The sequence below is a fragment of the Miniopterus schreibersii genome (assembly GCF_964146895.1).
Source record: "Miniopterus schreibersii genome assembly, chromosome: 1".
Lineage (NCBI taxonomy): Eukaryota > Metazoa > Chordata > Mammalia > Chiroptera > Miniopteridae > Miniopterus > Miniopterus schreibersii.
In genome coordinates, this window is record NC_138101.1 from 83,870,103 (window position 1) to 84,446,818 (window position 576,716).

At 38.8% G+C, this 576,716-nt stretch overlaps 1 protein-coding gene and 1 pseudogene across 4 annotated transcripts; both read left to right on the forward strand.

Annotated features, from left to right (window-relative positions):
* The first annotated feature begins 68,779 nt into the window (after nt 1-68,779).
* On the forward strand, nt 68,780-411,209 carry NEBL (nebulette). Of its 3 annotated transcripts, XM_081143310.1 has the most exons (27): nt 305,616-305,834; nt 305,929-306,000; nt 312,300-312,404; nt 314,108-314,218; nt 320,040-320,150; nt 328,101-328,202; nt 329,141-329,242; nt 338,239-338,352; nt 339,935-340,036; nt 343,682-343,786; nt 346,477-346,584; nt 350,245-350,355; nt 353,088-353,198; nt 355,520-355,630; nt 360,045-360,155; nt 360,326-360,436; nt 362,800-362,904; nt 364,360-364,452; nt 369,484-369,576; nt 375,636-375,728; nt 377,030-377,122; nt 378,326-378,430; nt 379,400-379,571; nt 382,138-382,230; nt 383,454-383,603; nt 403,191-403,297; nt 405,944-411,203. In XM_081143310.1, exons 1-27 carry the CDS (start codon nt 305,757-305,759, stop codon nt 406,118-406,120), a joined length of 2,946 nt encoding a protein of 981 aa, XP_080999436.1. In that variant the 5' UTR covers nt 305,616-305,756; the 3' UTR covers nt 406,121-411,203. The 3 variants fall into 3 exon arrangements, with proteins under 3 accessions (XP_080999438.1, XP_080999436.1, XP_080999437.1); XM_081143311.1 differs by lacking the exon at nt 320,040-320,150; XM_081143312.1 differs by lacking the exons at nt 305,616-305,834; nt 305,929-306,000; nt 312,300-312,404; ... (19 more) ...; nt 382,138-382,230; nt 383,454-383,603 and adding exons at nt 68,780-69,053; nt 70,293-70,387; nt 199,699-199,783; nt 251,256-251,363 and having other exon boundaries at nt 405,944-411,209.
* Nucleotides 369,671-371,770, forward strand: LOC308562776 (WW domain binding protein 1-like pseudogene; annotated as a pseudogene). The gene is made up of 2 exons: nt 369,671-369,686; nt 370,605-371,770. The product of its transcript is annotated as a WW domain binding protein 1-like pseudogene (transcript).
* Nucleotides 411,210-576,716: the final 165,507 nt, after the last annotated feature.

A 576,716-nucleotide genomic window follows, 5' to 3' on the forward strand; every position in this document is an offset into this window, starting at 1 on the left:
TTTGTGATGACATACCAGTCACGACTTTATAGCGGGCACAAACACACACCATCAATTTCAGGAAAGGTTTTTGTTTTTGCCGCTTTGGAGTATGGCTCTTTTTTCCCTGGTCAAGAAGGTCTATTATTAGAAGAGTGAGCCTCAGTTTAGAGCCTGTTCCAAGATTAGGGTGCCGAGTAAATACAAGGATAAGCCCCCATCTCCTTACTTGGGCGAAGTGCTCTTAGTCCATAGTTAATTTGGTAGGTGTTGCTAGGCTTGCATTATCTATTCAGTAGGATAATCAGAACAGAATAAAAGGTCCGATAGTTTAATACGCGTCTAGTCTAAATTGGTAAATTCTCTGATGTTTTTCAGAAGCAAAGACTCTGCCTCCACTCGCGATCAAGCTTTCCGCTCTATTTATTACTGTCTTTCTTCTGGGACGTTTCCTTTCAGGATGCAGACCTTCATAAATGCTGACTTTTTTTCTAGATAGAGTCATGGACTTCTTTCTTGGTAAGAGGCAGATAAGGTGCCTTCGTTTAGGCCCAGGGTTAAACTCGCTGACTTCTCTTCCATACACGAGGGGCACTGAGGTGACACTCCTCGCAGCTGGTTTGCTCCTTGTGCACTGATGGCTTTGCAGGGGCCATCAACAGCTGATTGTCAATGGACAGCCACCAGCCAGAAACCAGGTTCTTTGATGTCTTCGTTTCTGGCTCATTCCTCACCTCTAGGTTTATACCGAGAGTTTTCCTTAAGAAATTAGTTACTCTCCTAATTACTAATGGTGCCCTTCAGATTCAGATATTGTATTGGAAGCAGGTATTTTAGAGCCTCTGAGCCTCATTTTAACTGAAAACTAAACTCAAAATGGGGTGGGGAAATCATTCTTTTTTCCCCTACTTCAGACTGGCTGCATGGCTCAGTTAGGGGCCTTTGGGGAATAATATAAGGTTGGGGCTGGGCTAGGCAGTGAGTGTCTCCTGTGCTCTTTTCCCATCAGGATGAGATGGCCCTGACTGAGCAGAGAGCATGGCTGCTCCTTAGGAAGGAATTCCGATTCAGTTAGGCCAGTGGTTCTCAGAAAGCAGTCTAGGCCCAGCAGCATCACTGTCACTTGACCTGTGAGCTGACAGGAAAAGCAAATTTTCTGGTCTTTTGCCTATTAAAGTTTGAGAACCACTGGTTTAAAGGTAACTGGATTCTGCAGGTGGGACTAACCTCTTGGAAAACACCTCTGGGGTGTTGGCATGATCTCCATGGGAAAAAGAGTGTTTAAGAACATAGGCATTAAATGCAACAGTCTTAAATTTTAATTCTAGATTTACCACCTAACAGCTGTGTGAATTTAGGCAAGGTATATATTCTAAGTTTCAATTTTTTCTCTCTCTAAAATAGGTAGAGTGGATATAAAATTTCAGAGCACAAACTCAGTCGTGCCAACAATAACTTTCTTTTTTTGATAACTGATCTTTATTGCTATCTTGAGACTACATTCTACTAGGTGGAAAAAAACCATAATTTTAGTCAATAAAGACTAATAATTAATTCTTCAAAAAAAGAAATTTAGTCATAGTACACTACTTCGCCATGCAGTGAAACAGTATTTCCACAGTTAAAATAGTGCCAATATAACATATGATTTAACTAAAATTTATGATATAATTGTTTTGAGAGGTGGGAGATGGGATACTACAGGTGGTGGTGTGGAGAGCTACAAGTTTATCTACCATAATGAGAAGTTAATAGAAAATACTGTATTTAATATTGAGAAATCAATTTAAGTACATTATTTGTGAATAAGAGAATAAATATAAAAATAAGCTTTAGGAGTTAAAAATTGTCACTCCAGATTTAGGCTAGGGAAGAGTGGGAAGGAGTGGGATAGAAGATTACTAAATTTTGTTATACTTTTTTAGATAAGAGTTAAAAATAAATCACACCCTCATAAAAACACATTTTCTCTCAAATTATTTTCAAGTTAAAAAATATATTTAGAAACTGGAAATAGGCTTTTCTTTCTCTTTGTATTTCTGCTGTAACACCCTTACACTGAGGAGGGTGGGTGTAGAATGCACTCATTGTTCTTAGCTGGGGGACAAATGGAGAAAGGGTTGCAGGTTGATATTCGCACACATTCTACCACATGTGGACAGAGGGGTGGCCCCTATTGCATGCAGTTGCTGTGCATATTTAAAGAGATAATGCACATGAAGTACTTAGCATGGTTCCTGGCACATTGTAAAGATCCAGTGCAAAATGTTTTTTTTTTAAATTGATGAATAAAATAATGTTAATATGATAAGTCATCCAGGGAAGACTGCCTATGAAGAGACTAGAATATGGTTCTGTAGGTTGACCCGGTTATTTCTTTTTCACCAGAAGCCTGGACATCTTGAATTAATGTCTACAGTGATTTTAGTCTCACTTATTAGATAACTCCCACTCCTGGAACAGGGGCAGCTGTACCAGATTCTAACCAGAGTGTGGCAATCAGCTTTCTTATTAGTTCTCCTGGTCACGCATTCCTTCAGGTGTGCATGGCAGAGAAAGCCAAGGTCAAAGGATTCTGAGACCCCCATAAGATTAGAAATGCTACATACCTCAAACCCTGTCATGAAAAGAAGCCTGTGAGATTTCCCAAGGCTGCGATATGCTCAGGGTTTTCTGTTACTTTTCTCTTTCTGCTTCTCCTTCCCCTAGCCCTTGCTAACATTCCATATGTCACTCTGCCTGTGACTTGATTTACAACTCCCTTAGGTAGAGGTATTTGGACAAACTAGCTCTTTCTCCAGCCCTGGTTTGAAAAACAACAGCCAGTTCTTTTAGCCATTTGATCTGTTGAAATGCTTCAAATACTTTGTAAATATAAACTACCTATAGAATGATTAGCACAATGTCTCTTTTCTGCCATTCACCCAAGTAAGTTGTATACCCCCAGCTAGTATGACAGAGCATTTCTTATATGAAATATGGGTCTATTCAAGAACAGGGTGTGCTGAGACAGATGTGGGACCCCAAGGCCAGATCTGATTTTATACATCAGGCTTAGTCTCTTTTAATTCCTCTTTAATGCTGGATAGGGTTGTCACCACCTTGCTGGTCATACTAGACTCAAATGCCCCTGTGGCCTGATTTCCCTGTAGGTGCAGGCTCCTCCTCATCTAGGATCTTGCTCTCCAGCTGTGGAGAGAAATCTCTTATGCCATTCTGTTTTTTCCAGCCTCTGCCAAAGGATTTCTTATGAATGCAACAATTAAGCATCAATCACAGAACATGTTGCAAGAATATATACTAAGAACATTTTTCTAGCACGAAGACAGAAATGTCAGCCTTGGTTGTTAGTGCTGTGTTGACTGCTTTGCAGAGGCATCCATCACTTTGGGGGATCGATATAGTAGAGATATTTCCAAGTGCTGCAGGAAGCAGAACAGTCTCCAGGAGCTCAACCTGGGAGCTAAACAAGCTCGGCACACAGGCAGCTTGGTGGCCTGGCTCAGGCTGGCCCAGTCTTTGGCTTCTCTTGTTTTTATTTTTTATTTTTTCTGGCATCAGAGTTTTCTAGCTTCTGAACTCTGTGAAGGAGAAACTCATTCCATGTTTGAGAGATACTAACATAAAATCGAGACATGAGTTTGAACTTATGCCCAGGAATAAACATGTGAAAAGATAAACATGTTTCGATCTGGGAAGAAATCCTCTTTTCACAAGTCTGTGAAGTTGATAAAAATAAAGCAACCGAAGAAGCAGAAAATATGAGACTGAAAACCCAGAAAATGGGGCTCAATAGAAAATGCTCCACATGCCAAAAGTTGTAGACTGTTTGGGAGATGTTCTGATACTGTTTTACTTGCCCTGTTCTGTTTCTGAAAATCAGTGTCCTCCCATTTTCAGGGGGTGGTGGTGGTGGTGGGGGGGAGTGGGCCCATCAGGGAAGACACTAAATTCAGAAGTATAACTTTGTTATAAATGTTTTCTACTAACCTTAAGATTTTTCTCACATCATAAACTAGCCAAAACTAAGAGATGACATTTTAAGTTCTGTGCTTATAACTCGATTTGTTATAAATTTAAAAAACATAAAAAATAAATTTAAAAACTTGTAATGATATTAAATGTTACTTTTATATTTAGTACATCAAACATAATGACTTTTTAAAAGCAAAATAAGTGATTTTCTTCAGGCTGTATTTATAATGACTCTCTATGATCCTACACAAATAAAGCAATTTCTAATGTTAAAGGTGCATTGAAAAACTATAAATATGGGCAGAATCCAACTTAGTAGTAGGTTTTGAGAGTTTGTAACTTAGCTGGTTTAAGCTTAGAAAATGTTACTGATAGGAAGAGTGACATCAGGCATGAATGGGTGGTTAGGCCAGTCTATAAAATTCTATATAGCTCATATTTTATGGTACCAACAGGAATACAAGTAGCTGGTTAACAACTTGCTAACCAGCTACTTTGAGCCAGAACTCACCCATGTGGCCGGCTACTTTGGTCAGCAAGGTGTTTAAAATTACTTAAATTAATGTAAGGGCAGACACGAGTTATCTTGTGACTGGTCAGCAACATTTGGACACAGAAACATGTATATACTCGTGACCAGTCAGCAAGGTGTAACTACCACTTATAGCATTTTTTAGGAGGAAAGTCTGTCCTGAGTTTTAACTTGCCCGCCAAAATTATGCTGTCTCTAGTACTTCAAAGGAGAAGGGTCCAGGCCCCAGGGCTTCTGGCAGATGGGGGTGGAGTGTGGGGATCCCAAACAGGGGACCCCCAGAGCTTTTAGGGGAGTAGTACTCCAGAGATTCTAGGTTTGGAGGTTTTGAAAATAGGCCCTTCCCATAAACCTGTAAAGAGCTGGGGGAGACTGAGGCAGGAGTGAGAGGGTGGCTGGGATCGGGGCTGTGGGCCGGGCTGATATTCAAGGGCATCTGTTTCCCTTGGAATAGCAGCAACTGACTAGATCGCTGAGGAAATAATTTGATCTCATCAAATTACTATTTCTGGGAATTTTTGTTTTTACTGAAGAGTAAAATAGTCAGCATCTGAACATTAGGCCACAGCTAGTTGTAATGTGCTTGCTAAAAAAAGGAAAGTGCACCATGCCATCTTCCTAGGGCCAATTGGAACCGAATTGGGACTACTATTCAGGGACTTTGGGCTGTAGAGATAATCAGCTCAGGCAACTCAAGATAGGAGATTTGGAGTACCAGAATTATTAAAGCTGTGTAATGTTATCCTGAAACAAAAGATACGTTTATCTGAAAAACCGTTTTTTGGTGTGGTTATGACAGAAACAAGTTTCAGGCATGTAGTTCTGATAAAATGGTACTAAATTTACTAAGGCTTTAAAAGGAAATTTAGAGTCAAACATGCTGCAGCCCCAGGTTTCCTGTGTTGTCAAGGTAACCAGAGCCTTCTTTTCTTGGTAACTTGAACCTGCCAAACCAACATCTTTAGCTAGTCAGCCACCTGACACAAAGTTATACAGTTTTTCTTGAACTGAGTATCCTAAAAAAAGAGAAAAAAGTCCAGGGTTTCCTCTTCTTCCCTGCCCTCCAACCTCTTTTACTTTAGAGAAAAAACTCCATACTCGCTTTCACGAAGATGCAAAGCTGGATTATGTCTTTAACCTCTTAGTGAAAAGTACAACTATTGCGACATTCGCCTAAGCTGTGTGGCAAGTGCCAAGCCAATTACCCTTTTCCCTGAAATGGCTTTATACAAATGTGGGAATACTTGTTTGGCTTTCTCCCAACTGTCGTTAAGGCCAGGCCGCATGATCTTATCCCCTAAAGTTGAGACTCAGTTTTTTTTTTTTTAAACAAGAATGTTCATAGCAGCTTTATTTACAATAAATAAAAACATAAAATTACCTATGTTCATCATCAATAGAATGGATAAAGGATGGTATATTCAGAAAACTTTATAACAATGGGGAGAAAAACCTTCAGCTATTCACAACATGAATAAATCTTCAAGAATAATGGTGAACAAAAGAAACTAGAGCCTGGCCAGCGTGGCTCAGCGGTTGAGCATCAACGTATGATCCAGGAGATCGGGGTTCGATTCCCGGTCAGGGCACATGCCCGGGTTGCGGGCTCGATCTCCAGTGAGGGGCATGCAGGAGGCAGCCAATCAATGACTCTCTCATCATTGATGTTTCTCTCTTCCTCCCTCTCCCTTCCTCTCTCTGAAATCAATAAAGATATATTTAAAAGAAAAAAAAGGCACAGAAACGTGTATACTCATGACCGGTCAGCAAAGTGTAACTTCACTAGAAGAGTAACAATTGTATGCGCCTACTTACATGAAGCTCAAAAGCAGGCAAAACTTACTTTAAATAAACAATATAGTGGCTCTGATGGGGCGAAAGAGCTAATTTTGGTAACTTTTAAACATAGCACTTTGACTAAAAACTTCTGTTTAAAAACAAAAAGCTGCAAAAAAGGTCTTTAACTCAACTTAGTGGATTAAAAAAAAAAACATGGTAGTATGCATGTATCAGTTCTAAAAGTATTTAGTATGTATTGCAGGATGAGTAATCGAGGAAACATATTCATGTTGTTGGGAGCCGGAGACTCAGTTTTGTTTTGTGCACCAGGAAAAGCCAGATGGAAACAAGGAAGAAAGTTTGTTAACTGAACACATTTATCCAGAGCCTTCGATGCTCCAGGGGCTCTGAGATGTGCCTGGGCTGCGAGGATGAAGACGGTTTAGTCTCCGTGCTCAGGGTTGACAGACTACTGAAGGGTCTAAGACAAAAACCCAACAGTAAATAAAAGCAGAATATACTTAGGGTCGTCAAGAAGATATGAAGACATAAATCCTGCGTGATCTCTAAGGAAGGCTAGACGTTAATTCGATGGGAGTAGCCAAGAAGGCTTTGGGAAAGATGTGGATTTGAAATGGGCCTTGACAATTTTTTTTTTGGATTTTTTTCTAGGAGGGTATTCAAAAAGCAGGATAGAGAAGGACCCACAAAACAGGCAAGTTTAAGGATGTAACTGTTAAGTGTTTAGGATCAGGCATCAGGCTGCCTGGGTTGAAATCCCAGCTCTACAGCATTCTGCTGTGTGACCTTGGGCAAGTCGCTAACCTCTCTGGGCCCCCATCCTCTATCTATAGAGGAGGGGTGATAATAATAGTACCTCATTAAATTATTAAATCAAGTTAAATTATTTAAGATGTGTGAAACTCTTGGATTTCACACATCTTAATGTATGATTTAGAGTAAGTGCTTTAAAAGTGTTAGCTATTATTGTTGAAGTTAGTGGAGTTGAATAGGAAGTGCCGTGTTTATGAGACTGGAAAGGGTTTTGGATTTATTTTGTAGCCTAAAATATATCAGACTTAAGTTTATATTTAATTTGATAGGCAATGGGGGAATCTTCAAAAAAATTAAAAAAAAAAATAGGTAAATAACAGCACCAGAGCAACAAGACACCAGGAAGCAACAACACTATAAAATTTAGTTGTTAAATGTTTGGTGCAGTCTTTTTTTGTTATATGTTCAGCCATAGCCCTAAACTGCTAACCATGTGAAGTTTTCCTTTCGGTGATTGAGACTGTGAGGTGCTGTGAACTGATCGGATACAAAACACCTGTAGAAAGAATTACTGAATGCTAATTTTGAACAGGTGAAGAGGAAAGCAATTCTAGAGGAACAACTTCTATTTTATCATATAAATAAAAACCATGGGGGCTATGAATGCCAGAGCTGGCAGCCTTGAACAAAGCCTGGGTCTTGAACACTTCTCTACCATAAAGGGCTACAAGACTGCACAATATATCATTTTTTTTTTAAAAAATGTCATTTCTTTTCTATTTTGTAATATGTTCTGAGAGATTTGACTGATGACCTATATTTCAGGAAGCATGAATGATCTCCCCATCTCAGATGAGATAGGTGTGTCATAAATCAATACATGATGTAGTAGAATGCTTTTTCTGCCTTGACACAGCCTTGATCCCTAATTATAGGTGAGAACCAGGTAAATATTATTTTAACAGCTAGCAATCTGGAAGAATTGTATAGACTCAAATGTTTTCACTTGGCATTCTCAGTTCATAAATGTAGTTAATTGACTGCCTTGAATTACTTATCCTGCCACACATTTACTTTTTGGAGAGCAATTGTTGAGTTCTAAAAACATTTATGCTTCCAGTTCTTCTGACCTCTGGATGTATTTTTTGACCTCTCATGGCCCTTCTTTGATCTTTTTAAGTCTGCCCCTTTTTCTCTGTTCAAGAGGCCTCCAGTGCTGGGTATGCCTCACAGCTAAGCCTTGTTTTGGCCAGTTCTGGAGGAAGCCAGATGTTCCATGTCACTTCTCTCCAGGCATATCGATAACTTTCAAGTGTTCTGAACTTTCAGAGAGTGCTTCTGAGTGGTAGGTCACTGGAGGGCATGCCTGTGTATTCAATTGGCTTCTCTGGATCCATGAGAGCCCACTGGGTCTCTATTGAGGATTCCTGATCCACATCAGCTGAAGTTATTGCGGAGATGGAGGTGAGAGAAAAGATTAGGGGCATGCCCATGCTTAATGTTGTAGGAGAGGAAATGTATGGTTGTTTTTTCTTTTGCCCTTCTAGATTCTCAGCTGGGTCTCTGTAGTAGAAGACAGATTAATGAGAGAAAAGCACGCAAGTGTACTTAATGTAAATTTTACATGACTCAGGAGCCTTCATAGAAAATGAAGAGCTGAAGAAAGAGGTAAACCTGCGTGTTTTTATAGTAGGTTTGATGAAGTGTGGAAAGCTGTGGAAAAATATGATAGGGCAAAGGGCATAAACTAAGTGTAGTAAACAGGAAACTTAGCAAGGCCTGTGCATGTGTATTCCTTTCAGCTCCCCTCCACGTTGGAGTTCAGGATGCTCCTTTTCTTGGGCTAAGGAAGGGCATCTCTTAATAAGGGTCTTATGGCCTGCTTCAGCGGCAGGTAAGAGAGTTCTTCCCAAATATGTGATTTCTCAAATTCCATCAGCTGAAATGTTCAATATGCCAAGGTGCTGAATTTTGGGGGTAGTGTGTCCTGAACCCCATCAATGAGAAGAATGGTCTGATTTCTCTGAATCCAAACCCACTATGGCATCAGAAAGTCAACCACCAGCCCCCTCTCCCCTGCCCCCCTCTTCCCCCTGCCATTCAACAGGTAGCTCTTTCCTTGTACTGTATTTTGTATTTCCAGCCTCAAGAATAAATACTTTCCCAGATTGTTTAGCTTCTTTGGAGATAAATGTTTATGCTGGATGTGTGTTGGGATGGCAAAGTCCTTTTAAATTATAAACAGTAAAGGTCGAAGGACCAAACACACTCTTAAAATTCTGAGCAGTATGTTGGGGTTTTGGCACAAGTTTAGACATGTCATACCCAGGATAGGAAGAAAGGGTGTTGTCATTGCTGGAGAGGGCACTGAGGCCCAGCAGCTCACAGGGGGAGCTTTCTGTTAGCTGGGCCACAGAAACATCTGGATGTAAGAGTTTCTTTACTGACACCCTTAGTAGGTGACTTTTTAAAAACTTTTATTTTGAAATAATTATAGACTCATAGAAAGTTTTAAAACTAGTACAGAGATTTGTGTATTCTCATTTGGCTTACCCCAGTGGTGACGTCTTATATATTGTAGTACAGTATCAAAGCCAGGAAATAGATGTAGTAGGTGACTACATCCACTCCTTCCAATTGTTTTTTATTGTAGCGAAATGCACATAACATTTACCATCTTAACCATTTTGAAGTGTACGGGTCAGCAGCACTGAGTACACTCATATTGTGGCGCAACTGTTACTACCCTTCATCTCTACAACTCTTTTCGTCCTGCAAAACTCAAACTCTGTACCCAGTAAACACTGTTGCTCCATTTCCCCCTTCCCCCCAGCCCCTGGCAGCCCCCAGTCTGTTTTTTATCTCTATGAATCTGACCACTCTCCGTACCTGATATAAGTGGAATCATTCAGCATTTGTCTTTTTGTGACTGGCTTATTGCACTCAGCATAATGCCCTTAAGGTTTATCCACATTGCATTTTGTGCCGGAATGTCCTTCATTTTTAAGGCTGTATATTATACCACTGTATGTATATGCCGTACTTTGTTCATCCATTCATCCATTAGTGGACGCTTGGGTTGCTTCCACCCATTAGCTGTTGTGAATAATACTGCTATGAATATGGGTGTACAGATATCTTTTTGAGACTTTGTTTTCAGTTCTTTTGATTATGAACTCAGAAGTGGACTTGCTGGAAGTAGGTGACTTTAAAGTCTGCACTTGGCTTGTTTCTTCTGTGTCTGGGAGCTCCAAATCTTATCAGCTCCCTGATGCCACCACTTTTAAATTATCCATTGTCGCCCAGCCTCAGCCATGTCCCCATTTTCCTGTCTGTCAAGCTCAGATTTCCCTTTAAGGAAGCCACTTTCTTGCATATTCTTTCAGCTGCTCTGAAGGATATTAACCCTGCTTATCTCATATTAACTTTCAGCTGCTGTACTAAATTTTTTGTTCTCCTTGGCAGACCAAGCTCTTCAAACATTTTTTGGCAGGGAGGTGGTTTAGGAGATCCCGTGCCCTCCTGGGTTCCTTCTGCCACATCGGATGGCCCGTCTCTATTGTTGATGGCTCCTCCTTTTCTCCCTCACCTCTTAATGTTGAGTCCCCATTCTTCAGACTCTTTTCTTCTCAGTCTAAATCTTCTCTCTGGAAGGTCTTTTCTAGTCCCAATGCTTCAGTGACTCCCAAATGTTGGTGAACCTCAAATTTATCTCCAGCCCAGACCTTTCCTGAACTCCAGATTCACATCTCCCACAGCCTACTCACCATCTCTTCAATGTCCAATAAGAATCTCAAACCTAATATGTCTAAAATAGGATAACTGACTTTCTCACCTAAACCTGATCCCCCCAAGTTTCATCTTTCCCAGCAAATGGCACCCCATTTCACACAATCGCTCAATCCCCAAACCTAGGAGCTGTTCTCGATGCCTGTTTTTCCTTCATATCCCATGTCTGATTGCTCAGCAAGTATTCTGTTGGCTCCATCATCAAAATATACCCCAAATACAACCACTTTTCACTTCCTCTACCACCACCATTCCAATCTGAGCTATAATCATCTCCCCTCAACAACTGCAATTTCCACTCTTTCCCCCTTGCAGTCCATTCTCATGTAGAAACCTAAGTGACAGACCAAGTTAGTCTCCCGCTCGAAGCTCTCTAATGGCTTCCTTGAACTTAGCATCAGATCTAAGTTAGGTAGGAAGGGTTAGGGACCTACATAGTCTGGTTGCTACCTTGCTCTCTGACCTCATTTCCTACCTCTCCTAGTCCTGCTGGCCACACTGTTCTGTCCCTTGAACTTGGCAAATTTGTTTTGTCTCAGGGCCTTTCCTGCCTCTTCCAGGAAGGTTCTTTCTCCACATGTCACCAGCTTGCTCATTTGCATCACTGAGCTCTGAGCACCTCCTCCCATGTTCTCTCCTGCCTCTAACTCATATTGCTCTCTCCCCTTACATCACTCTATCTCTTTATCTTCTTATTTTTCTTTATAACAAGTACCTCTATTATAAACACTACATTTTATTATGTAGACACTTGCTTATCTCCTCCACTGGGACATGAGTTCCATGAAAGTAGCTATTTTGACTTCCTTGCTCACCACTGCATCCAAGAAGTGCCTGCCAGCCCTGGCTGGTGGAGCTCAGTTGGCTGAAGCGTGCACCGAAGGGTGGAGGGTTTGATTCCTAGCATGGGGCACATGCCTGGGTTGTGGGTGTGGTCCCCTGTAGAGGTGCATGTGGGGGGCAGCTGGTGAGGATTTAAAAAAGAAGAAGAAATACCTGCTACAGGGTGAGTGCTCCATAAAAATGAGTGCATGAATAAATGAACCTGAATCCTTATGCCTTTAGCTGTGCGTTATTGTGGATCAACTGCTTTTCCTTTGTTCAGTGGATCCTGCTTCATTTAGACAGAGAACAAAACAAAGAAGACGTTTCATAGTTTTCAGTTTGAGTGATTAAGCGGAAATCAGCCTGCATGGAGGATGCTTTAGTTTCTTAACACAAGTGACTGTTGGTTTCCAGTTTGCAGGTGACCTTAAGCTTAAAATCGAGTTGGAGTTGAAGTGACTTCTTTCAGTACAAACGGGGCTCTGCAAAAGTGAGATTGTTGACACATTCAGTCTTGAAACAACCACTTTCTTCACAGTAATTTAAATTTTTATAAACCATGCCAAAAACTCAGAAGCACAATGTGGGAAGGAAACTGACATTTCTTTTTTTTTATCCTCACCTGAGGACATGCTTAGAGGGAGGGAGGGTGGGGAGAGAGAGAGAAAGAGAGAGAGAGAAACATCAATTGTTTGCCCCGAGTAGGTGCCCCGACCGGGTATCGAGCCCACAACCCAGGTATGTGCCCTGACCAGGAATGAACGCACAACCTTTTGGTGCGCAGGATGACACTCCAACCAAGTGAGCCACCCTGGCTAGGCTCTTTTTTTTAAAAGTGAGCAGTTACTGCATCTCATGTCAGGGGCTTTAGTATGCAAGCTCAGTTCATTTTATGACCATGCTCTAGGATTGTTATTATTACCCCTTTTAGAGAATTGAGAATTAGAGAATTACTTGTTGCCATTGGTCATAGTAAAAGGAAGATCTGGGATTCAGCCCCTGGCCCAACTCCCTTCTAAGTCCATGTTCTTTATATCTCCTCACACTGCCTCCCATGGGGAAAACTAGAGTGAGAATCTCACAGGTTTATTTGAATTATTTTTACGGACTATCACAATTCCAATTTAAAAATGAAATTGACTGTTTGCATCTAAAAATGCCACAGCAGGGATCTCTAACCCAAGAGATGGAATTAGCTGATGAACCATGAACTGGAGAAAGAAGAGTTGATTCATTTTGAAAAATGTTGTCTGCCAACTACATTTGCAGAGTAGCCACCCCAGGCAGAGATCTGTGTTGTGCAAAGCGGGTTAGATGGAAAAGGGGAGGCTCCTGCTCTAAGCAATTTCTGATAATGTGAGGCCACCATCCAAGGTTTATACCAGTTAGGTTTACCGCCTGCCAGGCTCTGTGCTGGCCTGTATCATCCCCATGTCACACACAAAGGTACATGACCTTCAAGGTTACCAGCTGGTGTTTTATGGACCTATGACCGAAAGCCAGGCCCACCTGCTCTTGTCTATACTCCCTCCTACCTACTTGAAAGATACAGAATAGAAAAGAAACAAATGGGAATAAAACCATTTAGAAAAATCACTTACTCTCCAGTAATACGAGAGCTGAGAGAGTTCTGGTAGGTGGTGAAATCAGGTTGGGTTAATACTATAGCAGACAGTTGTCAGAGGTAACATCTTTTTCTTAAAAATTCTGTAATTCAGCCTTGGCTGGTGTGGTTCAGTGGTTGAATGTCGACCCATGAACCAAGAGGTCTCCCTTTCAATTCCAAGTCAGGGCCATGCCCAGGTTGAAGGCTCGATCCCCAATAGGGGGTGTGCAGGAGGCAGCCAATTGAAGTTTTTATTTCTCTCTTCTTCTCCCTTCCTCTCTCTCTAAAAATCAATAAAAACGTGTTTAAAAAAAGTTCTGTAATTCAGAGGAATTACTAATTCATTCTGGTTTATTTTTTTACATTATTCCAACTTGGTGAAATTTTATTATGTTACCTTATTATATGGAACTCATAGCAGTTAGGATAGGTTAGATTATGCTGTGGTAACAAACAGTCCCAAATCTTAGTGGTCTAAAGCAATAAGATTTTTTCCCCCCTCCTCACACTGTGTGCCCACAGTGGGTTGGTAGGGGGCTCAGCTTCATGTTGTTATTATTGTTTGCACTCTGGGAAATTCTGTTACAGAGTGAAAAAGAACTCTGGAGGGTCTCACATTTCACTTCCATGCACCATTACTAACATGAGTCCCACACAAACACAGGGATGTAGGAAATGCAGAGAGCTAGAAATATTCCATGAGCAAAATGAATGACCTCCACAGGCCTGGAGTTAGGGTGAAGGTTTCATGAGGTGAAATTGCTATGTATCTTGAATATAAAAATACCTGGTATAGTTATGTTTCAGAAATTATATTTGTGGAAACTTACGATTCAGGTTAAACGTGTGATGAATGTATTTAATTTTTAAAAAATAGTTTGCTTTTCATTGATCATCTAAAAGTGATTTTCAAAAGTCATTTTGCTTTTCACTCAATTCTAATTTTAAAAAGTGTACCACTAGCTCTACACTTGTCTGTAGAGAGTAACCCACGTGGGCGATAGATCTGCAAATCAGCAAGACAGCTTGATTATCTTAGCTAATTTAAAGAAACTTCCATGATTTAAAAAAACTTGGGATGATTAGCTCGAACTTCAAGTAAGCAGAATAGAGCAAAACACCCTCTCCAGATGAGAATGCTGTCATCCTTTGCTTTTCTAATTTCAGTTCTAAAAATTGGAACATTCCAGAACTACCTTTAAAATGTTTACATGTCTATTTTAAGAATCAGTGTTTATCCCAAGATTGTGAACCTTAACATTTGCATTTTTACCATGGTTCTCTCTAGGTGTCCTGATGAAGCAAGTGCTTTTGAATGACCCTTAGTGATATTTGAATACAGTGCAAAGTAAAATGCACTTTGGAAAAGCATATAGCTTTTCCCTGACCTGGGGGAGATCATTTATAGCCAGAGAGGGTGGAAAGTCAAACACCTCCAGGAGTAAGGTTCTCCTGTGTCTGGAGACCACTTCCAGTGACTACAAGGAGAATCAACATTTTGACACAAAATTAATGTTCATTTCCTTTAAATTAGAAATGTGACATAGGGGGTTTTCTAAAGGAGTGAAAATATAACTAAGCCACGGTTTGATGATAAAACTCCTAAAAGTTTGGTAGTTCTTGCTATAAACAGACAGTAGCCCTCAAACATGGAACTAGCTGAATGGCAGTAGGGAAGAGGTCCTGAAAAGTCCCTGGGTGAGGGAGGATGTGTGAGATCAAGGAGCTGTCCCATAAGTGGGTTTATTAAATTCACACATGAAAAAGTTTCCAATTGGCAAAAACAAACAGACAGACAGGCAAACAAAAACAAAACAACAAAAATATATACCCCCAAATCCACTTAAATTTGGCTACCCAAAACACAGAAAAAAATTGTTAGATTTGAGATTTCAGTTATTTTGTAGGGAAATATATTAAGAATTCAATTAGGTGAAATTATCTGTGAGATCCTGATATTATAAAAAATAATATATTAAAAAAAATATGTTTTTATTGATTTTAGAGAGAGGAAAGGAGAGACATCAATAGGAGAGAAACATCGATCGGCTGCCTCCTGCACACCCCATACTGGCGATCGAGCCCAAAACCTGGGCATATGCTCTGACCTGGAATCGAACTGGAGACCTCTCGGTGCATGGCACGATGCTCAACCAACTGAGCCACACCAGCTGGGTTTTTTTTTTTTAAAATCCTCACCTAAGGATATGTTTATTGAGTTCTTTAGGGAGAGAAAGGGAGAAAGAGAGAGAAACAGAAACATCGATGTGAGAGAAACATCGATTGGTTGCCTCCTGTAGGCTCCTCCATGGGTACCAAACAGCTACCCAGGCATGTGCTCTGATGGGGAATCAAAGCTGAGACCTTTCGGTGTATGGGACAACACTCCAACCGAGTCACCCGGCCAGGGTGAAAATATAGTATCTTAAGAAAATAGTAGTAAATCACTACTAAATCAGCAGGGTTAGAAATTTTAGGTTTAGCAGATTAGTAGGGAAAAAAAGCTATTAACCAGTAAACTATAGATTTCATAGTAGAAAATGAGACTTGAAGAGTACTAACAAAACAAAGCAAAATCTGTGATGGGAATAAATTATTCTCTAGGATTTCAAAACAGTGGGAGTGATGCTTAAACTTGGTTCCAGATCACTGAGCTTTTCGGAAGCACCTCTTAATGTTGGATATTCTACAGTTTGAAAATATAAACTTCAAGATAAGGTAATAGTCTAAAACCTATTTAAGTGAGCATAGCAGAGTTTATTGCAGCCAAAAGACGGTTTCACATATGACTCTAGGTAAGGTTCTCAGGGAGCAAAGACAGAGTGAGAAGGAGCTCACTACCTCCTTCCAGCCAGCCTGGTTCTCACCAGCAGTGGGTGTGCAACCTCGATGGGCTCCTAGGTCTTAACATTTATATGAAAGGGTGGATATCGCAAAGACGAGTAAGAGGAGAGGACCCAGGAATTTCACAGCATTTTGAAATGCAAACACTCATTTCCCTGATAACACTTACTAAAAACTTTTTCAAAAAGTAAAAAAAAATTGAACTTCTGTTCTCCCTGTAAAATTGGCAGGACTAGGAAAAAAGCGCTGGTTAGAGAGAAATGAGGGCTGAAATGAGTGTATCTCACTGAAAGATGGTTTAACACCATCGGCTGCAGGGGGCTTGCTTCTCAGGAGGGTAGACAGGCACATTTGTATCAGTTAATTTTTTTTAAACACCAAAATGAGCATGTTTGAGGGGGAAAAAAATGACAGTAGAGGCTAGGAGAACAGATATGCTTGCCTACTTGAATACTCCTGAATCTCAATAGGTTTTAACCCTCAACAAATGTTAGTAGAAGTTCTGGTCTTTAAATCAGTCCTGACTACTTCATAATTATTACAGCCCTCAGTTATAAAAAATATACATTTTATTTATTACCCCTCACTCCACTTCCATCCTCACCACCCCCACCCAACTTACATCCTTAAAAAGTTTCAGTTATGGCCAACCACAGGCTGATGGGAATATCAGTGTCTACCCTGGCCACATGCTTCCCAAATTCAGTTGGAGCGTTAATCTCTATTTAAGTTTTAATCTCTATTTAAGTGAGCATTTATTTATTTGTGTAACAGTCTAGGTCACCATTTAGGTGCCTTTTTTGTGCTGTGGCACCAAGATAACTTGATTATAATGGTTACTATTTGCTGAAAATTTCATTTGTGGGAGAATTGCCCCAAATATTATGACTCTCAACAATCCAATAGAAAAGCTATTATTAAACCCATTTTATGGGTGAGAAAACTGAGGTCCTGAGTAGCTAAGTAACTTTCCTGGGTCATATGGCTGGTAACTTAGAAGACCCTGGCTCTGAATCTGCAGTTGTGTGATGCCCCGAGCCTGCACTTTTCCAACAGCACTGGCCTGTGAACTTTAAGGGTTTCAGATGATTGGAAGGCGGTTTGTACTTAGAACTTGCTGGCCTCCCTGGCAATGTTCAGGAAAGTTGTTCACCACCCTTAAATAAATAAACAGCTGCTGCTCCTCACTCCAGAGCAAAGCATATAGAGTTACTCTGTGAGAAGCAGATCCTTTGCAAGTAATGTGGAGGTTGGCCCTTTTCACTGGGGGCTCCTGTGTGGTTTGTTTTCTCTATCGATAGCTGTGGCAGGCCTCTCACTTCTCAGTTTGGGAAGAAGCTTCCAGAACTCTTCCCCGGGACCTCTCAAATACATTTCATATAGTTCACCCAGTTTGGTGACTACTCCTTATTGGCGTTAGCTTTTCTGGGGGATGCCAGCTTCTCTAGGGTGCTGCACAAAGTGTTCAATTACTATGAGTCCACCATGGAGACAGAAGTGGATTTACTGGGAAGCTAAGACCTGTAGGATCAGGGCCCCTCAGTGCATGACCCCAGGGACATTGTGTTCCTATGGTAGTGTTTTGTTTTTTAAAAAAATATGTTTTTATTGATTTCAGAAAGGAAAGGAGAGAGAGAGAGAGAAATAGAAACATCAATGATGAGAGTCATTAATTGACTGCCTTCTGCATGCTCCCTGCTGGGGATTGAGCCCACAACCCGGGCATGTGCTCAGACAAGGGATTGAACCAAGACCTCCTGGTTCATAGGTTGATGCTCAACCACTGAGCCGTGCCAGCTGGGCCCGATGGTAGTGGTTTTAACAAAATGAGCAAATGTAAGGCATTTTCATCACAGTTGGTTGGGACTGCTGTGTCTTTCTCTTCTGACTTCTTGTCATACTTTCCTTGAGTTGGGTGGCACTGGAATGGTCACAGGCATTTTTGGGATCTGGCTAAAGCAAAAGGAGTTGAGTTGGGGATACATTTAAAAGCTGGTGTTTAGCCAGACATATTCATGTGGATCGAAGTCCTATAGACAAACTGTTGCTGGCTGTCCAGTGTAGGACTGGGTTTCAGGAATACTCTCCAGCCCACTAGGGCAACTTGCCTGCTATTGTGAAAGGAAGGTGTAGGGCCAAAGGCTGAATTGTGATATGAACTTGTCCAATGGTTCTGGCACTTCAAAGAGGTGGTGGGTAGAGGAGGAGCCAATGGAGCCAGAAGCTAGTCTGTGGAAAAATATCATGATGGGGCAACCTGTTCATAAACAGGTTATAGCATGTTAATGGATTTTGTGGTATTTTGAGCTTTTAAAAATTTATTAGTTGTGAATTCTTTTCTCACTCTGAATAGTTATTTTTGTGTGAGATATATACATATATATATATATATATATATATATATATATATATTTAATATGTTTTCATTGATTTCAGATAGAGAAAGGGAGGAGAGAGAGCTAGAAACATCGATGAGAGATGTGAGAGAAACATCAATCTGCTGCCTCCTGCATGCTCCCCACTGGGGACCGAGCCTGCAACCCGGGCATGTGTCCCTATCAGGAATCAAACCTGTGGTCTCGGTCTGTGAGTCGATGCTCAACCACTGAGCCACATTGGCTGGGCTTGTGTTATTTTGCATTCATGATTTTGTGTTCTTTGTCTTCAAGAAACCCTCTCCCCAAATTGTATAAGCTTCAGGCCTCATAAAAATTAAGTTCTGTTGCTTAAATTTGGTGAAAATTCTTTTTCCAGATGTAGCTGCTGTAGAGTCTCTGAAAGTGAATTTCATAAACACCACAAAATGCCTATATTAAGACAATTCGATGCCAATAACCATTCCTAATTTGTGCAGATCTAACCAAATTTTATGTGAGGTAAGAATAGAGAAACTGAAACTTCATTTTAATTATTTAGATCTGATCTTCTTCAAGTTATGGGGATTAGGACTTTGGCCAAGTGGCCTGTGACGTCTCTTCTTGGGGTTGGAAGTGTCCAGACAGGATGGGGTGAGGTGACTCAGTGGGGCGGAGGTGTGTGTGTGGACCACACTTTACTGGCACTAATGGGCAGGCAAGGGACTTAGACTGAAGAGACGGGTCAGGGAGGCAGCAGCTCCCTCCTTTAATTAATTAATTAATTAATTTTTTTTTTAAAGAACACAGGATGTTCTTCTCTTCAAAAAATCTAATGCCGAGGGTCAACCTAAAAATATTAAGAGTAGTTTATTCTTGGAGAGTGAATTAAAAGTGATTTTAATTTTTTTCTTCTTCGCATGTATAGTTTCTGATCTTGCTGTAAATAGAATGTATTAGCAATAAAAAGGAAGCATGAGAAGACCCATTCCCCCATTGCACCCGTGCTCTCCTGTGTGTGTGTGTGTGTGTGTGTGATAGATAGAGAGAGATGGAGAGAGATTTTACTGGGGAGATAATTTTCCTTTCTTCCTTCCCTCCTTCTCTTTTTTCCATAGAAGAAATGCATAACGGCTTGCTAGCATCTTAATAACTCTTCGGGAACTTCAAAGAATGCTCTGTTTCAGACCCTTAAAAATGTGTGCAAGATATAAAATTTTAATTTGAAAAAACATAAGATAGGAAACAATTTTCTTTTACTTTGACTTTTTGTGCTAATGTGGGATATATGCAAAGGGAAATTCATGAGTAGATTACCAATTAGTTGTTGAGAACTGAAGAACACTGAAGCAGAAATTAGGATCTAATTATCTGTCTAGATTATTGTCATTCAACACACGAAACTGCCGAGTTTTATAATTGTGGGGAAAATCTATTCCACCTGCAACAATTCCCCTGCCGGGTGATATTTTTATGAAAGACCAGGAGAAGCGGTTTGGTTGCTTTAAAGGATAGGCTCTTCCTTTACTTTACAAATTATTAGGGTGTCTCGGGCAGGTGTCCGCCCAGGGTGGGACTTCCTCTGGGCACAGAACATTGATGCCAAGCAGGTATGCAACATGTAGAAATTTCACTAGTTCTTTTAAAGACATACCTGTTTAGAGTAAAAATAGAATAATTCATTTAAAATAAAAGCTCCTTTTATGTTACAGTTGACTCTGCTATAGGACTGTTTCTAGGGTTTGCTTATTTACTCTCTGCTCTTTAGGCTGCCCCAGGCCTTCTTCTGTCCTGGCTCTTGCCTTAGGACATTCTCATTGCAAAGTCCTCAGAGTCTTCCCTGAAAGGCTCATTAACTCCCTGGCTACTCATTAGTGTCTCCTCCAGTTTCCTTAAACCTCCTTGGTTAGCCCTGGAATGGCACACAGTAGGCATTCAGATGGAGCTGGTTTTTAAAAAATATGTTTTTATTGGTTTTTAGATTGAGGAAGGAAGAGGGAGAAACATCGATGTGAGAGAGAAACATTGATCAGTTCCTTTCTGTATGCACCCCAACCAGGGAATCAAACCCACAACCTGGGCATGTGCCCTCACCAGGAATCAAACTGGCAACCTTTTGGTGCAGGGGATGGTGTTCAACCAACTGAGCCACATCAACCGGGGTCAGATGGTGCTGTTTTGAATATGCATTTCAGCCTAAAGACATGGTCCTTTAGGCTGGAGAACATGGCTCTGCAGTCTCTCCCTTCTCCCCCTTCTCCCTCTTCCTTACCTCAGCTGCACCTCTCCATCTGTGTCTAATCCTCTGTAAAGTTCACTTTCTCTAAGTGCATCATATATTGAGACCGAGCACCTTGCCTCTCAGTTTCTTAAAGGAACCATATCAGTTTGCAATAAACCCAAATACAAGTTAAAGGAAATTAATCCATTAAGTGAAACTTGACTCCGAAGCCTGTTTTCTTCTGTGTTCTTTGAGTATTAGTGTATAAATAGGAACTCTATAATAAATTATTATTGTCAGTCTAACTCTGGTCAGCTTGGATTATCATGCTGTTAAATGGCTAAAATGTGGGTAAATCCTACCACAGTGCCTGGCTCGTAGTTAGCACTCCAGTAGTAATTCCTTTCCTTCCTTTGGCCATGGTGGTCCCGTTATATTTGCAGCTCGGTTACAGTGTGGAGTTCTGCTCCGTAAAGGTTCACTAAGAACTTAATGAGCTGTATTTCCTCTAGTGCCATGGGCTGTGTCAACACAATGCCAAACATTGTGACAATTTTTGACTGAATTGAGTTAACTGACTGAATGTTTTGAAGTATTGACACAGCAGCTAAAGGAGTGAGAAATGTAGTCAAGCCAGCTATTTGGTATGATGAAAAACGGCAGCTATTTCAAAAATAAAACTGGAATTGAAATGTGAGATGCCAGTGGAAGTTTTAAGTAGCCACAGGGCCATTGGAAAGCACCTGCAAAAGATAAAGCTTAGGAGGCAGACAGTAAAATAAAAATCTGAAGATGTCCCTGGTCATTCAACAATCAAGCGAAGCTGAAGGACCATCCAGTTTCACCCTTTGAGCAAAGCTTCCTTTATTTACCATGAAGGAACAGAAGTGGAAATTGAAAATTTTAACAAATTCTTGAGATCTGATGGCTGATGGTTTATTCATTCTGTCCTTTCAGCCATTGTTTGCCTTTAGTTCCTTCCTCTGGTAACTCTGAGGATGGATAGAAGGCCATCCAGAGCTGACACCCTCAAATGCGCTCAGTGTTAGAAATCTTTGCAAGGAAAGCTGGGGCAAGGATTGTGCTATTTGGGAAATATTTGTTCTTCAGTTTATTCAATAAATTTTCTTAAAGACTAAAAAATTTTTGTTTTATAAGTTGTTACATATGCATATTATGTACAACATAATAAATAATATATTCAGTATTATCTCTTTGATATATTATACATATAATGTATGCAGTATTAATATACAGAACATATATAATATCTCTCAGATGCACAGAAATAATGCTGTATGTACAAATGTATAATGTATAATAGTATATGTATAACATATAATGATAATACATGTATAACATAATATACAGGGTAGAGGGAGAGAAAGAAAGAGAGAGAATTGAATAATTTAATACCAAAATGTATTTACTGGGTGGGTGGGTGTGGGAGGAGAGATTAACTAAAGAATTGATATGCATATATGTGTAATCCAAGGACACAGACAATGGTTTGGTGAGGGACTGAGGAGGGGGGTGGGCCAGGGTGGAAGGGGTCAATGGGGAGAAAATATTTTGTAATATTTTGAACAATAAAAAATAAAATAAAATAAAAATAAAACAATAAAATGTATTTACTACCATGAATAATCTTACATAAAAGCAACTACACTTGATGATAACTTGAAAAGTCATTTTTGAAAGGTTTCTGACCTAAGCATCAGTGAGAAATTCTGTTTCCCCAACTCTCATGGGGGAATGAATGAAGCCTTGGCCACTGGTCTGTTTTGGTCAATACAATAATCATTAGTAGAGAATCCCTCTTTAGCAAAAAGAGCTCCCTTGGCAATGGCCAACTTAGTTAACATAACAAACATTTGACACAACAAAATTTTACCTGAACAAAAGGACTGGGTCAAGCTTTGAAGTGCTGTAACTGGGGTTGGCATCGCTCTGTGAGAGGAGACCATGGCTAGCTGGCTATTCTCATCAGGGAAGCAAGATGTTTAAAGGGCCCAGTTCAGATCAGACTGGATCAAAGGCTTTGACGGTACATCAGTTCAACTCAGTAAAATAACTATTATGACCATCTTTTCATTCCAGGACTCTCTCTTCTTACAGGGCATTGATAAGAATGATGAAATCACTTTGCACAGACGTAGACTTGAGACAGTCTAGCACCCACTTCCCCTTGTGGTCTTTATTCCCACTCAGTCTGGGACACACAGCTCGTGTCACAGAAAACCTTACTGAGGATATGGATCATGGTTTTGTGGTTGTTTCCCCCTCCTGCCCACAATATATTACAGTGTTTTCAAAGAACCTAGAGGGCACACTTGAAACAATCAGTGCAACCAGCTAAAATGAGCTCCTGCTGGCTAGAATAGCTATAAATGTCAAGCTACAGGATTTTAAAGGCTTACAGTAGCTCATACATAGCTTGTACATTTATAAGCATTATTGAGTTGGAAGATAATGACAGTCACATGTTGAGAATTGAATATGACATCTTAACGTATGTTATTCCTCTCTGTAAGTCTCTAGAGTCCAATTATTGAAACTTAAAAATGCAGCACTTCAGTGCATGACTATGAAACCAGTGGGAATAATTAATACAAAAATTTTTAATCAATTTACAGGCCTTACAAAACACATAGAGTAATAGGTAAAAACATGCTTGACAAAGACATTTAATTGTATAATTTTTACTTTGAACTTTTGTTTTTTTAAAAATTTTACATATTCCTACTTAAAAATGCCTGCCATGTTATATCACCTAATGTTAATTTTATTTCCGTGTCTTGGTGTAATGAGATAAACACTGTCAAATCCATTAGGAGTGTATGTATTGTGCTGAAGAATCTGGTTTTATCAGGATGTTTTTCCTACAAAGAAAAGAAAGTCCAACTCCAATGATCTTAAACAATAAAGACATCTGTTGGATCATGTAACTAGAGGTATGGGGGGGCTTTAGAGTCAACTTTGCCTCGTTTGTCTGGCTTTGTTCTGAGACATTCCATCAGCTGTAACCTCTTTTGGGTCTTGGTTTAATTCTCACATTGTTTCTCTCATCCTGACCAAGAGGCACAGCGCGTGCCTGGCTCCATAATCATGGAGTGCAAGGAAAGAGATGTACCAGTTGAAAATGTGTTCTATTAAAAAAAGAAAAGAAAAAATAGAGGGAGAAGGAGAGAAACAGAGAGGAAAGAAATGAAACATGAGCCACATAGCAACAGCTTCCAGAGTTGGCAGTTTGTTGTGTGTCCTAAGAAATCTGAGCTGGGGCAGGCCATCAGGTTGGCACAGCAGTGCCACAATCCCTTCAGGACCCAGAGTGTTTCCATCTTTCTGCTCCCCCATCTTTGACCTGTAGGTCTCTGTCCTCATATTTGCCATCTCATGCTCTCAACATGGCTGTGGGCCTCCAACGCTGACATCTACAGTTAAGGAAAACATCAAGTCTGCCCACTTGTATGAGGAGGAGAAAAAACAAAACTTTCCTGGAAGCCACACCTGACAGAACTCTGATTTTGTACTCCTGGCAAATATTGGGTCATGCCCCATGTCTATTTTCCCTTCTTCTTTGTCACCAGAACCTTGACTCTTTTCAGAAAGGCACTGTGGCCATCAAAATATACACATCTCTCCCCTTTTTTACCCAGCCCCCCAAACCCCCTCCACTCTGTCAACTATCAGTCTGTTCCCTGTATCTATGAGTCTGATTCTATTTTATTTATTTTGTTCTTTAGATTCCACATATAAGTGAAATCATATGGTATTTGTCTTTGTCTGACTTATGTCACTCAACATAATGAAAAAAGTGAAGGGATTAAGAAGTACAAATTGGTAATTATAGAATAGTCACAGAGATGTAAATTACAGCACAGGGAATAGAGCCAATACAATAACTATGTATGGGGCCAGGTGGGTACTTGAAATATCAGGGGATAAGGTACATGATTGTCTAACCACTATGCTTATATCTGAAACTAATACAGAATAATACTGATTGTAAATTATAATCGAAAAATAAAAGAATAAAAAATTAAAGTAACTAAAAAGAAAAATACTTAGAAATAAATCTGATAAAAGATTTGGGCTGATTTCTGGAGTTCATACATCAGAAAGAGTTTCAAAGAACATGAGCTACTTAAAAGAGGATGGTTAAGCCCAGCCAGTGTGGCTCAGCGGGTGAGCATAGACCTAGGATCCAGGAGATCGCGGTTCGATTCCTGGTCGGGTGGGGCACAGGCCCGGGTTGTGGGCTCGACCCCCAGCAAGGGACTTGCAGGAGGCAGCCGATCAATGACTCTCTCATCATTGATGTTTCTCTCTACCTTCCTCTCCCTTCCTCTCTCTAAAATCAGTAAAGATATATTAAAAAAAAAAAAAAAAAAAGAGGATGGTTAACATCCGTTTTGCTCTAATAATGTTACCACCTATGAACACAGTCATTTCCCAGGAGAAATGACATTTTGATGTAAAAACTACAGTAATACAGTCCTTTAAACTAAATGCACTAGCTTTTTGATAAATTTGCTACATTGTTCTTATTTTTTACATTTTACTGTGAGCCAGTAAAACTTCTATCATGTACCAGTCCTTGAAAACTGCTGTCCTAAATGATCCCCATGCTGCCAACATTGTGTAACCAGACTGAATGTGTGACACATTGGGAAATAGATACATTTTCCCAAGAGCTTATGGCTGGTTTGAAAGGGACTTCCTCTCTCAATCACTGATAAAAGTTGCTATAATGCTTGCATGTATGCTTATCAGTGAAGAGAGATGAATTCGAGGTGAATAATTCTTTTAAAAAATATATGCTTCACTGGGGTTGGGGGGGGGGTGTGGGTTGGAAGGGGTCAATGGGGAAAAAAGAGGGCATCTGTAATACTTTCAACAATATAGATAAAAAAAATAAAAAAATATGCTTCATTCAAAAGTTAACATTAAAAAAAAAGAAAGAAATCCTTAGAGATAAATCTGATAAAAGATTTATATAAATCTGACGGTGGAATACTATTTAACAACAAAAAGGAATAAATGATACATTTATGACAAAAAAGAAATACAAAGGTACAAAAATTGTCTCTTACCCCCATTAAGGTTTATTTGTGTATTCCAATATTCCAGAAAAGAATTTTTAAGCATTTCAATAAAATATGTTATTAGGTTGAAAAAACCCCCCACATCTCCTCAGGCTTAAACTTTCCAGATTTAGCAAAAACAAACCAAAACAGGATGCCCAGTAGGGGACATACATAGTTTCAGGAAAAATTATTTTTATCTGAAATTCACATTCACATAAACATGCTGTATTTTTTCTGGTAACCCTACTCCAGGCTTCCTTACTGATAGCATGGCCATGAATGAGAGAGCCTGCTAAAAGGGACCTCCAGACGTGTTCCTTCTGTCCTTTGCACTTGACCTTTTCTCTTCTTCTTTCCTGGACTTTGGACAGAATGCCTAAAGCTATGTTGCAACCAAGAGACTATAAGCCATTTAAGGATTGCAGAGAACTAGAGAGGCCTGGTTCCTAGAGCAGCTCTGACATGCCTATCCCCAGATTCTGTTACATAAAAAGCCCTATTTGGTAAGCCACTGTGGTTCAGTTTTGGTTACATGCTGCTAAATGCAGTTCTAACTGATGCAGTTACTCCATGCTGGAGGGGGGAAGTAGAGGCTGGCTAGTGGTTCACCACACTGGACCACACTTCTTAGACCTCTGCGGTTAGGTGGAGCCGAGTGACTGAGTTCTGGTGATGGAATGTGATGGAGGTGATGCATGTGACTTCCATGCCCAACCCCTGTTTCTGCCCTTTCCATATCTGCAGCAAGAACCCTAGGGAAGAGTGGAGCCATTGGATGTAAGCAACCTGAGTCTGAGATGACCTTGTGGAGTGGGCCCCTCCCACCTTGTGCTGATCCTAATTGCACATGACGTGAACAAGAAATAAATTTTTCTTTTTCAAAATATATCTTTATCTTATTTTAAAAATATATCTTTATTGATTTCAGAGAGAGGAAGGGAGAGGGAGAGGGAGAGAGAGAGACAGAAACATCAATGATGAGAGAGTCATTGATCGGCTGCCTCTTGCATGCCCCCTACTGGGGATCGAGCCTGCAACCCAGGCATGTACCCCGACCGGGAATCGAACTGTGATCTGGATCCTAGGTCGATGCTCAACCGCTGAGGCATGCTGGTTGGGCTAAATTGTTCTTGAGTTAACCACTGAAGTGTTGGGTTCCATGGGGTCAATATTATTTATTGTAAAAGAGACTAGAATTCAAGCCAGAATGCTCAGATTCACACTTATTGGATCACACAGCTTCTCTCTATTCCTTAATCAGTGGAATAGAAAGTGCTGATTGGCTTAAACAAAGCATGGTGCATCTTGGAATTGGAACTGGGGCTAGCTTTCCCTGAGGCACGTGATCAATCAGGGTTCCAGCAGGATGCAGTAATTTGAGGAGAGTTTTACAAAGTGACTATTTACAAAGGTGGGAGGGGTATAGAGAATCCACAAAAGTGTAATGCACTGTGGCTAGTAACAGCAGAGCCTTAACACCCTTACATCTGAAGGCTGGGCTGGGTTGGTGAATGGTCTCCAAAACCTAGAGAGAGAGGAACCTTAGGTACAGATAGCCTGTGGGAAGAGGGTTGCTGTCCAGTCCCAGCCTCATAGAGGGAGCCAGAGGGAACAACGTCCTTGGCCTTACCCTTCTTCCACCCTCTGATCTCCTGCAAGGCTACACTCAACTGGAAGCCCAAGGCCATGGGCACCCAAGATGTAGTCCATGCAGGTCAAGCTTCCAGAATGAAGCAGGGTGGAGAAGGGAGAAGAGCAGATCTGGAGGGAACATCCAGTGCAGGCTATGGGAGCAAGGAGCTCACACCCAAGGGGATAGGAAATAGTGGGGAGCAATCTATAGCTGCTACTTCGCTGGTACCTCTTAGTTCCTGGGGACTAAATGCATGACTATACCTTATTTTTGAGATAGAAATCTTTTGGCCATATGACAAGTACATAGCAGGAATAACTTCTGAATTTTCACTCACACATGATAAATTCCAAGTTCTGTTAAAATGTCGAATAACTTATTTATCAAAGCATTAGAGTTGCCAGGACAACAGAATTTAATTTAATAGTGTTTGATTTTCACATTTAATTTAATTCTTCTGCCAGAGATACTTGTTTAATTCTGTCTCCTTAGATTTTAAAAGTGCTAAGAGCAATTATGATACCAGTAATACCCACTTCTTTAATAATATATAATTTTTATTATCCAGTTCCTGTTTTATTGGCCAGAACTTTTTGATCTCTTGTAATTGGTTTTATTCCAGGACATCTTGCTGCAACTGATGCTAAAGACAATCTTAGGTTTGTACTTTTAGTACAGAGTGAATTAACCATATTGATTTGCACTTGATGGCTAATTGTTCTTGCATAATCTTAGCATTATTTTTGTGCTTACTGATATTAATCGTAGCAGCCCTAGTAAAGCATTGTGAAATTATATGTTAAATTGTTTTGAAGAGTCTCATGCATCTTCTCCTAAGAAAGTTTACTTTCACTGCATGTTTATGAAATTTTTAATGACAATCACACTTTCCTTTACTATCCTATCTCTGTAAGTTAGGTAGAGCAGATATTATCACATAAAAATTTTGGTGATTGATTAATGCTTATTGTAGAAGAGTCATAAATATATCTAAATATAATGTGAAAATAAAAATCATCTTTGTTCTACCCATATATAACTGTGATTAATATATTGGTATATATCCTTTCAGAATATTCTCTAAGATTTATATGCCTTTCTTCTTACAAAAATGGAATTGCACTAAATATAGAGTTCTCTAACTTGTTTTTTTACTTATACCATGAATATTTTTTCATATTAAAAACATACTTCTGCAATGTCACTCTTAATCGCTGTGATGTACTCCACTACAGGTGTAGTCATTTATTTAAATATTTTCTTGATTTTTGATTTGTTTATAATTTTTTGCTGTTATATATAATTATTTGAAAAAGTTTATGCAAATAATTCATCTTTAGACTCTTGTTCAGTTATTTACTTAGGGAAATTAGTTAGAAACAGATTTGCTGGGCGACATGGTAAACAAAGTGTTAAGGCTTTGGATGCATATTTGGGGCAGATATTATAATTTTATTTTGCAAGAAGCCTCTCTAGAGTCATCTGCTAATTTGCCTTGTTTCAGTCATGAATTATTTACCTTTCCTTTTGTAATTTTGGACAGTATAATGCAGATAACACTGATAAATTCTTGTTTTCATGTCTAGATTTAACTTGGGATGTACCGTGATCATTCTTAATTACAAGCAGCAGATATGGAACTGATCGGTTTAAGCAGAAAAGTAATTTATTAAGAGGTAGCTTTTTGAATCCTTGGGAGGGCAGGAGACCTTGGTGCAAGGCTAAGCATCTGGGAAAAGAATGGAGCAGAGCAGATCTGGTGAAAAATCTCTTCTGCTGCCATAAAACATTATGTCATTGTTTTATGCTTGCCATTGCAGCAGACTCCTTCAATACCCCACTAGAACCTCTTGGCACCCACTGCTCCTTCCCTTATCTTTCTGAAAGTACTTGTGATTCTCCACACGAGGACTGCTTCTAGCAATGCTCCACCCACCCTGGGTGGGGGCAGGTTGGATGTCACAGAGTGTTAATGACCTCAGGACAAATGAGAATGGAAAGATGTCTTTGTCAGCTCAGGCTGCCACAACAAAATACTAGAGTGAGTGACTTAACAGAAATTTTTGCACACAGTTTTGGAGGTTGGGATGTTCAAGATCAAGTTTGAACCTGATTCAGTTCCTGGTGAGGCCTCTCTTCTTGAATTGAAGACAGCCTCCTTCTTGCAGTGCTTTCACATGGCCTTTCCTCTGAGTGTGCATGGAGAGAAAGAGGGGAAAAGGGAGAGAGAAAGAGAGAGAGCTCTCTGGTGTCTCTTCTTAGAAGCACACTAATCCTATCAGATCAGGACCCTATCCTTATGAGCTCATTTAACCTTAATTACTTCCTTACTCCAAATACAGCCACGCTGGGAATTAGGGCTTCAACATATTAATTTTGTTGAATTCACTGGGGGGGATACAGTCAGTTCATAAGAGAGAATCAGTATTTCAGATTTCTCACCCCCTAGTAGGGATAACTCAGACTCGTTCTGTACTGTCTTCCAGAGGTTGCAGCATGACTGAACCTCAGGTGTTCACAGGGTAACCTGTTCACTGAGGCATCCTGTTTGGCTTTCATCTCTTCTCCAACTTCCTGACCGGTGCTTCCTGAGAGCACAGCCTAAATAAACTATTTGTCTTTAAATCTTCATCTCAATGTGTGCTTCTGGGGGAATCCACCTGACAGTTTGGGCCGATGGACTTATTCCTGAAACAAAGCCGCCACTGACCTTAGAGAAGGAGCATGCTGCGCTCTTCCTGCTGTCTGTTCTGGGTTAGTGTCTGAGGGTGGGAGCGATGTTACCTGCCGGAACACTGGCTGCAAGGGAGCCTGGAAAAGCAAGTGTCTGGCACATTCATGGAGTTTTCAGGCCGTCAACCTCAGGAAGGAGGTTCAAATACTGCACAGTCAAAAAGAACAATGAATGTTCTCTGTGAGGAGTCATCTGTGTATCTTTGCTGGGTTTCTGAATTTTCTTAATATGGAAACAGGCTGTATTCAGACCTGTTTGAAAGCCATTGTTAGCATATAAAATACTGATGTTATTTTCCCCTTCTCTGTCATTCAGCTCCACTCTTCTGTTTCAGTTACAGAGGGAATAATAAGGCATTTGCTGAAGTTCCACAAAAATAGAAAATTCTCTACTGACCACTCTTAGGCTAAACAAGAAATGAAGTGAGAAATTCTTCTGCCCAGGTAAACACCCAGGGGGTTTCAGTCCACAAGCTGGAGAACTTTCTTATAAAGACATTTCTCAGTCTTTTTTATACTAATTTATGTTGATGATTGTGGATCCTCTAAGGAAAATACTTAGTCAGGATTTCTGAAGTTCTGATGTGGGACCTTTCGTCCATCGTGGCCTGGCTAATGGCTGCATGGAGAGGATTTGTTGGAAATGAGGAAACAGCACAGTAGCATTTTTCTTCATCATGAATTCTTGTTGCAAGGGAGCAAGAAGAATATTAATTGATACAGATTAAAAAAATTTCCAAGAGCACAGGAACTTTATTCCCAAGAATCTTATTTTCTCAATCTTGCAGTGTGAATTTTAAAATGAATATGCAGATATGCTTCCAATAAGTGAATTGCCAAACCTACTAATTCTAATATGCCATTCCTCATCCATCGAGAGTTTTCTGTGGTCTGAGTAGAAATTCTTTGGAAGCTAGATAAATTGCCCTAGGTATATCTTCGCCAATGATACCACTTAAAGAAAACATTTTTGATATCCTAATATGTATTTTACAAACTAAACAAATAAATGGTGAATCAACTCTATTCTGTCCAAGCTTATGCCAACTGTTTTGTGATATGTGTTTCTAGAACGTGGGCAGATTGAGAAGAGATTCCAGATAATGCAACAGGAATTCCCAGAGTATTTTTTTTTTAACCTCATGAAAGTAATAACAATGATAAAAAAGCTTACATCTATATGATACTTGTATAAACACAATAAAATTAGCTACTATTTATAAAGCACTGTTAACATCTATTCACATTTAATCCTTACATTAAACAAAACAAAACAAAAACAACTTTGTGAGGTACCTAAGGCAGGACTTTTTTTCTCTTTGTGACCTTCACAGACTTCCTCCTACTGCCAATATTATTGACTACCTGGTGTCATGAAATAAAGATACAGGGATAGACACTGAATCTTGAGAGAAAACTGGAGGACAGTGCAAGGTTCTGAGAAGCTGTAGACAGAGGAAGAAGTTTGAAATGGGTGAAGCCACAAGCTCCTCTATAGAATATTTTTTCAAATCTACATGAAAAAAATTTGATAAAATTTATTTTCTCAGGTTTTACAACAGTCCTAAAACTTACATGACATTACCAATATCAATTTGTGAGGCTGAAAGAAACTTTTCTAAACTATCAATAATAAAACACATATTTTGATCAACCATGCTAGAGGAAACACTGACTTATTGTTGTATTTTCTCCGTGAAAATATTACAAAATGGTGCCATCAAGAGTATGCAACCAAAAAATGCAGGGGGAAAAGTCTTAAGTGTATCAGACAGTTAATTAATAAGAATACTATTATAAGTTATAGATTTTTGTGGTGTTTGTGGTATTTGTCACTTTCTGAAATTTGTAAAAAAAATTTCTCATTGAAAATACGTATTTATGTTCACATTTGTTATGTATTTATATCTTTGTATTCTTTTCCTTAAGAAGTGCTCCAGAACTGTATAAACCTCAGGACCCACAAAACCTGGATGTTCCTGGCTTCCTACCCATGAATATAAATGTGCTAGTTTTGCCCCAAGATAAATTCCAATGTACCCAGGGGAGATTCTTTTTAGTTAGGTGTTTGGAATTCTGCCTCTAAAAGTAAAAAGATCACACTCTGTTCATCTGGTCACTATGTCAGGAAACAACTTTTTTTCCACAACATAATTGTGAGACAGAGCTTAACACAGTCAAGGAGATTTGACCTGTTTCTGAGAAGCACAGTTGAATTCTTTTATTGTGAATTAGGCAGATAGTTGAAGTAATAGCCACTTGTGTTTTGGCACCCTAGCCTTAGTATTTATCCTTTTAAATATGGCAAACAATATTCTGCAGTAGGAGAGAATTAGCCAGCTGCTGAAAAATCCAGAATGCCTGCCTACGTTGGTCCAGGTGTGCTGGCTGACTACAGCAGACCCCTGTTCTGATTCGTGGATGCCCACACCCTGACAGGTATTCAGTATTCTGAGTATTATCTTGCAAACATCTCTAGACTTCTGGCCATTGTGAAATACACGTGGGATCTGTCACTTCACACAATCAGTTTTGACTAATCCAGTCAAGAAATGTAGCCAGTAGTCTTCAATCAGGTTTCCTGGGAAACAGACGCTGAGATCCCGAGCCTCCAGTAGGCTGCTGCCTCAGGAATGCTCTTGGGAGCAGTGTCTGCAGAGCCATGAAGGATGCAGAACTGGGTGGAGGTAGAAATTCGAATGCAGTGAAGTTGCAGGTGCCACCCAGAGTTCTGGAGGGAGGATGGCCTCATAGAGTGTTCCATCTGAGGGAAGAGGGCTGGCGTTTGTTCCCCCTCACTAACAGTCACTGATGTGAGCAGGCCCAGGAGTATGCTGGAGCCACTCTGAGAGAGCTGAAGGTGCCATCTTCCCACCTAGGTGTTCAGCAAACACCACGTAGGAGCTTGGAACTGCCCTGGTGGAAGTCCTGTACCTCGGATTGCTACTACAAATCAGGTTCCCCTCACCCCCAGTCCATTGTCAAAAATGTTGCAGCACATAACTGTGGTGTGAGAAAATCAGAGATTCCAACGGAATTAGTAAGGCCTCGGGGAGTGTTCAAGAAGTTTGTGATAGGACTCCTTTATTTTTATTTATTGAATTTTTTGAGTTCAGAGAAGCTTACAGATTTAAAAAAACCCCCAAAACCTAATGATTAATTCAGGTCCATCTTTGTTAGGTGTTTGGAGACAAGTTTAATGGGCAGAAAATATTAGTTTAATAGTGAGTGGTAAAGTTCCTGAGACAATAGTGCAGTGAAGGCAAGGGGTCAATGGAGGAAAGAAGGGGACATCTGTAATAGTTTCAACAATAAAGATAAATTTAAAATTCTGCCTTGATAGTGTTTAAGGGAATGATTGGGGAGGACCCATTGTGAAGCAGGCTCCCTGGTGGCTGGGACTGGCAGCTGGAGGGGAGTGGATGGAAGAGCAGGGAAGCAATGTGACAGTGGGGAGGGCTCTGCATGGAGGAACAGAGACAGGGGATCCTGGGGTATGAATGGCCAAGGGACTTTTAGAACAAAGGTTCCTAGTATTGCAATGTGAATTTTATTTTTATTTATTTATTTATTTATTTATTTATTTATTTATTTATTTATTTATTTTTTACAATGGGAATTTTAGCTGTGTTCTGCCCCTATAGCCGATCTCTGTTGCCCTAAACCTGCACCCCATGTCTGCTATCTCCCTTTGTGGTGGTAGTGTTGTAGGGAAGGAGGGGGCCAAAGCTGGATCCAGCAGGGTAGGTGGCACAGAAAAGGGGCAGCATGCACAGAGGCAAAACCAGGAAAGCAGAGGGAGGAATCCAGAGGAAGCAGGGACTTGGGGATGTTCCTTGTGTCCCCACAAATCCATATGTTGAAGCCTAACCCCCAGTGTGATGGTGTTTGGAGGTGGGGCTTTGGGAGGTGATCAGGTTGTGAGAATGAAGTCCTTATCAATGGCAATAATAATGACCTTATAAAAGAGACTCCAGTGAGATTGCTCATCAGTCTCTTAGGTGAGGTGACTGTGAGAAGATGGCCATCTACGAACCAGGAAGTGGATTCTCACCAGACACCAAATCTGCCAACGCCTTGATCTTGGGCTTCTCAGCCTCCAGAAATAAATGTTTGCTTATTAAGCCACCCAATCTATGGTGTTTTTGATATAGCAGCCTGAATGGACTTAAAGACCAAAGAGCCCTGGAAAAATGCAAAGTTCTACCATCTTATTTACCCTCCCAATAAATCCCAAAGATAAGGGAAAGGTCTCTGAGTTTTTCCCTTTAAGGAATGGGGTTTAAGTCAGGTTTATTAAGATCTCAGAGAACAAGGGGACCCCAGCAGGCTGGGGATATCTGGGGAGCAGAAAGCTGTGTCACAGGGAAACAGTTAGTGATCAGAGAAGGCTGGCAAAAGGTATGACAACTGGGATGTAGTACTCTGCAGTGGAACAGGGTTGTCTTCTGTGTTCTCCACATCTTACTTACATAGCCTCTTCTCCACTTGAGTCGTTAAGTTGAAATGTGGGTCAATAGTGAATCGCTGCTTTCAAAACTTAGGAATCCTTCTATCTCTATACTCCATTTCTAAGAAGGAAAGCTCTTAGACATATTGTAGAACAGCAGTTCTCAGTGCTGGCTGAGCATCAAAATTACCTGTGGAGCTTTTAAATATACAAATGCTTGCTACAGATTCAGAATTTCTGGCAGCAAGACATCGGGCATCTGTATGTTTAAACAACCTCACAGGGATTCTGAGGCATAGCCAGGGCTGGGCGCCATGGCTGTGGAAACCGTGTGATAAAATTCACCACTAGAGAAATAACTCTTCACAAGTTGAAGATCAAAATTAAATATGTCATTATTTTTAGAGGAATCTATGCCAGTGCAACCTCATCGTGCTTTTAGTTTGTAAGTATGAGATCCATCATAACTGCTAACTGGAAATGTGAGAAAATGGAATAACATCCTAGAAAACTGCACTTCATAAAAAAAGCTGCTGTGCATTTCCTCAGCAGCAAAGCTTGGGCATGTATTAAAGAGAGGATAGGATTATAAAGAAAAAATTTAAAGCATAATCCTGGGCTTTTTAAAGGATGCTTAGTTATATTACTCACAGAATGGACAATTATGAGACTGGGTCAAAGTGACACCAATGAGTGGTTTAAAAAAGTTTTTTCCCCAAGTCATTTGTTTAAGAAGAGTCCTAGTACAGGGCAGAAATTGAACATGTTCTTGAAGCCAATGGAGTAGAGAGATTTGAAAATAAAAAGCTACGGCCAGCATTAATAGTGCCAGTTTAAAGTCAATGAAACACTTTTGTGTCTTAAAATTATTTGAAAGAAAAGTCAATGGGAAGAAACTGAGTCCTGTTTAAAACCCCCTCTCCCCAAATTAAGATATTAAAAAGACCTACCTTGTATTTTACCTAAAGACGTTGAAATATTTGTGACTTGGGAACATTAATATACTTTAATGGAACAATTCTAAGTTAACTGATTTAGATGTTCCCAAATCTATTTATAAAACTGAAAATTATATACATAAATTACATATGTATGTATGTGAGCATATATATGTGGCTTATGTATATGATTTTTGTATGTAATTCATATATGTATAAATTTTGTATAGATATGAATTGTATATGTAATTCATCCAAGATAAATGTAATGAACATTAAAAAAAAAAAGTCAATGAAACAAACAAGTCTCTGGAAGGTTTTGTATAGGTATAACTTCAATTGCTTGCTTAAATTTTGGCTGTGTGTACATATAGCCTTTGTGAAATAAATTTTAAAGACATTTTCTAGAATCCTTCCTTATAATTGATATAAAATACCACCAATATTTTCATATGATTATAACATATTTTGGTAACATTGATTTACTTAGAGTGAAAAGAATAACAACATGCTCATTTTAAAGTCTATGTACAAGGAGGGAAGATGGCGGCGCTGGGAGAAGCAGCAGCGCCCCCGCTCCCAGCCACGGACTCGATTTCCTCCTAAAATCCTACGGAGCCAGCTTGGAAAAACCAGAGACACATACCTGAGTGGACGGAGCGCGAGTGGGGAGCACTGAAGATGCATCACGGAGTCCGGTAAGAGGGGGGCGTAGGAAGGGGGAGCCCCCCTGAAGCCTGTGCTGGGCTCCGAGCCCCGAGGCCTGGAGGCTGCGGAGCTCCCTCCCCTCGGGAGTGCGGACGGCATCCAAAAGCGGGGACCCCACACCCGGAGCGACGAGAGGGGAACAGTGTGCCCCGTGCACAGGGCAGAGGGACCCAGGGGAGCAGCGAGTCCTCGAGGAGGGGACGGCGCCTTCCTAGGAAACAAAGCCTCTAGTGGTGGAAGCGACTGGCACCTAGTGCTTGGGGTGCTGACCATAGGGAAGGCTGTCCCAAGGTGCATGGCACCTGAGTAGTAAGGGACCAGAGGTTGGGACTGAGCAGCCGCACACAGGGTCGGTCCCTCTGCCTCCCTGGGGGACATTGTGTTGAGCCCCAGAAAGCACTGAATCTGCGGGGATCCGGGGAGGGGAGGAGCCCTCCCGCCCTGAGCTCCTGGTGCCGAGAGGCCGGGATCGGTGACCAGCCCTGAGGGGCACTGTGGTGGCGCATGGAGCGCCCCAGCTTTGCTGAGACCAGCGGTTCGGGGAGCTGCGTGGAGCTGACTTTGGGTCCCCTCCCGCTGGGTGCCTTGGAGCGAGGGCAGCGGGACTTTGCAGGGCGGACTCTCTGCCTGTGTGTTGCTTTGTGCGTTTGTGAGTCTGATGGCGGAACTGGCTCCTACCTTCCGGCCAGCACTGCATGGACAGACCAGCGGAGGCTGGGGTTGGGGTCTGCACAGTAGACGGTCTGAGGGGCAGGCCTGGTGCGACCAGCCAACCAGAGCTGAGCAGGGAGGGGTGGAGCCCGCTGGCCTCTCCTGCAGCCGGGAGCACCGCCCCCAACAGGAAAGGGGCGGGCCCAGCTCACTGAGGTCCCAGACACCCCCCAGGGCACAGTCCTGAGGGGGAAGGGAGAGCAGCTCACAGGAGGACTTTACAAGAATAAGACTCTCAGGGACTGTTGTTTGGGAACTGGAGGAAACGCTGAAAACCCCTGCTGGGGGCTGGGCAGGCAAAGAGCTCACTGAAATGTTCTTTAATTGAATCCACTGAGCCCAGGCTGCTGAAACGGCCCATACAGAAAAGGCAACAGGCTGAAATCAACCTGAACCTGCAGCAGGCCAGTGCCTCGGGAACTAGAGTCAGAGGACAGGGTAGGGACTGAGGAGCTGGCGGTGGAGCAGAGACTAACCCCCGCAGAGTGAGCGCCTGACAGTGACACCTCTAAGGGGAGTGATACCCTGAGCTACACTAGCCACCCTGTACCCTAAAGACTCTACAGAAGACCCTGGAGAAAGACCAGGAAACTACAAGGTTGCAAAATAGCTGAGAAGAGGAGGTGGTCCACGAAGAGCCTCAGATCAACCATCTACCTAAGGACACCAGAGTCAAACCTAGACGGCTTCTCACATTGGCTGATACACAAGTACCTTCTAGGAGAACTGAAATCACCACACAAAACAGTGACCTGCAGACAACACAAGTGGCCCAGAAGAAACCCACCTTATTGACTGTCTCTTATTTTTTTCTTCTTCTCTTTTTCCCTTAGGAAGAAGAGAAAGGGAAAAAAATCATTTGTTTTTTCTTCTTTTTAAACTTTATAATAATTTTAAAAAAATTAAAAAAAATTTTTTTAATTAACTTTTTTTCTTATTTTATTTTATCTTTTCAAAGAATTTCATTTTGCTTAGCTTGTTTTTGGTTTTGTTTCTTTCTTTTGTTTTGTTTCTTTGCTTTGTTTTGTTTATCTTTGCTTCTGATATCAAGACTTTCTTGATATTCCTGCTTAATGGCTGGGACTTCATCATTATAACCAACAAGTTTACTGCTTTTCTCTATAGTTTCTCCAAATCTCTTATTGGACTCCCTCCCTGCCCAGGCAGGCTTTATCTCTCTCTTATCCATTGGCATAAGTTTTTTTTCTTCTTCTTCTTCTTTTCCTTCTTGCTTTTGTTTTCCTCGCTTCTGTCTTCCTATCTTTTTGTTAGATTGTTAGTTTCTCTTATTCTATTTAATGTATTTTTAATTTTAAATTTTCAACTATTATCCTATTCCTATTCTTTCTTTTAATCGTTTGCTGGCCCTTTCAGAATATTTTCCCTGCCTCTATTATCTCCCAGTAGCGTCTCTATTTTTCACATTTTAGTTTATTATTATTATTTTCTAGATTTTAGTCACTATTAACAACAAAATACTTCTCTCTCTCTAAGCTTTACTTTGCTTTCTCTTTCTTTTTTAAGATTTTTTTTTTTCTCTAGAACTTGTGTTCTCCCTTTATGTTCCCAGTTCTATTTTCACTTGGGTTGTCTTCATTGTGACTGTCAAGATATTTTGTAAGATACCCCTTGTTTCCTGGAAGTTTAGTTGGGTATTGTCCTGCCTTGCCAGCACCCATACAACAGCTTACACAATGAGGTTGGGGCTGAGACACACAGTTAGGCAACCTGAGAGGAGAGTCCTCCCAAGGACTGATCAACAACACTAGACCCAACCACAACAGGAGAACATAAAGAAACCACAAAACGGGCACCCACAAAAGGGACATGCCAAGAGCAAAGAGCTCAGAAGCATGAGGAAAACACACCTCTGGGCTCCACTGCTCTCACAATACAGAATCCCATCCCACAAGACTGGGAGACAGCAAATATACCTAATATATAGATACAAACACTAAGACCTACCAAAATGGGGAGACAAAGAAAGAACCCCCAAATTAAACAAATGGAAAAATCACCAGAAAAAGACTTTGATGAGATGAAGTTGAGCAAGTTATCAGAAACAGAGTTCAGAGTATTGATTATGAAGATGTTCAAGGAACTTTAAGAAGACACTAGATGATAAGATCGAGGACCTTAGTGAAAACATGAAAAAAGAGATACATACCATAAACAAAACTCAGAGATAAAGAATGTTGTATCTGATATCAAGAATGCACTGGAAGGAATTAAAAATAAGCTCAATGAAGCAAAGGATAGAATAAGTGACTTAGAAGACAAGGTAGAAAAAATCACACAATCAGAGCAGCAAAAAGAAAAAAACACTTAAAAAGCATGAGTACAGTCTAAGGAAGCTTTGGGACAACATGAAGTGAAACAACATTCGCATTATAGGAGTGCCAGAGGGTAAGGAAAGAGAGCAAGGGATAGAGAACTTGGTGGAGGAAATCATTATAGAAAACTTCCCTAGGCTGGCGAAGGAGAAAGCCACAAAAGTTCAGGAAGCACAGAGGGTTCCAAACGAGAGGGATCCAAAGAGACCCACTCCAAGACACATAATTAAAATGGCAAATGGCAAGGACAAAGAGAAAATATTAAGGGCCGCAAGAGAGAGACAAGCATTGACCTACAAGGGAACCCCCATAAGGCTGACAGCTGATTTCTCAACAGAGACTCTTCAGGCCAGAAGGGAGTGGTATGAAGTTTTGCAAGTAATGAAAAGCGAGAACATGCAACCAAGATTGCTTTATCCAGCAAGGCTATCATTTAAATTTGAAGGTGAAATAAAAAGCTTCCCAGACCAAAAAAGGCTAAAGGAGTTCAGTTCCACCAAACCAGCATTGCAAGAAATGCTAAAAGGACTGCTTTAAGAAAAAGAAAGAATAGTGAGAGAAAGGCACATCAGCATAAAGGGGAAAAATGGCATTAAATAAGTTTATATCAATAGTAACCTTAAATGTAAATGGAATAAATGGTCCAATCAAGAGACATAGAATAGCTGAATGGATAAGAAAACAGGACCCAGATATATGCTGTCTATAAGAGACCCACCTAAGAGCAAAAGACTCACACAGGCTAAAAGCGAAGGGATAGGATAAAATATTCCATGCAAATGGAAAGGAAAAGAAAGCTGGAGTAGCAATTCTTATTTCTGACAAAATAGACTTCAAAATAAAGACTGTAACAAGAGACAAAGATGGTCACTACATACTACTAAAGGGATCAATCCAGCCGGAGGAAATAACCCTTACAAACATTTATGCACCCAATATAGGAGCACCTAAATATATAAAAAATTTCTTGTCGGACTTTAATGGGGAGATTGACAGCAACACAGTCAGAGTGGGGGACTTTAACACCCCACTGTCAGCATTGGACAGATCATCAAGACAAAATCAACAGGGAAACACAAACCTTAAATGACTCATTAGAACTAATGGATTTAATTGACATTTACAGAACATTTCACCCCAAAGCAGCAGAATACACATTCTTCTCAAGTACACAGGGAACATTCTCAAAAATAGATCACATGTTAGGGCACAAGGTAAGTTTCTACAAATACAAGAAGATTGAAATCATATCAAGCATCTTCTCGGATCACAATGCCATGAAACTAGAAATCAACCAGTATAAAAAAACCCCCAAATATTCAAACACCTGGAAGCTAAATAGCATGCTATTAAACAATGAATGGGTTACCAATGAGATCAAGGAACAAATCAAACACTTCATGGAAAAAAATGTAAATGACCAGACAACAACCCAAAATCTATGGGACACAGCAAAAGCAGTCCTGAGAGGAAAATTCATAGCATTACAGGCCTATCTCAAGAAACAAGAAAAAGATCTAATGAACCATTTAACACAACAACTAAATGAACTAGAACAAGAACAGCAAGAAAAGCCCCGAGGAAGTACAAGGAAGGAAATAATAAAGATCAGAGCAGAAATTAATGACATAGAAACTGAAAAAAAACACCAACAAAACCACAAAAAATCAATGAAACCAAGAACTGTTTTCTTTTAAAAGATAAATAAGATTGATGCACCTTTAGCCAGACTCATCAAGAAAGAGAGGACCCAAATAAATAAAATCAGAAATGAAAGAGGTGATATAACAACTGACCCAACAGAAATGCAAAGGATTGTAAGAAAATACTATGAGCAACTATATGGCAATAAACTGGAAAACATGGGTGAAATGGACAAATTCCTTGAAGCATACAACCTTCCAAAGCTGAATCAAGAAGAGGCAGAAAACCTGAATAGGCCGATAACAACTAACAAAATTGAAGCAGTAATCAAAAAACTCCCAGCAAACAAAAGTCCTGGACAAGATGGATTTACAGGCGAGTTTTATCAAACATTCAAAGAAGAATTATCACTTACTCCATTCAAACTATTCCAGAAAATTCAAGAGGAGGGAAAACTCCCAATTTCTTTCTATGAGGCCAGCATCATCCTAATCCCAAAACCAGATAAAGACACTACAAAGAAAGAAAATTACAGGCCAATATCCCTGATGAACATAGATGCTAAAATCCTCACTAAAATACTAGCAAACCGGATCCAGCAATACATTAAAAAGATCATACACCACAACCAAGTGGGATTTATTCCGGGGATGCAAGGCTGGTATAACATCCACAAATCAATAAATGTGATACATCACATAAACAAAATGAAGGACAAAAATCATATGATCATATCAATAGATGCAGAAAAAGCATTCAGCAAAATCCAGCACCCATTTCTGATAAAAACTCTCAGCAAAGTGGGAATAGAGGGATCATACCTCAACATAATAAAGGCCATATATGACAGACCTACAGCCAACATCATACTCAAAGGGCAAAAACTAAAAACATTTCCATTACAAACAGGAACAAGACAGGGATGTCCACTTTCACCACTCTTATTCAACATAGTACTGGAAGTCCTCGCCATAGCCATCAGATAGGAAGAAAACATAAAGGTATCCAAATTGGAAAGGAGGAAGTACAACTGTCATTATCTGCAGATGACATGATATTGTACATAGAAAACCCTAAAGACTTCATCAAAGTACTACCAGATTTGATAAACGAATTTTTCAAGGTAGCTGGATACAAAATCAATATCTAGAAATCAATGGCATTCTTACACACCAACAATGAACTTTCAGAGAGAGAAAGTAAAAAAACAATACCATTTAGCATTGCAACTAAAAAAATAAGATACCTAGGTATAAACTTAACCAAAGATGTAAAAGACCTGTACTCAGAAAACTACGGTACACTGAAAAAAGAAATAGAGGAAGATTTAAACAAGTGGAAGAATATACCATGCTCATGGATTGGAAGAATTAATATCATTAAAATGTCCATACTACCCAAAGCAATTTATACATTCAATGCAATTCGTATTAAAATACCAAAAGCATATTTCACAGATCTACAACAAACATTTTGAAAATTTATATGGAACCAAAAAAGACCCTGAATAGCTGCAGCCATCTTGAGAAAAAAGAACAGAGGGATCACATTGCCGGATATCAAACTGTACTACAAAGCCATTGTAATCAAAACGGAATGGTATTGGTACAACAACAGACATAGATCAATGGAACAGAACAGAGTCTGCAGAAATAGACCCATGCCATTATGGTCAGTTAATATTTGACAAAGGAGGCAAGAGTATCCAATGGAGTAAAGACAGTCTCTTCAATAAGTGGTGCTGGGAAAATTGGACAGATATATGCAAAAAATGAAACTAGACCACCAACTTTCACCACACACAAAAAGAAACTCAAAATGGATAAAAGACTTAAATGTAAGTCATGAAACCATAAAAATTGTGGAAGAAAACATAGGCAGTAAAGTCACAGACGTCACATGTAGTGGAATTTTCATTGATACACCTCCTAGGGCAAGAGAAACAAAAGAAAAAATAAACATATGGGACTACATCAAACTAAAAAGCTTCTGCACAGCAAAAGAAAACAGCTTCAAAATACAAAGGAACTCAACGGTCTGGGAAAACATATTTGCCAAGGATGAATCTGATAAGGGGCTAATTTCCAAAGTGTACAAAGAACTCATACTACTCAGCAAGAGGAAGACAAACAACCCAATTAAGACATGGGCAAAGGACCTGAAAAGACACTTCTCCAAAGAGGACATACGGATGGCCAAGAGACATATGAGAAAATGCTCAACGTCACTAATCATCAGAGAGATGCAAATTAAAATCACAATGAGGTATCACTTCACACCTGTCAGAATGGCTGCCATCAACAAATCAACAAACGATTCCTGCTGGCGAGGATGTGGAGAAAGGGGAACCCTAGTCCACTGCTGGTGGGAATGCAGACTGGTGCAACTATGGAGAACAGTATGGATGTTCCTCAAAAAAAATGGAGCTGCCTTTTGACCCAGTGATCCCACTTCTAGGAATATATCCTAAGAATTCCAATACACCAATCAGGAAGAATATATGCATCCTTATGTTCATAGCAGCTCAATTTACAATAGCTAAGATCTGGAAACAGCCCACGTGCCCATCAGGAGATGAGTGGATAAAAAAGCTGTGGGACATCTACATCATGGAATACTATGCAGCTGTAAAGAAGAAAGTTCTTGTACCTTTTGGGACAGTATGGATGGACCCGGAGAATATTATGCTAAGTGAAATAAGCCAGGCAGAGAAAGACAAACATCACATGATCTTACTTATATGTGGAATCTAAAGAACTTAATAAACTGATGAACAGAGTAGATTCAATGTTATGGAAGCATAGATCAGACTGACAAATGTCAGAGGGATGGAGGAGGGTAGGTAGGTGGAGGGAGAGAGAGTAGCCAAAGAATTTAAATGCATATATGCACAACCCAAGGACACGGACAATGGTGTGGAGAGGGACTGGGGATGGGGAAGGGACAGGGTGTAATGGGTCATTGGGGAGATAAAGGGACATTTGTAATATTTTAAATAAAAAAAAAATAAAGTCTAGAGACAGTAGGAATGAGGTACGTGGTTACAATATATGAAAACAGTGGAGATGAGTTTGTTTTTCAACTCTTGGAATTATAGTTATGCAACGAAATGGCTGACTTCCAACATTTAGCGAGTCATGGAAAGCACCTGTCTCATGTTTGAGGTGGCCTGGCCGGTTCATGGATGGCATAGATTCAAAGGGGATAAAAGCTCTTTCTGGTGAGAGATAGTTGATTTAATTATTTGAATACATTGTATATTTGGATATGTTGTGATTTTTATGCTGAACATCACCCTGACTTCTTGGAGATTTCTGTTTTTAGAAAACATCCTAAGTAGGGTTAATGTTATGGCTGTGACTCAAGTCGAGCCAGGTGTATTTCCTCTCTTACTATTGTCTATTTTTTCCCCCTGTGGTTTAATCTTGCTAAATGATGTCTCTCCAAAAAAAATAAAAACTCTTTTTTTCATAAGGATAACTGCATCTAACTGAGACTTCTAGAGTGACTGTTTGGAGTGATTTGACAATAATCTTGATAGAAGAAAAGAGAGCCAGCCAGGCTTAGGAAATTTCTAATTTTATCAGTTAATAATTTATGAAATTCTAAATGGTGCTTAGAAATGGGAGCCAGTTTAGATTACTCCCTTCCCTGGTCACTTATGTCCCATTTATCTGTCCAGGTCCCATCTATCTGGTCTAGCTGTTGACCACCTGTTAAATCCATCCCCGTTGTGCTGCCCGATGTGACCCATCCCATTCTTTTTTTTGGACATGTTATTAGCTTACTGTCTGATTTTCCTGAAGTGAAATCTGACCATGTTGCTTTGTTATAGTTAGGATCATTTTGTTAGTCAGTGATTGAAAACTCCAACCAAAGTAGTTTATGCAAAAAAAAAAAAAAAAAAGAAGAAAAAGGAATATATTGGCTCATGAAACTAGTTGTGTAAGGATAGAGCTCAGAAGCTTAAAGTGGCCTCAAAGGATGGGCACAGGACTTGCTTCTCGCTCCAGGCTTGGTTCCTTTCCCAGGGTTGCTGCTGGCCCATAGTATGGCTTTGTGAGACTTAGAAAAAAAGTGCCCTTCCTTTAAGTAAACAACATTTAACTTAGTATATTTCATTTCTTTAATAGGAACAATTATTCTAAAATCACCCTGTAAAGTTATACAAATCAAATTATTGAACATGAAGTAATAAAAATTAGTAAATAACTCCAAATTAGTAATGAAAAAAATCAAAGTCTGTACTATTTGATAATTTGTTGTGAAATAGTTGCATGCCTTGCCTTTGGCATGAATGCTTACTCGTTTCAATAACTTCTTTTCTATTAAAAAACCAGTTGCTAGATTTTACAGTGTGTCTTGTAACTTTGTAGAATTTAAATATTTAAGAATACATTTTAGATCCAGAGATGCAAAGCTGGTACAATATTCGCAAATCAATAAACGTGATACATCACATAAACAAAATGAAGGACAAAAATCATATGATCATATCAATAGATACAGAAAAAGCATTCGACAAAATCCAGCACCCATTTTTGATAAAAACTCTTAGCAAAGTGGGAATAGAGGGAACATATCTCAACATAATAAAGGCCATATATGACAAACCTACATCCAACATCATACTCAATGGTCAAAAACTAAAGCCATTTCCTTAAAAATAGGATAGAAAGCTTAAACGTAAGTGGCAAAACCATAAAAATCCTGGAAGAAAACATAGGCAGTAAAGTCACAGACATCACATGTAGTGGAATTTTCACCAACACATCTCCTAGGGCAAGAGAAACAAAAGAAAAAATAAACATATGGGACTACATCAAACTAAAAAGCTTCTGCACAGCAAAAGAAATCATCCTTAAAATACAAAGAAATCCTATGGTATGGGAGAACATATTTGTCAAGGATGCATCTGATAAGGGGCTAACTTCCAAAGTGTACAAAGAACTCATACAACACAACAAGAAGACAAAAAATCCAATTAAAAAATGGGCAAAGCACCTGAAAAGACACTTCTCCAAAGAGGACCATGCAGATGGCCAAAAGACATATGAGAAAATGCTCAACGTCACTAATCATCAGAGAGATGCAAATTAAAACCACAATGAGGTATCACTGCACACCTGTCAGAATGGCTGCCATCAACAAATCAACAAACGACTCCTGCTGGCCAGGGTGTGGAGAAAGGGGAACCTTAGTACACTGCTGGTGGGAATGCAGACTGGTGCAGCCACTATGGAAAACAGTATGGAGGTTCCTCAAAAAATTGAAAATGGAGCTGCCTTTTGACCCAGTGATCCCACTTCTAGGAATATATCCTAAGAATCCTGAAACACTAATCAGAAAGAACTTATGCACCCCTATGTTCAAAGCAGCTCAATTTACAATAGCTAAGATCTGGAAACAGCCCAAGTGCCCATCAGTAGATGAGTGGATAAAAAAGCTGTGGGACATTTACACCATGGAATACTATGCAGCTGTAAAGAAGAAGGATCTCGTACTCTTTGAAACAGTATGGATGGACCTGGAGAATATTATGCTAAGTGAAATAAACCAGGAAGAGAAAGACAAACATCACATCATCTCACATGTGGAATCTAAAGAACAAAATAAACTGATGAACAAAATAGATCCAGAGACACAGAAGCATGAATCAGATTGATGAATCTCAGAGGGAAGGCGGGGGTGGGTGGGGTGGGTGGGGAGAGATTAACCAAAGAATGTATATGCATATATGCATAACCCAAGGACACAGACAATAGTGTGGCGAAGACCTGGGACGGGGAGTGGGTGCAGGGTGGAAGGGGTCAATGGGGAAAAGAGAGGACATCTGTAATATTTTGAACAATAAAAAAAAAAGAGAAAAGAATGAAAAAGAAAAGCAGTTTGTCTAACCAAATACTTTTTTTTTTTTTTTTAAATATATCTTTATTGATTTCAGAGAGAGGAAAGGAGAGGGAGAGAGAGAGATAGAAACATCAATGATGAGTCATTGATTGAGCCCAAAACCCGGGCATGTGCCCTGACCGGGAATCGAACCCCGATTGCCTGGATCCTATGTCGAGGCTCAACCACTGAGCCACGCCCAGCCGGGCAGATACTTTTTACTTTTTTTTTTTTTAGCCAGCAGGCACAAAACATTGAGACACCCTTTTCTGATAAACGCAGTGAATCCTTCTTGTCCCCAGGAATTCTGACAAGAACCTCATATGAAACATACATTTTGTGGAAAATACCATATTTTGTCAGCAGCATCAGCTAACCCAGTTGAATCAGGAGACAAATCCAGCATTAAATGGATGGACACAGGATGAAACAGAATTTAAGTTCATTGGCGTGGCTTTGAAGGTGGTAGCCTGCTGTGCTCACCAGTCTTACAGTTCATTTGCACAAGGGCAGAGGTGTCTGTGTAATTTTCCAAGCCAACATATATCTTGAATAGCACTAATTTCACCAGTAAAATTTACTTCCAAGGTTCCTTGTGATAATATACAAACCTTTCAGTGAAGATTCAGATATTAATACTTGAAGGCCTTGTCACAGCCCCGTCCTAAAGAGCAGACTCATAATGACTTCAAATGTTAACAATGTGTTAGGTTGTGGCTTAAGTTTTACTCACACACTTTAGGTAACACTGTTTGCACTATATTATTTTAAAGTAATTTATAGATAATATTACAGTACTGACGCTCATCTTGGGGTATGGAGCTCTCAGGCTTTCATTCACGTGGTCCTGGGAGCTATTTCCTGTATTTTAAAAAGCCTGATGGAAATAGTACCTGTGGTCAGGATTCACAGGTTAATTGAAACCACTTTTTTTGGCTTTTATGTTATTCCAGTATGGTAACACTAATTGTCTCATACATATTAAAAATTGTTATTGGCAATTATGTACATTTTTGAAATCTTTAAATGGAAACATTTAAAAATATTTGTTTGATGCACAAGATCATCATATATAGGGTACCTATAAGATAAAATTACACAAAAGGACTGGAATGGTGATGGGAGTGATATAATGGGAATCAGGAATAATGTTATTAGTGAGTTTCTGAACAGTTGCCTTAGTAACTGGAATTTTAGCTTGTCTATATTAGCACTTTAGAAGACCGATATGTTTAAAGTCATTATTACACTAACAGAAAACTGTATTGCAATAAACACATTCTTTGGAATACTAAAAAAAAAGGAAAAAAAAAAAGAATACATTTTAGTTCTGAGAAGCTACATTCTTCAATGGGAGAAATTTAATAGCTTAACGTTTTATCTTTGAACCTGGAACATTTAAAAGTGATATGTATTTAGATGGTAATGACACTTCTTGTGGTGATCATTTCATAATGTATATAAATATCAAATTATAATGTACACTTGCAACTAATAGGATATTGTATGTCAATTATACTTCAATTTAAAAAGAGTAATATGCATGTAAAAAGCTGATAAATTAAAAATTTTTCATACTAAAGAAATCTCTGTGACAACAAATAAATAGTCATACGGTGGAAGCGACAGGTCACGAGGACTTCCTTACCTGATCATGCAAACATTTAGGTCCATATGCAAGGACAGTGTGTGATACTGTGCTTGAGTAAGCCCTCAATCAATATTGGCTATAATTATTACCAGTTATTACTCAGACTTAGGTCATGGAGCCCACGTGTTTTTCTCCTTTTGCCCTGGTTCTCAGTGGTTGCTCTAGAGTTTCTACAGAAGGGCTTTGGACAAGCAGTCTGGCTGGGAGCAGTGTTTGCACAGAGAGTTTATCCCTTTTTCAAACTTGGCTTACATGTTCCGGTGATGGGGGGCAGGGGTGGCGAAGGGTGACGACCACAGGGATGGGTATGGAAGCTTTCCCAGCACATGACTGGATGTGCCCCTGCTGGCTGAAAGCCATCTCAAGTGTTTGGCTCCGATTTTCTGAATTCTTTGCAGTCATCCGTTATCAGCTTTCCATCCAATCTGGCTATTGGTTGTGTTTGCTTGGATCTCTAACTTCCTTGAATCCCTAGGCTGTTTGCAGTGTCCAGGTCTCCAGGTGCTGACCAACTGCACCCCCCTCCCCGCCCCATTTTTCTGGCCTGGCTTCTCTTTCCCAGTTCACCCTTCCCTCCCCCCAGGGTGCCTAGCTCACCACCTCCTGAGACATTGGGCACCTCCCCAGCACAGTTGAACATGCTCCTCCATCTGAAATGCCGTCTCCTCTTGACTGCTTAGCAAACTTCTTGTCCTTGAACGCTCAACTCTGAGTAAATCAGGGAGATTTTCCATCTCTGGAGTGAGGTGCACCTTTAAAGGCAGGCCCTCTAGGATGCTCTCATAGCATGTCAATGGTGTTGAGGGTGTTTGTATATTTTACCTGTTTCATTGTTTTTAGACTGTGAGCACGTTGAGGTCAGGAATTTTGTCCTATAACTTTTTATTCCTGGTGCTTATCACAATGACTGGCATTAAAAAACACACAACTTTGTTGACTTGGAGGAACGAATGAATGAAGTGCCTAGAAACTGCATTGTCTAGAAGAAGTAGTTTTCTTCATGGGAACAATGAGTTACATATAAAACACCCTCTACTGCATAAGTTATTAAAGAAACAAAACCTTTGAGGCCCCTTTGGGCAGAGCAATCAATAGCTCTCTTCCCCATAATGCACCTGCTAAGCCGATAGGAGAAATTCTGAAGACTTGGCTTTACAGACTTTTGGCTGTCAGTCTTTCAGTGCCTTCCACATCCCCCAGATCTCCTGCTCGATTTCCAGTTTTACAAATTGGGGAAGTTTTCTATCATCAAATGCTTTGTGGGAAAAGTTGTGGGGCCCACAAAGGGAGGGGCTGGAAAAATGATCTTGAAGTTGATGGGATTTGTTTTTATAAGAATGACTCACTGTATAGAATGCCTGCAGCTAAAAACAATAAGACTTTTTAAATGTACCTATTGTCGAAGGCTTTGGGCATATGGTCAAATAATTACATAATGGGACTACAGAAGCCAGTAGCAGATGATGGGCTCATACTTTTCTTGCTGAACAGGCCTCTCCCACCTATGCCAAGATAACAACAAAAGTTTCCATTAGTAACATCTGGTGCTGTTCTGGGAATGAGATAGGACGTTCCAAAGATAAGAGCTTTCCTTGACGGGAAAAATCTTTTTTTTTTTAAACATATCTTTATTGATTTCAGAGAGAGGAAAGGAGGGGGAGAGAGAGAGATAGAAACATCAATGATGAGAGAGTCACTGATCGGCTGTCTAGCCTGCAACCCAGGCATGTGCCCTGACCGGGAATCGAACCCTGATCTCCTGGATCCTAGGTCGATGCTCAACTGCTGAGCCACACCAGGCTGAGCGATGGGAAAAATCTTGGCTCTGACTTCCTAAACTAGTATCCAGGTCCTATAAAGAAGTTTCAGCTAATCTCAATATTGAACAGTGGGTAAGAATTCAAACTCCAGGGATGATCACTTCGTAAGGTATATAAATGTCTAACCACTATGTTGTACACCTGAAACTAATATAATATTGTATGTCAACTATAATTGGAAAAAAAAAAAAATCCAAACTCCGAAGGCAGGTGGCCTGAGTTTCAATTCAAGTTCTTGCACTTATTAGTTGTGTGGTTTTGGACAAACTACTTACTGTCCACATGCCTCATTTTCCTCCTCTGTAAAGTGAGTTAATCATAATGCTACTAGTGTACTTGTAAGGAGTAAATTAGCCAGTATGTGTGAAGTGCTTAGATCAGTGCCTGACATATCATAAGCATTCCAGAGGTATAAAACTCTGCCAGATTTAGGAATGCTTGGGGTTGGACCCTAGGTGGGAAGTTGGCAAATTTTGTAGGAATACCTGTGTTTGCATCTGAACCAAATATCTTTAAAACTGCATCCCTCTGCCTGGCTGGCATCGCTCAGCAGTTGAGCATTGACCTATGATCCAGGAGATCGAGGTTCAATTCCCAGTCAGGGCACACGCCTGAGTTTCAGGCTCAATGCCCGGGTTTCAGGCTCAGTCCCCGGTGGAGGGTGTGCAGGATGCAGCAGATCAATGACTCTCTCATCATTGATGTTTCTCTTTCTCTCTCCTTCTCCTATCCTCTCTCTGAAATCAATGAAGACATATTTAAAAATAAAAACTAAAACTAAAACTAAGACTGCATCCCTCTATTCTAAGTAACTTTTAAGTTTTCTCCATCAACAGAAAATACTCAAAGGCATTATCAATGATAAAGAGGGGAACAATTTAGAAGGAAAAAATGAGAGCAGTGCCCAGTTCCTTTCTGGAAATATACCTATTCCCAGTCCTCAGAGAAAGGAGGAAGTTGAATTCTCAGAAGGTAATATGGAAGCATTTAGATATCACTTCTCTCAAACACTACAATATAGCTGGTTAATAGAAAGGACACATCTATTGTATAGCTTTATTTACTTGCTAATTAACTTAGCATTTTATTTTATTCCATAAGCATCATAATAATTATTCTATGTTCTATGAGCAAGTTTCAGTATCAGTAACAGTTTGGACCCCTAGATCTTTGTTCTTAATGAATCTGTTCTTAATGGTCCTTTAAATGTTTGGTATAAGCAGATTGTAACATCCAAATTGCATTAAAAGACTAATTACGTGGTACAACCCACTTCTAATAAACAAATGGATCAAGTCAGCCTTGGATGATCCTGCTTTACAAATTCTTATCAACTTATCAGAGAGGATACCAGATCTAAGATCCTGTGTTGTCTTTTCAGTCAATTAATAAACAAAAATTGAGTGCCTATTATGGGCCAAGCTTTGTGCTAGGGCAGCAAGATGAATTATCCATAATATCCCATCACTCAAAAAGTTTATAATCTGGTAGGGCAGATTGCTTCCTCAATCCTGGGATGATGCCTGGAACTTTCAAAAATTTTAAAAGGGTAACTTGGCTTAAACTGTTATTCTGCATCAACCACAGGTGGGAAGCTGTGATGTAGAGAAGAGGCCTGGGCAGAACGAGAAAAACAATTTAGAACATTCTTCTACATTGTTGGAATAATTTCCTAGGGCTTCCTTAATAAATCACCACAAATGTGGTGGCTTCAAATAGCAGAAATTTGTTCTCTCAAAGTTTTGGAGGGCAGAAGTCTGAAATCAAGTTCTCAGTAGAGGTGTACTCCCTTTGGAGGCTAGGGGGAGAATCTGGTTTTTTGCCTCTTCCAGTTTCCGGTGGCTATTGGCATTCCTTGGCTTATGGCTGCACCACTCCAATCTCTGCTTCCCTGGTTTCATTGCCTCTGCCTCTTCTATGTGTCTTCTCTTCTTTTTCCTGTCCCAATTCTCCCTTTGCCTTTCTCTTAATGGGAAATTATGTCATTTGGTTTAGGGCCCACCGAGATAATCGAAGATGATTTCCTCATCTTGTTATACTTAATTATACCGGCAAAGATCCTTTTTCCATATAAGATAACATACAGATATTTGGGATTAGGGCATGGACATATCTTTTTTGGGGGAGCCACTATTCAACTGCAACAGTTATCTTTACAGTATATTTTCAATATTTTAATGAAATGTTCTAAATCTTCAGAAAAATCTTACCTATTAAAATATAGGTGCCAAAATATCTCCTATAAAATAGTAATTTTGAATTTCTCTGTTACTTCTCCACTCAAAAATAATTAAGGATTCATTATATATCCACCAATCATGTTTTAATTTCATAAATTTTGCTATGATTACATTTTATATGTGTTGCTATTATAATGTGTTAAACTTTGAGAAGAAATAGATCAGATTTGTAGACTGTATAAGAAATAGAAATTCCCGCCCAGCCGGGCATGGCTCAGTGGTTGAGCCTCGACCTAGGATCCAGGAGATCGCGGTTCGATTCCCGGTCAGGGCACATGCCTGGGTTGCGGGCTCGATCCCCAGTCGGGGGCATTCAGGAGGCAGCCAATCAGTGACTCTCTCTCTCATCATTGATGTTTCTATCTCTCTCTCTCCCTCTCCTTTTCTCTCTCTGAAATCAATAAAAATATATTTAAAAAAAGAAAAAAAAAAAGTGTTTAAAAAAAAAAAAAGAAATACAAATTCCCAAACTGTGACAAGTCCTAGCAAGAAATGACAATTGGTTTTATATTGCACTTGTGATGATGCTGAGGCACTGGGATTTTCTTAGAGTCCCAGATCACATATGTGCTATCTGGATATGGGGAAAGATAAGAGAAGCCATAGAAAGTCTTACATGACATCTTCCAGTTGGGCATGTAAGGAGCTTAAAAGTCACCATTCTTGTCCACACAACAAGAAAAAAAGCTGAACAAACTGAAATCAACAAGTCTTCTTAGATCTTTAGAGAAATGAAATCACAGGGCAATCCTCTGCTCCCCAAATTGGAGAGACAGATAGGCAGATTCAGAGAATCACAACTTACCAGAGCAGGAGCCTTCAGAAACCTTCAGGGAACCAGAGCTGGGGTATGAAAACCTAAGCTATAATTGCAGAATTGCTGGATGCTCAGTGTGGACAAGGCCAAGAGTTAGAAACTCTAGTGGGACCTAGTCTTAGGAGCCCCTAAACTTTTGTGCATTTTACCTCCAGAAGCCCTACCAGTTCTCACAGTGAAGATCAGAGAAAATCCCCATATGCTTCTAGTAGGGGGAGCAGAGAAAATAAGGCATTTTGAAATAGGCTTAGAACATCCTGTTCTTCTTAATAAGACCTGACCTCAAGAGAAACTATTTTATCAGAGCCTAATTACCCCAGGGAAAGGGGAAAACCCAACTCCCATTTACTCTGGACGTCTTTTCTCACCTAACAGAAGGTGGGGGATATAAGTCGTGAAGGTCATAGCTAGGGGGGACAGTCTCACTAAAAGACTGAGGCCTAATCTTAGGAACATAGTACGCTTCTTCTCCCCTGTGCTCTACTAACACATCAGTAGGACTTCTGTATAATAACAGGGAAATGCTACTGAAAGAACTTTAACTCTTAGACCTTATTTAAGAAGTTTCTAGAGAAATCCAAAGACAACAGGATAGACAAAAATAGGATACCAGGCAAAATTGCAACCTCTGACACCTATGACTACAGCAAATAGTAGGCACAATCTAACTCTTAGTCACATAAACAAAATATCCTCCCAATAAAGGTCTGTTGTACCTCAAGCCTTTTTGCCCAGTACATCATGCCCAGCTTTCAACAAAAAATTACAAGGCATACTAAAAGACAAAAAACATAGTTTGAAGATGCAGAGCAAGCTTCAGAATAGAACTCAGATGTGGTAGAGACGTTGGAATAATCAGACTGGGCATTTAAAACAACTATGATTAATATGTTAATGGCCCTAATGGAAAAGGTGGACAACTTGCAAGAACAAATGGGTAATGTAAGCAGAAAGATGAAGATGTTAAGATTAAATCAAAAGGAAGTGCTGGAAATAAAAAACTTTGTAAGAGAAATTGTATAGAAATTGTAACAGAAATCAAGAATACCTTTGATGGAATGGACATGGCTGAAGAAAGAATCGGTGAAGAAATGTCAATAGAATCTTCCCAAACTAAAATTCAAAGAGAGAAAAGGAATAAAAAAGATAAAACAAAACATCTAAGAAATTTGGGACAACTACAAAGGTATAACCTATGTGTTATGGGAATATCAGTAGGAGGAGAAAAAGAGAATGGAACAGAAACAACATTTAAAGCAATAATGACTGAGAATTTCTTCGGTTTAATATCAGACACCAAACCACAAATCTAGGAATCTCATAGAACACCAAGTGAGATAAATACCAAAACATTGCACCTAGACATATAACCTTTAAATTGTAGCAAATAAAAAGCAAAGAGAAATCTTGAAGGAACCTGGAGGGGGAAAGAAAGCTTACCTATAGAGGAGCAAAGAGAAGAATTACATTGGACTTTTCCTTAGAAACCATTCAAGAAAGAGGAGAGTGGAGTGAAATAACTAAACAGTTGAAAGACAAAACCACTAATCTAAGATTCTGTATCCAGGGAAATTTTCTTTCAAAAGTGAAGGAGAAATAAAGACTTTTTCAGATAATTAGAGATTGAGGGACTTTTTGCCAGTGGACCTGCCTTGCAAGAAATGTAAAGAGAAACTCTTTAGAGAGAAGGAAAATGGTGCATGTCAGAAACTCAGATCTATATTAAAAAGGAAAGAGTGTTTAGTCCTGGCCAGTTTGGCTCAGTGGTTAGAGTGTTGGCCCATGGACCGAAGGTTCTTGAATTTGATTCCTTGTCAAGGGTAATAGCTCAGTTGAGGATCGCCAGCCCTGGTCAGGAGCGTGCGAGAGGCAACCAATCACATTGATGTTTCTCTCTCCCCCCTCTCCTCCCTCCGCTCTACTCTTTATAAAAAAAAAAAAAAAAAAATCAATGGAAAAAATATCCTACTGTGAGAATTAAAAAAAAGAAAAAAAGCATGTTAGAGAATAATTGAAGGTAAAATAAAATACTTATTTTCTTGTTCTTACTGATCTGACAGATAACAGTTTATTCAAAATAGTAATAGCAACAGTGTATTCAGTGAGTATAGCATATGGATAACAATGAGTGACAGCAATGTGTTAAAGGACAGGAGGGAGGAACTGGGAATACGTTGTTGTAAGTCATTGGCACTATCCATGAAGTGGAATATTATTTGAAAGACAGCTTGGATTACTTGTAAATGTATGGTGCAAACTCAAGGGTAACCACTAAAAAATGTTTTGAAAGAAGTGTAATTGATATGGTAAGAGAGGAAAAGAAAATGGAATCATAAAATGCTCAAAAGAGAAAGCAGAAAGAGTGGAAGACAAAAAAAGGAACTAAGAACAAAGACAATGGATAGAAAACAGCTACAAATATAGAAGATATTAATTCAACAATATCAAAAGTCTTCACATGATTTTATAATCAAAATCATTCCCTAGTAAGATGATTAAAAGCAAAGACTGCCTAGTGTTCTGGGACTTTCTCCTGTCTCTTAAACTTTCTGTGTCTTAATCTCCTCATCTTTGAAAAGGGGAAATTAATAGTACCAACCTCATAATGTTGTTGTAGAATTTAAATGAGATAATATATATACAACTTTTAGTATACTGCATGACACATAATAAGCTCTCAGTAAGTGCTACCTACTATTATTTTCAATTAGAAGAAAAATGCTTATAACTACCTACTATGTGTTAGGCATAGTATAGGTGATGTGCTGATACAATTTGAATTTTGTTTATTAAATAAGAATACTACACACCATGTGTATATAGAAAAATTAGAAGATACAGCATCAAGGATGTGTGTGTGAGAGAAGGCTGGAGGGAAGAAAAAGTTCCATCATCCAGCAACAACCATTGTCAAGACTTTGATAAACAGCCTTTATAAAACAATTTTTAAAAGGAGATCATTATCCATACTCTGTTTTAGCTGCTTTTACATTTTTACATTCAATGTATCTCTAATGTCTTTCTAGCATAAAAATGTATTTTAAAAGTTTTAAAAGTATGCTCTAATTTTACCTGAAGCTTTACAGTTTAAAAGTCACTTTTGGCTTCGCTGTTTTGCTAAATGATGGGAATTTAGAGAGATGCAAATGGGATTTACAAAACCACAGTCCTCTCAACAGAAATCGAAGTCACTGTAGACCAAACTTCTGATGCCATTAGGGTGCTTCCCTGGGAATTCAAGCAGTGGCAGAAATATAATTGAATTTCCTATTTTCAGCTGAAATGTTGAAAAGTAAAAGAAAGGCAAAATGGAAGGTCTACAAAGGTCAGACATGATGATTTTCCAAATAGCAAAACCCGTTGTGTGTACTGCTGGAATTTTATGAAGGCTATGATTGTGTTGTAGGTTCTGAGGAAAATGAAGTAGAAAGGAGCTGAAATTTGGTGTGCTTAATTAGCTTGCTGGTGAGTTTAGAGGAGCCCCACCTTTCTCCATTCCCTGACCACCAGGAGTCCCAGGAGAGGGTGGGACCTGCTTTTCTCTCCCATCAGCTTTTGCCCAGCAGGTCTGAGCAGTCTCTGGGAACAGTGACCTCTCCACACCCTTGGTCTCTTATTAGCAGCTGGAACAAGATTTGTGGGGTGAAAAGCTTGGGTGTTGCCAGGCACATTCTTTAAAATGTGATCACAACAAAACAAAAGCCCACACCCTAAAATCTGTCCTGAAAACTGGTCATTACTTCCTCTTTGTTCCACCTTTCTCTCTAAGGAAGCAAATGAGGGACCATTTAAGTGACAAGTAGAGCTGCCACTGTTAATGGCTGTTCTTGAGTCAGATGAAGCCTGAGTAGGGTGGGGAGGTGGAATGGGGATAATGTTAGACGCCAGTCTCAAAAACAAAGCACCTTTATGCTTGGTAGCAGAGTTTTATTATTAAAATAATGTTTATTGCAGAAAATTTGGAAAATATAGATAGAAAGGAAAATATAAGCCAACTATAATCCCACCTCTGACAATTTAGTGTACACCAGTCTAATGTTTTATGAGCACATTTACTCACATAAAATTATAAAAAATGAGATCATAGTGAATACATGTTTTCATAAGCTGTTCTTTTTCACTTGACAAAATATCAGAAACATCTTTTCATGTCATTAAATGCTTTTTAGCATTATTTCTTACCTTTCCAGTTTAATTTTTAAGAGGTACTTCTTGACAACATTACATCTCTGTTTTGTTTTATTTGAGCTTTAATACCTATTTTTATTGGATGAAGCTGCTGCAGATTTCTGTATTTTGTAATGAAAGCTCTTTTCTCCATCTGTCTCCGTGTACTCAGTTCCATTTAATTCATTTAATTTAGGTTACCCATTCCTAAGAACACTTACCTGCTCTCATACCTACTGCTAATGGGCACCATTGGTACTATGCATATCTGTGAAATGGTAAGGAACCATCCATGCTGACTTGTTGCACACCTCATTGTAAATGAAGAAAAAACACCTCCAGATCTTTCAGTGAGATCCCAAACCCCTTAACTAAGCAACAAACCAGTGCATCGGCCTGGGTTGCTTCTCATATAGTTTTGGCACAGGACATTTTTGCTGCAGTATTTGAAACAGGAAAACATCTTCTAATGAACTTGAACCCATAGTTCACTAAAAAGTGATAATTGTGGCCAAGAAAAAATGAGAATAAAAATGTTGGTTAGCCCTAGCTGGTTTGACTCAGTGGTTAGAGTGTCTGCCCTCGGACTGAAGGATCCTGGGTTCAATTCTGGCCAAGGGCATGGACCTCGGTTGCAAGCTCGATCCCCAGCCCCAGCAGGGGCACATGTGGGAAGCAAGTAATTGATGTGTCTCTCTCACATCAGTGTTTCTCTCTCTCTCTCTCTCTTCCACTCTCTCTGAAAAAGCAATGGAAAAAATATCCTCAGGTGAGGATTAAAAAAAAAAAAAAGTTGATTATTTGAACTACCAGCTCAGTTTTCATTGGGGCAGGTCTTCTCTTCTTTACTCATGAAAAAATACCTGCCCAGCAAAGATTTTCTTTTTCTGTGATGCCTTCGCATGAAGTTCTTTACTAGGAGCACAAGTAGATTAATCAATTGAATTAATTTGTTGGTATAAAACAAAACATTTTCTTCTTTTGTCAGCTACATAAATGGCACTTGTCCTTGAGGTTGCTCTGTTGATATTTCCAGGCACATGATTTTTATGAACTGCATTTCTGGGCCCTGCTGGCTTAGCTGCACTGTGGCTCAGTGACCACAGAGGCCTCCCTGAATTTAGTGACCCTTCCATTTTTTCTCCTCTCTGGTCCCTGATGCACAGGCTCAGAGGTTCCTGCTCACCAGGACCCTTTCCGGTGCTGTTCAAACTCCCTCTTGCACAGTGGTTGCTCTACTTGCCTCTTCCCTCCCTCTCTCTTTTCCTTCCTTCCCCTCTTCACTTTCTTTTCCATCTTCTGCCTTCTTTCCCCCTTCCTCTCAGGGTGACTCATTCACCTGCCCCTGCCATCGCTTCCTTTTCCTGGCTGCCTGGCCCCAGGTTCCGACTGCTGTGCTGGAGGTGAGAGTACCCAAAGTTTTTTTCTGGATATGTTTTCCGTTGCTTTTCAGAGAGAGTGGAAGGGGGAGAGAGAGAGAGAAAAACATCGATGTGAGAGAGACACGTCAATAAGCCGCCTCCTGCTCACGTGCTGACCAGGGCCATGGATTCAGCTTGCAACCAAGGCATGTGCCCTTGGCCGGAATCGAACCCGGGACCCTTCAGTCCGTGGGCCCATCCTCTAACCACTGAGCCAAACTGGGTAGGGCAGTATCTGCAGTTTTTTAAGAAAATTAAATTTATTGGAATAACATTGGTTAATAAGAATATATAATTTTCTGGTGTACAACATTGTAATTTGACATCTGTGTACTCTATTGAGTGCTCACTGCCCAAAGTCCTGTTTCCTTCCATTACCATATATTTGGCCCTCTTTACCCCCTCCCCCCTCCCCCCTCCCCCCCCTTCTCTGGTAACTGCCATTCTGTTGTCCTTACGCATTTGCAACAACACAGATGTATCTTGAGAGTATTATACGAAGTGAAGTAAGTCAGAAAAAGACAAAAATCATACGATTTCACTCATATGTGGAACAGAAAACAAAAACTAACGAATGAACTAACAAAACAAGCAAAAGCAAACTCATAGATAGCAGGTCTGACGTCAGCAGGAGGTGCTGTCCTTGGTGACTGACCCCCAGGTAATGGCCCCACTCCTGCTTGGAGCCCTGCAGAGCAAGGGAACCTAACCTCTGCCCGCTGCTTTGACCCTGACCTTGTTCATGCTACCTGCTCTTCTGACTTAGGTTGAAAAAGTATTGGGCTGTCCAAGTGGCCGCCAGTGACTGTGAAGCGTGTGAAATGTGGCTAGTCCACACTGAGAGGAGCAGTAAGTATAAGACGCACACTGGGTCTGGAGGTCTTAGTATGAAAATAAAGAATGTAAACTATCCCATTAATTAAAAAACATTGATCACATTGAAATTAATAATATTTTGGATAACTTAGGTTAAATGAAATGTATTACAAAAATATCTTCCACTTGTTTCTTATTGCTTTTAAAAATGTAACTACCAGAACATTTTCAATGGCCATGTGGCGCATGTTTAGAGGCGCTATGTGTCTGTTGGACAGCACGTGCACGCATCTCCCAGTGGTTGCTTAGAACTCGCCACTTTCCAGTTGCTGAGTGTTCAGAGCTTTCTTTTGAGGTCATTTGTGACTTCTTTGTTCTTATTTACTTTTGCTTCTTGAAATATAAAAAGACAAGAATGAATACACACACACACATATATATATAAACATACTTCAGCTATTTTAAATTTAATTTAAAAGGGAAGAAACCCCTACTGTAGCCACATCTTATCTGTGGTCAAATTTTGGCTCATTATGATATCCAGATTTTTATTTAAAAAAAAAATTTTTTTTAATATATATCTCTTTATTGATTTCAGAGAGAGGAAAGGAGAGGGAGAGAGAGAGAGATAGAAACATCAATGATGAGAGAGTCATTGATCGAGCCCACAACCCGGGCCTGTGCCCTGACCAGGAATCGAACCTTGATCACCTGGATCCTAGGTCGATGCCCAACCGCTGAGCCACGCCTGGCTGGGCATATTCAGATTTTTAAAATGAGCCTAGCCCTTTACTTGTTTATGTTTTTGAGCTTCCTTTTGTGTCTCAGTGGGTCAGGCCTTCAAATGTCTACCATGACCACAGTCTCTGATGAAGGGCAGGTCCCAGGGCCTGTTATCTCATCTTGGCCCTCTCCCCATTTCCTCCATAGCTGCTTAGACCTGACTCAGGACAACCAAAAGGTGAACCAAAGGACCCAGATGTGAATAGGTGAGCTGGGCTGATCAGCATGTATTTTCTGAACTAGAAATAGGGAAAGAATAAGGCTGTTATCTGTGGGAGGTGAAGATGAAAAAAATGCTAAGAAGAGAAGCAGTAGGGGCCGTATGTGGTCGTGGCCCAGTCAAATTTAGAAGGAAGACATTATGAGTAAACAGGATGTGTGTGTGGGGGAAGCATGTAAGACAGACACATGAGGGTGACAGTAAGCAAGTTGGTAGTGGCAGAGAGAAGCAGACATGTAAAGATCAGTTGAATTTTTCTAATGGCAAGTGTCTTAGTCCTATTGGGTTGCTGTAATTGAAATACCATAAACTGGGCAGCTTATAACAACAGAAATTTAGTTCTCACAGTCTGGAGGCTGGGAATTCCAAGATGATGGTGCCAGCAGATGCAATGTCTAGTGAGGGCCCTTTTTCTGGTTCATGGAGGGCAACTTCTCACCATGTCCTCACATAGTGGAAGGAGTGAGGGAGCTGTGTGGGGCCTCTTACTCACCCCATTCATGAAGGCTCCACCCTCATGAACTATTCATCTCCCAAAGGCTCCACCTCCTGATACCATCCCATTGGGGATTAAGATTTCAACATATGGGTTTTGGTGAAACATAAACATTCCGACTAGAGCAGTAGATCAATAAAGTGAAGATCTTTGGATTGATTCTATTATAGATATGATTTTTTTCTTGTTGCTTTACAGATCCCTTCTTTTTTGAAGCTGTAGTGTTCAACTTTTCCTGTGTTTTTGTATGTGGGGAAAGTCACTGAGTCTCTTTTCACTGAGAGAACTTGAGTGGCTTTCTGTTTCCTGTAACCAGTCTAAAAGAAATACTACCTTAATTTTGCATAATTTTTAGAGTTAATGTCTTTCTCTCTTAAAATAGCTTTCAGTTTTAGGTACATTCCAGCCCCTCCCTCTCCCATCTTTCTATTAGGTCCAAAGAGAATTTAATCAAGCTACTCTAACCCTAGTCTTTTTAATACCAAAAATGACCCTTCATCAGCTGCTCTTGAACCACATAATCTGATACTAGTTTTTGAAATGATTACATTTTTATTTGCTTTTGTATATATTAGGAGGAAGACAATCCCTTAATTTGTCACTGAACATAATTGCAATTCTTGCCAAGCAAGTTAGAAATCTGCTTTCCTTTGAAGTTCAGAGTTGTTGCTAATTAATGAGTTGATTGATGCTAATTAATGAGGTTTGGTGCAAAAACTGTAAGAACTTACTACAAGGAATTTAAAAACTTATCCTTTTATTATTACTTTTATTGGGCAAGAATAACATTTTCCTTGATCTGTTCTTAATTAATTAATCAATTATTTTTTCAGTGGCAGAAAACTGCCTTTCATTTTTTTATTGAGATATAATTGACATTTAACATTGTATTAGTTTCAGGTGTACAACATAATGATTCAATATTTGCATATATTGTGAAATGATCACCACAATAAGTTTAGTTAATATCTGTCACTATACATCATTACAGAATTTTTTTTACTTGTGATGAGAACTTTTCACTTACTCTCAGCATTTTTCAAATACACAATGCAGTATTATTGACTATAGTTACCATGCTGTGCATTACATCCTCATGCCTTATTTAGTTTATGATTAGAAGTACCCTTTGACCACCTTCCTCCGTTCTGCACCCCCTCCAAACTTGATATAGTTCTTAATTGACTGTAAGTCAGGCTGAGGTAGTATATTAGTTAGTTTGGTCTGTCATAACAAAATACCATAGACTGGGTGGTGTAAACAATACAAATTAATTTTCTCACAGTTCTGGAAGCTGGAAGTCTGAAGTTAGGATGTTAGCATGGCTCAGTTCTGGTGAGCACTGTCTTCCTGGCTTGCAGATTGCTGCTGTGTTGCTGTGTCCTCACGTGGCAGTGAGAGAGAGAGCGCGCCTGAAACCTCTCTGATGTGTCTTTAAAACTCTTTTTAAAAGGACACTAATCTCATCATGAGGGCTTCACCTCCATGCCCTCATCTAAACCTAATTATCTCTCTCTTTTTAAAAAATCTTTATTGTTGAAAATATTACAGATGTCCCCTTTTTACCGCCACTGATCCCCTCCACCCTGCACCAGCCCCACCCCTAGGCCTTCCCCAGACCAATGTCTGTGTCCAGGGGTTATGCTTATAAACGTATAAGTTCTTTGATTAATCTCTCCCCCCCGAGTCTCCCCCCTACCTTCCGTCTGAGATCCCTCAGTCTGTTCCATGCTTCTATGTCTCTAAACCTAATTATCTCTTAATTATGTCCTTAAATACCATCACACTGAGGGCTAGGACTTCAACATACATATTTTTGGGTTACATAATTCAGTTCATAGCATATTAAAGGCAAATTATAGTCTTACTAACATATAACATTTTTCTCATGTGAATATGTTAAGCAAAGTATTTTTAACTCCAGTTTTATTTTTATAGCTGGGGATTCATGGAGTTTGGCAGATGATTCAAAAAGCAGTTTTGAAACACACGGAAAAGGTAACAACAATTATCTTCATACTTGTCACCTCCCATCTGATTTGGATGACAATATATCGAGTTAGTTCAATTTTATTGTTTACTCTAGTCATTCAGTTATTAAACAAGTTTTTACAAAGTTCTTACTGCATGTGAGGCACTGTACTTGGTGCTTTATATGAGTTAATTTTTATTTTGAGAAATAATACTGTGGGTGTGTTGTGGGGAAGGGTCTGAGCTCGGAGACAGGGGTTGCCTATCTGCCACATCTCCAAGACCGGCCTGGGAGAGTTAAGTCCTACCTTCTTTCAAGTTTTCTATGATGGTGAGACTTCTTAACGGGTTGTTACAGAACAATCCAAGGAAGGTATAAGTTGCTAAGCTAATGCAGTGGCAGAGGGTATGGAGACAGACTCATGAGCTCCTCTTGGAGAAAGTCAACAGGATTGGGTAACTAACTGGGCAGGGTTTGTTAGGTAGAGAGGGAAGAGTTTGGTTGATTTTTAGGGTAGCCTTTCCTGATTTCCTAGCTGAATTAGAAATTCCTCCTCCGTTCTTCTACAGCTTCAGGAGCAGAGCTTTATTTTGGAGCATTTATCACATTGTATTGGAATTCTTTACTTACTTATCTGTCCCACTGGATTTTTTTATAAGCAGAGTTCATGCCTTAATCCTCATTGCATTCCCTTGTGCCAAACATCCTGCCTACCAATAATTGTATATTGAGTGGACGAATGAAAGTACATAATTGTTTTTAGAACAGTTTCTGAATCTTGAATGTCCCTTAATGCTTTAATTTTACACTTCTCATTGACTTGTAGTGGTACTGTAATGGTAAATGAGATAATATCTCTAAAGTGTGTAAGATCTTTGGAGAAATGCTTCATTAGACTAAGGCTTATATGCAGCTATCAAAGCCGAGCTAAAATTTACCATTTTTCTTTTTTTAAAAAGATTAATCCTCACTGGAGGATATTTTTTCCATTGCTTTTCAGAGAAGGGGGGGAGAGAGAGCAAGAGAGAGAGAAACATCTATGTGTCGATTGGTTGCCTCCCGCACACTCCCCGACCAGGGCAGGAGACCGAGCCTGCAACCAAGGTACGTGCCCTTGGCTGGAATCAAACCTGGACCTTTGAGATCATGGGCCAGCATTCTAACTGCTGAGCCAAACTGGCTAGAGCTACCATTTTTCTTTAGTTTCACCTATCAAGCTTGTTGGCTGGGAAAATTTTCCTCCATGGTGAATTTGTACCAACTGGCAAAAATGTACACAATGTCTGACCGATAGAAGGCACATAATAAAACTTTGTGTAATGAGAGAATGAGTACTTCATTAATAATAAGAGTTATACTTTATTGGTCATTACACTTCTAACAGCATGCTTTTTTAGATGAGTAAAACAAACAAACAAAAACCCCACCCATACTGAATCTTGTATGCAGATTCTTTAGTTTTTGTTGCTGATGAGGTAGAAAGCATTTCTCTTCAATTCTCATCATTGGTGTAGTCAGCTTTTGCTGCAGTAACAACTCCCCAAATCTCAGTGGCTTACAGAAACAATGATTTCTTACTCCCATTATGTGAGGGCTGTGGGCTTGTCATGGCTCTGCCGGGCATGGCCGGGCTTACTGAACTCAGTTAGGTTCTACTGGCTTGACAGGTCTTTGAATTCTTGGACAGAAGTCAACAAAGCAGCCACTCCCTGAGATATGCTCTTCTCATGGCTGTGTGCCAGAACTCAAGGGGGTGAGAGAACAAAGGCAAACTATGCAAGTCCCTTAAAATTCTACTCTGATGTGACATCTGTTACGTCCACTCAAATTCCATGGGCCAAAGGAAGTCACACTATCAAGTTCAGTGTCACTGTGCTGGGAAATACAACCTGCCTATAGGAAGTGTTGCCAGGGTGGAACAAAAAATTGTGAACCAATAATACAATTCACCACAATCTGAGTCCAATGTTTGTCAAAGTCAGTATTTGGCTTTTTGTAATATTAATTACTCTTTAAAGCTTTTAATTTGGAGTTCATTTTATGTAGCTTAAATAATACAAATGATTATAAGGTCTTTTAAAGGTTCTATGTAAATAGGCCCCAGAGGTAAAAGTAAATAGATTTGGGAAGTTTAGCTAAAAAAAAAACAATTAAATTTCTCACTATATAAATGTTTTCACAAGGGCCACGATGGTAAGTTATTCTTTATATTTGTGGATGTCCAAGCCAGCAGAAACGGATTTAATTAAAGTGGAGATATTGGGGTATAGTTTCCATGAGGAACAATTTCTTGACTAGTCAAGTGAAAAAGACATGAAAGGGGCAAAAGGTCTCCCTAGTGGATAATTAAATCATTCATCTGCTTGAAGGAGGAAGGCTGGGCCAGATGACAGGTTTCTGCCAATTCACTGTTTACAGTACTTTGAATTTTGAAATAAAGAAGTCCTTTTAAGACAGATGGCATTAAAATTCTTCTTACATCAGTGAAATGTCACTAAGAAAGTTAGAAGCTGGCTTAATGCAGAAAATGAAAATAGTAAGAGAAACAAATATGAGAGGAAAGTGTCACTCTGAGCATTCATTGTTTATTTCTGAGAGAATAAAAGATCACAGTTAATTCCAATTTTAATATAGTCATTTGTTTTATTCAGACTTTCAACAAATATTTAATTAGTATCTTCTATAGGTGCTAGTTGGCTAAGAAATTACACAATTCATAGTTAGAAGATCTGATAAATCAGCTGTAGATGTCGCATATCACCATCACTCTTCCTCAGAACTTTTGCTTACCATTTAAAAAAGAGAATAGGATTTAAAAAAAAATCCTCACCCAAGGATATTTTTTTCTCCATTGCTTTTCAAAGGGAGTGGAAGGCAGAGAGAGAGAGAAACACTGATGTGAGAAAGACAGATCCTTGGGGACGAACCTGGACCCAAGGTACGTGTCATTGGCCAGAATGAACCCGGGACCCTTCAGTCTGCATGTCGACGCTCTAAACACTGGGCCAAACCGTCTAGGGCAAGAATAGGATTTTAAAACTACATTTTATCACTTATAGTTATGAAAATCTAAATGCTAAAAAAACTCAGCCTTTCAGGTGACCATAAAAACACTTTTTTCTCAGGTATTTATTTTCTTTTAAAATAAATTTCTTTTAAAATAAATTTATTTTCTTTTAAAATAAATACCCAATGCAGGTTCTCCTCCGCAGCTTTATTGAGGTTTAATTGACAAATAAAATTGTAAGATATTTAAAGTATACAACATGATGATTTGATACACATATACTGTGAAAGGATTCCCCCTATAGAGTTAACACATCCATCCCTTCCCATATTTATCTTTTTTTGGTGAGTACATTTAAGTTCTGCTGTCATAGCCAATTTTAATTATACCCAGTGTTGTCAACTATAGTCACTACTTTAGATCCTCAGAACTTATTTATCTTATAACTGAAAGTTTGTACCCTTTCACCTACTCCTCCCTATTTGCTGATGTCCCTGCCCCTGCCAACCACAGTTGGTTGTTTTTTTTAATACTGTTTCTATGACTTCAAACTTTTTTTCCTGAGTCCACATCTAAGTAATATTATGCAGTATTTGTCTTTCTGTGTCTGGCTTATTTCACTTAGCATAAAATCCTCCAGGTTCATTCATGCTCTGAGGCAATTCTAAATAGCTCTGAGGTGTTTTTAAATGACAACTGATCTGTGTGCTGGCTGGGTTGCTCAGTTGGTTAGAGCATGGTCCTAATACAACAAGCTTGCCAGATGGATCCCCAGTCAGGGCACATACAAGATTCAACCAATGAATGCATACATAAGTGGAACAACAAATCAATGGTTTTTTTTCTCTCTCAAAATCAATCAATAAAAAAATTAAATGACAACCAATGCTCTCTGACAGCAAATTATTTGTTTTATTTGCTTTTAAGGTGATCTTGTAAGCAGAGCTATGAGTGGTTGTTACATTGGTGAATCCCTTTTAAGAAATGATCTCTTTTGAAAAGTCAAAGAGCACAGCCTCATTATGAAGGATACTTACTTCATCAGTGCAGCCTGCCTAAGAAGCCCAGAAATCAACTTTCCTTTTTTCATGAAGGTCCTCAGCTATGATTAAAAAAACAAACAAATTTGTCAGAGTAGTTGCTATGTGATATTACCAAGTCTTAATTTGTGTGCCAGCAATGGAATGTGTTTATTTGTTATAACCCATGATAAGCCTATCTGGTACTGTGAGCCAGGCAGATTGAAACACTTCAGAACCGCTGACTCATTTAATCCTCACAGTAGGAGGGCAGGAGCTGTTTTGTAGCTCTGTTGTCCCCATTTTGTAGATTAGAACTTTGAGGCACAGAGAGGCTAAGTATTTGCGTGTGATCAGTGACCGGCAGGGTTGGGCTTTGAACTCAGGCAGTCTCGCTCCATTTTGCGGCCTTTTATAAAGTGAGTCCAGTAACCTCTGATCTTATTAAAACTAAAAACTGATGCCTCGTTTGGTTCCATCCTACCTCCAGCCTTCCGTTGGATTTTCTGGCGCTTGTGGTTAGAACCATGAGTTTGTAATTGCTTCCTGCAGTGCAGGTGAAGAACTCTTCGCAGATACTGTGGTGTTGAATGGCAAAAATATACAGTGTGTACACACGCGCGCGCAGACACACACACACACACACACACACACACACACACACACACACACACACACACACAGCAAAATGAACGATGACCGTTTATTAATCAAGAAAGGCTTGATTTGGGCCTACAATGACCAGTCGTTCTGCAAGAAGAGATATAAAAAGTGCAGTGGTTGGGAGCCAGGGAGAGAGGAAGGCTCTTCCCCATCCGGCCAAGGACTTCACGCCAGCCCCGGAGGGACGCTCTCTCTCCGCAGAGGCCGTGGGAGCGGGCGCGGCACCGCGGGCACAGGAATCGGGCGCCCCTCGGGTCTCCCCGCTCCCGGGCCCGAGCGCTCGCTGCGCGCCCCCGGGGCAGCCTGCGCCTCAGACTGGGCCTGGGAGGTTGGCGCCCCTCTGCCCGCAGTCCAGGGGCTGAAGAAGGGCGGGCACCCCCCGCGCCCTTTGGGTACCCGGAACGTCTGCCTGGGAACGGGGGTTACCCGGCTGGGGCAGGAAAGATGAAAGACAAGGAACGCGCGGGCTGGAGCGCACCCCCATTCCTCCACCCCCGCGGCCCCCTCCCCGCCGCCGCCCACCTGGCCGCCCCCGGCTGCGGCACCCCGCGGGCTCCCCGGCCTAGCAGTCGCAGCGCGCGGTGACTGCGGAGCTCTCCGGTGCTCTGCCCTCCCCCTCCCCCGCTTCTCCCGCCCTCCTCGGTGCCCGACGTGCTCGTTCCCTGCCACTCGGTTCGGGGCGCGCCGGTGGGTTTGGCCTGCGCGGCGGCGGCGAGGCGGGGGAGCTAGTGAGAGCGAGGGGCGGGCGCGAGTGTCTGTGAGTCACCGGTACCTGGAGTGCGAGCGACGCAGAGCGAGCGGCGCGCAGCCCGAGCCGGAGCCGAGCCGGAGCCCGAGAGCGCGGCCGCCCCCAGGCGCCAGGCCCCGCTGCGCGCCCGCCGGTTCCCACCCGCGCGCCCGCCGCCCTCCCGCGCGCCCGCAGCCCGCTAGTCCTTGGCCCGGCGCCCACTCCAGACCCCGGCGCCCGGCGCCCGCCGCCCTCCCGCCGGCCCCGAGGCGGTGCGGGGCTCTCCGGGGGATGTCACAGCGGCTCCTCGGAGTCCCCAGCCGTCGCCGCCCTGCCGCCGCCCCCGGGAACCGCGACAATGAACCCTCAGTGCGCCCGCTGCGGAAAAGTCGTGTATCCCACGGAGAAAGTCAACTGCCTGGATAAGGTGAGCGAGGGGAGCCGGGCGGCACCTGCTCCAAGAAGTTTTGGCATCTGGGACGGAAAGAGACAAGTGGGTCTGGGTGTTTGTGTGGTCTTGGCTCCGGGTGTGGGCACGCAACGGAAAACGCCCGCGGGAGAGTCAGAGAGGACGCTTGGCGATGGTGTTGGAACCGGGAGAGGCTTGTGTCGGGGTGCGGGAGGTGAGGGTGCGGGGCTGCGCCGGCCTCCGCAGAGCTGCGGCGGAGCGCGCACCGCGGAGCGCAGCCCGAGGCCGGGGGCCGGTGGGCGAGCCGCGCCGCCTCCCACCTCCGCTCCCGCTCACTTCCCCGCACCCGCCGCCGGGGGGACCCTCCCGCATCCCGACTTCTCCCCCGCGCCCAGTGCCTCCGATGTCGGCGGCGAGGTGGACATGCAGAGAGTAATTAATATGTCAGGGGCGGCCGCTGCCTCAGTGCTGAGAATAATCCCCCCGAGAGCCGGCGCAGCGCGGCGCGCAGGGCTCAGGGGCGAATCCTCCCGCCGGGGAATGCCAGAGCAAGTGGCTTTGGCCGGGCCCCTGGCAGCGCGGCTCCGGGCCCACCCCGGGCGGGGATGGAGTTGAACAGCCTGGGAGACAGACCCTGGCGCTATCCTGAGCGCCTGGCAGTCGCAGCCAGCCGGAGGCGGTCCCTGTGAAATCTGCGTGTGGTGTCCAAAATGCCCCTAAGAGCACGCCGTCATCCTGACAGTCATTTCGGACGGAGTCCGCCTTTCCCTCAACATAGTGGAAACTCGGCAGGGATGCGGGGGCGAAGGGCACTTACGCAGCCCGACTCCTGCCTCCGCGGGTTACCTGGCTGCCTGTGGACCGTTTATTTATGAGATCCTGCAAACTCCGTGTTTAGGCACTTTGAACTGGAGTCGTTTTCCTTTTGAAGCCACTTCACAGGCTCCATGTCTCCATTAGCCAAGCTCAGAATTCCGTTCTGGCTGCTCATGGAAGTGCAGTATGGCCAGAGTTGTGGCAGCTCTTCCTTCTGAGCCTGTACATTGTGGTGGGGATTCATTTAAAACTCAGTTTTAACAGCTGCTGCTTTATTTACTTGACCCAAAGTAGGCAAACACATCCACTGTTACCTCCCATCATTTTGTTGTAGTATTCTCAAATATAGGCGGGGACTGCGATGCACTAGAAAAGTCTCCTTTCTGTACCCATCCTGGAAAGAACTGGCATTGTGCTAAAATAATTTTTTCCTCCCCCCAGTATTGGCATAAAGGATGCTTCCATTGTGAAGTTTGCAAGATGGCTCTCAACATGAACAACTACAAAGGCTATGAAAAGAAGCCCTATTGTAACGCGTAAGTACTGTGGAAATGGCATGCCAGGTGTGGCATAGCATCAGTGCATGAAAGTGAGCCACCTGCCTGTTCCGAAGAATGGACTCACTGTGTCACCCAGGTGTGGCAGCAGCCCATTACCTGTTTATGCCAGATACTCTGGGGCCATGTACTTGATTGAAGATCCTGACATTTGTCTCTCTAACGTGCAGGGTAATTTGTGTCTTCAGCCAGGTTGGTTTTTGAGGGTCACAGTGTTGCAGAGTTGGAGACATTTGTTAGAAGCTGCAGAACTTACACACTGTGAATGTGTGGGCTCTGAAGTGCATGTCAGATAGATTTCCATTTTAATCACATGTCAATTTTCCATTTTTAATCGTATGATGTTGCCCTACTGCCATTTTATAGCTGAACCTAGCTGCTACAGAAGGAAGTCTCACTCACTTGATCTTAGCTGAGACCACTCCATAAATCCTGCAGCTTAAAGAGGGAACCAAAGAATTGAGACATGGGTATTTCCTGCTGGTTAGTAGTAGGTCTGTTGGTGGGGATTAAAGAAAGCAATCTTTCTTTGCAGGCTTTTTTGTAGGTATGCTTCTAGCGTATAATAATAGCAATTAACTAGCATTTATACAGTGCCTACCATGTGCTAGGCCCTGTTCTGAGCTCTTTATGCATACTGACTCATTTAATCTTTATAGACTCTATGACTATTATTATCCCCATTTGACAGATAAAGAAATTGAAGCTTGGAGAGGATAAGCCTCAGGAAGTGGCTCAGATCACTTCTAGAGGCTGCAAATGGTTAAACATTGGACAGTGCTTCCAAGTGGCTACCCTGCTACTCTGCTACCCTCAGGCATGTGTCCTCCACTCCTGTGAGCATCCACCCACCCAGACTTTTCAACTGTGGGCCCTTGGCTCTGATTGTTCAACCTTCTTCCTAGGTCCCTGTGGGGCCTATGGGCCTGGAGGAGGCAGGGGAGCCGCCTAGCCTTTTGGCTGGAATATTGTCGTTAGAGATTCACCCTCCCTAGAGTTTTGAAGCGTGTTCATTCAGATCTCCTGGAGATGGAGAGCCTGTGGTTAATTCATGCTTCACTCATGGGAGTGTGTTATCATAGACAGTAAATTTTTGTCAAACAAATGTAATATATTCATATCTCTCTGGTGAGGAATTTAAAAAAGGTTTTTTGTGTTTCCTTCCGGTCCTAGCTTATTGCTTACATATAGACCAGAAACTTTGAAAACATCAGAAAATGGGGACTGAACAGAATTTAGGGCTTTCTTGCATAAGTGAAGGCCACAGATATTCCCCAAACTTATTGATGTTTTCAACCCTCCTCTACTGTGCCTCTTGCTGGGATAATGTGAAGCAAAATGAGATTTCAGTGTCATGGTCTCCTGCTTCTCCTAAAGAGAGGTATAAATGATTGGTTAAAGATCAAAGGCAGGCAGCAGTAACTAGAAGGGAAAGGGCCCCCGACAAACCATAAACAGGATAATGGTTCTTTGGTTAAAGTAAAGTGAACCATTCTTCCTGTATGTATTCTAGCTCCTGGCCTGATTCGATCAGGCTTTATGGCCCATGCCAGGACTCTTTATAGCTCCACAGCTTGGCGTTTAACCTGGTGGTAACAATGCCTTTGAGCGGGCTCTGGTAGGCTTGAAGGAATGGGAGGAGAAGAGGAAAAACAGGAGAGAAAGAAAAGAAGATAACGTTTATATAATATAATATAAATATTATATTGAATGAGAAAAAGAAAAGATAAAAATGAAAGGACAGAAAAAAGAGGTACAACTAAGGTGCAGCCTTTGATTGCATTGGGCCTCTTGAAAATTCAGTGCTTACTGCTTAGTTTCAGTTTGGTCCAATTAAAACGCATATCAGATTCTACAGCAAGTCATGGGTGGCTGGTTTGCACCCTGACTTAATAGTGAACCAGTGCCCAGAACCTTTGAGATTTGGACCCCCAAACAAAAAAATCTCTTTCTGTAGAAAGGAATCATCCATCTATGTTGTTCCAGAGGTCTGAGTCTTATTTTTAATACTTCAGTTATCTGTAAATCAAATACACATTTTCTCTCTAAAATTTCTCATATAATTCCAGAACTGTGTTATTTGGTTTAGCTTGAATTTTTAGGTAGCATCTCAGGTTTTTTTGCTTAGTATTGAACCTGCTTAATATTGAGCAGAGACAGGGGAAAACTGGAATTCATCATTAGTGGCTGAGTAAAGAGAGTTGATGGTTTAAATTTGTTTAATTTAGCTTTAACTTCATGTCATATGCTAGCTCCAAAGAACGGAGTCTAAGTTGTAGGTTTTATCTGCTGTGAAGGTTCCTGGCTACAAGGCCCCGGTTCTCAACCCTTTATTTCCCCAAGGGCACAGGTTGCCATGCAAACTTGCTGGTCAGAGCAGATTACCCTCTGGGGATCCTGATGCCTTGCTCTAATTCAGGTGGTATGTGTCAGTCAGCTGTTCCCTGTGGGCTTGGCCAGAAGGGCTGCCATAATTTCTCTGGGTCGGTGGTGGAAAATTGATTCTCTCAAGTATACTGCTACTGAAAAACGGAACATTCTATGGCCATGTAAAGCAGTATTTTATCTGTACCTAGTTTGATTCAGGCATCAATATACATACATGCTTAAGTGAAAATGACTATTCTCCTTTCCCCTGCAACTTTATAGTGTGAACATGTACACAAAATGGTTGGAAGAATAATACAATGAACATCTGTATACCCTCCACTGAGATTCAGCTATTATTAACGTTTTGCCATATTTGCTTCCTATTTTTATATATTTATATGTGCAAGTATTTTTTAAATTATGGGTTCATTTGTCAGTTTCATGCATCAAGTGAGTTTCGTACATCAAGATATGTCATCCCTAAAAATTTGATCATGCATGCATTGAGAATAAGAATATTTTCTTAACCACAGAGCCATTATCACGCCTGAGAAAATTAACAAAAGTTTCATAATATCTAATATTCTGTTTATATTCATATTTCTCCCTTTTTCCTAAGAATGTCTTTTTTAAAAAATATATATATATATCTTTATTGATTTCAGAGAGAGGAAAGGCGAGGGAGAGAGAGAGAGACAGAAACATCAATGATGAGAGAGTCATTGATCGAGCCTGCAACCCAGGCATGTGCCCTGACCGGGAATCGAACCCCGATTGCCTGGATCCTAGGTTGATGCTCAACCGCTGAGCCACTCCCGGCCAGGCTAGAATGTCTTTTTAAAAAAAAATATATCTTTATTGATTTCAGAGAGAGGAAGGGGGAGAGAGAGAAACATCAATGATGAGATAATCACTAATTGGCTGCCTCCTGCACGCCCTCCACTGGAGGTCGAGCCCGAAACCTGGGCATGTGCCCTGACCCGGAATCAGACCTCCATCTCCTGGCTCCTAGGTTGATGCTCAACTGCTGATCCACTCGGCCTGGGCAAGAATGTCTTTTATAGCTGTTTTTTCCTTAAAAACCAGAACCCAATTAAGGTTCATACTTTTCATTTAGTTGTTATGAAAATGACTTTTTTTGATTATTGAATATTGACTATTAGTTCTCTAATTTCTGCTCTCATTTCTATTGATTTATATAACCTCTCAGAGTTTTCAGGAAGAGGACTTCCATAGCATTTCTTATGAAAATAACATATACACTTAAGAACCTTTAAAATAAATACTAACAATATGCTTAAAAATTTTAAAGCATAAACAAAGATTTAGGATTATGTTAAGAAAACACAAAGGCTTTTTATTTTAATTGATACCTGAGGACATTTTAAAAAATGGAATGAAGTAGTATTTTATTCAGTTTAAATTTGTTGCTTGTTTATATTCTCATGGTGTTTAGAGAAGAAACAAGTTTGCCATTTGATTTCCTGCAAAGGAGAACATGTATAAATTATAATTTACATAATATTTAAATTTTGATCTTTTGATAGCATGATCAAAGTATAGTACACACTGGATGTAATATTAGGCATAATGCACATTTAGTTCCCAGTGCAGCAGTGCACACTATTAAAATATTTAAAACAAACTAGTCTTCTTGAATACGTGCCATGTTTTTATAAGTCTTTATGTTTCATAAGCAGGCAATGAATTCTTTAGCATGCTCAGGATTTTTTTCATCAGGAACTTGCAAAGAAAAGAAGACTCGGCAATATTTTTATTGCTGAGGTGCTGAGAAAATAACATTAGATGATTAGACAAAAAACATAGCTCACATTTGTATGTGAATTTATATGCCAAGTTAAACTATAAAAGTTTTGCTACCCAACAAGCCACACAATGAATGTAAACCCCAAGGCCATTTGTCAAATAAATTATTTAATTTATCATGTGTAAAAGTCAAAATTGCATTTATTATGTGTTTGTAAAAAATACATCAGTTCTTAAAATTTTCTGAGAAATATTACTACTTAGAGGTAACAATTCCAATGACTGGCCAGTTAATGTACTGTCCCCAAAGGTCAAGTTATTTTAGGTCAGGGGTGGGACCAGTTAATGATGCAGTTTTTTAGCAAGACCTTGCCAATAATTTCCCCAAATCCTAATTTTTGTGGAAATTTTTGGGGGGCTGAAATTTGTCCTGACTTGCCCACGTTAATATAGCTTGTATTTGTATACATGTATCTTTACTTATGGGGCTGAAAGAACACAAATATCTGTGCTAAACATGTTTAGTCATCCATCCAAATAAGATTCCCTCTCACCAAATAGTTTGACTTACTGTAATTTTGGAAAACTTTAAAAATAAAACAGTGGGAGCTGTGCATCATGTGTACTTTCACTCTGCCTGTGTTAGTGTTTCATTTTGTGAATATTTATTGACTATTGACAGCTTGGAAGCTGCTGAGCTAGAAGCTCTCATTATGAGCCACCCAGACGGTCAGTGTAGTTCAGCCAGCCTGTCTTGAGGGTGATTATCTAGGCCAACGCTTCACTAGCTCTCACTTACCATTTCTCTCTTGGTCACTCCTTGTTTTTGCCTTTCCTAAGGGTGACTAAGGAAATTAAATTTAAACCTGAGAGTTTTTCCACCACGAATTTCCCTGGTCTATGTTTAGGCCTCCCAAACCTGGTTTTATAACACTCCAAGGACTCCTGTTATCTCAAGGGGACTTATGAAATCCTTGCTATTATGTTAGCTTTAATTACTTAAGAACGTCTCACAAAAAGCCCTATGGTGTAATTGAAGTTTTGAAGAAACACAGAACTGGATTTGAATCCTGGCTTCACCAAGCCCTCCTGAGCAAGTCTCTTGATCACCAGGCTTGTAAAATGGGAATTGTAATGCTTAACCACAGGCTGCGTGAGGATTACTAGGGCAGTGCGTGTCAAGGCTCCAGGCCAGTTTCTGGCACATAGCAGACCTTCTCAGTAAACAGAAGAGCTCTTATTTCCTCAGTGGTACTTTTTCAAGGGAAAAGAGGGTAGAAAGGAGAAGCGGAAGTGTATCAAAGAAATGACAGTCACACCTATTAAAAGGTCGATGCCAATATTTTTTACACTGTGGGTTGCCACCTATTAGAGAGTTGTTTCCAGAACAGAAAGAGAGGGAGAGAGGAAGAGAGGGGTGGGGTGGGGAGAGAGAGAGAGAGAAAATATCAGAGTACATTTGAGTAATGAAAAGAGTGTTGTTTTGGCAAACATTTTTTTAAAAATCATGTGTAAATGTGTATTGGATCGTGATGTAAAAAGCTTGAGAAACACTAGTTGGTTCCACCTTCTTATTGCCGCACCGAAAGTTGACTAGGTGCAGAGCTGTGTGCAGTCGGGTCATGAATGCAGGCAGCCCCTGCTTTCACGCCGTCTGCCACCACTCCCTGCCCACAGCCAGCCAGCCCTTCGGACTCAGCCCAGCCGTGAGAACTCTCACCACCCTACACAGGAGCGCGTTTGCCTGTCTGTATCCCTTTTCGCTTCAGCTGGCTCTGAGGGCACCTGTCCTGCTCACCCGGGTGTCCCCAGAGCCTGGCACTTAGTGCTCAGGAGAGATGAGCTGCAGCAGTGAGGGTGAAGGTTGTGCTGCATCTCAGAGGGTGGTCGCTCCTTGTCCCCCAGGTCAGAACGCTCCCCGGTCTAGTTTCTCTTGGGGAGGCAGACAGAGGTGGGCGATCTAGAGGAGCTGGCTGGGGAGTAGGTTTTGAGAGCCGGAATGGTGGTCTGGTGGCCGGGCTTCACAAAGTCTGAGCACCCAGGGGTAAAGTCTCCCCCCGATGGGAGAGGCTCACTTTTGCCAATATAATGAGCGTGGTGGAATTTCCTCTCACTACTTTCAAGGCTTAGTTTCAAAATATGCTATCTTCCTAAGAGATAGCTTATTGATACTCATTTATTTTCTTCTTAGTTTCATTATAATCTGTAAAATAAGATAATAATGTCTATTTAACAGGAACTTTATAGAAATTAAATGGGGAATTATTTGTAAGCCTTTGCACATTAAATGACACCTAGTAGAGACCCAAATGTTAGTCCCCTTTCTTATTTGTAATAAATAGAAAGTAGTTGTCTCATATTTCCCCCTTATAGAAAATGTCACATTGTTAAAAGTAACACTGGGTTTCTATGGAAGGATATTGTGGTATGTGGGAGTTTTAGTTAACATCAATTATAATATGCCTGGCTTGACTTTTTTAGTGACACATCACACACAAGAAAATTAGCTCTTTTGCTTCCTGACATAGCCCTGATATGGGAGGATGATGACAGTTTTGTTGGTGGTGATGTTAAAATTGGATGATTGAAAGTAAGGAAGGAGACACTTAATTTGAACAAAATAAAAAAGTTCCACTGTATGTATATATATATAGGCAAAACGATTCGATTCTCAGTCACCTTACTGAATCATTGATGATAGCTAATGAATTTTAGTATCTTTTGAAATCATAATAGGAGGCCATATTTACAAATCATGAACTGAGTTCTGTCACATTGGAAAATGTTTACAAAAGATGTCTTCAGTGCGTAGTTTCCCTCTCTTTATGATGACATATCTATTATGGAATGATGTCAGATTAGAAAAGATTTGGAGATAAAGCACAGCAAATATCTCCTACATCACAGTGAAATGCAAGGTTAATGCAAGATATAGATGTGGGCGCTTAGAGGGATATTGATTATGTGTCAAGGGCTTGTGTAAGAGAGCTTTTGGTATGTCTTCTTTAAACGTTTTCAGATGAGTGCTCTACAAAGAACGGTGGTTCTTGGGAATGTCAGGAGTGAGAGAGAAGCAGACATATCCACACCTGACAGCCTCATCCTGCAGAGCTACAGGCCCCCTCAAAGCTCTGTCTCCAATGGAAGTCAGCTTTTTTCTCTGTACTCCTGTAGTTAGGGTTATTGACAAGACCTAAGCTTTTTGCAGTGTGAGAAGTGGGATCCAGAATAATACTTATGAGCTGAGTACCCAGAACATTTCAAGGACTTAGTAAAATGATTATTATTGATTCCAACAGTCTGCTTATGAGTAAAGCAGTTCTGCAGTCTCTCCCATCAAACCCAGTTATGGGGCACAGGCCTAACCAGCAGACAGGGAGTTGTGAGAAGGACCAGGTTTGAAGGGCAAGGATTGTCAGCTCCAGCACTGGAAACCCAGTATTAGTTTTATCTCTAGTCTTAGTGGAGTTCCTGAGGGGGTTGCTTTGTATTCAACTCCTGTTTACTTTCCCACACTCTCTGTTCATCCATTCCCAGTGAATCCTGGGAGGAGCTAGAAAAAAAACTAGTGCGATGTGTGTGCTTTTTGAATAGCATCGGATGGATAGGTAGGCTGGTGGTCTGTCGTACTTCTGCTTTAGCTCAGCAGTCTAAAAAGCCATTTCCACAAAAATCCTTGATTTGCGTGCCTGAGGCTCATTATCCATCAAAGGCAGGTGCAAGTCAACCACAGAGAATGTAGAGAAATGGGGTGACCAGAGACCTGGGATGTGGAGTTTGAGGGTTGTCTGCTGGACTTGGATTTGGTCTGTTGTTGTTTTTTTAACCCTCACCTGAGGTTATGTTTTTAAATTGGTTTTGAGAGAGAGAGAGAGAAGCATCGATGTGAGAGAGAAACATTGACCAGTTGCCTTCCACACTCTCTGGGAATTGAACCCACAGCCTACGTATGTGCCCTGACAGGGAATTGAACCCTCAACCTTTTGGTGTATGGGATGATGCTCCAAGCAACTGAGCCCCTAGGCCAGGGCTGAATTTGGTCTTTAAATGTTGTTTCATTATCTATTAATTGGTCAAGAGTGTGAACACCGAATTCAGGCAGGAGCATCAATATTCATGCAGTAAATTCACACATCAGTACGGACAGGCACAGCAGAGACTCAGACGTGTATTGGTGGTGTTTGGATGTCTGTGCCATCCTCTCCTGTCTACTCTTTCCACCACCCTTCCTGGCTCTGCAGCCTCATGCATCTCCGTCACCTTCTACATCTCCGACCCCTTCATCCCAGTTCCTTTCTTCTGCCTTTGCCCTCGTTCAGGCACTCTTCTCATATTTGGCCAGTGATCTGCCTGGCGTCCCCTAACTGGTCTTCCTATTCTAGTCTTTCTCTTTTTTGAATGCTTTTCCTGCCACCACAGTTATCTTTTGAAACTACTGTTCTGGTCATGTTACTTTCTTGAACAAACACCTCTGATGGTTACCACTGCCTACAAAAAAAATTAAGCTTCTGCCAGACACCTGGCCTTTCACAATCTACCTTCCTCTCCCCACTTCTATTTGCGTTTCTTCTCTTCAGCCACACTGGGCTGCTAGCTCCAATGCCTTCATCAAGTTTCTTAATCTAAGTCTCATGATCCTCACCTAATAAAATGGGCTTCATCAAATATCTTAACCGAAGTATCATGATCTTCACCTATAAAATGGGCATAATAATATACTCTACTTCATAAGATTAAAGATTCATTCAAATAAGTTTAGCACAGGCACATAGTAAGGCGTTTATAAAAATTAGATATAGTTTGTGTTGTTGATAAATTTGACAAAGTGATTCGACCCTTTACTGACAGTGCTCTTATGCCTTCCTGCCCTTCCCTCTTTTTAAAAAAAATTTTGTTTTAATTGATTTTTTTAGAGAGAGAGATAGAAACATGGGTTGGCTGCCTCCTGCATGACCCTACTGGGGTCATCAAGCCTGCAACCCAGGCATGTGCCCTGCCCGGGATTCCAGCTGGTAACCTCTTGAAAGCATGGGATCATGCTCAACCAACCGAACCACACTGGCTGGGCCTGCCCTTCCCTCTTTTAAAGTTACTTTTATCTTTAAGGAACACAACTCTGACACCCTTAGTGAAGCTATTCTGAATCTTTCAATTACTGCACTGTCTTCGTGTGCTCATTATGGTTTTTATACCTTAGTTACATTGCTTATCAAAAAGCCTGCATGGGACTGTGGTTGTGTTTGTTTACCCTTTTGGGCAGTTTTCTGCTGAGACTGGACCATGGAAGTTCTTAACCTGGAGTTGGAGGTGGGTCGGGGGTGGGGAGTCCTGTCAGCTGCAAGAGCTTAGCTTCTTAAAAGGATTATTTCTGGCAAGTGTTTAAGGAATTAAGAAGGGGGTTGCCAAGCTGCAATGTAGTTCTAATGCTAACCACGTGGAATTAGTGTCAACTCCACAAGTTAAGGGTGTAATCCCCAACAAGACAGTCCTCACTTCAGATGCCAGCCAGAAGTTCAGGAGTCCACAGACCAACTAAATAAATGGTTACAAATTTGGGGGTTCCCACCACCCACTCAGATTTGATAATTAGCTAGAACAACTCAGAGAACTCAGGGAAGTGCTGTACTTAAGATTATTATTATTATTTTGTTACTCCTCACCTGAGGATATTTTTTGCATTGTTTTTTCAGAGAGAGTGTGGGGGGGGGAGGGAGAGTGAAACATCGGTGTGAGACACATCAACTGGTTGCCTCCTGCACGCACCCTGATGTTGGGTAGGGAGCAAACCTGCAACTGAGGTACGTGCCACTGACTAGGAATCAAACCTGAGACCCTTTGGTGTGAAGGCCCACGCTCTAACCACTGAGCAACACCAGCCAGGGATATATTTAAGGTTATTGTTTTATTATAAAGGATACAAATCAAGACCAGCCAAGTAAGGAGACATATAAGGAGAGGTCTGGGAAGGTTCTGGTTATGACGTTTCCCTGCCTTAGCCCCATGGAATCAGGATATGTCTCTCCACACATTGATGTGCTTACCAACCAGGAATCTCTACTGAGTTTTGGTGTCCAGAGTTTTTATTGGGGTTTCATTACACAGGCCTGATGACTCATTGGCTATGTGATTGTTCAATGTCCAGTCCCCCCACCCCCATTCCCTCCCTGAACAAGGTCCATGGATATCACCCAACTCAAAGCCCCATCCCTCTACTCACATGATTTCTGGAATGGCCAGCCCCATCCTGAGCCATCTTGTTAGCATAACTCAAGCATGGGCCAAGGGGCTCATGAATGACAATGGTATTTCCAATTACTTGGGAAATTCCAGCTATTTAGAGAGTGCCTCAAGAACCAGGGACAGATGATAGTCAAATTCACTGTTATACAATAGGCATGCTTCTCGCTATCCTCATCACACGTACTGTTTAAACTGTTGACATGAGTCTTCATATCCCATTGTGACAAGAATGATGATCTAAAATCCACCATATCTAGTTGGTCAAGCAATAGAAGTTGGGTAAGACATGAACACTTTGCTGCCTGCACATAGGAGGTGGGTAGGAGGACCTATTTGTGGAAGGACCCTAGATATAACTCTCTAGATTTGGTTTTTATAAGTGAGCAAATCTTTACTATTAGCAAATTATATTTTTGAGGGTAAGAATGTTCTCTATTACCTTTGTATCCTTGAGCAGCTACTGTGTGCTCAGTAAACATCCCCTGGATAGAGCGCATTGCCCAGCTAGCTTTGTGGGGAGCACAGCAAGCGTCTTTGGCTGTCTGAGCCATATAGCTCAGCCTTAGGCATCCTTAGCTGAGAGTGGACTCAACAAGAAGGAATAGACTTTTTTTTCCATGAGGATCCATGTGAGATCCCAGCTGCAGCTAGCCATCCTTGGACTAATAATATACATGAACAATAACTACCACTTCCTCTGTTTAGGTGAAATATTGAAATTTATAGCTAGATGATTGGTCACAGGCATGCCCCTGAATAAAGGATGACAAGATTAATGGAGTCCACAAAGGCAGTTTGTAAAAATCACTGTGTTACAATGACGTTTATCAAAGTCTTAGGAATAAACCCTGTGTTTAAGACATCATGCCATGTGCACATTCACTTGCATATGATATTTTTTCCACTGGAAATAAGTATGTTTTATTTATTTCCTAAAACAAAATATAATCAAGGATTAATGAAAAGTCTTTACATTTTTTTATGGAAGAATTTAATTTTCTTGGATGACTTTCTTCAGTGCTCTTGTCTTTCTCCCCAATTTCCAAAACTTCAAAACAACTCAGCAGAGTCTGTGTTTCTCCTCTGTCCTGTTCCTGTCCATCCCCCTCCACTACCCCCTCCCTCTCCTCCCTCCCAGGTCTTTTCTTTTGCCACTGACAGTTCTCTGATTTTCTTAAAATTAAGTGGAATTCTATTTTAAAATTTCTAGATGCTTAAGGCACATGATAATGAAGGGTTATTCCTGTCAGGAGTAGAAATGGCATATTAGAACAGTTCTTTCTTGGAGGCTGCTGAAGAAGAAAAATCTGTTTAGAGGGCTTGCCTCTGTATTGTTAAATTTTTTAATGGTAGTTCCATAACATCAAGTTTAATTGGCTGGAGTTAGGAATGGTTTGTTTGTGTGTCTCTGGTGTCATGTGTACCAGAGGGGCTGTGTGGTTAGGAAAGTGACTATAATTTGTACACAGGGGCAGCTGCCCAGGAAGTGTCTTGCACAGTGGCAGTTTGACAGGTGTTGAAAGCAAAGCATATTGTTTTTTCCTTGTACAATGATAGGTATATAATGCACATGGAATAAACGTGTGGATTGATTTTAAAAGAACATTTATTCTGAATGGGTTACAGCAGTCCTTTGTTGGATTGTAAGCCTCCTAACCCTGGCATCTTTCTCTGGTGTATACTATGGGTCAGGAGAGTTTGCTTCTCAGGATTTAAAAATTAATTCCCTAGCAGGAGAAAACAGGTGGTAACATAAAAGAAGTACCTGAATGGAGGAAGGATCAAGTAATCCTCAAAAGAGACTAACAAGGCAATGTTTATGATCTCACCAAGGCCTAGACACTAAAAAAGTTTTGTAAGATCCAGAAATATTGTCAGTGTGTGGTAGAGACAGGCTGATCACTAAATCCTGGCAGTGGAGGGGCTTGCTATGCTAAAAAAAGAGAACATGTCTAATAGATGGATCAAGTATAGAAAGAAGGAAAACTGAAGGTGAAAAAATGATGGAGAACATTTGGGTAAGAATGAAATGAAGGATAAACCCGCATGACACTGCTGCAGGGCAGACTGAGTAGTTCACGCAGATGGGAAACATAACTGAAGAATTCAATGTGTTTGTACTTCGGCACAGGCAGGGTGTAGTGGTAAAGGGAGGCTTTGCCTGGACAGCTGCTGAAAGTTTAAAACAGGGTATCAGGTGATATTTTTTTGCTTTGCTTTGTGTTTATAGTTTTACTGTTTTCAAGCTGCTTTGGACTTAATATGGAAAATAAGGAAGGATTGGTTAGTGATGTACTAGTTGTAAGGACTTTGGAACAAGTGGTCTCTGTTATCTTGAAGTTCATCAGAGTGAGAAAAACAGTAAACAACAGACTGAAGAAAGCCCATTAAGAGTGTATGAGAAGGGAGATTAAAGATGGTGACAGACTGAGTTGAAGCTACACTGACACTCTCCTGGGACCAAACTGGAATTACAACTAAAATAGAAAAAAACATCCTGAATAATCAACTGCAACTGAAGACCAGCTAGAGAGTACCCTCATAACCAAGGACCTAAAGCGGAGACCTCATAGAGACTGGTAGGAAGTGCAGAGGCACAAGAGGGCTGGCTCGGCAGCTGAAGGTCTGGAGAGATATCTCAGCTGTGGGGGATTCCCACTGAAGATTCTGGTGTCTAAACCCCAGGCTGGGCTTTCCAACCAAGAACACAAGAACTGAGAAAGGTGCCCACATAACATCTGGCTGTGAAAAGCAGCAGGGTTTCTGCTGGCCAGGAAGAGATGGCTGAAACTGCAGGCACCCTCTTAAAGAGCCAACACACAGTTTCTTGTGCAGCCACTCACCTTGGGCTCTGGCAGAGGGAGGGCAGAGTGGACCAGAGCTGTGTGATGAGAATCTAGGGTTGTGGGCTCTAGAGACAGAGATCAGAAGGCACCGGTCTGAGTTCCTGTGTTGTGTTATTCCACCATACTGCAGAGGACATCTTTCTCAGGCAGACATTTTGCTGCTTTTGCCTGGCAGGGGAAGCAATTGCTCTACCCTGCTGAAAAACCTCTCACCCTACCCAGAGGAGTTTCTACAGCCTGAGGTTCATTAAGAGAATCAGATTAATCAGCCTGCAGGCAGAGGCAGACCTCAGAGTGCTTTGAATCTTTGCCTGATCTGCTTCTGGACCCAGGCCTTGGAAAAGCAGACTTTGGTGTGCATCTTGGTCCTGTTCAACTGCACCCAGCCCTGGCAGAGGAGACCTTAAGCCGAAGGTTGTTGATAGCTCCAAAGAGGGTACTCTGTACCATTCACAAACTGTGTCTAACATTGTCTTGCACCAGAGACCCTCCAAAAAGATTGAGAGTCCTAACAGATCTACCTAATACATAGAAACAAACTCAAACAGGCAGCCAAAATGGGGAGACTAAAAAAACAAAACAAAAAAAAACAAGCTGCAAATGAAAGAATAAGAATAGTCTCCAGAAAAAGAGCTAAATAAAATTTAGATAAGCAATCTATCTGATATAGAGTTCAGAATACTGATTGTAAGGATGCATGAAAAAAGATATGGAAATTAAGAATGACATAGCAAAAATAAAGAATACATTGGAAGGAATAAACAGCAGATTAGAGGAAGCTGAGGATCAGATCAGTGAATTAGGAGACAGGGTAGAAAAAAAATCACTCAATCAGAGATCCAAAAAGAAAAAACAACTAAAAAACAAGAGGACAGTTTAAGGGAGCTGTGGGACAACGTGAAACATAACAATATTCGCATATAGGAATTCCAGAAGAGGAAGAGAATAAGCAAGGGATAGATTTTTTTTGTTTGAAGAAATAATGGCAGCAAACTTCCCTAACCTGGTCAAGGAAAAAGCCACACAAGTTCAGGAGGCACAGAGAATCCCAAGCAAGAAGAATCTAAAGAAACCCATGCTCAGACACATCATAATTAAAATGTGAAGAATTCAAGACAAAGAGAGAATATTAAAGGCAGCTAGAGAAAAACAATCTGTTACCTACAAACGAGCCTCCCATAAGGCTGTCAGCTGACTTCTCATCAGAAACTCTACAGGCCAGAAGGGAAGGACATGAAGCATTCAACATAATGCAAAACAAGGATCTGAAACCAAGAGTACTCTATCCAGCACGACTATCATTCAAGACAGATGGTGAAACGAAGAGCTTCCCAGACAAAGAAAGGCTAAAGGAGTTTATCACCACCAAACCAGCATTGCAGGAAATGTTAAAGGAACTGCTGTAATTAAAAGTAGAAATAGAGAGAGAAACATAGGCATAAAGAATTAAAATGGCAATAGATAAGTACCTATTGATAATAACCTTAAATGTAAATGGATTATGTGCTACAATAAAAAGACATAGGGTGGCTGAATGGGTAAGAAAACATGTCCCTAATATACACTGCTGGTGGGAGTGCAGACTGGTGCAGCTACTATGGAAGGCAGTGTGGAGTTTACTCAAAAAGTTAAAAATTGAACTGCCATTTGACCCAGTGATCCCACTTCGAGGAATATATCCTAAGAAACCCAAAACACCAATCACAAAGAACTTATGCAGCCCTATGTTCATAGCAGTGCAATTTACAATAGCTAAGATCTGGAAACAGCCTAAGTGCCCATCAATAGATGAGTGGATAAAAAAGCTGTGGCTCATTTATACCATGGAATACTATGCAGCTGTAAAAGAGAAGGATCGCTTATTGCTTTGCCTCCATGGAGGGAACTGGAGAGTATTATGCTAAGTGAAATAAGCCAGTCAGAGAAAGACAAGTATTACATGATCTCACTCATATTTGGAAAGTAATAAACAAAATAAACTGATGAACAAAATAGATCCAGAGACATAGAAGCCTGGAACAGACTGAGGGATCTCAGAGGGAAGGTGGGGGTGGGGAAGTGGGTGGTGAGAGATTAATCAAAGAACTTATATGTTTATCAGCATAACCCATGGGAACAGACATTGGTCTGGGGAAGGCCTGGGGGTGAGGTGCAGGGTATCAATGGGGGAAAAAGGGGACTCTGTAATACTTTCAACAATAAAAATAAATTAAAAAAAAAAGAAGAGTGTATGGGACTAGTCAGTCTGTTCCATGCATAGAGACTGATGAATCTCAGAGGGAAGGTGGGGTTTGGATTGGGGGGTGGGAAGAAATTAACCAAAGAACTTATATGCATATATGCATAACCCATAGACAGACAATAGTTTGGTGATGGCCGGGGGCAAGGGGATGGCAGGTGGAGGGGGTCAGTGGGGAAAAAAAGGGGACACCTGTAGTACTTTCAACAATAAAGATAAAATTTAAAAAAAGAGTGTATGCAATTTATTTCACTTCGCATGATACTCTCAAGATTCATCCACGTTGTTGCAAGTGGCAGTGCTTCATCCTTCCTTTTGCCTGAGCAGTGTTCCATTGTATATATGCACCACATCTTCTTTACCCAGTCATCCACCAAGGGGCACTTAGGTTGTTTCTACATCTTACCTCCTGTGAATAATGCTGACGTGAACAGAGGGATGCATATATCTAGATGAATAAATATTTTCAAATTTTTTGGGTATACACCAAGAAGAGGGATGTGGGATATATAACAGAAAGCAAAGAAACAAACAATCAAAACGAGCAAACAGACTCATAGACACAGACAACAGTGTGGTGATTACCGGAGGGCAAAGAGGGTTGGGGGAAGGATACAGAGGGTAAAGGGGGTCAAATATATGACGACGGGAGGAGACGTTGGGTGGTGAACGCACAATGCAACACAGAGACGATGTATTATAGAATTCTACACTTGAAACATGTTACTAATATTACCCCAGTAAATTTAATTATAGAAAAAGAGTGTATAAGAAGTGAGAGGGGCCCAGTCCGCCTGGCTCAGCGCTTGAGCATCAACCTAGGATCCAGGAGATCGCGGTTCAATTCCCGGTCAGGGCACATGCCCAGGTTTCGGGCTTGATCCCCAGTAGGGGGCCGATCAATGGCTCTCTCATCATTGATGTCTCTCTCTCTCTGAAATCAAGAAAAATGTATATAAAAAAAAAAAAAAAAAAAAAAAAGAAGAGGGGCCATGAGTGTTCAGGGAGCCCTAAGTCATGAGAAACTGTGAGGCAGGAGTCATGTGGAGTTTGATTCCCCTTTTATACCTGGTGACTAGAGTAGTCCTTGGCTCACAGTTGGCTTTTAGTAAAGATTTATGGAATAAACAAAAGAAGGAATAAAAGGAAAGGTGCCTCAGTTAGACAGAAGACTTCGAAAAAAGTAAAGAGTCTGGTAAAAAATGTGTCAATTATTTCAGTTTGAAAGAAAAGGAGGAATGCTTCTTAAAACAAAGACTAAAACGAACATAGGGCATCCCCTGGAGTTTTCCCAGCTCTGATTAGTACAACACACAGTTTAAAAGATGGCAAACTGAGAATTAAAAAATGCACAAAAAGCAAGAATAGGATCAGGAAAGCTAACAGCCAGTGTGAGCAAATGGCTTGTGAAAAATTCTAAAGAACAAAGAAATGAGAAAAAAGGTAAACCGTGACTTGAGGGAGATACTATGTTAATAAAAGATGACAAAGAAAAAAAGTAGAGTTACTAAATTCCTATTTAGTTTCATTCTTTCAACCAGGCAGAAAATATTTAAAACTAAAAAAGATCCATGAACATTATTAAGAAATTAAAGAACCAATAGTAAGGAGACGTCAAGCCATTCTTCATGGAAATATAAGAAGTTTGAATTGAATGGCAACTAAGGGACCTGAGAACATCCTGTCTGTGTTGTCCTGGAACTGAAACCATGGAGCCATGGTATTTAACAAGGAGAGAAGATGTGGTGGGAGAATTAAGACAATGGACTTGGGTGCTCAGCTGGGTTAGTGACTTCACCTTGCTGTGCCTCACTTCCCCCATCTGTAAAATGGTCATGTAGCTCACCCATCTGAAAAATGAGGAGGCTGTGTCTCAGTTGATGATGTTAGTACTTACTACCTCTTCTGGTTACTGTAAGGAATAAATCAGATAATCTGTTTAAACAGTTGGCACAGAGTCGATAATATCATGTATTAGTTATGCTCATTATTGCCTATTCTCTTTGAGAAATTATCTGCAAAAGAGAGCTTTGAGAGTTCTGGAGATGGGAAAATATTCCATGTTTTAGAAAGGGGAAGAGAGACAGATTGTAGAAATTACAGCCTAATAAATTTGACATTAATTGCTGGCAAAATTCTCATGTGGATAAGTACAGAGATGGTTTGTGGGGACTTCAAAATAAAAAGTCCTCATAGCTTCTGGCCTGCTGTACAAAGTACCACAGATTGGGTGGCTTAAACAACAGAAATTTATCGTCTCACAGTTCCGGAGGCTGGAGGTCCAAAATCAGGGTGTCAGCAGGATTGATTTCTCCTGAGGGCCTTGGCTTGTAAATGACCATCTTCTCCCTGTATCATCACATCATCTTCCCTCTGTGTGTCTCACTGTGAACAACTTTCCCCTTTTAATAAGGACAACAGTCATATTGGATTAACACCCACCCTAATGATCTCATTTAACTTGATTGCCTCTGTAAAGATCCTTTCTCCACATAAGGTCACATTCTGAGGTTCTGGGAGTTAAGACTTAACATATCTTTTTCAGAGGGACACAATTCAACCCATAACAGGTTTACTAACAAAAGTCAAGCAAAGCAAAATTAGCTTTATTTTGGAAGGAATAGAGAAAGAAAATATACACAGTGAACTGTAAATTTTAGAAAAAGATATTCAATGTTATTAATTTTCATAAATAAAATTTATGGTGAGTCTGTACCTCCTCTCTCTTTCCCACAGACACTTAGTTTAATCTGCATTTGAATTACACATTGGCCACTGTATCTGTTTTTTCATTTGACAGATATATTATCAAGACCTCACTATTATTTTCGAAGTATAATAACCTTCTTCTCATCCACCCAATACCTTTACTTTGTGACATTATATGCACTGTAAGCTTGTGAAACAATTATGAAAATGTTCCCTGATGGATTGTTCCTGCTCATAGGAGAGTGGTATTAAAATATTTATAGGGAAATGAATTTCAGTTTCAAATGGAAAAGGCCAGAAGAAATATGGTTTAAAATTTCAGAGAAATGATGCAGTTCTTATCACTTTATTTTTAAAAAAGGGGGAAAAAAAATCTCACGACTGTGACCTCACGTCTAGTTCAACTGAAAGACTCTGCTATGGAAATTTATAATCATAAATTTCTACAATTTAGGATTTATATTTCAATTTCAGAATTTAATTATTAATTTTATCATGAAACTTTCTCAGATAGCTTCACTTTCATTTTTTTTAAAAAAAATGTCCTTATTGATTTCAGAGACAGGAAGGGAGAGAGAGAGAGAGAAACATCAATGATGAGAGAGTTGTCATTGATCGGCTGCCTTCTGCACGTTTCCAACTGGGAATCTAGTCCGCAACCCGGGCTTGTGCCCTGAACAGGAATCGAACCGAGATCTCCTGGATCCTAGGTCCATACTCAATCGCTGAGCCACACCCAGCCGGGCCAGCTTCACTTTCTTAAAACTTCTTTTATTTTTTTTATTAAGCAATGAAGAATTGTATCTGTGTTTCAAGAGGCAGTTGAGTAGACTTACTTTTGTCACCTTGGCATTTATGTGTTAAGTGCTGGGCACCGAAAATGAATGAGTTCATGCATGCAGCTCAGGTGGGTCCTGTGATAAGGCTTGTGTTGGTCCCGGTTTGTGCTCAGTAGACAGGGTCCCTGGTTAGCCTATTCTCCCAGGTGAACTTTATTGACAGAAATCTTATCCACCCACTGAGTTCATGTGTATTTTGAGAAAAACAGTGTTCCTTCTCCAACCCCACCCTCCCACCCTCTGACTTTGAAAACAAATCCCAAACACGCTGCTTTTTTTTCATCCTCCTAATCAGATTTTAACTTTCAATGCCTCCCCAGGATGTCTCAATCATGAATTAATTTTTTTGGTCACTCTTTGTACATTTATACGTGGTTGCATTTTGCACGATGCTTACAACCCCGTCTGCAAGATGCCAAACAGAAAGCTCTTCAGGCCTTTAAAGAAACAACCACCTACTTCTCTTCAGTTACTTGCCTGTAATTCCCCCTCCCCCAAGTAAATGAATGCCTCTAAAATTTTTTTTCCTTGTAGCTTCTACCGGTCCTTTCTGTTTTTGTGACTTAAGAAATTCCACCTTGTGGTGTGAATGGACATTTTTAACTTTTCTAAAAACCTTTGTTTTCAAATAGGATTTTCGGGCCCCACCTGAGACTGCAGTGTAGTTACCCAGCTGGCTTTTGAGAGGCAGCAAAGACAGGTGGCTGGGGACCCACTGCACCTCTGTCCTCATCATACAGCGGGGGTTAGTCTCTGTAGAGGGTTGATTGGGAGAGAAAAAGAGAAAAACGAGTATTTTAAAGAACAGGGCACAGCTCCCTATCTATGGGAGTATTGATGACTACCTGACACTGCTTTTCCAAGGTGTCCCTTGCTCGGTCTGTTTCTTTCTTTCTAGAACTGGGCAACGCTCTACCCACCCAGCTGTTCGGGTCTTCTTTTCACATGCGGCTATTCTTTGAACCTTAGCAATGCAGTGGGATTCAAGTATGAATTTTAAAGCTGAAGCGTTAAACTTATAAGCATAGTACTCAAGATTTCAAAAGTACTGGTGTATATTTTTGACATTGGAATGCATTTTAAAATTATTTTAGATTTTCTGTGAGATTTAGATTTTAAATGAGAGTTTGAGAGGGAAATTCTTTTTTTCTATTAGCTTTAAACTTCAATTAAAAGAACTCCTCATGGTGAATACTAAAGAGACTCTTACTGTGGAGATTTATTTGATGATGTTTCAAGTGCACACCCATCGCCTCTAATATTTTGACAATGTTGAGAATTGTGCTGCTTTTTTTCATACTCTGTTTCCTGTTGTGAGTTTCTAAACATACAGGCTGTGGGGGCTTGTGAGTGCAGCAGATAGAGGAAAGTTAATGTTATAGCTTATTTATGCATAACTCACTTTCTAAACTTGATGTTGGTGTTTGCTTTAAAGACTATTTTATGTATGTATTAATAATATAAGATGTTCTCTTCTGAAAGGGGGAATTGTTCTCTATCATCAAGTTAATTGTTAGTAAATTCTCAAAAACGTTGAAGGTGAAACATTTCCAAAAACATATATATTATGTATATGCTCATTATGGATTTCCTATTTTGCTTACTCTGTTTTATGTGGCCTTATTACATTATGTACTTTCTAACAAATATAAGTGCAGTCCTGAATCTTTTATGCTGTAAAGACTTGCATTTTATTTCTGTATGTACTTTTATTTCAAGAAGTTAATTGGTAATACATTAGCCTTTGTAACCTTGCTGTATTTACAGTGTGGTTGTAAAGAGCCTAAGCTTTGAAGTCAGATATTTCAATTTGAGCTCTGGACTCCTTTGGAAAGTCACCTCATCTGGCCAACCTCAGTTTCCATACGTAAAATAAGGGTCAATAATAGCACCTATTCCTAGAGTTGTTTTGAGGGTTACATAAAATAATGCGTGTAAACTGTCTGACTGATTATCATTACATGTTTATGAGCTAGAAGATGCATATCTGGGATTGTAGGCCAGAGAAAATCCACAAAGGCTGAAAAGAGAGGCTGAGACTAAGGGGACCAAAACTTCAGTTCTAAGTACATAAGGTGGTGTTGCTTTTCTGTTTTGGGTTCTCTTTTATTCATATTGCTACGAACAAGGAAATGGACACAGAATTTATTTCTTCCAAAGTCACTTTTCACTTTAGCAGAATAAATAGGAAAAGATTTGTGGTCACTGGGCTCCTGGACTAGAACTTGATGCATCTCTCTCTTTATTTTCACCAGAATAGGAAGTTAAATTACTGTTGAGGTTCATGAATTCAGAGTGGGGTTTGTGCCTGGAACCAAGTATGTTACCTGAGCCACACTTGGCCAGCTAGTTGAATGTTTGGATGAAATGATATGCTTTTCTTTTTCTTTTTGGCTTTTTCTGTTCTGGATTAATGCTGGATGTTTGTCAATGATGGGTATCTCTGTCCTCATGGCCTGCGACATGAGCAGTGGCCCAGGGACATTGTGTGGTATTGGGAGATGGCAGTGGGTAGGTGGTCACTGGGTGTCAAAGCACTCTGGAGACGAATGGATTTTAAATATTATACTGGAGTCAGAACCAGAAGCTTAGTTCATAACCGGAAGCTTGGCATTGGGGATGGAGGGATTGCCAAGTGGAGAACATGAACATGAGCAAAAATCCACCCTGGATTGTACAGTCTTTTAATCCCAGGCTTCTTGGAAGCTGACTGGGCTGAAAGTAAAATTGGGCTTGAATTCTGCCTGCAATTCTGGCTCGCCTCCTCTGTCCCATTTCTTTTTTTTTCTTTCTTTTTAAATATATCTTTATTGATTTCAGAGAGAGGAAAGGAGAGGGAGAGAGATAGAAACATCAGTGATGAGAGAGTCATTGATCAAGCCCGCAACGGGGCATGTGCCTTGACCGGGAATCGAACCCTGATAGCCTGTATCCTAGGTCGATGCTCAACTGCTGAGCCACGTCTGACCGGGCTGTCCCATTTCTTGATGGTGGGAATTCAGTCACTCCCTCATTTATTCAGTGGTGGAATTTATTCGTTTAATTAACATTGATGGGACATCTGCTATGAGGCTGGCACTGTCCTAAGTTCTTGGGATTACAGCTGTGAACAAAGCAGATGGAAATCCCCGCCCTCAAGGAACTTCCACTTTAGGGAAGTTTCCTTAGGGAAGAAGCAGACCATACAGCAGTAGGTAATGTATTAAGAAAGTGCTAAGTACTATAGAGAAAAATCAAGCAGGGAAGGGAGATGAGTGTCAGTGGGTTGTGTGTGTGGGGGGAGGGGGGGTGTTGGAGGGCAGCTTGCAATTTAGAATAAGCTGGTCAGGAAAATCTCGTTTTTACATTTGAACAACACTGGGTGGAGGCGAGGGTGTGAGCCCTGTGGAGTCCTAGGCCAAGGGAATAGCAAGGGCATGCAAGGAACTTGGAGCTTGCAGGAGAGGAGCCAGCCAGGGAGCCTGCGGGGAGTGCAGGAAGAGGGGAGTGGTAGATCAGCTGTAGGGCAGTGAGCTGGAAGGTGGTGGTAAAGAGGGTGGGAATGGGGTGGTGGGGGCTTTGTGAAGGGCCTGTGAACCATTATAGGGACTGTGGAAGTGGAGTAACTCTGAGTGAGGGGATGCTGCTGGGGGTGTTGAGCAGAGAAGGGACATATGATTTGTGACTTAGGTTTTTAACAGGATCGCTCTGTCTGTTGTGAAAATAGTGTACTAATAAACCAAAGACAAAACAAATAGGAAAGTCTTTTTTGGTGTGTATATGTCAAAGGGACAGTCACATCTTGGCTGTATTGCTAGCACCTTTACCATAAGTAAGAGTATATATATATATATATATATATATATATATATATATATATATAATCCTCACCCTAGGATATTTTTTCCATTGCTTTTCAGAGAGAGTAGAAGAGAGAGAGAGAAACATCAGTGTGAGAGAGACACATGGATTGGTTGCCTCAACCGGGGCTGGGGATTGAGCCTGCAACCGAGGTACATGCCCTTGGCCGAAATCAAACCCTGGACCCTTCAGTCTGCGGGCCAAGGCTCTACCCACTGAGCCAAACCGACTAGGGCAGTAAGAGTATCTTTTATCATAAGATGAACCCAGCGTTCTTATGAGGCCCAGTCCTGGAGGGAGTTTTATCCCCTGGAGCTGCTAGGACATGAGGGTCAGAGGAAGAGGAGAACGCAGGGGGTGCCTGTCATCATTGGTGACTAAGTACTACTTTTGACTTAAGCAGGGTGGATGCATTGTGCGAGTTGTTTTATGTGCAAAAACAGAGCTTTTGTTTACTTAATGTAATTTAGATCTAGATTGCTTCAGGGAACTTGGAAAAATCGTGTAGAGTGACAGAGTCCTGTGGATTTCTGACAGACGACCTCATTATTTTCCTCCCTCCCCTTCATTCCATACTCCCTTTCCTGCCCCTCCATGAAGATCAGGGCTGAGGGCATTGCCCTAACAGACCATATATTTCTGACTGATGGTCATTAATTTTCCTTGGCTTGGCTGAAGAAACATTCCCGTCACCTCTCTTGAACGTAGAGTACCACCTTGGCGTGAATGAGTTTTGACAACGGAACCTTGTTCTGCAGCCAGAGGTTGGCCTGATTCCACTTCCTATTAATTTTCTTGTACAATTAAGGCACCTAGGAAAACATTTGATGAAAGTTTTCATTTTGTGGGCTAATAATAAATGCCATAAGGTGATTTGCCAGTCTGTTGGCTTCAGTTGTGATTTTCGTACAAAAGGTGTACAAACAGTGGTTACTACAAAGCTTAATTAGGAGCATGTAATGACTTCATCTTTTGAACTTTTGAAAGATGGAAATTGATTTACACAGATAATTGTGCTGAAGTTTTCACATCTCATTTTTATATTTGCCAAACATCCCCACCAGTTTCAATTCTTGGCAGTGCAAATGTTTGGAGACAAGTTGTATGTTCCCAGCCGTCATGATTTAGTGTTTTTCCCCCACATACTGTAGTTGTACAGGCCTGTGCATGGGGCCCAATGAGGGGGACTCTTAGTCCATCATTTCAGTTTTAATTAGTTGTAAAATATTAGCAGGAAGGCAAAGTAATTTTACATCGAAGTGACTTTTTTGGGAAATGGCAAATTAAACTTTATGGTAGCAGCTGTTCTGAGTGGAATTTGTCAGAGAGTTGATGAGAAGTGAATGCTTACAGTACTCGGATATAAATCCTTAGTTTAAAAAAGATGCAAGCTGCGAACAAACGAGGGTATTGAAACCTAAAATAATGTTTTTGTGAGTATATGTTTTAAAACCTAGGCCCTATTATTTCAGCCTAAGTCTTTCAAAACAATGATTGCTCTGATTTTGCAATGGGAGCCCATGTTTAATTTGGAAGTCAGTATGACATGCTAAAAAGAAACATAACTTAGAAGGGATGCTTCCTAACGGTGGGTAAACTGGGTAAAGAATTTGAGAAGGACAGGACCTTTGCACATGTCCCTCTTCCTGGAAGTACCACCTTTGTCTGCCCGACCCTCCCACCACATAATTTAGCCTAGTGATGCCTTGTCCTCCTTTAGCTCTCAGCTCTCAACAGAATGCCTTCCCTGATGTGGCCAGTTCTCTACTGTCAACTGTATATAGTTCTTCGTAGCACTTATTTTATTTTTACTGTATTTGAATAATTCTTTATTCTATGAACTTCATGAGATTAGAGTGTCATTATTTTTTGTTGTTATTGTATCATTACTGCCTACAAGCAAGGCATAGCCCGTTGATAAATATTTGTGCTTTGTAAATATTTGCTCAGTGAAGGAATCCATGAATGAATTGAGTTTGGGTGGCTATAGGAAGGCTGCTACAAAGATTAGACCCACGGCCTCAAGTTCAAATGCCTGTGGAGCCAGACAGCCAAAGTGAATGAGTGAGCAAGACTGGTGAAGCAACCTGAGATGTGCTGGGCAACCAGATAGAGTGTCTCCTGGACAGGTGCCCACCCAGTGGGTGTTCTCTTTCTTCCTTCAGTAGGAGCTAATTCTTCTCACCATAGCCATGTGGGCTTGGACTGTGGTAAATTTGAAGGATTCCCCAGGCAGATGGGTTAGGGTGGGGCGGACTTAGGTGGTAGAGAAAACTGGGAAGGAAGGATGCTGGGCACCATGGAGTGCCAAGGTAGTTTTTGAGCAGAGATGGGAGATCATCTGATTAGGAAGTGTTTAGAAAGAAAATTTGGACAGCATGGGATTTCTTCAAGCAGACTAGGAGACTCGTAGGCTATGAGGCCTAAGTAAGTCATTCCAGAGCTAAATGAAGCAGGGCACTAGAGAAACATGGTGGTAGAACCAATAGTTTAATATCTAGCAGTATTTCTGCAAATACAAAGATAAATGTAGCAGAAGAATAGGTTTCTGAAAATTATACAACTCTCTTAATCCAAGTCTTTCTAGAACCAACAGAAATGGTGACTAGAAGTGGAAATCATGAGGTAAAGTCAGATGGCTGTGGGATGAGGATTGAGTGGGATGTGAGAAAGGAAAGCCAGTGAGTGGAGACTCCTCTTTTGAGAAGTTTTTTCAAAACAGGAAGAAAAGAGACTCGAACAGAAGGAAAATACCATAAAGATCCAAGAGTTGGGAGGGGTTTATTCTGCCAAAGAAGATCCCTTCTTCTGAGATGGTAAGACTAGAGCAGAGTGGAAGATGCCCAGCTACTGAGGCGGAAATTGTGTGTGGAGGGCAGGTGCTGTCAGGAGGCAGAAGGAGGTCATGGTCTCAGTGATGTGAGTGGCGGGCTTTGGGCTTTTGCTTCAGGAAAGACGAGTGTAGCATGTAATTTTAAAATGAATTCCATTTCCACTTTTATCACAGATTTTATTAACAGGTACTAAAGAAATATTCTTGGAAAGATTGAAGGGAAGCTTCCCTTGCTTTTTCCTGCTGACTTGAAAACACACCAGAAGCCTCAGCTGCTCCTGAAATCTTGAAGAGAAGCAGTGTTCAAAGCTAAGCCATGGAGCATATTTCTGGCCCGTGGAAATGCAGAAGCCATTGCTTTTCTGCGTAGGATCTTGCTTTGACTGAAAGTCTAAGACCCATCTCACAGAGACATTCAATTAGATAACTGCATCTGAAGTGGTTCCAAAAATAATAGATCACTGTTATGAAGCTACTGTGGACCATCAGTAATATCTTTGGAATCTGGTAATACCTTAATTTTGTGAGTACTTTATCAGTTAAAAATATTTTTGCTTTACCAGTCCATTGCTATTTTTCCCTGGGTGAATTCACTCTAATGTCTTTTCAGAGTATTTCATAATAAAGTCAACAAATCTATTTCAAATGTGTTCATCACTAAGCAACGGTAACTAAGAGCAACTATAATTAAGATGAAAGTTCCAAGGTAACAATGCCCATACTCAGCACCATTTCCCCCATTTTCTCGTAATGCAAGAGTAGGATGAATAAAAGTGAAAAGACTATTTTAGTGAGGGCACAGTGTCGGAAATTTCTGAGCACGTTGTCTCTTCTTGAGCTTATCTGGGACAAGTGTTTATGTTTTACAAATCAGCCAGTTAATTTTTTCATGTGTGTCTGACATGCATATTCCTGACATGAACAGGTGAGTACCTGTTGCCGGCAGGGACACTGCACAGCTGTGGCTTGGCGGCCACATGGAAACCAGATGCGTGCTGTCTGACACGTTCACTAGTAGGAGGGATGGGGGTGAACCTCGTGTGAACTCTCTTTCCTTTGCAGCTATGACTGACCTAGATGAAGCAGCCATGCAGGCATGTCCTGTACTTCAACAATGCACAGTGTCTTTTTCTTTTGGTGATTTGTAAAGGAAGGCTCAGATGAATTTTTTCCTATTCATTATGCCTGGCTCTTAGCAAGCACCTCACAAATGCTCCTCTTTTTCTTCCTGCTCCTTTCTGTTCCAGGGGCAAGGGGGAGGGGGAGGTAGGGTTTCCATAACGACCTGTTATTGAATGGGCTCCTTTTAGACCTGTTGTTAGGTGGCCAGTGGGCCTGGGTAGAAGTCCTGAGAGCCAAGCCTCATCTCATGGAAGGCTTTGCTGATAATAGAGGAATCACTCTGCCCTGGTCAACAAGCAATTAGTGAACGGCCCTCAGGCTGCCTATAAACTTGGTGCTCCCTGATTTGCCCTCAGGCTGGCCTACTTGTAGGCGGAGTGGGAGTCAGCCACCAAAGAGTGCTGATTGTGGGGTCTAGTTGCATTTGGCTCCATAAACCTTAGGTTTATGATTTTGGGCAAGTTATAACTATATTGAACTTTAATTTCCCTGTTCTTACCCTGGGGACAATAATATCTGCTTGGCTCATATAATAGGGTTGTCATAAGAAGTAGAGGAGATAGAATATGTAAAAATGCTGTGAAAATATATAAATAAATAAGATATTCATTTATTCAACAAATATTTCCTGAGTGGCTCTAGTTTCATAATATATTACATGTCAGAACAAATAAGTAGATCTACTTAATTCTTTTTAATGGCAGTTTAATATTCCACAGTATATTTTATATTTCCATAATTTATTTAACCACCCTTCATTTAACAAACATTTAAGTAAACAGTGCCTCGTTGAACATCTTTATGTAATTTTTTCAGCGCATATGTATTTTGGAATATTTCTCTGGGAGAGTCTTGCAAGAGATTTTGCCAGATCAAAAGCATGCATATTTAATATTTTGTTGGATACTACCAAATCCCCACTAAAAGGCATTAATAATTTACCTTCCCAGCCAACATGTGTGAGAATTCCCATTTTCCCACACTCTTGCTAATACAATCTTTTACATTTTACAAATCTGTTGGATGAAAAATAGTATCAAATGGTGTTTTTTCAATTCTGTGATTAATTATTAAGCATTTTTTAATCTTTGTTGGCTATTTTTACTTCTTCTGTGATTAGCCTTTTAAGCTACTTCTTTAGTTATTGGGGAATATATGATCTTCTTATAATTTGAAAGGACATTTTATATATTTAAAACATTTGATTTTGCATACTTTTCCATTGAATGATAGGCCCCATGTTAACATTTATTTTGCAGGGGAGTTAAGAGGCACATGAAGTTAAATAGGTAGTTACAGGTCCCACAGACAGTTAATGATGGGACTTGGGTTAGCACCAGGCCCCTAGTCCAGTCTGATTTCGTTGGAGCAGAGAGGGCTGCTGGGAGGCTCAGCGGGCCAGGGAGGGAGGGTCACCTCAGTGGGGCAGCTGGATTTCTGGAGCAGCATGAGGCAGGCCACTGGGTTACAGACGGGAGAAGGGGCCAAGTACAGGCTTCTCCAGGTGCCAACAGGCCCTTCAGCTTAGCCTGCAGGAGTTCCTAACCGCGGAAAAAAGGGAAGCTAACTAGGAAATTGAGGGCTGATGACGGTCTTTGTTTCTTAGGGGTGAACACAAAGGCAAGAGTGACAGCTCCCGCAGGTGCTGCCTTGCTTCCCTGCAGGGCACGAGTGCCCCTCAGCTGCCTCTGCATCGCGGGGACTGGAGAACGTTACCTGTTCTTAATAGTCACAGGAGAAACAGAACAAAGATCCTCTTCTTATCTGAGTTTTCTGCAGCACCTCGTTTGAATTATCATAACTTTTTTTTCTGATTGACTAATTATCATTTCTCTTCTGCTTAAAAGAGAAAAACTAGATGTCAAGTTTTCTGAAATGGCCCTATTTTAGGCTGTTTCTCTTATCCTGATCTGGCTTGTGATGTATGTATAATGGGGATAAGTCCTAGGATAGAAATTCTAGACTTTTTTTTTTTTTTTTGGCAGGAAGCAACCTTAGGGGCCATCTGGTTCAATTCACTTATTGAATAGATAGGGCATCTAAGATCTTGGGAAGTAGGGTGGTTTGCTTAAAAGATTACTTATTTCTTTGAGCTGATGTGCTAAGTACAGTCAACCCTTGAACAACTTGGGAGTTGGGGGCACCCACCCCCACCATGTAGTCAAAAATCTACATGTAACTTTTGATTCTCCAAAACTTAACTAATAATCTACTGTTGACCAGAAGCCTTGTTGATAACATAAATAGTCAATTAACACATTTTGTATGTTATATGTATTCTATATTGTATTCGTATAATAAAGTAATTGAGAGAAAAGAAAATGTTAATGAGAAAATCATAAGGAAGAGAACATACATTTACAGTATTTATTGAAAAAATTTGTGTATAAGTGGGCCTACCCAGTTGAAACCCGTGTTGTTCACGGGTCAACTGTAATTAATAAAGCACTTTTCATGTTTAAATTTTAACCGGCATGTCTGCATGTGTTTGGAAGCCCCTCCTCTCCCAGCTTTCATTATGCAATGCACATAAAACGTGCTTAGTCAACACTTGTTGAATTAATAAAAGGGTAAGGTAATTGTTGTGTATTTCCATGCCTCAGTCACACACACACACACACACACACACACACACACACACACACACATCCTTAGTCTCAAATTCACCGATGTATAAGCACTTCAGGGTTATAAAGGTGGGACAAAAGTAGGTTTACAGTTGTGAGTATGGGAAACACAGTTTATTATTGCATTATTATTTATTATTGTATTATTTTCCATACAAACAACTGTAAACCTACTTTTGCCTCACCTTGTATAGTTGGTTTCAGACATGGAAAAACTGGAAATATTCAGAGTAAAACATTCTCCCATGTGACTTTAAAGAATTTAGAGAAGGGGTTACCACAACTTCCCTTAGATGTTCATTTTGATTTTTAATAATTGATCCTGTTAGAAAACTTCTTTGTCTCCTTTAGTCTGCTGTTGACTCCTGTGTTCTCTTGTTCTGCCCTGAGTGCTCTGTTGTGCCCCCTGGGGAGGTAGTTCTACTAGGAGGTGAGAGGGAAGGCAGTCATGAGCCACTGTGGTGGTGTCATGGTGGGTACCCTTAGCATAAGGCAAGTGGAAGAGTCTGTGTAGTTACAGAACAGGGGGTGGCTTAGGTTGTACTAATAGATGGGGTTGGTACAGCCCAGGGTGGAGCTGCATTGGGTTGGTCTGTCTGGTCACAGCCTCAGGAAAGGGCCAGGCACATTTGAAGTCAGACGTCTGTGTATTGGGAACACCACCAGTAGGGAATGCTTAGGAATGATGGGTAATATTACCAAGGAGAATGCTAAGAGAATTGCTGTTCCTACAAGTTTCCCCACTGAATAAGGCCTTTGTCCAGTTACAAAGAGTGATTCACAACTTAGTCCTGGCCTGGCTGGGGTTGAAATGTGGATACCGGGGCCGGGACCTACCTTCTACCTGGAAGCATTTGCTATTAGGTCAAGAGGGAGATTTTCCAGAAGAGGAATTCTGCGGAAGGGGGTGGGGTGGGTGGAGTGATATTCCTGACTATCCTGCCCTGTTGGGTTAAACCTTGAGGCATGCATTTGCTGTGGGCTCTCCACACTCTTGTTTCCAGAGCTCTCATCTGAAGGGCTGTAATAAACTTTGGGTTCAAAGTAGAGGAAAGCTCAACATACTTTAAATAATCCTTTCTCTGTGTACCTTTCACCCAGATTCTCCAAATGATGACATGTTAATACATTTGTTTTATCCTTTTGTCTTTCAGTTTTCCCCTGAGCCAATGAGATAAGTGCAGACATGCTGTCTTTTTTCCCTAAATACTTCACTGTGTATTTCCCAAAAACAAAGGGATTCTCTTACATAAGTTCCATACAGTATTCAAAATGGGGAAATTAATATTAATAGTGTAGTACTCTCTAATCTACAGACCTCATTCAGATTTTACTAATTGAAACAATAATGTCATTTTTACAAAAGAAAATCTCCGATCATGCATTTTATTGAATTGTCATGTCCCTTTGGTCTCCTTTAATTTAGAACAGTTCTTTTTTTTTTCTTTTATGACAGTGATAGTTTTTAGCAGTCTAGGCCAATTTTCTTTCTTTTTTATAGAATACTTCTTATTTTACATTTGTTTGATGTCTTCTCATGACTAGATTCTGTTAGCTTTCAATGACTATTACTATTTAGTTAATACTGATTTATTTAAGTTGAAAACTAGATTTATTCTTATTTTATGCCTTATTTTACCTAAAATATCTTGTTATTCTGTATATAAACCTAGCAAGTAATGTATAAAATAAAAACAAATAGTTTTTGGATGTTTGCTTTAAATATTGGTCAACAAATTCAAGTTGTATAGACTAAATTCCCATTAATTGATTTAATTCATAACTTAATCACATTTCCTTAAACATCTAAAGTTGCATTTGTAAATTAATATATCTAATCTTCTTTTTAATCGCTGCAAATGCCTACTAAAGTAAAGCTAAAGGCTGTAGCAAACAGCACTTTAAGTCCTTAATAATCCTTGTAAAGTTAAAAATTAAACTTATTAGTAGAGTGGATTTCTCATTTCCCTAAAAATTCTAATACCATTTGCTAATATACTCACATTTTCACCTTCTACTCAACCACAAGTCTAAAATCAGCTACAATTTGGCATATTTTCAAAGATGTCAGATTCCCTAGCATTCCATACAGTTTAATACCCGATGTACAAAGTTTCTTCTGAATTTAACACAAAACTATTAATACTATTGTTTTTATTTACTTTAATATCTCTATATGTAATTCAAAATCTTCTTAGGGTTATCAAGACATGCTCATTACCAGAAAAATATCTCTGGTGTGAGGTAGGCTGAGGCTGCCATGCTAATTGTTGAGGTTACTGGGCAGAGACTTGTGATTGAGGAGGCATATGTCCAGGGTGTTTTTGAATTGTTAAGACATTTTTTTAATAAACAAGAGGCTAAGCCCTGTATAGTTGTTATGAAAACAAATAGCAGTCCACACCCTTCAGATGTGATAGATTTTCAGCCTTGGTCTGCTGGGTTGATATCTGTATGTCCTCTTGTCATCTGGTTTGGGTAGACATACATCTGCAACCTCATCCAGGTTGCAGCTAATTTCCTCCACTGCTTGATTACATTCTGCATTTCTTTAGTTCTTGGCAGCATTATATAGTCATTTCATTCTACCTGATTGGATTTTGCATTTCCTTTCAAATCTTTGGCCACAATTCTAAAGCTTCATGCTAATGAAAATGTCTTTCTCTAATTTCTCCATATTACCTTGAATTATAGCCTTTAGAGCTTGGCTTAGGTTCCTAGAAATAATTCCACTAGTGCTGTATAACCTGATTATGAAAAGTCTTGGGCCAGCCACTGCTCTTAACATCTGCAAGCTCTGTGTATATATTGCAACTAGAGATGACAACGTGTGTTCTTGGAATTTTGTTACTGAATTGCTTTTGAACAGATTTGAAGACTTAATCACAATTGAACATACAGAATCAAGTAGGAATAGGTCCTGTATAAGAATTTCATGAAGTCATGGATAGTGGTGTGCTATTTACTTTGGGAAATTTAATTTCATTCTGCTTACTTCTAGTGCCTGGGATAATAGTAGTTGTTTTCTTGGCAGAGACTCTGTCCCATGAGTATCTTTTCTAATTCTCTAACTTGCCATCTTGTGTTTCTGTCATTATTCATTGCCTCTAGTCCGCCTCGCCTCCCCCTCCCACATCTTGTTGAATCCTGGCTCCTCTTTTGGGTTTTCTATAAGCTGTGCATGGCGTAGTCACTATGTATTTATTTACTTTGCAATCATGGTCTCTGGCATAGTTGATGGCCCATTTATTTTAAAGATTACTTCTCTTTGTCTTCTGGGGGAGCCCCTCAGGTTTATCTTCTGGGCCACCGAATGTTGAGCTTGGTAGGAACCTAAAGGCCATCAACTCCTTCTACCTCAGATGGCTATTTCTTCTATGTGCCCATCTCTTCTTTGTCTTGGAAACTCCCAGCAGAAGATGGACACATTTTCTAAGTGTTTAGTGTGACTTGGGACAGTGTCATTAGTTGTCCCAACAGTGCAAGACTGTCTCAGTTTCTACTGTGTGAAGAAGCCAGTTGGATGTGCCTTTCAACCTTGTCCTTTATGATTATAATCACCATTACCCTGGGTGTGGGTGTGGGGCAAAGAGGAGCTTCATGCTCAGCTCCTCTTCACATGTTCAGTTATGTTTTTCCTATAGGAAGTAGCCAGTGAGTCAGTAGTCGGGACTTTGAATGGATTTTAAAGGCTGAAAAGCCAGGAGGAAATTAGCAACCATAGCCACGGTACTCTTAAACACTAAACAGGATCATTTGGTAAACTGGACTAATTCTACAAATCTCTACTTGTCCAAGGCAAAACCAGGTTGATGATGACCAATGTTTTTCCTAGTTTTTTAGAGTTGTAAATGAACACCAAGGCTATATGGACAATTAAGCATGAAGACTAATCACACAAGAATAGTTTTGTGTAGTTGAATACAGCAAAGTTATTTGGATGAATATTTACTATATACATTCTTTTATAATGCTAGTAATAATTTTTTGTTAAGTATGAGATACCAGGTGCTTTGAAAAAATTATTTCATTGAATTCTAACAATCTTATGAAGAGTTATAATTATCTCCAGTTTTATGAGCAAGAAGTTAAGTACATTGTCCAGAGTGACATGACCAATAAGTGGTGGAGCCAAGACTTAGGCCCATGTCTGCCTACAACCAAAGACCATGCTTTAATCACTTCCCTGTAGGTATATGTTATAAGGAGTGATGTAATAGCTATCTTAGGATATTTTTCTTGCCAGATCAGGAAGATTTTATGCCAGTTAGGGAAGTCAGCAGAAAGCACTGACTTAAGGAAGAACCCTATAAACTCCAAAAGTGTTTTCCCTAGATGTCCATTAATTAATAAGTAGCTTCTCCCCAATGAGAGTAAGACATTATACCAGTCATTTTGCCCTAAGTATGAATTAATTCATCCAGATTGCTTTCTAATAGCATACTGCAGTGTAGTTTTGAATAAAAGATTAGATGGCTGAGGAAAGAGAAATTGGAAGTAATTTTGGAACACAGAGACCCCTCAGGGGAGCTTTGTCTAGCCATAGGGCAAGCAAATGTAATGGGTTGCTGAGGAAGGAGAGGGGGATTTAGAAGACTGGACAAAGGCAGGCCCCTAATCAAGTTCACTTCTCTCCTGATTGTGCTTAACCTGAGGATTCCTGATACTGGAATGCTCAATGAGCCCTGGCATGTAGCAGGCTGAGGGTGCAGGTGAGGGTGTGGAGGAAGAAACAGTCAGAGAGTAGTCCTCAGACTTCAGTATGTACTGGGTACATTTGGGGCTTTCCTAAGAAATGGAGATTTCTGAACCCTATTGCTAGTGAATTGATCCAGCAGGTGTGGGGTGGGCCCAGAGAACTAGATTTTTATCAGTCTCACTAGGTGATTCTAATGCAGATGGTCTGAAGACCAAACTTTTGGAAACTTTGGGTTGGGGTCCTCCATTAAGCTAATAGTCTATGACCTGACCCAAAATGTGATCTGGTGGCTTCTATGAGGGTGTAGACTCTCTGGCTGAACAACTGAAGGGGCTTTCTTCTCTCTGAGAATGGTGCTGAATCTAACCAGTCAAAGCTCTTTAAGATCCAGAAAGTTCTGCCTCAGGGACTTCTTAGCTAGTTTCTGGCCTCCTCTCTTGTCCTGGCTGGTTTGGGGTAAAGTGAATGAGGGAGAGGAGGCCAGCTGCAGATGGTGGTAGGGAGGCCTCTGACGTCTGGGCACATCAGGGCTGAAACTGGGACAGTCCCAGGCAAACTGGGATGCTAGGCCACCCTACCTGCACAGAAGGCTTCACTGTGTAGAACCGTCAGTAACTCTTTCAGCATGCAGAAGGATTATGCTATGGTGTCGCAGGCCAGGTAAATAGCCCAGCAGGTATGTCCTATGTCAGCTGGAGCTATTCCTTTTTTTTAAATGAAGAAGCCCTGTGTTGTTTAGTATCTTTAGCTCTTCAGGCTCATTTCCTGCAGCTGCAGGCGGTTGAATGCAGGTAGCCTCACCTGGCCTTTGAAGTAACTTGTCACTGATTCATTTTTGTCAAATAATATTATGCCACGAGCATTGCCAGTGCCTCCCTCTCCTCCCTCCTCTCCCCTCCCCTCTCTCCCTCCCTCCCTCTCTCCCCTCCTCCTCCTTTCCCCCCATCTCCACTGAGGCTAAAACTAGGATGTGGCTTTATTGAGACCTGGAGAAATTAGATCTTAAAACAGCCCCTCGGGAGGATTAGGATGGGGAAGCAGCAGAGAAAGAGGTTAAGGGAGCACCCGCTGTCCTGTTGGCAGGGGCTCTGGCCTCACCTCACCCAGTGGTTCTGCTCTTTTATTAGCTTAGAGAGATACCCTAGTATAGTCTTTCTGAAGTCAGTTTGGAAGAGGAAAATGTGTTTTCTTGAGTGAGGAATGTCCCGAGGGTGGAGTTCAGGCTGCTTTGCTCTCAGCTTGGGCTCTGGGATGAAATAGGGCCTAGGGACGCAGCTCTGTTTGAACAAAAATGACTCACAAGGGGTGTCCTAGGAAAAATGAATAAGCGCCCTGGAACCTGGACAAGTGTTGCCTTCAGTTGAGGGTGGACTGGGCAAATGAGCAAGGTGAATAAACCAATTTTTGTTTTTTTATAAGAGGTATCAAATATTAAAAATTTAAAAAAATTTCCATTACAGTGACATTCTGTATTATATTAGCTTCGTGTGTACAGCATAGCGATTAGACATTTATATAACTTGTGAAGTGATTCCCCTGATAAGTCTAGTGCCCATCTGATACTGTACATGGTTATTACAATATTATTGACTGTATTCTGTATGCTGTACTTTACATCCCCTAAAAAAGGTATCAAATATTGAAGTGTGTGTTTATAGCTAAGAATCAAAGTCTGAAAGGAATTTTTAATTTTTTTTATTATTATTTTTAAAAAAGATATCTTTTTTGATTTCAGAGAGAGGAAAGGACAGGGAGAGAGAGAGATAGAGACATCAATGATGAGAGAGTCATTGATCGGCTGCCTCCTGCACGCCCCCGACTGGGGATCGAGCCCGCAACCCGGGCATGTGCCCGGACTGGGAATCGGACCCCGATCGCCTGGATCCTAGGTTGACGCTCAACCGCTGAGCCACGCCTGGCCGGGCTGAAAGGAATTTTTAAGAGGAATCCTGAAACCTCCTTTAAGCCAAAGCAGCATTGTAGAAGCAGAGCAGCTCCCCTTCCAGGTGAAAGGGGAACAGCGCTCTGGATGAACAGATCCTGATGTTTGTTAAAACCCTGTGAGAACTCAGTAATCAACCCATACTGGATTTGATCCCAGAAGATTTCCCATCTAATTATATTTTTCATATGCAAATATTAAAAGAAATTTGAAGTTGCTAAACACACACTAATTTGGGGGATAGTTGTGAGGGTAGGAAGGAAGATGTTCCAGAAGTTTTCTAACAGATGGGAAATAACTTCTGAATGGAAACCTGTCCAAACCTGGATAATTGGAGATTGACAGTAAAAGAGAAAGCTCTTGCTTGAAGAGGGACTTAACAGTTGTTTATGATGTGAGTTTACATGGCTTGAATGGGGTCTCCTAAAATTTATGGAACGTGTAAGAAATTTCTGAAAAAAATCGAGACTGAGGGAATTAATCCTGCTCTCTTTAGCATTTATAAAGTATTTCCAGCACTTTTGCTAAAAGAAAAATACTATAGAGAAAGAATACTTTGCTCTTAAAATGCAGCTTTGAGTCTAAGAGAGTGGAGCATTACTCAAGAAAATTCAAGATTCATTTTTTTGTGGCATGGAAATTTGGCACCTGTTTAGAATTTGTCTTTGGAAACTTGCAAGTCTGTGGAAAACAAAACAATGACTGACTTGTACACAGGACAGATATGACCATCAGCATCAGGTGGTTCCCAGCTGGGGGATCTGGGATGCAAGGACACCACCTGGAAAAATCAGAGACGTTGTCCTGGAAGCCACATCACCCACCCAGGCTCACTCTGCTAATATTTTGAGACCTATATTTCTTTGAAAACTGTAGCCCTAGGATTAATATAATTGGATGGTAATAGCTAACATGTACTGGGTGCCCACCAGGGACCATGCACTGTTTGAGTTCTTGGCCTGTATTCTCTCCTAATCCTTACAGCTCTCTGAAGACACTCTGTTTTTTCCTCTCCTGATTTTAAGATAAGGAGAATCTGAGTACAGACAAGAGAATAACTTGACTCAGTCTCACAGCTTGTCAGTAGTATGGTTGAGATAGACTCTGGCTTCAGAACTTGTGCTCTTCACCACTGCCCTGTTTATTGCCTCCCCAGTAATTTCATTTTGTTAAAATGAAACAGTACCTGCTTCTCTTACCTTGAAGCTGTGACTTGTACTGAGGTAAATGATGCGAGGACTGCAGTCTCACAAACAGATTGAAAGACACAAAAAGAAAGCTGGCAGAAAGAATGAAGTAGAACTCCTACTCCATATATAAAAGTATTAACTCAAAGTGGACCAGAGACTCAAATCTAAGAGCTAAAAGTTATAAAACTCTTAGAAGAAAAGAGGCATAAATCTTTGTGACCTTGGGTTAGGCAGCAGCTTTATAGTCTGTGACACTAAAAGCACAAGCAACAAAAGAAAAAATAAATTGAACTTCATCGAAACTGAAAAACTCTTGTGCTTCAAAGGACATTCTCTAAAAACTAAAAAAACAGTCTACAAAATGTGAGAAAATATTTGCAAATCACATAAAGGACTTGTATCCACAGTTTATAAAGAACTGTTACAACTCCATGATTAAAACAGAAATAGCCTAATTAAAAATGGGCAAAAGATTTGAAAAGACATTTCTTCAAAGAAGATGTACAAAGGGCCAATAAGCACATGGAAAGAGTCTTAGTCTTTAGGGAAATGCGAATCAAAACCACACTGAGATACCACTTTATACCCACTGAAATTTACATAGTAAAAAAGATGGACAATAACAAATGTTGGTGAGGGTGCAGAGAAATTAGTTAGAATCCTCATACATTACTGGTGGGCCAGTGAAATGGTGCAGCTTCTTTGGAAAACAGTCTGAACAGTCTGGCAGTTCCTTAAAAAGTTAAACGTAGAGTTACCCTATGATCCGACAGTTCTGGTCCTAGGTATATACTCAAGAGAATTGAAAACGTACGTCCACACAAAAACTTGTATGTGAACATTCATAGCAGGATTATTCATAATAGCCAAAAAAGTGGAAACAATCCATCAAAAAAAAAAAAGTGAATCCAACAAAAAGTGGAAGTGTCTAGCATCTGATGAATGGATAACAAAATATGGTATATCTGTGCAGTGGAACACTATTCACCCCTGAATATGTACTGATGCATGAGAGAACATGATGAACCTTGAAAACATTGAGCTACATAAAAGAATCCAGACACCGAAGACCACATGTTGTATGATGCCATTTATATGAAATGTCCAGGACAAGGCAAATTCATAGAGACAGATTGATACTTGCCATGGGCTCCTGGGAAAAAGGGAGAATGGACAATGGGAACGGTTTCTCTTTGGCGTGATGAAAATGTTCTGGAATTATATACTGGTGATGGTTGTACAACTATGAGAATATACTAAAAACCACTGAATTGTACACTTTGAAAAGGTGAATTTAATGGTATTAAAATTATTTCTCAGTTTATAAATATATCCATACAACCCACTCTCCCCCCAAGTAAACAAAAAAGAAAGCTATGCCTGCCCTTCTGGGAAAAGCAGGAAACAAAGGTACTATTGACCATTCAAAAAATACAGCAGCAGGAAATGTACCAACTTCATTTTGAGAACAAGGGAAACTGGGATCCAGCTCCTTCCAAATGAGCTTCCTTTTCTTCTCTTTTTCTGCTTCTCACTCTCTCTCTCAAATTTAGCAGTTGGAAGAAATGATGGGTTCAGTGGGGAGGAAAAAAGATGGCACTTCTGTTTCAATCTCAAGGTCATGACCTATCAAACACTCAGGAGGTTCCAAATGTATTACAAAACAACATTTTGCAATGTTGACCCTCTCCACACTGCCTTTATTGGTTTTGTGCTGTGCTATGTTTTTCTCTGGCTGGATTGGGGTGTGTGTGTGGTTTGATTTTGTTACTTCTGCTTATTTATTTATTCTGACAGAATCCTCAGAGTGAGCAAAGAACAGCCCTACAACCTACGGAGACCTAACTGTGCAGGATACATGCTGTCATTGTTTCGGAAACTTTATTTCTAGTTAAAATGCATGGGGCTCATCTGATATTGGGCTCAGCCCAACATCAACCTTAATCCCAGCATGTCCTCATTTCAAGCTGTTCATTAAAGATTTGGGGGGGGGAGGTCAAGTGGAACTTTGAGGACCAGCTTTTTAAAAACATTGAGATATAATTGATTATAACATTGTATTAGTTTCAGGTGTACAACATAATGATTTGATATACATCTATATTGCAAAATGATCACCACAGTGATCATCACACATAGTTACACATTTCTTTTCTTGAGATGATTTTCTTCTTTGACACATAATCCATAGTCACATTTCATTGTCATCTCTAACAAGGTTGATTTTTAAATGGTTGGTCAAATTAGGAACCCAACAAGGTATATTCATTGACTTGACTGTTTTATCTAGTAAATATTTTAAAATCTATAATTGCACATCTCTCCCCTTTTTAATTTCCCTTATTTGTTGGAGAAACTGGGTCATTTACCCTATAGAATGCCCCACATTTTGGGTTTGCTGATTGCTTCTTTGTAGCCTTTATCCCTGTACTTGCTGTAAACTCATAGTTAGAGCAAGAGGCCTCATCAGATTCTGGTTCAGTTTTTATCTATCTTTTTTCCTGGCAAGAACACTTCATAGGTGGTGCTGCACACTTCCTATTGCATCACCTTAGGAAGGACATATGTCTCATTGACACAGTTTTAGTGATTTTAAGATTGATGAGAAGATTTAGCTGTCTGCCTGATCCATGCTTTATGAAGTTCCCAATCCACCTTTCACTTAATGGATTTTGCAACTGCCGATCTTACCTGAGTTGCAAAGTGAGAATTTTCTAATTCCATCATTATTTCTACATTGATTAGTTGGGATTCTTTTATATGGATGCATTTTTCATCATCAGTTATATGGTCATCCCAAAATATAGTTTGAAAAGGAAAAGCAGTGTATGTTTTTTAGTCTCGAGTTTATCAATTGTCAGAATAATGAATTGGGGCCTTAGCAACTTCTAATGGTGTTCACCGTGAGCTGTTCACTACTGTTTTGGGGGTGGAGGTGGAAGGACATCTTATCAACTCACTATTAACCCGTGGGCTTTGTAGATTTGATATGTTTGAATCAGTGGGGGTCATCCTTTTTGACATTCAAATTGTTCCATCTCTGGCCAGTGGAGGCTCCTTCTAATTGGCTTGTATGTATTGTTGATATTACCATGTTAGTCTGAGCCATTAACTTCTGGGCAGCAGTTTCTACCTATTTAAGTAATTGAATTAATTGGTCTTTAAGATTCCTTTTAGTTTTAGCTTCCCTTCCAGAGAAAAGAGGCTTTATTCTAATATTCTACAATAAAATCTCATGCTACAAATACACTATTTTGATTTTTTTTCTCTTTTGAGTTTACACAGTAGGTGAATTAATGATTGGAAAATATGAAGTGTTTTGTTTCTTTCCCTCTGATGAGTGTCACTGTGGTTTAAGACACTTCTACACTCTAAGCCAGGTAGCTAAATAGAAAACAAACAAATGCTCTAAACATTTCTATACTGAAGGCTGTCATGAGTCTTACCAAACAAGTCCCTGCTTTTGAATATGGAATGGTTTCAAAATATACCAGCATTATGATTGTTATTATTCCAAATGTGATATTTTTCTCACCATCTTTGTGGGGCACCAGGTAGGAACAATGGATGGCTGCATTTCATCTCATTGCCCTGGTAAGGCAGAACAGGGAGCTAAGGAGGCCCTGAGGCCCCCCAATGAGCTGTTCAGGGAAGTGCAGAAGGCTGCAAAGCTGGCCAAGACTTGCCAGGTGGCTGCAGAGTCAGCTCCAGTCCCTACAAGCCGGGAGGGAGCTGGAGCGTCCATCCAGGCAGCGCCTGAACCAGATCCAGGCAAGTGGGCCAAGTCCTGGAGGCTGTCCCTGGGACCAGAAGGTATGGCCAGAGGGAAGCATGGATTTAAATTCCAGGGCATAAGACTAAAGCTAATCATATCTAAGAAGAAGGAGCTGAAAATGACTTTTTATAAATGCTTGAAGGACACTGTCTCATACTGAATCGTATGTAGTAACATTTAAGAAGGGCCTGATTGTCGTTTCTGTGCCCTGTGGAGCACATTTGACTTCAAAGGCAGCTCCGTGGGGCGCAGGGAGAAAGGAGTGTGCTTTTATTTCGAATTTTGGCAGAAATCCTCCGAACTATTTTTGATGGTCAGGAAACAAAACTCAAATTCCCTCTAAGTTCATTTGCATTTAGCAGATCCACCTTTGTTTTTTTACGGTGACAGTTTCCACTTCTTCAATCCGTGTGTTCTTCCTACCTTGAGGCTTTATTTTGTGGGAAAAAGGAAAGGGTGACACTAGATGATTCTCAAGCAGCCTCAAAGAGCCCAGTTCATTAATCGCCTCCTCCCCGATTTCTCCTTTCTTCCCATTGTAATAAGTGTCTTCAGAATTTAAACAGCCATAAGACTCTTTAAAACCATGAAACACCCTTTTTTCCCCTCCTTTTTCTTTCTTTCTTTTTAAATTTATTTTTATTGTTGAAAGTATTACAGATGCCCCTCTTCCCCCCCCCCATTGATCCCCTCCACTCAGAATCCACCCCACCCCTAGGCCTTCCCCACACTATTGTCTGTGTTTGTGAGTTATGCATTTATACATGTAAGTTCTTAGGTTAATTTCTCCCCACCCCCACCCCCGCCTTCCCTCTGAGGTTCCTCAGTCTGTTCCATGCTTCTATGTTTCTGGATCTATTTTGTTCATCAGTTTATTTTGTTCATTAGATTCCACATATGAGTGAGATCATGTGATACTTGTCGTTCTCTGACTGGTTTATTTTGTTTAGCATAATACTCTCCAGGTCCCTTTTAATGGGAATCTTATGTTGTAAAAAGGAGCTGCTGGTTTCACTTCAATCTGATGGACCCCTTGGTAATGAGCGAATGTAGCTTCAACCTAATGCATGTGCACAGTGGCGTGTGTGCAGGTGCATGTGTGTCAGCTTCTAGAGACCACTCTCTGTGTGAGCTCACCACTCCTACCAGGCAAACAGGCCTGGTTTGATTATTACATGTCAGCAGAAGAAGGGCAAGGAATTATTAGCTTTGATAACGTTTGTATTAGACTTCTTTTTATCCCTGTGTTAATAACTCATAAGTCATTATTTTCTCTAATCATTGTTAGTAATGTTGCCTTAAATTATTAAGGACAGTAATACAGTGCTAATAGCAGTTATATGAACACGCTAAAAGATTTGCTCCCATCACCCTTCTTCCTCTGTCCAAATAGGGTCTTCCCTGAAGAGTTGAGTTATGAGTAGGATGAATTTGTTGGCCTACTAAGCAATGTTATGATCTAAAAACATTTGTCAAAGGGCCAAGTGTATAAGTTTTTCTGTGGAATTCTATAAATGCTAAGAGGTATTTCTGTCATTTGCATATATTCTCTGTTCTACAAAATTGTATAAAATGGTTCTAGTGAAAACACACGCATGTACACACACACATACACGGAGATTTCCCTCAAAGAGCTTACTGGCTGGTATATTCTAGTGGAGAGAGAGAGAAAGAAAAAAAAATTCATGAAACATTTATTGAATAACAAAGGAAAACTTAACCTAAATGTTAAGTTGGTGGAGCCTGGATAATTTGGGTTGGGTGGGGGATGAGGTGGGTAGAAGTAGAACTTTAGGCATGGAAATGGCACTAGAAATTCCAGAAAAAAGATACAAGCGAAGAGCCTTTGTGGACCCCTGGGAAGGGCAGGATGACTTGATTAGAGAGCTTATGCACATAAAAGATTTAGTGAGCATTTACTAACAGTTGCAGTATATGAATGAAGCTGATGATAGAGACTTTAAGGATATGATGTTCTATCTACAGACATGAAGTAGCAATTAGACTCAAACTGTATTATTACTAGTTTAAGAAGTCTAGACTGTTTGCCATAGTTGAGAGAACACTATAAATCACAAGAACTTCACCCTAGCTGGTTTGACTCAGTGCTTAAGGCGGAAGCCCCCAGACTGAAGGGTTCCAGGTTCGATCCCAGCCAAGGGCATGTACCTCAGTTGCAGGCTTGATCCCCCCGTGCAGGAGGCAACCAATTGATGTGTCTTTTTCACATCGATGCTTCTCGTTCTCTCTCTCCCTTTCACTGTCTCTGAAAATCAATGGAAAAAAATATCCTCAGGTGAGGATTAAAAAAAAATCATAAGCAAATACAGTGGAGTATCCTAAAATGATTCAAAGAACACATTTATCTTTGGCCTTGCACAAGATGATTATATTACTATAAGATCTACAAGAGTGAGGACCTTTCTTATTTAGTTTTGTGTCCCAAGAGGTGCATCTTAGCACTGTACCTTGTACATGGTGGATTTTCATGGAATGAATGAATGAATTTAATATGAAGAACATCCTTTGGTGTTGGCCTTAAAGAGGCATTTGTAAATGATGATCCCTTAGAAGGTGGGCTCCATTGTCCAGGGAATGTATTATGCATTAGTGAAGTTCACCGCTACTAGCTTTTTCAGAAATATTTTTAAGCTATTATTAGAACCAGCCAAAATGATTTTGTCGAGCATCTTCTATGACCTCAGTAACATAGAAGGTATGTGAGACTTGATTTTTGGTATTGCAGAAATTGTTAAGCATATTCATTAGGGGAAAATTAGAAAATCAAAAGACAATATACAAGGTGGAAGTACTAGAGGGGAGTATAAGTGTGTGTCTTCACTGCTGCCCTTCATTTCTCTTTTCCTTAGGAAATTGATCTGTGTCATATTTTTAACTTTTGTGTCTACTGATGACTCAAATTGATATTTGTTCTAGATCTCATACCTGGACACTGAGCATTTCTCCATCATCTTAAGCTTCAGATCTATAAACCCAACCAGGTTAAGTCCTTTTTCTTTGTCTTATAGCACTGTTATTCTAATCACCTACTCTCACAATCATTGACTATTTCCGTATATCCATGTTACCTTCTGTTTATCGGTTCCCATTGCTACTCTATTCTGGATTGTGGGTAGATCAAGAGAATAGAAGAGCTTTTTAGCCATATGAATCCAAATATGTGAACAAATGTGGTGGGAGAAGGAAATAAAGTTATGTTCTTGGGAGTTTGATGGAAGACACAGATGGAAGAGTTTTGACTTAAAGGTTTCGAGAAAGAGCTGTTTCAGGGGAAGGATACAGTGGGAGAAATCTCCATGTTCCTTCTCCTGAAACATACCTTACCTGTTAACTTACTTAATATCAGTATATAAAATTTTGGTAAATAGAATTTTGCTTTCAGTGTTTTAGAAAAGCTTAGTATTGAAAGGATGCCTGTTATTAAATTTGCATTTTCCTAACAATATTTTTCTGGTATACCGGTAGATTTACTTGCAGACCCATTGATTCTTAGCTTCCTGATCTCCAGACTGTCTCATGTGTAGCTGTCAATTAGTGAAATGAACTCTCATGTCGTGAGCTACCTCTCACCTGTGGTGTTTAAACAGAGATGGCGTTACTGTTTCAGATACTGAAGACATAAGCCTGGCACTGGAGATTGGACTAGCTCTCTATGACTCCTATGAAGATTAAGATTTTATAATTTTATAGTGATTCATAAGAGGATTATTTAGTAATGTATTTTTACTACTGTGTAATACACTGGCAGTTTGCATGCATTGATTTTGGCTTCCTCTTTGGCACCTGGGAAGACATAGGTTTAAACACTTATAAATGACTTCCAAGGGTGGTACCATTGTCGCAGTGTTCGTAGGTTACACTGTGATTGTTGAATTAAACTAAAATATTCTTTTGACTTTGTTGACATGGGAATTCACTGGTAGGGGATGAATTAGAGGCACTGGGTTCACCATTATCATGGCATTAAGGTGGTCTGTAGACAATTAGCCTAACCAAGTTTATAAAGTTATATGGTAATAAAGGCTCAAGGCATCTCTCTGTAAGAGAGGTAGAAATATTGGTTCCTTCTTTGAACTGAAGCTATGCAAGACAGGGGATGAAAGGGTGTAATTTTGGGGTACTTGATCTATAACTGTAAAAAAGCTTCAGAGGCAAGCATACTTTATTTTATTCTTTAAAATGTATCTTTATTGATTTCAGAGAGCAGAGGGGAGAGGGAGAAAGATAGAAACATCAATGATAAGAGAGAGTCATTGATCCGCTGCCTCCTGCCCCTCCCCCCCCAGGGGACCAAGCCTGCAACCCAGGCATGTGCCCTGATCAGGAATCAAACCGCGATCTCCTGGATCATAGGTCAGTGCTCAACTGCTGAGCTACGCCGGCCCTGCAGAGGCGAGCATACTTTAGAAACGATCTCCTGGGTTTTCAGCCGTGTGTAATTTTCTTGGTCTCATGCTTTCAGAGGTTCTCCCTCTCCTTCAGGGAGGAAGCTAGAGGTTATTATATGAAGCTTGAAAAATGTAGTTCCTTTAGATCCTTTGCCAGTATCCCATCACCATCTTGAAGCAAAGAACATGGTAAACATCCACAGCTTACACAATGAAAGAATTCCTTTGAACCTGATCGACTGTAGAGAGAATATCTTCATAGCAGCAGAGGCAAAGCTGTGTGTATGTAGCACAAGCCCCAGACTTCACTCCGGCGCGTCTCCCTCTGGAGAGCTTTGTTCCCTCCAGCGAGCATCTTCAGTCTGTTCTAAAACTCTCATATAGGTGGTCCTGATTGTTTTTTTGCTATCATGAAGTCCTTTTAAAGTGCCAATTAATAAAGGTAGAACGAATGATGGAAGACAACATTTTTATTTTACAACCACCATGGTAATTAATAAGTGAGTCAGGCAAGAATGATCAGTGGATGCTAAAATCAGTGAGTGAAAGATTGTTGGGGAACAGCATATTCTCAAAGTGTTGCCCTTTGGACTACTTATTTATAAAGGGAGACAGATCTTTTTACAAAGGAGAATACCTTAAACATGTGATCAAATTTAGGCAGTTTAACATCACCAAAAGAGAAACGAGTCGACGTCATGTGTCCACTGATTTGATCCCTGCCTGTCACTTAGGCAGCATTCCTGCCCCAAATGTTTAACCTGGGTCTAATCATGAGGGAACAATCAGACAAATAAAAAAAATGAAGGCTTGTTTTCTTAATAAAATGTCAGTCATTATGGACCAAAAAAGCTGGGGGAGCTGTTTCTTGATTAAAGGAGACTAAAGAGATATGACATCTAAGGGCAGTGTGTGATCTCAGATTGCATCCTAGATCAGGGAAACAACTATAAAGGGCCTCTATTAGGTTATTTGGGGAGATTTGAAAATGGACTATATATTAAATAATAGCATTGTATCAATGTTAAATTTCCTAAGCGTAATGATTTTGTGTGAGAATGTCTTTGTTCTTAATAGGTTCATATTGAAGTATTTATGACTTAATTGTCATGATGCTTGCTACTAACTTGAATATGAATATATAAAATATGTAATATTTATTGTGTATAACTTACATATATAAAAAGTATTATATATATTTATTTAAATGTAATACATTATACCGAATATGTTGTACATATTTGCTTTATATACACGTACATTTGTGTTCTGTGTGAAGCAAATATGGCAAAATGTTGACAATTGGTAAATCTGGATAGCGGGCATATTCACTGCACTATTTTTGAAAACATTTTGAGGTTTGAAAATTTTCAAAGTAAAATGGGGATAAAAGAACTTGTTTTAGAGACGAGGTATGGGGGGAAGTGTTGAGCTGTTAATCTCATATTCATGAGAATATGGCATTTTATTACTTTTGAATTAAGCAAAGTTAGATGACACAGCCCATTGAAAATAAGTATTTACAAAATAAACTAAGCGATCTTGATTCAGATAGTCTGGAATCAAATATTTTCAGAGTAGGACTGCTGTTGGACATCTTAGTCTTTCTCTTGTTTCCACAATATTGACTTTCCCCTGTTGTGATCCTTCGCTCACAGGATTGTTGTAAGAATTAATGAGATAATGTATGTGAAAGTGCTTATGAACTGTGAAAATAATGTCTCTAAGTTTCATTGTGCCTATTGTGTATGTAACAAACTTGTGCTGAATTATGATGCCCAGTGTTCATTCTATTTTATCAGTATACAGAATATGCCTTCATAGGAAAAAAAACTGGATCAGTAGCTTCATTAGGACTCATTCCATAATATATGAAATTTAGAAAAATAAAGCTGCCTCTGTTCGGAAGAGATTAACACAGTTCTGCCTTATGGCATATATAGAACAGTGTCTAAATATATATAACAAATATTAGCTTTTTAAGTAATGGAACAAACTTCACTTTTATGCTCATTTAACCAGTTGCACTTATGGGAAAATCTTTCCCTAGAGATTGAATAAAGAACAAGCAAGAGCTTTAACATAAGTCAATAGAACATTAAGTAGAGAGAAGCTCAGAGTTGCTTGCTGTGCTATTATCTTGCGATAATTTCAACTAAGGTTTTTAAGTATGCTTTCAGAATTTTATTGTTATACTAAATATGGTACATTGGAATGAGTATGGAAAATGAACATTTTGGCCCTTTAGAAGGAGGGCAGGATATTTATAAAATTATGATATTTTGACCCTGACTGAAAGAAAACTGTATAGAAAGAATGGTGACAAAGAAGGAATTAGTGGGGAACAAATATAACCCATTTGCTGGAGGAGATTCTTCAACTATAGACAGTTCAGGTGTAGCCTGTGGTGGGCACAGGTTTTATTGGTAATAGTTGTGAGGTTGGTAGATTAGCCAGAATGACAGTAGTGGCTATCTTTCCCAGCTGGCATATGAGCATGAATATTATGATGATGAATATTTTAAACATGAATCATTGAGTAATTACTAGGTACTAAGAATGATGTTAAATGCTTTATATATTTTTTCAGCTAAATCTCACAACATTTTTATGATATAGGTACTTCAAATATTCTTATTTTACAGATAAACAAGGTGAACTCAGAGAGGTTAAATAACTTCTGTAAGGTCACACAGAGAGTAGTTGCAAAGTTGCTTTTTGAACCCAGGCTGTCTGACTTCAGAGTCCATTTTCTAACCACCTTGCTATACTCAGCAGATTCTCCAAACTTGGTATTGGAGAAAACAGATTAAGAAGATGTGGAGACTTTTAAGAGATAAGACATGTTTTCAGTGATGATAGAGTAAAAGGGACTGAAATTAGTTTCTCAAGTTAAAAAACTAAAAGTAACTAAGGAAAATATTTGAAACAATAGTTTTCAGACGTTAGACAACTAGTACAAAACAGTAATCTTGCAGAGAAGAGAAACAAATGAGATTGCTCCGGTTTATGGCCTTGGTGTACATTATATTTAGTATTTTAAAATTTATTTTTTATTGGGGTGACATTGGTTAATAAAATTACATAGGTTTCAGGTGTATAATTCTATAATTCATCATCTGTATATTTATATTGTGTGTTCACTAACCCAGGTCAAGTCTTCTTCAATCACCACTTATTTCCCTTTTACCCTCTGCTACCTCCCCAACCCCATTTCCCTCTGGCAATGACCATACTGTTATCTGTGTCCATGAGTCTTTTTTTTTTTTTCTTTGCTTAATCCCTTCACCTTCTCACCCAGCCCCCAACCCCTGCCCTCTGACAGCTATCTGTCTGTCCTCCCTATACACGAGTCTGTCTCCATTTTGTTAGTTTATTTTGTTCATTAGATTCCACATATAAATGAAATCATATGGTACTTGTCTTTCTCTGACTGGCTTATTTCCCTTAGCATAATTCTCTCCGGGTCCATCCATGCTATTGCAAAAGGTAAGATTTTTTTTTCTTTTCTTTTTTGCTGCTGAGTAGTATTCCATGGTGTAAACGTACCACAGCTTTTATATCTGCTCATCTAGTGATGGGCACTTGGGCTGTTTCCAAATCTTGGCCATTGTAAATAACGCTACAGTGAGCACAGGGGTGCATATATTCTTACAAATTAGTGTTTGGGTTTCTTTGGATATATTCCCAGAAGTGGGATCACTGGGTCATAAGGCAGCTTCACTTTTACTTTTCAGACGTAATGTAATACTGCTTTCCACAGTGGCTGCACCAGGCTGCATTCCCACTAACAGTGCACCAGGGTTCCCTTTCTCCACATCCTGGCCAACACTTGCTGTGTGTTGATTTATTGACGATAGCCATTCTGACTGGTGTTAGGTGATATCTCATTTTGGTGTTAATTTGCATCTCTCTGATGATTAGTGATGTTGAGCATCCTTTCATATGTCTGTTGGCCGTCTTTGTGTTCTCTTTGGAGAAGTGTCTATTTAGGTCCTTTGTCCATTTCTTAATTGGATTTTTTTTGGTATTGAGTTTTATAAGTTCCGTATAAACTTTGGATATTAAGCCCTTATCAGATGCATCAGTGAATGTGTTCTGCCATTCAGTGAGTTGTTTTTTCATTTTGTTGATAGTTTCCTTTGTGGTGCAAAAACTTTTTAATTTGATGTAGTCCCATTTATTTATTTTTTCTTTTGTTTCCCTTGTCTGAGGAGATATATCAGAAAAAACATTTCTATGAGAAATGTTCAAGACTTTACTGCCTATGTTTTCTTCTAGGATTTTTACGGTTTTGAGTCTAACATTTGAGTCTTTAATCCATTTTGCATTTATTCCTGTGTATAGTGTAAGAAGGTGGTCTAGTTTCAGTTTTTTGCACAGATCTGTCTAATTTTTCCATCACCATTTACTGAATAGACTATCTTTACCCTAATGTATGTTTTTGCCTCCTTTGTCAAACATTAATTGACTATAAAGGCCTGGGTCTGTTTCTGGGCTCTCTGTTCTGTTCCACTAATCTATATGTTTGTTTTTATGCCAGTACCAGGCTGTTTTGATTACTGTGGCTTTATTTTGTTTGATATCAGGTAGCATGATTTCTCCAACTTTGACCTTCTTTTTAAAGATTGCTGTTGGTCTTCAGGATCTTTTGTGGTTCCATGTACATTTTTGGAAGATTTGTTCTAGTTGTATAAAATACACCATTGGTATCTTGATGGGAATTGCATTGAATCTATAGAATGCTTTGAGTACTATGGACACTTTAATGCTGTTAATTCTTCCTACCCATGAACACAGTATATGCTTCAACTTATTTGTATCTCCTTCAATTTCTTTCTTCAGTGTCTTATAAATTTTCAAGTACAGGTCTTTTACAACCTTGGTTAAATTTATTCCTAATATTTTAATTTTTTTTGAAGTAATTGTAAATGGGATTATTTTATTAGTTTCCCTTTCTGATAGTTCATTATTGGTGTATAAAAATGGAACTGATTTTTGGATATTTGTTTTTGTATCCTGCTACTTTACTGAATTCGTCTATCAGTTCCAGTAGTTTTCTGGTGAAATCTTTCAGGTTCTCTATATACAGTATCATGCCACCTGCAAATAATGACAGTTTTACATCTTCCTACCCAATTTGGATGCCCTTTTATCTTCTTCCTGTCTGTGGCTGTGGCTAGGACTTCCAGTACTAGTCTTTTGAATAAGACTGGTGAAAGTGGACATCCCTGTCTTGTTCCTGATCTTAAGGGAAACTCTTTTAGTTTTTGCTCATTGAGTATGATGTTGATTGTGGGTTTGTCATGTATGGCCTTTATTATTTTGAGGTATAATCCCTCTATTCCCACTTTGCTTAGAGTTTTTATCATAAATGAGTGGTGGATTTTATTAAATGCTTTTCTGCATCTATTGATATGATCATGTGGTTTTTATCCTTTATTTTGTTTATGTGGTATATCTCGTTTATTGATTTGCAGATAATGTACCAACTTTGCATCCCTGGAATAAATCCCACATGATCATGGTGTATTACATTTGTAATATATTGCTTGATCTGGTTTGCTAATATTTTGTTGAGGATTTTAGCAGTTATGTTTATCAGGGATATTGGCCTATAATTTTTTTCTTTGTAGTGTTTTTTTAAAAAAATTACCTTTTGTTGAAAATATTACAGATGTCCCCTTTTTATTCCGCATTGTCCCCCTCCATCTCACACCCTTTTTTTTGTAGTGTCTTTATCTGGTTTTGGAATGAGGACAATACTGGCCTCATAAAATGATCTTGGGAGTCTTCTCTTGAGTTTTTTGGGATGGTTTGAGGAGGATAGGTGTTGGTTCTTCTTTGAATTTTTGGTATGACTCACCTATGAAGCCATCTGGTCTAGGACTTTTGTTTGTTGGGAGTTTTCTGATTATTGCTTCAATTTCACTAGTAGTAGTCTGTCTATTCAGATTCTCTCTGATTCAGTTTTGGAGGATTGTATGTGTCTAAGAATATCCATTTCCTCAAGATTGTCTAATTTGTTGGCTTATATTGTTTGTAATATTTTCTTGCAATCCTCTATATTTTTTTGGTGTCAGTTGTTACTTCGTCTCTTTTGTTTCTGATTTTGTTTATTTGGGTCCTCTCTCTTTTTTTCTTGATGAGTCTAGTTAAAGGTTTGTCAATCTTGTTTATCTTTTGAAAGAAAAAATTCTTGGTTTCATTGCCTGAGACCAGAAAGACCTGTGAAAGAATCAGTTAGAGTCATTCTTGGAGCTCAGTAGTTCATTTTTCTACCACTCAGAGTGAAAAGACCTTTTGACATACAGGATATCAATTGGGGTTCTCAGAAGACATTGCCTAAGTTGTGCTGGAAAATTAGCCCTTAAGCTAAAGACTTTTCTGGTCTTGCTTACCAAAGCTTAAAAGCAAGCCATGAAAAGATCAAGTTGTTTCCAAGTAACTTTATTGCATCCAATACAAAGCTCCAAAATATTTACAGGAATATAAAATACTCCAGGCCCAACAAATTAAAATTTATATCGTCTGGCATCCAATCAGAAATTACCAGGCATACAAAGAATCAGAAAAATATGACCCATTATGAGGAGGAAAGTTATCTGTAGAAAAGGACCCAAAAATAACACAGATGTGGTCCCCCACCCCAATTCATATGTTGAAATTCTAACCCCCAGTGTGATAGTATTTGCAGATGGGGTCTTTGTTTTGGTAGTTAAAGTTAGATGGAATTATGAGGGTGGACCCCTCATGATGGGATTAATGACTTTATAGGAAGATGAAGAGAGAGCCCTGGCTGGATGGCTTAGTTGGTTGGAGTGTTGTCCTATACACCAAATGTTGTGGGTTTGATTCTGGTAAGGGCACATACCTACACTTTCAGGTTTGATCCCCAGTTGGCATGAGTACGGGAGGCAACTGATCAATGTTTCTCTCTCACATCAATGTTTCTTTGTCTCTCTCCCTTCCTTTCCCTCTAAAATCAATAAAATATATCCTCTGGTGTGTATAAAAGAAAGATAAAGAGAGAGAAATTGCTCTCTGCCATGTGAAGACACAGTGAGAAGGTGGCTGTTTGCAAGCCAAGATAAGGGTCCTCATCAGGAACTGAATTGGCTGGCAGCTTGATCTTGGGCTGCTAGTCTTCAGAGCTGTGAGAAATAAATGTCTGTTATTTAAGCTATGCAGTCTATCATATTTTGTTACAGCAGCCTGAGCCGACTAATGGAAGGACACTTGAATAGCTATCATAAATATACTCCATGTGTTCAAGTAGGTAGAGAAAACATGAGTATGTTAAAGAGAGACATGAAAAATATAAAATAGACCTAAATCAATTTTTTAGAGTTGAAAAATACAATCAGACAAAAAAATACACTGGGATGATTAACAACAGGTTAGACACCATGGGTAAAACAATTAGAAAACTTGAATATGTAACTATTATCCAAAAATGAAACAACACAAAACAAAAAGACTGAAAAAAATTAACAGAGCATCAGTGGATTGTGGGGCAATAGCAAGTAGCTTGTCACATTCATAGTTGTAGTCACAGAAAGGTGATGTAGAAAAAAATGTAAAATGCCCAAATTTGGTGAAAACTATAATACTATAGATCCAAAGGCTTAACAAGCTCCAATCAGAAGAAAAGTGAAGAAAATTACACCAAAGTACATCAAAATCAGTTGCTTAACACCAGCATTACAGAAACATCTTAAATGTAGCTAGAGGCAAAAGACACATTAGTTACAGAACAAAGGTAAGAATGAGTGAACTACAAATGGGAAACAGTGTAAGCCAAAAGACAATGGAGCAGCACTTTAATTTTTATTATTATTATTATTTTTAATCCTCACCTGAAGATATTTTTTCCATTGCTTTTCAGAGAGAGTGGAAGAGAGAGAGAGAGAAACATCTATGTGAGAGAGACACATTGATTGGTTGCCTCCCACACTATCCCCAACCAGGCTGGGGATCGAGCCTGCAACCCAGGTACATGCCCTTAGCCAGAATCAAACCTGAGACCCTTCAGTCCTCAAGTCGATGCTCTAACCACTGAGCTAAACGAGCTAGGGCTGGAGCAGCATTTTTAAATCATGAAAAGGAAAACACTCTCAGTCTAGAGTACTATACCCAGCAAAAATACCTTAAAAAAAAAAAAGAGATGAAATAAAGACTTTTTCAGACATACAAAAGCTGAGAGAATTTATCACCAGCTGACCACCATTACAGGAAATGTTAAATGACATCCTTCAGGTAGAAGGAAAATGATACCAGATGAAAACCTGGATTGACACAAGGGATGAAGATCATCAGGAAAGGCAAATATGAATATAAATACAAAAGGCTTCTTGTTTTTATAAATGTCTTTAAATGAACTATTTAAAGCAAATATAATAGCAATATATTGTGGGGTATTGTAGAAATAAAAATATATGACAACCTTAGCACAAAGATCAGGAGGTTGTAAAAAGAAGTATGCCGTCCTGTGGAAAACAGTATGGAGGTTCCTCAAAAAATTAAAAATGGAGTTGCCTTTTGACCCAGTGATTCCACTCTTAGGAATGTATCCTAAGAATCCTGAAACATTAATCAGAAAGAATATATGTACCCCGATGTTCATAACAGCACAGTTTACAATACCTAAGATCTGGAAACAGCCCAAGTGCCCATCAGTAGATGAGTGGATAAAAAAGCTGTGGGACATTTACACCATGGAATACTAGGCAGCTGTAAAGAAGAAGAATCTCGTACCCTTTGGGACAGTATGGATGGTCCTGGAGAATATTATGCTAAGTGAAATAAGCCAGGCAGCGAAAGACAAACATCACATGATCTCACTTATATGTGGAATCTAAAGAACTTAATAAACTGATGAACAGAATAGATTCAATGACATGGAAACATAGATGAGACTGACGAATGTCAGAGGGATGCAGGAGGGCAGGTGGGTGGAGGGGGAGAGAGTAACCAAAGAATTTATCTGCATATACGCACAACCCAAGGACATGGACAATGGTGGGGAGAGGGACTGGGAAGGGGAATGGGACAGGGTGGAACGGGTCATTGGGGAGAAAAAGGGACATCTGTAATATTTTAAACAAAAATAAAATTTAAAAATGAAAAAAAAAGTATGCTGTCATAAGGTTATTGGATTGTATATGAAGTGGTATAAAATCTTAAAGGTAGACTGTGATAAGGTAAAGATGTATATTATAAATACTAATGAAACCACTAAAGAAACAAAACAAAGCAGTATAGCTTATAGCCCAATAAAGGAGATAAAAGGGAATCATAAAAATACTTAAGCCAAAGGAAAGTAAAAATGGGGGAAAGGGAACAAAGAATAGATTGGAAAATAGAAAAGAACATGATGGGCCTTGGCTGGCGTCGTTCAGTGGTTAGAGCATCGGCCTGCGCACCAGAGGGTCGATTCCCAGTCAAGGTACATGGGTTGCAGGTCTGATCTCCACCCCCAGTCAGGGCGTGGGTGGCAGGCAACCAGTCGATGTGTCTCTCTCACATTGATGTTTCTCTCTCACATAGATGTTTCTCTCCCTCTCTCCCCCCACTCTCTTTCACACTCTCTAAAATCAATGGAAAAATATACTCACTCCTTGTATGAGTATTAAAAAAAGAGAAAATAGCATGATGGTATATTGAAACTCAACCATTTTAATGTAAATGGTCTAACCTCTACCAAAAAAGGGCAGATTTTGTCAGATTCGATAAGAAAGCAAGACCCAACTTTGTAATGGATATAAGTAACCCACTTTAAATATAAAGACACAGATAGATTAAAAGTAAAAGGATTGGAAAAGGTATAGCACACAAACATTAATCTAAAGAAAGTTGAAGTGATTTGTCCAGGATAGTCACACATCGTTTAATTAAACCTTATCAAAGTGCTATATCTCAGGACACTCCCCTGAGAATGTTAGTTCCCAGAGGACTGGAGTGTCCTGTCCTTCTCTGTGGCTTCCACTGTGTTTTGACAATGTTTTGTACACAGTCGTGCTTAGTAAATAGATGCTGGTTAGTTGAAAGCATGATGTTTCCTAAACTGAATTATAGATGAGAACTGCTTCACTTTCTTGGTATGGTGGAAAGATGTGTTCAGTAAGTGACAGATCTTATTACAATTTCCACTTTATTAAACTTTTTGGAGTTTTCTTTGGGCATAAAGTTGTTCTTTCGGCATGCTTGACACTTCTTGGGTCTGGGAAAGCTTTTGAGGTGGAACATAAATTCTTAGGTACACATTATTTAGGTTCTGCAAGTGACAGAGAAGCCAAGTAATAGCAGTTTAAACAGTACTGAAGTGTATTTCTCCGTCAATTCAATCAGAGCTGACGAAGTGACTCTGCTCTGGGAAGTCACCAGAGACCCAGTCTCATTCTTGTTTTTCCACCATACCTAGGCCTTGCCCTTGTCCAGATGTTTCAGTTTGGCTCTTCCCATGTCTACTTTTCTTCCAACAAGAAGGGATGTGGGGAGGAGAAATGGAAGCCATGACCAAAAAGTTTCACCCATCACTTGTGTGCAGGTTGTTTTAGCCAGAGCTGTTACTTTGCCACAGCTAGTTGGTCATGAAGTCTTATCTTGGAAGAACAGAATAGATTTTTGAGGGTGACGAGCAGCCCTAGTCATGGGGAAAGATCTGAGTATCACAGGAGTTTTAGCCTTACAGATGACTAGTGTTCAAGAAGTTCATATTGTAATGTCATCCAATCTTTCACTTCTTGTCTCAGTTTAGGAAGTGACACGGAGGGGAGAGCCTGAGGGATGTAGCTGAAAGGCAAGCTCTACCCTTCACTGGCCCACCCACTTCTCTTTTTGGGTGTGAAAGATCTCCTCTAAAGTTACATTCTGGTGGTTAATACTTCCTCCAAAATAACACAAAATGTTTCCATGGAAGGTCATTATGCGAGAATGGAACCATTGGTAAGAACAACTGCTACAAGAGTCATCCGAGAAAGGCTAGCAGGAAATGTGTTATCATCGAATAACAGGGTAGTCACGGCTGATGACTTTATAATGCTATTTAAAAAATCAATTTCTTACAGTTTTGTGAAGCAGCTGATTTTAATGTTCACTTTTTCAAGGGGAAGAAACCAAGTCATTTGTGCAGCTCTGCTCAACGAGTAAATTTGTGGCACAGATCAATCCTGGGAATGCAAATTATGGGTTGGCCATCCATGTCTTTGCCTATTAGGCCCTATTGCTTTTGGAAAAAATGAGAAGTGATCTGAAGAAAAAGAAAGAAGATTTTAGAACTTTCCTCCCCGAGCCCTGTGTTCATAGAAGGGACACTCCTCTGTCCATCCTCAGAGCCACGCATGGTGCTCTTTATCTTTTACACCGGGTGCAGAAGTGTTGCTTAGCAACAGCGATTCTTCCAGCTCTCACAACTGCCGCAGCCACAGAACTGACAATAGAGTGGAGTTTGAGAGTGAGATCCTCATTTTTCAGCTTCTTCACGGTGGGGAGGGGGGATAAAGAAAGAAAAGGCAAATAGGATGAAAGAATCACAGCCAGCAGCCCGGTGCGGAAAAGCAGTGGCTGATGTTGGAGCATGATCGGGGACCACACGTCCTGCGCACGATTAATAAATGCTGGCGGAGAGAATTAAAAGGGGGTAATCGCGGCGGCAGAGGTTAGAGAAAGTGAAGAGCCAGTAGAAGGAGATGGCTGGGCCGTCTGGAAATGGAGGTTTCTGACTAATTGGGTGTCTAGACCATGCTCATCCTCTCTTTGTGTGGGGCCATGGCTTCTTTCTTTTTTGTTCCAAGTTACTGGGCAAGTTTTTGAAGGGGAATAGAAAGGATTAAGGGAGGCTTGATTTGCACGCCCCTCACTCTCTTGTTGGTAACCCTAATGGGTTAAGCAGCTTCTCGTTGAGTTCTAAGTGTTTGAAAAGATGTTCGGGTCAGCGACTTTCAGGATGATCTCGGGTTGGCTTCTCGTGCAATAGAGCAGGGCAGCCCTAGCCACTTGGAAATGATCCGCAGCATTTGAGGTGGTTTTAATGTTAGAAATGCCCTCATTTCCTGGGTTATATTCTTTCTTGCACTTTGCATCGTTCCGTGGAGGTAAAATGGGGGGAGCATGTGCTGACCACTCGTATGAGATGTTTCAAACCCGGGGGATCACAGTCTTTCGTATCACATGCAGTTGCAGCTCTTTGTAGAGCGGTTTTCTGAAGGGAATCAGATGAGCTTTTTCAGAGCTGAAGGAAGTCAGAGGATGAAATAAATAAAAGCAGAGAGGAAATTGAAAGGGGTGTGTGTGTGTGGGAAACATATGTTTTCAGATGATATTTTAAAATAGACGGAGAGTTGATGAGACTGAGATATGAAAACTGACTCCAGATGGCGGGAATAGCAACGGGAAACTGGTGTGAAGGGACAGAGCGCAGGCTGGTGCCAGGCTGGGGAAGGATCGACGGGGGAGGGCAGGGGGCCAGTATGTGGATGGATGGCGGCGCTAAGAGGACTGGAATTTACATAGAAAGAAGTAGAATTATTGACTTCGTACCCTTCCCTTTTAGTTTAATAATTTACTTAGTAGGTTCATGTCTTGTAATAGACCTTTTTCTACGATAAGTTTATGAAAAAGGCAAACTTGTTTCACTTTGACTTCTTTGCTGAGGCTGGGGCTACAGGCAAAATGGTCTCAGCTGAAAGGCCATGGAGGAAGTGGGCTGGAGGGTGACTCTATTCAATTTGTTTTTTCTATGTGCATTCAAATTATGCTGACACATATTGAAGAATATTTATGCTTTCCTGTAACGGACTTGCAGAACCCTAAATGACCTGGGTTCATTTTCATGGAGTGATTGCAGGGGAGGAATTACCGAGAGAGAGGAAATTGAGAACCAAGAAATCATTCCAGTTCTAGCGTTAAGATGGGCAGAGTGGCTTCTCTTTACTAAGAGGGATGGATAAACCCAACTACCTTCCTGGTGGTTGGATTGCATAATGATTATTTAACATCGTTGCCCTTCCTTGCTCTGAATTTAGTGCTGTATTTTCACTCAGTGAGCATTTATTGACTGCTTAGTTCATGCCAGGAAAAGTTCTAGGGCTACAAAGAGGAAAAAGTCCTAGTCCTGCCTTGTTCTTTAGTGTGAATGAATGGAAATGTCTCTTTTCATATCTATACACTGTGTGTGCTGTAATATTATTACCTGGGAGAGGCCTACAAATTGAGTCTAATCACTGTCATAAATCCACCCCCACTCCATGTTTTTGTCTCTTTTCAACTGACCCATAATTACTGATTTCTGCCTCTTCCAACAACTGTTTACACTTAAATAATTGTTGGTATCAGCACTTAGACACTAGGGTTACGGAAAACATAAAAATTCAAAAGGAGAGTTTTATAAATGTTCATTTTTGTAAGGCCATGAGTTAAAATGGCAACATCTGTCTAGTCCATTAAATACAGAAAAGAATTTGCCTGCAGAAGGTGACTGCTCTTGCGTTGTTAGAATCTTTTGCATGGAGCTGTGACTATTACATCAGTAAAAAAGTCCAATGTCTTCATTTATTGTGTGGTTCCTGCCATGTTTCAGGGAAATGCCAGTAATTTCAGTTGTGATTAAAGCAGTTGCTTCTGGGTGCATTCCACTCTTATCAGAGTTTGACTCAGCCTTATCTCTTCCATTTACATTTCTCTCAGACTTTTTCATTTGTTCTTGTTGCAAACAGATTTACACCTGTTTGTAAATCTTTTGTTAGTAACTATGTAACCAGAATAGGACAGGCAGAGCCCAAAGCCCGACAATCCTTAAAATGACTAGGTTAAGCAGTGCTGAAATGGAGGCAAGCCTATTGCTATAGGGAACACTGTATTATTGAGTTCATTTTATTTGCTAAGAGGCAACAAGAAGATTTTGTAAATTTTATTTGTAAATAGCAAAGAATTGGCACTGTGTGGGCAAAAGTTTCCAAAGTAGTGGTATCTGGAAGTTAAAACGCCTGTAAGTGTATTTAAATGAAATGTAAGTTGAGAGATACTACCTTTTTGTCTTTGAGGACAGCTTGCAAGTTGTGATTAAGGAGCACAGAGGACCTGCTGAAATAGATGGGCCCACAGAGAGGATGAAAGGAAGACAAGTTAAGGAAAGGTAGCCTGATGTGATGAAACCAGCGTAAATCTCTTTGAAAATATGCCCTGAAAATCAAGTAGCTTTAAAAATCTACATAAATATTCTGCTCTTTACAGACCCTTTAAGAGTATTTAAACAACTTTTTCAGGGTAATTGAAGATAGTGCCCTCAATTAAGTTTTTTTTGGGGGGGGGGGAGAATGTTTTATATGCAAATCATGTCATAGCCCAGGATGAGCTAAAGGAATTAGCTGATTGAGGGCCAGGATAGGAAGGAGAAACTTAAAGTTGGTGGAGGGAAGGTAAAGAAGAGTCTCAGAATTTCAAGCTCCAAGTAGATTTTCTTTCTTTCAGGCAGAATCATTTTTGTTTTCCTAACCAAAGTCACACTATTACCAATAGGATCATTTTTGACATACACATTTCTCTTTGGAGGAAAATAAATTGAGGTGCCTATGGGTTCCATCCTATTTAAAGCAAAAAGCATAACATCACTGTTATGTTTAATGTTACATTTAGAGTGTTAGAGCCAGAAGATAACGTGATCTCACTTCTTCATTGTACTGATGAGGAAACTGTACCTTATGAGGGTAAATGATTTATCCAATCTAGTTAGTAGGTTAGTGGAGACTAGAACCTAGGTTTTCTTAGATTCCAGTTCTGGATCTTTTTTAGAGTACTGTGATGACTGGTTGGGGAAGGACGCATGAGAAAGCTAAATCCAAATCTTCCCTGTCATGTTCTCAAAAAGCTGACGTCAATAGATTAATTCTGACAGACAGAATGAAGCTATCGGTGACCAGGAGACAAACACCATTGGGGTATCCTTTTGTCTCTGAGCACAGCATGTTTTAAATTCAATTTGAGGTGAATTAATATAGTAAATGTTCAAGATTTAAGAGAAAATTGCCATTCTGATTCAAATCATATTTCCCACACTTTATCATTCATACGTTACATGCTCTAAACAATCTTAATTTGCTTCATAATACTTAATTTGAATAGCAGTTAGTGATTTTGTTTTAAAGGTAGAATTACGCTAATATTGTAGATTAACACTCTTAAGTCATTATTTTCCAAAAGTTTATTGATTTAGAATTAAAAAACATTTCTGGGTCTAGGGGAACTTGTAGTTGGTTTTGGCCATCTCTCCTCCTTATCAGTTTCTCTCACTCCAACCTTGATGCCCTTGTCACTCCTTTTACCTGCTTTTCTTAGGCTAGATTTTCCCCAGCTCAATCAATACCTGGTCAAATGTCTCCATATTTTACCACCCATGTGATAACTCTGCTGGGTAGAACATGTATAAGACTTGTCTTTTAGGGCAGGGGTTCTGAAACTTTAGTGGACCTAAGAATAGCCTAGGGAGCTGCTTCTTGGACCCTGCTTCCTGGATTCTGATACTACAGTTGGTCTGAGACAAGGCCTTGGAAACTGTATTTTAAATAAACACTCTCATTGACTTTGATGCAGTGGTCAGTCCATGAACTACAGTGCTTAATGGTGTCAGATTTTGGATGCACTAATATGAATCATAGGGACACCTACCTGCCCTTTGGATCCCTTTACTTAATTAGAGGGAGCTTTTTCTGTGCTATTGCAGCCACTGGTTCTGTCAGTGGGCCCTAGATTGCCCTCTCCAGCAGTTAAGAACAGATGATGGGGAAGAGTTCTAGTCTCTCCTACAGTACTGTTAGCTTCCAGTTGATGAATCTGGCTCAGCGAAATCCACTTTCGATGGTGTGAATGTTGGGAGACAAGAGGTGACTTTATTTTGTCATCTGATGTTAACAGGGACCTGTAAAACACATGCTACCACCACAGAGTGACATTTGAGAAGGGACAGGTTTTAAACAGTGGCTGACTGCAGGCCTTCTTTAGACTCTTAAGAACTCATAAGAACAAATTAAATTGAGTAATGATGCTTAAAGTGTCAAACCACAGATAAATAGAATTTTCTAAGCAAAGGTTGGAATGGAAAATAGTCTTTCACAAAGATGAAAAAATGTTTCCTGGTTCTAAGAAAAAAAATTACCTCCGTACAAAAGAAGGTCAGGGAAAACTTTGGTGTGATTCATGGAGTATGAATAACATATGCTGTGGAGGCTTGGGAAACCAATCTAGGACTTAAAAAAAAAAAAGATTTTCACAAGAAGTGTAGTGATTTGTGTTATGAAGCAGTAGATTTTTCAGAATAAAATATTTTCCTCCTCTTCTACTGGGTGAACTGAGATATATTTGAACAAGATAGAGATTTATGGATACGGGAGCCAAAGAGGCCCTACATATCTTCTACCAACTCTCTTTAATCTTGAAGGAAGCACTTAAAACATTTTGACCACATCTAGTTGCACACTCTTTCTTCTGTTTCAGCTTGTTGGCAAGAGTGGCAACTTGGAAACGCTATTCAGTTTTCATGGGCTTAGCAGGCTGGATGAAACACTGACAGTTTTTTCACTGCTGGTGGAGGGGCTGATGAACTTGGCTCTGGGTACCTGGTTCTTTGGGAGTGCTGGAGGAGACAGAAGCAAACTGAGAGAGACTGGAAATCCACCATTTCCTGTTGATTTCTTTCATTTCCACCTATAGGATTTTGTCCAACTCATGGTCCTCTAACAAAATGCCTCAAACATGCCAGGCCAGTAGACCCTGGCACCACCATGCATATCTTTGCCAAATACTTCTCCTCTGAGTCACCAAGGTAGATATGGGTGAACAGAGACCAAATCTTGAAGAATCTTAATTTGCCTGTGTTAAAATGAAAAATGGAATGACTTGACCTGATTTTAAATAGATAGAAATGCTCTTAAAAAGTTCTTTCCTCTTTTTCCTTCCATTTGGAAGGTGCACACAAAGCTGAGAGAAATAACAGAATGTAAAGATTGAAAAAGGCAATCTATATTCTCTCATTCTTTTGTCATAAACATTTCCTAGATTGGAGAGAATATACTCTGAGTCCACTTTGGACCCTGTCCATATGGGCTAGTTACTGCAAGTTTCAGAAAGACTTTGTTGTAATATAATTTCACCAGTTGCTTGGCATGTGTCCCTGATGGACAGGCCGGGAAAACCGATAACAGAAGCTGGTGAAAAGGCAGAGGCTTTTAATGTCTTATTCAATTCACTCTTCATGAGCGATATCAGATGTGAAGGGGCTGGAACAGTTCCCAGGTTTGATGAAAATAAAGAGTCAAAATAGAAAAAGTTAAAAAGTGCTTTGAAGAATGGGAACTATTTGTGTTAGTCAGGCACACTGGGTACTGAAGGAACTGGCGGGTGCCATTGTTGTGGCGAGTCATTATTATTATTATTTTTGAACTATGGAGATAAACAGAAGTTGTTGAGAATTAAAATATGTTAAGTATTGTGACTAGCTTAAAAAATGCAGAGCCAATTAGATTGACCATGGAAATTATAGACAAGTCAGCCTAATGTCAAATACATGAAAAGATATCAGAATACATTGTCAAATAATTTACCATCATTTCTAGAGGAGCCTAGTTACCAACATAGTTTTACATAAACTAAATCACATTAGGCTAATCTAACTGCCTTGTATACATGAATGAAAGGACAGGTAAATAATGGAACAATGGTAACTGCGTTCAGCTTAACTTTAGTAAGCTGATACTTTTGACTATAGTAATGGTATATGAATGACTAAACGAATGAATGAATCAATGTCTCATCCATGGAACATTTATCATTGTTTCAACAGGCAATGGAGTGATAGCATATAGGGACCAATTCTGCTTGATATATCTGTAGGTAACTTGATTAAGAACTGGGGAACATGATATAAACTTTGCAGATTTCATGGAGTTGTTGATAAAACATGAAAGAATTCAAATTGATCTTAGAAAATTGGAAAAATGACATGATAGAGGATTAAATTAATTATGGATAAATTATTAGTAGCAAGTATAAGGTGAGGAAAAACTATCCTATGGTAACAATCTAAGTATGACATACTGAGAATCTCAGTTGGGGAGATGGAGAACATGATGGAATTTGGGGAAAATTTTAGAGGAAAACTTGAAGGCACCTGGTAGCTAACTGGATAAAGAGATGAAGTGTATTTATGTTTTATATCAACACTCTGTATTTTGTAGGCTGCCGAATTGTCTCATACTGTATTTCTTTGCAGTAGGAAAACATAAAACCTAGCTAGGATCCTTGATTCTTTATTTTTTCTTCCCTTTATTGAAATGTCACAACCACATTAAACATTCTCAAGATATTTTTGATGTAAATAAGGATCTAAGTTCAGATGTTCAAATGGGAAAATGCTATAACAGGCACTGTAAGGGGCCACTCACCTCACCCCAACCACAATAGAATTGCACCTGTAGACATTGAACGTCTTCTTAGCTAATTGTGCAATACTGCCTTGTTTTCTTGCCTCCAGTCAGGGACTATTTTAGTAAGCCCAGAAAGAGACGATTGAGGCTGGGGACCCAGGCAGTGGTGGTAGGAAGGGAAATATGTGAATAATCTGAGAGAAATTCAGGAGGTCTAGTTGACTTTGGGGTAAGGAGGAGAGGGAAGAATCAAAGTTGTGCCAAAGTTCTAGGTAGGATGACTGATTGGATGGTGGTGGGACAATGGGGTGGAAACAGATTTTTTTTTTGGTGGGGATGGGGGGTAAACCTGACTTTTGTCATGTTGAGTTTGAAGTCTCTGCAGGACATCTAAGTGGATCTGTGTGCTAGCCGGTTGGATATGTGTATCTAAAGCTCAGTAGAGAAATGTATTTAGACTGAACAGCAGGAAGTGAATAGCGGGGACCAGCAACCATGAGCTGTGAGTTCTGAGTCGTGTGGGAAATGGCTGATGGCAAAGCTGGGTGGGGACAGGGAGGCTGCTCGACTTTCTAATTCCTAAAAGCTGGTGCTTGGCCCCAGGTGACTTAGTGTAACCCAGGTCAGTGAGGAGGGTAAGGGCTAGCACACAAATGTTGTGTGACTAATTCATTCATTATGAAAACACATTCTTGGAGCTTCCAGTCAAGATGGTGGAGTAAATGCTATATTCATCTCCTCCCATGACCACTTCAAAATTACAAGTAAACTATAGAACAGCCACCACTGAGAAGTGCCTGAAGTCTAGCTGAACAGAAATCCTATAGCTAAGGATATAAAAAAAAATCACATTGAAATTGGCAGGAGGGACAGAGACGCAGAACAGGCAGGTCCCACACCCATGTATGGCGGATTAAAATTGGAATGGATATCTCGGCTACGGAGGTCCCCTTTAAGAGCAAGGGGTCCCAGCCCCACAGCAGACCCTCCTGCCCAGGGTTCCAGTGCTGGGAAGAGAAGTCCCCATAATTTCTGGCTGTAAAAACCATCCGGGATTGTGGCTGCGTGAGACAGGGCTGCTGGAATCCCAGGTGCTCCCCTCAAAGGGCCGGTGTAAGGAGCTCCAGTGCTGGGGCAGCCAGGGACATCCAGGGAGGAACTGAATTGCCTGGCCTCAGGGCGATGGCTGGAGGGGCAGCTTACTCCCAGTCGGAAGGGATGGCAGAAGCCATTGTTACTTCGCTAATCCCTCATCCTGCAGAAATTGGCTGGCACCATATTTGAGTTTCCATCAACTTGGCTAACACTGTTTGCTTCATTCTGGTGATTCCTTGAGCCTCTGTCCCCCCCATCTTTTAGGCCCACCCAAGCTGCTATCAGTGGCTTTTTCATGCAAATGGCCTGTTTTGGCTTATGTTGTAGAATTTCCTAAAATATCTCAAAGGTTCACAAACCCCAAACAAGCAACATCTGGCCTTGGTGTGCCCTGCACCTCTTGCTAAGCAGCCTCAACTCTCAGGCACCTCTAAGCCCAGGGCAAGTGACAATCATCTGCAGAATACTTTGTAGCTCACAGCAAGTGGTCCCGGGCAGGGTACAGGCAGAAACTGACCTTGGCCTGCACCTCCGAAGAGGCCCCAGAACCAGTATACTCAGTGGCCAGCTTCGTTCAGATCATACCAGAGCATCACTAAACCTCCTCCATAAATGGCCCACTCAAAGGGCAGACTCAGCAAACACCAGAGCCCACTAAAGCGAATCTTCCTACTTAGGGTCAATCCCTGCACAATAGCTCCTCCACTTTCGTTACAGCCACACCTTACAACCAGTTAGCTTGAGGGTCAGTTCCTCCTAACAGCAATCAAGGCTCAACTACAAGGGGAGGGCACTCAAAACCCACAGAAATGATGCATTTCGAGCACCTCAGGTGTCCAGGGAGACTGTGTCACTGTGTCCCACAGGACATCTACTACCTAAGGCCACTCCACCAAGATTGGGAGATGTAACAGCTTTACCTTGTACACAGAAACAAACACAGGGAGGCTGCCAAAATGGGGAGACAAAGAAACATGCTCCAAATGAAAGGACAGGAGAAATCTCCAGGAAAAAGAACTCAATGAAATGGAGGCAAGCAACCTACCTGATACAGAGCTCAAAACAATGAGGCTGCTGAAAGAACTTAGTGAGAACTTCAAGATTCACCATAAAAAGGGAAAATGAGATAAAAATTGGTAAACTTTAGTTTTCAGAAAACTTACTCCTTCAGTCAACAAACATTTATTGTTGATGACATTAAACATTGCCTGTCTTTGGGGATGCAAGGAGATGTTTTCTTTGTTCTCCAAGAGTTCACAGGAATAGAAAAATAAATAAATGTGACACTGTGTTATGTGTTCTATTGGAGGAGTGTATACAAGGTGGCCTGGAAGCTCAGAAGAGAGAGGAAGGTAAGTTCTTGGTGAGGGAGGGTGGGCGGTAGATTAAGAAAGATCCCTTGCAAAAGCAATAGCTCTGCTGAGTCTAGATGGATAGTTTAGCAGATAAACAAGTTGGTTGGGATTTGGGTTGGTTGGTTGATATTCTAAGCAGAGAACAGATAGCAAGTGTCAAGGTACCAAGGCATGAAAGCATGTGGTATGTTAGTGGTGAGGGGAGGACATGTGGGTTCTAAGGGGTGATGAGGTTGGTTTGTCATTTGCTCTAATGGTGGCAGATATATAAGATGTGGCTGGATTCCTCAGCAAGCTGGTATCTATTCTTGGTTTTTAGTTTCACCAGAAGTCTGATTTCTAATTTGCACCCCCAGAAACAAAACTCTCCAGGTCATCCTTTGGCCTCAGTGTTTTAAAGAATAACTTTTTCATGGTTGAGAGGAAACAGATAAGGAGCATTGATAACCTTATGGAAATCAAATCAACCTGTTTGAGTTATGGGGTCTTAATGCAATTGGTAAAAAATTAAAAAATCTATTATGTCATTGATTTCTCCTTACTCAAATTGTGCAGTTTTGCATAAGCTGATATTTACTGTGGGTTATTTTTAAACACCAATACAAAAGAGCTCTATTTTATATTGGCCCTACTGTTAAACAGCATAGAACTGAAGCTTTAGATTCCTGTGAAAATTATGATGAAGCACAGTCAACGGTACTGCTCCATTTCTTTTGTTTGTTTTCAGTGTTGGTGCACTGGTAGCATAGTGAATTCTGCCAGGTGGAAACAGATTTATGGACTTTTGAAAAATACGTCTGACCAAAGAAATATTGTGAAGATGAGGCAAAGTACAGATGTAGCTCATTTAAAGAAAATCCTAAATGAAAAAAAATGAACATTTCCATACCCCCTTGATATACCTAAAATACTTTTATGTTGATTCATGATGTCTGGGCGAGTTGTCTACTCTGTAGAGTAAGATGCCAAAGTGGAAGAAATATTTTTGCCTCCTTTCATGCTGTTGCCTATTATTATATATTACTATTATGCTGCATAAAATATATGAACATACAACTATGAATATATGTATTAATATTAGGATAAAATTTGATTTTAACAAATATAGGCTTTTAAATGTTTATGGAGAAAAAATAGTTTTAATATAGTAATTAAAGGAGTATTACATGTTTACTGTTTTGAGTGTGTTAATTGAAAATACCCTATTGTAAAAATTCAAGTTTCTAAAACAATGAGAATATAGCTGATCTGACTTAATGAAGTCTCTGAGTACATTATGCTTTTGGAAGAAACAGAAAGATTTCAAGAATAGCACGTGATGTAGCATAAGAAATAAAATGGGTCCTATCATGAAACTCAAGCAGTTTTAGAAAGTGATTCTTTCCACATCCACGGTCATTTGTCTTCCAAGTGTCCCTGGCTCAGAAGAAGCTGTTTAGGCACAGTGAGTGTGACAAGCACAGTGACACCGCCTTAGGATAGAGGCAATCAGATTGGCATAACCCTTTCACATTTTTCTGCATAAACCCACTGGTCTCTTTTCTAAAAAGCATTCATGTGCGACAGGGCTAGCCATGCATGAACTCCCCACCAGGCTTCCTAATGAGTTGACCAAGAACCATGACCAGACCAGGTGGTTGAGTCACATCAAGGCTTGGCAGCACGCAGGCTCGCTCTGCACCGGTGTGCGTGACCTCTGTGCTTTGGCTCGAATGTTGCTGGCGATTTAACAGGAAGGGGGAAGGCAAGGTTACTTCATTCATTCCGTATTTCTCGGCAGTCTATCTCGAATAAGGCGCTATGGATTTATAGTGGAAAATTTTTAGCTATCTTTAGTCTCACTATTTTGCTCAGAGCCTTGAGCTTGAACATCTTTTTATACTTGTGATAATCATTCAGTCAGTGATTTGCAGTGAGAGAGTCAGGGAGTTTAGGTTCTTGGTCATAAAGCAGTTGAAGTGTAACTGTGGAGATGAGCCGTATAAACAAGGCAATTGAGGAACAGACGACAATGTACACAGCTGTGTCCAATACTCACACCCTAAATGGATACACTGTACAGAACTGGCCGTTTGTGGTTAAATTAAAGGGGCAGAGACATTTGAGGACATCACAAAGCTACTCCCATTTCTCTGGATTCTAGGATTTAATCTCCCAGTTCTACCAATCTGGGACTTTGGTGGCCGCCTTATCTAGCAGGTGGTTAGGGCCTGGAAACCGGTGCATGGTACATAAACCTATGAGGCCTGGTGCCAGAAATTCAGGTTACTAATTTACACGAGGGACATCTTTCTCCAAGATGACAGCTGTATTAGCCATGACTCTTTGGGGACAAGCGGCTTTAATAAGAAAGGGGCCGCAGGCTCTGCAAGGGAACCAGAGTATCTATTGAAATCTCAAGAAGAGCTAGGTGACCACGGCGCTGAGAGAGCTCTTTCTTCTAGCATTGTGTAAATGTTTCAGCAAGAACTCACGTGTACCCCTTAAACAGATCACTGTTGTGAGGAGGGTGGGGTACTGTGGTTGGGGGCAGTGGAGCATATAGACCCAGCAGGTGCAGGGAATCTTCCTGGACAAACACAATAGTTATACCTTCCTTTTGGCCCATTAGTGAAACCAGTTCAAAAAGACTTGCTTGTCCTGGGGTCAAGCTGTGCTGCCCCAACTCTGCCCTGATACGCCCTCCTAACTTATAAAGAATATAGAGAATTATATTCATATATAAAGAATTTTTAAAGGGTTTATACCACAAGGGGCTCTGATGACCTCTGGTAAGTGTTAATGTGTCTTCTCATCACTATGGTCCTCGATCCATGAAGCAGTCAATAAGAAAAGGGCACATCCTTCCTGCATTTCCCACAATTTATTCTTTTTAAATAAATGTATTTTATTTAAAGTCCTTTATGACAAGTATAGTATTTTATTTACCTCCTTTTGCTGGTTCACTGTTATAGGCTCAAGCTAGGCAGCGGAGTGGAGTGAAGAGATGGCTTTGTTGCAGAGTTAAACCATTTATTCTACTCTTTCTTACCTTTTTTGGGGGGGAGGGGATTTCAAATTTACAAACACTTTAAAGCACAGTACAAAGGACTTTCTCTCCCCCCTGAACCATTTGAGAGTAAGTGCCCTATGATAACTCATCACCACTAAATATTTTCATGTGAATTGCTTACAAACAAGGGGATTCTTATACTATGATGATAATCACAGTATAACCATCCAAATCAGGAAACTAATATTGATTTATCACTGTCATCTAATCCTCAGACCCCAGTCAAGTTTTGTGAGCTGTCATAATATCCTTTACTGCAGAAGCTTCCAGTCTAGAATTCCATGCTGTATTTATTTGTCTTGTTTCTTCGGCTTCCTTCCACCTGGAACAGTTCCTTAGTCATCCAGTGACTTTCATGACACTTTTGAAGGCCACTTAATGTTTCTCAGTTTGAGTCTGGCTGATATTTCTTCATGATTATATTCAGATTAGGTGTCATTGGCAGGAATTTCACGGGCATGGTGCTGTATTCTTTTCATTGCACCCTACAAGGTGACACACATTTTCATTTGTCCCATTAATGATGATGTTCACTCTGATTGCTTGATTAAGGTCGTGTCTGCCAGGCTTTTCCACTGTAAAATTATTTTTTCCCCTTTGTAAATTAATACGAATTTTGTTGAAAGTCTTTTGAGACAAGGCATGTATCCTAGTCTTCATCAAACTTTTAATTGGTTCATTTTAAAAATCAGTATGGGCTTAGGATTTTCTACTCACTCATCACTATCATCATTTACTTTGCTCCCTCGAGTATCCCACACCTGGCTAGTGTGAGCTCCTCTAAGCAAGTGTCCTTTTGACACAATTCTACCATTATTTGGGCACTCCTTACTTTCTGGCACAGCAAGATATTCCAGGCTCATCTGATATTTTCCCTGTCTATCCCTGGAACCAATCATTTCTCCAAGGATCCCTGTGTTTTTTTTTTGTTTTTTGTTTTTTTTTTTTTTTTTTTTTTTTTTTAGTGAAGAATGGTGCTCAGAAACCAAACAGGGCTTTAGGTATGCCAGTTGCTGTTGGGGTGTTGTCACCTCCAGGCCTTGTCAGAGGACAGAGCTAGGAAACGTGTTTCTACGTGTGTTAAATATATTTCATTTTTTAAGAACTGTATGATGAGCCCAATTTAATATCACTTAGCTTCAACAGTCAACTCAGGGTTATTCTTATTTCATATATTACCACTGCTTACCTCCCCAGATTATTATTATTATTTTCTTTTTACCCTTTGACCTCTTTTACCCACTTGGCCTACTCTCCAATCCTGCCTCTGGCAATCACCAATCTGTTTCTGTATTTATGAGTGTGTGTGTGTGTGCGTGTGCACGCTTGATAAATACTCAGAAGTGGAATTGCTGGGTCATATGGTAGTTGTATTTTTGATTTTTTGAGGAACCTCCATACTGTTTTCCATAATGGCTGCACTAATTTGCATTCCCACCAACAGTGCATAAGGGTTCCCTTTTCTCCACAGCCTTGCTAACACTTGTTTCTTGTCTTTTTGACAACAACCATTCTAATAGGTGTGAGGTTTTGATTTGCATTTCCCTGATGATTAGTGATGTTGAGCATCTTTTCATGGTGTCCATCTGTATTTCTTCTTTGGAAAAATGCCTATTCAGATCTTCTGCTCATTTTTAAGTCAGATTATTTTTCTTTTTGCTGTTGAGTGTATGAGTTCTTTATATATTTTGAATATTAGCTCCTATTCATATATATGTATATTTTTGCAAACATTTTCTCCCATTTAGTAGGTTGATTTTTTACTTTGTTGATGGTTTCCTTTGCTGTGCAGAAGCTCTTTTTAGTTTGATGTAGTCTCACTTGTTTATTTTTGCTTTTGGTGTCAGATTAAAAAAATCATCACCAAGACCTATGTCAAGGAACTTACCACCTATTTTTTTTTTTTTTTAAGGAGTTTTATGGTCTTAAATTTAAGTCTTTAATCCATTTTGAGTTAATTTTTGTGTATGGTATAAGATAGTGTGGTAGGGTGTCATTTTTTTGCATGTGGCTGTCCAGTTTTCTCGACACCATTTATTGAAGAAACTGTCCTTTCCCAATTGTATATTCTTGGCTCCATTGTTGTAAATTAATTGATTGTATACAAGGTGGGGCAAAAGTAGGTTTACAGTTGTCAGTATGTGAAACAGAGTTTATTCTTGTATTATTATATATTAATTATTGTATTATTTTCCATATGAGTAACTGTAAACCTACTTTTGCCCTACTCTGTATGTGTGTTTATTTCTAGGCTCTCTAGTCTGTTCCATTGATCTGTTTTAATGCCAAAACCATATTGTTTAATAACTAGAGCTTTGTAATATAGTTTGAAATTGGGGAATGTGATGCCTTTAGCTTTTTTTTCCCCCCTCAAAGCTTTGGCTACTTGGATGTCCTTTTTGGTTCCATACAAATTTTAGGATTATTTGTTTTGTTTCTGTGAAAAATGCCCTTGGAATTTTGATAGGGATTGTACCGAATCTGTAGATTGCTTTGGGTTATTAGAAATCAGAAATTATTAGAAAATAGTATCATTAATTCGTATACCTATGAGTTCACACCAGTATCTCCAGTTCCAGTTGTCTCCTTTTCTATATTTTTAACTCCCTCCTCTGCAGTGAGAAACCTGGCTCCTGCCATCTTCTATATATTTACTTATTTGACCAAAGCTCCCTTGTAACAAGCCTGGTGCCACTGCTGCTGACTGCCCTCCCCTGTCCTGTGGGAGGCTCTGCCAACCTGTGCCAGGCCACTATTGCTCTCCTCAGGTTTAATGGCCACATTGATTTTAGGACAACTTAGGAAGCAAAGTGGAAAGATTTCTTATCATTTGGTATCCTAACCCATGACTGCAGTTTTGTTGAGGTCAGTGGATAGAACTATAAAGTAATGCTGGATCAAAGTAAAAGTAATACATACCAGACTGTAGCTGCTATCTGGACGAGCATCCTTTGTTGGAATAGCCCTGTTGGGAGGTTGCAGACTCATTTCCCTGAAGCTGCTGATGCTATAACGGGTTTGGAATACCTCCTTCTGGAACTGCTTTTATAACTACGTTATGAGCCAATCCAGAAACCCAGCCTTGTTTTTCTCTAGTCATAGTCCTACTTAAAAGCAACCTGAGCTGCTTACATATCCTTGGGAAAATTGTGTTACTTTTATTAAAGTATTTTATTTACACTCTTGTCTTCCCCTCTAGGCTGTGAACACCCAAGAGCAGAAACTAACCTTATGTTGTGTAGCACCCAACACAATACTTGTTGAGTAATTAAATGAATGAGTCTTATTTTTGATTCAAACAGTTTTCTTCAGCTTATATACCAGACTTAGTTCCAAATGACTCAGCTGTTTCTGAAAGTGAATCCACCCTCACCGTATGAATATCTACCACAACCGAGAAGAATCAGGCGTGTATGTCTCAGGCACTGAGTGCAACACGAAAAGAGAAATTGTCACAAAGTTTTGAGCAGTCTCAGGAGCCTGTATGTGATATTCCAAAGTGCCTGGCGTTCTTTTATTGTATATAAGAGTTGTGGTGTTTGTTAAAAGATCAGCATCATTACTTTACAGTCAGTCCTATTTTATATGCATCATAAACTGAATGCTGATAATAAGATCACAGTCACCAGGAATATCTCATGTTTGATAGTTCACTGAGCTGATTTATGATCTGAGCTAGCTGAGACATCTATCATGCTATTCTCACCGCTAGAGAACGTAATACATGTTGTTCAAAGCAATAACGTAATAATTACTGATATAAAAAATATCCGTATTTTGTTCCTCCCCTAGGATTGTATGTTGTCAATGTTCAAAGCTTCTGTCACACCCCCTTATTATGCAAAAGAGGAAAAAAATCAGCGCCAAACAGAGGCCGAGCTACCCTGAAGGGTGCAGAGAACAAACCAGTGGTCATGCCTGTCAGGGTATGGTGCTTCTTCCAAAAGATTGTATAACTGAAATCTTTTAAAAAGTTAACAACTTTGGCAATCTGGAAGGAAGAGAAAAACGGGTGAACAAATGAAGGAACACCATTTGTGTTTTTATGAGTTTGTGGGGCAGGTGGGGAGGGGTAAGTGAAGACAGGAGTCATAGACCTTCCTGAGAGCTGGGCCACCCCCTTCAGTCCTCACAGTTGGCTGGAGGTTGTTGAGTCTCCGTGTATTTACATCGGGAGCCCTTTTATAGCCCCTGCTATGTGAAGGCAGGGTGGTGCTGGGACTTGGAGGGAAGAGGATGGGGCTCTAGTCTTGTACCCACAAATCCTAACTGTGGGCCGCCTTTGAGCAAGTTAACCCCTATGAACTTTCTCCCCTGGTTCCAAATAGATGCTCACGCAGGTTTCTTGGGAGGTTTAAAAGAAAGCACCTCCCAAATGAATCATATCAATGGAAGTCTATCCAACTATTCTTTTCGCTGCGTTTTATAATGTATTTTTTTAACATCTCAAGATGGTGGTACAACCTCCTTTTTACCAACTCGTTTTCTTTTCCAGCCCCTGCCAAATTGTCTCTCCACTAGGATGGCACCCACATTCCCAGATTGCCACCCCCTCTCCCCCCAGGAGCCTCTGGCTAGAGTCAATAGGGAAGGTGGGCAGCTTTAAAGAAAGGTTGGATTTCTGTATTCAGAGAAAGAGCAAGGGAAAGTTCTAAGAGGAGTGCACTGACTACAGAATTTACCATTCCGAGCTGGAGGTGATAGGAATATAGACATACTGATGTTTCTATAAAGGCTGTCAGGGCTAAATGAAGTTCCTCAGGAGCCAGAGACACAAGCTTATTATGGTTGGATCCACTGACTACCCATCCCCTGGATCAGAGAGCAAACTGGAATCAACAGTGCCACCAAGTGGCACCAGGGTAGTCAGCAAGTGGGAACACTGAGGCGGCAGCTTCTCCAAGTGCTTTTGCCCAAGTTGTTTGTCTTTTATCTCTTTCTTTCTCTCAAAATAAGGTCAAGTATGTTTTCCTTGGGTGGATATAGAGAGAATGACCTGGGAAACGTACCTTCCTCTGGCATGTTACAAAATTTGGATAGTTGATTCTTCTTTATTAAGCCATTGAAACCATTGAAGGCCCACCCCGCCGAGCATGTCATGGAAACAGAGGCCTCCTTCTACGTGTGTATGAGCCATTTACAAAAGCATAAGTTTGGGACCTGTGATTGAGATTTGAGAAGTATTTCAAGGTGCATTGACCAGGTGTTGAAGGCCTGGGATGATAAATACTGTAGACAACATAAATAGTGTAGACAATACAAATGACTGTATTTAGGAAAGATAACATCTATAATAGTACAGTCTGTGATCTTTTCAGTTTTTATTTAGTGTTCGTTTTTCGAGTTGTAAAGGTGTTCATTGTAATAATTTAGAAGATTTATTATTTTAAAAACAATACATTTTACTTGCTATTAAACACTTTGTCAGTAACATGAAGTGTTAAGATTTGAAGATACCTTGTCTTTGTTCATCCTTCTAGCATTAAGAAGAGTATATTTTGTACATATGCTGCTGTGTTCATTTTTAAGTCTAATTTTAGATACAAAACATGAGATAAGTTTCCAGCTTTGATTATTGCTTTTCCCATTACGTTTCTTTTTTCTCTCCCATAGGAGGCATTCCCTTCTTCCCATGTCCACCCTCCCTCCCTCTCCTTATAAAACCTGGCTTTCAGTATCGTACCAGTGCGGAGAGGCACTGTTCTAGGGCCAGTGTCTCAGTGTCCCTTTTATGATCCTGACTCTGCAGTATCTATTTTACTTGATATTTTTGCTGTTTGCAGTGTTGCTTTTCTAAGAGCTAAAGCACTTTTCTTGTGGTCAGTAATGGTGTTGGGGAGCCTGTGGCTTGGGCAGCTAAGAGGTTTGCCAGTTTGATTGTGCCTAGGAGATGCTAACCTCACGGGAGAGATTTCCTCCTGCTTTCTGGGTGTGTGGGCGAGAGGGCCCAGTGCTCGGGGATTTGTGAATGAGATGGAAGTGAGGCAGAGAAAATGAAGAGGTAAAAATATGGGCTGGAACCAACAGAGATCAGCTAAATTCTAACTATGAAAATGACAGATTTTGCCTGTTTTTCATTTTTTACACTTGCTTTTGTCAAAAGCTATTTAAAACTTTACCTTGTGATGAGGCAAATATGAGGGGGATGAGAGAGGGAAAATGTGTTTTTTTCTTTTTTTCCCTTTAGTTTTTAAAAGAAAGATAGATGAAACATGGGTTTTCAGTACTCCAGAACAAAAAGCAAGATAGACTCTAACAACTTACATTCATTTTAAAATTAGTATTACAACATAGATCACTTTTGGAATGGGGTGGGTTATCTTTTAATATATAATTTTTTATTGTGGTAAAATAGATATAATAGTTACTACTTTAAAAAGCACAGCTCAGTGGCATTAAGCACTTTCACATTGCTGTACAACCATCACCGCCATCCATCTCTAGAATTTTTTCATATTTCCCAACTGAAACTCTGTGCCCAGTAACAGTAATTCCCCATTCTCCCTCTCCCAGCCCTGCAACCACCATTCATTCCACTTTCTGTCTCTATGAATTTACCTACTCTAGGTACCTCATATACATGGAATCATACCATATTTGTCCTTTTGTGACTGGCTTAATTCATTTAGCATAATGTCTTCAAGATTCACCCATACTTTAGCATGTTTCAGAATTTCCTTCCTTTTTAAGGCCCAGTAATAGTACATTGTATGTGTGTCACACTTTTTGTTTACTCATTCATCTATCAGCTGCTTCCACCTTTTGGCTGTTGTGAATACGCTGCTCAGTGAACATGGGTACACAAATATCTGTTGGAGTTCTGCTTTCAGTTCTTTTGGGTATATACCCAGAAATGGAATTTCTAGGTCAGATGGTAGTTCTATGTTTATTTTTTTGAGAAACTGTAATACTGTTTTCCATAGTCACTGTACCAATTTACTTTCCCACCAATAGTGCACAAGGGTTCCAATTTCTCCACATCCTTGCCAACATATGGTGTTATTATTTTAAAATAATAGTTATCGTAAAAGGTGTAAAGTGGTATCTCATTGTGATTTTGATTTCATTTCCCTAATGATTAATGGTGTTGAGCATCTTTTCATGTGCTTATTGGCCATTTGTAGATTTTTTTTGGGGATATGTCCAGTCAAGTCCTTTGCTGCTTTTAAAATTGGGTTGTTGTTATTTTGTTGTTGAGTGGTAGGGGTTCTTTGTGTATTCTGGATATCAATCTCTTATCAGATAAATGATTTGCAAATATTTCCCAAGGGTAGCAGTGTTTAAGTGGATTGATGATTGAAGTGGATGATGCCCTCGGTTGAGAAAATCTACCATCCTTCAATGTGACTTAGTAGACAGTTGCTGAAACTAAGGTTTGAAGAAAATTAAGGGTACTATTTAGACAGATAGTCCATGCTGCAGAGCAGAGGCAGAATCTTCCACTTTTGGGCAATTACATTGTGCTCCTGGAAGGATTGGGCCTCAAGGGTAAAGTAACTCTTGCTATCTCTTCCCTCAGTGTTGATAGTCCGTTGTGTGAAATGATTGCCACTGGGTGTAACATCACGGATCTCTCGGTATTACCTCGTGAGACCCAGGTAATCAAGTAATGGTGGAGCAGTTCTTAGGTCTTGTTACTTCAAGGTGCTAATGAAGAAAAACAAGCTCTCCATTTACAGCTCTCCTCTTATCAGCCAGTGACACAGCCCAGCCAGTCCACAACCAATTTAAAGAAATGAAGAAACCAGGGTGGGGTGTTTGAGGTGTGTTTTCCCCCCCAGCATTTATGTAAGTATTCCTTGCTAGGTCCCTTCGTGGATTTGTAATACAAAATGTTATTATGATTTTTTAACTATGGGTATAACACTCTTCTTTTGGAATAAGCATTTCTTTCATCCTGCTTTCTTTTTTCTTCTTTTTTGGGTTATAACCCTAAAAGAAGTTAAATGAGTAAATGAGAAGTGACATTTCACTCCAGATGTACTAACATAATATAGTCTCTCAGTTAATCACATTCTCTATGGAGAGGACAATATTAGTGCTAGGAGGAACCCCATAGAAGCTGATGGCAGGATTTCTGCCTGTGATGAGCTGTGAGCCTCACTGAGCCTAGGGATGTATGGAAGCATATTTATAAGTCCAAGCAGACACAGTTTAAATCATAAATGTTTATGCTAAAGGATGTGGGCTGGGATGGCCCTCAGGCCTAGGACTGGGGAGAAATGTGAAAGGGTGGAGATTTTTAGCATAGTTTTGAAAGAAGGGAATAATATGGATTGGCATTAAAAACAAAATTACAGTTGAAATAGGCATTTTTAGTATTAGCATCTCTTTTTCTCCTTGCCACATACACCAGGATTTATGGAAATCCATTAGATATTGGATTTGGTTTGGTTTTCTTTGGTGGGGGCAGGAGGGCATGGTGACAGGGAAAGAAATGCAGTAAGATATATTGAATATAATGAATGAAGGCCTTTTTCCAGGGTTGGGGAACTCATAACTTCTTGAGAGGTCATGGTAGGCCTTCCTAAACTCTGTGGTTTCTTGTTCTGGAGGCCACACCACATGCACCTCTTTGTCCCAGCCTCTGTCCCAGCACAGAGCAGGCACTGGTGGAGCCTGCTTCTCTCTTGACCAGTTTCATCTGTAACTAGAGTAGAGCTGACCTGACAGCTGAGCCCGGAGCTGCCTGTGGGAGTTGGCCCGGAGCCACCTTGGCATGCCCTTCATGTGCTCCCATGTCCCTTGTCCTCTCTGTTCTGGTGGCCCAGAGCCCTGTGGCCTGTATTGCCTGTGCACAGTGTGCCTTTCTGTGGTCCTGGCACCTGTTTTAGAGGATTTTGTTTTTGGCTTCTGATAAAAGTGGCACCTTCAGTGTAGGGGATTGGAATAAGGGTCTTCGCAGGTGTAATTAAGGTATAGCTCTCCAGATGAAGGCATCCTGAATTAGGGTGGGTCCTAAATCCAGTGACAAATGTCCTCAATAAGAGACACAAAAGGAAAAGACACACAGAGACACAGAGGGGAAGGCCGTGTGAGGACGCAGGCGGAGACTGGAGTGATGCAGCCATAAGCCAAGGGGTGCCAGGGACTGCTGGCACCACCAAGCTGAGAGGAGGGTGCGGGACTGATTCTCCTGAAAGGACCCCCGGAAAGGACCAACAAGATCTTGATTTCAGACTTCCGGCCTTCAGAACTCTGGGAGAATAAATTTTTGTTATTTTAAGCCACCTAGTTTGTGGTAATTTGTTGTGGCAACCCTAGAACACTAATATATCCAGTGTGCAGGACATACTAGCTAACTGGTCGTTAAAGATGGACACATAAGGGCTTTATGTGGGGAATCCTGGAAATGCCTAGTCCAGTTGTTCTTAGCCTGGTTGTACATTAGATAGCTGCCGGGCCCTCTGCCAACTAATTAATATTTTTAAATATTAATCATTAATATTAATGATTTTAATGTGCAGTCAGTGTTCAGAACCACTGATGGCTTCCAACTGTCCCATTTTACAGATGAAATCAAGAGTCAGCAAAGCTGCCTTGTGGTCCAAAGAAGAAATTTAAAAAATCCTCTGTAAAGCATGGGAAGCAGAAAAATAGCTTATTGCAGGAAGACAAAGGACTGTGCTTGTAAAATAAAAATTTAGGGGAAAAAGGAAAAGAAATGAACAAATTCATTTAATTTTTGGGTTTTGTAGGCACTAGTGATTAAGAGTGGGTGGGTGGGGAAGAACTCACCTGCCAATACTTTCAGGGACTTCCCTCAACCCTGGTTTTTAAAGAGCACTTGCTTACATAATACAAGAAAAGTTTTCTTTCTTAGACATATATGTCAGTTTAAAATATTTGTGAATTTTATGACCACCTAAAATGAAGATTCTCTGTTTCTTTATTCCCTTAAGAAACCTGAATAGAGTCTAGATTTCTGTGTGGCAAAGGAAATGAATAATTCGTTTTAAGTCTTGTTATGGCTAAGTGTTTTAGTAAACAACACAGAAGATTTAATGTTGAGAATAATTGTTTAAGAAAAAAAGAGTGTCTGTTGAAACAGGACCTTGGTTTCAGAGATGTGGCATTAAATCTAATCACCCCACTTAGGTTATCCCTCCTTTGGAGACTCATAAAGATAAGGGCAACAGGATAATTGGGATATTATGTACTCTTTAAAACAGCATGATTTAGTCCAAGTAGGAATTGCTGGGGCTCTAAATTAATCCCCTGGGGAACGAATGGAAAATATATATGTGATATATTATTGAGGTATATATTTTGGGGCTTTGATATCTTGGAGTGTCTCACATTAATCTGTCATTAATTGTAACCGGGACAATCTGATGGTGATTAAAGCATAGCTAGATAATCAGAAGCTAGAGAAGCCCACCGAGAGATTTACTTAAATGATCTAATCAGCTTTTCTTTTCATAGAAGACACAAAACTGAGGTCCTGACGACTCGAGGGCATTAACAATCCCAGGGCACTTTTCATAAGAGTCCGGGTATTTAGCCCCAGTGTCCTGGCCATATTCCAACTCCAGTAATGCCATTTTGCCTCCCGAAAAGTCCCCCTGCAGCTACCAGTGGATACAGTATTATTCATCCCTTCCTGTCCCAAAGCGGGAGGCTTTGTGTGGAGGTGGCACCGTGTGCAGCAAATCCACTGCTTCATTTCTATTATGAGTGCCTGCGTTTGGGCTAAGCTGCTAAGTACATGGCAGGGGATATTTACGTGACTTGCACTACCGGGAAAATTGCAGAAGATTTATTCTTTTGGAAAACTTGTTTTCATCTTTTGTAATAAATGATGTTATGAATAATATTATTAAATAAAATTAGATAGTGATCAGATAGGAATACAAGTCTGTATATTTTTTATTACAACTTATTTTCTCCTGGAGAAGCTTTAGAAAAATTATCAGTGAGGTCTAGCCTTGCAATGGCCCATACCAGGATATATTAAAATTTTTAAAATGAACCACTTCTTAGTTTGTTAAAAAAATGTAAATAAAGATTTAAAAATGCTCAACAGTGCAGAAGACTTAAGTGTGCAGTGATGAGAGTCAGAATGCCCTGGTTAATGGGCCTGAGACTCATTGAGAAAACCCTGATTCAGGGAGCAAAGAGCTTGATTCATTTGGCCTGGGAAGTGGTTTCGTAACAGCAGACCTGGACAGCTTGACAAACTATTTCTGGAATCCTGTTTTGTGAAACAGTCTGTCCACTTAGAGAGAGGAGACATTTCCAGTTGATACATGTGAGTGCAATGCTAAAAGGAAGAGTTGGCTGCTTCTCATGAACAGAACTGCCCATGACTCTTGAAAGTGCCCCATGTCATTTTTTTTCTTGGGAGATTAAGAGAAACCAAGAGAAAACCTGCTGAGGGATTAAGGGAAACCAAGGCAGAAAGCTGGGAGAAAAGTGGTTTTGATACAGATTGGAAAATTGTCATGATGAAGAAGATGGAAAGTTCCAAGGATACCAGGGGGATACCCTAATTATTTCACCTTTTAAAGGTTGAAAATTACAGTGAATTAGATCATTCGCCAGTATTTAGACATTCTAGCTCCCTTTCTCATTGATGTTAGTCAGGACTTTTTGGTTGCAGGTGACAGAAAGTCAACACAAAACAGCCTAAACCAGAAGAGAGGATGTCCTGGCTTGCAAAGCCGATGACTGAAAAGCCCAGATGTCAGTGGGTCCAAGGATTATCATCAGGTTTCAGCTCCCTCAACTCTTTCCCAGATTGCCTCTTTCCTTATGGTGGCAAGATGGCTTTTTAGCAGGTGCAGCCTTACACATCCTAGCCAGCTCAGCAGAAAGAGCTCTCCTTTCCCAACAGTTTGAATGGAAGCTCCAAGATTATTCGGCTGTGGCTGATTTTAGTCACATGCCCATTTCTGTGACCAGAAGGAAAATACAAACTGTTGGGTACATGATAGACAAGCTACACTTGAACCAAAGGCACTGGGTGCCTTCCAAAGGGGACAGCAAGTTGGTGCTACCAGGAGGAACAATAACTGACATGTAAATCACCATGCATTTATTTAAAAGTGCTGACCTACACTCTTTGACTATAATAGAGTTCAGCACATTTGACTCTAACCACATAAAATGTAGAATCACGGAGATGTTCTTCTAGGCTGGTTTCTTGCCTAGTAGAGGAATGCATGTCAGGTTTCCTGCTAAGCAGCCTTTCAGCTTCTACTTGAATGTCTCTGGGGTGCTGTGTCTAGTACTCCATAAGGCAGTATATTCCATTTCAATAGGAAGTTATTCTTTCTCATATGAAGTTGAAAGTTGCCCCCCCTCCTCTCTTGACTTTGCACTACTAATGGTCCCTTTTCTGCCCTTTGGAGTTATATGGAGTAAATTTAATCTTTCCAGGCTATAGTCTTTCAGCTTGTCCAAATTCCATTTTGCCTCTTGGCTACATGTAACTATTTCTCATGTTCTCTTCTCCTTCCCCCTCTCCCTCCTGCTCTTTTTTATAATATAAAGAAAGCTTATGGCTGCTCATCATCAGAGAACCCTGTCTCGCCAATTTCATGATAGTTCTTGGCCATTTAACTCATTTTTAGCAATTTATCATGTCTCTTATGAATTCCAGTTTTAGCCTCAATATACAGAGTTGATCATGAAAGACAATTTTTAGAATAGCACTCTCAAAGATTTGTGTATTTAATTTTTAAAATTGATTCTGAGAGAGAGAAGAAGGGAGAGGGAAGAAAGAGGGGGAAGAGAGAGAGAGGGAGATGGATTTGTTGTTCCACTTATTTATGTTTTCATTGGTTGATTCTTGTATGTGCCCTGACTGGGGAATCAAACCCAAAACCTTGGTGTACTGGGACGACACTCTAACCAACTGAGCTACCTGGCCAGGATTTATGTATTTAATTTTAAAAGTAAAATCAAAGTATTTCAGAAACATGGGACTTTAAACTCTTTTGGTGTGTGTTCCAAGCATTGGAACTGAGCAAAGGGAGCGAGTTGAAAATAATTCTTAATGCCCTTAAATAGTCCATGAATGTTCAGTTAAATTCTAAGAGAACAATGGTTTTGTAGATCAGAATTAAGAATCTAAAGCATATTTGGCCTAGTAAATGAACTCTTAAGAAAGGACGTCTCATTGTTCTCTCTCATGCTACTGTTTTTTTTTAGCATGGTAAGTCTAAGCAAAGAATATTAAAATCTTGGCTTTTTAAAGGAAATTCAGAGGCTTAAAATAAAATTCCTTTATTAATAATCTTCTGCTGGCATTACCACTTACGTTTCTGGATCAGTGTCATTTTCCTTAAGCTAAATATCTTAGACATTATTTGTCTTAGACAGGATAGGCATATATCATTCTATTTCCTGGTTTTCTTTTTTTAAATTAGATCTCTTTTAATCACTAAACTTTGTTGTGATTCTTAACTTTTATTTTAGTTTATAAGCTTAGCATGACTTAAATTTATCCGCAATGAATTGTTATCATCTTTATAAGAAATAGTAGCAAGTTTACTCATTTATTTAGATGATTATTACTGTTTTCATGACAAGTTTACTAATAAGTGGCATTTTTTCAATGACTTCAACATATATAATATGTCTGGCTTGTAAAAGTATGTGAAAAAGGAACTTTGGCATCTTTAAGAAGTGTATACTTCTTACAAGGTAGGAAGGAGAAACTGAATGGACTTTAAATGAGTTTTCCAAGACTATGAGAATGAAGGGACGTGACCCAAGTCTTGAATCCGACTTCACTCTCTCTTCTATTTTTCATACAGCTTAATGCTGATGTAGAAAGATTGATGGATCCTGAGTTGGCAGAGCTATTAGCTTAAGAGGAGGAGGAATTGAGGGTGAAGGTATGGAAGGATAGAGAGGAGAGCTAACACATATAACTGGGTGCAGCTGCTGATGGTAAGAACAGAAGGGCTACTTGTCACATGTAATTTCTACTGAAACCCATCACCATGCTTTGCTAATGTTCTTACCTAGTGCAATTTCTTGTTCAGTGACTGTTCCAGGAATAATGTGCCAGATGGAGTGAAAGTGTTGTTGGGTTGAGTGATACACTATTACTAGTCCCATCTGCTTACTGCCCCTGGGGCTTTTCAGTTGCAGGATTAGAGACTAATAGTGAGTGACAAACACAGAAGAGGCAATCCTCATACATAGTAGGTGCTCACTAAATGCTACTGATTTGTGTGAAGACACTAGGGGTGGATGGGGCAGCTTTTGCAATAAGGAACATGAGTTAAGATATTAAGTGCTTTAGAACCCTATGGTTGAAAAGTAAACAACTTCCTTCCTTCTCACCTCTCTTTCTTCTTGACCAAGTACTTTCTGAGCATCTCCTAAGTACATCATTTTAGGTATTGTGCATAGAAAAACAATCATACAGTCCCTGGCCAGGTAGCTCAGTAGGTTAGAGCATCATCCCAATATGCCAAGGTTGTGGGCTTGATCACCGGTCAGGGCACATACAAGAATTAAAAAAAAAAAAGAGTGTATAAATTAGTGGAACAACAAACAGTTTCTCCCTTACCCTCTCTCTAAAATAAATACATAAATAAAATCAATAAAAAAAAACAACAATCATACAATCTCAGGTTTTTAGAAAGTTGAGGCTGTGTACCTAATTTTTTGCCCTTAACACTAGCTTTTTTAATCATCTCAAATTCTCCCAAATTATGTCAGATTTGAAGAAAACAAAACAACACTTTTACTCATTTATGTGTTAAACAGAATGTGTCGAACAGAAAATGGTGGTCAATTTACGATTTAAATACAAAATAAAACTAAGAATAGAGTATTACTCTTAACTAAAAAACAGTCTGTGGTTCAGATTTTTCTCCTTACTCGGAGGGGCTCCTCCCTGTTCCTTAAATCTACTTTCATGTTTATGAAGGATCTTTCTCCAGTGCCATCAAGAGAAAAACCCCTTTTAATTCAGTAAAAAATCAAGGTGACTCATTATTGGGCAGACTCCGATACTGTATATAGGGAGGACTACTTATACTAAATATTTATTCCAACGAACTTTCCTAATATCAGTCCAAAAGCCCCCTGCCCTTAATTTCTTCCCTTCTTTGGCCTATTTCATTCTCAAAGATATTCTTTTCTTTCTTTTTTCTTTTCCGTGCTGGCACAAACCACTTAATTTCTTTTTTTTTCAGGCTGCTTTTATTTATTTATTTTTAAATCTGTCTTTACATCTCTATGGTACCTATCACCATAGTATCCAGTTTAATAGTATCTCTGCTAATTATCTTATCTTTACAACAGAATGGGCTGCTTTGTTAGAACAGAATTTATATTGCCTCTCCAATTATGGGCATTTATAGGTAATTGCTTAATTTTGATATGGTAAAAACATGGTTTGCAATATTTTTAGAAATAGTCATGAGAAATACATCTTCTAACATCATTACTTTAAAAACATCAATAACACTTAATAAAGAAGCAGAATGCATTTAATTAGGAAAGCTAATAAAAACCTTCAGTTGCCTTAAATGGTTAATAAAACTAGGCTTCTAAAGGGGATTGTGTGCATTGTTAATTTTTTTTAAGGTTGCGTTCGAGCCCTGCATACTGAATGTGAAATCATGAACTTTCCTTTTCTATTCCCTTGGCCATTGTGTTTACAGTTATTGTGGCAGTTGACCGATTGTATCTCTGCAAAGGAAACACCCTTACCAGATTAAAATCAGGGCTTATCTTGGTTTTGCAGTAAAATCCCAAAATAGCATAAATGTTTTTAAGGAGTGAAGAAATCTGTGTAAATCAGAAAGGAAATGTCTGTATTTTTAGAAAATTCATTTGAATTCGGATTGTTTTTTAACCTCTACTATATATTTAAATATTTGCTGGTTTTCTATTTTAAGCCTCCATCATGGTTGTGATTTTTAAACAACAAAACCAAACCCGATAAAACAAACAAAAACCTTTAACTTTAGAGATGGTGAAAGCATTTCTATTTGGCAGTGAGAATCAGGAGGAAAACATAACCAACATTAATTCTCTAGGTTTGAATAGAAAACTCAGACGATCTCGGTCATATTTCCTGGGATTTCATTAAAGAGGCATTCCAGCTCCATGTTACTCATTATTACTTACTTATTAAATTTAATGAAATATGTTATTATAATGTTAGTCTAAAATATTAGGTATCTAATGACTATTACTGATTTAATATTAATTGCAAATTTAGAGCAGTAGATACCATGCAGAACGGAAGACAGCCTCAGTGGCATGTGTGGAATGATGTATGGGCAATGCCATGAATGTGCCATGTGAGTGGTGGACATCTAGGGAGGTCAGAAATAAGGCTGAAAGGCATGAGGGAGCAAAATCATAACTGGGTGTGTGGTTGAGAGTCCCATTTAAATGTCAGGTATTTTCCTGTGGTTTTCAATCCAGTAATGTCCCAGGTATCTCCAGGATGACATCACTCTGGTCCTCATATATCTGGGGCTTCTTGTGCAACTTTTTTCCTCTTTTTTTTGCTTTTGCTTTATCTTTTGCATATTTAACTGCCACCTTCGGGTCTCCTTTGCAGCAAAATCACTCTTCTGATTCATCTCCTTGGCTACAAGGTGGTCACCCTTCCCTCGTCTGTTCCTGCTATGTGCATAGTCTTCTGAAATGCCCAAAATATTTTTAAAAATTGATGTCATAGCACTGTTTCCTTCAGACACTCCATTTCAAGTCCTAATCTGTTGTGTTGTGGTAATAATAGACTGGTAGGGGACTTAAGGTTTTGGCCTTATAACACATATCTAAGTCCTTCAGATATGGAGACAAAGGAACCAAGTTTTTAATAGCACTCCTGGGCCTATATAACAAATTCCTTCTAAAATGTCATCTCCTTCTCCTTATTGCCTTTGCCTACCTCCCCCCCTCAGCTTCTGCCGTCTTTCACCCTGACATGTTGTGATAGAGAGTTTTCTTAGCTCAGTGGCTAAGAATTTAGCTGTATTGATTCATCACATTGCACCTGCTGAAATCCTAAAGGGAAAAAACTTGGCACATGAAATCAAAGTCAGTCTGCTAAAATTAAACCTCACAAACGATGTGGCTGCTGTGTCCATACAGAATGCCACCAGAACCTCCATCGCCGATTGCTTTGAGACTCTCATCTTCCTTCTCACCTCTTCTCATCACGCTTGCATTTCACCTGGTGGGAAGTAGGAAAATAAATGTCAGGATGATCATTTCCCCTGCAGAAGCAGACACTTGACTCCTATGGCCATGTAATTGCATCTGCAGTTTATGTTAACGTGAAGTGCAACAAGGTACAGATTATTGTCTCTCTAATAGTGTTGCTGCTATAATGACAGAGCTGACCCTCCATACGACTGTGAAATCATGAACTTTCAACTGCCAAAAAAGTCACTTTATTTAGGTGGCTCAATCCCAAGGGACTACAAGGCTGAGGAAGACCCAGCATCTTTAGAGGCAAAAAACATTGTTTAGAGGGAAAACAATATTAGCATATTTTTTTCTTCTTAAAAAAATCTGAAGAGTTTTATTTGTTCACAGGATCTCGGAATGTTCTTTTATGGCCACAGTGTTTGCAGTTGCGGAGAGGCAGCTGTGCTTGTCCCAACTTTGGAGAAGTTTAGGTAGATGGACTTGTGAAAATGCTGTTTCTAAAACAAAGTGAATTTCACTTTACATCAGGACCTCTACCTGTTTGTTTATATATTTATTAACTGAGAACATGTGTATCCTGTGCCTATAAAGTGCAAGGCCCAGTTTAGGACCTGGGGATAGAGCAGTTTCCTTGCTTTCATGGAACTTCATTCTAGTGAAGAGAGGTGGATTTTCTTTTTAAGGTAGGTAGCTCCTCTGTCATATGGTGATGGATGCTATGGAAACAATAAGTCAGGGAAAGAGAATGCTGGGCTGAGGGGTGGTTTATTTTATGCAGATGTCAGGGATGGTCTCTAATGAGGTGATGCTTGAACAGAGAGACCTGATGGCAATGAGGGGGTGAGCTGTGCAGATATTTGGAGGAAGAACAAGTACAGGGGTAGGAGGTAAAGTATGTTGGTGTGTTGGAAAAAAAGGAACAACGAATGGAGAGACTACAGAGCAAAGGCGGAGATGAAGTCAGAAAGGTGGGCCTGGGGGAAGCAGGAATCATATAGGGTCTTTTAGGTGATTTTAGGAATTTTTGTTTTTACTCTGAGTGATGGTATCTGATTTATGTTTGAAAAGTTCTGTCTGCTTGCTGTGCTGAGAAGAGTATGTAGGAGGCAGGGGTGGATGCAGGGAGACCCATCAGAAGTCTATCTCAGAGATCCACGTGAGGAATGGTGGGGTTTGCACCATGCTAATAATAGTGGAAGAGATAGGAAGAGGTCATGTTATGAATATACTTTGGAGATGGCGCCACCAGGATTTACCTTTGGGATGTGGGGTATAAAAATGCAAGGAGTCAAATATCACTTTTTAAAAATTTGAACAATTGGTCAATGAGTAGTAATTTGCTGAAATGGGAGAGACTAGAGGAGGCACAGGTTTTTGGGGGAGAATCAGGAGTTTGGAGTGAACATTAGGTATGAGATGTCTGATAGGAGATGTGTCAAGCAGGCAGGTGAGTCAGGGGACACCTATGAGCTGGAGTCATGGGCATAGAGTAGATATTTCAAGCCATGAAACTGGTTGAGAACTACTGTTGTGGGCATATACAGAAAAGCCCAGAGTAACAGTGACTGAGCCCTGAGCCATCCCAGGGCAGGGAGATGAGAAACCATCATAGATGCTAAGGAGGACTAGCCACTGTATTAGTTTCCTACAGCTGCCATAATAAGTTACCCAAACCAGGGTGACTTCAAACAACAGAAAGTTATTGTCTCAGAGTTCTGGAAGCTAGACGTCTGAAATCCAAGGGTCAGTAGGGCCATGCTCCCTCTATGGCTCTAGGGGAGAAGCATTCCTTGCCTCTTCTAGCTTCTGGCGTTTGCTGACAATCCATGGCACTCCTTGACTTGCAGATGTTTCACCCAAGTCTCATTGTGCATTTACATTGTCTGCCCTCTGTGCCCAAATTTCCCCTTTCATAAGGACACCAGTCATATTGAATTAGGACCCACACTAATGACCTCATCTTAACCTACTTAAATCTACAGAGACCCTATTTCCAAATAAGGTCACATGCTTAGGTTCTTGTGGTTAGGACTTCGGCATATCTTTTTTGAGAGACTCAATTCAATTCATGCAGCCAGTGAGGTACTAAGAGAACCACGAGGGCATGGTGTCCCGGCAGCCACGTGAAGAATGTGTTTCAGGCAGGAAGGATGGATAAACTGAGTCAGATGGTGCTGACAGAGCAAACAAGGTGGGGACTGAGACTGACCATTGACTGAGCAGTGTGGGGGGACATTGGTGTCCTTGTGATGAGTGGTTTCAGTTCACTGGTGAAGATGAGAATTGAATTGAGTTTCAAGAGAGAATGGAAGCAGAGGAGTTAGACAAAGTAAGTACAGACAGTTTTTTGAGGAGTTCTGCATTTGAGTGAGAGAAACGGGGTGGCGGCCTTGGAGAAACCAGAGGTCAAATAATTTTTTAAAACAATGGGAGAAATAGCAGCATGCTTATATGCTAATGTGAAGGAACTAGGAGAGGGGGGAACCATTGTAGGAAAAAGGGGACAATGTCAGAGTGATGTCTCTGGGCAGGCAAGAGGGTATGCCATCCAACAGCCATGCTGAAGCTCTCCATGAGCCCTCAGGCGATTGTGATGCATGCCCGAGTTTGAGAACCATGTTCTAGGTGATCTCTAGGACCCCCTAAAATTCTGTTTTGTGATGTATTTTACCCCTTAGCTGAATATGAAATCTTCCTTTTATTTAGAATAATGATTGTTGCCTAATGTGCATGAAGCTTGAGTTAAGATGGAATATGACCACAGCATTTGCACACAGGCAGTTGCCATGGGGAAATGGTAGCTCTCCATCTGTGCTTTACTCTGAGGGGCTTAATAAGCTGCACTGTCTCCTTAAACTACAATTCCTGCCATTTAGAGGCACCTCTCCAGCATTGCCTGGAACACTGGCTGCATCTCCAGCTGCTATTTTTAGATGACCCTGCATCAGACCCCAGCAGAGTGAAGAGTGTGTCATGAGGACTTAAAGTATTTGTATTTGACAGGATTCAAACACTGTATAACAAATTAATGTCCTAATACTCAAATACTATTATATCAAATTTTGTATATTAAATTTATGTAAAATATGACCTAGTATTTCCATTAAAACCCTTCCGAAGAAAAATCTCCAGTTTGGGTTGTCTGACCATTGTACAGTTTTATTTTGTTCACTATAAATTGTAGCTATAGATTGGTGTTATCACCTTAATGTGATGATTCTTTTCTTTTCTTTTCTTTTCTTTTCTTTTCTTTTCTTTTCTTTTCTTTTCTTTTCTTTTCTTTTCTTTTCTTTTCTTTTCTTTTCTTTTCTTTTCTTTTCTTTTTCTTTTCTTTTCTTTTCTTTTCTTTTCTTTTCTTTTTTAAAATTTATCTTTATTGTTGAGAGTATTACAGGTATACCATTTTCCCTTGCAACTGACCCCCTCCACTTCGCTCCCACCCTCTCCCCAGGCCTTCACCCTGTTATTGACTGTGTCCATGGGTTATGCATATATGCATATAACTTCTTTGGTTAATCTCTTCCCACCCTCCACCCCCCTTCCCTCTTTCCTCTGAAATATGATCGTCTGTTGCATGTGTCAATGTCTCTCGATCTATTTAGTTCATCAGATTCTTTTGTTCATTAGCTTCTTCTTAAAGAAGACCCTTCAACTTTTCCTGTAGTGCTTGTCTGGTGGTGATGAACTCCTTTAGCTTTTTCTTATCTGTGAAGCTCTTTATCTGACCTTCAATTCTAAATGATAGCTTTGCTGAGTAGAGCAATCTTGGTTGTAGTTCCATGTTTTTCATCACTTTGAATATTTCTTGCCACTCCCTTCTGACCTGCAAGGTTTCTGCTGAGAAATCAGCTGACAGTCGTATGGGTGCTCCCTTGTAGGTAACTAACTGCTTTTCTCTTGCTGCTTTTAAGATTCTCTCTTTGTCTTTAAGCTTTGGCATTTTAATTATGATGTGTCTTGGTGTGGGCCTCTTTGCGTTCCTCTTCTTTGGGACCCTGTGTGCTTCCTGGACTTGAAAGTCTATTTCTTTCCCCAGGTAGGGGAAGTTTTCTGTAATTATTTTTTCAAATAGGTTTTCAATTCCTTGGTCTCTTTGTGCCTCTTCTGGCACCCCAATAATACGAATGTTGGGCCTCTTGAAGTTGTCCCAGAGGCTCCTTATGCTATTTTCATATTTCTGGATTCTTTTTTCTTTTTGCTCTTCTGGTTGGGTGTTTTTTGTTTCCTCATGTTCCAAATTGCTGATTTGATTCTCAGTGTCCTCTACTCTACTGTTGATCCCCTGTAAATTATTCTTCATTTCAGTTCCTGTAGCCTTCATTTCAAATTGGTACTTTATTATGTTATCGATTTTCTCAGTTATTTCCCTAACCATCTGCTTAAACATCCTTATAACCAAAATTCTGAACGCTGTATCTGTTAGCTTGCTTGGATCTATTTCATTTAGTTCCTCTTCTAGAGATTTCTTTTGTTCTTTCCTTTGTGACATGTTTCTTTGCCTCCCCATTTTGGCTGCTTCCAGGTGTTTGTTTCTATGTAGCAGGTAGAGCTGCTGTGTCTCCTGGAATTGGTAGAGTGGGTTTGTGTAGTAGGTGTCCTGTAGGGTCCAGTGGCTCAGCCTTCCAGTCACCTGAGTTGGGCCTTCTAGGTGCTCCCCTGTGTGGGCTGTGTGCACTGTCCTGTTGTAGTTGAGCCTTGGTTGCTGCTGGCGTCCCTGGGAGGAACTGACCCCCAGGCCAATCAGCTGTGAGGACCAGCTGCAACTACAGCCAAAGAGCTGCTGTGCTGGAGACACCCCTATGGAGCAGGATTTACTTCAGTGGAGCTTTGGTTTCCCAAGTGCGCCCCTTGAATGTCACTCGTGGATGTGGTAGGGTTGTAATCCAGCGTGGTTGAGTCTGACCACCAGGTGCACTGTCTCTGGGGCCTCCTGGGAGGTGCAAAGTCAGCCTCTGCCAGTGCCTTGCCCAGGGCCACCCAGCATGAGCTACACAGCAAACCATAGTTGGCTGCTACTTGTGCTGGGCTTGGAGGTGTCCAGGAGAGGCCAAGCTATGAACCAATGCAGGCTGCCGCTAGTTCCAGGCCTGGGGCCGCTTATCAAGCGGTATGGGGCCCGCTGCTGCTTGTTTGAGAGATTTTAGGAAAGTCCTAAGCATGAGGCTCGAGAGGCCACTTGCACAGAAAAGCCCCTGGAAATGGCCTGGATGAGTTGCAGGTGGGGAGGGGCGGGGCCTCCGGGAATCACGGGGCGGGGCCAAAGGTGTGGGTCAGGTGCTGGGGATTCAAATATGGCGCCTGCCTGCCGGCTGTGTGGGGAGGACTCGCCTAAGTAGCAACGGCCTCTGCCAGCTCTTCTGCCTGGGAGGAAGCCGCCCCTCCACCTCTCGCCCCGACTTCAGGCAGGTTAGTTCCTCCCCGAGTGTCCCGGGTCCTTTCAGGCTGCTGCCCGGCGCTGGGCTCAGAGGGAGCGTCCGAGTGAGTCCGTGCCGGGCCCTTTAGAGGAGCTGCTGGGGCTCCCGCAGCCTCCGCGACCCTCAGGGACAGTCCCCTCTGGTTTCACAGCCCTGAGTTGTGGGGACGTCTCTTCCTGGCCTGGAGCCCTGGGCTGGGGTCCTGATGTGGGGCTGGGACCCCTCTGTCCTCTGGGAAAACTCTGCCGCTGAGATTCCCTCCCGGGTTTCAACCTCGGCCCCGATCCGCCCGCATCTGCGCCCCTCCTCCCGGTCTCGGTGCTGCTTTAGGTCCCTGGTTGTGGGGCTTCTGTGCAGCCAGATCTCCGGAGGCTCAGAGTGATGGTGGTTCTGGATTTTAGTTGTAATTTTGATGTGGTTGCGGGAGGCGGCGGGTGGAGCTGTTACCTACGCGCCATCTTGTTTCTCTCAATGTGATGATTCTTTTGACTCACTTTTGTTGCAAAATATACAGTTTCTAATAAGACAGTCCTGTTTTTTTCTCAGGTCAATTCTTGTTCACTTTAATTTCTCCAGTGTTAGAGAACTGAGAATTGTTGAGACAATGGAAGAACTTTTAATCAAAGCAGCAATTGACTTCAGTTTTAGTAAAATAAGTTGATGTGGACAGGTGCTTGCCTAGCACAGAGAATTATTTTTTACTAGCAGTTTTACTAGTAAAATTTCAAATTATTTGAAATTAATTTGAAAATGTTGACTGCACATTATTTGGTAGAAAATAGGAGATAATTGAGGCTATATATCCCATACTCTCTGAGGCTTACATTTATCAAGAGGATATCGCCTCCATCTCCCTCTGAAGTAGTCAGAAAGGATTTGAATTGCCTTTTGGTACTAGGAAGTTATTTCCCTAGTTTCTCTGAATGTGTCTAAGGAAATCTGGAAGGATACTCTGGGACTTTATTTATTCTGCCAATGTCACGTTGTTAACTTTTTCACCCTGGAGCATCCACTCAACATCCCACAGCCAACTGTCTGTGCCCAGCACAGGGGTTGCAGGGTCTCTTGGGGCTGAGAGTTCAGCACACAGCTTGTGTAATGCATTCACTGTGTTGAGAGCAGCGAAAGATGCAGGCACAGGTGCTCTGGATGCCCAGATGGGAGAGCTTAATCCCGACTGCTGGGCATGGTGGTCAATAGTAAGCATAGTTAATGGGGGAAGTGATAAGGGAGGTTTTCCAAAATATGATATTATCAATACTTTATAACATATTACAAGATTTCACATTTTTATATTCAGTTACTCTTATATTCATCTATTTTATTCTACCAAACTCCCTATATAAGGGCAGACCAGGATAGAAAGTCAAGGCTTAGAACCTTTGACCTGCCCAAGTTCATACAATTGGTAAATGTAGGAACCAACCCTATACTCCAGGACAGTTGAGTCCTGGTCCAAATGGTTTACACCCATAGTTAAGGAAGTCTTTGGTTCTAAAATGAGTCAAATCATGTTCTTGAACAACTGACAGTTTGGCAAACATTTAAAGGATCTTTGAATTGTCTTTAGGATGCATCTCTGAAATAAGTTTTATGAAGCTTTAAGAAACTTAGCTTGAGGTTGACCACTGAGATAATTTTGTGTTTAATATTGCAGTTGATAAACATGCCATAAAATAATGTTGGTTCTTTTAGAAGAAGTTATTTTTTAAAATGCTTTATAAAACTTTATGCATGCTGTCATTGTTTCTGAAGGAATTTTCGGTTTGTAGTTTTTCAAGCATGAAATTTTATGATTGATAGCTTTCCTCCCCCTCTTTTCCTTCCTGTCTTTCCCCACTTATTTTTATTGGTAATTCAAGCAATTTTGTGTATGTTTGAAATTATTTTTGTTTGATCACTTTAAAACTCTCAGGGAAACTTTATCTAACAGATATTAAACTTTATCTAAGCTTAAAACACCTTTCAATAGTCTGGAAGAGCAAGGATGGATCATTTGCGTGTTCTGCTGGTACAGAGAGAAAGTGCTGCTATCAGGAGCTCAGGCAGAATGAGAGAAGACAGGTCTAACATATTAACCCAGGCTCTTGACCAGAGTGAAAGGAGCCTAGTGGACTGTCGCACTGGAAACTAGAGCCCATAACCTCCAGAATGAATGTTATTCCTTTTGATAATAGCTATTCTTAGTATATTTCTGAGAAAACACAAAACTGCTTGAAGTTTGCCCTGTTTTCGGTTAATTGATGTATCTTCCAGTAAGAATAGGTTAGAACTTTTCCTTTTGGTGGTGGCATAAGCTGATGTTCAAGACTATCTGATTTACTAAGGAACTTTGGAGAAGCATAATAAATGTCATATTAAGTTATGAATAAATTAACAATACCAGCTTGGGGGTTTCAATAGACTATTAGGGGTTATCCAGGCTCTTAACAGATCTCAGATTTGGGAACTTGTTCATAATGAGCAGTTATTTCTTGCTACATAGAGTTAAGCAAGATCCAGATTGGACATTTGATGTTTCTTGGACATGCCCAGTGGCCCTCTGCTGCCCTCTTTTGAAATGTTGCTTTCTTTTACTGAGATGCCCAGCTTTCTTATTACTACTTACTCAAATGCATTACCAAGTCCTATGGCAAGACTCAAAGAGCAACCCTCTTTAGGAAATTCTATTGCCAACCAGGTGACATCTCTCCTCTGAAACCCAAATAATATTTGTACTTATTTTATGAAATTACTTATATGAAAGTCCCTAGCACAGACCTGGCACATAGATACTCAGGGAATATCAGCTTTTCTTTTCTTCTCTTATTTTATTTTGTTTTAATTTGTGGCTATTGTATATATGACTATATTGCTTTAATCAATTACTAGAGTAAATTCAGTCTTTCCTACTTGTTTTAAAATACTTTATTTTATAAAATGTAAATGCAAAATATTATACATTAAATTCAAAGTTTAAAAAACTTTGAATTTAATGTATAATTAAATCATGAAATTATCATCTACATACTGAACTTTAAAAAGACTGCCAGTAATGCATGGAGTCCTCTGTGCCAGTCCACTTGGGCTGCCATCACAAAAATGTCATAGACTTTGTAGCTTCAACAGCAAACAATTATTTCTTACAGTTTGGAGGCTTGGAAGTCCAAGATCAGAGGACAGGCAAATTTGGTGTCTGCTGAAGGCTGTTTCCAGGTTCATAGATGACTGTTGTCTAGCTGTGTCCTCACCTGGTGGAAGGGGTGAGTGAGTGCTTGGGGGTCTCTTCTTATAAGGGCACTAATCCCACTCATGAAGGCTCTACCCTCATAACCTTATCACCTCCTAAAGGCCTCACTTCCCTATATTATCACCTTGGGGATTAGGATTTCAACTTGTGAATTTTGGGGTGACACAAACATTCAGACCACAGCGTGCTCCCTGACCACATTTCTCTCCCTCTTGGAGTAACTACCACCCTGAATTTTGTGTTTGTAACTTCCTCGATTTCTTTTATAGTTAATCTGCATGTGGATGATTCTATAAACAATATATTTCTTGATTGTATAGCTTCTTGAACTTTGTATTAGTGGAATAAAACTGTGTGCATTTTCCTGACTTGCTTTATTGCAGTCAGTATTATGCTGTAGGAGTCCTCCATGTGCTGTGGGTTGCTGTGCATCCCTGCTGTGGTTTTCTGGGATGCGTAGCATTCCAGTGTAGAATATATCTAGGTATCGGATATGACAACGTTGGTATAAATAGGCAAGGGTTCCGAGTCTAGAGGATATGCGTGGGAGTGGAATGGCTGGGTCTGTGTTCATTTTTAGTGTTCTAGGTATGGTGCCATTTTGTTTTCCAAAGTGGCTGTGCTAACGTTTCCTCCCACAGCAGCACATACTCGTTCCTGTTGCCCCCAAACCTCTCCCTACTGCATCTAAAAGGCCTGGAGGACAGTCACCATAGTTCTCTTTGCATTTCTAGTTTTTACAGTGAATCTTTCGCAGATTTGGGAAATATCATATTCAAGAGTTGAGGAAATTTTTCCTTCCTCTCTGGATTATTCTATTAGTTTTTATGAACAAAAGGGGACACGGTGTAGGAAAAAGTCCAGAAGCTGGAATCAGGGATCTGGATGTGAACTTGGCCCCCCTACTTACTAGCTTCATAATGACAAAATATTCTCTACTGTGAAAAACAGGTAACATCTCTACTTTACAATGTAGAGACGACTAACATAGTGTCCAGCCCATGTCAGAGTCCAGTTAATGCGGTTGCTCTGTGCTTCTGGTTTACCTCGGCTCCAGCGTTAACACAGGATGTTTGAACACGGGTCATTGGTTTGTGTTGTGATGACTCACCCAGAGATAACAAGGCCTCAGGACAAACAAAGCATTTGTCTGTGTAGCCTCAGGGCAGCTCATAGCCAACCTCGCTGGCTAATTTTCATGTGTCACCAGGGTGCGTCTACTTTGAGTCATTTTGGACAGTTTCTTTTCATTCTCACACTGGAGCCCCCTGAATTCTCTCATAGAAACTGTGGCTGCTTTCAATGCTGACTGGCTGGATCCCCTGGCCTACAGGCAGGTCATAGAGTTGGAGGGCAGAAGCAGCTGTGTAAATTGCGGTCCGTTTAACACAAGCCCACTTACTGTGCCGCAGACCTGTTCCCAGCACTTTACAAATGTTAATTCATGTCATTCCCATAACAACTCTGTGCGGTGCCATTTTGGAGGCGAGGAAACTGAGACCCAGAGATGTTAAATAACGTGGCCGAGTGACAGAGCTGGGGGTGTTAGAGCTAGGATGCTGTTAGGTGACTAACGATTACCTTGAGCTAGCGAAGCAGGTGAGTGGATTGTCATTTATGTTGCATGATCATTTTGTGCCCCAACCTTTGTGTCAAGTCAGCACTGATTCCAAAGTTCAAAGAGCTGCAACTTTGACCCTAGAGCCTCACCCCCCCAGCCCTGCTGCTTTTTGGTACATGAATGAACAAATTTAAAAAATTATTACTAGCTGAATATCACCTTCTTTATAATGTCTGTTGAGAGCTCAGAGAGGTCTTACCAATTCTGAAGTCTTGCTCAGAATTGTAAATATTTTTCCTGAAATTATGGATTTTGAAAGATTTGCTTGGGCTCTTTTCCAGTTTCTGAGTCTTAGATCAAGATCATAACTTGTTACAATGCTTCTGATAAAACTAAGAAAGTATGTGGTTGTAAAGATTTTAATAGTAGAAGCTTAAAAAAAACTTCAGTAGCAATGATGGAATGAACTGTGTTGATTTTGAAATTAACCGGATACATTTTCTGCTTCAGTGTAGAAGTTTATCTCATTCTCAAAAGAAACAAAACTTCATTAGCTTATATTTTCAGCCCAGAAGTAATAACTCTCTAAAAACAAGTTTGTTTTATAAGGTTAACACTAAGACAGTTTATAAATGTGTTTATAGAGCACTCATGTTGCAGTGTCTGGGTAATTAACTCTCAAGTTTCATGACATTGGAATATTTGGGCATTTTGGATACCATAATTGTGCTGTGTGACTTGGAGTAAATGCCAAGTCATACATTTCTTTTAATTCCAAGTTTCAATAAAGTACAATTAATTTGGGTGACGTTAATAGGGATCTCAGGTAGAGCCTGGCATTTTCATAGATTTTCAAAATTCGTAGAGCATTTTGGAGAGATACACTGTGCTGTGGTCCTTCTCTTCATCTATGTCCAAGAGAATTTAATTGTAAAATGTGAATTGAAAAGGGCTTTAAAAAAAATTTGAGTCTCTCCATTTCAAAGAAAACAGAAAAAGCTTGTTCTTGAGCCAGGGAGAAAACAATGCCCTGACCACTGGCCACCGTCAGAGAAGGAGCTCGGCTGCCTGAGTAGGACGAGGCAGACAGATGACATGGAGTACTCAGGACAGTGCCAGCATGTCACCTGCAAGCCATGAAACCAACCAGGAAAAACAGTCATTAAACATAGCTGACCTGACTCTGCCTTAATCGGCACTTTTGGTTTTTCTTGTTAATAGTAATAACGATAAACACAAATAGAAAACAAAAAAACAGAATAAGAGAGAAAATATCAATGACTCAAACCACCTTTGCACTGTTTCAAGTTCATTGGTCACAGCGCTGTATTATCCCAAGTCGGTTAGAAGCTTATTTGAAAAAGTATTTTGGCAAAAATTTCCATTTTTTTCTCTTTTTAGCCATTTTACTCTGACATCTTGAGAGTTTAGGCATATTGGTTAAGTCCCACTTTGTCACACTCACAAAAACCCTTCATATTGATTTAGCTCATGTCTTAGAGCTAAAAAAACTTAAAAAAAACCTGCAGTAGCAATGATGGAATGAACCCTAAAAAATGAAATGTTAAATGTTGGATTAGCATATTTCCTTGGGAATTATAAATAATGAGTGACCACTGGGTGAAGTTTACAAGAATCCAATAAATTAGTTTACTTATTATTATTTTTGTGTGTGGAAATTTTGTTGTGTAATTTCAAAGTCGGGAATACCTCCTTAAGCAAGGTACAAATCCAAAATCTAAAAATAAAACACTTGGATATGTAAACATTAAGATGATATACATAGGAAAGAAATTCATACACAAAGTCAAAAGTCATACTTTTAAAGTGAGAAAAAATATGCAACTTAAATGACAGATAAAGGGGATGCATTATATTACAATACATAAGATATAATACATAATATCGATGTTTTCAGTGAGAAAAATAACTCAAACTCTTGCTTTCCAAAACTTTAATGGCAAGGGAAATGGACAGGCAGCTCATAGAAACAGACCACTGAAAAGAAAAAAGAAAGGAAATACAAAGGTATTTAAAGATAAAAAAGACTGTTTAGCCTTCCCAGTGTCACTGAGTTTGTCAACACTCAGAAAAATGGGCAACACAATATGGGTTAGTTCATTTTTATATTTCAGGAATGAAAACAGCTCTACTGTCTTTTCCCCTATTAAGGCTCATTATAAATGTTTTAAAAAATATAAAAAAATAAAGAGGAAGAAAAAACTACCTGAAATTCCCATCACCCAGAAATCACTAACATTTTTGTGTTATTTCCTTCTAGACTTTTGTGAGTATGTATGAGTGTTCATGGACACACACATACAAAAACACCTGGAAGGATAGCCATTTAAAAAAGTGGGAAGTGCCCTGGCAGGGTGGCTCAATTGGTTGGAGTGTCATCCTATACACCAAAAGTTTGTGGCTTTGATTCTCCGTCAGGGCACATACCTAGGTTTCTGGTTCGAACCCCAGTTGGGGTGCATATGGGAGGCAGCCAATTGATGTTTCTCTCTCATGTCGGTCAGTGTCTCTCTCTTTCTCTCCCACTTCTTCTCTTTCTAAAAATAAAAACATACCTTTGGGTAAGGGTTAAAAAAAAGTAAAAAAGGGGGGAAGTGAAATTATAATCAGAAGGTCAAGTTAACACCCCATCCTCTTCTTTTTGCCTCAAAAATCTCCAAACTAAAAATCTTGTACGTGGTCAACAGGGTTGGGGGTTAAGAACCATGGTTGGGGGCGAAGTGTCAGTGAATTCTTTATGTTGGCCCCAGTCCTTTATTGGGGTCATTTGGAGGACTAGGCCAGACCAGATGGGTCCTGAGTATTTCCTCTCTTCATTTAATGCTGGTACTGCCTTATTTGCTGTGGCTCCAGCCCTCACAGAACTTGAGGAGGTGGCATTTCCACACAGTGGGCTGGAGAGGACTCATTCTGTAAAATCCCAATCTGAGGCCTGGAATGAAACTGCTATTCCTGATTGTTGGTGGTTTCACTGGATTATCCATATTCTTTCAAGAAAATGCCATTTAATCTTTTTTAAAAAAAATTTTAAAATTTTATTTTTGTTTAAAATATTACAGATGTCCCTTTTTCTCCCCAATGACCCATTCCACCCTGTCCCTTCCCCCTCCCCAGTCCCTCTCCCCATCATTGTCCTTGTCCTTGGGTTGTGCATATATGCATATAAATTCTTTGGTTACTCTCTCCCCCTCCACCCACCCGCCCTCCTCCATCCCTCTGACATTCGTCAGTCTCATCTATGCTTCCATGTCATTGAATCTATTCTGTTCATCAGTTTATTAAGTTCTTTAGATTCCACGTATAAGCAAGATCATGGGATGTTTGTCTTTCTCTGCCTGGCTTACTTCACTTAGCATAATATTCTCCAGGTCCATCCATACTGTCCCAAAGGGTATGAGATTCTTCTTCTTTACAGCTGCATAGTATTCCATGGTGTAAATGTCCCACAGCTTTTTTATCCACTCATCTACTGATGGGCACTTGGGCTGTTTCCAGATCTTAGCTATTGTAAACTGTGCTGCTGTGAACATCGGGGTACATATATTCTTCCTGATGAATGTTTCAGGATTCCTAGGATACATTCCTAGGAGTGGAATCACTGGGTCAAAAGTAATCTTGATTCTAGAGTCTCTATGGACTTTGACCTTTGTACGGAGAGCTTCTATATGCAGATGACTAACTGGTGACATTCAGTTGCCGACTGAGTTTCCCCACAGAGGGAAGGGGTGAATTTTCTTCTCCATTTATTTTGAGGATCTTGAGCAAGACTGGATTGACCTCTGGGTGTTTCTTTGCTGACAGATTCTCTTGGGCCTTACTTTATTTTTAGCTGTCATTATTCTTACTATAGGAAAGTTGGGAAATAGTTGGAAAATTGAGGTGGGATATTGAGGTATTTGTTAGTGAAATGTAGACTTGACCAGTCTCATCATTTTCTGTGAGTCTTTACATTCATTTGTTCTTTCATTTCAGTGTTGTCTCATGGAGTGATACCTGCTAACAGCAGTGCCCAGCTCCACATCTTTAGAACCACTGCTCACAGCTCATGACAGCTCATTGCAACTTGACGTTTTCGTCTCAGGAAAAAACAAACCCACTTCTGCTTGCACTGTGGGTGCCATTTTGCCCTCACCTGATATGTGAAGTTTTCAGTTAAATTAAATATCTAAAAACATTTGTGATCTCTAAATACAAATCCCTAAAGGTTATAGAGTCAATTTTTAAACGAGTCTCTCATCTTAAAATTTTTTTATAGTAAATGAGACTGTTTATATAGTGTCTCCTAAACTTTTAAAAAGCACATCGTTTTTATAGCTTCTTAATATCTCTGCCTTTTGTCGTCATATATAATGTAGAACTTTAGGTTTTCCTACCTTATTTATTCAAATTTGTTCAAGCTTTGGTCATATGGGTGTGACTTATGCATACCCATAGTCAGTTGAATTTTTAACTTTCAGGCCCTTCATTTCCTCCCATCTTACTATTTTAACAAATCCAGCATACACCTTACTCTGAAGGGCTTTCCTGTGTAAAGAGAATGATGGGAATGCAGTCAGGTTGAGGTTGACCTTTATGTGGTACATGCCTATCTTCAGACATCAGGCTTGGTGCTTTATTCTATTTATTTATTTTTATGCTGGCTTGGTTTTAGGGGTGTATAGTTTCTTCTAAAGAAGAAGGATGCTGATTGTATCCCACACATGGCTGGCTGGATTCTCCATGGTAGATGTGGCCAAGTCCAGGAGCAGAATCAGTAGGCAAAGGCACAAGTCCTCAAAGTTAGGCACCTGAAATGCCTGGTACCAAAGCTAACAGGAACTAATGCAGTGACTAGGATTGGAGGGCTGCAGGAAATAGGGTGTCCAACCATATGGGTTAGCCTGGGACTATCTGGTTTTAGCTCTACAAATCCTGCTTCTTTAGGAGACTCCCCCAGTCCCTGGTAAAGCAGGATGGTTGACAGTTCTAGCAGGAAATCCCTCCAGAGTAATCAGTTTCCACATGTGATCTGAAGAACAAAAAGGAGAGAGATTTAAAATGCTCTTCTTATATTATCAGGAAGCAGCCAACTTCAAATGAAGTCAGTGAAAACCAGTGTGTAGACTTGGGAATTCTAAGAAATTCTACAGCCTTAACCTTAACACCAGAAGCAGTGTTGTGTCCTGGAGAGAGCACAGGCCCTGAAGCCAGAAGGCTTTAGGACTTTGGGCAGAATATTTCATGCCTTTGAGTTTCCTCATTTGTAAAAAGGGGGAAATGATACAGACGTCTTGCCTGTTAGTTGTGAAGACTGATGTTAGGGTATTCAAATGCAGCTGTTATGACAATCATGTTATGAAATATTACTGAATTGAGAAAAGGTAAAAAAAAAAAATTGCAAACAGAGAAGTCCCAGTGAGAATGTAAAAAAGTCAAATTGTAAAGAATGAATTTATCATTGTTTATCTAGTGAGGTCCATGGGAAAGAGAGACCCTATCTGGTGAACCCAAATATCAGTGAAGAACATTGTGCTCTATTCTGACATAGGAACAGTTTATCAGGTTGAATTATCTAGAACTTAGAGCTGGAAAAGACTCTAGATATTAATTAGTCCCCCTCTCCTTTCATTTGATGTCTCAAGGTCACCTAATTCCTGTGCTCATTGGTAACCTTGGATTTTCTCTTTGGTTTCTTGGTGATGTGGATGCCCTCACTCTCCAGGGAGGAGGCATTTTGGAGAGGCAATTTTTCTAGCCAGTTGAGGTTTTATACCAATAAGAACTAATGCTTACAATGACAAGAAATACCAGCAGGGGAATATTTCTGTAATACATAATGCACTTTGCCTCTAAGTGGCCTCCTTCCCCTTTAGAGAACAGAGTTGTGGAACACAGCCTTGACCTCCAAAAAGAACCAGGTGGTATCACTGCAGTGGAGATGGAGGTGGAGGAGCGTAATAGTCACCAAGCAGCAGAGCAGGAGGAAGTGAGGGGGTAACAGGGCAGAGTGGGTGGGGGGCTTAATTTGGATGAGTGGACTGGAAAGGGTTTTGGAGATTGTGGAATTTGACCAGAGTTTTAAAGGAATAAAAAGATTTCAGTAGATAGATGAAAGGTACAGGGATAGTAGAAGCAAAGCTATGAAGATTGCACAGATGACATTTTAGGCCTGGAGTTGTGTGGTATCTCACACTATGTTGTTGGATTTGTTTCAGATTTCTAATCAGTCTTAGGAGCTTAGAATAAATATACTTACCAGGTTCTCACTCAAACCCCCAATAAACTGGTAAAATCTCTTCTCTGACAATGCAAAGCAGAGGGCCCCAGACCCTGAGTGGGATGAGCCTGCCAGACAGTGGCTACCTCCATAGTGAAAAACATACCCCCAATATGAAGAGCAAATTTGATGTTTAATTTTATGTGTCAACTTGGGTAGGCCATGGTACCCAGTTTTGAATCAAACACCAGTCTAGGTGTTGCTAAGAGGCATTTTTTAGATGACATTAACATTTAAAACAGTGGACTTTGAGTAAAGGAGACTACCCTCCATAATGTAGGTAGACCTCATCCAATCACTTGAAGGCCCTAAAGAGAAAAGCCAGATCTCCCAAAGAAAGAGGAATTCTGCCTCCAGACTTCAGATGCAATATTCAGCTCTTCCCTGGATTTCCAGCCTGCCGGACTTGCTTGCAGATTTCAGACTCACCAGCCCCCACAATTGTATTAGCCCCTTCCTTAAAATCTATCTTCTATCTATCACCCACCCACCTATCTATCATCTATCTATCTATCTATCTATCTATCTATCTATCTATCTATCTATCTATCTATCTATCATCTATCTATCATCTAATCTATCTATCATCTATCTATCATCTATCTATCTATCATCTATCTATCTATCTATCTATCTATCTATCTATCTATCTATCTATCTATCATCTATCTATCTATCATCTATCTATCTATCTATCATCTATCTATCTATCATCTATCTATCTATCTATCTATCTATCTATCTATCTATCTATCTATCATCTATCTATCTATCTATCTATCTATCAATCATCTATCTATCTATCTATCTATCTATCTATCTATCTATCATCTATCTATCATCTATCTATCTATCTATATCTATCTATCATCATCTGTTGTCTATCTATGTATCTAATCTATTATCTATCTATCATCTATCATCTATCTATCTGTCTATCAATCATCTATCTATTATCAGTTGGTTGTGTTTCTCTGGAGAACCCTGACTAATATAGCAACTATTTACATCTTTACATCTGTGTTTTTATTTATTTATTTAATCATTTATATTATTTGTTTATTTATTTAATTTTAATTTTTATTTTAGAGAGAGAGAGAGATTTGAGAAACATCGATCTGCTGCCTCCCACACGTGCTCCAACCAAGGGTATATGCCCTGACCAGGAATTGAACCAGCCACCCTTTGGTGTAAGGGACAATGCTCTAACCAAATGAACCACACCAGCCGGGGCCACATCTGTGTTTTTAAAACTCAGGTTTCACTAAATCTGTTGTTTGCCTTTTGTTCTTTTTTGATTATTTCCAAATGGGTTCTTTCTATTTTATTTATTGAATTTATTGGGGAGACATTGGTTAATAAAATTATATAGGTTTCAGATGTACAGTTCTATAACACATCATCTGTATATTGCATTGTGTTCACCACCCCAAGTCAAGTCTCCTTTGCCTTCTGTTATCTAGTTTTTGTGTGTGTGGGTGAGGGTGGGGAGATATTTTCTGTTTAACAGTAGAATGGCCCTTGAAGGAAAAAGTGCACTCTGGAAGATTTTCTCAGTGGCAGCCATCAAATACTGTCAGGACACATCTCTATTTACATGTTTTCCAGCTCTGTTTTCCCAGCATATTGGGGATCTGTGACTCTCCTTAGAGGAATTTGGTATTCAGAAGGCAATAAACAAATTACATTTATCTGTAATGTAGGGCTGTCACTGTGACGGATGGGATACAGAATAGTGTGTGTGGGGAAACAAGAAGATTGCAAATGCCCATGCAAATGACAAGGGATGCTGGTCAGTGCAGGAGGTTCTCTTGGTGAAGCTGCCACAGCGGAAGTTTTTGTCTGGGAAAGCAGCTCACTTTGCATTGCAATGTGTTGATATTGTGACATACAGAGCCTTTGTTGAGTAAATTCTGGATGCATCAGTTGTATAAATATTCTGTGGTGCTTGTGTGCCCACAAAGAAGGGAACTTATGAGCTATATAGGAATATCATTGTGGGATAAAAGTGGCCCTCTTGGAAAAGTGAATAATACTTGAAATTTATGTATCCTTTCATGAGTTATTTCAGTGGATGTCCTTTGACAACATCACTTAGGCATGCAGGAAAGGTATTACAATCCCTCTTTACATTATGAGCAAAGGGAGCCTCTTGAGATGAAGTGACTTGGTCAAGGTCACAGAAAATTAAGACTCATCTCTTCTGATTCACACAGTAATTGCTTAGGTTATTTTAGGTACCAGATTTCCATAAAACTCTGGCACATTGTTTGGTCCCTACCGTGTGCTAAGCCAGTATTTACTTTATCCTTACCTTAATTTATTGGTGGGACAAAGTAGAGTATATTTTTAAAAAGAGTTCTTTTAATAGCTCCATTTTGGGAAGGTATTGAATGCAAAGTAATCTGTTAGTGAATGAGCTTAGGAGAAATGTGAGCTGCATTATTGATAGATCCTTCTTTTGTAATAACTAAAACATTGTGGAGCTCCATAGAATTTTTGTATTGCTTTCTGTCTCTTATCAAGTGCCTCATCGTTCTTGGGAACTGAGCTCCCAAAGAGGATGTGGTTTGTTAGTACTAGCATACATTTTGACAGGGGATGTCCCAATCATCATTTTGTTTTCTAATGACTGTTATCAATGTATATAACTTGCATCAGTCTTTTACTTTTGTTCCTGAGTAAATCAGAAAGACATGAAAAGTGACTAAATATATGCTCTGCATTTTTCCACAGTTGAAACTTGTGGCTTTTTCATTATTGGGATGTCCATTATTGGGATGTTCAATATCTGAAAAGACTGCTAGTCATATACATTTATAAAATTATTATTCTGTAAATCATGCTTCTTTGAAAAGATAAAACTATACAGGCTGGACTAAAAATATATGTATACTTCTTTTTTCCCCATTCAAAATGGATATTAAATTATTAAAAGAAAGTATCAAATGATACAAATATTAAAGTTAGGTTTATATCCCGGCACTAAAGAATGCAACTTTTTAAAAATTTTGACGGAATTTATTGGGGTGACATTGATTAATAAAATTTTATAGGTTTAAAGTGTACAGTTCTATAACACATCATCTGTATATTGCATTGTGTGTTCACCCAAAGTAAAGCCTTCCATCGCCATTTATCACCTCTATACCCCCTTCGACCTCCCCAGCTCCCATTTTTCTCTAGTAATCACCATACCGTTGTCTGTGTCTAGTGGTTTTTGTTTTTTTGGGTTTTTTTGCTTAATCCCTTCACCTTTTACACCCAGCTCCCCAAACCCCTCCCCTCTGAAAGCTATCAGTGTTATCTGTATCTATGAGTCTCTGTTTCTGTTTTGTTTCTTTGTTTATTTTGTTCATTATATTCCACATATAAGTGGCATCATATGGTACTTATTTTTCTCTGACTGGCTTCACTTAGCATACATAATATTCTCCAAGTCTATCCATGCTGTCACAAAAGGTAAAGCTTTCCTTCTTTCTTTTATGGCTGAGTAGTATTCCACCGTGTCAGTGTGCCACAGCTTTTTTATTCACTCATCTACTGATGGGCACTTGGGCTGCTTCCAAATCTTGGCTTCTGTAGATAACACTGCGGTGAACAGAGGGGTGCATATGTTCTTTTGATTAGTGTTTCGGGTTTCTTCAGATAGAGTCCCAGAAGTGGAATCCCTGGGTCATAAGGCAGTTCCACTTTTTAATTTTTTAAAACTCCACACTGTTTTCCACAGTGGCTGCACCAGCCTGCATTCCCACCAGCAGTGCACAAGGGTTCCCTTTTCCCCACACCCTCGCCAACATTGTTGTTTGCTGATTTATTGATGATGGCTATTCTGACAGGTGTGAGGTGATACCTCACTGTGGCTTAATTTGCATCTCTCTGATGATTAGTGATGAGCGTCTTTTCATATGTCTATTAGCATCTGTATGTCCTCTTTGGAGAAGTGTCTATACAGGTTCTTTGCCCATTTTTAAATTGGGTTGTTTGTATTTTTGGTATTGAGTTTTATAAGTTCTTCATAAATTGTGGATGTTAAACCCATTTCAGATGTATTGGTGAATATGTTCTCCCATTCAGTGGGTTGTCTTGTTATTTTGTTGATGGTTTCCTTTGCTGTGCAAAACCTTTTTAGTTTGATGTATTCCCATTTGTTTATTTTTTCTTTTGTTTCCCTTGCCTGAGATATATCAGAAAAAAATTGCTATGAGAAATGGCCAAGATTTTATTGCTTATGATTTCTTCTAGGATTTTTATGGTTTTAAGTCTTACATTTAAGCCTTTAATCCATTTTGAGTTTATTCTTTTCTGTGGTGTAAGAAGGTGATCTAGTTTTATTATTTTTTTGCATGTATCTGTCCTATTTTCCCAGCACCATTTGTTGAATAGTCTCTCTTTACCCTGTTGTATGTTCTTGCCTCCTTTGTTAAATATTAATTGATCATATAGGTGTGGGTTTATTTCTGGGCTTTCTATTCTGTTCCATTGATCTATGTGTCTGTTTTTATGCCAGTACCATGATATCAGGTAGCGTGATTCCTCCAACTTTGTTCTTTTTTCTCAAAATTGCTGTGGCTATTCTGAGTCTTTTGTGGTTCCATATACATTTTTGGAAGATTTGTTCTAGTTCTGTAAAATACACCATTAGTATCTTGATGGGAATTGCATTGAATCTGTAGAATGCTTTGAGTACTATGGACACTTTAATGATGTAAATTCTTCCTGTCCATGAGCACAGTATATGCTTCAGCTTAATTTGTATCTTCTTCAACTTCTTTCTTCAGTGTCTTATAATTTTCCAAGTATAGGTTTTTACCTCCTTGGTTAATTTCATTCTTAGGCATTTTTTTGATGCAATTGTAAATGGGATTGTTTTCTTAGTTTCCCTTTCTGATAGTTCATTATTGGTGTTTAGAAATGCATCTGATTTCTGGATATTTATTTTGTATCCTGGTACTTTACTGAATTCATTTATCAGTTCTAGTAGTTTTTTGGTGGAATCTTTAGGGTTCTGTATATACAGTGTCATGTCATCGGCAAATAATGACAGTTTTGTTTCCTCCTTTCCAATTTGGATTCCTTTTATTTCTTCTTCCTGTTTGATGGCTGTGCTAGGACTTCCAGTACTATGTTGAATAAGAGTGGTGAAGGTGGACACCCCTGTCTTGTTCCCTATCTTAAGGGAAACTCTTAGTTTTTGCTCATTGAGTATGATGCTGATTGTGGGTTTGCTGTATATGGCCTTTATTCGGTTGAGATTTGATCCCTTTATTCCCACTTTGTTGAGAGTTTTTATCAAAAATGGGTGTTGGATTTTGCCAAATGCTTTTCCTGCATCTGTTGCTATGATCATGTGGTTTTATCCTTTATTTTGTTTACATGGTGTATCACATTTTTTGATTTGCAAATATTGTACCAACCTTGCATCCCCAGAATAAATCTGATGACAGAGCACCCCCCCATCCTTTTTGTGTGTGTGTGTTAACCCTCACCTAAGGATATTTTTTTCCATTAATTTTTTAGAGAGAGTGGAAGGGAGGAGGAGAGACAGAGAGAGACACACATCGATTGGTTGCCTCCCCCAAGTGCTGCGACCAGGGCCAGGGTTGAGCCTGCAGCTGAGGTATGTGCCTTTGACCAGAATGAAACCCGGGACCCTTCAGTCTGTGGGCCGGCGGTCTAACTACTGAGCAAAACTGGCCAGGACCCCCATCCTTTTTTTTTTTTTAAACAAGCTTTTTAAGCATCTTATGGAATTTGTGTTCCATGGAACATTGTTTAGGGAACATTGGTGTGCGATCATATTATCAGCCTCAGCTTTCTGTTTAAAGAAATATCTTACCCTCTTTTCAAAGCAATTCTGTAGAAAAGCAGCTTCAGGTAGGGGTACATACACTGATATAGACTACTGGGTCAGGGTGTGTGTAACTCACTTTATAGAGTCCTTCCCCCTTATCTGCAGTTTCAGTCACCTGTGGCCAACCTTGGTCTGAAAATATTAAATGGAAAATCCTGAAATTAACAATTTATAAGTTTTAAATTACTATTGTTCTGGGTACTGAGATGAAATCTCGTGCCAGCCCTCTCCATCCAGCCCAGGACGTGAGTCATCCCTTTGTCCAGCATCTCTACTCTGAGGATGCACCAAACCTGTTAGTCACTTAGCAGCCCTCTTGGTGATGAGATCTACTGTCTAGTATTGCAGTGCTTGTGTTTGTCACACTTATTTTACTTAGTGGTACCCCCAAAGTGCAAAAGTAGTGATGGTGGCAATTCAAATATCCCAAAAAAGATGCTGTAAAGTGTTTCTTTTAAGTGAGAAGGTGAAAGTTATTGACAATAAGGAAAGAAAAAATATATGCTGAGGTTGCTAAGTTCTATGGTAAGAGTGAATCTTCTATTCATGAAGTTGCCTTATTTATAAATTAAACTTTATCATAGGTATGTATGTATAGGAAAAAACAAAATATATACAGGGTTCAGTACTATCTGTGGTTTTAGGCATCCACTGGGGGGTCTTGGAACAGATCTCCCAAGAATAAGGGGGAACCACTGTAATTCTCTCTTCCTACCCTGAAGTTGGGTAACTATTTTCTTGTATTATATTTGATTGGTGATAATAGAAAACAAATACATAATCATATATATGATTACATAGTCTGGTGCATTGAGAGACCTCAGTGTTCTGGCTTTGCAGATAATTTACTGAGGAGTTCCAACACATGCAACCCTCTCAATAGGACAGATGATAATATTAAAATATTTCCACCTATAATATTCCCACTATAATTCCTTTTGGGTAAAAAGAATATCTAATGTATAAATAAATTAATCATGTTCCTTTAATCATGTTTATGTGTCTATATGCACAGATGAGTCACATCATGTTCTGTTAAAGAGAACATTACATTTTGGAGACTGATATCTAGCAGTTGTGTCTCTTAAATGGGAAAGTTAAGTATTTAAGGAAAGGAGCTAATTGTCTTGTTCACTGTGCATAGAAAGCACTCCGAAGATCTTGAGTTTTTATGATTGCAGGCTTTCAAACTTCTGACAAGGCAGCTGCTAAATTAGTCAATGTCAAGTGCTGTCTTTTTGTCAATTGACAGTTGGCTGGTGTTGCTCCATTTTACTGAAAGAAGAAAAGCATCAAAAATGGTCCCATCATCTGTTGGATGTGAAGCATTGGGTGGAAGGGTGATAGCATGTAGCAATGAAAGGGTATTACTGAGCTTGAATCTCAGACCCTTTCTAGGAGGCAACGTTTACTGTATTTGGGTAAGTTAACTACTTGGGTCAAGTTTAAATCTTTACTAGAAGCGGTGTAAGTAGATTATAGGAAGATATTGGTAGAAGTATATTCCTTTCTTGTTTGTTTACTGAGCAGCCTTTTTTTCCCCCTCCTTTATTTCTTGGGATGTTATTTTTGAATCAAAAAGGCAAAATTTTCCTCTGAGAACTGAATTAAATGGTTCAACAGCATGAACTACTTTTGCTTTTCATGTGGTTTAATTTTCTAAATAAAAGCAAAGCCTCTCTGTGAAACCATTTGTTTTTGTTAATCAAAATTAATGAATACTGCTTATCAGGTGAAAGAGAAAATTGTCTGGTTACGAGCTCGTGGGCTATAGGAAGATTCCAGGGTGTGCTGGTAGATGTTTAACATCTGGCTCTCTGGGGGAACAAAAGACCTGATTCATAGTGTTTGCCATTTTCTGTGGTAAAAATACTCCCACCATGGTTAATTTCAAGCCACGGACCTGACATTACAGAACATGGGGTCAGGAAGGGATTCACAATAGCATACATTATATAGTGTTTTCCTTTACAGATACAGTAGATGCAAATAATGGCAAGAGAACAGAATGTAGTGAAATAATTAGGAAATGATGAGATTTGCGTATCACCTTTGCTTTTAATATAATTAATTATAATTAAGTTTATGTAACTTAATTTAGAATGACTGTTTTTAGCATCTTGCTTACAAAATTCCCCCCAATTTTTAACAGTCTGCTCTCATGAGCCAGTGTGAGCCGGCCCCAGCACACCGTGGGTGGGACAGACCTGAGTTAGATTGCTGTGCCTTGCAATTCCTAGCTGTGTCGTAAGAGGACCTACCTCTTAGGTTTGTTGGGAGGATTAAATGAGATATTGAATAGAAGTCCTTAGAATAGTGCCTTGCACCACAGTAAGTGCTCAATAAATGTAAGTTATTATTGCTGTTAGATCTTTCATAGTAAAGGGAATGCAATAAGGCTCTATGTGTCAGTATCCTAGTTATTTTAAAAGAAATGAATTTTAAGAATGGGCTGAATATTGGTAATAAAAGGCCATAAACTAAATCAGCATAACCTTTAACATTTTATTTTTTGTTTTTAGTAAAAGTAATTTCTCTTTCAACTCAAAATTCTCCCTTTTCTCCATGGCTTTTTCTTAATGTAACCTAAATTTTTCCTCAGTTTTATTGGAAAGGTTGGCATCTTCTTTATCTGTCTTCGCAGAGCTATTGCAGTATTGATGCCAGAGTATCTTTGTAAATAAGCTGTGATACAGGGAGCATTTGTAGCTCTTGAATAAAACTGGCAGGTTATTCAGAGTCCAAAAATGGCAACAGAATATAAACTGAATGTAAAGACTGCAATGGGGATTTTGGGGTTTGGGGTAAGGAAATTATTGAAAATTAAATAATAATCAGTAAAGTGATTAAAATCTAAATTATTTAATACTAACCAATAATTTTTTTCAGATAATTAATAAATACCCCCTCATTAAATTGAACCTCACTGATTTAGAATCTGAAAATTCAGACAGAAAAATCATTAAAGATTATTTTAAAGCAAAACATTCCAATTATTTGCCTTGCCTGAACTTTCTGGATCTCATGAGTAAGTAAAATCTAGTCTAAAACCAGAATTTTAAAATGTGTAACTTTTACTTGAGTCTAGTAAATAATTTTGTTGATTAGGAATATTTATGATTTAAAGTCATGTAATATTTCACTAACAATAGTTCAAACCAATGGTTCTCAATATTTTTGGTCTCGGGATTCCTTTAAATTCTTAAAAAAAATTTTTTTATTCCTCCTTCCTTTTTAAAAATTTTTATTTTTCAATTACAGTTTACATTCAGTATTATTTTGTATTAGCTTCAGATGTATGGCATAGTGGTTTGATAATCATATACTTTACAAAGTGCCCCCCTGAGATTTTCAGTCCCTACTTGGCATCATACACAGTTATTACAATATTATTGACTATATTCTCTATGCTGTACTTTACATCTCTGTGACTACTTTGTAACTATCAATTTGTACTTCTTACTCCCTTCACCTTTTTTAGCCACCCCCCAAACCCCCTCCCCTCTTGCAATCATCAGTCTGTTCTCTTATCTGTGAGTCTGTTTCAATTGTGTTGTTTGTTTATTTTGTTCTTTAGATTCCACATATAAGTGAAATCATATGGTATTTGTCTTTCTCTGACTGGCTTATTTCACTGAGCGTAATACCCTCTAGGTCTATCCATGCTGCCTCGAATGGTAAGATTTCATTCTTTTATTTATAGCCAAGTAATATTCATTGTATATATGTACCACAACTTTTTTATCTGCTCGTCTATTGATGGGTGCTGGGGTTGCTTCCATATCTCAGCTATTGTAAATAATGCTGCTATGAACAGAGGTGCATATATTCTTTTGAATTAGTGTTTTCAGTTTCTTTGGATATATTTCCAGAAGTGGAATTGCTGGGTCATAAGGCAGTTCCATTTTAATTTTTTGAGGAAACTCCACACTGTTTTCCACAGTGGCTGCACCAGCCTGCATTCCCACCAACAGTACACAAGGGCTTCCTTTCTCCACACCCTCGCCAAACACTTGTTGTTTATTAATGTATTGATGATAGCCATTCTGACAGGTGTGAGGTGGTATCTCATTGTGGTTTTACTTTGCATCTCTCTGATGATAAGTGATGTTGAGCATCTTTTCATAATTCTATTACCATCTGTATGTCCTCTTCGGAGAAGTGTCTATTCAGGTCCTTTGCCCATTTTTAAACTGGATTTTTTGTGTCTTGAGTTGTAGGAGTTCTTTATAAACTTTGAATATTAACCCCTTATTGGATGTATCATTGATGAATATGGTCTCCCATTCAGTAGGTTGTCTTTTTGTTTTGTTGATGGTTTCCTTTGCTGTGCAAAAACTCTTTAGTTTGATGTCCCATTTGTTTGTTTATTTTTTCTCTGTGCCCAAGAAGATATATCAGAAAACATAGTGCTAAGAGGAATGTCAGAGATTTTACTATTTATCTTTTCTTCTAGGAGTTTTATAGTTTCAGGTCTTACTACATTCAAGTCTTTAATCCATTTTGAATTTATTCTTGTGTATGGTGTAAGAAGGTGGCCCTTTAAACTCTTAAAAATTTGGGGGACAAGCTTTTGTTTTTTTCTATTGATATTTACCACTTTAGCAATTAAAAACTTCATTTTTATAATATTTACATTTATAATACTTACATTTATGCAGTAGTTATAGTTAAGTTTTCTGGGCATTGTTTATAGATTAATCCTACAAAATTTAAACTTATATAAACAGCATCAAAAGTATAGGTTATGAAGTAATCTTCTTCATGGGAGAATCATATATGTGGTTTGGCCCACTAAGAAGAAAATGCAATTGTTGTCTCCGACCTAAAATAAAGTGTACCAGAAATGGAACTTTATTTTCTTATAATAACTTAATTTCTATTTAAGCCTTCATTCTGGTTGGGTGATGAAAACTTACTAGTAAATGTGGGGTTCCATCTTCTCTTCACTTGGATTGCGGCTAAATTATTTGGGGTTTGTGTACCATAAGGCCCTTGAAGGAGGCTCCCTCTTGCCCTTTTTGGTTGTCAATCTCAGGTCCATACAAGTCACCTCTGAGATGTCCCTTGTTCCTGTGTTCATGGCCTTTTTGGTCTAGTGGTTCTGTGCCCTGTCTTGGAGCTCACACTAGGGCAGTGTGTGGGCTGTGGTCCTGGGATCCAAAGGCCACTGCCTTTTGGGGCTGCCTATGGCTCTTTCTGCCTGCACTTAGGGTTCTGAGCCTGGCCTAGGAGTGCACAGTCCTCTTTTATTCTCATTCTCCTCACCTCTTCATCTGAGTGATAGTCTCTTAAGGGCACTTGCTCTGTGATGTTTTTCCCTCAAGGGCCACCCAGCACAATCTCCTTAATGGTTTCAGGCATCAGGAAATACCAAAGTGGAGACTAGCCGGCTATTTCTCCTTTCTTCCCTGTGGTGTGTCATGTCCCCCCCACCCCCCCAGCCACTGAGTCTGTGAATTCTGAAAGGAGAGGAGTGAGAGGTTGGGAGGTGGGAGGGGAAATACTGGGAGGACATGAAATAGTTGGCATTTCAAAAATATGCTCCAGCCACAGCATCCAGTTAATAAGAGTGTCCCATGTGTTGGGGCCAGTGAATCCTCAGATTTTTTATATTTATATATATTTTTTCTTGTTTTGCTTGTGTTAGGTCTGTGTTTTCAAACTGTGTATTGGATCCATTACTGGGTCAGGATATTGATTTAGTGGGTCAAGACCAGCATTAAAAACAGCAATATACATATTAGAACAAAATAGAAAGGTTAGAGGACATCACATAAAACAGGTATAGGGGTGTTTTAAAACTTCTGTTTTATGTACTGGTGTGTGCCCTGGGCTGTGAGATAAGATGCATTTCTTACAGTGGGCTTTATTCAGAGTTTTGAAAAATGGGTTTAGGTCATTCTCAGCTGCCACTAAATTTGGTATATCTTAAAATTTCTTTGTTATCATGGAAAATGTCCATTATTAATATTTTAAAAATATAGAGTGCATAGGTTGTAAACTTGAGTCTGCTTGACTGTAAATGTCATTTTTTTGTTTTGTTTTTTTAGAGTTTGAGAGGGTATAAAACTATTTTCCTGCTCAGTTTTAGAGACATAGTTTTGCTGATGAGAAGACTGATGCTATCATAACTTTGTAGGCAAACTTTTTTCCCCCTCCCTCTTTCTCTGGAAGCTTCCTGCAGATTTTCTTTATTTTTAGAATTCTAGTCTCACTGGAGTATGTTTGAGAGAGATTTTTTTTTTTTTTAATTTGTTCTGCTGGGTACTTAGTTTGTCCTTTAGAGCTAAAGATATAAGTTTTTTTCATTCCCTTATTTGTTTCTCAGTCTTCTATTAAATGGATTTGCTTTCAGATTTCTTAAATTTTCTTTCATGTTGTTTATTTTTTTGCTCTTCATTATGGGAGGTTTTTCCCTCTCCTGTTTATCTTGAAGAAAACTAGTTTGCCTATTCATCCTATTATTTCATCTCCCCATTGGTATTTTATATTAACAATCATATTTTTTAAATTTACTTTTTAAATTTTACAGAGCAAAATCCACTCCTTTTGGAGTGTGGGTCTATGAGTTGTGACAGATGCATGTGGTCGAATGACCACCACCATGATCAAAATACAGAACACTTGCTTCACTCCAGAAACTTTGCTCCTGTTTCCCCCTTGTAGTCAACTCACCCTGCCCCAACCCCAGCCCATGTGAGCCACCGATTTCAACAAGTAACTTTCTTTAATTCTAGTACATCTTCAGTGTTTTTGATTCCTTTTTTCCTTAGAAATTTGTTCTTACATTGTTGATGTAACTTGATTATGTTGTAGTATTCAAAGTAACATGAGGTGATATCCTTTAGAATGCTTTTCCAAGTCCTCATGCGTGGATTATCTATTTCCTCCAGGGTTTGCTGTGCTCTCTTGTGCACACACACACACACACACACACACACTCCCTCATATTTACATGTTTGTCTTTTTCTTTCTTGCTGTTGGATTCTCTTACATGATGGGCTGTCTGTCCATTTTTATGGTTGAAGAGGAGATGGAGTAGCTAGGTACCTGGACTGGGTCTCCACTGCATTTGGGAAGGTCTGACTTTCTTTTTTCTTTTTTAAAAATATATCTTTATTGATTTCAGAGAGAGGAAGGGAGAGGGAGAGAGATAGAAACATCAATGATGAGAGAGTCATTGATCAGCTGCCTCCTGCATGCCCCTGACTGGGGATCGAGCCCGCAACCCGGGCATGTCCCCTGACCGGGAATCGAACCTCAATCTCCTGGATCCTAGGTCAATGCTCAACTGCTGAGCCATGCCCGGCTGGGCAGGAAGGTCTGACTTTCTAGCAGGTCACACCCTTGAGTGGGAATGCTGACTGTGGCCTTCTACAGGTGCTGGGACTGGCCAGGGTGTCGCCAGGCCTGTGCCCCGTAAGGTGCACAGATGGGACCAGCTAAGGTGGAGAACCCAAGTTCCTGGAATAAACAAACACTAAGAAGGCTGTACTTTGTGGATTAAGTGCTTTTAGAGTATTTTACTCCACAGAAAGTGTCTGATATGGAAGTCAAGTCACCTCAAGAAAGGATTTGTTCACAGGCTGATCCTTTATTTTTACTGCTTACCCTAGGATATGTTTTTATTGATTTTTAGAGAGAGAAGAAGGGAGAGAGAGATGTGAGAGAGAAAGAGAGAGAGAGAGAGAGAAAAATATCTGTCTGCCACCTCTTGCACATGCCCCAACTGGGGATCAAACCCACAGTCTAGGTATGTGCCCTCATTGGGAATTGAACCCGTAACCCCTTGGTTTACGGGATGATGCACCAGCCAACTGAGCCACCTGATTACTTTTTTTAGAAAAAGGTTAGGTTTCTGTCTGGGGTAAATACCTCTCCTGCCAGTGGAATATGCTCTTTATGGGGAGTAAGTGGACAAGGCAAGGGGTCTGAGGAGGCACATGATCTGAATGCAGTTATTTGAATAGCCTGGTGACTCTGGTGACACTTCCAGAGTCCCCTTATATCTGATAGTTTTTACTGCTTTGTTTTTCTATCAATCTGACCCTATCTGTTGACTATCAGCTAAGGCAGTGATTTTCAACCAGTGTACCACAAGAATTTTTAAACATGTAATACCTGACTATTTAGTCAGGGGCACTGACCTCTTTTCCCTTAGATTGTCAAATAAAACAATAGCCATCCGGTGTGAATGCCATCTTGAACCATAATTACAGAGTGTTCCCCCAAAATGTATACACACTTTTTTTCTGGTAGTTCAATTGAAGTTTTTTTCTTTTCAGATTTAACCCATTGGAATTAGTAATTATTCAAAGTGCATGTAGATATTTTTTGGGATACCCTATATATAGGTCATATAATAGAGCAGCATCTTATTGGTCACATAGTATAATAAGGTTGCGTCTGATTGGTTAATTCTTGGTACCAGAAATCTTTATATACAAGTATAGGCACCTGAATTTTTAAAGTCACTTTGGAGCAAAAAGGGTAGGTAGTTACTATTATTATATACATATTTTTGTAAATTAATCAAAATTATACTTTTTTGTCAGATCAGCAAAGAATATATTTTTTGGTGTGTTGCAGAATTTTAGTAATTAATGTGTGCCATGAGATAAAAAAGGTTGAAAATCACTGAACTAAGGTGTCTTTAATCTTTTCTCTCTACCATCAATGCTTTTATTCTTATAAACAACTCTCACTCTGTATGTATATGTATTTATTATATATGTATATGTGTACATTTAAAAAATATTTTCCCTGGGCTTTGGGTCGGAGGTGCTTGGTTTGCCATTTGAGTCAATTGTATTGAAGTTATATGAATCAAACATATTGAAGCTAATACGTACAATTTTGAAGGTCATAGCTATGTTCCTTTTAAAATATAGCACTCAATTCAGACCTTTCACGAAGTCCTTTTCTTTCTGTGCCATTAACCTGTGATGGAAAAGGCTTAAAACTGCACATCTTTCTCTTGATCCAAGTCACTGGACACAGCAGAAGTCTAATGAGCTATTGGGTTTTAGTTTAATTATATAATCAATAGCCAGAAAAAGTACAGTGGTACCTCGGTTTTTCAACCTCTCCGTTGACGAATATTTCCATTTACAAATGCCGTAAACCCGAAGGCAATGCTTCAGTTTTTGAACACGCCTCGGAAGTCGAACATGCCCCGTGGCTTCCACTGAGCGCAAGATCCTGAGGCCCAGCTGTCGGCTGTTGATCCTTTGGTTTTCGAACGTTTCAGATCTCGAATGGTCTTCCAGAAAGGGTTGCATTCGAAAACCGAGGGACCACTGTACATTTAAAGAAGAGTTTCATTCTCTTTAACACATACTGGTGTGAAAGATGCCAACTCTGGGATAATTTCCTTTGTTTTTCCTCAGTCTGGCTATTTTTAGAAACCACATTAAATGAATTTAATGTACAGAATATGAACAAACTGAGTGTGTTGAAGAGTTCTTGCTGTCCATAAGAATATTTCTCTAATTGCATAGTGGAGGCCAATGGTTAAATTGATTCTAGTTTCTGGAAATTACTTTTTAAAAGATATTTATTGTTGAGAGTACTACAGATGTCCCCCATTTTTCCCCCTTTCCCCTCCTCCACCCAGCTCAGGCCTCACCCCAGGCCTTCACCTCACTATTGTCTGTGTCCATGGGCTATGCATATATGCATATAAATTCTTTGGTTAATTTCTTCCCTTCCCCACCCTCTTTCCTCTGAGATCCATCCATCTGTGCCATGCTTCCATGCTTTAGTAGTCTGAAAAGTTAAGAAACAATTGATTTGCAAGTTGTCAAGTAGGTAGAATCTATAGGGGGCAGGGCAGCTTAACCAGTGGTCCAGGATGTTTGGCTGTGGTGGCCTGGAGTGTTGAGAAGAACGCTGGGTCTTTTCTGGGCCCTTCCGATAGAGTGGTGTGATTAGTAACGTCTGCCCTGAGGATGGGAGGTAGCACATGAGCTACGTATAGGCCATTATGCCTGTGGAAGTTGATTCTTTTATTATTATTAATTATTAGTTTCCCACAATTTATTTGACTTATTTATCAGCCATAAATTTATCTGTGAGACTGTAACATTTTTACAGAAAATGCACAGCTGAGTATAATATTACATTTTTAGTTTTTGCCTAGATCTTTTCTTAAAAATAAGATCATTAATGCTTTTTCCCTTCTTTGGGCTTTAAACAAATTATTTTTATTGATACTAAGCATTTGGTATAGGTAGCATATTTACTATTTTTTGACCAAGAAATATAATGTGATCTTTTGTGTGTTTCTAATGTTCTGTGTTTATGCAGACTTTGTTTTTAATATTTTCAGCCTATAGTGATGTCTTGGTACTTGAGTCCCAAATCTGCATGTGTTCCTCTTGGGTGTAATTACTAGTGCCATTTGGTGTCCCTGGGCACAGATCACAGAGCCACTTAGCCACGCGCACTTGCCTGTTTGTACATTCCCATGGCCAATATTGGCAACAGCGGAGGGAGTAGTCCTCCACCAGCTCATAGTTGTCTTAAACAGCATCTAGGGGTGTGTGTGTGTGTGTGTGTATGTGCATGTGCGCATGTGTGTATTAATTTCTCAACTTTGACACTGTAATTCAGAATCTAGGTGACATGTTCCAGCAGGTGATAAGCATTTTATATTGTGGTAGGTTAGGTTTACTGTGTAATCCCTTTGATAATGCCCTCTTTTGTAAATATGTGATGGAAGTTACAATGGAGTCCTGCCGAGGAAGTAAGTCAAAAGGTGGCAAGTTGCTTGACCCTTCCAGCCAGGAAGAGTATTTGGTAAATCGTTAGACAGGTTATTGACTGCCCTTTAGAGAGTGGATGATTGCGCTCTGTTCCTCCTTTCAGCTGGGGCTTGTATTTCATGTAGGGGAGGCCCGCATTATCATAATCCATTTTTCTCATTTATGTGATCCACCAGCAGTTCTCATAAGCCTCCTTTCTGAAGAGTGTTCCCCATTTCCTTGCTCTAATTCACTGTTGTTGTTGTGTCATAAAAATTGATGTTTTGCAACCAGCAGCATTATATGTAAGTTGTTTATGGAGGTGCTACAGGGAAGATTAGTGGTAGAATTAAGAAGGAGATGATGGCTGTGGAAGGCAATTTGTGAACAGACAGCCTGTCAACAGCATAGCAAGACGGTGAAAGAAGCATGTGAAACCTGAAGATCCGAAAGAATATGGATAGAATTATAATATCTTCGGCTGATGTTGAGTGCTAATGGTCCACTAACAGATTTTTACTTAAGAGGCCCTATTAGCAGTTTACATATTGACCCCAATATGTAAAAAAGATGTTATCCTAAAATGCCTCTACCAGTTAAATGATGATTCCCCTGGCAGCATTCAAATTGAAGTATCAGTAGATATTATGCAGAATTGTTCATTTACTTATGTTATCATCTGAGTCTTAAAACACCTGTTCATGAGAATTTCTTAATTTATATAATTTTACATACCTGAAAAGATAAAACAAGTCGGATTATTTTTGCAAATTATTAATGTTTATGAAATTTCCTAGAACTTTTATTAAAAGGAAATAAACTTCCAGGTTTTCTCCTTCTCTCATATAATATGTCATTTTCCTTTATGGCTCTTGAACTAACAAGCCAAATCTTTCCAATATAATGAATGTGAGTTTTAAGATTTTCTTTTGGGGAATGAAATATAAATGAAGACTAGGAATGTGAGTGCACACATGCTTGGCCCTGGAGAACGGAGTGAAGAAAGCTCGGTGCTTGGCTTTTGGGCGTTCAGCCTTCTGAGATGTGGGTTCCAGGTGGGGCAGGAAAAGGTAGGAGAACTTCCCTGATGTGTCTGGCAAAGTGCTCAAGCAGCAAGAGCATTTACAAAGGAAAGTGTCTGGCTGTTCTCCATTCTTGTTGTGGCAACTTAGGGCTGGCTTCAGTTTAGATTTTCTCAGCACTGGAGGAGGTCTTCCTTAAACAAGTCTGTTAACATTGAGTTTTTTGGGGGATACAGCACAACATAGAGGTAAATGCACCTGTTTATATTTCTTTCTGAAGTTACTCCATCTCACCCATTCCTGGGGTCCCCCATCCCCTTATAAGTAGGTAAGGTTTGGTCCAGCCTTCATAGCCATGCCTGGATTGTGTGTTCTCATGCTGTGTTTGTTCCTGTTGCATATTTGCTGTTAGAAGCCCTTCTGTGTAGAACACGTGGCTCCTTGGGCCTCTCTGGCTCAACACCTTTTCTTCCTGAAGTTTACTGTAGTGGTAGTGGTTGTGTCTCATGTTTGTATGTGATGGTCGATCCCAGTCTGGGTCAGTCCTTCTCCCTGTCCTTGGTCATCCTGCCCCTCTGTCCCTCATCGCAGTTTCATTCTGTTATCTTTTCCATTACATCTGGGAACAAATGCAGGCATCCTCTGGTTTGGGGTAAGAATCTATGAATAAAGAGTTGGTATCACAACAGAGAGGGTTTTTTTCCCCTTTTATTATTCTGCTCTCATTCCACATGGCACATGTTGGCGTCCTGCTTTTTCCTGCACGTGGGAGCCCTTGGAGGCAGGCTGGCAATCATCAATACACAGTGGTGACTCCTGCCAGTCATTCGTGGCGGGGCCTGCTTGGAGATCTTTTTGATTACTGAGTGCCCATGGTGTACTGGTTATGAGCACCCCTGTGTAGAGACATTACTAATATTATTGTCACAAGCTCCGTATTTCATATGTTTGATAGATTCATTCATTTTGTGTCTGCTTGCTTGAGTTAGCAACAAATGGGAGAGGGGTGTTGAAATTTCTCTCTATGTTGGTGGATATGCTAGTTTTCTTTGTCTGTCTGTCTGTCTCTCTATATGTGGACACACACACACACATGTACACACAACACACATTCACACACATACATATTTAAACTTTATTTCAGATATACATTTACGTGAGGATGGTACTTTTTTGGTGAAGTGACCCTTGGCCTTTATGTAGTGTCTCTATTCTTAATAATGCCTTTCTTTTAAAAACATATCTTGTGTCGTATTAATATAGACATTTCTAGTGGAATTTAAAAGTATGACACTATTGCTTTTTCAGCTGGAAAATTTAACCCATTTAGATTTTTGTGATTATTAAATTGTTTCTTCCTACTGTTAAATTTCTGTTTGTCCTATTTATTCTTTGCTTCTTTTTCTTACTATTCTCTAACCTTTTTAAATTAAGACAGAGTTTGGTTCCTTAAAAAACATGATTTTTCCCGTCTGTAGTGTTTGAATTTATGTACTGTATTTTCATTCTTTGTGGTTATTCTTGAAATGTGATCACACTTATGTGAGCAAACTCTAAAATTCAGTAATATCCCAACCTTTCTCATGAAGAACAGAAGGGTTTTAGAATATTTTAATTTTTATGCTACCTTCCCCTCTTATTATTACCCAGTATTTTAGCTTTGTTGTTTAAAAAAATCCCAGATAGTAGACAGTGTTTTTATTCCACACAATGTTTGTTTTGTTTGTTTGTGCGCATACACATATGCATTTACCATTTTGTTTGCTTACCATTTCTTCTTGCATTTTCACTTATCCTTTTGGAATTAGTGTTTTTCTTGCTGAAGTGCATCCTTTATAAATAACTTCATAGAAGACCTGGTGGTGGTAATCTCACTCAGAGTCTGTTTATTTAAAAATGTTTTATTTTTTTCTTTCTTTGAAGGTACTTTTGAATGACAGGAAACAATTGTTGTTGCTACAAAATGGAGTTGTTTAGATTTGGGAGAAATACTTAAAATTATGTTTAAATCTTCTGTCACCTTCCCACCATTCAATACAGTTATGATTTGGGCCCTTGGATAAAATTACTTTCTTGGTTAAACCAGAGCTTGAAAAGACAATCCAGAGCACAGTCATAACGTCTTTGTCTGACCCAGAAAGGCAGAGCTGAAAGGCTAGTTTAATAATGTGAGGCCAGAACTTTTGCCTTTTAAATGTTGTTAAAAGATAAATTTGCATTTTTTTAAAAAAAGCAGGTAAGATATTTAAAAATGGTAATGCACTTCTTTCATGAATGTGTTCTTAGGCACAAAGGGGCCTATGTTGGGAGTCCCCAAGATAATTCTCTAGGAGGCCTCACAGGACAGCATAGAGCCATACTCAGGGCTGTGATTTATTACAGTGAAAAGGTACAGAGCAAAATCAGCAAAGGGGAAAAAGTGTGTGGTGTGAAGTCCAGAGGACACCAGGAGCAAGCTTCCAGAGTCCTCTACCAGAAAAGTCGCACAGGACATGCTTAATTCTCCCAGCAATGAGTCGTGACAACATGTGCCAAATGTTACCAACCAACTAAGCTTGTTAGAGACTCAGTTCCCAGAGTTTTTATTGGAGGCTGTTCACAGAGGCACCTTCTGCCTGGTAGGTACCCAAACTCTGGACTCCCAGAAGGAAAGCAAGTGATCAGCATAAACCACATTGTTTGTATGAACAGCTTAGGCACAGTGCACCGCTCATGTCAGTTCATGGTGGTGGGAACTCTCCCCAAATCCAGGATCTTGGACACCAGCCAAGGGCCAACCTTGAAAGCTGGCTTTTCAAACATAGCATCCAGGCCTGCTCTATGAACTTTTTTCTACAAAGCCCATGAGGAAATAATGCTCTAATAACAAATTCTTTTGACACCTGAGTTCTGCTCTCAAATTTTCTAGTTTGAGTGGAACTGTAACAGTGGTTAGGTAAACAAAAAACTAGACAGAGAACTAAGTGCTTGTGAGAGTGAAGACTCATGCAGGAGGAACTGACCTGCAGTGTGGCAAAGGATTAGGGGGAGATGATGGGCTGTCAGAAGTTAGAAGGAGCTACTGTCTTAACATTAGCGGCCTTCTCTAACTTTAGAGATTTATATCTATCCTTTAGGATTTCTCAACCTCAGCACTGTTGACATTTTTAACAGGGTAAGTCTTTGTTGCGGTGGGTGTGGGGGTTGTCCTGTGCACTGGGGGATGCTTAGCAGCATCTCTGGTCTGCCCATTTGATGCCCATAGCACCTGCCTCCCCACGCCTCCTCCAGTTATGGCAACCCACAATGTCTCCCCACGTTGCCTATTGCCAAATATCCTCTGGGGAAGGTGGTTGAGATCCACTGTATTAACACAGATTTACAATAAATAAATTCCTAAAGATCTTAGTTTTATACGTTTAAGTCGTTTACTAGTATCTCACATTTACAGTAGTTTCCATTTATAAAGCTCTTTCGTGTGGTTCTAGCAACAATCTCCTGAGAGAGCCAGGACTGTTTTGTCCTCATTAGAGAGATGAAGGCAATAAGACACAGGTTAAGTCACTTTGTAGTAAAGCAAAGAGAAAGTAGTAGTGATAGTAATATTATTGTTATCAATAATAGATATTTTATTGAGTGCCTACTATGAGCCAGACATTGTTTCAAAAGCTTTATAAGTGTTAATTTTGGAACAAGCCTAAGAAGTGCTATCATTATGTTCATTTTACAAATGAGGAAATTGAGGCCAGAGAGGTTAACAAACCTGCCCAGAGACACACAGCTATGAGGTGGAAGAGCTAGGTTCAAACCCAGGTGATTTGACTCCAGTGCTGTCATGACCAATGGTCTCTGGATAAAAAGTGAGAGGTCTTGGATTCTTGCTCTTGTCCAGTAGTATTCTTTCTCATTACTACCTTTGTGGAGGTTGACACTTGCTTACACTGTGGTCTTCACTCTGACGGGCTGTGGTCTACTGGTTTGCATATAACTTTTCTTATATTCTTATGAACAGAATCTCACAGAGATAAAAAAAAAAAGAAGTTGGAAGCCTTCTTTCAGTGACCTAACTTAGCTGTTTCAGATGTAGTCTTCTGTTACTATCTGGATTCTTTTTCTGTTTGTTTTGAATATAGCATTTCATGGATTTGTTGCAGCTGTCAGCCTAGTCTTGACTCACACATTTCATCCAATTTCTGCGTACTTCAGCAAAAGACTTCTATTTATGATGCTTAAAGATTTCACCATATTCTTCAGATCTCTCCACCAGCTCCCCATGTAGTATATGTCACATTTCCACATTTGTGCTATATTTCCCAGGAAATTTGTTCACATACCAATTAAGCCACCCCTTCTTTTGTGTGCTTTAAGAAAAATGTTTTTCCTGGTTCTCATGTCCCTGTGCCTTCTTCTACATTCTTTAAAGAATGAGAATTGTCTTTCATCCAGGCTTGGGGAAGAAATCTTCTTTATTAAGATTTCTATTCAAGGTATTTATTTTAGGAAGACCTCTTACAACCATTTAAATACAGTATTTGGAAAGAGCTAAAATGAACTGTATATAGTAGATCAGTTAGTTTTAAAACACTGTTTCTTTGTTCCTATGATCCCACGAGGGACCATTGGCTCCTCAATTTATTTCTGTGTCTGATTTTCTTTTGCAGGTGAGATGGTGGGTGAATGGGAGTTGATACCCTGACTTTAGAGCAGAATATTGTTGAATTAGACAGAAATTACTACAAGAACATGATGGTGAGAAACCCAGGATTTTCAGATATGTCGTTTGGCAAAATTAATTAGGTTTCTCCAGATACTGTAATTATTTAAGCTAATGCAGTGTGTGCTGCCATTCCTGTAATCACACTTCTGAGTTTTATGTTTCTGATTCATGAGAGCATTCCACTTTCCCTTGACTGGTAGGCATTTTTTCAACACTTAATTCTCTTGAATTTTGCTAGCTCTCAAGATAACTTGGGACACCAAAGCCTCAGGTTTTAATAGTGTTCATGGCCCCTAATAGTTTCGAATATGAATTCCTTCTTTCCCTTAGCATTTATTATTTTGGTTATTGATACTAAATTGAACTTTTTCTCCCACATCAAAATTATCAATAATTTCTTCCTGTTATGCCACTTTACAGAAGTTATGTTATATATAGATAAACCCACTATTACAAAATCATTAAATTTTAGAATTGAAAAGGATATTGGGAGAAAGTGCAAAGCATTGCCATCTGTTTACAGTTCTTAACAGAATTGCTCAGCATTTTGTCAGTAAGTTTGTTGCTCTGGCCACCAGGATAGCAGTGTCTTCTAAAAGGCAGCTGAGGCTTTTTAATTTTCTTTTTTAGTGTAATCCTCATTCCAAATAGAACTTAGTATTAAATGCCAATATCTAATATATAAAAGTGGTGTTTTATTTATACGCATATACTTTGTAAGCACAAATCTATCACATTTTCTCATTGTAAAGTCAAACGGTGAGAATAATTAGATTATTTTTAAGAAATACTTAAAAATGAGAGGGAAGGGTGGTAAGTGAAGTTTCCTTAGTATCAAAATGGAATGGTTTTTGCCTGTTGTGGAGGAAATTCATGAACTCACAGGGAAGCAGTTGCAAATTATACCCCTTCCCCCACCCCATTCACTTTTCCATCTCTGTTTAAAAATTAAACAGACTATTTAATTAATGGCAGGAGTAGGTGTCCTTCCAAAGTCTGCCCCCAGACTGAGTTAACCTGCAAGTCAGTACAGTGGGGTTTCAGTGGGTTAAACTTTCTGTAACACATTCGAGAGTAGACTTTAATTACAAGGTTTAAAGTAGTTAAAAGACATGTAAATTCTTAAAATTAAGCAATTGTGGGGCCCCCCAAAATCTCTGTGAAACTTCATTTTACAGAATGTATTTTTTTAAAAAGTGCTGCTGTTATTTTAGCTTTAAAATAGAGCCATATGCAGTTGCTGCATTTTAAAGTCTGGTGATGTTCAGCTTTCCTAGACTGACTTGTAACTGTTAAGAGAACACACCGAAATTGTCCAGCTTCGTGTGTGGAGCGCAGTTCATGAGCCCCAGGGTGTGGCTGATACAGAGTCTACGACTTCAGGGCAAGGAGAGGGAGAGACCTTGAGTCAATAACTAGTTTTTACCAACATGTGAGACAAACTTGACTATCTAGTGGCTCAGTCTGGGTTAAAAGAAGGAAACCAGAAGAGAAGATGTGAAAGGCAGAGGGCTGAGTGTGAGAAATGATCTCTTGACAGTCCCACAGTTATAGAAGCGCAGTGATCACGTACGGGTTCGGCCGTCCAACCCTGTGAACCCTGAAAGCGCGGCTGCTTTCTATCATGATCGGATCACATCTACTGAGATGACCCCGAGGAGTCATAAAGTTTAAATTAGGCTGGTTTACGCTCTGAGAAGGCAGAAAAATTATGTCAAGGTTTTTGAAGGATGTTAATTAAAATAGTTAAAGTGCGTCCAGTAAGTTATGGGGTTTTAACTTCGGTTATCTGGAAAGCATACTAATGTGAGATATTTAATTGCTGGAGAATGCTGGCAAAGTGAGGCATTAATGTACGTTTTCCTACCACAAATCTGACTCCACGGGGCTACAAAAGATGTTTAATTCTCATTTCAGAAGGGCCAGTGTACTTTTGGTAGGTTGTTCAGAGTTTATTTGCATTGACAAATGATTACTCCAAGAGCCTTCACAGAGGAAGCCAGGGACAGGGATACTGAAAAGAGCCTTTTGCAGGGAGACTAGAGTTTGGAACAGAGAGGCACAGAGGACTTTTGAGAAACCACAGGGTGGACAGCACCAAGGAGAGGGGCCAGGACTCTTTGAAGAACAGCTCTGAGTTCACAGCTTTTGTGGTGATCAGAGCCGCAGCAGGTGGAGAGGACCCCTCAGAACCAGCTGGGCGCGGGGAAGAGCACCCACAATGGGCAGTACGTGCCCTCCCTTCACCGGCAGGAGGGCCTGGGGGTTTGCGTGTGTGTCCGCCCACATATGTTACATATATGAGAGAACACGGTGAAGCTTTGCTGTAGCCTGACCTGTGCTCTCAAGCTTTGGCTGATTGTTATCTGCCCCCTCTCCCCACTCTCCTTCCCTCCCTCTTTCTTTTCTTCTTTTCATAAATATTTATTGAAGTCATACTATGAGCCAGACACTGGTAGGTGCTGAGTGTGCTCTGACAAAGGACAGGACAGCCTGTTCTTGCTGCCGCAGAACTTTCCTTGTGTTGTGAGACAGAGACATGTCAACAGGAACATACAGATGGATATGCTGAGGATTATAATGGGAAAGAAAGTACATTCCAGGGCACGTTTGAGAGACCAGGAAGGCTTCCTGAAGAAAGTGACATCTAAGGCGAGACCTAAGCCATAAAGAGGAGTTTGCCAGGGAGGCGGGAAGAATGAATGTTCTGGGGCAGGGGGACAGCATGCAGGGAAGGAGGTGGGAAAGAGAAGGGTGACCTCCTTGGCCAGGGCATGGCAGGTGAGCGAGAAGTCTGCAGAGGGCTGAGCATGGGGGAAGGCAGGATGCTGGACTTCATTCTTGCATCAATGGGAAACCATTGAAAGGTTTTACTCAGAGGAATGATGTTATCCAATTGGCATTTTAGACTATTTGTTCTGGCAATCCAGATCGGAAGGGCGAGACTTGCAAGTGGTGTAGTTCCTGAAAGATAAATGTGGCCTATAATGCAAAAATGCACTGGAGCCATATTTAGGAGATAGAAGTGATAGACTTGGTGACTGATTGATAGGATGTGTGAAGAGTCAAGATTACTTCCAGCTTTCTGGCTTGGGCAGTTGGGTACTAATAAATGAAATAGAGAATCCAGGGGAAGAAACTTGACTTGGGGGTGGGGTGAGATGATGGGCAGTTGAGTTTCAGACTGGTCGATTTTGTGGTGGGTGTAGGATATACACAAGGGGAAATACCATTGATCTGAAGTTGAGGCGAGAACGCTGGGATAGCAATATAGACTTGGGAGTAATTAGCATTTATAGAGGGAGTGCCCAAAGCTGTGGGAATGAATGAGATCAACAGAGAGGAGCCCACAGGAGACAGAGAAGAAACAGCTAGATGGGGGGAAGCCACGCCAGGGCTGTGTGGTGACACAGAAACCCAGAAAGGACATTTCAGGATGGGGGGGAGGCCACACAAGAGGACGACCAAAAGGTATCTGTTGGGTGTGTCCACAGGAAGTCATTTTAACTTTGACCAGAGAAACTTCTGGAAACAGAAGCTAGAAGCCAGAATGAATAGAGTTGGGGAGAGAGTTGGAAAGGTGATAAGTGGGGACGATGAGAAGTGAGTTTAGGCCTCTTTTTAAGGAAGTTTGGCTGAAGGAGAGAATAGATTCTTGCCACGACATATTAGAATGGTAGGTGGGGTGGATGGAGGGACAGCAAAAGGTAGGAGAGCCTTGAGCATACTTGCATGCCGATGGCAAGTAGCTAAGAGAATAGAGGAACTGAGGTTGAAATTTGGGGAGACAGTAGAAATAACTGGGTGGTAGAGGGTCCTGAGAATGGAGGAGGGGGTGGGGTCCAGAATAATGATACAGAAGTGACCTTAGCTAAGAGGAGACACACCTCTTTCCATTGTGACAGAGGGAAGAATAAAATATTTGGTGTGAAAACATTGTTTTGTATCATAGTATTTTATTTACGTTCTTTAAAAAATTTCTCCACAGACACTACCCAAAGCAGTCCTTCACCACTGTGGCAGATACACCTGAAAATCTTCGCCTAAAGCAGCAAAGTGAATTGCAGAGTCAGGTAATTTCTATTTATTTATTTATTTTTCAAAATATTACCAGTGTCCCCTTTTCTCCCCATTGTCCCCTTCCACCCCCACCCCCCTCCTCAGTCCCTCCCCCATTTTTGTTCCATTGATACTAAGTATTATTTACAAAGCCACCCTTTGGAGCTTCTGTCCTCGTACTGTTGGTGGCGGGTCTGTGGCCAGTGTGGAGCCTGGGTGGGCGTTCTGGGCGAAACCTCTGAACAGCTGTTGCATCCTGGTCTTGGATCATCCCGACATTCTCGGTTGTGTTAATCACGTGGGACTAGGGCGAGTAAACGAGTTCTGGTCAGAGTAAGTGTTTCCCAACAATATTGATTTATTTGGTCCTAAATATTTAAAAACATTTTATAAATAGCTTTCCCACACCACATATGTAGGGGGAAAAAAGGTGTTAACTTGACCCAGTTGCAGTGCATGTGGGCCTAACACCCTGTCTGTGTATCTCACACCAGCCACTAGCTTTGTTTTCATCCTGTCACTTTATTCATATTTCTTTCATATGTCACTCTGACAGCACGAACAAAGATTAGAACACCACATTTGGCTCCCAGTCAACCATTTTGGTTGGAAACCTGCCTTCAATATGGCGAAACACATTGGTTAAGACCAGGGATTTGAATGGCAGTGTTTTTTGCAGGGACACCCAGCCTCTTCTTAGGAAAACCAGGGTGCTCTTTAAGAGTAGTTATTTTGCCTCAAGTCTTGCTGGCCATGGTGTAGGAAGATTCTGAAGAATGACACTGAAGCCTATTGGTCAACAGTGTACAGGCCTACTTCATCCTATTGCACTTTGAAATATTGCACTTCTCGGATATTATGGTTTTTTGTTTGTTTTTAGAAATTGAATGTAAGACCCTCTACCAGCAAAAGATTTTGACTCACTGAAGGCTCAGATGATGGTTAGCACCTTTTAGCAATAAATATTTTAAAATTAAGATATGTACATTGTTTTTTTAGGCATAATGTTATTGCACACTTAATAGACTACAGTATAGTATAGACATAATTTTCATGTGCACCGGGAAACCAAAAAATTCATGTGACTTGTTTTAATGCTACATTTGTTTTAATGCTGTGGTCTGGAACTGAACCTGCAGTATGTCGGAGGTATGCCCGTAGTGAATGACACCGAGGAGGGGAGGGAAGGCTGGGTCGTGGTACCCTGCTGCTGTTCATTGATGGGGACCTTGGGACAGCTTCTCTGATCCTTTGTGGTAATATATAGTGAGGCGGCCTAGCTTATCTTCTCTCTCTGTCTTGAGGGTGACTGCAAGTATCAAATAGGTGTGAAAGCATTTTGAAAAGTTAAAAAATATCATATGATTGTGGAGGCTTATTATTATTATCTCTGAAAATTCTCTTTATGAAAAAGGGAGAAGAGCGGAATGTGTGAAGGAAAGGTGTCTGGCTAATACTCTGAAAACGTCAGGCTGTAGCTATTCTTGAGACTAGTTAGATCTCAGTTGCACTGGATCTGGTTATTTCCGTGCAAGTTTATCTGAATACGGGGGAGATGGTAGTTCCCACCATCCTCCTTCCGGGAGACTTGGGACCACTTCACAGTTCATTTAATTAGAGGAACCATAACTGAAAGTAGAGTTTACTTTGGTTAACAATGCCAGGAGCACTTGGTTGGCTGTTAGGTTTTGGTTTGTGTAAAATGCTAAGTTAAGTTCTGTGTGCTAAGCCATGAGTTTAAAATATTGAGTGCTGGCCAAAGAGAGGCACCATTGCGGGCCGGCACCGTGGAGGGTGCCAGGACTTGGCTGCAGGAGATGCAGATCCAAGATACTTTTCTTCTCAAGTTAGGATTAATTAGATAATTCTGCAGAAGTACTTCGAGCACATTGGAAGACAGAACTAGATCAAACAATCAAATATTTGTTTCCCGCCTATTATATATCCTTGTTCTGTGTGAAATAATTTATAATTAGTTAATCCTCTCTTCACAGAGCTCACAGGGTATCTGAGGAAACAGGACTAACTAACATCTCTTCCCCCACCCTCTTCCCCAAGAGCGGCTACGTTTAATTTACAGTAAGGACTCAGAAAGGAAAGGATAAGTGCTTTGTGCTGGAGCGGGATTTGAGTGGAGCCTTGAAGGTTAAGAAAGGATCTAGTATGTGAACCCTCATTGCCTTTCTTCGGAAGGCACATGCTTCCTTTGGATTCATTTAGTTATTATAGGTGCCTTCAGCTTGGCCCAGGGATAAGCATTTATTGTTTTCTTACCTTGTACCTGATTCTAGAAATGCAAATAAAAAAGTAGCTCACTGTTTTTACAAAAAGACTGGTTTTAGCCTGCCTCATGTAGCAAGCTACAAGCTTGAGAGGCAGCATAAACCAGTAAGATAGGCTGGTGGGACAAGAGCTAGTAGAGGCAAGCACAAAGCACTCTGGGGCCTCCAGGCAGTGATCAGGCAAAGGCATCAGATTTTCTTAAAGATTTTGCTCAAATGCCATTTCCTCTAGGAAATGTGAGACTTCATCAGGCAAACAGTGTGGGGAAGTTCAAGTCAATTCAAAAAACACGTATTGAATTGGGCTAGACATTGGGGGAGGGGGGATGTAAAGGCACCATCATCGCCATCAATCTTGCTATATTCAGGGTACACAATTTTACAAATATTATCACATTTACTCTCAAACAGCCCTATGAGATGTGTACTTATTATCTCTATTTAGAGGAAATGACCTTTAGAGAAGATAAGTTGCCCTTGCAAACTTAGTAAGGAGTTGAACTTGGAATAGAGCCCAGTTCTCTGAGCCCCAGTTTCCATACTCTTCTGGTCCCTTTATTCAGGAAACACCTAGAAAAGGAGATCTGTAAGCAAAAAATTGCAGTACAACTTCATAGTGCAATATATAAAGGTAGAATTTTGCAAAAAGTGCAAAAGTCACTCACAGGAACAACTCCTTCTCCTTCTCCTAGGTATAATAATAATAATAATAATAATAATAATTATTATTTTTCTGGTTGAGAGATGGAAGCCCTTCTATAAGAGCATTTCTGTTTTTGCAAAGGCATGGCATAATATCTATCTTAATCGTAATATTCACTGATGGAAATAGATTTAATTTTAACATATTAAATGATTTGCTTCTGTGGCAGAGCATTTCCATAGAGTTTTGATGTCAAGAATTCTGAACAGCTCAACAGTTTTGGTGGAAAATTGACTATTAATATTTTATTGACTTGTTTTGATAACTTGTGATGCTAAATGAGTCAAATCTATTCATAACTTCAAGTTTTGACATCCTGAAATCCTTCAGAATTGTTTGGTTAAAGCTAATTTTTTCTTTCCATTCATTAGCTTCCCAAATGAGCCAAAATAAGGGAAAAACAAAAGTTAATTTTCAGTCCAACCTAGAAAATTATTTATAGTTATATCCTCCCTCCCCCCCCCTTTATCTCTTTCCACCCTTTTTTTGGATCTATACTAGGTGCCAGATTGTCATAGTAAAATGGTATGAAATATTGGAGAATAAATGAGCAAACCATGAGTTAGCTTTTCAGAACTGGAGCTAGGCAGTAGCTTACAGGTATTATCTAGCTTGTAAACAACTGGTGCATGTGCACTTGGCCAGCCACTGACCACGCTGGATGTGGACTGCCCTGGAACTTGGCAGGAGAGAGAGAGAAGAGAGGGAGCTAGGGAAGAGGGAGAGAAAAGAGAAACACTTCCATACATTAGCTCCCTTTTCATCACACATCACAGGATGAGCTGTTCAAAGAAATAACCAATAGTGGTTAGGTGCCCCTACTGGCCCACAGTAGCCCATTCTGCAAGGAACAGAAGGAAAACACCATTTCTAGTGGTATTAGTAACATTATCCTTTACCTGTAGAGCATCAAGCTTTCATTGCTTGCCTTGGGATCAGCAAAATATCATTCCCCCCCCCCCCCCAGGAAAGTGTGTCCTGAGTTTTAAAACCCTTACAAACTAAACTTCTGGAATAAAAATGCGTTGTAAATTGGGAATCCCTAAACTTCACAAACTTAGCAAGATGAAAAGCCCCTTAGGAGAGAAATTTTCTAAACTTGTTTTAATATATTTTAGCAAGTGTTTCTTTGCTCAGGCTGTGTAGTGTACTTTTATTAGAAGAAAAGGCACAGATGTTTTGAGTACTTTGGATCAGAGTCTGCAGACTTCTTAAAGCAGTGGAAATGGTTCTGCAAATGGAATTTGGAGTGGAAGCCCCTATAGAAAAGAGAGCAAAGTAAGGCCCTTGTGGCTGAAGGAGAAGCAGACTCTTGCCCTCTCCGTGTCCCCCGGCTTCTCTTCACCTATGCGCAGGGGTCCCTGGGCCTCTCCGGGGCCGAGTTCTGCACACCACCGCCCCAAACGAAGATGGAATGTCAGCTCCTTCCCATGTAGCTGTTTATGGGATTGGCTTAGCTGTTTGCAGTCACCCTGAAAATGACAGAGATTTTGGGCTCCCTTTGTTCTTGAATGCAGTGCGTGTGGTTTGTGAGTGCTGTAAGATGAAAGGTGGAAGATGATTATGGATAGAATACAAATCATTCTGGAATTTTTGAGTCTTTGCTTTATAATTTGTGTCGATTCTTTTTTAATCTTTCACATTTCTGTGGAGGCATAAAAAACATGGCTCGTGGGGAAGGGATGTGATGCAAGGTAACGTGGTGGTTGTTTTTATGGGGAACATAATGGTTAAACATCTTTGTGGGGGAAATGAAGACACATGTTTTAGTACAAACCTCTGGAAGTTGGAAGAGGCAGTGTGGGACACACATTCTCTTCCTGTGCTTGCCCTTGGCACCTTTCTGTACCTCTTTATTCTAAGTCCCATCTCAGGAGGGCTTTTCTCTCGTTTATCTGTCATCTAACCACGCAGGAAGGTGTTAAATAATTACCTAGAGCAAGAATCTTCTCAGGTGGCAGTTGCATTTTAATTGGGTGTCATTGAAGACTGAGTTCCCGCAAAGCAACGAATCCCTGACTAGGGAACTTCAGTTACTGGCCAAAGGCGATGGGAGAGGTATTTTGGAAAGCATCAAATTTCATTCTAAATTTTATTTGCCACCGAGTGCCAATCCTATGCCAATTTATATGCTAGGTACTGCGATGCTGTAGCGAGCAAACCCAGATAGAGCCCTCACACTCAGGATTTATAGTCTAGTGGGGAGAGGATGATAAATTAACCAAAGCAGGTAAGTTGAAACTGTGACAAGAGGTGCCGAGAGGAGGAGTGTGTATTTTAATTAAGGCTTCAAAACCTTTTCAGGGAGTCGGAGGTCTGAGGACTTTCCTGTAGACAGATCCATGTGGGACCTCAGAGTGGGTGCTGCGTCCTGCCCAGCTGTGCACCCCGTTTCTAAATGCTTATCTTCTCTTTCCATTGCCTGGTCTTAGTTGACTCTGCCTTTCGCTGGGCCCTCTCCGCTTCCCTTATCTCACCCGACAACCTCAGACTTCTAAACAGGAAGATAGGTTTTGTTGGTAATTCTCGTATTGCCCTGATCTTGGACAAGAAGCCTTTCATACTTGCCTGTTAATTTTCCATTTTCTTTGAACCCCATTCGGGGAGCTTTATAGTTCCCGTCTTTTGATTTTTTACCATTTGATGCTGCGTTCTGATCCTACGGCGCTGCTTCTCCCTCCCCACAATAAGCGCTTTCTCGGGTGTGTAAAGTAAAAGTTCACAAGGAGGAGCTTCTTCCCGAGGCTGCGAGGCCTTGAGAATGACGAGAGATTGTGTTTCACGCGTCAAAGGGGCTGAATGTGGGTAAGAACTTCAAAGGAGAAATATTAATTCGCTCGATGTGGCACGTTCCTTTCAGGGAACATAACATGCTGTGCAGATGTTAACTCTAACCCCACAATTCCCCAAAAGTCAGATTGTTTTTCTATTTTACTTCTGGATAAAGTGATGCAGGAGACAAACGTGCCGGTAGGGACGGACAGGAAAATAACCAAGATGTTTTGATTTGCTGTGTCATGGCGAGGTTTTAGGGCCTTTCATCACAGAGGCCTGGTCTCCCGCCCCTCGCCCACCTGAAGTGACCCATATTCTTCCCATCTGTTCTCAGGGTCCCAGCATAGTGGTCCTTTGGTGCCTTCCTGGCTCATCCTGGCTCCCCTTCCATCATTCCCACAGCTCCTGGTGGACGGCGTGTGTGCTGTGCTTTGCAGGCTACAGGCTATTTGTTCTTACTCTGTGGGTCCTTGAATTAGGCATTCAGATAACCAGCCCATCAATGTTGTGGCTCTGGGGTCATGAATATAATAGCTGTGATGAGGAAGACTGTTCACATATTAAATTAATGTGTTTTTTTTACCTTTCCCTGCTGTTAATCGTGTTCTGCCACACTACCTCACAGTATGGGTCCAGAGAAGGAAGAGCGAACCCCACTTTGGGAAGGAGGGAATGTGGTCCCATGTAGAGGACAATGCCTATCATCTGCCTGGCCATGGTAGATTGCAGGAAGAAGGCAGAAAAATCAGAGAAGGAAGTATGACTACCCTTCTCTCTTCTGGCTGAAGTTTTTGAGAAGGAAGCTGGGGAAGCTTTGGATAGATGGAGAGTGAGAAGTAGAGAAGACCACTCTGCAAGACAGACTCTGAACTGTCTCCCACCTCAGCAGTGACTCTGGGGCCTCCACAGCATGGTGGGCAAGGGAGAACGCGAGCCCCCTTTCCCAGCATCTTAGTGTCTCACGTGGCATGGAAGGTGATGGAAGTACACCTTGTGGAGAGATACCAAGGGTGCTTGCTGGGGAGCTTGCAGGCAGGGAGTAGTGGTAGGACCTCAGTGAGTAAGGAGGGGCAGATTTAGCAAGTGATACCACCAGGCTCTTGCTGAGTCAGGGGAGAATGCAACATGACATCAACAGCCACCATCTTCAGCAGGACGCTCAGTGATGGAGAGGCAAGGAGGCCACTGAGGACAAAGGAGTCAGAGGAGAAAATGAGCCTGGGCCTGAGGGTTCCCTCTTCCTTGCTCTGAGGTCACTGAGGCCGTCTCTGCTCGTACATACTTAGATATGACCTTGGAGAGGAGCCAGGAAGCAGGAGGTAGTCTGAATCCACCTAAGTTGATTGTTTAAGTCATTGAATGGGGTCAGGTTAATGGTTGGGACTAAATTTATTTCCTCTCACTTCGACTTGTGAGAAATAGAGCAGTTAGAGGAAATAAAGATAATATACTTATTTATTTTGTATCTCAGTAGGTTGTAAATAAATTGCTAGCTTTTGATTTTATTTGGTAAAATATAGCACTAGACCCGTCATCAGGAGATCTAGGTTCTAGTCCTGCCTCTGCCACTAAATGTGACTTTGGGCACCGCTGACGTTTTCCTGGCATAAAATAATGGGTTTCAACGGAATGATCTATGAAATTCCTTCTAGTTGTAATTGTCTTGATTTTAGTACAAACATGTTCTGGAACCACATGTCCAGTTCACAGTAAAAGAACTTGAAGAAAAGGAAACATTATGCTTTCTTTTCTGCCAAAATAATAGTAGTGCCATTTCATTTGACTGTTCTCTAGGCTAGTCTCAGATATTGGGTGAAGGTCATAATTGGGAGATCACATAGGTCTGATAAAGTTGATGGGCAAATCATTTTCACATTTGAAACTCTGTCTAATTTTACACTAAACATATTTAAAGACATGAGGACAAAAGACAAAAATAGTTACAGTCATAATACATGTTCACTGATAGCAACTAGTCTTGTCTTTAGTTCTATTTTTCAAATTTCCTATGTAAAAGTAACTAGAATAACTCTACCCATTAGTATACTTGTAGGAAACATCTTAGTTATTTTAACTCACTTCTTTTATGCTTTCTTATTTAAAAATTTCTTCTTGAATGACTTTATTGATTACGTGGTTGCTTTTGGATTTTAAAAGTTGGTCTCTTCTCTGTACAGTGCTACTCTTTGTTTTTTTTCTCCACCCCCTTTCCGTTCTAGAAGCAGTTTGTTTTGCTGGAGCCCACAACTTGAAGTTGTTTCAGTGGACTTGAGCAGCTGCTCAGGGATAGAACATGGTATTGCTTAGTTCAGCACTTCTCTAGGCTTCGCATACAGAGATGTGCTCCCAAAGCAATTCCATTTCATTACATTAGTAGGTGCAGGAAGGGACTGAGCAAGTATTTCTTAATACTCTTATGTAATACTCTTAATTTCCTCATAATGTACTTTTTGAAAGGAAGATACTGCTCCGAAACCACTGCTTTGTGAAAGCGCCAGGCAACAAAACCACATTTGTAGTGTTATGTTGGATTCAGAAACAGCCTCTTGGGAATAACTTCAGGCGTAGCCAGCAACACACAGTAGGCCTTATTGGTTTAATGAACGTTTCAACTCTCCTAAATACCTGTGTTTTCTTTTACCAGAAATTATCTGGTCTAGTTATCATTTTTTGTTATCTCTAAACTTTACTTGCAGTTCCCACTGACTTCAGAAGGACCACCCACCGGAATTCTACAGGGGCCTTGTAAAGATGGAAACTGGCTCAAGCATTTTATGCAAAAAGATGACTAATTGGCTTCATCCTTTAAAAAAGCTTCCACTAGAACAATCATTGTATTGTGTTCTGAAATTCCATCTCTACTGGGCTTCTGAAAATATTGTTGTACATTTTTTTAATGGAGTGTTTCTTATTACAAAATGTTAAAAGAGAACAATTAGAATTTCCCTCCCTTCCGTCATCCCATCCTGTCTCTCTCTTGATTTTTTGTAAAGTCAAGGGTCACCATGATGGTCAACTGGAAATTAAAGGTACACAAATTTGATCCTGACTAGGAGGGAAATTCTGGGCCCCTTTTGACTGACACGCTTGAGTTCCTATTTGTGTGGAATTGTTTTTATTTTAGTGGAATCTATAATCTCTAAATATCTTCAGGGGAAATTTACTAAGTATCTTCAGCTACAGATTTAGCTTGCTAAGTACACAGTACTTTTAGATACCAAATGACTAAATACAAAGCGGAACGAAAGTAGGTTTGTAGTTGCTCAGATGAAAAATAACACAATAATAAATAATACAAGAATAAACTCTGTTTCACAAACCTACAACTGTAAACCTACTTTGCCTCACCCTGTATATTAGTTTAATGTTTTTAAATAACTGTTTTCATCTTTGTCCTTTGTTTTTTAAATTTTAAATTAGAAGTCAGAGCTCTTATTAATTTAATGGCTACTATTTAATAACCATGCTAAACAACTGTCAGGATTATATTTTACCTTTAGATGATCATGTGATATGTATGAAATGAAGTAGGAACAATAGAAGGTAATTTTATGAAAAACAAATCTTATAAGAATGAGGAATTAAATAATTTCTCGAGAAGTGGACAGATGTCGTTCTAATTTTTCCTTGGCATGCATTACAAAAATCATGGCATTCTTGATTTGAAGCCTTACTAGCAAAGAAATCTTATTTAAGAACCCACTGTATTTCCTGTAATTTTTTCTGTATAAAGCTGCTTCAATTATTTATTGGTTTAATCTCCATTTACTGAATGCCTCCTTTGGTCAGACCTGCTGCTCCTGGGCTGAGGGTGTGTGTGGAGAGAAGCCAGCCGCAGTGCAGAAAAGACGGCTGCGGGAGACATGACCCCTGACTTACAGGTGTTTATTGGGTCTCCTCAAAAGATATGCTTCCAAATTCTGTAAACAGTTATTTTTTTCTGTACCCCATTTAGCTCTCCCCTCTCATTCTCCTCTGGAATGTTTTCCCCTTTGAACAGAAGCCCAAAATGACCCCCTTTCTTTTTACATAGATCAAATACCAACTGCTCTGAGAAATAGTATATTGGAGAAGAAATGATCTTTTAGCTGGTTTTGAAAACGGCTCTTTATGTTTTTTTTCCACCAGCACCTGTGCCCTTTCATAAACTATTTGTAGAGCTTGTTCCTTCTTAAAATAAAGTAGATAAAAAAATGGTTTTTGATTGCTTGACAGACACAGGAAAACTTCAATAAAATTCACCTTTTTGGGGAGTTATCATCAGCAAAATCAAATCATGTCATCAATAATATCCCAATCCTCTTGTTATCCTCCAGACTCCAGAGAGTGACTCCTAACCTTTTTTGGGTCATGGACCCCTTTGGAAAGTTGATGAAAGCTATTGAACTTCTTTGAAAAAGGAACCAAAGCCAAAACATGCCAACATTAGAATATAATTATAGGGAGTTCATGAGACAACAAAGGCGGTTCGTGGAATGCTAGAGAGTCCCAGGCTTTAGGGGTATGGCCAGGCTGGCCCACGAGAGGAGCAGGGAAGAAGACCCAGCTGGTCTCAGAGGTCTAGCAGGGACTAGAGGATTGTCACAGAAGGACTATGAATTCCGGCCTTCTAAGCACAATTTTATTTTATCTTGATAAAAATATTAACTGTTTTGCAAATGTGAAATGTTACTGCCTGAAAAAAAAGCGACCTAGCAACAACTGTTAATACTTAAAAATACATATGCTCTTTGATCCAGCAGTTTCACTCCTGGGAATCTCTCCCATAGAAACAAAATCTATAAGGCATTTGTACCGGAATCTCTAGGATAGCATTATTTGTAGTAGTAAAAAACTGGAAACAGAGTGAAAGCCCATCAACAAGGTAATAGTAGAATAAATTATGATAATTTATACCATAGAATATTATGCAGCCATTAAAAAGAATGAAGAGAGGTATACCAGATGCCTTAGAGGGATGCCAGGTATTGTTCAGTGAGAAACAAAGATACAGAAAGGTATATAAATTTCAAATTCCTCCCTGTGTGCATGCATGTGCATATGGATGTCTATATGTACATATGTCTGATTAGGATTACATATATAGGGAGATAAATATGGACTAATAGATACTAGGCTTTTAGCATTGGTTCTGGAAGCTTATCCATGAGTAGAAAAAATAAAGGTGAAAAAGATGGCAATAATGAGAAAAAAAACCCGTGTATATGATGGCATTAATGCATTTATATAAAATATATATATCTCAGTGGGTTGTAAAGAGAAATAAAATAATTTAGAAACATATTTGCTTGTCTGCATGTTTTTAAAACTTTACTGTTTTACTTCTTTTATAGTAACACTAGAGCTTTTCAGTTCAGTTTGGTGGGGCTTACATGACCGGTTCGGCCAGCTTAGATTGATCTCCTTGCTGACTTATTAAATTGATTTTCAGTAATTTATTGCTCTGAAGTTATTTTTTCAGCAAATGGTTATCGGGTGTCTACTTTCTGTCATGTGCTAGGCTTTGTGTTGGGGAGTACCCAGAGAACTAAGATGTTTGTGTGTCTATGTGCGTGTACAAGTCAGGAATTGTTTGCAGCTGCATTTGAGCTTCTTCCCCTCAGCCTGTTAGTAGCCTGTTCGTTGGTGTGGCTGTGTTAAATGGAGAGCTTGAGTACTGCGCTCATGTTAGTAACAACCTAAGACTTTATTTGGAGTGAGGTCTTGATTTTCCTGCTTTTGCTTGATGAAGTGACCTATTGCCTAATTCTCCAAATTTTCCTCAGAAATGCACGAAGACCTTGAGAGAGGACAGCACTGAAAGGATTTTTAGGAAATCCTGGAGGAAAAAGAAGTGTGAGGTGGTCCTGTAGATCAGTGTATCTCAAAATTGTGGTTCCCTGCATCCCAGATACCTGGTGAGCATGTTGAAAATGCTCATCTGTGGGCCTGGCCTCAGATCCACTAAGAGGAAGGCCCAGGAATTTACATTATTATTAAGTACTCCAAGTAATTATGCATGTTATTATTTGAGAGCCAGTTCTACCAAATTTTATTTCAAATAATGAGCCCTCCTGACATCTCCCCCCTCCCACTCCCTGCAGAATTTTACCAAGACTTTTCCATAACCTTGAACTCCTTTATGGCTGCGGAAAGCTTAGCTGCTTTGCCACTTGGAAATGGGTCCCCATTCACTGGTTTCCCATACCACTGCTGTGTGGGACTGACCTGCATCTGTGGCTGGGCTACTTGGAGTCCCATGCTGCTGTGACGGGCTTTTGAAAATGTATGCTATTGCTCAGGTTCCACGTCAAGGGAATACAGAGAAAAGGAGGAATGCTTTCATTCAACTTGAAGACATTTAAGTATTTGACTCAAAAGATGCTCTCATAAAAGTTTCCTAATATTGAAATGGCTTTTTGTTTTCATGTTTTTGTTCATTAATGATACCTACATTTTAGAGGAGGCTTTATGAAGAGAAAACTTTTCCTGACAAAATTATTATGGCCAAACACGCACAATTTCATTCTGAATGTAAAGAAATCAGCGTTGGTTTTAAAAATCAATAGGCTGATGGTCAATTAAAATTTCTTTCACATAGAATAAGTGCATACATGTATTTATATACCCACATATAAGAGAAAATTTCAGGTTACAATGCATTTTGTTTGTAACTACAGAAGTTAAGTTGGAATTTGCACACATGTTGCAAGTTTTTTTGAATTCTTGATTCTTTGGACTGCTTCTGGTTTATTTGTAAATATTCATAATAGAGATATGGAAAGTGTTTTTCAGATACCTAAGATTTATCCCCTTTTTCACTTTTCTTCCCGCACCCTTTTATCTAAAATGTCAAAATAATTGAAGCAAAGGCTAGTTCGTGTGAAAAGCAGCATTATGTGACCGTTTTTCTACATCCCTCATGTGATTGTGCCTGTGTGTAGACAGCAGCCTTAGCACTATTCTGATTAGAAAGGCCAGGTCTAAGAACCTTTTATCTCCACAGCAGGATATATACAACCTAGTCGATGCAAGAAACCCATGACATCATCCCTCAATCAATAATCATCGATTGAGTAGAGTTGTTTTCGGAGCTCTGTATTAGGTACCGCAAGGGATACAGAAGGAAAAGTCCTGGTTTCTGTCTTTGAAGAGTAATCTAGTTCAGAAAGTAGTTCAAATGTTCAAGTTGTGACATGGCTCCATAACAAAAGGCCCTTTCAACAAATACTAGGAAACCAGCATGAAAGGCCTGATTGTGGGCCGGGAGGAGTTGGAGAGCAGGGACATGAGTTGGCAGAGAAGCAGTTGAACTGGAACAAGGCATGAGGGAGGCGGGAGTGTAATCCATAAAGCTGTGTCCATCCCGGATTGTCAGCTGGATGGCTTGGGTGGTCATCAGGCGAGTCTGTGCTCTGGAGGGTGGGAGAAGCTCTAGGAACATGTGATGGCGTCCTCAATCAGGGTACTGAAAGAGTTGTTGAAAAATCATAGGGATCTTACAAAATGCAAAACTTGGAGCAACTAAAAAAGTCCATTGTGAGGAAGTTAGGGGGCTGGGTTAGGGTGGTGACTATGAAAATAGACAGGCAAAACGTAGAGTTACTTTTGGAGAGTATCGGATACTAGGGTTAACTTGGAAAACAAATTAAGCCATACAGTGAAAATATTTGTGAGGCTATTCAACTCGTCATGGTGGGTTCCACCTGAGACATTATAAATTAGAAGGGAGACAGTGGCTTGTGGTGGCAAGCAAAGCTGATGAATTGTTTTTTGAATCTTTAATTTTCTGTGAGTTTATGATTTTAGAAATTCACTTATATAAGAAAATATAAATGTTATCTAACTGATCTTTGACATGGTGAATAGTTTACAATTCAGGATAACTTTGTAGGTGGTAAATAAGCGCTAGATGACTAAATTCTGGTGTTTATCTCGCAAAGTAACCTGCTATTATATAAGACATTTTTTTTTTCCTGCATAAGATACAAAGCTCTGCCACACTTATTTGTGAATAATTTTTTGTGACTCACGATAGTAAGACCATTGTAAGTTAACATTTAAAAGAATAATGTTTCATCAACATAAAAGAACCTCCCACCTTCCCACCTCAGGGATATTTTCCTCTTGTCTAAAAGGTACCTACTTCTTTTTAGAAGCTGGCATTTACACTGAACGAGGACTTTTTTCTACAGAAAGGAAAAAAAGAAATACACTTAGAAAAACCCTACTAACCAAATCAAATCACCTTGATTACTTCTTATGGAGAAAAAGAACTGGCTTTATTTTGTGTGTGTGTGTTTTGAAAATCAATTCATATTTGAGAAATAGTGATATTAGGAAAATAGAGAACGTGTGGGATTATTTGGTGTAGTGGGTGTCAAGAATGGGTACATCAACTTGCTGCCTGACAGCAAGAAAATGAGTTTTTATTTTCTATTGGAAAACAAAGCATAGAACTATTAAAAAGAAAAAAAGAAAAAAAGACTTAGTTTTGAAGAGTGTGTTGACTTGCCAAGGAACATTAAGCTTCTATAGTCTGTTCACATGTGGAGTGCTATTAGTCACCTTCTAATGCTGAAATTTGGGCTTTACCAATAATGATATTATTTTCCTGGGTTTTTATTTCCCTGGGTTATCGGTGATAATGCCATACATTACCCTGGAAATCATTTATTTTGGAAGACTGTGAAATTATGTCTACTTTACAACTTGGAAAAACCTTTGAGCAGGACGAATCTTTTGGCCGAGTGTCACTCTCTGCCTCCTACGGCTTCCAGCTGCTCCAGGGACCACAGCATGTTCTGTGGACTGTCTGGGTGACACAGGTGCCACTCCACTTCATAGGCACCAATCTTCCTCTTGTAACAAGTCCCCTTCTCCCCATGGACTGTGGTGGCCAGGCTGTGTCTTGACTCGCCCCAGTGCAGTAGGACCTGGTCTCCAGGACTGACTTTAGATTAGCTCTTTTCTGACAACCATCATCTCTCTGACACCTTGCCTGCTACTTTCTGGAGAGAAAGTGGGATCTATAGAGGGTAATAAGGGGATCCTTCGCCGGCTCTCCACCTCTTCTTTGTGCTTCCTGTTTTTGTCTTCTGTGCTTGGTTCCCATCTCGGCCACTCGTGACCATCTGATCGGTGCCTTTCCTTTCTCCATTCATTATGTGTGATTTCCCTCAAGTGACTCAGCTTCCTTCCCGATCTTTGTCAGTCTTCCCAACAGCAGGGCACCCAGAAGCACCAGAAAGACATTATCTGCTGTCCTCTGCTCCGTGTGGGGCCTTCGGTCACTTACATCCATTCGGGGATACGACTTTCTCGCCTTCTCCTTTCAGGCCCTCATTTCTGTTTACGATAAATATTTAACCCTTCCATCTCCAAATATCCAGAGTTTAGATCTGAACAGATTCTTACGCACTTAATTTCTTTCTGCAGACGTTCCACTCCCTCTTTTGCAAATGCCGGCGCCCTGCTTTATTTGTTTCCCTAGGAAAGGCTTGTCTCTCTTCCGAGACCTCTGTCGTTTGCTGAAGGTCAGCGTTCTGCAAAGGCCTGTAGACGGGGAGGGCGACAGGCTTTGTTTGGCCAGGAAAAGTCACTTTTGACTGGGGCCGTAAGTCAGAGCAGAGTTCCCCAACAGTGTAGCACCCAGCACTAAGCCAAACCACTCCCGGCAGCTGTAGTTTAGGGGCCCCTGTGTGGCTGTCACATGGGCCACACGAGGGCAAAACCAGTGCTTCACAGCAGAACGTTAATGCCTCGGTCATGGTGGCCACAGTCCCCTTTGGCCCCCTCTGCCTAACCTCCAAGTCCTTTCTGGGCGAGAGATTCAGGGGTGACGAGGACAGTGACACTGGCACAGGGGGACATCCAACACATAACAGTTCCTGGCTGCAGTTCGAGCTTCATTTCGAGCTTCATTTCGTACATCTTGCATCAGGGAAGCAAGTGCTTTCGAGTAAACGCCTTGGAATCATCTGCCCGTGTCGTCTCATTACGTTCCTTAGTTATTGTGCTTTGCCTCACGTGATCTTTCCTCAAACCTCAGCCTGGTGAACCAACGATGAAATTGCATTTCTTTGAATTAGAGTACCAATTAGAATGGGAGAAAAAAGACATTAAAGGGGAAATGTTCATGTTTATGTTCAAGTAAATGTGGAGAGCTTTCGGCCTCCGAGGCAGTTAACCGAGAGGTGGTGAGAGAACAGGGACCCGTGCTACCTCATGGCTCTAGATGTGGCTCTGACTCAGGGCAGGCGAAGCACTGGGACTTTTCAGATCCTGGGGGTATAAATCCTGGCCAGACAGTCATTTTGGTGTGTATTTCTTGTGTGCGGAGAAGAACACGGCATCACTGATAGTTCTTATATGTCCTCAAGGCTCTAATATGCATTAGGAAATCAATAAATGATTGTTGAAATAAACTGGAAAAGTCATTACTCAGAGTGGCTCCCTTCCCCCCACTTTTTCCTGCCCCCACATCTGGGCTTCTCCGTAGTTTTTGTACGGTGACAGGTAGTCCTAGGGTTGGTAGCATTTTGACACTATAGATGGAAATAAGTAATTAAAACATCAGCCTGGGGAAGGGCATCATTGCTTTCTTGGTTACTTATTTGGCTCTGACTTGACAGTCTGGTGTGTTCGTTAGTTCCAGACAGGTGACTTCGCCCTAATGTCAGCTCCTAGACCCTGTTGGGAGTGTGACCGGCCCCCGGGCCCATCCTGCTCATCTTGCAGTCTCACCTTCGCCACCACACTCCTGATCTGTATACTGGACAGATAGGAGTCACTCAGTGAAGTGGTAGAATTAAGTGACTTAATGGGGCTTGTTGTGAATTTAGATTGTGGCTTTTATGGGATATTGGAGTCCCAGTGGCAGAGTGCTAAAAGCAAAGCCAGTGGGATGTTGAATGTACTATGCAGATGGATGGTATTAATGCTGTGTACTTTATGATAATTTCTATTTTTCCTCACAGCCATCTGCTATATGTATTTGTTTATTCTGATGTCAAGTATGAGACCTAGAAACAGCATTTTTGTTGTTCTACCATTTCTCCTGCCCTCTTTAATCTGCACAATTCTCGTAGCAGCCAGGGCCTGTGGTTTCCAAATACCTGTGTTGTGAGAGCTCCAGCAAGGAGAGAGACCTTGTCTTTGTTTTCTCCATAGATTCCAGATGAATGAATGACCGAAGAATTGGAAACAAAAATAAACATTATTTAGTGGGGGTTTATGATGAGCTGGTCATTGTGTTAAGGGATTTTTTTGTATAGTATCTCATTAAATCTTCACAATAACTTTCTTAGGTAAGCACGATTATTCTCACTTTGGAGATGAGGAAGCTGCAGTTCAGATAGGTTGTGTAAGCTGCCTGGGGCCACACAGCTAGTCAGAGCCCTCGATGGCATTTGGCTTCAGGTCTTTCTGTCGTCAAAGCCTGAGATGTTCTTTACCAGACTAGGCTGTCTCAGAGGAGACATCATTGTAAATAACATTTTTGTGATTTTGATATCATATCATAGCAGTGCTATGACATTTCAGATTTAAAATTCTCCTCATGAGGTAAAATTTTTATACTTGGGTTTTAAAAAATTGTAATTTCTTGTAAATGTCTTATTATTTATTTATTTATTTATTTGGGGGTTATTTTGGCCCTCAGTTTGATTGCTATCATTCCTGGAGGTTTTTCATACTTTTAATTATTTAAGTTATGTAATAACTTTGTTTGCATATCAATGATTTTAGCCAGTTTAGCTATTATTTTTAATAGTTCTGCTGTTTTGTTTCCTTTATCCATTTAAATTTGTATTGAATGAACATCTTGTGTTTTCTGAGCTTACTGATTTTTTTATTCTAATTCTATATAGGTTTATCTCTCATGTATCTTAATTTTTAAACTTTTTTATTTCTATACTTACTACTACCAATTAGAGTAGTATTGCCATTTCACTTATTGCAAAACCAATAAAAGAGAGGTAAATTATTCACATTTTAAAACGTTTTTAAAAGTAGGGTCGATCATAGTAAATTTCCAGTTATGTTGGAAATTCAATTTTCAGTGTACTAGATTCTATTTGGCGAGGAACTGGTTAAACACTCCCATACAGAGTGGGTTGGAGAATTGGTTGCTACTCATAAATTCTTCAGAAGCTAGTTTTTATTGCCAAAGATGTTCTCCATCTCATCACGTCCTTTGTCTTTCTCTTCTGAGACAACTCAGCACTCCAGAGCACTCACTCCATGACTGTGAATGGGCTTCCTCTGGGTGCTTCAGAGCAGCCTGAATTGTGGCTTCTGATTTTGCCCATCCCAGAGTCCCATAACCTGGCTAGCACCTGCTGAGTGGGGTCCTCAGGGAGCCCTGAAGGTGCTCTGAGAAGGGTAACCTCAGTGCATGGGTTGGGCAGGTTCACAGGGGGTTTCCATGTGTGTGCATGCCTGCACACAAGCGATCTTTATCCTGTGCTCTGCTGGTGCCAAAGAATTTAAGATCCCTTTCGATAGAAAACACTTAGAGAATATTTATGAGTACAATGAGAAAGAAAGCAAGGCCTTTTAGAGGAGGAAGTGCCTTAATGGAGGAGCAAGGCTTTGACAGGTGGCAGGGGCCAGGGTATTGTGGGTGGAGCTGGGAATACCGTAGATGTGTTGATTGACCATCAGTGGACCTGTGATCCTACAGAATAACCCAGAAGAGGTCAGGCTGGTTGTAGAGGACCTGAAAGGCATGCTAAGGAGGCTGGGCTTTATCATTAGGTGTGGGAATCATTAGGTGTGGGAATACGTTCTTGGGCAGAGGAGTGGTTTGTTGAAAATGATGTTACAGGAAGAGTAATCAGACAGCAAAATGGATTGGACTGGGAGAGATTTGAAGTAGGGAGCCACAAAATGTTTGCTGTAATGAAAGTGCATGAAAATCAAACAGATAACCAGGGAATGGAAAGGAAGAGAGGGAGAGAGCTTTGAAGGAGGCACATATGAAGAGTAATGGTGTGTGAGGGGAAAGGGTGGTGGGGGCTCTAGAATTTCTTAGGACTGAAAAACCAGTGGAAGTGGGGAGGGACACTTAGGCAGTGTAGCTGGATGCTGTGTTTCCGCAGCAAGTTAGCTGTTTTTACTGAGACTGTGTGTTGATTTGGTGTGGTTTGTCTCATGGAGATTGTGGCTACTTCCCTCCTCACTCCAGTCCCCCTTGCAATGGATATCCAATGCAACTGATGCCTTTGAAGTTCTAGGACTGGATAGCTGAGACTGTTGTCATGTCTGTGGTCAGAGGTGGATTGGTCAAAGGGCCATTGTCTCTGATTTCCCACAACTGTAAATGTTTGAATGAAAGAATGATTGATTGAGTGAGCGAGTTCAGGATTAGCCCTGATTCGAAGAGTTTGGCAATTATTTAAAGAGAACTGATTTCCATACCAATGAACAAACAGCGACATTCAGGAGAAAGCCAATTATTAGTGACTAGAGATTTCTGAAACTATGTTCAACTGCAATACAGAAAGACTGAGTTTTGAAAATAAAGCATTTATGATGCACGGATGAGTTACACAAGTGTTATAGACTGTATATAATGAATTGTCATACCTTTTGAATATTTGTTTTTCAAAATGGCCAAGACAGTGGCTGATTGCATGTACATTTCAAAATGTGTTCTGGGGTTTACAGAGAAAGAAAGAGAGCAGAGACATATCTTAGCACAAAAATAGTTACTATTGCTCTTTAGGTTGGTTTAGCTTTGCCATTAGTCTTGATATTGTGAAATATAAAAAAATACCTCTGTAAAACTTTCCGACTGTTTTTTAGGAGGTTAGTATGACACTTTTAAGAAGGTAGTTTATACAGTGGAATAGCATGGCTAGTAAAGCTGGCTGCTACACAGTTGAAGCCCCTGAGAGCCAGTGGAATGTAAAGGAAAGAGTGAGGGCTTTGGAGTGAGTTAAAGTTGGGTTTCGATTTGTCTCCACCACTTCATACTATGTGGTCTTGGACAAGTTTCTTTATTTTAAAATGGTGATTTTCTCTCTCACTTAAAAGATAATCGTGGGGTTGGTGACAGTATGTCAAGCCAGCAGGCCTAGCACAGAGCAGGCACCTTGCAAATGTTAACTGTACAGAGTATACAGTAACATTTTCCAGGTTACTATATATTTCACTTCACTCTCCATAGAGTGATACTGATCACTTGAAAATGATGGCTGCTACCTTATTTTTGGAAGCAGAATGGGGATTGTGAGTAAGAAGGCCTTCTGGAAATCACATCCCCAAACCTAGTTAGTTGGCCTCCCCTGAGGTAAAGCCCTCTCCTGAAGCTTGGCACGGCAAACCTGTGAGGGAGATTAAAAGGGCATGGATTCAGATTGGGGTGCAAATCCTGGCTGTCCCTTACTGACACGACTTTGGGAAGTATTTTATTTTTTAAATCCATTTCTGCAAAATGTTGTTACAGTAGCCACACACATGGATGCTATGAGGATCACAGGAGATGACGTGTATGTGAAGAACTGGAAGAAGCAATCCGATAGAGTTGGGGAATAAGCTTGAGGGCAAAGCAGTTTAAAATTAAGTGGGAGGACCAGATCAGGGCCAGATTATTGGGGCATTAGAGGGCATATTGAGATGTTTCTGGTGCTATTACTTCCAAAATTTATAAAGGGGGAAAAATATATTACTTATTGATATTTTTGAAATCCTGACTCATTACAATAGTGGCATTAGTTAATAAGTAACTTATTACGAGTGCTTAAATAATCTATTAACTTGCCCTGGAAAATCTCTGAGGGGCAGGGGTACTGTGAGAGTTTAGAGAATGATAATGGAGTGTCAGGAGAGACAAGTAGCGTGAAGGGGAACCGGTCAGTTACTTCTCAGGACCTGCCTTGTCCCTTTCAATGAAGGAGCATCTATTTACTTTTTGGTGAGTTGTTGAATTAGAAGAATTTTAAGAAGGTAGCAAAAAAATGAAAAACAAGTAAACATTTAAAAAAATCTATAGAACCTTTGACAAATCATAAGGCATTATAAATATGATTGTTGAAATACATTAGCTTCCCCTTGTGTCTTCAGTGGCTGAAACCATGAATGAGGTTGAAAATCATGCCATTTTGCTAAACAAATCAAGCAAAAGTATATATTTATGGTAAAAATGTTCTGAATGATGAATCTCAGTTCTGTGAGAAGACCTAGTGGTTTTGGTATGTTATATATATATTGGGGAGAAAATATCTCGAATAGGCTCTGCGTTTCCTAATAACCCTACAGCTCTGGGCCATGATGATCCACTGTGGTCCATGAACTGATTTTGCATGGCTCCATGAAAGAGGCATCTAGAAGCCCCATCTCCCAAGGTACATAAATGCGAGTGTCCCCCAAGTGGCCCATGAAAGCCCTGTTCGTATTGGCTGAGTTAGGAGTCAGAGTGAGCTGTTAGCGCACCTGCCGGCAGAGGTTAGTTGTGTTCAAGGAAGCTGGCCATGGAAGGAGGAGGGTTCCCTTTTAATGATTAAAAATGGAAGTGTGGATTTCTTTAATACACTATAGAGGGAAAAGAATTAGTACCATAAAGAGGAAGAGGGTTGAGACAGTGGTAAGAACTGCTGCTCACAGCATCCAGCTCATAGCTAGCTTTATCCACTCAGAAATAATTATTTTCAAACTGAGCAGCATTTGCAGAGATTGCTCCCAAACAGCTGCGTCAGCCCTAGAATGTGTGAAAATTGCTCAAGGATAAACCATAAAAGTGGGTTTGGGAAATTTAAAAAAAAGCCGAGGATGTTTTGACGTGGAGGGGCTATTAGCAACAGTTTACGAAAATATACAGCAGTAATGTTGGGAGTTCATTTCGTTTCTGCAGCATCTCTCTGTTTATCTTCCTGATGTATTTGTCTCCTCGGTTACCATAGCGCCGCTCATTGGTATTCCTCAGCATGCCGTGCTGCAGCGAATCCCTTCATAATTGCACCCAACTCGAGAATCTTTACTTTTTAGGCCTTGCTCAAGCTCAGGGCCCCTTTCTCGTTTGTGTGACAGCTTTAATTTTGTACAAAAATGACAGCTGCCGATCTGCTCCTTTTGTCTCACTGGCAGGATGGTCAAGCAACTACCTTCACATCTGATGCAATTACAAATATGCTTCCTTCCGAAGAAGGCAGTGCTCACTGTCCCCACCCCTGGGGACAGTCAACATTTTTTTCTGATGTCTGCACTGCAGGCTCAGTCAGCCCAGCGCTCCTGTTCTGTTACTGGGAGGTGCTGTGCATGTTTATTTTTCTGAGGAGAATAACCACTGCTCTTCAAGAACTTTTTTTTTTTTTTTTGCATTTCCCCATCCTGACTTTTGACCTTTGCTTCAAAGGTGAGGAATTCCAGTGCCCTCAGGTTTCTCCAACCCAAGGTGGGGGTCTGTGGTTGACTATCAGGAGCGGTGTTTGTAAGTGCATCAACACTTACTAATACTTTTAGGAGTTAACTTGGTATAACAGTATAACTTAAATCTTGGCTTTTTAGATTATGGCCAGTGAAATGAATTATCTTTGAGTCTGAATTTTGAAAGCAAAAAGACGTTGAATTAGTTACATTTGAATAATCATCATATCTATCCATTACTGCAGTGATTTCGGGGCTTGGATGAATGTAGATGGTAGGTACAGTTACTCCTCTTGGGTTCCATAGGTTACATTCAATGACAGATCTCTCTGGAGATGCGTTAGCTACGTTGCCTTTAGCTTCTCTTATATGGAGTCAGTTTCAAGTTCAAATACATTTGGTCTGATAAGTTGACTACGCGTAGAGGGACTAAAGAGAGCAATTATGTATGACATCAAATAAATGACTCAGTGACAAGGTATATTTCACTTAGGTCAGTGCAGTTCAAAATGTGAGAAAACATGATTTAACTGGCTGCACTGAAAGACAGTTTAAATTACTAGATGGGAAGAATCACTTTGCATTTTGAGGGTTGGTAATTGGAGATATGTAATATTTATTGTGTTTACTGTGAGATAGTTTCAGTTGTTTATGTGGGTATTGTTTAATATGACAATGTGCTGGTTCATTCTTTATGATGGTATGCATTGCCACTGGCTAAGGCAAGGGTGGCTGATATGTGGCTGAAGCCTGTTAAACCGTGATAAGCCAATGTATTTTGCTCTTTAGAGAATAAATTAGGGTGGCGGTGCCCTTAAAGCAGGGAGAAGGCGCCTTCTGTGGTTAGTTGCAGGCTTTTCCTTATTTTTCACCTCTCCCTTTTAGAATTGTGTGCCCACACCTTTGCCCTATGACTTTGTAGGACCTCCTATTAGAGAGGTACTGTCTCACTGATGTTGGGTGTGGCATGTCACTCATGCCAGTAGGTGGACTGTTAGTAGACATGATGCTAGTGGAGACTATACAGGTGCTCGTGTGGTTTGTCTTGGTCTCTAGTGCGTCTGCCATCCACTGTGAAAGAAACATGTTCTGAGTAGCTGCTGGCCTACGGAGAAGGTGTAGACACATGAAGCAGAAGTGAACCCAGCCTGAAACCCGGTGCCAAGCAGACTGTGACAACTGATTTGCAGATCTGTGCGCAAGAAACGTCAGTGCTTATGATCGTAAGCCACTGACTTTTGGGCGAGTTTGTTGTGCAGTATAATTGTAGAAATAGTTCACAGATGTACATGCTAAAAAAAATCCCTGCCCTTGTAAAAATTTCATTTGGGTTTATAGGCTTCTTTTACATTCAGATCCTTGTTCCCACCCTATCAAGAAATCAATGTCATTCATAACTGTGTGGTATGCATTGTTGCCTGCAATGCACTGATGTCCTTTGTGGGCAAAGTTTCATGACCAGAGGTTGTATGAATATATTCTCTTAAATATTAATTTAATTAGACACTCTTACTTAATCATGTTTTGGGGGGATTTACATATTTTTAAACTTTATATAGGCTTTTTGATTGCTTTAAAAAGAAAATTTAGCCCAGTTGGGTGTAGTTCAGTGGTTGAGCATTGACCTGGGATCCAGGATATCACAGTTCAATTCCAGGTCAGGGCACATGCAGGAGTTGTGGGCTCAGTTTCCAGTCTGGGGCGTGCAGGAGGTAGCGGAGCAATAACTCTCTCATCATTGATGTTTCTCTCTCTCTCTCCCTCTCCCTTCATCTCTCTGAAATTAATAAAGATATATTTGAAAAAAAAAAGAAAATTTAAATGATGTTTTAAAATCCTGTAAAAGAGTTTTGGTTTCATATAATCAACTTCATTATAGTTTAGGGAGAAAATAAGTTTTGTAGAGGATGTGAGGTAGCCCAAGGAAGGTAGTTCAAGGTGAGGGGAGGAGAGAAAAGTTTAGAGCCTAAGCTGCCAGGGGCAGTGCTCCCAAATTGCACTGTGACTGCGTCAGCAAGGCCTTTCTTACACCTGCTGATTGGAATTCACAACTCTGCTGCCCTAACAGGTTACTGGACCCTCTAACCTCTGCTACTAATGTCTACTGCCCTGGGCCCAGGAACCTTTGTCATCACCCTGATCAGAAAGATTATTCTGCTTCCTCGTGTTCTCTTAATTAAAGGCTCTTCTGGATGCACCTAATTGGTGGTGCTAGTCACATGCCTGCATACTAGCTGCAAGGGAAGCTATAACTTCTATCTTGGGAAAGAAAGACTTAAATGTGGAAAATTGCCGAAACTTAGGAATATTGTTCAAAAGATGCTAGTCCATATAAATCCATAACATCTATTTTAAAACAATCTTTAATTACTATTAATCAGTATAATAACTTTTAAAAAGTGAAAATGAAAGTAATTTATCCAATTGAAAAAAATGAACATTAGTATAAAAATTACCCAACTGGACACTTTCTTCAAAGTACCTGTACCTCCAAGAAGCAAATATCGGGTAAAATTTTTTCTTTTACGTAAAAATTTCATTGACTTGGATTCCATTTACTCAAAGTTTATGATAACCAACTTGACTAAACTAGTTTATCATTTTTACAATATGGCAGTGTTTATATCACCAGGTTAAAAAATTCTCAGACTTTAGAACCATCCTTCTTTAATACAATTCTACTTAATTCAACATTTTTATATTTCATCAAGCTGACAGCATTGTTTGATTTCCTTTAGGGCTTGAAAGTCATAAATCTGCCTTTAAAATCTACCATATAAACTGTTCATTAAGTCAGAGACCCAATTCCCCATTTAGTAATAGGAATGATGTTGAGAACATTTCCTTTGCTTTGGAGAACACTGTTAAATGAACCTGTGAGGAAATATCCCACACTACATCTTGGATGTTAAATTATAGCTCCTGTGTCCCTGTAGAGAAAGGCTGTCAAATACAAGAGTTTGTGTGAGGGATGCTAATTTGTTGTGTGGAGTGGGGTGTAATTGAAAGACAGCATGCTTGGAGTGCCAGATGTGTGGCAAGGAGCAGGGTGGGGGAAGGGGAAGAGAGAGCTGTTTGGAGGAGGCCACAGGGTCTGGAGAGGATGGGACAGTCAGATTGGTATTCAGAAAACTAGATAAGGGATGAGTAACCTGGAACAGAGGGATTATGTGCGGATGCAGTACAAAGTGGCAAGCATTTTCTCTGGCCAGAGATTAGCAAGCAAGTCACACTGCGGGTGACTGTCATTTTGCTAAGATGGTTTAGCTGGATTTGGTGAGAAATTTTAACTTTGTAAATTCTCTACATAGTGTCAGTGCTCTGAAATTTCTTTGGCCTGAAGGCAAGTATTTTAGTCAGTTCAGGCTGCTATAATGATACCACGGCCTGAGTGACTTAAGCAACAAACATTTCTCACAGTTCCAGAGGCTGGCAAGTCCCAGTTCAAGATGCCAGCAGATCCAGTGTCTGGGGAGGGCCTGCTTCCTGGTTCATGGCCAGCTGTCTTCCTGATGTGTCCTCTCATAGTGGAGAGAGAGATCTAGCTCTCTAGTCTCTTCTCATGAGAACACTAATCCTATTCATGAGGGCATTGCCCTCATAACCTCTAAAAGGCTGCATCTCCAAATGCAATCATACCAGGGCTTAGGCTTTAAAGTAGGAGTTTTGGGGGGATCAGTCCATAGCACTTCTATTACATCCCAAAGCAGGATTTTTTTCCCCTTTAACTTTTTATGTGCCATGGACTCCTTTGGTAGTTTGGTGAAGCTTATTAGCTCCCTTTTAGAGAAAATATTTTTTTTTTTTTATTATTTAAAATTAAATTATTATTTTTATTATTTTTAATTTTTATTTTTTTGGTTTAAAATGTTACAAATGTCCCTTTTTCTCCCCAATGACCCATTCCACCCCATCCCATCCTCCTCCCCAGTCCCTCTCCACACCTTTGTCCGTGTCCTTGGGTTGTGCGTATATGCATATAAATTCTTTGGTTAATCTCTCTCCCTCCACCCATCCCCCCTCCTCCATCCCTCTGACATTCGCCAGTCTGATCCATGCTTCCATGTCATTGAATCTATTCTGTTCATCAGTTTAAGTTCTTTAAATTCCACATATAAGCGAGATCATGTGATGTTTGTTTTTCTAGAAAAATATTTTAAATTGTATAAAATACAATGGATTACAAGTAAATAAATTATATTAAAATAGAATTATCAAAATATTGAAAAATGAATATGTAATAGAATAATGTATAGTTTTTATCAAAGTGCTAAATGAACATAATTTTAAAGTAATGATGAATATAAATACTTCAGGAAATCTGTGACAATTCTAATGTGATATGAAAATATCTGATTTTTATCAATATTAAATAATGTCACAGATTTTGCTAATACTGCATTAGTAATTGACATAAGTGCTAAATTTTAGCTAGAAGTGAGTAAAAATGAAAATGCCTTTTCTCCCATCTAAGTTCATTGACTCCCTAAATTCCATCTATATCCCACCCCCTCCATGCAGACCTCAGAGTAAAGGCCCCTTGCCCCAAAGGATTGAGTGTTCATTGATCAAAGGACTCTCCAAGAAAGGAGAATCCTTCAGAGGTAATGATCATAAATCAAGTGACTGTGGAAGTGTGGTTCTATTACTGATCCTTCTGTTTTGTTCCACTGATCAATGTATCTGTCCTTGAGTCAATAGCATGATAGTTTTATAATATTCTTGCTCTCTGGAAAGGCAAGCAGTTTCATCTCCCCCATCTTCTCATACTTCAGGAGTATATGGCTTCTTTGGTTCTTTGTTCTTCCATATGAATGATCAAATACTAAAAAATAATCCACTGGGATTTTTATTGGAGCTACATTGAATCCATATATCAGTTCGAAGAAGAATTGACATATTTATTGAGTTTTCCAGTTCACGAAGATGGTATATCATCTCATTTATTTGGATTTTCACATACTGATAAATAACAGTAAAACATGTTTTGAATAATTATCTGTAGAAACCCTTTCCTACAAAAAATGGAATTGATTAAGCCTATGTTTTTAAATTAGATAATTTGGGGACAATAGCCGTTTTGAGAAGATTTTAGAGGTCTCACGAGACAAGTATTTATTATGTGCATACCTGTGAAGATCACAAATCTTCTGTTTATTTGCATTAAAGGTGCCACTTTAAAAATTGACCATTTATTTAAATAAGTGACAAACTATGTTCTGGAAGCTAAAATTCTTAAAGAAATGATGTCCTTGACATTTATTGTAACCTTGATAATATTTAGTGTGAAACAGCTGAACAGTCTAAATTTAAATGGACTAATTTATTCACTCAGCAAAGGTTTATTGAGTACCTACTATGTGCTAGGTACTTCTCTAGGTGTTGAGGATGTAGCCAAGTGAAGGAAGTGATTCAAGGAAGTTGAAGTCATCTCTGTCAAAATGCTTCTGCGAGGCTGGCTGATGACTGGATTTAGCAACATGAAGTTTATTGGTGGCTTTGCCAAAATAGTTTACATGGTGTGGTGGGACAAAAATTTGGTTGGAATGTGATCGTAACTGAGTATGAGGAGAGAAGTAAGAGCTGTGAGTTTATATAACTATCTGGGGAGTTGCTGCTATAAAAAGGAGCAGAAAGATAGAGCTCTAGGTGGTATAGTATGTTTGCGTGCTAATGGCAATGGTCCAGTAGAGAGGGAAAATTTGATGATGGAGAGCGAATAATTTTTGGAACAAAGTCCTTGATGGGGTAAGAGAGGATAGGGCCCAGTGCATAAATGGAGGGGTTGGCCTTATCTAGGAGCCAGGGCAGCTTAGTCCTGCTGTGTCAGAGAGAAAGCAGAGTTACGTGGGCACAGATACAGAAAGATTGGTAAGGTTTTTGGTGTGGAAATGGTGACGTTTTCTTCTGAGTAGTTCCATTTACACAGTGAAATAAAAATTAAAGTTCATTTACACAGTGAAATAAAAATTAAAGTTCTCAACGGAAAATGACTGAAGGAGTGGGTGTAGAATGTTGTGGTGACAGAAGAGTGTGGAAATAGTTTTTCTGACTAGTGAGAAAGTGATGGACTTGGGAAAAGTTGTGGGGTTGCCACACAGGGGTGAGGGCCCAGTTGAAATGATCATAAATTAAACTGAGATCAGACAGCATAATTGTGTGTTTTTCTCTATCACATTTGGGCATTTTGGATATAATTCAGAGTAGGTAGAGTGTTGGGTTTTACCAGGGCTGGGCTTTGCTAGGTGAGTACAACAAAGGGAGAGAGGAGAAGTAATTACTAGAAAGTGATCATAATGATGGACCAGAGAGTCTAAGTTATATGTGGAGGCAATGAAGACATGGAGAGTGATGGGCAATAACCTGTAGGCATGGTCAATGGATTGGATGTCCTGGTGAGGTCAGAGAATTATTGGAGCTAAAGTATTAAAAGGAGTGAGTTTAAAAATAGGTGGTGGTCATTGAATAGGAGGCTTGAACTAGACTTGAATAAGAGGTAGCACAGCTGTTGTTAACAAGCTCTAGGTTCTAGCAAAGTACTGGGAGGCTGAGATGAGTGAAGGACAGGGGACAGTTGGTCAAGGACTGAGGAGCCAGGATGTTGAATGCATTGCCTAAATGACGTTGAGGTCACTAAGAATGCTGACAGAGTGGAAGGAGCAGGTGAAGTAGTGAGCCAGTGGTTAAATGAGGTGTGATAACTGTAGAAAGGGTGTCATAGGTATATTATCCAGCAGCATGTACCCCAAAAGAGCTGGGGAAGAGAGAAGGAAAAAAGCCTGGAAGCAGCAATGGGCAGTCACATGGCCACTCTCCCAAACTTCCTGGGTCCTGGGAGAAAGTATTGCCATCACTTGAGGGGCTTCATGGGAAAGTGTCCACAGGAAACAGCCAGGGTTTTGCTAGAATGAATCCTATGTGTGAGTGTCTTATTAAGAGTTGATGCTAGCATGGGGAAGCAATGATCTTCCTTACAGCTACAATAATAACCATCCTATAGACAGTGTATATACAGTCACAGCAACATGGTATAATATCTTAGAAAATGTAGATTGATTTTTGTCCATTTAATCAGAATTTAGTCCAACCAATACCTTCAGGAATGAATTAAAAATTTTTTCTTTAGCATATGAAAAAATGCTCAATGTCACTAATCATCAGAGAGATGTAAATTAAAATTACAATGAGGTACCACCTCACACCTGTCAGAATGGCTCCATCAATAAATCAACAAGCAACAAATTCTGGTGAGGGTGTGGAGAAAGGGGAGCCCTAGGAAACTGCTGGTGGGAACGCAGACTAGTGCAGCCACTGTGGAGAACAGTTTGGAGTTGCCTCAAAAATTTTAAAATGGAGCTACCATTTGACCTAGTGAACCCACTTCTAAGAATGTATCCTAAGAATCTCAAAACACCAATCAGAAAGAACATATGCACCCCTATGTTCATAGGAGTGTTATTTACAATAGCTAAGATCTGGAAACAGCCCAAGTGCCCATCAGTAGATGAGTGGATAAAAAAGCTGTGGGACATTTACACCATGAAATACTATGCAGCTGTAAAAAAGAAGGATCTCTTACCCTTTGGAACTGCATGGAGGGACCTGGAGAGTATTATGCAAAGTGAAATAAGCCAGTCAGAATAAGACAAGTGTCACATGATCTCACATATATGTGGAATCCAATGAACAAAAAAACCTGATGGACAAAATAGACCCAGAGACATAGAAGCATGCAATAGACTGATGAATTTTGGGGGGATGGGGAGAGAAGAGATTAACCAAAGAACTTATATGCATAACACATGGACACAGACAATAGTGCAGTGAAGGCCTGGGAAGGGGGTGGGAGCGACGTAGAAGGGGCCAATGGGGGAAAGAAGGGAACATCTGTAATACTTTCAACAATAAAGATAAATTAACAAAGACAAATAAATATTTTCTTTAGTATAGGTTTTTATTGATTTTAGAGAGAGAGAGGAAGGGAGAGAGAGAGAGGAAAACATTGATGAGAGAGAAACATCCATCGGCTGCCTCCTGCAGGCCCCCACTGGGGATCGAGCCCGAAGCCCAGGCATGTGCCTTGACTGGGAATGGAACTGGTGACCTCTCCGTACAATGGATCGTGCTCAACCAACTGAGCCACCCTGGCCTGGGCAGGAATGGATTTTAAAAATCAAAATAAGTAATGATACTTTGGGCTGGCTAAAATAGGATTTCAATATATAAGTCAATAGCATCTTTTCTTGGGGGGTCAAGTTAAATGAGATGAAAAGTTTTTGTCAATATAAAGTGGATGCTTGGATTTATTATCCTATTTCTTCCATTTAGCGTTTTGAAAAGTATGATTTCACTTTTTCGTTCTTATTTGTTTCATTTTAAAATTTCAAATAAGTTTTGGCTAAGATACATCACAGAATTGAATAATGAAGAGAAAACAGGATTTTAGGTGATTTATGAAACTGACTTGTTCATTATATTTTGATGCTAGTATATTTAAAGAATCTGTAAATTATATTATTATGTGTGTGTATCTGTATTTTGATATGTCAAGATAACTACAGAACTGCAGAATTTATTTTTGAGAGAGGTTTTAGATGTCATTTGGCTTAATCTTTCTTAAGCTGTGATTTAGGCAAGTAAAAACCACTGCATGCCAGCACACTTGAGAAGCTGCCTCTGTTAGGATCTAACCCAGATGTACTTTGGAAATTTTGAGAGGAAGAGAATAGTTATTGAATTACATTTAGCTTAATTATTTTGCTTAGGTCAATGAGATATGTTGGCCTTATTTTAAAATTTGTATTTGTTTTTGCGTAGGCTAATCTGGTTCTTAAAAGAGCTAAATCAACTTTTGAACTGTAGGACTGCTTTGTATTAATTATATATTGTATGCGGGTTATATATATTATTATATGGATTATACATATATGGATTGCTTTGCAGGAATTACGTATGGTATATATTACATGGTTATGTTTACTCATTTGGAAAAAGAGGACAACAAATTACGATGTATAATTGCCTGTGATGGGTATTTCCTCATTTAGCATTTTGCCTGCTTTGATGTAGTCCATTTTACCCCCAGAGAGCAGGGACCGTTCTCCCTGATTGCAATGTCACTCAGTCCAGAATACACCAAAACCCTTAATCTGAAGAAATGTACATTTATACTTTTATTTATTGCACAAATTATTTATTATAACAGCAATAATGGAAACAAAAATCTGAAATCATCCAGAGGCCCATTTCGTAAGAATCTAATGCACCAAGATTTTTCTTTTCCTGTAGGCCTTCTATATATGGCTGCATGCTTTTAAAATAAAATCACATAATTTTAGTCATAGCTCACATATATCTTTTTATTCTGGGTGGCTCTCCACCCTGAATATTGTTACATTTAGCATAGATGAGGGTTTCTAATTGTGGAATGTATTTGGGAAGTGGGTTTATTGTTTGTTTGTTTTTTTCCAAATAGAACACAAGATTTCTATATCCTTACTACTATGGACATTTCTGACTAACCAAAGTGAGTAGCAGGATTCAGGGAGAAATTTGCTGAAGATAGTCTGATATTTAATTAGCAGTTTAGATTGAGATTTCGTGGTAATAAAGTTGATGCATGTTCTGGTATTTTATGTGGGGATAATTCTATTAGAATGTCCCAGAGCCTGATTTAAAAAAAATTTTTTTTGGAACACAACTTGCTGTGGGGATGGAGTTCCCAGGATCCAGGGGAAATGGAGGGCTTTCTATAAATGGGAGGCATTTTCTTTAGACAGAAGGAAGGGCTGCGATGGACAAGTGCTCAGCAATGCATGGGAGCTGATTTTCTAGAGCTCTTTGTAGATCCCAGAATGAAAGCAGTGTCCTCAATTTACAGAATGCCCCCAATTTTTCTCTTTTCTAGCTTAAAAAAGTTGTATTCACAGTGCTATAGGGTACAAATTTCTCATTGTCAAAAGCTGATGAAAAAATGTTTTTGTGTTGGGTTGAAAATTTTTAGCAGTTTGCCTTCTCTCTCAAAGTAATAGTTTAGTTAAATATTTTATCTGTTCTGTATGAAAAACATAAATAACACTCCATTCCACTAGATTATTTAGTTTTGTCCCTTGAACCCTGTCAAATAAACTGACAACTAGATTGTTCAGGTAGCTTGGAAACAAATAATTTTGTTAGTAAGTTGAAATAACATCATGATAACATCATGATAGTTTGATTCAAAATGGTGGTAGAAATCAATGTAGCTTAAACAAGTTTGATATTAGATTTTTTGCTCTGTGTTCTCTGTGTATGTGTTTTTAATATGATCTTGACTTTTTAAAAAATTTATAGAGTTTTTTTGAAACTAAACTTGTTGGATTTTGAATGTTTACCTGGAAAGCTTCAATATAAGAAAGTGCTTTTTCCCTCTTGATAGATTTTGATTAAAAATTAATTATTGGGTGAGCCATTTAATATTTTTACCTTTTGATAAACGACATGGATTTACAAAATAGATAAATTAGAGAAAATTACTTTCTCTTTAAGAAAGTAATTACTGTAAAAGGATTTTAAATACCAGCTCCCTGAGGCATTGAAAATGGGACTTGATTAAAGTATAACTTACAGTCAACCATAAGAAACCAGTATTTCTTAGCATCTGATATGTTTAGGCATTTTTCCCCTTGCTGTGCGTATCAAGTGTGGCATTTTTCTGGAGCCTTTCATAGCAGAGGTAAGTGCATATGTGTCATTAGTTTGTGGCTGGGCTGCCCAGTTGGCCTAGCCAATTTATTAATGAGGCCAAGGGTTGGGTTCTGTCCCTGGATAAGCCAATTACTGGAATTTGTCTGTGCCCTGTATGCATTAGACTGCACCAGTTATCACTGGATGCCTGTGAATACTTAGGAACAGATATTTTTGGCACAAATCTTTGCAATTTGAGAACAACTGGTATATTTATTGCTATAGAGAGCTGGAATGATTAAGGAAAGAAAGGGTTTTTCCAAGTTCAGTGTTATGGCTAGCCGAAGGTTAATCAGAAAACTCCCTTTACTTAACTGGTGATTTTTGAAAATAGTTCTAAAATACATTGAAATTAAGCCATGGTTAATGTTGAGTGCACAATTTCACATTAGAATAGAAGCATGCTCATTTCACTTTTATTTGGTGATCACTATAAGCTGTCTCAGGGTAATTGTTCTCGCCATCCTTCATGGTTAATTCTCTAGATAATTTTATTGAATGCATCGTAAATGTTTAGCATCTATGAGATGTACAGAGATCATCTAGTTTAATTTTCTCACCTTACAAGTGAAGAAACATGATTCTCAGGAAACCTGCTAAGGTCACACAGAGTGTCAGGCTCAGCTCCAGGTTTAGAATCCAGGTTCCTTCATCAGCTTGATCCACCCCCAGCCCTGTTCCCAGGGAGTGGGGTGTCTACCCGCTCAGGATATCAGCTTCCAGCCTTAACATTTTCTTCATTCTTTATTAAAAATAGCTTATAGCTAAAACATTCTAGTGAATGTTCTGAGGTGTTACATTTCAAGTTTATTGTATATCTGTTCAAACCCATGTAAAACTGGGCATTTTTATTTAAGATATGATTGTCCTGATATGAAAATTCATTATTTCTTTATAAGGGCATTTCTAAACAAAACTATGATGAAAAATTATCAAAATGGCCAGAAAAAACGAAAAGATATCGAGGAAGATTTGGGGGGCGAGGAGAGGGAATAGTAAGAACTTTTGAATACCTAGTATGGGTTAAGTTTTAAAAAGTATTTGAGAGGGTATAAATGGGATGTTGCCAGATTTTTTTCCTGAGGTTTTTAAGAATTTTGCATAGTGGAGAAAATGCCTTACAACAGAAACAGTGGGTATAAACAGCAAAGTCACAGTTACCTGGTTTTCAATCATTTAGTGGAATTACCCCATTCTGAAAATTGTTTTAAATAATGTTTTAGTTATATTATTGTTTACTCTGCTCAATTTAGTGTGGTTATCACCAGTAGCTCACATAGTGAAAATTCTGGAAAACTGATTTTTTTTAAAAAAAATATGCTTTTATTGATTTCAGAGAGAGGAAGGGAGAGGGAGAGAGAGATAGAAACATCAATGATGAGAGAGAGTCATTGATTGACTGCCTCCTGCACGCCCCACACTGGGGATCAAGCCTGCAACCCAGGCATGTGCCCTGACTGGGAATCTAACCCTGACCTCATGGTTCATAGGTTGGTGCTCAACCACTGAGCCACACTGGCCAGGTTGTAAAACTGAATTCTTGTTTGAGTTTAACTGTGCTATACTTATCTGTAGCCATTTGGAAAAGAAGACTCCCATCTGAGGAGTTGTTAAAAAAATGTTTAAACAATGTTTTATACATTTTTTTGTTTCTTTAACAACATGACAGATTCCCAAACCATACGCAAATGATTTTCAGGTATCCATTGTTCAGGATTATCTGAACCACGTTTCTGTTAGTGTGTGTAACTGAGCTTTGCTCACAAACAGCTGTGTTGAGCCTTAGCCCTACAGATGAAAGGTATGATACTGAGAGAAAGTATCTGGAAGGCTCTAAAACCTATTTAGATATTTTATATGATAACAAAATGTATATAAGAGTACCAATTAGAACTCCATTTGTGTCAAGTGCCAGAAAACACAGCCCTATCTGGCATTAGGATTGTAGGGTCAGGGGCTTGAGAAGCTCAGGGATGAAACAGGCTTCAGGACAGGGCTGCTTCTAGGCTCCCAAAGGATGTCATCAGGACCCAGTTTCTCTTCACGTCTCAATTCTATGTCTTCTGTGTGAACTCCATGTTCACACAGGCTGGTTTACATCATGAGGCTGCAAGATGGTCCCACACCTTCAGCTTATGTCCTTGAAGGTGTCAGTTGAGTGAAAGAGAGGCTCCCTCCCACCAGTGTCACTCTTTCTCTCTGCCTGATTGGATATTGTGTCCATGCTGAAGGAATCACTGCCCTGGGGGAATGCAGTACCAGGTGTGGCCAGTTCCTCAGCACATTATTCACCTATGGAAAGAGTTAGGGAGACCTGAGTTTTCAAGAGAAAGTCAGGGTTTTGTACAAAAAGAAGAGGTGATGGATGCTGGGTGGTCCAAAAATAACAAATGCTGGTTGCAGTATAGATGATATTTGGTGTTTTCCACCTTGTAATCATTTTGTAATTCTGCATTTATTGTGAAATGCAATAGTATCCTTTATTTCATAATACTAGGAAGGGAGTGAGACAAACTATTTTCCTGTGTTTGTGAGGCCAACATTAAAGTGCCTTTTTTTTTTTTTTTGGCCTGTATTAGTGTTTGAAGCTGCTTTGGGCCGACTGTCCCTCCAGTGGGACTTAACCTTGAACCAGTATGTCTATTTTTGTACTGTATGCGTTTTCTTTCTAGCCTGTGTTCCTCCAACATGAGGTCTGAGCTTGTGCTCATGCTGAAGACAGTGAATGAAATCACCTGTGTGTTGAGTGGGGCTTTCCACCGGATTTTAGTGAGGGAGCTATGACTAAATATATGATGCTGCTGAGGCTTTTGTGGAATGTTTTAAGCATAGTTCTGATCAGACTTGGGAAAATATGAAATTCTTGCCCAATAGAAGAGAAAAATAATAAATTTAAAGTATGCTCAGCCCTAGCTGGTTTGGCTTAGTTGTTAGAGCGTCGGCCCTCGGACTGAAGGGTCCTGGGTTTGATTCTAGCCAAGTGCACGTACCTGTGAGTGCAGGAGTCAACCAATTGATGTGTCTCTCTCACACCTACTTTTTTTCCTCTCTCCCTTTCACTGTCTGTGAAAAGCAGTGGAAAAAATATCCCCAGGTGAGGTTTAAAAAAAAAAGTATGCTCAGTGTGTGAGATGATTAAAAAAGTATTGATGCTTATACAGAAAATGACTGTTGCTAAAAAAGCAGCAAGAAGAGCCAGATGCTGGGGCAGTAATCACCCCGCTAAGCCTCCCCTGATGCCTTTTCTAGAATTCAGGGTGGTGCTGGCTGTGCCGTCACACTGGCCTTGAGGTGTGAGAGGCTCTCTGCATTTTAGTGGCCCCTGAGGACAGTTTGCAGAGGCTTTGGGGAGCATGAGCACAGGATGCAGACAAGGGAGAGATGTGACCAGGGAGACACGCAAGGATCCAAACACAAAGCTTAGGTGTCCAGACATTACCCAAGAACAGTGCAGCTGCACAAGTGCATTTTAAACGGAGGAATGAAGTCCCCGGGTTTGCAGTTTGAAAGCTCACTTTGGATGCAGATTGCTGCGGCAAGAGGACAAGCAGAAGGACTAGTAGGAAGGTACTGCAGTCGTCCGAGTAAATGATGGCAATGCCTGGAAAGTGGTAGTGGTGAAGGGAATGGAGAAAAGTGGATTGCATTTGAGACAATAAGGAAATAAAAATCATTAGCATTTGTGGCTGGGAGTTGGGTGGGATGAGATAGAGGAAAGGAATGAGAGGAAATTGGAAACCTGGAAATTAACTCGTTAATTTTATGTAGCCATGCCACGAATAGGGTAGATTCCCAGATCAAGTTGTTTTATACTAATAACTTATATATCCTTCATTTAGAAAAGTAAAAAGATTTGGTGCTCTGATTAGAGAATTTAATCCTGGATGAGCCTTTCCTGGGACTGGGATTAAAAGGTCTCAAACCAGGGGAATGTCTAGGAAGCTGTGAAATTTATGGTTGGGCAAATTTAAGTTTAAATCTTAATTTGGGCCTGTCCTTTAACTGGGAGATTGCCTATCTGATTATATATATTCTTCATATTTTGTTCTTTAATTCCTTCTGCAGTGTTTCAAGAAATGGTGGGAGCCTGGATCATTTAAACTAAAAAAACCCCACAGAAAACATTTTAAAAAGGATTTATGCTTCATATAGTGATTTAAGATTAAATCTATATGATATATATTATTTGATTCTATTTGGGCAAATACTATTTTCCCTATTCTTGAGAAAATAGTAGAAATGAGCAGGGAGATTTGGCTTGAATTCTAGATAAAACCAGGGCTGTAATTATTATTCCTTGCATTGCACTGCTGAGTTAAGTGGTGCTTCATAACTTGATTTAATGGATTAGGGCAAATGGTGGTTGGCAGGGAACTTTCAAAGGTACCATTCTCATGCTTTTGCTCCATTTGCCTTTCAAGTTTAAATGCTAGTTGGAGCAGACAAACACTGCTGATTTCACAATGTTTTTCACCCCTGGTGAGGAGTCTTTTGGTTGCTTCAGTCTCAGGCAGAAGAGTTGGAACCGCGATTGGATTTGGTGGAATTAGTCTTTATCTGGCTCAGGCTCCTCCTCTGCCTCCTCCTCTGGGCTTCTGGGCCAGGGTGCCCACAGTGGTTCTCTCGTCTCAAGCAATCCCAGCCTTGCAGCTCTTTGTGTGAGCTGTTATCAATTTCAGTGGCTATGGTTTGTTACCTCTATTTGTACTATAACTAGAAATTTGATAAGGATATGTGCCTGTCAAATGATTTAGATGTCAGGTGTAGATGCAGCAAAGCAATTTTGACAAGTCAGACACCAGTGCAAAGGGTGGGGGTGAAGCGGGGCAAGGATGACCTGCAGATAGAAGAAAGTAAAATCCCTTACAGGCTTACTTTCTTTCTCTTTTAACTCTATGTCAGTACCTTAACCTCTTTAATTTGTCTCTTTCTAAGTGAATGTGACACGGTGACTTCCTGCTTCTATCCACAGGGCAATGACATGGAGGCCTGCCTGTAGATGCTGGCATTCACAGAGATTTGACTTTGGGTGTTCTGATAAAAACACCTGGGTCTGGAAGCTTTATCTTTGACTGAAGTTGAGATTAAGGTCTTAGGAAACAAGATTTATTAATGCTGGTGTCAGTTTACATATATGTAATACAGAGAGCCTAGTATTTTCAGCAAGCCCTGCTCCTTTCTTTAGGTGGAGGTAAGGGCCCAATGCTTTGCATATGTTTGTCTCCTGTGTTTTGCAGTCCAGCAGTGATTTGATGAGTATTACTCATTGGTTTGTCATACAGTAAGCCCTGGATTGTGTGGACCTTGATTTAACAAATTTTGAACAAATTCCAGTCCCTAAGTCATATGTGAAAATAAACACCCTGTTAATTTTACAATGCTTTTAACCAAGATTTGCTTATAATTAAATTATCAGATTATTTTTGTTATTAATTCACTGTTATTTTGAACAAATTTTAGCAAATAGTTATATGTTGGAAAAACTCTGTCTATAGTCTCCATATTTATTATTATTATTTTTAAATTTATCTTTATTGTTGAAAGTGTTGCAAATGTCCCTTTTCCCCCCTCATAGACCTCCCCCCAGGCCTACCAAACTATTGTCTGTGTCTGGGGGTTATACATATATGCATATAAGTTTTTTGGTTAATCTCTTCCTTCCCCCCATCCCCTCGCCCCCACCCCCCTTTCCCTCTGAGATTTGACAGTCTGTTCCATATTTCCATGCCTTGGATCTATTTTGTTCATCAGTTTATTTTATTCATTGGATACACCATATAAGTCAGATCATGTGATACTTGTCATTCTCTGACTGGCTTATTTTGCTTAGCGTAATACTCTCCAGGTCCCTCCATTCTGCCTCAAAGGGTAAGAGATACTTCTTTTTTTTTTTTTTATAGCTGCATAGTATTCCATGGTGTAAATATCCCACAGCTTTTTTATCCACTCTTCTACTGATGGACCTTTGGGCTATTTCCAAATCTTAGCTATTGTAAATAGTACTGCTATGAATATAGGGGTGCATATATTCTTTCTGATTGGTGTTTTGGGATTTTTAAGATATATTCCTAGAAGTGTATAGTCTACAGTTTAAATCTAAGAGTCACCATTTGTAAACAGTGTTCGGCGAATGATTAGCACATGGTCACAGAGCACCAAGAGAGGTAACTGGTTCTGTTGTTGAGTGGTGTGACTTTCTGCATCAGTTTTTATTGATTTTAGAGAGAAAGGAAGGGAAAGGGGGAGATAGAAACATCCATCGGCTGCCTCCTGCATACCCCCTACTGGGGATCAAACCTGTAACTTGGGCATGTGCCCTGATTAGGAATTGAACCAGTGACCTCTTGGTGCACAGGATGACGCTCAACGAACAGAGCCATGCTGGTAGGACTGCAGCAATTTTAAAGGGTGCCTGCTGATGTTCTGATGTGTGCTAAGCCACACCCCAGCCATGTGCATTTATTTACTTGCAGTGACTGGTGAATACACGCATTATCTATTCAATATGAATTTTTTGTTTGTTTTTTTAATCTTCACCCAAGGATATTTTTTCCCCTTGGTATTGAGAGAGAGTGGAAGGGAAGGACGTGGAGGAGAGAGAGAGAAACATGGATGTGCGAGAGACACATCTATTGGTTGGTTGACTCCTGCATGCGCCCCAGCCGGGGCTGGGGATCAAACCCAACCCAGGTATGTGCCCTTTACCAGGAATTGAACCCATAACCCTTCAGTGCAAGGGCCAACTCTCTAACCACTGAGCCACACTGGCGAGGGCTATTCAGTATAAATTTAAAATTTTAGTAATACATAAAGAAAACTTTTTGTTGAAATTAAACTTTTCATGCATACTTAATTTTAATTACACAAACATGTCTACATAAGTAAAAACAGGTAAACTAATTTGTCAAATTTTTAACATACACATTCAGAAAACCTACTTTATTATATAAATGGACTTTTAGTTTTAATGGACACATCCTCGCCCAAATTAGTCTGTTATCTTGAGGTTTTACTGAATTGTCTCTTGAATGAGGAGTCAGGAAGCCTGGGATTTATAGGTTTAAGTTTCTTAGAGCCCTTCTCTTTCTTTCTTGATTGGTCAAATAACAGTATCTCTGAGCTTTCTCAATATCTAAATCTCTTTGCAGTCCACTTTGAATATATAGTTTTGCTTTGACATCTACCTGAGCAGAAAATTCCTCATTTGTCAGCGGTAGGTTGGACAGTAGTTACCCCACTAATGGTTAACATGACCAAGAGATACTGCTGGAGCTGTAGACACACTTCTGGTATTTTCCCACCTTTGTGAAGTTACAGAATGAATGTAGGTATTCAAGTGTAACTCATCTCGACGGGTTTCATTATATTCTGTAAGCACAATTCAAAGAAATAATGAATTTATATTCAGGGTAGTTTTGTTTGAGTTTATTTAAAGCAACGAAACACACACAATCTCTATAATAGCTCTTGCTACTAAAGTATTGATGGTGCTGACAAAGAGAAAACTCAGACCAGATGGTTTCCAAACAGTGGAACCACCTGGCTCTTCGGCAATGCCAATTTATTCCTGTTTCTCAAATAGCTGTACTTTCACAGACTGTGAAATATATAAGTGAGATGTTCACGGGCTCAGGCAGAACAACATTCCAAAATTAGGATTATTAAGGGACATTAAAACACTTATCCATGTCAACTCAAATTGACCTCTCTCTTCCACTTCCATTACTTTTAGAGTCCCATTTTTTTCTTCTTTCTCTTTGTAACTGTGTAACTCAGTTCTTTATTTTCATATTGCAAAGAAAAAAATGCTATTGCTTCTTGCTGTGTTTATTTTGGAGGGAAAAGAAAGACCATTTGTTCTTTTGGGAGATAGACTCACCCAAAGCCTGTTAGTTAATTCAGACCAAAGGGGAGACTTTTACGTCAGCAAGGGAAGAACAGAGTAATTGCACCTGTAGCACCATGAAATTACACGGAATTGTGGAACTTGAAACTTCATAGAAATACACCCAGCATAATATATTAACTGATGTGCAGACTTATGCAGTAATTTTTCTAATTATAATGTTAAGTTGAACTTTGGGATTGTCTTAGATTATTTGGTACCTAATTTTTCATGTCAGAAATTAGAGTTAATTTAAAAGCGAAAATACTGAATAATCTACAGACTTTTCTAAGTTGGTGCTTGAGGATGGCAATCATTTTAAAGTTTCATTTTGAAGTACTTACCCTAGGCTTTTACTCACTCATTTGATAAATACCCTTCGAACATCTAATTGGTAGTGTGTGTTACCATTAAAGATCAAATACTGGCTAATGTATGTACCATGTAAGACAATTTTAACATTACTTCACATCTTGTTTATACTGTTGTTTAAAATCTGGTCTTTTAAAAGAAATAATCGTATGTATTTTTTTAAAATTACATTTTGTTCTAAGTGAAGATCTTTGAAGTTTATAAAATATTTAATTTACCATCTTGTAGCATGACAGGGTAGAAGGGAGCAAAGTTTTTCAGGACAGATCTGGGTCTGAATCCTGACTCTGCTGCTAACCAGAAAGTGATGCTAGGCTGTGTCCTAACCACAAAGCTGCAGTTTACTGTATTAATTAGGATTTTTGGCTGCAAGGGATGGAGAACCCAATCCTCATTAACTTGAACAAGATGATAAGTTTTAGAGGGTAGTAGGGTACAAAAATCCAAGGGCAGGAACGTGCTTGTTTGGGCTTCAGGAACAGTGAGAATCAGGACTCTAGTGCCACCGGGACTCTCCTTTCGGCAGATGCGGTGCATCTGGCTGCTGTATTCCGGTGGTGGGAAACCTGCCTGTGAAGAATTCCCAAGTTTTAAATTATAGAGTTTTAGTTACCAGAGGGAGAGAGACTCCCTTTACACTTTGGGTCCCCTTTTCCCAAATCTCCAAACATCTTGACTTAGAGCAGCTTAGGCCAGATGACCGACTGCCTTTGGGCCCACCAGTGGTTAAGGTAGTGGGATATGTAGGAAAATGACACCTCTTGGGTCAACCTAAATGGAAGGAATGAGGCCTGAGGACTGTTACTAGGAGGAAGGAGGATTTGGGTGGGGCCAAACAATAGGTTTTCTACTGAGAAACTAATTTCTCATATGTAAAAACATGGTAAAATCGATCCCTTTTACAGAGTGGTTTTGAAAATTAAGCAAGTTAGTCTGTCAAATGCCTAGTGTAACGTCTGGTACCTTGTAGCTCTTTAATAAATCAGAGCTGTTATTATGTAACGGGGAGGCACCAAGCCAGCATTTCTGAAAACACACACTTGGAATCAATGTGAAGCTCTCACTGTTAACTAAGAAGCCTGAGAATCCATAATTTTCTACTTCATTCTTCAACACTTCCAATATATTTATTTCTAATAGTTTCTCCCCTCTGTAAGACCTGACTTAGTACTAAGTTTCTAGTTGTAACATAGGTATGTTAATAACCTGTTGACATTTCTAGGAGATTTATATTTTAAATAAAATTTTGCATTATGGACTTAATCTTTTAAAATGTTGGATTAAAAGCCGTGCTGAGGGTTTTAATCCATGGGTTTTTCTGTGCAGTGAAGCTGTCTATCATGGAAGCTAACCTCAGTGTCATTTGTGTGTACGTTAAGTGTAGTGAATTTAGATTTATTCTTCTTTGGCATTTTTTTTTCCTGTTACAGCTTTTATTTTTCCTTTTTCAGTTGTGCAGAAGTGGAAGAAACCTTTTCTTATAGAAAAACAGTCGGTGTTGCCTGATGGATAGCGCCTTTGAGTGTAGGAGGGCTGTTAGAACCAATTTTAATGACATTATCAATCTGTTAGGGAGCAGGCATGTGTAAGAAAAGGGAGGAATCAGCTGTCACCTTCATCAGCTGTGACTCTGAGATGAAGGACAGGTTATTTTCACTTTCATGACTGTTTCGTGTTAGTTCAGCTCTGTTTGTTTACATTTGCTTGAGTCTTGATTTTATCTTTATTTCTTTTCTTTACCAAAGTCTGTATGTGGCTTTCTTTTCTGAATAATTCCCTAATTCTATTTTTTACTAACTGGAAATTACCCATTTCTTAACACTTTATAATTTAGACTATGCACACAGGAATGTTCCCTGTTGTAATTTATTATCTTCTCCTTAATTTAACCTTGCATGACATCTTCTGGTTCAAAATAATTTCAACATATTCCACTCTGGGTGTGAATTAGGCTATTTATATTTAAAAATTATAATCATGTAATGGGATGAGGCTGGCTTTCTCTAAGGGATTAATAGCTGAGAGAACACGTGTCCAGAAATCAAAATTCATAAATCATCTGAATTATTAAATGTTATTTAAAAAGTAACATGGTAACATAAAGCAGCAATAGACAAGCTCTGTAAGTCAGTTACTCTCAGGACTATATCAGGTATTAGAATATTAATTGTGTTTTGCCTCTGTAGTGCCTGAATAGTTAATTAGATGATACTTTAGTTTCCTGAAAAAGTTAATCATCATCACTAAATACTTAATTTACTCCCCAGAGTAATTTAAACTTATAAGCAGAATTTGGTGGATTAGTTGCATTTTTCTATTGTGAAGTTCTTGGTGAAAATATGCAATATGCGTACGTATTTTAGGGTCCAGTTTTCTTCATTAACTGACATAGGTAAGATTTTTTGCTTTGAATCAGTATTTCCACCAATACTACAGTTTTGGCAATGGCATTCTCCCTTCTGGCCTAATCCTTACTAATTGAAAATTTAAACAATCATTTTGTTCAAAGGAAATACCAGGGAACACATTTTGAATGAAAAGCGTGGGCTGTATTAAGCTTTTCTTTGGGTGATAATTAAAAAAAAATTTTTTTGTTATTAATCCTCACACAGGGATATTTTTTCCATTGCTTTTAAGAGAGAGTGGAAGGGCGAAAGGGAGGGGGAGAGAGAGAAACATCAATGTGAGAGAGACACGTAGACTGGTTGCGTCCTGCATGTGCCCTGGCTGTGGGCGAGGAGCGAACCTGCAACCCAGGTAAGTGCCCTTGACCGAGAATTGAACCCAAGACCCTTTGGTGTGCCAGGCGACGCTCTAACCACTGAGACACACCGACCAGGGCAGATGATAATTTTTGTACCCTTTGTGACATCACAGTATCCATTACATAAAATGAATTAGTTACAATTTTAAGTTATATAGACCTTCTGGAATCCTCTACTTAGAAATATTCAGTTGGTTCCACTTTCTTCTCTGTTTACAGGACATTACTTATATCTTATTTGCGTTTAGTTTAATATTTTTCATTTTGGCACATTTCTCATTGTCAGATGAATTGAAAGATAATGTCTGGGGAGATGCCAGAGAGAGACTTCTGTCCCTAGTAGCTCTGTACCCTCCTCAAACTCCCTTCTTTCATCAATAAAATGGGCATTAAAATGTATACCTGCAAGGATTTATCTGAAGATAATTTATCTGAAGAAAATTAAAGCATATTTTAATTTTTATTTAATTTTTTAAATTTATATTTTATTTTGATCCCCCAAAGACTGAAGGAGCTCCCAAATGCAGGAGGCACAGTGTTGGCCCATGTGGTTGGGTGTATGCTCTAGATGTTCTCAGTGCAGTGCCTGGGACTTTGTAGGCAGTTAATAGATGTCAGGCATTATTGTTATTTAATTCTCACAGAAGTGCTATTAGTATGGTACTACAATTATGCATATTTTGTGGACGAGAAAACTGAGTTTCAGAGGAATTAAGTATCTTGTCTAAGTTCACACAGCTAATTAGAGATAGAGCCAGAGCCCAGGACATGCTTGTCAAATTCTGAGCCTGAGCTGTTAACCCCTAACCTACATGTAAGTGTCTTACGAGTGATTTTTAATTATCTTAGCTTATTGAGCAATTAATTAACATATGCTTTATTATGCATTCAGAGTATTTGTTTCAAATGAAATGGAGACTTCACTGTTTTTAACTGAAGTCTAAAATTCAGTTAAAAGTAAAGGGATTCCCAATCTGATAAAGTTGGATTGTGAATATACACAGGAAACTGACAAATCTGTAAAGATCAGTAAGTACCTCTGCAAATGCAGCAAAAGGCTAATTTAAGACTTAGAAATCTATGAAAATTACTTTTAATGCTTTTTAATTATGTTTGAAAAGGTAATTAAGAATTTAATTAACCACAAATTTACAAATTATCACATTAATTGATAAAAAGCAAATTTGCCTTTTGAGCTCATTTGACTTACTTTAAAAAAAGCCCTTAATCAGATTTTCCTTTGTAGTTTAATTCCCGTCTAGCATTGTATTAGCCAATTTTCTGCATTTTAGACATTAAAAATACAAAACTAAATAGTAATCAATCATGAAATAGTTATGAAGCTTTTTAAAATTAATTAATTAATTTTTAATTTTTCCTTATTGTTGAAAGTAATAAAAATGTCTCTCTTTTTCCCCTATCGATCCCCTCTACCCTGCATCCACGCCCCCATGCCTTCCCCACACTATTGTCTGTGTCCACGGGTTTAATACATGCTTAGCACTGAGCAAAATGCAGTGAGATAGAAGGAAGCATACTGTCTACATTCCAGCACTTTAAAATTGACTGAACTATATTAAGAGAGTACATAATTGAGCACTAAATTTTGTAGATCAAACCAAGACTTTGCATCTAGTTTAAAAATGATACCCTTATAATCTCCCCTTGAAGAAATGTAAAGTATCCATCATGTCATGAAAAATAATAAAATTGGTCGTTGATTTCATGGTATCAGGTGGAGACTGTATGTGAAATAAAGGGGAGCATGACATGAATCAGTAGTAAATATGTCTGTAGATTTTAGGCTTCCATTAAACATATCCTGACAAGGTAAGCTGCTTTAAGGCTAAGTGATATTCCTCTTTTGTTCACCGTCTGGTCCTGGATTCTTCTTTACCATCTGTTCTATCACGATCTGCCAAGGATCCCCTCCCACTGCTCATTGTTCCATGTATGGGAATCTCTTCTGCAGCACCCTTTCACCTTCTCTGGATTCCTATTTTTCCTGCCTTTTTTGCCTCAATTCAGTGTTTGCCACCATAGTCAAACAGCTTCTTTAAAATGAAGAAACTTAGAGTGATTAATTTAACTTTCTGCATAGGGATGTCCCCTAGCCCGCTCATTTGCCATTCACGGAAAACCCAAGTCTTGTCTTCAGCTGACTGAAAATATAAACTGATTTCTGGTTCCATCTTCTTGTTCTCCTCTCCTGCTCATGACTTTGGTTTAACCTCTGGGTACTTAGCTACCCCATCTGGGGTTTTAAAACTCTGCCATACTTTCTTTGAAAATGATTGTAAAATATTTGGTCAGCACAAAAGAATATATGGAGTGACATGAAAGTTTTACAGCATGATAATAAAGGGATCACGTGTGCATCTACTTTCCAACTTAAGAACTCGAACATCCCCAGGAACAGTGAAGCTCCGCTTCCATGAGCGGTCTCACTCCTCCTCCGGATGTCACGCTTATCAAGTCCCTTTCCTCCCATTTATTTACCATGTATGTATGTACTCACTGCTTTTCCCCCTTCAACAAAATGTTTCTGAGATACATCCATATGGGCCCATGGAGCTATAGTTTCTTTATTTTTATTCCTGGATAATATTCCATGTATGAAGATACAGTAATTTGTTCATTGCCCTGTGGATGGATGTCTAAGTTGTTTCCAGTTTTTTTTTTAAAATAATACAGAAGTGTTATTATGAACATATTCGTCTTTGTCTCCACATGCTCATGGTTAAGAGTTTCTTTGGAGAGGAGTACAGTTGGGGTTGAAGCTTCGGAGCGGTAGGTTGTGTCCATCTTTGACCTCACTGTGGAATCTTATTTAATCTCCTTGCAGTTTATTGTTCAACAATTTACCAGTCTCTAGTTCCATTGGCCTCTTTCATAGCAAGTGGCTTTCTGCCTAAGAATGGCCATTTTCTTTAGTGGTTTTCATTTTCTACATTTATTTACATTGTTATAATAGTAATATTTATGGTACTTGCAGCATTTGGGGGAGAGAATTTATATCTCAGAATTAGCAAATCATTCAGTTTGCAGTTCTCACCATTTTGTGTTTGAAAAGTCTTTCTTTTCCGTCACTGTGAGCCTTTTTCTTACGCTGGGCTCCCTCAGTATGAACTGCTGAGTGTTACTTGATGATGACTCCAAACACAAAATACCACTGAGCATGCACGCTTTGGCAGAAAGGATCATATGTAAGCAACACAGGTCATTTTTTAAATTTAGTAAGAAGGAGGAAACTAATATTTGCTAATGACCTACTAAGGGTATGTCTTTGCTTGATGTTTTCACATGTCATTTATGTTCACCCTCTGAACATTGTATAGCATATTGCTTTGCTTTGCTTTTTCCATTTTATAGCTGGGGATCAAGAGTATTAGGAAGTTGAACAAATGAAGATCACAGAACATAATTAGGTTGTTTTTTAAAATGATTTTTTAAATGTTTTTATTGATGTTTTGTTTTTTAGATGAAGGGAGAGGGATAGAAAGATAGAAACATTGATGAGAGAGAAACATCATCAATCTGATGTCTCCTGCACGCCCCCTACTGGGCATTGAGCCCGAAACCCGAGCATGTGCCCTGGCCAGGAATAGAACCAAGACCCCTTGGTTCCTGGGTCGATGCTCAACCACTGAGCCACACTGACTGCGCAACAGAATTAGGGTTTAAATTCAGGCCTTTTGACTCTTGATTTAGGGTTCTAATCTATAGTACAGGAAGATGAATATTTCTGTGTGTACATATGCAGATACATGCATATGGTTCATGTCAATATTAGATAGCATTCAGTATTTGAAATACATTTTTATGTTACTTCTGAGGAAAAATATGGCAAATCATATGGCCTATTGTGTATATTTCTTACATTTGACTTTAAGAATGTGCCTTTATTCATTTTTGAAGGGATAAGCCCATAAGAAACTAAGACTGCGTTACTTTCCAGGTAGAGCACAATCTCTTTCTGAACTCACAGTGGCATCTTGATTCTGTACTACCTTCTGTGTTCTTCCTGACCTCTGACAAGAGCATGTAGCTCACCTGGCTGGCGAGTCTGCATTCTGAGTCTGGGCCCGAGGACTCTTTCTGTCTTCTTTGGTCCTCAGATGATTCTTTCAGAGTGGATAACTGAGGAAGGAGGAACAAAATTGTCTGCTCCTCCTCTGTCCTGATCACTTCATTTGATTAATAGTGTGGCCAGAGAGAGCCTGGGAAACCAGAAGTCCAGCATGTTGCTGCTCCGAGTACAGCAATCACCTCTTTCAGATCTTATTGAAATGTACCTTTTCACTGGGGCCTTCCCGGACCACTCTAGAGAAGAGGGGGTTTGGGGCTTGGTGAGAAGGAATTAAGCAAAGAAAAAAAGACTCATGGACATAGAAAACAGTATGGTCATTGCCAGAGTGAAGGGGAGGTTGGGGAGGTCCAAAGGGGGATAAATGGAGATGGAAGGAGATTTGACTTGGGGTGGTGAACACACAATACAATATACAGATGATGAATTATAGAATTGTACACCAGAAACCTATATAATTTTATTAACCAATGTCACTCCAATAAATTCAGTTTAAAAAGGACAGTATTCCTCACCCTTATCACTTCCTTTCTAGTTTTATTTTCTCTTTGACTTACCACTAACATAACATTTATTCAACTGAGATAGATCTTGTGTCTTTTTCATTTTTCTCATTGTAATGTAAGCTCCATGAGGGGTAGGATCATTGACTCTTTTTTTTTTTCTGCATTGTTTCCACACCTAGAATAGTACTTGGCACATAGTAGGTGCTCAATAAATATTTTTTGGATGAACAAAGGATTGAATAGATGAACATTTGATGAGGAGATTCCAGAGAATGGCATTCCGAGAACACTGCCATTGTTATTTGTGGTATTGAAGTACTTTTTAACAGGAGAGTGGACAAGAGACCAGAGATGGTGATAATTTTGTATCCAATCCTGAAGCATTAAGGGAAGAAAAGGCATCTTCACTGAGGAAAGAGGAGTTTCTAAGAGAAGTTTATATGAAGCTCAATGAATACTGTTGCGTTAATGTTGAATGCTTATATATAAAAGCACTTGCTATGGACTGAATGTTTGTGTCCCCCCAGAATTCTTACGTTGGAAACCTAATCCCCAATGTGATGCTATTAGGAGGTGGGGACCTTTGGGAGGTAATTAGGTTATGAGGGTGGAAATCTCAGGAATGGAATTAGTGCCCTTCTTTTGAGACGCCACAGAGCTCCTCACCCCTTCCACCCATTGAGGTTCCATGGTCTTGCCCCTTCACCAGATGCTGCAGCCAAATCGATCCATTTTTCAGTCCCTGAATACAAGGTTCCTCCTCTCTTACATCTGGCCAGACTTTCTCCCTCTCTGCTTCCGCCTCTCTTCTTTCTCCCTCCCCTTCTCCCTCACTTTTTCCGTTTCTTAATCATTTGCTAATCAACCCATATGGGCCAGGTGCTATGATAGGTTCTGGGATCACAAAGATGAATAAGATTTTGACCTTGTCACCAAGTTTCATGTGTTTTAGACTCAGTAGAGAGCTAGGATTTAAGTGGGTGGGAATATGGAAAAGAGAAGCACTGACTATTGGCTTGAAGGCTCCCCGCATGCAGGAAAGATAGACTGGCTGGGTTGGTGCTGGAGCTGGTGCTGAGACTATATGAGGTGTGGCTGTGGCTCACACCATTGGAAAGGATTACACATCTTCTAAAACTCTGCAGACCATTTGCAAAGATGATCGTATCCTCTTTAGTATAATTGAGGCAAGCCCAAATCATGATTCTTATGTGTCTTGTGAATGTGGAAAGGGCTGTGAAATGGTAATCAACTTAAAACTTCTGATTCTGGGGTTTAATGGTTTTTTTTTTCAGCTCTGTGTTTGGAAATTACCATTAAAACAAAACGAAACAAAACACACCCAAACTAATCACAGAAAGAATATGTGATTATGCCTTCTCTGAAACTGGCGTTAATGATGTTGGAACTTGGCTTACAGGTTTTTCTTCCTACTTCTTCATGCCTGTTGCTATCGTAACCTTGTCCCCTTTCTTACTTTTATTATTTTGCTGTTCTGTGCCCTAGTGCTAACTTCAAGCGAAGCTAAGTGGCTTCCCTGCATAGTTAGGCATCAAACAAACTCCAAGAATGTACTGGTGTGTGTGTCTTCACACGTGCTGGGAGATTGAGGGTTAGACGATTAATTTCATTCAGCATTTTCTGTGGAAGAAAAATGAAGTGGTAAAGGCCTTTTATTTAGGGAAATAAAGTGAGGGTTTTAGTACTTTTATAAATTTAAATAAAAATATATAGAGAACATTAGATATTTTAAAGCTTAAAGTAATGAGAGTATCTCTATCTTTCTATTTATCATCTGGGATTTTTTTTTTTCCTTTCAAGCTTTTCTGGTAAAAGGAATCTTCCAGTGGTCTTAAGGACAGTAATGCCTGAGAGAATTGAATATTTAAATACAGACAGGACTCAACGAAAACAGTCATTCCATACTCAGCTAAGGAAACTTTAAAATTTATACTGAAAGTTACACTTACTGAATCATATTTTTTATTAGTTACCCTAAATGTTTATTATTAATATAAGTTTTCATTTGAAACTGATAATTATGAATGTAAAATGGGTTATCAAAACTGTGTTTTCATATTTCTTAATATTTAGACTTTTAAAGAAATAAGAACAGAGTGATATAACCATCTCAGTCATTGACAAGCAGAATATTTAACTGGCGTTACAGTTTTTATCATTATGCTAATAATAGGAGATGGGGCTCTAGGAAGATTAAGCATTAGCTATTCTGGTCCCTCGAGGAAACTGTAAAATTCACCTTCACTGGGTTGCAGTGAGAAACAAAGTGTATTTAAACACTGGAAAAAAAAATCTTAGCTACCTCAGCGCACAGTATGCTAAGGGCACGTGCTTGAAGCCTTTTAATCTCAAGGTGTGGCCTGTGCTATAAATACTTCTGTAAGCATTTACATACTTGACATTTAGCTATACAGCGGTGTATAATCATATCCACATGCTTTGCATTATGAAATGGAATGAAAACTTTGTAGGAACAGGACTAGCTGTTGAGGATTTCATATGTCTTTCTCTTCCATAGTGCAGTCCAGGCTCAAAATGATGCTTTGTCACTGACAAGAAAATTACGCTTTCTTTTTCCATCTATTTCTTCTTTCCTTTTCTTTAGCAGTAGGACAACTATTAATGGTGATAATAATAACTATTACGGAGCACTTGCTTGCTTGCTTGCTGTCGGCTAGGTACGAGTATTAGTCTATTTGCTCCTGTCCTTAAGACTTACCGAATAGCATTATTTAAATATTGTTGTTGTTGCCATTTTATGGGTGAGACCCCTGAGGCACAGAGTGGTTAAGTAACTTGCCTAAGCTCACACAGCCAGTAGAGTGGCTGGGATATAAACCAGGCAGTCCAGCTCTGCCCCTTCCTCTCCCTGCCGCTTGCTGCTAGAGCTGTGCTGGAGGCCTTGCTTCCAATTTTAGCAGCTTTTTTGGCCCCGGCCTATCCTGAGTGGGATTTGTGATTCCTCTGTTTACTTCTCTTTTTCTTTCTTTCTTTTACTGCCCCCTCCCTCTCCCCTTAGGTCAAGTACAAAAGAGATTTTGAAGAAAGCAAAGGGAGGGGCTTCAGCATTGTCACCGACACCCCTGAACTACAGAGGCTGAAGAGGACTCAGGAACAGATCAGTAATGTAGGTGACTGTTGAGTGACGTGGTCTGTGACTTGTGTTTCTGGGTGAGAGAGTGAGATTGGGTGACTTGGAAGTGTTCTTGTTGTTTTGGTGTCTAAGCAGTACTCAGTGCAGCACTTACCTGTGAGTGCTGAGTTCATATATGCTGAGTTCATCTGCGAAATTCCTTCTCTTTGATGAAATCATCACAGTTATCTAGAGCCTAATGCTCCAATAATAATGACTATATTTCTTTAACTTAAAAGAAACTATTGTGATTTAATATCTTACTCCATTTTGAATGGTTCTCAGCTTTTGAATTCCTCCAAAATAGGACTCTCATAGTTAAGTTAAAAAACCTGACATTTATTATTATTGCTAGTTTTTGCTGTGTGGATAAGCATACAAAAAATATACATAGAAGGTCAAGTATCTTGAGAAATCTCATATTTGCTAAGTATGTGTATATAAGGTTTCATACTTTAGGTATTTGTAAAAGTGAAGTATTATTACACCTCATTTTCGAAATAAACATTTACCTATGAAGTTGCTTTGAGTTTGAAAGCTGCGTCTTGTTCAGTAATATATATTCTTTTTGAAAAAGCATATTAGGTATTGAAAAGTGTTAGTTCAGTACTTATTACAGGTGGATCGACAGCTATTCTTACTTTTTGTAATTTATGTCTGTGATTATGTTTCTTCCAAAGTTTGTTAAGATGTATTTTATTCAGAAAAAATTAGTTCAATGTTAGGTAATCAAGAGGGACTACGAATGATAACAACTGTGAACGTGACATAAAAGTGTGTGCATATAAGCATTTTTTATGAGTTTATCTTGTGTGCCCCTGTATAGTCACTAAACTTCATATATCTAAATGTTATAAGTTTTGTAGCCTTAATTTCCAAGAAATATTTAATTAGCAAATGGTTTAAAACTCACTGATATTGGGCTATTATCATTATAAATAGTGTGAAAATTTGCATATAGAATAGTATATACTTTGATAAAGAATTTTATTTGTCAAAAGTTCAAAAACAGAATGATGTTTAAAAAACATTTAGGGAGTAAGAGGAGACAGAATAAACACTTTATTTTTTCATATTTCCTAATATTTACCCACTGTTTGCTCTTTAAATGAAGATTTTATTTTAGGAAGGACTGTTTTCCTTTGCAGAGAAAGGGCTGAATTTTAAGGATTCATGGCTTCTGTCCCTTAGATTTTCTACCCACTCTCAACAAGCCCCACTCATGAACACTGAAGATTATTCCCTTCATCTGTCTTTCTTTTCACTCTTTCCTTAAATCAAAACCTATTTTTTCTTTTAAAAATGCAAATTAAAGACACATTCCACTGGCAGTTACATTCAGTAGTGTTTCTTATTTTTGCATTACTTTGGGAGAGCTTTTATTTAAAAAAATAAAAATAATGCTGCGCAAAACAAAGCTGTAAATCTTCGACTACCACAGAAATTTATTTCAAAAAGAACTAAACATTTCTACTTAAGACATCCACGTGACAGCTAACATAAGGATTGCAGTGGATTCAAAGGTAGGCCTTTTAATTTATATTCAAATTAAGCCAAAATTCATATTTAATAAGAAGAACTGATCATTTCACCAACCTTTATCATTAGCAGGAATATACATTTTATTCAATACCAGAGACTGTTTGCAGATCCACTCTTCATTATGAAAAAAACCCTGTAACATAGGTACGTATAAATTTATATTTATCATATGCATAACAGTATATAAAAATACCATTTAGACTAAGTCTATAATTAGACAATGATGATTTTTTAAAAGCATGTAATTTAGATATCTTAATTTTTTTTTTTTGTTGCAATTATCTTGATATTAGAAACCATAGCAGTCTTGCAAGTAGTACTTTTAGCATGATGAGGCATATTAATATTTGGATAGTAGTAAAAAACATAGATTTCATAATATTACTGGTAGGGATTTACTCTTGAAGAAGGGAAGCTATTAAGTATTCTGAGGTCTAGTGAATTTATTATTCATTTATGAAGGCTGCAACTTTATGAACGTTTTTCCGTGATCTCATGAGGTTTTCCATATTAGCCAAAGGTCTTTTTTCTATAAGAAACATGGTTTAATCTGAAGGTTGGTACGTTGGCTAGTTCCATTTTCCACATTACTTTCAGATAAACCCAAATACTGAAATATATTGGCCAAATCCAGACAGATATTTTTGACAGTGGCCTGGACTGTGTCTGTTTTGAGATGAAGAAGGTGAGAAAATGTCCAGTCTGGACAGGCACCAGACTCTTTCTTCAGGAGATGCTGGGATGCTCACCCTGGAAATTATAAGGGATATGAGAATTGAGTTCCAAGTTTAATACAGGATGACGCAGGTGGGTTACTAAGCCAGGGACTTCACAATCTTTATTTTTCCATTTGCTTCATTTTCTTACTTGTTTTTACTTTATTTAACTTTGAATGTTGTCTGGATCTTTTTTCCCCCTTTTTAATAAATTTATTGGGTGACACGGTTAACAAAATTATACCCCTATCAGGTGCACAGTTTCACAACACATCATCTGTACACTGTATCGTCTGTTCATCACTTCAAGCCAAGTCTCCTTCCATCACCATTTATTCCCCACATACCCCACCCCTGGCAATCACCACACTGTTATGCTTGTCCATGAGTTTTTTCTTTCCTTTTTTTCCCTCTCAATCTGTCTGGATCTTTCTAAGCTGCTTTTAATCCCTTTTGGACTAAAGAAAGTATAAAGACATAAAACAGGGGATTTAATGACAATTCCTAGGTGTTTTGGGTAATACGTTATGGATGAGTGGGCATTTTTGACTGCTTGTGTCTGTGTTAGTTACATGAAATTTTTTTCACACACTCTCATAATCATTTGTCCGGGATCTGAAATCATTTGGAAATGCCTACTTGAGTCTGCATGTGTTTGTGAGGTGTGGGATAAAAGACAGCTGTAAATTTGAAATTGTGTGTAATGAAAGGGTAAGAGTGGGCTTAGCTTTGACTTCCTTCTTTTGGGGTCTATAATGACAACACACTGACCCTGGGAGATTTATTAACTGCTGCAATTTAAAATTCTTCTGCTATATTACTCACTTAGTAGAGCTGCAGAAAGAATAAGAAAAGAGGCCAGATTATAGAATGTACTAAATGGTTGGAAAGAAACAGAACTGATTTCCAAATAAAAAATTTTTTCCATGAAATTCCAGAAGATGTCTTCTTGACTCCCCCACTCCACCTTCCCAGCCCAATTCTAGGGCATAAATTCACAAATGACAGAAATTTTTTTATTAAGTGATATTTTAGGAAAATGTTCTTAAAGGACAGTGTACAGACGTGAATTGAGGAATTTCTGTGCCTTTGGACATTTTTAGAAACCTTTTTTTCTGTTGGTGGTTGTAAAGGTGGTTTCTGATTCAGGTGGTCACCCCCTTTGCGTTTATAAGCAGTGCACTCAGGGAACCAGCAGCAGGAGAGCAAGGCAGAATCACTGCAGACATCGGAGGGACGCATCCAGCCTGGGCAGGTTATCGATGGATGTCACTCTGCCTGCTTACACACTAAGACAAGCTGCACTTTCAATTAGCTGAGATGGTCTGTGGATAAATTGTGAAATAAAATAGTAACATCCAACTCCGAGAGACTTTTACAATCTTTGTGCTGTAGATAGGATTTAGATGCTTATTTTTAAATTTATTTCAGGTGGCGGAGAAATATTTTATGAAGGGGAAGGGAAAAAAACACCCAGATGACAAATCTTGTATTTTACAGACTGACTGAAATAGTAAGTGTACCATTATGTGGTTTGCCAAGATTTGTTTCTGTCTTTCACTCACGGAGGAAATAACTGTGAGTGTCTGTGTGTCTGCCTGTGTGCGCCTGTGTGTTGGCTTCAGTGAAAATCGTTAGAACCCCTTTCCTTAGATCACTGACGACACAGATAATAGTATTTCCACCTGCTGTATGTTCTTTCCCTTACCCTGTCAGTATCTATAATTTTGGTTATCTCTCCTGTTTCCCAAATACCTGTTTTATTAGCATTTTCAATTTCGCATACCCATTCATAAGAAACACTTACTTTATAAAAAAAGCTAAGATTGAAGTCTTTTTAAAAGACATTATGGGAAAAAGAGTGTCTCTGTAATTTGATATTGAAATGTAATTATTCTTAGGCTTTTGATGTAGCTATATAATTTTTCATTGACTTCTTAGAATGCAAAATAAATTATATGCTCATTAATAAGCTCAAGTGGATAGTGTTGATTTAGTTCCCTAAGACTTTGTGAGTTAACTTAAAAAATATTAGATTATTGGTGGCAAACATGGCCTAATAATTGAAAAGCAGTATCTATGGGCTATTAAAAGATTTGATTCAAAGTTAGATTGAGTGTGAGGGTAAGCATGAAGGTGGGGACAACTATCTAGGGATCTGGTCTCTGTAATTTAAATAAATCATTTTGACAGAGACTGACTGTGGCCATGTTCAGGCTGCTGACAGTGTGAAATTGAGTTGTATGGTGGACAGAAGACAAGCAGTCAAGAGAAATCCCCAAAGGCAAAATTTGTTATGTAATTGGGTCAACTCATGCATGAGAAATGCATGCTAATTGTAAACTGGTGGCGAAATTAGAGTGTATGAGGCAATTAGGCCTTATATGAACCCAAACAACTGACATCAGATTTTTCTTTCTTTGAATAGTAGACAAACATTAAAAAAAGAATTTTTTAAAGGGGAGAAGGGTAAAAGAAAGTCATTTAATGTTAAAATTAAAAAAAATTATTTGTTAATTTTATTCCTTTATGCAAGAAGCATAACATTTTATAACTAATGAAAATTTATAAGCAATCTTCTAATTTTGAGTAGTAAAACTTAGTACACTAAGTAGTTTGAAAGCAGAATGGGATCGTAGTTTTGCTATAACTCATAACCGGGTTGATTAACATAGGTGATTGGTTATGAGGTCAGTGGCTTAGATTTAAGCCTTTGAAGTCTATTATTTTCACAGAGCAAATTTATACGTTACTTTAATGATATGCTTTATCTTCAACTTATCTTATCTCAACCAGCGACTCTGATGCATTCTCCAGTAATAGTGGGTCAGCAGCATTATTTTAAAGCAAAGATCAACTGTGTTAGAGAAAGTGATAGGGCAATAACGTGTATTTTCCTTCTAATACCTAACACATGTATGAATGCTTTATTCATTTCGAAACACTTTGACATATCGAGTCTAATTAGAGCCTCTGAACAAGCTCTCCTCAGGGAAAGTATTTCTATAAGGAATACTTATACTTTCATGAGAAAAATGTACGGAAAATTACCTCGTAGTCTTTTCTCATTTCCAAATCTGTGGTTTCCCTAACACCTGGTTTTGCTTTATTTTTCCACCTAGGGCAGAACTTCAAAGGTTGATCTCTTCTTTTTATCCTCAATTTTTTAGCCACAGTCACTTAAAGAAACAAATACATCCCAGACCAGTAATTACTTGTGCATGGCAAGTACAAGAGTTGTGGTTGTAAATGGCATTGTCTGAAGGGGAGGCTTAGGAAGGGTCCCCGTAATAAAAGAATTAACATGTATGACTTTTTTTTGGAAACAAGATGAAGGATCTGTCCTTCATGCAAATGATTTCTGAAGATCTGTCCTTTGTGAACCCCCTTTTTCCCATTCCTTTCTTTTTAGTCCCACATTGTTCAGGCCCTTATCCTGCCCGAGTTGTTGCAGGAGCCTCCTAATTGGTCTTATCTCCTTCCAGGCTCTTTCTGCTCCTTCCATTGTATCTTAAACACTGTCATCATATGACTTCCCAAAATATCTGTTTCATCAAGACCCTAATTATGACCCACTAAATTTTTTTCCTTGGACCTCAACTGTGAGGATAAAGCCTAATCCCCTAAACCCTTTAATTCCCAACTCTAAGGACCCTCTACAATCTGCTTCTAAATTATTTTTCACCTCATCTGTCACTGCCCTTCAACACTGTTCTTTCATTTGTTTTAGACCTTGCCAACTTACTGTGTTCTGGACTTTTTTAAGAGTCATTCCTCTTGTTTGGAACAATTTCACACTATCTGTGAATGACATCCCCAGCCTCTGATCCTAGATACACACTCAGACCCCAGCTGCAGAGATCTCTCTGAATCACGATAGTGCTCTGTACGATAGCACTAATATCTGTAACCACTCATTTCACACATCACAGTCCACATTTTGGCTTTAATTAGCATTTCCCATGGGGTGTGTTTTACCTCTCTAAACTCATAAAGGTGAAGATTATTCATGTCCTTTTCAATTTATTTTTTGTATATCCAAGAATGCATATCATGGAGCTTTGCACCTTACCTTTCTTGTCATGTCCTTAATTTAGGCCCTCTCTACCCCTTGCTTGGGTTGTGGAAATAAGTCTCTTGACTGTTCTCACCTGCCACAGCACTGCCTCTTCTCCCTCCCAAGCTGTTCGTCTCGTGGTTGCTTGCAGGGTTCTTAAAACACACATCTGATGTCACTCTCTTCCTTAAAATCTGTCAGTGGCTGCCCATTGCCTTTGGGATAAAACGCAAAACCATTAGCATGGAGTGTGAGGCTGTCCCTGGGTTAGTGCCAACCGAGGTCTCCAGCTTGGGTGTCTGACTTGGACTTGGGCCCCATCCACTTCAAAGATCAGCCTGGGAGGCCGTCTGCACCCTCTCATATCCACACTCAGCTCAGAGGCTGCCTTCTCTTCCCTGGCCTTGCCCTTCCTCTCCCCAACCTGACAGCCTGGTTCTATAGCTGTGTTATGAGCTTTCTTCCTCCTAGACCGAACTCTATGAAGTCTTGGGCTGTGTCTTTTTCTCTGTAGCCCGAGGACTTAGCACAGAGCTAAAATTGGGAAACAAATGAATTGACTTCTTGTGCCAACAAATCTTCTTCCTATGGCTTCTCACTCTGCCCAAGCAAGGCTGCCAGCTCGGGGACTTCCTCAGGACCGTCCCTGATAAACACACCCATTTTGATACTTTAAGGAGTGAATCCCCCTTGCATTGTGTGAATTTCATCTTGTAATGGTGGTTATTACAAGGTGTTTTAATCTTTCTAGATTTATTTTAATCAAACATCTAATAAAATCTATGTAGATATCACATTGATTTTCTTCCTTAAAACTCCCAGATCTTTCCTTCATTCTGTTGTCCTCCAGCGTAAAGTAGTTACCTGATAAATATTTGTTCAGTAAATGACTGAATTCTATTAAGGGTGTCATTTTTCTTTCTTTTTTTCTTTTTTCACTTTTTTTTTTTTAATTGTTCCAAATATGACCCATGTCCCTTTTTCTCCCCATTGACCCCTTCCACCCTGCCCCACCCCCTCCCCAGTTCCTCACCACACTATTGACGGTGTCCTTGGGTTATGCATATATGCATATAAACTCTTTGGCCAATCTCTCCCCACCCACTCACCCATGCCCACCTTCCCTCTGAGATTCATCATTCTGATCCATGCTTCCATGTCACTGAATCTATTCTGTTCATCAGTTTATTAAGTTTCTTAGATTCCACATCTAAGTGAGATCATTTGATGTTTGTCTTTCTCTGCCTGGCTTATTTCACTTAGCATAATATTCTCCAGGTCCTTTCATACTGTCCCAAAGGGTACGAGATTCTTCTTCTTTACAGCTGCATAGTATTCCATGGTGTAAATGTCCCACAGCCTTTTTATCCACTCATCCACTGATGGGCACTTGGGCTGTTTCCACATCTTAGCTATTGTAAATTGCGCTGCTATGAACATAGGGGTGCATATATTCTTTCTGATTAGTGTTATAGGATTCTTAGGGTATATTCCTGTAAGTGGGGTCACAGGGTCAAAAGGCAGCTCCATTTTTAATCTTTTGAGGAACCTCCATACTGTTTTCCATAGTGGTTGCACCAGTCTGCATTCCCACCAGCAGTGGACTAGGGTTCCCCTGTCTCTACACTCTCGCCAGCACATGTCGTTTGTTGAGTTGTTGATGGAGCCATTCTGATAGATGTGAAGTGATACCTCATTGTGGTTTTAATTTGCATCTCTCTGATGATTAGCAATGTTGAGCATCTTTTGTCTGTTGGCCATCTGCATGTCCTTTTTGGAGAAGTGTCTTTTCAGGTCCTTTGCCCATCTTTTAATTGGATTGTTTGTCTTCCTCTTGCTGAGTAGTATGATTTCATTGTACACTTTGGAAATTAGCCCCTTATCAGATGCATCCTTGGCAAATATACTTTCCCATACCGTGGGGTTCCTTTGTATTTTGAAGCAGATTTCTTTTGCTGTGTAGAAGCTTTTTAGTCGGATGTAGCCCCATTTGTTAGTTTTTCCTTTGTTTCTCTTGCCCTAGGAGATGTATCAGTGAAAATTCCACTACGTGAGATGTCTGTGACTTTACTGCCTATGTTTTCTTCCAGGATTTTTATGGTTTTGTGACTTACATTTAAGTCTTTTATCCATTTTGAATTTATTCTTGTGTATGGAGTAAGTTGGTGATCTAGTTTCATTTTTTTGCATGTAGCTGTCCAATTTTCCTAGCACTGTTTCTTGAAGAGACTGTCTTTACTCCATTGTAAGGGTGTTATTTTTCTATTTCCTCAAGTTTTATTTCTTCTCTTTTTCAGAAGAGTGTGCCTTTCCATCCACCTAAGTCTAGGCAAATAAAACTTTTCTTAGGATAAGAGCCATAGTACTGTAGGGAACTAAATCCCTTCAACATGGAATTGCTAATACCTAGAATAATGCTTGACACTTAGCAGGTACTCAGTAAATCTGTGTTGAGTACATGAATGAGGCAATACTATTTAAAAGATTGACTAATTTTGCATATTCTCTCTCTCGAAACTTCTCTTTGCAAGAAAAGTAGCTTTTAAAATTACTGTGAATTAGTCATTTGTTTTGTGCTATTTGATAAACACCTATTCACTTTCTCCTATTTTTACTTAAATAAATTTCTATAGTTTCATCAAAAAATTGTAGCAGTATTCTCTCAATAAAGCAGGACCAATTGTCTTCTAATGTGGCATCTAAAAATTTCATTATATTAGAAATGCAAGGACTGCCCTGTTTTAAAATGTCAGAGCCAGGGAATTATTTTTGGTGTCTAAGCACCCGAGAAAAATAGGGCTTGCATTAGTCTCCTCAGGTTGCCATAACGAAATACCACAGGCTGTGTGGCTTAAACAACTGCAATTTATTTCCTCACAGTTCTAGAGGCTGGAAGTCCTAGATCAGGTCGAGAAGAGTGGTTTCTGGTGAGAGCTGTCTTCCTGGCCTACAGATGGCCACTTTCTTACTGTGTCCTGACATGACCTTTCCTCAGTGCACATGCATGAGAGAAAGAGATCTCTCGTGTTTCTTCCTCTCCTTGTGAGGGCACTGACTGAATAGGATCAGGGCCCCACCAGATGACCTCATTTAACCTTAATTACTTTCTTAAAGGCTCCATCTCAAAACACAGTCACATGGGGTTGGGCTTCAAAATTTGAATTTGGGGTGGAGGGACACAATTCGGTTCACAACAGGACTAAATGAGAAATGATCTGTGTATATCACAGGGTAATTTGGAGATAATTAAGTAACATACATTTTGTAATCTGGTGGAGATGGATGACACCACCTGTTGCATTGCAGGAAAACTTATACAATCAGTTTTTATTTTTTTCCTGTTTCCAAACTGAACAATTTTAACTAAAAAACAAAATTCCTTCTAGGTCCTATTTCCAGTCCTTTACTGGCCCTTTCAAGCCTCTTTTTATTGGTGGTTTTTGAACCTTCGTCATTTATAGGAGCAAAGATAGAGTGGTAGTAATTATGTTTTTAAGTTTTCCAGTTCTCTGTTGAGCTAGGCAGGTCACTCACGTGACCTGTGCCAGCAGTTTGGCCTGGGCAGATGTGAAGAAAAAGGAGAGAAGAGGTGTGACAATAGAAAAGAAATATGCCTATGTCACAGGGAAAGGCTAATAAAGACGAGTTTTTTTTTTTTTTTTTTTTTAAGTCTCAATTTCTGGTACATTTTAAAGATTTAAAACTTAAAAAGTTATCTGACTTTTCTTTCAGATTTTATTATACCTTTTGGAACATAGCTATGGAGAGTACATGTTATACTGAATATTAAAGAAAACCCAAAAATCTTGCATATATATTTGCGGAGTCTCCAAATGTGAATATTATTAATAATTATGCTCTATAATTTCAATGGATATTTGGAGGTAAGTTTAAAACCTTTTTCTTTTAGTTAATAAGTGTAATAGTCAAATGTCACTTTAACTTATTAGGAGGTCATGAATCAAGGGAGACAGAAATTTGGGAGGGCCGGGGGTGGAGGGGGAGAGAGTAACCAAAGGATTTATACGCATATATGCACAACCCAAGGACACGGACAATGGTGGGGACAGGGACTGGGGAGGGGGAAGGGATGGGGTGGAACGGGTCATTGGGGAGAAAAAGGGACATCTGTAATATTTTAAACAAAAATAAAATTAAAAAAAAAAGGAAAAAAAGAAATTTGATTAAAACCCATTGGTAACCCAAGCTAAGTTTATAAAATTAAAGAAAATTGCATGATTAACAGTTAGAAGCAATACTTTTAAAAAAAGTATATGCCCATCTGTTCTCTAGTTTACCATTTCATTTTCCCAAAAGAATTACGTTATGAATATTGCTTTCCTTTATTTTTTGCTTGTACTTTCTACTATAGCTTTCTTTTCACTGCTGTCAGGGCTGCTTTGTCGTCTTTTGCTCCTCTGCACAGAGCTATATGCCATGCTGCTTGTAAAAGCATATCTCTAATATTTGTTTGAAGGACCTGTTGTTTTTGTGAAGTTCCTCCAGACTTGGTTCCAAGGACAAGAAGTCATGATCATTTTTTTTTTGGTCTGCTCGTCTTTCTGATTTACTTTTCCCCTTGTGGCTATATTAATTATGACAAAGTCAACCTTTAATTTGTTTGAATTAAGCTTTTGTACCATTTCCTTCTTAAAAATCTCACAAGCGTCAGAATTTGCTTGTGTTTAGCAAACTGAAAAAGAGTATAGGTTTAGAAAAAAGAACAAAAGGAAAAAAAACCTTTAAAATCATTGTGTTCTTCTGAAAACTTGTTACTTTTGATAGAACTGATTTCCCCAAACGAACCGACTTAAATATTTACTTTTGTTGTGTAATTATTTTGAGGGCTCCGAGGGAAAACAATATTTCTTGTTCATGTTTGACTGCGAAGAATAAGACTACAGTAACCTCACGTGTGCAGAGGTGTTTGTTCCTTTAATATTTGCTGTGGACATTGTGTTGCACAGGCCGTGTGCTTGCAGAAAATATGAAGAACCACTTTTTGCATGGGTTTTACACTAATGTTAGGATGCATGAAGTGAGTGGGAGAGGCTTTCACGGAGGAGGGGAGCCTCAGGGCAACGTAAAGGGATCTATGAGCGAGAGGATGGCGCTGAAATGAGCAAGGGAAGGAAGAAACATGATGAGGTGAGGAACATGCAACAGCTGCTTGTTAGAGGGCAGGGAGACATTACTACTGAAATGTAGATTGAGGCAGGATTGCTGAAAGAGTTGTATCAGATTTTCAAATGTGCGTATTTTTGGTATCTGTAAATAAAAAATATCCTTTAAAAGAAACCACTTTTGGAAACAATGATTGGACTTGAGAAACATTTTTCAGTGTTTATTATGTGCCAGGCACTTTGCTGGAGGTGGGTGGGGTGGGATAGAATGAGGGATAAAATAGGTGTGACCCCTGACCTCACGGAGCTTGCAATTTATTCTCTTACTGGGGAGCAGATCATTGCTGCTCAGAGCGATAAATGCTCCATAGAGGGAGGTTTGGGAGGTAAAGGAGTCGAACCCTTGCCATGGCTATTTGAAAATAGTTGTTGGAAGAATTTAACTGAGTCATTTTTTTTAGAATATTTATTTTTAGAGACAGAGGGAGGGAGAGCTAGAAACATCGACGTGAGAGCGCAGCATCGATTGGCTGCCTCCTGCGTGCCCCCTCCCTGGAACAGAGCCCACAACCTGGGCATGTGCCCTTGACCAGAACTGAACCAGCAACTTCCTGGTGCCCAGGACGATGCCCAACCAACTGAGCCACACCAGGCTGGGCCTGAATCACTTTTTTGAGTCATGATTCATACTGTTTTTTTGTCAATTGGTGCTATCAATTTTGTTTTTAAGTTTGCCTGTCTCCTTATGTATTTTCTGCCTGTTAGTATGGGTTTCCAGAAAATACCATTTAAATTAATCAAACCATAGTATTACATATAAACTAAAAAAATGCTCATTTATAGAAGAATATTGATCATCAAACTCATTAATTTGAGGATGGTTAAAACTATCAATATACATTAAAAAATATATACATTTTTGCATACATTTAATAATTCATACATATGTTCTCTCTATTTTGGTTTTCAGTGCTTAAGAAGTTGAAAGGTTTTGAAAATAAAACTATTGCCATTTTTCTTTATCTCCTTCCCCTAAACTCTGTAGTGATAACTTCCAAAATAAAATTTCATAGCCTGGTCCAAAATATTGAGAAAACATTTTGCTTTTAAAAATCATACACATATCTGCAAGAGGCACATATGCACCTGTGATATGTATGTTTCCCATACACACGTAGAGTGTACAGACATGTTTGAGTACAGAGCTACCGAAAGGAAATGATAAACATTGCTTAGTGCTGTTTGGTTTCCACCTTGGGTGATCTTGGCCCAGTCTGTGCTCACAACAAATCTCTGGGACGCCCCCTCAGTGCTGTGGGGTCTTTTCCTGCCAAATATTGTTCTCTTGCAAGATTAAATAGCCGAATCAGTGTGGCCCGAATCTTGATCCTGCTGAGAGTATTAAGACTCCTGCAGGTTGTAATACAGATTAGCTGGTGAGAGCTCTGTTGGAAAAATAAAGTGAGTTTCTCTAAATGAATTTAACAACTGCTGTGAACCTTTTTGTGTCCTCCAGCATGAGTGAGTGTGCTGGCAGTTAACCATTTATTTTCCTCCTTTTTCCCCCAAAAGTTGCTCCAGTCCACTCTTGGGCATTTATTATAAATATTTTCATAACTTTATTTCACATTTTATGTTTTGCACGATAAAACATTTGATGTGTTAAATTACTATGTGCCGTGAAAAGTAGATCATTATTGACTTTATTTATTTGAGGAGGAAAACCATTTTTTATACTAATAAAATTAATTTAATGTCATTTATTTAATGGAATGAACCACACCACTGGGTTTTTTAGATTAAACTGATTAGCATATTGCATTCTGATCATAGGCTTTATGTCATTGGTCAAAAAATTGTGAAATATCTAGCAAGAGGCAGAACGGATGGCTAAAATTATTTACATTGCTTCTGCCTCTATTCTATTATGATTTCTGCTTCTCAGGGTGGTTGATAATCTTTGGAGGTTTTAAGTTTTACAAAGATTATGATGCTTTTCCTTAAATGAAATAAATTAAAAAATCAACAGTAATGACACTAAACTCTAAAGCATAAAATACATATAACCTGAAAATAATTAGTAGTTTGCTAGGTTTTCTGGTTGCTGGCTTCTGGGTAAGTTCATCAAACTCTTTTCTCTTTTGGGGGCCCCTTCCCTCGCTTATGTCTGAAGCATGTGCTCAGGCTATTTATGAGACAGTCCCCCCATCTGCTTTCTACTTATTACTCGTTTGTCTCCTGACGCCTCAAGTGTGTGTGTATATCAGTGATTTCTCAGTACAAATGCCTGTGACTACGATTGTAAATGGCAAAGCACTGCACAGCTGTAGTGCCATTGAACTGATCAGTGCTTTGTTTACTTTTGTAGATGGCTCCTTCGATTATTACTGTGATTATTACAATAATATCATGAAAAGATGAATCATTAATTGTTATTTTTTTAACTTGTTGCCATAAGTACACCAAAAACTAGGGGTAAAAAATGTCCTGAGAGAAGGCATGAGAAGATGGGAGCAGCATCAGTTTGGCGGCGTTTAGCCTGTCTTCATAAAATAACCTATAGTTTACAGTTATCCTGTGTGAGGGTGTTAGACAAAATACCACCTGATCTTAAGCCTGTTTTGTGAATACTGTGGAAGTTACCATGCTGTTGGTGAAAGAATTGGGCCAGAACCGAGGTCTTCTGCCCTCTAATCTGGTTTGCCTTTTTTTTTGGACAAATGACTCTGAGTCACCTTTTTGGCATTGTCAAAATGGCAGTTATTCAGAAATAGACTTTCAAGTTGCATTGAAAAAGGCCTCCTAAGTACTAAACTATAAACCCTCAAATATCATTAATGGCTCAAAAATGCATCAGCTCAAGTGGACAAAATATTAATGCTTTATCCTTACTAAGTGCCCATGGGATTTCTCACAATATGAAGGCTTACCCTATTTTTAATTACGAAATACATCACTATATAAACAAGCTGTAGGAACTCAGTACAGTTTAAAGAATAATAACAAGATGTGCACCCAGCTTAAGAAATAGAGCAATTTGGGAATCTTTGAAGGCTCCTGACTAGTTCCCAGTAACACAAGGGCTACTGTATCTTGAAAACACAGATTTTCATAGTGAAATGATGAAAAGATAATATGAAAATCCAATTCCCATTTATGGAAACAATGTATGAATTTTGGAGAAAACATCATTGTTTTCTTTCACTGTGCTTCATTAAACTACAGGCAGCCTGGAGGGCTTATCCTCTCACTCAGCCGTTCAGGACTCAGGCACGAGAGTGTCGGTCCCTGAGTCACTGGGCATCTTTGTTTGGACTTACATGACACTTACCCCCTGAATGGGGGTGGGTGGGAACAGACGCTCATGAAGGGTTCATTCTGTGCTGGGCACAGTCAAGCCCTAGAAAGAGTTGTCGTTACCCTCATGTCGCAGATGAAACTCATCAGAGAGGATGAGTCAGTTGCCTAAATGCACACAACCAGTGAGAGGATCAGAGCAGGGCTTTGAGCCCTGGTTCTTTTGGACTTCAAAATGCAAGATTTTCCCTCTATACCACAATTTTGGGGCCATATCTTACATGTTATAATTAGAGCCCTTGTGCCATAGAGTAAATGTCACAGATATGAGCTTCCATTTGTTGGTGCAGAATTAATTTATCTTTAAATGGCATTTTGGAGGTCACATAGTGATATTAGGACCAAATGTGGAAGTTTCAAATTTCTTAACAGTGAGAACAGAGCTTTGTCACCCATGAGTAGAATGTCGCGTTCAAACGTGTCTGTATGTGCTGGGATACAGGAAGGCTTTGCATTGCTTCTGACAGTGGATTTATTCATGTGATACCTGATGTTAAGGTTTAATACATAATCTCCTTCAGGATATACTTACCTTTCTTGTTCCACCCTCCTCTGAAGGTGCCTACTCTGTGCTTGGCACTGTTTAGGAGCCGAGCATATAAGATCTAAGTACATACAGTTCTTTCTTAGCCCAGAACACACAACCAGCCTGGTAAGTGTGTTAGGAGAGAGATGAGGCGTCGGTGGCACAGAGACAGGCACCTAGCCCTAGCTGGTCACTGCTGGCTCACAGAAGAAGGTGGCCTGGGATGAGTTTCTGTGAATGAATCAGGATAGAGGCTAGGCAGGAAGACGTAATGGTGAGTGGTGGGTGGCAAAAAACTTCCCACATAGGGGAACTAAACATACAAGAAGTCAGGAATGGAACTGCATGGTGTTTTTGAAGAACTGCAAATACCAAATTTACCCTGAAGAATTTGGGGAGTAAATAAAAGATTTTTTTTTTTTAACAAAGGAATGACACTAGATTTTAGGGTAACCGTTTGTCTAAATTGGGTGGGAAACGTCTGGCACTCGGGCCAGATAGGGCCTGTGAAATTGTTTGGCCCTGCCAACACAACTGCAGGCAGAACTTGAAATCCAGTAAATGTAGGAGCTTTTTTCATAGCTAATTTTTAAGATGATAATTTTGTATGGCCTGGGAATGATGTTATAAATGCCTAAATGGCTCTTGGCAGAAAAAAGCTTCTCCACTCCTGGTCTAAATGTTGGGAGTCGTTTATCTAGTCCTCTTGTCAATCTGGCCCCTCTGTGGGTTGGATTTCATTGTAATTTTCACCATGGGATTTTGAGGCCCCTTATTTCTAGCCATTGAGCCTGAATGATTAAAGTGCTAGTATTTGTAGGGGTCTGCTTTTGGGGAACAAATGGAATTAAATCATTTCTTGTACCTCTGTATTTTTAAGCTATGCCAATTAAAAAAAGAACATAAACAGTTTTACTGCATGGATTTATAGTTGAATCACAAACATTGAGCACAGGTGTCTGTATGGTATGTAAATAAGGCAGGGGTGTGTTCACACCTCAACAGTGATACAAGCCTGGGATAGCTAGTCTCAGATACAATGTCAGGTTGGCAGGTCTGAGAGTGTAAACCTGCATAAATACATATGCCTTTAGCATTGCATGCAAATGCTATATTAGTCCCATGCAAATGTGGAGAGAAAAATTTCAGTTAACTGAACTGTCAGTAATGGGTGGTGTTCTAGTAAACTTTTTATTATATTATACTAAAGGTTGAGCCTAAACCTGTGTTGATCTTATTGATGGTGTTTCTAAAAGTTAAATGACAAACCAGAGTACAGTTAATTTTTACCCAAAATTTTAACTGCCTCTTGCCTAATATGCAGGCCGGAGATTGTGGACATGGATCAGCACAGATCACTATACAGTGATGGCCCAAGAGATGACCCAGGGTCCCCTTATCCTCAGAACGCTGTCTGGAAATAATAATTTTTGGCGGTTTATGAAGATGCTTACCTGAGATTGTTTACATCTGACTCCTAAAGTCAGAATGCAAAGGAACAAAATCCTAGTAGTTGAATAGTTTTGAAATACTTAGTTTTGTATGTGTAAGGAATTGAGGACTTGATCCTAGTTAAAAGCAAAGGAAGTTAGTTTTGAATTATAGCAAGATATGTAGGTAAGAAACAAGAAATAACTTCCTACCATATGTGGATTATACGATAAAGGCTCTTTCAACTCTTAAAATGACCTATTTAGGAGGAGCATTAAATCGCAATCATTATGCTTCTTTTCTCCTACAGCTGAGATAAGAACAATAATATTTAATGCTTATTTTAAGTTGAGAGGATCAGTGAGAGCATGATGCGAAAGCCCTTTGCGTGACACAGAAGAAAGACACCATTAAATAAAATTATGAAACTGGGCTTTCTCTATGAAGATACATACACAGAGGGATGACTGGCTTTCGGGTTTGTCCTTTTACAATTTTATTAAAATGTAATTGAGAAACACGAGGAAAGCAGTGTAGTCTGGCTTGGGAGTCAGGGACACAGGAGTGCCCTGCTGAGAAGGAGAGGAAAGCAGGGCGTGCACCACAGGGCTGTTCTGAGCTTGGCAGAGGCCCTCTTCAATTCCTCCAAATCGAAGGCCAAGTGGTGGTAATTCTTCCAGAGGATTCCAAAATGTTCTATTTTGAAATGGGGACTAATAATAGGCAAAAAGTGGTATGTTTTTTGAAAGGTCTAATTTTCTTCTTCCTTATGGTTTTTGTTCTTTTAAAGAATATTTGAGAAGATCTGATGTTTATGACCCTGAAAAAGACTTAACGTTATTAAGGTGGGAGAACAATGTTGAACAATGTTGGATTATAAAGTCATTTTGAAAGACAGAATAGGCAATAATTAGAATAGGCAGAAATTAAGCCATAATGAACAGTAATCCTAAAGAGAATTAAAACACAGAAAACACTGCATTATTTATTTGGATTCAGTGGGAACGTGCCGAGCGAGAGGCAGCTGGCTTTCTGCTTTTTGGAATGTTTGTAGAACTAGAGAAGGAGCTGTCAATCAGATTTAAGCTCCCACTTAATTCTTGCTCCTAGGCCAGATCTAACTGTAAAGTGAAATGGGGAACAGACACAGTTTACCATGTGACTGAGGACAGAAAAGGGGCCAGGGTGACAAGAAGACTTGAGCTTGGATTCTGCCTATACCAGTTTCATCACTACCCACCATTTCCTGGGATCTTTTCTCAGCAGATCTTTGGGCCTTAGAGCTGATTTTAGAGACAGACAAGAGCTGGATTCAAATGTCAGCATCTCCTTTTATTGCCTGTTACTCTGGGAAGTAGAGTAATAAACTTTTCCTGCGTCATTCGCTTCATTGTATCTGTTTCCACATCTGTAAAGTGAAAATAAAAAACATTGAACTTGCAGGATTATTATGAGAATTAAATATTAGCTCTTATACTGTAATTAAAACATTTGGCCTAGTGGTCAATAACTTGTAGTTTTCTTATTATGGAATAAATGGAAATTGAGATGAGATCCTGGCATGAAAATGTTTTGAAACAGTCATTTCACTTTGTAGAAATAACAGCATTTCCAATCTTCAAATTTATTACCACTTATAACAGTTTAATTTATTTGGAATTCCTCAAAGTAACATTTTTTAAATTTTATTGCCCTCTCATAGTTTTATATAAAACATCTTCATTAAATAAGGTTTCACAATTTTCTAGGGGGCTAATGTCTGCTATAGAATTTTCATTGACGGGAGTAGAAGTTGGTCCTTTTAATGAGAATAAGATACTGACTTAATGATTCTCATGTATTCAAGGTGAAAAAATTCTCACTAATGCAGCTTGGCACAAAATATATTATTATAAGTCCACAAATGAACTGTTTCCCAGGTTAAGCTCAGGATCCTAAGAGTTGTAGACAAATCCCTAATGATGTTTTGCTTCCTTGCAAGCACTGTGCTAAACATCAGGACCATTTAAATGCCAGTTTATAAACAGGATGGAGGAGATGGATGGAGGGTGGAGGAGACCCCATATTTCTGCTGGAATTCTGTATTTTAACTTAAAACGATAGAAACTTACATTTAGATCCTGCTTCTGTTTCATGAAAAGGCAGATTCCAGATTCAGACTTTGATCTGCAGGAGATCTGTCAGTGTCCATGGCTATTCCCAGGTGATAGGCTGTTTTAGGGCACGTCACTGGGTGGGCTGGCTCATTGGGTGAGTCCTCAGTTCTGTTACCTGTGTTTTTCCAGGCAGTGCTCAGCGACTTCGGTACAGAGATGCCAATCATCATCTACAGTTTCTGTTGGTATTAGTATGACTTGCAGGCTCATAGTAGCCATTTGTCATATTTAGCATAGTCTTGGCAGTTTAAAATTTCTGTTACTTGTCATCCAGAAATAAATATATTTTGTGATCTTTGTTATAGATACCCATGTGTGTATTACACAAAATCCATGTCTAAGAGGGGATTGTAGATGCTTCTTCAGGGTGACTTTTATAGCACTTAGCACAGTGTCAAAGGATTGCTTTAACTTTCTTTCTCTCCAGCCATCTACACTGTGGGTCCATGAGCTCAAGGAATGTGGGCAGTCATATTTTTAACCCCTGCACCAGACATAGTCCCTGGCATGAATTAACATCCAATAAATGTTTTAATGAATAAATAAAATGATATGCTACATGACGTCACTGTTGATAGCATGCAAATTTATTTCCAGATTCATTTTCACTCCAAACTTTTATGAGGCCCTCACCTAAATCTTCTCTCCTGTTTGGCTCCTAGCACAGACGATGTCATGCCTTAAAGATCTGTCTGTTAAGAAAAGATTAGATATTCTGGAGGTGCTATAGTTGCTCCTTATATGAGTCAGAAATAGGTTAAGGGATGAAAAAGACCATCCTCAGATCTAAGTACAATAAAGGTTTATTTTTTTCTGCCATCACAGGCCAATGCAGGTTGGTAACAGAGACAGGGTTGTCGGGGCTCTGCTCCATGCAGTCAGTCAGTGATCCAGGCCTACCTGGTGTTTCTGATGTTCCCTGGGCCTCGGAATTCTCCACTGGATGAGCTACATCTGCATGTAGTCCAACAGAGAGAGGAACCAGGTGGATCATGAGAGGTTTTAGGGGCTAGGTCTTGAAGTCATATACATTGATCCATCATCCATACTCTGCAGGCTAGGTTTCAGTCCTGTGATGTGTAAAGAAGGAAGACAAAAAATAGGTATCGGTGGCCACGGTCAGCCCCTTTTATCAAACATCTGTCCTTCTAAGCCGGGCAGAAAAGGTGCCAAACTCTTTCAGCCTCATGTTCTTTCAGCCTCCAAGATGCTTGCCCTATTCTCATATGAGCTGAATTTGGATTTCAGAGAGAAGTAGATACGCTCTATAGTGTGAGAAATACTTTGGGTTGAGAGCTCTTTTTCTCTCTCCTTTGTTTTGAGTGTGTACCTGACTCAAGTCTGGCACAGTCACTGGTGAGACTGATGTCCACTCTAAAGTGAGGCTTTGCAATAATATGATAAATAGGGTTCAAGTGTAAAATGCAGATTCAATTATTTTTAAAAGTTAATGAAAAAATATTTTCCAATCAATCTGTACTGTCACAGAAAGTATAAAAGTAAAGTGAAACTTATAATGTATGTAACTGGCCACATACTGAATTGAGAAGCCCCATGTGGTCACAAGGAAATTATTTCCTAAACACCATGTCTCTGAGATAAGAACTGTGGCCTGTTCCCATTTGAAAACTGGAGCTGGGTGGAGAACACCCACCTGCCAATTGCCAGTTGTGTCCAAATTTACTAACCTGTGGGGCTTTACTATATTATCTTTTATAATTATTAAAAGTTTCCATTTATCTACCACTCCTGAGAATGAATCAGACATATAATGTAATGACATACAGGTAACTGAGAATGATGCTTTGTGAAAATTACTTTTTAAAATTAAATTTATCAGGGTGACATTGTTTAATAAAATTATATAGGTTTCAAGTGTACAATTTTAGACATATCATCAGTATACTGCATTGTGTGCCCGCCATCTAAAGTCAAATAATCTTCCATCACCGTATATTTGTCCCCCTTTACTCTTTACTATCTATCTCCCACTCCCTGACCTCTGGTAACCACCATACTGTTTGTCTGTGCCTATGAGTGTTTGTTTGTTTGTCTTATTTGTTTATTTGTTGCTTTCAGTTTTATATCCCACATATGAGTGAAATCATAAATCATATGGTTCTTGACTTTTTCTGTCTGACTTATTTCACTTAGGACGATATTTTCAAGATCCACTCATGTCACATCACGGCGGTATTTCATCTTTTCCGATGGCTGCCTAGTATTCCATTGTATATAAATACCACATCTCCTTGAGGCAGTCACCTATCCAAGACAATTTGGTTGTTTCCATGTCTTGGCCACTGTGAATAATGTTGCAGTGAACATAGGGCTGCATTTATATTTGCAAATAAATGTTCTCACATTTTTCAGATAGATACCCAGAAGACGGGTTGCTGGGTGATACGATAACCCTATTCTTAAATTTTTGAGGAACCTCCATAATCTTTTCCATAGTGGCTGTACCAGTCTACATTCTCACCAGCAGTGAGTGAGGGTCCTTTTTCTCCGCCAACCCCTCCAACACTAGTTATTACCTGTCTTGTTGATAACAGCCACTCTGACAGGTGAGGTGGCATCTCATTGTAGTTTTGATTTGCATTTCCCTAAGAGCTGTAATAGCTGGTGAGATTAAACATCTTTTTACATATTTGTTGGCCATTTGTATGTCTTCTTGGGGGGAGTGTCTGTTCAGGTCCTCTGCCCAATTTTAAACTGGATTGTGTTGTGTGTTTTTTTGGTGTTGAGTTGTATGAATTCTTTATATATTTTGGGTATTAACCCCTCGTTGGAGCTGTTGTTTGCAAATTACATTGAGTCATATTCTTTGTGAAATAGCTAGTTTCTGAGGCCATTTGGTGACTTAAAAAAATTGGCACTTCCTTTTGGGGTCATAGGTAATAATTTATAAATTTACTCTAAGAAAAACACTTAATTAGTTTTCAGACCAGGAGAGATTCATGTTAATAGTGAATAGCTTCATGTTAATAGCTTCAAAATGCCTGTAGAAATTCCCAGTTTATGACTATAGAATGGCAAACACATTGAGAGAATCTGGCCTTCCCCATGGGTTGCACCCTTTTTTTTTTGTCATGCAAACTTGTGCATGTATTTTATGAAGTGTTAATATAGTTAGTATCTAATGTCCCTAATTTATGCAATTGGATATTTCATAAATGGGTTTTCTGCATGCAAGCATTTGTACACATTAATATTTATGCAAGTATTCAAATCAATGCAAGGGCATCTGTCTGAGTATGTGATAAAAATATGCATATGCATGAACATTTGTACCAGGGGATAAGTCCCCAAAGTTAGTGATTGCTGAGGTTACAGTTTTCAACTTTTGTTCTTTTGACAAAATTTCCTTGACTAGAAAATGCATGCAGATAAATAACACAAACATAATATCAACAAATAAAATGGTTTTATCAAACTCTACTTAATAGATGTGAATGACAAGTCTTTAACAGCAATGCAATTTTAGAAAACAGAGTGTTTTAGAATATATAGTGTTTTAGAATAAGAGTATTTATTCTAACATATTGCCAGTACAAGGACATGCTGTTAGTAATGAAATGATTTTTGCAAGAAATAGTTTATTTTTTATTTCTTTTAGCTTGAATTTGAACCTTAGAAAGAGTTGGCTCAGTCAGGGCATCCTTTGCTTTCCTTTTTTTTAAGAATGCATATAAGAATGTAAAGAATGACAGAATGGGAGCGGGTTGGGTAGAGAGGAAGGATTTCTCATTTCAAGTCCTTCATGGTCACTGTTGATAAGCTTGTCCATATCTTCTCAGGTGATTCTGGCTTCTGGAATCTTTCCCAGGCTGGAAAGCCTGGCATCTGGGGTCCAGCCTCCCTAGCTAAGCTAAAGAGCCTCCTTTCTGAGGGCTGGACATTTCCAGGGCACTGTTGTGAGGCACAGGGGTTGACAGTCTCTACTGCTGGGTGATCTACAGACCCTCACCCTGTATCTTTGTTAGTCTCTAGCGGAATATCTGTCTTTGATCTCTTTTTACTTCTGATTCTGCTTTGTTTGTTAGGTTCAACTGGCAAAGTGTTTCTCTCTCTTCTTTTTTGTTAATCCTAACCTGAGGATATTTTTCCCCACTGATTTTTAGAGAAAGTGGAAGGGAGGAGAGGAAAGGCCCCCCCCCGCCCCCATCAATGTGAAAGGGACACATGGATTGGTTGCCTCCTGCATGTGCCTGACTGGGGCTGGGGATTGAACCTGCAAATCAGGTACCGGGAATCAAACCCGAGACCTTTTGGTACTTGGGCCAGTTCTCTAACCACTGAGCCAAACTGGCCAGGGTGCAAAGTGTTTCTCTTCATTTATAAACTTATTTGTTGGTAAATTTCTCGTCCCCCTGAGAACAGTTCATGGCTGGCCAAAATAAATAGAGTTGATACTGAAATATTGGTTTTACTGTTTAAAGATGTGTGAAAGATTTCTGTTTTCGCATCTGTTGGTGAGGAATTTAAAATCTAGCAGCTGCTTGGAAGGGATTGAGAATTATGGTATCTTTGTCATGCTTAAGCAACATCTTTCCAGTGAAATTTTGCTTAGCTGATTTTAAGCTGAAATGCCAGGGAAATAATTATTTTTTTCTTATGGGAAAGGAAGAGTTGAGAAAATCGTGAATGACTTAGGTGTGAATTTGAAAGGAATTGCTTTCTTAGAGTTATGCTGCCTTTTCTCAAAGCCCAAATTGTACTTATTTTCCAAAATTAACTGGGTGAGGTGCAGGTTTTTGTTTCTGTGCTGCATATGTGGAAGGCAAAGCTGTCACTATTCACATAACAGGGATGGCTGGGTAAAGTGTCCCAGATCTCTGATGGGCATATAGTATTGCCCGTTTTGAACAGTTATATTATTCTAGGCAAGCCCTATGATAAAGAATTTGGGGCCTGGATTACAAATACTTCTCTGTGTTGGAGGAAGCTCAGAACCACTTGCAAAGAGGTTTTTATCTTTCCAGTTGGTATTTACTTGGTTCACCTCTAAGTAGAGGCCATCTGTTTAGGCTTAAGGCAGAAGCGGGATCCAGTGTAAAAATTTTGCAGTAGGAAGGAGTTTGGTATGTTGCAGGCATGGAGAAAGGCTAGACTGAGCAAAGGGAAAAGTGGTATAGGATGTAGGAGAGACCAAGATAAAGAGTTGGGATTTTACTGTAACTACAATGGAAGACAGTGAAAGTTTTAAAGTTGGTGGTGTGACATAATTCAACTTACATTTTCCAAAAGATTACCTTGGCTGATGTGTAGAAAAAATGGATTGCATGAGGCCAGGAATGAACACAGGGCATACTTATGGGGGACAGGTAAGATATGGTGGTTTGTACTAAGCTGATGGGAATAGACATGCATAAAAGAGGGCAATTTCAAATTTTATTTTGGAGGTTGTTAACTGCATGCTGAAGGATTAATATTGAGAATGAGGGAAGAGAGAAAACAAAGACATGTCCTAGAATTTTGGTTCTAGAAATAAGTGAATGGTGCAGTCATATAACTTAGATGAGGAAAGATTAGGGAAGGAACAAGTGGGAGGTACAAATTCTGTTTGGTTGGATGTCCAAGTGGAGGCCACCATTAAATTGTTCTTTCTACAGCATGAGACTCAGGGGAGAGAGTAGGAAAGGAGAAAAAAATCTGAGAGAGCCATCAGCAACTAGATAGTATTTACATCCCTGACATAAGCTGAAGCTACTTAAGGAGAAAGTGTAGAGATGCAAAGAGGGACCAGGACCAAGCCTTAAGCTCTCCAACCTTTAGAGGTCTGGAGAAAAGGAGGAATGAGAGAAAATGGGTGAGATTACAAAGAATTAAGGTAAATTAGGAAACAACCTTTTAAATTCTTTTTTTTTTTTTTAATCCTCACTGAGGATATTTTCCCATTGCTTTTCAGAGAGAGTGGAAGGGGGGAGGGGAGAGGGAAATGTCAACGTGAAAGAGGCACATCGATAGGTTGCCTCCTGCACAAGCCACCACCGGGGCTGGGGATTGAGTTTGTAATGGAGGTATGTGCCCTTGGCCAGAATTGAACCCGGGACCCTTCAGTCTGTGGGCCTCTGCTCTAACCACTGAGCTGGACCGGCCAGGGCAGGAAAGCCTTTTTAAAAAAAAGACAGCAGTCAATTGGCAAACACTGCTGAGGAGTCAGATAAAGGGAGGACCCTGAAACGCTCGTTACGTTTGGCTTTGCTGACCTTGGCAAGAATAGTTTCAGTGGAGTGGTGGGAAAGGTCAGGTTGGGGTGGGAGGGGATGAATTGGAAATAGTGAATAGAGGTAACTTGTTCAAAAGTTTTGCTGTGAAGGGCAGCAAAGAAGAGACTAATGGTGAAGGTAAATTTATGGTTAAAAGATTTTTGTGATAGTTACCATTTTTTGGTTGATTTTTTTTCATATGGGATCTAGAAAACATATTTGAATTAACATTGGTGGAATCGATCCATTGGTGATGAAGAAGAGAGAGGGCTAGCAGCAGAAGGAGGATGGTGGGGATGGAATTCAAAGCACGAGTGGAAGGGTTGGCCTCTGGTAGGAACCAGGAATATTTCTTCCAGTGCTCCAGGAGGGACAGCAGAAGTGTCCATTTATTACAGGCGGGTTTATGGCCGGGGTGGGAAGGCGAGGGAGTGACTATGGGTTGCTTCCACTCTCTGGATCTGCGCTTATGGGCTTTGCCTGCTCTGCCTTTCCACTGCCTTTCTCTAGTCTCTTTTTTCCTCAAGAGTTTAAGAACTGGATCTGCACAACTTTAGTCTAGTCAGTCACATGTCCTGTGTATCTCCATGTCCTCTGTGGGTTTCTGCAGGCAAGGGCGTGGCCAGGCGCAGAGTGAGCCTCAGAGCTTTTCTTTTACCTAAGTGCTGAGCTTTCTAGGACAGTAGCCACTAGCCATGTGTTGCTATTGAGGACTTGAAATGTGGCTGTGCAATGGATGAACTGAACATTTAATTTTATTTAACTTACAAATTGATACTTCATTCAGTAACTTTTACTATACTTGAGACATTACAGATATGTGAATCTACTTTTCAACTATATCAAGTATCTCCCATAACATTTAGAATCTGGATTGAAATGTGCTGTGAGTGTAAATTTTACCCTGATTTTGAAAACTTAGCTAAAAGAAATATGTAAACTATCTTACTGATAATTTTACATCGATTACATGTTGAAATGAGAATGATTTGGATACTTTGAGTTAAACTATATTGTTATATTACTTCAATATTGTTACTTCTATATTGTTATATTACTTCAATTGTTTTATAACAATTACTTTATATTGTTATAAAATTTTTCTTTTAAAAGTAGCTACTAGAAAAGATAAAATTAGTATGTGGCTCACATCATCGTATTTCTATTGGGTGGCACTGTTTTAGGGGCTATGCCTGTAAGGAAAGCTCAAATTTTAGGTATATGCTTGTTTATGCCTGTCCAGGAGTAACCTGTATCTCACCACAAGGAGAGTGACAGTTTAGGAAATGGGACCCCCCAGGGTTGATGCTACTTGCTTAAGGTCTCAGGCTACAAAACTGGGATTTGAACCCTGGCTCTCTGGCTGCCTGCAGGCTGTGCCCGGGACCATACGCCACATGGAAGTCATTTTGTGCATTCCTTGTCTGGAGTTATCCTGTGTTTACACTAGCAAAGGATATTTACACGGACACTTAAAGGACAGAATTTGGTTTTTAAGTCAAGCAGTTGAAATTATGACTCTTGGGTATGGTTTTAATGTACTGTTACTGACTTTGCTTTGATTTAACTGAGGACACACAGTTTATAGTTAGGCCTCTCCCTGTCCTTGAACTCAAGGACTAACATCAACTCTTTTATGTTTCTTATTTATTACTAACGGTGACCACCGTTTGCTCCATGCGCTGGATCTACTGTCGCTGAGCGCTGGCATGCACTTAGTCCATTATTCCATATTTGACGAAGCTCTCTTTTTTGTCTTGAGATTGTTAAGCTTTCATTAAGAAATCTTGTGAAGAAATTTATTTATTTCTTATGGGAATAACTTAAATTTAATATAAATTTTAAAGGGTTAAATTGAGGTTTGTGATCAACCACGATGTCCATGGGCATGTGAAGGTCAGCACATCCCAAACTGAACTCATGATCCATTTCTCCTCTTCTTCTCCACTCCCCGTCTTGTCTAGAGCCATCACTGCACATCCAGGCACCAAAGTCAGAAGCCTCAGGCATCTTCAAGTTCTTCTCTTACATCGCCCCAGCATAGTCATCAGTCGTGTTGACTTGACTCTCCAAGTCCTTCCAGCCTCTCATCCTTTCTTCCTGCCCACGGCCGCTGCTCAGTTCAGTCTTTCAACATCTCGAACCTTTCTTCTCACTCCCAATCACCTGTGATTGTTTACTCCGCCATCTCCTTCAGGAGTGGGGCCTTTGTCTCTCTTGTCTTTGAGCTGTTGGGTCTTAGCTGAGAGCTTGCGCTGTTGGCAGGGAGATTCCTAGGTTGTGTTTCTCTCAGGTGCATTCTTTCCTCCCTCCCTCCCGAGTCCTGTTAGCAAGGCCTGCTCAGCATAACTCTTCAGCTGAAGCTGCAGTCCTTGCTCTACCCATGTGCCCTCTCAGCTTACATGGATCCAACGAAAACCCCTCCCTGGCTACTCCAGCTAATGAGGGACAGATTTCTGCTTGGAGTCTAAGTTCTATAGTAACATGCCCCTGGGGAATAGGAGTGGGTAGAAATCCCTCAAATATGATATCAAATACTAAATAACCTTGGGACAAACTGGGGATAATTTCCATATAGTTGTATCGGCCGGCAGAGCAGTGGCTCGCTGTTTATGAGCCAAGGCATGCAATAGGAAACTAAAAATGAAAAATTAAAAAGACTCTGTAAAAGAAGCAGAATTTTATATAATCAAATCACAGGTTTGTTTAAGTTCTCTTTGAAAAATTAGTCAAGTTTCATAAGGATGGTAAAAGAATGCCATTAATATAAATCATGCCCAGAGCTCCATGTCACCATGCTACCTCAGCAGTTAGTTTGGATTTCTCTCCAAATGGGATATAATTTCAGAAATGAGTCTGCATCCATCCTGATCCTGGTGAAAGGCGAGCAATTATTTTTGTCTATAATGTAGCAACAAGATGCCAGTAGCTACTCAGGCAATTTTTTGTACATCTGATGAAGAGATATTGGTATTTTTATACGGCATATAGGATTTCATAAGAGCTATAATGGAGAATTTAGTTAAATGAAATGTTCCTTTCTGCTCTGTCTCAGTTTACTGGCTCTGAGTCTCAGGATGGTGGGTCTCTATGTTACAAATACCCATTTACAAATGACTCAGACCTGCAGACAGCTGCCCCACCCCTCCCCGTCCCCCTCCTGAATAAGGCTATTGTGAAAGATCTGAGAACTTCTGAAGAATAAGTGGACTTGTAGCTTGAGGAACAGAAGAAACTGACAAAAAATACCATCAGTTAGAGGAAGGGCTCGCTGCCTAGATTCTCTCACGAGTCAATAGTCAATATGGTGACCCCTGAAATGTGTGCTCTTGACAGCTTCTGTTCTGCCTGATTTTGTTTTTTACATTTTGTTGTTCTCCCTGGAATTCCAATAATTGGGTTAAACTTAGTTAACAACCTTCTGCTTTTCTAAATGTGAAGGTTAAGGACTTGTCAGTAATTCACATAATAATTAGTGTGACTCAGATTGCTTTCAAAATGAAGCCAATCGCTCTGAAAGAAGGGACATGTGTTGGGTGGAGAGAAGAAGCCCAGGCTTTTGGAGGGTGGATGCCATGGGAAACAGGATTGAGCAGAATCAACTGGCAAAAAGTGAAGGGTTGGGGTGGCTCTGCACCTAGGACAGGGAAACCTTGGGATTTGGTGCACTAGGTCGTAAGAGGGGAAAGGTAAACTTCTGCTCTTTCAAGATATTCCTAGTCTGGCCGGTGTGGCTCCGCAGTTGAGCATCGACCTAGGATCCAGGAGGTGGCTGTTCGATTCACGGTCAGGGCACATGCCCAGGTTGCGGGCTTGATCCCCAGTATGGGGTATGCAAGAGGCAGCCGATCAATGACTCTCTCATCATTTATATTTCTCTCTCCCTCTCCCTTCCTCTCTCTGAAATCAATAAAGTCATATTAAAAAAAAAAAAAAAAGATATTCTTAAGTGCCATCCTAATGTGGATATAAAATGGTACAGCCATAGGATGGGATATTCTGCAGCCATTAAAGAAACAAGGTAGATTTATGGTTGAAAAGAAAGTGCAAAATAGACTGTATAGTGTGAGCTCCCCTTTCTGTATATAGATTTGAAAGGTTATATATGCATATATGCGTGTGTTTGTTTGTATGAGTATATGCAGAGAGTATTTCTGCAGGAAATGTAATAAATGGTAACTGTGGCTGCCTCTGGGAAAGGAGCCTGGGCCCTGCGGCTGAGGTGGGATTTTGCAATTTGGGGGGTACAGTTTGAATTTTTATGCACATTACTTTTAAATTAAAAATAGAACTAGTTAAAAGTTTTCTAAGATTACTCTTACCCTGGGGAAAGTTGGTGTGGGGTGGGGGGAGGGAGAGGTTAGAAGTGGAAAGGGGGCAGGTAGTCTCTCTGTGCTTCTCTCTTCTGAGTCACAGAGCTCAGGGCTCTTATATTCCAGGACTCTAGTTTTATTTCCTCAGCTGGATTATGGTTATATAAGCTTTTCTGAGCTGACCTGGAACTGAACTATAATTTATAATCTTTTTCTATGGGGAAAACTCTACAGTGTTCCAGAGAGCATGCTAAACTAAATTGTCTCCACTCCTTCTCTCTCAATTTTATGCCTATTACCTTCCTTAAAAAAAAAGGACTTTAGACTTATTCCAGGAGGCCCTATCCATCCACATTCTCACTCATCTTATCAGAAATGACAGTTATGTGCTTGAATACCTTCTGGTGTTTTTTCCCCCCAACAAGATACAGTCTATTTTGCACTTTCTTTTCCAACTAGCTTATATGTTTTTTCTGAGTTTTCCTTTTATTTGTTTGCACACCTAGTAGAGGGTTATAGGCATCCAATAAATATTCGTTGCATCAGTAAATTAGGGTGTGGGTGCCTAAGCAGATTGGTCACTGTAAACTGTCATAGATAAAACTTTCCTGTAGAAAGGGTTTTAATCTAGCAAAGCACTTGTCAGCATTGGCACTATTGACATCTTGGGCTAGATGTTTTTCTGTCGTTGAGCCACTGTCCTGTGCATTATAGGAGCTTTAGCAGCATCCCTGGCCAATATGAATCCCCCATCAGATCAATCAAAAATGTCTGTAGACATTGCCAAATATCCCCTTGGGGCAAAGTTACCCTGACAATCAATGATTTGGAGTGATTTTGGATTTGCCATTCAGTCTCCAAGAATTGTTCTATATTGTGAAAGGAATCTTCAAATCTTAGAGACCTAGAGGTGGGGACAGAACAAGGCTTTCTGAAAGCTTCTGTACAGAATTAGAAAAGATGCCGCTCTGGGCAGATGAATTAGGAAAGAGCCAGGGAATGAAGCATAGGCTGAGTTTCATTCTCAGTTTATCCCTTCCTGTCATTCCTGCTGGATAGGAGGAGTTCCCACAGCCTGGAGCTAAGTCTGGAAGTCTACCTGAGTTGGTAAATAAGGGTTCTTGGGGCCAGTACCCATGTGAAAGGGTGGAGTGGAAGGCTTGACTGGCTTCAACATGAAATCAGCTGTGCTGTGGTCACTTCCAGACAGCATGCCAAGGAAACACTTTCTTATTAATACGGATAAGAGGCAGACTATACTTCTCTGATGCATTCACCTAACAAATGTTTACTGAGCACCTACCATATGCCAGGGGGGAAAGGCTCTCCTCCACTCACCCTTATTTCTGTATGATAGTTTTATTTTATATTATTCACAATCTTACTTATTAATACATAGTCTCCCCCCACCACACTTAGTTTACTTGCTTTCAGAAGGACCAATTATAATTAAAAGGAAGGGGAAGAGCAATCGGAGAGGGCTAGAATTTTCAGAATGGTCCTTAGCTGTGTGTCAGTGCTCTGTGAGTGCGCACACATGCTGGGCTACATTCTGGAGACCGTCCTCAACTCTTCTTATATTTATAAGTTATCCTACAGTGCATCGGCACATCAACTGCTAAGGCAGTTTGTAGAATCTCCTTCCCTGGAGGTCTTTAAAAATAGAACTAAATGCCCATCTGTCCAGAATGGTTTTGGTGCAGTCCTGCTGATTAGAAGGAATAGGCTAGATTTTTCTGTCAAGGTTCGTTTCAGTCTTGAGTGCTCTTAAATGGATGTTTGCTTTTTGGTGGGAGAGGGAGGGATGGAAAGTGACACTCCCTGGATTTATTGATGTATCACTGCACACATCCTGTATAAATAGAATAGATTATATCTTTCTCATGCTTTTAATGTTTCTGAAGCACTTGGTGCATTTGGAGCCTCCCAATGGCCCTGGGAGGTAGGTGAGGCCCTTCTTTGGGTCCCCCCGGCACACAGATGTTCAGTTATTGGCCCAGAGTCACAGCCTGGCTGATGCAAAGCGGAGATGCCCTTCCTGGCTGTCGGCTCTCCAGGTTCACACTCTTTTCTCTCGACCCTTGTGCAACTCTGTGTTGTGGGCTTGCTCTGTCATACGGTGTCCAGACATTTGATTTGGAGCCAAAAAATAAAAACACACACCCAATTTTGGCATCTTAATTAGGACCATTACTTACTCAATTTCCCTTCCAAAAAAGTACATTTTCAGATAAAATAGTAGTTAGGTTATTGCCAGCCTCACACGTGCACACACACATAAGTTCATGTATATTATTTATGTGTGTGTATATGTGTGTGTGTGTATGAATATAGGAGTGTGTGTGTATGTATATGTGTGGATATATGGTATAGCAGTGTATGGGTGTATACATGTGTGTGAGAATTTGCCTTTATTTTTCTAATTTCACCTTAGACCGAAAAATTTGCCACACACCAGCACTAGTCTGTATTCTCTTGAGAGTTCAGATAAAATCTCAACGTTTGTTTCCTGAATTTAAAAAAGACAAAAATTCACTTTCTCAGGTTGTTCATGAAGATAGATTGAAAATAGTCTTTTTTACTGTTTGGACTCCCAGTTTTACTGGGTTGTCATTACTTCTGGACATTTTCAGTGGACAGAGCTAGTAAACATATTTTATTTTTAGAAAGAAAAAAATATGGTATTTACACTTTATTAGTCCCAAATACACTGAATGCAGCATATAAAAATACTAGAAAGAATTCTTGCCTATGTGGTTATGCTACTTAATTGATATACAATTAAGTTCATTTACTTTAGTTTGACTTTGAATTTTAGAGATGGCTTTATTTTTGTCTTTTTGAGTTATATGTTTAATTATATGAAGTGTTCACATGGTTTTCCAAAATCAAAACAATGAATGAAGTATATTGGGAGTGTGTGTGTGATCTCACTCATTTTTATTTCTTCCTTTTTGTTCTGTCCATTTTTTGATTAAAAATTTTTTCTTTTTTCCTTTTTATTAGATTTGGTTTATTTTTCACTTCTTTTTGAATATGTAAGTATCTGTATTTATGTAGCACCTATTCTTCCCTTTCTCACCCAAATGGTAACATTCAGTATGTAGTTTTCCGCACTTAGCCTTTTTTCTTCATCCGTGTATCTTGGAGAACACCCCAGAGCAGCCTATGGAGATCTGCCTTATGGATCTGACAGTTCTCTGTGTGGCTGTACTACAGAGTTTATTTAATCAGGTCTTTATTGATGGACATTTGGGTTATTTCCAGTCCTTTGCTATTATTAGTTTTGTAATTGAATAGTCTTGTATATATATATCATCTCATATTTTTTTTACCAGTACTTCCAGGGGTTGATTTTTTTTTATAAGAAGAACTGATGGGTTGGAGAGTAAATGCATATGTAATTGTGCTAGATATTGCTAAATTCATCTCTTCATTCATAATGAACAATTGAACAATTTTGTGTTCTCAGCTGAAAAACACAAGAGGGCCACTTTCTCTAGTCTCACCAACAGAGTATGTTGTAAGCTTTTGGAGTTTTTGCTAATTTGAAAGGTAAAAAAAAAGATGTTATGTTGTTTCAATTTGTATTTCTCTTATCATTAGTGAAGATGAGCATTTTTCTTACGCTGAGGACCATTTGAATTTCTTTTTCTTGAACTCTATGTTCTTTTGTCCACTTTGGTTTGTTGACTTTTTGCTTCTGAGTTTTCAGAAGGTTCTTACATATTGGGGCTATTATTCCTTCATGATCTGTTGTAGTTCCTCCTCTACTATCTTTATTTTGCTCATAGTGGGTTTTTTTTAAGTGTTAATTCTAAGTTATTATTAATTTTTATTTTTATGCAGTCAAATTTATTATTATGTAGCCATTCTTTTCCCCCATTGGTTCCAGATTTTAAGTTAAAAATTGTTTACCACTAACAGGTTATAAAGTAATTCCCCATATTTTCTTCTGTGGTTTCATATTTTACATTTATATCTCATTTGGAGTTTATCTTGGTGTGAGGTATGTGGTGTGGATCCTATTTTATTTGTTTCCCATGTTGTTCTAACAGTATTAATGTGTATTCCTTTTCCTCATTGATTGAATGCCCTTTCATATGCACTTGGGTCCATCTCTGGGCTGTTTATCATGTTCTGTGGACTAACTTCAGTAGCACAGAGTTCTAATAATAGATGCTTTATAATAAGTGTTAAAAATCTTTTTTTAAACAAAAGTCATGGTGACATGATTTCTGTGCATATAAAAACATAAAGTTTGAAATGGAAACATTTTTAGAGAAAGCCCTTGAATGGGCTATTTTTATTAGGCCTTACAGAAGTTGTACAGGCTCATCACCCAAATAGTCATCAGGGGGACTGGAACCCATGTTCTCACTAATATATTACATGATTTTCTCATAAAGATATGGTTTTCTTAGAAAATATAGTTGACTAGTCTATCAAGGATCTAGACTCAGATTGGATGCCTTCTCTTGCCACAAAATATTTTCTTAGTTTTGAATATTTAAAATAATACATGATTTAGTTTATTTATTTTAGTTATAATACATGCATTTTAGGAAATTTAGAAAAGAACCCTACTATGGATCCCCAGATATATGTTAATATTTTGGTCAGTTCTTCCCAGAATTTTTAAGTGCATAATCTTTTGCTTCTTTATGATCATGTTAAGTGGAAACAATTTTGAGAGAATGACAATAATATTAAGCTTTTAAGTACACTGATCAAAGTGCTCTAAGTAGTTACCTTATTAAGTTATCACAAAACCCACCTAGGGATGAAATCTTTATTATTTCAGAATTAATGTAGAGGAATGCTTGGCTCTGAGAAGTTAAATAACTTGCCCAACCTCAGAGAGCTTGTACATGATCGAACTTGGATTTTGACTGGTGTGTTTACTCCAATACCTATCTTTTAACCACTATGCTCATTGTGTCCTGTGTATATCATTTTGGAACCTATTATTTTCTAATATTTCAACAGAAATGTTCATCCTTGGTTCCTCAATGATCATATTAAATTTCATTTATGTCACCTTTTAACACAATTAAATTACTTTACGCCAGATTGTAAGAAGAGAGAGTTAAGATTATTTTTCCCTTTTTTTCCCTTCAGGTATTATTCATAAGATGTTGGCATCTGCACAAAGAAGTATCTTGAAAATAAAATAGAATAATTATGGAGAAGGCCAAGTGTGAGACAGAAAAACACATCAATTTTATAGACACAGTAGCTTCTCAAGCATTTTACATGATGTTGAGAAACTTGCTTTTCCTGTGTTGACGGGACGTCCTTCCTGTGTTTGTTCATAACAAAATTTGCATAACTACTCTAATTTTTTTCCAGCCTTTTCCAAATCCAAATTGTCCCAAATATCAAGTTAGAGATGACATACATGATGATAGTGAGATGTGGCTGAAGCGTGAATAGTCTGGAGCTTTATGTGCATTTGGAAGTAAAATAAATAGACTTTTCCTGAACTGCTTCAAATTGCAACCCAGCTCAATGAGCAATACGCATGCCACCATTTACTTCAGCTGTGACATCCACAGACATATCAGTAAGAAAGATGAAAACTATTGCCCTTATGGATTTGTTGCCTCGGAGAAATGTGGAGAGAGCATGTGAAGAGAGAAATGAATTAAAAATATCAGGCCAGTGTGAAATTACAGTGTTAGTGACTCTTCAAGAGGACAGTGTTTTGTGGCAGCATGTTAAGTGCAGTTTCCTATGTGTCTGTGTGCTGGGAGAAAAGAAAACGGGAGACTTTGGATTTATGAGCTGATTTTTAACTCAGCTCTGTTCTGGGTGCACCTGGATGAATAGGCGAAACCAGGGTAATTCCTGTCATCAAAAGCTTTGTAATGTAGTGCACTGAACTCACCTTTTTTTTTTTTTACCATGCATCTCTGTCAGTAAATAAAAGTCTGAGCTCATCCCCCAGGATATTTTATATTTACTTATAAATCACATACATGTGTTACTATAGACCCATAAGTTGGTAAAGTTTTCTTTCTTTTTTTTTGTTGTTAACCCTCACCTGAAGATATTTGTTCCATTGTTTTTTTTTTTAGAGAGAGAGTGGAAGGGAGAGGGAGAGACAGAGAGAGAAAAGCATTGGTTGCCTCCTGCTCCCACCCTGATCTCGTCCAGGGATCGAGCCTACAACCCAGGCATGTGCCCTTGACCGGAATTGAGCTCGCCACCCTTCAGGCCAAGGGCTGACGCTCTAACCACTGAGCAAACTGGCTAGGGTTCAAGTTTTCTTCCTTAAGTTTTAAGAGTAAACAAATTGTTGGTAGACACTCTAATGAGCTTTCCTGCATGTGCAGTGCAGGATCCATGTTGACTGTGTCAAATGTCACTGAGATGTCACTATAGAGGTCAAGTAGAAAATAATCTATTGCCTTAAGTAGCTTCAGCTGGGGACACATTTTACCCTTAAAAAGGATAGAATTTTTTTTTAATAAGTTTTAATGTTGACATTATTGCAGGTGTGTTCCCTCCCCCACTTTGCTCACCTCCATACACCCCCGTCTTTTCCTCCCTTTGATTTCACCAAACTGTTGTGTCCTGGGGGGTATGCATGTATGTTCTTTAGTTAATTCCTTCACCTTCTTTATCCAGTCACCCCTCACCCCCTTCCCCTCGGCCACCTGCCAATCTATTCCATGTATCCATGCTTCTGGTTCCATTTCGTTCGTCAGTTTATTTTGTTCATTAGATTCCACATATTAGTGAGATCACATGGTATTTGTCTTTCTCTGACTGGCTTATTTTGCTTAGCATAATGCTCTCCAGGTCCATCCTTGCTGTCACAAGGGTAAGAGGTCCTTTTTAAACAGCCACATAGTAATCCATTGTGTGAATGTCCCACAGCTTCTTTATCCACTCATCTGCTGATAGCCACTTGGGCTGTTTCCAGATCTTGACTGTTGTAAATAACACTGCTGTGAACATAGGGGTGCATACATTCTTTTTGATTGGTGTTTCCGGATTCTTAGGATATATTCCTAGAAGTGGGATAGCTGGGTCAAAAAGCAGTTTCATTTTTAATTTTTTGAGGAAATTCCATACTGTTTTCCACAGCGTGCACCAGTCTGCATTCCCACCAACAGTGTACAAGGGTTCCCTTTTCTCCACACCCTCGCCAGCACACATGTTGTGTGTTGATTTATTGATAGTAGCTATTCTGACTGTTGTGAGGTGATACGTCATTGTAGTTTTTTTGCATCTCTCTGATGATTAGTGACCTTGAGCATTTTTTCATTTCTGTTGGTAGAAACTTTTAATCAAGTGACCATTTGAAAGTTAAATTGTTTTCTTCAGAGCTGCTTAAGAAAACTTTAGTATTAGGAATCTAGATATGCCTACATTTTAAAATTTTAATATTTTAAGTAGATATATTTAAATCTATTTTATTGCATTTCCTTATTTATATTTTAAGCATGTTTTAAATTGATATTTTGCTTCTATTTCCACTCTTTTCCCTTTTGTAGTTGTTCCATTATAGTTACATTTCAGGGTTGTGTACACTAACAAGTTGGGGACTCCACAGGCAACAGTTCTTGTCAATAGTTCTAGAATTCTGACATTTAGCAAGCTGTACTCAGCAGACATCTAGTCAAACTAGATGACTGGTTAATTACCTTATGATTCATTATGTTTCACTTCTCACCTAGGAAATAAAAGGCTAGCTATTTCTGAAATGGGAGATGACTTAGTTAATAAGGATCTATCATAAAAAGACAGTCTTTTATTTCTTACTATGCTATATAACTAAGTGATAAGGTTAAAATAACATTGGGAAATGAGTTTTAACAATTACGTTTTTAATAGAATGTTCATTTACTATCTGGATGTAAATATGTTCTGTTAACTTGTAAATTTGATTTGAAACATCAGTGTTAACATTTTCAAAGCCTGGAGCCTTGTATATCTAAATGTCTAAAAAGTATTTGTTGATAAAATATTATTTTAATGGTAGGTTTATTTGTTTCCATTTATTAGATTCCTGCCCTGTGTTATAAAGAACTTTTATTAAGAAAATATATATTAAAAAAATCTTGACACGTAGTGTCAATATATATTAAATTTGTTATTAAATTTGTCTTGATAATTTAATATCTACCTTTCCACTATTTTTACTCTCATACATTTCTTTTAAGTTTGGAACATCTGTTTGCGTGTGCAGTTACATCTAGCTCAGAGTCTGATTATATTATCATTAACTCAAAACCTACAAGTGGACATTATATTAATAAATCTGGAAAGTATAAATGAAATGAATTTTTATAACAAAACATGTAGACTACCAAAATTGACACTAGAGGAATTAGAAAAACAGAACTATGCAATAACTAAGGAAAACAATGAAACATATTATGAAGTAATTAGCTTTATGCAAATTTCCTGTCCCTGATATTGTCTTGGGGATGTTTGATTCGAAGGAATAACTAAAGGCAAAAAGGATTTATAGGAAGAAGGTCGGATAATCTCATAGAAAACAGTTCCAACAAGTAAGACTTGACTTAATGGGAACTGGGAAGTTATTAGAAAACAAATCTCTTTTACCATGTGCTTTAGGGTTTGGCTTCTCTGAATACAGAATTTTATACCTTGCTTATTAGTCTATAGTTGAAAAATAGCTGATCCTACCGGGTTTATAGCTTTAACTCTTGCCATCATCTGATTATCTACAGTTAAATGTCTCTTGGTTCAAACTCATGAAACACATTCTTATTGGTCACTGAATGGTCAGTGCATTTCCTTCCTCTCCCCAAGAACAGTGTCTGCTCTGGGCTTAATGAGCTGTAGCTGGATAGTCAGGTCCTGTGATTCATAAGAGCTTGGTACCTGAGCATGGTCCACACAGGTCAGTTTATTGACATGTCTTCTATAGCTTTATTATGAGTCTGTCCTACTTTTAGGGAAGTACCATTTCAAAGGTATATAAATTGGCATAGAGCACAAAAAAGGTAATCGCCTCAAAGGAAAACTTTAGTTCGTGAACATAAATGACTGTAGTTGTGAACATATTTATGCATTATTACGTACATATTGTTATATAAGCAAACACTATAAAATCATATTCATTCTAAGAATAATTTATCAAAAGCAAGTAGTATTTAACCTAAGAATGCAAGGATGGTTCAATATTCGGAGACCTAGTAATATAATATAATAAAACAAATATACTATTGATATGGACCAAAAGGTCAAATGAAAAAAGCCATTTGATGCTGAAAAAGCATTTGGTAAAATTGAAAAATTCCTGATACCATATTTCAAACACTTGGTTTTTATGCTTTTTGTTATTTTCAGTAAACTGTGAACATTTATTATCTTTATAATTGGACATGCATCTGGTTTTAAAAGGCCCCTGTGGCAGATAATAATTTTTTTACACTTCAAGTTTCTAATTTATGTAATGGTGTCTTAATAAATATTTTTAAGGAAGCATTCCATTAAAACAGTCTAGTTTTTGAGAATTGTTAAGAAAACAGAATAGAGATAATTTTTTCTTTGTCTCATGGGAGACCTTGTTTTAAGAGTGTACCTTTTTCTGTGTACAGTATGAATGATCAGCAGTCTTTTGGGGACGAATTGCTTTTCCTTAGGAGATGCTTTTGAAAATTGTTCTCTTTACTTTCTCCATCATTTGCTCATGGCTCTGGGAACTCTGACCCCTTTCCTTGAGCCGAGTCAGTGCCCTAATCTGAGCACTGTGCATATCTAACTGATGGCTCATATGCCACCTGAACAATTCCATTTTACAATCTCCCTCTCAATCCAAACACCTCAAAGTACCTTAGAATGGTCATTCTTCTTTCATTTTTCACATCTTGTCTGTTGCCCAGCCTACATCTGTAGTGTGTTTGAAATCTTTAAGAACTTTAAAGCTAAAGATTGGCCCTGGTATCAATCTTTATATCTTGCCTGGACTATTTTTCATTCTTCTGGTATTCCTTTTCCTTCCATTTCAGCGTATCCTACCTACATTGCAACTAGATTAAACTTTCTATATTGGATTTATATGTCATTCCCCAGCTTAAAACTTTGTGATGCAGTATCTCTGATAGAATTATATATGAGATTATTGGCTTGGCATTTGAAGCTTGTTTCCATTTTGCCTTTCAAGTGTTCCTTACTCCTTACTCCTCACTTTCCCCACACATCCTGGACTTATTTCTCATGGTGGCCGTAGCATGGCTATTCTGTTGTCTTTATTTGTGCTGTGTCTTTGAACCCCCTTTTCCCCTTACTAATAAAAAATGGACTCATCTTTATAATATGCAGTCAAAGGCAGTGTGCATGGAACTTTAGAATGTCCCCAATATTTGTGGTTTTCTTCATCCTCTGGACCCTCATGGCACTCTGTACTTCTCATGACTTTACTGTGCTCTCTAACTGCTCCTTCTGTGCTCATAGATTATAAGCTCCTTGTGTATGAAAGGTTAGGTTTTATTGTTTTATATTTTCTGCAATGCCTTACATAGTCATTTATTCGTAGTAGTTCAAATATTGACATTTTGAATCAAATACATAAAAATGCACAATATACAATTGTATTTCAAATATGTAAATACCATGATTTACTCTTTTTGTAAGTCACAATCTCCAAACATCCCTTTGGGAGATGATAATACTGAAAATATAAAACAGCTCTAATATAAAATAAGGTTGTGTTGGTCATCTAGTTTGTTTTTAAAAGGGGATGATTTTTTTTCTTTTTTGAACATTTACATCCACATTTGCAGAACAACTAAAATATTAGTGTGAAGAACATTAATAAAAGTTATTATTATAACTTTGAAAGAGAATGTTAATTAAATTGAGGGATAAGGAAAGGTACAGCTTAAGATAATTTCCCCTCCATTTGTGATGACATCAAAACTTTATTTTCTCATATTGACCTTCTTGTATTCTTATATTTTCTTATCTTGAATTGCCAAGACATTCTTGCAACAGATTGAATGCTATGATAAATATCTGCTTTTTAGAGCTTTGGACAGTGTTGTTTCTGAAAGCAAGTTTGAACTCCCCATGAGATCATTATAGAGATAAATGCTTAAGAGCTTTTCAGAGCCATACCTTGGCTCTAGCAAAATTTTATTTCCCACTGATCATGTTTATATCGATTTTAGAACACATGGTTATGAATATACTCAGCATAGCTACATGATCGACGATTTCCCATTCTTTGGGAATATATTCCTGTTTTATAAGCATATAGAAACCACTATTCTTTCTTATATATATGTACCTAGAGTTAAATTATGTAGTTTTTAGAATAGACTATGAATGTCCTTATAATTGTTTAAAAGCTGTGTCTTCATAACAGTTAAAAACATTTTGATGTATATGAAATTGGCTTTATAAATATTCTATACTTTATTAGCCATTCAATAATACCTGGTTAGGTTCTGACACAAAATACAAAAGAAGTTTTCAAAAGTAGATTCTAGCTATATAACATCACAGTATTGAATGCGTACCATGGGTATATATGGTGAGGTGATAAATAAACATAAAAAAGATCTTGATTCAGTCCTGTTGATGTTACTTTTAAGCAAATTACTCTACCTTTTTGAGCTTTGTTTATGGATCCTGATAGTATTTACTTTCCAGAGAGTTTATGAGTATGCCATGACCTAAGATATAGAAAAGACTTACTATGGTGTCTATTGTTCAACATAGATTCCTTCTATTCCTCTTGTACTAAAAAATTTTTTAAAAAGCGATTTAATAAAATAATTTGTTGATAATGTTTTCATCTTTGAACTTTTATACTGTAATGATTAGTAGATAACCAGATACATTTGGTAATCAGGTAATTATACAATCTTAGAACTAGAAAGTCTGGCCTAATTATTTACAGAAGAGAAAATAAAGAACCAATGACCTCAAATGATCCAGCTGCCACCACATAGCAGGTCAATAGTAGAGTGAGGTTTAGGAGCCAGATCTTGGGATTCTGCCTTGTGCAGTGTGTGCTCCTTCCACGCTCCACATTAGATGCGGCATTTCCAGGGTCACCCTTTTCCAAATAATGCCTCTGTGTCTATGGTTCATTCAGAGGATCCAGCAGGCTTCAAATCTGTTCTTGGTCATTCTTGTTGGTCAATTGTAAAGTTTCTGCCAGATCGGAAAATAGAAATAAAGTTCAGGTATCAGTTCAATGTGGAATATAATCTCATGCATGTATTCTATTTTTTGAGTGAACAGAAACCCCATTATAGCAGAGTTTATGAGTCAGTTATAATTTTTGTTAAATCATCACCTCTAAATGCAATCACTGGTCTTGTCTCTGAAATACAAACATCATAAAAGCCTGTAAAATATTTTAAAAGATACATTTTGATTATGTTTTGAGAAATATTTAGTCCTTAAATCATAAACATTTAAAGCTTTGAATATTTAAAGAAAGATAGTTTGCGTAAACAGGATGTTCGCCATTGCTGTGTTTGGAAAAGTAGAAAAAAATTTTAATAAGATATTGAACTTAAAGTATAATAAAAAGATGAATCAAATAAAGAACTAGTTAAAGCATAAAACTGTGTAATTTTTCTCACAGTAAAGTCTTCTGAAACTCTACCCCAAGAGATTAGATTTCATAATACAGATAATTTACCCCTTTACAGGAATTTTTGTATTTAGAGGTGGCCACACTTAGTTGGCAATCAGGTAGTCTCTACAAAAGATCTTATAAAGTTTGTTAAGAAAATCTAAAGCTATTATAAGTTTTTAAAAATCCATACATATGAGTATTTTGTTTAAGGTGGAATTATAGAATTTGTCTATTTTGCCTGATTAAATTAAAATCTGAGGTTTTCCTAACTCACAACTGTTTTTGTTCAAGAGAAAGTAACATAAATACCAGAAAGAATGTCAAAGGAAATAACATGTATAGTGATTTTAAATCTTAAAATAAGGAACCAAGTACATCCTTGATCAAATGCACATGTAGTGATATTTCTACAGGAAAAAATACTTCATAGGATTATAATAGTAGTCTAGAATCAAAGCTTCATTCAAGTCTTGAAAAAAGTTGTCATTGCTACTTCATTAGCATGTAACAGTAAAGTTACTTCTTTTTCAGCAAACTTTATACTTACATAAAAATTTTGACATAAAAAGACTCTCAGTAAGATTGTTCTTTAAAACGCTCACTATTTGGGACAGTTTGTCATGGAAATCCTTAAAGTAGCTATGCTGTGCTTTAAAAATGGTTAGATTTACAATAAATGGCTAGAGTTCACTCATTAAAAATTACTGATATTGTTAAAGGAAATTCTCATTTTTAGCTCAAAGTGCATATAAGACCAGTATTTCATTTATACAGCTATTGTTGCTATTATATTTTGGGATGAAATTTTTTTTAGTATTCTAGACTAAATCTAGAGAATTTTTCAGTTTCTTGGTAAGTTATCTTCATTAGTTTTGTGTAAATCAAAGAATGCATACTATAAAAGTCACTACTACCACATTATTTTCAATGAATTCTTATTATATCCTAAATTCTTATCTATTGAATATAATGAAAAGAAAACTTTCCAGATCTTTTTGACTGTCAAAGCAGCTATGTGGGAAGGACAGGTTCTATTTGGGTACAATAAACTGTCTCAAATTATTTTTCATTCCAGCTCCTTTGTTTGTGTGTGCAATATTCATGCATCTGAATCATTTTTAAGTGTACCACAAATGCAAACGTTATGATCTCTGTATCTGGTGATCAGAAGAGAAAAAGTACTGCTCAAGTGAAAAAAGAGAAAATGTCTCCAATTAGATGCCTATCAGGTCATTATCTGCTTTTACCCTTGCTACTAACTCCTGGGGAGTCTTGTTTTTGCCGATCATAATAACCAGATTGCTTCCATAGCATAAGGAGTGCCCTTGCTTTCAATAACCATCTGCAATAACAATTCCTTTGAAGTTGGAAATTGAAAGAGATGATGGAAAATAATATCGCTCTCAGAAAGAACAGGCGGTGTGCTGCTGCTCCATGCTTCAGTAGGTTCTACACAAGATGAAGCAGCACAAACCTAGGTTTGAGTCTCTTAGTGTGAGAACTTGGGCACCTGATCACTCCAAGTCCTGTGAAATGAATGTTGTGAGGATTAAGTGGGATTTTAGATGTAAATGCCATGACACGGTGCTTGCCATAAGGGGGTCACCCTTTTGTTCCCTCTCACAGTACTTGGTAGTGACCAGTAGAGGTTTCTAAGACTTGTTGAGTGCCTCTCTTCATTTTTACAGTTTCATCTTTCTCCAAAATTTTCAACAGAGCTTGGAAAAGGGATAACATGAATAAAATTTAAGGCCTTGGGTATTATTTTTTGTAATAGTATTTTTAGATTGAAAGAACTTCATTGCATTTGGATATTACTAAAAATCCTTGAAGTTAAAAAAATATTTATTTTATTGGCTCTATCAAGGAAACAAGCTAAAGTCATCTGTGGAGCAGAAATATGAGATATATTTCGCCTCATGCTGAAGAGCTTTTCTGTTGAGTATTTCAAAATTTAAGGTTTTTAATAGAAAAATCTTATTTCAGTAAAACTCTTAGGTTCTTTAAATGATCCATAAGCTTCTTTATTAAAATCCCATAACTCACTGTGACATTGCTTTACAGCTTGGTTTTAAAAGAATTTACCTAGCCAAATTGATGAGCAAATTGCCAGTGTGTTTTAAATTGGATTATATGAGTTCAAAAAGGGAGTAATGGTGGAGGATATTTCACTATTTGGATTTTGTGCTATTTAGATAGAGAAATTAAGAGTGAATACTTATTACTCACTCATATAATTATCTACTTATTAGATGGATAATTAGAGAGTGAGTGTTTATCCTGAAAACTGCTGGGACTTTAAATATGTCATTCTCTTTAATGAAACACGATAGCATTTTGCATACACCTTTGGAGAAATTAATTAAAACACAATTTAAAGAAGTAATTAATTATTTATAATACCAATTTAAACCTTTAATGAAGTACATTCCTATACAGTGGATTCTGATTTAGATAGGTCTGGAAACTAAAATAGATTGTAGTTTTTATTGCTTGCTTATTATTAGGATTCTGAAATTCTCATCTTAAAAAGTTTAATTTTAAATGTACTTTTTCACATTTAATGTATACACTATCAAAATGAAAACTAGCTAATGATGTCTAGTCTTACAGCATCACTAATCAGCTGCACTGTCCACAGTGGTAGCCACTGTCCAGTATGGCTCCTCTGGGTTGAGATGTTCTGTGAGTGTAAAATTAAAACACACTGGATTTCAAAGACTTAGTATTTAAAAAATGTAAAACCTCAGTACTTTTTTACATTGATCACATGGTGAAAGGGTAATATTTTGGATACATTGAGCTAAATAAAATATATCATTTAAATAAATTTAATGTTTTTTTTTTGTTTGTTTTTTGAGAGAGAGAGTGGAAAGGAGAGAGGGAGGAGAATGAAAGAGAGAGAGAGAAAGAGGTCAATGTGAGAGAGACACATAGATTGGTTGCCTTCCACATGCACCCCCACTGGGGCAGGGATTGAACCTGCAACCCAGATATGTGCCCCTGACTGGGAATTGAAACTGCTACCTTTTGGTGTGTGGCCCAATGCTCTAACCACTGTGCTGTAGGTCTTTCTTTCTTTCTTTCTTTCTTTCTTTCTTTCTTTCTTTCTTTCTTTCTTTCTTTCTTTCTTTCTTTCTTTCTTCTTTCTCTCGCTCTCTCTCTCTCTTTCTCTCTCTCTCTCTCTTTCTCTCTCTCTCTCTCTCTCTCTCTCTTCCTTCCTTCCTTCCTTCCTTCCTTCCTTCCTTCCTTCCTTCCTTCCTTCCTTCCTTCCTTCCTTCCTTCCTTCCTTCCTTTCTTTCTTTCTTTCTTTCTTTCTTTCTTTCTTTCTTTCTTTCTTTCTTTCTTTCTTTCTTTCTTCTTTCTCTCGCTCTCTCTCTCTCTTTCTCTCTCTCTCTCTCTTTCTCTCTCTCTCTCTCTCTCTCTCTCTCTCTCTCTTCCTTCCTTCCTTCCTTCCTTCCTTCCTTCCTTCCTTCCTTCCTTCCTTCCTTCCTTCCTTCCTTCCTTCCTTCCTTCCTTTCCTTCTTTCTTTCTTTCTTTCTTTCTTTCTTTCTTTCTTTCTTTCTTTCTTTCTTTCTTCTTTTTAAATGTGGCAACCAAAATATTTAAAATTCCTTATGTGGCTCACATTATATTTCAACTGGACAGAGCTGCTCCAGAAAATGATTTCTGAAATAATTAAAATACCACAGATTGACATTGCCTGAGGGATGTCTCTTTATGAGCAAATTAAAAATATGCCAAGCATATTGGGGTTATAAAGGAAATTCTGCATACACAATTTGAGAAAAGGTGGATGGAGGAAACCATCTATAGATACAACTAAGGTATAAAATAAGATAGAAAATTGGTATCTATAAAATTATTTGAACATTGATGAAAAAATTTTAAAACATACTGCTTTCTTGAAAATACAGCTTTATTAGTCCAACAAATTTTATCAGTCTAAGAAAATACATATTTTTAACTGAATAAAGTAGTAAATATTAACTATCACTTGTATGTATCTTCAGTATCTGAAATATAGTGGAGATGCAAAGCTTAGTATAGTGCATGGCATAAAGTAGATGCTTAATGAATATTTGATTAATGAATATATGATTGAAATAGAGATGGATAGGGATTTTTGTTGGTTCTTGTTAATGGATTATCTGAAGAAATTAAAGTAGTTCCTGGTCCATAGAAGGCACACAAGAAATATCTATGAAATGAATGAATGAAGATAGACACACACACACACAAATTAAATAATAAAAAAGATAGAGTCCTCAGTGAGAAATTACTACCAATACATGTTAAACTAGTTTTACTATTCACTCATTATTTTAAAACATCTTTATAGCTGTTTTAATGACACATTTACTTTAATTACGATCTTCTTTTGATGTTATCTTATATTTTGAGTTACACATGAAAAAACTCAATGCAAACAATTGAAATAAGACTCAGGAAGTAGTGCTTCAAAAGTTCTGAAGTGAGCATCAGTTGTGTTGTTTCCCCCGGCTTAAATGATACTGAAATCATGATTTCAGGATAGAAGAAATCCTTAGTGAACTTAGGTATAGTAATTTGTAACTTAGGTCCAAGTAAAATGTTAATATAACTTAGTAAAAAGTAGAAAAAATAGGTACATTTCAATAATAAAATTTTTAATTGTGTACAAGTGTGAAATTTATATTATAAATACATTTGACATAATTTTTATTTATTTCTGGATATATATAAAACAAATGCATTTTTCTTGAGTATTTTCTTCACTAGACTAATAAACCTGGGGATAATTTCTTCACTTTGATTTTTTCATAAAGCCCAGATGTTATTGACGGGGAGATCTCCACATCTCCATTGGTTGCTAGTAGGAGTGGGCTTCTTGTGATATCCCGAGAAAAGGAATTTTCTGAGCCTCACACAGGAGGATGATATATTGTTGAAAACTTTATTTCTGTGGAATCTAACCCCTGAGTTTCTAAGGTCCCATTTTCCTCAGTCCCACCATAGAATAAGTCCCATTTAGCAGAGTTAAAATCAAAGCCAATGTCCAGAGTTTCCATTTCATGTTAGGGCATAGTCCAGTCCAGCATCAGGCTAGCTTAGTCTGTGTTTCTTGCTGCAGTCCATCAGTCCATTGCATATGAGGTCCATATGGCCATGGGCCACACGACTATGGAGGGAACATGGGCAAGAGCAAAGTCAAATTTTTGTGGGCTTGCAATGGCCCTGCCTACTCTAGCCAATCCGTTGTTTCCCAGGCTTGACTGACTGGCACTGTCACCCCAGCTCATTGCACATGTGCCCATCTTCCCCATTGTTGGACCCCTTCCCCCAGTGACCTGCAAGGAATGGGCTGGTGGCTCCCTGGGGAGTGTGAAATTGCAGCTTCCTGGTGAAGCTTTCCCAATAGCCATGTTTACAATGTCTGGCCCCTTTTGCTCTTTTGCTATTATTAATAGCTAGCTAATTACAATGCTTGCACAGATATATGAGGAGTATTTCAATTGGCTAATGATAAAATGGAGTAAAACTTAAACTCAAGGCATATGAAGGGGACAGAGTAGCTGTAGAACCACTGTTTCCATAGTTAATTGACTGGAAACTCTGTTATTTGTAAAGAGTTCATGGTTCACACTGGCTTCATCAAGCTCTCCCTGAGGTCATCAGCTACTGATGCTCCGCTGTTCTCATCTCTCTCCATTGAATACACCAGTAACATTGAACTTTGAGCTCCTCCAACTCTTGTTTCTGGGTCTTTACAAAATGCTCTTTGGATGCCTTTCCTATATGCCATCACTTTACCTAATTCTGGCTTAAGGATCTTCTGTAGGGGAAGATCTGTCCATTTGTTTCTCCTAAATCTTCTTGCAGTTAGCTCATATAACTACTTCCCTTTTAGAAACATTATTACACTTTCTCCATAAAGAGCTGAATTGTCTAGCTTTGTGTGTATTTACATAAGTTATTGTTCTAATGGCTTTATTCAATATGCTCTACAACCCCAATAGCCTTTCCTTTTTTTTCTTGAATAGAGGACTTTGTCATTATTTTCAACTTTCAATACATGATTCCCCCACGGTTTTCTGTGTTTTCATAAAATTCATAAATCATATAAGCAGGACATGTAATGAATTAATTAGTAGAACATCTCTCTCTGAAGGGTTAAAGGATTGCCAGCACTGATCAAGCTTGCTCTCTCTCTGGCTTCTGATATGGTGTTGATAGCCAAGCAAAGAGCTTCTTCAATAAATCCACTCTCATATTTAAGGTTTTCCAGATGTGAGAAGTAATTAAGTCTTTGCATTTACTGAAGCCTTGTGTGCTTTTCAAGAGGGAACTGGCATCTGTGGTGAATTAACTCTGCTTGAGTGCGTGTGTGTGTTCTGTGTATGTGTGTGTGTGTGAATGTACATATACACTAGCACACATGTGGCATTTGCCAATAGTCAAATGAGATCAGACCTGAAAACAAAACAAAACAAAAAGCTAATTGCAATAAACACCAAGAATTGTTGCAGCTATGTTTACAATAGAGACAATTGGGCTTTATTGAATTCTTTCTTTCTTTCTTTCTTTCTTTCTTTCTTTCTTTCTTTCTTTCTTTCTTTCTTTCTTTCTTTCTTTCATTTTTTGCTGAACATTAAAGGAAAGAAGTGAAGATAATGAACTCATTTGTATCTGTGAAAGAATTAAAAAAAAAATAATGGTGAAATCCTGTTTCTCATAAAACATAAAATGAACATGCTTCAAAGATCTTAACTCATTAATTAATGAGGGCACCAGTAAGATGTTGCAATTGTTTCAAAGGTGAATTTGAAGAACCACACATAAATGAATAATAAGGAATGCTGAAATGAATTTACAAATAGATGTCCAAAGGGCCTATCAATAAGGCAATAATCAATCCCCCAGGAAACAATTAGTTTGCATTTGTGTGGATAAAGCATCATTAGCATAGCTATCAGCTTTCAACAATTTATGGGGTTGTAAAATAGTTCAAAGACAGTGAAAGGCCAAATTAGCCAGAAGGTAACACCAGATAAGACGCCAGGTAATCTTTTCTAATTCTTTTTTTCTGTGAGTTTCAAAGTCTTTTACAATTTTTCCTGCCATCTCACACAAAACTCCAGAAAAGGGATGCTTTTGGGGATATCCAAGCTGCTTGATCCTGCCTGGTCCTTTAGTTCTGGTTACAGGCCACATAGAGGCTACTCAAACCATGAGCTTCTTTCTCTTAGTGTAAAGGATTGTGGAAGTGATTGTAGTTTTAGCCTCATTGTTATTAAAGCTGAACTAATATCTTAAGTAAGTAGCAAATTAAACCGATGTCTTTCAGTCTGCTGGGTGCTTATGTTAATGTAGACTCTGAATAAGAATACTTTTTTCCTGTCAGTATATTTAGGAGAATACATATTTTAAATTTTGGCATCCCAACCACACCCAACCTGGAAATTGTTGTGTCAAAAATTATTTGCAGTTCCTTGTTTTACTCCTCCAGTCCCAGTCTAGATGTGTGGTCTTCATTTGTGAGGAGGCTCTCTATTCGTGAAAACTGGAATAGGAACGCAGAAGAACACTCTATTAAATCTTATTTTAATGGCATAATTGGTAAGGGTGACAATTATTCAAGTTGCTTTGTGTTCTTTTGATTTCTACTTAACAAACCGTAATGAAATAGCCATTAAAAAGAAGATAAGCTTAATGAATGTAAATTGTAAAAATAGATGGAGCTAATATTAAGCTGAACTCTTTTATAAAGAAGACAAATTGCCCGAGAGAGCTTACATTTCTTGTTTTAAGAAATGATTCCCCCCTCATCTATTAGTAAAGTTCTCATTTGGACAGATGCCAAATGATGGGGAGATACATGAAGCAAAAGTAAAATAACCAGGAATTCAGCTGAGAACCTTCTGGGAGAGAGTCATAAAAACACACACACACCCACAAACAAAACATAACAACAACAAAACCAAACCCAAAACAAAATAAAAAAACCACCCAGGCAACTAAAAATGAGTATGTGAGACTACAAAGGCAGAGAAACAAGTCAGATGAACTAATTCCTCTCTCAGCTAACCATTTAGGGTGAAGGTTTTATAATAAGAAATGTCAAATTATTTTTTTTTATATCCAGAGTAATTTTATTTCTTTTTCTAATATGCTGGAAAGTTATATTTCATCAATGAAATTCATTTTTGCATGTTTAATTTTCAGATTAATAGAACAAACACCTTGAGTACAATTAAAAATAGGTTATGTTGTTTTCTTCCATTGACTGATGCTAATGCAAATACGGGGCTTTCGCTCACATTAGTTACTTTCTTGTCTTTTACTGCAAGGCTGAGTTGTTGAAATGAATAAAAGCATCTTTTTTTCCCCTTCCTTTTCTTTAATTTTTTTCCATCACCATTTATTCCCTCCATGCCCTCTTCCACCTCCACCTGCACCCCAATTCAATTTATCTCTGTAACTTTTCCTCAACTCAAAATTGAATCTCCATGTATTTCAGTTGTTTACTATGGCTTTTCATTTGCAAGTTACTTTATCATCATGTTGGGGGGAAACACATTTTGTGTCAGTGTAAAGAAAAGAAAAGAGAAAAAAGTGAAATAAATATGAAACATTTGTGAGAACACTGGAGACAGCCCAAAGCTACATGCCTTGTGATCGTATAGACATGATTCCTTGGCCAAGGGCTGGGTTCCCGAGATCTGAATGACTGGCGGGACTCTGCATTTTTTATGGAAATTTATTACTTACACATAAACATCAAACTCTAAAAAGATTAAAGTTTTCTGTGTTACAACAGGCAAGTTAGCTCTTACCTTCAGCCATGCGGTGTGAGGCCCTCTAGCCTCTAAGAACATATTGATGGTATAGAGTGTTACCGTTTCCCATGAGAAGATCCCTTCCCATCAAGTGCTCTTCCTGGAACTGTGTACTTTTATTGGATAGTTGAAAACTCTTGTATTTGTAAGGATTTTTACTATTTTTAAGGCGCTTTGCTTTTATTAACTTCTGGCAATTCAGTTTTTCTTGTTTTAACTATGGAGAATTAGAGGCAGAGAGTGATTAAATAATTTGCCCCAGGGGATGTGAGAGAGCCAGTCCTGGAAGTGGGGGGTCTGGCTGTGGGTAATGTGATCCTCATTCTGAATCAGGGCATGGACCGAGCACTGACGCAAAGAGTGGATTACACAGAGCGAAATGCTCCATAAGCAACAGGGATTAGCAACCATACAGAAATTCCCCTTTGGGACTCCCTAAGGTGCAAATATGTATTAAAGTACAATATTTCACTTTTGTTTGCTTTTAAACGCGGACGATAGGGAATACTGAAACGTGCTAGCTATCCACGAATAGCATTTTCTTCTTAGGCCCCAAGTCACATTTTGGAGCTATTGACAAGAGTGCTTTGCAGTGATAAAGTGCAGGGCTTAAAATGCTTTAGAGAAAACTTGACATGAATTTTGTATTATACCTATAGGCGAAAGGAAAACTGCATTCAATCAAAAGTAATAATGTGTCCAGCTCGCCAAACCATCCATTAAGGAGTTCCTCCAGCAAGTCCTGAATGATGGGCTCCTTAGTCCCTGCCTTGTCTTAGCACTAAGTGTGCTTTACTCACACCGCACCCCGAGCACCAAGCGGGGTGCCTGGTGTAACATCACTTATTTGAATGCATGAACATAGGGCTCTAGTTAAATTCCGGTCCTAGTGCTCTGTTGAATAACTTTGTGAATAAGACTAACAATTAATTTCTCTTGACCATAGTTTTGTCCTCTGTAAAAGAGAGGGCTTTAGTGGGATTGATTTCTTAAGTATCCTCTTGGCTTTAAAATTTTGATTCTAAAACCTCAAATGGAAAATTTATGTTCACAGATGGTGTTTGGTTTTGCTTTCATAATGTTTGTGTATAATCTCAACAGATTATTCTCTTCCAGCACGGTGAAGAATCAATAAGAACTTATTACGTGATGGCAAATGAGAAAAAGCAGCCGTTGAAGTCCGATAAAGGTAATTCACCATGGAGACTAGATGTCACCATGAGCAACGCAAGTGTTGTCGCCTCAAACACTAGCCAAAAGATGCATCTTAGGCAGCTGTGGCAAGAGTTTCTCCCCATACTTCTAGAAGTTCGCAAGAAATGCTTTTCCCTGTTTCCAAACAAAGATAATGGAATAGGTCTTCTATCGTGTAGTCTTTTGGCAGAGGACTTTAGGGGATCCACACATTCTGCTCTCTAACGTATGGAGAATTTTCGTGTAGAATTCTCTGCACTGGCACGACAGGGCTGTTATTTTAAAGTTAAGTTTTACAAATTCAGTACCCTTGGGACATTTCTTTCTGGTATTTTGCTGATAAGCAGGATATGTGATGCCAATTAAGTTAGCCTGTATCAAAAATTGTTTCATGAAAAGACCAATGACTCTTCTAGATCACATTATTATTATTATTTTTTCAGAATAGAACAGAGTTTTCCTAAGTACTATCTCACAGAAGAATGTTAGTTTCCTGGAGTATCAGATACATTAAAAAATAGGTAGGTAGGTAAGAAGCTTAGATTAGATGGATAGGATTTCATGTTTGGGAAATGCTGGGTTAAGCAAACAAGTACTTTTGTTTGGGTCTTTTTTTGGTTAATCTTCACCCAAGGAGTGAGGATAATTTTTTCATTGATTTTTTAGAGGGTGGAGGGGAAGAGAGAGAAACATCGATATGAGAGAGACACATTGATCCATTACCTCCTCCATGTGCCCAGACCGGGGTTGGGGATAGAACCTGCAACCCAGGTGCACGCCCTTGACTGGGAACAGAACTTGAGACCTTCTGGTGCACCGGCCGACACTCTAACCACTGAGCATGCTGGCCAGGGAACAAATATTTTTCTTGATTATGGTTCTTCTCAGAGCTTCTAATGTGTCATTATGCTGTGTGGCTCTCTAGTGGCAGGGATAGAAATTAGTATGCAGGTTTCCCCAAACATGTTTGTTTAAGAAACCCCCTTTTTTCCTCCAGAGTGTTCTGTGGAACTTTAGCCTCATGGAACACAATTTGAGAAAATATTTATATATGATGACCGTGCAGAACTTTTTCTCGTCAGAATTTTTAGTTTAGGCAAGGCCAAGGCCATTAAAAAAATAAGTTTAAAACTAGATATATCAAGAGAAAACAACATTATACTTGGCTATTTAGAATGATGTATTTTTTTTGAATAAAGTTATATTTTATGTAATTTAATTATTCACCATAAGGTATTTTTAACTGTCCAGTGCTTATCTGCTATGGCTGTATAAATATTAACTTATTCTAGGATTTAAAAAACCAAATTGATAAATTATGAGTTGGATAGAATATTAGATTTGCCTAAATTGATATGAAAGGGTTTGCTTTGAGAAATATATTTTTAATTATATAACTAATGACATATACCACGTTATAAATAGTGTTATAGTTTATTTTTCCAAACTTTTCTGAGTGTGTGGTACACATAGAAGAATATACAAATAACTAGCAAATTTGTAAAAATTGACACAATAGGTAGAATTGAAAGAAATGACTGTTATTTTTTTGAAACAATGATGTTTTTAGAATTCTTCAGTGATATACCAACCTATGTTAACTTCGAATTCTCAGGTTTAATGATGTTTACAATTAAAATAATACAATAGCAATATAGGATTAACAGTTACAATTAACTCAGAATAGATTCTCTGAAGGGTTCAAAGAGCTTTTCAAAATAAATTACTAGCCTTTAATCAGCTAATATAAAGTACTTTTAAGAATGTGACAAGTACGTTTATATCTCATAAAAAATTTAACTTAGGTTAATGAAATGAGTTTGAATAATCCAGATTCACTATAGCAAACCAAGATATGTCTGACATTCTAGCGAAAGCTTTATTTAGAAGGAGTTGAGGAATTCTTTGAGATAACAGGCTTTTGACTGTGCTATCTTGAGCGTTAAAGCTGAGTGGTTTCCCAGAATCTTGAAGTCTTTTTCAAACTCTTTTACGCATGAATCGGATCAGTGAAATATAAATAAATTGTCCTTTTTGAATTCCTTGACCAGTTAAAAGAATGCTGGCTTTAAATGTTCATAAAACTGCATTTTGCTTGTTGAAATGTTATTTCCTCTTGGGTGGCCGGCCCTGGTCGGCCTCCCGGATCCTGTGCCATCCACTCACACGCAGTTGTGATAAGGAGAGTGGAGTGCGAGCTAAATAGGGAGGAGGCCCGGGCAAGGTCATTTCAGCCAGGACACTAGAGATGCTAAGATCTCAAGGGTGCTGCAGTACATAAACAGATGCTACATTAGCAAATTAAAACAATATATACACACACACACACACACACACATAGAGAGAGGGAGAGAGGGAATAAAAATGAGGGTCCCTATATTCGAGGCTGCAAAAGATGAGACTGAAGATGAAAAGACGGAGGAAGAAGAAAGTGAAGACCAGGTGAGAGGGTGAGCAGCTGCTGAAGAGGGTGGTTGTTCCTCTAAGCTGACCATTAGAAATATGTTTCCTTTCCTTTTTTTTTTTTTCTGGACAGGTATTCTTTAAGCCTGTTATTGAAGACCTGAGCATGGAATTGGCCAGAAAATGCACTGAACTCATTAGTGATGTAAGTGGCTTGAGTAATTTTTGTCTCATTTTGCATGTGTCATGGAATATTATGTCACAGAATCGTAGAGCTGGAGAGAAAACTCTGAAACCACTTATGAAAACACAGTTGTTTTCCAGGTCATAGAACTGAGTCTAGAAATTTTAGGTGATTTTCCCAAAGTCACCCATACAGAGAATTTCTGTGGGAACAGGTCTCTGTGTTCTTAATCCAGAATCCTGTCCCTTTATGGATTTCGGTCATTTTGGCACAAAATCATGAATTCAGAGCATATTCCTTTGAGAAACCAAAGCCTTTACAGTTTGTAAATTTGTAATTTTATAATGATTTAAAATGTTTTAGGAAGATCTCTATCCAAATGAATGATTTAAAAACACACACATTTGGAGCCTTTTGAGGAATATGATGAATGCAGTAGTTTTCCAAACCAAAAAAAATGTTTATAGTACCTATGTGCACATAACGTTGATTTTCAATTTAGAATATATGCATAATTGAACTGCATGTTAAGAACCCTGAACTAGATGATGATAGTAATGAAAAGGAGCATTTTTATTATGACTTTTTGCATTAACTGGGATCGGTTTATGTTATATTTCAAGGGAATCTTAGAATTGTAGAATTAACTCATTTATATATTTTTACAGCAAATAAACTAAAGTCTAGAAGCACAGGAAAAGTATTGCTTATGGGATGAGAATTTAGATGATTCTCATTAAAAGAGTAGTCAGAGAATTGTCTTGTTACAAAGGCTTGTCAGAAAGAGCCAAAAGATGGTGGGAATCATACCCCTTCCTATATATTTGACATGTGATGTAATTAAGTATTTCTTAGTGCTATTATTTAATAATAGCCATAAGCTACTGTATGTGAAAGTTTGTTGTAAACTGTAATAATAATACTGAAATGACACCAACAATAAAAATGAAATAAGCAATATTTAAAATTTATTGAATACTGTGTGCTAGGCACTGAAGCTTGTGAGGTAGGTTCTATTGTTTTTCCCATTTTAGAGATGAGGAAGCAAAGGCTTAGAGAGGCTAAGTAACTTTCCTGGGTCACATAGTGAAGCAGTGGGGGTTTAAACACAAAGCACTCTCTCTTAGCCACACTGCTGTGTTATCTCTCACTATAAATTTCCATGCAGTTTATCTTACATTTATTAATTTTTACACTAATATTAGTAATAGTAACACTACCAATGTTTTTATTTTTTTAAAGTGTAAACAATTTTTAAAAATTATGTTTTTATTGATTTTAGAGTTAGAAGAAGGGAGAGAGAAAGAGAGAGAGAGAGAAAGAGAAACATAGATGTGAAAGAGAAATATTGATCAGTTGCCTCCCACACGCACCCTGGTTGGGGATCGAACCCACAACCTGGGCATATGCCCTGACCAGGAAGCAAACCAGCGACTTCCCAGTGCATGGGGTGATGCTCATCCAACTGAGCCTCACCGACCAGGGCACTACCAATGTTTTCATTTGGAGCATATGAACTTAAATTTGAAATTATCTCTGTTATATTGTCTGAATGGCTAAATGGTTGTCTAAAATGTATATTTGAGGTTGCATTAATCATGGAGCTAAAACAGATGTAAAAATGGATGAGCTGCTGCACTGAGTTAGGTGGAGTCCCAGTCAAGTCTCCATGATGCCTCTGACAGCGCTCATCTGTTAGTGCCCACATTTAATTTAACGTGCCTGTCTTTTCCCTAGTCTCAAATTGGACTTAAAGACAAACCTTCGAGTCCCTTAGTTTTCTAATTCATTATATTCCACAGGCCACCCATGTGTTTATCTGAGCCTTTTCATTTGGTTGATGGCAGTCTGTCTGCAGCCTAGGTCATCAAGAGAATTTGGTGTGTTGTTTGCCTGCCAGGTAGAGTCCTACATCCTGAAGCTTTAAGAAGCAGCCTTACATTCTTTTGACCAAATCACAAAGCTGGTGATCTACAGACCTAGGATTTGAAACAAGGTCTGACTCCAAGCCTTAGCCAACATGATGTCCTTCCTCTCTTGCTGTGTGCCAGGCACTCCACATACGTTGTTGTACAATGTTATCTGCTCTATGGGCCTCAGTTCAGAGGTCTTGCAACCCAAGACCATCTTGTCCAAGGCTACCTGGCTAGTCAGGGGGTGGGGACAGAATTCAAGCTTAGGTCTGGCTAAGTCCGGAGCCACTTGTCATTCCGCTCCATTTAAAAAAAAATTGTTTTTTTAGAGGAAAAGGGTAGTTTTATGGGTTTCTCTTCAGAGAGAAGCCTTTCTACACCCCTTCATCATCACTCTAGCTGTCTCTCTTTGGACCTCTTCTAGCTTTCATATGTCTTTATTGGGGAGGGATAAGCAGATCTGCACGCAGCAGTCCAGATATGGATGGCTTGGGATTGTAAGTAAGATGGGACGATGTTTCCTTTTGCTACATGCACCCTTTGTGATGATATTTAGAGTTTCTTGGACTTGTGGCTACATAGAGCTATTAGATCAACCCCTCTAGGACATGTTTCTCAGCCTTTTATAGTTCTGATTTCTGACTTGTAGCTAATTGCTTAGGGCTCATCAACTTTTCATAATAGTTTGAATGATTTTCACCTTGCTAGGGATGAATGTCATCTGTAGTTGTCTGCCCTCTGGCACAGCCCTTTGAGAGCTTTCCCAGTTCAGCTTTTTCAGTTTGACATTTTGCTCTCCCTGAGAGCTTGGGGTCACCAGCAGACCTGCAGACTTTGCTGTATCATGTCCTTGCCAGATAATTTATTAAAATGTAAATAAGATTGGTATAGAGAGAAGTCCTGGGAAGACTGCACTGTTTAGAATTTTTCATTCATTTTTCAGATCAGGTGCCTTCATTTTGGGGATCAGAATGAGGCATTTTTCAAGTTTTCTTTGCCCTACCTAGTTTCTGCTTTGCACTTGCCCTGCCCATGTTGTGGGATTTCCCTCTGCATAACTCACATCCTAATCTAGAAGACAGCACCTGACCTCTGAGGCAGCCTCTTTTATTTTCCTGTTAACCAAGTCATGCTTCTTATTTCCCCCAGACAACCTCTCTCTGTTATTTCATCGTTAGTCAACTATCTACTCAATCTCTTGAATAAATCGAACCTATTGACAAGATTGAACAGTCAGAATCATGGATCTAGAGGCCTTTTGTCAAGTGGACATACAAACATTAGGTTAAAGGTGACCTTTTGTATGTTTCTTGTAAATTAGGCATAAAGTCCCTGCAGAGCAAGTTTGGCCACATCTGCATGAAGCCTCTGACTCAATGTTTTGGTTCAAACCTTTTTATGGTGTTCATGTACAATGCAGCAGAAAGAACATTTTCCAGGCAAATGACCATTGGGTGTTGTGGGTAAATCCATCCAGTGCTGAAAACATTGGAGTCGTGATTTCCCCTCCAGAGAAAGCTCTGAATATGTTAGAGAACCGGGGACAGCAGCCTTGGCTGTGAGCAATCAGTTAACAAATAGGAATGGAGCCCTGGTTCGTTCTTCCAGGATTTACTGCCTCTAGCAATATGGCTTTGTTTGCTAAAAGACTTTCTAGGTATTTTGGGTTAAGAAAGCTTGTAAAAGGAAATATCTTCAAACATGTCTACATCTGTTATTCACTTTCAGCCATTGGCTAATCTCATACTAAAGTGAAAGAAAGTAGGTGATGCAATTTAACTCTCATTTTAGTTGAGACATGGTGGGATTAATGGGTGAGGTCAAAGCAGACAGTAAATATTTTGGTCATCTTAATGATCATTAAGTCACCAACTTCGCCCTTTTTTCTCTCGATCAGAACATAACTTGTTTGGTATATTGGTTACGAATACAGAGGGCTACAAGTAACAGAAAAACCCTGGCACAAAGGTTTACCAAATGGATATTTCTTTCACACATGAAGCCTGGAGGTAGAGGGTCCAGTCTTGACATATTTGATGATATTAGTTTCTCAGATTCCTTTTCTTCTGCTCTGTCAAAATTAGTATGGTGGCTTTTGCCTTATTATGACATCATTGCTGCTGCACCCCTGTGACTAGGGAAGGAAAAAGGTGGAAGGGCTATGTGTCAAAGGGCTATGCCAGCAAGTCTCTCCCTTTATACCAGAAACACCAGGACACCACTAATGTCTTATAACCAGAGCTGGGCACCTGGCCTTTCCAGGCCAATCACTAGCCAAGAGAGATGAGAAAACTATGGTTTAGAGCAATTTGTCCTCTGGGGCTGGGGGAGGGGTCTGGCTACCCTCATAAATACATTTGGGTTCTGCTACTAAGGAAGACAGGGCTTGGATAGGCAATCCATCTACGAGAGAGCCATGCTTGTCTTAGGAATATAGACACTGTTGTATTAGGAAACGGCTATCTGCTCAGTGATTGTTATTTTACTGAAGATTTTGTGTCAGCCATCGGTGCAATTTCCTTTCATCTGTCTCCTCCTGGTATAGGAAGGCTACTAATAAGTGACTTTTTTTAATATAAAAATTTAAAATAATGTGCTATTGCCATTCATATTGTATAATTCATGAGAAATTAGAAAGGCGTATGTGTTTGTATCTTTTAAATAAAGACCAAAGAAAGAAATGGAGTCCACACTGAAGACTCAACTGTTCGCCTGCATAGCAAGGGAAGTAAGCACTTCACCGTTATCCCTGCTCCCTTCCTGAACATTCTGCTCAGGTCAGAGCTTATCAGGAGGCTGTAGCCCTGCACATACCACTGCAGAGAAGAATGCGAATGTGAGAGGGAAAGATGGTGGTGAAAGATAAAAATAATGAGGCAGACTTAAGCCTAATGACAGGCTATTTTCCCTCACACTTATTATATACCAGGGATACTTTTTGCTTCCCTCCATATGATCAAAATAGCCCACTATTTATCTTACTGCCTTTAACAGCTTAATTACTAGTGATTGAGGAGGGTGATTTGCAGAGGCCTAAAATTATGGCTAATCTCTGAGAAGAAAAAAAAGGAATTTAGTGCTCAGATAAGATAAATATGCTCTAATGTTGATTTCATGAATAAAGCAAATGTTTAATGTGATAGGCATATGACATCTAAGAGTCACAGCAGTGGAATATGGTATTTTGAAATAACGTTATTTAGTATGTTCGTATCTGGTATGGTCAAAGAATGCCCTTCAGATCAGGTTTGCATGTGGTAAAATCCCTGGGTAATGTTTGTGTGTAACGTCAATGTTAGTCATGCCCTTTAAGAACCAGGTAGTATATAGAATTAAACTTTACTTTTAGGTTATAATTAGGGAGCCCATGGGCCTTTTTTTCAGCCTAAGCATTTACGGTCTTGGGTAGATAAGCATGACTTTATTACAGGGTGAGATAACTTTTAGCAAATACCTTCACCCTCTCAACTAGTCATAAATGTTGCCTCCCCAGTGTTCAGATTGGGCGGCAATTGTGACAGTGGGATTACATTTTAGGCCCTTTTCTATAATTCCTAATTCCTCTTTGGCTCATGTGTCCACACAGGGTCTTTCCCCAGAACAACAATTCTGGCCTCTTCCCAAGAAAAAAGGGGTGACTCGTTTTACTAGTCAGCACAAGTGGAGGAACGAGCATGCTCAGCAAAGCCTCTCTGATCTTTTTCTTGCTCTTCTGCTTAGTCACAGCAAGGGGGCATTCTGGAATAATCTCAGCCACGTGGCAAACTTTCTGGGCAGGTTCTATTTTTGTTGGGGAGGGGAAGGAGGATGGGAGGCCTATGGGTGCTCATAAACTGGTTAAGTTTGAATTAATTAGTTACTAATAACTGGAATTAATTAGTAACAGAAAGCCCACGGTGGCCACAATTTAAGTTCCTTCCTCTACTCCAGCAGGTCTAGGTAACGATGCTAATATAATAGTAATCTCCATTTGTTTAATTTCTGCCTCTGCTTCTTAAATGGTTCTTAAATGGTTTCATCTGTCCTGAGGACTACTTGTTTTAAACCTAGAGGTAGGCAGCTATATTTCTGTTTGACCGCAGGCTTAACTATTAAGGTCAGTGGCTTAAAAGTAACAAACTAGGCAACAGGATTCATAATCATTGTGGGTCCGACACATGTGATCCTTGATGACAACTGGACCCTCGTGAATCTGAAGAAGAGGCTTTCTTTATGATGCCTTTCGCGTCTGCAGTTCTGGGCTGGATATCAGTTTACTTGATTTGGCTTATTTTGAGCATCATTTCACATTTGAGTATTTACTTCCGAAGATGGGCTTTCTCATGTGAATTCTTCTGGTCAGCAATGGGCCATTGAAGTTGTTTTTCTTCTTCTTCTTCCTCTTACGTGACTTATTCTCTCTTTTAGATCCATTATAAAGAGGAGCATAGGAAGTCTAAGGACAAGTGTACGTTTGTGACCGACACGCCTATGCTAAACCATGTAAAAAATATTGGCGCTTTTATTTCTGAGGTAAGTTATCAAAAAACTTGCAAAATGGCTTGCATTGTCTTTTTATATTTATGCAGATAAAAGTCTGTGCATTGAAGTTGAAGAATAATATTTTCAAGAGTACTACTGAATGTTGGTAATATCTATATAATTTTGTAATTCTCTGCGCTATCAATTAACTCATGCAAACTGATGTATTTTACCGTCTGTGGTTGATACGTTTTATTACATGTCTGTGTTTTGATTCCAAACCTTTCTTATTTATAAAGAATTATTCTTGAAAAGGGTTATATATATATATGTTTACATTTTAATTTTCACCAAGGATATGTTCTTATTGATTTTTTTTAAGAGAGAGGATTGAACCTGCAACCTTTTTGGTGTAAGGGACCACACTCCAACCAACACAGCCACTCAGCCAGGGCATTGAAAAGATATTTTTATTCAATAAGTAGAAAGTACTGCCAAAATAGTCTTAGAAGTTTCATATTTTATTTCCTAACAGACTAATTAGTTATGAATCATTGAATATAACTTTGAAAATATTTACCAGCTGATTCCATAAAATATGTTACTTTGGTGAAGCATTTTTAAAATAAATTTAAGTTATTTTTGAGTAGGATTGGCTCAACAGAGATACTGACTGTGAAACCACAGGTTTTCCAGCTGAAAAATCATATAGTCTCTTCCTGAGAGCATTTAGGACCACAGTAATTGCTGCATTGAAAAGAATAGTCTTAGCAGTGATTTCGGTGATGAGGCATTTCTGTCGTCTGTGAATGGATCCCTTAGAAGAGATAAACTTGACAAGAGAGTGAGTAAAATGACTGACCTCTAGTGTTTCATATGTTGGAAAATGATCTATATGATATTCTCAGGATTATTTCTGCTAACATGAAAGCATTGTGAGGAAAATTGGTACTTTTTTTTTTATTAAGTACCCAAATCCAAAGAATTACAGGAACACAAGGTTTAAACAGGTTACATGCTCAATAATTCAACCTTCAAATCTAGTTCTGAGTGGAAGTCACATCAGAGACTTGTCGACAGAGTGGAAAAACACAGTTTTGTCATTTCTCTTGTGCCGAGAAATTCTTGATGTTCTTAATTATTAATTGATGTGTTGTCCTGAAGGAGTTAACTGCATAGTAAAAACATGGAAGTGGGAAAACTGTTGTGTTACTTTGAACTTAACCTTCCGAAGAGGACATGGTGGATGAGTGTTTCTTTTTAAGAGTAGTGACTGAGATCACTTAGGAACAGTGCAGACTGGAGGGGTGAGGGGCAGAAGCTGAAAAACACATCTCGCCTTCATCGCTGTAGGAGGGTAAGAAGAATGGAATAAAGGGCCTCTGTCCTTTGCACTCAGGTTCCAGACAGGATGTTCTAACAGCTCGTATTTTCTGGAGCAAGTCAAATGTCTCATCACTCTCAGATTTTTCTTTGCTGATTAAACATATCAAACTGTTAATGCACACAAATAGATTTACTTATAGAAATGCACATGGGTTTAAACAGTCATTTTTCCTTGGGTGTCTCCTTTAAAGGTTTCTCCACAGTAACCTGGATTTGCCTTTCTTCAAAGTATGTTTGTCAGGTCCAGGATTAAAATGCTCTTCAGGTTTTTAAATTCATTCTGTTTCTGAAGAAAGTTTCTTTTTATTTTTTAATATTCCCTGTCAAAAGAGGCATGCTTATTTGTTTTTTTCCTTTCTCCCCATTAGGCAAAATACAAAGGCACCTCCAAGGCGGACCTCTCAAACTCTCTCTACAAGCAGATGCCAGCCACGATCGACAGCGTCTTTGCAAGAGAGGTTACGCAGCTTCAGAGTGAGGTGTGCTTTCCCCACACTCTTACATAGCTCTGTAGAGAAAACACGCAATCTGATATAAATTATTCAGCATTTTTAAAAGTTCTTCATATTGAGTACTGCGTATTGAATAAAACCTGAGAGCTGCATTGTGTTTTTCATTTAGAATACCCCAGGCTACCCAAAAGAGCCTCCATCAGGTGGAAGTGGCCGTTTTGGTAATTGCCAGTTGCAGATGAACTTAAGAACTGTCATCATGTAAACTCATGTTGAATCCACAGGCGTTCAGGAGTAATTTTCACTTTATAGTACATCAATACATAAGAAATACTCAATACATTTAATGTATTGTATTTCTTAAAACAGAATTTTAAAACAGAATATTTCACCTCTTTCTCTCTCATCTTACTGCTTTCTTTTCTTCATAACACAACCTGATTTTGTTTGTTTTTTACTTTATTAATCTGTTACTTGATTCCCTAAGAGACATGAGAGCATGGACCTCGTTTGTCTTGTTCCCTGCTCTACCTCTGTGCTTAGAACAGTCCCTGGCACATAGGGAATGTTCAGTAAATACTTATAAAATACATTTTTATTCAAGTTGTTGATTTCCTTTCCAAGGAAGTGTTTTGTTTTACATAATTTATATTCTTCATGCTACATTTTAGGTTAAAAATAATAGTAAACACGTAGAAATGCTGACTGTATGCCAGGTGCTGTTATATGCATTTCATAAATATTTATATCATTTTGTCCTCACAAGCACTCTATGAGATATTCCCATTTTGGAGATGTGGAAACTGAAGCACAGAGAGGTTAAGTAACTTACCCTAGGTTACACAGTCAATAAATGGTCGAGTCTCATTTCTTAGTTTTTATCCTCACTTGAGGATATTTTTTTCGTTGCTTTTCATAGACGGAGGGAGGGAGGGAGGAGAGAGAGAGACAAACATCGATGTGAGAGAGACAGTTTGATTGGTTGCCTCTCACACTCGCCCCGACTGGGCTTGGGGATCAAGCCTGCAACCGAGGTAAATGTCCTTGGCTAGAATCAAGCCCGGGACCCTTCAGACCATGGGCTGATGCTTTAGCCACTGAGCAAAACTAGCTAGGGCCAGAGTCTCATTTCCTAACCACACACTGTACCATCTCTTTCTTACCAATTCTGCCCCCTTTTTCTCATTAAACAAGTTTACTTTCTCCAGAATCTTTTCACTTTTAAGTAGAGAATACCTAGATAATTTTAAAATAGTCTGAAAATAGATTACTCTTGAAAAATGCAGAGCATAGTTAGCCTTGGCATGACCTCTTTAAGTCCTTTGTTATTACAAATTTAAATGTCCACTGTGTACCCAACTTGGCAGTAGGCTAATCTCAGCTGTGCAACATGAGGCTAAAAATATACGATCTTAAAGTCTGGCGAGGCTCACCGTGGCTAATATGCCCTCCATTTTTTTTTTTTTCTTCGTTGCCCACATCTGGTCACCTAAGTTCTTGCTGATAATATGGACTACTTTATAAAGCAAATAATTCTAACAAAACACTTGATATGTGACAAACAATAATTAAGCAATAAAGAAGGAAAAGAAAAAAAATCTATTTTTATACTTACTTGGGAAGGTAACAGTTTTCAGATATTTACATCTTCATTGCTTAGGAAATGCATGACTTTTCTCACCTTTCATAGCATAAATAGATCTATAGTATGCAAACATGTGCAACACAGAACATGAAGAATAATCCATGTTGTATATCTAGGAATCTGGGGGTTTCTTTGCAAGAAAAGTTCATCACTTACACCTTTAATATGTGTCACCCTGTAGTAGAATATGCACCCTGGGAAAGATATGTTTTTGCTCCTAAGGAGCAGCGCTGCCCAGTATTGTAATTAGTCACTGAACTTGTTGATAAGGAAAAACCTGGACCCTGAATAAGGTGTCTGGTTCAAAGATTTATGTAATTGTAATAACATTACTTTAGTCTTACGTACATCAGTTTTATTATTTTTAAAATTGCAGTCCTCAAAGCTTATCTGGTAATAAGATAGTCAAGAAAGTAAAAGGATTTGACAGCATCTGTGATAAAAAACAACAAATAACTAACCTTTTACTGTGTCAAATTGTATCAGATTTGAGCTAACCTAAATTAGAGTATTAGCCAAATCTGAAATTTAATGGCATTCTGGGTTCTAATGAAAAATTTCCTAAACTTTTGTTACTGGAACAAAATATTATCTTAAAACCAATTTGCAAACAGTCTCAGATGCTTACATTCAAACTAGAGCGGTATGGTGAAGTTAGCTATATTAATACTCCCTATAGAAAATGACTAATAAAAACCCTTCAAAAAAAGAGAGGGAGAGATGTGTGGAGATTTTAGGAAGCCATTTTATTAGATATTCCTCATTAAAAATGTTATAAACACAGATCACAAAGAAAGCTCCTGGAAATGGATGGATTGTGCCACGAAGCAGTGAAATCCTTTCCCCCAGGGCTGTTTCAGGCAGAGGCTAGGTCATCCCTCATCACAGAAGTAATGCCGGCTGCTCAGGCATCTGCACCAGGAGGTTTACGAGAGCCTATGTTTTTAGCTATTTGGCCCCACAGTCCTCTTTCAGGAGCATCAGAGGTGTCTGTGCTATCAGTTAGAAGCACATTTACCTATGTAGCAGTTATCAAACAGACTGTAACTTAGAAACCTATGTACATCTTTTATATGCATATATGAGATATAAAGATATACGATGTGATCAAATACCTAAGGTAAATATATATATTACTTACATAAGCATATTTATATATAAAGTATGTAAGACCATTGCAAGTGTCCTCCACTAGGTAGGTGTCCAGTACCATAGCAACCTTGATTCTCAGAGTATAAAGAAAACAAGTATTAATCCAGGGGAATGCCACACAATAATGACAAGTCCTAGGAAATCAAATTTATCAGGAAATTTATTAGCTTGACGTAATTTTCCATTAGCTATTTTAAAGATGGAAATTAATATGATAAATTAAAGTTCAGCCACCTCCAATTTGATGTAATCTTAATTCTGAAGTGGTGCTTAGTAACAGCTATAAATGAAATGACTGTTTTAATGCTGCAAGTAGAAAATTACATAGCCTTTTTAAAAGAGTGCCTTTTAAAACCTTGTTTGATGACTCACCATTTCGGGGATAACCCACAAAACGATTGGCTGTATTGGTTACGTTTATGAAGTCCCAAGTATGATAGTCTAAGATTCAAAATAAACCAGGCAGGCACCCAGCAAAAAGGAGACAGGCACAACCTAGCTCTTTTTATTTAAGTAGAAGAAACATATATCATAGAGTTTTTTTTCCTGGCTTAATAGACTTGTCTGTCCCTTCCCACCCATATTAAACTCCTCCTCCTTCCCCCAAATACATAATATAGAATAATGGAACTAAATGCAGGTTCTTAATGGGTTTCTTGTTTAACATAGTTAATTGGTGAAAAACATAAAGATATGTTTATTAGAGTTTGATATCCTGATGGATTAAATCACTGGACAGACTCTGACAAGATGAATGATCTCTGGGTTAACATGAGTGCTGCATGCAAGCCCTAATAATCAGCCAGATATGCAGGACTGGGTGTGGGAACAGGGCTGGGTGGGACTGAACAAGACTTAAGGGTGTTAGTTGACAGAAATCTCAACATAACCATCAAAAGAAAACAGTGTGATCCATGGATGCATTAATCACATTTAGCACATGAGAGGTGGTAGGTAGTCTGGATTAAATTGAATGATTCTAATTAGAATAGGTCAGACCGTATCTGGAACATGTGAGCACCTTAAGAAAGAGATGAATAAATTGGAATTTGTGCTGAGGAGCTCAGTTAGGGAGTACAGGGGTTCAGCGGGTCAACCCGTGCAGACGGTCTAGAAGAAGGGAAGTCATCGACAGCTGTGTTCCCCTGTGTAAAGTTCTGTCCGGTGAACAGGACTCCACCTGTGTGGCCAAATAAATGCAGGGATGGGCAGATAGATTTGGGTTTCATTGAAGGAGGAACTTTCACAGCTTTCAAAATTTAGAGACTGTGTGTGATGCCTATGATTGAGCGCTCTTTTATTAGGTTTCAAGAAAAACTCAGCAGAGGAAGCAGAGAAGGGATTTAAATATTGATAGTTGTACTTGCTTTTTTTGTGGTTATATTTGATGATTTTATTTTAAAACAATTTTTTTTTTCAATCCTCACCTGAGGGTATTTTTTCCATTTTCTATTGCTTTTCAGAGAGAGTGGAAGGGGAGGGAGGGGGAGAGAGAGAGAAAGAGAGAGAGAGAGAGAAACATCAATGTGAGAGAGACACATCAATTGGTTGCCTCCCACATGTGCCCCGACTGGAGCTGGGGATCGAACCTGCAACCAAGGAACATGCCTGGGACCCTTCAGTCCTCAGCCCAACACTCTATCCACTGAGCCAAACTGGCTAGGGCTATTTTTTAATTTAAAAAAATTAGTTTTGTAATTATCACTTTAATCCTTTAGACAAGTATATTATCTAAGTAAAATGGGTGTTAATTCTATTTATTAAAGCCTGTGAGGAGTTTAAGTTCAAGAGAATGCTTAATAAACTAATTTATTTATTCATTCACTAAACATTTATTGCACTTCTACTCTTTGCCATTCACTATGATAGGCACAGGACATTAAAAAATATGTACAATACAGGCATAGCTCTCAAGGAGATTATATTGGTAAAAAGTTTTTCGCTAAGTTTAACTTTATTCTTTTTTCATTGAAAATTAGATTTTATTTTGTTCTTGGTAAACAATGTTCTAATCTTTCTTTTTAAAGTGACTTTATTCTCTTGGGTCAAGTAATTCTAATTCCATTTAATATCTTTTTATTATTAAACCTTTGATAAATATTTAAAATTAATTTTGAAATAATTTATTCCTGTTTTATTTTCATCCATTCAGTATTCATTCATTTATTTATTCACTTGTGCAAATATTTATTGCTACCTACTTTGTGCCAGTCACTATTTGGGGTTTTGAGCCTTCAGTGAACTAGACAGTTATGTTCTGTTAAGGGCAGACAAAAAAGAAATCATTTGACAGAAAGGAAACATAGTAATTAAAAATTGTGAAGGAAATAAATAGGATAATGGCATACTGTGAGCAAGGGGATAATTTGCTGCCTTCTGGATCTTCTTTAACTTCTAACTTTCTTGTAGAGTTTGGTTTCTTCTACTGAAGTAATCATGCTCGTGCCTTCTCAGTATGGAACAAATTTAACTTGGTGGTAATGGATGGTGTTGGTATGATGCTTTTTTCTCTAACAGAGGACAGGGCTTGACATATCTGAGATTTTGGCCTGCATTATATTTTCTCCCAAAGGTTAAGTCATTTAAATAGTATAGTTGTGTCTTCATAAAATCATAACAATTAATTTTAAAACAAACACTTCACTTTTAAACATTCAATCATTTCCCCCATTGTGTCAGTTACTTTCCCAAGATTTAAACCTTGAACATTTAGAACCCTAAAAGCTCTTGGGCTTGGGAGATTTCCCAAAATTGTAGCTGAAATTTAAATTAGACAAATATGAGAATTGACACTTCAGCCTATGGTCAAGGACTTTTGAAGTAAGTGATAAAGATTTAGAATTAGGGGTCTAAACTGAAGCACTGAAATGAAAGTGTTATGCATATTGTCTCATTATAGAGGCTCAGGCAAATTTGACCATCAGTTGTGGTATTCAAATATATAAAGTCCTAGCAAAACACTGAAATTTAACAGATAAGAATTTAATACACCTCTAAGTGAGAGTAATGGTTTATTGTGGTTTTTTGTTTTTTGTTTTTTGTTTTTTTAAGGTTGCCTACAAGCAGAAACATGATGCTGCCAAAGGATTCTCAGATTACTCCCATATGAAGGAGCCACCTGAGATCAAACATGCCATGGAGGTCAATAAACACCAGAGTAATGTAAGGAAGCCACTCCTCATGATTTTCTGGAAAATTGTGGTTGACCCACAGCAAGGCTAATGGACATTTTGTTGAAATTTAAATATTATGACACTCCTGCTCAAAAAGGACTTTAAAATTTTGTTTATTTTTATCTCTGCATGTTCAGTCAGAAAGACATCTGAATTATTCCGTTAACAGTTATTAAAACTTTGTGGAATGCCTTTAAAATGCTAGGCACTTGCAGGCATTGGAAATTCTGCTTTGAACAAGACACATATGGATCCTTTGGACCTGTTGAGTTATTAGCATTTCTTAGAAGTTCTTTGACTTGATGGCGAAGCTCCCATGGTTTCCCGTCTAGAATTGCAGGAGAATTGGGAGAAAGAGCATTGCAAATCTGTGGCCCAGGGAAGAATCATTCACAGATGCTACTGAGATTGTACCCCACTACTATTTCTTTTGGAATGCTTATGGGGAGCAAAGTGTCAAACTTAAGGCTGATTGCGAGTAGGAAATCAATAGATGCCTAATGGCTGGTTTAGAAGTAGAGCCAGAAGGGAGGGCATGAGCCTTTAGAAAATGAATTTCTTCTTTGGTTATAAGCTAGGAGGTACATCAAAGCTTTCACGTGTTTGCTCAGTTACCACCATTCTCATGGTGGCCCAGAAGAAATATTCCTTCCTGAAATCTCAAGGAAAGCTTATTTGTCTCCCCATCATGAATTCTCTGCTTTCTAGAAGGAATATAGAAACTATCTGTCAGGTTCTTTACGGGTTAGAATCAGTTAAGATAGAACGTCTATCCTAGTTGGGTCAAGAAACTCCCTTTTTTGGAAAAGTACCTGAAATATCTTTGTCATCTCTCACAGGGCCTGTCCCACCACTTGATTCTCTTACTGACGGTGCTTTGCAGATCTGTGTGCCCAGAGCCCCAGCTGTGCAATGTCTCTTTGCAGGATGGCAGCAGTTATCTGATATTAAATTGCAAAAGGTCAATGCTTAAGTAGAAACGGAGTGAGGTTTTACATTTTAATCCAAATGTATAAACATATGCCGATATAAACATAAGCACTTTTCTAAGATGGTTTGAGATTGATAAGAGATGGAGAAACTGCGTGTCTGTTATTACCGGCAAGGTCATTTTAAGGGGATGCTCTGTAAGAACAGTTTGCTTACAGAATGACCATAATAATCATAATAACTACCTCTTAGCCAGCAAGTGCTGTGTAGCAGAACTGTGCCAACACTTTGATCATTTCCAATTCTCACAAAATTGTACCGATTCCCATTTCGTAGATGAGGAAAATGAGACTAAAGAACCAGAGCCCCTGAGTTCGCTCTTCCTCTTAGGCCCCGCTGCCTCCCTCTTAAAGGTCACTGGTTATCGGTCAAGATTTTAAATGAAGTTTTTAAAATGGGCACAAAATAGGTTATCATCAGAATTCAGATCAGCGGCTCCAGTGCACTGCAGGGAAGAAGGTGGTGGAGGGCTGGGAGGGGCTGCATTACACGGATCCTCAGGAGGCCCTTTCTAACTCTATAATTCAATGGAATTCAAATACGGAAGTTCCTTATCATAGAACTGGGGTTATTATTTTAAGTCTGCCTTTTCTTTTAAAAGGTCTTTGATTGAGGGGTTGAGGGAATAAAGTGTAAAGCCCTTTTCTCCATTCAATACTGTGTACTTATGGGAGAAGGGTGTATTTACTTACACGCCTCTGCCTAACCAGCTCAACCTTTACATGCAAAGTTTGTACATATAATAGGATTTAGAAAGTGTTTAAGACTATTTACTCAGATTTAAAGTGAGAAGGATATTTGTATTCTATCTGTGAAGTAGTTGATATTCCTCTAGAGTCAAGGCACTTAGAATAATACATTTGTTGTTCCTGCAATATGAAATTTAAACGTAGGTCTTGGAAGCCACAAGGAGAGCAAGTACATCTACCTCGTGGTTCAGCTGGAGAGGCTGCCGCGTCACTGTGAGAGACAAAGCCCTGCCTCTTTCAGTCCAGTGAAACTCATTTGCAGAGAATTTACTAATAGAATTACCCTTTCATAACACGGAATGTCACTTTCTACTAAGCCTATAAATGACTTGATTTAATTTAAAATCAAATGTGTTGTCACATATGCATCTGATTTACCCAGAAACAATGCAAGTCAGCATCTTTGCTCACCTTTTTTATGTTTCCATCCAAATCAAGTCAGCTTTTGAATGTCTGTTAGAGATCCAAGAAACTGGGACAATAAGCTTTTAATTTCTGCCGCCTTTCCACTCAGACCTTTTACGAAAACATTCATCAGTGGTCCACAGGGAGCACCTTTGTTTCAGACCCTTGCTCTCCTTTCTACCTTTAGAGATGTGAGTGAGCAGAAGAGGGTGGGGGGAGGGTTCTTTGTGACTGGCCAACTGAATTTTCACCTCCGAATAACTGAGAGTTCCAACCGGAAGAGTATTTGGGAGCAGTTAGTCTTTTTACCATCCCCAAATTCAATAATCATGAAAAAAGGAAAACATATTTCTCAGAATATCCTCCCCTGTAGCATATAATAGAAAAGGAATCTGGAGTCAGACCAGGGTTCAAATGCTTGCTTTGCCACTTGCCTGCATGACCTTGGACAAGTCACTAATATCTCCAAGTCTCAGTTTTCTCATCTTAAAATCAGGGCAATGATCTTTATCTCATTAGGGCCGCAAGGGTTATATAAGGTGCTATATGTGAAGATCTTTGCAGAAGAGCCACTTCATAAAATCTTAGTCCTAGCTGGTCCTCCTCCAGTTTGAAAGGGTGATTTAAGATTTCATAGTGATATCATAGTTGATTCAAAACAATCTAAAGAGTTAAGATTTCACTAAAAGTCCAAATCAATATGAAATTTATATTAAGAAGCATTTAGGTCAGAAGGGCATCTTCAAAAGCTTCCTGAACCCATACAACTTACCTGTTTTGCTGATATTATAATCAAAAAATGATTAAAAAGAGCCAATCTAAATCCTTCTGTATCTTAAGGGATGTACCCGGGCCTAACTTTTCAAATGTAATTAGAGAAACTGGAGGTTTCAATCCTGTTGCTTTTCCCTAAAGATGGGCTTGTAATGAAAACCCAGTAACATTATTACTTCTCATCAATCTTACCAGAGACACGAATTCCAACAGTTCTGAAGTAAGTCAAACACATTTTAAGCTGCCATTTTAAGTTTTATGAGTAATGTGGTCTGTATAGACCTGTCATGAAACTGGAGTGGTAAACTTTTCCAAAACACCATATTGGTAATCAATTCAATGTGCATTAGAAGGAAGTACTCAGCAGGGGAAGCAAGAGACTTAATGTTCTTTTCAAGAATGATGTATGTACTTTCTTAATGTTAATAAAAACTTATCAGTAGACAAAATTTCTATTTCATCAGAAAGTGAAAAAACTTTAAGATAAATCAGTAAAAACGATGCTGGAGAAACATTTCTGGCTCTATGTGGTTCCTTGATGTGACTCACAGTAACAGAGCTTTAGGATTTAGCATTAAAATAAGTGTATTAGCATTTTGTTCACCTCTGAGACAGAATAGTTAGTAATATCTGTTCTGCCTTCTTCACAGGACCGTGGTGATGAGGAAGTTAGACCATGATCAAGAAAGCTTTGTTAGCTCTAAAATGCTCTTATAAACAATGACAATAATAATAATGATAAGCTGTTCTAGATGCAGCTCCTTATGTTACTTCATCTTTTAGAATATTGAAGACGTTTCTTTTTTCTGATGAATGTCAGATCCTCCATTTACTTACATTTAAAAGGTTTCCATTCTCTTGTAAATGTAACATTTATAATTTAATAATTTAGTGTTTTTTAAAAAATACAGCATGCCCAGACAGAAATAAGCCCAAGATAGACTTTCCAGTGCGTGTGCCCCTTTGGTGATACCTGGAGAGCTTTTTTAATGTGAGAGTTTATGGTGATAAGTATTTCTTGATAATGACAACTGGTTACATTACTCACTTCTGTTCCACAAACTTAAAAGATACACATCCTCTCTAGTTTCTTCTCACTAAGAATCATGTTAACCGTCACCAGAGTAGCAAAGGGAGTGAATGGTCGGTTGGATTTGGTTTCTTTGAGTCTGACTGTCCACACTGCCCGCAGCCCCAAGAGGTTTCTGTCTGTGGCTCCCCTCGGCTGCCATCCCTCAGCTCTCAGTCTTCACATCTCCAAGCGCTTGAACTTTACTGTAAGGGACAGGCTTGCGGGAGGCTTTGCTTTCCTCTAGTTTGTTAACTTACCTATTGAGGAATCTCAAATCACTGCTGTCTAAATATGAAAAGCTTGCTGCAGAGTCCCTGGGATTCTTTGCCCACGTGCCTGGCTTTACATGGATTATAATGGCATCTGTTTCACCTTCGTTTTCAGGATCTAATGAGTCTCTTATTGGCCAAATCTAACCCAGGACGATGCAAGGAGGAGGGTTCTGGATAACTAGTTCCATCGGGAGGGTGTGTGCTCAGAGCCAGACAATTCAGCACAGCAGGGCTGGCGTGAGGATTTAATGAATTAATGTGTGTAAAAGATCTAGAACAGTGCCTGGCGCACTGGACGCTCCACATGAACATAGGAAATGTGCAAACACTGTGGCCTGATGTAACAGAAGTAGAAAGCATATGAGAGAGAACAAACTGAGGTTCAAAGACAAAGTGAGATGACAGAAGAAGCTGAGGGGGAAGTGAACATGGTGAGATAAGAAATTCGATGACAAATTTTCATAGAATTAAAATCTTTTCTTTTTTTTATAAATATATCTTTATTGATTTCAGAGAGGAAGGGAGAGGGGGAGAGAGAGAGAGAAAAGTCATTGATCGGCTGCCTCCTGTGCCCCTCCCCTCCGACTGGGGATCGAGCCCGCAACCCAGGCATGTGCCCTGACAGGGAATCGAACCCCGATCTCTTGAATCATAGGTCGATGCTCCACCGCTGAGCCACGCCCGGCTGGGCTAGAATTAAAATCTTTATTGGGGGCAATAAAAAACAGATATGACACCGCAGAAAAACACATGAAGTAAAGGCTGTGTTAGTCAGCAGTTCCTAGATTCAGTGAGAGAAATCCATCTCAGGTCAGTGCATATAAAAAAATGAGAATTTATTGGTTTGCATAATTGGAAAATTCATGCTACCCGCAGGCATAGCTGGATCCAGAGGTTCCACGGTGTCACCAGGACCCTCCCTCTCTTCTCATCTCTTGGCTCTGCTAGCTTTTGTGACTTCACTTTCAGACAAGCTGTTTTAGGTGGTCTCAAGACGACTGCTGGTGTTTTCAAAATTCAATCATCTTTACATCAGCTGATCCCAGAGGAAAGGACAGCAGATCTTTCTCTCCCAGCCTCAGATCCTTAAAATGACTCTGGCCCTGCTTGGGTTATGTCTGCTCTCTTATTAATCATGATTTCCAAAGGGATGAGGTATCTGATTATATAGCTAGTCACGTGGCCACTCCTGTGACCAGGAAAGTAGGTTGCATTTGACAGCTCCACCAAATCGCATGGAGTGAGGGTGGGGCAGTTTCCAAATAAAGCATTGCTGGGCAGATTAAAAAAAATTAACACGTCTACTACAAAGGAATAACTTAGGAAAATGGCCCGTGTTGTCATACTACCTACGTTCAGACGGCCTTGCAGGTAGTGAAAACCAGGAGCTTGCTGCTCTCAATGTCCCTCAATGTCCCCCAAGCAGCAATATTCTGGAAGATCTGACTAGTGACCAGGCTCCTGTGCATCTCTCCTGTGTGGCTCTATGGTGGCCGCTTGTTTGAATTTGCAGCTCACGTCAATCTTAATATTTGTTTTGAGTCACATATGCCGGCCTCTAATTTGCAATTTACATGGATGATGGGGCCCTATTCAGAGTCCTGCTCCCGCCGCCTTTGTGCTGTTCACCTCTCTTCACTCCATCATTAGGCCGAACAACATATAATTAGGTAACTCATGTACAGCTTAGATTTCTGAAAGGTTGCAGCTCTTTTCAAAAAGTAAAGGTTTCCATTTTACTCTCATTCTTCTCTAAACAAAAAGACATTCCCCCCCCTATGGTTTTCATACGAATGTAGTAACATAGAAACAGCTAGTCTTGGAGGTGGGTAATAATTGTGGTTTGTTTTCACCTGAGAGCTGGTTTTTGTTTACACAGCTTGTGTTTAGCTCAGTGCAGGCTGAGGTTGATTGGCCATCATTTGTGGGTGAGTGTGTTGCTTTTTGAAACCAATAAAATTGGATTATTTTAAATCCCTGAAGATTTAAAATCCATCCAACAAAATAACTCCGTTTTCAGCTTACTTTTTATGTTTCTTTTGGTACCTGTATACACAAAACCTACCTGAAATTACTTGTTAAGGTAAAGCCTATGAAAATAGGAATATTGAAGAAAGCAGATTCTCCCTAAAATTATGCTGATTGTATTTAAGCTGTTCACTTGTCAGACAAGTTCATGATTATAAACATAGTTGAAAAAATAGTCTTGATGGTGAGAAACACACAAGCTCTTAAAAAAGTAAATAGGAATGTATCTAAATGTTTCATTGAAATAGAATATAATATATAGGGAGCCCATCTATTGAAGTCTTACTGCATTATCATTTCTTACACTTGATATTATTTTTGAAAAAAGTAATTTACCAATGTGTTTTTTTAAAACTCTGCAAGGTTGAAAAGAAAATAACAAGATACATTGAATTATCTAGAACACTCATTCGTAATAGTCAACTGAAGAATTCTTTATAGTGCAGATTCTTGAGCCCCATCTACTGAAATTCCATTGCAAAGTTGGAGATGGACCTCAGAAATCTAAATTTTAAATAAGTACTCCAGGTGATGCTATTTCAGGAGGTTTGCAAGCATTATAAATGTTTTGTGCAAAATGTAGTTAATTGTGTATTTGTATAGATGTTTAGTTGTATATTTCTGTGTTGCACCTTTCTGTGTCTTGAAAAAATGAAGATGAATTTTATTTCTGAAATTGTTACAGTACCCTGTGCATTATAACTTTTATAGAATATACAGTAATATAATGGGCAAGTTGACCAGCCCTTGGTGATATTGCCAAATAGACCTGCATCTGGAGGATAGCCGAATGTTCTTTCAGCTCATGACTGATCTCAAGAAATAGAGAAGGGGACAGATTGGTGAGATGTTCACCATTGGACATTATACCAGTTCACTTCTGGCTTATTTCTGTTTCTTGATCGAGTTAATCTAAATGACTACTGTCATCTAGAGTACATTTGGCAACATTTATATGTATTTTTCTTTTAAAATCTCTGTTTTCCACACTTTGGTTTGATTGTGTCAAATGTACATTTGGAAGATGAATATTCCTTAATGTAATATTATTTTGGGGGGATTGAGTCATTGCAATGATATTTAATAGATAATAAAACTGTCAGTACCCATGACTAGGATTTCTGGATATGGGCATTAGAAGAGTCCAGCTAGAAAAGGGAGAGAAGGGTGTGGTTGGGAGAGTGAAAGCTGGAGAGTTACAGAGCTTCATACAGCTTCACACAGCTTCACCCCCAGAAGTGATTTTCTATATTCATGTGCTGGGCTTATCCTGTATCCACTGGGGTAGAGACTATATGAGGGGCATGAAAACTCTTAATGAGGATATTATTTATGTGAATACGTGTATACACACTTACACACAATGACATACATATGAGGGTGGTGTATATAAAATCTTATAAGATTAGTTTTGTGCCAAGGTCTTGGGCTCATATTTCTTATGTTGTATAAAATCGGTTTATATGTAATAATGTTAATGAGGCATAGGTATATCTATCCAAATAAATGTTGCATTATGCAACAACTTATGATCAGATGGCCCTCTAAGGTGATTGTAACAAGGATAAATAATGTTATGGACATTAAGGCTAGTGGCTATATGAAGTTACTGTGTGAGTTTTTAAAATCATAACTGTCTCTTTGATCAGATTTCTTATAGAAAAGATACGCAGGACTCCCACGTGTATAGTGCAGAGCTCGACAGACCAGACATCAAGATGGCAACGCATATCTCCAAGATCGTCAGCAATGTAATCGCTCTTTCTTATCTTGAGCAGAAATGACTTCTTATCTTTGCAAGAAAAAAGTATGGCTTTGGTAGTTGGATGGTTAATTTAATGAGTGAAATGAACCATCTCTATTTTTAAATCTGAATTGTCCATTTGACACTGTAAATAAGTTGGGTATATGCAGAAGCTGCCCAAACTAGATTTGACTATGGCTAGTATTATCATACTTTTAGTCAATAAATACTATTTGCGTATAAGATAACATTCAGATGTCCCAGCTTGAAAGTCAAGGTTGTTAGTCATCTGGTCCCTTTTTATCTCTTACCTCTCTCTGTCCAAAAGAACTTCACTTGGCCTTGATCTTATCTTGTTGCTGTTCAGTGTGCAGGTTCTGTTCTGCCAACATTTACCTTGGCACGTTTCCTGCACTTCATAGCTGTTTCTTATCTTCTCTAAGACATCCTCCTTGATTAATCTTTTTTTGAACATTCCTAATACCTGGTTAAAAATGATGTCTTAACTTGAACCAAATATTTGAGTAACAGGCTACATACACCTTAAAAATTAATGGTCAATAATTATTTTCTAACTTCAAATGCATGTTAATCAAATAGGGTTAGATCAGTTCCTGGGACTAAACAAAGCCATAAAGAAGGCACAGTCTCAATTACCCAGAAGTTTCTGATTTTTTTCAGTGTTTATACATAAAGACAATGGTGACGATTGGGTACATGAATCAAAATTAGTAATTATTTTACTACAAAAATGTTGAGTTTATTTAAATAGCCATATTATAAAATAATTCCTGTTTTAGCAGTCAGCATTTTAGAATTTGGTGAGTTGTCAGGAATATTTTATGGACTGAGGGTCTTCTATATATATTTTTTTGTGGTTAATGTCAATGTAGTTTTTCATTGGAAAGTAGAAATATTTAACATTCTCTCACTTATTCATTTTAGGCAGAATACAAAAAAGGGCAAGGAGTAATGAATAAAGAGCCTGCTGTAATTGGAAGACTGGATTTTGAACATGCTGTTGAAGCTTCTAAACTTTCTAGTCAAGTAAGACTCTAGTGATGATTTCACAATGATTTTATTCAGAGATTTTGTTTCTAGCAGCACCGGAAAATATTTCGTTTTAGGTAATATCTTTAATTGCAAGAATATGCAAAGATAATGTTTCTGAAACTATTTCAGATAGGATTACAATAATTATAAATTCCAGTATGGAAAAAGATAAGTCCAATTTAAGCATAAAACAAAGTTTCCTTTTCTCTCAGCTCAAATCCTAACCGTTTTTGATGACTGTAGTCATATTGTCACATTCTCACATCTCTCAGGATTTCTAGAATTTAGCAGTTAGATTTCTGTCTACCTATCTATCTACATAAACACACACTTTAACTTAGTAATAAAAATATTAATTTCTTCATTTTTAAATACTTTAGTTTAATCATGAACTAAAAAAAGTGATGAAAATGAAGAAAACTTTGAAATCTTACTGAAGAACATAAAACAATATCTGAAAAAGTGTAAAGACATGGCATGTTTTTTCATTGAAAGTCTCAATAGATAAAAATTTAAATTTTTCCCATATTAATATATAAATTTCATACAATTTTGGTTAGATTCCAACAGGTTTTTTAAAAAAATGGATAAAATGGCCTTAGAGTTTGAATGGAAAGGAAATGCCTGAGAATAGCCCTTAAAAGTATGAAAATGAAGACCAGTGAGGGAGAACTTAAGTTATGAGTTACCATAGCATAATATAAAACCACTGAAATTAAATCAATATGGGGTTGGTATAGTAAGAGATAAAATAATTAGTAGGATGAAAAGAGAATCCTGAAATAGATTCCAATATGTATAAAAACTTAATATATGATAAAAGTGTTGGTTCAAGTCGGTGGGAAAAAGTTGGATTAGTTAATAAACGGTGCTGACATAACTGGTCATCCATCAGGGTAAAAATAAAATTGGACCTGAATCTTAAACCATATAAAAAATGAATTCCAGATGGATTAACTATGTGAATGTAAACAATAAAATAACTTCAAAATCTTAAAAAGAAAACCCAGGAGACTATATATATCAAATAGGGATAACAAAGTTGTTTTTAAATAAGACTAGAGATGCAGAAGCTCTAAAGGAATAGTTAGACATGCTCGACCATGTAACAATTCAAAACGCTCCCAATGGAAAAAGATAACATTTGCAAAATCAACAATAATGATATCATACAGTAAGTTTTATATTCTTAAAGTTTCCTCAACTTTGAAAATATCCATTCCTCAAGTTTCAAAAGTCTTAATTACATTTCACAGTGAAGAGATGTAAATGAGTAAAACTATAAAAGAGAACTGAAGAACATAAAAAGATAGAGTTTATATGGAGAAGGAAGTGTCTGAGGATAGCTTTTTTGTTGTTAATCTTCACCTGAAGATATTTTTTCATTGATTTTTAGAGAGAGGAAGTGGGGGGAGAGAGAGAAACATCAATATGAGAGAGACACATTGATTGGTTGCCTCTGGCACTCACCTTGACTGGGGCTGGGATCGAACCTGCAGCCCAGGTATGTGCCCTTGACCAGTAATTGGACCTACGACCCCTATGGTGCGAGGACTGATGCTCTAACCACTGAGCAACACCAGCCAGGGTGAGAATAACCTTTTAAATATAAAAAGAAGAGCAGTGGTATTCAAATATTTGAAAAAAAATATTTGTAGTGCATATGATGACAGCATTTTAATATCAAGAATATACAAAATTTCTTTCATATTGAAAAGAAAACAACTAACAACCTGGTAGAAAAATGAGCAAAGGAGGTGAACAGGCAGTTTACAGAAGATCAAATATAGACAATAAACATCGAAAAATGCTCATATTTATTTGTAGAAAGGGGAATGCAGTAAGCATAAAGTGTTATTTATACCCATCTTGTTCTGGGAGTGTGGAGAAGACATCAGTGAGGGCGGTGTAATTAGAAAGGTTTGTGTAGGAGGTAGATTTGAACTAAGTTGGACTTAGAAGGCTGTGCTCAGGGGAAGACCCCAAATAAAGGTTGGGAACTTGCATGACAGAGGAGAGAGGGCTGACACCAGAGGCAGATGACCTAGCAAGGAGGTGCGGGTCATACACACACATGGGAATTTGGGAGGATTTGAGATGCTGTATGATGATAAATGGGCAGTGTTTTATACATTTGGACTACAGGCTGTACTTACAGATTGGAGTAGGAGTATTGTGTTCTAAAAAAGAAAGTGATTTGGAATGTAAAAATGGGGAGCTTTTTAAAGTTTAATTCAGAAAAGGAGTCCCCAGTACCACCTCTCACCATTTTAACTGTCATCTCTCAAGTAGCCTCTACTTTCAGGTAAGAAATGCATTATCACAGAAAATTTTGGGCAGAGAAGCATTGTGAAGAAAAGGCTCTTTAAACAGGGTTAATGTGGCAACACTGTGCAGGAAAGGCTGGCCTCACAGAGGAGAAAATTCCCAGAGGCCAGCTGGGATATTACTGTGAAAATCCACACATAGAGGTGACAGACCTGAAAATGAAAATGAGACGGGAGAGGGACAAGTGAGGGACTTCCAAATGTAAGTGTGCTTCATATTGATTGGTTTATAGTTCAAGGCACTTTTATTAAACAACTTTGTGACTCAGGAGGCTATTGCTACACCAAGAGAATGGGGATTTTCTCATCAGGGGCCAGAAGTTCTGTGATGCCAAGCTCTTCTCATTCCCAGTAACACCTGTTGAAGAGGCGGCAAGTATTGGCACATACTTGGCAACCCTTTTGGTATCGCCTTAGATTTCCAGCATAGCTACCTGACTTCTTATGATTTCAGCCTTTTCTGGGGGCAAAGATGTCCCCCCTCAATTTTTTAGGAGAAGCAGCAGATTCTAGAAAAGCCATATGGTTTGGTTGAGCGGTTAAGAAATGGCTCTGAACTGCCCGAGTTGAATGCCTGGTTCTGCTGCTTGCTAGTTGGGTGACCTTGGGCACATTCTTGACTTCTCCACCTGTAGTTTCTCAAAGGTAAAGTGGACGTGACAGCGATACCCACTTTTTTGGGTTGTTGTGAGGGTTAAATGAATGTCTGTGAGTAAAGCACTTCAAGGGCTGCCCAGCCCATCGAAACACTACATAATTTCTTAGAAATAATTTTACAGTAGACATTCAGAATAGTTTTCCACTCCATGTTTTGACATGAATTCACATACAGAATAAAGCAGGAATAGTGACATTGACTCTTAGATGCTGGTCTTCAATTCCCTCCTTCACAATCTTATTTGAGAGTACTTACAAAAAAGTTTTGGTATTTGAGTTTTTATTTTCACATTTTAAACTAAGTCACCCCAAATCTTACCATTTGATTTCTACATGGATTTGAAGGCAGATATACAAAGAGAAAAAATCGTGACTCATTAGCAATGGATGATCAGATATTAAGCAAGTTGTAATTTGCAAGTTATATTTATCATCTTGATTTTTTCATGGCATTCTTGCTGATCTCATGGCATATAAGAATCATCAGAAAAGGAGACATCTGGGATGATGAATATATAGGGCTTCTGGAATGAACTCAGGCTGTTCCATTTGTCTTTTCAGGTGTATTAACTAGAAACAAGGGCAGAAAGTGTAGATTCTTATTTTCGATGACAACTTTAAAGATCATGTATTGTCTTGCTTTCAAATTGACAGACTGTGAATACAGGGGCACTCAAAGGCAAATAAATACATAGAAAGGAAATGATTTAGGAATGCAGTTTTTTAGAAATGATTGAGGAAAGCAGGGAAAGTGGGAGCAGGATGCAGGAAGAAAAGACTGAGATGGCACCAGAGGGCTTGTGAGAGAGAAGGTGATGATGATGCAGTGCTCCTGGCGTGGGGCGATGAGGCCTGCCTGACAGGAGATGGCCAGTGGCAGAATTCTCCCGTTTTACCTGTAAATTGAGCTCTGTGGGATTGGACTCAGAAAATGTAATGGAAATACATACCAGGCCCTTCCTACGTTAACTTGTACAGTAGCTTTACTCCCATAGTTGTAAAGTTGCCTTTTTTAAAACCTAGGAGGAACATAAAATTATGGTCAAGCAATTTAAAGAAAGTTGGTAAATATAAAGTAAATATTATGTGCTAAGATAAATAGATTGGTGTATTTAAGGGTATCTCAAGCATAAGTGTGGTAGCTATTAAAGTCATCATCTTAAAAAATTCTTCTAAGAGCGGTTAATTTGTTAATATATTCATATATCATCTTAATTTATTTCCTGGAATTTTTCTATATGAGGAATGGGACCCTTTAGTTTTGTAATATCAAGGAGAACTTTTGTATTTATAATAATTAGTATTTGTTCTTAAATTGCATTTGCTATATCAATAGGATGTGTTTGAAACCTGAAAATCAAATTGTAGATTGCTTTTAAAATCTAATGGTAAGCATTTTACTTAAATTGTCAGGGGTATCCATTGGCTTGGAGAATGTCTCACTCTCCCTTCCTGGCAAGTACTTTGTCCACCAACCTTCTTACACCCAAGTATTGGCTTAAATGTCATGTCCTTGATTTGCCAATTTAAATTGCATCACTCTATTCTTTTTCTTTATGGTTCTTAATGCAATTTTTAGTATTCATATATATGTATATGCAAGTTTTAAATATCTACTTCATTTACCACACGATGGGCTCTATGGGGACAGCATTTATATTCATTTTACCCACCATTATGGAATGGCATAGATTAGGTGTTCAATAAATATATGTAGGCCGATTAAACAAATTTCTCCAGATCATTCACATTTGGTGCAAAGTCAGATATTATTTTGTTATGAAAATGAGGACAAAGATATTATTTTGTTTAAAATTCAGACTTAAAAATGTTACTGATTTTATGATGAGTTCTACATAAAAATCTGTTTTATTCTCTTGCTTGACTGTGTTTAGTTCAGTTTTATCCAAAATTTCAGGGAATTGATGCCTATAGACATTTGGCATTGTGCTATTTATTTACTATTCATTTTCATAGATAATTAAGCTATACTTATCAAAGTTCCCATTTCTTTCCTATATCCATGATGCCAAGCTTTTGTTCAAGGTCTGCTTTTTTCTGCCTTTTCTGGCTCTCTGTGAATCTGATCCATGGGTATTTTCATGAAGCCTGGCTCCCCTTGTGGTGAAAGCTTTGAACTCCTGGGTGTAGAAGTCCATCTCTGGACTGTTGAAACACTGCCTTGTTCAGGTGCAGTACTGAGGAGCTAGTTTAAGTTATGTTATTGTAGTTTAACAGTTGCAGTGTTCTCTCCAAGTGTGGGCCTCTGAAAGTCCTGCTAAGTCTGTTAAAATAAGTTTTCATAAAACTTAGGAATTTGACCCTAAATACCTATTCTATATTAAAAACAAATCGGTAGACATCAGCACCATAAGACATGATATTCATCATTTAAATAAAATCAGACATAGATGTAAGTAACTTTTATTTGTTTGTGAAATAATTGATTCAGGTAAAAGGTAACATTGTGTCTTAAAACCATAGCAGAGTCACCCAACACCTCTTTCTGAATCAAATGGTCTTGAAACTGGAGATCCTTTGCTCCATGCTTGAGTCACCAGTTATAACCAAAGGAAAGCATTGCCTTGATCCCTTAGGAGGTGTGAGTGTGCATGAAGAGGCAGACACACAGGTGTGAACTGGGGGTTGAAAACAGGAGAGGATGCGGGGTGCACATGTGTAGTTTGTGAGTGAGCCAGTCAGAAGGTAAGTGATAGGAACCATCGAAACCATTTGGCTATTTTCTTAGTTCACTTATGTACAAACCTTACAGAAAGAGGTAAGAAATAGTTGAGTAGCAGTGCCTGGTAAATGTGTTTTTTAATATAATGCAGTTAGTTTACTTTGTGGTAAACTAATGAGGGAAATTCTTGCGTTTCTCTTTCTTAGACACTTTGGAATCAAATCATGCAGAGCACTGAAGGTTAGAGCAAGATAAATTTCACAACACTTTGTTCATTATTACATTCATTACAAAAATATGAATGACAGGTGTACTTTAAATAATTAATCTCACACTACAGAAATAACCTGGAAAGGTTAGACAGCATTTTAAAATTCAAATTTTAAGGTGTGTAGCCTAATGCTTAACAGTAGTAGAAATCTTCAAAAATAAAGTTCTCATAAAATCTATTACAGCCCTAGCCCGCTTGCTCAGTGCTTAGAGCGTCAGCCTGCACACTGAAGGGTCCCAGTTCGATTCCCGCCAAGGGCACGTGCCTTGGTTGCAGGTTCGATCCCCGGCCCTGGTCTGGGCATGTGCGGGAGGCAACCAGTTGATGTGTCTCTTTCACATCGATGTTTCTATCTCTCTTTCTTTCTCTCCCTCCCATTCTCTCTGAAAAGCAATAGAAAAAATATCCCCAGATGAAGATTAAAACAAAAAAAATCTATTACAAAGCTATTTTAACATTTTATTTTAACACAGAACACATATGTGTCCATTTATTCACCAACTTTTTGATATAGTGACAAGTCTTTTGCTTCACAAATGAATCTTCCGTTTGGAATTCTGTGGTGTTTTTCTTGCAAACCATACTCATATTGCATTGTTTATGATTAGCATTTTGAAAGATATTTTTTAAAAGCTATATTGCTAATCTGTCTGAATTCTAGAACCTTCTAGATTCTTTATATCCCCTTCCCGACTTTCTGGTTGTCTTGACCCTTAATTTGACAACAATTTCTTCGCAGGGAATTGCCTTCATTAAGTCTTTCAGAGAAATCACATAGTTTTCATAGAAATAAAAACACTCTTTTTGCAGTAAATTTGCTAGTGTTCACAATATTAAATTAAAATATGTAATTATAATAAGTATAGCTAGCATAAACAGGATTAGGGGCAAACTCAGTTGACTCTTAGCCAGTTTACAACATCCCTAACGGGAGCAGAAATCTGGAGCTTACTTCTAAACCTTTCTTAGTGTGTGATTTGATCAGATTCGCTTTTGAAAGAGATGACCAACTCCAGTCTTGACAGAGTGTGTCTGGGTCATATCACTGTTCCCACCTCAAGTAGGAACCCAACAGAGGCTCAGTGTTTAATGAGTAGAGGGAAGAAAGAATCATTACAACTTGGATTGATGATTGCTTTTCAGAAATATACTTTACTCAGAAAGAGCGAGTGCCAGGTTTAATGACAGATGAGAATTTGTCAGGTTAATTTTCAAGTAAGACTCCGCTCTGTGTTGCCTCTGCTCCTAATCCAGCTGGGACTGTAGGGTGCACAAAGACAGGACGCTGGGCTCTGTGGGCGCAAGGATTATTCAACCCATATTTGCCATTTAGCTGATACATAACTAAGACACCCATCGTTCTTGGGGTTGGAGACTATGAATAATCAAAAGAAAACTTGATGCAAGCCCATATTACATAGGATCAGCTAATTAGATAAATAGCTACCAGCTGAGAGTGGTCAGGCCACTGTGGCCACAAGTTAGAATATTTTACTCAATAAGTGGAGGGTGTTGGGGAGTCTGGCCCAGTCAGGAGTTCCATTCAAGTGGAAGTCAGTTCAGAGAGCCCACTGTTGTTGTCCAGCGAATAGTCTTTAGGGACTAAAAAGCTAGACAGAAACACCACCACCAATTAAAATATCTTGAAAGTTCCCAGCAGAGAGGTGTGGAGGGGGCAATGACAGGGGAATAGTGTGTTTAGGGGAGGGCCAGGTAGGGAAAACCTTTGCTTTGGTGCCAGCTACTGTGGAAAATAGTGACTGAGGCCTAAACTCACTCCATTGGAGATATTGTCCCTGATTTCAAGCCATAAAATAATTTTTTTTATCAGAGATTTTTTTGTTTTAGGGAGACCTCACCAAATAATTAGAAAAAATGAGGTTTTGCTTGAATTTATAAGGCAATGTGAATATCAGAAAGTTATTATTAGCAGATGGAACCACAACAGAAAATATTTACTGTAAACCAACTTGAAATATTTTCCAAATGTATCCCCATCAAAATTTTCATTAGCTCTCTTCCATAGATTCCAAACATGTATCCCTGAGGGTTACATGTTAAAATAGCCATCCCCCAACTGCTTTTTAATAAATACTTCCTTAAGACACAGCCTTAATATATATGGATAAAGGTGCATTATGAGAATGTTGTAAGAAAACAAAATATTAAAAGAATTATAATGTTGTAAAAATATCGTAAGAGAACAAAACAGCTTACTTCTGCTTCTGAAGTCTGTGCATCCTTTCCTGGCTACAGGAGCCAAAGGGGATGTGAGGCCTGAGTAGTTGTTTGTTAGTTTGTTTTTGGTAAAGAACTTGTGTCTGTTTTCCAGTTAGTTATCATAGCATACTTCACATATTCCTCTATCCATGGAGAAAATACAGTTCTACAGAATAACCTGATAATCCTTTCTTTGGTTGTCCTAAGAGTACTTATAAAAAAGGAGACAAATATTTTAGAATAAATATTAGAGATAGTTTTGCTGCTGAATACAACTGTGAACTTAAAGCAGAGGAACAAAAAATGACATTAATTTGACCCAGGACCCTTCGGAAAGTGTAGCCCCTAAATATGAATTTTTGAACATATGGGAAATGATGAGGAAAACCATGGTACAAAGCATGTCTTGTATTTGCAATAATTCCCTCAGGAAAATTAATATTCAAATTCTGGGGCTTAGGATCTTCTTTTCTAAATGTGGAAAATTTTAATTCATTTATAGTCTAAATTTTTAATTAATCCTAGATTATAGGAATGCAGAAATGGAAAGTGACGTTTAAAAATCCTGAGAATTTAGTGCATAAGTCTTGTTAATAGGATTTGAGTTCATGCCTAATTGCATTTATGATCAATGTTCAAGTAGCGGTTTTTGTAATAAAAAATTTATGCCTAATTAACTGTATACGTGTGAAAATACCAGGAATTTTAAACTTTGCTATCATTCGTTTTTAAGGTAGCTTTTATCTGATCTAATTACAAATCAAATGTGTTATTTTGAAAGCTTAAAGATAAGTGTGCTACTAAATTTATCTTGTTTTTTCTTTTATGGCAGATTAAATACAAAGAAAAATTTGATAATGAAATGAAGGATAAGAAACATCATTACAATCCCCTCGAAAGTGTTTCTTTTAAGCAGAGTCAGCTTGCCACGGAGCTGGCAAGTGATGTAAGTGTCTCATGACCTGTAATTCACAGAAAATTATTTTCAATATCTTTTGATTCTTGTTTTCTCAGAATTGGCTCTGTTGTAATTAAACAAAATCATATAACTTCCAAGCAATTTTAGTTGAAAACACTGAAGCATATTTTCTTGAAGCTTTTTTGAGAAAATGTATTATTGTAATTTACTATTAATGGTTACTAATTACTAATTAGTTGATAAGTAGGAATAGTATTGCTAATAAAACAATTATATCTGATCAAGTGTAGAAATTACAGAGTTTTGCAGGATGTAATGTGTAGTATCATAAATTAATGATTGTGATAATAGTTAACTCATATAATAAAACCCATGAAAGGAGGCTTATTATAAAGTGCTACCTGGGACATGGTAGTTTAAAATAAAGAAATATTCAGAAATTCTACCTGTAATGGTTTACAGTTCCCTTCTTATCCATTATGAAAATGATGTGATACTTTACAAGATTTGTTTTCATTTCATGTGTTTAAAAATAATCAGGTTCCAATTTACAAGAAAAAATGTCTTAAATTTTTATTAGAATTAGGCAGAGTATAAAAACAAACATAGAAAAAACTGATCAATTTGCTCTAGTTGCAGGATGCTTAGAGTACCTTTGAAGCATTAAGAGTAATTATTGTTGAACTGTTGTTTGTTAGGTCATTTAAACCTTTCAGCTTCTGTCATATCCTGGGACTTACATCTTACTTTCATTAATGTGTAGAAGGTATTGTTATTTATGTTCATTAACCAACTTTTTTTTTTCACCTGAAATTGAAATGGGTATTTCTGGGTTTTTTTATGGACCACTGGGAATATCAGAATTATTTCTTTTTAGTATATATGTATATTTTTTGTATGGGTAAAACATAAAGCAAATAGAGTTGGGATATACTTAAAGGAACCTGGAGCATAGTGCTGAAAACTCAAGGTTTAGAATCAGATTGCCTAGATTTCAGTCCTGCTCTCTCTCTTAATATTATACCTTCATCTTCCTGTGCCTCACTTTCCTCATCTGTAAAATGGGAGATACTTAAAGTACCTACCTACTAGGGCTGCTATGGAGATTAAATACTCAATACATATAAAGTGTTTAGGAAAGTGTTTGGCACAGAATAAGTGCTCAGTATATTTTCTATTTTAAATATTTTATTATTATGATTACTGATTATATTTCCAAAGCAGTTGGTAAAAAGGTCTTTGTGGCAATAGCATGAAAAATGCCAAAAGCCCCTAAATCCCACAAAGCATAATAAAAATACAGTAGTAATTTCTCTTTATGTTTTACAAGCAGAATTTCTGTTAAATTTACTCGATTCTGTTTACATCACCCTTTTCTGAATATGTGAACAAAAAGAGGAATTACCAAAATATTTTCAAGTCCCTAGAATTAACTTTTCAAACTGCATTGAGTAGTAAATGAGCACCATCTAGTGGCTATGTGCAAATTCACTTGTCAGTTCACCGCTAACTAGTACTTTATGATGTGTTAAACATGATCATGGCAATAATGCAAAAGCATAATATTTTCTCCTTCTAGATGGTATTTTGTTCCATGTTATTTTCATAGGTGAAGTACAAGAAAGATATTCAAAATATGCACGATCCAGTTTCAGATATCCCAACCTTGTTTTTAGACCATGCTTTGAAAGTCAGCAAAATGCTCAGCGGAGTAAGTGGGTTGTTTGATGGCAGCTGTAGATGTCGTGTGGCTTCCTCCAGCCACTGTGCCTGCAGTGCTCTTGAGCACACCTGCTTCCTTAGGTGTGGCTGGGCCTCACTGCTGCCTGAATAACTAACTCATTGGAAAGTAGTGGTCTGCTCACTTACATCCCACCGATGCTGCTGCTTTACGAAGGTGTGTTTTTTTTGCCAACTCTTTAATATCTTGTGAATGCAGATTTCTTGCTGAATAACTACGTTTCAGAGTTCTTTCCACCTTTCTTCTTTCCCTTTTTCTTCTGTGTTCCTTTCAAGGCTTTCGAGGGTCAGGCTCTTAGGTCACAGATCTTTTATTTTATGCAGGCCAGAGCAGAGTGTCTGGTATTTAATAGGCCTCAGCAACATAAACAATTGTCTTAGTCTGCTATGTATTTTCTCTGAAAATAAATCCTAAAGGTGTTTATATCGACACTGTACTTTCAGTCTTGTGAAGCTTCCCATGTTTTCTTCGGTGCTCCTAGGAGGGGACGGTGACTTCTTCACTTTCTGATGAAAATGTTTGGATACCCTGCCAAGTGGGTCATTCCGTCAGAACTGACCTAGAGCTGTTGCAAACACTTAGTGATGTCACTGATGCTCACAGCTGGTAATCTGGCTCACTTGTGCCTCCATTACCTATATCTCAGAATGTCCCACAGTGGTGATGAACTCTAATTTGACCTCAGGTTATTTCTCTGCCTAGATTAATAATTATTCACTCACTCACTCACTCATTCAAAAGTATCCAAATTTATTGAATACCTGCTTTGGGCCAGGTACAGATTAGATGGACAGTGTGTTGGGCAAGAAATGTGGAAAAGTGAAAAGAATTGTCTTCAGGAGATGTGTCCACAGTCATGGATTAAAAAAACCTATAGTCAAAACCTGGTTCCCAAACTATTAAATAATGAGATACAGCTTCAGTTGGTTTGGAAATTTCTACCCTTGGCTTTGGTGCATTGAAACCTGTGTTCATTATGTTGAAATCCTCCCTTTTCCACCATCACTGTCATCCTTCTTGCAGTGCACTAGGCATGTAAGCAATTCATACTTGTACAGATTTTTAAAGTAATTAATTTTTGTCACTGGTCTTTGGAGGGAAAGCAGCCTGTCATTCTATTCAGTCTGTTGAGCAGAGAATGAAGGTTAGAGGGCTATTAGGCCCAGAATTAGATTCCATCCCGGGACACTTAATTCATGCTGTCCTGCTGTGCCAGTGCTCGTCCCTGCACCTCTGCGCACATTCCTCTGTTCCTCGAGTGCCTGTTTCAGTTTCAGGTTTTCCTCATTACTCATAGGTATGCTTCTAAATTCAATATGTGTCTATTCTCTGAGCTGCTTTGTTCACGTTCAGTCTTTGTCCAGTTTTGACCCTTGCACTGGCATTTTGCCTTTGACTATTCTTCATCCATACTTGGGTTAAATTTCCTTAGGACATGAGGATCCAAGCGTAAATAAGCCAATAAAAATATTTTGGTGGTAATTAAAAAATTTGGCAGCTGGAAGAATGCATGCCACTCATAGGCAGTATTTCTTTTCAAGAATATTGACTTTTATTTTGTAATAATGGTAAAATAACCCTAGTTTAATATAAGTTGTTTTTATCATCTCTTCAACAGAGAAAACCCAGCAAAGTCATATATTACATTTATTTTATATGCCATTTATAAAGTTTAAATCTTTGTTCAGGTAGCGCTTTTGCTTAGATTATAGACCTTTTGCCTCATAGTAGAATTGTGACTTAAAGATTACTTCATGGGAGAACAAGTTTAAGTCTCCAAAATGCATCACTTTGAGGTATCTATTTATTAAAGTTGTATGATAACATATTGGCTCAAATTTATTGTACATGAATTGCTTTCTATTAAATTTTAATGTAAAGAGAATTGGAATTTTGTAGATTTATAAAGGCAACTTAATTTTATTAAAAGATTGAACACGAGAATGCTTGATAAAAAGACATTCTGCCAGAATTAGTTGTCAATTTGTTATAAATGGCTGTGTTTAAAGACCTCTAAATGTCTTTGGTATAAATCATATATTTTTATTTTAATGCATAGTGTATAGAGTGAAATTAGTGCTTCTGAGCTTGTGCAGCTATACTAATTAAATTTTTGATTTCCCCTGGAAAATAGAGCTCTAGTAGCTTTCAGTTTATAACTTTGCATAAATTAAAGATATATACTGTGTGTTACTCTGTGTAACTCCCACTAGGAGGCAACAGAGACTATTATATAAGTAATAGCCAGTATTAAAAGTTCTTTTGCAGATCTTAATTCAGATAGGTTTTTTTTGGTGGTTTTTTTCACTTTTTAAAAATAGGAGTTTCTGAAATTCTCTATAACTAAAATAGATCATTGCTTTGGAGATAATGTTTATTGACCTTTTCTCAGAATATGTTCATTATTTCAGACATAATATCCTTTGTTACATAATAGGCTTTGTTACTTCTGGCTTTCAACTCTCTTCAGTCAAGATGTACTATGTGAACATTGTCATGAGCTTCCTGGGGCCTTTTTCTTCCTTGCTTTATCCTGGTTAGAGTTTGGGGGGCCAGGTACCACTCTAACTGCTGGAGAGCGCCTCTGGGGATCACTGCTGTGTCTCTGTGGAACAGCAGTTCCCATGTGCATCCCTCATCCCTGGCAGCGGGGCTTCCTCCTGCTTCACTCTCAGATGTCGGGAGCACCTGCTAAGATCCAGTGTCACTGTCACTATGGCAGATCTTTCCTGCCCTTTCAAATGCTGCTCACCTCTCCCTCCAGTCTACACAAAGGGGCCATTGTCACTGAAACCCTCTTTGCCTGTTGAGCAACCAACTTTAGCTTAAGTCTCTGTAGCTTTGAGTCTTTGAGAATTACCATTTACCTCTGAAGGTCTTTCCTAAACATGGCAAAATAACTGTGTCCAGTATCCAAGTATAAAAATTATGAAGTAATTTTTGTCTCATTGCTGACTATTTTACTTAGAGATCTTTAGTTGCCAAATTTGGCATTCTTAACCATTCTGGTATCTTCCAAATTCACTTTTTTGTCTGTATGTCTAAAGAGTCTTAATTCAATTTCTTTACCTTAAAAATTCAACCAGCTGTACCTGGATTCCTCAGTTTCTCTCCCAGACACCTCCTAATCTCTCCGTTCAGGACAGTCGGTTGAATCATTTCCCACTGTCCCATTTTCCTTATGATGGTCCTTCCCTCTCACGGCTGAGCCCCTGGATGCAACTTCTTCCTGTCGGCCTCCAGCCTCCGTTTCTTCTGCTCTTTCTTCTTCTAGATGCTATCTGACAGCACACACCTGTTTTAGGATGACAGGAAAAATTGCCTCGATTTTGCCCGCCGTGCCTGGCTGTTCCGTCGCCACTCTCCCGTGTGGCGACTGCTTTTACTGTGTGTACTCGGCTTCCCGCGCGGCCCATTGGCTGCTCGCCTCGGGGGGGCCCCCCCGCGCCCCGCCGCCCGCGGCCCCTTCGCCCCCCTGTGGGGATCCGCGCGCGGCGCTGCAGGCGCAGCTGGGCGGCTCTCGGCGGCTTGTGCTTTTCCGTTTGCGTTCCTAAGGGTTAGTTGTTCTAATCAGCCTCCTCTGTTCTGAATTTATTTTCATGTTCTCTCTTTTAGCGAGAATATAGAAAACTCTTTGAGGAAAACAAAGGAATGTATCATTTTGATGCGGATGCCGCCGAACACCTGCACCACAGAGGCAACGCCACCCTCCAGAGCCAGGCAAGCGCCTCCCTGCCTGGGCCCTCCAGCCCCCCCTGCCTGCACCTCCACCCCCCACTGCCAGCACCTCCACACCCCCCTGCCTGCACCTCCACCCCCCACTGCCCGCACCTCCACCCCCCACTGCCAGCACCTCCACCCCCCACTGCCTGCACCTCCACCCCCCACTGCCAGCACCTCCACCCCCCACTGCCAGCACCTCCACCCCCACTGCCTGCACCTCCACCCCCCACTGCCTGCACCTCCACCCCCCACTGCCAGCACCTCCACCCCCCACTGCCAGCACCTCCACCCCCACTGCCAGCACCTCCACCCGCCACTGCCAGCACCTCCACCCCCCCCTGCCAGCACCTCCAGCCCCCCCCGCCAGCACCTCCAGCCCCCACTGCCAGAACCTCCACCCCCCACTGCCTGCACCTCCACCCCCCACTGCCTGCACCTCCACCCCCCACTGCCTGCACCTCCACCCCCCACTGCCTGCACCTCCACCCCCCACTGCCAGCACCTCCACCCCCCACTGCCAGCACCTCCACCCCCACTGCCAGCACCTCCACCCGCCACTGCCAGCACCTCCACCCCCCCCTGCCAGCACCTCCAGCCCCCCCCGCCAGCACCTCCAGCCCCCACTGCCTGCACCTCCACCCCCCACTGCCAGCACCTCCACCCCCCACTGCCAGCACCTCCAACCCCCCACTGCCAGCACCTCCAACCCCCCCTGCCAGCACCTCCACCCCCCCCTGCCAGCACCTCCACCCCCCACTGCCATCACCTCTGACCCCCCACTGCCATCACCTCCGACCCCCCACTGCCAGCACCTCCACCCCCCACTGCCTGCACCCCCGACCCCCCACTGCCAGCACCTCCAACCCCCCACTGCCTGCACCTCCACCGAGAATGTGGAGCTGCTAAAAGGACATGCACACTGAACAAGTGAATGTAGCTTCCAAAAATCTCCAACACTATTCTCAGTATTCACCAAGTTTGGGAAGCTTGAACCGTGTTTCATTGTAAAGGCATTTTATAAGATAACAGTAACTTCACACATTTAAAGACTTATATGCATAGATGCATAACCCAAGAACACAGACAATGGTGTGGGGAGGGACTGGGGAGGGAGTGGGGCAGGGTGGAAGGGGCCAATGGGGAGAAAAAGGGACGTCTGCAATATTTTGAACAATAAAAAAAAATACATTGGTTTTATGTTAAAAAAAAAAAAACAACTTACAGTATGTGAGTTAAATGATCAAATCTCGTGATTTAAATTTTTATTGTGTGCCGATTTATCATTTTGTGCCAGCAAAATTAATTTTGCTGGCACAAAGTTTATGATAATTTTTCAGTTCAATTATAAGTGTTACGAAAATGGGAAAACTATCTTGCCCGTATATTTTACATTGATGTTTCAGTCAATTGTGAAATTCTATGTACTCCCTGAAACAAATTTTTAAAATATTTTTCTTCTTGCACACTTTGAAGTTGATATCTCTCTATATTTTTTTGTTCTGAGTTCCAATAGTTGCAAAATATGTCATTCCAACTTCTATTAAATTAAATTTTGCATCACTCTTTTAAATATATCCTGTGGAATATAAATTCTGTAATGATTTGACACCCACCTTCATTATTTAAAAAATACACAAACCGGCTCTACTTTAAGGAGTGGAAATGGACATTTTTAAATCTTCTCTTTGCATTCTTATTTTCATTTCATTTTTCCCATAAAATTTCATTGTAATGTAGCATGTAATTATACTTCAAACACTTTCATTGATCACTCTGTCATATTCCCAAAACAAAATATGCCTACAAATAGGAATTTTAAAATTTGTTATGTTTCCTGGTACCATAAAGTTCTAAGTTTTGAAATTTTTTTTTGGATTTGTCATTAAAATTATTATTATTATACAACTTAAGAAGTAATTTTATTATAATTATTAAACATAACAATTTAAATGAAAGTAATTTCTGAATGAAATGAATCATGATCAAAATTTCTTATGATTTTAATTTTGTAATTTTATATTGCCAAAAAAGCCAACTACTCTGACAGCTTATATATATTATAGTTATTGTTATTAGTAGATGGAAAATATCGATTAATTTATAAACTGAAATAAGATAAGGATTGGTTGTAATTGAATTAAATAATTCAGGATATTATTAAATAATGCCTAGTGAAACTGAAAGAAATCACATAAAACCTCTGTGTGTGTTTTACTTAATGTCTATAGAAAAATTCAGCAATCCCAGAAAACACTGTCCTCCCTTTGACAGAGAGAGAGAATCACAACTATGTTTTCTTTCTTGTTCATGCTTTACTGATAGATAGTCCAGCTGTCACAGGTTCTCTCTCTCTCTATATAGATATATACCATGTGTATGTACATATGTGATCCCATGTATATCATATGTATCTATACATCCCAGCTATTTGAATACTTGAAGTCCTAGAACTATATTATTTAGTAGTTCTAAATTATTTTTATTTCTTAAAATTTTTTAAATATATTACCTCTTTACTTTCTTTGTATGTCATTAACTACAGGGGACCCAGGGATCAACCTCAGTGGCTAGAATAATGTGATTTTTAGAAAACAGGATGATTAAATTTGGACATATCTATTTTACTTTGCTCTCTTTGGATAAGGAATTGTGAGCTTTACATGCTTTTTATACTTTTCTCAATGAAGGTTAAGTACAAAGAAGAATATGAGAAAAATAAGGGGAAATCGCTGCTTGAATTTGTTGAGACACCATCATATCAAGCTTCAAAGGAGGCTCAGAAGATGCAGAGTGAGGTGAGTCCCTTTGGTTCAGTATCAACTGTTCAACACATTTTTGATGTTTTACCATTTGAAAGGAATCAGGAAAGTGGTTCGGAATGTTTAGTGGGTCTGGAGGACCCTGCACAGGAAAACCCAGGGAATCTCAGTCTGCGTCCAGGCACCTGTCTGGGTCATTGGGATCCTCTGGCTCTTAGTTTTTTCCATTTGGCAAATATGGGTATCAGGCCAGGGGAGCTCTTAATGTCCCTCTCAGCACTCATATTCTGTGATTATAAAATTGACACTTTCAAGCTGTGTCCATGTAAAAACTATGATGAGTAGATAAAAAAAATGAATAATAAAAAAAAGAGCTGGATCCTTCATTTACCTTTTCCCCCAATGACAATAGAACTAACATTTATTCAATACTTGTGCTAAATAATCTGTGCTAAATGCTTCATATACCTCAGCTCATTTAATCCTCTTGAGTGATGAGGCCAAGTAGACATTATCCCTAGATTGATAAAGATTCCACTGAAAGTAATTGTTTTACTTGAAATTACATATCCAGTAAAGGCCAGTGTTTAGGACCTGGGCAAAGTCATCAGTTCCTCCCCCGCCCACTTATCCATTCATTCTCTACTTAAGCTAATACTAAGTCACATCCACTTATTCCCTTCATTGGTTTTGCTCTGTCCTAGGAAGATGTCTTCTGTTCTGTGCCCCCCCCCCCCCCCCGTTTTGGAGTGGGTGGGGACATGGAAAAGACACTAAACACAGAAGGTTTTGTCTGCAACCAACATCCCAATTTTGTGGGTACAACCAAAGGTTAGACATAATAGGCAGTGGTATCAGCTGGTCACACCCTCAGTGCTCCACTCCAGGAAGACTCAATGGACAAGACCTCTTCCACTCCCCAGCAACAACAGGAAAACAAGGAGAACTGATGACTTCTGGACAATAAAACTCTCACAGGAATTTTATAAACATTATATGTGCTATTTGTTGAGGTGCTATAATTCATCTTCTTAGGGAAAGGGCACTCAGACATGACTATGACTTGTTGAATAGTCTTAAGTTGTTTAATTTTTTCTTCAGTAAGAGAACAGAAAGTAATTACTTATATTTTTCATGTTTTACATCTTCTTAAGCCAATTAAAATCCCCTAAAACATATAGATCCTTGCTTCTCAAAAAATCAATGGGCAAAGTAGACTGAATTGTTGTAATTTATGTGAATTTCTCAGGTGATTTTTTTTTTCCATTGCGGATGGACCCTCAAAATGAAGGAAGGCTTAAAAGTCACTGTAGGCCCTTTACCTTTTTTTTTTTTTAAATAAAAAACTTTCACTTAAAGAAAAGAGAAAGAGAATTCTCCAAGTTCAAATTTCACTATATAGATGTCAAGGACCTCGGCACTGAAAAAGTGCTATACATTCTACGTGGCATGTTTTCTTGTGAAGATCTTGAAGTCTGATAGCTAGCACTTGGTTTTTATCATTGCTGTGGCTCCACAGAACAAAAGGGAAATTAAATATTAAGAACTGACAAAAAAAAAAAATCAGTCAGATGAACTAACTCATTGCGTTTGGTTGGCTGTTTTGACATCAGGTGTAAATCAACTTTAATGTTTAACTGTAGTTACTCATTTATTATGTGCTCTGGAATTCACTTACAATGGGGCCTGTGTGCACCTCTTGTTAATATGGGCTTTCAAATTCTGCTATTCTGATTTCTGGTATTGTCACTAAGGAGGAATTGTCATTTGCAGAGACTAAGACATGCTTCCCTTCAATCACAGCCATTGACTATTAGATTTTTAGGCTCAGCATTATGTTTCTGTTCATCAGGGCTTAAGGTGAAAGAAATCTTCCAACAGAAAATATCTCTGGACCAAATTTATACTATAAAGATTTATAGTATGTAATTTAGCATATAAATTTTATGCTAGAAAAATAAAATATCTAAACATCTTAGACAAAGTTTAATATGCAAAGTGTATTTAAATGCAGGACCAATGGAGTAGATACCAAGAGGTGGTATTTACGCCTAAGAAGTAAACTTGACCATGAGCTTCTTGGGGAGCCTCCTACAAGTAAAACTAAATATTGATGATCTCAGGAAAAGCCTCTCATGTTTTTGTTATAGTCCATAATTTTGCTTCTCACACTTTCTTCCAATGCCAGATATAGGATGAATCAGTGTGTTTGCTAGAGGAAATCTCTAAAACTGGTTTTGAAAAGTTCTTTGTCTTCTGTTTCACAAATAGAGCTCTCCTAACAAAAAACATACTAACCCCACCCCCCACCCCACCCCCCACAGACACTTAGTCATATATTGGCCAGTTCTAGTCATAATCAACCTTCCTTAATGACTTACTTAAGTATAATAATTTTTTTTTCAGAGGAGAAGGACTTTTTGAAGTGAAATATCTAAATAATATAAATACACACATATTTATATTTCACTTTTTAAAAGAGTCATTTTGGGCCTGGAAATGCCCTAGATTCAGCCTTTTGGACAACCTCTCATTATTGTTCTTTGGTGTGTCTATAGTTTCTTTAACTCAGAATGCTCTCAGTCCAACTTCTTAGCCAGCTTTGTTAGTTTTAGTATTTATGGAGCATCTGTTGTGGCTTTTCTCTGGCTATACCTAGATTATTTGTTAAATATGTAACACAAATGCAAGTGAGGAGACATTCTGTTCTCTTGTCCTCCACAGTGGTATGAAGAAATTCTTTATATAATTGCCTATGTTTGTAATAAGTACATAATGAACCTGGAAATAGCTTTTCATTTTGCATTAATAACACTCCCATGCAGAATTTATTTTTATCATATTTGTGTTACAATTTGAATCAAACATTTTAGCTGGTAAACCTTGGCTCTCGTCTGTCTAGTAAATATTTCACATGGATGGATAATTTTGTTATTTAGACTGTTTTTGTAGCCATAAAACATGGGTTATTACTGACTTGCGTAGAGTTTAGAGAATCACAGCCGAGGGCAGGTGGGGGTTTGGCCTTAGCTTTCCACCATCTGTCCGTGTCTTTCATTTCCTCCTGAATGCTGACCTGAAGAATCACTGATGAGGCTCAAGATAAGATTCTCCTCACAGTGTAACTTCATTTGTATCACACTCTATAGATGGGAGAGAAGTATTCTCAATGCCCAAATCAGTGAAGGAAAATCTTCCCCTCCCTCTCACCTCCATTACATTTTGCGAATGGTCTTTTCTGAATTCACAAAACGCAGACAGTGAGAAGAATGATGAAGACACGGCCACGGATGCTGCTGTGGCTGGAGTGGGCTTCGGTGCGACCAGATGTTCTTCCAGTGGATGGGCCCAGTCCCTTTTGGGTGAACCGGTCAGGTGATCCGGTCACGTAGCCAAATTCCTTGGTTGTCTTCCCCAAATGGGCTGCTGTCGGGGACAGTAACACACCATGAGATGTTAAGCAGCCCCACTCAGAATGCTTTCCCAGGGGAGGTGGTACTTGGAGATTCTGCTGTTTGTAGAATTCTGAAATTTATGACAAAGTTGGAATTATTTTCTTGTTGATAAGAAGACTCTGAAGTGGTAGAATTATTTAAGAAAAATGTCAATTTTGTTCTGGGGACTCTTGTTCTAATATTTTCTTAACAGTCAACTAGTAGTTTGTTAGTTTAAAAATTATTTGGTCTTATTTAACAGAGAGTTTACAGAGAGGATTTTGAGAAGGAGATTAAAGGAAGGTCATCATTGGATTTAGACAAGACTCCAGAGTTTTTACATGTAAAGTACATCACCAACCTTCTGAAGGAGGTATGATCCTGATATTTACCATTAAATATTGCAAAAGAGACTAAAAATGAAAGAAATAATGCTGAAAGTATTTACTTATCAATTCTCTACTAATTCAATGAGTTTCAGATATTAATCTGTTACTTTTCCCCTCACTTTGACCTTTATTAATAGAATTTTAAATTTTCATGTTAGAACCAGCTCTTTCTTAAACTTCCCTGCAGCATTCTCGTGACATTTGATATTAGAAATAAGATGCTTATGTGTGAAAGTCTGAATAAATGGTACATTATTTATAAGTGGTTTGTGTTCTAAGTAGGGAAAATATGTTTAGCATATAGAACACAGGAACTCATGTCCATTTTTTATTTTATTCTCGGCAGGATTCCCCCCCTCCCAAAGTTAGTGGTGCATTTGGCTCACAATTAGTGTATTAAATTTATTGAGTATTAAGGTCCTCAAATCTAACAAAAATACCATGCTCACCGTCCATCCCTTTAAAAGTTTTGTCTTTGTGGGGTTTTTGTGTGTTTTTTCAAATGCCTACAAAGTAACTTGGAGCTCTTCCAACTCCCTGTTTAAATAGATTCTATTTACATTAAGGAAAGCTTTGAAGAACTCCATTTCATCCTGAATTTTGAACTGAAGAAATTATTTCTGAAAGAAATGTCTTAAACCAATGAAATAAATGTGTATAACTACCTACACAGAAGTGCATCATCTTAAAAACCAAGTTCCAACTGACCTTTATCATTTAACTGCTTTTATTCATTTAATGTGATTCACTGTTGTAATACATGTTGGGTTGAAATAAGCATATAGTTTATGGAAGAATTCTTTTGTTACCTTATCTTTTCTCACTTTTGTTCCTATAAAGTATTTTGAAGTTGAAAGCTAATCAAATAGCAACTTCCTGCTATTATTGATTTCCATTTAAAAAATATTCACTCTTGCCTGGCTGGTGTGGCTCAGTTGGTTGAGTGTCTTCCATGGACCAAGATGCTGCCAGTTTGATTCTGGTCAGGGCACATGCCTGGGGTTGAGAGGCTTGATTCCCAGCAGGGAGCTTGCAAGAGGCGGGGGATCGATGTTTCTCTCTCTCTCCCTCTCCCTTCCTCTCGCTCTAAAAAATCAATAGAAGGATATTTAAAAAATAAGAAATATTCACTAATTATGTGAATTTTTAAAAGGGGAAAGCTTCTCATCATTTACATAAAAATGACAATGTGAGATCTATTTTGAGATCCATAAATGACTTTAATATAATAACATTGCTTTTTCTTTTATTCCTCTTTTTGAGTGAATATTTTATTTAGATTTATTGGTTCAGGATATATACATTAGGATAGAAAAAAGGTCCAGAAGTCTATGATTAAAAATCTTTTAATTCAGTTAGAGACCTAATTTAAAAAGGTAGTACTCATAGTGACTTAATGGAATTGTAACTTTCTTTTCTAAGTGTAAGCATTTACTCTTTAAATATTTTACTTTACTATGGTTTTTACATGCAGTTGCCATTTAGAATGTTCAAAATATCATTTGATGTTTCATTTCACTTGATTCTCCCAATTATCTTTTAACGTTGGTAGATCAGTATTTTATTTTCATTTTGCCCATGTGGAAATCAAGGCTCAGTTACTTAAAATCTTCTTGAAGGTCGTATGACCAAATTATTGAAAGTACTCTGACTTTCCTCCAGGTCATTTGACGCCAGAGCTCTTTCCAAAATTACATGCAGGTCATTACAATGTCTTGTAGGTTATTAGTTAAGCAGAGGACCAGCTAATTTAATTATACTGGACAAAGAGAAAATAACAGGAAATGAACCCTAGAATTAACTGGAACATGATTTCTTATCATTAAAGGAACTCTCATCTTTCATAAGTGCAATTTAGTAGAATTGGATTAAGATATTATTTTCATAATGCAGTTTGTGAGAAAACAATTCATTAGTATGAAAACCTCAAGTTGTATATTTGTTAGTAAAAACATTTAGATCTACTTAAAATATAATATTAAAATAGGTGAGATTCAAACTATATATTAGCAACCTGTAGGAAATTACTTGGTTTTATGAGTCTTTGAATAAAATGAAAACTTATTTTTAAAACTGTGGCTACACCAATCCTTTGGATTTTGTAACTTTCCATTCTTTTCAACTATGTTCGTTTGGTGATTCATATTATATAGACAGTTTTCGAAGAAAATACTTCAAATAATGAATAAAAAGCATGTATTCCTAAGATCTTCACCATTTAAAAGGAAGACATTTTTTTTTTTTTTTAATATATCTTTATTGATTTCAGAGAGAGGAAGGGAGAGGGAGAGAGAAACATCACTGATGAGAGAGTCATTGATCGGCTGCCTCCTGCATGCCCCATACTAGGGATCGAGTCTGCACCCCGGGCATGTGCCCTGACCCAGAATCGAACCCCGATCCCCTGGGCCCTAGGTCGATGCTCAACCGCTGAGCCACATCCAGCCACGTGGGAAGACATCTTTTAAAAAATGTGGCTCCAAAATATATTGGAAGAAAGGATGAAAGAGAAAAGATTGATAATATTAGAAGCCACTCTAAACATGTTTAAAAGAGAAAATTTCTGTAGGAAATAAGGAGCATGAATGCTGGGGAGTCTGATTCATTCCTTTCTAGAAATAGTCTCCGTTCTGTGGGCTCTAGAAAATAAGTAAACCAGTCTAAAGGTTAAAGAGCTTCCCGGTAAATTTCAAATTGTAATATTCTTGTCTCATAGAAGGAATATAGAAAAGATTTGGAAAATGAAATAAAAGGGAAAGGAATGGAACTTAGTTCAGAAGTTCTTGATATTCAAAGAGCAAAACGAGCATCTGAAATGGCGAGTGAGGTGAGTATATTTATTCAGCAACTGGGAATGTATGAATTTTTAGCTGATTTTTTTCTCTATAAATCTTTCTCAAAGATTTTGTATCTTTTTTTTAAAATTTATTTTTATATTTTTTTAATTTAATATATCTTTATTGATTTCAGAGAGAGGAAAGGAGAGGGAGAGAGAGAGATAGAAACATCAATGATGAGAGTCATTGATCGAGCCCGCAACCCGGGCATGTGCCCTGACCGGCAATCGAACCCCGATCGCCTGGATCCCAGGTCGACGCTCAACCACTGAGCCACGCCTGGCCGGGCAGATTTTGTATCTTTTAACAGATACAAATATAAATATAATAGATATTGTTATAGATAAAAATATATTGATTCTATATATTCCATAACTCTTATGTGTAAGATAATTATGAATAGCTATATCCTGATAGTCTTTTCGCAATCAATGAATTTTTAAAATGATGCTCATTATCTTCTTTTTATGTGGTCTGAGAAAAATACCATTTTAGAGACCAATCTGTGTTATAAACCAGAATAAGTTTATGAGATGTAACTTTTAAGCAAGTAAAAGGCAGAAGATTAGGAGGCCGTGTTATCACGGTCTGTGGGTAACTGCAGCTTAAATGTTCCCGTGCTGACAAATCGACCGGCTCTCCCAGTCCTTGCCTAGACTTCTGCGTGAGTCTAGTTAAGCCTCTATGACATGAAAGTGCCACTGCTCACTTTACAGGAAATTTGTAAGAAGGAATGAAGTGCCTCCAAAGTGCTTTCAGTCCTTTAATTCTTGTGCTACATCATTACTTTGGTATCAAATAATGGCACTGTGCCTTGAGAACCTAGCTGAATTTGCAGTGAAAAAATTCAAAGCTTTATGCCCATTTGTTAATAAACTGGGGCGATGATGATGATGATGACCCTATTAGTCAGATTGCAAATGATAGAAACCCAACTCAAACTGGGTTGAGCAACAAAGGAAATGTTTGAGTTCTGACTGGAGAAGTCCAAAGATCAAGTTGCCTTCAGGATAGAATTCAAATGTTGTCTCTCTTCCTCATTTCTTAGCTCTGTTATCTTCTCTATAGCTTCACTCTTGGGAGGCTGTCTCTAAGTGATGGCCCCTCTTAATAACAAGATAATCCATATCTGTGGTCAGTAATCCCAGTGGGAAGGAACATCTGTGTTCTTATAGCTATAATTTAAGTCCAAGGATTGGATCTCATCGAATCACTCTCTATCCTGTGCCCAGACCTGACCCAGTCATTGTATGTGGGGTCAGGGAACTGTAATGTGCTGATGACCTCGGATGGTTCTCCTGGTCACCCATTTGTATAGTTAACTTCCTAGGCAGTTTAACAATGTTTTAAATAGAAAATATTCTAAGTTGTGATGTGTTTTAAACTAATTTACATTCATCTTTGACCATATTCATGTTCTTTAAATAAATTAAAGCAACCACTAAAAGCATTCTAGTGGAATTAAAAATACATGTGGGGAGTAGGACAATCAACCCATCCAAAGTGTATGGATTGAGAGGGGTTAGAGGTGATTCCTGAAAAGAAAATTATGGAACTTTTTTCCAGAAGAAGGAGGAATGGATGCTAGTCAGGCAAAAACAACAGATATTCACTATGATCTTTGGCTAATTTATCATTACGTATTCCTACATTAATAATTTTCTACAAATTCTTTTATTATGACAACATATCCAGCATACATTCACAGGTAGATCTTATAATCACTTGTCAGTAACACTTGGGAAAATTGTCTTGAACTCTCAATGGCAGAGTCTAGTCAGGTCAGGTGCAGTTGAATGGCAAGGGGGTGGCAGAAGCAGCAATAGATAAGGTCTTAGTGTACAGGTACAGGAGTAAAAGACCAGAGGAAGTTACCAGCTATTGACACCCCTCACAGTGACCCTGCATGAGGAATCATCATCCCCATTTTGCAGATTAGTAAACCAAAAATGTTAAGAAACATTCCAGTGTCACACAGCATCTTCTTTCCACAACATCCACTTGCTTAAACCTACCTCCCTGTCCTCCAGACTGCAAGACAGTTGTCAGTGAAGATTCTCACCTGGCAGTTGCCTTTTTTACAGTAAAACATTTCAGAACTTTATACACTTTACTTCAGTGAGAATTGTGCTTATAGTTCTAAGCAGTTCAGAGACTTTCCTTCTAGCTGATCATTCATCGCATTAAGTAAGCTATGTTTTTTTTCTTCTTCTTTTCTTTATAAATATATTTAGCGATTTTTTTAGTATCATTGAATACAGATACACGATTGTCCCCTGAGTGAATGCTGTAAAATGTTGCTCTTTTCCAGAAAGAATACAAGAAAGATCTGGAGTCTGAAATTAAAGGGAAAGGAATGCAAGTTTGCATTGACACCCTTGAGATACAACATGCCAAAAAAGCTTCAGAGATAGCTTCAGAGGTGAGTAGAGTAAGTGCTGCAGACCTTGAGACTCATATTTTGGAGCTTAACAAATCACATTAGCAACTTGATTAGCACATGGAATTTTGCAAAGCTTTCTGTGACTAGTTTAACAGTTTGGAATGGAAACCATTTCAAATCATCATGTTTATATGAAAATTTAGTTTCTGCTTTGCTCATTTCCTTTAAATATATCAAAGAAAACTTGGGGAAAGGCATTTCAATATAACACACACACACACATCAGTGCAGGCACACACATCTTACCTTATCCTGTAATGCATTAAATTTCATGTTAATCTGGAATATGATTAATGTTTTCATACTACTTTTTCTTTAAGGATGGGTCATATGCTACTTGACATTTCTGTGTTTCCAACTTTCTGAGCAGAACTTGAAAATCGCACATGAAGACTCTGACATGATGTTGATAGCCATTTCTGTGTGATTTGGTTGCATGTTCTCAATCTCCTCTGTTGACTTCATCACCATGACTGTAATTTCTACAGAGTCAGCATTTGGGGTTGAGGTATTATATATCCTCAATGACCATGTTCTTTTGTCTAATACCATTTCCTCTTCATGTAATACATGTAATGACAGGATGTTAATTTGGAAGTTTTGGCTTAGATGCTATGATATGATAGATATCAGGTAACAAAGTTGTAGGAGTCAGACCATATGTGTATTTTTCAAAGGAAATACCCCAGAATTGGTTCCATACCTCTTGAACTTCTCCCCCAAAGTTTCAAGAATATAGAAGAGTCAGTGGAGTGGAGAGTATTTGTGAAGAGATGATTTTACAAGAAGTATACTTAAAGAGAAAGTTGGGGATACAGGTATAGGGGTACTACTTATCTCCAGGCTGATAGTGGGGATGCTTCAGTGGGGCTGCTCTGAGAGCTATGACATGACACTGGCAGTTAGAAGAGCTGGCTCAGGATTGACTCCCACTATGGATATTTGGAGGGTGGAGGTAGCTGACTAACTGCCAGGGGAGTGACTGGTATGTTGGGATCTGCCTACATCCCCAGGGTTTGGTACTTACCAGGGAGATGGGATGGCCATAATTGGTTTAGATAAAGAAACTGGGGATGGCATAGAATTCTTGATCAATAAGGGTTCCATTTAGAAATGGCAGAGGGGAAATACATGCTGAACAAGTCTTAAAAACCTTCTTTCATCCTGACCCTAACTCTTGTGTCCTCTTGAGAGAGAGCCATTGTTATAAATTTGTTGTAGAGCCTTCCAGATCTATATCGATGGATATATGGATAAACATATATTTGTACACACAGACTTAAAAAACTTAAATACCATGTTCTTTGTTCTGTGCTTGCTTTTCTCACTTAATATTATAGACCTTTTTCCATGTCACTTCATATAGTTTTATCCCATCCTTATAAAAAAATTAAGTGTTCTATAAGATGGATGTGAAGATGCAACCATTTACCTTTTGGTGTTTCATAGATATTACCACATGTAGATGACATATACAATGTATTATAGCAGGGACTCAACATTACATGCCCAAAACAGAACTCTTAATTTTTCCTTAGATCTGTTTCCCTTTTCTACCTCCTTAGCAAATGGCATCAGTGAAATCCCAGAAGTCACTTTGATTCCACTTGTCAGCAAGTTTTATTGACTCCATCCTCATAATGGTATCCTAAAGCCATCTCCTTCCCACCCTTGTCCAAGCTACCGCCTCTATCACCTGGATTATTGCAGTAGATGCCTAATCAGAATTTTGCCCCCCTTAGTATCCATTCTCTGTGCAGGAGCCAGAATAGTCCTTGAAGAATTCAGTTATGTTACTCTTCCCACGTAAAGCTTTCCAGTGGTTTCCAGGCATGTCCAGCTTTGCTTCGTTGTTCAAGTTCCCCCTCCTGCCCATCCTCACACTGCACCCCCCTTCCCTTGTTCATCTGCTGCAGCCTCACAGGCTTCCAGTTTGTGCCTCCACAGGCCTTAGGGTTTCTGTACAGCTCTGTTGTCATCCTGAAAGTCCTACCTTGGTCTTTGCACAGCTGGTTCTTTCTTGTACTTTTTCTTGTGATTCATTTATTAGATTTAATTATACTTTCTTATGGTGAACTCCCTGGGCTTCTGAATAATGAACTACCCAGTAACTATCAAATCACTGCTTATAATTCTCTGAAGTTTTTGTTATTTTGAGGAGGGAGTGACATCCAGTGTTATTTCAAGGAACTGGATTGGTGTAAGGGGAGGGAATTCACAGCTGCAGAAGAATTTTCATAGTCATCCTCGTGGGACTGAGAGTTGAAGCCAAGAGAAAGCAACCTTTTACTGAAAAAAGAATGTGGAAATAACAGAATTTTTTATTACCTAACAGGCTTCTACTACTTATTACTTTTATGAAAGGTTGGAATATCTTATCTTTCCTTAGTAGGTGATAGATTAGTTTATTCAATGATATGCTGATTTAGATTTCTCTGTATACCTTGGGATTGTATAATAGGAAATTAGTACAAATTTAGTTATGAAGAACCTAGGGGAAAACCAGCTCTAGAGGAGTCAGCTGTATTATGTTTACATGTAGCCCAAATCAGTTTTGGTGATGTTGTTATCTTTGCGATCCAGAGGTCTCATTTGCATATAATCATAGCCATGTCCCATTTTGCCCAAGTGACAGGTTCTCAGATCCTTTTCAATGAGTGTTTTGGACATTACCATAGTACAAAGTTCATTTTTTAAAGTAAAGTCAATGTGGTATATTGTTACATGAATGATCGGTCCCCAGTAGCCAAACCTCCCAGTACCTAAGGGATTGACCATGTGATTTTCTTAGGCCAGTGGGACATTGGCAAGGATGACGTAAGCAGAGGCTCTAAAAGGAAGTGTTCACTGGGGCTTGCCCTCTTGAAATGTAGATTCATCAGGTGGTTTTAGGCCTTCTATTTTAGGTATTTTCGTATGCATCAATAAATAACTGATGAAACTGGTGTCCTATGTAGTCTACTTATAGACTTTAAAATGCTTTTAGATTTGAAGGTTCATATTGGAAAATTAAATGGCATACCTTCTACCATCGGGCCTTGGTGGCTGTCCATGACTAGTGCCTTAGTTCTTACATATGTCCTTCAAATGAAGTGTTTTGTTTTGGGGCCTTCAGAGGCTTACTAAAAACTTAGAGCTCTTTACAGACAGGAATATTTTTAAGTTACTCTTTTGAAAGTTGAACACTATTATTTGAACTTTTATTCAGAAAAGTGAAACTGAGGCTCTTAGGCAAGTGAAAATAGGCAGATTTATGACTGGAAGATAGGAAAAATATAATATTTCTTTGAGACTGAGATTTTTATTTACTACTTCTCTAGATTTAGGACATCACAAATAAGCAAGACAACATTTACTTTAAAACAGAGAATATACAAATCTAGAATATGTCAACACAATGGGAAATAACTGTTTTGAAACAAATGGAATTAGATATCGTCAATAGTTTCTTTTTCTTTTAATAAAATTTTTCATTGCAGAATAGCATGCATCCAGAAAAGTGTATAATTATAAGGGTACAACTTGCTGAATTTTATAACCATTAGTTTTAAAGTGACAAGATTCTTTTAAAACATTCGTGTGTGAAATTTTGATATTTTGTTAGTAACAGATAATCCAACTCAAGCTAGCTCAAAAAAGCAGATAATTTATTGTTCTTGTACCAAGTAGCAGAGGAATTCTTAGACATAGCTTGAGTTAGGACTCAAACAATGTAATTCAGTTTCAGTTTCTATGTTTTAGTTCTTAGGCAGGCTTTCTTCTTCTGTTTGAAAAGAGGCATCTAGCAGCTCCTGGGGCTACTTCCTTCATTTCCAGAAGGACAGAGAGTCGTTTGATAGCTTGCTAGGAAAAACAATGCACCTATCCCTGAACCAGTCATGAAGAGCCAGGGATAGGGTAGAATGATTGATTTAAGTCCAATAGGCCCATGCATCTGGGCAGTCTTGCTCAAGCCCAGTGGCTTAGAATGGGGGAGCAGTGGTAAATCAGGGAGCTAAAGAAGGGAAAGGAGTGGCCAGATTTCAGGGAAGCAACCAGCAATTATTCATTGCAGAGTGAAAAGCGACCATTTTATAATTGCATTATACTGATACTCATTTACTGAGTGATATATTAACTTATATTAATGTATAAGTTATCAATTTCATCATACAGAAATGTAAAATTTCCCCGGGACTATGTTTTCTTTCTTAATTCAGATGAGTAGGAAAAAGCTTCCTGATTACTTGTGAATAAGTCATCCTAGTCATGTTTCTACCACAAGTTAGACCTCTATAGCTCTATAGAAATAAAAGAAATAAAGGTCCAGCAAATCTCCAAAAGATATGATTCTAATGTTGACATGCTTTAAAAGTTATTTTAGAGTCCTAATTGCATATTTTGTTTTCTACAGAAAGACTATAAAAGAGATCTGGAGACTGAAATTAAAGGGAGGGGCATGCAGGTGAGCACAGACACGCTTGATATCCAGAGAGCCAAGAAAGCGTCCGGAATGGCCAGCCAGGTAAGAAAGGAATGACATACGAAGTTCAAAACAAACAAACATATTGAATGGTATCTAGAAGGAGTAAAGTGGCATTTCCACACCTGTGGCTTTGAGATTCAAACACATAAATATCTCCATTGCTGTGGAAGGTTAAACAAAGCTCTGAAGATTATTTTCTGTTCTTTTAGATAGAATATAAGAAAGACTTGGAAACAGAAATCAAAGGGAAAGGAATGCAAGTGAGCATGGACATTCCGGATATGCTTCGAGCCAAGAGGGCATCTGAAATCTATAGCCAGGTTGGTAGAGAGTTAAGCTGCTCAGTCACCCTGGGTTTAGTGCATTTCTGTGATTGATACCTTTTTGAGGGCACTGAATTCAAAGTCAGTGCACTCTATTGTAAAGGAACCACTGGCCAAACTTAATTAGCTTCACTAATGAAAGGGCCAACTGCTACAGATTCAATTCAACAGACATAATTCACTGCCAGAGCTCCCCTGCCGGGGCCCCTGTTTTGCATCCAAGGACATTTTGACCTTTTGTAAAAAACCAAAAAACTCTATTTCGTACTTGGCTTTAATGTTCACTCTACAGAAATAAGATTACAAATGAGTTGTCTTTTACCCATTTTATAATGAATATTATCATTAAAAGAATCAGCTCCAACTAAAACTGAAGGTGAGTAAAACTGCACAAAGTGTAAGGTAAAAGCGAATAGTAACTAAAAATTAAGAACTAAGTATTTTTGGTAAGATGTAATTTGCCAAATTTATCCTCCAGGAAGACTTGATATGGGAGAAATAATGGTCACAAAAGAAAATATTTCATGGAAGAAGAATTAAAATCTGATTTGAGCAAAAATATTCATTAATGAAATATTTCTTTGCTGTAAAATTTACATGGGAAAGAATGAATCCCAATGGAAAATAAATCGAAAAGGGGAATGAGAAAAACATGATTATAGAAAACTGGCCAAGGAACTAAAGTTGGTTAATGGGGTTTATGCTGAAAGTAACTTTTAACCAGATTTGTTAAAATTCTGGTTTAAACATAAGCAAGGAATCTAAACATCTGCTGGTTAAAAAATGTGAGGATCAAGATGGCAGAGTCAAATGTCAAAGGAGTTGTCTGCTTCTCAGCCTCCTCAGATGACACAGCAGTTGGGGTGGTCTATCATGATGCCATTTGAACTTGGAGATGTGCTCTCACTATATCAGCTAAACTAATATCCTAGATCAATACGTAAAATAGACAAATGGCCATTTGAGTCAGTGGAGAGAAGTTGCTATCTCAAGAATACCACGCTCATTCATTCATTCATTCATCAAATACTTCCTGAGCACCTGTTTATATGCAAAATTAGATATGATTTTGCTCTTTTGGAGGTATAGGCTAATCTAGTAATCAAATGACCATGCAGGGAGAGATTATGAACCATTATATATACTATGAGAAGGTTAAGGGTTCAAGAGTAAAGGCTTTCCAGAGGAGGTGATGCCTCAGCTGTCAGAATTTCTGTTTTAACTTACCAATGTTGATTTTTTTTTAATTTTTTTAGTGTGACACAAGAATATATCTGATTTTAAGGAATTTTAATTATTTTGGATACAATGGAATTCAATTGGTGCCTTTCAACATGAACAATAATTACCTTTCCTAACAAGCGATAGTATGCCCTAATGGTCAACATTATTGATTTTGGAAGTAGAGTGCCAGATTTGAAATTCTGATCTGACACTTCTTAGTTAGTGATTCGGTTTCCCCATCTGTAAGAGGGAATAATGATAGTATATGCTCTTGGGGTTAATTAAATGAGCTAGTGTGTGTTCAATATTTAGAGCAATACCTATTACATAGTAAGTATTATATAAATGCTGGTACTAGTAGAATGTATTGCCCAAGTTGTATCAGAGCTCATAATAGTACATTTAGTGGATAAAAATTGAGATTTTTATCCTAAGCACAAAAGTACTAGTACCTTTGCTTTAATCAAATGTATCCATTTTTAAATCCTTTCCAGAGGATATGTTTCTATGACCTTCTAGAGAGAAAGGAAAGGCGAGAAAGAGAGAGAGGGAGAGAGAGAGAGAGGGAGAGAGAGAGAGAGAGAGAGAGAGAGAAACATTGACCGCTTGCCCCCTGTACACTCCTTGAAACCTAGGTATGTGCCCTGATTGGGAATCAAATCTGAAATCTTTTGGTGCATGGGGTGATGCCCAACCAAATGAACCACCTGGCCAGGGTTCAAATGTATCTTTCTCTGAAGTAGGAAGCAGAGCATAAACCCAGAAGCATGAAAACAAGTAGGTATAGTCAGGTTACTTGCAGGAACTAATTGGCTACTCTGAACAGGTATGGGACTGCTCATGAAAGAGTAGGCTCTGAACAGAATGGCGTAGAGGTCAAACCCTCCTGAGGCCGTGGAAGCGCTGCCTGAGCAGAGGCGAGGCTGCTTCCTGGACTGTTGGCTTACTCTGTTAGCATAATCCCTTTATTTAAATATTGCTGTTGCATCAGCAACTGCTTTGAATCATAAGATATAACTTACAGCCATGTGGTATAGTAGAATTGGAAGTATTATCATTGTCATTTTCTCTGTCGTCTCTCTCACATGTGCACACATGCAATGTTTCAGATTGATATTAACTGTTTATATTTCTAGAAAAAGTATAAAGATGAAGCAGAGAAGATGCTTTCTAACTATTCTCCCGTGGCAGATACTCCTGAAATCCAGAGAATTAAGACAACTCAACAAAACATAAGTGCGGTGAGTAGCCATTATTTCTTTTCAGTTGCCTCCTTGTAAGGAGAGTCTTTTCCCCTTATTGTCTGACTTTTTTTCTACATTGCTTGAATTTCCTCTTAAGTGTATTATCTTTATTTCTTTATTATGATTGTTGTAGAATTACAAGTTCAAATTTCCTTCTTTGGTTCAAGCTACAGTTATTTTAAACTGAATTTTAAAATTTCACTTGAGAGGTCTTAATCTTCTACACAGATTTTACCTTGAAGATAAAAATTGTCATATGAAGTGATTTCCTTCCTAGTCATTGATTATCTGCACTGATAATATATCTAGGAATTGACTAGTTTGTATTCAATTCTTAAACTTTCATATTTTTATTTTGAGCCATAGGAATTGCATCAGCACCATTAATTAAGAGATTTGGTCTATATTTAATGAATATATGAACTTGAATTCTAAAATGATAAAACCTGACCATACAGCCAGTATTTTAATGTAGAATTAGGTAATTTAGTAGTTAAGCTAATGTTTCATCAAAATATAAATTCTATTAAGTCTGATGACTTGTGGAATATTTTCTACTTTCTAATAAATTGATCAGTGCTAATGCTGGGCACATACCTCTGGGTCTTCACAGTCAAGCTGTGCTAAGTAAGCAATGGAGTCCTGTTGGAAAGCAGGGCCTGAGAAAAAGACCCTTATCTCCTATGATTTCATGATATTGAAGTTTTTAGCGTTTGGACAATATGTCTCATGCTGCACTCTTCCAATCCTGACTAAGCCCTACTGGATTACCACATATGAAGAGAGGGATTCATTCTGTCCTCAAGGCTTTCTGATAATTCTTCTATTTTTTATTTTATTGTATTTTATTGTAGAGCACTTTCGACTTTTATTTTTCTTTGTGCTGGAAATGGGTAGGTGTTGGTAGAGGTGGAGAGACGTGGGGAAGTTAAGGAATAAGTAGAAGATGAATAAAATACTGAATTATGTTGATGCTGACGATCGAGCTAATGTGTTCTTTGAAGAAAAGAGGGCATCTTTGTGTTTGGAGATTAACACTTGCTTAAAATTTCATGCTGTTTTTGAATGAAATGAGAACTGCTTAGCGAGCTTTTATAATATGCACTTTGATTTTTCTCAAGTACCCATGTGGCATTTATATTTAAAGAAAGAAACTCTAGTTCTCCACCTTATATTCTTAGAGCAAATACTCTGTGGCCATATAAGCTACCAAACATGCCTTAGAACATGCTTCAGAGGGTTACTTGTAAGATTATGGAATAAGACACCAAAGTTGGATATTTATTCTCATAATGGATTATTTAATTGATTAGTGAGTGAGTGGAACTCATGACTAGAATCTGTATTCCCATTACTCTAAAACCTGAGAAATTCTTTCTTTAATAAGAGTTGAGTGTAGGGCTTGAATGCTAATAAGTGTATCATTACTCTTTTCCTTCTCTTACAATAAAGGTATTTTATAAGAAAGAAGTAGGAGCTGGTACAGCAGTTAGAGATACTCCAGAGATTGAACGAGTGAAGAAAAATCAGCAGAACATTAGTTCAGTAAGTTCTCTGTGGCATTAATTGTCCTTTCCAAAAGCAAATGTAAGTTAGATAAACGCTTCTCGTCTTTACTAAACTGGTTGCCTTTTTCTTTTCTTCTCCACTTGGTTAACGTGCCATTTCATCAGATGTCAGAGGTCTAACTTTGAGAAGGAACCCAGAGCCTTGTTCCCCTTGAACCTAAAGCAGTGTTTCATCTGCTATATCACAGTGCGCAAGAGATAGATCACTTTAATAGTACAGCCAGGAAATCTAGGATTAGATTTTATCTTTTTAAACAGAGTTTTCACTGTATTAAATTTTTCAGAGAAAGGATAAATTTCAGTACCTCTCCGCAACTTGGAAGAAAGGACTTTTACCCTGGGGAATGATTAAAAGCCTTAGAACATTTATTTGGTGTCTTAAGAGAAGGCTTCAAAGGCCCCATTGGCTGCTACCTCTTCCAGCTTCTAGCAAAGGAAAACATACACCTTAACTATCCTTTGTAAATTAATTTACCTTCCAGTTCCTTTTGAGCTAGGGGGGAGGGTAGGGGAGGTGCTGAATGTTATGGGTACAAGAACAAAATCGCTTGGCACTGACAATGGGTAATTGCTATCCTTACATCAACGGGTATCCTTCCATGTGTGCTTGGTATCTTGTTGAGGGAGTCAAAAGGATTCTTGTCTTAAATCCCCCTTTTGACCTTCTCTTGGAGGCAGAGCCTTTCTTTAAGTAATCCAAGTGAAAATTCCTTGATTCAACTCATCTGTCAGGAACTCTGACTGTTACGGGGCATTCATTTAAGAATATGAGCATGCACTGGCATTTCTGTAGGAGCAGGAAAGGCAAGTGATGCTGTAGTAAAACATACTTCAAAATGAATTTCTAAAATATCTACAGCATGCTGGTGTAATAAAGTCTCTGTAGCACGAATGAAGCTATCTCCTGCAGAAAGTGTAAGGAGGAAGGGTCTAATGATGAGGGTGTGTAACTGTGCTGGGCTCCCCCATGGGGAGAGCCTGTCTCAGGCCACACTCAGGTCTGGTAGAGAAATTTGTTTGGCAGAGAAGTGTAAAATGTTTGTTTCCTTCACTTTCAAATGATAATATTTGAAATGTACCCATCACTGTACTGGAATGTAATGTTATAAATGTTCTGTAGCGTGCAGTTCTATTGCCTATAGTGAAACGACTGTGCCATTTTGATTAGTTTAGAGTCCTATGGAAAACAAAAATGTTCATCTTTAATCGTGTTTAACTTCTCACTGGAGGAAAATCACACAAAGTAGTGCAGTGTATTGTTTCTTCTCCCAGAGCCCCACTGCCTCTTCCAGCACACAATAAATGCACAGCTCTGTATCTCTCTGAGGTTGGGCCATAAACTCCTGCTTTGTATTCAAATGGAAAGCTGCCCTTTCAAGATTGGCTAGATCTGTCAAACCAAGATATGATTCTCTAACATTTAAAGATCTCGACTTTTTCCACCTCCCGTGTACAAGTCTCTTTAGCTAATAGCTTTCTCTAAGAACCATTTTTGTATCTTATTTAGAGGTAGTCTGTTTCAGTGTACTCTCAGGTTAACTCCTTTGGGTCTGGACTAATATATTGACCTTATTACTCACATTAAATCCACAGACTCTACGACATGGATACTATCTGAGATACTTAGGTACCACTATTTTTGACTCTCAGCATAGATTTCAGCCTTAATCACTTTAAATATTACCAAGTGATTTCTGAAATATGTTGTTGTTTTTCTTCTAGATTTCAGACTTTGCTAAATTTTAACATGTGCCTCTTAAGTCTAGCCTATACTCTCAAATGTAAATATATATTTGTGCGCTTTTTCTTGAATCCAATCTTCCATGAGCTTTAGACATATTGAAATAGCACCTGATATGATGGCATCGTTAATCATTTGTAAGTTAAAGAGCTGTTTCTTGTCCCATGCATAAATGTGTTCTGGTATTACCACAGGTTCGGTTGATGTTCCTCTAAATTGATTTGAAAGCAGAGCTTTTCAATGAATTGTATGCCAGGGCGTAGGCTGGCTTTCCGGAACGCGATTGTGTGGGTAGAAGACAGTTGCTCACTTTTCGCCACTGGCTGTTTTATAGTGATCAGGACACAGTGGCCTCTGCTTTTAGAACATGTACCTCCAGGTCCCCCTTTCTCTACTTTTTTCTTGGGCACATATATTTTTTCCTTTTTCTGGATTATTTGAATGCTCTCAGTCAAATAAGCAGAGTTCCCAAGAGTCTGTAGCTAACTTAATTTTCCTTTAAATATATGGTAAATTTAAATTAACATATTAAAAATAGAAACTGCATTTTATTACTTAAGATAATTTCCAAGGATTTTTGTGCATCTACCTAATGACAAAACTTATTTTCATAAGCAACATTTGCTTACTTTAATTAAAAAGCTCCTACAGTGATGGGTAGGTGAATAGATGTGGACTTATTTGCACCATATATAAAGGAATCCTGAAAACATCAGATAAAATCAAAATTTGTGTGCCTATTGAAGGAAAATTATTGTTGGAATTTATAAAATTTCAATTATGCAATAGTGACAAATGAAACATTCTTAACATTTTTAAAGCCTTGTGTTGAATAATACATTAAAAAAAATAAATTATGCAGGTGAAATACAAAGAAGAAATAAAACATGCAACAGCCATTTCTGACCCTCCAGAGCTAAAGAGAGTTAAAGAAATCAGAGGAACATCAGCAATGTGTGATCATATTTCTCTAAGTATTATTTTCTATGTTACTGGCTAGCACCATACATGACTCTTACAAAGGTGACGGCCCAGTGCGATGAATACCTTTCAGGAGGGCCAGTTCTTGGAAGGTGGAGATAAGATTCCACACACCTTCATGTCCTAATGCCCATGCTTCGTGGGCATTAGCTTTTTAAAAAAACACAAACATGTTACTGAATTCCTACTATATTCTTGTTCTTGGGGGAATTCAAGGATGAGTGAGGTACTTGCACCCTAAGGGTAGGGACTGTGAATATTCTCAAGGTGTCTCGGAGAAACAGACGTAAGAATAAGTAGTGATTATATCTTGTTTAAGTGTTATAACAATAACCAAGATTGATTGGGTGTTTACTCTGCTTTTTGGTTACTTATAAGCAATATCCCACCTAATAATAAGTAATAGTTTCTCTTGCAAAATGCTGTGGAAATGCAGAGGAGGGAGGCCGTGTTAGTGAGAGAGAGTAAAACTCTTAGAGAAAGAGTCACGTTGGAGTTAGATCTTGAAGAATTAATAAAGGTTTGGGGTGGATCTGGTGGGGAAGGGTCTTGCTGGCAGAGCAAACTGAGTATGTTCAGAATACAGGGATTGTTCAAGGAGGGAAACTTTAGTGTGATGGCTGCTTGGGGTGAAGGGTGGCACAAGATGACAGTGGAGAGAGAAGTGATCCAGGTCATAAGGGGGCAGTTGGGAGTCCCATGGTGTCCCTTAAATGTGGTTCACACATGCAGTTAGGTGGCCCATCGATTATTAGGCCTTGACTTAGTGATTAAGTTGTCTTAATGTGTCCCCAATTCATCATAGAAACATAACTCCCTTAAAAATAACTTTATTTGAAAATAATAGGTAGTTAATTAAATTTGAAAAATAATACTATAAATCACGGCACAGACAGTATCTGACATGGCGTGTGGGCAAGTGGTGTGCGAATGGTGGAAATTTCGATAACACAGGAAGAGCGGGGAAGAATGTGGACCCTGGGTGTCGGTTCAATCCCAGCTCCAGACCTGAGTTGTTCTGTAACCATCACAGGCCACCAACCTCTTCAAGCCTCCATTTCTTTATCCATAACACAGGCACTAAAGTGTTAAGTGAGATACTGCCTACAGAGCACTTAGCATGTTTGTGAATGGATGAATGCAAGACACGAACAGTCTCCACATCAAGCTCACGTCCCAAACCTCCATCCACCAGAAATCAGCTACAACAGTCTTTCTATATCAGTAATGCTGTTCTATAAGTTTTTCCCCCCTTTGAGCTCTACCCAGAGTAATCTCCTTGTATTGCCATCAATAGAGATGATACTGGACCTTTCCTCACTTGGACTCAGACAGTCATCCCAGACAGAGAGTCTGCTTAGGCTCTCAAGCTACATGCCATGGCACAGAGAAGGTAGCACAGTGCAGAAGGGGCCCCTCCCTTTGTCGCCTTTTTCCCTGAGCTTATCAAACTTCTCTTCATTTGCTCATTCACTGCTGAGGGTGGAATCTCAAGTCCATTTTATCTGCAAACCCTCTAGGCCTGGTGATTTCTTGGGGGGAAAAATTCCCTAATGCTAAATATAAACTCTTAAAAAATCACGACTGTCCCTGTGGAGTTCGTTATAATGGGATTTTAACCTTGAGTTTTACTTTTGCCTGTCAAAAATTCAGTTGACGGACATACCATTTTTTTCTCTGAGCTGGGTGCGCATTTATTTCCTGGGGTGTTGTGGAATTGCTTGGAAAGCTGACCACAAATGATGGGTCAGCAAAAGGCACCTCTATGCAGTAGGCCAGGAAACATCCATACTATTAGATCAGAGGGCAGGCCTGCCCAAGTTGGATGTTTGCAGAGACGAAAATTTTGAGGTTCATGGTTTCTTTGTATAGCGACTATTCATCACTAAGGTACAAGCATAGGACTGGGACAACCCTCCTTTCTAATGATAAGAGTACAGAATTATTCTTTTTAAATATAAAATGGTAATTTGATAAATGTTGCTTTACTACTGTGAAGAAATGAATTCACAGAAAGGATAATTTATTATTACTGATAAAATCAAATACATGATGCAATTGGAAGATTAACAACCAAAGGTGGAATTCAAAACGTTTAGACAAGAAAAAGCTTAGTCTGGGATCAATATGATGAAGTCTCTTAACAATACATATTCCACTATACAGTCCTTATGAAGATTCTGACTAATGCGTGCTCTGTAGCATGTGCATTTCCTCTAATCTGTTCTCGTGGATGGCACCCATTTCCTTCCCACACCTCACACTATCTTACACATTCTTTCCCAGCTCCAGTACAAAGAGCAGAGCTACAAGGCAACCCCAGTCAGCATGACACCTGAGATAGAGAGAGTGAGGAGGAACCAGGAGCAGCTGAGTGCGGCAAGTTGTTTCTATTTTCTCATGTTTATCAAACATTATATATTTTTATTCATCACAACACTCTCTGAAAACCTTTGAACCCTCTGCATAGTGGATGGTCCTTTGCACAGGTACGTATGGAAGGGCATGAACTGTGGCCTTCCCATGTGAGTACAGGAAATTTGGGACCGTCTTGCTATAATTTAACCATGTTTGTTCATTTAAAAATTCTTCACTAAGCACGCTGATGGGCCAGACATTATCCTGGTCACTGGTACACAGGGATGGATGAGACCCAGTTCCTGTCCTCATGGACCTCGTAGTTTAGTTGGTAAACCTCTAAAACTACATCCAGGCCAGGACCTGGAGAGTTGTGGGTCTGCTAACAGAGAAAAAACTGATGGATTGGAATAGTTCAAAAGAAAACCTGGCTTGGTTGGGGTTCTAAGACATAATGTCAGGGCATTATAAATAAAATGGAAAACATTATTCGATCACTCAATATTCTATTGCTAATAAAGCAATGATAATTAATAATCATGAGGTAATATGGACCCAATGCTACATGCTTTATGTGAACCCATGAGGTTGGTACAATTTATTTCTCTGGTTTGTAGGTGTGGGAAACTGAGTCTTTGGGAGGTCAGAGAACATGCCAGGGACCCACAGTTTATAAGGGCAAAGCTGAGATTTGAACCCAAATTTCCTGAAATTTAGAAATCCGTTCAAAGGTGCTACTCTCAATAGTTATTTCTCCTGTTTTTTGACCCTCTTAATGGAATTTTAATCAATATAAACAATAGCCTTCTTCTTCTGAGTAGGTAATTTTGAAAGACTTTAAAATTTGCGTGGGCTCTCCCAGGTAGAAGAGGAAATTGTGCGAACACTGCGTTGTCCTTATAATATTCTTGGAAGATGGTGGGAGTGAGGGATCTTCAGCTCTTTTTAAAAATCTTTCCATTTCTTTGTCCTAATTTATTCATTTATTCAGTAGATATTTATTTAGCCCCTGATACATGCTAAGTATTCTGTTAGTCATTGACTATTAGAAAACAAAACCATCTTGACTTCAAACTCACAGAGATTCCAGAATAATAAAAATAATAATAAGAAGAGGAGAGAGGGAGGAGGAGGAGGGTGGTGGCGGGGGTGGGTGGGTGGAGAGGAGAAGGTTCTGGGTGGCAGGGCACCCCTGCTCCTCCAGGTGCTGCCCAGCCCCTTGTCAGCCAGGACTGAACCCCCACAGCATAAGGAAAGCTGTATGGGCTTTCACAAAGCTACATCTGTGACACAGGACACTGCTGTGGACAGTCTCAGTGCTGCAAGTACCGGCATGAACTCTGGTGCGCTGGCTGGTGGGGACCATCGTTAGCACCCTGAGCTGCGCTGTGTCTGTCACCATTGCCAAGCCAAGCACCCAAGCACCCCCTTCAGGCCCAGGAGTGGGGACATGAAATCAACCTGATTGCCTACTGGGAAGCCCGCAATTACCCAGCACTGCCTTTTTATTTAATGCCTTCTAGCTACAGCAGCAACAGCTGCCTGGACAGTGTGGCTCTGCAGGCAGCTGTCCCCCAGGTGCTGATCCCACCAGGGGGTCCCAGGGGATGCAGAGCAGCCCTTTGTTTGGGCCCAGCAGAAGCAGCAAGTGCCTCTCGCCCTCCCCAGCCTCATCGCTGACCCTGAGCCCTCCAACACAGGCATGCCAGCTAACCCACAGCCACTAAAGCCCCTAGATGGAGCCTAGAGGCTCTGTGGCTGGCCTGGGGAGCTGGCCTCTGGGGCCTTACTGGGCAAGGATTCCAAATGAAAGGCGGAGCTGCTGCAAGATGATAGCCCCAAGCAGGGCAGCGCACTTCCCAACAGCGAGGACAAGATACCTGGCAGACATCGCCGCTTCAGGGGTGACTCGGGAGCTGTGGTGTGTGTGCAACAGGGGCCTCAAAGAGTTGAACACTCATGGATGACACTCTGGATGGAACCCTGGACTTCTATGATCGCTTCCATGTGTGGCCTTTGGAGACAAGGAGGAAGGGCTCTGCCAGCCCTCCGAGGAGCAGGCTTGAGATCCTGGGTACCCCCACCTGCTGCAGCCACCCCCGTGCCTGCTGCTGAACACATCAATGAGCAGGAGTCCTCACACTGCCAGAGCAGCAGCTCCCCCAGCTGGAGCAGGCCCTGCCTGTACCAAGAACTTGGCAAAGCAACCAGGTAGGGGGTAGGGGAGAAGTGCCAGAGAAGCATTAAGTGACTTGAAGGTGGTACAACCACTTGGTTCTTTTTCCCCCCCTTTATTTCTTTTTTGCCCCCCCATTCCTGCATTTTCCTACATCTCCAGTACATTGGGGTGTGGATGCCTCTTCCCCCACAGAAACACAGTGTTGTGGAGGGTTGAGAAGTTGCCTCTGTAACCCACTCCTCATACCCCACCACCGTCCCCCTTCCCCCCTTTTCAAGTCATACCTCACTACCGGCTCGGGTCAGAGATGTGTGTTGCAGGAGCCCCCAAGAAGAGGGGATGAGACTATGCCGTGAGGTGGCGCTCGGTGATGGAGTGGATTTTTGCTCTGGTGTTAGGGTAAGAGTATGTAGCTGTGTCTCAGCCTGGGAGAGACGGCAGGTCTCAGCCCTGGATGAAGAAGGAAGCCTGCAGAGACCCGGGGGTTGTCACCCCTCGCTGCCAGTTTCTGCAGAGCCTGACTCAGACTAATCCTGTGGGAGGATGAGGGCGGACGAGCAGTTGTGTGGTAGGTGGGTAAGGGCTTGTTGCATTTCTAAATTCCAGGTGATGAGATCGATGCATCCCTGGGCATCCCTGACAGGCCCTGCCCAGCAGATTCTGGCTGGCCACAGACTAATTCAGGTGTGCAAGATTATATTGCCTTCTCTTTGGTTTTTCTTTAAAAAAAAAAAAAAGAAAGAAAAAGTGAGCTGAAAACAAGAACTTCACCATTAGGCAGGCAAGAATTCTGTTTGGAAAGGGAAGTTTGTGGCTCTTGCCCAAGTTGGCCTTCAAAGAACCTGGCTGCAGTTGACCAGAAGGAGATGCTTTGTGTACCGGCTTGGGTGGCGGCTATCTCTGGAACTTCTGTGGGTGCCCAGGAGGCCTAAGCCATGGTGCTGGATAGAGCGCAGCTTTCTGCATCTCTGTCCTTCGGTCTGTACCCACAGGTGACTAGGGCTCTCCTCCACCGCAAGCACACAGTCTGCGGGCCTTCATGTCTCGCTCTTCTGTATGAACGAATGAGGAGGCTGTGGGTCCTGAGGAAGGAAGGGCAGCCCCATAGTCTGGCTCATATACAGTATTTTTTCTTGATTCTGAATATGTTGTGTGTGTTTTTAACTGACCACTTGGGAAAAATGCCTTGGTTATCTGTGGTTTTCATACCCCCCCCCCCCTTGTGAGTGGGATAACTAATCACTGTAGTCTCTGTAAAGAGTCTGAATGGCCCAGGGAGGGGGCTAAGGGCAGCCATCCAGAAGAACCACAGGGTCCTATTACTGTAGTTTGGCTTCAGATAACCAGCTGAGCTTTGATAGGAATAATTTGAATGGGGAAAGCAAACAGCCAAAAGTAACATTCCCTGCCCAGCCCTGTTCATATGAAGAGTTTGGTTCTTAACCCTGCTCTTGAACAATGATGTTTGGAGTTATATTAGAAAGGGAAAAAAGATATGTATGCAAAAGTAGACCAATCCAAGGCTGTGAGGTGAATGAGTATCTGTATTTGGAGGCAACAAAACCAAAATACATGTTAAACAAAGTGAAATATGTATACAGTGGCATTTTGGATAATCTGTGTGTGTCTGTCTGCTGCTTGAGAGCCCCCAGCCCTGTTTTCCTATGAATATACTTTGAATGGCAGCCATTCTGCTCCCACTAACCACACGATTGGAGCAAATATGGCCTCTCAAGGTAATTTACTTTCTGCATTTACTGTTTACTGAACAAATGACTGACTTTTTTCTTGGGGTGTTCAGCATCATTGTCAACGGCGATCCCCAGTGTTTGCCAGAAAGACTGTCATCGAAGTAGAGGTTTTACTCTACCCATCACTGCAATTTGCACGTTGCCCCATGGACACATGGAGGCCTGTGTTCTGTTCCTTGTAAATGGAAACGTGCTGTGAACCTGTCTGCCTCCCTCGGTTGCTCCAGGCCCTCCATATCAGCCCCCAGGGGGTGTCCACAGCCACTGGGGACAGCAGGTGAAGGTGGAACTTCAGACAGAAGCTTAATTGGATCTTCAGCCACAAGCTTGGACTAGCTGTGGCCCAGACGTCAGCCCTGCCCAGAACTGCCAGGAGGGTTTGGCACACACCACAGGGCTTACTGCCCTCTGCCGAGCCCAGCGCATGCCAGCAAGCCGGTGTGTGGTGAGAGTGGGCAGGAGTGCGTCAGCAGCCTTCAGATGCCTTTCTTTCCACCATTAAAATAAATCTCAAACAACTCACTGAAATGTTTCCAAGGAGATCAAGTTTTACCAAAACGAATCCTTCAGTTAACTGATCAAGTGGATGAATTCTGGCTCTTTCAAGGTTCTTTCCCCAACTAGAGGGGGAACTGGTCTGAGTGTTAAGGTTCATGACAGCATCCTACCCTAAAGGCAGGAGAAGAGAGGACAATGGAACCGGGAGCTGGGCTTCAGTCAGCAGTCACCCTCGCCCCTGCTGCAGGAGGCTACCCTGCGTGCAGAGAGAGAGGGAAGTGGGGAGTTGCGGGACTAGTTAGGGGCCAGGGAAGTTTGATTGAGTCTGGTTTTCCAGGTGAATTGAGAAGGAAGGGGTTGGTGGAGGGTTTGGTGCTTCAGGTGGAAGATTTGCAATTGTAACAACTTCCTGTGTGAGGCACCTCATCAGTTATTGTGAATGTGTATATTTTAAGTAATAAGATCCAGCCGGTCAGACTTTTCTGGGCAGTCTCGGTGCCGCATTTCTTGTGCTGTGATTGTTCTGAAGAGAGTGTGGCTCTAACCACTGTGAGAAGCCCAAATAAAATCAATCCCCTAAATTCATGACTGCCCAGGCTGCATGGCTCAGCGGTTGAGCATCGACAGGATCTAGGAGATCCCAGTTCACTTCCCGGGCAGGGCACATGCCTGGGTTGTGGGCTCGATCCCCAGCAGGGACCGTGCAGGAGACAGCTGATCAATGACTCTCATCATTGATGTTTCTATCTTTTGCTCTCCCTCTTCCTTCCTCTCTCTGAAATCAATAAAAATATATTAAAAAAAAATTCACTACCAACAAAAACATAATAATGTGGAAACAGAATATCAAGTAAAGAAACAGCACATGTAGAAGTTCAACTGGGATTTCTGCTATTAGAGTGACCTATCCTGTACCGATAAGAGTAGGCTTTGGCTGAGTCTTGGAGAATGAGACAGATTTCCCAGTTTCTGAGAACTTTTTAGAGACAATTTATTTATTTTAAAATTATAGTTGACAGACAATATTATATTGGTTCCTGGCGTACAATATAGTGGTTTGATATTTATATACCTTACGAAGTGATCACTACGAAAAGCCTAGCACCCGTCTGACACCATACGTAGTTATTACAATATCATTGACTATATTCCCTATGCTGTACTTTACATCCTTGTGACTGTTTTTATAACAGGTTATATTTCTGAATCCTCTTGACCCTTTGTGCTGGTCTCCCCCATCCCCTCCTCTTTAGTTTTTTTTTTTTTAAAGATTGAAGCCTTGGGTCAGAAAGAGAGTCAATGGCCTTCCCAGGCTGCCATGGTGGCCTCACTATAGTTCCCTCGTAATGACTTTGTTCTGATGATTCTCCCTTATGTTTCCATTACTTTTAGTCCTGGAATTTTGGCAGTTAGTTTTGATATTGAACAGCAGAGTATTTATTAGAAACTCATTTTTAAAAAGCACAACCAACACTTGTGCTTGCTAAGTTGGACGAATCAGAACCCAGCAGTAGATGTGAATGGGAAGGTAGATGCATATCTACTGTAGAAAAAATGTGTGAGAAGATAGGGTTAATTTGAGGCTCGTCCTCTGTGGTGTTTGGGTGGACACCACCATGCTATCTATTAAAATTTTTATTTATCTTTCACAGGTAAAATACAAAGGAGAAATTAAACAGGCAACCCCAATTTCTGATCCACCAGAGCTGAGGAGAGTTAAAGAAAACCAGAGGAACATCAGCAATGTGTGATCTTAGCAACTTCTTTCTAATGATATCAAATGTATTGTCAACGTGTCACTTCAAATGTATTGTCAACGTGTCACTGAAGGGATGATGTTTACAAGAGATCACGACCTGGAGTTGATATTGAGTTCGGCTCTCAACTGATTATCGATTTATTGGAAATGTTTCAGGGTCTTAGGTCTTGTGGGCATTGCCAGGCATTCTCCCCTCAGAACTCCCAGGGACATGCAGTCTGACTTCTGTCTGCAGGTTGTGTCTCGGTCTCATCTAGTCTTCCCGTCTGTGGTTGCTGTGGCTCCTCAAAGGGACTCAGCCTAGCTCCTGTCACATGGCCCTGCACTACACACGAGCTTTCCCACTCCCTTTCCTGCCTGCATATGTTTTTCTCTAGCTTGTCCAGCTCACTACCAGATATTATTACTTTATTTTTGGACGATATCTGGGAAGAAATTATAAAGTGTGCATAGCTAGATAGGTCACCTGATGCAGGCCTGTTTGAGGGGCACTTGTAGGGCTGTCAGTTTTTACTAAGACAGTAACTGCCGGCCAGCTCAATCTCCTTTCTGTTTATGTAGTCCATGGACGCAGTTCACGGAGGGAATTCTCCTTTAAAATCTGTGGACTTCATGTGTTAGCATGGAGATGGGGTTCTTTGGAGGGGGAAATTTGGAAATCTATTAGATTCAAAGAAACCTTATATTCTTTAAACCTTTCAAGTTATTGGACCAGGTTATAATGCAAAGGCAGCTTATTGTTTGGCACTTTTCCTGACAACTGTATTTTGGAGCAGTAGATGCTCATCCTTTCCTGATATATTTAGAGTCACACTTGACGTAACTCCTTTACTCTCAAGAAGGAACAGGGTTGCTGAGAAGGGGGAAGAGAGTAGTGGGAAGCAGGCCAGCCTTTTTATGCATGACCATGTCACCTGTGTAAAGATAACCTTTCAAAAGCTCTGACACAGTTACTAAGAGAACACAACAGTATAGCCCCATTCTACTTGGGTAGGAGTACCTTTAAGGAATATTTGTGATGACATTTCTTAGCATATTCCTTTGTGATGAAATGATTATTACAGGTTTGCTGATGGTATGCCCATGTATCTGAGTACATTCACAGTGATTCACTGCTCTGGGATGAATTAAAATAGACTGATTTAAGATGCAAGCATTTTAAATATGGCTAGACCTCTTTTTTCATAGTTTTCTTTTTTTGTCTAGTTCTTTAAAATAAATACTATGTGACTCTTATTCAGTTGAATTGATTCACAGTACACTATTTTTTGTTCTCTGAAATGGTAGGTTTATTATAAAGGTGAGCTGGGAAGAGCTACGGCTTTAAGTGTAACTCCCGAAATGGAAAGAGTGAAGAAGAATCAGGAAAACATTAGCTCGGCAAGTGCTTTCATTCACTTCGGACTATGGCAAAGGATGTGTCGTTCATTATTTACGTGCAGTACTGTTTTTTCCTGTGAAAACAAAGTGTATTTTCAAGAAACACTTGGGATATATACAATGAATACATGTGTTGTTTTAGATGACTTCCAAAAGCTGCCACTGCATAAATTTACTTTTTCTTGCAACCCTTTATTGATATTGCCAGATGTGACCAACAGTGACACTTAAAGTTTAAACTATATTATGTTCATTTAACAATGATTCATATATTTTAGCCAGTGTCTTTGAAAGTGGTAAAGTCTTTGCTGTGTAAGTTAAATAATTATCATTTTACAGATATATTCCATTGAATGTGAATTGTTAAATGCTCTCTGCAAAACAAAATAAGAAATGAGCTATTACTACGAAGTAAGGACTTAGAGGAAAAAAGTTTTATATACATTTAATATAGAAATCAGTTGTTCAGCAAGGCCCCATGGTGCACATTTGTATGGTGTGCTTTGTCTTACTGGGTGTCAGGGCCTCAGCACTGAATTGCTCACATGCCCTCAGGTCTGCAATAATAATCTGCTACGTAACCAGCATCGCACGTGGCAGTGCTCCGGTGCTCAGCTTTGGAGAAGGGCTCTGGGCCTGGGGAGCAGCATTTAGGTTTTAGAATTTATACCTCTCCAATGACATCTCTGTCCAGAGATGCTGACTGAATTCAACATAAATTACCTTTAAGTTGTGGCTGCTTAGAAGGAAACTAGATTATTTTCTTATTGTTTCTTCTCCTCTATGGAGAAGAAAAAGAAAAGAAAATGAAGGCAAGCCTGGTATGAATTCTTCAATAGTGTTTTGGTGAAAATGGGGACATATAGAAACAGAAAAGTTAATTTAGGTTCCATTTGGCTTTGGGTTTTTCCTATTCAAGTTTGATAACCACTTCACTGACTGCATTGTTGGTGGATATTGTTCATTCATACATTTGTTTTCAGTTGATAGAGTGATGATGAAGTCATTTTTGCTATAGTTTTTAAAGGAATAAAATTTTAGATTGTTATTCTAGAAGTAAATGTAATTCACTGAGCAAGTTACTTGGGGGAATTATTTAGAATATGTGGTATATATTTCACTCATTTGGAAAACTTGAAAAAGTTATGTAATGTTTTAAATTATAATTGTCTTATTAAGTATATTCTATTATTTACTTTGCAGGTAAAATATACCCAGGACCATAAACAGATGAAAGGTAGACCAAGTCTTATTTTAGATACACCTGGTCTGAGACATGTCAGAGAAGCACAGAATCATATTTCAATGGTAGGGTACAACCAGGTCCTTCTCACAACTAAAATATACTAAGGAATGGCGTCACCCCGTGCACTGACGGCATTAGTCCACCATTAATCGGATCACTAACAAAGCATGGAAATGCAGATGGGTCTCTCCTGCTGGGGAGACTTTAATTACACTGAAATGTAATGGAAACATTCTCTAATAAAATAATTTTTCTCTGTGATTTTTGGGTGTGTTTTTATTTCTAACATGACTACTACAAATGCATTTTATGAAAGACATTTGCCTGCACTTATTTCCAATTAATTTTAAGACAGAGTTTGGTGTGTTTGCATGTTGCAAAGAAGATTAAAAATATATATGTATTTAAAGACAGTTGCACAATATATGATTTATATGCCATAAAGTTCACCCATTTAAAGTGTATAATTCAGTGGTTTGTATAATTTACAGAGTTGAACAACCATCACCCTAATTCAGTTCCGGAATCTGAAAAGTGTGTTTTGAAGTGTATATAAATTTTTGTAATTACATACAAAAAATGTATATATGATTATCTATAACTCTCTTAATCTAATTTTAAATACTGTTTTCTTGAATAAGTGTGTGGAAATAGCTTATAATTTTATTGCATATTAAAGGTTAAGAAATAGGAAATTAATTTGTACCTAAGTTAATATATTTTAGAGAGGAACCAGGATTAAATATATATATCTTTTAAAAATTCTTACTGGTATACAGGTTTATATATAATTTAAAAGAGCGCTAACCATAATGATGCAAAACTGTGAATATATCAGCATTTGATTTCTAATGCTAGGAAGCTGAAGTTCCAGGCGTTATTTTTGGAATGGAAAAGATACAGCTATGCAGAAAATAATCTAGATGTAGCTGGTGCAATGACAGCTGTTGTTATATCAAAAATTTGTGAGCTATGTAATAATGAGGAAATTTCAGTTTGAGTTAATTTGGATTTTTCTTTTTTTTTTCCAGGTAAAATATCATGAAGATTTTGAGAAGACAAAGGGAAGGGGCTTTACCCCCGTCGTGGATGACCCTGTGACAGAGCGCGTGAGGAAGAACACCCAGGTGGTCAGCGATGCCGCTTACAAAGGGGTCCATCCTCACATTGTGGAGATGGACAGGAGACCTGGGATCATTGTTGGTAAGCTGACGGTCCTCCTCGGCAGGGCTGCGTGGTCAAAAAGACCGTGCTTGCCCGAGTTTAGAAGTAGCCCCCTTATTCGTCGGGCTCCTCCAGTGTTTGATCTGATGCCCAACTGAAAATGGACCAAAGTGTTCTTGTCGCACCGTGTTGAAAGGGATTCATGGCATTAGCCAGGTATCGTTTCAATCCTTCCTTTCTCTAATCGGGGACTCTCTGTCTTTACTAACTTTCTGGTTTTAAGAATGTTTCTACTTGTTAAACAAAGGAGCAGCCTTATATCAAACAGGGGTGATAACAAGGTTTGAAAAATTATTTTGTTTCTACTTTACCTTATGTGTTTGATCAATATACTGTACTGCAGATTCCTCTGTCCCAGATAGACATCCCAGAGAGATTCTGATGGTATTCCATTATATGAATAACTTATATTTTTTTAATATTATCTCTGAGCTGAGATAGTCGAGAGCTGTCTGGAAGTCCCATAAATCAGAGAGGAAAGAACCTGCTTTTCGTGCTGTTCCTTCTAGTCAGTCAGGGGAAGTCTTAGGACTTAGGAACACAGTGTTTAAAGGTGGCTGAGACAGCACTAGATGCACTAGCCAGGAAAGTTATTACTTTTTCAGTACATATCAACAACCCATGCTTCCAAATGACTATCGTCCTCTTCAGAGCAGTTAGCCTCTGAATTTTTATAAATAGTCCAATTATATTGCTCAAATAATATTTTTTGGTAACTGTGCAACAATGCCTCTCAGTAATCTCAGTGTTAGGTTAGCTTCATCTTCAAACATAAAAGCTTTTGTGGAACGACTGCAAGGCCATTTAGAGATGGCGTGGGTGAGGACAGTGTATATTTGACAGGCTCGTGTCTTTAGTGTAAAACACAGGTACTGAAGTAAGGCCAACGAGTTACTTGGACGGTTATTGACTCTGAAAGTATTTTCCAAAGAAGGATTCCAAACATATTTGTAGGTAGTTGATAGCTTTGCTAATCTTCCCAAGTTGAATTCTTAAAATGATCACGTTAAATTAGATAAGTTGTGATGTTTTCATTAGAAGTATCACAGAATTAGAGTTTCCTTTCTTTGTATTAACATCTCATAAGAGATACTGCAGAGCATCTGATTTCCAGGAGGGTGGGGATGGTGATGTCTGCAGGCTCACACCAGGGGTCCATCCTAGATCAGGAGCCAGGAGTAAATGTGAGATCCTTGCTAGAAACCACGAGATTGTCTAGACTTTGAGTTCTCGGAATTCAGTACTCATTACCTTTGAGATAGAAATTATTAATTTTTAAAAACATAAGATATATAACTCTAAATTATTAACTTTCTGGGCGATCCAGAAGTCAGTTTATTTTTTCTAATTGGGGGAACCTGTTTTCCATGGACCACTTGCCTGTGAAACCACAAAATGTATTACATTCCACAAACATTAAACTCCTGAGCCAGGCATGGAAATACAGGTTTAGAGATTTTCTCAGTAATTCAGACAAGCCAGTCTGTGCAGCTTCTATTTTTTTGGAGGCTCTGCTACTTCATAGCTGCATAATGTTGGCTAAGCTAACTCAATCTCCCTTTGCCTCAGTTTCCTCATCTATAAAATGGGAATAGTAATAATATCTACTTTACTATGTTTTAAAGCTTAAATGAGTTATGTTATAACTGAGAAGAGTGCCTGATAAGCACTATATAATATTAAAGACAGACAAACATCTCCAGTTCCAGGTTACTAATTAATCATTTTTACTAAGGCTCATTTCTGCCACACATCTTTAACTAGGGTTTTATTTTCCTGTTGTTAGTACAGAACTATACAGATCTTTTTAGGACCTGATAACCATTAGGTAGAGAGACTGAAATACATGGAAGTTATTAGATTTAGATTATTGGCCCCAGCTAAAATAGGAGAATAAATTGGCTTGCACAGTCTGATGACTGACCACAGCAGTGCACTAACTGGTGGTCCACTGAGAGCAGGAAGCTCTTTGTTGTTCATGTTCCCATCCCTCATTGGTCCTTGCTTGTTGCCTTGTTTTATTTTACTTTTCCAATAAATGTATCTTATGTGGGTGAGCTCGCACTCATTGGCTCACAGTGAAAAATGGGCTGCCACTTGCCTACATTTTAAACATTTATCTCTGTAATAGGGAGAGAATTTTGTTTTGTTTTTCAGACAAAAGCCTCTCAGTCACTTCCATGAATTAGTCATATGTCCTTGATCAGGAGTTTTCATCAAATGTTGTACCTGTTCCAGTGTGTGGGGAGCGCGAGGGATCGGGGTTCAGGAACTCGGGGGGCTCACAGGGCTGTCTGGTGTGCACATGTGCCGGGGGAAGGTCAAGGAAGATAAACAGGGCAGCTTAAAGTTGATCATAAAGTTTTCTTAACAGATCCTGGTGAACGGAAGTTTTCTTTGTTCTCCTTTGACGGCTGCTTTGCAGTGTTTGCTTATTACATGCTTGCTCTTTACATACACCCCTTTCAAGATTTTCTCTTGGCTTCCTTTGGTGCTGACTTTTTAATTCATTCTCGACTTGTTGATTTCTTCCTTTTGGTAAAAGACCTCAAAGTTTGGCGCACAGATCCTGGCTCCATCTTCGACATTGACCCCCTGGAAGACAATATTCAGTCTAGAAGTCTCCATATGCTCTCTGGTACTGCTTGCATTTTGAGTTCCTCCCCATTTATGTGGGTTTTGTTCTGAAAGTGGAGCTACCCTGAGCTGTAGAGGTTCATTTTGCCAGCTGTGTAATGTACATTTTAAAGTCGAGGATTTAAAAAACCAAAAAAGTGTTAGGCTGCTTTAAAATACTGTTAATCATTTATGAAAATAAAACTTGAAAAGGGCTCTGTGATATATATAAATTTGCTTGTTCTAGATCCCTTTAAAAAGGCATCTAGAACTTACTTATATCTGCTTTTGATTAGTGAATATGATTTTATAGGTTTTTTGGGCTTTCAAATGCAGTTATTTGTGGATTGCCCTAAATTGCCAAGACATAAAGGAAGTCTGTTTCATGAAAAACACTGTTGCAGTATTTAAAAGTAGATTTAAAGAGTTGTATTTAAAACAGTGGGGAGGTTACCTATGTAGCATCATAAATGTCTTAAAATAAACCTTCAAGTGTCCCTAAATTTTACTTCTGAGTTTTTATCTAATGTAAAATTTATTGTTTTCATAGAAAGTTTACTTGACTCTTAACTTAGACTGCATATTTATAATTAAAGTCAAAAACCAAATGGTTTGCATATTGGGTATAGTGATAGCATGGTTTGACATTTCATACTTTTATATTGTATTTAGCAAATCAGAACTTTGACAGTTATGCAGTTATTTTAAACAATAAAAATAGACATCATATCACTTAGGTCTTGCCCTGCTCTCCGATTTCTATTTTAGATTTAACATTAATAAAATTGAGAGCCCAAGGCAAAATAGGGATTCTAATACTTTAATAGTCAATTTGATCCACATAATCAGCCAAATAGTAATTTAAATTTCTAAAAATAAAGAAAAGGCAAAAGATATTATGTGCTTGGTGACACTTGAAAACAATTATTTGTAACCGGTCATTATGTTTGATAGAAACTTATTAGTCTGCTAATGTTTTCTTATTTCTTGTCAATTTCCCACCCCCCCATATCTCTTTTAAAATCTGGATTTAAAAATGAGTATAAATGGTCATTAAGTCATTAATATAGTTGGTACAGTGTATGCTGAAGTTAGGGAGTAGGTGACTAGAATTTATAATATTGAGCTTTGGATTATTTAATAAGGGATTGTTTTTATTTCTTGTTAAACTTTTAAGTACTTTTTTGTTTCTTTTGTTTTTCAATTCACTTAATCACAAGTATGAATATTTTCCCTCTAATATAGAAAAGGCAAGTCACTATAGGAGACAGCGGTCTCGATCTCATTCGAGCAGCACTTTTGGCACAGTTCTTGGAGACGACAAGTCAGAAATGTCTGAGATTTACCCTAGCTTTTCATGCTCCAGTGAGGTAACAAGACCGTCTGATGAAGGAGGTATCAGGCAGTAGCCATTATCAAAGAAAATTAATTCATTTAAAAAAATGTGTCACGGTGTGTTTTTAATACATTCTTCACCTCTACATAAACATTTAGCCTGGGTGTGTTTAGAAATGTTAAATTATGTTTAGAAAATTGAGTACTTTTTTTTTAAACTACTAATTTGCATTTTTGCATGTTTGTTTTCCCCTTCTTACTTTACTATTTTCACTGCAAATGAATCTTTAATGACCAAAGGGTTTTGGGATCTACGACTTGAGTCTGTTTTACAGGAGTTGTACCTGATGGGTATACACAGGCAGAGTGGAAACTTGAGTTCTCCGACATTTGTATCTGATTTCCATTGAGAAAAAAAACAAACATTCTTATAGTTGTGTTTGAGTGGCTAAGTGATTGCTATGCAATGTGTGTGTTTTTATATGCATTTGTAGTTAGAGTTAGATCTTGCCAAAAAGAAGTTGGGTATGATACTTGGGATATGAGGGCTTTTTTTTTTTTTTAAAGAAAACTACTGTTGATTGTTAATAATGCTCTCTGTATTTTATATGGAGAACTCACCCTGTTCCTCTACCTTCTCCTGTTTTCTGCATCCACGCTGGTGGATTGGGTCTAAAACTTGTCGTTGAAATTGTTTTGGATGTTAAACTAATACTGCTGATAAAGCTGTTATTAAATTTATACATTTCCTCCAGGTTGTCCAATTTGTTGTTATATAGTTCTTCATAATATTTTCTTACAATTTTTTGATTTCTCCCTTGATCTAATTGTTAACCCATTCATTGTTTAGTAACATGTTATGTAGTCTTCATGTCTTTGTGTTTTTCAGTTTTTTTCTTGTGACTGATTTTTAGTTTTATACTATTATGGTCAGAGAAGATGCTTGGTATGATTTCAATTTTCTTAAATTTATTGAGACTTGTTTTGTGCCCTAACATGTGGTGTATTCTAGAAAATGTTCTATGAGCACTTGAAAAGAATGTATATTCTGCTGCTTTGGGGTGAAATGCTCTGAAGATATCAATTAAATTTATCTGATTTAGTGTGTCATTTAAGGCTGCTGTTTCCTTGTTGATTTTCTTTCTGGAAGATCTATTTATTGATGTCACTGGGGTGTTAAAGTCCCCTCATGTGACTGTATTACTGTCGATCTCACTCTTTTATTCCCATCAAAATTTGCTTTGTATATTTAGGTGCTCCTATGTTGGGTGCATAAATGTTTCCAAGGGTTATATCCTCTTGTTGGATTGCTCCCTTTATCATTATCTACTGTCTGTCTTTGTCTTGCTATAGCCTTTGTTTTACAGTCTATTTTGTCAAAGAAAAGTATTGCTACCCTAGCTTTTTCCCCCCCATTTCCATTTGCATGAAATATCCTTTTTCATCCATTTGCTTTTAGTTTTATACTATTATGGTCAGAGAAGATGCTTGGTATGATTTCAATTTTCTTAAATTTAATGAGAGTTGTTTTGTGCCCTAATATATGGTATATTCTAGAAAATGTTCCATGTGCACTTGAGAAGAATGTATATTCTGCTGCTTTCATATATCTTTCATTCTGAGGTTGGTATCTTGTAGACAGCATATATATAGGTCTTGTTTTCTTATCCATTCAGCTACCTTATGCCTTTTGATTGTGGTGTTTCAGCCATTTATATTTAAAGTGATTATTGATAGGTACATATTTATTGCCATTTTAGTCTTTTAACTATGTTCCTCTTTTCCTTTCCTCCTCCTCCTCCTCTCCTTCTTCTAGAAGATCCTTTAACATTTCTTGTAATACTGGTTTAATGGTAACAAACTCCTTTAAAATATTCTTGTCTGAGAAGCTCTTTATTTCTCCTTCAAATTTAAATGGTAGCCTTGCTGGGTAAAGTAGTCTTGGTTGTAGGTCCTTGATTTCATCCCTTTGAATACTTCAAGGAAATCCTTTCAGGCCTGAAATGTTTCTGTTGAGAAATCAGCAGGCAGTATAATAGGAGCTCTCTTTGAGCTGTCTTTCTCTTGCTGCTGTTAAGATTCTTTTTTGTTTTTTACCTTTGCTATTTTAATTATGATGTATGGGTCTCTTTGGGTTCATCTTGTTTGTGACTCTGTGCGCTTTCTGGACTTGTGTGTCTTTTTCCTTCACCAGGTTAGGGAAATGTTCAGTCATTATTTCTTCAAATAGGTTCTTGATTTCTTGTTCTTTCTCTTCTCCTTCTGGGAATACTATGATGCGGATGTTGTTACATTTCACGTTGTCTTAAAGGTCCCATAAACTATTTTCATTTTCATTTATTCTTTATTCTTTTTCCTGTTCTGGTTGGGTGTTTTCTTCTACTTCATCTTCTAAATTGTTGATTCAGTCCTCTGCTTCATCCAACCTACTGTATATTCCTTCTAGTGCATTCTTCATTTCAGATATTGTATTATTCACTTCTGACTGGTTCTTTTTTATGGTTTCTATGTTTATTTTTATGTTTACTATGTCTTTGCTTAAGTTTTCATTGATTTTATCCACTCTTCCCTTAAGTTTCATGAGCATTCTTGTAACCATTGTTTTGAACTCTATGTCTGTTAAATTGCTTGCCTCAATTTCATTTAGCTCTTTTTCTGGAGATTTTCCTTGATCTTTGATTTGGGGCATGTTTCTTTGTCTCCCCATTTTGGTATTTGTTTCTGTGTTTAATTAGTTCTGCTATGACTCCCAGTCTTGATAGGGTAGCTTTATGTAGGTTTCCTGTGGTGTCCAGTGGTTTATTCTCTTTGATCACCTGAGATGGGTGCTTTAGGAATGTCCCTTGTGTGGGTTATGTGGGCCCTCCTGTTGTAATTGAGTTTTGATTGCTATTGGTCCATTCATGTATCCAGTCAACCCTCAGGCTGGCTGACTGTGAGGATCAACCCAGATCACAGCGTTCATGCTGCTGTGAAGTTGCTTACCACTCAGAGTGCAACTTGCCTCAGCAGGGTCTGATGCCTGCCAAGATCTCTTTTTGGATATGTTGCTTGTGAAGCTAATTGGATCCTGCTCTGATGTTGTCTGAAACTGGCCACTGGGTGGGCTGGTTCTGGGGCCTCTTGGGAGCTACTCTGGTGCAAGTCAATATCTGCTGCTGCCTGTGACAGGCCCTGGGCAACCTATTTGGAGCTACAAAGCGATCCTTAGTTTCTGGCAGCCTTTACTGGACCTGGGTGTGCATGGGAAGGATTAAGTTGTGCACCAAGGTTTGCTTTTACCAGCACTGGACCCAGGGGGCAGGTCAGCAAAGTTTATAGGAACCCCAACGTTTGTCTCCACCTGCCAGCTACATGGTAGGCTCAGTCACTGAAAGAGCCTTTGGTGGTACTTGAATTGCATGGAATAAGTTCTTTGTATGTTACCAAGTAGGAGTGAAAGGTCTTCTTCAAGTCTATATGGGTTCATTCTTGGTGCCAGCACTGGGTTTGAGGCCACTCAGCAAATGTCCCAGGATATACTAAGTCTAGCTGCCACCTTCTGGGTGCTTGCACACTTTTGTAATGGGGCAGAGTCTCAAGGAGTCATCAAAGTGAGGTCAGAAGAGTTTATCAGGCCTAAACAGACCAAGATTTGGCCATGTGAAGGGAAGGCTCTGTACTGGTCCGGTGTGTAGAAAAAATTTCCCCTGTTCTAGAGCCACTTTACTTAATCTGTCCCAGATTCTGCCAGGTGCCCGATCTCAGAAGGAAGGGGCTCCCGAGAGCCAAGAGAGGGGAAGGTGCCTGCCAGGTTTGGGGGAACTTGGAGAGTGTGGCCCCCACTCAAAGTTATACAATTCAGACTGTCCCAATTCTGCCCTGACCTTGGCAGGGTGGAGCCACCAAGAGTCAAGATGGTGGGGCCCTGAGAGCTTGGAGAGTGGGGCTAACAGATCTACTGTGAGGGGGAGACACAAGTCAGGATCATGGGAAAGTGGGGGGAATGGCCCCCTCCCCTAAGCTGTACAACTCAGTCGCTGATACCCCTTGAATCTGCCCAGAGCTCTATACTCCAGTCCAGGCTGCTGACTCCTTAGCAGGGTGGAAGCTCCACAGGGTGAGTTGACAGGGAGACCAGGAAGTGAAGCAATTGCTTTCTTCTAGGCTTACACCACACAAAGGGGTGTGCTCCACCCAAGAAAGATGGCATCTGAGGTGCGGTAGAGTGACCCAGCGTAGGGTGTCCTGGCAGCTGTTCCCTTAGATCTCTCCCCCAAGCCACAAACTTCAGTCTCTCCTTGCATGACTCTAGTCTGCTCCACCCTCCCTTCATTGAGCCCAGGGTAATGGCTATGAAAGAGATATTCTGTATTGGCCCTTCAAGAGGGTGCCTGAGTTTCTAGCAGACTCCCTCCCATCTGTCCCTAGTGGACAGACCTCACTACTTTTCATAGCCAGTGTTATGTGGGCTCCTCTTCCAGGCTCTGGTGCTCTGGACTGGGGAGCTTAGCTTGGGCTTGAGACCCCATGCTTTTCAGGGGGAACCTCCCACAGTTAATATATCCCTCCAGAAACAGAATCTTAGCCTCTGCCCGTGAGAGCAGGGCCAGCCCTTTTCACATCTCTGCACTTCTACCAGTTTTGATGTGCTTCTTCTAGAAATTCTAGGCTACAAGATTTCTCTTCAGCTAGTCTTCAGTTGGTTATTTAGGTTGATTGCTCTATATTTTAGTTGTCCTCTAGTTTTATCCTGGGAGGAGGTGGATGTAGCTTTCTTCTACTCTGCCACCATCTTGAAGCATGTAGTCAACAAATCTCAATTATACAATACAGTGTTATCAACTGTAGTCACCGTGTTACACACTAGATCTTTAGACCTTATTCATTTTATAGCCAAAAGCTTGCACCCTTTTACTGACCTCTGCACCCCCCCACCCCCAGCCCTAGCAACCACTTTTCTCTTCTCTGTTTCTATGTTTTAGATTCCACCTTAGTAGAAAGTTTTGAAATATATCCTTTGTCTATGATTCTGATGCAATCTTTATAAAATGGTTTTTCTCTATTGTAGATAAGATAGACATGAGGGATCTCCCCTTTCTGTATCTGGTTCTTTATTCAAAGGGTTCAATAACTTCTTGAATTGTTTCTAGTTTGGAGGATTTGGGGCTATTGCCTTCTCCCTTCAGTGTCTTCTGTGGTTCTAGAGGTACAGAAAAATGTTGATGCTCGATGAGATAAATAAAACCCAAAGCAAATATGAGAAAAATTTCCATCAACTTTAGTTCATGGAGTTCATACTGGAGTTGATATCTCTCTCCAATGCAATGTGTCATAGAGTCTTTGCCTCAGCAGCAACCCTTTCACTTCATGTCTGTACACACCAATGCGGCATCTACTCATTCATTAATCAAATGCTTATCAAGTGCTTTTTGTACACCAGCCAAGACCTTGGATCTGGCAACACATATAGCACTGAGCAAAAGAGACATGGATAAGCTCTGAGGGGCTTAGGGCCTGGTGAGGGACCCTGACATTAAGCAGATACTTACACAAGTGTTATTTAATTATGAAGAGAGTAAGCAGAGTGGCAACTGCAACTTTCCAGGGTCTGAAGCCAGACACTTTGGAGTCATCCTCCATTCTTGTCTTTTATGACACCTCAAATCCAACCTATTCTCAAATCTTGTTAGCTCTACCAGGAAAATATATCCAGAATCTGACTGCTGTGCTCACTTCTGCCCTCACTGCTTGTGTCAGCTGCTGCCTTCTCTCCCTCGGATCATCACGGTATCCTCCTGACTGGTTTCCCTGCTTCTGCTCTTGCCACCCCAGTCCCCCAACCCTCTGTCTTGGTCTTTCTTTAGTTGGCAGGCAGAAGGATCTTTTTATTTTATTTTATTATTTTTAATTAAAACATAATTAATATACGTTATTTTATTAGTTTTAGGTATATAATATAGTTATTCAACATTAATATGTCTAACAAAGTGATCATCACACTAAGTCAGGTGACCATCTATTATCATACAAGGTTATTATGATATTATTAACTATATTTCCTATGTTGTACTTTACATCCCTGTGACTTATATACTTTATAATTGGAAATTTGTAACTCTTACACCATTCTCAAAAATTAACTCAAAATAGACCAAAGACTTAAATGTAAGTCTAGAAATTATAAAACTTCTAGAAGAAAACATAGGCAGCCAACTCTTTGACAATAGTCTCAGTGTTCTTAGCAATATCTTTTTGGATATTTTTCCCCCGTCAAGGGCAACAAAAGCAAAAATAAACAAATGGGACTACAACAAATTAAAAAGCTTTTGCACACTGAAGGCAACCATCAACAAACAAAAAGTCAACACACTGAATAGGATAAGACATTTGCAAATCACACATTCGATAAGGGGGTTAATATATAAAATACATAAAGAACTCATACAACTCAACATCAAAAACCAAACAATCAGATTAAAAAATGGGCAGAGGGCCTGAAAAGACATTTTTCCAAGGAAGACATACAGATGGCCAATAGACATATGAAAAGATCCTCAACATCAATGACCATCAGGGAAATGCAAATCAAAACCACAATGAGATATCACTTCACACCTGTCAGATTAGCTATTATGGAAAAGACAACAAAGCGTAAGTGCTGGTGAGGGGGTGGGGAAAAGGGAACCCTCGTGTGTTGGTGGGATTGTAGACTGGTGCAGCCACTATGGAAAACAGTGTGGAGGTTCCTCAAGAAATTAAAAACAGAATAATCTTTTTGAAACATAAATTGGATCATATCACTCTTCTGCTACCATTTCGTTCTGAATATAACTCAGATCCTCACCGTCACCAACAAAGTCGTCATCCTCTCTGGCCCTGAGTGCCCTCCCGAACTCACTTCCTGCCATTCTCTGTACACTCATCCACTCCTGCCATCCCGGTCTCCCTGCTTTATTCAAACCTTCCAAGAAAGCTCCCAGCCTGGGCCTTTGCACTCACTGTTCCTCTTCCCGGAGTACTACCTCTCATCCCAGATATTGGCTGGCTTTGCCCCATTTTTTTCACATTGCTGCTCAGATTTCACTTTATCAGAGAGACCCCCTCTAACTACCAGAGATAAAATAGCACCCCTTCCTGTGCTGTCTGTCCCTTTACCTTGCTTTTTTTTTTTTTTTTTTCATTAGCACTTGGACAGCACCTATCTTTCTTTCTAGAATGAAGCCCCACAGGAGCAGGGATGTTAGCTGATTTGTTTACTAATCTATTTCCAGTTCTTAGAATAAGCACTCAGCAAATATTTGGTGAATGAGTGCAATGGCCAAATTAAATTAGTTTCTGCTCATCCTTTTTAAAATTAAGATATAATTGATACGTAACATTGTATTAGTTTTAGGTGTACAATAAATTAATCCTTTAAATACTAAAACCACATGTATAAACCTAAGTATGATTTTTTTAAAATAAAATTCTATTGTGTAAGGCTTTCATGAAAATTCTTTCATTTTTGTTTTGATGATGTTTTGATATATTTAGATAACATTAAAGCATAGCTGGAAAAAAACCTAAAGTGGAAACACTCCTAGTGTATATTTTTTTCTGGTGGGGAAGGAAAAGAGTCGTATCCATGACTTCAGTTGCTTTGAAATTTAGGGTCTCCTTTGAAATGTGTCCTACGCTGGGCCCTGGTGAGGAGGTGCTGAGTGACTCTGTAGAAGTAGGAAACAGTTACGGTCACGGCAGCTGTTTGATGAAAACCTTTACTGTCTACAGTAGTAACAGTCAGTCATATGCATTTGCTCAAATACTATTCTAGCAAATGAAAAGAATTTTAGAAAAGTACATGTTTAGTGGTAAGATGAAGACAAAGAAAATATTAGCAGTACTTAGAAATGCCACTTTTCGTCCAGATTTTCGTGGTTTCTTTAAATTGAAATTTAGATTTTTAATGATAAAATGTGTTACGTCCCCGAGAGATGTCCTTTAATTATTGGGTTGTGTCCCTGCTGTCGGGGTGGTGTGTGTGGCAGTGCTGTGCTGCAGTGGACAGCAGGCCGTGCAGGAGGACGAGACATTGAGTGTCACCCTCCCTCTCTCGCTATGTGGTCTGTGTTTACGGGAGGTCATTTAACCTTATGAGGCTCAGATTCCACATCTGTTCGAAGAGGCATGTAGAGCAAGAAGCTTTCTAAGACATTTTACACTTTCTAGGCTGAGTGCCATAAGTTGAAACAAACTTTTATTTTCTTTCTTTACCTTCTATGTATGAGCATGTCTTTATGTCCTGCAGGTGATCTGTTTTACTTTGTGGATTTAGTGGCTGGGCAACTGTGAGAGTCATAGTTTTAGGCTCCTTCTTCTGAGTTAGAAAAAAATTCTGATTGTTGCCACAAAGAGGTTAGACGGTCAGCTCATTTTCTTGAGGCACAAGTCTGATGTTTTCATCTTTCCCATTTGGTTTTCATGAGCATTAACATACAAACCTTCTCCTTTACATTTTTATCACTGTTTTAGTTATGTGTTTCCCATGATACTTCCCCATCCTGCTTTGATTGCTGAGTATTTTCATTTTCTTATGTGATTATTTTGGACTTTCTTTACATTTCAATCTACTTTCCAAGATATTAAGTTACCAAAGGGTTTTCATTTTGCATCTCCACTGTGTTACTGTGATGCAATAAAGGAGGCTTCTATTTAAACTCCATCAAATTTTGGCTTGATTCTTGAATAGTATTATTGGAAATCATCTTTATTGCCTTTTGGTATTAGATTAAGTTAGCTTATTTTCCATTGGACACAGTTCCTTAAGTGGCAATAATCCTGATGGTTTCTGCTTATTTCACTGTAAGGTTTTCTTTGATCTTCATGTTTGTCTTTGGTTCACTTGCCTACAACATGTATTTGCCTTCTGGTACCACTTCGCATCCTCAGTTTTCCTTAATTTACAGTGCTCTACATTCTAGTGTTTTTATGTTTGCAATCTCATCGCCTGTTTACCCTTTTCAGTTTGAAATTGTATTCAGTTTTGCTTTAGGTTTTTTTATGTATTTCTGTCCCTGGAATGTAACATTGTAATCTATGTTATTACAAAGCCTGAGTTTGCTAATGACCTCTCATACCAAGAAATCAGTAAATCATTCCTACATTAACACTTCTGTTTTTATATAAATACTTCTCATCTTAGTGTTTTGTGTATTTTAGTTACGACATCTATCCTCAGTAGCGACTCAGTAAAGTAAAAGTGTACATCAGAATTCTGAAATTCTCATCTTTTATGGCTTCTATCTCAGTGTTTTTCAGTTGGTTAGATCGTGACCTCTGTGGAGACAGAATGAATGTGTGACGTAGCTTCCCTTCCAGCGCCTAGCACAGGACCGGGAGGGCTCGGTGAGTGGTAGATGAAAGGAGACAAAATGCAAGAACAAATCACTACTTTCCTAGACTCAGCAAAGACCTCTAGGATGTGCCTTGAGCTCCTAAGGACAATAGCTATCATTAAAAGTTAAATTTGCTGTTAAATTGAGAACAGAAATATTAAACTCAGGCACAATAATAAACTATTGATATATTTTGAAAGGGATGTGTACTCAACCAGCGGTGTTTCAAAATCCCTTTTAATAGGAATAGAATTCATAAAGTCACAATCCTTTGCCCGGTATTCTGATTGAATTTGAAGTACTTGGAGAAACTCAGGTTCCTAGTATCAATAGACTTGGAATGAAAGAAATGTAGTAAGTTGCCTTTTCTGAGTGTGGAGTTGGGGAAAGGATTGAATCCTAATGAATAGCACCTGTTTCAAGATGCACACGTGTCTTTCATTGATTTGCAAAAATTAAGTCAAAGGGTTCCATATGTGTTTGAAGGGGAACCATCTGACACTTAAGTAGCAAACAATAAAACATTGAGAGTATATTTCCTGTGAAGCGGAGTTGATTGGGAAAGGGCAGGCTTGATCATCAGGAAAGATAAATGTGGCTGTGGCATATGCACCAAGTGAGGAAACTTCGGAAGAGCTTTGTAAATTGTAAGGTGGCACACATGTCAAGGAGAGAATAGGTATTCTTGTTTTTCTTATTGTTAAACATTCTCAGGGAACTTGGAAATAGTAGTTTTTCGTTTTTTATGGATCAAAATTGATGTCCCTGTTGGCGACTAGACTGAGTACACATGCGTATTTACGTGTTTGCCTGTGTATAATAAAGTCATAGAATTTTTTTCTGTAGACATCAATTTCCCCACTCTCCCCCAACTTCCTGTTGCATCCCAGGCACCCCACGTCGTTCTGCCCAAGCCCCAGGCTAGTGGGTCATGGGGATTGGATCCTGAGTTTACAGGAACTGCTTAAAGTTTCCGTGGGCTGCTGCTGCCGCCTGTGGCTGATGTATTGAGTTTCTGCTTTCTGTTCGTTCATTGTCTTCTGTTGGCCAGGCTTCTTGTCATCCTGCTTCTCTTGTGACCAGATTCCCTGCTCCTCATGGCCCGGTCTTCCCCCCAAAATATTGCTGATCTGCCCATGCCACCCTTTTCAGACATTCCAGTTTTTGATCATGATCTTTCACTATATTCCTGACCCACGTGTACTGAAATGGTTGTTCACAAGTTGGTCTCTCAAGTTCTAGGATCTTACCTATGTCCTGCTAAAAGTCCTTATAGTTGCTTGCCTCTGGTCACAGTGACCTGTTCATTGCTCACCTCCCTACCTCTACCTGACTGTGACTCTTTAGCCACTTACCCAGCCGCTTCCCTTGAACTTGGAGCTTGGGCTCTGTGAGACCCAGATAGTTCTTTGCATTTATTTCCCTACCTTTCTCTATCTTCAAATCATGTCAGGGACACATTGAGTCAGTTTCATATACGTCTGTTGGTTGAAGAAGATACATCCTTGTTCAGAATGTAATCAATACCGAGATATATCTGTATGTGATATTTATGTGGCTTGTCACTAAGGGTGTCTAATGTAAAACTATAATTGGGAACTCCTTGTGGATTGATAATATTCCTGAAGAGTTGAGTTGATTTGAATTGATTAGCACAAGAAAAAAACACAAATCCATAGTCCACTTTTAAGCCTTTAAAAATATATTATATATATTTATTCAATAAATATTTACAGAACGCCCTCTGCAATGACATTATGAGCATGTCTTTCATTGCACTTGGATGAAGACTCTTCCTGTGTAAGATTGATTCGTACAATATTTGCAGTTTTATTCACTGAGGAAAATTGGGATTTGCTTTGAGCCGACTTTTTAGTCATGGCATAATTGTGTACAAAAGCTGGACTTGGTGATATGATTTACCTAAACGGAAACAGCATTCCTCTCTACCCGCTATTCCTAAGTTCTGTATTGCTTTCATCTTCTCAAAGAACTGCCCCAAATTATATAGTTCTTGTCAGGAAATGACAAATGTATCCACACTGTGCATTCCTTTATTTTCCTTTTTGTTTTGTTCTGGGGGGTAGCGTGCAAGTGTGTGTGTGTGTGTGTGTGTGTGTGTGTGTGTGTGTGTGTGTAGACACAGGTATGTATCATGTGGATCTGGTACCAGGAGAATATTATCAAAGACTCTGTAATTTGAGGCAGAAATGATTTCTTTTTCCCTTAGTGACAATTCTGTTCTTATTTGTGGTTTGGTTTATAGCTATAGGTCATGGTGTTTATCCTGGCTTAAGTAGCTAAAAATTAGAAACAAATCAGAGAAAAAAATACACGAGTTGAAATTCAGATCTAAATGTAGACATAAACTGGCTAGATTATTCTGAGGCAAAATAACAGATATTCTTATATATTTAGTTCTATTCAAGTCATATTATGCCTTAGTTCAGTTCTGTCAGGGAATATTCACAAACCAGTGAGCTTTGAAATCAGAACATACTGTTTTTCTGGATAACTTAAAATATAACTAATTTTGTGTTTTTTCAGTATTTAGGAACTCCAGAATCCCAAAACAGTATTTTGGAAGTCCTTACTTGAGACAACTAAGCCAAATATAATTGAATGGTCAAAAGTAATATATATGTATGCATAGTCTTAATAAGTACATAATCTGTATGGTTTTTTTGCAGTTAACAGGTAATTAGAAATCTTTATTCAATTTATATTTGATTAAAGCAGCATTATCAACATGACTGCTTAAGTTTAGGGAGGAAAATGGTTAAACAATCTCTTGTATTTGATTATATTTTCAACTAAATTCTTAGCATATCTGTGGGAAAAGAGCTTGTCACTATTCTGATGATGTTTTAGGGGAGTAACACTTTCAACCATGTTCTACAGAATGATTTTGAAAATTGTTAGGAGGTATCATCAGGGGTCTTTGTTGCTCAGTGGGAAAGTGGTTGAAGTCATATCAGGAGATGTGATTTGCACACAGACTTGAAATTATCCGTGCAGGATAAGGCGACTGAACGACAATTGCTCTGGGTAAAACAGGATTGCATTAGGAATGGAAAGAAGAAACAAACATTAAACACACACATCAGACACTTGTCAGATGCTAAAAGGACACTTGAAGTAAATCCGAAAGCCGTGGCTTCAGAGGTAGTTCTGCTTTCTGTGGTTTAAGCTGCTTTTCCAAAAGCAAATGAATTATTCTCACTCTGGTTTCTTCCAGAGGTGGCCTGGCACACCTCGTCAGCCACACAGACATAGCCTTCTTAGGGTGTTGGCACTCCGAAGTTTACCGTAAGAAAAAAGCCAAGGACAGACAGAGCAATCTCGGGGGTGGGTGGGGCAGCCTGAGCTCACATCTCCCCAAGCCTTTATCCCCCTTTCCTTTGCCTTTCCCTCCCTCACTCCTGTAGGCCTCACCAGCAGGAATGAATGAATGAATGAATGAATGAATGAATGACTGCCAACAACACATCCAGCTTCCCATCAAGTCCGCACGGCTCTGGAGTTCTCTTCTCTCCAGACCACAGTGCCGTTTCATGTTTCTGAATCTCACAGTGGCTAAGTGGAGAGGACCTGTACTGTCTTGTCACTGCTTCCATGATCATTTTGATGTGGTATAGTCAAGAGTTTGGGTTCTGCGGTCAGATTTTTGGCTTCTAAATCCTGGCTCCTGTCTAGCTCTGGTATTTTTGATGAAGTTACTGAATCTCTCTAACCTCCAGTCTCCTTCTGTAAAAACTGGGGATTTACCATCTATAAAATGGTGACCATTACACCGGCTTATGCACGTGAAATGCTGAATAGAGGGCCTGGCACATTGTATGTAGGAAGACCGACTGTCCCGGTTTTCCCAAGACTGAAAGAGTTCCTGGGAAGCAGAACTTTCAGGGCTCAGACTGGGAAAGTCCTGAGCAAACTGGGTTGGTCCCCCTAGTTGTAAGCATGTCATTTATACTATTTAAATTTTGTTGTATTTATATGTTGTATTTCTTGGGAAGCAGAATCCTATGCCTCATCTTTCCCCCATTAAGTCTCACAGGCGCACATACCTAGGTGCTTAAATACTTTCATGTGTACTGCATTTGCTTAAAAGAGGTTTGCAATACTTTATAGTAATAAAACTTATCTAAGACTAGAAAATTAAAATAAAGATTATGGGGAATCTAGAAGGAGAAAATTGTTAGGAACATAGCATTGGCTTGAGAGATAAATTTTGAATTTGCAAAGATGGTTTTTGGCTGCAGTCTCCTTTCCTTGCAGATGGTAACCAGGTTCTGCTCTGGTCATCCCCCAGGGAAGTGGGGTTGACTTCCATTAGTCTGCTAATAATGGCTGTGCCTCGTGGTGCTGGCCTTACCAGGACTGATCCATGTTAGCCTCGAAATTATTCTCCAGGAAGCTTTCTGTTGATGCAGATATCTTCTCACAGTTCCCAGTTGCTTCTTGAGTCCCAGATTTAAACATTTGCCTGCACAAATATTAGAAACAAGTCAGGGAGCAGGGTATGTGTTAGCATCTTCCAGCTGCTATAACAGAGTACCATAGACTGCATGGCTTATAAACAACAGAAATCTATTCCTCACAGTTCTGGAGGCTGGAAATCTGAGATCGGGGTGCCAGAGTGGTTGTGTCTGGTGAGGCCCCTCTTCCAGGTGGCTACTGACTACTGTCTTCTCCTTGTGGCCTCCTATGACAACCTATTCTCATAAGGGCACTAATCTCATTCATGAGGGTTTCACCCTCACGACCCAATTACCTCCCAAAGGCCCCACCTCCAAATAACATTACCTTGGGTGTTAGGTTTCAAGGTATGAATTGGCACAAATATTCAGTCCATTTCAGGGAAAGAGGAAATTTGGGAATAGCATAAATAGGGCCATATGTGCTCCTAAATTTGTGTCAAGTTGGGGAGAGGGAAGCCTGACAGTAGCTCAGTGGTTCATCACCATGGCTGACCATTTGAATGACCTATAAAACACTTATTTATTTTATAAAACACTCCCTCCAATCCCATCCCAGAGATTCTGATTTAATTGATCTGGGGGATCTGGGCATAACATGGTTTTAAAAGATCCCAGGTGAATTTAAGATGCAGCCAGGGTGGAAACCAGTGCAAGTAACTTATTCCTCCTGTATCTTCTTTCCTTCCACAGTTCATGGCTCCTGCCTGAGCTCAAAATTGAACATATAAAATAGTAATGATTGCTTTTTTTTTACATATGAGTTCCGACATTTGAGCACATGTTTTGCATCCCAATGATGATTACATGATTATGCATGTCTTTAAAACCTGTTGGTTTTAACTCTGTTGTCGATCATTTCATTTTGATGTTAGCAGTTTATTAAGTAGCAAGTGTGCTTCTTAGGCAGCTATGTGTTCACAGCTTATCATTAAAAACCAGCAGTTTCGGGGCATTACCTCAATCTGTTGAGGTTCTGTTTCCTTGCATTTGTCAACAGTTTGGCTCAAATAAACTCACAAAAATTCTTTAAAAAACAAAAGAACCCCCAACAATTCCAAACCTACAGGCACTCTGGCTTGTTTCTGTTTTCTGCAGGGGAGGAGAAGCATTTTCTATACTACTAGGAATTCTCTTAGATTAAAAAATAGCATTTGCTGCTGGATTTAGTACCCACCTGTGGTGTGTGGGAGAATCATATGTCATGAAGACTGGGTTCTGCCACAGAATTCTGCACAGCATGTGGGAAAGGTCCATGTCACAGGCCCGTCTTATTACCAATCACTCAGCCACCTTGCTCATGGCCTAGATGAGATCTAGTTAGGACCTATTTAATATTTTGTTCAGACCTAGCAGCATCTTTATACTTTTTCTTTTATATTTACGTTTTCTTTTAGTTTAGCAATTCCCCTGTAATAGTTTAGAGATTCTTTGTACTAAAACAAACCAAAAAACTTTTTTTTTTTTTTTTTTTTTGACATGCATTAGCTGATAAAACCATATTCTTTATTGGAAAACTTCTGGTGATTTTCTCCTATTTTGGATTTTTCAAGAAGTAAGCCTATGAGAAAATCTCCCAGATTATTTTCTCTGTTTGTGTTAAGTCTATAGTTAGCCACTGTGTCTTCCCCCAACCCCCTCCAAAATTCACGTTGAAATCTAATTCCCAACGTAATGTTATCGGGAGGTGATTAGGTCATGAGTGGAGCCCTCATAAATGGGATTTAGTGTCTGTATAAAAGAGACTCCAGAGAGCTCCCTTGTCCCCTTCTGCCACAGAAGGACACAGAGATTTGAACCAGGAAGCCGGAACTCACCAGATACTGATCCTGCTGGCACCTTAATATTGGACTTCCCAGTCTCTAGAACTGTGAGACATAAGTGCTTATTGTTTAAGCCGCCCAGTCTGTGGTATTTTGTTATAGCCACACATCCAAAGGGCCAAGACATCCATAAAGCACTATTTTTATTTTTATTTTTTGCATTTGGAGTTTGGCCACCCACTGTTACCCTATAGTCATGGTGTGGTTTTCAAATCTCTCCCTCATCTCTAATGACCGGAGACCTTGTCCTGTCACTGTGCAGAGGTAATTGTTCTGCCTTCCTGCTTAATCTGTCAGCTGCTCTATTTTTATTCTGTAAAGTGGGAATGTAACTATCTAAAAGGGTAGTTCTGATAATGAAAAGATAACATAAAAGATCCTTACACCCTGAAGACACTTACATAATACCCTTCTCTCCTTTCACCTACTTTGGGCACATCCCCCAAAATGGACTTCTTTTTGGGTCCTTTCTCCTTTCATCATAGGTACTTTTTTTGTTGTTGTTCATTTACTTTAATCTTTGTATCTTTGCATGCATTTCTTCATTTTTTTCATTTTCCGATTTGTGAAGCCTCCTAAAAATTTTCTTCTTCTATTTTCAGCTTCTGTTTTATGATCCTCACTTTTACTTACTTCTTCTTGGTTATATCTCCCATCCTAAGAATAAACATTAAATGGAAACTATTAGTCCTGGCCGATTGTGGAAGAGCTTTATCATGCGGTAGTGAGATTTGGGTTTTATAAGTGCAGCAGGACACTCCAAATCGACCCTGAAGCCCTTGGAGCTCTTGTCAGCTTCCAGATCTCTGGTCAATAAATCTCCCCAATACGAAATGAAAGTTGAGGCCCACGTCTGTGTTTTATTTTTGCCTTAAGGTAACAAAAGCTATTGTGTTATGACTTTTATGTGCTTGTGGGGCCTGACCACCAGGTAATAAAGCGGGCGCTGTGTTTTTCATAAGAAGCCCTTGCTTGTGGTGAAGTTAGCCTAACATCTAGCTTTTGCACAGTCCTTTGAATTTCGTATTTTCATGGAAGAAATCTCTGATTCACATGGACAACTGTCTTTTAACCAAGTAAACCCAAAGCCATTGCTTCCAATTCCCTTTTGCTTAATTTTATCTGTTTTATAAAAAGCATTTGTGTAACGAAACAATGAAAAAGCAATGTCTGTGCCTCTTTTTATTTACTTTTAATTGCATTTATTGGGGTGACATTCGTTAGTAAAATTATATAGGTTTCAATCGTACAATTCTATAATACATCATCTGTATGTTGTATTGTGTGTTTACCATCCCAAGTCAAGTTTCTTTCCATCACCATTTATCACTGTGCCTCTTTTTAAATTGGCATTTGCTTTTAGTAAGTTGATTTCTCTGGGCTCTCAGTTATGTTTTTCATTACCCTAATAGGAGCTTCCTAAAATCTCTTTCATTGTACCAGGTATAAAGCAGATACTAAGGTCTGATAACACCAAAGGAACTTGCATTAAATAATGCAGCCAGAGAGGGAAGTGCAAATAATCAACAAAAGCATGAAGAACAACCATAGGGACTAGATGTTTACTCCAAGGTTTCTCATTCGGCACCTTCTCTCCTGCTCTCTCAAACCCATGCATATTGAGGACAAATACATTACTTTTATTTCCTGCTGCATTTGACAATAACTACATATTCCCTTAGGTCAAACTTGAGCAATTGAGTAGACACGAACATACTTGATTTTTAAAAGCCAAAATTAGAGAATACTGTTAAACAACATTCCTGAATTGTTAGTACTGATGGGAACTAAACTGGGATTAGGTACATACTGTGGATGCATAAACATATTACAGCATCTGGGAGATAGTATATTTAACATTATTTTTTATTGTTGTCCTTTCCTGTTAGTTTTTCCTCCCAAAATATTTTGAGATGGTTGTGCTTAACTCTCTACATCACAACTTAAAGGTCATAGTTAAGTAGCATAACAAAGGATTAAAAGTTTAATTCTTATTTTAAACAAGTTTATAGGGCTGTTTATTAAACCTTACTTAATATTTACAAATAGATTAAAATAATAATTAGTGATATTACTTGTGTAATGGGTAAAAACCTCTTTAGGAGTGCCAATCTGGGATACGCAGTTGGAACTACTGGCTAATATCTTTAACTGGAAATTCCCTAAGTATCCAGAGTCATTTCTTTAACTAGGCAAAGGGCAGATGTCCAGGGCCATCACTGCTCTGAGAGGACAATTGTTTTTGTTGGTCCTCTTATGCCTGGCATGCCTTGAACATAGTGGATAGTGATAACTGTTAACATTTAGGGAGGTTTACTAAGTGACAGGCAATGCATTAAGCCCTGTGCACACATGAACTCACTTAAATATTTGCTTAGAGTTGAGGGAGTGAATGAATGATCAGTGCATCTGGTTTCCAACACATAGAAAAGGCTCTTTTACTCTGCTAATTAGGTGGGCCTAGGTACTTATGGAGATTTCATTATTTTTCTTCATGAGTAAATTGTGACAATGTCTTTCACATCTCTTGACATTAAATATTTAAATTGAGTTGGTAATATTAAAAAGTGTTATTTTCTGAAGTATTTGAAGTTTAATGTTTTAATAACTTGATAATGTACTACAAATCCAAATAAAGATCTTGGCAATTTCGCTTTGATGCTGCATCTAGACATTAAGTCAAGACTATTTGTTACATCATTGTAATATGAATTAATTTAAGAACTATTTAAAAAATCCCCTTTCAACCTAATGTCATTATCATCAGGATAACACATTAATGTTTTATAACTTTCTGATGATTAAACTTTTTTAAAGTTTGATATTCCCATATATCATTAGAATGAACGTGCCACTTATAAAACATTAATTATTCATAACACCCCCAAATTACATCTGCTTTATTCTTTTATTATAAAAACTGTCCTGAATAAATCAATCCATAATAATTATTTTATATACTCAACCTGATTGAACAAAATGGGAACCTCTTATGGATTTTTACAGCACATGTATTCTACAAGTTTTACTAATGTATCACATAAGTAATTCAAAATGAATGAAGGACATGCTACTAAAATGCCCTCATTTAAAGCCCATATTTCTGCTTACAGATACTGGAACGCACTTACAGAGAAACACACAAGCATACATCTACTGATTTTGTGGGGTTTTTATCTAGCTTCTCTGTTGATTTATCTAATTCTGTGTTCTTTAAAACAAGAACTGTCTTTTGAATGTCATAATTAGTGGTGAGAACAGCATAAACTAAGCGAATACTATTTTGATATAGAAGGACAATGTTTATGACATTCTTTAAGTGGTTTGGTTTCTCAGGCTCTTGTAACATCTTCAGTTGACTGATTTCGTTTTGACTTACAGCCAAAATAAAATGTAAGATTTATATATTCTAAGTAAAAGTTTATTTTAATGGTGTAGACTTCTTAACTGCTAAACAAACATATGTTGCTAAAAATATGCTGTGCTTACCATCTTTGTAAAGGTAACATTCAGCTGTATGTCTTGAAATACGCAGAGCATCCTGTTATATGAGAAATATCCAGTGAAACATTTATACTCTGTCATTGGTTTGACAATCCAATTAAATTTCTTTACATATCTTTTTCTTTTTGAAACACCTAAGAGGATCACATGGCCAAGTGAAAAATTTGATATTGTTAAGGAGTTATGGGAAATTAATTTTTTGGTATTTGTGTTATTTTAATATAGCAACTGCAATAGAGTAACACAAATATTTCTAACATATTTTAACTGCATGTTTAACTGATTCCCTATATATGTCCTTAATTACTGAAATTTATGCTAAACTAGAGATTGCTTATAACATCACCACCCGAATTTCACATTGCACTAAGAAATGGCCTTTTGTTTCAGAAGATTCTAGCAGAGCATGAAGTCACTTGAGGGGTTGGGAGGGGGATTCTGAGACTTGCTTTAAGGAACCTATGTGTGTGTGTATTTAATGTGCAGCACCTGTTCTTCCTGGAGCCTACCAGCAAAGCCATTCCCAAGGCTATGGGTACATGCACCAGACCAGCCTGTCATCCATGAGGTCAATGCAGCATTCACCAAATCTAGTAAGTGTGGATTTGAAGTGTGCCTTTTCCTCTGGTGTTCCCATTTCATCTCCAAAATGTAAATACACATGGAATAGAGTATAATTGAATACTGTACATTTTTTAATGCTAAAATGATTTTTATTTATTTTATATTTTTAAATTTATTATTTATTAACATATAGTTGATATACAATATTATATTAGTTTCAGGTGCACAACATAGTGATTTGACACTTACCTCATGTTGTGATCACTACAGTTAGTAAGCATCCATTACCATACAAGGTTATTGTGGTATTATTGACTATATTCACTGTGATGGACATTATATTCCCAATGACTTATTTATTTTATAACTGGAAGTTTGTGCCTGTTATCTCCCTTCACCTTTTTCACTCACTTCCCCCACTCTTCTTCCCCGCTGGCACCATCAGTTTGTTCTCTGTATCTATGAGGCTATTTTGTTTTGTTTGTTCATTTGTTTTTGTTTTGTCCTTTTAGATTCCACATATAAGCAAAATTATACAGTATTTGTCTTTCTCTGTATGACTTATTTCATTTAGCATACTACCCTCTAAGCCCATCTGTGTGATTGCAAACGGCAAGGTTTCAATCTTTTTTTTACGGCTGAGTAATATTCCATTTTATGTATGTACTACTTTTTTTTTATTTTTAATATCTTTATTGATTTCAGAGAGAGGAAAGGAGGGAGAGAGAGAGAGATAGAAACATCAATGATGAGAGAGTCATTGATCAGCTGCAGCCCGCAACCCGGGCATGTGCCCTGACAGGGAATCGAACCCCGATCGCCCAGATCCTAGGTCGACGCTCAACTGCTGAGCCACGCCCGGCCGGGCTGTACTACTTTATCTATTCATCTGTCAGTGGGCATATAAATTTTCAAATAAAGGATAAATGATGTACTATCATTTGTATAACCCTTTGAAGGAAGCAAAAGATTTATAGATATAAACCATTGAGAAGGGAAGGTGTGATGTGAAAACATGTAAACGATAAAACAAAAAGAATCTACTGGTGCGATATCCTAATTGTTACTTTATGATTGGTGTTGGCCAATTATGATCTTCATTCAGGTCTGTAAAGCACAAATATTTGGTCATATTAACTAGTTAATCTGGCCATTAATCAAAATGGCCACTAAAACCTAAATGACAGAGCCAACATATTTTTGAATCCTCCCATTGGAAATCTAGAAGCATTGATTCATTCCTTAAATGTAAAGTTTGGAAGCTGAGTTCAAGGTCATTTAGTCAAATGTGACATCTCCTGCTGAAGTTGCTTCTCCAAGCTCCTGATGCAGTCACTTGGCCCTTTGCCTGACGACTTAGAAACAGGTGCCCCCCCACCTACCCTAGAAGCTTGAAAGTTATCTCAGTTGCTCTGAGATTTTTGTGTCTCAGTCAGTTTCCTCAGTTTATGAATTCACTTGATTTTGAGATTGTCTGATGTTAATATTAGCTGAACTCTTGACCTTAAATGAAAAGAAGTATAGTAAAATTCAGTTTATATTTTGGATATTAATTTCTTATCAGAGATATGATTTGTAAATATTTTCTCCCTTTTGGTAGGTTGCTTTTTCATTTTGTTGATGGTTTCTTTTGCTGTGCAGAAGTTTTTTAGTTTGATTTGGTCTCACTTGTTTATTTTTGTTTCTGTTGCTTTTGCTTTTGGTGTCACATAAAAATATTATCGCCAAGACCAATGTTAAATTCCTAGGAATTTTATGGTTTCAGTTCTTACATTCAAATCTTTAATCCATTGTGAGTTAATGTTTTGTGCATCGTTTAAAATAGTGGTCCATTTTTATTTTTTTGCATGTGGCTGTCCAGTGTTCCCAATACGTTTTATTGAAGAGATTCTCCTTTCCCCACTATATATTCGTGGGTAATTTGTCATAAATCAATTTACCACATATGCATAGGTTTATTTATGGGCTTTCTATTCTGTTCCATTGATTTATGCCAATACTATACTGTTTTGATGACATAGTTTTGTAACATAGTTTAGAAGTGAGGAAGTGAACATTTTCCTCATTATAACAAAGATTTAGTTATATGTACCTTAATATTTAGAACATTAACATGCTAAGTTTCTACCACTATTGATACAAAAGCCAAACAATGAATATATTATTGATTTTTTCCTTTAATTTGTTTTACATATTTTTAAGAGGAAACAAAAATTTTTAGTAACTGCTTAAGAAAAGTTTATTGTCTCTGCCAGGGGGCTAGTTGTAGTGACTTGGGGGTCACTTGGATCTGTCTGCCACTATAGCAGGTTTTGTTTCCTCAAGGCTGTGGTCTAGGGGAGAATCTCCGTAATCTAATGTCTCTGAGGTTAGCCGAAGCTGGGGGGTAGTTGGGCTTTACTGCTTCAAAACTTACTTTTTGACAGGCTAGCAATTGTATTTAGTGGCTTGCTCTATCCCCACGCTGGCCCCCAAATGTTAAGCTTTTTGCTAGTTTAATGAACTTGAGATGAGCATAGTTAGGGTACTAGGCTCTGGTGTACAAATCTTCAGAAATCAGTGTACTTGGAAACATTCCTAGTAGTTACTTTATGAGTGGATTCGTTTGTTGTGATTGGCATTTGTGGCTTGGCTACTTTGGTATTCATCGTGTGACCCTGTCTTTCCTTTCTCAGAGGACCTACCGAGCCATGTACGATTACAGTGCCCAGGATGAAGATGAAGTCTCCTTCAGGGATGGTGACTACATTGTCAACGTGCAGCCCATCGATGACGGCTGGATGTACGGCACGGTGCAGAGAACTGGGAAGACCGGGATGCTCCCAGCAAATTACATTGAGTTTGTTAATTAATTATTTCTCCTGCCCTTTGAGCTTTATTCTAATGTATACTAAACCTAATCTTTTTAAAAGATAGAAGATACTTTTAAGACAACTTGGCAGTTATTTTACAATAATCTATCCTTACCTTGACAATTAGACACACAGGTACCAGAAAGAAGGAATGATTTCTGGGCTGAAAACAGCAGCATTTTCCGTAATTCCTATAAACGAAATAATTCAGTCTGGAGACCTGGTGCTGCTAATTGTGTCATTGGTTTCTTTTGATTGGCTACTGACCCCTTCTGGGAAATGTATTTTTGTAGACTTTAATAGAGATGTTGATTGTCCCGTAATTGTAACAAGTATATGAGACTTCTTAGCTGTCACTTTGGAATCACCAGAAGCCAATTCTTGTAGTTCAGTAACACAGCCAATAATTTAAAAACTATGTAGCTTTGGAGTCATTAGGCAATTTCCAGTTCCAGTGAAAATCGCCTAATGTAATAAATGTAAGCAATGGCAGAATGACAGTTTGGGTAAAATTATATTGACTGGTGGCTTTAGGGACCTAGAAAATTCTACTGAACAAAGACATATTTTTGTTTCCTTGGCCACCGTGGGTCTATTTATTTCTTACTTGTACCAAGACATATCCTACTCTCCATTTACATTCTGTGGACCCACATGTATGCTTGGCTCCACAGAATGTCAGGACCAAATCACTTCACAGCTACTCTGCAAAGGGCAAGCTTAAGGCCATCTATATTATTTCCCTACCTGCCTTTACCTTGTTGCATGACATGTAGGTCCAAGCTTCTGTAACCCAGGCAGCTGCACTGCCCGTTACTCCTACTAAAGCAAAGTGCGGCTGATACCTAAAGCCTTCCCTCTAGCTGCCAGCTCATCAGAAAAACATTTTGAAAAGTTGCTTGAGGTTCTCCTGCTGCGCTGCACTCTAGTTTTGAAGGATATACACTTTAGGACATAGATGTATACTCTAGTAAATAAGCGATTTAGCTGTTTATTGAACAGCTTTCATTAACTTAATGCCGCTGTTGATTTAAAAGTTAAGAAAATTTAACAGGAGCCAGTGACAAGGTGGGATAAGAAGTGTGCTGGAGAAAACCAGCGAACAAAAAGTTACCGACAGACTCCACACACACACACAGAGGATCTGGTTTCTTATTTTGGAAAAGGTATTCAGATTCTGGAATGGAAATCTAGCCACTGAAACCAGTAAATGAAAAGACTTCCTTTTCACTTTTCTGCTTTTTATTTTCTAAATCACATTCAGGGGCGAGATAGGAATGTCATCAGAGGTTTCGGTACAGGCCCCACATATTGTTCACTGAAAATGAAATTATTGTCAGATTTTGATTTTCAAATGAGTGACTTGCAGTTTCTTGCTGGACTCACAGCCATGACTGCAGCCATTGCTGGCAGGTCATGACTTTCACCCGAGTCCACAGTCAAGCTCACCTGAGATTAACATCCATCAGCAACTGTGTTTTTCTGATTGTGCCATTTACTGGGACCTGCAACAGGGTAGCATGCATGTAGGAGCTGACTCTATAGCTGAGACGAAACTGAAAAAGCAAAGTTACAAAAGTGTAATAAAATTTATGGTCTTGGGGATATCTCCTTATACAATATAATCAAAGAAATTAACAAAGTATATTTAATTGAAATGTTCATCAGTCCAAAGGCAAATGTTAATTCATTAACAATTTTGAAAGGTTAGCAAATACTTTTGGAAATCTGTAGTTTCATTTTATCCAGCTAAAAGAGTAAATAAAATAAAATTTGTTATGCGCAAGCTTCATCTACATGACACCAACATAAAATTGAGGAGAGAAAAATTCAGGCAAATAACTAGAGATTTTTTTTGAGTGATCTTTACAGAATAACCAGCTTGACTGATTTTCTATCATTGAAATAACTATGCGTGAATACACTGATTAAACCCCACATCAGTCTTGAGGTCATGTACACAAGGCTACAAACACAAACCAAACTTGCACTATTCTTGCAAAAACTTCTGTGCGTTGAAAGTGAGGGAAATAAGCTTGCTCAATTTAGTTATATCGTTAAGTAAATATTTACGTTTCACCCAGACTTCTTTTCACGATTATAAAAAAGGAGTAGTTGTTGATTAAATTTGCTGACTAAATGTAGGACAGGTACAGTTTTTGATAAATAGCACATTTATAGGAAACACAAAGGAAACTGACTTAAAATGATGACGACCATGGAGAAAGTTACCATAAAGCAGCAGCTTGATGTTTCATTGTTTTTCTCATCCAACCGATTTCAAAATTAGGCTCATTGAATGTAAAAGTCAATACTTATTTGGGGGATAATTCTCCTGAAATTGTAAGCTTTACATAATGTTTGCATAGCAAGATGTTTCTGCTTTAGGAATTCAGATCGGATCAGAATTTAACTCAAGGGTGGTCATTTTACAGCAAAGACTGGGGGATAACAAGATGTCACGTGCTCCCAACACTCTAACTTGGCAGTGTCGTCACTGTTACTACAGCTTGTTAGAATATCAAGCATCTCAGCAGAAATATAAGAAATAGGTGTATAATACCAAAGTGCTATTTTACAGTATCATTTTCAAAACTACATCCTTAAACAGCTTTTCCGCTTTCATCACGCCCCCTGCCCACCTTCAGTTTGGTGAGAGGTATCTCAGACATAACGCTGACAGCTGAACAAGTGTCTAAGAAATTCATCTTTTAAAAATCAAGTTACAGAAGACTGGAAGTGCCCGCACCCAGAGAGCACGCACCTGGTTTTCTAAACCCAGTGTTCTCCAGCCTGATAAAAGCACAAGGAGCGGTTTGATATGCTTTTTAAGGTTTCGGAAACAAACCGCATGTGGATCATATCTCTCTGGAGAAAAGCAATATGCTTTCGTAGTAAATGCTTTTACGAATTCTTGGTCTCTAGGGAAGCCTCTCTCTCTCTCACCTGTGGCAAAACGACTTCTTGGTGTCTTCTTCCCATCTGCACATTCGCAGTGGAGCCCAATTTGAAATATTAGCTGGTTGTCTGATGTCCCTGCATCTTCTCAGGCCTCCCCCCACCTCCAGACACCACACAGGAATTTGCAAGCACAGTGTCCAAGAGCACCTTGGGGGACGATGGAGGAGCCCAGCCCAGCCCCTCCCTTGCCAGTAGGTTCATTGCTTGAAGATGATGAAGATGCAGTTTTGCCACAGTCTTTCTTTCCTTACCTTCTCTGTGTTGAGCTTGACAACACCCTGGGGCTTGGGAAGCTGACTTCTCTAAAACAGTGGAAGTTGAAGAGGTAATATCTCCTTTTTAGGCTCATCCATCTCCAGTAGAATGTTTTTAATGAAAAGATAAAGAAAATGTGTGTAATCCTTTAATAACACATCTCTGTATAGAGTAGATATAGTTTATACCAAAATTATAATATAGATATATACAAAAATAGGTGCCTTTCTGATTACCCGTGTTTATCCACTATGGTCTGGGAAAGAAAACCACGCAGGCAAGCTTCTGCCTGCTCTATAGTAATATTTTATTACACGTGATTGGTAATTTTATGGTGGGGAATGAGATGCTCCTGACAGATAAGGAGGGCGATAGCTGGTTATATTTTACTTCTAAAGGTTTCAAACTTCAGAAAATATTGACTCCTTCCATCAATTTTTGAAAGGTTCTCTGTAGATTTATATATAGTTGAGATGCACAAACATTAATTTTCGGTTGGAGATTTAAAATACCTGTTGTAAGAAAGAAGACTTAGGTCATGAGGCTGAATTCATTGCACGAGATGGCATTCACTTCGCAAATTGATTAGACCTTAGCTATTTCCTTCCTATCATCCGAAAGTGGCTGGAGTGTGCTTGTTTCGGGTGTCGTGACACAGTGATGCGAAAGCTTTAGTTAAGTGAGAAGCTATGTAGACAAATGCTAAAGCGAAAAGTCTCCTCAAGTATTCCATGCCCTTTAGGGTCCTTTCCAGGCAGCTGTCAACTATTGATCAAAGAAATCATGGCGTTGGATGACGCTTCTGTGGCCACCGTTCCATGATCTCTAGACTCCTGGAGTCCCCCAGCCTGGAAGGAGCCCCAGCGCAAATGTCCTCCCCAGCTGTCCATGTTACTTTGGTGTATTCATGGGAATTCCATCTGCTTTTTGTGTCTGATATACGGTATTCGGTTTGCATAGTATATGCTTCTTGTAATCCAGTTGCTATTAAGAATGATTTACTTCAAGGAAAAGAGGAATCTGCATTAGAGTCCCATGTAGTCCCCCGTGTCCACACGACGAATGGCTGAGCATTTAGAAGCAGCGAGTGTGTCACAGGCGTGGCGGGGAGCTGTTTGGTCTTAGGCCTGCGGTAAAAGTGCAAAACTGAATCATTGTGCAGTTTGGCTTCTGTCTGCTTCAAAAATCTATAGGATTGTGGTTAATGATTAATTTGCAAGATTTTACTAAGTTTGAGAGCTTCAGTTCTGAAGGAAATCATGTTTTCAAAATGAAGGGGCTTACAGAGGAACAACGCGATGTTATTAATATAATTTGGCTTCTGTCACGCAAATTGTTAACACCAGCTATTAAAATATATTTTAGTAGAAACGCTTTAATTCATGTTTTTTTCCTCTACACTGTGAATCTTGACACCTTGGTGGACTAGAGCAACATCCTGCTGCCCAAGGGACTAACCTATGCAAACTAGTTCACATTTTAGTGACTGTCACCGCAGTTGTGTGAGCAGGCATCATTTCCCCTGCGTGGGACAGCAGAGCGAAGTGTCACCGTAAGCCTAGCATCCCGTATGTGTGGCGTAGTCGCTCACAAACCTTCAAGGCTGCCGTCATCAATATTATTTGTTTAAAAGCAAATCACCGATTTATCTGTTAAGACGACTTGAACGATGTAATAACAAGAATGACAATGGATGTGTCGGCCATGGCTTCTGTGTGGTCACTGCAGGTGTTCTCCTGAGACAGATCTATGTTCTCAGATGCACTCTCTTCAGGGTATTATTATTCTGTGTCTTCTTTCTGTATTTGTAAAACATTATAACGCTTTAATTTCCTATCTCTACAATTCGGTTTGCTTAAATAAATGCAGGATATAAAAAAATGGTCCCACTTCTTGGTTCTCACCTTGGTTTCTTGGAGCATGGGTGATTAAACTTTGTTTTCTCGGAGCATGGGTCATTGATAACACCCTAGGCCTTAGGTTTATGGTGACAACTCACATCAAATCACATCAAAGGTATACGTCGCTTCAGTGCACTTAGATTAGTGAGTCATTCAAAATGTGTCTTCTTCCCCAAATAGACTTAGTTTTAAATGATAACAATATTATACTTTTAAGGCTCAGTATCTTTCTGATCTTATATCAAAGTACAATAGCACATCATTGTAGTTCACTTTTTTCAAGATTAAATTTCTTATATGTCCTCAATAATACAATTTCAATTTTCTTGAATTTGTAATATGAAAGAAACAGTTTGGAGCAAGGCATAGAAAAGGCAGAAATTAAGTACATGAAATGGGGAGATGCTGTGATTTGTCAGCTAAGAATGGCTCATTATCATAGCACATAATTCCTTTTTCCCTAATTTTCCCATAGTTGAGAAAAATGAGTTAGCCCCTATTTTTATCCTGATATAAAAAATCTGTTGAGACTAGAACCTTAGCTTTTTTGTATTATTTTGTAAAAGTCTCTTCTTGATGGCACGTAGCTTCCTAATTATGAACTGGTAAGCTTTGCATGTGACACATTTAGGACACTTGCTCATAGGATAAACTTCTTTCTAATCTTGAACTTTGTAGGGTTTTTTTATATTCCAAAAGTATGAAATGAGTATTTGTATGATAGTAACCATCAAACATACAGTTGATATTTTAAATTACAAAATAGCTTATTTATTTATTTGAAGAATTTACTATATTTTTCTATCTCTAAGATTTTTTCCCCCCTCCATGATAACAAATCTACTTTTTGGAACCCAAGCCACAATAAATAAATAACATAGCAAGAATTTTTTTCTAAACTAAAATAATTTAGGTTTAGAATATACCATGCTTATAATTTTATTAACTTAAATATTTGTGAAGATAGTTTTATAAGTAATTGAGACATACATGACCACCAGAAGTCTACCAAAATAACTTTTTACAAACATGTTCAGACTTAATAAATTAACAAGTAGATAAAAGGGAAGCTTTGTTCCTTTCTTCATGTAATCTGCTTCTCCAACACAGGATTGAATAGGAGTTTTGTGATTGCAGAAAACTGGATACAGTCCAAGTGGGAACTTGACTACTTTCTAGAGTTCTGAGCAAAATTCTCAGGCCCTTGTCTATTATATTTGTATTTGGGAGCAGCAGGGTTCTGATGAAAAGTAGAATAAGAAAATAGATATAAAGGGTGAAAAGTCAATATTAGAAGAGAGGACCCAGTTACTGATTTTGTATTTATTCCATGGCAGTCTAACCTCTGCCACTTTTCACTTTTTTTTTAGGAGCAAACATGAAAGAGGTAGTCGACTAACAGAGAGAAAGCCAAATCTGAACTCCAGTTATTCCAGTTTTAGTTATTAGGTTGCTCTGTAAGTGAACTAGTTTCTGGTTCTTGACCCAGGCTAGCCACACTTACTGTCTTTTTCCAGAGGGTTGCTATCCAAGGCCACGAGGCCCAAATTAACTTTATTTCCTCTGATGTCACCACTCTGGTCACAACTGACTGGATCCAGGTGACTGATCGGTAGACTTCCCAGGTGCCCTTGAGGGGGCTGCACAAGGACTTTGCCTAACAGGGATGGAGGCGACTGAACCTGTCCTAACCTCTCTGAAGAGCCTGAGGTCACAAGAGAGAGCGAGGTAGCGAAGCTAGAAGACAGAAAAGAAGGAAGTCAGGAATAAGCACGGTGTGAGAAAGCAGAAAGCATGGTAAGAAAAAGTCATGGGGTGGGGAAAAGATACTTAGAATAGACTGAGCGGAAAGTAAAGTAGGAGGTTGAAAGTGGCAGGAGCCAGCTCAACACAGTAGAAATGGATTCTCGTTCTGGTGGCTCCTGCGATCGGGCAGCCTGGGCCCCTGCTGCCCAGGGTGTGCCCACACTGCCTGGCAGAGGGGCAAAGCTATCCTGCCCACACTGCGAGGCCACCTCCTCTAGACTAGGAACAAATTTCATGAATGATGGAAAGATCTGTACTCAAACAAGACGCTAAGTGGCGAATGAGACTGAAATGTCAATTTCACGATTACAGTTCAAATGTCCCAAAGATGCCTTAAGTTTCCTTATGTGATATAGTCTACTTTATATATCTTGTTGAAAATCACTTTGGTTAAAATTGTTCCCCTCTGAAGAGTACGCATAATTAATATAAAATGAATTTAACTTCAACCCTAGGTATGTAGAAAGAAAGGATCCTGCATTTAGAGAGATCTAATAATTTCTAAATGATTGGCAAAGAACAAGGGAGTCCCTGGGCCACCTTGGGCAGTGATATGGACACCGGTGTCCCTGGCATGGAAGTTGAATTGTTTTTGCACAGCTTTCATAAATACCTATTTTTCCCAGGCTTGCTCAGTGATAGCTCTTGATTGAAGTGGATGAAGCAGTAACTGTAACTTATTCATTGATCATACATTTACTTTGGGTTTATGTGATTCAGGGAACAGAACCTAAGAAATTTCCTCGTAAAGCTTTAAGATACTGGTGGGGGGAGGCTGATACTAAGCAGTTAAGGATATGTATTCATACACTTTCACATACTTGTGTACACTTACACAATGAATTGCTTAACTGCAGTTTAAGAGATGTTATGAAAGGGGGGCCTGGTGTGCCCCGAGTTCTTGTAGCTGAGAAGGCAGTAAACTGGAGGGAGAGTGTGGGAGACTTTGAGGAGCTGCTGTTTGAACTGAAAGCTGCACTAGGATATGTGTCTGTCCATCTAAACATTAGATGTGTGGGAAAACTGACTCACTGGCAGAATTAGACTAATAGAATTAGTCTAATCCACTCCCAATTAAAGTAGTAATGGCAGCTTTTCATATTTTTGATAAATCCTTTATAGACAAATATCAGGATCTGCACATACACGAATTTATGTGTATGTACTACCCTTTTATTATTCTAATTATGACTTATTCCCCTTTAAAAAAATTCAGCAGGTTGCAAAGAGTTAATTGTATAAGCAAAGCTTTACAGATGTGGAAAACTTCACTTCCTTTTTTGGATAATTGGTTATTACGTAGGCTTTCCTGTGTCCTTGATTCCTCCCTGAATATTTTTGGAAAGTGTGTGCTCATTGGAGTTCATTCCATACAGTGTGCGGCAGAACCACTCATTAAAATGCTGCTCTCTCCCAGTTTAGATTTAACAGATTTGGATGTTGTCATCCCCATCTAATAGGCATTTTGAATTACATTTGCTACATCAACTGGACAACACGGGGAAAAATTACTCACAATGTGAAAACATTGTTGGTAATTATTTATAATAAGTCCTTGCTCTGAGGTAAATCAAAGCTTTTTGAAAAAAATACAATTCTAACAAGAAATTTGAACATCTGCCTCCTTTAAAAGTTTAACAGCATGTTTCACCTTTTATCTTGGCTACCCCTTTCCTGTTTAGTGATTGATAATATTTTGGATGTATTTGGTTCTAATCAATGCCTAATAAAGTACTTGTTGTGGGAACACTCATCGATCTTTCCTAACATTTCCTGGTTGCCTGTACATCTTTCTTTTAAGAAAAAATGCTTTGCCTTTCAAGACAGTGCCACAAACAGTGATTTCTACAACTTTTGTTATGTTGCTTATGAAAAAGTGTAGCACTGATGATCCAACCATGGTGTCATGCTTTTACAGTGGACTCTTGAAAGACATGGCAACTACAAGCACTACCCTCCACCCCCACCCAATGCAGTAGAAAATCCATGTATAACTTTGACTCCTCCAAAACTTAACTACTAATAGTCTACTGTTGATCAGAGCCTTACTGACAACACAAACAGTTGATTAACAGATTTGTCTGTCATATATATTATATTTATATTGTATATATGTATTTGTACAATAAAGTAAGCTAGAGAAAATAAATCATAAGGAAGAGATTTCCTTATGGAAATAAGGAAATCATTAGGAAGAGAAAATTCATACATATAGTTTATGCATTTGTGGATAAATACCTAATTTTTTCTTAATTTTTTTGATATTTGTAGGCTAGGCACTTTGTCTGAAATTTTTCAAATTGTCGTTAATCTCCAAAACAATTTTTTCAATATATTTATGGAAAAAAAAGCACATATAATTGGACCTGTGCAGTTAAAACACGCTGTTCAAGGGTTACCTATATTGTAACAACATATAATTTTTTTGTTTACAAATCATATTCCCACTGGTTTACATTAATTTTAGTGGGGCCAGGAGAAGAGGTGCCTGAAAACCCTGTGGGACAAACTTGTTTTGTGTGAGCCACCTGCAAGGCTCCTTCTAGGTGTGTCTGAGCACCAGCTCCAGTGGTCAGGTGATGTGGCTCCTCTCTGCTTACAGCCATCCTCCAGCTGGAAGAACAGCAAGAGGCAGAGTGAGATTTTCCCCCCATTTTCTGTGATTTATGTTCTAGAAAGACATGAGAGAGGATGGTTCTTATGATGACTTATTTTCCAAGCAGGCATATAAAAAATGTTTATGGCATGAGAACAATAATATTGTGCCAGCCTCAGTGTCATTGAAAAGTTTTGGGTTTTGCCCGGCTGGCATGGCTCAGTGGTAGAGCGTCAACCTATGAATCAGGAGGTCATGGTTTGATTCCCAGTAAGTGGCGTGCGGGAGGCAGCAGATCAATGACTCCCATCATGGATGTTGCTATCTCTCTCTCTCCCTCTCCCTTCCTCTCTCTGAACTCAATAAAAACATTTTTAAGAAAAAAAACATTGGAGGGTTTGAAGGAGCCTGAAATATTTTCAGAACTTCGAATGGGGCTTCTGGTCTTCATATAAGTTACTTGATCATGACTAAGACCCTAAAATGGTAGTTTTGTAATTTTTAACCCTTAAGAATTGGACAGATTTAATTTAATTTTATTTACGCACAGATCAAAGATTTAGATTATGATTGACTGGGGTGGATGGAAGTTATCAGCAGGAAGAAGTCCTAATCCCGAAGAAGACCGTGTCAGGTGCCCTGTGGAGCAGCAGCGTCACTGGCAGGAAAGGAAGGACGAAGGGACTGAATCAAGGGCAGACACGTACCTTCCAGTGTCTGACTTGGGTGAAACACTCAAACGTTTTGGATTCAAGTGCAATTGAATCTTCCAAAACGCTTTCAGTATCAGGAAGCAGAATCTCTCCACGTTGGCCTTGTTGATGTTTTCATGTCTCTGGTGTGGCGATGTCCACAAGGCAATGCCGCACCCAGTTGCGTGGCTTAGCCCTTTCCCCGGGGAGCTGGGTCCTGAACGCAGCTGGAGGATGCTCCATGGGAGTGCAAGTTGGGACACATTCTTTGGACTTGGGATTAAGTGATGCCCCAGCCTTTATATGGATTTTTTTAAAGAGTGAGAAATTTATGTTAACCTGAGGGGAGCCGAGATGAGCAGAGATTCTGCGTTCTGTTGAATTTGGGCCATCTTCCCATTTCTGAGGTGGACCAGCTTGAACAGCAGCATGTCTGGCCTTCCACGCACGTTCCTCTTAGACTCACAGATTTTCAGGGGACGGAGACCTTTAGTTGAGCCCTCCACCTTCAGGAAGACATGACTTGATTGACTTGTTTTATAGATTAGAAGACCAGGGCCCCGGGAAATTGGCAAATTTGTCATAATCAAGTGGCAGATGATTTGAAAGGTAGATAACCCCCTGCTCCTCCATCTCTTGCCACTGTGCCTTCCCGTCACACCTGGCTTTCTCGGTGGCTGCTCACTCTGTAAAAGGGGAGGAGGAATATGAGCGCATATCCAGTTGCTTTCCTTGCTCCTTTCATGTCCCAGGAGAGGCTCTGCTGCCCAGCTGTGAGCACTGAGGAAAGTGATGCCAGGCAGCAGCCCGGCTTTGATCACCTAAACCATGGCGATGACACCTCGCAGCAGCGGAGGCATTGATGGTGTCCAGATTCTCACATCACAGGTCGGGAAGTCAGTATCTCCTTCCTTGAAGATTCTGCAACTGCAAATTGAGATAAAAAGAAAACAGGGTCTTCAGAGTACTGATAGGAAGTCAGACTATGCTCTGTCCCAGGTCCAGCCCTTTCTTCTGTCGGGAAGACTTAGGGTGAATTAAGCTGCCGTCTGCTCCAAAATGAAACCTCCTGTTGTTTGAGTAGTTAGACTGCCTCAGGACTTCCTTCCAGTTGGTTTTTCAATGTCATTTTTCAGCAAGCATTTTTTTAAACACCTCATGTCGTCCTCACTTGTGATGCCAGCAGGGTCCAGACTTGGACTGTAAGATAAATTTGTGATATGAAATGACATCACCCCTTTCCAATGTGTGCAGTCCTATTTTACCCCTCCTTTCCTTTCCATCCCATCCCTTCTGTTTCCTGTTTTTCTTTTTCTTTTTTTAAAGAATGTGCTGGTTCTCTACTTTAAAACATAATCCTTTCTAACTATGAAACATTCAGAAGAGTACAGAGCAGAAAAATAACATAAACTGACTCTCAGAAATTGTTGATGTTGATGTGTATCCTTGCAGGGAATTTATACATGTACATATATTTTAAACAATTGGCATAGTCAGTTTTATGTGCCTTTCCCCTTTGACATTTCGTAATGAAAATTCTTTTATCATTAAATAATTTTAGGAAATCATTTATCATATTAATAAATTGTTTATTTTACCCTTTTTTGGGACATTTAGATTATTTCCCTTTTAAAATGATGCAGTGAATATTTTCATATTGTTATTTACTTAAGTTAAATTCCTCAAAATGGGATTGCTGGAAAAAAGGAACATCTAATTTTAAGGCTTTTAATAAATGTTGTTAATTTGTCACTCAGAAAGATTTATCAATTTAGATAACTACCGTTAGTAGATTGTTCTCTGTTATATCCTTTCACTTCTCATTGCTAATAAGGTTGGATATTTTCTTCACATGCTTGTTGGCCATTTGCAGTTTATTTCCTGCATCTTGACTTCCTGGCTTTCCAGCATCACCACCCTGGGAATTTCAGCATTTGGGCATGAATTTTTTAAACTTTTGATGTATATAGCCAAATTACTCTCCAGAAAGTTTCTCCTGGCTTATATTCCCAGCAACAATTTATCTGTTTCATCAAGTTCTTTCTGACATTGAATATCATTGTTTGTTTTAATTTACGTGACCCCTTTAGTTACAGAAACTGCTTCTGTCTGGTGCATGTTAATGCCATGATTTTTACATATACAATTGCTGTGTGTTAGAACCTAACAGACAGTACTGAAAACAGGTGGAAGGGAGAGAGAGAGGAAGAGAGAGACAGTTGGAAGGATGTAGTGGAGACTGTGCCTATAAGTATTTAAGATTGTTGAGTGAAAGGAAGTACAAAAGAAAGGAAATGAAGAGAGAAATGGGTATACGAGTGGATGGATGAGCAGGAAATCAGGCTGCCATAACAAAGTACCATAGACTGGTTAGCTTAGACCAAAGGAATTTATTTTCTCACAGTTCTGGAAGCTAGAAGTCAGAGACCCAGGTGTGAGCAAGATTGGTTTCCTTCGAGGCTTCTCTCCTTGGCTTGTAGGTGACCATCTTCCTCCTGTGTCTTCACATTATCTTCCCTCTGTACCTGTCTATATCTAAATTTCCTTTTCTTATAGTGACACCAGTCGTACTGGATTAGGGGCACCCTCATGACTTCATTTTAACTTAATTTCCTCTTTCAAGAGACCATCTCCAAATACAGTCACATTCTGAGGTACTGGGGGTTAGGACTTTAATATATAAATTTGGGGGGTGTACGGTTCAGCCTAACACAAATGAAAAAATCAGTACTTGTGGGCAGACAGACACCTGAGGTCTACCTAGCAAGGAAGGGATTAGTTTAGAGAGCTTTAAGAACAGAGGGACTGAGTGCCCAAGGAAAACATTTGAAAGATGAAGAAACTAGGAACCATAGAAATGAAACCATTGGCCCAAAGTCACACAGCAAGTTATTTACAGAGATAGGACAGGAGCCCAGGACTTAGGATTTTTAACTCTCAGTTTTCCTGTTGTACCTCATTGCTTCAGGAAGCTTGGCTCTGCAGCTAGGTTGTGCCCCTGGGTTTCTCCTCCTTTGACTCCAACCCTGGGCAGTGATCTTGAGCAAAGCAATCCACTGCTGCAGGCCCTAAATCACTGTTGTTAAATTACGCTCTACAGAAGGATGGCTTCCCAGACACCCCACCTACAGATATCTGTCCTCTTCTATCAGTTGGAGTCAATGTAGCAGGATCAGTTTCATATTATGCCCACTCAGAAGCTACTATCTGCAGTCCTGAAAGAACTGGGTTTATATACTGATACAACATGGAGGTAAGTCTTGCTCTTGACTTACATTTTTCACCCTTTCTTTACCTCCAAGTCCTCTCTGGAATCTCCCCTTTCTACCTCCGTGCATACGTCTTTATGGTCACAGGATGTTACACTTCAGCTTATATTTTCTGCATTACATCTTATTTCTATCTGTTGTACATTCTAGAAGCTCCACATCCCAGGAGGTAAAAGACTGAGACTAAACAACTGGTTGATAGCCTTGCATCACTATGGGTCCTCTCTCTACCTGGTATTGTGTGTAGACACCAACTAGTGTTGACCAGTGCAGAAGTACAGTTCTTAATTTCCCCCAGAATAATATGGCTTGTTTTCAAGTTTTTACATCCATCATTCTCAAATACAGAAAAATACAACACAGAGCTAGAACCACATAGTACTTAATAAGGAAACACAGCAACTAAAGAAACAGAACATCCATTAGTGTCAACACTGATGATAAACTTATGTTCATTGTCTGGGCATCCTCTCACTTTCATCAGATTGTTTCCAGGATGCCTAATGATTGGCTTGACATGAACTCATGGAGATGGCTTATTATGGTGGGAGATGCTGAAGAAAAGAGAGGTGGTCTTGGTTGCCAGAGTTAGAGTCTGAAAAACGGGACCATTGTTACCCAAGAATTTTCACTAAATTCTTGGAAGGCACTACCCAAGTCCTGTGCCTGGGTTTCTTTATCTGTTCAGTGGAGGTAAGGTTTCTCTTTTATGTATATTCTTTATATTCTGTTTGTACAACCTTAACACAGTACTTAGCTCATAGTAGGTGCTTAATAAGTGGCAACAGAGGCTTTGATTACCCTCTGTGGGGATGCCCTTGTCAGTTGTTATAAAAGACAACTTGATTCCATTTAATCTTCTGTGGGGCCATTGAGTGGTGAGTAAAAAAGGATTAGTGAAAATTCATGCCCTCAATAAGAACAGATTAAATATTAATGGAACACTAATTAAGTATAATGAGATAATACAAAAGTATGTTAACCAAAGAACTTTTTTGCATATATGCATAACCCATAGAAATAGACAACAGTGCAGTAAGCCTTGGGGGGGGGGCAGGTGGGTGCGGGATGGATGGGGTCAATAGAGAGAAAAAAGGGGACTCTTGTAATACTTTTAACAATAAAGTTAAATTTAAAAAAAGACTTTTGGGTATTTGGGTAAAGAGAGGACCTGAACAGAGCAAATTATAGGTACCTTTTAAATATTTAGATATTTATGACAATAAGTTCTGATTAAATAGATATAGAGAGCTGGTATATTTTTACAACTTGTGTTTTATAAATTACCATTTAGGATATTAATATCAGAAGGAGAAAAGTAATGGTACATGGTAACCTTTAAAAATGCATAGCTGATGGAATCATTGGTAGTTAAACACTAATAGATTGGATTACTTGAAAATGACACAAGAGGGCAGCTGTGTACTGTTTCTGAATATCTTTTGCTACAATATAGTAGGCTAAAATTCAATATGTGAGTAATCAGTATGATGGGAAATTGTCTTTCATAAACTTCCTATATAGATGTAATAAAATTACTTTAATTAGAGACAAGTTAGTTATAACACACAAATCCTTCTTGGCAAATAAAGGTTGATAAATAATGTCACAATAGCATCATACTGATTAGCTATAGTTCCTACATTTACACAGAACATTTGACTGACCTGTAGGTGAGGTGGGAAAATGGACGGAGATGCTCATAAATCAAGGATATTCTGGTCCCCATGGAAGGTGCATATGTTGGAATGAAACATGCATTCTGTGCATCAGAGCTTAACAATCCTATGACGTAGGACAGAAGTGTCTCAAATCCTGTGTTTTTACATGAAATCTGTAAGATACTTGCTTCTGGCTGTCATCCTTTGAACCCATAGCTGGTAAACATCTTACATGATACCTGGCATCTTCTGCTAGAGCAGTAGTGTGACCTCTGAGTGTGTCCTGTCTTGGGGGTGGGTCCCACAGGTCCTCGGCACTAGGATAATTACCCTGACCCAGGGATCCTGACCATGCCTAAAATGTAGCATGTCTGAATTACATCCATTTTAAGGGGCTTGTACAGTTGCATGAGAGAGGGTGTGTCTCAGCACAAATCAGGAATGAACTATAAAAAAATCTGTGCTTCGTCAAAGATGACATTGGTTTTGGAAGGACACATTTGCTTTGTGAATGGCAGCTACAAAACATATAGAGCCTTCTCCAAAGTGAGCATAGATTATTTCAATCATTTCAATAACCTATTAATTATCTACATGTAGTAAGGTAAAATTCATGATGGGTACAAAGAAGTCATGCAGGGTCTTCTGATAAGAACTGAGTCAATCATGGAGGAGGTGGGGTGGGGTATGCTTTAAGCATCTTGGTCATGGGACACAGTATGTCCCCAGAGAGCATATACTTCAGCCATGGAGTGAGTAGATTGTGCTGCAGTGCATGCAGGTTTGATAAATACATAACAATACAAGGGGAGCATGGAAGAAGATACCTGAGATGCTGGTGCACAGCATGTGTGACTTCATGGTGAGAAAGTCAGTGGAACGAGAGGTTTTTCAAGATGGCAGCAGAGTAGGTGGATCTTACACTCATCTCTTCCCAGGACCAAACTGGAAATATAACTAAGTTAAAGAAAATTCAACCTGAATAGCCAACTAAAGACTAGCTGAAAAGGAATCTTATTTATAGCCAAGGCTTTACAGAAGAAGTCATATTGAGACTGGTAGGAAGTGCAGAGACCTGAAAAGGGCTGGCTCTGCTCAATGGGCAGTGGCTGAGATTTTGGAGGGATACCTCAACTGATAGGGGGATCCCCCTGAGAAGCATGGGGTGTAAGTCCCAGGCGGGGTTCCCTAGCCCAGAGCACCAGAACTGGGAAAAGTTGCCTATATAACATCTGGCTGTAAAAAGCAGTGGGGTTTCTGCTTGCTAAGGAGAGAGGGAGTCCAGAGACATAGGCACAATCTTAAAGAGCCAATGTACAAAATTTCATTTGCTGTCACTCACCCTGGGCTCCAGGGGAGTGAGGGTGGTCCAGACTAGTTGGCTAAGGAAGAGTCTGAGGTTTGAGGCTCTGGGGAGGATGCTGGGGAGACAGTCACCAGGATCTCTGTACTGTGTCATTCTCTGACACTGCAGTAGTTATCTTCCTTGGGTGGAACATTCCCCTCTGGTATCAGCCTGGGGGAAATTATTGACCCTATCATCTGGAATTTCTCTCTCCACACCCTGCTAATCTTAAACCCTGCTGAGGAGCCAGTGGCATAGACTGGGTTTAAAAGTCTGGGCAGATTCAGGAGGTGTTCAGTGACAGGCTTTGGGATGGGGCCATTCTCTGCACCTTCTTGTGGACCTGGCAGGTGCTTCCTTGTTATGGGAGATCCAACAGAACCACCCTCCCAGCTTCTGGCAGACACAATCTCTGGGTTTTGGAGGTCCCACCTTCCTGACTACTAGGGACTCCACCCTGCTGAGGTCAGGACAAGATTCCAGAAAAGTCTCAGTTGTTTAGCTCTTGGACAGGGGACCACACCCACCACTTTCCCTGAAGTCTAAGTGGCACCTCCCCCTCATGGGAGATCCATTAGAACCCAACCTTTCCATTTCTGCCAAAGGCTCCTTCAGTGACTGAACCTAACAGTAAGCTAACAGGCAGAAGCAAGCAGAGGCAGATCGTGGGGTACCTTAGGACATTTGCTGACCTGCCCACAGGCCTGGTGCTGGTAAAAACTGGCCTTGGAGTTCAGCTTGGTTCTTCCCATGTGTAGCCAAGGCCAGTAGAGGCAGCCACAAACTGTGGATCACTTGTAGCTTCAAACAGGTTGCTGAAGGCCAGGCACAGATAGCATGTGACATTGGCCTGCACAGGAGTCCCTCCCAAGAGGCCCAGAACCAATACATCAAGTGGCCAGCTTCAGGCAACATTGGAGCAGGATCCAACAAACTTCACAACAGCATATCCAAAGGGAGATAGCAGCAGGCATTAAACTCTGCTGAGGAGAATTCCTCTTATTTGTTTTTTCTTTTTTTCTTTCTATTTATTTTTTCTTTTCTTTTTCCATTTCTTATCCTTTCCCCCCTTTTTTTCTTTTTATTTATTTACTGGTCAGCATCTGCACAGCAGCTCACATGCTGTGGTCAGGGTTGAACTTCATAGTCAGCCAGCTTGAGGGTGGATCCCAAGCACAAATGGACCAAGAGCAATAAAGACTCAATTACAATAGTAGAGCCTGAGTAACCCACACAAAGGATATTCCTAGAGCATCCAGTTCAAGAGATCAAGGAGACTGCACCACTGGGTCCCACTACTACATAAAGTCACATCATTAAGACTGGGAGTCATAGCAGAAGTATCTAATACATAGAAATAAACACAAAGAGGCAGCCAAAATGGGGAGACAAAGAAACAGACCCCAGATGAAAGAACAAGAAGAATATCCAGGAAAAGAGCTAAATGAAATGGAGGCAAACAATTTATTAGATATAGAGTCCAAAATAATGGTTATAAGGATGCTCAAACAACTTAGTGAGAACCACAACAGCATGAAAAGGGACATAGAAACCCTGAAAAAGGGCCAGTCAGAAATGAAGAATACCACAATGACATCAGGAGTACACCAGAAGAATAAAAAGTACATTAGATGAATCAGAGGACTAAATCAGAGATTTGGACAACAAGGTAGAAAAAAACACCCAATCAGAGCAGCAAAAAGAAAAAAGAATAAAAAAGAATGAAGACAGTTTAAGGAATTTTTGGGCACAGCATGAAGTGTGACAACATTTGCATCATAGGAGAAGAGAGAGAGCAACTAATCAGGACCTATTTGAAGAGATAATAACAGAAAACTTTCCTAACCTGATGAAGGAAAAAGACACACAAGTTCAGGAAGTGCGGAGAGTCCCAAACAAGATGAACCCAAGGAGGCCCATATCAAGACACATAATAATTAAAATGGCAAAGGGTAATGATAAAAAGAGAATCTTTAAAGCAACAAGAGAAAAGCAGTCAATTGCCTATAAGGGAGCTCCCATAAGCCTGTCAGCTGATTTATCAACAGAAACATTTCAGGCCAGAAGTGATTGGCATGAAATATTTAAAGTGATGAAAAGTAAGGACCTACAACCAAGACTACTTTATCCAGCAAAGCTATCATTTAAAATTGAAGGAGAAATAAAGAGCTCTCCAGACAAGAAGAAGCTAAAGGAGTTTGTTACCACAAATCAGCCCATATTTAAAGAAATGTTAAAGACTTGCTTTAAGAAGTAGGAGCAGAAGCAGAAAAAAAGGGAACAGAATTAAAAGAATAAAAAGTAATAAATATGTACCTATCAATAATCACTTTTAATGTAAATGACTGAAGTCCTGCAATCAAAAGGCATAGGGTAGCAGTATGTATAAGAAACAAGACCCATATATTTGCTTTCTACAAGAGACCAATCTCAGAATGGAAGATACACACAGATTAAAAGTAAATCTTCTAGAAAGAAAATCAACAAAAAAATGGTGGCCTGAAATGACAAACTAAATCAGATGTATTTAATTGATATTATCAGAGCATTTTACTCCAAAACAGCAGAATGTACATTCTTTTCAAGCACACATGGCACATTTTCTATGCTGGTCCACATGTTAGGACACAAAACAAGTTTCAATAAATTTTAAAAGACTGAAATCATATCAAGTGTCTTCTCTGATCATAATAGTATGAAGCTGGAAATCAATCACAAAGTAAAAACTGAAAAGCACACAAAGTCATGGAAGCTGGATAACATGTTACTAAACAATGAATGAGTTAACAGAGAGATCAAGGAAGAAATAAAAAATATCTTGAAACAAATGAAAGAGCACAGTAAAAGCAGCCTAAGAGGGAAATTCAGAGCATTACAAGCCTACCTGAACAAGAAAAATCGCAAATAAACAATCCAATCTTTCACCTAAAGGAACTAGAAAGAGAACGACAAACAAAGCCAAAAGTGAGTAAAAGAAAGAAAATAAAGATAAGAGCAGAAATAAATGAAAGAGAATCTAAAAAACAATACAAAAGATCAATGAAACCAAGAGCTGGTTTTTTGAAAAGAAAAGCAAGATTGACAAACCTTTAACCAGACTCATCAAGAATAAAAGAGAGAGGATCCAAATAAGTAAAATAAAAAATGAAAAAGGAGAAATAAAACTGACACCAAAGAAATACAAAGGATTGTAAGAAAATATTATGAACAACTATATGCCAACAAATTGGACAACCTGAAAGAAATGGATAAATTCCCAAAAACATACAATCTTCCAAAACTCAATCAGGAAGAATCAGAGAATCTAAATATACAGATTACAACTAGTAAAATTAAAGCAGTAAAAAAAAAGCTCCCAACATATAAAGGTCATGGACCAGATGTCTTCACAAACTATTCCAAAAAATTCAAGAGGAGGGGAAATTCCCAAGTTCATTTTTACAAGGCCAGCATAATCCTAATTCCAAAACCAGTTAAAGAAACTACAAAGAAAGAAAATTACAGGCCAATATCCTTGATGAACATAGATGCTAAATCCTCAACAAAAAGTTAGCAAACTGGATTCAGCAATACATTATAAATATCATATACCATGATCAAGTGGGATTTATTTCAGGGATGCAAGGTTGATACAAAATCTGCAAATCAATTAACGTGATACATCACATAAACAAAATGAAGGTTAAAAACCACATGATCATATCAATAGATGCAGAAAAAGCATTTGATAAAATCCAGCACCAATTTATGATAAAAACTCTCAGCAATATGGGAATAGAGGGAACATACCTCAGTGTAATAAAGGCCATATGTGACAAACTCACAGCCAACATCACACTCAATGGGCAAAAACTAAAAGCATTTTTCTTAGGATCAGGAAGAAGACATGGATATCCACTTTCACCACGTTTACTCAATATATTACTGGAAGTCATAGCCACAGCCATCAGACAAGAAGAAATAAAAGACATCTAAATTGGAAAGGAGAAAGTAAAATCTTCATTATTTGCAGATGACATGATATTGTACATAGAAAACCCACCAAAAAGCTACTAGATCTAATAAATGAATTTTCCAAAGTAGCAAGATACAAAATTAAAATTTAGAAAGCTGTGTCATTTCTATACAGCAATAATGAACTATCAGAAAGCAACACCAAGGAAACAATCTCATTTACTATTGCAACAGCAACAACAAAAAGTATCCAGGAATAAACTTTACCAAGGAGGTAAAAGACCTGTACTTGGAAAACTATAGGACACTGAAGAAAGAAATTAAGATACAAATAAGTGAAAGCATATACTGTGTTCATGGACTGGAAGAATTAACATCATTAAAATGTCCATACCACCCAAAGCAATCAATAGATTCAACACCATATTATTAAAATACCAATGGCATATTTCACAGATCTAGAACAAATATTCCCAAAATGTATATGGAACCAAAAAAGACTATAAATAGCCACAGCAATCTCAAGAAAGAACTAAGTTGGAAGGATCACAATACTGGATATCAAGTAATACTATAAGTCTATTGTAATCAAAACAGCCTGGTACTGGCATAAGAACAGGCATACAAATCAATGACTATATAGTCAATTAATATTTGACAAAGGAGGCAAGAACATACAATGGAGTTAAGACAGTTTTTTTTTAATAAATAGTGTTGGGAAAATTGAACAGGTACACGCAAAAAATGAAACTAGACCACCAAATTACACCATACACACGAATAAACTAAAAATGGATAAAAGACTTAAATGTAAGTTGTGAAACCATAAAAATCCTAGAAGAAAACATAGACAGTAAAGTCTCAGACATCTCTCATATCAATATTTTTGCTGATATGTCTCCTAGGGCAAGGGAACCAAAGGGAAAAATAAACAAATGGGACATCAAGCGAAAAAGTTTCTGCACAGCAAAAGAAACCATCACCAAAATACAAAGGGAACCCACTGTATGGGAGTACATATTTGCTGATGATACATCTGATAAAGGGTTAATATCCAAAATATATAAGGAACTCATACATGTTGAGTCATCAGGATGACAAACAATCCAATTTAAAAATGGGCAAAGGAACTGAATAGACACTTCTCCAAAGAGGACATACTTCTCCAAAGAGGACATATGAAAGAATGCTCGATGTCACTAATCATCAGAGATATGCAAATTAAAATGACAAGTGAGATATCACCTCACACCTATCAGAATGGCTGCCATCAATAAATCAACAAACAACAGGTACTGGCGAGGGTGTGGAGAAAGGGGAACCCTAGCGCACTGCTGGTGGGAATGCAGACTGGTGCAGCCACTATGGAAAACAGTATGGAGTTTCCTCAAAAAATTAAAAATGGAGCTCCTTTTGACCCAGCAATACCACTTCTGGGAATATATCCTAAGAACCCCAAAACACCAATTCAAAAGAATATATGTACCCTATGTTCATAGCAGCATTATTTACAATACCCTATGTTCACAGCAGTGTTATTTACAATAGCCAAGATCTGGAAACCACCCAAGTACCCATCAGTAGATGGGTGGATAAAAAAGCTGTGACTAGATGAAGGTGGGTAAAGGTGGGGGAAATGAGGGACATCTGTAATAGTGTCCACGTGATCTCACTTACCTGTGGAATCTAATGAACAAAATACATTGACGAACAAAATAGAAACAGAGGCATAGATGCACAGAAAAGACTGGCAGCTGTCAGAAGGGAGAGTGGAGGGAGGGCTGGATGAAAGAAGGTGAACGGATTAGCCAAAGAACAATATGCATAAACCATGGACACAGACACCAGTGTGGTGATGGCCAAGGGAAGGAGGCCCTGGGAGCTGGGTGGGGATGGGCAAAGGAGAGGAAAATGGGGACATCTGTAATAGTGTCAACAGTAAAAATAAAGTTAAAAAAATAAAGTCAGTGGAACCAGCACTGGCAACGAGGTCAGGGGCCAGAAGATGGAGTGGCATAGAGACTCAATAACTGGATGCGAGGTGTTCATCCAGAAATAACAGGGCAGGGTATGTGTCCTAAGGTCTCAATGCCAGTTCCAATTCAAGCATTAGGGGTGAGACATAAGTCCAGAACTTCGAGCTAGATATTCAAAATGGGCAGGGTGCATGGAAATTTCCAAAGACAGGAAATAGGCAGGTGACAAACTCTGAAATTCAGAAACCAGGAAAAATATCCAGATCATAGAGAAACCCTGCCAGCATATATCTGGATGTCACTGTTGATTACAAGTCAGGAAGCACTTCGCTTTAAAAAAATTCTTGTCAGTTACAGTGGATATGCAATGTTATGTTAGTTTCAGGTGTGCAACATAGTCATTAGACATTTATATAACTTATAAAGTGCTCACTCCTCTAAATCTAGTACCCATCTGACACCATGCCATATATAGTTATTACAATGGACACTCTTTCTTTCTGTGCTGGTTTAAAACTGTTTTCTTGACAAGGACAAGAACATTCCCACAGCTGCCAGTTCTCTCAAGAGTCTTTTAATTCTAAGAGAAGAATAATCTGTATAATAAAGGAATTGCAGCCCCAAAGGACTGGAAATGAAGAGCAAGCCTTAATTCATGTCATGAGTTCATGTCTTCAGGTGCAGCCAAGTCCCCTCCCAGAGTGCTAGAAGAATTTAAGTATGTAACCAGGAAGTCACTCCTGCTCATTTTTAAAAAATCATATACAAGAGAGTAATCAGAAAATTTGTGAAAATTAATGTCACAGGTTTTGAAAAAGGGTGAACTCCAGAAACTACAGACTAATAACTTTGGTCAAGTTATAGAATGGATTTTAAGCGCATGTCCTATGAGCACTTTGAAAGGAATGTGTTGACTGCTAGAGGACTTGGAGTCACCCGGAACAAATTGTGCCAAACTAACCTCATCGCCTTTGTGAAAATATTTTACTGAGCTGTGGGATTGGGGGAGTAACATAGATCTAGTGTTTCTTGGTTTTAGGGAAACATTTGGCAAAATCAGTCAAGATATCACTATGGGTAATGTGGCAAATGGACGTAGTATGAAAGTACTCTTGGATGGCTGGGATCTGTTTGAAACTGTGCTCAGAATGGAAGAACAAAAAATTCGGTACCCAGTGACATTTGGTGAGTGTCCAAGTTGCCTCCCTCAAATTCTTACTAGAGTACCTATGAATACACAGAAAAGAAGAAAAATGAAATTAGGACTGTTTGCCACATTAATGCTAATATGGGGAGGGGGAATTCTCATTAAATTTAAGGTTGATGAACATGACATTCAATAATCTATAAATGATTGCCTAAATGTAGGTAGAAAGACCTGCTCTTTTCTTACCCCTACCCTGTTTAGTTTCTGCTTTAGAAATGTGGATTCTAGAAACCTAAAAAACTGGACATCTACCCCCTCTGCATGGGAACAAAGACTGCAGTCAAAGGAGCAATAGATCCTAGGAATAATTCTAACTGGAAACAAATGAATCGCTAAGAAGAAAATGATAGGACTTTACTGAGCAATATAAAATAAGATAAATAAATAGAGAACCAAATTCCTGCATGGGAAGATTAAATATTGTAAATATGTTAATTCTTCCATAATTAATTGTAACTTTAATGGATCCTAACAAAATCATGAAGAATTTCTTTTTTGGACTTTACCAAAAGATTCTGTGTGCATCTGTAAAAACTAAACAGTAAGAATGGCTAAGGAAACTGTCCCTAGTGTATTCTGGAAGTTAGCGTGTGGGATAAAGGAAACATCGTAAACCAGTGAAGAATGGATGGCTTCCTTAACAAAAAGTTAGTTTTGAAAAAACTCAGGTTAGAGCCTTGTTTGGTACCATATAGCCAAATAAAATGTAAATATTTATCCTATTAAGAGGAAGACAATATAGATGAATATTTTCTAGATGTGGGAATAAGGAAATTACTAAGCATATTACCATTAAAAGCCCCATACAGAAAAAAAGCTATTGATTTGAGCATACACTTTATTTTAAAATTATTTTTTATTAAACATTTAATTTGAGATAGAGATTTACATTCATTTGTAAGAACTTATACAGAGATTCTATATGTACTTTACTTCATTTTTCTGCATGGGAACATCTTGCAAAACTATAGTATAATACCCCAGCAAGGATATTGACATTGATAAAGTCGAGATACAGGACATTTCCACCCTCACAAGGACCCCTCCTGTCGCCCTTTCATAGCCTCACCCCCTTCTCTCCTGCTCTTTCTTCTCCACCCTTAATCCCTGACAACCAGTCCTGTTTTTCATTTCTATGACTTTGTAATTTCAAGATGTGATATGAATGAAATCATATAGTATGTAACATATTGGGATTGGCTGTTTCCCCCCCACTCAGCATGATTCTCTAGAGATTTGTGGAAGTTGTTGCATATATCATGAGCTCACTCCTTTTTATGCTGAGTAGTGTTCTATAGTATTAGAGGTACCACAGTTGGCTTAACCAGTCACCCATTGAAGGACACCTGGGTTGTTTCCAGGTTTGGGCAATTATATATAAAACTGCTATGAAAATTTGTGTATAGGTTTTTGTGCAAATGTAAGTTTTCATTTCTCTGGAATAAATGCTTAAGAATGCAACTGCTGAATCAATCATATGAGAGCTGCAGGGATAGTATTTTTTTTCTTTTTTTAATTTATCTTCATTGATTTCAGAGAGAGGAAGGAAGAGAGAGAGTTGAAACATCAATGATGAGAGAGTCATTGATCGGCTGCCTCTCGCATGACCCCCACCAAGCCTGCAACCCGGGCATGTGCCCTGACCGGGAATCGAACAGAGATCTCCTGGATCCTATGTCTTCTTTTCTAAATGTTTTCTAGTTTTCTAGTTTATGTCTTACATTTGAGTGTGTGATTCATGTTGATTTGAGTTTTATATAAGGTGTGAGGTTTAGGCTGAGGTGGGGGTTTTTTATTGCTTATTTGCTCCATTTATTGAAAATGCCCTTCTTCTATTACATTGCTTTTACACCTTTGTCAAAAATCAGTTGGGCATATTTATGTGGGCCTATTTATGGATTCTTTATTTTTGCTCCATTTATCTATGTTTCCATCCTTCCACTACAGTCTTGATTACTGTAGCTATATTTAAATCTTGAAATTGGATAGACTCTTTATTCTTGCTTTTCAAAATTGTTTCAGCTATTCTAGTTCCTTTGCCATTCTATATATCCTTTAGAAAAATTTTGTCTATATATAAAAAATAATCTTGCTGGGATCTTGATAGGCATTGCATAAAACCTATCTATATATGGGCTTTGGAGATAATTAACATCTTTACTATACTGAATATTCCAATTCACAGACAAGGCATGTTTCTCTAGTTCTTTAGATATTTTTAAATTTATTTCATCAGCACTTTGTAGTTTTTAGCACACAAGTCCTGTACAGGCTTTCTTATATTTATACCAAAATACTTCAGCATTTTTAGAAATTGTAAATAGTATTTGATTTTTAATGCTAGTGTCCACATGTTCATTGCTAATCTCTAGAAACATAGCTGATAAAAATGAACACACGTGTCTTTTTTTCTGATCTTCTAGGAAAAACATGTGGTCATTTCCCATTAAGTATAATGTTAGCTTTAGAATTTTGTAGTTGCTCTTTATTCCTTTCTGAGAGTTTTAAATAATGAATGGGTGCTGAGTTTTGCTAAATGCTTTTTCTGCCCTTATTGATATAATTATATGATTTTTTTAGCCTGTTAATGTCATCAATTGCATTGATTCTTGCATATTGAGCTAGACTTCATAAATCCCATTTAATGGTAGCATATTAATCCTCTTATATATTGCTGAATTGTAGTGGCTAATATTTAAAAAATATTTTCGCATTCACATTCATGAGTTGTCTTTTACTTTTGTCTCTTTCTGGTCTTGGTATCAGGGTAATACTAGCTTTATGAAAAGAACTGGGAAATATTCCACCTCTTTTCTTTTTGAAAGAGATAGTATAGAATTGGTGTTATTTATTGCTAAACATTTAGTAGGAAAATTTATTGATTTGGACACAAACTATTGTTTTAATAGAGAGTGACTTTGGAGGTAGATTAAAATGATGGGTCAGTGTGTTCTATCATTGTAACGTCCATGTTCACCAAGTTTATAGAGGACTTAAAGCTGGAACTTATTCTATTGTTGGGAGAATGAGTTTCACATATATCTCCATGCATTGAAATGTTCCACGTTGGTATTGAATTCCCTGTTCTAGCCACAATGGCCTTGCTGTTCCCATACCACGGCCTTTCTCCTTCCCCTGCTGTATCCCTGGAATGCTCTTGTCCCAGATCTTTACAAGATTTCCTTTGAACATAATTCAGTTTTGCTTAAATATCACCTTCTTAGGGAAGCATTCCCTTGCTATCCTACCTATGTTTATCCCACCCCTATACCATCACTTTTCTGTCTGATTCTGCTTTACTTTTCTTCATAGCACTTAACAAAGCCTCACATTTTTCGTTTTTAATCTCCCTCTCTCCTTCCATTGTTTCCCTTTATCCCTTCCTTCAATCTATTCACCTATCCATCTGTTCACCTGCTCTTCCAGACACCCACTCATCCATCCATGTATCCATCCACACCCACGCTTTTTTATCTTTCCATAAGAATGTAGTCTTTGTAAGGAGACATAGTTGTCTTGTTCACTGCATTATTTCTAAAGCTTAGAACAATGCTTAGAGCATAGTAGATGCTCAGTAAATATTTTAAGTGAATGAATGGATAAATGGATAATTAAACTTAACTAAAAATTAGTAGTTATAAATTAAACTTTATTTTCCCCCTTCAAGAAACAGTTATTTACTAGATGCTGGAGATGCGATGGTGAGGAAAATGGTCCTTTCTTCAGAGATCTTATAACTAATAGAGTAGGAATAAATTACATGAAAACATATATATACTTACAGAGTCTAGAAAACACAAGGTGTTTTGAGAGATAATAAAGGACTTGATCTAGCATTGGGTGGGAAGGAGGCCTTTTCTGAGTTTATATATAAAATGTTAAGGAGACAAAGATATAGGGGAAGAGACTCAGGACAGAGGGAACAGCATGGTTAAGGCCTCAAGATAGGAGAAACCATGAAGTGTCTGCAGAAATTCAAAGTAGTACAGAGAGGGAGGAGGAGAATCATGAGAGAGAAAATCTGAGGAGGCAAATGGGGTGAGACCATGCCTGCGAACCTCATCAATGGTGTTGGTCTTTATCCAACAATGAGGTTTGCAAGCAGTGAAATAAAATGATTAGATTTGAATTTTTAAAAAACTCTTGCTGTGTAGGGAATAAATTGGGGGGGGGGGGGGACAAGAGAGGATCTTATTAGTAGGCAATGGCAATAATCAGGTGATGTGATTTGTACTAGGCTGGTGGCCATGCAAGAGAAGAGAGAAAGGGGACATACTTTAGTTCACCATAAGTATATTGAAAACCAAGGATATGGTACAACTATTGGGAAAAATGACAATTTTTTACATAAATTTTATTTTACTGATTATGGGGACATATAGAGGAAATAAAACTCTTTAGAACAAAAATTTACAATTTAGGTAGCAGCTATAACACATTCTCGATATATGGCCTCAGGAAAGTTACTTAAATATTTTGAGCCTCAGTTTCCCCATTTGTTTGATGAATTTAATAATATCTGCTTCGTGGAGTTGTAAGGTATGGCGACACTGCTGATTATGCCTAACTTTCTATTCTCCCCTTCTTCCAGAGTAAAATAAAATTTGGCTGAGCCAATGACCACCAAGGAATAAATTTTCCAGGCTCTTTGCAGTTGGGCATGGTCACGTGACAAAGTCCTGACAAATTAGATATTAGAGAAGAGTTGTGTGACAGTGCCCTCAAGGGAGAGCTGGAATCTTCTCTTGGCTCCACTCTTTTCCCTTCTCTTCTTTAACATTGACGCTTGAAAAGAAATGCTTCCCTTCCTCAGACCACAGCACCCTGGGGAAGACAGAATTGTGAGCTGGGAGGTGCTTGCTACCTAAAAAATTCAAGAAGAGATCCAGGCCTGAATATTGTTTTTCTGTTTTGTTGTTTGTTTTTCTACAGGAAAGTGAAATCAATGGAGACAGACCCTCTTACTAGTGGTTGAGCCTGTCCTACCTGTTACATAAAGGTTAGAAGATGTAATGCCCAGAACATTGTGAACTATCACTAAAAGTTTCATCTCCCACTCCTCTCCCACCAATAAATAAAAAATAGATAGATAGATAGATAGATAGATAGATGATAGATAGATGATAGATAGATAGATAGATAGATAGATAGATAGATAGATAGATAGATAGATGATAGATAGCTATAGGTAGATAGATAGATGATAGATGATAGATAGATGATAGTTAGATGATAGATAGATGATAGGATAGATAGATAGATGATAGATAGATAGATAGATAGATAGATAGATAGATAGATAGATAGATGATAGATAGATAGATAGATATAGATGATAGATGATAGATAGATAGATAGATAGATAGATAGATAGAGATAGAGATAGAGAGAGATAGATAGAGATAGAGAGAGAGATAGATAGATAGATGATAGATAGATAGATTAGATAGATAGATAGATAGATAGATAGATAGATAGATAGATAGATAGAGAGATGATAGACAGATGATAGATAGATAGAGGACCTTATTAATCAGTCCTCCAGGGATGGACAGTTAAAGTGCATTCTTAAATTTTTGTTTTCCTTAGGTTGGCAAACTGGAATATATCCAGGGGAAAATGCTCAAGGCAGTGAGCAGACCTGGAATCCACATTCTACAGGGAACAATTAGTTCTAGGAGTTGTGTTGCATTTGCTATTTTCATAGTAAATGTGTTATTGACTAGGGCTTGGGAGTCTCCTGTAAGTGGGATCCTGTAGTTGAATCTATTCTGATGGGAGTGGAACTGGATTATACTCAGCACTGCAGGTGCTTTTACCATGGGGACTGGGAGGGGTTGGGAGAGAGTTTTGTAACTGAGTGTTCATCTTCACACCCACAGATGGGCAAGGTGTGAGATGTCAAGAGGACCATTATGTAGAGGCCTCGCCCTCTTGGCAGAACTGAAGGGCCTCTCAAACCAGCTCAGAGGTGGGTGGTTTTCACTGTGTCTTCTGGGGAGCCCAGGGATGAGGAAGGCTGGGTTTGTGAAGGTATCTCCTGGCTGTTGAGGAGGGTGGTGGAGAAAGAGGGATAGGTGCAGGAGGATAGGTATCTGGGAGATACAACTTTTGGAAAAAGTATTAGTGGCTTAAAATTTTTTGAAATGTGGAAAGTCATTTTAAGGACTTTAAACCTGAAGTGGAGACCAGGAATGAAGCAACACTGATTCTGTTTCAACCTGCTCAGTTGCCCACTCTCAGATGTGCCAAGTCTATTTGAATTTACTTCCAACTTCTACCCGACCTACTTTAGAAAGGAGTCAGAGCTACAAACTAAGCCTAAGTGCAGATGTGGAAAGTACAAATAGAAGAGTGCATCTGAAGAAAGCACAAGCGCATTCCTGAGTGCATATCTATGTCCACATAAAAGGAAACTATTTGGTAGGAAACCAATCATATCAATGAGTCTGTGTTGATGCTGGCAGCAATACTTTACCACAGGAACTGTAACAGTTGAAATGAGATGCAAAAGAATCATTTTCAAATGGATGGCTTTTAGGTTTCTTCTTATTCAAGTGACAGATGCCTCTGGGGACACCTGTGATGATCTCATCAGTTTGAGGGGTCCCTTGTGGTTTGCCTACTAAGTAGGTGCATCATTAATCTGCACTGTGTCCCTAGGAAATTTCTTTTCCTTCCATTGCTCTTCCCACACTCACCTATACTTGTGATCCAGCCATTCTAAGTAACTTACAATTATCAGGCAACATGATCTGCCCCCCTGTATGCTTTCTGCTCCCACAGCCTGTCCCCACCCTTATTTAGCACTCTTGCACACATCTGTCATTACACTTTTCACATTAGAGCCTTTTTTCTCTCTTCTGTCTTCCTGACTAGGCTATGACCGCTTTCAGCTAGCATGTGTGTTTTCTGTTGTTGTTTTTTTTTTCTACCACTTTATCTCAGTACTAGCCTGGCACCCAAAAGATAATTAAAAATGTTTCTTGACCAGTTAATTCTCCAATGCACCGGACAGTTTTATGAGCTTGCATATCCTTCATCCTCAGACTGTTTTGCTCACTGCTGTAGCACCCATGCAAATGCAACAAAAGTCTCAGGAGCTATTCGAAGTGCTCCAGGTGGTCTCTAGTTAGTGTACAATTGCTTGGTCAGACCGGGAAGTTCTACAGCCAGCCAGACAAGTATAGAGAACATTCCATAAAGTGGGACTGGATTCTTGGGCCCTGGTTTCAGCTTTGTCCTCAGCTTGCTATATGACTTTGAGCAAGTTCCCTGATCTTTTTGTGCCTTTCTTTCTAGACACTTTTGTACCCTGCCTCATGGTAGGTCTCAAAGGAAGTCAGTGAGGACACACTCAGGTAGCTGTGTACAGTGCTATGAGAGGAAACATGAAGGAGGTGTTGAGAGGGATGCCCTTTCCTCTGGCCTCATGTGGAGCAGTTCCATTTGGAGGAGCCCATTAAAGGACCACCTCTGGTCTTTCCTTGCCTCCTCTTACACAGGACAAGGAGAGATTTTGCCCACTGGGAGACGGGACAGAGCATGCTCAGCCCAGCCCCCTCTTTTCTGAGCTGGTCTTCCTACAGGGGTCATGATTCTGGTGTATTCGTCTGTACTCTCTTCCCATTCTCCACCCCCAGGAGGCCACCGTGACGCAGAAGCCTAGGGCCATAAGTGCTGCCTGTGACTGAATGGGTGCTATGGATCAAATATTTGTGTCCCCACAAAATTCATATGTTGAATTCCTAATCCCCAATGTGATGGAATTTGGAGGAGTGGCCTTTGTGAGGGAATTAAGATTAATTAGGTTATGAGAGCAAAGTGTCCATGATGGGATTAATGCCCTTATAAAAGAGAAAGAAACATGAGATTTCTCTGTGTGTTTCCACCAAAGTGAAGACCATAAAGATCAGAATCCAGAAGAGGGCCTTCATCAAAAACCCACCCATGCTGGCACCCTGATCTCAATCTTTCAGCCTTCAGAATCATGAGAAATAAATGCCTGCCCCCACCCCCCATGTGTGGTGTTCTGTTATAGAAGTCCCAGCTGATGAACACAGTGGGTAAATGTGCCTGATGGAAGGGCAGAGGGAAGCCCTTTTAGTTACTGCTCTATAATCATGCTGCCCAACTGAGGCAGGACAGTAAGAAACTAGGGAATTTCTTGACAAGTGGAATAAGGGAAACTGAGACAAAATAATACACAAGGCCAAACAATTTGAGCAATTTATAGCAAGCTAATGAATCACAAAGTTTTATCTTTCCTAACCAAGGACACTTAGGAACAAATGGTTTACACATTCCAGACTATCCCAGGGCAGACCAGCCTCGATTCTAATCTTTCTTAGATGATGTTCTTTAAAAGTGAAACTAAGCAGAAAATTACCCTGACTCCTCTATACACACATTTTGATGAATCTACACATTGAAGGACACATGGAAAGCTAATAAATATTCTGTTAATACCCTCCCCCAGAAGAAAGATAAAAAGCCATAAGACAGAGGACCCAGCATGCACTATCCCTAAAGCATGCCCAGACCTTTCTCTCTTAAGTGTGAATCTTTGCTGTCTTTCTCCTAAACTCTAAGAGTCCCCATGAGACTTGCAACCAGGGGAGCAGTGGGCAGTGACAGCTTGTCCCGGTTGTACCCCCTGACACTGTCTCCAAGGCCCCATTTTTCTCTGACTTTCCAGTGAGCTAACAGCAGCCCTACCTTGGCTCACTTCTGTCACTGTGACTTACTTCTCAGTGAGTTCATGCCATCCAGCAAGGCCCACTTCTTTCTAGAGAGCCAAAGAAGCTCCTCCTAGGCTCTCTCCTGTTGCTTCCTCTAACTTAAGTCCTTCCTTCATTTCACTGTCCTCAGCTGTAATAAACATACTTTCAAAATCACCTGGACTCATGGTGTGAAATAAATCTTTCCTGCACTAACAAGAACCCACACACTACTGGCATCCGAGACAGACCTGCTCTGGGCCTGGTCCCCATCTGGTAACACAATCACTTTTATCATAATAAAACCAGTATTTGACATCAACCTGCTTGGCTTTTCTGCCTTATTTCTCAATAAGAAGGAAAAAAATATATATATATGTATAGACGCCCTAACTACAAAAGGACTCATGGAGCCCAGTTTTGTAAGGAAGTGTGGTATGGTCAAACTACTTTAGGTGGAATTACTGAACCCCATTTCTAGCTGAAGCTCCAACGCTCACTGCATTTGCTGTTTTGGCTAGCTCCAGTGACTTTCTTGGCCCTCGATTGCTTTTCAAATGCAAGTGTTAAACTAGCTGATCTTCCTAAAAGCTTATGAATCCATGATTGTAATCCACCTAAAGAGGGTTTGAAATGGACAGGGAGTCTTTTATCTTTTGGTAACTGATGGAGACTCTTAGTAGACTATTTAATATCCATTCACTTTTTTCCTTAGTAAGAAACCCAGGTGTTTATTGGCTAGAAACTAAATAATATAATCTTGGTCTCCCTTAAAGTTAGGAAGCTTTGTAGGGAACATCTGAGCAGGTCCTTAGGAGGCAACAAACAGCTGCTTGGTCTTCTTTTGCCCTTCCTCTCTCCTGCTTCCTTGGAATGTGGGAATAGTTCCTGGAGCCTCAGCAGGCAGCAAGGACCAAGTTGGCAGAAGGATGGAAGAAACCTGGGCTGTCAGTGGCATGGTAGAGCTGCCACCCAAACCCTAAACTGGCTGCCTCCAGATTTCTTTTATGTAAAAAAGAAATAAAGGAAGTCTGGTCTTTGTTGCTAGTAGTTGAATGAAATTTCTAAATAATACAACTCATTTGTCTTTTTCTTATAAAAGATCATTTCTTCAACAGGATGGAAAGTCTAAACCTGCAGAATAGCTCAGTCTACATAGCTCATCTTTAGAACAGAAAGATTTTATTTGTATCCAGAAATCTATGTCCTGAGAGGAGAGAAAATTAATTTCTCCTTCACTCAAGACACTAGTGGCATTACAGAACTGGAGAGTCTCTGTTTCAGTTGACCCCAGCCATCAGTTAAATATTTCAACCAGCCCAATCTGAGTGTTTTTTCAGACATCTCTAATAGTTAACAACTGTGGATCTGAACAAAACCTGTTGGCCAAAAATTCTTTGAGGGTGACAAAATGTACTAGTCCCTGCCAAACATGAAATAACACTTAGTCATTTTAAATGAGCACTATAAAGAGCTGCAGCCAGTACTTCATGTGTTTTCACCCTTATGAAGTAAGTAGTGACAGGAAAATAGATATTCCTCTTTAAGCATCTCAAGACGCTTTTACAAAGCTCCTGGATGTAATAAAGGCAAGGTCTCCTGTGACGACTGCACATGTTTCTCTCACGTTGCTCTCAGTGGCAACTGCGGGCATTGTGGACCGCAGTCTGGACTTGGAATTGGGAGTCCTGGATTTGAACTTCAGGTTTTCCAAGTAGCCCCACAACTCTGGACAAGTCATTTAGTTTCTGGGCCTCTGTTTCCTTAAATGTAGAATTGAGATATTAATATTTATCTCACAGGTTACTGTAGGGACTAAATTATATAATATAGGTGAAATACCAGACATAGAGCCCAACAGAGAGGGAGGTGCTATTTATAAACATTCTAAAGAATCTGAGACTTACGGCACCAGGTTCGTTACCTGAAATCTCGAGTTTCATCCTAGAGCATTTGAAGTATTGATTGGGTACGTTAAAGGGCAGTCAGACTTCACCGAGGCACTTGATGTTCAAATAAATTAAACTCCTTTGCTACTGGTGAGTAAAGGATTTAACTGGTGATGACTCAGTAGAGCTCTGGGGATGATTTGTTAACAGCTCCAATTTGGGCGGGTGTGGCTGATGGCATAAAGGACAGGATTGGACTTCAATATAAGGTTTGACAAGTTTTATCATGAGCTAGAGAATACAATTCATTTAGGGAGGGAAAGCCAGAGCCCTGTTGCGGCTGGCTGTGGGAGGGCTGGCTGTGGAAACAAGCAGTGGAGAGGTGTTTGATAGCAGGGCCTGCAGCAGAGCTCAGAATCAGAATGCCTGCTTTCCTGCATAGTGACAGCATTGCTTCTGGCTCCTGCTTGGGGATTTTGGGGGGTGGGTTGTGAAGAAGCTCCAGGTGGAAAAAAAAGCTTCACAGGAGTTATAAGCCCTTACCTCCATGTACTGCTCCCAAGTGGATGCCCTCATTTGATCCTTAAATTAACTCTTGTGTGCAGTTAGGCCAGGTAGTGTTGTCATCTTTTAAAAGGTGGGTAAACTGAGGCAAAGAGAAGTTAAAAGGCGGACAGACTATTTAGTGCTGAGATTAGGACCCAGTGGGAACTTGGATCTGTTAGGGAATTAAGAGATAATAGCATAGTGCCTCACACATAGCTGCCCCCTCATAAATGGCCATGGTTGACACAGCTGAGAAAGGGGAGTGGGCCTGCCAGGAAATCAGGGCATTCCTGTGACTCAATCATGCCCTTTAAGTATATGTGGAAGAAGCCAGCCAGCAGCTGGCCATCTTTTCTGAGGACAAAACAAGAGGAAATGGATTTCAGCCACATGTGGAATCTGTAATTCACTCTGAAGTGAGTTTTCTCCTTAAAATAAAAAGAATAAAATAGCCTCAGGATGCAAGCTCTGTGGCATCAGTCAATAAAATAATTAAATTAATGGCAGCAATAACACGTTCAAATAAAAGTTAACACATGTGTGCTGTGGAGACAGCATGTTTTCATTGTAAATTCAGTTGGGAAAATTTTTAAAAGTGGGCATTCTTATCTATCCCCAGCTGGTCCTGCCCACCTCCCCCTGATGAATATCAAGGGACTCTGGGGACATGGCCTACATTTGGGGAAGAAAGCCATCAACAGAGCTGCAGGCATTTATCTTCAAGTGATGATTTGCAGCCAGGCCCTCCAGCAGTTTGTGGTCCTAATTAACACTTGTGATCCCCAGGTGTTGACACTTGGCTGGAAGCATTAGACAGCAAGCCCAAGGCCCTGGGATCATACCTGGTTTGTTCAAATTTTGCTTTTTACTCAGACCTCTAAGATCTGGACTCTGCAGCACTCTGTGATCCTTCTCTCTCTTTTCTTTTTCTTCCTTTCTTTCTTTCTTTCTTTCTTTCTTTCTTTCTTTCTTTCTTTCTTTCTTTCTTTCTTTCTTTCTTTCTTTCTTTCTTTCTTTCTTTCTTTCTTTCTTCCTTCCTTCCTTCCTTCCTTCCTTCCTTCCTTCCTTCCTTCCTTCCTTCCTTCCTTCCTTCCTTCCTTCCTCCCTTTCTTTCTTTTTTTCTAGATTGCTCAAAATTTCCCCCTTGCCACCCTTTTTGGTCCCACAGTGTCATCAAGATCAGTGCTTCACAAACACTGACCTCCTGGGGAGCTGGTTCAGATTCCAAATGAGCAGGAATGGGTGGGGCCTGAAACTCAATACTTCTAACAAGCCCCCAGATACTTATCTCACTGATCTATCTATGAGCCACATTTTCAGTTGCAAGGATGTGAAGTTCCCCTGCTTAGAGATGTGGAAGGATAGTAAGAAGTTAGAAAAATCCCTGGGAAAGTGGAATGGGAAAACTGAGAGAAGAAGATTAAACAAGGCCAAACAGTTTGGGCAACTTATAGCCAGCTAGTGAATCACAAGACCTTATCTTCTCCAACCAAGGACACTTGAGAGCAAACGGTTCATACCTTCCTCCCTAACCAGAGAATACAGAGCTTAAATCACCCTGGCCTGGGAAAATAGAGAACAAAGACCCAATCAATGCTATTTGTGCCAGCTGAACCTAAGGACAGATGAAGTTTGAGGAATAAGTGATAAAAACCCCCAAAGCATTTGGATGGTATCACTTGAGAGGGGAATGTGGCAGGATAAATAGCTGCCAGGGTAGAAAGAGAGGAAGGGGAGACAAAAAAGGGGAGTTTATTTCACCCACTGAACAAAGAAGTCAGCTGTTTTGGGACTTGCCAAGATAAAATCGCCAGATGGTCTCATAAATTCTGGGAAAAGCCACAACAATGTAAAAGGGAAACCTTGAAACCTATAGGCAGGGAAAATATAAAACCCTTGAGCCCCCATCAGGTGGTGCACTCAGACCAGCTGAGTTGCTCGCTTGTGCTTGTGCTTTACTTTTTAAATAAATTCACTTGCTTTGCTTCAACATTGCTGCCTGTTACTTGTCTGAATTCTTTCTCCTGAGCTGACAAGAGCCGAGGAAAGGCAAGTCCCCTTTGATTCGGGAGAGAGAGCATTCTGCTTTACTATTCTGCATCTTCCTGGCCAGTTCAAGGGCATGACACCAAGGCACTGTGTGACAGGAATATAGGAACAGAGTTAGACAAAGTTAGAGCAATGAAAACCTTCCTTCTGAGATTTGCTGAGCACTGAATAAAGTGGAGGGACATGGCATCTTGAGAAACTTTCAAAATTCCGTCTCCTTCTAACTGGGTAAATGTTGATCTTGGGCTCAACTAGATGACTGCAGGGAAGGAAATTACAACTAGAGACCTCTGCGTTATAGACCCTAGGAGAGAATGGTGGATAGGACTGAACCCCAAGTGACTGAATCATTGCTTGGTCCTCCCCAGTTCTGTGGGTTTTTTGTTTTGTTTTGATTTTTTGAACCAAACACCAAAAATTCTAAATCACAGTAACATTTTTTTTTTTTTTTTTTTTAGGTTTCACATTCTTTTTTTTCGTTTTTTAAATATATCTTTATTGATTTCAGAGAGAGGAAAGGAGAGGGAGAAAGAGAGATAGAAACATCAATGACGAGAGAGTCACTGATCGAGCCCGCAACCCGGGCATGTGCCCTGACTGGGAATTGAACCCCGATCACCTGGATCCTAGGTCGATGCTCAACCGCTGAGCCATGCCCGGCCAGGCCACATTCCTTTTTTATTTTTTTAGTTGTTCATTACATGTTGGATGGTGAATTGAAGACAAATGCAGAAAACTAACAGTTTTGCATTTTCAAAGCAAAGCCCCAGCAGTGGGTACCTTCCACAAACATATGGACTTCAACATTATAATGATTTTCCTCTTCTATGTGCAATGAGCCAAGAGAGTCTTCAAAGGCCTTTTACCAAAAATGCATTTTCCTCCTAAAATATTCATTTGAGTAATTCATCCACCCACCTCAGGCTCATGATGAATTATTTAGATAATTGCTTTAATTCTCTGCTTCATTTTGCTAATGTAGATCTGGGCTTTGCTTATAGATTTATTGCCAGCTTCATGTCTTTGAGGCAACAAGAATTACTAAAGGGTTGTTAGTTTCATAGAGGTTTGCTGCTGAGGCATTAGAAATAGCTACATGTCCTCATATCCTACAATTAGAATCTTTTTGTGAGTCTGTTTATCAGCTGCAGTAAAGACAGCTCTCATGTGGCGGTGGGTGGTGAGGGAAAGAAAATATCTAGTATCACTGATAAAAGTTACTGTATGAAGCTCTAACCATTATTGTTATTAAATATTGTATTTCAGTTAGGCTATCACATTTAATTTTTCCAAAAAGTGATGTAATATATAAGTATGTTTTCCAATAACTTGCTAAACATGATACATAAGGAATGTTTCCTTCAGTGTGACTTGATACCTAATAAATAAATACCCACTAAGTACAGCCATGCATCTTCACTGAAGATGTTCGGACTGGGGACTGAAATGCCTTCATTATATTTAACTGGCATAATTTTATATGATTGTAGCTGCTGGAGGCAACTGGTTGGCTGCTATGGAGAGAAGGGAAACTTACAGAACCAGCACCAACGATGCCTGGACGTGGCTTGATGATAAGGGTTGATGATAAAAGGAGCCCACATTTCAAAAATCCTGGCGGCATCTTCGGTGCCTGAGTGAGAGAAATAAGAAACATAACTGAACCTCAAAAACATCAAAAGTCAAAATATACAGCAGAATTATGGACAAAGGAAGACAGAGAAACCATACATTTAAAAAATGGTTTAAAAACTCTGAGTAAGGCTGCAACACATATATCTAGCCTGATTCCATCTTGTCACAAAACGGTCATGCAAAGTTAAGTGGTGGGAAGCAAGCCAGCTTTATGTTCTTTCTAACTTTTCCATAGTACTCCCTCCCCAGGACACACAAGCCAGGAGTTCTGCACCGGGAGGGGAGGGCCTTTTCTAAGCTCTTAACCTCACAACTGTTTAAATAGCCACTTATAAAAATAAACACAGGCTTTAAGAAGCTGTTTCTCATTAAATCCAAAACCTTGTCGAAATTGTAGTCACCACCAGCCTCACTGCAATGTTGTTTTGAGGGTCTCAGCATCCTTCACTGGACTGTTTATCATTGAGCCTGACAATCAGTGCCTGAAATTTTTCTTTTATCTTCAGTGACTTCCACTTTGTGAGTAGGGCAACATCTGGTTGGGGAAGCTGCACGTTTCCAGGCTTTTCGAATTTCATGTGTTAAGAAGGCAAAGCAGACACTTAGCTTAAACAATATTCCATAATGTAGCAAATGTTTTCTAGATGCCTGGCCTGGATTAGAGTCTTTCAGAAGGATTCTAACCTGACCCTGTTATCTAAATTACTTAATTTGAACAACAGTCAACACTGCACTGTGGCAGGCATTTTTCTTCTTTTTTTCTTTTTTCTTTTTTTTTATTCAAAATTTTTTGTTGATACTATTGCATTTTTCTTCTCATTTAAAGTTATTGATGAGCATCTGATGTCTTCATGTGGTTGAAAAAAACTGGCTAATATGTAATTTTTTCTGCTACCATTGCCAGGAACTGCTGTCGCTTGGAGTCCGATGGCTATATTGGACTTTGATTACAACTTTGCCTCTTGGACTCATTGTCTAAGTCACAGCTTTTGTTTCCACTCACTCAGTTGCCTAATCCAGAAAGCTGGACACCATTCTCGACTTGTCTCTTTTTTTCCTTGCATCTAGTGATCCACATAGAGAACCTGGCCATTTCTGTCACCTACCACGTCTTAGCTATGCCATTTCCCTCTGCTGGAACCTGTTGCCCTTTGGATGAAGCCAAATCTTCCGGGGGCCTGTCATGATCCGTTCACATCTCCAGCCTCAGTGTTCCCACTCTCCCCCCTCAGCTCTGTCCTCCTCCCATACTAAGCTACTCTGTGTCTCAAACACACCACTCTTTCTTGCTTTCAGGACTTCAACTCTTGTTCCTTTTGCTTAGAAATTCTCCTCTTTCTTTTCTTGGCAGAGCTGTACAAATCTGTTAGGTCTTGCTTTAGGTGACACTTTCTCCTCAAGGTCTTCCTTACACACAAGCACATCTGTGTCACACAGCTGGACCCAGTGGTGGAGCTTAGCCTTCAGCAAGTCTGCCTGAACCTAAAGTCCTTGTTTCATTCATTCTGCCTCTCCAAAGATGTACAACCTTAGGCTTTTTCCCCTCTGGAGCTTGCCCAAGAAGGATAGAAAACTTATCTTGTCTAAACCTTGGCATGGCCTTACTTGTCTTTTACTGTCTCCTACTTCAATGGCCATGCTATCTCTCATTCAAGTAAGATTTAACAAAATCTTTCTATTCTTTCTTCTGTTGTTCTCACTTGTGATAACCCCAGTTTCTAACATATCTAGAAAGATTGGCATCCACAGAAATTTACATTTAGCCTATAAACCAAAAACTCAGTAACCAACCCCTTAACATGGTGATACTTAAGCCCTTCATGACCCAACCTTGCTTTATGAATATTAATATTATGACTTATACAAGCAACTGATGGTCAGGCTCATTGTTTGTGGCATATGGCTAGGTTAGTGTTTCCCAAACCAGTATTCCAAGAATTGCTGTAATCTCAAGCAATATTTCATGAAAAAACATCTTTGGTCACATATGTCTGGCTCAAATGGCATACCTCTGCATCTCCTAGGAGGTATTTATATTATGGGAACTCTTCGAGAATGGAAACAGGTTGAATAGAGATTTTAAGTGTGTCTCAAGATGAGACAACTGGTTAGTGATAAAGCCAATAAAAGAAACAGATGTTCTGTGGCCACCACTGCAGCTGTTTATACAGATTAGGCCACCCTAGTCCCAAAGTTTTCTGGTTATAGATGACAGACATTTGGAAGATGCAGCTACTCTCTCAGACCGCAGGAGTCTAAAGGCAGGCAAGACAGACACCGTGGCATCTGAAGCCAGTCATTTGAAACATAATAGTCTAGTGAACTGAAAAAGATCATCTGGGAGCCTGTCTCCAGGTAATGACTCAATACCAAATCAAGTTTCCTGGCTAAGACTTCATTTCAAAACAGAATTACTTTGAGTTTTCTTCAGCTGTGTCTTCAAAAGTAATCACATTTCAAAGAAGACACACTAAGTCAGACACCCATCTCATAGGATGGTACATTGAGATTTGAAAATCGATTTCCATTTGAAAATCGATTTCCATTCCGAATAACCCATTACTGCCATGTCACACCTGGCAGACAGATGCCGCGCATGAAGCAGGCATTTCCTGGAGACTGGTTTGCATTACCAGTCATTCTTCTACTTTACTGAGTTTCTGGGCTGTCGATACCTTGAAACACTGTTAACTACAAGCAGTTTGATTATCCAGTACATTAAGGTGAGAAATCAAAGGGTAGGTGCTTCTGACCATAATAAAATGTGGATTTACCAATGTGTAGCATCACAAGGAAAACTGGGATATATTAAAAATATGGAAAATGTAGTTTTGCAAATGTGTTGTTGCCACAACTAGCAATTTAATGAAATGCCTTTAATGCAGGCGCTATAACCTAGTCAAAAGGAAGATTTAGAAATTTGAAGAGGAGATGCATACCATCTAGTAAGAGCGGTTATAATTTTGCTGTCAAGGCTGGGTTGTGCCCCACTGAGCCTCTGGGGCTAGTAGCGAAATGAGAACTGCTGACTTGGTGAGACGAGTGGGTGAAACGAGCCCACATGTAGCCCAGATACGTACATACACTGCTGGTAAGGAAGTGAAGAATTTGCTTTCACTAAACATTTATTATGCTTCCACTATGTCCTAGATTCTGAGAGACACACACAGACAAATTGGACAGAGGTTTTTCCTCTGTTTATCTCTTGTAGCAGTAAGACAGTATGCACATAATAAAAGACAGGTAGTGGGGGCAATTGTTCCTCTTGGGGAATGTAGAGGGAGCCCTGGAAAAAATTTGCATTTGGTCTGAATTTGTATACGGGGAGGTGGGAGAGATGGGGAAACACATAGACACTGAGGTGCGCAACCCTGGAGCAAGGCTGCAAACTTCCTGCATGTGTTTCATCATCCGTCTGCTCCGTTGCTTTGGGTCTCACCTTTTGAGCTTCAGGATTTCTCTTCCATTTCTATTTTCTTATTTATAATCATTTTAATATCATAATCCTCATATCTCTGGAGTCTGAACTGGTTCTCAATTGTGTCTTCTACCTCACTATTTTGGTAGGATGACATTTTGAGTCAGTGGCTCTCTCTGTGTTAGGTTGTGAGCACTTTGAGGACAAAGGATTTATATTCATTTGCTCAGATCCTGGCACACAGTGGTTGTTAATGACTGTTTGCTGAGCAAAACCTGATAGTTCCATATATAACAGTGCAGCTGACTTGGTCACTCCATTTTGCATATTAAACTTCTCTCCTGGTGGTAAGCTTGGGCAACGTGAACATTTCACAGCATTATTCTTCGCAGCATTGGATTATCATTGAATGTAAGAGTTAAAAGGGGACTGATCACCTAAGGAGATGAAGAAATTAAAATTGTAGACCAATATTCCTCAAGCATAAGAATGCAAATATTCCAACAAAAAGTTAGCAAATAGAATGCAGTACAATATAAAAAGAAAATGCATCGTGTTTATGGGCTCCCCCACCTAAACTGTCTGGTGAAGTCTTAAGCCCCAGCACCTCAGAATGTGACTGTGTTTGATGATAGGGTCTTTAAAGAGGTAATTAAGTTACGATGAGGTCATTATGTTGGGCTCAAACCCAGTAGGACTGAGAAGAAGGTGAAATTTGGACACAGACATACACAGAGGGAAGATCATGTGATGATGCTAGAAAAAGATAGCTCACTATAAGCCAAGTTCATCCCCCTTCCACAACCCCCTGAAGAAATTATACTTGCCGACACTTTGATCTTGGCCTTTTAGTGTCCAGAACTGTGAGGGAATAAATTCTGTTGTTTTATCCACCTGGCCTGAGGTACTTATCATAGCTCTAGAAAATCAACATTTATCATAATCAAGAATTAAAAGAATAAAGAAAAAAATATATGAGTATTTCAAATAGATTTAGAAAGAACATTTGAAAAATTCAAAGTGTATTTATCATTTAAAACGTTCAGCAAACTAGAAGGAAATGTTCTCAGTTTGGAAACAGCCACCTACAAAGAATTTAAAAGGCAAATTTGAATACCTTCTTTTAAGATCTGAAGTACAACAAGGATAGGACACTTCTATATAATATTGAAGGTCATAGTGCCATAAAGCAAGAAAAAGAAATAAAAGGCACACATCAGAAAGGAAGAAATTAAATTTTATTTGCCTTTATTTGCAGTTACCATGTTTATGTATGTCAAACCCATCAGGAATGCGCAAAATAACTAGAATTAGCAAATTCTCAGGATACAGGTTAATATATCAAGATCAAATATATTTCTATAAATAGTAACAAGTAATAAGTAAATGAAAACAAAATTTAAAAAATCATTTGCAATAGCATAAATCTTAAAATTCTTAGGGCAAAATATAACAAAAGATGTGCAAGATTGCTTTACTGAAAACTATGAAATGTTGTGTATGGCCTGGGAAACTCAATCTTATTAAGGTATCAGTTCCTCCTAATCTCATCTGTAGATGAAACACAAAACGCAGCATTTGGGGGGCAAAATTGACAAGCTAATTCTAAAATTTATATGGAAATGCAAAGGACTTAGAATAGTCAAAATAACCTTGCAAAATAATGATAAGGTTAGAGGACTTAGACTACTTGATTTCAAGACTTTAAGATTATGGTGTCAAAAACATTATGATAATGGCATCATGTAGATCAGCAATTTTCAATCTTTTTCATCTCATGGCACATAAACTAATTACTAAAATTCTGCTACACACCAAAAAATATGTTATATTTTTTGCCAATTTGAGACAAAAATAGGTATAATTTTGATTCATTTATACCGGATGGCTATTGTTGTGTTGGCTATTGTCATTTTTGTTTTTCACTTGACAATCTAAGGGTCAGTGCCCCTGAATAAATAGTCAGGTATCACATGTTTTAAAAATTCTTGCACCACACCAGTGTGCCGCGGCACGCCGGTTGAAAAATCATTGATATAGATAATGGAATAGAATAGAGCCTAAAAATATAGTCCTACACTCATACAACAAATTGATTTTTCCAGTTTTATTGAGAAATAGTTGATATACATCACTGTATAAGTTTAAGGCATTTGATTTGATTTACATATATTGTGAAATGATTATTGCAGTAGGTTCAGTTAACGTCTATCATCTCATATAGATATATTATAAAGAAAAGAAAGAAGGAAAGAAAAAACTTTTCTATATAGTGGTGCTAACTATCACCATTATGTTGCACATTGAATCCCCAGTACTTATTTCTATTAACAGGGAATTTGTACTTTTTGACCACCTTCCTCTAACCTTCCCCACCCTTTGCCTCTGGTAACCACATGACTAATCTCTTGTTATGAGTTTGATTTGTTTTCTTTTTAGATTCTGCATATAAGTGAGATCACACAGAATTTGTCTTTCTCTGTCTGACTTATTCCACTTAGTGTAATGCTTTCAAAGTCCATCTATATTGTTGCAAATGCTAGAATTTCCTCATTTTTTTTCAGCTGAATAGTATTCCTGTGTGTGTGTGTGTGTGTGTGTGTGTGTGTATACACACAAAATCTCACAACTTCTTTATCCATTCATCCATTGATGGACACTTTGGTTGTTTCCATATCTTGGTTATTGTAATTAATGCTGCTGTGAACATGGGGATGCAGATATCATCTTTGTTTAGTGTTTTGTTTTCTTTGGATATATTCTAAAATATGGAATTGCTGGGTCATATGACAGTTCTGTTTTTAATTTTGAGGATTCTCCATACTGTTTTCCCTGGGGGCTGCACCAATTTACAATCCCAGCAACAATGCACAAGGGTTCACTTTTCCCCACATCCATGCCACCATTTGTTAATGTTGTCTTTTTGATGCTGATATGGCTAATTGATTTTGTCAAAGGTGCCATTGCCCTTCAATGGGGGAAGATGCTGGAACAACTGGGTAAACTGAATAAATTGATGAGAAAGTTGAAGAAGGTGGGAATCATGGCCCAGAGAAGTCAAATAAGTTACTTAAAAGTCACACAGATGGACCACAGCTCCTAATTGGGTAGTTAAGAATGGTTTTATGGCCTGCATGCTTCCTTTGACAGAAGTTTAGTGCATTTGTTTTCAGTTTGTATATTTTGTATATAATAGCTTGAAGTTATGTGGCTAAGGAAATTTTCCCAATATGTTTCTGGTATCTATTTTATTATAAAGGAGTATTGATATTTAACAGTAGGTGTTCTCCCAGAATGTTACACACCTACATGGACACAGGAGCTATCATCAGATTTAATCAAAAGCTCTCACAGTAGGAATCTTGTCTCTCAAGGCTTGACTTTACCTGGCACTATCTTAATGCCATTAGTAAGTACCTTGTTTTATTTTCTTTTTTGAGGTCTTTGCTTCTATCATGAAGCTCCTTAAATTAGCAATTAAAAAGATATCCTTCAACAAACTGTCAGTTTCTCCTATTGTGATAATTACTAGATTAAATTGGATAAAGGCAGACTTGGGTATTGAGACAGATAGAAAAGGTTTGACAGTTTCAGGTCAGAAAACCCTGGTGTCAGAGCATTGAAAGGTTTTATATTTTCTGACAGCCTGAGTCCATGGGAGATTTTTATTTTCTAAATCTGATTTGGATATATTTTGAAAATACATTTTAGAAGTATCAGGTTAAAAAAACTGCATAAATATGGCAGAACATGGGAAAGAAAATACTGATATACTGATGATAAAAGGTCTTGTGAAGGCAGGACAGGATGGGGTAGGCAGGCATATTTTAGAAACAGCAAGAATTCTAAATTCCTGGGCTTGATGGGTTCATGTTCCACATCTGCCTGGACATGAGTTATGACAGGACCGAGACATACTTTGTGGAGCTCTCCTGCTGTGTGGGTTGAACACTTCTAATACTTTGGACTATATAATATTTGTAATAACAATTTCATAGGAAAATAGTATACTAGATATGGGAAAGAACTCTGAGATCTTGTTATCCAACCAAGTACAGAATAGAGATGAAGCGACTAAGGCCTAGATCAGTTAATTGACTTGGTCAGACGAATGCAGCCAGCAGCTATTCCAAGGAAGGAGTCCAAGTGTTCTGATGCCAAGGGCAAGGCTATTGTCATATCCTCTTACCTTACAACTTCAATTCCACCCCCATCTCACCCCCGGGCACACAGGTAGTTTTAATGATATAAAAGAATGCTAAATGGGACTCTTCTGCTCTTGGGTTTTTAGCTGAGGCGATTAAAAACCAGTGTGGCACCTCCACTGGCAGAGCTTGCTAATAGGTGGACAAAAGGTAGTCTTAGCCCCACAGTCACCTCCAGCCATGTGGGAGAAGAGCTGCCATTTGAGCATCATTCATACAGAAGGCACCACTCCATATGACCTTTGTCTCCTTACCTATTTTGATACCTGTGGCTCCAGCCCAACACAAGCAGCTCCTGAGTGGGGAAGGCATAAAGAGTGGGAAAAAAAAATTCTACTCCAGGTTTTTCAAATGTGGATAAGCTATGAGAGAAGCCGTAGATGGGATGACAAGTGGAAATTTTAAAACCTGGTTATGAGTTAGTTATTAATATTTATTTATTAGTACCCAGAGTGCCTAGAAAAAAATATGCCTTGTTCCATTATTAGGATGAGGAAGGGAGATCTCTAGGGCAGTTTGAAGAGAGTGAAGGAGAGAAATAAAATTGCTCCCTGCTTGTATATAACTGAGTCCAGCTAGTCAAGGACATTGGTTGAACTCTTTTGGATGTTTGCACCCTCTTGAAACATTTATATAGTGCTCACCTAATTCACACTTGATGGGAGAGAGGTGGAGTGCTTGTTCAGATGAGTTTGGGGATAGAAGGAATCTTCTTAGAGAAAACATGGGGCCGAATTTGTTGCAGTGTGGTTAATCAGGTCACTCTAAAAGAAAATGAATTCCTATCTCTATCTTCTGTATATATTTAGTCCAGTTTCCTAAGCAAATAAGCTCCAAGAATGGTATTGGTCATTGATCAAAAGGTGTATTTTCCAATGCAGGTGGCCCTGAATGGGAAGGAGCCCTGTCTATCTGTAGTCTTGGAATTATACTCCTCGAATTTTGTAAAACTAAAATTCTAATAATTTGTTAAATCATCAAAATATCTACTAGTATGCTAATATGGGAAAGAAAAAATAACAAACCAGAAGACCCTTACAGAAGTAAAACATTAGACTATATAAAACATTAATTCCACGAAACAACAAAACTTTAAATCTGACATCATCTGAAACTGGTACAGTCTCTAAAGTCTGATTCTATGCTTTAAGTTTTCACTCAACTATTATTTTTAGTTTCTGGGAAAAGTGTATTTTTAGCTTTTCAAATATGCAATGATTGCATCACTTCTTTTCAGACCCAGTGGTTGTGTTGGCAGCCTTTCTTTCTATGTGTATGTAGATGGTGGGAATATAGCTGATGAATTATTGTCTTTTCCATTCAATAAAGGGCAGTAAAGTATATTACTGTTCTTTTTAAAAATAGAAATGGGTCATTATTTCCTCTATATTGTTTCCTCAGAAAGATGATGTCTTTTCCATGAGATATGTAGATAAGAGGATTACCTTCAAGCATACAACCAAAAGTGCCATATTTTTGCTCATTTTTAAAAAATCAGCACATGGCTCACACAGTTTTAAAGGCAAGGTTGAAGGCAAGCTTTGCTACTTAAGGCTCTGTCCTACTTCCTCACTATGCAAAATGTTTATAGATTAGGTACCAACTTCCCTGTCTGAACCCTTTCTATGTGTCCATCCAGATTCAATTTCCCCACTCCTTTCTGAACTAGGAGGCTGGATTGTTCAAACTACATCAACTGGTTCCTTTGCTCTCTGGCTTCTCTTTGGGTCTGGCCAATAGAGAGCACCAGCAGGAGACCGGAGGGAAGGGGGAGAGTGAGGCTGAGTTCCATGCCTCCCTCCAAATGCAGTCATCAATGGTGGGCTGTGTCCCTAACCAAGGGCACAGCTCCTTTCAGGTGATTCTCTCTGTCTTCTTTGCAATACCACTCTTCCCTTTACCTTCTCAACTCTGTGATAGACATTAGTCCTGGGCACTGCATTGCGTTTTGTGGATCCCTTCACTTACCCACACTTTGTAAGTTGTCCGTTGGTTATACTATCCTCAAAATACCCAATTTGAGGGGGCCATTTCTTTACATACTTGGACCCTGACAAATACATTCTCTGATTAACATTCTTCTCTTCGCTAGGAAACTGATATCAATTCCAATCTTCCAATGACCTCTATCATCATTTAGTTGAAATCTTCTTGACTTTTTTCTGTATCTCTACATCACTTTCTATATTCCTCCATTCTAGACCTTTGATTGTGACCAGTCACAGAGCAATGATTTACATTTCTATCAGCATTCCCTAGATCATGAGTTCTTCTAGTCCAGGAACTTCTGTGTGTCCCTCATCACTTGGTAAAGAATATTTATCCAATATACATTTATTTTCCAAAGTACATTTATTAGCTGCTTACTATGTTCTTTTATAGCAATTATTATTTTAATGGAGCTCAGTATATCATATCATTGAGTTGATATGATGACTAAATCATGTTAATAATATGAAATTTGGGGCTCTGGAGATAAGGAGATATTTTGAAGAAAGGAAACCATATTGAGGCCAATGTTTATTCCAATATCTTGCCAATGTCATTTCATACCACAGAGTGAAAGTGAACTTTGTGGCCAGAAAGACCTAGGTTCAACTCTCTCCTACTACTTAGGACCTGGATGACCTTGGGAAAATAATCTCTGTCCAACAGATTTCTTTTGAAAACTTCCAATAACTCTTTTTCTCCTCTCCAGAAAAAAATTAGGTGTTCATTTGGTAAATATTAGTTTATTTTCTCTTCTATTCTTTCAAACCAAATCACCAAGATCAAGAAATGTAACCCAAAGCAATGAAGAACCATTGTAGCTAAAAAGACATGTGGCCCAGTAGTCATAGCAGTAAAGTAAAAACGATTTTTGGGTTTTCAGCTCTCCGGTGATTTACCAAATGTCAGCAGTGTCTCTGGGAGCTGGAAAGTCTAAAAGCACTTTGGTTTCTCTCAGATGTTCTAGCACTTGTGTCAGGAATTAAAATCCTGTGACTCAGATTCTCATAACAAAAAAATTCAAATGAAACTTGATATTTCTAATTTTCTTAAAGCTTAGGCAATTAGCACATTTATTTAGCCAAGTGGCACAGCCAAGTATCTTAGAATCATAGATTTGCAACAAAAATGAGGAAGAGGAGGCCTTGTTTTACGTCAAAGAACTGGCCGGTGACAATGACATAACTTGAACTATATCTCAGCTCCCTCATCTATTGCTCTTTCTAGCACATTGCTATTTTTGTGCCAGAAAAAAAATGATATTGAAAAATTTATTTATGATTCTTGGCATAAACGATTTTAAGAACTGTGATGCCCTTCTTTCCATTAGCCTGGGAAGGCAGTATAAATTAAAATTAAACCGTATAGGCATGGGGAATAATGGATTTGTGTAATACCATAATAGCCAGTTAGTTCCATCAGTTCAGGAAAACTGTTAGGCGTCTTAGAGAAGCCATTAGCCCAAATGTTTACTTCACTGAGTGAGCCAGTTGGTTCTAAAAAGCTGCATCATTTGTTCTGGGTAGATTGCATCCAGCTAGGAGCGGTGCCTTAGGGTCTGCCAGTGACTGTATCATTCTGTTCATTTCAGTGGACTTTCCTTTTACCTCCCTCTCCCCATTCCCATCAGAAAATGGACTGTTACGATATCTGTGGAGAAGGGAACACAGCCAGAGGACATGGAGTCATCTGCTGCTGTCTTCTTAGTATGTGCTCAATACATTTATTTTGAACTAAGCTGGAAAATTGTGGCTTTACTTTATGAATACTATGTGATTTTGCACTGAGCTGGAAAGTGAAAGTGACATCTATGAACTGTCAACCAAGCTGTGCCTGTTCTGGTAAACATTTTAGAGCAAATAAAGTTAAATTTATTATAAAATATTTTACTCCACCAAAACTAAGAATGCTGATTTTTTTTTATTTTTATTTTTTTTGGCCTGCTTTCTCCATTTCCAATTCTGTGATAATGAATAAAATAATGGCACTGATAAAAATATTCTTATGAGTCAAAAAACATCAACTTTAATAATCAATTCATTTTAAGGATTCCTCACTAAAAGAGTATGTGGTTTTCCATTTTAAATTGAAAGCATCCAGTTTGGTTTCTATGTTGATTCATTACCATATCACCAATATATGGAAGTCACACTCTTATCAATGGATTTCATGGTCACAGTCTTTTCAGAAACATGCTATAGAGCATGACATTTTGGTTTCCTCCCAATGAAAGATCTTAACAGTAATTTTGAGAATATCGGCTATAATGACAGACTCCTGTAGATGGAAATGAATAAAGAAAATGATTTTCTGTCTCCCTGTTCCAGTTACTAGTGTTATGTAGTAAATAATCTGAAAACTTAGAGACATAAAGCAACCGTTTTATTGTGCTAATAAATTCTGTTGTTTTTGTACGTTGAAAGGGCCTATTGGAACAGCTTGTCCCTGTGCCACAATATCTGGGACTTCAGTTAGAAAGATCTGATGGCTGGAGAACTGAAATGATCTGCAAGCTCATTTACTCGCATGACTTGAAGTTGACATTGCTGTCAGCTGGAATCGCAACTGGGCTGTTGGCCTGAACACCTAGACATTGATTCTTCCTGTGGCTGTTGGAGCTTCCTCGCAGCACAGTGCTTGGGTTCCAACAGCCGGTGCCCCAAGAGAACCAGGCAGGATCTGTATCAACTTTTGTTATCTGGCCTCAGAGGTCACATTGTGTCATCTCAGCTCTCATCGCAAGCCTGCCCAAATTCGAGGGGTGACAACACAGACTCCACCTCTCAAAGGAAAGAGCGTCAAAATCACAATGAAAAAGAGCACCTTTGGAAAACACAGCCTGCTGTATCTCTGCTCTGTGAGGAAGGGGGTATATACATACCACGCCTCTGCTCCATGCTTTCCCATGGCCCGTGCCAGGGTCTGGCTGCTTCTCCATATTTTACAGAATGTGGGATTAGCTAAGTACCTCACACATTGAAAGGAAACTCTGATTTTCCTTTTTCCTAATCTGTTCCCTGAGAGTTGAGAGTTGCATGATACATTTTATGTGCTTTGTGGAATCTAATTTTCCATAAAAAAAAAAGAGGAATAAGGAAGTTATTAGAGATGCATTCCTGAGATAAAAGAAAATAGGAAGAAAGCCACTTAGAAGGAAGGACAACAGGGACAGATGGGTTCTGAGAAAGAATCCACAGGGGAAATACAGATCCAACAGGCCCAAGATTAATAAACAAAAACATGTAGGTGGCTAAATATTTTTGAAGTTTTACCAAAGAATTTATATGAATAAATATATAACCCATGGACACAGACAATAGTGTGGTGAAGGCCTGGGGAGGGGGTGGGTGCTGGGTAGAAGGGGTCAATGGGGGGAAAAAAAGGGACATCTGTAATTCTTTCAACAATAAAGATAAACTCAAAAAAGTATAAATGAAATACAATAAACTGCACATATTTCAAGTATACAATTTGTTCTCTTAACAAATAGATACAGCATGAAACAATCACCTCAATCAAGATCATAATCGTATACATCACTTCCCAAATATCCACATGCCCTGCCTTCCTCCACTCCTTGCCCCCTTGCCCACCACTTCCCAGGCAACCCCTGATATGCTGTCTGCCTCTATAGATTAGTTTGCATTTTCTAGAAATTTATATAAGTAGAGTCACCCAGAATGTGTTGATTTGTCCAGCCACCTGTTGATGGACATTGGGGTGGCTTTCCATCTTTGACTATAACAAACAAAGCTACTATGAACATTCATGTACATATCTTTGTATAGATATAGGTTATCATTGCTCTTGAATAAATATTAGTGGTAGATGGCTGCAGCCTCTGGTAGGTGTGCATTTAACTTTTAAGAAACTGCCAAATTGTTTTCTAAAGTGCTTGTATAATTGTATACTCCCATTGGCACTGCATGAGAGTTCTGCTTCCTCCACAGCCTGCCCAACATGTGATAGGCGTTGTCTTATTTATTTAAGTCATTCCAACAAATACTTTTACTATTCCATTGTGGTTTCGATGTTTGCTTGCCTAATGTCTAAGGTTATTGAGCATCTGTTCATGTGCTTATTTTCCATCCATATATTTCCTTTGGTGAAATGTTAGTTCAAATTTTTTGCCAGATTTTAAAATTGGGTTATTTATTCTTATTTTTGAGTTTTGAGAATTATTTGGTGTCATTCTTTGCTATAAAATAAGTTTTGTTTGATATTAATATAGCCACACCAGCTTTTTTGACAAATGCTATCTTTTTCATCCTTTACATTTTTAAAAGTTTTTAAAATTGGAAAAAAATGAGCATATCATGAAAACCAGCCATTTAAAGTATACAATTGAGTAGTTGGTATATTCACAAAGTTGTTCAACCATCCCCACTACCTAATTCTATAAGGCTTTCACCATTTCACAAAGAAACATTTTGTCTATTAGTAGGCTTTCTCCATTCCTCTCTGCCCCAGACTCCTCCCCACCTCGGCCCTTGCAAAACTGAGTCTTTTATTTTGTCTCTATAGATTTGTCTATTATGATCATTTCACATAAGTAGAATCATACAATATGCAACCTTTTTCCTGGCTTTTTTCACTTTGCATAATGTTTTTAAGATTCACCCATGGAGTAACCTGTATCAGCACTTCATTCTACTTTATGGCTGAATTATGTTACATTGTGGTAGGATAGTAAGAAGCTAAGGAAATCCCTGGGCAAGTGGAATGGGGAAACTAAGACAAGAAAATTAAGCAAGGCCAAACAGTTTGGGTAGCTTACAGCCAGCTTGTGAATCACAAGATCTTATCTTTCTTAACCAAGGACACTTGAGAGCAAATGGTTCATACCCTCCTCCCTAACCAGAGAATACAGAGCTTAAATCTCCCTGGCCTGGGAAAACAGAGAACAAAGACCCAACTAATGCCATTTGTGCCAGCTGAACCCAAAGACAGGTGAAGTTGGGGAAAAAAATAACAAAAACTCCATTAAAACCAGACAAACCTAAGATAAAAATAAAACAGTAAAACAGACCAAATAATCATCCCAAAACTCCCCTATACACTGATTTTGATGCATCAGCATATTAAAAATGCACCTGGAAACCTGATGAATGTTCTACTGAGTCTCTCCCCTAAGATTTTCACCTGCAGGAAAAAAAAGTATAAAAAGCCCTGAGGACAAAGACACAATGTGGGCTCACTATAGAGCATGCCCATGCCCCTTCCAGGGCATGAAATTTTCATTTCTAAGGGTTCCCATGAGACATGCAACCAAGGGAGCAGTGACCCAGGCTCACCTCTCTCCTGTCTCCAAGGCCCCCTTTTTCTCTGACTTCCCAGAGAGCTAAAGCAGCCCCACTTGGCTCACTTCCATCACTGTGACCTTCACTTCCCAGTGAGCTAACAGCAGCCCCGCCTTGGCTCATTTCTATCACTGTGACCTTCACTTCCCAGGGAGTATAATGTTTCTAGGGAGCCAAAGCAGAGCACTGCCTAGGCTCTCCCCTGTTGTTTCTTCTACCCTAATTTCTTCCTTTTTTTATGTCCCCAACACTAATAAACATACTCTCAAGCCCACCCTGGCTTGTCTTGTGAAATCTTTCCTACACAAAGGCAAGGACCCACACACTACAGGCGGACCTGAAGCAGCCATGCTCCTGGCTGGCCTCTGTCTGATAACAGCATCGTAGGGATTATGTGCTTACTGGTCATTTTGTGTATCTTCTTTGGAGAAAGATCTATTTAAATCTCTTGCCAATGATGATTTTTTATTTTAATTTTAAAATGTAAGAATTCTTTATGTATTTTGGATACAAGTCCCTTAACAGACACACTATTTTCAAATATTTTCTACTATACTATGCACTGGCTTTTCACTTTCTTGATTGTGTGCTTTAAGCACAGAATGTTTTAATTTTGATGATGCCCAATCATCTATATTTTTCTTTTGTCATTTGTGCTTTTGGTGTTATATCTAAGAAGTCTTAGCCTTACATATCCTAAGACTGTAGGTCTCAAAGGTTTGCACTTGTTTCCTTGTTCTGATTTTATAGTTTCAGTTTCAACATTCAGGTCTTTGATCCATAAATAATGGTGAAAGGTAAGGGTTCAATGATCATCCTTTTGTATGTGGACATTCAGTTGTCTCAGACCTTTGTTGAAAACACTATTCCTTTCTCTTGTTGCAATTGCTTGGCACCCTTGTCAAAAATAAATTGACCATAAATATCAGGGTTTATTTTGGATTCTCAGTTCTAGTCCATTGATCTATATCTATATGTATATCCTATGTCAGTACCACAAAATTTTGATTACTGGAGATTTGTAGTCAGTTTTGAAATAGGCAAGTATGGGTTCTTCAACATTGTTCTTCTTTTTAAAAATTGTTTTGGCTATTATGGTTTTCTTGAATTTACACATTAAATTTAGGATCAGTCTGTCTGATTTCTACAAATTTTTCTTTTTTTTAAAGAGGTGTTAATTTTAACAATCCTTGAGCATGTGATATGGACTGAATTTGGTCCATAAGTAGGATTCAAACTCAGCTTCTCTCCAAGTTAGTGAGCTTTAAACTTATTACAACTGTCATTGATTTATTAATATATTTAGTTATTCAGAAAAAAATTTTAAAGAATTTTGTCTGTATTAAAACTGAAACATTGTACTCATTTGTTCTGGAAAACTTTGCCACGAGAGAATTTTACCTTCTTAATTTATTATTGCCTTTTTCGTATGAAGTTTTAAAATTGTGCCTCAATTGGGTTATCACTTAAACAATGATTGTTTAATCCTATATAATCAAGGAGTTGTGGTGGTGATAAAATGACAAAACAGAAATTGCCTTAATCCTCAGGAAGCTTACAAAGTGTCAGTAGAGACTCACATGTAAGAGGACTGTGGTATGAGCTCTAAGAGAGGAACTTTCAGTTCTCTTCAGAAAAAAACACTCAATGAGTGATCATTATTCCTACCAGGCACTGGGTTAGGCAGTGGGGACTTGCTGTGGATGGATCAGCTTATAGTTTAGTGGGAGAGACAGATTTACAGACATATACTGTTAATGGGAAGGAAGCTATATTCGGAACACAGAGGAGGGAACATTTATCCTAGCGTGAAACTCATAGAGATGTATTGGTGAGGGTGCTGGGCTGCAAACAGAGAGGGGCTCTAATTAAGGATATTAATTAGCTCCCCTAATCATCAGGAGACCTAGAGAAGCAGATTAAGCTTCCCAGAACAGTGCTCAAGAATAATGGCCTATTGAAGTAACCATTAACCATGCAGCATCACCTCCAGATATAAATGCCATTAGCTCAAATCTACTGCAACTACCACAGTTGCCAGGAATGTGTACTTCTCTTTGAAAACTACCTTTCAACCCGCTTCTGCAAGCTGGACATCTCTGCTGCCACCTGCAATTTATAGCAAAAACAAGCTCCATAGAGAGCCTGTTTCCTCACATGTTCACTTCCGATTTGCATTTCTGTTTGGATGCAAATGATATATGACATAGACAAAAGGGTAATTCTATTTAGGGTGACCTCTTGGACTGTCAGCGTTAGGCTTACATTGCAATTTCCTGGATATTCGTTAAAAATATTTATGTCTGGTTCACATTCCATAGATTCTCATTTAATTGGTTTGGGGTACAGGTTTCATATCAGGGTTTTAAAAATCTCTTACTTGATTCTAATTTAAACCTGAGATTGTGAACCCAGGTTTGATGGTTAATTTTATCTGTCAACTTGACTGGGCTGTGAGTGCCAAGACACTATTCTGGATGTGTCTGTAAATGACTTTTAGGTGAGATTAATATTTGATTTGGTGAACTGAGTAAAGCAGATGGCCCTTCTTAACCTGGGTGGGCAGTGTCTAATCAGTTGAACACTTGAATACAGTCAACCAGGGTTTTGTTTTGAGAAATGTGTCCTTAGGTAACTTCATAGTTGTGTGATTAGAGTGCACTTACACAGACCTAAATAGTATAGCCCACTACTGTAATTGTATGTGCTATACTTCTGTGACTGGCGGCAAAATAAGTTTGTTTACAGCAGCATCACTGTAAATACATGAGTAATTGCAGTGTAAATTCTGTAATACAAGTGCCTGACTTAAACATTGATTGCAAAGGTACTTACTTCAATGAACACATGGCCAGGCACAAGACTAGGTAAATCCAGGCCAACTCTCTCTACTAAGGCTCCTTTGTCCTGGAGCGCTTGTCTTTAATTGATCACTTGGACTACTTGTTTTTTCTCTTCTCCTGCTTTAAATTTTCACTCTTGTGTTTTAAATTCACCAATAAAGCCCGGCCGGGGTGGCCCAGTGGTTGAGCATCGACCTATGAACCAGGAGGTCACCGTTTGATTCCCTGTCAAGGCACATGCCCACATCCTTGTGGGCTCGATCCCCATTCGGGGGCGTGCAGGAGGCAACTGATGAATGACTCTCTCATCATTGATATTTCTATCTCTCTCTCCCTCTTCCTCCCTCTCTCTGAAATCAATAAAAACATATTTAAAAATAATAATAAATTCACCAATAAAGAGTGAGCCCGGGAAACCATAAGCCCCCATGCTTGACCCCAATAAAAGCAAAACTCCAGGTCCAGGCCTATGCTCCTGTGCTCTCCCTACCCTTGGCCTTGCTGAATTCCCACAGATGTGCTTTGTATGCTCCAGGGCCTGTAAGTAACGAGCTTCCTTTCTTCAAAGTTTTCTTATCTATATTGCTGAAGGGCATCTTAAATTGTAATAAAATTCACAAGGGATGGTCCAGTTGTAACATTGGTTTAGAAAGGGGAAATATCTGTGGAAAGCTCCAGGGGGGCCCAGGTGAGCTCCCCCAGGCATTTTTGCAGATAAGATGGACTGAAACGGACTCAAAACAGTAATGCCTTCTGCTGTGACATTCAGGATGGCTATGAAGGATGCATGGTTGCTAAGACATCACTAGGCATAGGGATTTTTCAGCTCCACTATAACCTTATGAGACCACTGTTGTGTATGCAGTCTGTCTTTGACCCAAATGTGGTTATGCAAGTACATGACATAAAGCCTGACCCTCCCTTTAGCAACAGGGAGCTCCTCCTTTTTGAGTGTTTTAGCTGGGATAGCAAGTATTTTTCCTGCCTTCGAACTTGAACAGAAACATCATGTCTTCTTGAGTCTTGAGACTGTTGGCTTTGAACTGAAATTTATACCATTGGCCCTCCTGGATATTCAGCTTGCTAACTGCAGCTCTTGAAACTTCTCAGTTCTTATAATAATGGAAGCCAGTTCTTTATCTCTCTGTCTCTGTTTCACCCTCTCTCTCTCTCTCTCTCTCTCTCTCAGCCTCTCTCTCTGTCTCTGTCTCTCTCTCTCTCTGTTTCTCTCTCTCTCTCTCTCTCTCTCTCTCTCTCTCTCTCTCTCTCTCTCATACACACACACACACACACACACTCTCTGTTGGTTCTATTTCTATGGAGAATCCTAACTAATGTACAAGGATTTAGGGTCTATTTTTTTTCAAGCCCCCACACCAAGGTACCATTCAGGGCAGATTTCAGGCCCTCTGAAAGAGTGGGGAGCTATTCTCCTAGTGCTCTCGGTGTCCTGCCTTGATTCTGTATGTGGAGATTAGTACAGAAGAGTGGGGGACACTAAGGGTGGGGATAACAGATGAGAGATGGTCCCTTCAACCTCTGTTGCTATTATGATGAATGACGGGAGAAGTCCTGGTGTAGGAGGAATTGGGAGACATAAACACACCTGATAAAGAAAGCGTGCCTCACATCAGTCTGGATGTGGCATATGTTCATTGGCATTAGGATGCAAGATAACTGGCCTGGAAAACGTTGAGAGACTGAGCAAGTTAATTTTTCACAAGCATACCCTTCAGCAGAGGTCCTGTGATATTTGAGAGGCTCTAATGATGGAGAAACATATGCTAAAGATCAAAAAGACTTTTCAAGATTAAAATGAAGGTATCTAAACAAGAATGAAGGGGAAAACAGGTTGAGCATAAGTAATGTGAATTCAAATCTGTCTCTGGCGGTGTGATGCTTTGCAATTTGTGGGAGAGCAGTCGCAGCAACATTCACACAATCAGCATGTGGCTGCTACCCAGTTACTATTCGGAGAGACATAAACCATGGTGTGGAAATGAGCACTGCCCACTCTTTGCTAATGCTGAAAAGGCTATTGACCTGTGTGCAGCATATATTTTTATTCTCAAACAGGGAATGATTTTGTAGTGTTTGTCAGAGACAATATTCATAAACCATTTATCATCTTCTGATGAGAGGGTTTGCATTGCTTAAATGGAAAATGTAAATGACTTCATTTGGGGTTTTTTTGGATGATTGAACAATTGCACCATTTGAAAGGTTTGGCTCACTCTGCCTCATGCCCTGAAAATACACACACACACACACACACACACACACACACACACACACATGAGCTCTTTCTATGATAATTAACTGCTTATTTGTGTGAATGGGGAGGTAGGCAGGGAGAGGGACATCACTGAAAACCAATTATTTTATATTTTGAATGCCAAACCTGTTAGAAACCAAAATGTTTTCTCAGTGAGCAATGTGACAGCTGATACTAGATGAACTCAGTTTTCCAGTACAGCAGTCAGCCATCCACAGTAGCCTGAAGAGCTCTCTGAAGTTCACATACGGGTGAGATAATTTGGCTTCTTACACTTAGGACAGTCCATGAAAAATTCTTTCCCCAGATATCAATATTGCCCAAAGCTCAAAAAATATTCTTGGGTAATTTATTATGCCTAAGCTACTATCTATGATAATTTCACCTTTTTATATTTTTCTTTTTAAATCCCTTCTAGCAGGTACAATTATATGTTAGGTTAGAAACACAAGGGTAAGTGATTTTATTTTTGAAAGTCCTTTTGGATTATTTTTGAAAGTCCTTTTGGATTATTTTTGAATTTATTTGAATAATTCCTATAGTGATTTTTATAGTTAGAAACTCTCATTTTGCTATTATTTTTACTGTCAAAACATTCCTTTGGCATTATAAAAAATTTAGTTATAAAATAGACACCAATCATTAGGTCTCTACCTGTGGTACACTGCAATGTGGAAGGAGCTCCTCTGTTGACTGGAAAGTTAACTAACTGGGGCAGTTGTGATATAGGCACTTTGGTTCTAGGCAGGACATGTCTGTGGAACCACAAGATCCAAAGCACTGGTGCTTATTTGGCTAAGGGCAAAAATTGTCCAGAATCACATGCACATATTTCCAAAGGAAATTTTTCATTCTTCTTTTCCACTTTGTGTTATTGGATTATATATGCTAGTTTTTGTGTGTTGAGACATGAAAACATGTCTGAGTCACCCAGTCGATATAAACATTTTATTCTACTACCCCTGTCTTGGTCTGCTAGGGATGCTTTAACAAAATACCATAGCCTGGGGTGCTTACACCACAAATATTTATTTCTCACAGTTCTGGAGGCTGAAAGGTCCAAGATCAAGGTGCTAGTAGATCTGGTGTCTGGTGAGGGACAGCTTCCTGGTTTGTCCGTGGCCACCTTCTCATATCCCGACATGGCAGAGAGCAGAGAGAGGAAGCAAGCTCTTTCCTGTCTCTTCCAATAGGGGAACTCTCATGACCTGGTTACCTCCTAAAGGCCTCATCTCCATACACCCTCCACTTTGGGGATTAGGGTTTCTACATGTAAATTTTGGGGGGACTCAAACATTCATTCCATAGCAACCTCCTCTCTTTTTAGCTTTTCTCTTCATACAGATCCACTGTCCATTCAAGTTAATGATGTTAGGTTAATCATACGTATTCTCTCTGAAGACCCTATTAAAATGATAGTAAAAGGGGAATAAACCTACAGGCACAAAGTGAATGGAGAGTCGGAGTATGAGCAAGTTAGATGGAAAGCAGATGGTGGGAGGGTAACGGGTAGAGCAAAGTCAAAGTCACTGCAGCAGGGTGTGGAGATGGACTAGAAGATCCAACTTGTCCCACAGCACCCCAGAGATATTATGTTCAGAGAGACCAGATACGGTACTGTGGAGTATAGATCCCCAATTCTTTCCCCATTTACTTGCAGATCCTCAGCAACCAGGCTCCTATTCCTAGGCTTGAGGGGAGACTGAAAGTTACCAGAGAAAAACCCTCCACTTTTTTGGTATCAGAAGTCCCAGAGCATCAGAAACTCCTGGTCTCCTTGCCCATCAATGAATCCAAGCAATCAGTCAACCCTGAATTCAGATACAGAGCTTCCAGTCTTTCACAATTTCATTAAAACCAATAGAAAGAAGTGGGATTGCTGGGTCATATGGTAGTTCTATTTTTTAGTTTTTGAGGAATGTCCATAATGTTTTTCACAATGGCTGCACCAATCTATTTTCCCAGTAACAATGCATGAGGGTTTCCTTTTCTCCATGCCCTTGACAACACCTGTTATTTCTTGTCTTTTTGATAACAGGTGTGAGGTGATATCTCATTGTGGTTTTGATTTGCATCTCTCTGATGATTAGTAACACTGAGCATCTTTGCAGATGTCTATTGGCCATCTGTATGTCCTCTTTGGAGATATGTCTATTTAGGTCTTCTGCTCATTTTTCAAATCAAATTGTTTTTCTTTTTGGTGTTAAGTAGTATGAGTTCCTTATGCATTTTGGGTATTAACACCTTATCAGATGTATTATAGGTGAATATGTTCTCCCATTCAGTTGTTTGTCTTTTAATTTTGTTGATGGTTTCCTTTGCTGTGCAAACCTTTTTTAGTTTGATGTAGTCCTATTTGTTTATTTTTTATTTTGTTCTTGGCATTTATCTGAAGAAATCCAAAACACTAATTCAAAACAATATATGCATCCCTATGTTCATTGCAACATTATTTACAATAGCCAAGATATGGAATCAACCTAATTGCCCATTGATAGACGAATGGATAAAGAAGATGTGGTACATATACACAATGGAATATTACCTGGCCATAAAAAAGAATAAAATCTTGCCATTTATGACAACATGGATGGACCTAGAGGATATTATGTTAAGTGAAATAAGTCAGACAGAGAAAGACAAATACCATATTATTTCACTTATATCTGAAATCTAATAAGCAAAATAAACAAACAAAACAGAAACAAATTCATCGATTCAGAGAACAAACTGATGGTTGCCAGATGGGAGGGGTTTTGAGGGAATGAGTGTACAAGGTAAAGGGATTAAGAAGTACAAATAAGAAGTTACAAAATAGTAACAAGGATGTAAAGTACAGCATAGGGAATATAGTCAATAATATTGTAATAAGTACACATGATGTCAGGTGGGTACTAGACTTATCAGGGGGATCACCTGATAAGTTTCATAAATGTCTATGCTGTATAAGTGAAACTAATATAATATTGAATGCCAACTGTAATTGAAAAATAAAAAAAATTAAATACCAATGGAGAGAATAACAAATAATAAAATCACCGCCAACATAACTACAAGCTAGCTTTATCAAATATAAATCTTTGTCATATTTGTTTAGGATATTTTTAGGAAACATAGGAATACAGTAGAAGCCCATTCTGATCTCATTTTCCTTTTTGCCTCCTGGAGGGAACTGCCCTTCTGGATTTTGTGTTGATCATGACCACACAACTTTCTATACCATTAATAAATGTGCATCTATCAATAAACAATACAAATATTATTTTGCATGTTTTCACATTTTGTATAAACAGTATCATATTGCCATTATAAGTGTACTTACTTTCTTACTCAGCATATATTTTTTTATCCATTTAGACTAAGTAGATGCAATTGCTTCATTTTGGATATGTCATGAGTTATTTATTTTCTCCTAGCTTCTGCAATTTTTAAATGTTGCTACCAATGCTGCAATGAATATTCCTGTACAGGTCTCTTTCTGTATATGTAGATGCATTTGGTTAGAGTAGCATCTAAAAGGGGAAAATGCTGTTTCAAACATAATAAGCACATATTCAGTTCTACTAAATGTGGTCCAGCTCATCAGATTGATGTTTTTGTATTTGACAATCATAAGAATTTTATTGTTTTAATTTGCATTTCCCTTATTAATAGTGAGATTTAGCATCTTTCAATTTTTTTTTAACCATTCAAGATTCTTTTGTAAGTTGACTGTTCATGTCTTTTGCAAATTTATCCATTTGGTTTTCTTTACTTACAGGTTTTAGGAATTTTAAAAATCATTTGAATAGATATTGAATTAAAAATATTTGTAACACATGTAAGGAACAACATGTTAGAAACTCTAAAACTATACTGTATTTTGTCACTAATATTTTATTGGATACCTGTTTAACGTGTGTTGAATTGTATTAAGTGCTTTTCTGAATCTGAAAACAGTTTTCCCTTTAACTTTTAAATAGGATTTGTTAACATTGAATTATCTTGATTTCCTGGGATAAATCCAAATTTGTTTTGCTACTTTTTAAAAAGAAATATTATTAGTGTTTTAGTCAGGATTTTGTACTTATGTTTATAAATAAATTTGATCTCAATTTTTCTTTTTCTTTTGTCTGGTTTTTGTTTAAAGCATCAAGGATATATCGGTCTCATAAAATCAGAATTGCCAGTGAGGAGCAAAGAGTTAAAGCAGCTGCACTGTCACCTTCTCCCGGGGAAAGAAGGTAGTTGACTGAGTCCTTACAAATCTTTGTAGACATGCTAATAACTCAGTGTCCTGGTAGAGAGACTAAAGATGTTTGCCAGGAGGAGAGTCCTTATGTTCAGAATGCTCCTAGCAAGATATCACTGCTTTAAGATCACTTATAGTAAACCTAGCATCTGTGGATTTATGAGGCATAAGAAATATATACAAACTATAGAACAATCTAGGATATAAATGGAACTGTTTCATGACTTAAATGCTTCCTACTATGTGCAGTAATAAGGTGTGTGTCTTAGAGAAGCCTCATTATCACTCTAGGCCACACAAGTGAGTCTGGAGAGAAAGGCTCTAGGGTGTGGTGCAGGAAGTTCAAGACCTTTTTCTCCTTCTCCTGTGACTCATAATTGCTTATATTTTTGAAATTATTAGCAAAGATTGATGCCAGGTAAGAGCTTTATGTATTTTCTGACATAGCTTGTATAAGATGAGAATTATTTACCTGTTCGTTAGACATATAGTGAAATTTAACTATAAAGCTAGTTTATGATTTATTTTTTCAGTTGTGTTTTTTTAACCATTAAATTTCTTTAATGGTTATTGTTGGCTTATTAAGGCCTTTTGTTTCTTCTTGAGAATTGGAAGATGTATAGGAGTCTAAAAAGTTATCATTCTCATTCAAGTTTTAGATTTAATTTGCATATAAGTTTTGCAAAGTGCCTTCTTTTGATTGTTAAATCTTATTTTATCTATGTTGATGCCCATTTTTGTTGCTAATAATGCTTATTTCTGCCCTTGCTCTTATTTTTCTATGTCAGTCTTGCAGGAGGTATTTTTTAATCACTATATTTAAAGAACTAATTTTTAATTCTTTCTTTGCTTTATCTTTATTTTGTTCTTAAAATCCGTTCTTGTCTTTAATATTTATTTCCTTTTACTTTCTTTCATTATGCTTTTTCATTATTTTTCTAACTTCTTGAAATCAAGGCTCTCTTATTTTTTAATAGCTATATTTAGTACTATAAACTTATCCATATGTATCATTTTAGGTGAATTCCTCCTGCTTTGCTATGTAATATTCAATTATCATTCACTTCTAAATATTTCCACTATGAGTTCTTCTTTAACAAAGATTTTTTTATAAATTCACTTTTAAATACCCACTTTTTGTTTTATACAGTATGAAGATCATGTATCATAGAAATGTACACTTGAAACCTATATAAGCTTATTAACCAATTCATAAATTTAATAACAAGAAAAATGTTAAAATAAATGCCTAATATTTATTTTATTATATATATTCTTTACTTTCATTTCTACATCAATTTATTTTATGACAATGTAGTCTATATAGTATGAATTATTTGAAAATTTTGAGACTTTGTTTATGAACTGAAACATTTGGTAACTATTCCAAAAATCCTTTTATTTTTATTTATTTTTTTATTGATTTCAGAGAGAGAAATCCCCTACTGGGGATTGAACCCACAACCCGGGCATGTGCACTGGACTGAAATCAAACCACAATCTCCTGGATGATACATTGATGCTCAACTGCTGAACCACTCCGGCTGGGCATTCCATATATTCTTGAAAAAATATCTATATTCATATATGTTCCCTACTTTGATGGCACAGGTTTTTAGATATATTAGATAAAGCTTTGTGTATCATTGAAAACTTTTACCTTCTTTTTGTCTTCTTGATTTATCACTTCCAGAAAGGCAATGTTAAAATCTTCCAGTTGTTACTTTGTCAGTTTTTGCTTTATGTATTTAAGCACTATGTTGCTAGGCACATAGAAGCTTATGATTTGTGAATCCTTTGGTGGATTTTTTTCTTTTACTATTATATGATGTCTTTTTATTCCTAAGGCTTTTTTGCCTTAAATTCTAACTTGTCAAATATGAATATGACTACAATAGCTTTCTTTTTATATCTGTGTGGCATTTTCTCTCCACGGGTTTCAAACATTGTTTTAGTTGTATCTCTTTATAAGTAAAACACAGATACTCTTCCCCTTTAACCAACTGGATACTTTCCTTTTAATAGTTTTAATCTGAGATATTAGGACTTTTTAAAAATGCTACATTAATGTGTGTGTGTGTGTTTAATATCCTTTCTATTTAATTTTCTGCACTTCTCCGATTGTTGTTGGATTTCTATGTTTTTTCCCCTACATTTCTTTCTCATTTCCCTTGGCTGATTTAGAATCTGGTATATTCTGTTATTTTAGTTTTTAGCCTTAATTTTTCACATACATACTTAACCATAAATTTTGCTGTCAAAGTCTAAACTTATCTTTTCTCCTTTAGTGCATTATTTAAGACTAACCATGATTTAAGTATGCATTGAACAATTGTGGGTCTTTACTTAGAGCAAAACTTAGAACCACAGGGCTGCCCATTGCTTTCTCTCTAGCCTGTTTACTTTGATCATCTTGACCCTTCCCTAAGACACTATTTAGAAGTTTGGAAGCTTTTTTTGTTTGTTATAAAAAGTAGCTCAATCAATGGGGACATTTATAATCACATTAAAACAAAATCCATAGGCAAGATGTTCTGAAGGTTTGCTTAATAGTTAAGTCATTATCAAGAAACATATTTCTCTTTGAGGAATTTAAACACACTTAAAAGTCTTTGCTACCCTGTTCCATAAAATCGATTTCCATCTGCGAATTATGGAGTAGAAACTTAGAAATTTCTTCCTGCCATGCATCTTTTTAAAGGAAGTGAAGATGTAGTTTAGGAAAACAAGAGAGTAAACCAAAATAGAGGAAGACAGGTGCTTATGGAAACAGTAGAACCAGCCCAGGGGATCAGCAAGGAGACATTTCAAAATGTGAGGCTGCATCTGGTCTCAGAAAGAATCAGTCCAATTTGGAGAATGACAATGAACAATCCAGAGAGGATCTCCAGAAAGAACATAGATGTTAGAAAAGTGGTGTGTTGTTTAGGAGAGTACCCCAAAATTATCTAGTAAAAAGTATGAAGAGTAATTAAACTAAAAGTTTAATTAATTAATTAATTAATTAATTTTTATTTATTTATTTTTTTAAAAGAAAGGCAATTATAAAGTCTGGGGAAAATGAAAAAAGAAATAAAACTTAATTATGGATTTAAGCATTGCAGAAAAAATATTACATGTATATTTATTCATATAAATCAATAGCAAATAATGATTTATTTAACTGAAAATAGTGAAATAACATAAAGAAATATGGGAGAGGGGTAGTATGTTAGTAGTATTAAATAAGAAATATTTATCTATCACAATGGCAAATTAATAATGTCTAACATTAAAAAAATTAAGTTGCAAAAATAAAGCATAATATTTAGAAAAATAGAGGTTATCAATAAATAGGTTATCTATTTAGAAAAATAGAGGATATATATATATCACAACTGGAAACTAAATCCAGAGTTGATGAAGGATACACAGAAGTAATTTTAAGACTTCTGACACTTTTAAAAAATTTTATTGCTTTTTAGAGACAGAGGAAAAGAGAGAGAGAGAGACCAATTTGTTGTTCCATTTACTTATGCATTCATTGATTGCTTCTTGTATGTGCCCTGACCGGGGATAGAACCTACAACCTTGGCGAATGGGGACAATGCTTTAGCCAATTGAGCTATCCGGCCAGGGCCTTCTGGTACTTTTTGGTTATTTTTCCCCTTTGTTAATGAGACTAAATTAAGTAAATAAAACTTACAATAAATATGTTTATGTAAATTGAAAAAGAACAATAGTGTATCTCTCAGACAAACAGTGCTACTAAGAAACATTACCCGATTGAATTTTGAATGACATTTTAAATTGGGAGCAAATGTAATGCAAAAGAGCGAGCAGGGAGTAATCTAACGATTTAACAGTAATTCATCTTAATTTCTACTTAAATATCCACTCTTTGAAGGCAGTTGTAATCTGTTTTATGAACAAAGTAGACCTGTTTATGTACAAATCAGGAAACAACCTACTTCCTTCCTGCTTTTTCACCTTATGAGATATCTGAGGCGGGCCTCTCATAAGAACCAGTCTCTTCTGGGTAAGGCTCTTCCTTTCTTCTCTCCCCTTCCCTCCTTCTTTCCTTGCCTCCCTTCTCCTCATCCTCTTCCTCTTCCAGTTCCTCCCTCTCATCCTCCCTTCTCTTCTCTTTCCCCCTTTTTCTCTGTTAACTGAGTCCTGTGCACATCTCTATTTCTCATCGACTCTTGAAGCCTCCTGAATAAGCATATGAAAAACAGTTTAATTAAAAAACCGGGACTTAATTAAAAGGAAAGCTCTAGAATAAATTACTTTTATTCTTCATGATATTTCCAGAAATACACCTTTGATGATCACACAGCACTTAGATGTGTTCAGGTACAGTTTTATGTCTAGTTTTAAAAATGTTTAGTTTGCTGCAAAAGTTTGATCCCTCATTGATCTCAATGCTTTTTTTCCCTCCCCCTCAGCTGCCAGTCTGATCCAGGATTCAAAGCCTGCATTAAGGAAGGGACTGGAGTTAGACATTTCAGCCCTTACTCCTGGGCCTCTACTTTGCTGGCCCTGCCTCTTCCAGGGCTGGCTGAAAAGGAGGAAAGATGGGAGAGGTTCCGAGTGCTCAGGTCTCAGATGGCTGGTGTTGCATTTCTTCCTTGGTTCTCAAATGCCCTTGGCCATGGTAAACATCCTAGGGCTGGCTCTTTCTTTCATGGCAAGCTTTTTTTGCCTTGTGAGAGGACTCTCTCCCCTGCAGGATTTGAAATTAATTGTTGCTATCTTGCGGGCTGCCTATGGAGAGGATCATGTGGCAAAGAGCTGAGGGCAGCTTCCAGCTAACACCCAGCAAGAAAATGAGGCTATTAATATGACAAAGAACTGGATACTTCCCATACCATGTGACAGTGGAAGTGGGATCCTTCCCCAGTCAATCCCCAGATGAGACCACAATCCCAACCGACACCTCAAGTGCAGCCTTGCAGAGGACCCAGCTAAGCCATGACTGATCTTCTAACCCATAGAAACTATAAGATAATAATGTGTTGCTTTAAAAATTTGTGGTTCTATTTTTGCACAGAATAAATAACTAATAACTAATACAGAATTCTTCAGAAATTCTCCCACTGGGGACTTCTGACCTGAGATTTCCTGCCATACCTTGACTAATGCCTTATGACTTACCCTTCTGCGGTGCCACTCCCCACTCCCCAGCCTCTTTCTGTTGGGATCTTTTAACTCCTTGGCAAACCTCTTGGTCAGTGTCTCTGTCAAGATAAATCAAGCCCAGCTAACTTCTGTGAGGTCCACTCTTTTTCACAGGTAAATGCATCACTGGAAAGGCATTTTACTTTCATTCTAGTCTCTCTACTTACTGTGTTAGGCAGGACAACTCCAGCAACTTTCTTATCTGTAGACATTCTCCAAGTAAGAGTCAGGTGTCAGTCTCTGTGTTGCATAAGCCCAAGGGAACACATACAAGGTTCTTCCACGGTATCTGTCTCCATACTATTCTAGGCCCACTAACAGACAGGGACCCATGTATTTGTGCTATGTGGAAAGCATCCAACCAGAAGATGTTTTTTTCCTAGAAAACATCCCCACAGTCTAAGTGGTTCTTACTTATTTGGTCTGAGGTAGGGTAAAAGAACTAAGGTCACCTGTCTGTTTATTTTTAAAATAACCTTTTAGCATATTCTGTATTGATCATCCCCTCCCTTTAGAATACGTGAACATCTAACTTTGCGTTCTTAGCTCTAAGGCTTCAGCCAGAATTCTGTGATGACAACATTCAGGTTTCTCATTTAATACCTTGCTAGTATCCCCAGCTTTTTATTTTATGAGCATTCATCTTTCCCTTGCATCATAGTTGTATATACATGTGTGTGGGTGGGAGTGTGTGCAGAAGTGTTATTTTAAAAAGGGAAAAATGTAAGTAACTAAACTATTGTTTCTAAGAGAAGAGACTTTTGCTTTTTTAATCTTTTTTCACAGAAGCTATTAACTTGACTTTCCAAACACAGAGAAAAGAGAAACAGCCTGTCCAAATTGCTGAGAATAGTTTTGAGAGATAATTGGACTAAAGGATTAGAAAATTACAAAATAGTCAGTGGGATCTGGAGGCCAGAAGAGATCAGAAGAACATCTGAGAGTTAAGATTAAGAACAAACAAGAGGAGAAAGAACAAATATTCTACTCCCTGGCTTCTATACCCAAATATTCTATACCCATGGCTGGATTGGTTATATGTATATCCTCAAGCTAAACGTTAATTTTATGCTTTCATATAGCGTTGCATCAGTTCTTCTCATCTAGGTTAGTGGAAAATGTCCCGTAGTTGTGTGTGGTTTTCTTTAAACAAATATCATTTCCATGACCCAGGCTGACACGATGGCCATCTGGAAAGCTTAAGAATTGTTTCTAAATAGGAACATAAAATGCAACCTGATGGTAGGAATTCTTACACAAGTGATGGTCAAATACTAACCACCCTTGAGTTCAGGTGAGGCAACTGTCATTGATTTGGAGACTTGAAATAGTTCATTTTCGGCCTGGGGCTGCAATGTGGGATCAGAGCTGGGGCTGTTGCTGATTGAATTACTTAGCTATTATTACCTTCCAAGTTTACATACATCCATATCCTGGGTTTTACTAACGTATTACCCAGAAGCTAGGATGTCCTAAGCAAGGCAGGGTGGAAGCCATTTAGAAACAGACGTTCCAGAGGACACACGTGGCCCACCTGCATAAATAGAACAAAGTGTTTTTAGGTCTTTCTCTTCATTTATTTGCTTGAGTGTTGCATACACAGGTTCATTTTTCAAATTGGGGGAGCCTGGGAGCCTGACATCCCATTGCTAATCTTGGCCCACAGGTTTCAATAATACAGGCTTTCATCTCTTGTAGCATGGGACACACATACAGGACTCTTCTAAGAAAGTTTTGCCTACCAGCTTTAAATCTTATTACAAGGGGTTTCTTTCTAAAGGTCCCAGAAGATACATTTATAAAATTTTATTTTATTTTATCTTTAAACTTAGAATGTATAGGTCAAGTTCAGTATTACAGTAAGTTCCCAGTGTATTCTCTATACCTTCTCTACATCACTATTGAATTATACTTTCCTTTTGGTTATTATTATTACAGAGAAATCAGAAGTTAAAGAAAAGCAATGACTTTTCCCTTGGTGGAAACTGTCCTGCAGAAGTTCCTTTTGGCTTCTGTTCATTTTTGTTTCTCTTCGAGAGTTTCTCTCTCCCTGATGCTTTCATTGTATCAGTTGATTAATGCAGTTGACTGCTAATCAATATGAGCAGTCAGGGTGGTATTACTGAGTTATAAATGATCTTTAAAGATACATTCCAAGAAGCAATCACTTTTAGGGCTGTATTTGTTATCACAATGTTGACAACTTTGATAACAGGATTTTAATATCCGGTAAGATAATGAAATTTCTACCCCATACATATTTTCTCTGTCTGTATTGTAATAACTGGATATTGCTTCAGGTTGGTGAATGGCCATATTTTCTTGGCTTCTTTTCATATAAAGATTCTTAAGAGGGCTTCTTTTTCAAGCCATGGGAGTTCATTGACATGAAGATAAAGTAACAAAGGAGAGGCACTTATTTGAGAAGAAAAACTTGTGTTCTCTTAGCCTCCCAGTGGGTCCTGTGTTCCAGATAGATAGCTTGCAGGTTATGTCTGGACTGTCCATCTCTCATCAGCATTTGACAGGAACAATGACAAGAATCTATGGAGGGAAAGTGCCTCTGTAGAGGTGAATAGTGGAGAAAAGCTCAGAGGGAAGCTTGCTGATAAGATTGTTTCATAGGAACATAAAGTCAGGGTATCATAGGATCTCAAATATGTATAAATTACTGCAATTGCTAGGGCCCAGGTGGTGAAATTACCCTGACTCCATTTACTTTGCTCCAGCTCTAACTCTCTTATGATTTAGTGTGTGTTGAAAAATATTGTTTATTTTCTTTTCTTTTACTTATTCATTAAAATAAAAACAAGAAGACAAATTTTGTAGACCTATTCATTATTGGTGGCAAAAACAATCAATTTTTATATTCTTAAAATTATTATCTTGGGATGCCCTGGCACATACTTTTCAATGTCATGGGTTATAAATTATTACTGTATTATTTATGAGCATGGGCTGAGTATCAGTTGTGTTCAGAGCACCAAACTAGGCCCTCCTAATTTCCAGATCACATCTGCTGACACTGAATTATATTCCTTCCTGTACTGACAGCTCTCATTGCATGAGTCTGGTTTCCTGAATCTCTTGTAACTTCTGCAAGTCAGAGACCAAGTTATCTCTTCTCTTGATTTTCCAAAGAGTGTAGCATGGCACTGCCTGCAATAACTACTGAATGAATTGGTAGAAAAGAAAAGTGAAAGGAAATCTCCATTCTGGGGAAACATACCATCTGGGTAAAAAGGATTACTTTTTCATCTGTTAGTCTCGCATTGTTTCCTTTCTTCCATGTGGTCCATTTCACTGTAAGCATCTGAAACATGAAATTCTTATAGAGATATGTAGAAAAACTTAAGAGTTACTTTAACCACAAAAGGGAGTTATTTTGAACCTTAATATGCTGTATAACGCCAAGACCTTTAAATGAATGAATGAGAAGCAATTGACACTCCACTGAAGGCTTGTTGGTTGAGTTAACAGCTAGCACTTCCTGTGTTATATGCATAATTGTCTTTTCTTCTTCACTGGAGCCCTAGGAGGCAGTCTCAACAGAAAGGTTAAGTAATTCGCCTAAATTCTCACAGTTAGTAACTAAAGGTGGATCTGGGATGCAAATCTACAAGCACCCAAGCCCAAAACCTGCACTCCAACTACCACCATGTACTGGAAAACCTTGGAACCAGTCAGTCCTCAGAAATCTCATCAGGTGGAGGGCCTCTGGGCTGGTTCTTTCTAGCAGCAGGTCGGAGGGACAGTAGAAATGAAATTTGGCCTTCACGTCTGTTCCCTTCCTGCTGTTATAGAACACATCCTGTCCTAAGTGGGAAGGGACTGTTAGAATTAATTAGGTTCAGTTATAGAATGGCAACTTGTCATCTCAGGTCAAGAATAGTAAAATCAAGATATAAAATCAAAAAAGCCTAATTAAGACTTTGAGAAATATAAAAAAAACCCTCAAGATTCTATAAGCTGCTCCATAGACTTGTTTTTATAAAAAGCAGCAGAATAAGAATGTTGTGCATAGTAGAAGTTCTTTCAGAAGTGAATTCAGAAAAGGAGTCCGTTCGGTGCACTGGAAAGAAGAGTTAAGATTCATGAGTGCTTTAGAAACTTGGGAGCATTAGGAGACAGCATAGTAAAACACAGTGCGCTCCCTTCCTCAGAACAAAGAATTGGAATGGCCTATGTTGCTTCAATCTGAACTTTGGAAAATCCTGTTGAGGCCTAAGAGATGAGGGAGTGGTCAGACTGAAAAGATTCATTCATTAGGGAGCAACTGGGGTAAAGCAGATCATGAGATTTAAAGACAAAAAGATATTTTTATGAAAATATCCATAGAGTTTATGGAATATGAAAAAGAAGCGGCAACTGAGAAGTATTATCAAAGAAATAATGACTGCAGCGGGACAGGCATCAGAAAAATAATCTACATTAACAAAGGTTTTAATGGATGAGAAAAGTGTGGAACATTTGAAAAGATAATTCTGCTAAACTAGCACAATGGCATCCTACACAAAGCAAAGGCCAAGGTCATAGGTGGGAGTACGGTTTATGAAGTAACTGGTATAATGAGATGCTGTGACAGGAATGAGCAGTTGTCTGTGAGACTGTGAAATCCCTTGAACTTGTTTGCCAATGACAAGTTGTTGACACCCTACATAGCCTGGGTTGATTACTAGAACTTGTCATCCTGGAACACTTGGCCTTGCACCAACTCCATCTCTTCCTTTTGTGTAATAGGAGCATAGGCATCTACATTACTCAAAAAATAAAAGAAATTGAGAATGTTCTAGGTTTCATGTGTATTACTCTCTATGACATCTAATTTCTTCTAAGCTATAATGGAAATATTATTGCTGATGGAAAACTGGAGTGGGTGAGCAATCTGGGCTTCCATGCCAGGACTATGTATGGTTATATATGCTTGTAAAGTAATTTAGTGGATACTCCAGCCCATGATTAAACATAGAGAAGAACATCTGTTTTGCATACTTAATGAGACTGAATTAATCAGCATTGCTTACTTATTGCATTTGAATTTTTGAATTGATGTAAAATGAATTTTGACCTGTTAAAGCTTCTAATCATATGAATGTCTTCCATGCCTTGTCATGTGGGGGTGAATTGCCAGTTTATCTCATTAACTTATTTCTTATTTCCATCTGTTTTGCATTTACCTGTGGGGGACTTTGAGGCCAATGTAGCATATGGTTTTCTTTGGATTATAAATTGTTTGATTCCTCCTGGAAATTAAGGACTATTAGCTTAAATACAGTAGAATGGAAAAGAGAAAGAAGAATAGAAAACAGAACAGAAGTTTGGTGTCCAAAGTCTATGTCCTCTCTGGCAAGCTTAGTAACCTCCTGTAACTGTCCTCAACCGTGGAATCATGCTCAAGTGAACTCTACTTGTAAATTTTCTTTACCAAAATGATCTCTGTAAAACCCTAGGTGGTGTTTAATCCTATTTATTGGACGTTTTCTCTATCTAAAATGTTTAAAATTCTATGACCAAACACCAGGGCTCAGGTTTATATCTGATAATCTGTAAATTCAGCTTGTTGAATTTTGAGATTAGAAATCAAAACCCACATAAATATCATGTTATTTTATTTTGACATCTTTGTCCAAATATAATAACATCATGTCCTGAATTTATATGCCTTCCTGATTGAAAAACATAAGCATACTAATACTGACCACTTTTACAGTTTCTCATTTTGAAATATACTGTAGCCTTCAGTGAAAAATAGGGCTATTTTTATAACTACTTATTTCAAAGTGTTCCAGTACAACTGGTATTATTTTATTTTATCCTATTTTGTAATACATGATTCATTTTTTGGAGTATAAAGGAAAGGAAAATAAAATGAAACATAACCTGGACTAATTTTCAACTAAAGCAATTTCTTTTAACCATTTTGAAATTTCTCAGTCCTAAACCCTAAAAATACTAACATGGACACAAACAACAGTAGAGTGATTGCCAGAGGAAGGTGGGGGTGGGGCAGATAGAAGAGGGTAAAGGGGGGATAAATGGTGATGGAAGGACACTTGACTTGGGGTGATAAATACATAATACAATATACAGATGATGTACTGTAGAATTGTATACCTTAAACTATATAATTTTATTAACCAATGTCACCCCAATAAATTCAATTAAATAAATAAATGAATAAACAAAAAATAAAGTAAAAGTATTATATGAAAGTGCAGAAAAGGCCAAGTTATAATTTTTTAAAAAGCGTACATAATAGCTTAAAAACTTAAAGTTTAATAGAAGAAATCAGCAAGTTGGGGGTTTGTGATCACTGCGAAAAATGAACATCCAAAGAATTGGATGAAAATCACCCAGAGCCACTATTTTCCATGATGCAGATGTTGTTCCATTTCATGTTTTCCCCAAATTCTCTTGAACTTTCCTCACGCTTTTTTTTTTTTTAAATATGTCTTTATTGATTTCAGAGAGATGAAAGGAGAGGGAGAGAGAGAGAGATAGAAACATCAATGATGAGAATCATTGATCGGCTGCCTCCTGCATGCCTCCTGCTGGGGATCAAGCCCAAAACTCAGGCATGTGCCCTGACTGGGAATCGAACTTCAATCTCCTGGGTCCTAGGTCGATGCTCAATCCCTGAGCCACGCCAGCCAGGCTGTCCTCATGCTTTTTAAAGTATTTTTTCTTTTTGCTGCTCTAATTAAGTTTTTTTTCTACCTTGTCTTCCAAATCTCTGATTTGACCCTTTGCTTCACTCAGTCTGCCTTTAATTCCACCCTGTGAATTCTCGCTGTCAGATACAGTGCTCTTCATTTTTGGCTGGCTCTTATTCGTGGTTTCTTTGTCCCTTTTCATGCTCATGTAGTTCCTACTAAGTACCTTGGGGTTCCCATTAAGTTTCTTGTAGTTCTCACTAAATTCCTTGGCATCCTTATAACTTTTACTTTGAACTCTAAGCCTGATAAATTGCTTGTCTCCATCTCCTTCAGGACTTTTTCTGGAGATTATCCCTTTTCTTTCTTTTGGGGATTGTTTCTTTGTCTCCCCAATTTAGTTATCTCTTGGTGTTTGTTTCTATGTATTAGATAGAGCTGCTATGACTCCTGGTCATTGTGGGGTGGCCTTCTGCGGTAAATGTCCTGTGGTACCCAGTGCAGTGGTCTCCTTAAACTCCTGAAGTAGATGCTCTAAGAGTGTCCCTTCTGTGGGTTACTTGGGCTCCCTGGTTGTAACTGGGTCTTGACTGTTGTCCCTCTCATGGGTGGGGTCTCCTCTCAGGCCGGCTGGCTGTGACTCTCACCCCCGACTACGCCGTTCGGACTGTTGTACAGGGACAGACAGGATGAAACAGAACAAAGCAAAACAGGAGGCGGGACAAAAACATACAAAAGAACCCAACGGCAACAGCAGAAACAACCACAAAAGAAAGTAAAATTAGGAAAAAGGGAACAAGAATAATAAAAGAAAAAGAAAAAAAAATGATAAAGGAAGAAGAAAAAGAATACTAGAAAAGGGGAAGAAAAGAAGATTATGGGAAGAAAGAAGGGAGAGAAAAGAATAACAATAAAGAATAGGAAAAGGAAAATGGTAAAAGAGAAAAAAGAGAGCAAAAATTATGAAAAGGTTAAAGGAAGAAAAAGAAAGATAAAGCAAAAGAAAGAAAAGAAAAAAAAGTAGAGTAAGAAAAGGAAAGAGGCAAATAAGGGACATGAAAGAAACAAGAAAGAAAGAACAGTAATAATAATCCTAATACCAAAGCAATAAAAAGGAAAAAACAAAGAAAATTATGGGGGGGAAATGAAATCAAATGAAATTGTGTTGGCAAATTTCAGTGCCTGCTAGGATTTCCCTGTGGATCCTGCTCTATGTGCCTGAGCCTCACTGTGTTATGCGCCGATTTCGGGCTTCCCAGGAGGTACTTCTGTGCTAGACGACGTCAGAAGTTGTCCACGCTTGGCTCTCAGCACCTTGGTAAAGCTTCAACAATACACAGCTTGTAGCTGCCTCCACTGGGCTTGGCTGCCCACAGAAGGGGCCACACTGTGCTCCTAGGCTGGCATTTTAGCAGCACAGGGCCCTAAGGTGGGTCAGCCAATGTTCAGACTTCAGGGGAGACCGTGGGTGGGTTTCCCGTCCCAAAGCCACTGGTCGGAGTCTGTCTAGGAATATTTCCCAGACCCAGGCAGGGTGGAGCCCCTCTTAGGCAGGCCGGTGGGATCTGCCATAAGCCAGGAGTTCCTAAGAGCTCTCCTATGAAAGGGAAGTGCTAGCCAGGTTCCGGGGAACGTGTGGGGAATGCCCTTGCCCCAAGGCATGTCACTGACACTCCAGAGACTGCTGCCTCCTGGGCAGAGGATGAGGCGCAGGGTAGAAGGCACTGGCTCCCAGAGGGTGGGGGGAGCCGTATCACAGAGGGCGGGGTATTTGCCTTTCTCCAGGCTTCTGCTGTTGGAAGGGCTTGCACCTCTCAGGAAAAAGGTTTGCTTTCAGTATTGGGGTTGATGACCCAGCACAGGTGCTTCTCCCCCTGCAACTCTCCCCAACTCCTTCCACCCCTGCCTCTTCTTAGGTGATTCCAGTCCACCCCGCATCTCCCTCTGCTGAAACCTGGAGTAAGTGGCTGGGAACAAAAATCCTGTGCACCAGCCTTTTAAAAAAAGTGGCTTTGTCCCCGGGAGTCTCAGACTCTCCTTGCTGGATAAAAGTCTCAACTCTGGTTTCTGCATGCGTGGCTGCTCCTGGCTCTGGTTGTGCAGGCTAGGGAGCCCAACTGGGGTTCAGCCTCTCTCTCCTCAGTGGGAACCCTCCTCATCCTTGGTCATCTGCTCCTGGGAGCTGGTCCAGTCCCTCTTGTGACCTCACCCGTCCTACCAGTCTCAAGATGGTTTCTGACCTTTTTTGTTCCAAAGTCTCCTCTTCAGTCTTCAGTTGGTAATTCAGGGTGGATATTCCCCAATTTAGTTTTAATGCCAGTTTGGTTCTGGGAGGAAGTGTGAGAAAGATCCACCTACTCTGCCACCATCTTAAACTTCTTCAATTATTTTTTGTTTGACTAGAAAATTTACTGATCAAGGCCTATTGGCTTACTCAGGACTCTCTACTGTTCACAGTGCTCAGTTAGAGTGACACTGCTCTCATCACTCTTGTTTCACTCCCACAGCTGGGACACAGTTGCAGCCAGAGTCTGGAAATGTAGCCTAAGACTTTCTGAAATTAAAGGTGAAATCTGGGACCCATTTTCAGTGTGCATTTGACCAATTGATTTATATTTTACTGATATCTTATAGGCCTTTGTGAGTATTGGTTCACATGAAAGCATATAACTACCCAGGGTGGAGTTGAGCCAAGCAGATGCTGCCCAGAAACAAAATGACAGCTCAAGTAATAGCTCATAATTTTGAACTTGTGCTCTGAGATGGTAGTTATAGACCTAGAAACCCACAGTTTAAGAACTGACACATCCTCTCTTCTCATGAGTGTCATTCTCACATTTCCAGCTCCAGCAGTGTAAATAAACACTGTCCTTGGGTTAAAAGCTGGACCCAGGGTGAGCTATTCCAAGGCCAAGTTCAGCAGCCAGTCCTTAATATGGAGCCCAGGATGGTAGTTGTCAACTTTGAAGTCTTCAGATCAGGAAATGACTAATGTTCCTGGTGGAGTCATTATACTAAAAGTAGATGGAATTCCTTGATGAGCATCTCAGCACTTAACTTCTGCCTCTAATCAGTGCACATTTAATGAAGGACACAAATTAATCAGTGTACATTGTAAATGCTGAGTAAGCTGAAAGTAAAGTAAAAAAGGTGATAAAGGCTACTACTGTTTTGTTTTTTTCTTTCTTTTTTCCTCCAGAAACAGGAGAGTTGTTTTGATTGGAAATAGCTTCGGGAATGACAGGTATTATGCAAAGAAAAAATATTATATTAATTAATATATTTGGTGTATAATGAACACTATATTCTTTCCACTTATAAAGTAATTATGTTTAAAATTCACATATTAAGTTGAAAATAAAACCTAAGTACTTATGAAGATTCTTACATGGCACTTGAGTTATGCAATATTTGTTATATTGTACGTGAAGAAAAGAGAATGATAATAAAAAATGTCAAATTAGCTTTGAACCTGTTGTAAAACATAGAAATATTTCTGATTTTTGATGTGTTAGGCTGAAAAAGACTGGGAAAGACCACAATATGTGAGAGCTACAGGGATTTTATATAATATTTACTTTACCCCTTTTGGCAGTTGGGTAAGTACAAATCATTTTTGGAAAGAGTTAGGGAGAAACAAAGGCATCAGGCACAAGGCCACGTAAGAACAGAAGCATGAAATCATCAGGCTGCTGGTCAATGAAGTCAGTGGAAAGTGGAAAATTATATTGAAATTTCTGTGGGAACTAGTGACTAAGCATTTTTGATTCAGAGAATTTAGAGTGGTCTGACTCTCAAGCAATGACTTTTATAAAAGAAAGAAATGTTTAGAGAGAAAAAAAAATACTAAATTTTAAATTTCTTAAGAGAGTTTATAATAAACATGTAGCTTAAATTCCTGACCTACCAAGCGGATGATGTGAACACATGAAGACCAGAAGATACGTCTGCTAAAAAAGGTTCATTATCTATTTAAAAATTAATAGTTATTTTGTGAATATGCCCATAGATGACGTGTTATCACATACACTGCAGAAGATATGTTTCCATGTCTTTTTGAGAAGCACAACTGTTCATTTAGATTAAGTGGCTATTAAATTATTTTGCTCACACCTTTGGAGTAGGGATTACTCTCTAGAGTAGGAACCATTTCTTAGGATGACGGATTAACAGAAAACAACCACAAAATGGCAACAGTAAATCTTTCTCTGTGAATAATTATTTGAATATAAATGGATTAAATTCCTTGATCAAAAGACATTGAGTAGCTAGGTGGATAAAAAAAAATTGATCCAGCCTTAGCCGTTGTTGTTCAGATGGTTGAAACAACATGCCATGCACTGAAGGGTCGAGAGTATAATTCCTGGTCAGGGCACATACCCAGTTTGCAAGTTCAATCCCTGATAAGGGCACATATGGGAGGCAACCAATTAATGTTTCTCTCTCTCATTGATGGCTCCCTCTCTCTCTCTCTGACTCTCCCTTCTTCTCTAAAATCAATTTAAAAAACTTAAAAAATTTTGATCTATATATGTGCTGCTTACAAGAAACCCACTTTAGATTTAAAGACTTACGTAGTATAAAAGTGAAAGTATGGAAAAAGATTCCATGCAAATGGTGACCAAAAGATAACGGGGGTGGCTATATTTATATCAAACAAAATAGACTTTTGAAAAACTCTCACAAGATACAAAAAAGACATTACATAATGCTAAAAAGGTCAATCTACCAGGAAGAGATAAATGGTTATAAAATATATGCACTCAACACCAGAGTACCTAAATATATAAAGCATTGACAGACTTGAAGGCCGAAGTAGAAAGCTGTAATACAATAATAGTAGAATTTAATGCTTCACTTTGAACAATGAATAGAATGTTCAGACAGAAGATCAAAAAGGAAACATAGGACTTGAAAAAACACAATAGGCCAAAGAGACCTAACAGATCCATACAGAACATTCTACCCAACAACAGCAGAATACACATTCTTCTCAAGTGTGCCTATATATCTTTCTCAAGGGTAGATCACATGTTATGTCACAAAACAAGTCTTAACAAATTTAAGAAGATTGAAATTATACTGAGCATCTTTTCTGGCCACAATGTAATAAAACTAGAAATGAGTAGCAGAAGAAAAACTAGAAACTTTACAAAAATGTGGAAATGAAATAATACACCCTTAAGCCACAACTGAGTCAAAGAAGAAATGAAAAGGGGAATTAGAAAATTCCATGTGACAAACAAAAGTAAAAATACAACATATCAAATCTATGGGGTGCAGCAAAAAACATTCTGAGAGGGAAGTTCATAACAACAAACATATGCATTGAAAAGAAGAAAGATCTCAGACAGGCTAACTTCATACCTTAAGGAAGGAAGTAGAAAAGAAAGAACAAACCAAGTCCAAAAAGTTAGCAGAAGGGAGGAAATTACAAAGATTAGAGAAGTGATAAACGAAATAGAAAAATGGAAAAACAATAGAAAAAAATCAACAAAACTAAGAGTTTTTTTGAAATGACAAAAAAAATTTCCTTAGCTAGACTACCTAAGGAAAAAGGAGAAAAGGCTCAAATAAATAAAATAAGAAACAGAAAAGGCGACATTACAACTAATGACACAGAAATTAAAAGTGTCATATATGCCAACAAATTGAATAACCTAGAAGAAATGAATTAAACTACCATATGATTCCACAGCAGGGTATATATCCAAAAGAAATTGAAACCAGGATCTCAATATTTGCAATAGCTAAAATGTGGAAACAATCTAAATGTCAGCTACCAGATGAATGGATACTAAAATGTGGTACATACATATCATGAAATACTACTCAGTCTTAGAAAAAGGAAAATATTGGAATAAGCAGTATTTCCAGCTTTTCCTGTTTATCTCTCCTTAAGCCATTTAAAAATGAAATATGCCTGTGTCACTAGCACTTCAGTATGGATTAAAAGAGATTAAAAATCCCCCCAAAAAGGGAATTTCTAAGAGAATGTGTGGTAGGCAGTTAGACTAACATGAGCAGAGTGAGGATGATGGGCCATGTACAGAAGGTCACCAAGGCAGAAATCCTGGGGTGCCTAGCAAGGGGCAAAACTGGGAAAGCAATGACCTCCCCTCAAGGGTAACTTTCCTTCCCTAGGATATCACTGGGCAAGTGGTTTAGATTCCCTGATCTTTCCTTTCTAGAGGTAACATCTAAGCCTCAGTTGTGTTTCAGGCCCAGGCCCAGAAAAGAAGCAAAACCACACAAGTGATGCCATGGCTGACATCAGGACCAGCTTCTTTGACTAATGACTCCCTGACCCGGTGCTGACCCATCAGGGAGACCATGACCCTGAAACAGCACACCTGGAAAGCTGATGAATATTCTATGGAGATTCTCCTCTGAGACCTCCCCTAAGATTCCCGCCTACAAGAGAGAAATGAAACCCCTCAGGACAAAGGACTCAGTGGGCACTCTCCCTCTGGAGAGCATGACCATGCCATTCCCTTTCCCCTCTCCTTCCCCCATAGGCACACATCTCCTAAACTCTAAGGGTCCCCAGGAGACTTGCAACCAGGGTAGCAATGGACAGTGGTGGCTGGTCACTGGCTAATCCTCTGAACAGATCTCCAAGGCTCCCCTTTCTCTGACTTCTCGGTGAGCCAAAGCAGCCCAACCTAGGCTCTCCTGTTGCTTCTTTTGTGTTCTTCCTTGTTTCACTGTCCTAAGTGTGCTTTTGCTGCTGCTAATAAAATCTTGCTTCCTTTGCTGCACTTTGTCTCTTGACTGAAATCTTTCCTTCAAGAAGACAAGAACCGAGGTCTTGTCCTCTCCAGTAACAAATGGATGTTAAAGGGAAGGGCGATTTGCGTACAGATGGGAAACAGAAATAACTTTACCTGATTCATGACTTTTCCCAGGGCCAAATCTGTTTTAGTTTCCCATGGCTTTTGTCAAAGTTAACTCTATCTTTAAGCAGAAACCTCCCAAGGAGAGGACATTTTTCCTCTTAGTATTTACTTTAGCTATGGTAAATACCTTTTAAGGTAGTCCAAGGACTTGGAAATAAAAATAGATTGCAGAATTTAGTGATGTGTTTACTGACTCTAAATGGAGTTGTTGAAGGTAATGACTAAGACAAGTAGGAAAACCTGAAAGCTTCACTGAACTAACTCTGATTTCCAAAGCCTTCTGTGTTCACATACACACACACTAGTGGAATTGATATTCTTTTCTTTTAATCCCCACCTAAGAATATGTGTTCTCTTTGTTGATTTTTAGAGAGATAGGAAGAAAGGGAGAGAGAGAAGAAAGAGAGAGAGAGATGTTAGAGAGAAACACCAGTGGTTGCCTCCTGTACACATCCTGACTGGGGATCGAATCCACACCTAGGTATGTGCCCTGACTGGGAATCGAACCCGTATTCTTTCTGGTGTATAGGGTGATGCTCCAACCAACTGAACCACTCTGCCAGGGCCAAAATTGATATTCTTATTTTTATTGTTTCAGTTTACAGATGAAAACACTAAGGATTAGAGGTGTTGAATCACTGTCTAATAGACTTTTGTGTCAGTATTTGTACTTAGGTCTTTGGACTTGAAAGACTATATTTTTTTCACTACTGCATACCAATTGTATCCTTAGATGTCAACCAACTAAATTTCAAAGTACTTGAACATTTCTAACCCGAAAGCATTAGTGTAAGATAAATATTTTGGGGAAATGCTCCATAGTATGCCCTCTTCTTGGGTATTACATCTTATGAGAATTCCTACCATATAGACTTACTTAACTTAGTTTCAATCAATGTTTTCAATCTAAACAATGGCCCAATATTATTTCTTGTAACTCAATTTGGGAAACAGTGCCCAATGAATGGAATGTTGTGGGTTTAAAAAATAAGGGCCCTAATATTAATTCCTTATATTATTTATAAACTTTCCATCACCTTTCAAGGGTTAATTTGTTCTTGAAAAACCCCTCTAAAAGTAAATTCTCAAAGTCAAATATATAATTACCATTAATTTCAATGGAAAAAATTTTAAAGCATTCTTGGGTCCTCAAATTTATACTCATTTATACTAAAACAACACTGAATTCTATTAAATGGACCCAATTACATAAACAGCATTAAAATTTGTGGTACGGCAGGCATTAGATTTTTTTGTGATGATTTTATAATGTAGCGTCTTCTGGGATTGTTCATCTAGCTCTTAAGTAGGTGACTTTTGTAATGTAGCATGTATGATGCTTTAGTGTAAAGCTCATAAAAAGTGCAACCATATGATACAGAATGTCTTTATAATTTAATTCTTGATTTTAAAAGAATGAAACAAAAAAGTAGAGACCAAAAAAATCAATGAAAGCAAGGCACCCATTCCATGAGATTCTCATGACTTTAAAAAGAGCAAACCATGAATGTTTTGAAAGAACCACATGCCACATGTGGCATCAATACAACTGTGTGGTTGACAAGAGGTGACTATAGGTTTACTGTGGCAGCTGCTTGGTGTGTGAAATCTAAACTTGTCCATGTAATTGAGAAAGAATTGCTGCATGAGAACCAGATATCAGATGAACCTTCTCTCTTAATTAAATCCTTAAAATCCAAATGGATTTATCCTAGAGTATGATCATGATGCCAATTCAGTTGACATTGAGATTCTAGCCATTTTCTCATTTGATCCTGGTAGTAACTCTGAGGTGGCTTAATAAGTCTGTCAGGATTTAATACATGTTCTAACTCTAAGTTTGATCCCATCTATTTGGTCTTTGGGGCTCATTGTCTGAGTTCCTAAACTCTCTGGCACCTTCACACCACATGCTCTATTGTCCTGCCTTTATATCTTTGAAGATTTTCATTTATTTTGAGCATAATACATAAAGGCAATGTCGAGTTTATATTAAAGAGAGCTAGGGCTCTGGAACTTGATACCTGTGTTTCTTCAACTGCAAAATGGACTAAAACAGAACTCAATTTAGAGAACTATGGGGAGGATTAAAGAGTCAATCAATGAAAAGTGCTTAAGATAGTGTCCGGCAGATAACAGACACCAGAAATGGTAGCCATTACTCTCAGACATCGCAATATTGTTTATTGACTTTTTTTTTTTTTTAAAGAGAGAGAGGAAGGGAGAGCGAGAGAGAGAAACATCGATGAAAAAGAATTATTGATTGGCTGCCTCTTGCACGCCCCCTACTGGGGATCGAGCACACAACCCAGGCATGTGCTAACCAGGAATTGAACCAGTGATCTCTTGGTGCATAGGAGGACACTCAACCAACTGAGCCATACCAGCCAGGGCCATCGCAATACAGTTAAACAGACAGTTCCTGAGCACCATTTATGAGCCATGCCACGCCTTGGGAAGAGCACACATGTTCCACCATAGCTCCTCTCCTGCTGGAGCTTACAGTCAATGGTGGATACAGACACAGAAAAGACAGCTGTCATGTAATGATGTACAAGCAGAGATAGAATTATGCAAAAAGAGAGATACCTGAGAGGTTTTTTTCTCTGTATTTATTTTTAAACAGCTTAATTGAGGTATAGTTGACACATAATAAGTTGCATTTACTTAAAATTGCAAAATTTGGTGCATTTTGGGTTATCTCTATACCTATAAAACCATCATCACAATCAAGATAATGAACACACCCCAAATCTCCCAATGTTTTTTCATCTCCTCATCCCATCCCTACTCATAAACAATCCTTATATGCTTTCTGTCACTACATATTAGTTTTTATTTTTCAGAATTTTATTCAGCATAACTATTTTGAAATTCATCCATGCAATTGTGAATCACCAGGTCATTCTTTTTTATCGTGGAGGTGGAGTAGTATTCCACACAGGGGTGGGTCACAACTTGTTTTTTAGTTCACCTGTTGATGAAAATTTGAGTTGTTTACAGTTTTGGGCTGTTATAAATAAAGTTTCTATTTTTTTTCAATAAAACATTTATAATTTAATGAGTCTTGACAGATGTATACAGCTGTGAAACAACTGCCACTTTCAAGATACAGGCAGCCACTAGTCTGGATTCTGTCACTATAGATTAGTTTGCATTTCCAAGAATTTTATATAAATGACATTATACAGTTTGTACGCTTTTGTGCTTATCTTCTTTTATTCAGGATAGCGATTTTAAATTTGCCCATGCTATTGCATTTATCAGTCTTTCATTCCATTTTATTGTTGAGTAGTGTTCCACTGAACTTAATACCACAATTGTTTATTTATTTAATGGACACATGGGTTGTTTCCAGTTTGAGGCTAACACGAAATCTGCTAAGGATAACCTCCTACAAGTCTTTGTGAGGACTTACATTTTATGAATTCTGTGTAAGACTAACCCCACACAGAAGCTAGTTGGTTACTACTGAGGGTAGTTGCTTCTGAATAGTGTTGTCAACCTTACAAATACTGTGAATTTATAACTAGCTATATTTTCCCTTTGCTTTTGTTTCCAGGATGCTTGGAGGTAAACTTGAAGGTCAGTCTAGCAATTATCCAAGTTGTTATCGTATGTATATTTTGTGAGCTAATATTATCCCTGACTGTTTTACCTTCTATTATTGTTTGTACTCTCACACCTAATTTTATCATATGTTAATTTTTTGTCTATTTTTATAAGGTACCTCAAATCCGTCTTTTAAAAGAGGAAGAGTGCAGATCAAAGAAGTATTAAATCTAGCACAATTTGAAAGACACCAGAAAACTTCCCTCTGCCCTCAAATATCTTTCCTTTCTACTTGTCAAGAATACTTGAAATTCTTCCATTAGAGGTTTATTCCTTTCGATTAAGAAGTATTTCCTGCTCTGCTGGCATGGCTCAGTGGCTGAGCGTTGATACCCATGAACCAGGAGGTCACAGTTCGATTCCTGTCAGGGCACATGCCCTGGTTGTGGGCTTGATCTCCAGTAGGGGCCATACAGGAGGCAGCCGATCAATGGCTCTCATCATTGATGTTTCTATCTCTCTATCCCTCTCCTTTCCTCTCTCTCTAAAAATCAATAAAAGATATTTTTTAAAAAAGTATTTGTTATTAAGATAAAATCCTCAGAGAGAGAAGACACCATAATCTCAGGTCACAGAAGTGTGTGTTCATTTATCTGAATCTTTCCAAGTGCACAACTGGAGGTGGGGGTGGATGGAAGTGGAGATAGCACAAGCATGATGGAGCCACAACATGGTGAGAAGTGAAAAGTTGTTAGAAAAGAATTGAAAGGCAGAGACAGGACAGGGAGCCACTATTTTTTTATTTCACTCATTTGGCTGAGAAGTAAGAATTTTAGTTCTATTTACTGTTTATTTTGCTTTTTTTGGCAACTCCTCACAAGGTAAGAATTAAGGTAAATAATAGTGGCAAGTACTATCGCTTTGCTGAAATACCTAGAAAGCTTTGACTACTGAAGCATAGAAATGGATTAAAAAGGAATATAACAAGGCCCAGTATAAAGTCTCCATTTCAGAATGGAAGCCATTTACTTGTATTTCATTGTCTGCAGCACCAGAACTGGCATGGTATTAGCTGAAGCAAGGACAGGCAAAATATAGACTGCACTGAAGAGAAAATCCTATTTATGTGCTAAGAAAAAGTAGGTGCCAGATACAATGGGCATCGTGAATACACACTGTAGAATCAATAAACTCCAATAGCCAATGCAGTGCCTGAAAGCAATTCTAAAAAGAAGGAGAGGGAGAGAGGGGAGCCAGAGAGAGAGAGAGACAGAAACTCACCACCCCGAAACAAATCACTGAGACAAAACCATTGTAATGTGAATGAAAACTAGCCATTGGAAAAAGTAGAGTGCCAGGAGGAACGTTCAGACAGAAAGAAAAAAGATAAGGAAGCAGCTGAATTGTAGATTTAAAACACTCCTTGCTGATGAAAATCTTGTTGATGGAAACAAAATTCCCTAAGATGTCAAGTTCTTGCAAGTACGTTAGCCCTCATAGATGCAAGTCTAGTGTCATTCCTTAGCTTCGTAAATTTAAGTCCAGTGACTGTATAGACTTGTATTTGAGTAAAAGTTCATTTTGTAGCTACCAGGAGAAAAGTCAATTAGGCAATTCTCGGTTATAGACAACAGGGTAGAAAGGGAGAACAATGAGCCATGGTTGATTGTCTGAGGCAGTGGCCTATTGATAAGTTTTCTGCACGAAGTTTCTTTTATTTCAGTACTGAATCCTGATCTCAAGGGGAAGGTGGCCCTTCCTTTTAGAGCCAAGTTATAAACATTCCAGGTACGGAAATTCAACTACAAAGCACACAGAGTATAAACAGATGTACATTACAGCGTTTTCTGTGGAAGGGGACTGCCGAGGTCGCTTAATTGAACCACCCCACAGTGTGGGAGCCTGAAACGATTGCAATAAAGCGCTTCATGAATATTTATTAAAGTGGTAAAGAAGAATGGCTAGGTGGGTCTCTACATCTCAAGGCAGCAATAGCCTGGGAGAAGGAATGATGTTGGAAACTATAAAGTTCTTATTGCCACATGCACCAGAGAATCATATCCCTCACAAATGGCACAGCCAGACCGACTGTAGCTATTCTAGGCCAGATCACAACTATATTTTACTACCCATTCCATTCTCATTGGGTGGCTGCCACTTACTGTCAGGGCTTGCGGAGCCCCCAGGTTTCCTTCCTAAGTCTTGCAGGTAGAGGTATATGTTATCACCCACGAGCTGAGCTTGGGAAAGCGGGCCTCGGGTCTCCAATGTGTCTAGGATCCATTTGGCAGAAAATTAGTTAGGTGAGGCCTTTCCATCTGCACTTGAATGTGTTTCTTCTTACCTCTGGTCTCCCCCCTGCCCTTACAAGCTCTCTTCCTTTCCCCACAGCCTTGATGCCTCACTTAATCCATGCATACTTTTCATTCTCGCTGAAAACTTTATTTCGTCACTTGTCAATGGGGTGCCGAAGTGTTAGTGGATATATTTAATGAATGGTAAAATAGTATAATTTTATGCTATTTATAATAATAATATATAATACATTATATAATCATATAATATATAATTTTATAATATATTTTATAAAATATAATTATAAAATATAATGAATTAATATTAAAATCCCATATAAAAGTGTTACCTTTAACCTAGAATTCTTATAGTTTTGATACAAATGAGTCTATATATTTTATATGTTGTGTTAGGTCACTTAGGAGCTATTCTTGTTAGCAGGACCATTATCACAGTCCCATTGTACCAACATTTGTAAGTTGTAGTAATTTCTTATATATTTGCCTCTTTTATTAATTTTTTAATTACAAGAGAGTCACTTTTAAATTTCTTTATCTTAGACTTCCCATTTTGCCCTATTTGCCAGGAGAACATGGGAAATCAGCAAAATTCTCCTACTGATTAAGCCTGAGGTTTAATCTTGGGAACTGATTTATCCCTCCTTTTCCAGATTAAAGCTAAGATTAGCAAACTCTTCTAAATCTAATGCTTAGTTTGACCCTCTCTGACTGGATTCTTTTTCAGTTCATTTCAAATTTATGTGTAAAGCCCAAGGCTGGCAAGATTTTGGCTTTGCAAAAGGAATGAGGTAAAAAGAAAGAGAGGATATGTTACGCTGTACGGTTTTCCTTTGCGTCACTGCTCTTTGTTTTATGTAGCTAGGGTTGCTCAATATTGCATTCATCTTCAGGGTTTTCAAGGGGGGGTTGAAAACAATGCTTGCTGGTTTCCATAGATGCTGTCTTGTGTTTCTCTTATTATCTAATCAGCATATAATGAGACAGGAGGCCCTTTGGGTTTCTGGGACATTATGGAATCTTTACCAGCAGCTCACAGCTACTGGATATATAACTGGAGACCTGAGCCAACACTTCACTTTCACGAGATACTGACATTTCAATGTGCCCATAGCATATCACTTATTATTTTTTTCTTCCAAATTTATGCTACAATTGTTTCACTGTGTCCTGGTAGAAGGCAAACTATCGTTGTCTACTTACTTACTTTTACAAGACTTTGAGTGGAGGCTATAAGAAAGAAAAAGTTCTACATAAAATGTAAAAACTTAATTCAGTTGTAAATTCTGGAAAGGCTGGCGAACATGCACCATCCTGCCTTGGGTTCTGCTTCCCATCAGTTTGGGAAGGAGCATGGACTTGTTGCAGAGATAACTGAGCAGGGAAGGGAGTAGAGGCTGGAGGAAATGTTGATAACATTCAGTTCCTTCAGTGGCCTCGCGATAGTGTCTACTCGTGGGTTCTGAGAACATCAGAGCACACTCATATTCAAATATAGTTACCCACATTTACCTCAAAGCTAACTGCAAATTTTAAAGCGCTGTGCCTTTGTTGTTGATAGTAATGACATCACTGCTCCCTTTCAATGCATTGAAATTTGGGGATTGAAAAAATGTCTCTGCTCATCAATTTTTTATCGTTATTAGGGTTGCCAAATGAGCAAACAAAGATACAGGGCAGCCAGTCCAACTTGAATTTCAGATACGCAATGAATAGTTTCTGAGTACAGTAGTCCCCCCTTATTTTCAGGGGATGCATTCCAGGACCTGAGTGGATGCTTGAAACAGCCGATAGTACCAAGCCCTATATGTACTATTTTTTTCTATACATACATAGATAGCTACGACAAAGTTTAATTTATAAATTAGGCACAGTTAGACGTTAACCACAATGACTAATAATAACAGAACAATTATAGCAATATACTGTAAAAAAGTTTTGTGGATGTGGTCTCTCCCTGATAACAGAGAGCTGCTGAGTGACTAACAGTGGGGGAGCTTATATAGCGTGGAGGAGACTCGGGACAAAGGGAGCATTCACCTCCCAGGCAAGAGGGAACAGAATGGCTGGAGGTTTCATCAAATTACTGAGAACAGCACACAATTTAAAACTTATGAATTGTTTATTTCTGAAATTGTCCATTTAATATTTTTAGACAACTGTTGACCACAGAAAGCAAAACTACATATGAGAAGAAACTGTTGTATAAGTATGTCCCATGCAATACTTGGAAAAATATTGCATGGGACATACTTTATATTAAAACATTATTCCCTCTATATCTGAAATTCAAATGTTAATGTATTTTTCTGGCCACCTTAATCTTAATGTAAAGAAGTAATACAACTAAGCCATTCTCCATTCCCCCTTCTTGCCACTCTCTGATTCTGGACTTCTGAATTAAGAAAGGACTCCTTAGAGTATCCTGCTGAGAATCCCACAAATTCAGTACTATTAGCACCTGCTAATAGATGTAGAGGCCTTTAAAAAAAGACGCATAAAAATAGAAATCTGACTTCTTAACTACATCAATTCACATCTATAATCCTCTCCCAGTTTACCCTCATTCAAGTCATTAGCTCATGATATTTTGCAGCTGGTTGGCCAGCTGTTGTTAAGGAAATACAGGTGGGGGTTGAAGGACATTTATAATTTTATTTCAGAGTGCTTTTGCAAATCCAGATAGATAAATATGTAGTGGCAGGTGATGGGGAGAACCAAGGAAAAGAGTTGAAAACAGACAGAATCTCATCATTTAGGCACAGGCAAAGGTAAAATGCAAAATATAGTCTGTGGTATAAAATTCTGGAATGCAGTGTCTGCTATTTGCTGTTCCCCAGGTGGGGTAGTTTATCTTTAGTGTGCAGATGTGTGAGGTTTATATTACCTCAGAGCATATTTGTGAGTGAGCCATTAGGGTATAAATTTGTCCACCAAAATGGTCAAATTACTAAATTATGCTCCTGATTCCCATGTTCCACCCCATTTTAGAGTCCTAAGTTATGAGAGCACAGCCATTACTTTTGAAGTTTCCACTGTTAAGTGTCTGGACTCAAGGCACTCAGGACTGTATCTCCTACCAAAATGCTTCAGAATTACTTCAGAAACATCACTTAGGCCTGGCTCTTCTTGTACCAGGGGCCTGGGATGTTATTGTGTTTCATGCTTGAAGGCTAATGACCACATCTCCTGGCATGGCCACTCAGGACCAATGGTAAAATTAAACCATCATTGTTGTAACACCTCTGGAACTGGGTTCAACTTCTAACATCTGTTTAATGACGCATTCTTTTTGAAAAGTTACTCATTTGAAGTCTTTCCCAAAAGCAATAAAAATGTCTTTCAATTTCAATCTCAACTCAGAGTGAAACAATTTTTGTTTTTCCCTTTCAAAACCAAACTCAATCTTTTTGAAAACTTGAGGTGGTTCAAGAATGATTCTAATGGATTTTTAGTTTGTTCACACAGCACATCTGGGGCAGGGTAAGTGTCACGGTGCAGACTTCTAAATTACGTCTTGGCCAGGATGCTTTGATCTCCACTTGCACTTGAGAAGAATACATGAGTAATTCTGTTTCCATGGCCATTCCTTTCTGGGTTACCCCTGGGATGTGACCAGCACTTTATGGAGATGTGTGTAAGAGGTGAAAGTCTTGTTCTCTACATAGCTTGTGAGATTATAAAGTCCTCAGTCGCTCCTCATCAGGTGCCAAATAATGTTCCGTTTAGCTTGACTTAAGGCTTTTGAGTTTGCCCAGTTGGTTCATAATGACATTTCAACAGTATAATCCTTCATTGTGAAGAGCTGCCCAGTATATTGCATGCATGGTCTTCCTTTCACTCTGACTCCCAGATATTTCCAAATGCTTCTCAGGGTTGGGAGTTTCCCTAGTCAGAATTGCCCTTTCTGGCTCCAGTTTATCTTCTCCAGTTATACTTCCATTATTCCACTGGGTGAATACTGGTATGTAGCCTCAGACATGGTATTTGCTTTTTGCTGCTGTGAGGATTAAATGAGATAAATTAATAAAGCAACTTGTGTACCCCTTGCACCTAGTAGAGGCTTCGTAAGTACAGCATCTCCTCTGCCCTAGCACCTGTCTTGTACAGAACTTGGCTCTTACCTTCATTCCATCCATCTGGGAAGAACACACTTTTCTGTCCTCTGAATGTCCAAATCCTACCTTCTTTCAGGTACAACTTAAATGATATATGAAATCTCTGAAATCTCCTTATTTTCTAAGTTATTTCATTGTTCAAGGTCTATGTTAGGCCCTCATGAACTTAGCTGGGGAGACAAATGCAATAATGTTTACTGTGTGGTTTGGCAAGTGCAAGGACAAGGAGAGGCCAGGCCTCAGGTTAGCACAGAAGGGAATCTTCATGCAACGTTCTCTACAAGAGTGCTGCTTTTGGTTGAATTTTGAAAGCCAAGTGTTGAAGAGATGAAAAGAAAAATGGGAAGCATATTCCAGCTAAAGGAAAAAGTTATGTGCAAAAGCAAGGTGCTAGTAGATCATATTGGTGGGAGTAAACAGGACATAAAGAGAAGTTCAGGAAATGAGGCAGGAAATGTAGCCAGGAGCCAAATCAGAAAAGATTTTGTGTGATGAGCTATGAAGTTAGAACTTCATTGTGCAAGTTATGACAGTAGCTGAAAGAATTTATGTCACTAGTCATCTGTCTCTACCTTACATTATAATTACATATGTACACATATGCTTTCCAAACTAGCCTATATCTTCCTCATGGACAGAGCCTTTATTTGTTTCACCTTTGTGTTCACCATAGAGTTTACCAAAATATTTTGCAGATAGCAGATTTTCTAAGATCGTTTCATATTAATGAATGAATGAATGAAATAATGAACATTTCAGAATTGTTTTCTCATCTAAAGAATGCTTATTCATTTGTTTCATTTTAGTAGACTGACCTTGGAATTTTGGATTTACCTTTAAGTGTATTTAGTAAGTAACTTTGTGTGTGTGTGTAAGCAGTTGGATTCCAATTGTGTTGGACACTGATGGTCAGTTGTGACAGAATCATCTATTCTTTGTTCTATTACTCGTTTTCATGTTCACTACACAAGGTGTTGTAACAACAGTTTTCACCTGAACAGTGATAACTGAAAAAATAGAGTAACTAAAAATTAGGGGTTAAAAGCCTTATAGATCCCCCTTCATTTTTATTTGAAAAAAATCAGAACACCAGGTAGTCCTTCCATTCTGCCCTGAAGGCCAGCAGACTCCAGCCAAATGGCTTCAAGAGAGGAAGGGAGGCTAAGAAATGTGGTTCTTTTCCAGAAAAAGTCTTGGTCTTCCTTCTCCACACTGTCAACATTCACACCCAAGTTTATCTCAGTTGACAGAAAATTGGAAGATAAATATTTTCCAATGTTTTTGGGCCCTAAGGCCAGAAAGCAGATGGACTGCTCCATTCCAAAAGAGCTCAAACTTTGACTGATGAATTATCTTTGTAGAATGTAAAACAGGGCATGATTCTGTAGTCTATTTATCCTCACTCATTGTCTGCTACGCTTATTTCCTTCTTCTTTAATATGAAGGAGGAATTGACTCGAAAATCACAGGTTTCTGGTTTGGGAGAAAGGTAGTTAAGGAGTTGAAAAGGCCTTGCATATGCCCAGGAATTTATGGGAAATCCTGCTGGGAAGAATTTTATCTCTGATGGTCAAGATTAATTAAGCTGATTTTATGTTCATATTAAACCCACATTGTGGAGTAGAACTTTTAAGGGGGTGCCAAACTTTAACCAGGCCACAAACTGGTTTAACCACCTTCTTCATTCACTAATTTAAACAAATAGAGAAAAAATCAACATTCTTTCTGTTCAATGTCCGTGGATCTGTGATGAAGGTGATGCTCTCTTGTTTGTTACAGCTTTCCCATTGCTTTGCAGCCTGTGATGTGGACAGAGCTATGTGAGAGCAAGAGAAGGAGAGAAAACACCAAATGGAATACATGTGCTATGTAATGCCATTTGGGCTCTTTAAAATGAAGGCTGTGGCTTTTTAATGCAGAAGTTTAGAAAAAATTGGTAAGAGTTTGCATAAGTCCTGCAAAATTGATCTCATTACAACAAATCATTTTATTATATGATCCTGAAACATGATCTCCTGTTAATATTGTGGTCATTATATGTCAGCATTACTTTAAAGCAGAATTTCTTAATCTTGGCACTATGGAGATACTAGGCTGTATAATTTTTTTTGCTGTTGAGGTGGAGAGCTGTCCTGTAAATTATGAATTCCTGGCCTCTACCACTACATGGAATTGAAATCATCCCCTCACCCCCACCCCAGAGCCTCAGAATGTGACCCAATTGGGAGGTAGGGCTTTTAAAGTGATGATTAAGGTAAGACAGGGTTATTTGGTTGGGCTCTAATCCAATATTACTGGTGTCCTTATAAGAAGAGGTTAGGACACAAAGACCCCAGAGAAATGGTCATGTGGGAATATAGAGAGAAGGTGGTCATCTGTAAGTCAACAAGAAAGACCTCGGAAGAAACCAAACCTGCCAACATTTTGATCTTGAACTTCCAGCCTCCAGAATTGTGAGAAAATAAATTTCTGTGTTTAAGCCTCCATCAAATGGTGTTGATGTAATTAATTTGTTTTTCATTTTTTATTAAAGTATAATTTACATACAGTAAAATCTCACCCTTTAACTAACACATACAGTTGTGTAATCAATACGATCAGAGAAGAGTTTCATTGTCCCTCAGATTCCTTTGTTCCTCTCTAGTCAGACCTCCCACAACCTCTGGAAATCACTGCTTCGTTTTCTGTCCCTGTTTTGCATTCTCCAGAATGTCATGTATATTGAATTATATAGTACATAGCCTTTGAATCTGGCTTCTTTCAGTTAGCATTGTAGGCTTATCCATGTTTTCACAGGATTCAGTAGTGATAAAAAGGTTACTGCTGAGTATGATCACATTGTATGTATGTACCACAGTTTGTTTTCCCACTCAGCAAGTGAAGGACATTTGGGATAGTCCTTGTTTTGATGATTACGTATAAAGCTTCTATAAATATTCCTATGCAAGTTTTTGTGTGAATGTACGTATTCATTATATTTATTTTTAAATGTGAAATACAGTTAAATGCATTAATAGCAGCAGAGAGACTCTAACTTTTTAAAGAATCTGTAACAGCTTAGTTAGGAAAATAAGAAACAGATAAACACCCACGTTGGGGAACAGGGAGATGGAATAACCTAAGTACTTCAGCTTTTATTTTTCTAGTGGACGATTGAGCCTGCAAGCATTTATTTTGGCAAACATATTTTTGGAAGTAGATTCTTAAGTCAAAGCAAAGGGAGGTGTTCGGTCAAGTGAAGGGAGGTCCTAGCAAGATATCTTGTGTAAAGAAGGCTTGTGTAAAGAAGGTTTGGTAAAATACATCTTCTACCCATTCTCGTCACTGCCTGATGAGGGTATGAGGCCAGCTTAAGTAATACTTTCCATCTGTCAATATCTCTCACTATGTAACTCAGAAAAGTTAGAATCTGATTGGTTTTGAAGAGCTATACGTGTGGACCCCAAGAACACAGTGTGAAATGGTTCTAACCAGTTGGTCCTGGGGCAGGTTGGTTAATGGTGTTATAAGAGGTGCCATGGTAGCCACGTTTCTGTCCAGTTGGACCCACTGTGAAATCTACTGATCTTGTATAGTCATGATTCAGATGCCGAGGACATGAAAACTCACTGAAAAAGATCCCTTGAAGAGTAACAACATATAAAAAAGGTTCTTTAAGATTTCTTTCCACTTTCTTCTTAGATTTCCATGTGGCCTTTTTCAGCTTCTTTTCATAGATCAGTTCCTATGTAGGCCCTTGTGAGTCATTGAGAACAGAAGAAAACATTACCCACAGCATTTCTTTGAAGGCCAAAGAAAGAGAAAAGGCTGTTTCAGATTGATGAAGATTGAGGTTTAGTCTCTAACTTTTTTTTAACCTCAGCTATAATGCATAGATTTGAGAAACTGTCCTGGGTTCAGTCCTTTATGAGAGTTATGCATTTACTAAGTGCCAACACCCTAATTTTACTTCCCCTTTCAGTGAATGTTTTTTTCTAGGAAAATGTGTTTGCTATTAATTGAGTCTTGAGTCTTTAAGTTGCTTTATCAACCGGCCTGAAATTAGCTTTCTTTGCCTTACCTTCAGGCTTCTGTTTTTTCTTTCTGTTTGCCTCTAAGGAAGCTGAAATGAATGCAGGTTCTCTTGCCACGCCAGGATCCCTTTGAACATCTGTCCAGTCATCCGATCATCCATTTCCTCCTCCCACTCACAAAATCCCACAGAGGCAAAACTTGCCCAATTTTGCACACATTGTTGATGTTCACAGCTTGAATGTGTCCAAGCTATTTAAGTTTGATTTTCATTTTAATGAAAGCTCATAGTTTTGCCCAGAGATGAAAGCAAGGTGTTAGAAATCCCCAGATTTCCAGGTCATCAGATCACTGACACATTAGTTGAACCAGGGCTGCTCCATTTTCAGTAGAGAGCACAATTCAAAACTATTCGCCTTAAAATTTTAGGTGGTCCAAAATGCACTTTAGGTATCTGGTTTCAAACATTCCCTTGAACTTTTAAAATTCCATTTTAGTGGATTGTATGATACCAAATAGTTTCTAAAAACAACCAGAAAAGTTGCTTATGAAAACATCCAATCAGGAAAAAACTAAATGCATTTTTAGCATTTTAGTTGGATAAAAGATTTAAGGCGGGACTCTTCAGCTGGGATGCTGACCCATTTTGCACACTGTCTCTGGCCACTGTAATTGTGTCTGGTTTTTTGGGCTCCCCCTGGCTTGTTATTGTAATATTTGGAGGGGGATTTAACTATCAATTGCAAAAAGATAAAAGGATTTTGAGAATGATTGAACTCATATGTTTTGTATCTCCAGGGCCTATCTAGCACACTTTCTGGTCCATGGAAGTTTTCCAGTAAATTTATTTGAAATAGGATTAACTTATGGAATGAGAATAATCATTCACCATACTGAACTGAAGTACAATTATGCTGTGAACCAGACATAATAATGTTCTGATATGAACTTCTCACCTTTTAATTTTTCCTCAGTAGAAACTGCTGGCATCCTCAGTCAAATAGGGTTAGGGAATTCTCCTATTTCATCTTCTATGATTCATCTGCTGCTGATTCTGTTTGGAGATTCCTACTCCAGACTCTTTGTATATCATTCTATACAGAAACTGACTGATGTACATATGCAGAGACAGAAAAACAACTATTGTTAAGCTTTAAAAAATTTCAGAAGCTTTAGTCTGACCTTATACAAAAAAATTCCAAGTTCACCATAAATGCAGAGTTTTATCGATTGCTTTCCAGGTGGTTTATTCTCCAGCCAGCATTCTGCAAGAGCGCCATGGCTGCCACTTGTCACCCAGGAAATGGTGTTGTTCCTCATGTGCTGGTATTGCCGCTCTTCTGTCTGTCAGTGTCTCTTGCTCAAAGGCAGCTTTGAGCAATGATGGGAGCTGGGTTCTTAATGTCTTCTTTCGTTGGGAAGAGTAACCTGAACTTTGAGAGCAAGCTGAAAACATCCTCTGTGGTACAGAAATCACTTTAGGTCACTCCCTTGTGACACTACACCATCCTCTCAGGGAAGGGCACTTACTGTTTCCCTCATGCCACACCTACCCGAAGTGAGCAGCGACACATCTCAGAAAATGGCTGGGTTCTTCTCTAAATGCATGAGAATCCCAACAGAGAGGAGAGGATGGCATGGGGAGGTGGTATTTCTAGTTGATTTTTATCCCTGTATGCCTAATAATAATAATAATTTTAATAATACCAACCACAGGAAGTAAAATGTAACACAAAGCTTCTAGGCCGGTAGAAAAAGATACGTGAAAGGTTTCTCTCTCTCTCTCTCCCTCCCTCCCTCCCTCCCTCCCTCCCTCCCTCCCTCCCTCCCTCCCTCCCTCCCTCCTTCCTTCCTTCCTTCCTTCCTTCCTTCCTTCCTTCCTTCCTTCCTTCCTTCCTTCCTCTCTCTCTCTTTCTCTCTCTCTCTCTCTCCTTCTCTCTTTCTTCTTTCTTTCTTTCTTTCTTTCTTTCTTTCTTTCTTTCTTTCTTTCTTTCTTTCTTTCTTTCTTTCTCTCTCTCTCTCTCTCTCTCTCTCTCTCTCTCTCTCTCTCTCTCTCTCCTTCTCTCTTTCTTCTTTCTTTCTTTCTTTCTTTCTTTCTTTCTTTCTTTCTTTCTTTCTTTCTTTCTTTCTTTCTCTCTCTCTCTCTCTCTCTCTCTCTCTCTCTCTCTCTCTCTCTTTCTTTCTTTCTTTCTTTTTTTCTCTTTCTCTCTCTCTCTCTCTCTCTCTCTCTCTCTCTCTCTCTCTCTCTCTCTCTCTCTCTCTTTCTTCTTTCTTTCCGGGGCACTGAATATAAAGGTGCCTTTGTCAACACATCCCTTCTCTGTATCCCTTCTCATGGACTGATAGTCTGATTGCCTGGCCTAGAATTTCGATCCTAGCCTAATCTTCAGGGTTCTCTTTCTTGGCAGAGCGATGCTTCAAGTGCGTCTGTGCTTTTCCTGTTCAGTATGTTCCCTTTCCACCCACTCCACACATGCAGCTGGGAAAATCGCAACACGCTTCTCCTTTCCCCCATCCCCAGGGGCCCTTTCTGGGCCCCACACCCTCAGGCAGCTGTAAAAGCCCAGTGGGCCGGGGCGCGAAGTCCAGCCTCTCCTCACAGGGGGGCTGTGTCCAAACCCAGTGGGTCGGAAGCAAGAAACACACACTCATTTTTCAATCAGAAGACCTTAAGCCAACAGTTCAACATTTAGCCTCATAAGTAGGGCGTCTGTGAAAGCTGGTGACAGAATTTATCATGGGAAATATGAGGGAAAAGTCAGATTTCTTGTTACAAGGGAAAGAAAATTCCTTTATTCAGGAGGGCGGGCTATTCACTGTTGTTGTCAGGCTTTTAGATCTTTTGGGGGTTCACGGGGGGCAAGGGAATTACAAGCTTAGTGTTTTGATAAGAGGAAGGAACAACACGGAATTCAAGAGTTTTAGTGTCTTTCAATATTTTTAAAAATAATTTATTTGATTTTGAGCAACTTCCTGTAAGATTCTATTTTCCCAGAAGCATAATTAGGGTATTTCTTATTGGAAAGACAAACTGCTTCCTTTGTTAGAGAAGTTGGAAATGCTATATGACATAGTTTTTTAGGCATTTTTTAAGTGGCTGTCTTGCTCTTTCACTGGTTTTACTCCACGTTGGGTCTGTGGTCTTCACGGCATTGCACCATCTCTCCTCTCAGAGCTGCTTACCTTTCCCCTCACACCCCCCTCTCTGCGCCAGTCTTTCCTGCAGTGATTTGAACTGAGTCTTGAGGACTCTTGAAGCATATCGATCATATATTCATATCTTTCCTTCCCTTGATAAGGTGAGAGTGTTAGCAAATAGGCACTCATTCATGAAATTAACTTTTAAATACTAATGGTGTGAACACACTAGTTAAAGTAGCCCAAATAACCAGAGTTGTCACCAGGACTTCTCATTCGATTCAGGTTATTGTGACTGACACTGTGCTCATATATGTCACACCATTAATGTCAGTGAAGGAGAAAGCTGCATCCCTTTTTCTCAGGCCACTCTTTCCTGGTAATGAGATCAGGACCACAGAAAGAATCACAAAGAAGTGTATTTCTCTGGCTTCTCCCCCATATCCGTGCCCTGCTTAAATTCCTCCAGGGAAGTTGTTAGTTCCTAGATGTTTTATGCTCTCTGAATGCCATTCTTCTCGCCCTGTGGTATAGTGGTTTGCCCCCTCATTGTGGGGTTTGCACTTCATTCCTGGGGTGTTGCTGACTGTGGATCCCACAGGGTCAGCTTCTCCTTCAAAGAAGCTCACCATGTCCATTGTCAGGGGTGCTATCTTCTCTGGGGAGTGAAGGCTCTCCTTCCTGACTGCCTGCACCAGTGTTGTTGGGATTTGAACTTTCAGTGCCCCCAGACCCTTTAATTTTCATTCCTGGGTTTTATGCCATTGTCCATAAATCCATGGTTGAGGGGCTAGAAGGCTGACTACATAACAACCTCCACTGTGCTCTCGATGGTTCTTCTTTTCAATGCCAGGCCACTCTTCTGTTACCAAACACATATATGTCTTAACTCTTTCCCAGTAAGATTCTCTCCTCTACCCACTAACCCCAGGAAATTCATTCATCTTATAAATGATGTTGAAATCCTGTGCCACCCATTTTCTAGTTATGCCTGAATCTTAAGGTGAATATAGCTTAGGTTAGTCTGGAAATCTTACTACAGAAGCTTCACCCAAGCTATTGCATTAGTTGCACCCCTCTTTCTAATATGGAAGTCTGAGATTTGTCTCTGTGTCAGTGGCTTTGTCCAGGTGACTTCCCACCTGAACTCTGCCTGCATGGTCAGATGGTTGAGTGTTCAGGCCTATGGGAAGATGCATGGTGATTTCTACCTGAGCTGAACCTGGGAATCACCTGGGAGTTTCTAGCACGTACTCAGGATGGGCTAGGCAGGGAGGTATTTCTGAGCTGGGTAATGTTTTGGTGAGTAAGAAAAAAGGATAACATTGAAGGAAAGGGATCTTTTAACAAAGAACATAGCCGTTAATAAGCAAGGGAAGTTCTGTGGGAGACTTGCAAGGCCCTAGGGCTGCTGTGACAAAATACCACACACTCCTGCTGAAGGCTCTGGGAAGGATCTGTTCCAGGCCTCCCTTGAAGCTTCTGTTAGCTTCTTGGCTTAACTTGTTCTCACATGGCATCCACCCTGTGTGTATGTGTCTTGTAAGTACACCAATTATATTGCATTAGGGGCTCATCTTATTCTATTATGACCTTGTCTTAACTAATTACATCTGCAATGACTCTCTTTCCAAAAAGCTCACATCTGAGGGACCGAAGGTTAGGACTTCAACATGTGATTCTGAGGGGACACTTTTCAATCCCTAATGGTCATCTTCCTGCTGTGGGCCTGGATGTGGAGCCAGTTTAAACTGGGAGTAAAACCAATGGCTCCTGCCATTGCTGGGATGAAGTACCATTTTCTCTGCTGGTTTATGTAGCCGTGGACTACAATGTGCTTTTCAGACAGTCTAAATTTCTGATATTTTCTTCCCAGACAAATATGGTTCCTAAACAGAAGATAAATCTTTCAGATATATTTGTTGTGTGATTAAGAGACTATCTAAAGGTAGCCACCTTGCAGTGGGAACTAAAAACGACAGAAGAGCCACACAAAAACAATACAAAGAAAATACTTTGACATGTTTTTAGCATTTGTGAACCAAGTTGCATTAGGGCAGACACTTTTATTTCAGAGCTTCAAACTGTGAGAAGAATTTTTGTGCTTGGATCAGCACCTATTTTGGCCATAATTATGGTTGAGAATGCAGGGCGTTATGGAGCTATGCATTCTACTTCAAAGGAACAAATCTCCCATGGACAATTATTTAAGTCACTTCTAAGGAGCAGACTTGAAATTGAGCAAGCCCTTCTGGTATTGACTGTGCGAGGGCAAGGACTCGGGAGATGAAGGCTTCTACAGACTTAATTTTTCAACTTGCTACAGTCAACAAGGGGGAAAAGCCCATTTCTAAAGGTGGTTTTGAGAATACTTTTTAAACATTCTGCTCTGTGTCTACTAATAAACAAGTCTGTGTATTCAAAGTTGAGACTTATGACCTCATGCTATGCCCTGTCGCTTGGGGCTAGAATTTGGTGTGGGACAGAGACTGCAATGGGAACTCCCCATACTCTAATATAGCTGCTTCACTCAGTGACACATGCTCCCCCTTCCCCTATTTCCTTGGCTTTATATGTTAAACAATTGCCGTTGTGGGATATAGTGACTAAATTTCCACTTTATGGGAGGTGTGTGTGTGGAACTTTCCTTGACAACACCTTGGTTCATCTAATTAGATCCCTTCTTGTTGATTAAATCACCAGTGAATAGAGGTTGTAACTTTAATTGTGGTCTCCCTAACAGATCCATAATGAAATAGAATGGCTTCTTGTCTGATGACACATGTATGACATGCTATTATCTCCTGCTTTTCTTTCTTATACAATTAAAAGTGTCATTTGAGAATTGTGTGTCAGACATTTCTACTACTTATTTACAGCACTGTCGAAAGTCAGTGTGCGGTGTTTACTAATGTTAAACTCCCCTTTAACCTAAGGCAGAAAGATGGCACCATGAATTGTGTACTATAAAAAATTTTATTGAGAGAAGTGAAATATATATGGGAAGGAGGTGAAGAGAGAGATAAGCAGACATTCTTGCTTTCTCCATTCCCTCCCTCTTGACCTTCAATTTAAAAGTTAAGTCTTGTGCTTTATGCCTCCAAAATATGTCTGAAATCCACTGACTTTCTCTAACTACTACTCCCAGGCTAAGCTGGCCTCAGCTCTCACCAGGGCTACTGTGCTAGCCCTGCCTGTCACTCTTATGGTTTCACTCAACATCCTTCTAACCTAGTCTCCACCTGGAAACCAGGGCATCTTTCAAAGTGTAAATCTGTTAAGATCCTGCATCATGAGTTTATCTTCTTCTATACCCTGCCATCCTCCAACTCAGCACACTCTAGGCAAACTGCTCTTCTTTGGGGTCTTCAACTAGGCTGAGGGCCTCTCTGTCATAGGGCCTTCCCGCACACTTCTCCTTCCTCCCAGAACCCTAGACTCCCACCACCACTCCCTGCCAGCACACACACACGGGCCTTAGTTACTAACCCTTTTCTATCTCTTCTCTCCACTAGGGAGGCATCCTGTGAGTTTTCTTTATGAACACATACTCTGTCCTTAGCACATGTCTGACAAATAACAAGCCCCAAATATTTGTTGAATGCATAAATGAATGAGAAATGTAGCAGGAAAAAGAAAGGGAGAAAAAATGAGAATCAGTGGCTCTTCCCCCTGCCTCTGAATTTTAATGTTGGGAAAAGCTTTTGAATTTAAAAAGAATTGTACAGAATGCTAAAGGTGAGTGGTTATTATAAAAAACTACCTACTTGGATCATTACCTGTAATTTGTCTGGAAATTTCACATCAAGCATTGCGTTTTGAGTATAACTTTTTGCAGATAGAACTATGCCACAATGAAAATGCTTGCCTTTGTATCGAGAAAGAGAAAAGGAACGTGAGAAGGTACTATTCCAGGTGAATGTCCAGTGTTCTTTGTATGTCTAAAAAGGTATCAAGTCTATATTACTCCCCCTGGCCTTCAAGACTGAGTCTACTCTTTTCTGTACCACTAAATAAATCTTATTTTTTATAGTGGTCCAACTGTGCATCCTTAACTATATTTATTTATTCAATTATATAGTTTTGAGTACCTACTATGTTCCAGCACTTTCCATTCTTTTATACTAATTTCCATGTTATATTTTTTGTTTATGCTACTTTTCCAACCTGGAAAATCACTTAATATTTTTTCCACTCACTCTCAAAATCTAGCTCTATCCTACTTTCTTCAGAAGGCCACTCTTATTTTAACTTGACAGTGATTCTTTCCTATTTAAAACTTCTGTTGCATTTATGGTTTTGTTTTGCCATATACAGTTTTAAAATATTTTGCATGTGGTGGAGTGCCCTCCCAAGGCAGACTCTGCATTTGGGCCTGGAGTACATCTCCTACCTCTCTTGTATACATCTTCTTACCAAGCAGAGTTCCAGGCACATAGTAGGTGCTCATTAATTATTGCTCGGTTTATTAATTGACATAACTGCTTCTGTGGCTACATGGGAACCGCAGCAAGTAAGCCCTCTGCACACATAGGGCATAACTCAACCATCTCAAGGACTAGGGAGTTGAACACAGTGGGTGAGTTTACTGCTGTGGTTGTGAATGAACTGAAGACAAGATATTATCCATAAATGTCTGGGCCAAAGGGGTTGGTCAGTAATGAAAACAGACACCAAAGGGAGTTACCCCGGATCAATGCTGTGACATCCAAATACCATCCAGGGAGGAGGAGACTTCAAAATTGACCTTATGAATCCATTGGCAGAGCTTTTCCAATGGCTGGTGAGAGGGCTGGAAGCATTTTTCATTGGGAAATTCATTTCAGGATCACTCCTGTGTTCTGCGTCCATGTTATCCAAGAAACCCTCTAATAACTTGGCTTCCCATATGCTTGCTGCTCATCATGTGATTATAAACAGACACTCGGTCTCCATGAACTTGATTAAGGCAGATTTGCCTCTGAGGCGTGACAGAGATACTTTCAGTGGACTCAGTAAAATCAGATTTCTTAACCTGCAAGCCTGAGACCAGATCTTGGGGTGTTGTGAATTCATCAAGGTAAGTGTAGCCTTGTGGAAATTTTCTGAGTAGCCAGCCATGACATTTGAAACATCTCTCTGTACAGTAATTTTAACCTGCATCTGGCTATTTTTTCATTTGACTAGAGAAAAGAGCACTCACTCTTTTGCACCGCCTTTCTCTGTGCTGGTAGCAATGGAGGAGTCCTAATCTAGGCTCTTTTTAGAGGAGAGGGAGAAGGGGGCAAAGTCTCTTCCTTATGCAAGTGTCTCCTGCTCTTTCTCTGTTTAGCTCAGGCTTTCCTGAGCTGCCAAATTTCTTTTAAGAGGAAAGAAACTAACTCTCAACTCATGATGCATTTAGAATTCTCTAGCATTCCCAAAAGTCAACTTATAGTCACATAAGCTTCTGACACCTGTTCTTGAAATTCAGAAATAAGTTTTAAAATTACTTAGACTAATTTTCCTATGACAAAGTCAATAGTACACATATCAGGAAAGTAGAGTGGCATTGATGGATGAATCCCAGTCAACATCATAAAAAATGATTCTGCTACTTGTCGTTTGCAGAATAATTCTTTGCACCTCTCTTGCTGCCAATAAATAAATAAATAAATAAATAAATAAATAAATAAATAAATAAATATCTGGTGCAGTGAGTATAGACACAGAATATTCAAATAACAGCTGCTCACACAAAAATATGTTTGAGAACTACTATTCTGTTGTGGAAGAAAGTTAAAGTGAGACTGACTTTAATGTGCCTCTTTAATTTTGTAAAGAATTTTTGGGAGAATTTTTACCATCACATATGCTGTTTTAATTTCTTATCCATGAAGAGAAGAAATTTTTAAATATCAATGATATTACTTTGCCTTACTGAATTAAAAAATTAGATTTCACAACCCTGCATAAAAGCAAAAAAGAATTATTGCCTTATTAAATAAGTGGTGAGGGACTTCTGAAAGGAATAAGGGTCCCTTGATGCTGACTCATCTGTGGGGACTGAAATATAGAAAGACCAGCGATTCTAAAGTATTTACTCTATCAGCACATGGGCCTGAGTCTTTGTAAGTTAGTTACATGGTTGAGAAACCATTATCATGTCCTATGCTGTAGTATTATTACCAGGCGTTACCAATAATCTATAGTAGTAGAGGATGCTAAACTTCTTACATCAAATTTAATTTTAATATACTTGAATTTAAAAAAATATATAAGGTATAAATAGAGAAAGATGTAAGTGACTCCTGCCACCAGAGGTGAACACTTCATCATAGATAGGCAGCACATGCTTTGATTTGTAGTGTTGGCCATTTTATGCTTTTTGTTTATATATTATTTCATGTCAGCATAAATATAAATATAAGAAATAAATGATCACTTTTTAGAGCAAAGCATATACATTCAAGTATACTTAAAACATCTTTAAGTAGCCCCTGTGACAAGGTAGAGTGAGCATTCGCAAAGTCAAGCCAAGAGCAGGAGCTTCTGATGAGCGTGGGGTTTCAAGGGTGAAGGGCAGGCATGTATGGTGAGGTATGAAGCAGCTTTCCAGAGGCCAGAGATTTGGATTATTCCAAAATTAAAATACCCATGTCCAGGTTAGATTTTCACCAATGCTAATCTCTAAGAAGATCTGATTCTGGCAGAGAATATGGCAGCTGGTCTTCCAATATCTTGTGAAGAGTGTAGTAGATCTATGTATGTTTGTGGGAGGGAGCCAAAAAATTTATTAGGATTCCTGCCTGTAGTGTTGTGAGTATAAATGAAAGAATTCAGTGGCTAGACAGGAGAATAGGGTCAAAGTCAAGTTCACTGGGGTTTGGGATAAGGTCCCCTAAGAATTTAGGCAGAACCCTTGTCAGATAGACTTGAACAAAGAGCAAATGTTGCCTGATGGTCAACAGGCAATGGGCAGGCAGATGACCTGGGCTCACCCCAGCCTCCTGGATCCTAGATTTACTTGCAATGGGAGAAGTTTTAGATGTGCCAGCTGGTAGATCAAAGCCTACTGATCTCTGACCCACTTTGGTCAAGTGGGTTAAACTAGCACAGGGGCCAGAGAAGGCAAGAATAAATATTGATGTAACAGATTCTTTTTGTTCCAATCAAGAAATCAAATATCAAAGTCAAAGCATCTGACACCTAAGAAAGCATACATGTTAAAACAAATGAACACAAAGTTGATGTGTTTCTTTGAGCTCTAGTCTTGTCTCTGTAGAATTTGTCTTCACAAGAGCAGACTGGGCCTCATGTTCTAAAGTATTCAAGGTCTATGCAAAACAAAGAGAATGACCTAAGTCTCTGTATGTGATGCTTTCACTGTAACAGAGCTCAACAGACATGGGCTTTCTGTGAAACATTTTCCTCGAAACAGAAAAACCCAGCTTGATAACTTACCTCGATCAATTGCCTTGGCTCTGAATAAAATTGTGGGTGTGCAACCTAGATACTATCTGCAATCATCTTAGCCTTTGAAACTCAAATAAAATAGACTTGTTTCCAACCCACAAGTCCTAAGACATCTAGTGTCCTTGCACACGTTCTAAATTTCTTTTCTTTTTCTCCTTTTTTCTTTTGTGGGAGAGGGAAGAAGTTGTTTTATATAGTCTCTACTGGCTCTGAGCTGTATTTCATTGAAGGGGTTCAGTCTCTGAATGATCTTGCAGTGTTTTCATTATCTTTTTTTCTGCCTTATGCATACACTGCTCTTGTTTGTCTCTCCAAAATACAACAAATACAGACTCTAAACTGTAACACAATTTTAATGATGTTTTGTAGCAACGGGAGGGCTTAATTATATTGCTGTGCTAGACACTTTAAGATAGAATGTTAATGCTCATCTTAGAAGTCTTTGTGCATTTTGTTACTAAGAATTTCTCCCAGGCCAGTTTCTCCAGCTCCCAACCTCTCACTACGTTCCTCAGTCCCTACCTCTCTTTTCTCTGATTTTCTTCACTCCTCTCTTTCACCTCCACATTTCTGTTAATTTTTTATTCAGAGTAGATTGGCTTTTCTGTGTTTTACTGATTCCTCCTAGTCTAGTATACTTTTCAAGTTGCAGTTGTGACCTATTAGTGGGTTGAAAACTCCATTGCATAAGTTGAAGTAAGTCTTTTAAGAGAAGGAAATAGAATCAGATAGAAAATATCTGAGTGAGTTGCACATGGTAGAGTGGAATTTTGCTGTCAATCCCATCATGTTGGGAAATATGTTTAACTTCACTGCTGTAGGTCATGCAGTACGACCTTCTTTCCACTATGAGTGTTCTATCAAGGTGTTTTCCTTTACAAATGTCATTTTTTTGCTAAATAGGTTCTCAAAAATCAAATCTACTATTCATGGGAAATTGTGCTCCACCATTGAAAAGAATGTGGCATCAGAGGCTGGAAAAGTTGTTCCTAATGGGAAATTCTAAAAAATCTTTGCATGGCAGAAGCAAAGCCTCCTGATGACACCTATCTGGGCAACAACTTTTATTTACATGTATGTTGAGCTTTGTTAAGGAAGAAATCCAGACTGATTCATCAGTATTCATGCTACTTCTCTGTTACTGTTACTAAGGACTCTTAAGAGGGAGTGAAGAGTGTAGTTAAGGAAAATGACCTAACTTTCCAAATTCAGGGATTTCTCATGTAGGGTATTGGTGTCAGTATTAACCAGGCTGTACTTGCCATGCCAGGGTGCTGAGAAAAAGTGTGTGTGTGCTTGCATTGGGATGGCAATGTGGGTAAAGAACTCACAGAGTGATGGGCAATTAGGGCAAAGAACTCCAGTTTGATAAGCAACAAAAGCTGAGTTAGGTTAATTTTACTTTTTTTTTTACAAATTTTTTCTTTTTTGATCATAGACTAAGAACTTCCACTTAAAATGATGACATTTTGGGAATGATGGTTCTGTCTGTGATTAATTACTAGTTCATTATTCCTAGAATTTAAAAAAAAAATGTTTTCCCAATAAAACTATAACTTTCCTCTAAAAAAATGCACTAAAAAATGTCAGAATACCTCATAATATACACACAGTTGTCATGAGAAAAAGTCTTTATTTTTGACAATAAATTCTGTTGTTCTTTGCTGAGTGAGATTACCTGCTTGATTGGCCCTGGACACTCCAGAACAAGGAAGCAGACTCTCAGACTCACGATGCTTTGAAATGTTTATGTGCCCCAATTTGGTGTCTGATACCCAGAGAAATCCAGTTCTCTGTAGCACTATGCAGCCTAGGGGAAGGAGCACTTTGTTGTAGCAGTGGTCAGTTACTACAGATGACACTCTCTTGGAAGATTGCTTCTAAACTATTGTAAAGCATATTGATAGACTGATAACAGTACTGCATTTATATTAAAATCCATGATGCTAATGCAAGCTAAGAAAGAAGGACTTTGACCAAGATGGATTACAAAGCTTTAGAACCTGTCCCATTCATTATATGTCTGTAGTTATTTTCAGTTCACTGACCAAAATTTTTTATAAAAGTTTGATTACAAACAGTTACTGCCTGTAACCAACTCCATTTATAGTAAATGCTATTTTAATACATAACAATAGAGGTCTCTACGTTAGACAGATGATATGAAATTTCCAGTGTCAGCAGCAGCAACAAAACTATTTTTCAGTTCCTAGAACGTAAGGCAGCATTTATTCCTTTTTATTTTTCATGAAAGAGTACATATGTCATTTTTTTCCCTTTGGGGAAATGGCTGTTGTTATTGGAGCACACTTGGTCATTTTACGAGGCTACAAGAAATAAATTGTGCACTACCTTCCCTATACTGAATTTTAATCAGTCATTAAGAAATATTGGTTTCGCCTTAGCTGGTTTGGCTCAGTGGTTAGAGTGTTGGCCCAAGGACTGAAGGGTCTCGGGTTTGATTCTGGGCAAGGGCACCTACCAGGGTTGCAAGCTTGATCTGCAGGCTTGATCCCTGGCCTGGTCAGGGCGCATGTGGGAGGCAACCAATCCTTGTGTCTCTCTCACATTGATGTTTCTCTCTCTATTTTCCACTCTCTCTGAAAAACAATGGGGGAAAAAATACCCTGAAGTGAGGATTTTTTTAAAAAAACGTTGGTTTCTACCTCAGGTTAAAAGGTAAGAGGGCATGTTAACCAAATGGAATTCTCATAAATGGCTGGGAGATTCTAAAATGGTACAACCACTTTGGTAACAGTTTGATAGTTTCTTAAGAAATTAAATATCTACCTGATTACCTATAAATTCTACTCCTAGGTGATTTCTCAAGAGAAATGAAAATATATATGTAGAAAAAGACTTTAATATGAACATTAATTTCTGCTTTATTCTTTTTTTCTTTTTTAAGTCAGGGGGATTGATGCCAACTGGCTACGTGTTGTGTTGAGGGTGCTTAAATCTATCCTTTCTGTCTCGTGTCAGGTTTATGTGAGAACCAGGATGTAGAATTCTAGACCCTCAAATAGGGACCAAGTGGGGAACTGGGGAAGAGACGAGCTTCAGAGTTTAGGTGCCAGGCATGGTCTAATATTCTTAGCACTGACTTACCCCAAAGGGCATATGGGGATTTGTACCATAGTTTTATGGTGCAGCTGGGTCTGTGCTAGTCATGGCACACGAGGAGGTGATTTATATTATAGTATTTAGTGATCTCTTGCTTATCTTGTTGGGTGTTCCTTTGCCCTTGACCATATATTTATGGCATCACTTATTGCCAGAAGGTTGGTGGTAGCCTAGACTTCTAAGAGAATTTGTAGTTATGTTCTAATGCCGGTAGTGAGTATAAAATTTTTATTAAAATATGTGGATAGTTTGAAATTGCTTTACAAATGGAAGGATAAGAGCTTTTGGCTTTCCGAGCCTTGGCCAATACACATGTAATTACCTTCCTGCGTGAGAGAGAGAAAAAAGGTTAGGTACATCCTACGGTAGGAGAGATGATGTGAACAAAGGCAAAATCTGAGTGAATCTGCTTTATTCTCAATAGTCCCAAACCAAACTGGAAACAACCTAAATGTCCGCTAACAGATGGAAACTGCTAAGCATGGGGTAGGCAGAGAATTCGATTTAAACAGGATTGGAGTTTTGCTAAAGAAATAAAATGGAAGGAAAGAGAAGCAAAGTTGCTGAGGGTGTGTATAAGGATTACAATAAGGAACCACAGAGGCTAGGCCAGATAAGGAGGGCAATGAGGGCATGAGCGGAGGGGATGTGGCGAAAAGGAAGAAGTGTCCATGGATTCTATAGCCCGTTGGGACTGAATAATTACTGAAGTTGGAGATTTAGAGAGAATAAGCTAGAAAAAAAAATGTGAGGTCAGAAAGCGAAATGCTTCAAGCTGAAGTATTGGGAGCCTTGGGTTACTGGGAATGACAAACCTAGGGTATGACCCTGGGAATAAATATATGAACAAGGTTGAATAACTCATAAGAGAAAAGGGGTTCTGGGAGTTGAGGCCAGGGCATTGAAGAAGCACCTACATGGGTATTAAAATCACCAAGAGTTATGACAGCATTGAAGACAGTAACAATGAACCAGGAGCTAGATCCTTAAAGAACGAGTGGTGTGACCAAGAGGTGACAGATGACTGTAACAAGCAGGTGAGCAGATAAACTTCCTGGTGTCTTTGCTACTTCTTGAGGCCTTTGTTCTTCCCATTCCCTCTGCCTGGAATAATCTTCTGATATTTGCATTGCTTTTCCCTTTACCTTATTGAGGTCTTTGCTCATATTTCATTTTTCTCAGTAAGATCATTCCTGACCATCCTATAAAAATCAACCTCCCCATCCATCCTAATGTTGTTTTCCCTATTTTCTGCTTTATCTCTCTCAATAAGAACTATCACCATCTAACATACTGTGTATTTTCCTTACTTTATTTTGTATGTTTTCCCTTTATTAGACTCCAGACAGAAGAACCATCTTGGTTTAGTGTTACTGCTAAACCTCTAATGCCCAGGACGGTCTGATACATGGTACATGCTTAAGAAATATTTGTTGGTACTCAGATGACATGAGCTTCAAGGTTTTGGGGCTTTAGAGAGGATAGATGGACAAAAATCTGGATGCAGCAATGATGAACAAGGAAGACACCCACCTCACCTTCAGGCTGAGAGATTTTATAGATGTGGAAGAAATAGGAGTTTCCACTAAAGAGGGCTTCAGGGAGCACTGTTCAATGGTTACATTGGGCCAGGTTTCAGACCAAAGGTTGAAAGGATGCTCCAAGAAGAGCTGAGGAATTAGCTGGTTTTGCTGGGAGTTACAGAGGGCCTGGGGCAAGGTTTTAGGAGATGGAGAGGGATGGCAGTTGGGGTGATAGAATTGTGTGGAAAGAAGTGGGTATCTGTGACAGTTAGGGCAACCAGGCGGGGCTCTTCCTGGTGATCCTTTAGAAGATGATGGTGGCAAGGCTTTGAAGGTTTGGGTTTAGGTGATACATCAATGTTACCAGGATCACATAGGTTTCTGGAAATCTCTGCAAGTGTCAATAACCTTATAAGAAAGACATGGAGACCATGTATCCCCACATGTGATAGATGTCTAATAAATATTTGTTAGCTGAATGAATGGATGAAACAATTAATGCTAACATTAAATAGGAGAAAGAACAGGGTGATTCTTTAACACTTAAGGAGGCACTTATGTAAAAGAGCACTACATAAATCCAAAGAGGAAAGGCCAAAGAAATGTTGGGCCGGCCTTTGCCCTCAAACAACTTGCAGTTCAGATTTCAACACAAATTGCACTCATTGTCACAGAACTCTGCATTACTTTAGGGAAGTACAAAAAAGAAGCATTACGTAAATGCCCTTCAGCTTTAACATGACAGATGAATGTATTTGACTTATTGAGTCAGGGATAGAGCCTGCTTCCCTTACAGAAGCACAGGAGACAATTAATTGGCCTGTAGATGGTGATCAAAGATGACCTTAGTATTACTCTTGTCTACGCCAATAAACTGCATGAAATCTTGAGAGATTTACATGCTTTCCATGGTTCAGTTTGCTCTTTCTTAAAAACAGGGCTTAGAATTTCTGAGTTATTAGATGACAATTACTAAAAGACTGTCAGGGCTTAGAATTTCTGAGTTATTAGATGACAAGCACTAAAAGACTGCCAACTACAATTATGGTTGGCCTTTAGAGTGACTCGGAGTTTGCTTCGTAGAGAGAGGGCATGGAAAAAGGTACAGTAGTCAGGTTGCTGAGGTGTCTGGGGAGTTAGTGTGGACTCAGTGAGACCTGTGCAGAGAGGCAGGGCAGGCCTGGATGTCCATCGAACGGCGGAGACCCCTCTTCCAGCCCTTAATGACTTGTGTTGGGTTCAGTCAATTTCCTTGTCCATATCATGGGATTGGGAGCATGAAGAAATCATTTGCAACTGTGTTTCCAAGCTGCTAAATTGTTTTAAAAAATCAGTTTTAAAAGCTCAGAGTGGAAGAAGCAAAAGCCCTTGAAGAATTCACATCTGGAGAATAATTTGCCTACCACTCTAAAGTTGCATTAGCCATTTTGGTGGCATATATAAAATAAGTAGGTCACTCTCCCCTCCTTGAAACTCATTACTATTTCAAACTTTGTGTGTGTGTGTGTTACCATTACCAGTCTGGAGGCAATTTTTACAATGGCCGATCTTGCTCCGAATCTTCAAAGTGTTAGCCATTGCCTCTGTGTCAATAGTTGTCAGAGTGTGTTCTAGGAATTTCCCCCCCTCTCAGGGGATCCATGAGGCCAAAACTATTTTCAAAATTAGACCAATATATTGACTTTTTCCCCTTTCTTTCAAGAGTGAATAGCAGTAGAGCTGTCCAGAGACTACATGTCACAATAAGAATGTTACTTACATTAACATGTAATGGTTTATTATTGTAACTTTTAAAATAAGCGAATAAATAAATATTTTTAAAATTATCCATTTTAATTTATAATATTATAAATATTAATAAGTAACCCTCGTAAACCAAAGCACTTTGGATATTCTCAATAATTTTTATTTATTTATTATTTCACGCAAGTACTTCTTTGTTTTTAAATTATTTATTTATTTTTATTGAGGTAACACTGACTAATAGCAGCATTATTTACAATAGCCAAGATGTGGAAACAACCCTAGTATCCATCAACATATGAATGGATAAAAGCAATGTGATATATATATATATATATATATCTGTAAAAGATGAAATCTTGCCCTTTGTGACTATATGTATCAATCTTGAGGTTATTGTGCTAAAGTGAAATAATTTTTGAAAGTGCAAAGGGTTTCTGAGATTTAAAAAAATGCACTGAGAACTGCTGTTTTATGTTACTCTGGAACCACTTACAACCATGGGACTCAGCCTTTCCCCATCTGAAAAATCATACCTAAAAGCTCTTATGTCCCCCTGATGCTAACTGACAAAGCATGAGGCTGAAAGCCAGCCCTCGAGCCAGGAGGCACAGGGCGCTGCTCCTCCCGCCCCCTGGGCTTCCGGCTGCTGGGGTGCCTGACCCTCCAGGGCCTGTTGCTCCCTACCTGCAGGTGCATCTGTCCTGGGCTCCCTCGAGCCTTGAGCCTTTTCCTGTTGCCTGCTGAAACTGTGGTCTGTGCTGGAGACTTTCAACTGATAGAGACTTTTCCAATGCTGGGTAAAGAGAAAGGACAGCCAGGCTGGGGACAGAGGCACCCGGGGAGATGAGGGAAGTCTCAGACTCCTGTGGCCCTAATTTGTGACCTGTCTGCTCTTTTCTGCCTCATGTCCTGCGATCTTCTGAGTGCCTAATCAGTCTCTAAGGTGCAGGTTTTACAGATAGGTTGAGATATGTATCTTTCAATGAATAATATTCAATTCTCATGTACATTCAGTCTTTTTGCTGACCTGGAATATCTGTCAAATGCTTCTTCGATTTGAACTCAACCCTGTGTGTCTAATAACCTCCATATGATGCGAGTTAATCATGCATCACAAACTCATTTGAAAGTTCTTTACTGTTTGCTTTCACTTACAGCTGGTGAAATAAATCTTTTGCTGGTGGTGGTGTTCTAAAAAGTCATTCCATTTTCACTGATTTTTCCCCTTTCAGCATTTAATTATAAAAATTTTCAAATATACAGTAAAATTGAGTGTTAGAATTAATACTCATTTTTCTATAGCCTAGATTCTACCATTATCCAATTTGATTTATTGTTAATTCATCTATCCATCCCTCTATTCAGTCATAAAATGTAATTCTAAAGTTTACCGAACAACTGTACCAAAATGAAGACAAAGATCTTTTTAGCTAAGAGTGTTTTCATGTGAGAAATAAAATGTAACCTAGTTAATCTTTGCTGGAATAACTTAAAATTTCAGAGGCAAAATACTGATGTCAAAACCCACCATTTGAAAATTTGGTACAGCCCAGCTGGCTGTGGTTCAGCAGTTGAGCACTGACCTAGGATGCAGGAGATGGCTAATGGATTCCCGGTCAGGGCACATGCCTGGGGTATGGCTCATCCCCAGTTGGGGGCGTGCAGGAGGCAGCCAATCAATGACTCTCTCATCATTGATGTTTCTATCTCTCTCTCCCTTTCCCCTTCTCTCTCTGTATTCAACAAAGATATTTTTTTTTTTAAAAAGAAAAGAAAATTTGGTGCAAAGATGGTACATTTTCTTGGCTCATAGTGAAGATCTGCACATTTGCTGATTTTTTTCTGGAAACTTCCCAGATATCTTAAGTTATATAACCAATATTAAAAAGTAGGAGCAGCTGAATAAAAGTTAGGCAAGATCTGAGGCCACTGGATTTTCCTGAAGATAAAAAGCTGTCTCACCCTTTCACATTTAAAAACTATATAGATTTGAACTTTGCTTCTGCAGTACAAATCAAGTTTATTGAGTTTATTGGGGGGGGGGGGGGAGAAGTTAGCTTGCCTGGGCCCTTCTAAGTTATTTTTTTCTCCTATACTTCCTTGAAGCTTTGGAAAAATAAAAAATCTCAGGGATAATTGAAACCTATTCAGTCCATTAAGGTTTATCTTCTTTTAATATTCCAATTCCTTCAGGACTCTGGTTACAGTAATTGTTTCTTGAAAGATCTCCCAGTGTTTATGTTTTGCTATCTTTTCCTGGTAAACGATTGTATACACAAGCTCATGATTTTTCTATGATTTAAAAAAGAAAGAGTGGGGGTGATTTTATGACATCTGTTTCCAATTTATTTTTCTTTATTTTGCATTATATTTGGAGCTTTCTTATCTATCTTTTGAAGAAATCATAACTGTTTTCTGCATTAAGTAGGCTGGTTAACTCTTTATATACAAAAGTTAAATTTTTTCTGAACTGCCTTTTATAGGCTATAAATTTCAGTTTTTATGGTTTCACTTTATAGTTTTTTTTGCTCATGTATCAATAGCCTTGTCTTTTTATAACTTCAAAAGAGGGTGGTAAAAACCAAAAGAGGTATTGGCCAGGACTGGCTATCAAGTCCTAATACCGCCTGTCAGGAATGTGGGCACCCTGCCCCTTCCAATCCAGTTTTGGATTTTACACTACAGTGGTACCTAGGTTTTCGAATGTAATCGTTTCTGGAATTCTAGTTCTGAAACATTTGAAAACCGGGGGATCAACAGCAGACAGCTAGGCCTCAGGATCTTGCGCTCAGCAGAAGCTGTGTGGCGTGTTCGACTTCCGAGGCGTGTTCGAAAACCGAAGCATATCCTTCCAGGTTTACGGCATTTGTAAACCAAAATGTTCGCCAAAGGAGACTTTCGAAAACCGAGGTAGCACTGTATTACAATTCTAACTGCACCTTGACACTCTGAGGGACTCACAACATTGTCATCATACCATTAACATATTTCAGATGCCAATGGTCATTGGATCCCTAAACGTATTGTATTTTTATATTCATTTTTTTGCATGAGACAAGCTGAAGTTTTTTATTATTATTTTTACTAAATCAGAAGTATTCATTCTTCAATAGATGAGTCTAAAAAGTCACAAAAGCAAGAACGTATTTCCCCACCTAAACTACTGATTTCAAAATTCCATTCATATTAAAGTGAGCTTACTGGAGACAGCTCATTTCAATCTCTCTGTTAGAAAAACTGATAATTCTAAATAACCGAGATATGGCAAATACTTACATGGAGAAGTCACAAGATAGTCACTTAGGTGGCCTTGTTGCAAAACCTAACTTATAAACCAAAAGAAAATCGCCAAAGACATGAAAATTACAGTGATTATTTAACTACTGTATATAATAAATATAAAATATATGTTATGTTGATGTGTCTTAAAAATGAGAGAGCATTTTAATATTGTTAGAAAACAAACCCATCATGGATCTAGCTTTCCGATTCTTCCTCCTAAACTGACACTCAATCCCTGCGTTAAGAGAAATGACTTCCATCAGACCACAGGATATGAGAATCCTCTGACCAGCTCACATCTCCAAGTAAGCAACCTCTCGTTGGGAATTTAATAATCGCTGTCTGTCACATTATTGCTCATTTACAAAGCAGGATATTTTATAATATTATTTGATGAAAAAAGAATGCTATTCTTTCTTAAGGGAGCAGGACAATGTAGAAACTAATTGGGTGTGGAGTGAGGAGAGCTGTGGGAAATTTTCATGCTGGTGTGAATAGCTGCTGCTTTGGTTTTTCACTAGATGGTTCTAGCCTTAATTACTTCACAAGTTTCAGTTGAAGTAGTAGAGGGGGGGGGGCTTTCACTGTGGGTCTGTTGAGTTTATCCTAGGAAGTAGAAGTAAATGCTCTCTAACATCTCAAGCCCTCACTGGCTTCATTCATAAAAAATAATGGGGCAGAGGGAGCTAGATATTCCTTTTTATTTCAAAAAGTCTTTAATTTTTGGTCATTTTCAAAGTGAGTGTTTATAAACACCACTCATTCTGCGCTTATGTATAATGCATTTTGTAAAGAGATCATCTTATCTCCTGACTTTTTTAATGTAGTGAAAACATCAACGATTGTCTCTTTTTTAATGTAGTGAAAACATCAACTATTGTCAAACATCAATTATTGTCTCTAAGTACAAAAAAGCACCCCTCTCTGCTGCCGTTAGCAAGACAGAGTGGATGTGTTTCTGTGTTTCTAGGTGATGGGTGTCTATGAACTTTGATGTAAATAACCACATGTTTTCTACATGAAATTTCTAAAGTCAATTTGAGTACGAGGCTGATGGAATGTAAAGAGAAGTTTCTCTCCCTTCAGTTAACCTACACCAATTGGACTAGACAGACAGCTATGGCTTTCAAAAATATATATTCTAGAATGTGGTAGAAACAGCAGTGGCAGTTATGAGAAAGTGAAGAGCAAATCCTTAATAAGCTTTCCACCTTAATTTTATGTCTGGGTCAAATTTCCAGTTAAGAAAAGATTTTCCTGAGGTAACGGATCCTCATCTTTTCACTGTTTATCCATGTGATTCTACATCTGAGGAATTTATTCCTGTCCATCCCAGGAGCTGGACTGCCAGTCTCTTTGAACCTGAGCTTCAATGTCTTGATTTCAAGTGATTTACTGATGAAATCAAAGTGTTAACTTTTGTGGGAAAGGGATCTATCGCGTGCACATGGAAAAATGTTTCATTCTGGGGTGGTGTGAAGTTGCCACTTTGGTTCTTCATTGGATGGTTGTGATCATGATACTTTCTCAAGTTTCAGCTGAAGTAGGAAGAGAGCTGGGCTGTTGACTGTGGGGTCTGCTGAGTTTACCCAGAAGAATAGGCCAGAGGCTCCCCTCAAGTGAACAGCTGGAGAGGTAGTGAGGTTTGGGTTTCTACAGAGAAAGAAGGCCGTAGCAGGGGGCCATACTGTAAAGAGGAAGGGAGCCCGTGTTACTGAAAATAAAAAGCCTCACTTCAACAATGAAGTGTTTTGTGTGCTGTTTTCCAGAAGTTTTAACATACAAACCTGAGAAACGCAAGCAAGCTTTTCCCTCTTTTCAAAAAGTACACAACTGAGAAGAAAAGGTTATAGCTGACAGGAAAGATGCAAATTTTCTATCATTCCTACTGGGCATGTCCACTTCGTGGCTATTTGATGGGACGTTTCTGTGCTGTGTGTCATCCTTTTTTCTTTGTGCCTGATGAAAGGGGTAACCTGGCATGAGATTCTTGGAAACATTAATGGGGGTGGGGGGTCCATACCACATGTCAATAAAGGTGTCTCTGTTTTCAGACACTGTCCTGAAATCACTTTCTTGAATTTGACAGTTGAAATCTTTCCAGACTACATGCTTTAGCTGAGTAAGCAGAGTGAATAAATAGACATCCAGCCAAATGCACTGTTACAGATAATGAGGAAAAAAGTGTTTCATTGCTGTCAGGAGGAAGCAGCATCCTGCTCCTGGAATCGCCCCCAGTGATTTGAATGTGTGTGGCTTTGCAGGTGAGGGAGAAGGGCGAGGAGAGGTGCGAGGATAGCCAGGGACAAAGAAAAGTATTGTGAATACAAATTTGACCCCATTTTGTGGAAGGATCCTATGAATGATAGATGCAACGTATGGACCATTCTGAGCAGCAGGTAGCTTTCTTTTTTATGTCATAGCAATGGCTCAAATGTATTAGTTTCCATACCAACAGAGATATCAAAGAAACAAAGGGGAGGTGCTAAAAGAAAGGCAGTTTGGGAAGAAAATAAACAGGTAGGAAGGCAATTTAGTGTGTTTCTTAGCGTGAGGCAAGGCAGGTAAGTGGTTAAGTGAAAGAAGAGAGCTCAGTGAGCTAGGATGCCTCATTTGAAAAAGTTTCCAATTCTGAAAAAGCTCACATTGAAAGGTGAACTAAAGGGCATCTGGACGCTGTTCAATTCAGCATCGAGGTTTCTATAAGGAGTAAGAACTTGTCATTTTAATCTGCATGGTGCTTTCTGTTCTTTTCTGTAATTATATTGTTCTTCAAAGAGGAAGCCAAGTATGCAGGGGATATTTCTCTGAGAAAGAAAACCTGACCAGTCTCCACAGGGATGAGTCACTTTCAAAGAAAGAATCCTTGATCATGATTTTCACTCCTATCGTAGAATATTCCCTTCAGAGGAAACATGAATTAGTCAGTGTTTCCCCTCAAGTTGTGTGGCTCCCCTCCCAAGAGATGAAGCTGTGGCCACGGGACTTTGAGAGCTGAGGTGGGAAGTGAAAGGGAACAGGTTCGAAGATGGGGAGTGGTCTCCCCAAAGTGGCTTCTCTCAGATCTCAGATGAGGAGATTCTTGAGTATGAAGCAAGCAATTCTGAGACTTTAAAAATGAATATTCACACTTAGAGCTACCCTGGAGAAAGAAAGTGAAGAAAGGCAGGACAAGGGCGAGGTAGGATTCTGAGTCCCATTTATAAGCAGAGTCCTGACTCCGCTTTACATTGAGCTCTTCTGGGTGGTTTCATATAGCAGAGGGCTGAAAGGTAGAATGGATGCACTGACCAGGCTTTAGGATGGAGGCACTCACTGCCCCAGCTGCCCTGGGTGTTGGCAGAAGACAGCTCACAGCTGAGCCCCTCACTAGGTGCCCATTCATAGGGCAGCTCACATTTAATGACAAAGACTCAGGCCCCAAACTCAATACAGGAGATCCTTGAAGGGACAACCCAGCTTCTGAGCTCCCTCACTGAGGGCCTGGCTGCCCTCTGTGTCCCGACTGCCCCCCAACTCAGCTCCTTTCTCTGCCAGCCCTGGTGCCCTCACTTTCTTACAGGAATTGCCCCTGAGAGTACCTCTGCCATAAGTCAGCTGCACACAGTCTCCAGCTCAGAGTCTGTTTTCCAGGATTCTGTCAATTTCTTGCTTAAAAAATTTTACCTTCAAACTTTTCTAAGATGTTGCATTCATAATTATGATCTGCAGTCATGTGAGGTCTGACATAAGTCATACTTACCTTTGGGCAACTCACAGATGATATGTTTTGAGACCCTTTATCAAGATCACTTGTTAAATCTTCAAGCTCCCTAAGTAAATAGCACTTGGGACAAATAGCCTGCGCTCACATAACCAACATGTAGCCCTGAGAGCATACTGAGAAGGGGCCGGGTATCCTGAAAGAATGGGGCCCAGCTGTAGACAAATGCCACTAAGGTCAAAAGTAAACAGAAAGCTCCCAGAGCAAGAACATCCTCCGTGCTTAGGAGAGCCCTCCGTCGAGGCGATCTGACAAGGAGGAAACCAAGTCCCCACAGAGCTCTGCCAGAGGTCAGCAAATGCAGGATAAATCGCAGACAGAGCAAATTGGAGCACCGACAGACACATTTCAACTGGAGTTAAGACTGCAAATTGATGAAATGTAATGAAACCCCTGACTAGAAAAAAGAAGAAATAGGCAAAAAATTTTCTCCCAAGAGGAGAAAATTGCATTTTTTTCCCCTTACAAACAGTTATTTGGGCATTATTACCTTCCAGAAATGGGTTTTCCGAAGCCTTGGGCAATAGCTTTACTTAGCTTGGCCTCACAGAGTGAATCCTGAGCCGTGTCCACTCTCGTTGCTGGGTCCGAGTGGAAACGTTAATTTTTAAAGGATGGAAAAAGGGCCTTTCTTGTCAAAGCACCAAATGGCTGCCCCAGATTCCCCTGAAATGACCCTCCACCCTTTGTAAGAGAAGACTGTACAGATGTATATTTCATTCCAGAAATTTAAAAAATGGATCAGTTCTTAAGGAATTAAGTGATTTCACTTGGTTTCCGAAGTAACGGAATTGGTATTTTGAACCCTGATTCCTATTCAGTTTTTTCATTTCAGCCTTTTATTGAAAATAGCAACAAGTACAAACTCCTTGACCTGCAACCCCCTCTAACAACCATCTAATACTTACTCTCTCTTTTCACTGAAGCCTCTCAGACCCATACACTTTTCCTGCCCTCTCTCCCCACAGAATGCTCTCGTGCAGAAATCCTGACAGTAGGGACTTGCACTTTTGGTTATGTGTAAGCTCTCCTTTATCCCTCTCATTGTCGCCTTTCCAGTCCCTTATCATTTCTCACCTGAATTGCTTCAACAGCTTTACTCCGGAAAGCCCCCCTTATGGGCCTGGAGTCATCTCAATGTTGCCGTGTGGCTTCCCTTGGGAAGTGGATAGGAGTGACAGCTCTGAGTCTCATCTGTATTGTCCTTAAGTCACTTCCTGGAGATAACTTGCCATTCATAACGAATGAAGAGAACCATAAGATCTAAAACGTCCCTTTGAAATGTCCCTCCTCTAGAAATTATGCCCCCTTAGACGGTGCCTTGCCCTCGAGTGAACCTCAGCTGCTCCGGAGCCCGGAGGCTGCCTATAAAGCTGACAGCAGGGTGTAGGAGCCACATGGTATTCCCAGGGTATTTTTTAGCACTGACATTGGTAAGGAATAAAGGGGGGATGGAGTGAAACTTTTGCACAATTTTTTGCCTCTTATTTTACTGATATTTCTGTTTCATGATTATCAAAAGAATCCAAGTACTGGCTTGCTCCCCAATAGAGGCATCACAATTTTATCAGACACTAAGACAAAGAGTCATAACTGAGTCCTCAGCTGAGAGCTATTCACTTCACATTGATTTAAAGCAGATAGCAGAGGGTGTCACCCTTTACAGGTTTTCTCTGCATCCTGTCCCTTCCTGCTCTCCAGCCTCACTGGCCTTTCAGCTACACCATGCTCTCTCCTGCCACAGGGCTTTTGCACACGCTGTTCCCTAAGCTGGAAATACCTCTTCTTGTCCCCTAGTCAACCCCCCTACCTAGTTAATTACCATATAACTACATGTGGTTCATTAGTACTCATTCTTCAGATTTCAGTCAAACCTTTCTTCTCCAATACTCCCTGCCCTCAAGAATTTTTGTTTTCCTATGATCTCTTTGGGCCATGTTTTTTTTCCTTTCCTTCATACTACTTTGCTCCAGTTTGTGATGAGCAACCATGTGGATTACTATGTGATTAACATCTGGCCTCTTTCCGCTGGAATGTAAGTACCATGAAAGTGTGGGCAATGTTTGCCTTTTTCTTTTTGTTAACTTTCTACACAATCCATTTTATTTATTCTTATTATTTATTATTTTAATTTTTTCTCAGTTAATATGAGATGCATATAATCACCATTTTACTCTATATCTATATGTTGAATAGACATTTCTCCAAAGAAGACAGGCAAATGGCCAACAAGTATATTAAAACATGCTCAACACCACTAAATGATTACCATTGTGATTAGCTAATTATTAATAATAGGAAAGGAGCAAAGGGAAGACATTATAGACATATTTCCTGAAAAACACTGGGGGAAGGAACCATATAGGGAAGATAGATGCATGCCCAGTAGAGTTGGAATGACATAGGGAAGGTACTTGCTTGTCAATCACACCTGAGGACAGAGATGATTGGCCAGAATGGGTGGGGCCACTGCAAGCATGCAGAAATTTGGGGTCTATAATCCACTGAACAAAGAAGTTTGATTTCTTGGTTTCTCTTGGCACGCTTGGCTCATGGCTCACACTTGGCTTTCTGGCATTCTCCTGTGTGGTCCATGGCCATGTGGACTCCCCCCCCCCCACACACACAGTAGGCTAAGGTATTGCAAGTAGCCTGACGCTGTACTGGATGGACCCAGCTTCAACATGGAAAGGAAACTCTGGACACTGGCTCTGATTTTAGCCTTACTGAAACCCCAGCTATACTTCTTCTGTGACTGGACTAAGGGAAATAGGACTTTGGAAATGTGGGGATTTAACTCCACGCAAATCAAGATCACTCATTCTCCCTTGTGAGCCTCAGAAAATTCCTTTTCTCTGGACATTGTAAGGATTCCATCACCAGCAACAGCAGGCGAAGAGGAGGCACAGAAATCAGGGAAATGCAAATCAAAATCGCAATGAGCTATCAACTCTCCCCTGTGAGGATGGCAATTATCAAAATTAAAAAAGAAAAAAAAAAGAAAAAGTAAAGAAAACTCGTGCTGGCGACGATGTGGCAAAATTGGAAGCCTCTACACCCTGGGTGGGATTGGAAATTGGTGCAGCCACTATGGAAAACAGTATGGAGCTTCCTCAAAAATTAAAAATAGAACTAGTGTATGATTCAGTAATCCCATTTCTGGTTTGATATCCAAAAGAATTGAAATCAAGATGGAAAAGCGATATCTGCAACCCCGTGTTCATTGCACTCTTATTCACAATAGCTAACATCTTGAAACAACTAGGTCACATTTGCTTTTGTCCACAGTGTGTGTGTTTTTAATCCTGTGTGTCTTTCACTGTGCCTGCACATGGACAGTACTGATAAGTTGTTGTTGACTTAATTAATAGATGACCCGGCTATCGCTGTCTTGATATAGTAACTTTTTTCCACTGAAACTCTTTGCCTCATGCTAACTCTTGTAGGTGGACCAAAAAAGTTGCTGTTGTGCCTCAAGTGAACTCAAGTGAACTCTTGTTCCAACAACAGTGCTGGAAAAGTTTTCGAGGGTCATATTTTTCTTCCTTTACATTCTCTTGAAATATATATGAATAGGCCTCAAAGCATCCCAGTTTTCCCCTAATAGCCTATTATATAATTCTCGTGCATAAATTTGTCATCTTGACACAGTTCTTCAACATATTTTTGGTCTATACTTTTTTGGGGTGTCCTCTTAAGAACTGTATTATATGCCCCTTCTGAGTGATTTTGATCCAGATTTTAAATTTTTGATGTTCGCCTTTATAAAGTGGGACTCTTTCTCTCCTTCTCCCCAACCCAGGCTATTTTTTTTTGCCCACTCTTGCTTTTCTCGCATAGAGCTAATATTTTTGAAGATTTATTTTGTGTTAGGCAGTCCGTTAAAGTTTTTCTTTTCAGATTACTTCATATAACACAAAAAACAATGCTCTGATATAGACACTGTTATTATTTTCATTTTACAAATGAGGAAACTGAGACTTAAATGTTATTTAACTGACTCAAGGTCAAATAGTAAGTGGGGAGCAGGTTCTGGTTCCAGAAGCCACTGTCAATTTTACAAATCTAAGCAGTATTTTAAAAGTTTGTTTTATAAAAATTAAATTTATTGAGGTGACATTGGTTAATAGGATCATGTCGATTTCAAGTCTACATTTCTATGATACATTATCTGTTTATTGCATTGTGTGCCCACCTCCCAAAGTCAAATCACCTTCCGTCATTACATATTTGGCCCCATTTACCCTTACCTCCCCCTTCACCCCTTTTCCTTTGGTAACCTCCATACCGTTATCTGTGTCTATGAGTTTCAGGTTTATATCCCACATGTGAGTCAAATCATATGGTTCTTAGCTTTTTCTGAATGACTTATTTCACTTAGCATAATAATATCAAGGTCCACCTGTTTTGTTGCGAATGGCAGTATGTCATCTTTTCTTATGTCTGGGTAGTATTCCATTGTATATATGTATCATATCTTCTTTAGCCAATTCTCTACCGAAGGACACTTTGGTTGTCTCCGTGTCTTGGCCACTGTGAGTAATGCTGCAATGAACATAGGGGTGCATATGTTTTTGAGAAGAAATGTTTCAAGTTTTGGGGGTAGATACCTAGAAGAAGGATTGCTGGGTCATATGACAATTTTTTTTAAATTTTTTGAGGAATCTCCATGCTGTTTTCCATAGTGGCTGTACCAGTCTACATTCCCACCAGCAGTGAACGATGTTTCTTTTTCCCCCACAATCTCTCCAATACTTGTTATTACTTGTCTTACTGATAATAGCCATTTTAATATGTGTGAGGTGGCTTCTCATTGTAGTTTTGATTTGTATTTCTCTAATAGCTAGTGAAATTGAACATCTTTTCATATATCTGTTGGCTGTTTGTATGTCTTTTTGAGGAAAGTGTTCAGGTCCTCTGCCCATTTTTTAACTGGATTGTTTGTTTGGTGTTGAGTTTTATGAGTTCTTTATATATTTTGGATATTAACCCCTTGTCGGAGCTGTTGCTTGCAAATATCGTCTCCCATTAGGTAGGTTGCCCTTTTGTTTTGTTGTTGGTTTCTTTTGCTGTGCAGAAGCTTTTTAGTTTGATATGGCCCCATTCATTTATTTTTGCCTTTTCTTCACTTGCTTTTGGGGTCAAATTCATAGAATGTGCTCTACAACCAAGGGTCATAAGTTTAGTATCTATGTTTTCTTCTATGTAATTTATTGTTTCAAATCTTATATTTAGGCTTTGATCTATTTTGAATTAATTTTTGTACATGGGGACAAATTGTAATCTATTTTCATTCTTTTGCTTGTGGCTTTCCAATTTTCCCAGCATCATTTATTGAAGAGGCTTTCTTTTCTCCATTATGTGTTTTTGGCTCCTCTGTCAAAAATTATCTATCCCATATTCATGTGGTTTTATTTCTGGGCTCCCAATACTGCTCCATTGGTATGTGTGTCTGTTTTTCTGCCAATGCCATGCTGTTTTGATTATCCTAACTCTAGTATAACTTGAGGTCAGGTAGTGTGATACCTCCAGCTTTGTTCTTTTTTTCTCAGGATTGCTTTGGATATTCAAGGTCTTTTGTGGTTCCACACAAATCTGATAATTTTGTTGTTGTTCTATTTCTTTAAACAATGACATTGGGATTTTGATAGGAATTGCATTAAATCTATATAATGCTTTGGGTAATATGCTCATTTTTATTATGTTGATTTTTCCAAAAGTTAGTTTTTACAGATGTCTCTTGCTAGAATAACAAACCTATTAAACACATTATGCACTATTATACTGTGACCATTCAATACTCAAGACAAATAGTGAAGTATTTGCCTTTATACTTATATCTCTTAATATTTTAAAAAGTCATATTTTTGTCAGGAGCTTTTAAAATGTGAGCATGCAACTCTCTTTCACTTTAGTTCATTCCCAATTCCAGATACCTAATAACTACTGCTCAGTCCCTCCAATGCCACTGGGGAGGCAAAGGGTAAAGTAGGGGCTGTGTGTGTGGGGAGGGGGAATAACTAAGATTTGTTCATAGGTGTTTGGGGTGACTTTGAATCATTTTTCCCTTTCCTACTTTGTCTTGATCACACATTTACCTGTTCTTTTCTGGAAGAATTTGCAGCCAGATGTATCACTCTAACATTTATCCTTGTATAGCAGGCTCTTTCTATAGGAGAGGATTGGCGGAGGGGAGTAAAGCATTTAACAATCACAAGAACTACCTCTACAAAGTTAGAATGGTATTTTTGGTTTTGCTTGAAAAACCCACCTCTATCCATTTAAATATTTAGTTTACCAATTCTTGGTCATTGGTAATGATTGGCTGAAGGAAAATTCCAGTACTAACTTCTACGTTCATATTTCCTGACTGAAGTAAGTTTTTCCCTCTGGGGACAGCAGGCCTCCATCGGGCAGATGGAGAGAGAAGCAGAAAGAGGCTGAGCATGTCTGCTTCCTGATCGTCATGGGTGAGATCTGGCAGGCTCATTGCTCTCTGGCCTCAAATCAGGATTTCTTTTGGCCTCAAGGTTACTTTGAACAAGAGGAGTGAGGAGTTTCACTAGTTACACGGGAATGGTGCAAATGAAAACATTACCAAGAAGCAACTGCTGATACTCCTAGTTACAGGAATTTCTTCAGAAATCCTTCATCAGGAACAGGAGGGTCGCATAAAGATTCCATGTTCACCACAGAGAAGTCAAAAGGACAGAAGTGAATCCGAAGGGATCTTAACAGGGTGGGGGAAGCTTTCTCAGATGATCTGGAACTTATTTTTTAAGATCTTTTCTGAATTTGCCAACCACCTATATAGGTTACTTAAAGGAACTTCTTGAAGTGGAATATAAAATTAGAGGTGATTCATGAACATCATAGTTACACTAAAATCATTTCATTATTGAAACGTACACGTGTCTTAATATGTGAAAGAATAAGCTGACTTTTCATTCAGTTCCACAAAGTCCAAGTTCAATCCGGTTCTTATCTAGCACAAGACATTTAGCTAAATGCTCAATGGTAATGTTTGGGGAACATTCTTGACCTTCACAGAATTGAGATTATCCGCCTCCATGGGCTCCCATAACTTACCTTGCAGTACTCCTGGCAGAGCATTCCCCTTTGGGACAGTTTGCATGCCCTTATTTTACAAGGACAATACCTCTTCCTATTGCCTTTGCGTCTCCAATGGGCAGCCATGGATATGGTGAAAGAGAAAAAAAGCATCACCACATGCTGTCACATTGGACATCTTCTAGCTCACAGGCTCATAAATATACTGAAAAGCAGCTTGACAATAGAAATATTTTTTGTTGAGACACAAGTTGCATGAAAAACACTTGATGCATTTAACATGCCTCTTTGGACTTATCTATCCAAGAGGGGGGAAAAAAGCCAAAAAGAAAAAAAACCACAAAAATTTTTAGAGTTGATTATATTGTTGAAGTTACCACATGGTCATATGACACCCGGCTACTTGTACTTGTGACTTGTCAGAGACATCTACATCTATAATAAAGAAATCACTGTTTTTACACCATTCTTCCTCTCTGATATAAAATTTCTACCTTAAACAGATGTTATAATAGCTGTGTCCATAATTAAGAAAATAACCAAATGGCAGCATTAAATTATGAAAAAACAAACAAAAACAATCCTGCTTAAAGTGGCTATTTTAAAATTTTTCCCATTGCTTTATGTTCAGATAATTCAGTATCTAAAAAGGAATATATGTATATTTCTTTCTATGTTATTATGGAATTTTTTTATGTTCACCTTTTGTTCATAATGATTATGTACTGGAAAATTTATGGTTTTTAGAGAAAAAAGACTAGGTTCTAATCCCAGCTCTGACAACTACCACCTCTGACCCTTGGTTTATCAGCTTTAAAATGGGAATATTGATGCCTATTTCATGGGGTTGTAAATATGTCCATATAATATATGTCAAATAGCTAGGACAAAGCCTCATACTAAATAAGCATTACCAAATGTTATAGCCTGCCAGTGAATTATAATGTAAATGTAACATACAGGGTAGCAGAGCAGAGTAAAAATAGGGCTTTTGAATTAAATGTTTTAAATTTTAATTTAAGAAAACTTTCCAAGTTAAAGAGGACTTGAATCTGCAAGTTTTAAAAAGCAACATTATTTTTCAGGAAAAACTAATCCAGTAGAGCCAACACTGTGGTCTGTCTAAAAAAGCATTGGACTGCCCGGCCGCATGTGGCTCAATGGTTGAGTGTCGACCTAGGATCCGGTCGATCGGGGTTCGATTCCTGGTCAGGGCACATCCCGGTTTGTGGGCTCGATCAATGGCTCTCTCATCATTGATGTTTCTCTCTCTCTCTCTCTCTCTCTCCTTTCCTCTCTCTGAAATCAATAAAGATATATTTAAAAAAATAAAAATAAAAATAAATAATCATTGGATTTTAAACTCAGTGGGCTTATAAGACAGCCAGGCAAAATGACCAAGTCTTTTAGAAGTGGAAGAAAATCCACTTCAAATTTTATTTAGCCTTTAAGTGGTATGGTGTTCCTAGTTAACACAAGGGTTACAAAGCTCTTAATTTTAATCTTTCCAGAATATATTACCCTAAGTACCTAATTTTTATATTAAGGTGACATGGAAAGGGAAAGAATATATCTTGATAAGTTAATATAGTTCTGAGTGTTAGATCCAGAGAAAGAAGGAACATTGACATTTAAATAAATCAGAATCAGATGTATTGATTTCTAAAACCATGGGAGGCATTTATTATATATTATTATTTGAAATATCTTTAGGTTGTAATCAAATACGTTATTTAGCTTTTTCTTGCCAACACTCCCAAAACACTAACTGGTCTCCATTCAAATGACAGCTTTAAAATTAAAAAGTAATTTGGTATTTAACTTAAAATTTTGTTTTCATTTATTCATAGATCTCTCTCTAAATTATGAAACATTAAATTATTAAAAATAAAATAGTTGCAAATAACCAACTAGTGTTAGTTATTGGCATAAACTTCCACTTTCTCTGTTTTGGAGAAATAAGTTGAAAAGCTCAGTAGCAAAAGCCCTGACCCATAAATCATCCTCTAACTTTTCTGATGCTTCAACTCCAAAGATTTAATTTATTTACACACTAAATACTTCTCACGGACACCGGATTGCGAAAGATATGGATTGTCACTATTTAATAAAACATCCTTGCCCCAACCACTGACAACATGAGTCTGTTTTGCAAATACAATTTTCACTCTGAATAGTCTTAATTTTAAATGATAATAACAAATTAAGATGATACTCCAGAATATTGCTGTTAAATATATTGTTCAAAGATTTTTTTCCATGGAAAGCTTTGTGACATTTTTCCTGATGAACAGGGCTTGAGAGAGGCCCAGCCTGTAAAATAATCAATTGGGTTGTATAGCACAGGGTGAGACTACCTCAAATTGTTATCAAGCTCTTTTGGTACTAAGCTGTCATTCTCTTGAGATCATTAAGGCGTGCTCCTGCTTTAGGAAGAGAGATGGATTAGGAAACTCTTAGGTTCATCCACCCTTAATTTTCATGCTACAGAAAGCTCTGATTGCCTTTGGAGTAGTGTTAAGGAGAACCGAAACAGAAACTGCAGGAGAAAATGTTTTTCCCTGACATTTTGAACTGGGAGGTGGGTGTTTACAGATGAAAATGTAGCAGGGAGCAGTCAAAAACAAGCCTGAGATCTTTTAGGAACACTTGTGGGAAGATCATTTTACTCTGGAACACATGACCTTGAAGTTTTTAAATCCCCAGGCTAGCACAGGCTACTGCCTCCAGCAGTTAACAAATGATGTTAGAATCGTTCAGTGCCACATTTAAAGTGTAAATGGTAAACGGTCAAAAGCAAAGATTATCGTGGCATACTAGTGGAGCTAGGGGTGTCACTGGATACAGGTGAATCGTCACACAAAAGGTATTTGTGTGTGTGCGTGCTTTTGTTTTTGTTTTTGTACAGAATGCTTGTGTAGCTGCTCTAGTTCAGGCTTATGATTTTCTGGTTGTGGCCTCCCTTAAAATCAAACAGAAAACCTACAACCTCATTCCAAGAATGCACATGGGGAGCTAACAAGAACTAAATAAACAATGCTCTGTTTGCTCAAATATTTAGCAAATAGCTTAGGGATTACTGCATACACCATTGTTGAGATTTTAGCCAATTCTCAAAGCTGTTTCCGTGCTCTCCTAATAAAATAATTCATGTATGTATAATGGCACATTGTAATTATTTCCACATGGTTAGCATTTCAACAAAACCTGAGGGAAGAAAGTCAACATTTGATGAAACTGTATCAAAAATCAACATTTATGACCACACAGTAAAAACCCAAATCTAAAACAGGATAAAACCAACAGGAGCAATCATCTGATATGTCATTACATATTTTTTCTCATACTTTTCCCTCATTATCACTATTTTTTTCGGTTATCACCTAGGTAGATGGATCGTAGAGTTACTGGAAATAGCATATTGAAGTTTTATAGATAAAATCTTACTAAGTGCTCAATGTTGGATCTATTTTAGCCATTAATACTTAGCAAAGCATTGCCTGTGGTGCGAAAATCTGTAGTGGGAGAAACCTCAAAGAGAATTCTTTTCGTTGAGCATCTGGCTAACGGGACCAAACCCCAGCGATTGTGATTTGTGACTCTAAGCTCCAGCAGAGCTTTGTTCTGGGATTATTCATTTTTGCCTCAGCAATTACTTTGTGGAGTTGAATTTTTACGTGAGGTAAGAGCTAAATAGTACAGAGCAAAATCCATTCCAATTTTACATTTAAAAAGTCACAGATCTTTATAAGAAGACATAGCCATTTGTATGTCTAAAACAAATTATTGTCTGTCTACAGCTTGGAACTAAGTAACGATATGGATTGTTTTGAGTGACCTCATGTTATACTCTGGTGTCTGAAGCTCAACCTATTGAATGGAATTTAGTACTTATTAACATTAAAAAATAGTAGATTGGATATATTTCCATTTGCAATTTTATCCAGTGTAAGGATTCAAGTACATCTCTTGGTAATTCATTCATTCACTCATTCATTCTGTAAATGTTTGTTGAGTGCCTACTATGTGTTCTAGGCACCAGAGACAGAGCAGTGGGTAGAACAAATTCCCTGATAGATGGGGATTATATTTTTGAGGAGCCAATAAACAAATATTTAGTAGAATATTACCATATATAATGCACATTATGAAGAAAAATAAAGCAGGATGGAAGAGAAATATTGAAAGTGTGTTAAGGGACCCTTTTTATGTAGAGAGGTCAGGGAAGGTTCTGAAGTGGTAACATTTAAGAGGAGACTCAGTGAAGAAGGAGGAAGTCTGGAATCTGGAAGAAGAGTCAAAAGGAAGGGCAAGTACAAAGGTTCTAAAGCAGGACTAAATTCACCTTATTTAAGGAACATCTGGAAAGTCAATGTTGCTGGAGTGGAGTGAGCAATAGAGAGATAAAAGAAATCAGTTTAAGAATATATAGAGTCCTGCCCAGCCAGGTGTGGCTCAGAGGTTGAGCATCGACCTGGGATCCAGGCAATGAGGGTTCGATTCCCGGTCAGGGCACATGCCCGGGTTGGGGGCTCAATCAATGACTCTCTCATCGTTGATGTTTCTCTCTCTCTCTCTCTCTCTCTCTCTCTCTCTCCTTTCTTCTCTCTGAAATCAATAAAGGTATATTTTAAAAAAGAAAAAAAAAAAAAGAAAAAAAAAGAATATATAGAGTCCAAATCAAGAAGAGCCCTATAAAGTTGAATTAGAATTTGGATTTTATTCTAAGCATAATGGAAATCACTGAAACATTTCGAGAAGAGTGATTAAGGTTTTTACACATCTTTCTGGCTGTGAAAGATAAATTGTAATGGAGAACAGGGTGGAAGTGAGGAAGCCAAGAAGGTCATTGTGCCAGTACTTGACCATGGAAGTTGGTGGCTCATGTCAAAGCAATGGCAGTGGAGTGAGAACTGGTTTAATTCTAAATATATTTCCAAGCCAGGAATGACAAGATTGTTCTGATGGATTGGGTAAGTGTTAGGTAAAGTGAGCAATTGAGGATGATTCCAAAGTACTTGGTTTGAGCCACTGGGAAATAGTTGAGCCCATTATTTATTCTTTTCTCAAATATTAAATGCAGACTTGAACTAGGCACTGTATTAGGTGATTAAGTATGCCAATGAGTGAAACTGACAGAGATCCCTGAAAGAAAAGGACAATAAAAATGAACATAAATAAATATATTTTAAAGTATGTTAGAAGATGATAAGTGTTGTGGAAAGAAGAAAACAACAGAGAAGAGTCAGTGGGTTGGGTGGTAGAACAGGTTCCTTTATGAAATGAGGTAACCAAGACTGGCCCCTTGAGAAGGTGAAAGCTGAACAGGGCAAGGAGGCCAGTGTCGCTGTAGAGTGGAGGGAAGAATGGGGGGAGATGAAGCAAGACATGAAACAAGAAGGCTTGACTGCATAGGGCCTTGGAGGTCCTTGGGATTTGGTTTTTATTCAAAATGAAATGTGCAGTCACTTCAGAGTCATTTGAGCAGAGAACTGCCATGATCTGACTCATGTTTAAGTATCCCTCTAGCTGTTCCTCTGAGAATATATTATAGGGCAGCAAAGATAAAGCAGGGAGGCCTGATGGGGCCTATTCCAAGAATCCAGATGAGCACTGATGGTGACTTGGATAAAAGAAAATAGGAGTGAAAATGGCAACAAGTGGCCAGATTCTGGATACATTTAGAAGTGGTGCCCTCTTGATTTCCTGATAGATTAGAAAACTGATTTTGTGGTCTGAAAACCTAAAAGGATGGCATTGCCATTGACTAAGATGATGAAGGCTCTGATTTAAAGGTAAGGTGGGGAAGGCCAGGAGTTCTGTTTCGAACACTGTAGGTTTGAGATGCCTATTAGGCATCCAAATGAAGGGGTCAGGATGGCAGTTGGGTACTCAAGTTCAGAACTCAGAAGAACATTTTGAGCTGGAGATCTACATTCCTGGATCGGGGTATAAGCATGGTGTTTAGAACCAGAGGCAATGGATTAGGTCATCTTATGAGAGGAAGGAGACAAGAAGACAAAAATGAAATCCTTGGACAATCCAAGATTCAGAAATAGGAAAAAGAGGAAGAACCAGCAAAGAGCCACTGGGGTAGGGAAGAACTAAGTGGATATGTTGTCAACTGAAGAGAGTGTATTCAACAGGAGGGAGAGATCAACTGTGATAATGGCTGCCAGGAGGTATGATGACTGAGAATTGATCTTTTGATGTAGCAAAGTGGAGGCATTTATGACTTCATAGCAGTTTTGGAAGAATAATGGGAAGAAAGTTTTGAAGAGATGAGGATATTGGTGGGAGGAAAGGCTATTCTCGAAAGTGAGGGATGCTGGGAGAGAAGCAGATAGCAGCTGAGGATAAAGGTATCAACCCAGATGACTGTATCTGTTGTAACTAATTTTCCTTGTTTGCTACAGCCAGCCAAGTTCTTAGGCAAGTCTGAGGAAATGCTGAGTCATTTATGTTCTCAGCAATTAGCACTTAATTACTTCATTAAAATATTTGTTGTTTTTACTCAAAATCAATTTTGTAGTTCCCTATTAAGCCTTCTGAAAATTCACCTTGCCAAAAGAAATATGAATCCCTTGTAGCGTTTAATGACTCAGAGACAAAGGATAGCTTTCTTTTTATTGAGTTATTTGTATGTTCTGAATCTCATAGTGCAATAAGTTAATATTTATTTTAGTGAAAACACAATAATTCAGTGCTTGGATTGAGTTAACTGTAAAAATCATTGGGTCTTATATATAACTTCCCAAAAGAAAGCCAAAGACTATTCACTTTGTAAATAACAATGTATTGCTTTGTGATGTGTCTTGAGGAGTTGTTTTAAATTTAACTCTTGTATCGTTGATTTTATTTTCTTCTTATTTTGATTTTAAACTCTTGGAAGGCAGAGACCATATGCCATGCATATCCCTCATAGCAAACAACAGATGTGTATTAAATCTTATGTTTCTTTTTTTAAATGATTAAATTAATGCTGTCTTGCTTTAAAGCTGGATAGTAACAAAAGCAGAATATCTGTCCTTTCTAGTAGGACATACACTAGAATGTCTTCCAATTGGTGCTTAATTTTCCCTAATGCCAATTTGTACTGACACTGGATCAACAGTTTTAGGGGCTTTTTCATCGTGATTGCACTTCCTGTTCACCATTAAGCATTTTGATCACTAAAATCAAATTGACCCTTTGGGGAATGGTACATTGAATATTGCTTTTATCTTAATTAGAATCTATAGTTCAGTACAAATGGTTATATTTAATCATTTCTTTGATAAACAAAGGCATTTAATGACCCATGTAAATTCTTGTAATTAGTGAATAATTACTAGCATATATTTTGATTCCCACTTTATTGATTTTATTACATATTTCTTTGAAATAATAATTTTCCAATAAATTTTTACTTCTTCCAAAATATTTACCCACACATTTGTCCAAATGTATTCAATTATATTTGTTGATCTTTCATATAGGCCTTATCACATGAAAATGTGATACTTTTAAATCTAGTTTAATTTTATGTAAAAAATGTGCTTACTCTCTGATAGTCTTCCCATTAGATGTATCTTTAAAAACAAACAGAAGAGACTTTTGAGTACAAATTATGTACTATAGGCAATTTAACAGCTTAGTTCTCAAACTTTAAATAGGTGCTTCTTGATAGAAACATCTGAATGTGCAATTTCTATTTAGTGCTTCAGAAGAGAACATCACAGAAAATTCTTTCCAGAAAATATCCTTGGCATAGCTAGTTTGCTTTCTCTCCCAGCTTAGAAGTTGCCAAATACTCCTCAAATCCTTACAAAGCAGCTAAGTATTTCTTTGATACTTAAGAATCTGGTGAAGATTTAGGACATAGATCAGTACAGGCAAGAACATAATTTTTGCAAATTTTGGTGTTAACTTTAGGCCATAAATTTCTGCCACAGAAATAAAGTAATAAGAGCCTCTCTGGGCTTGATATTTTAGAGTCTGTTGTTTACAAAACACATTTTCTTAAGTCCTGCCATATGTCTTTAGATTACATGATCCTCCCCCCTTCAACTTGTGAAATAGCAGAATAGATCCTTGCACTTCAAAGTTTAATTATATATATAATATATATAGTATATTATATATATAGTGTTTTGGTGTTAAGACATTGCTACCAACTCTTATATCAGTTTACTTCTTTTTAAACTTATCTTTCTATTTATAGAATCTGAAACAGGATATTAAGGATATTAGAAGACATGATATGAATGTTATTCTAGCGGAATGTACATTCATGTAATCAACAGACATTATTGGGCACCTACCGTGTGCCAAGTATTGTGCAGTTTACTAGAGATAAAAAGAGAAAAGACTCAGTTCTTTCCTTAATGAAATTAGAGGTTAGTGAGATCATTTTATTTTTAAAATGTGACTTAGATGATGGGACTTAGCCTTTTCTCTCCCCTTGCACACTATGGAGTCTGACTTCTTCCCTGTCTGTCACTAAATCTAAAGAGGAGGGTTCAATGACAGTCAAATGAGTCTTTCGCTTGTGTGCAGGTTCAGAGGTAAAGGAAAACTGGGGGACATCGAGGAGGCCCAAGTACTTCGGTTGGAGGAGACTATTGTCAGCTCTGTTATAATGCTTGTTCTAAAAACATGCCTTTGTTTCCTGATGATGGGTGGAACATGATAGTGGGGAACAATTGGAGCATGAGAATTTTGTGTTTGCTTGTATACTCTTTCATCAACAAAAACACTAGGTAAAAGCAGAAAACTGCACTAGCTGAACACAGCCACTTATAAATACACAAAATGTACGTACCTCAAATATCTACTGGTGACCTCGGATCATCCTATGCTGTATAAGTCACACTCATCCATGTCTAGTGTTCCAACTTTTCTCTCTTTTCAGCCAACCCTCCACCCACTTTCACAATTGCTAGCTAGCTGCCATACTTGTGATGCTCACTAAACTGCTCGTCTTTTAAAGATAAAGCACCATATTTGTTGTAATAATTCTGTATTTCTTAACCACTTATGTGTTAAATTGTACCACTGTTTTTTATTAGGTTTCTATCTTTTTTTTTTTTTCTCAATTAAAGTTGTATATAAGATTACTTTATTCCTGCAACTTCTCACTTGTTCCTTCTTTGTATATGGCCTTTTCCCTTCCTACTTGGTGAGATTTGGCTTTATGTCCAAGGATCTTTGCTGATAACCACCTTGCTGAGGAGAATGCCCACTGAACAGCTATGCCATTGGCTTTCTCCCACTGCACTTGTTCATTGGAGATGACATATCTTTTCCTGTATGCCTGGACCACTTTGCCAGTTTGCTGCCCTTTGTAATGTCCTTGAACAACATGAACTTCATCATCCTTTCAGATGGGCACGTATCAAACATTGTACTTCTGTCTCTCAGCTCTTTGGAAAAAGAAGACACAATCTTCCTGCAAATGTGGGAAGATGCATTGAAATGCCTTTCATGGTTCTTGCTCTAGTCAGAAGTCACAAAGGACTGAACTTCATTTTGACCCCTGGTGTTTCTACAATCAGTTTCCATCTTTTTAGATGTGTCACTAACAATGTTTTTGAGTATTGTCCCCATAACCCCATTTTCTCATAAGACCCATATTGTTAATTTTAAAGTTTAGATATCACTCATGATGTTAAGAAACATTCCACATTATAGCAAAACTGACTGTATTTTCCATACTACTATCTATCCCATATTCAATATTTTGTAAGAGAGAGCATAATTTAAAGCATAAATGGTTGGAAAAGGAAACAACGTTTATAGCCCTATTACTGTAGATTATGTATTACCTTAATAATGCTTGAAAAACACATGTAAAGAACTCTAATGATATCAAAATCATCGCTCTGGGGAAAAATTGAAGTGTGAGGCTCAAGCCACAGTCAAAGTGTGACTGTTGAACATGAAGTATAGTGATCCTGTTGTCCTGGGCCTGGGCTTAGGCCTCCCCTACTATGATCTGGGTTATGGCAAAATCATTTGGTCTGGCCCTGCTAAGACAGCATGGGGGACTCGAAATTCAATAAATCTAGGAGCTTTTTTCATAGCTAATTTTTAAGTTGATAATTTTGTATGGCCCATGAATAATGTTATAAATATTCAAATGGCCCTTGTCAGAAAAAAGTTTTCCCACCCCTGATGTAGGTAGTCAGTTATTTCTTTGCATTTCAGGTATTAGCAGCTAAAGGTCAATCTTTCTCAGGTGCTTCCACAGTTCCCTGGGACCCGATTTGAAACCACACACTTAACTTGATAACTGAATCAGCCCCATAGTCTCCATATGAGCAAGCAGAGTAACAGTTCATTCATGCTGAGAGAGATGAGAAATCTTCTAATCTGATGAAAACATTCATTCTTTAGGCTTGCAAGCAAGACCATGTACTAAAAAGTCTAATGAAGTTGAGTATAAAATGAGTATGTGGTAGTTATGAATAGCTTTTGAAGACAAGAATAATGATCCTGATTTAAACTTGATAATTCTCTAATTTTATAATTTAAAAAGAAGAAAGTTTAGCAAATATAGGATAAAGGGTACAGTCCCTTTTGAGTTCTAAAGCAAATATTAATTGAACTACTATCTCTATTGTAATCTAGATATTATTTGCTAGATAATGTTGCTACAGTTAAAGATATTTTCAAATGTTGCAATAAATATTTGCTAAAACTTGCTTTTTTCAAATTTTTAATTGGTTGGTATAAAAAAAGGTAAATGAATACAAATATCTTTCCCAGTATAACTTTTCAATAAAAGGCTTGAAAACTGAAAATTATAAAACATTATGAAGGAAATAAAAGAAGACAGATAAATGGAAAGATATTCTTGTTCATGGCTTGGAAGAATTAATATTGTTAAAATATCCATACCATCCAACATGATCTACAGATTCAATGCAATCCCTGTCAAAATTCCAATGGCATTTTTCACAGAAATAGAAAAAAACCCCTAAAATTCATATGTAATCATAAAAGACCCTGAATAGCCAAAACTATCTTGAGAAAGACAAGCAAAACTGAAATCATTACATTTCTTGACTTCAAAGTATATTACAAAGCTGTAATAATCAAAACAGCATGGTACTGGTGTAAAAACAGACACATATCAATAAAACTAGAAAATAACAACAAAAATAGACACATAGACCAATGGAACAGAATAGAGATCCCAGAAATAAACACACACATATATGTTTAACTAGTGTTTGAGAAGGGTGCCAAAAACATGCAATGGGAAAGGGATAATCTCTTCAATAAATGTTTTTTTGGGGAAAAAAACCACCCTGCATATCCTCATATAAAGGAATTAAGTTGTATTCTTATCTTACTCCATACACAAAAATTAACTTGAAATGAATTGAAAGCTTCCATGTAGGACCTAAAACCATAAAAATCCTAGAATAAAACATATGGAGAAAGCTGCTTGACACTGATCTTGCAATCTGTTTTTTGGATATGACACCAATAGCACAGGCCACAAAAGGAAAAAATAAACAAGTAGGACTACATCAAACCATGAAGCTTCTGCACAGCAAAGGAAACCATGAAAAAGATAAAAATAAAAAGACAACTTATGGAATAGAAGAAAATATTACAAATCACATATTGATAAGAAGTTAAAATCTAAAATATATGGAACTCATATAATTCAATAGCAAAATAACAAACAATCTGATTAAAAAGTCAATAAAGGAACTAAATAGACTTTTTTTTTTTTTTTTTCCAAAGAAGACATCCAAAGGTCAATAGGTATATGAAAAGGTTCTCAAATCACACTAATCATCAGGGAAATGCAAATCAAAACCCCAATGAGATATCACATCACATCTGCTAGGATGGCTATGCTGAAAAAGATAAGAGATAGCAAGTGTTGGTGAGGGTGTGGAGAAAAGGGTACTCTTGTGCACTGTTGATTGGAATGTAAATTGGTGCAGTCATTATGGAAAGCAGTGTGAAGTTTCCTTAAAAAAATTAAAATTAGAACTATGATATAATTTAACAATTCTGTTTCTGAATAATATCTTAAGTAAGTGAAATCAGGAGCTCAAAGATATCTGCATGACACCCCCCCACAATGTTTATTGCAGTATTATTCGCAAGAGCCAAGATATTGAAATGAACTAAGTGCCTTTCATTGGAAGAACTGATATGTGGTATATACGTAGAATGGAATACTATTTAGTCTTAAAAATAAGGAAATCCTGACATTTGCAACAGCATGAATGAATCTGTATAACATTATGCCAAGTGAAATAAGTATGACCTCATTTAGAGGTGGTATCTAAAAACATCAAACTCAGAGAAGCAGAGTAGAATGCTGTTTGCTTGGGGCTGAGGTGTAGGGGGAACTGGGCATATGTTGGTCAAAGAATACAAATTTTTAGTTATAAGATGAATAAATTCTCAGAATGTAATGTTGAGTATAGTGACTATAGCTAATAATATTGTATTGCATACTTGAAATTTGTTAAGAGAGTAGATCTTAAGTGTTCTTTCCACACACACAAAATTGTGAGGTGACAGGTGTGTTAATGAACTTAATTGTGGTAATCATTTCACAACATCTATAATAGCAAATCATCATGTTGTACAGTTTAAATATATACAATTTTTATTTGTCACTTGTACTTCAATAAAACTGGAAAAAATATGACCAAAAATAAGAGGGTTGATGAAAAGTCAGTTTAACAAGCAGTTAGAGCCTTAAAACGTCTCCCCTCCTCCACATGACCTGATGGCTGGTAGGCCTTCTCCCCCGGTCCCCTAATGTTGAGTTCTTTAGAAATGTGCTGGATATCTCTCATGTGCCCCCCAGATTCATTAGCCACCCTTCCTGTCCTTCCTTTGTCTTAGGAGGCTGCCCTGAATGGGTTACATTAATGGACTCCCCATTCTTTGACTTTGTGTTGAGTTTGGCCATGGAGAGCCCTGGCAGGAGATGAGGTTGTTAAGAAAGCAAGGGCATTCACCCTCCAGTTCCCTCCCTGTGAGGTCACCTTGGGATGAATTCCTTTTTCCAATGAAGGTCAAATTTCCTCAGAAGTTGGGCTCTTTACAGGACTTTCTCCTTCTAGGTTCTAGCAACCTTCCCCTTGGGCCTCCAACTGATAACAAAAGATTCAGTACCCTCCCCGGCAGTTTCCTTACACACTTTATGCACTTCCCATACCTTTATGAAACCATTTTGAAGTTATCCTAATTTGAATAATCATCAGTTTCCTGCTAGGACCCTGGATGAAACAGATGGTTTGGGTCTGGAAGCCTTTAAGAAGAACTGAGGGTAAAGATACCATTCTATAAACAAAGGGATTAAGATAAAGTTTACATACTGATTTTGAGACATTCTGAATTCTTCCCCACTTTGGTTTCCCAAACAGAGGGTCAGGCTTTGAGCCTCAAGGTAGGAAACTAGAAAAGCCTACTTTTGGCAATCTGAGTAGGCCAATGGGAAAAAATCCTGCTGTCAGGATTTCCAGAAAAAGGTCCAGCAGATGCAATTAAGGTCACAGTTCACAGTTACTAACCTCGTCAGCATGCATGGATTTTCCAATCATCTTTTGTTTTTTACATGTAAACACTGCAAGATCACAAGTCATCTGAGAAAAGTGTCTAGTGAGAAAGAAAAGCAACTTGTGCATGGAGAAAAAAACAAAAAACTCTTATTTTAACAGATAGATAAGAGCAGATATATTATCTATTAAAAGAAGATCCTGTATAAACAGAACAATCAGCCAATAACAACAAGACATGCTCTGAGATATAAGAATATAATAAAAATGAAATATTCAACAGGAGATACTAGAGAAAGAGAAAACATAATGATTAAGGAATCATCTATAAATTCTAACATCTGAATAACAGAGATTAAAAAGACAAGCAAAGAGAAGAAATTATCAAAACAAACAATGTAAGAAATTACCCAGAATTGTGTAATATGAGTTTGTTGATGTAAAGGGCCCATTAAGTATGCAGCATTAATCTATAAAAATAAAAATACACCAAACACTTAATTGTGAATTTCAGATACTTGGGCAAAGAGAAATACCAAAAAGCTTTCAGATGGGGTGCAGTGGGAAGGGGGTCCAGACAAGGGCAAAGGAATCAAAATGGCTTTAGACTTTTCAAAACAATACTGTAAGTAAAAAGTCAGCAGTAATATCTTACATGTCCTGAGGGGAAATGATTTACAATCAAGAATAAAGATATTTTCAGATCAAGACTTTGTAAAATTTGCTTCCCACACACGTGTTTTTTTAGGATGCTATTGATAATATGCTTCATCAAAAAATGAACTAAACTAACAATGAGGAAGGCACAGGATTCAGGCACAGGAATCCTACCTTCAGTTGGTTACGAAAGAGCCAGCTGGGAGAAGGCCTTGGATGAAACTTATCCAGACTGGAATCTGTCAGAAGAAAATGTCTCCCATGAGATAAACTTATTAAGAGTACTTAACATGATTGAAACTTCTCAGAGGAAGTTTAGACACTTGAGGAAAAGTTTGCAGATGAATTAAGGATAAGTATGCACAGAACTAAACAAATAAGAATGTGGCAATTATTGACTCCAAGTGAAATAAAACTATTACACAACCAGAAAGGAAAAATTGTTATAGATTAACGTAGGCTCAGCATTTACATAAATAAGGTCAATATTTAATAGTAATCCAACTAAACTTAGTATAAGATGATAATAGAGGTTGGTTGGGTTGCGGGAAAGTGAAAGAGACCACAATCTTCATCTTCCATAGGGGAAAACGTATAGATTATTCTGAAAACAGAAATATCAAAAGGAGCAATACAAGCTATTTAGAGTTATGGAGACGACTATGAACAACAATAACAAAAACGCTATAAAGTGAAACTGGTTGCCACTAGAGAGTAAGAAATGCATGTATGAATTGCAGTCTGGTGTCAGGGCTCTGCTCTTTCAATGTGTTTGAAGGAATTATTTCACTTGTTCAACTGTGTGCATTTATCACTGATGAAAACGAAAACCAAACAAAAAAATAAAGCAAAATTAAAGAAGCAAAAAAATAAAAAAGCACATGCTGTTCAGTCAGAATTCTGCCCAAGTGATTTTCTTTTTGAAAAAGTCTGACATTCATCTGTTAACTAATCTGCCAAGATTGTGGAGTTCTTTTGAATGCATTAAACATTAGAAAATAACATTAAAATGAACACGATACCTAGAATTCAAGTGAGTAAATTATTTCTCAACAAAAGAGATTTATAATGAAAGAATGACTTGCTGATCTGCTATCAGAAAATGGTAACCATTATTTTGAAAATTGAATCTTCAGAAAGCCTTGTCTTCCCAGAGCATCTTTAGATATTGGGTCCTGCCATGAGACTGAGTGTTCAGCATCTGCGTCTGGTATTTGGTACTTTGGAACACCAACACCTGCATACTTATCAAGTGAAATGATTTTCTGTTCCTAAATATAAATTCATTATCTGATGATTTACAAATAGAAATGTGCTCAGTTAATAGCAACCAAGAAAAAAAAAAAAAGAACTCCTTAAATGTCATAAAACTCAGATATAACTTTATATGTAGGTTGTTTATACAGTTAAAAAAAACTTTAATATATTTATTAGCTTATTTGTATATACATACCTAAGTTTATCAGGGCACCTGGAGGGAAGTTACTGATAAGCATCTATCAGATATTTAAAGTGATCCTTGTGAAAGCAACATTGAGACTCTCCCTTATCGTATTTTGATTTGAGATATTACTAACCTTTAATCTTGTTATAGAATAGCTAATGTATAATAACTCTTGTCTTGGGAATTATGGAGTTGTTTTACCCATATAATTGTAAGTCAGTCCTGTACTAGGTGGAGCAAGAGAAAAGAGAAAAGTTGATGGAAGGAGTGTGAGGGAGGAGTTGACATCAGGTGCTGGGAGAGCTTGAGGCAGTGAGATAGAGGAAAAACAAAGAAGGTGGCAGAAACAGTGCCAACTGAGTGCTAGTTATAGTCCTTGAGAATTACTATTTAGTTGCTTACAATCTGTGGTTAATTCATTTACTAATAGCTTTACCTCTATTCCAGATTTCCCCATTTCAGGAAAAAATGATGTGGGTTCAGAGAATCAAAGATTAGGCTTGAGTAGGACATGGTTCAGAACTGACTAGTGGGGTGGCCTTGGGCAAGTCTGTAACTTCCTCTGTAAACTGGTGTTGATAATGATGTGCTGCTTGAAGACTGAATGTGTTGCGGCATGGAAAGTGCTTGTCGCATGGGCTGGCATGTAATACATACCCAATAAATATTAGAAAAATTATGGGGATGGAAATAGAAGAAATGGTCACTGGGTAGATGAAATGAGTAGATGAAAACTGTAAGTCAGGGGGAAATTGGTGTTGGAAGTTCAAGTTCATCTCCTTTCTGGCTTGTTTTCTAAATTTAGTTTTCTCACATCTGATGGCAATAAAGAATATATGAGTGAAGTTATGTGCTTTGGCAATTAGCTTAAGGATATCTTTAAATTTAATCCAGGATATTTTCTGCCTTGGCAAAACCAGAGGGATAGTGTGGAGAGAAATAGATGGCTGTTAGTGAAATGCAGCCGTCAGGCACTGAGAGTCCTATGTGGGTTGTGCATTGTGCTGGGACCTCTGGGAGGAAGAGGAGTGAGGCATCTGTTCTGTCCTTAAGGCATAAAGTGTGCTGGAAGTCACAATTTTTCATCAGATCAATTTAGTTTCATTCAAATCAGTTTATTTTCTTTCATTTCATGCTTCAGCCAGTTGTAGAATGAAAATGGATCCTAAAATAGCAGCACAAATTATCAGAGGGTTTTAATCTTAGGTGACTGTGGTTTAAAAGGAAAAAAAAAAGTCTGCTCATTCTAATTGTTTTTTTGTTTTTTAAAAGAAGTTATCTGGTGAAAAAAGGGGCAAGATAAATGCACTCATATAATCATTAAATAGCAATAAAATTATTTTTATGAAGGTGATCAAGAACTCTCAGAAAAAGATGAATTCTCCAAAAAAGAATTTTCCAAGAGGGGTCCATACACCCTCCACATGAATTATCTATTTCTTTTTTCTACTTATATTCATTCATATATACAAGTATATTCTCTATTCTAGCTTATTTGTAATTATTGAGAGTTCATTTTGCTTTTCCCCCTAGACTACCAAAAGCAAATCTGCGGTCTAACAAAATCAGATTTATTATAGCCTCTAAATGCTAGGATAAAAATAATAAACCTGCCCCGGCCGGGCGTGGCTCAGCGGTTGAGCGTCGACCTAGGATCCAGGCGATCGGGGTTCGATTCCCGGTCAGGGCACATGCGTGGGTTGCGGGCTGCAGCCGATCAAATGACTCTCATCATTGATGTTTCTCTCTCTCTCCCTCTCCTTTCTTCTCTCTGAAATCAATAAAGATATATTTAAAATAATAAAAATAAAATAATAATAATAAACCTGACACAGAAGGGCCAAGCTGATCATCAGATCCCTGGTTCAGTGCAAAACTGGTTGAATTTTGGACAGAAAAATCTGGAATAGGTGAGATTCAAGGTGTCCCAAACATGTACATTATTATTAAGTTAGGATCTTGGTCCATGGCATTGAAGGGCTCAGACAACTCTCAGTAAAACCTCTAACTTTTGAAGGCCTAATGAGTTACAAATCACTAGGGACAAACCTGTAGTCTGACAAAATCAGATCTATTGATATACAGAGAGGATGGACCCTTCAGAGGAGCCTGGAAATACTGCTTGACAAGAGGAGGTGTCTTTTACAAGGTTTGGGTTCTCACTGAAGGGTACTGAGGAGGTCTAATGGAAGTCAGTTCTGGATTTCTTGCTGTTCCTGAGGTGGGATTAAGTTGAATGAAAATTAGCAAGGGATTACAATGAACTACTATGAGGCTAGGGAGGTTTAGCCATTGGGTATCCCCAGTAATAGATGAGTTACAGCAATGTGTCATTGGTGACAAAGCAATAGCCACTCAAGAAGAGGGTGGTTATGCATTTTCCGGCTGCTTCATGACCTTGGGAGAAACAATCTTCTTGTTGATTACACAGATGGCCTTATATGTCTGTCCTTCCTGTTCGATTAACAGCAGGGTTCTTTGTTTCTTTTTTAATGAGTTGATTTTCACTCTTTCAGTTCCAGACAGGCCTATTATCAACTTATCATCTACCTATCTATGTAAAAATATATATGTAAACTTTGGGAACAGGTTACCAATTCATATATTCAAATATCCAAATTCAAGGTTAATAGATGCCACTTGTTTCAGGTTAGAAAAAAATCTATTTTTAAGCTGAAAAGACCCAATGAGTTGGGTCTGAATCTGGACCTCTTAATTCATTGTTTTTTTAGAAAGATGTTAGAAAGCACATTTTTTTGGATGTGTTAATGGGGAAAGGCTTTTGATAGATTGTAGGACAGTCCAATATTAAAACATTCTCCCCATCCATGGAGCCTTTCCTGAAGCCATAGGACAACTACAGACAAATATTCCATGCTCATTCAGGAAAGAATTCTGATGGTGTTAGTTTAAAAAAATAACCCACCGCACAGGTGTTGTCCACATACTGAGGGCTGAATTTACACATTGCTGCACTTCCTGACACATCAAAAGATTGCATGACATGGTAGAGGTATGGTAATTATTTCCCTGTCATTAGATGGGAATCTTGGTGATGGATGGGGAACCTCTATTGGCAATTTATAAGTTGTGTGACCAATATGTTTCTCTTGGAACAGATAAATGTCTTGTTTTGTCAAAATCCTATTATTCTGATTTATTTGGTTGACTTTTATGTTGTCAAAGAAGTTCTATGATAGATTGGGATGAATTCAACTTTATTTATTTATTTATTTATATTCACGTTCAAGAATTAATGTGTTGCCGAAAAGCCACCTGGAGTGAATATGTTAGTACCTCCTGCTTTTGTCTGCACTTTTACAATTATTTGGAGCTTTTCTGAAAAGTGGCTGCAGCTACCTCGAGCTAATAATATGTTGCTTCAGCAAAAGTGTTTTAAGTTTGTGGGATAGATTTTCTTGAGCCTTTCTGAATAGCGGCAATTACAATCATGTGACATTATTTCAGATGCTATGGATTCAAATTAACAGGCACACTTGCCCTCTGGGGACCTAAAATGTAAAAAGAAGATTACCATCATAAAACAGATACTTTACAACTGTAATTAAGTAAATGCATCAAAAGATTAAATTTATGTTCATTTAGTCTTGAAATCCTGCAAAATTAAACGAGAAAGGGAAAGTGGAGGATTATAAATGTTGGCTTCTAAAACTCTTTTTCACTTTTCAGCATTTAAAATAGACTCTGTGTCATCCCTTCCCTTCTTCCTTTTACTGTATTTCGGTGGTTTACATCTCAATGTATAGATTTGATTTCTTGGGCATAACCAGGCACAGAAATTATTCTGTCTCTTAGAATAAAGGTAAAATCAGAGGTAATACATCCTAAGGTTAATCTCTGATTCAATTAGCACTCATATAATGGTACTTATACTTACACATAAATATATTATATTGACACTTGCTGCATATTATATTTTATGAATTAATGTGAAATATGCATTGTGGGGAATTGTTATCTACACATCCACTCCTTAATTTCTGAGACTTCTGAAGAGTAGGCTTATCACCTGGATTAATTCAAACCTGGTGTCTAATTCATATATCCTGAATATGAAAATCACTTTGTTCAAATGAGTCCATGAAGGGTTATATATAAAACAAAACTTTGAGATATAAACTGGGTTCTGTTACTCATCTCATTTAAATTATAGGGACTTTTCCAATTTGTGTTTACAAAGGTTCTCTAGACTTAACTCAGGCTCCCCTGAATTTTTCAACTAGGCCTTACTCTTAGACTCCTCTGTTCATCTCTGCATTGTCCAGTTGTAGCAAGAATCCTGCTAAGTTGGTTTAGCTTGAATCTTGCATCCCCCATACCTGCTCACCATATGCAGTAAGGTTCTTCATCTTCCACCATCCCCCAGGTGATGCCTGATCACTCTGGCCTGCCTCCAGCAAGGATACTTTCAGGCCAGGTTAGCCAGAATCCCTCCTGCCCCTGATGTTTCCCCTTAGTAATTTTTTATCCGCTGACCTCCACTCTGCTCCTTGGCTATAATTTCCCACTTGGTCATGCTGTATTCAGAATTGAGTTCAATCTTTTGCCCCACTGCAAGCCCCCATTGCAGTGGTCCCTACACCCATTACCAGCTCCCCCTTGAATGAAATCTGCCTTATTGTCTGTAACAAGGGTCATGGAATAATTTTTCTTTACAAGTGTTAAGTTTTATTTAGGCCTATGTAAAAGGACAGTTGATCCCATCCAAGTCAGAATATTTTGGAAATAATCATAAGACACATTCACCTATAAGTGAAGAGCTGTCGAATATCAGGTATAAACATGATCATAAAATTATGGCAATATTGAAAAGGTAAATGGGATTCTGTTACCGCCATAGTATTATTTACAACATAATTTTAATATTTGTTTTCACATTCTAATCCATCCAAAATAGCATCTTTATTAATAAAAATAATATATGCCTATTATAATAAATAATAAGAATAAAATAAAAATATTTTGTAATTCTATCATATAGAGAATCAACATTTTCTTTTTGCCTTTTAAAACTATTACTAATTTGAAATATGTTTCGTTGTAAAAATGTTGAAATTATATATTTTTTGTACATTTCCTTTTCACTTAATACTTTCAGGAACATTTTCCTATACCATGAAATAATCTTCAAAGTTTGATATTTAATGACTGCCTATTATTCCATTGTATAAAAGTCCAATCTTTTTTCTTTTCCATTTATTTCCTATTGTATATTTAGGTTGTGATCTCTTTTAGGTAAATGTATTGCATTAGTGTGGAGATATGTGTGTGTGGGGAGCACATCAAATAGCTTAAGTAAAAAACAAAAAGAAAAAAATTCAACTCTATAAATGTTCTAGCTGGTTTAGGAATTTTAAAAAACAAACTGTCTTTTATGCATTTTTCCTTAAATATGCTTTGTAAAATGTAAGAGTTTAAAAAGAATCAATACATTGTGGTTGTTGAAGTTTTAAATTTTTTGTCATTATAATTTAATTTACTTGACTAAGTCCCTGTCATTTTCTGCCTATGGCCTCAGGAAACCTTGCTATTAACACTTCGGGAAGAGCCAGTGTAGAGAATTATAATATGATGCTCTAACTTGTCTTGATGGCTTAATATGGATTCTGCATAGTTTAGCATTGCCTTTGGGCAGAATATCTAATTTTGTGTTTACAATGTTTGATAAAATGAAAAATGGTACAGTACATATTGTACAAGTTAGAACCCATAGAAGAAAGACATTTGTTAATCTTAGAGGAAAACAGCATATTGTGATTGACAGTGGAATTTATGAAATTCTGCACTCACAGCTCCAGTTCAATAAATGCAAATTTATCGATCAATTGGATTACCCCTGATCTCTTTAATGTCCAGAAAATCAGAAGATGAAAGAAGAAAGAAAAATGATTTTTAGTGTAACTATAAGACTAATAAACAGCCCATAAATTCTGAACAGCACTTGGTTGGACCAAACTTTAGTTTCAAAAACTTTCTCTCCCTCTCTCTCTAGTTCTTTATCTCTGTCTGTCTCTGTCTCTTTCTCTCTCTATATATATATATACAAATATATAGTACAGTAAAATATCCTATCATCATAAAATATAGTATGTAAATAGTAAAATGTGAGAATCAACTTTTGAAACATGAAGGAAACTCAGAATATCCCATCAGGGGATTTTACAAATGAGGAAACTGGGACTCTGGGAATGGGAGTGACTGCACTCCAACCACTCCACCCAGAGAAGTTTCCACTGTATTATATGCTTAGAAGACAGAATGTTATTAAATTATCACAGCACCATTTCTCCTCTAAAGAATGACAGCCGTTTATAAAGACATGCTATTGACTACTGGATTTCTAAGACTAAAGTAATTTCTCTGGGGATGTTTTTTAAAGGTCTTTGCATTGGAGACACAGAAAAAGGAAAAAAAAAGAAGTCTTCTTTTTTGTAAGGCTAATTCTCCAGGCTGATGGTATTCTTATTTCTACTCACTTCCTGGATGTCACAAGCATGGCTTCAAATTCTGACAATATGCTAATGTCCACAAACTATAAATATTGAAATCTGACCATTTTCTTAAACATCTAACTTGTATATTTAAGTGACTGCTTGACACTCCATTTGGGTGTCTAATAAGATAATCCAGTGTGACAAGTCTCAAACTGAAGTCTCTGTTCTCTAACACCCAAACTTTTGCCTTTTCCACATTCTCATTTCAGTTTCAAATCCAATTTTCTAACTGATCTGGTCTAAAAATTAGAGTCTTTCTTGACTCTTATCATAGCCCCCTGCCTCATTCTGACCTTTCTAACCGCCTTCACTGCGATCACTCTGTCCCAGCCATCGGCATCTATTTTCTAGACTATTACGAAAGTCTCTGCCTTCTTTCCCATCTTCCTTCTGGCTTATATTTTTTTTGAGAGGGGGCATGGATATCAATGTGATAGAGAAACATGGATTGACAGTTGGTTGCCTCCTGTAAGAGTTTGGACCCAGGATTTAAGAGCAATCTAGGTATGTGCCCTGATGGGTAATTGAACCTGCAACCTTTTGATGTACTGGGTGATGCTCCAACCAACTCAGCCACCTGACCAGGGGCAATAACCACTCTTTTAAACTAAAAAGCAGAGCAAGTTACTGTGGGCTCAAATTCCAAGACTTCCCATCTTAGAGAAAAAGCAACACTCTTTACTATGGAAACCTGCTATCACTCTTCCCCTTGTTCACTTTGGCTGAGCTCCACTGGCCTTTCAGACGGTCGAAGGCTAGCCAAGCAGGTTCCTACCTCAGCATCTTGGTCCTTGCCGTTCCCTCTACCCGGTGTGCTCTTGCCTCACATAAGCATATGGCTCATCTCTTCACTTCATTCAGGCTTCTTTTCAAAGGTCTCCTCCTCAAAGAGCATTCCCTGTCACCTTACCTAAACTAGCACATTCCATCACTTTATGCTCTTCCCTTTTATCTTCTAAGAGCTTTCCATTCCCTGAAATAGGTTTTCTGTTCATGTATTGCTATTTTTCTCCAGGTTCCTTTAGAGTGGAAACCTCCTAAGGAGAGACCTTTTCTGTTTTGTTCAATGCTGTATCCTCAGTACCCTCAATGGTGTTGGCATGTAATAGGTACTTGATTATGATTTATTTATTGAGCGATGCAATGTCTATTTTCAAGTGCCCAAATTGAAGCAAGCCTTGACTTTCTAGCAATAGTTAAGAAACAGAAAGGGTGTCTTCTGTGCCCTTAATTAAGAGCCTTGCCCATGTCCATCTTCTTTCCTTCTCCTACCTGGTCCCAGCCTTTCTCTGTCTCTCAGTGACCGCACTGATCAGACACCACATTGCAGCGTTTGGTCCAAGGACTTGGTTGTGATGTCTCTCATTTTGTTGTACTATATCTTCAATTCTCATATTTTTCTTAATAACTTGTGGTTACGATCTATTAAAGTTAGGAAAACAAGGGCCATGAGCAAAACCCTAAATAACTGATTGGCTATACCTGTGGGCAGACTCTGGCGAGGGATTAATTTGCAGATAGCCTTTTGTCTACTTACAAAAGAATGTTTGATTTGGGGCTTCATAAGCAGTAATGACAAAAACAGAGCGCGGGTTGATGTTAAAACCTGTTTTGATTAGAGTCATAGACATTGTTGAGAATGGCTGTTTCTGTTGTGAGCTCACATCTGATACAGCGGGATGATTTCCTCTTAGGCGTCTTTGCTTGTTTTATGTAAAGCACTTGCTGCTACAAGAGGAAGAAATTTGGTTTTTCTTCCGAAGGTTCTCTTGGCTATCCTAATCGTTTTCTAAACTTCGTTGTTAATGTGAGAAATTAAAGTTCAGAACAACTCCCATGAGGATGAAGGGGCTGAAAAATTGATAATAACAAAATTGTGTCCGTGCTTACCTGTCCCCTGGGAAGGCCCCAGGGCTGTGCAGTGCGCTTCCCTTCAGCACTGCCGCTGTCTAAGCTTAGGCTCCCAGCCACTTTCCTATGGAAAGATGAGCTGGTTAAAATGGGACTTTACTACTTACTTTCCTTCCTCTGAGGGCATGATCATCTATACTCTAAACCCACCATCTTGTTGGCTTAGAAAAGTTACTGTGCTCTTGCTATCATCGTTTTATTTTTAAAGGCTGTTCAGGAAAAGAAGTCCAACAGATCATTTAAGTTCATGATGTGAAAGTCATTTCTGCTAATGGGACACAAATGGTTATTTCTCTACAGACTATTCTCTGTAATAAAGTGATTCAATCAAATTACTAAAAAGATGAAGACCTTTTTCATTAAAGCACAATGCACAGTCAGCCAACACAAAGCTTGCTGTCCTATGACACACACAATGCAGCAATGAACTTTTCTATAGAAAGAGAAGGACTTCCATTAAAAAATATGGACTTTTGCAAAATGGTAAGATTTCCTTCTTTTTCATGGTCAGGTGGTATCCCATTGTGTAAATGTACCACAGGTTTTTTTATCCATTCATCTACTGATGGGCACTAGGGCTGCTTTCAAACCTTGGCTGCTGTAAATAACACTATGATAGCATAGGGGTGCATACATTCTTTCAAATTAGTGTTTCGGGTTTCTTTGGATAAATTCCCAGAAGAGAAATTGCTGAGTCATAAGGTAGTTCCATTTTTTATTTTTTGAGGTAATTCCATATGCTTTCCACAGTGATGGAAAGAGATATGACTTGGGGTGTTGAACACACCATGCAACGTACAGATGTATTATAGAATTGTACACCTTAAATCAATATAATTTTATGAACAAATGTAACCACAATAAATTCAACAAAAAACTTTGTGTGTGTATATGTGTGTGTGTGTGTGTGTACTTTCTTAATAGGCTTCGTGGTACAAAAAGTAATTGTGGTTCTACTGGGAAACAAGTCCTCTATAATGCTGATCTAGTTTAATTGCCAAAATAATTTTTTTATTTTATAGATGTAGGAATTTTGTGGCCCTAAGATTTAGTAAGCTAGGCAAGACCACAAAGCTACCAAGTGTTTGGGGTTGAATATGAATATAGCTCTAATTCTAAATGTCTTTTTTGACTTCATTGCATTGTCTCTCCTCCATGCTGTTAATTTTGCATTGATCTGAAAAACTTGAGTTTTATTGTCCTTTCCCAACTCAAATGTTTCAGCTCACTCTTTTCTTCCTGTTTTCCTCTAAGCATAGGGTTGAATAATTTGGGGAACTCTTTTTGCACTTTGAACTACAGATCTGCTTTTCCAGTATCTTTTGACCCACACGTCTTATAACAAGCCAACTCATGTCCTGAATACAATTGTAGCAAATGATTAGAATTTAGGTCTCTCTACAAAGAAAAGATTAACTTGAATCTGCTTTAGGAAGGAACCCATTCTCTTACAAGAGAACTTAGTAAAAAGAAACCAGGATTTGATTTGTAACTTAACCTTGCCTTAATGATGGCATTGCCTCTTTCCCTGTCTTCTGTTCAGTATTTCTGTGTATTTAGCATGCCGGGAACTCTCCCCTGGGTATTGTGCTTCATCATCCTGACCCTGTTTGACATTAGGTATGAACACCAGATATATTCAGTCACCTTCTCCCTTGCGAGCCATAATTTTTGAAATTCTATCTCAGTAAGACTGAAAGGGAAATGGGCAATTTTACCATCCACATGGTAAGCATCTGCTTATTATGACCAGCCAGGCAGTTGGTCCTCTGGAAGGGATGTTGAAACACCTCTCAGGTAACAGAATATCACTGGAGAGGGAGTGAGATGGATAATTTTTGTAAGGAATACTTGGATAAACTACTTCAAATGTGAGGGACGTTTATTTTTAAGATAGTAAAACCATTCTGTACAATACTGTCATGCTAGAAACATGTCATTATGCATTTGTCAAAATCCATAGAACTGTACAACACAAAGAGTGAGTCCTAATTAACTGTGAGCCTTAGCTAATAACAGTGTATTAATATTGTTTCATCAATTATAACAAATGCATCACACCAATGCAAGATGTTGACAATGGGAGAAACTGTGGGAGGAGAGGAACAGACGGGGATATACGGAAATTCTCTATAACTTTTGCTCATTGTTTTGGTAAACCTAAACCTGAAAAATAAAATTTATTAATTTTTTAAATAAAAGGAAATGGGAGGAGCATGCTTCAATCAAAACAGATGCACATTTAAGTCTCAAGAGATGACCATTATTCCCAAAGTAAGATGAGGCCATAATTTCAGGGCTTCTACTTTGCATGAGGGGGTGTTAAGTCTGTGACCAGAGCTAAATTGCTATGGGCTCTTAAGGAGAGAGGATGGTCCTTATTGGAAGCTGAACATATATTACAAAGCCTTCGTTTGAAGGAGCACCAAATGCTATGGCCAGGTGACCATAACTTTGCATCTCTGGCTTCTAAGCTCTGAGGCTGATGGGACATGAGTTCCAGCCCATCATCATCTGGGCTTTGGGCTCAGCTCTTCCAGGGGCTCCTCCTGCTGGAACCTGATGGGACTGCAGCCTCTCGAGACAGTTTACTGCCCAGATGGCAGCTGCTGTGAGGCCTGAGCAGCCTCTTTCTCAACCTCGCCCCTCCTCACGGGATGGATGGGGGACCCAGCTAAATAAAAAAGATTCCATTCTGAACCTATATTTTGGTATGGTTTTAAGAATTAAGGTCCTACAAAGAGTTTCCATGGATTTTATCAGTGAAAGAAGGGCATAAAAGCACGTTTTAATTTGAGATGATCTATATTTAATATTTATCCCTCAATCAATAAAAACTTTTACTCAGTCTTGGAATAAATTAAAGGAATATCTAGATTTTTGTTCGTTCATTTTTCAACTATCACCTGAGGTGCTCAAAGCACTTCATGAATATAAAATTATTCAGTAGATGATGCTAAAGCAGTCCCATAAAGCAGGCATGTGTTTGATTAAGAAAAGATCATCTGCCTCCATACCTGGATAAAACTTAAAAGGAAAAAACTTAAAAGGGGGGAAAAAAAGATAACAATGCTAAATAACGTTAAATGCAAGAAAGGCAATTTATTTTAACAATATCATAGAAAATGGCCTGAATAGAAATGGCATGATTGTGTCTTATTTCAAAAGTTTTAAACCTTCTACTTTTATGGAACTTCTTAGTTAATTATATCAGCTCATGTTTCCTGACAGACTTACTAATGAGAGATCTCCTCTTCTTTCTGGAGAGAGAGAAGGAATGAAACAAAGAAGACAGAGAAAATAAAATCAAACCTGAGAAAACATATTTAATTTAAGGAGGGATTCTAAAGTAGAGAATGTTCTAATGGGAGAGAAAAGTCGTATAGCTTAGCACTTTAATTTTAAACGTGTTGCCTCAAATCACAAAGTGAAAGCAGTGCAGGATCGACAGCTACATTATGTGAACTACTGTTTCCACCGCTGACAGGAGGCAGTGGAAGGGGTCTCTTCTTCTTCTGGTCTCCCTTGAACAAACTCCCATCAAATTCATTCCCATCGCTGCTCTGAAGTAACTCCTGTCAATGTCCCCAGAGGTTTTCATGTTGCCAGAGCCAATAATTATTCTGTCATCATCTCGCCTTCTCATTAGCAGAACTTGACCTAGTCGATCACTCTCTCCCTTTTACATTTAATTTACTTGGATTTTAGCACGCCTGTCTATCCTTGACCTCCTTTGAGGCCCTTTAGCCAGTTCATCCTTATTAGATCTTGAAATGTTGGCACACCTTGGGGCTCAGCTATGGCACCCCTCCTCCCCCATGTCTCTTGTCCCCTCGCCTGATAATCATCTGCCGACTACAACCTTCCTCTCGGAGGAAACACCTGTTAATATTCCCAAGTGAACATGTCACAAACTAAACTTTCAAATCCCTCTACTCCCTGCATTGGCTCTCCCTTCAGTAAAGGGCAACTCTCTTCTTGCAGTTGCTCGAACCAAAATGTTGGTCCCTTACTGAAATGAAAACAAAACAAAACAAAATAAAACGAAACAAAAAACCCAGATCAACTGTAGAAAGTAAAACCCTGTTGCTGCGTAACGCTTAGCCCACTGCTGATCCCCGAGCTCTGTCACCGCGGTTTCAGCTCTCTCGCTTCTCTGTCCCAGGGCTGAACGGCTCTGTCGTGTAGACCAGGGCACAGGCCGGGCGAGGCTGGCATTCGGTGGCTGCTCGGTTGCTTGGCACCTTCCATCCCTGTTTACTGTACAGCGAAGACTCGCAGCACCGTGAGGTTTTCAGTGGGAAAACCACCTCTTTTGAGGCCTGCTTGTGAAGAACCAACTAGTAAGTAAAAAGCACAAATAACAGAGAAGTGTTTGACATTCTTCCTTTTTCCTTCTAGAAAATATATTTGTAAGTTTATAAACCATAATTGAAGTTGCAAACGAATGCTTTCAGAGTGGTAGTGTCAAAGCATACGCGATTGGCTATAGATGGAGACGGAACAAAATGATCACACTGAACACAGGCTCGGAGGCAGATTTTATTTAGATAGAAATGCACGTAAAGGAAAGGGGCTGCTGTTTTAATTTTATGATTTTTAGATGCTGTCATATACCATTCAAATAAAGGAAGGAGAACAATTAGATTATATTGGGAGGGTTTAGAAAGTTTTTGTTTGCTTGTTTTTTTGCTTTCTAAACTAGTGGGAATAGTGTGCAAGGATATCAGAGTGCATTATGATAAGATATTTCCCTAGTGAATCAGGAATCCCTGGAACCCTTCCATACAAATGCTCACTGCAATTCAGAGTTTTTCTCAGAAGGTCCTCATCTGGTATATTGTTTTCAAGGGAACTTCTGGACTAGGCCACATTCCTAGACCTTGATGATAGCACTGTACTGAGCCTCTGGGTATATTGTTGTTTTTTTTAAGTTAGGTAACTTCTTAACTTAAATTAACTTAACTTATCAGTTAAATATGTCTTTTCTTGATGTACTATTTCATTATGACATGAAAAAAATAAAAAGGGGGCGAATCATTTTAGCGAGTTAATAAAAAATGTGTAGTCCATCAAAAATGTTATGTAGAAAAATAATAGCTGCCTTAAACAATAAACCTAAAAGATATCTCAAAATGCCTGGCTGGTGTGGCTCAGTGGTTGAGCATCACCCTATGAACCAGGAGGTCATGGTTTGGGTCTCAGTCAGGGCACATGCCCGGTTTGCAGGCTTGATCCCCAGTGTGGGCCATGCAGGAGGCAGCCGATCAATGACTCTCTCATCATTGATGTTTTTCTCTCTCCCTTTTTCTTCCTCTCTGAAATCAATAAAAACATTTTTTTAAAAAAAGATACTTCACAAGATCCAACTATTTTAGATTGATAGATTGTGTATGGCCATTGAAAAAGCTAGTAGATGTAACCAAAACAATAGGCAAAATTATATTTTTACATTTATTATATCACATATACAGGAATATATATTTTCACATATGTGCTATCTATATTATTTAATATTATAAATTACATGTGATATAATCTATCACATATATTACATACCACATGTATAGAAAAAGAGAAATGTCATCTAAATGCTCCTTCTTTAATATCTCAAAGTAAGCCTACAGATTAATAAACAATGTACAAACCTAAATAAGTGATCTACACATTCACACCAAGTGGTATATACTTATTATTTCTAGGAAAAAGCCATTTTAAAATGGTTAACTATTTTCACACATTTTCTACATAGATACCCCAAACTAAAAGCAACTGAAAGCAAAAGGATTGTTGCCTTATTGGGTATGTGCTCCCTCCCCTACTACTGCTTTTCATAGTAATATAGCTGTGGAAAGATCATAATTTTGAGAAGATCGTCTCTGATCATTTCAAACATAATATGAAGAGTGGGGTGTGCATGCGTGGGCGTGTGTGTGTGTGTGTGTGTGTGTGTGTGTGTGTGAAGGTGGTATCTCATGACAGGAGCAAGGGAATGTAGCTCTTTAAGAACTAGAGCCAATTTCACCACCAGAGTGGTAGCAAATGGCAGGGTGTTAGGAGGTAAGAGTTACATCTGTTTCGGTGGACGAGCCAACAAGGTTTGCCAACGCTTTGGCTGTGAGGTATGAGATAAAGGAATCAGGGATGACTTCACGGCTTTTGATTTGAGGAACAAAACGAATAAAATTGCCAGTTATTGAGATAAAGAAGGTAGAGCATGGGGCAAGTTTAGGTGGATGTGGAAATCAGGAGTTTGCTCTGGAGCATTTGAAGTCTGAGATGCGTATGAGACGTCCAAGTGGAGAGGATGAGAGTGGGCAGATAGGTTCTGATCTAGTTAGACAAAAACACAGCACAGAGCAGAAGTGAGGTGCATTTACAGAACAAATGCTCACGGGCATGTCTTTGCTGTTTTTCCCTGGAAAGCCTGTGAGGTGTGCAACTGCTGGTGACACATTCAGTGGAGATGGGATCTTGCCAGCAGAGAAATAGCCCAAGTTTTGTGACATCTTTGTCATTTTAGATACAGGTTTACATCAGCATTTGGGGACAATAGACATTAATGCATTCAGGAAATTTGACAAACTTTAAGTTCCTCTAGTTCTTTTTTTAAAATTTATCTTTATTGTTGAAAATATTACAAATGTCCACTTTTTCTCCCATTAACCCCTTCCACCCCCCATCCACTCAGCACCCCAGACCACCACACAATAGTCTGTCTCCATAGGTTATGCATATATGCATATAAATTCTTAGGTTAACCTCCCACCTTCCCTCTGAGATTCGTCAGCCTGATCCATGCTTCTATGTCACTGAATCTATTTTGTTCATCAGTTTATTATGTTCTTTAGATTTCACATGTAAGTGAGAGCATGTGATATTTGTCTTTCTCTGCCTGGCTTATTTTGCTTAACATAATACTCTCCAGATCCATTCATACTGTCCAAAAGGGTACGAGGTCCTTCTTCTTTACAGCTGCATAGTATTCCATGGGGTAAATGTCCCACAGCTTTTTTATCCACTCATCTCCTGATGGGCACTTGGGCTGTTTCCAGATCTTAGCTATTGTAAATTGTGCTGCTATGAACATAGGGGTGCATTTGTTCTTTCTGATTAGCGTTTCAGGATTCTTAGGATATATTCCTAGAAATGGGATCACTGGGTCAAAAGGCAGCTCCATTTTTAATTTTTTGAGGAGTCTCCATACTGTTTTCCATAGTGGCTGCACCAGTCTGCATTCCCACCAGCTGTGCACTAGGGAGCCTTTTTCTCCACACCCTCGCCAGCACTTGTTTGTTGATTTGTTGATGGAGCCATTCTGACAGGTGTGAAGTGATACCTTATTGTGGTTTTAATTTGCATCTCTCTGATGATTAGCAACACTGAGCATTTTTTCATATGCCTCTTGGCCATCTGTATGTCCTCTTCAGAGAGTATCTATTCAGGTCCTTTGCCCATTTTTTTTTAATATATATCTTTATTGATTTCAGAGAGAGGAAGGGAGAGGGAGAGAGAGAAACATCAATGATGAGAGAGTCAGTGATCGGCTGCCTCCTGCCCTCCCCCGACTGGGGAACCCTGACCCGAAATCGAACCACAGTCTCCCGGATCCTAGTTCAATGCTCAACCACTGAGCCACATCCTGCCAGGCCTTCGCCCATTTTTTAATTGGATTGTTTGTCTTCCTCTTATTGAGTTGTATGAGTTCTTTGTGCACTTTGGAAATTAGCCCCTTATCAGATGTATCCTTGGCAAATATGTTCTGTCATACTGTGGAGTTCCTTTGTATTTTGAGGATATTTTCTTTGCTGTACAGAAGCATTTTAGTTTGATGTAGTCCCATTTGTTTATTTTTTATAGCAAATGTATCACCATCAGGCACTTCCAGCTCCACAGTGATCAAGAAATCCCATCTCCCTGCACAGAAGACCCAGAAGCTCCAAAGGAAAAAACAGACATTTTAGACTCTATAAACACAAAAACTTCTATATGACAAAATGCCAAACGCACAAAAATATATAAATACTACAAAAATGAAAGCTTTGATATAGCAAAACTACAAAAATATTTGCAAAGGAGTTGACAAAAACAGTTAATATTAGTACCGCACAAAGAGTGTTTACAACCTGATAAGGAAAAGACCATAATAATGGGCAAAGGTTGTGAATAAATAATTCACAAAGGAGCAAATCCAAATGGTCAACAAACACATGACTACAATGGTATTAATTCATATCAGGGTGGTGATATTTGAGGCAAGCTTTTATTTTTTTCCATATACTTATGTAAGATGTGAGTTTTTGTATAATGAGTGTGAAATATTTAAATAAAGAAAAAAGAACTATTTCTATTGTAAACACAAAGAAATATTTTGGGAAGATAAAAATATGCAAGGGGCCCTGGTTGGTATGGCTCAGTTGGTTGGAGGGGCATCCCATGTACCAAAAGGTTGTGGGTTTGATTCCCGGTCAGGGCACATACCTAGGCTGTAGTTTCAGTCCTGGGTCGGGCTACCTATGAGAGGCAACCAATCAATGTTTCTCACATCGATGCCTCCCTCTCTCTCTTCTCTCTTCCTCTCTCTGAAATGAAAAAAAAATATATATGCAAGGGTACATGGGGAGACACAGATGACAAAGCATGTGCATGCCTCACAGCAGGTAGCTGGCTCCTGGTAGTCCTAGAGGGTTGTCAATAGTTGGCAAAACCCAGGCCAATTTCTTCTATCCCTCTTTTAATTTCCTATTCTTGTAATAATTTATGCCCTCATCACATATGCTGTTTACCTGCTTCTACAAGTTTCCATATTTTCCCAACATAGTTCAAAGATACCTTGGAAATCTTAATTTACTATCTTCTATTGACTTATCCTTAAAATATGCTCCTAAAATTATTGCAGCACTTTCCAATGTGTGTGCTTCACACCAGAGTATGGGCAGGGAGAGGAGGGTTGTATATAGCAATTGTGTCTCAGCAAGAGCTTTCTGAACATATGCATAAAATTTTCTCAATCAATAAATTTTAAAAATAAAATTTCTATCATAGCTGTGAGGGTGAGGTCTGGGGAGGGCTGGGAAGTGATAGAGGGGAAATTTCTCTATCTATACATATGATAGAGTGGGATTTTTTTAAATTAAAATTATATCTTTCCAAATCTGTTGTTATCAATAACAGTAAATTGAGTTTAATTAATTCAGTTTAATCTAATATTTATTAAGTAGTTATCATGTCATTAGGATTGTTCAGTGTAAACAGGGTTTTATAGGTAGTATGGGACATAGCCCTTAGAGTTATTATGAAACTTGAACTTGTTGGGAGATGAAATTTGTACACACATGACAATTGAAGACAATGTGTAATAGTCCATAATAATTTACATACCAACAGCTGTGGGTAATATCATTTTATTACTTAATTTTGCAAATATAGCTCCCCACAGGGGATTATTTCTCACTTGTTTCCTGCATTTGGGATATGTTGTTTCCAGGTGACATAATATTACATGATTAAGAGAAAAAATGATTTTAAAATTGCAGGCTGAGCTCTATCCTCAAACCTTTTCTCCTTTACCTGTACCCTCTAGTTCTTAACTGGTATGTGTGCGTGTGTGTGACAAAATAGTTTCCTCTAAAAAATATCACATGTGCAACAAGGATTTGTTTTATAAAATCTTATTTGACATTCCAGTTTAAAGCAAATTTGCGAAGTAAACAATTCTAGGGCATATACAGATATCTTCCATGTTTTATAACTCTTGTCTTCCTTATTTATTTTCTTCCCTTGATTTTCTCTTTTTTTATTTTATCTTGACTTGAAAGATACCAGGATCCTTCTGGTTCATTAACTACCTTTGAGAAAGAAACTTTTCTGTCAACATTTTTTTTTACTCACAACTCAGGTTCAGGTTTACCCGCATCAAAGGTTAAAAGCTTCTATAGATTTCCCTTAAGGTCCAGGGGCCCTCTAGGTCCTTCCCTAAGCTGCATGTAGATTATATAGCAACTTCTCTGAGTCTCAGTTTCCTCATCTATAGAGGCTTGTGCTAGATGATATTTTAAGATTTATAGTTCTATTCTTCTAATATTCGTTCTGAAACTCTCCCTCTTACATAGCAGGAAGAAAAGACTGGCAAAGAAGAAAATGTTCCTCACTCCCTCTACTACAAAAATCTTCCAGCCACATTCCCCACTACACCCCACCCTGCCCCCAAAATGGTGTAGCATACTGGGAAGTGCAAAGTCCTTGAAATTATTGTGTCTTCAAGCATACGGAGCTTTCTTGCTTTATTTACAGCTCAAGCTCTTTATGAAGAAAGTTCATTTCACTTCTAAATGTTTTCCGTGCAAGAATTATTTATTGGCTTGATTTACATGCAATTCAGAGGTTGCCCCACTTTTTAGCAAGTGTCCCTCGAAAACCAACCTCTAACTAAGCTCTTCAAAAATTGCCAAGAAAGGTAGTATGGTTTATGATGGGATACACTTCCAATAAAAATTTTTTAAAAATGGCTCATATAAGATTAGAAATGGCAGATAAAGGATTGGTAAGCATTGAGTAGATGAGGAGTGATGGAAAGATTTGGAGACTGAGATTTTTCTTAGTCAGCCACACTGATGGATTTCAGTGCATAATTCATCATTTTCTCTTTAGTTTGTTAGTGCTGACATAGCTCTAGCAGATCTGTATTTGTCACTTGTATCACAGGATTAAATCAATGAGTTTGAAAGTCCTTTTAAAAATGGCACTAGTATCTAAATACTTTTAGCTTCCTTTGTAGTAGATTAGAATATCGACAGTCATTATAAAATGATAGATTTTTTTTCACCTTTGGAAGACTTTATGTAAATGCATCAATACCACCAGACTCAGATGCCAAACAAGAGTATTCTAAATAGAAGACGGAATTACATCGCACAGGTCCTGGAACCCTGTGCTCCTGGGGACTTGAGAGGATGGGTAGAAAGACTAAATCATGCTTAGAATCTGACCCTGGTCAGCAACTGGAAAGTTACAAAAACAGAATTTTCTACAAATACATTAGGCATTAGTCAATAACTTTCACAGATGAGTAAGCACAACCTTAAAATTAATATGCTCAGAATGGCTAAAGTTACAACTGTAAACTAGAGTAAGTCTGTTGTTTCTAAGCAACTGAATGAATAAGTAGCTAGTAACACCATAAAGTCATACTATGGCAAGTATTTAGTAATTTAATATTGACTAGATCAGTACACAATGTGAAAGCCTTTTGATTTGTGTGTGTGTGTGCATTGAAGATGCAGATTTAACAAACGCCAAATCTCCTCCCTTCTCCCAGAAAGGCAGCATTATTTACGTTCAGTGCTATTTTTCAAAGGCTGGTGTAGAATGGCATATATTTGGATCTCATAATGGGGTGGCTGGCTTCTGGCATGGAAACTCAACTTGTTATAAAAACAGTTGAACGATATTTCTGTTCTTAACCACTGGCCTTAACAATTTATCCAAATTCTTCATAATTGACTTATCTCATGACTTCTTGCATGAAATTCGTCTTCACCTTCTCAGTCCACAGTACACTCCCCACTCATTCCACACCTGTTTCTTTGTTGTATGGCATTGCAGAATAAAGTTTTGAAAATATTCTTTGCCCTTTTCATAGGATTTGGATTATTATGAATCAATATGTGTTTGCATCTATTAAGGGAATAACATAGAAAAAAGAGAGGTAAAGGAAATACTCTTCAGTTTTAAAGAAAGGAAGATTTTAAAATTGGAAAGCATAGTGCGTGGGTTAGTGGATGTCTGTTTCCTGGAGAAAATGGTAGTGTATTTTTGAGAATAGCTAGTTTAATGCACACAGGTTGATTGGGACTGTGTGAAAATCACAGAACTCTCAGAAAGGCCAAGAATGCAGTAACTAAAAATGGCCACACAATATAAACTGCAATTTATATGCATTTACCTTCTCTCTCCATAGGGCTGTTCTGGGAGGTCAGAGAACCCTCAGTAAAATTCCCTTTAATCCCCCAAGACTTTTCATTTATGATTTATTTTCTTTTCTCAGTGGAAACAAATAGAATTAACGAGTCATGACTCTTACCTGTCACTAATACCAAGATGGAACTTTCCTAGGTTACAGTTATATATGTATTGCAACTAGTGAAACAGACATATAATACTTCGAAAATGTTGGCAGAAAATTCTTCTCTCCCCGGTTATGTTGCTTATAGTGAACCCAGGGGTTCTGCCCATTGAAAGAATGTAATTAAGATTGAATATTACCATGCTCAACTTTTCTGTCACAGGGAATTAAAAAAAGAGCCCCCCCCTTTTGTAATCACCAGTTTGTATCCCCACCTTTTGGTCGAGAGATGCAAACAGCTCCACTGTGTTCACTCTCCAAGGCAAGCGAGTGATGCCGGCTCAAAAGTTCTGCTGCTGAGACTTTGGGAATGAACACACCGGGGGCTGTGGCCTGTGCAGCGGCCTGTCTATCTGTGTGTCGCACAGCGCTGCCTTGGGTGAAGACTGCGGGTGAGCGTGGAGGACGGCTTTGGCACTCTGTGACTTGTAGCTGAAATGTCCATTGTAAAACCACACCTGTCTCAGATAAGGGGGTCACCTCTGATTTTGGCCTGGAACTAAAACAGTGGTCTTCCCAGGTAACAAGTAAGTTATGTAATTCCCTCCCAATCCCCCTTTTTCTATCACAAGTTTAATAGATACATGCTGGTAAAAACAATCCATGAGAGCACTCTTCGGCACACCTCCTGTTTAGTTCCAAATCCAAGAAAGCTTGTCCAGATTTTTATTCCCATTCAGATACCCATAGAGATGACCCAAAGCCCCAAAGGAAGAAATCATAAATCTTTCCAGGATTTTCTCTCAAATCTCAGTTTCTTTAATAAGTGCTGTCATTACCAATGAATTTAATACTTTAAATATTGCTTTGCATTGCTCTTTTACTGTTACAAAAGTATTAAGGTGGTTTCTCCAGGTTGTTTTCAAGACCATTTGATTACAAAACATTATAACATTTTTTTCTAACTGAAACACATAATGAATGAGCATTGTCCATTTCAAATAGTAAGCTTGGGAAGTTGCATCCTTATTTTGGTTATGGCACCTACAAAAGTTTAAGACAGAAGAAAAGATCAAATAGAGGCAGGCAGGGTTTTACAATGGTCACCATAATAAAAGCCTTGTGCCTTAGAATTATTATTTTATTTTATACAAAAATATGCATGTGTCCAATTCCTGTTCTATCATAAAAGTGAAAGATGGTTTTTATGGAAAATCTGGAAAATCAGAAGGTTAGAAAAGAAAGTATAAAATTAATTGTGGATACACAGCCCAGAAATGATCACTGGACTCTTTGGACTCCTGTGTGACTTTGTGGAGTGGGTCCGAGGCCATCCATACTATCTGCCACCACTGGCCATCCTCAGCTAGCCCATTCTCAGCTCTGCATCTCCCATTTCTGTGCTAACTGCAGTCATATGAGTGGTTAAGGGCTAGATACCTGTGTATCCAATTTAATCAAGTAATTGGAAGAGACATAGTCAAGAGTTCTCATTCAAATGAACGGAGTACTTCCTGTGTCCTAGACACAGTGCTGGGCATGGAGGTGCGATGGGGAATAGGGCCATCCTGTATCTCAACGTGCTCACTGTCTGACTGGGGAGTCTGGCACTTATTCCTATAAACCGTTTTTAATGAAGTATGTGAGATTCAATAGGAGAATATGAAAAATGCTACAGGAGTCAAGAGACAGAGCATTTCATAGATGGAGTGACAGGCTAGATCTTGAGAGATCAAAGCAATAAATTTCCCCCAGGTCTATCGGCAGTTTAAATCTCATCTTTAACAGTGATAAAGATAATGAGGTCCTCCCCTAGGGTCAGAGCCAGAATTATTCATATTATCTGCAAAGGGCCAAACACAACCTAGCAATGCTAGCAATAAAAATTTATGGCCATTTAACTTTTTAAAAATTAAGTAATAAAGCAAAAGTTCTGTGTCTTCTCAAAGATTTTAGCATGGTGACATTCTTTTCAGCGGTAAAGTAGCCTAAGATTTCTATAATAGATTCTGCCAAATGGATCCCTGAATCATTGTGTACCTAGCACACAAATGAAATGAGTTTATAAGAACTATGAGCACCTCCAGCACACAACTTTATAGATAAAACCACAAGACTTCTGAATTCTGTAATGAGTTATGTGGCTGGCCAGCAGTCAGGGAACAAAATGTACTGCCCCTGTCACTTGCTGCTTGGACCTGAACGGAATGAATGGTTCCATCACACAACGCACTCTCCTAGTATACACAGACCTGGGCTCAATTATGGAGCTGACATATCCAGTTTGTCTGAAATTCTTCGGGAACATCAAGAATAATAAATGCTGGGTTACCTCTCACCTTTACCTATTGAAATTCTCTTTTATTCTTGGTATTCTTCTAGAAGCTAGCAGTGAGACTTAAGAACAAAATGGATCCAAAGACATAGAAGCATGGGACAGACTGAGGGAATCTCAGAGGGAATGTGGGGAGGGGGGAGATTAATCAAAGAGCTTATATGTCTCTAAGCATAACCCATGGACACAGACACTGGTCTGGGGAAGGCCTGGGGGTGGGGTGGATGCAGAGTGGAGGGAATCAATGGAGGTAAAAAGGGGACATCTGTAATATTTTCAACAATATTCAAATAAACAAACAAACAAAATGAAAAAATTTAAAAAAGAAAGAGGTTGGAAGATTATCTAATGTTACTGACCACTCCCAGACTGAAGCAATTACTGCTTCCTCTAAGTACTGCTCTCTGAATGATTCATTCAGTTAATGCAATCCTCCATCCATTTCAATATTTTTTTTTCAGTTATTTTAACTCTTAATTAGGTTCTACTACTTATCCTTATATTTGTGCCTCAGGTAGTTGACAAAAATTATCATTACCTCTTCGATACCCAAGATCTCAGTCTTACACTTTCTAAAATGCCCCTTGCTTGTGACCTTTCAGTTCAAAACATCTTTGATGTTACTTTAACTTTTTCTACTTGTGGAGTTCTTAGAGGTTTTTAAAAATTATGATAATAGAAATCTAAACCCCAAATACTGTTTGAACTGCTGAGCTATGCAGGGATGTAAAATGAGAGAACTCCCACTAGCATGAGAGCAGTAAGCATCTTGGGTGCTGATGCTGAAATGAAGGGCACAAGTGCCCACTTATTCCCATTGTTGTACCCAGGACAAGCTCTGCCCTCTGAGTTGGGATTAGAAACTCGAACCCCTCTTGGAGGAGTTCTCTTCAGGCTAATTGGGGTTGCGGTGGGTGAGCAGAATGTACAACCTAAGTGCCTCTATTTGCCCTCCTGCAGGAGCATGATTCCCTAACCGAGCTGTGACTGGGTAAGGCTCACAGGGAAGGCAGTGAGAGCAGGCAGGATTCAGCTGAGATGTTCTGAGGCAGCGCTGAGCAGAGCAGATTTTCAGGCCAGCAGGGGTTTACGAAGCATATGTCTGACTTCCAGTTTCACCTCTAATAAGTAAAGAGCTTGAAAGTCTTCACTCCCATCTTTACAACAAGAAATAAGCTAAATAATCTGAAAAAATCAATGACTTTTCTTGTACCCATTACAGAATTGAGATTGTAGGACAAATTACCACCCTGAACTCTGGAGAAACAGGTGAATGCAAAGAATCACAGCTGAGATCTGCTTAATTGGAGCAGAGGCTACTGGAGCCACAACTGGTAGAAACACTTAAATGATAATTTTGACAAACTGCTGAAGGCTGAGTGTGGACTAGCATGAGAGTAATAAACTGGGGGACACAACTTTGGTGGATGGCACACTTTCAGGACTTTATTTCCAGGAGCCCTAATAGATTCTGCTGGTGAATAGCCAAGAAAATCTCCTCATGTTTCCAGCAAAGAGAGGAGGAAAGTGATTATTTTGAAATATACCTAGAGCATTCTCCATAACAGTGGCCTACTCTTCAGGGAGACAGACTTTGTCAGAGCCTTATACACATTGAGAGAAGAGCAATTATCCAACTCTAGCATCCCTCAGCCTTCCTGACCAAACTAATAGTAGAAAAATAAAAGTTAAGAAACACGTATGTTTCAGGGACACAGCCCACTGAAAGACAGATTTAATAGTGAGATTATGGAGTACTTGCTTTCCCCTACTCCTTACAGCTGCATCAACAAGACTCCAAAGTAATAACTGAAATACAGCTGAAAGAGCTGCAAGGCACAGGCTTGAGTCAAAAAGTAATCCTAAGGGAAACTCAAAGACACCAGGGGAGACAAAAACAGGGACTCTACAGAACATTGAAGCCTGTGATATTTACAGATACAGCCAACATTAAACACAGCCCAGCTCCTAGCCAGATTAACATAAAACCTCACACTACCTCACACTACAGATCTACTTATCTCAGTTCCCATTATCCAATGTACTGTGTTTGGCTTTCAAACAACAACAACAAAATTACAAAGCATATTTTAAAAAAAGAAAAAACAAATTTTGAAAAGACAAAACAGGCATCAGAACCAGACTCAAACATGACACAAATTTTGGAATTGTCAGACAGGGAATTTAAAATAACTATTATTAATATGCTAAGGACTCTAATAGTAAAAGTGGACAATGTGGGAGAACAAATGGATTATGTAAGCAGAGAGATGAAAACGCTAAGAAAGAATCAAAAGGAAATGCTAGAAATAAAAAACACAGTAACAGAAACAGAGAATGCTTTTGATTAGGTCTTCAGTAGACTGACATGGCCCAGGAAGAATCAGTGAGCTTAAGGATATGTCAATAATACTTCTCAAAGTAAAATGCAAAGAGAAAAGAGAGTGGAAAAAAGAACAGAATATCCAGTAACTTTGGGACAATTTCAAAAGGCATAATGACTGGAATACCAGAGGAGAAGAAAGAACAGTGAAGAAATATTTAAAGTAATAATGGCTGAGGATCCTTTAAAATTAATGGTATATATAAGACCACAAGTCCAGGAAGCTAAGAGATCACCAAGCAGGATAAATACCAAAATACACCTAGGAATGTGATATTCAAACTGCAGGAAACCAAAGACAAAGAAAAAATCTTCAAAGAATACAGAGGAGAAAACAAACAAAAAAACCATTACCTATAGAGAAGCAAGAATAAGAATCACATCCGACTTCTCCTCAGAAACCACGCAAGCAAAAAGAGAGTGGAGTGAAATATGTAAAGTGTCAAAAGAAGAAAACCCAACCTAGGGTTCTATATGCTATAAAATTATCCTTCAAAAATGAAGGAGAAATAAAGATGTTTTCATCTTTAATTTAGCATGATTTTTTTTTTTTTAATATGTCTTTCTTTCAGAGAGAGGAAAGGAGAGGGAGAGTGAGATAGAAACATCAATGATGAGAGAGTCATTGATCAGCTGCATCCTGCACGGCCCCGACTGGGGGGCAAGCCCGCAACCCGGGCATGTGCCCTGACCAGGAATCGAACCCTGATCACCTGGATGCCAGGTTGATGTTCAACCGCTGAGCCATGCCCAGCCGAGCAGCATGATTTTAATCTTCCTAAATTTTCTATGACTTTTAAAAATCTTATCATGTGATCTACCCTGGAGAATATTTCATATGCACTTGAGAAGAATGTGTATTCTGTTGCTGTTGGATAGAATGTTCTATAAATATGTTGGACCATGTGGTATAATGTATGGTTGAAGTCCAAGTTTCCTTGTTTATTGCCTGCCTATGTGATATCTCCATTGCTGAAAGAAAGTTATTGAAGTTCCCTACTATTGTCATATTAAAATCCCTACTCTTATTATATTATTGCTTACTTCTGCCTTCAGATCGGTTAGTATTTGCTTAATATATTTTGGTGCTCCAATGTTGGATGCATACGTATTTAGGACTGCTACATCTTCTTGATGAACTGACCTCTTTATCATGGTAAAACAACCTTCTTTGTCTCTTATACCACTTTTGGCTTAAAGCCTATTTTGTCTAATGTAAGTATAGCTATCACACTTTTGGTTTCCTTTGGCATGGGATATAGTTGTCCATCCCTTCACTTTGAGCCTATGTGTGTCCTTAAAACTGAAGTGAGTGCATTGTAGCAGCACATAGTCAGGTCTTTTTATCCATCTGACCACTCTGCTTTTTGATTGGCAAAATCAATCCATTCACATGTACTTATTGACATGTCAGGAGTTACTAATGCCATCTTATTATTTTCTTATTTTTGCTTTCTGGTTATTTTGTATTTCAGTTGTTTTATTTCTTCCTCTCTTTCTGCCTACTTTATAAATTGGTGATCTTCCATGATGGTATTCTCTGTTTCCTCCCCCTGTTTTTAATCTGTTATGAATTTGATCTAGGTTTTTGCCTTGTGGTTACCATGAGATTTACATAAAACATCTTATAGATAGGACAGTGCATTTTAAGCTGATAATTTAACTTTAATTACATACAAAAAAATATATACCCTTTTATACTCCCTCCTATGTTTTATGTTTTTGATGCCACAATTTGTATCATTTTAAAATATGTATTCATTAACAAATTATAGTAGCCATAGTTATTTTTAGCACTTTTTCTTTAACTTTTATACTATAGCTAAGTGGTTAACACAGCATCCTATTACAGAATTAGACTAATGTGTTGTATACTTTTTTATGTTTTTATGCCACTGTTTAGTGTCTTTTTATTTCAGCTTGAAGAACTCTTTTCAGTATTTCTTGCAGAGCATGTTTAGTGATAATAAATTCACTTGGCTGCTTTTTTTTTTTCTAGGAGAGAGGAACATCTTTATTTCTCCTTCATAGATGAAAGATAACTTTGCTGGATAGTTTATTCTTGGCTCCACTTTTTTTTTCTTTCAACACTTTGAATATGTTATTCCAATCTTCCAGTCTGTCATTTCTGCTGAGATTATGTAAGCTTTTTAAACTGTTTTTTACTCTTTTTTCTTTGTTGTCCTCTGATTTAGTTATTTCAAAGTTCTTGTCCACTAGATCACTTATTCTGTCTTCTTTTTGATCTATTCTGCTATAGATGCTGTCCTCTCTATTGTATTTTTAATTTCACTCATTGAATTCATCAGCTTCAGAATTTCTGTTTAATTTTTATATGATTTCTATCTCTTTTTTAAATTTTCACATTCTGTTCATGAATTGTTTTCTGTTTTTATTGACTTGTCTTTCTGAGTTTTCTTGTAGTTCATTGAATTTCCTCAAAGCAGCTTTTTAAATTCTTTATCAGCTATATCACAAAATTCTATGCTCTTGAGCTCAGTTTTTGAATGATTATTGTTGTGTTTTGGTGTTGACTAGTTTCCTTGATTCTCCCTGTTCCTTGCACTTTTTGCATTGCTACTTTCACATTTGATTCAGCAGACATCTCAAAGCTTTACTACTTGCCTTCAGCTGGAGTATATTGTTCATTGGTTCTGTTACATGAGTTTTTTTCTGACCTTGTATGGATATACCTGCTCCACACTTCCTGCTCCATCTTTTGGCAGATTTATTAAGCTTTTAAGTCTTTGGTTCTTACAATTCAGCAGACCGATTGCCAGAAACCTCTTTGTTTTCCAGAAGGTGGTGTTACAGCTCAAGCTTGTGGTTTCTCCCTTGCCTACAGATTTTGTTTGTTTGTTTGTTTTCCTGATAGTATTTGGTTTATAGGACTGGCTCTTACTGCTGCACTCCTGAGTGAGCACAAAAAGCCAGCTGCAGAGTGGGGGAAGGTATGGATTAGAATTTGAGACTTTGGCAGGGGGGTATCTGGAGGGACATCCTTGAATGAGGTTCTTGCAGAGGTTCATGGGCAAGCTTCCTGCTGACTTCCTGAATGCATCTAGCATGAGTTGCATCATTTTAATGCCCTTTATATTTTTACCTGCCTCTTTCCCGATCTCTTTTTTCCCTCTTGTCAGGGAGGTCCCACCTCTGTACTCTGGGTGCTGCCAGAGAGAAATGGGTTTTTCCAGTTGTGTCCCAGAATGAGTGGGCACTCACTCACCACTCTCCTTCTGAGTCATCCTGGGGGAAGGGT

Excerpts from the sequence above, each read along its gene's own strand:
- NEBL (XM_081143310.1), top strand. The coding sequence starts at position 305,757 with ATGAGGGTCCCTATATTCGAGGCTGCAAAAGATGAGACTGAAGATGAA. Across the intron at positions 305,835-305,928 it reads AAGAAGAAAGTGAAGACCAG|GTATTCTTTAAGCCTGTTAT; the intron begins GTGAGAGGGTGA and ends TTTTCTGGACAG. Across the intron at positions 379,572-382,137 it reads GAGACCTGGGATCATTGTTG|ACCTCAAAGTTTGGCGCACA; the intron begins GTAAGCTGACGG and ends TTTTGGTAAAAG.